Here is a 576,716-nt window from a genome sequence, read left to right as displayed (position 1 = left end):
CGGTTATATTGAGTTAAAAACATCAAAAGTATCTAAATTCGAGGTTTTCGAACAAGCTTTTATAAAATAATTTTTTTTAGGTCAGACCCACCATTTGGGTATTTCAATTATTTTTATCCCTTAAGTACATATATAATGGTTGATATCCAAAAAATCTAATAAACGGAAGCTATTCACTTTCGTACTTTATTCAAGTGTAATTCTAATTTAAAAATAAAATAGTTGATAATATGGTAGAAAAAAGTTATTTTATTAAAAGATTTTTTTTATTTATGCTTCATTTTCGCATAAAAACATAGAAAATGAGTCTCTATCATAAATATTTATGTAATGCATTAACATTTAGGTTGAGAAAAATATATATTAGTGATAAGAGAAGTCTTAGCAAACACTATTTTATATTACAATAATAAGAAACATACAGGTTCATATCATAATTCATAGATTACTACATAGTACACATCTACCCAGTCCGTGTCAACAACAGAAACAAAGAAAAGAAATAAGATCCAATCTAAATTAGTTGCTGTCTTGTTAAAACTATTGAATTGATTGCTATTTTTAGGGTTGTACATCCAAAGCAGCTTTTTAGTGCAAGAGGTTTTAATTTTTTGGTAACCTGAAGAATGTTTTTTTTAATTTATAAAGTTGGTATAACTATTATATTATTTTGAGTAGAAAACATCTAAATACAAAGTGTAACTGGATGTATGTATGGTCATGAATGATGTAGAGTAACGCTGAGGAGTTTTGAGTATAAGTCCTTGTTGGACTAAGAGAAGAATTGAGTAATTCCAGCCTATTTACTCACTTCAGACATAGTGGGATTTGTGTTTATTTACTGATTTTCATAGCTTCTCTCCTCTCAAGCATTCTTCAAATGGCCAAGGTTACCATATTGTTTTTCGGTTTCTTATTTTACGTACCCGAATGGCTCACGATTTACAGCACTAGTTATCTCTCCTCCCATGTGCAATAGAAAACGCTGACCTCCTGATACCTAATTTTTCAACCCACAAGCCATTGATCATTATGTAATCCAAAGTTAGTCTTGGAATTCGTACTAATATATATACTTCAATAATAATTGTAATTACAAAATTTAAAAAACTAAGGCCGAAATAGCCGACATCCATCTCTACGATTCCTTTCAAAACTGTGATACTCCAATAATTAATCTCGAAGAATAGAAGTTATTGCTTCTGGTAAGAGGCTACGTAGAGGTGCTACTTAAGCCAATTAGAAAAATCAATCAACCGCCACTATAAAATTACTTTTTATGAACAAGTAAATAACTTGACTGCGAAGGATTTTAATGGCAAATATTTGTGTCCACACAAAAAATAGTCTCTTATAAAAGTAAAACAGTCTCTCCAAAAAAAAAAAAAAAAAAAATCCAGACGTCAATTTTCCTATCTTCATCTGTGAAGGATACTGAAAGAAATACTTGTGTAGGCATATGCAGTTTGAAAATGAGGATATATTTGTTTTTACACGATTCAACTTTAAAATACTTAGACAGAAGTGTCAAAATAATTTTGACCTAAGGGCACATCGTCATCCTTAAAGAACCATATATTACTTTAAAATATAATAAATTTAGCCAAATGAACACCCATTGACATCCCTGCATAAAGCTGAGATAGATAAAAAAGAGGATGGAGGTAGAACAAATTTATCCTTCCCCATCTTCAAAGTAGAAATATTTATTTTCTGTATAAATTTTAAACATATTCCTGGCATTTATAAACAAATTTTATTGAACAAAAATATTGGTCTTAGGTACGGGAAAATATATAAAATTATTTTTAGTTTGAATCCTCTATCTTTTTATGATTTGGCAAGAATTCCTGTATAAAAAATAAACATAGATAGTTAAAGTTAATACTCGCTTGCGATAGCTATCAAAAACAGTCAACTAAATATAAATTGATAAAAATATATTCACGCCTTAAGCAATAATCATGGATTCTCACTACGACAGTAGACTAATTGTAGAAATATTCTAGAAAAACTCTATTTTTATTTAACAGTATTATGATAGTTTTAGATAAGTAACAGTAATTGAATATTTATTTTCAGTACGGGAATGTATTTGCAAGTCGGAGCAAACTATTTCATAGGGATGTTGCCACTTCTCAGAAGCTTTTGCAAGAATAATTGTTGTTGTTTTTCTTAGGGGAGGGGGCGGGGGTAGTGTTGGGGTTTTATGTCCATTATGATGCACGGTCTTGTTTTTTTATATATGACAAAAAAACTTTTTAAATTCCAAAAATACTTTATTCAAAAATTTTAGAGTTATAACTTTTGGGAAGATAGTTTGATAGTTTTCCCATCTGCAGATGGGCGACAATTTCGTAACACTCCTATTTTCTCCAATTGCATCTAAGACGCACAGGATCTATGTCAGATTAGCTTGTGACCATAAGACAAGTTAAAAATCACACCCTCTCTGGATCTGCCGATTTTTCTTTTTTCTTTTCTACCTTGTGTCCTTAACTATATTTTAATATAATATGCAAGTGTCGTCCTGCCATATTTTTTATCTCTTTTTTTTAACAAAAAATTATAATATTTGCGAGTCGTTAAGTTAAATTTTTCCTTTTGATTTAGAAAATGTATTATTTAGAATTTATATTTGGTATTCACCCATAAAGACACTAATCTCAATTTGGCCAATATTTAAATCCCTTGGCATGAATCTTCTTATTTTATTTGTAGTTTTTTTTACATAGTCGCAACTAGTACACCTATAAGATTAATATAAAATTAGCTAGGATATTTAAAAAAATATGGCTCCCTACATCTTCAAAGAACACTATGCTTCAGGTCAACGGGTTGTAAAGGATAAACTTAGGGGGTCAAGTTAGATTAAAAAAACCCACTGCTACTGTAAGTTCCATAGATAACTTGTCCTAATTGCTTCATACTGTTCTACAGTGGGAGCTTCGATGAGCTATATGTATGCTAAAATATTTTTCTTTAGATGGGAAAACTATCTACAGATTTTTTGATTGTTTAGTAATTCAGTAGTTGAATTACTACATATATAATACATTTTCTGTCGATGTGAATTATCCTAATGGCAATCTTCCTAGGACCGTTTGAAATAAATGACTTAGATTCTTAAAATTAGAGAAAGTGTTTATATATTTGCCGCATGCGGTCATCAATCTACTTTTCTCATTAAAATAATTCTTTAAAGTGGTTTTCAGTGCTTTTATATTGATTGTATTTGAGCCAGTGTGTTCACAAGGAATCATTTCATCTCTGTTCGGGTCTTGAGGATTTCATCCTATTATCTTATTAATAAATAAGAAGGTAATTAGGTTCCTTGGTTCTATTGCATCACATAATACGTCTTCAAAAAGATGATAGAAGGAGTTCTTTTAATTGATCTTTATTCAAAAGAATCACGCTAAGAATATCAAGGTGTCCGCCTGATAGACCATCTGAGGGGAGACTCTTCCCATACTTTATTCAAGAGCTATGAGAAAAGGAAATAATTTGAAGTTGAATGAAGAAAAGGCTATTGATTGGGAATGAACATAATATAAAGAGAGATATTTGTTGTTCTACTTGAGGATGATCAGAGTTAATTCAAGAAGCTATTATAGAAGAAGTCCCGGATTTTTAAAGTTGTTACCTGATTCAAGCAGAGGTATATGTTTTTATTTACCAAAGCTGCCATCATTATTTTTTCATTGCTTTTTACCCTCACTACGCCATCACTAAGTCAATGGAGTGTCCAAAAATGAAATATTGTTGTCAAAGATTACGGAATCACTTGTGGGAAAGGATATCGTCCCTTAAAGAAGACTACAAATAGATCCAGACATTAATTATTTTTCCATGGACACAGAACCAGAAAAATCTGGAGCATTATGATTCAGACTTGACCTGAACACTGAAAAGTTGGATTCAAATACAGCTCTGAATATTAGATATTTACTCCTTGTTTTAATTATATTTAGTATTTACTATTTAGAAAGAGTAATTACTAATTATTTATGGAATATGAAGAGGATCTAGATGAAGATGCAATATAATTAATGAGAACTATGAATATAGGTAGATAGATTATAATATTCAAAATGTATCTTAATATTTGATGTCTTATAATGCTAGTACTATGTAGGTTTTATTGATGATAACCTTGACGAAAATTGTAGCGGCCTCATTCATCAGTATACATTTAAGTTTGATATTTTTCTTGACTAAGACAAACTACAGGTAGATCCTGACATTACTTATATTCCCATGTATCCGGAGCATGATAAATTGGACTAGAAATCAGATTTTTCCGGAACATGAGGCCTCAGACTTTAACTGAACACAAATAAAGTGGATTCAAATACAGCTCATTCTTTAATTATGTTTAGTATTTACTATTTAGAATGAGTAATTAATCATTATTTATGGAATATAAAGAGGTTATTTAATGAAGATGAAAAATAACTATTGAGAATTATGCATATAGATAGATACAAGTATAGTATTATATCTTAATGTTTGGTTTCTTATATTGATTGTACTATGTAGGTTTTATTGATGATAACTTCAACAAAATGTGTAGCAGGCTCTTGTTAAATCAGTACACATTTCATTTGTGCACTCAAATTTCCCCATAACAGAGGTTTTATATACTATCTATGGACAAAATTATCTTTATTGATTGTATTACTGTTTTCATCTATACCATTGAGACTGAATTGAAGTGCTGGGCGTAGTAACCAATCGTTTCCAATCGTCAGAATTAAGAACCAAAATTTGTACTTCAGATATATGATCTTTAGTATTTTGAAGTAATTAGGATAGAGCGTTGCTATTCTATTCAGACCATGATTAATATTGGCTTTTAAAACGATAAGCTGTAACATTGACGATAAAAACTTTTAGTCTCTCGTCCCAGAAATCGGAGCTCAAAACGGTAAAGACTTTTTACTTCATTACTTGAAATTGTTCTAATGTGAACCTTCTTAACATTTTCCAATTTTATTATACCAAATTAAACCAAACCTATAAATACGGCAGTCATGGATCTTAGTTTCGTCTAAGACAAGAAGATTATCATTTCTTACGAGTTCTTTCTTAATTTTTGACAACAATACTTTACTTTGGGACTCCATTGACTTTATGATACGGTAGCTAGAAGGAATGGCTTTACCAATATGAAGTTCCATTAATTTTACAAGATTTGAATTACTATCAATATTGAGTGGTGCACTGCAAGAAATATGCATCTTCTTCATATGCGACATAAAATAAAAATTATCAGGACTTGATTCAATTATATTCTTTGAATAGAGCTTCTAATTATTATTAGGGTTGTGTCGGTCCTTATATAGGACCGAGGACTACAGTCCAGTCCAGCCCCTTTTGTCGGTCCTAAAAAAAGGAAAAATTGTTCCTTTGTGACGTCAAAATAACATTTTATCCTTCTTAAATACTCAGTTGCTAGCCAATATTCAGAGGGTTAGGACGTACATATTTTTTATAGAACAATATTTATAAATTTATAATGTATACTATTACTGGTCTTAGGAAGCTTATAAGTTACAATATTATTCTAAAAATGGACCAATTTCTAAGGCTGTAGAAGCTATATTAAGTGGTGAAGAGTCTTCTAGTATAGTAGAAGAGCCTGTTGATGAGGATGCAATGGAACTCAGAACCGCTAATTCTTCTTTATTTTTGGCATCAAATAATAATTATGTCCAAGGAGAATTGAATGAATATTTCCGGGAATTAGTAGTCTCACCGAATGTTAACCCGAAGCAATGGGGGACATCTAAGAGAAAAAAGTTATTTCCTAAATTATTAGATATTTATAAGCAATATAGATGTTTACCGGGCTCATCAGTTCCTTCAGAACGATTATTTTCTTCTACTGGCAGAATTATCAACCAAGCGAGAAATCGATTGAGTGGGGAGCTAGTAGAAATTTTAATGGCATTGAATGGAAATATGAAAAATTAATTTTATTACTTGCCTATATATTAGTCGTTACTTTTAATGTTTAAATTTTATAATGTTATATGAATAAATGATATAATTACCTAATATTAAAATGTCTCGGCGTCTAATTGTTTTTCACTATAAATTAGAGTAAAATATTTCATAATTTCTAAAAAGGGTAGATATTTTATTAGACCGTCTCATGAAGCCACTAACACCATCAGCGGCTAAAAATATTCCACCTACAATCTTGCCTTAATGAAATGTTGGCTAGTGTCAAGATCTCTAAATACTATGAAAAGGAAAAATTCTTAAAGTGAGGAAAGTAATGAGCTGATGAAAAAATTTAACATTTTCTTATTGAACAATTTTTGCTTATTTAAAAAAGTAGTTAGCGTATAGCAGTTGAAACGAAAGAGTCATGAATGAATTATTATAGAGAAACATGTAATGACCGACGACCATATACTGTATAGGAAAAGCCTATATTATGCGAAAAAATGTTTCCAAATTGTATAAAATTAATATTATTAAATCCTTTATTTGCTATTGAATTATCGCTAAGTTATAATAAAATATACACATATAATAATATGATATTAGAATCTATTAAATAAATACTATTTCTATATTTTATGGAAAATTAAAGGACTGACAAAAGACAATCTCAAGGACCGACCATCCTAAGGAACGATCCCAAGGGCCGACGGTCCTAAGTCCCAAAGACCGACAGTCCAAGGACCAATAGAACCGTTCCTAAGACTGGACTGGACCGGACCGAATAAATTGGGACCGACACACCACTAATTATTATCGTGAAAACGACTTTAATTATGCTGTTGAAGTTGGAATTTTCTAAAAGTTTGGCTCCCAAAATCAAAAAGGCAAAATGACAAAATCCTGGAACCTAACCATAAATTTAGACTTTTTCTCAATTATAATCAGCAAAAAAGAAATTAAAATTAATATTTATAAATAACAATTACTAGAGTAAGTTTGCCCAGCGTTGTCCGGGAAATTAAGGAATAAAAAAACTTGATACCTATTCTGTTGTATATAAACCAAAAATAAAGACCATAAAATTTTAAGAATTATTCTCATGTTGGTTCTATTAGTATGAGTATACATATATATAGGCATTATATAAACCCTCTTCTCTCATACGATGAGGAAGTAGTTGCTTTATTCTGGGTCAGACGCCGGACTTGCAGTCTCGTAGCCGCTTGCATGAGCATCTGGAAAACCTCCTAATATCCCAAAATATGTACACCTCGGATCTCAAGTTATAAATACAGTTTAGGCCTTAGTGCCGCCGCGTTTCTAGGGCAAAGTAACCCTGCAAATATGCTGTAATACATCCCAGGCCCAGGGTTGTGCAAATTAACTGCTGGGTCTGAAACAAGTTAAATTTGTCCATCCCGCTTCTCTGAGTATCAAAAATCCCTTATAATACACAAAATACAATACTTGATTGTAGAATAATTAACTATTACAGAGCCCATCAGGTTAGAAAATCTTAGAGCAAAAATAACTGCGGCTTTATTATTCATAAACTTTTTTATTCATTTATTAATTAATTTCAGAATTTAGTTTAAATTCAATTTAAAAGCCGTGCATTTGAAGTCATCTTTTTAAAATAATTCAAAAAAAGTATAAATACACTTTAGTCGAGTAATTTTATTAATAGATTATTTTATATGTCTCAAATATCATAATTGTTTTCACTATAAACTTATAAAAATTATGAACTAAAAAGTATAGTAAAAGTATTTTTATATGTTACGTATATAATCTCTCTAGAATGAATAAAGTAATAAAAAAAAGAAAAAAATAATAATAATATGTACGCAGTAAATATAGCATAAAATATTCCATTTAAGGAATATGGAATATCAGAAAATTAGTGAGTAAAAGTGCATTGTATTATAAGTTAAAAGCATATTGTTACATCCTTAAAATATACTATATATGTATAAAGGAGCTATTTCTCAAGATTCCGGCATACTTTTTTTTTGTATATCTTGGGGTTTCACACCTACGGGAAATACCTCAATTAATTATTTCATAATCTATCTCTTATATAAATTATATATATTCAACCAAAAATAAGCATGTTCATCACTTACAATTCAATGTTTTTAGCAGTTCGGTTCGGGTTTATGAATTTTTGAAAAAAGTGACCGGGGAGCACTATTATTAGTAGTTATAAATCACAACTTAAAATATATGCACGGATAAGACTATTTAAACTTTTTTATTTCTTCTTAAAATATATAAAAATAAATACTGAAATTTCACTGTATTTAAGTTAACTAACGGTATTTTGATATTATCTGCAATCTTGTACGTTAAAAAAATGATTCCCAGAACCCTTTTCAAAGATAATTTCCCGGGAAATAAAAAACTCTAATATGTATATATACAATATAATTGTTTTGTTCAAATGAAGTTATTTTAAATTTTTTAAATCCTTATAATTAGGTTTTTTTAATTAGAAAATATATACGAGTATGTATATGCAAAAACAATAAATTGTTGAGAAATGAATTGTCTTAGAGTGTTTTAAAAACATTTTTTTCTTTTTTTTAAATTAAACTATATAGTTCTATTTTTCTGTTTCAATACCTAATTTAGAAAGAAAGATAAAAAAAGATAAACACATTACGTTTGACTAGTTCATTTTCAATAAGTATTTTTATAACGAACCTCATTTCAATATAATATGAGTAATCAGCTAAAATCAGGGACACACTTATAAGGGATGCAACACCAAAAATAAACAAATACATAAGTCATAGCAACGGGCACAAAATAAATCATAGAATTTTTATGGAAATTTGTTTATTTTAATTTTTTTCAGAGAAATGAAGTCAATACATTTTTGTAACAATATATAAGATAGAAAAAACTGTGAAAAAAACAAAAATATAAATTTTATTATGAAATAATATTAGGCTTATCTTTAATCGAAGGTATGGACTCGGACTCGCGGATTAGCTATGTTTTGTTAGGACTCGGATTTGTCTAAAATTAGTGCGAGTCCCAAGTCCTTCATTTTGGTTTTGTATTATTCTTAAAAGTTTATTAAAGCTTTCATCGACTGGACTAAATAATCTGTTTGAATTTACTCTTTTGCATTTTTTGGAAACTAAAACAGAATTGCATTTTTTATTTACCTAAGACAAAAAAAATGGTTGTACATCTAACCTTTTAGTTTTCAAAATTTTCTTGTATTCATACAACCTCTTTTTTCCCCAGAATACACCAAAATAATATTTAAAATTCAAGTTGTACTCAGACTCAGCCTGAAATTTCAGCAGTCCACAACACTGTCTTTAAAATATTATTTATATACAATTTTGACATTTTTCTATTTATACCATTGCCAGACATTGATGTAAAATTTTAATCATGAATACAGAAGCAGTTTTCCAGCAATGATGCTTGTTTATTTACAGAAACTATCTCCAAATTAGTGTTATTCTTTGATATGAAATTTATTATGTTTCCCATCTCTATTTCCATCTCAAAAAAAATTTCCCGAAATTCTTTCTTCGCTAATCATGAAAGTATTTTGTTAGACATTGAATAGATTCAGAAGTTCGTAAATTTGTATTGAACAAAGTCTTGAATGCAAAAATTTCATATGAGCCCCCATATGCAATTAATTCATAATTCCTAATAAAGTAAACTATGAATAAAATAATTTCATCAATATGATTGATTGGTCTAAGATAGTAATTTCAGTTCCTCCAATCTTACAATATTGGTCAGATAAATAAATTATGATAGCAAAGAATGAGCCTTTGAAATTAGAGACATATCCATGCCCTTCCCAATCTGTAGAAAGGGCAGTGAAACTAGTTTCAGAGGCTTCCTGTAAGGTTTACGAGTCTAACCAAAGACATGGATACATTTTGTAAACTTTAAATTCAAGAGATAAACTAAGGACATTTACAACTAAGTGCAAGTGCCTAGTTTGATATATTTACATATAATGTGTTTAAAAATAGCATTCAGCAAAGATTAAGGATAATTATCCACATTATTATATACTAACTGATTTAGAATTAAAAAAATAAGATATTGGCAGGATTTTCTTCTTTTCATAAGTAATTTTTATCTTTTTCGTCTATTATCGCACTAACTCCGGGTACGCATAACGTTTATTTCACTGTAGAAGTAAGGGATTTAACTTTAGCAAAAAATTACATATCGTGCAATATCATTTCTTAAAGTACATAAAGCTTTTTATAAATAAGAAAAAAAAAGTTTATTTCATAATTTTTTTTTTACTTCATAAAAGTGGGGGGAGGTTAAAAAAATTCTCCGGTATTTTTTTTTATTACTAAAACGGATTTTTATTTATCATTCACAACTTTTGAGGGGTCAGAATGCGTAATAGCTCAATTTTGGGATCCCGTAATACCCCCTAATATACAAGTTTTCATTTCCATTCATCTTTCTATGTGTGACCTTACAATCACATAGTATAAGTTGAATAGGGGTGAACCTTTGATCATTCTCATTGAAAATGTTGTCCATTTTTCCATGTTAGAGAGATGTTATTGCCACTGGACTTCTTTTGTAACGAAGCAAATAATACGAGAACCCTTAGCAACAGAAAATTAGTCCCAATACAAAATATATAGCTGTTGTGGTTGTGGTGCTACAAAGTTGAAGCAGATTTAATCGTTCTACCGTGTACTTATTTTAACTGTAACGTAATGTTGCATACAAGGCCGAAGCTGCTATGCTTCCAAAATTTATCTAGATTTGAGGATTTATATGAGAATGCCAATATAAACACATTAGCAGGAGTATTATTTGAAATAGAACACAGTATTTTTCCATAAACTCTCTGGTGAGTCCATGTGAAGATTCCTTTGATATTCAGGGCCAGAAACATAGAGACAGTCTGATTAATTTTAGCTTTACAAGTGGTATATGGTTTATATAACTGTTCAACTACTCCCAGATATATATGTATATGTCATTCCTGATGCAATTTTTGTCCCTATAGTTTTGGGGTTATGGAGTTAAGTACGAATTATTATATAAAAATTTGCCACCCTGTCCGTAGACGTGCTATACCAGACCACTGTATGGCTATAAATGTATAAATATGCCCTGTCGGTATGTTAAAATAAAAGAAAATTTTGTACTTTAGAAACAAAATACACTATCTATCCATCATTTTGACAACGTATATTGATTGTAGGGATTCATTTAAAGTACGTATACATATTATAGCGTCTAACTAAACACCAGAGTGTTCGCTATTTTTAAAGTTGACTAAATTCAAAATTATCATGAGATGTGTTTTGGTGTAGGAAATGACTTATTAAATTATTATTTCTGACATGAACTATTTTTCTTTTTTACGATCTTGAGAGCTGTATCTGATTTTGGCCCTTTTGTTTTCGTTTCATAGTATTCAAATATTTTTTTAAAGTAAGTCAATTCATGTTAAGTAAAACAAATAAGCAACATACATATGATCAAGAGAAAAGACAGAAAAATTTATTTTTACTTATCACTCAAGATCAAAATTGAATAAAAACTTTCAAAAGTCTAATGTCATTAATTAATTTTCTGATTATTCAAATTTTTAAAAACTATACATGTTTATGAACATTTGTATCTTGTTCTTGAAAAAATGTAATTATATAAATAGCTAAATAAATAAAAAATCCATAGTTATTTATTTATAGATTTATACTGTCAATAATTACTACATGAACTTTTAGTTACAAAACCGACTAAATAATAAAGTCAAAAATATTACTAACAAGTTCAAAAAAATTATAAATAAGTTTTTCCTTTCTTATGCCTTAAATATAAAAAGATTTTTTTCTTTTTTTAACTTGATCTCATTTCGAAGTACTTCCAGATGGCTGGAACTTTGAACAGAGGGACAGTAGCGGTTTTTGATGGCACAGAAAAAAAAATTAGGAGGTAATTACCAACACTTAAACACATCTCATAATCCATGATAAATTTGAATTTGGTCAAATTTACAAAATAGCGGACACTCTACTAAATATGTTTTTTTAAACCCATGTTAGAAAACAAAACAACATTTTCAATTAATTATTAGCTATATTAATTAAAAAACCTCCCAATTACACTTTTGGGACCATATGTTGTAGGGAGAGTAAATGTTGTATATGTTTACTAGATATAGCAACTTTCAGTAAGAAAATAGTTGTATAAATAGTTTTATTAAAATAAAAAGAATTGAAAAAAAAAAAATGTCCTTATTTGTTTTTGAGAAAAAACCAGATGTAAATTGAGGATTCCTTGGTCAAGGTTAAAATCAATATTGTAGGTGTAAATGTGTGATAAATTGAGAATAAGTTTCGAATCTAAAAACTTTAAATGCCTTTATCAAGTTTAGATTACTACAATGGAGGGAATTATGTTTACAGGCAGGTATAGATAGATCTTTACAATCCCCGTTGAACTCCCTCTGCATTATATGTCACAACTGCATCACCAGGAATAGCGTTGTTGGCATTGGGGAAAGAAGAAAAATGCTCCAGGTTTTATTACATTGTAAATATATTGCAGCATAAAAAGGGCCAAGAAGTTAACTAAGTGTAGGCCTTGTTAAGTTAGGGCTTGTATTCCCAAAAATATACAAGAAGGTTATTATTGATTTTTTCTGCATACCATAATGATTGGAACAGATCTTTCGAATCCTACATAAGATGTATTTTATCCTTTTTTTTTTTTTTGGGGTCTTCTCAAACAATAATATGGCGAGCATCTCCAACGTTTGACTTGAGCTCTAGTGTAGACGTTATAAGACAAAAAATTAAGAAGAAAGCTTTCTTTTGACTAAATGAAAACCCAGCAAAACTGGAATCGCAAGCTATAAGAAAAGGAATTCTTACGATTTATTACATGAAAACCAATGAAACTAGACTAATGCAAGGGAAATTTCGATATCCGCCACTTAGGTCAGCCAAACTGCATTTATGTCCAATAACATGGCATTGAAAGATTACATATACATTGTACGTGGCTTAATTTTGGCCATTACAAAATTGTTCTAGATCTCTCAATGATTCCATATTTTTTTAATTAGTTTTTTTGTGTTTTATTTTACAAATGAATTAAATGGTATGGTGGGCTATAATTGCGCGGGATAATTTTAAAATGCAATGTTTACTTATGATTTTTATTTTCGCATTCCTTATTCATTTAGGTTTCATAATTTTATGTATGTTCGATTTATATTTTTGTGAGATAAAGCCCCATGAAAAAATGGATGCCTTCGAGTAACTAACAACTAAATGGGCACTTAATGAAGTTGTATCATTCTTTATCTATACTAAATAAGCCTTGTATTCTTTTAATGTACATGGAAATCATGGAGACCTCCGTCCTGTTTTACAGAAGGTTGAATGGATTAAAGTCTGAGCTCTTTCAACGGTAGAATTCTCTTATTCTAAAGCTAGGTTTTATGAGCTGGGCTTCAGTTGGTCGAAAGGCCTATCCCAGAACAATGTTGGACACATCGTAGATTGTCTTTGAGGAGGCTCATGTCTACTCATCAATCTCCTTTCAATCCATCCTTGCGAAATATTAAATAACTTTCATATTAGTCCACTATTTGTAATAAAAATCAAACAATTTTAATGTGTACTAGTTAGGAATTAGTTACACATACTTGTTGCTTCTTTGTCATTTTTTAGATCAAAGATGACTTACGGTAAACATTCATTCAATCAGACAAACTTCGTTTTATTAATATACAGGGTGAGAAAGCTCTCTGAGACGCAAAATGATTTTTTTTCAACACAATTTTTTCTCCATCCAGTTATCAAATTTTAAAAAAATAAAACTAGATTCGGAACGCTTGATGGATTATCATGTATTTTATTAAATAAAATCATATCCAGCCTCAATAACAGTCTCTATACGAGGCCGACAACACGATCAGGTCTTCTTTGTCCTTTGGCAAATCCTGGAATTCTTTCTTAATCCAAGTTTGTTTTTGTTGTTGAAGGGGGTTTGGTTGGTTTGTCGTTTGATTGTACTCTACACAAAACAAAATCCAAAGTATTCAGATGCAGGGAGTTTGGAGGCAAAAATTCCTTCAAGTTGAAGTCGTCAAAATTGTATTGCAGCCATTCGATACATTTTTTGAGGTATGGGAGGTAGCCGAGTCCTGCTGTCCCATTTAAGGCCTCCAATTGGTAACCAAGTCGATCCACGGCTTCACCTTGTTCTCTATCTTATCTAGGTTTTTGCTCCTGATGTGGATTTTAAGGAGGGGTTTCACTATTTCCCAATAATTGGGACCACGATTCGTGAAATGATTTCATTTTTTTTCAACTGGTGCAAAGTATTAACAAACTATCTATAAAAAATCAGCAATTTAAGTGACTGCGTTTACCCAAATAACGCTCCAAAGTGGTAGTATAGATAGTTTGCACACCCTATAGATACACAGAATAAAAGTGCTAGTCTTGATAAACTGTAAAAAAAAAACATTATACTATCATTGCCAAATGTATTATGTAGTTAGGAGTAATTGTCATTTTTAATCATACGATTGCGTATATCAATAGTTTATAAATACAATGAAACCAACCAATGAATGATATTTTTCGCTTGTCTCTCAGGAAATTAAAAGATATGCACTAGGACAACTACTGAGGGAAAATTGGCGTGGAAGATTACTTTGGAGAAAATACCAAGGAGGAAAATTGTCAGTTAAGAAAATTTCCAGGAAGAAAATGGTTGGTATTTTGGTCAAACTTCATGATGAATAATAGGACATTATAAATACGTTTAATATTATTTATGGCAAGTATATAACATATTTGTTGGCTCCATCACCCAAGGGAGTATCTTTAACTGTCAGTAATATTATTACAATACAATTCATTGCAATTTTTTAAATACAATCCAATCTTCTAAGTAATGGATCGAGAGGATTCGTGAGAGGGGGGCAAATAAATAACTTAGGGTCTCTTAAAATATGGTGAATACCCTCCGCGAATTTTGCATTTGAATTTTTTGAGTATTTTTACTCATTTTATAGGTTCAAGACAACTTTTGAATATCAAAACTAAATCAATAGACCAAATGAAAACTCGATTGTTTATATTTGGATTGATTTGTTTTCTTTTTTACATTACGTAACATATTTAATTATCAAGGAGTTTTTCAAATTTCCAGAAAGTGGCGTAGCTCAATGCACAAATGTTAGAGCCTAACGATATAGAACTTCTAAAGCCAAATACTCTTTTTTAAATAAATTCTTAATTAATCATTCTTAAAAAGTTCCTTTATCGTAAAAACCATGCAAAAATTGAGATGTCATTCCTTTTTCAAACAAAACCCATAAATTATATTGGCTTATTTTACTTAAAATTGCATTTTACACAGATTAGATAATTGCATATAAAATAAAAGCAATACAGGTATATATAATCAGAAAGAAAAAAATGTTTTTATGTAAGTTATTGATATTTTTCATGTTTAAAAGTTGACTCCACCCCATAAAAAGGGAGAAAATTCTCAAATCAAAAATTATCAAACCCAGATTTGAAACTAAAAAAATCATGACAGTTTTATTATCATCGTGTCAAGTACTACTAGAATTTAATATGTTAATTAAAAGTTTTTGGAAAAAAATAAAACTTGTTTAGGTATGTAATTCAATAAATTTTCTAACCCCTTTTATATTGCACTGAAAAGCATCAATGCCCATCTTGTTGAAGAAAAGCATTAGAAAAAAGAAACCCTAAAGTAGGTTTGGTCTCTAAACGGTTTCAAAGGTTTGGTCGGGAAGGTTCAGGTATCGAAGAAGTGGGTTGTAAATTGGTAATGATGAATACATACATTAGAAAGAAATAGATGATGCATCGTCTTGCCACATGAAGGGTGTTCATAAATATGTCAAAGCCAGATGAAATAAATAAACATTACATGTTTTGTGAGAAGCACGCTGAGTCTTTCTTCCCATCTTTTTTACGAATTTGGAAATTGTGGAACCTGTGAGAATGGTAGTAGAGAAAAAAATAAAGGATGAATACGGACCGGAACTTAATCAAGAATACCCGCTTGTTCCTTTGCCTCCAAAAATCGATTCCATTTGTAGGGATACTCTATTCTTACATGTATTATATGCAAAATTTACCAGAACATAACATTTGGTAAAACTATGAGGACATCCCGCCTCGATAATTTTCTAGATAGACAATTTAGAATTTTAAAACATTTTTAACTGTAAATATTAAGATATTTTTTGCTTATACTATTAAGGATTAAGAGTCTGGTCTATAATTCCTCCCTCTTTTTTGTCAAGATTGTATATTTCGGCATTGTGGTTCTATCCGATAATTTTGTAATATTTGATGGATTGCTCTTGGATACCGTTGTAGAGAAAAAGGTCGATCCTTGATGTTACAGATCTAGAAAATTTGCCGTAGGAGTTTAGCAGCATTGTAAAAATCGTAAGATTAGATAATAGAAGACAGCACTGCTTTAGAGCGTTGATGGGAGTTTGCTGTAGGATTACTAGAGTCCCTGCTAGCATTGAGTTTTATATTAAAATCTCCGCTAATTATTGTAGGTCTATGAAATAATAAAGGTAAAAGTTTTTGACCAAAGAATTCACGGCAATCAAAATTGGGCCCATATAGGCCAAAAATTTCTAACTCAAGACAAGAATAGCTGCATGATACCTTTAATAGATTACCATCCGATTCCCTATACTGTATTTTTGGCTTCAAATTCTTATTAATTAATAATGAAACGCCACGTTTTGGGTTTGAGTTGGTTTTTATCAAATGCAGTAAAAGTTAAATAAATCTCCAGAATACAAAAGGGATTTTCAAGGGAACATCTAGTGTCAGTTAGTGTTACGATGTTGGATATTTAATGTGGTTTAGGAGCCTAACAATAGCATACTTTCTTTCCAGTTTTATGAGGGAATTACAAATTAAGGTCAGGAAAGTTATCATGATTGTCTAAGTTGTTTTTCAGGTTGACTCTCAACATCCCCATTTGTTGATATGCTAGAAGCAGAAGTTGTATGTTTTTTTTGGATAGGACCCAGACCTCAGTCTATTGGGTAATATTTTAGCTTTAGAGACTTCACGAGAAATTCTTGTCGAGTTTTTAACACTCGCAGGACTTTTAACACTATACTCTCCTTATTATTAGCAGCAATCATTCGTTCATGAGTTTCTGGTCCGTCCACTAAACTTGAGCAAGATTCTCCCAAGCTGGGAGTGAAAGTTTCGCGTCTAGTGTCTATATGTTCATTGTTTGTTCTGTGTTGGTTGTGTAGGTTTGGGGGTTCGTCATCTATGTATGATCTCTTTACCTCATTAGTTGCTACAGTATCTATTTTGTTATTTGCTACTGAATTTACTTCTGAGTTACTTTCAGTTTCGGATTAATAGGTTGTCTTGTGGAGCATTAGTTATTCGTGACACTTTTTCAGAGTGAGCATCGTTTTCAATAGATATGGGTCCGCATTCTTTTTGCATTGGTCTTTCACCAATTCAGTAGGTATGGTTTGTTGTTTGGGATTGGTATTAGTTGATTCACTGATATTTATGTGATCAAAAGACTTACTTTCCCGTATTATTGCAATTTTCTTGAGTAGAGCTAATCTGTATTCAACAATTTGAAGTCTTTTTTCGTACAATTAATTCTTGAATGTCCGAATAAACGACAGTTTTAGCATTGACGACGAACTCCACAAAATTTCAGATTAACGAGATGGTCCTCAACAGGTAAAATCTGTGGTAGACTCAATGGATCGCCGGTAACCTCGAAAATATAGTTTGATGTGCCCCATACAGATTTATAGTTCGCAAATTTCTTTTCGGCATCGCAATATTCAGAATTGGGTTCTGGGTAACATTATTATTATAACAAATATACCATTGATAAAATAATTGTGTTGAACATAATTTACATAGATCATTCTCTCTGAGAATAATGAATGTACGAACCCTCATTGAAAAAATTAACCAATATTATCAACAAATTTGAAAATTAATTAAATAAGTTTTATGTAAAAGCAAATAAATATTAATTATGAATTCACTCCTTCAAGAATAATTTGTGTTTTAATATAATCCATTTGTTATTAATGTCAAGGGAACAATTAGGTGTGGGAATTTTGTACAAATAAAATGAAGCCAATAATCGAATTTATCTTTGAGGGCAGAATCCAAAACTATATTTTATATTATGATATAAATTTTTATGAGCCTCAATAAAAAAATTACAAGGGAATAGCAAATCTCTACCAATGAAATTAAGCCAAGAATATAATTTATTCTTGAGCGCAAAATCCAAAACTGATCTCTGTTTATGTTTTTCTGGATCATCAGAATTCAGAAATATTTTAGATTATAGTAATTTGTGATTATTATCCTCCAAATACATTTTTCATCATTAAGACAATTACCAAATTGAAGAACACTAAATAAAACTGATGTAAAAGGGTTTTTCATGATTATAAAAATGTTTTTATTGTTTTTGCTCTAGTTCTGAACTCGACAAACTTCCAATTTTAGTCATTTGCAAGTGTCCTACACTGATAAGACCGGAAGATTCGGGGAGACGAAGAGAGATTGTCACAAAACTTTACGAACTCATCATCATTTTGAATATAACTCGCCCTAGCAAGATCCCTTTTAGAAGGATTAACAGTGCGGACCGTGATTTCACGAATAATTGGTCCAATTGTATCCTTGATAACTTTATTATCCAATAATGACACACCAATGACCTCCTTGTATGGCAAAGAGACCGTGAGCTTCTCCTGAAAACAAATCTGGGGAGTAAACTTTTTACTACAGCGTAATCGTTCATGGTCTCAAGATCTGCAATAAAATCGAATGCTTCAGAAGCAATTGTTGTGACCAAAACTTCAAACTTGTTCTTCGTAGACGTTATTTCTCTGAGCTCAAATTCGATTTCAAGTCGACGAACTCAACATTCAGGATGGGACGTTTGAACAATGAAGGACGATAATTAATTACCGCTGAGTTTGAAACTACCTGTAAACACGCTTAGTCTATCTCGTAGGATTGACTCGCTACAGCTACAAAAAATTTGGAGCTCGTTCTAGGCTATATTTTAAATAACGCCACATATCACATTTTGAGAAGCACTGGTCCACAATCTACTCTAGATGATATTTATTGCTTATCCCTATATAAAATGAAATTTATTCTTATGTACAGCTGAAATCGTAGCTGGACTCTGAAATAGGATTCTCTTAAAATCTAAGATGGTAAAAATAAACTTTGTATCCAAATTGCCATGACATCGTCTCAGCTTTTCTATATATTCTAACACATATCATGTAGGTATTCTTCTTACTTATTATTTGTTTGTTAGTGTTCAACCCCCCACAACATAAGTCTATGAATAGGAAAATTGCATGATACATTGTATTAGTTTTATACATTTGAATCATACACTCAGTCATTATTTTGGGATAATTAACCGATTTTGAGCCAACCATATTTTTTGTACATATATATAAATGTTGTTGTATTTTTATACAGATTGGTAATTACATGAAGATCTTCCTAAGTAGTTATTAAGTAGTTGATATAAGTTATAAGAATAACAGTTATGGAGTATATGTACATATTTACGTACATAATATGAGAGTAGAGTACTAGTATGTAAAATCTAGGGCTTCAAATATAATAGGTACATTGCAGTCGTTTCAAGTCTAAACACGAAGTTATTCCACCAACATGAAAATGTAATTTGTATATCAATTATAGATTTTTCCACTCTTGCCTTACATTTATGTTTGAGTCCACATTGCTATCCTTCCTAAATTCTTAGCAATTCCTATGTACTATTTTGACAGCTGTCGTTTTATATACTCTATTGCTTAATTATAATGATATATATATGAGACCCTAAAATGTATCAGAAATATGTTATTACATCGTTATGCAATCTTATTTCCGTATTACAAAAAAAACTATTACAATATAAGAATAAGACATTTTTCTATTTTTAACTACTTTTCTCGTCCTTAATCGATCAAAATAACAAAAATAATTTTGCAAATATAGCTATTTTTAGTGCCTTTACTTTGATTTTATTTAAATATTGCTGTTTACTACTGATATAAAGTAGTATTAAGGTATAAAAGTAGATGTTCTATTTAAAAATCCATTCGATTGAGTTTAATAAAAATGTATTTGAGATTTGTCAATTTTATGTTGAATCAAATATCAACTTTGAGTCCCAAGATGGTGCTTCTCAATTATGATGCAACTTATAACGTTATTATTGAAAAAAATCAAAAACAAAAAACATGAAATAATTCCCTAATCTTTTAATTAGTCCCTTTAAAGTTGCGTTTGTTTGTGGTAGTGCTTTTTGTATACACTCAAACTTAAAAACTTTATAGAGGTAAATGTAAACATATATAATTTAAAAAGGTCTGAGCTTCGTTAGATTTGAAATTGGAAATCCTTTTTTTCCACCAAATCTCGATTTTAAACCCTTGATTTTAGTAGATGACACTTTTTTATTCATATATTGAGAGTGCAGCAACATAACTTTATTTTTCTAAAAGACAATAAAACAAGATTTATAAATAAAAAAAGGTTGTTTTTATGGTTTTGTAATAATGGTACTAATTAAAAATTTTATTTTACACAGTTTTGAAACGTTGCCCATACGCTGAATAAATTGAGCTTTGATATTTTATTATTGTGTAATTTTAACTAATTTTTATTGAGAAGTTTTTTAAGGTATGTTTATTTCATACAAAAAGATGCATCACTTACAAAAGTTTATATGTCTTATTTCAAAAATTGGGGATAAGTAGTTAATTAGATAATGTGTCATGGGCGATTACACCAAAGTTTTAAAAATTTAAAATTTTTACAGAATAAATCCTGTTTCAATTACCTGATTGTCTATCATCTTTGTGTGACACCCCATTTGATAACACCAATTTTAGTTCTCTCTAGATTTTTTATCTTGGGAGATATTCACATTCAAATAATTTTGCAAAGTTCACATTTTGAAGATGGAATGAAAAAATATTTCTGTATTGATAAATTGAAATAGTTAACAGATTTACATAAATCCCTTTAAAAAACTCAAGAGTTAAATGGCAGTTAGTTTGATTGTATAAAATATTCTGTCAAACCACTTTTTGGAAATATTTATTTTCAACGGCAAACAAACGTTCCTAACTACTCCAACGTATGATACCGATTGGATTTTTTTTAAACTTTAGAATCTCACCTCTAGAATGAAACCACGCCCCCTCCGCTTCTACTACTTCTAGTCATTGATTGCCATGCAATATAAAAAAGGACCTTATGTTGTTACGCCCATTAGATACAGATGTTTATATAATATTGTTTTCTAACTTGTGCGTTTAGACTAATAATTTATCTCTATCTACGCTTTTTCTTCTCTAAATTAGTTTTTCAAAAGTTAGAAATGAGATTTTCAATCAATGAAATATTTAATATTATCAATCTTGTATTTTTATAAAATAACACCATATTTTAAATACATTACAGGATTTAACCCTATCACCATATTCAACTACAAAAAATTAAACTTTCTAATATTACTTCCTGTTCCTTTTTCCATTGAACGTCTTGATATTTTTAGATGGATATAACTCTGATACATAATTTTTAAAGAAACAATTACAGAAAACTTAAGAAAATTGTAATAAAATTGTTTCTCTCACACAATGACCATTCTTGCACTTATTTCCCATTATTTTTCTCAAGTTAGGACTTTTCAAAAAATTTGCATTCAAGAGTTGAGAAAACTATGTACTTGTTTTCATTGTCTTCAACTCTTTTTTACGGTTAATAACTTCATCCAAATTGTTACCCAAAAGACAATATACGAATATAAAATCTGAAGTAGATACTAGTCCCCCAGGATTGATTTGGTTTATAAATGTGCATCTTTTTCAAACTTGACAAAGACTATATTCCTCAATATAAGCATTAATTAATGGAGTATTGTTATACTTGATCAATAGTTAAAGAAAGACAGCTCTAACAATTAAAAAAATTAATGAAGGGAAAATAATACATGAGTTGAATTTGAAGACTTTAGTAAACAGCTGACTCAATTCTGAATGCAGTCCTTCTTTCTAGTAGTATATAGTGGTTGAATATAGATAAATTTCCCAAAAGGACTCAGAGAAAGAAATGGAGAGACAGACAATCAAAACATAACATAAATAAAAGGGGGAAAAATAATGTTCCTCATCTATTTTGTATTACATCCACTGAGAACTTTATTGTTCCTTCATGATTCATTACTTCACATTTTTATTTTTAAATAAAATAGTTGCTAATATTTTTTTTTAGGTTGTTTTCAGAATTAACTCAAAAAAATAATATTTAAGAATAAATTCATGATTTAAAATAAACAAAAAATATTTCTACATATTTAAACTTTTGAAAATCATACTTTAACATAATAAACTTAAATAATATCATTAGGAAAGAATAAATCTAAATAACAAATTATAATTAAATGAGATCAATCCAAAATCAAGTTGCACGTTTGATGGCATTCATCCACAACTTCCTTTTATAGTTATCTTATTGGAAGGAAAACATTTTCATGGACAAGACTATTGGATACTTTTTATTCTTAGTTGATCAATTTTTAAAATAGACTAACCTACACATGAGCATTATAAAAATAATTTGGAACTAATTATGCTCAAATTATACTAAATAATTAACTTAAGTGTTATGCCCACTAAATAGAACGCATCCAATACCTTTCAAATAGGAATATATGGCAGCTGACAATTTTTAGCTCATCAGGAACGAGAATAAAAAAACATGATCTCTATTGGAGTCGGAGCCCATTCATTCCCTTCAGTCCTTTAAGCCTACCTACAAATTATCATTTCAACTATTTCAAATTAGTTAATGATTAAAAAATGACTTAGTATTTACTTATTGTAGCATTCTCCAAAGTACTCTAAATGTACTTATTATAAGACGCCGCCAACTTTTACTAATTAAATAAACCTTCTTACTTTTGTTAATTTTGTATGCCTTGAAGCACGTTTCATGTAATTTATATTTACTTACATATTAACAAAGGACTTTTCTTTGAGTCCTACCTAAGTATTATTTTTGCATTAAAAGTATTAAATTTGCAAGCACTATTTTCTAATTACATATCATGTACCCTATTGTATGTGAGCTTTGAATAAACATAAGTCCATAACAATCGATCGATTTCTTAAAGAAATAATATTGTGTTTTTTTTGTTTTTATGTTCATTAATATATAACTGCTACTTACCTTATCAGTAAGTATGCTTAAACGTCCAACACTCATATTAGGTAGATTTTAGTTATAACTGTCGTTTGTCTATAAACTGATTAAAATTAATTATAATGTATGTAGTTATATGTACGAGTGTTAAAATAATAAAATACAAATGTCATTCATAAATTCGTTATTGTGTGAATTTTTTCAAATAAATATCGTCTCCTACATCAACAGAATTCACCAACAAGTAGAACAAAGATGAACAAAAGAGGTTTTGCTCTTTCTACAAGGATCGCACTGAGTCCTTCTTCCATCTTTTTTTATCATGTAATAGAGTGATACCTGTAAGGGAAATCGTAGAAGAGAAAATTAGGAATGCACTTGGAATATATCCCAAAAAAGGAGATTTGTTGGTGGCTATGCCACCTACGACTCAGGTTCACTTAAAAACTAAAGTTACGTGGATATTATAATTCAGCTGGACTATGCGCTCAATGACAAAGGCGCCAGGATTCGAGTATTTAGTTGAAAGTGCTTCTTCTAAAGAACTGACTCGATATACTCTTATCTGATATGTAAACTAGGATGAGAATAAAGTAAACTTTTTTGAAAAAGTAAATGGCTTAGGTTAAAAAATGGTTTCTAATTGTACAAGAAATTTGGAAGAAAAGTTTGAAGAGTTTTAAAAAATATTTAGAGGTAGCTCAAGGCCCCTAAAGTTTTCAACATTTACAATTTTGAAGAAAAAACTGATATTTTCTTAAATACTGTCTATAAACTTAACATGAAAGTTTTTTTTTGTAACAACAATAAATTGATCTCTTTACATTTACAATAAAATATATTTATAGTTGTTTCAACAAAAATTATATTTATATCATCAAAATAGCGTCAATTGAAATTAAGCTCATGACCCTTTTTTAACTGATAAACATGAAAATTTGTAATAACGTTTAAGTTCTATTAAAGTCAGTGAAAAACATCAATAGTCATGGCTTTAGTGACCTTTTATTGACCTTTTAACGGAAATTGACCATTTTAATTCATAAAACCAACAAAAAAATCATTTGAATAAATTTTTATTCTTTTTGACATATCAAATAAATGCACAAGTACTTAATTTATATATATTTACATATTTAGACACAAGATATATTCAGTTTAAATAATTAAATTTTTTATTAAAATTATTTTCAAATCAGTATATTAATATTTTATTATAATGGCATAGATATAAATAATTTCTTATTCTAAGTTTTAGACAAATGCTAATGACTTTTGGTAAGTATTTTCTTATTGGTTTTGTGGTAGATCCTACGATGGTCATCCTAGTCTTGTAGAAAACATTGAAATTGTGAATCGTCATTTGTTATTAACGATCTATATTCTGTCATGGGCGCCACTCCTCTCTCAGCAAGATAAGTGGAGCGAATCAACTTTTTTCGATGCCTCCATTTAGTTTTCCATACTATTTCAAAGTTCTGGATCTACTTCTAAAACTATCGAACAGCTCCAAAATATTCTTAATTTTTTTTATTTCTTCGTGACAAAGTATTAAATATTATTATGTATAAAATTATTGCTTATGTTTGTCCTCCTATACTTAACTTTAATAAAGCTAACCATTCTTCTTTTTGTAGTTAAACTTACTCCATCATCGGAGAAAGTGAGTCGAACAGGTGCTGCAAATAAATACCCTAAATGTTTAAAAAAATTGCAAGAGGCTGATTTGTAGATATGTTTTTTTAATTAAAGAATATTCGATTAAAAACTTCATTAAATCGTTAAAAGGAGAATTGGATGCCTGAAATGCATTGAGTCAAGTTTTGACATATTCTTCCCTTGGAGTCAATTTGAATTATAATCTCAATATCCAAATGTTGAGACTATATATAACTTTTGAATGCCAACCGATATGGTACATTACACCAGTCGAAATGAATTTAACTCCACACTCAGGAGACTAGCCAAGAAATATAATTAACAGTTTTAATAATTATCTATTTCCGTCTCTTTAATATATTTTTTAAGATAATCTTTTACAAATTTAATAGTACAATCCCGTATGCTTTCTAAAAGACTGACCACCTCTTCATCTACAGTTCCAGGTGTATAGTTAGTTTTGTTGATTGATGACCAAATTTGTTTGAATCTTTTGAACGAAGGAATATCTGGTGACCATGTGGCACCCATACACACTTCAAAAACAATTTTAATGAAAAATTCCATTATATGGTGTCTTCAAGCAAATGGTAGAAGTTTTTGCCTAGTAATTTTTCAAGTCCAACACAAGTTCCATTATTGTTGCCAGTATTTGACCTTATAGTGTCAAAAAAATTGATTTGTTTTAATAAATATGTATGTACTCTTTGTTTAATTTAAAACTCACTCATAATTTATTTGATACATCATAAAGAAAAAAGAAGTCAAATATATTCAAATTGTTTATTTTTTGTAGGTACTATCTCCAAATAGGACGACTTAGATTTCTATTTATTGTTTTATGTTTTAAAATTGAATTAAGTTCTCAATTTCCGTGAAAAGGTTATAAAAAGGTCACTAAGCTTATGGTAATTTAAAATTAAACTTTTTTCGTTGAATATAATATGAACTAAATGTAATTACATTTAATAAATAAAGAAAGAGTCATGAGCTAAATTTCAATCAACTTCAATTGACGCTATTTTGACTATATAAATATTATTTTTGTTGAAATAACTATAAATATATTTTATAGTAAATTTAATTAGATCAATTTATAGTTGTTACAAAAAAACTTTAATGTGAAGTTTATGGACAGTATTTTAGAAAGTATCAGTTGTTTTTTTTTAATTGTAAATTTTCAAGACTTTAGCGCCGTAGAGCTACCTCTAAACATTTTTCAAAACTGTTCAAACTTTTCTTCAATGTTTTTGTACAAGTAGGAACCATTTTTCAACCTAAGTCATTTACTTTTCCAAAAAAGTTGATTCTATTGTCACCCTAATGTACACTCACATAGTAACTTGCTTATCAGGTCTCTAGTCAATTGTTATTTACCCCTTCCCTTATTTGTCGTTTCTTTTCGTTTGTCTTTTTTTTTTCTGCCCGTTTTAGTAGTATTTAATAATTGCATCCTATATTAATGTTAAGATGATTTTTTCCTTCGTAAATTTCATTTTATTTATTTGCTTTTCTCATCATTTATAATAAAGACATGCTTTTTGGCCATGGAAAAAAATACAATTCAATCTTCAAAAGCATAACCTTTCCGCTTCCAAAACCATTTTTTTAAATTGTCCTAAAGTATATTGTAGATGTTAACCAATCAAGGCAGGGCCGTCTGCAGGATTTTATTTGGGGGGTAGGGGGTCTTTTTTAACACATGAGGTATTTTATTCATGCAAAATGTGATGAAAAACTATTAAGAAATGAAATAAATAAATGAAGTTCAAAAACTCAAAGTTCAGAGGATCAGACCCGTAATCACCAGAGAACCCAATAATTTATCCAGCAGTAGTCTTTTTCGCTCTTTTAATTGTGAAAATGGAGCTTGAGCCCCCTTAAAAGTTTCTGAATCCCCCCCCCCCGCCAAAAAAAAAAAAAGTATATATATTAAATTTTATTTATAGTTATAAAACGGTTTTTTTGTGTTATCACAACATGGAATCCGAAATGGTTGAAAATAACCAAGCATGTTATTAGGATATTTATTGGGCCCCAAGGTGATTAAGAGCCTTTTTGACTGAAATAAAACCTCCTTTTCATTCTATCTTTCCATAATCCTCTCCTTCTCTCAGTCTCTTCCCTCTTCTTTGTATTTTTATGACTATATATATGACGATGTTGATATTTTTCGGGACTACCCCCCAACATCCCTTATGGTGATTCATACATAGTCAATCCAACACATCTGCATTTATAAATAAACTAGCCGAGATTAAGACACTGATAACTTATAAGTATATAAATTGACAACTAGTGATAGAAATATATTCTAATTAATGATGCATAGAGAAATAATTGTCTAGACTGCTGGTATCAATATCAGTATTTCACTGACGTCACATATCCTATAATTAACTGAAAAATACACCATGTTAGAGACACATATAGTAGTTGAATAATAATCGTTTTTTGGAGACCTTCATTTAATGGCATTAAAAATGAAGAAAAAAAACCACTAAACTGTTATATAGTATGTACGATGTTATCTTTATTTAATATCCTAAGAGAAACAGAAGAAAGGCTCAAAGTTATTTTATAGTTAGCCACTTCTTCCTAGCTTTCATTTATTGTTCCAAATTTTGTAAAAATATACATTCGAGTTTGACTCATCAATATTTACAACAGTAATAACGAGCACATGTTGTGGATAAAATGATAGCTGACAAAAAAAAAGTATATTTTTTATATAGTTGGATAACTTTGTATTATATTCTTATATTTAAATTTAGTTATTTATACCTTCAGAATGGTTGATTTTCAAAATGAAAATGTTAACTGAAAACTTTCTAAGCCAATAAAATTTTAGTTCAAATTTGATGATATTGTTATATAATTAGTTACGCCAACGAAATTGAGCAGATTTTATATTTTCTCCTCGGTTTGTTTGTTTTTAAGCAGGATTATGGAATATTTACTAAAATTACTAATTTTGGTAAGACTTTGTATGTAGATTATATTTGTTAATTGTAATAGACCATCAACTTTTGAGATGACCCGCTCACACAAAACTTTAAAACCGCAAAACCGACCATAACTTCTCAACAAATGGAAATACATAACTCGAATTAAATTTTAAGAGGTTAAGGTCACAAAAAAAAACATCAAAAACTAATAACCAAAGTTAGACAAAATTATTTTAACGGAGGTGTATGCCCTACTCAATGTCGATTCTAGATGTATTTTGCATTTAGTGTTAGGATTAATTATTAACCTTGAAATTTTATTTAAAAAAATTAGATTTTCATTTTTGTGTGGAACTGCAGGGCTGTAATAACTGAGAAGGCATGGTCCCAATATATTTTTAATGAATGTGTTAACACTCTATTAATTATTATTCTTCCATAGTCACTCTCATGTATCCCTTTTCTAAATAACAAGAGAAATATGGGTTTGAAGAATACATCGAAAATAAATGTGTAAGCCATCTCAACAGTTTGTTCTAAGCATTTTAAGTTATAATATTTTATTAGTTAAGAGTCAACTCAAGACTTTGTATTATAAGCCTTAATTAAAATATTGACCTTGATTGGACAATAAATTGTATCTAAACATATCAAAATATGTTTGGATATAAGGACATCAATATTTTTTATTACATTAGAGAAAGCTTTTAAAAAGATAAAAAATGTAATCATCTGTACAAGATTCATATTTTTGAATAAAAATGACATTCTCACCTTCATTTATTCAGATAAGGATATAAATACTCCCGAAATATTACACCAAACGCTATGGTTATATTTCACACTCTCTTTAAAAATGCACTAGATGTCTGGAAATGATAAGACAAAATACAATTAGTTTTGAAAAAATTGTCAATTATCAAAACATTTGAATGAAAATTATAAACTATCTTAATATGGTTTCGGGAGGAGAACTCACTTGTCCTGAAAACCTAAATTGTTCATTTGAATTTTGTATATAAAGCACCTACAATTTAAGATTGAAAAACAACGCGTCTACAAACTAAAACATTCCAAAAATGCATAAATTATTTTTTCTATGTTCATTCTTGAGAACAACTGACTAAGAATATACTTTATATGTAAAATGTTTGGATAGTATAAATTAAGATATATTTTGTGCTAACACAATATATTTACCCTATTAAGATTTGAGCCTTATTTAATAAACTAAAGACCTCTGCATCATCTTGCGACTATGAATATTTTGTTGGTATGTTTATACCCAATTAAATTTGTATAATAGTTCAATTACCTCTTCTTTAAAGTCTTACATAATAATGTTTTTCTGGGAAATGAAGATAAAATACGTAAATAAGGATGGTGGAGTGGGAAGTATATAAGCATAACTATTCAACCTTATTTATTTATGACTAAAATAAGATGAAGTCGTTTTGAGGATTCATCTAAAAATGAATTTGGAAAATTTATTGGGACTTTAATTATTATTTTATTTGATGCTGATATTTTGATGGTACAAAAAAAAACATTAAATGACTTATTTTATCATCTCTACAATTTAATAACAAACATTTACAAGTAAAGATACATTTTTGTCATAATGTCAAGGAAGACAGTTTACCCATTAAATGTTCAAGCTTCTTGAGAGTTTTTTGGTTTTGTTTTTTTAATTTTGCTTACTTACTAAATATAGAAATAACTAACTCTCCAACACAGGTTCGCTTTTAGTTTCTTATGAATTTGCAACGTCAGTGAGAACGTTTTATATAAAAATTACAATGTAAAAGAAGGATAGGGATAAAAGAAAATATTTTTCTCTGTACCATATATTAGTTGTCTTCTGTTCTCTATCATAACATAATATACTTACTCCAATTAGTATAATATGAATTCATAAGTTACTACATTATTTTTAAAAGCTGTTTTAATCTTAAAATATATTAAGCGATAGACCAGGGGTCATCAACCTTTTTAAAGCTGAGAGCTACTTTAAGATTCCCAAAAGCCTTGAGGTTTACTAGCTCAAAAGTATGTATAAACGAATCAAGAAGCCAAAAGCATACAATATTTTTGGAACAAGTCCAACGGACAACTAACAAGAAGCTAACGAGCGACCGGGTGCCTATGAGTAAAGGGTAGGTGACCCCTGCTATAGACTATAAATTTTTAGACTTCCAGATCGTTTTAATGTCTCACGATGTATGACAGGTCGTATGGAATATGAAAAAACAACAAATATATTATATTTCCTAAAGTTCCTATCAAAACTCACGGAGAAAGAAATAGATAAAGGTCATTGAAAAAGTTAGGTCAGATTAAAGTAATCCAAGAATACCAAGAAATCTCTAATACTTAATTATTTAAAAAATGTATAGAGGTGGATTGCATATGGATTTAAACTTGTTAAGAACACGTCCCCCTTATTTTAAACTAATTCAAGTTACATGAGCTAACTCTATAATCCGATTATAACATTTTTTTAAACAACATTTGTATTACGATTGAGAGCGACGATGCAGGTTCAAAGAAAAAGGGTGTCCAACTTGCTCGACTCCTATGTCAAGGTGGCAGAAATTGTCAAGATCGTCGACTGCTCGGATAGGGACGTCTTCAAGGTGAAGAAGCTGAAAAAAGATTGCCTGAGCCTCGCACGGGGTCCTAGCAGTGGTAGTCTCTACAAAATTTGGTCTTCATCCTTTTATGGACACGGTGAAGGAGAAGATAGATCGAAGCCCGATGAAGAGCATGAAAAAACTGATGGCCAATTTTTGAAATTTTATAGTTGAAATTTTATTTTTAAAATAATAATTTTCTTTAAAAAGCTAAGAATTTTTAAATATTTTTTCCAAATAATTGAATATTTGAAGTATCATTTTTTAAATTTTTTTCCCAATTTTTTTTAATTTAATAACAAAAACCAAGCCCCAAAAACCAATTATAATCCTTCGGTTGCCCTTGAAAGGATTCTGGTCAAAGAACTTTTGTCTCCCGTCAAGCCATGACATGAACCCCCTAGTCTATGGCGTGTATGTTGTCATTGAGAGGAAGGCGTGTGCGACCTCTCAACCCAATGTGAAGTCCCTGAAGGCTGCAGTGGACAAGGAGTGGGAGAATATGAGTGAAGACTTTGTGAGGAAGACGGTCTTTGTCTTCTGCTACAGAATCGAGGTCATGCAGGTGGACAAGGGAGGCTATTTTGAGAAATGATATAGCTAATGACATCCCAATAAACCAGTTAAAATTTCAATTCTCTCCCTTTTTTTTTCGAAAATCACGATTCGCTGATGAACACTGTATTTAACATCTTAGCAAGACCTAACTAAAATTCAACTAATGACACAGGTATGGAAAAAAGAAGCTGAAAAATTGACAGTTGACAACAAATATATATATTAGGGTGCCGATTATTCACTTTTTGTGAAAAAGTAAAAAATTAAGGGTTCAAATGTGTTCCTTTTGATAAAAAAAAATACGATTCACAAAGTTTTAACAATTTCTATGAATATTTAGAGGTAGCTCAACGGCCCTAACGTTTTGAAATTTTACATAATTTTGGAAAAAAACGTGATTATGTTTTAAAATCATCAGTATACTACACATTACAGCTTGTTAGTAAAATTAAAAATTTATTTTAGTTAAACTTCGTTTAGATTAACAAAAAAAAATTGATGACCTTAACCTTGATGACCTTTTTTTAAGGAAAATGCATATATAGCCAAGTTTTATAAAATAAATCAAGAAATTGTGTAAAATAAAAAATATTGCAATGGAAATTTAGTAGGACATAATTTTTTTTTTAAATGAACTCCAAGGCCATTTGAGGGCAAAGGGAAGGACGTACAATCCTTGGAGTTTTTTTGTCAAAGCTAAAATAAATTTTCACAAAGAAGCAGATTTGACTCAAATTTGGTCAGTCGTATCATTGATAGTAGTCCTACTCAGAAACGCATTATTGCATTTGTAGTATTATGTTTTAATAGGTGTTTAATGTGTACTATCGTTTCTTCGATTTACGACACATCACTCATCGAAATGTTCATTTCTTCATCTTTAAGACCTCAGAACTCAAAGTTGGATTGAGTTACGGATCCAATATTTAATTTCTGAGTAGGTATAGTATTGATGATACCACACACCAAATTTGAGTTAAATCCGTTTCCTTGTGAAAATTTCTCGTGGAATGACCCAAATGTTTCATTAAGATGCAAAGTACATAGGAGTATACTTGAACCTTGGCAATTTTTCATTACATTATACATTACATTTAGAAGTGTTGTTCGGAATACCTGTACTATAGCGGCACGAAGGCATTGACGTATTTATGACAATTCTATACTAAACTGATATTGAAACCAATAATGTGTCATAGAAAAATTGACCCCATAAAACTTTTTAACGTCCAAATAAAATTGTCTTTTATAAAAAAAAGCTAGAATACAAATTTTATTCTGTAAAAAAAAGCAGTTATCAAAATTCTAAGCCATCCCCACCCCAAACAATTTTTTTAGCAGTGGCTTATGTAAGTACATGTAAATTAGCCTTAATGTCATTTTTTTTGTATACATTTCCAGTAGAAAATGTATGAAAAAGTAGCAAGATATTAATATCTGTATTGGTACGGAAACTGAACAAAAGCATTTCCAACACTACAATATACATAATATATCTCAAAGTGAATCTTTGATTGAGACTGCGAACATTTTAAGCTATTAAAAACCATCCACGGAATTTACAATTTACGGAATGGCCAGTACTTTACGAAGAGGAATAATGCTTCAATGTATGTATTAAGTGTACACCGATGAATTAGTTTCAAAAGGATCAATTATTGCATTAGCCTTTTGTCGTGAATTTGAAAAAGCAAAAATAGAAAAAAAAATATTTGTAGTTGTATCAAATGAAATACTCTAATTTCGGCAAAATTTTCAAGATTTTTGTAAATTTTAGTGTACTTAGGAAAAATATGAATAAGTAATCAACTTGTGTGAGTTCAAATTTCGGGCACTCCTAGAGAAGGAAATATACATTTTAAATGTATACGGGCTTCAAAATATTTCTTAGATCAAATGGTTGAAATGTATTACTAAAATGTTTATTAAACCTAATTTAGACAGAAATAAGAAGCATATGTTTAGAGCAGTGAGGTTTGGTGTAGTGATACCGGGACTCAGAGGCACTTAAAAAACAAAATGGTTATTTTTATAAATCAAGAATGAAAATTGTGGTTGTTTTTGAAACGACTTTATCAAATTTCTGAGCTATCCCTTTACAAAAATCTAGTGGACACCATTATGTAAGTACATGTTAATTGTCTTTAATGACATTTTCGTTTTTTATTTTTGTATGAAAAAGTATCAAAATACCGATACCAACTTTGGTAACCGAACAAGTATCAAAATATCGTTACCGTGACAAAACTTATCTAGTGTAAATTGTAAAAGGGATTTTTTGTTAAAAATTATTTCAACTTTTTCAATATTTTGGACTCTACGGTGATAGAAGTCTACAAATACTTAAACATATATTAGACGACGAAATTTTTTATTAGGAGTGCCGCATTATATTTTGATGGAAGAACACATCCTTTTTTTTAATATACAACAAATTAAGCATATAATACTTAATTATTAATAATACTATAATAAAACATCATCTAATTAAAAGAAAGCTGTAAAATACTCCGTTATGTATATATATAAATGTGACAATATTCTTTTTAGTTGTAAATTTTAGGAGATGATAACTATGTACAAAAAGTGGGTATATTAATTTTACAACATGTTTTTTTAACAAATGAAAAGTTGAGTGATAATAATGTAATCTATTTAGCTGTAAATAAAAACTTTATTCTGGTGTAAATAAAATAATAATAAGAGTCAGCAATTTGAATAACTCCCTCACTCAAGAGTTCTAAATCAATAGTGTGTCATATGTTCAAATACCCGAATGCTTACGGAAGTCACTTATTGCATATTTTCTATGGTTGAAAATTAAAGACGATGATTGGATGTATCACAAATGATGTCAAATCCTCCTTGTTATGAAGCTCTGTTTTGCAATCCCAAGATACTACAATTCACCCCCCCCCCTTTGGTTACATAAGAACTAGAATACTCAAAGCGGAACTAGTTAGGATAAATAACACTTTTTAGAAGAATCGTTTCATACATTCCGGTATTATTATTCTAATTGACTAATCAATAAAACTGGCTATATCACTGAAAGGGGGGACATTTCCAGGGACACGTACAGTCGGGACATAACTCCAAAAACGGAAATGTCTTTTCACCCTGCTTTTAAATACTATTATTCAAAATATACTTCAAAAACAAGTCTAGATTCTGATATCCTACGCTGAAGACCTAAATTCCTTTGCCCAAGCTTTTGAAAACTTGTAAGAAGTCCTTTTTAAAATCAAAACAAGTCAAAAAATAGACTTTGTTATTACTCTTGTTATATACCACTATTGTGTCGATAAGTTTCCTCTTATTATATCACGTAAGGAATAGTTTTAATTAATGATTTACATTTTTACTTTGATGTATTTATATACTCCACAAATTTAAAGATGTTCCTTCCATAAGGCTACTAATTGAGGTTTACGTAGGTCCAGAATTTATTCCTTAGACTCGGCTAGTTCTATTCTGGAGCATTCCTCCCGGAAACCATTCACAATAAGGCGTGGAAGTAGTTTTACCACCCTCATATGCCAGGGTGTTATGCATAGATATCTATTAATGTGATGAGTGATTAGATATCCAGGCTCGTCGCCAGGATCGACTATTAGATTCCACAGAAGGGTAGTATCGAGTGAGTGCAAAGGTGTATTCAGGTTCTTTATTAATATGCAACTAACTAACTACAAAGAATATAATATAATACAAAGAATACGTACTCACATATAAACCGGTAGGGCTAGACCTGACGCAATAGTGACAAGGGAAGAGGAGGAGAAATAAAAACAAGGTTATTGGCAAGAATTACTCCGATGTTGATCCTCCATTCTACTCTGAGTCCAATAAGGTCCTACAATTATAGATCCGCAACAAATCATCAAGGTTACTACTCTCCTTCTTTTATGGGCACACACGAATATTTAATCAGGTTTTGAATATAATTGAATCTATTTAGGAAAGGAAGTTCATTACTGAGGAATAAAATAATAATGACATTTGCTAGGAAAAAGAAAATTGATTCAGATTACCAATTCAAAAAAAAAACCGGACCAGCTAAAAAATTCACGCAACTTACATCACTATACATAATATATGTCCAACTGGTATGTAAAAATAAAAGTAATAGAAAATTAACTTGATGACTATGAACATTTATAGGCTGTTTCGAATTTAGGTCCCATGCCATTATATCAGATCAACTGCAAGCACCCGTGAGAGAAACAGGAAAAACACAAATTCCACTCAGTATATAGCGTAAAGAAATATAGGCTGAAATTACTCCGATGTGGATCCTCTATTGTAGTCCAAGTCCAACAAAGACTAACACTTATTACTCCCGAGCAAACTATCATTCTTACTTTTCGTCTTTCATGAGCACAAGCACTAGTTATTACATTATACTTAGATTTAAGTCTTCAATAAATAAATAATAATAATAACAGCTTTAGAAAATAAAAAAATATTTTTCGATTATAAACTGGTAAAATTCGCTTTTGCTTTCTTGGACATGTTTTATACACCTCTAGCTATTATAACTAAAGCTTCAAAACAAAGTAGCAAAACGAAGAACAACGTGATCAATATTTTTACAAGGGCGTGATCGTAGCTTGACTTTTTATTATCCGTTAGGAGCGTTGAATATTACTAAGTACGCACCCTTCATGAATTTCTCCACTTAATTAGCAACATAAACTCCGTGATGGGAAGAAAAAGTTACAAAAAACATAAGGGAAGATGCAAAAAAATGAAAAAGTGACGTCATATGCTGTATCATAAAAACTGTGGGTAAAAAAAAATATATCTATGAGCAAATATCTCCTCAAGTTAACAAACTTACTTGTTTATATATAACTCCTATTAGTCTCATTCCTCTACGCAGTCTTCTTGTTTCTGTCGGTCGTCCTGGATTCCCGGTATTGAATAGTTAGTGTCTTTCAACCTCGTCAAGACACAACATAGGCCACTTCAAACTATACCGTAGCGGTGGGTTGCACATTCATTAAGCCCACGCAAGGTAGATTTTTTATAGATAAATATTGATAAAAAAAATTGACAAAACGTCATTCAAAAAATGATTATAAAAGGCCGTGCTTTTTATTTTCTAAAAATAAAGCATTCAAAAGTGCCCACATTTTATTTTCGTAAAGAATAAGATTCCACATTAAATTCAAGCTTTCAAAAAGGAAGTAAAGAATAAGTCCCAGGCTATGCTTATCCAAAAACTAGCAGTTGGTTAATTTACTATTGTTATCCTAAATTATGTTTGGAATTTGGATCAACTGCAGTCTCACATAAGGCCTTACAATAGTTTAGAATTTATGTTGTGTACTAAGACTAGCTTGGATTATGATATCAAATACTTACTTTTAAAAATATTATTTGCCAAAGAATACTATCAATTATCACATTATACACATAACAAATAAAACTAAAATGGGTAGTCGGTAGAGCGAAACCCGCTGCCTATAATCATTTTCCCTAAAAATGAACTTTCATTTTAGTTTTATTTCTTAAAGAAACAAAATTTATCTAGGATTATGTGTTTTGAACGTTTTGTATTTATTTGATCGCTCAAAATGTAATGATATCTGTCTGTTAACATATATAATCTTTACAAAAATCGGTTCTAATTTTTTCCGTAATCATAATTACAAATAAAACGAGGTGAAAACATTAAGTTTCGTTGGCGGAGGTAGTAAATTGTAATACATAAGCTATTAAATATTTACAAAAAAGATTAAATCAGATTTCACTAATCTTTCACGTGCTTAGGTTTAAAAAATACAATATTGTAAGAATTTTGAAACTAAAATATATAATGAGTTATTTTTTTATTAAGGTGCAAGTTTAAAAATATAACTTACTTCAAAGAAATATTGAGTGAACTTGAAGTTTCATGATTTAAAAATTGATTCAAAATTAAAAACCAAGTGGAAAATTAATGGCTAAAGTCGAATATAACTGAATCGACAACAATTTATTCAATTAACAAAAACACTATTTTAAGAACTAGAGTAGGTTTTTATTTTTTTAGTGTTGAAATTTGGTTCAGGACCTTTTTTTTTTTTGTGTGTGTGTCGTTCTTAATTGATTATTTTTATCCTAAGCTGAATATTACTTTTCTATAAAAAAAAAAATATTTCTATAAAAGAGAAAAATCAAGATATATTTTTTTTAAAGATAATTTTGATATGAAACCTGCCCTGACCAAAGTTGGACCTAATTAGTTAATATTATCTAGGTTTTCTAGGTCGAAGCCCTTTTTAATCAAATTATTTTATTCTAACATGACATTTTTTGAGGGGACAAATATTTGTTATTAATATTACCTTGTAATATTTATATTTATTTTTAAATAAAAAAAAATTAAATTAAGTTCAACTTCTATATTAAATTGATCACATCTACATAAATTTTATGGTTTTTGAATTGGCAATTACGTCGTTTCTTAAAAAAACATGAATGTGTCCTCTTCAAGATAATTGAACTATTAAAATATAAGAAATTACTGGTTATTTCTTGATAGTTATGAGCTTAGACTTTACTTTTAGATACTCTCATATTACCATGTACCTATATTGTACAGAGTGGCATAGGTTATATGCAGTTTTATTTGATTTTTGTATTGTATATGAAGTGGAAAAACAATCAGCGAAGAAGATGTTTTTTTGTTTTTTTCACCCTAAATTTAGATTTTTGGGATTCAAACAAAAATTGAGTTCACAACAAGGAAAAAGACAACAAGTGTATGACCTTATGAACGCTGAAGTTTTCTCGGGCGAGAAGATATTCTCTGTGAACCAGGCACTCAATCCCCAACAAGACAAATTCATAAAAATCATCTGAAGGTGTTTGGGTACCTTCAGAACACAAATAATTCAACTACTCTGGTCATGTGTCTGGGTGCCATAGCGTCTGATGACAAGAAGATGTACCCATATTTGTCCAAGTACAAGAAAAAAGTTTATACCGAGGCTTACTAAAAGGTGTTGAGGTGGACTATCTTGCCCAAGTTGAAGCTCAGTTACCCTGAGGGACACTATGTATGGACTGGGAGTGGGGGTCTATCTCATACATCTTTCAAGGTCCAAACGTTTTGCCTCTTATAGGTCAAGTCCTTCTGGCGCCATCCTAACCTGATCTCAGCCATCTTGACTACATTGTAAGGAGTGTTTTGGATGTCAAGATTGTTAATATCGGTCATTGTAGTGTGGACAAGTTGAAGGTCAACATTATGGAACATTGAAACCAGATTTTAAAAAATACATTTAGAAGAACTGTGCCAGGTTTCGTTCTCTTATCGATAATGTGACTGTTTCCAAGAGTGAACATATTGACTAGTACTATTAATTACATAGATGACTGCACTTATAATTGTTGTCATTTGTTATTTTATTTATCTGATCAATATATACAATTACTTATAAAAAATGTCATCCTCTGGGAGCAATATGAGACTCCAATCTAGGCCTAAGGGACTAGCATACTTTTCAGAAATAATTTTCCGACACGTTGGTTCAATTCCTTTGCAATAGATAACTTTAGGCTGATAAACTTGCGTCTATATTTTCAACAAATAGCGTTGTGTCTTTCCTTATTTAGCACCGAGGACCGCAGTCCAGTCCCATTTTTCGGTCCTTAAAGAAGGTGAAATCGATCCCTCGTGACGTCGATGAGGGTTTTTTCCTTTTTTAATTATTTCGTTATATAATAGAATAAATTATATAACAATTTAATATGTTCGTATTATACTGTATTATAATAAAAATAAACACAAGATATGTGCAATAATCTTAATACTTATTTCTTATATCTTATTTGGCTTAATAAACCATTGATATTCTTATGAAAATTTCCAAGGCCCGATGGTCTTACAGACCCGTCCTAAGGACCGGTCCTAAGACTGGGCGGGACCGACACAACACTAGCAACAGACACTAGCCTTTACATGCAGCCAAGATGATTGAAGTTTGGGCTAGATGGTGGCGAAAACTCCTTCGACCAAAATCCACTTGACTACGATTTCTTCATCAAGTAGGCTTGAACTGTGTTGCTGGCGTATGCAGGAGCACTATCATGCATACAAACAAAGTTACCTACTCCATAGTAGCCACAAGGAGTGGAATCACTTTTTGGATGAGGATACTATTGAGTACCTCAGTATGTAGCAAATTTTAAACAACCTTCCTGTCATAATTTAATTTTGGTGGTGTATCCTTGGTCGAAGTGTAAAAGTACCATTCCGTATGATAATTCTGAATTGAATATCTTATTAACGACAAACATCTTCCACTCGTTTCTGTTGTTGTAGAGTCACTAAAAAAAGTGAGTCAAAAAAACTTGTCAGACGTGTTTCAGAATATAAATAATCGCGATTTCCATTAATCCCTCTCGTCTGGGTCTCTCTGCCTATACATTCTTGATTCCACAATCATGACCATAGATGAAAATAGTACTATCAAGCGATATATTTTTTTAAAAAACAACGAAAATTAACTTGGTCAGCCTAACAATTTGAAGAATGTTATGGAGTAGAGCAGCTTAGCTGTCATAACGATTCATAAAATTAGTTGCAAGCAGCTAGAAGATGAAAGAAATAAACACAAACCCCACTCCGTATCTAGCAATGACATAGACAAAAGGAACTCCGATGTCGATTCTACGTCGAGTTCAACAATCTAACAAAAATTGGGCCCTATTTAGTTATAGTATTATTTTCAATTTATGCCCATGACAATGCAGCAAAGAAATATCAATGCTATCAATTGACAGAAGTCTTCTTCATCAAATGCCAAATAGAGACTTGTTGGCGAATATGGTGAATTGAATTTAACAAAAGATCATGTTAATTCGTCTTTCCGGTAATAAAAGAAGAAGTAACTATGATAAAGGGGAACAAAATTATAGATCACATAAAGCGACTATGCATAATTAATTGTATATATTCCTAGATTTTCATTCAACTCTTAAAATACACATAGTAAGCGTTTTAAGTGCAAAGGAGACATAAGGGAATTCAAATATACACTATGTACAAGGATTGCTTAAAGCAAACAACTTTTACTATAAAATGTAATTAAAAACATTAAAAGCATGTTTGGATACTTATACAGACCATCAGATCTAGTGTAGTCTATTTCATTACTTAACCTAGCTGAATAGCCTCTTTCCTTCTTCAATAAGAAACTCAAAGAGTATGTATAATTTGATGTACCTACCTTTAGCTTTAATTAGATAAACTTAAATACAAACTAGAAAAACAATAGACCTTCTTCGACTTTGGACCAATTTAATCCCTGTCAGATCAGAAATTGTAACTTCTTAGTTAAATGCTTTGAAAAAAAATATATTATGAACTAATGATATGAAAGATAAAAATATACGAATTCTTTAAAATATTAAGTAGTGCGGCTGTAGTACAAATCGAGAGAAACAATAGGATTGATATCTTTTCTAGTTTTATAGAAAAGAGAAGGTCATAATTAGCAACCACTTTTATAGTATACTAAAATAAAAAGAAATTTCCAATATGATGAGATAAGTTATAGAATTCTTTATTTCTATGTACTATATCACAGCGTGTTATTCTTTTAAAACTTCACCTACTTTATCAACTATAAACATATGTCCATTTATTTTTCTTCAACAAAATGTTCCAATTTTTTCTCTAGATTTTCTAACAGAATCTGAAAATCCTTAAAATACTAAGATATTCCTTTCAAAAATTTTGACACTATTCCCACATGACCAAAAATATACTCAATATACAAGTTCCTGGCATCTTCATTTTAAAACTCTCCCAATTCGGTTCGAAGATTCATTTACATATAAAATTGGAAATACCAATCTATCTATTCTACTTCATTTTAAGATTGTGATTTCCAACTCAATTTCAAAATCGGATAGTCATTAAATACTAACATCGACAAATTTAAATAATGTAACATAAAAGAAACAATATCAAAATTAAGACTCTAGTTACAAATTTTATTATTCTATAATTTGTATTTAGATCTGAAATCTTGTTAATCTCAGTCTTTCATGCTTCCTTAAAAGTAACTAAATAATAATGATAGCAACTGCAGAAAATAAAATCATATTTTTTTTTTTGTAAAATAATAATTTATTCTCAAGGAATCAAATTTGATAACAATCTCAAAATTATTTGCAGGACATTCCAGGATTGAAACAATTCAGATCTTAAAATAATAACACATTTTCATAATATATATATACTATATAAGTATCAATCAAAGAAAAGCAAGATAGAATATAAATAGCTCTCTTTTAATACTGAGTGTATTTCAAATAACTAATAATTAAATATAAAAACTGTTGTGGGAAACATTTATAAATAATCTTTATTAGTGTGTAGGTCCTAAATCTTCATGGGGGTAGTATTCTAATATATTGATAAGCAATTAAGTTTTTAGAAAATTATTAAGACTAACTAAGTTTCGAAATTGCAATTATCTCTTAACTTCTGTAGACTTATATTGGAAAATCTGAATATAATTGCAACTTTTTTTCTGGATACTTTTGTCTGCAATGCATAATATATTTTTCTGTTATCTACATAAATAATTTTTTTTGAATTGTTGATTAACAGCAAAATATATTATGCATTGCAGACAAAAGTATCCAGAAAAAAAGTTGCATATTCATTAAGAATCTAAGATTGTCTTCAATTTTTTTCCATGGGAAAAAGTAGCTTACATGTGATCAGAAAATTGGAAATGAGTCTTAGTGTTCAGAATTGTTCGTACAGTACAAACTCCGCCTAATAAATGTACGATACTATAGAGATATGGTATTTCTGCGTTATATAAATCAAGGACACTGAATAATTCTTAACAATTGAATATTTTATCAGAATAAGAGATGAAATTCAACTTTGGAAGGAAGGGGCTTCAAGAGTTTCAACGAAGGAGCTGTGATTGAAAAATGATAACTCTTTGTTCCTCACTGGGAATTATTTCTCTTTGAGGAATTCCCATTTCCAAATAACTATTTACATGTAATATCATAGTAGAATATGCAATGCAGACCAAAATATAGAGAAAATATAAGCACATTATCTTTACGAGTCTATAATCATCTTCCACTTGTTTTCCAATGACAGAAGAAACTCAGGTGTAATAAAGAAATCAAGCGAGAACTTGAAGTTTCCAGTTTATATTATCAACCGTACAGACCGTATGAATGATTTCTGCGTTGTATACATCAAGGAAACTGAAGGACTCTAATTAACAAAATAGTGATCTTAAAGTAGTAGACAAAGCAAACTTGACTTTCCAGAATTTCCAAAAAAAGAGCTATAGATGGAGGATGATCACTCTCTCAGTGTCTTTCAGTGGAGTATTCTGTCGCTGCATGGAACTCCTTAGTTCTTAAATATAGAAGTATACGATGATTCGGTAAAAGACCTGGAGAAATTTATGTATTGGGACAATCAAAGATTAACGAGATCAGAAGTCACTATCATAGACTAAGATATAGATAGACATAGATATCAAGAGGCACTTGCACAATGGACGATCCTTCCATTAAAGGAGATGAGATCAAACGAGTGAAGCACTTGTTCAGTCAGGAGATTTATCAATATCGAAAGCGTGTGAATTGGATATTCCTACCAACGGGAAGGATGGATGGATGCAGATCCATACATCTGATTTCTCCGTAAGGAGAGATCCATCCAAATGACCATGAATGAAATGTCCTTCCAATTCCTCACTTCTCTCACCTCCCTCCTGATGACCGCTGAATAATGGAATTCAAGGTCCTGCCTACCAAGATCCATAGGTTTTGTGAATCCATAGAAAAATTGTAAATCCCCCAGAATGCAACATAGTAACATTAATACACGGAGGTCTCGTCAATGGTTGATATAATAATAATGTATTATATATTATATAAAAATAATAAAACATTAATAGAATATTATTGCTTTGCTCAGTATTTTTGGAATGTTATTGTGTCATGAACATATGTTTTGGCAATGAGGTCTAATACTATCTGGAGGAGCATAATCTCCAATCACGCAACCTTAAACAACCTTAACCAACTCATTGTTGCTAAATTCGACTTGGTGAGCTCATATGAACTTTGTACAATTATAAGGCTATAATATTTATCTTAGTTGTTATTTTACCTCGATGTCACGTGGTATTTAGGCAACTCTTGCATTTTGGGATTATATGCAAAATTCTAAAAAAATGTTATTGCGCAAGAAAGGACGTATTTACATATTTTGAAATATTATTCTTCGATTGATATTTCAATAAAAATGACCCCCCCCCCAATGATTACTTCCTAAAGTTGGTCTAGTCGAGTGTATTTGCACAATTAGTCAACTGGTTTGCGAGTGGGATAAATCAAATTTGGATTTAGCGCTAAAATTACAAAATATTATTCCAAACTATAAATTAAGAATAATTGATTCTTAGATGTGTGTAGTTTTAATGAAATTGCATAAGTTTATTTATTATTTTAGGGACTGAATATACTTTTAATAGTATGATTCGAATAGTTTCTTGAGGTTGGATTTCATTCTAAAAGCAAATTCATCATTTGAAATGATTAATTTGATCATGTTTTTAAAGGTTACTTTAGAAAACCCTTTAACTACTTTGATTTTGAGTTGCATATATTAAGTCAATCCATTATTTTTTTGCTCAAAAACAATGGGGTGCGAGCTAACTAATTTATGACGCGTCATACTTGGGCCTTGTTCTTATAATTGAATGAAAAAAAAACTAAGATGAATGGCATTTACATAGGCAGTAATTACTAATGGTGCTTACCTGTAAAAATGTCAAAACATCGAAATAGTAGAGTTTAATCCCTGATCTCAAAATAAATAATTATCAAGGTACTATATGAACCACTACCTTGATAATTATTTACGTTCGTTCATTTAGGATATTTTTCTATGATTTTTTAACAACTTCAGAACTTATAAGCTTTCATTTTTTAAACTACATTATGGATAATTTGATGATAACGAACAACACTGATTAATTTAAGTAAAAATGGACGTAACTACGTTTTACTCTAACAAATTAATAACTGATAAGTCTTCAAGTTCAAGAAGAAATAAATGGTTCTGAGGCGTCACAGAGTTCCCTTTTCGGAGACGAGGACATTGGTAAGTAAAACAAGGAATAAATTTACAGTGTAATGTAATTTTTAAATTCATTTAAAACAACAACAGAACATGATATCGAGACTATGCACGAGAATGAAGATAATTCCCGAATTGCAAAACTTCATCCACTTCCAAAATGGAAAAATGTCCATACCAATTCTGAGAGGAACCTTCCAATATGATTGAAAATAAAGCAAATATGGAAGAAGTGAAAGCTCTGGTACATTAATTCAAACAATTTATGGAAGAGAAAATAATGGATCGAATGTTTGAAAAAAACAATCTTTATTCCACACAAAATAATTCTACAAATTGTATCAATCTAACTCAAAAAGAGTTAGATAAGTTTTTAAGAGTCTGATGGCAATGCCCTTGTTGAACATTTCGTCCTTGCACCTATAATGGGTAACATCTCTTCAAAACCCGATGGTTTTAAAAACATTTAGCCGGGATCGATGGGAACAAATCAAAAGTAATTTATATTTTGATGATAAAACTAATATGCCAAAATTGGAATTAAATGTTAGGATAAGCTCTATAAAATACATCCACTTCTGGATCACCTCAAGAAAACATTAGGCGAGGTACCCATGCTTCAAATGCAAGTAGTGACGTTGTTCTACAGTTGGCCCAAAGAATACCTAGAGAATAAAATTATTTACTTAATTGGTTTACCTCAATCCCTTTTTCTAGAAAAATTAGCTCAAAAGAAGATTTATGCTCTCGGAATTGTTAGACAATTTCGAGTGAAAGGATAACCCTTTCCCAACGAAAAATAATTTTTAAAACTAGATAGATGGGCTTTTAAAGAAGCTAGATTGATTGATGATGAAATGGAAATTAGAGTAGTCAAATAGATTGAAAAAAAAAATGTTACCCTAGTATAAACATTTGATTGAATAGAAAATTGATAACTGTCGCACTATGTTTCCAATTGGTTCTATTTCGAAACCAAATTTAAGAATCTTTTTCGTCCAATGATTTTAATTACATTGTTAATTATTATTTTTTATTATTCAAAGATCAATGGTGGATCTATTATTTAATATTTTTTGAAACAAGGTAAATATATCTATTAACCTTGAATTGAAAGAGACTTACTACATAATATTGTGCAAACTTCTATTTATGAAGGACAAATTCATCATTTGAAATTGTTGTGTCTTGACGAGGTTGAAGAAACAGAAAATATTAAATAAAGGAATCCAGGACGACCGGGAGAAATGAGAAGAGAAGAGAAGTGGAGGAATAAGGCAACGGTATAATATAAACACGTATATATTCTTATTAATAAATAATACCTAATCATGACTACTCTGACAACCATACACAATGCAAGGCTATTTATGGTAGTACTTTATACATATATTAAATAATAATAACTAAAAGATAAGAAGGTTGGAAAGGAATAGAATAGATAACAGAAATAATTAGTTTGATCAAGTTCTAGTAGTCCGTCCTTGGTTTGATCAAAATACTTAGAAGTATCTTGGGTTAGAATATGTTTTTAAAGTTTACTTTAAGAGTTGCTTAAAATACCATGGGATGTTGAGATAAAATAACAACTACGACAAATTTTATCGCGTTATAATTGTACAAGTTTATATGAGTTTACCAAGCGGAATTTCCCATCATAATTGATGGGGTTCACAACAACAGGTTGCGTGATTGGAACTTTTGCTCCTCGTGTTTTTATTTGTTATTGATTTTATTTAGCGGGAAATGTGATACCATTACGAAATATTTAGTATTTACTGAGTGATATTCCATTAACATGATAGTGATTAATAATACCAATTATAAAATTAAATAGGTAATTAATGAAATTGATTAAAAATGGGTAAAACAGTCACTGAAGTCACGATAAAAAAGGCAGTTTTGAATCTCAAACGTTTGTCTCAGGATGACATTTCTGATCCTAAGAGAATACGTATTGAAGAAGACGCCCGATGTACGAAATGCAATCAGTGGATAGATAGGGCCCTTCGGTATTCTGGACATCCGGAAGATTCACAAAAAGAAGAGACTGCGATTGAAAATAGCAGTATTCGAGTTGATCTTGGTGATGATCACTTACCACAATTTCGAATTACCTCATTTTCCTTCTATGACCGAGAAAATCATCTAGGTACAAGGATTTTCTATTTGAGTCTTTTTTGTGGAATTGTCATTAGATTTGAGTTTCATTTTTATTAATTGCAGTATCTCTGGACTCTGGGATAATTGAAAAGAATGAAGAATTGTACATGAGCGGGTATTTAAAGATCATAACATGCGATGATCCCTCAGAGAAAGAAGGCATTCCTGTATATGACATTGGACCTATCCGTCAATGGTGGAATGGCGGTTTTGATGGGGGTAGCAAGAACATCATTGGTGTATCCTCAGAGCTAGCAGAGTTTTATCTGCTTAACTCTTCAAATGAATATATTCCTTTATGGAATGAAGTTCAAGAGAAGTCTTACTTAGCCAAAGTCGTCATTGAGTTCCTCGAACATGCTAGAGACAATGGATTAGATATTACGTATGAAGATTTAGCGAATGAAATTTGTGATGCAGAGCCGGAGCATGGGGGAATTGTTCTCACTCCTGATGCGCTTGTCAAACATTCTACGTTTGTAGTTAATCAAGTTATATCATATGATAATGCACTCCGTGAAGATGAGGAAGATGCGTCCCTTTATACTATGATGGCTTCAAATTGTATTATGGATTTAATAAGCTTCTCTGGTGTCAAAAAGTTTAAATCACAAGTGAATACAAAGCAACTCTCTAATAAACCTGTTACGAAGAAAAATGCTAAAATTGGATCCAAAGCAACCACAACTCCTCTAGTCAAGAAAATGTTTGAGACATTGTTTGAAGAACAAATTGCCATGAATTCAACTCCTAAAAAGACGTCGGACAATGTTAAAAATGCAGTATGTCCTGTAGTGGATTGCCCTTCTTGCAAAAGATTTAAATCCAAAGTAATAACACAAAGAACTATATAATATGAATAATTATATTTTTCTTTTTTCCTATGTACTTATAGAAAAAGTTGGATAATTCTGTTAATAGTTCGTCAGATTTTCTATGCTCAGACGAACATGTTCAGATTAGTTTATCAAGTCCAATGACCGAGTACAATCCATATGGTATGCAGTTGTATGGCTGTGCATCAATAGATGAAGAAATTTATATGCGTAGCGAGTATGCCATGATTCGCCCAACTGATCCTTCTATCCCTCTTTGCGTTGCCTTTCTCGTAAGTTTTTATAAAGATGAAGATGATTATCCTATGGCCCATATTGTTTGGTTTTCGAATGCAGAAGATTCTATAATTGGCAAAACACATCAAGAAAAAGAAATATTTCTTTTAAATGAATGTGAAGATATACCTATTTCAGCCATTGTAAGAAAAGCTAATGTCATTAGATATGAACCTAAAGGCAATTGGTATAAAATTGGTGGAACGACCGAGTCACTTTTACTACCTGAAATATGCCCAAATGATGAATTCAGTTTCTTTTACCGATTTATGTACAATGGAAAATATTGTAGGTTTGAAACTTGCAAAAATGGGGTCGATGTCCTTTGTTCCAACGGTCAATGTAAAATGTGTAAAATAACTGAAGAAGCCGAAGAGCCTCCAAGCATGATTGGTAGTAATAAAATAAAGTTTGAAGGGGTCATATATCATGTTGATGATGCTGTCTTTCTGTCTCCGGATGCGTTCAATTTTAAATATAGTTACAATGGGGAAGTTGAAAGGAAAATGCGACGATTGAATGAGGGGATAGGGAGTGAAAAAGATATCGATGAAGACAAATATCCAGAGAAATATCGAAAATATAAAGCGACTAAAAATTCCGGTCCTAAAATTCAAAATCCATTCTGTATTGGTATCATCAAAAATATTACCAAGTCATCTAATAGGGATTACAAATTAAAAGTTCGTGTAATGTACCGTCCCGAAAATACATATTACATAAGGTTTTTCTCAGAAATTACTATGTCCAAGAGTTTTAATTACCTATACTGGTCTGAAGATGAAGAAATTGTGGATATACATTCTGTGAAAGGAAAATGTTTTATTCGTCCTAAAACATCAATTCGTGTACCAATTGATGAATGGTCTGAAGAAGGGGAATACCGTTTTTATTATTCTGAGTTGTATGATTCTGTAAAAGATGATATTTCAGAGCTTTCATTTGAAGCCTTAAATTACCCAAGAAATAAGGACAGCACTGGTGAGAAAAAAATAAATTAGTCATAAATATTTAATAAATCGATCTCTTGATTACAGATACCACTAAGTTAAACAAATTGCCCGAAGTACCTCGTCGACTTAGAACGTTAGACGTATTTGCCGGTTGTGGAGGTCTCTCTAAAGGGCTTTATGAAGCTGGAATTAGTGATCCATGTTGGGCGATAGAAAATTATAAACCCGCAGCGGAAGCTTTTAAAGTAAATCATCCGGACTGTATTGTATTTAACGAAGATTGCAACAAGCTTCTTCAAAATGTTATGAATGGCATATTGATTAACGACAAAAATCAGAAAATGCCAAAAAAGGGAGATGTTGATCTATTGGTTGGAGGCCCTCCATGTCAAGGATTTTCTGGAATGAATCGTTTTAACAGTGGCGAATATTCTTCATTTAAGAATTCTCTCGTTGTGTCTTATCTTTCCTACTGTGATTACTATAGACCCAAGTATTTTATTTTAGAAAATGTGCGTAATTTCGCAATTTTTAAGGATTCTTCTGTTCTCAAGATGTGTATGAGTACTCTCATTCGAATTGGGTATCAATGTACTTTTGGAATTCTTCAAGCTGGGATGTATGGAGTTGCACAGTCTAGGCGAAGAATTATTATTTTGGCTGCAGCTCCTGGCGAAAAGCTCCCCACGTATCCATTACCTAAACACGTATTCCCATATAATTCATTGTCTGTTCAAGTAGATGATAAGACATATCTTCCTAGTTTGAAATGGGATGAATCAGCACCATATAGGACCATAACTGTAAGGGATGCAATTTTTGATCTACCCCCAATTGAAAGTGGGGATCAAGTATGTTCTTTTTAATAATTTATTACTTTTCCTTTAAATATACGTTAATATATTTTAATCAAGCACTAAACTAAATCTATTGTAAGAGTCTTATCGCTTTATATCTGATCAGAACATAAAGACTATACATTAAATATGGTTCTTATATAAACGAAAGATTATGAATCTATTAAACAAATACATAATGTGGTTTTTTTAAGTCATTTAAAGATCTGCAGTAATATTAGCATATGTAACTTAATAAATTTAGACATCTTCAAATAAGTAATGATCAACACATTGGTCAATAAGGTTCGAAGATAACTTAGAAAAACACTTTTAGTGCACAAGGCTTTAACTGGTCATCATTACACAAAATTATATTAAATTTTGAAAATAGCAAAAGTTGTGTGACTAAAACTACGAGAACTTATAAACTAAACGTCAAATTGACATGAAATTATGAGTTGTGTCATTTTAGACTTCTGGCTCAGTAATCCAAAAGTGGTTTTTTGTTCCCATGAGCCAGGGAAGGTTGCAATAGTTATAAAAATTCAACTTTTTTATTCATATTTTATTTTTTGAAAAAATTAGATTATATATAAATAATATATTGGTTATAAAATTTATGTTCCCTGCTACTCATATGCGATTTTAAGAGAGATACAACTTTGTCCGATAAATCATGTGATTTTTCCAACTGAGTCTCAAGTCCGCTTCCATCTCTTAGTTTAATTATTTGAAACTTAACTTGACTTGAACTTCAAAATACTTGCAATGAAGTAGTTTATGTCTCTGAATATATGTTTCCAATATGAAGGAAAATAATATTTGACCATGAAACTTTTTGCAATTTTTGAAATTTTGCTTGTGGTTTAAATCTATGTTTATTGTAATTTTTTCACCTGACTAATCAGAGCAAGCATCATGTTAAAAAATAATCTCACGAGCTTGTTTTACCATTTTTCCCCCATTGTACAACTTCAATTCAATTATTTGACAAACATCAATATTCAATATATGATTTTAGAAATAAAGGATGTTTATCATTTTAAGTGGGATTTGTATCTTATTATTCAAATATATTGATTTGAGTCTGGACTCTGACTTGAGCTTTAAAGACCTTACTTTGACTTGGAAATTTGTGACTTTGTTTAATTAATAAATTAATTTTATCATTTTTACTTAATAGATGGAAACCAGAAGCTATGAAAGTCCAGCCTTATGTCACTTTCAACGAAAAATGAGGCAGAACAGTACGAACCTTTCGGATCATAATACGAAAAAAGTTAGTCCTTTGATCCATGCACGGATCGCCCTAATACCAACTTTTCCAGGATCAGATTGGAGAGATCTGCCTAATATCAAAATGAAACTTAGTGATGGAACCGAAACAAATATTCTTATGTATCCTTCTTGTGATTATATCCAAGGTAGTTAAAATCATAACTCCATGTTGGAATGCATTTTATATTATTCTTTTTTGAAGGTGCAAATTCACAGGGGAAGAACAGAGGTGTATGTCAATGTGCTAAATCCTCTAAAGCTGATTGTGATCCTATGGATAAGCAGGCTCATACTCTTATTCCCTGGTGCCTTCCTCATTCTGGTAATCGTCATGGTCATTGGCAAGGTCTTTATGGTAGAATAGATTGGGATGCTTATTTCCAAACAATTGTTACAAATCCCGAACCCATGGGTAAACAAGGGCGCGTACTTCATCCTGAACAGAATCGTGTTGTTTCAGTTCGGGAATGTGCAAGGTCCCAAGGTTTCGCAGACTCATTTAAATTCTGTGGCAGTATGGCAGACAAATACAAACAAATCGGAAATGCAGTTCCTCCACCTCTAGGACTTGCAATTGGAATTGAAATTCGTAGAGCTTGTTTTTCTTGAAAATTTTAAGGTCTTTTGTATTTCTATATTAGTTATGATAATATAGTATTCATTCTATTTCATTGAATTCTTTAATTATGCCTATGTAGAGGAAGAAATAAATACGTAGGTATATAGAAGTGAAGTTGTAGCACATAGCAATCTTTTTTTATCCTACAAGCTTTGCTCCAAAAGGATAAAGAAGAACACCAAAAGATGCTCTAAAACTAGACTTAATTCTTAAAAGTTTTACATCATGGATCGTCTTAACTCATGTTATTACCTCTATTAAATCTTGCATCTTTTCCTCCATTAAAAAAAACACAGAAAAAAGACTAAAAAGCTCAGTTGTTAGTTATTAAATTCTATATTTAAAAGGTGCCATTTCAGTTTTTCAGTTAAGTCATAAAAAATTGGATGTCAGTCAGGAAATTTGAAAATGATACTTACTCGAATCACATGATTTGGACTCGAGTTTAACTCAGTTGTTAAGTATTACTTGTGACTTAATTTGGAATTCTAAACTGACTTGGACTTGAGCCCGCCTTGAGAAAACTTGCATGAAATTTTATTTAAGTCACCAAGAATATATTTTCAATTTTGAAGAGGAATAATAAGACTAAATTTTTATTTTAGTGAGGTAACACTGTTTGTGTGTAGTACGTTATTTTTTGGTAGGGACGATCCTTCATCGGCCTCAAGAAGGGTACTAGAGACAAAAAATGTTTTATATAGGAAAGGTCACAAATTTTTCATATGAAAAATTGAGGAGAAAATTTCAACCAACTTTAGTTGGCAATATGTAATTTGTAGCCTTTTTGTTATTAAAATGGGTCTCAAAGTATCAATTTTAAGTGTTTTAGTACCTCAGCCAACGGAGGTTATGTTTCTACCTCTGTTTGTTTTTTTAGTCACCAGGATTACGGCAAAATTTACTAATTGATTTTGATCAAACATTCTACGAAGATTATATATGGTCACAGTAATAGGCTATTAAATTTAGAAAGTTCAAGGTAGCACAAAACGTAAAAAATGCAAAATTGACCCTAAATAAGGAACAAACTGAGATATTTAACTCAATTTAGTTTTAGGGAAGTTTTTGCGCTCTACCAAGTGCCCATTCTAGTTTAGGTTTGTTTTACATGTAAATTGTCTTCGCTAGCCTGTTTTTATATAAGGGGGGAGTTATTTTTTAACGGAGTTCAATGTCTTCCTTTGCGTTAGATGACGCTCACATGGATACCTAAAGTGCCAAGTGGTGTCGTCAATTCCGATATATTAGGAACAAACTTTGCAATTTGATTTACCATCCCCAAATATGATCTCAACTCTCCCACTTTTGTCGGTGCTCTTGCCTCTTGAATTGCTCTTATCTTTACAGGATCAACCTTGATTCCATCTGCTGATATCACGTAGCCCAAAAAATTTACTTCAGTAATTCCTCGGATACACTTATCCTCATTCAGCTGGACTCTATTTCTCTGTAGAATATCTTTTACTTTCTTTAGCCTGCTATCATAGGACTCCTCATCAATCCCAGTGATCAAAATGTCATCGATATGTACATACACGCCTTCAACAGGATCTAATAACTGGCACAGTTTCGCCTGGAAAACCTCTGGTCCACTCGAAATTCCGAACGGGAGACGATTGAATTTATACCTTCTTATGGGGGTGATAAATGTAGTGAGGAGACTACTCTCTTCCTCTAAACGAATATGATGGAATCCCATAACTGCATCCAACTTTGAAAAATAACCTCCTTTTATTCGAGCTATTATGCTGTCACACGAACCTATATAATACCTAGGAATCCGAATATATTTATTCAGTTTTTGATAATCCACACATAAACATATTCCCACAGCCTTCTTTACAACTACAATAGGTGAACACCAATCCGTTGGGTCAATAACTTTTTCAATGCTACCATAATTTTCTATTTTTTTTTATTTCCTCTTTTACTAAATCATACACAGGTATTGGAACTTTACTTGCTACCAATTCGGCCCATGGGATTACTTCTTTCCTTAGTTCTATTTTATATTCCCCCGGAATACTCGGAAATTCCAAATGATCAATAGTTTTTTTAATTAATTTTCGCTATATCCCAGTAGAGGTCTCTTTACATTTTCAAAAATTACTTTTCCCTTTAGTTTTCTTTCTCCACAATCAAACTCATTCCACGATCCGCCTTTCATTTCTATTAGATTCCCATCTGGACCTCTTGCTGGTCCCACCTTTTCCATTGTTTTTACTTTCAGTGTCTTTATATATAATTTCGGAAAGACCGTAACATTAGCTCCTGTATCCACCTTTACTTTGACAGGTATCCCATTTGCCAACATGGTAATGTACCATGCTGTACCACACTCTTCCTCCTCAATGGTATCTAGGAAAAAACTGAGGAGACGTGTTTATCTCTTGAATATCTGGTGTTTCATCCACCACCTCCTCTACTCTTCTGTTTTTATCCTGGTTTATCCAGCACATCCTTTCGTAGTGTTCCACCTTTTGAGACTTTGCCTTGCATTTTTGAGCTGGGCATTCTGTTTGTTTGTGCTGTTCCTTAGCTCCATACCATCTACAAAGCTCTCTTTTCTCTCTGTAACTTTTTGTCTGATCCATTTTTAGACTGTCCATCTCCTGGGACACGCACATCATTGACCTTAATTGTTTTTTCATAAAGTATCATTTCCTTTAGGCATAGATCTAAGGTCAGTTATGCCCTAGATAGCAGTGTCTTTTTTAAATCTTCTTGCGAGTCCAGTATAGAGAACACCAATTTGTCTCTCAAGTTTCTCTCCCGCTGAGACGCAAATTCACAATTGGCAGACATTCGCCTAATCCACAAATAGGAATCCTCCCAACTTTCTGTTTCTCCTTTTCCTACGAATTAGAACATATAGGACTCAAATATAACATTCTTTTTTGGATTAAAATATTCCTCGAACTTTCCCCTGACCACCTTGTACTCAAATCTCTCGGCGTCTAATAGTTCAAAATATCTGTATATCTCCAACGCCTCCTGTCCTACTTTTGAAAGGAATATCGATGCCTTCACATAATCTCTGATATCTTGAAAACAGTTCATATATATATTAAACTTCATTTTGAACTCTTCCCAATTATAGGACGTATCCCCTCTCACTACCAGAGGAGCTGGAGGCGGTATCATTGGGTGCATAGCCCCATTTGGAGTCAAGGTATACGTCACTGCTTGCTCCTCCATTATCCATGATACTTTATTCCACTTCTGTCACCATGTAATATATATTCTTATGGTTCTTTATTATGGCCATGGGACTTCTTCCCTTGGCTCTATTCTATTCTTCACTCACATCTATACACATATATACTATCCCTACATGTATATATATCTTTCATACTCTAATACTAAAGTACTCCGCTAGGGGTAACATATATATATACAACAACATGAACTATTTCAAAGTATAATTAATATCTATATTACCATCATTTACTTTAAAAGTCTAGCCTCTACGATTTTCCTAGTAATTTCAAAATGAACACTCCAAAGAGAAATCTTTTACATTGTGCTGTGTCAATCTTCTACTTCCCTCATTTGAACTCCGGTGAAGGTTATTCTTAGCATAGATTTCCCAAAGCCAAGGACATTCGAGCAAAATGGATCCAAGCTTGTCATATACAGGACCCATACAATCCCGAAACTGCCAGAGTTTGTTGTATAGATTTTGAGGAAGACTGCTTTCAGAGAAATCTAAAGGCCGAACTCATGTCTAACTACGGAAAGACTTTTAGTAGCAAGGTTCGGAAAACTTTGAAATCAAATATTTTTCCTACTTTATATTTGGTTCCTGAAAGCTCTATTCGAGCTGCGGAGACAGAGAAATCAAATATTAAAAGGACAAAAAGGTAATTGATAGAATAAATAACTATATGCATAAGAAATTAAGCAGATCTATTTTATACATATTCATGACCATCCTTATATTTTCCTAGGGTCTCCTCCAGGAACACAAAAAAATTGTCAATGAACTTCTCATTACTCCCAAACAAGGAAGTTTGAAAGTTGATAAGCCACCTGAAGAATGCTCTTATGCTATGAAGTATCATTTGATATTTAAAGCCTTTTTGGGATGTCTCCTTGGGAACTATTGAAGAGCATGTAATACCACAACAAAACATAAATGTGTCAGACAGATATGTATAATGAACACTTTCTTCATTGGGGGAAGGAAAAGATAAGACTTCTCATGAAAATAAATAGACTTGAAAAAAAAAAAAATCTCTTCAAAGAGCAAGTTTGACCAAAAATGCATCTAAAAGAAGTGAATGTAAAGCCTGTAAATGTAAATTAAGTAAAAAAAAATCACCAAGTCAAGTCAATGTTCTAATGAATGATTATGTTAACGCCAGACGTTATAAATGGACGGAGGAAGATATTCAGAGGTATCTCATTCTGAGCAATGACTGGAGAAAAGCGTATAAATATCTTCAGAAGAAATTCCCCCCTTGCCAGCTTGATCCACATTAAGGAAATTGATTTCCAAATTTAAATGTGGTCCTGGAATTCAATACAAATATTTTAAATAAACAAATGGATGGTAAATATAGGAATACATTATTGTTGTGGTTAATTATAATTAATAATTTTGGATTGTTTTCCTTTTTAGATCCAACTTAATATTATTGAGACTTTAATATCAATTCTTCAAAGTTCAGCTCTAGATTTGCAACAAGATATGATTAGAAAGTACACTCGTCTAAGAACATTTATAAGAATTAAGGCCCTGAATATTAGTATAAATTATCAAAAAAATAATGAAATTTGTAGAAAATTAAAGAAATTATCACATAATATTTAATTTTTTTTTGTTATAATTAAACCCCTTTAATTCGTAAAACTCTGTATGACTCTTTGTTAGGAAATGATATTAATAAAACTACTTTAATTTAACTTGATCTTTTTTTTATTTCCAAAAATTAGAATAACTAATATCCATGAACAAATAAGTATAAATTTATTAAGGAGATAAAAACTCATAAATTTGCCAATTACCTAAATAAACTTTGATAATCGAGGCTTGGAGATCCTCAGAACTCTCATTTATCTTCCGATGAAAAAATTACCCCTTCTGCAAAGCAAACAGTCAGACTCGTTAAAGGTATATAAACAGAACCGAAGTGTAGATTTTTCTACATGCATTTAAACCGCTTATGAACGTTATTTAGATCACTTTTTGAAGTCCATAATCATGTCATCACAAACTATAGTGTCCTACCTAGGATTCTATATACGTCTAAAAATCCAGATTAACGAAATAATCCTTAAAAATATACATTTCATTTATTATGGCGTCCTCACGTTCAAGCAAGTCTCGCTCGTAAGTATTTATTAATTAATTACTCATCTGTTTGTAACTATTTTTTATTTTTTAAATCACAACCATGTTCATAAATGTTATATCTCTGAAAGTGGTTATTATTTTTGATATTTATACTTATGCAATTTAAACATAAGATTCGTCGAAACTTTCTATGTAGAAATTTCTCCATTCCAGTGTTATAGGCTATTTTATTCTCATATTATTTATAATATTATTTTCTGATGTATGAATTCATTTTCTATCAATAATTGCAATTAATAATGTAATTTATTATTATATTTTCACATATGAGGTTGAATACAGATGAAATCATTGAAGTATTGGATAGGCTTGATAGTAATAATGATATTATCATGGGATTTCCAGATGTCAATGATTTATCTGATGGCGATAGTGACAAGACTGATGAAGAAGCCATAGGAGATTCTGATCGTTTGAGTAGACTTCTTTTACAAGCCCCAGCTCATATTGAACAAGATGAAGATGTGGATGAGATGGAGGAAAATATACCTTCTAACTCAAAAAAGCATGCACGAAGACGTTGGCGGAAAGATTATAGAGAATGTCCTATTTCTCAATCAGTTATTACATTACCACCATTTAATCTAGCTATGTCATTAGATAAATGACATGACTTTTTGAATTTTTTTTGACAAGAGCAATCTGAAATTGTTTTTCAAACAAATCTTTATGCATTTCAAAAAAATAAAAATCTTGACTTAACTATTAGTGAATTGAAAGTCTTCATAGGAGGATTACTTCTCTCTGCAACATGCCCTTTACCCAATAAAAGAAAATACTGGTCATCAGAAGACAATGTCCCGAAACTCCTTGCAAATAGTATGAGACGAGATCGCTTTATCAACATATTACACAATATTTACTTTCATGACAACACCATAGAGACAAATGACCGAGCAAGTAAATTGAGGCCACTTAAAGATCACATTCAGAAAAAATTTATTGAACATGGTGGATTTCCCGAACATTAGCTATTGATGAAAGTATGATCCCTTACTTTGGCAAACATTTTGCAAAACAATTTATTCGTGGTAGACCAATTAGATTTGGTTATAAGATGTGGGCAATGTGCTCAAAAGGAGGATACTTAGATGGATTTGATCTTTATATGGGCAAAAATGATGAAACTTCAATTGATAACGTTGCAAAGATTGGATTAGGAGGGAATGTTGTTTTGAATCTAATAAAAAAGTCTAAACTTCCAGCAAATCATGGGCATAAGATTTTTTTGGATAATTATTTTACAAGCATATCTCTGATGGAAGAATTAAAGACCCGAGGTTATCTTGCATCAGGAACTTGTAGAGACAATCGAACAGAAAAATGCCCTATCTCAGAGAAGAACTGGATGAAAAATGAGCCACGAGGAGCTGTAGACCAAAGAATGAGTGATGATATTTTACTTATAAAATGGAAAGATAATAAAGAAGTGAGTATTGCTACCAATTTTGATTCCACCATTCTCAAGTCAACCAGGCGTTATATCCGAAACGAAAAAAAGTATAAACAAATTCAACAGCCTTCCTGTTTTCATCAATATAATAGCCACATGGGATATGTTGACATTATGGACCAGGCCATTAGTACTTATAGAGTAAGGATACGTCAGAAAAATGGTGATGGCCAATATTTACATATCTGCTATCGGCTTCTGTAAACAATGCTTGCCAGCTAATGAAGACAAAAGGAACTCCACTAACGCACTACGAGTTTATTCAAGCCTTATCTCTTCATAATTGTAAATCTTTTGGACACTTAAGCTTACAGGGGCGAAAGAAGTTTTCCAAGCTATCAGAAGTAGCTAGATTCGATGGTAAAGATCATTTGATAAGATCCTGTGACCAAGCAAAGCTATGTAGGAAATGTAAGGGCAGAAACTCATTTATATGCAAAAAATGCAACGTGGGTCTCCATCCAAAATGTTTTGAATGTTACCACACAAATTCATAAATTGTATATTGTAACATTACCAAATATAATTCGGTTTTTGTATTTTTGGTTTATAAAAAAATGTGAAATAAAGTTTTCACCATTTTGATTACTAAGAACATATAAGAAACAATTATACTAATCTCTTTTCTTTTTTTTTAGCACTATAATGCCGAAATGTAAATTTTTCTACATGGCAATATTTCTGCAATTATAATTTCGAATTGTCTGAAATTTTTTTAGGGAATACATTTAACTAAAAGAAACATCTGGTGTAAGTTTCATTAGCCTAGGGGTTTTATGGGACTTTCAGTCTTAAACTATTTAAATCATACGCTACAAATTAAATTTAAAATTTCAGTTCCTAAAATAATGAATCAACATAAATTTTTTTATTAAGAATATACACATCTAATAATCAATTATTCTTAATTTATAGTTTATAATAATATTTTGTGATTTTGGCTTTGAATCCCTGCATTTGAACAATGCGACTCCAAATCCATTTGACTAATTGTGCAAATATACTGACTTTCTGAATTAATCACATTAACATTGAAAAACCAATCAAAGAATAATATTTTATATTAATTAGTTATTTTAATGAAAATTACTACATAATGACCTTGTACAAACACAAATTAAAGTTGTTACTTCATTTTTGAAGGACATATTCATTAATTTAAATAATTAATTCAATAATTTAGTTGAGTAAAAATAATATTTTACCCTGAATACAGAAATGAAATGCACATTTACTTTCTACAATATTATTGAATGTCGTTTACACTCCTGCAGCTTACGACACAGCATTAATCAAAGTAGGGGAAAAGTCCTCATACTACAAGTCCATGTGGAATCTTATGACATGACCAAGTCCTTGAATATTTTCATCTGATCGTCAGATTTCATTCATGTTCACTTCAAGTCCATAACTATAAAATTTATATGGGATCCATAGTGCTAAGGCTTTTCTTGAGTGTATAATATACTAGCTTTGTAATACAAACCGAGTCGCAAGACTAAGCTATCGAGCACAAGTCAAGTCTCGAGTTTTGATTGTGAGATTGTCTTCAAAATATGGACTCAACTCCAAGTCAAGTCTTGAGTCTAAGATCCCACCTCAGGCAATAATTGCCCATTTTATATTAAATTATAAATTTATTATTATACTATTACTTATTATAATAACAATTAATAAATACTAAGTAATCATTTATAGTATAATTGTAAACTCCTCATTAACTTGAAAGATGTCACAAGTGATGAAGTCAGAAGAAGTCCGATACATCACTAATACTTACGTCATTAAGTTAAATTTATAATTACGTTTGTGTAATTGTTAAAAAATTGAATATTTGGTTGTATGGTTGCCATTTATTGTAATAGGGGATTAATTGCGAGGAGATAAAAGGAGGTAATTGTTTGGGGTTTAAAGGACGGGGGAAGATCCCTCCATATACAGCATGAATGATTCTTTCGTTTATACTTTAAGTTTCCCATATATAGAATATATCTCTCCACCTCCATCAAATATTGCTATCCAATTTGACTTTTTTGTTAAGTTATTATGAAATATTATATATTCAAGTATCGCACGGTAGTTCATTAGTTTAATACTTCGTGCACTCTAATTCGTACACACAAACAACTGCAAAGTCACCAACTCAGCAACTTAACTATTTTAACACAAGAACTGATTCACCAAAAGAATTGATTAATCAAAAAACTGGATCTTTAAAAGAACGAATATTTTAATGAACTATTCTTTAAAAGAACGAATATTTTAATGAACTATTCTTTAAAAGAATGAATCACCAAAAGAACTAAATCTTTTAATGAACGGAATCATCAAAAGAACTGAGTAACTAAAAGATAATCAAGGGCCTCTTGTAATATCCAAAGACACACTCCATCCCACGAGTTGTGCAAGTGAAGCGCTGATCTACAAGGTAGTATAAACTCCACCGCCGTCGCGTTTCTAAGCATCAAGGATCTCTTCTACTATGCTATAAATTTATAGTTGATAATATTGTAGAGAAAAACGCGTGCAAGGAGGAGGGGGGAAAAAAGACATATGGTATCATTGTTTAAAATACTGATGTGATTATCATCTGCCTGCTTTATTATGATTTTTGAGGGTATAACGAATGTATTTATTAGCAAAATGTTTAATCAAGATATACTACGTATAATTGACTTCGACGTTTTTTATCCGTTACAGTAGATTTGAAAACGTCACACTCCATGAAATTGTAATTCATTATGAACCTTATTCTCAGAATAATAGCTAATGAAACGACAAAGTTGAGTATTTGAAATATATTTGAAGCTCAAAGTTTAAAAAAGAAGGCTTTAATTAAATATAATCTACATACTAAAAAATAAACCATTAAACATTTAAGTTAAATATACAAAATTAAACAATTAAAATCATATAACTATTAATAATAATAAATTATAAATACAGAATATTGAAATAATAGATTGATTTTTTTTCTTGTTGTTTTAACATCGGAATTCAGTTAAATATGTCATAACTTTAGGTTGCAATACACAAGCGAGACGTGGAGTTTAATCAAAAAGATAATCACCCCTCTTCTTCATGTGGAAGTTGCTATATACAATTGTGCACAGGATAGATATATCTCTACCGATGAGATCTAACTAATTATTAATAATAAAGTAAATGTCAAAATCATAAAATTAGACAATAAATATACTAATAAAAAAATGTTATAAATAAATGCATCGTAAAGATTTAGAGCAAAAGCTAATTATGTAGTAATGTCCGGCGATATTACTCCCTATTAAGAGCATCAAAAAAGATTTCCCCCCGTTATTTAGGTATGCTTATATAACAACATACTATTATCATGATGGATATACACAATTGTTAATTATAATGCAACACCCAATGTAACTACCCTCGTTGTTGTGACCATTTAAAATGTTGTTTTTGCCTTTTATGAGTTTTCTGAACACCATTTCTTGGAGCCCATCAACCATAGCTAAGCCTTTAGTGATAAAAAAGTAATATTTATTATTTATGTAATATTGGAAAACCTAATTATCATGCCCAAGTCTTAAAGCGAAGTAAGTAGTCTCAGACAAACTAGTTGCAAACCATCCAAAGCTACTACCCCCGTTGTTGTGACCATTTAAGCAGTTGTTTTTGCCCTTTACTGAGTTGTGTATCATAATTCTTGATATGTTTAGCTAAAATAGAATCATATTTTATGGTTAGATTAAAAAAAAAATTGAATACTTACTGTGAGATAGTACAAAATTCAGAGTTCCATTTCGATATTCGTAAATACTTTTTACTGATAACTTGATCGTCATTTGGTGTGGATGACTCAAAACATTTTTATATGTATTTCTATAAATGACATCAGTACCAACATCCTCTATTAATTTAATGATGGCTCCTCGGGAAGGGATAGGTTTAATCGTGTATTTCTCCATAAATTTTTTGAACATAGATGATTAGCAATTGATAAGGTTATGCAATAAGCATCTTTGTGAGATCAGAGTTAAAGTCTGACTTGATGTATTCATCATTAACTTGATATTTTAGATGAATATCCATACCCTTGATATGAGATGAAAATAATGAGTGGCGTGTAATTCTAGACAGGGGACTAAAGGCACATTTATATCGACAAATCCGACAAACCATCTGTTTCTCATCCGGTAAGTATTTTCCAAATTCCTGGGCCTCCATTTTCATAAATCCAGACAGAAGGCGACGTCATTTTAGGCATTTTATTCAGTTCTCTATCGACTATCCCCATCTCATATTATATTAATATTGAATAATAAAGGCGGGAATGATAACGTTCATGATTGATAGAAGAAGATGTATGTTATTTAATCAATGATGCCATAAGTAATTCTTCTCTTCTCCTCGCACGCTTTTGTATTCTTACCAAAGTTATCACCCTTAGCTATAATACACCCCTGTCTATGGGTTGTACAGATGAAGTGTTGAACCCCAAATAAGGTTAAATTCCCCGCTGCCGCTTCCTTGAATGTTGAACTGACATGTGAACTTTTGCATCAAGTTATATAGTGAACCAGAGTGTATCATGGCATTTTACAAGGGATATTGATGCTCAGATAAGCGACTGTGCAAGAATTTAACTTGGCGTGGGCCAGGGTGTGTTTTAATATATAAGATGGAATTTTTTAAATTATCATTCAATAGTTTGTTTGCCCGAATTCTATAATGTAACGATATTACCACAAAAATTTTAACACAATAATTTTACTGTGCCTCGATGCCCTTCCATTTCTATTCAATAGCATCCCCAATCCCTATGTTTCGAGAAATGCATAGCTATTGGAAGATCACATTACCCTATTGAATAGGTAATTTTGGAACAAGCTTGGAGGTAGAAGAGGGGAAGTATCCAAGCCCACGAACAAAAGGTCCAATTTCATGATAGTGTTGGCGTAATTACAATATTACCTTCTGCTATAGGGTCAGCATTTTGATAAAGGCAAATGCAATTATCTTAATCTAACTATCCCTCTTCCTAATGTTATTCTATAGATTTTTTTTAATATAAAAAGTTGATGCATGCGTATCCGACAACACAACTAATATAAAGAAAGCTATTCAAATCATTGGTTGGCCTCTTTTGTTCTGCTTAGTACATACTATGAACCTCATAGTCAGCAAAGGACTTGCTGAAATAAAATCAACAATAGATAAAGTCAAACTTATTGTTGAATATGTGCGTCGAAGTACAGTTGCCTTGGACAAACTAAAGGCGACTCAGAAGCAGATGGGTTTGAGTGAATCTCGTCTCGCTAAATGAACATCTAAAATTGGCACATCTTAATAATCATGGTAAATCGGATTTTTTGTTGTTGTATAAACTACCTCAAAACATTCCGGTTATCATGGGTGGGTTACCACATCTATTGTGCCTGTACGCGTCTAAGTGTATGTATATAAATGATATCAGGAGAAGAGTTGGTCTCAAAAAAACTTCCTTTAATCATTTATATATATATATATGTTGCACCTAAAGTAAGAACTCCGTTATTATGTAAAATAACTAGTTAATGTGCATAATAACTGAACTAGACTGTTAATTTGCATAATAACTGAACTAGACTGTTAATTTGCATAATAACTGAACTAGACTGTTCATTTGCATAATAACTAGGTAATATGCATAATAACTGAACAAGACCGTTAATGTCAATAATGACTAGGTAATGTGCATAATAACTGAACAAGACCATTAATGTGGATAATAACTGAAAAAGATCTTTAATGTGCAAAATCATTGAAATCATAAATTTCACATCATCTTCCTAGACCCATATCTCATGATATTACATGAATTGTCAGTAGATTACAACACGTTTATTAGTCACGCTGCCACGCAACACAGACCGTGGGGTGGGATATCAACCGGGGTTACAGTGGATGGCGTTCCTTATCATAATACATGAATTGACGAAGGGTACTTACTTTTAATCAAGCCTTGTGGACATGCTACATATCTCATGAGCCGAGCATCAATTTTTGCCATAAGAAAGGGTCTCGGAAGATGATGTGAAATTTATGACTTCAATGATTTTGCACATTAACGATCTTTTTCAGTTATTATTATGCACATTAACAGTCTTATTCAGTTATTATGCACATTACCTAGTTATTTTGCACATTAACGGTCTAGTTCAGAATCGTTATGAACAAGAACTTCGGACCCCTTCCCTTAGTCTGGTGGCCAAGTCGAGGAATGACTTACCCTAGACTTCATAAATTAATGAAAAAAAGACTATGTATTATTGCTACATTGTCCCATTGGAACGTGTGTTCTGCAAGACAGGACAAATAATTTCAGAAAGAAGAAATTGTTTAAGCCAATCTAAAGTTAGCTAGCTTGTATTCCTTAACACATATTTGAATTTAATTAAGTGCGATCAGAATGAATACCTTAATATTGTAATAAATGATACACCATATTTTTTAAATGTATATTTATTAAAGAAATGTATATCTAATAGTTTCTAGTAGGATTTGCCTTGAACATTATTGCATTTTACATTTTTGCCTTATACGTATTAGCCTTGTGACGCTTTCGCCTCAATACTTTTTGCCTTAGATAATAATAGAGGGAATGCTAGTTCCTCTTAATTATATATTTGTTTTGATTTTTTACCGTTGTATTCCAGCTTTGACAAATTAGAAACAAAAATGTAAACAAGCTAGACAATAACAATTCTTCAAATCTTAATTAATTATATATAAATAATACGCAGATTTCAAAGCATTGGGAAGGAATCACGGAACGCTACTACTGCTATTCGTTCCAAAGAATAATTAGCAATCATATGCAGTCCATTTCTTCATCAAAATGCCATAAAAAGATATTGAAATCTCTATTAACATCAAGGACTGTTCTAGAGTCATAGATCAAGATCAAGATGGGGACCTCGTCCATGAAAGTCTATATGTAAGTGCAAATATGATATATTTACCTTATATATCAACATACTTCATTAACTTATCAGCTGTCATAATCATAGATTTTGATGTGGTCGCTTCGACCCTTTACTTGGGCTTCCCTCCCTGTGCCTCAGGAGTAAATTATCTTGCAAGTTCATAATATTTTGATGAAGAAATTGTCTGCATATGAATGCTAATGATTTTTTGCAACAGAATGTAGCAATAGTATTCCGAGATTCCTTCCCAATGCTTAGCAACCCAAGTATTAAATATATATATATATAATTAGTTAAGGTTTGAGGAATTGTTAATGTCTAGCTTATTTTCATTTTTGTTTCTAATTTCTCAAAGTTGGAATACAACATTAAAAATTGGAAATAAATATATGACAGAGACGAACTAGTATTCCTTCCATTATTAACAATGGCAAAAAAGCTCAAGGCGAAAACGTCGCATACCTAAACAGTACAAGGCGAAAGCAACACTATTTAGGTAAAAACGTCTCAAGGCAAAAGTGTCGAAAGGCAAATACTTACAAAGCAAAAATGTTCAAGGCAAATCTTCCTGACACAATAGTTTATAATTTAATCTTTAAAATTTTTGCTATATTGATTCAATAGAGGTTTTTGAATATCTGTTTGAATCAATCGAAAAAACTAGAAAATTATTTGTATTGGAGGGGTGTGCTTGGGGCTCCCCCAAATTGAGGAATTAAAAAAAAATTAAAGATGTAATGAAAATTAGCACCCCCCCCTTCCAAAATAAAAAAAAAAAAAAAAATCAATTTAAGGACTTCTTTTCTAAAAAAAAACATTATTGGATTTATTTTCTAAAAAAAGGTAATTCGATCGAATTATGCCCCTGCTAAAACTTATTCAGTGAACGAATTGTTTTAGTGAACTGATTTAAGTGATTCAGTTCACTAAAGGAATTACCATGCCCCGCACTACTTCCTTGGCATTCCCATGGAATTCTATCGACGCCATTTTGTTTTTCCTTTTTTCCTACTTAGGTCATGGCAAAGATAATAGAAATACAAGGTTAGAGCATCATGTAATCGGGCAGTGATAAGCAAGATAGGCAGATTTTGACAAAACACGCCACCAATCATAGTCTATGACGTCACTATTGTTAGAATTTTCAATTTGATGAATCGTACCGATTGCTGGTCAAGAAAGACAGACTTGGACAAAACACACATAAATTATCACATCAATATTAAAAAGCGTGGTGGAAGTCAAATATAAGTCGTACGTGCGTTATGGTATATCCTTGTTTTTCTATAAACCTTGGGTCATAGATACTTCTTCTTATATGTGATATACTTTAAACTTAGTAACTTTCTTAGTGCTTAATTTGTATTTACTTAGACAAATTTTTGTTTCTATTTCTTTAGAAATAAACCTATTAAACGATATAAGTCATGAGTTTTTTATTTCAAGTTTTAAAAATTGAATTTAAAATTTTAGTGAAAAATAATTGTTGAGACTAAAATTTGTAATTGAAAAAATGTGAGGAAAACCAATCTTTACCAGAATTTGTAGTTTGACATTCTAAAAATGTTATACACAATATCTTAGGTCTCAATTTTACACTGATATATTATTGTATGTGTTACCGTCAATATGTATTATGAGGCATTATATAGAATACCTGAGTAATGTATATAATGCCTGATGGTGTCAGACAAACTATATAATAAATGAATTTTTTAATACTTTCCCTAGGTATTCTGTTTGTAACAAAATATTTATTTATCCATTCATAGTACATTCAAAAGAATATTTTCTCTTGTCCCTATCCTTCTCTTGTGGGATCCATGAGAGTGGACAACGACTGAGGGGAAATACAGTTTTAAATTGGTAAAGTATCCAGTTTAATGATGGGCTGGCTAAACAAAAAATAAAAAACTCTAACCCCAACAATTAATATGAAAAAGGGAGATGAAAGTGGAATGGAAAATGTCAGATTCTGTTTTGTTCGATAAATATTTATTAATTTAAAAACAATTTAATTGCTATCGTTTACAAAGTTTAATACTCCTCTCTCCAACTACTATCTTAGATTATGAAATACATACTATACGAAAATAAAAATTTTATATTGATAAAATATCAATTTTAATGTTGAAGTGACTCGACACACCCAAAAATTAGTCACATTAGGATTTGAATGGCAGCAAGGAAGGGATATTTATTAATTTGGTTGATTAATGCTGTGGAAGCACCACAAATTCAAATCGAATGACGCTCTCGGCAATAACTAATAAAAATAATCTGATAAATCAAAAGATATTATTAGATATATTCTTTTTATTTTTAGAAATTTTTTTTTTTTTATATAAACGAAAAATGGTGTTTATATCAAATACAAATATAGAAATTTCTTTGTTATGTAATCCAAGAAAAGAATGAAAAAATTACATCATTATTTTTCCTTCCTTCAAGATTTTTCATTCTTATTTCAATAGTTTTCTTTATACAATGCATACAATTACATTTTTTAAGAAGAAACAAATTCTTGTGACGTGATTCTTTCATCTTTTTTTAGAACATTTTTATATATATTTTTCTCTTTTTGAAAAAAAGCTATCAAACAAAATTCTTATTAAAGCTCTATGCAAATCAAGATATGAAAATACTTATAAATAAAATAGTCACTCTTTATGAAGTATTGAGGTATTTTTTTATGTATTACATATTAGAAGTCAGTGTCCGCCTTGGTTAGAGGGTATTAATATTTTAGAATTTCAAATGAAAATCAAAACGTGTTAAATGTCTTTCAATTTGTTAATTTCAAAATATTAACATTCCCTTCCTAAGACTGTCATATATCATACCACTTGTTTTCTTTTTTGAAAATCCAAAAGTGGCCATGACTGTATAACTTGTTTCGAAACTATTATTTGGCTTATGTCGTATTTCTTGAACTCTAGTCAAAAATTTATTTAATTAAGTTAATTTCGTTTGATCGTGAAAAAACCTCCTGCGGCTAGCACCATATATGTTTTTTTACATAGTGATGTAGTTAAAATATACTGAATTTGTTAAACTTGTTCAGTTTTTGCAGTATATAGTAAAAGTAAAGAACTGCCTCATGGGACAGATATGTGAAGAACAAGTTTCAGTATTTTTTTTTATTGGAATTTTTTTTATATAGAGAGTTTCTTTCCTTAGTTGCTTCAATGCTCAATATAAAATTGTCTAAGCACGTGAGGTTTTTGAAGGGTATTACAAAACAAAATTCTTTTATCTGAGTTTTAAGTAATAGTTCATCATTTGCAATTTTAGGCCGATAAATTTATAAAATAGTCACAACCCGTATAGTAGTTAAAATGATGCACTGTAAAGAGTTCTTAAATAATTCGACACTTTTAACTTTTTTTCAAGGAAATATAACAGGAACAGGACCGATTGAAAGTCCCATATTAAGCACTGATACACCATTAGTATCCACGTTTGCATCTTAAACATTCGTTAAATCGCTAATATGTACTAACTATAGAATCTTAATTTAAATAAAGATCGATAGATTATTAAATACAATCATATAATTTAATTATTGTTTACATCATAAAAAATTTAATTTTCCCAATACTTATATTATATTTTTGTTGAAAAAAAAAGTTATTCAATAATATGAGGGGAAGGAGGTAGTACGGAAAGTAATTTTAATCGAATTATAATTCTTGGTTTTTCTTTAATAAATGGTTTGAAAATGAAATTGAATGAAGGGAAAAGTTATTTTAGGATTTCAGTGAATAACTGCAAAACTACTTGGCAATCCGGGCATATGTATATCAAGGTATGTATCTTCATTTTTTCTATACTTATTCAAGATACCTAGAGAAAAAGTATATCAGAGAAACGGGTTTCATGAATATAAAATGGAAAAGCAAATCTAGTTTTGCAGCGTATACAAATATAGGAGAAAGACTACATAATATATTGGACTGATGAAGATTAATTAAAATAATCTTCCGTAAGTCATGTTAGCTTGGTGCGGTAAACAAAATGATGGCTGATATATATATATGGGCATAATAGTTTTCGATATTTTGACAGTTTGACCAAATTTACAAACAGAGTCATTTTATTAAATTGATGAATGGTATGTTATTTATGATAAGTATCCAAATCTGTTTTACTTGTAGCACTTACTTGACTTGTGTATATATATAACTAAATGAAAATATATCATTAATAATTGTTAGTTCATTTTCTATCTTAACTAAGAATTAACATCTGGCTATAAATTTGTAAAAATATCTCAAATATAAAATTGTTCAAAATGCACCAGAATTTTTTTTTGTCTTTTTAATATAATCCTAAATTGTTCAATTCTACCATCGTTTAATTGTAATTTTATATGTTTTATTATTCCAAAATCCTTCTGATTTTATAAATATTATCTTCAAAATCCCTGGATACTGTTAAAACATCATTGACCACTTTAAATATTTCTGTAAAAATATCAAAAATATCATCTCTGTAAGTAATATGTATCTCAAGTCTCAACAAACCCCATTGGTGCTCTATTAAAACATATATTCCCAAAGGAGTCATAAAACAAGTCAAATGTCTTAATTTCTCATCTATTTCCATTTGTTGATAGCCTTGCATTGCATCTATTTAACGTAAAAAAACTAACTTTTGTAGGAAAACTAAAAAAAAAACATCTCTTGGAATCCCCATTGGATGAATGGGTCGATAAACTTGATCATTTATTTATTTTTAAATCAACGCAAAGTTTAACTTTCCCATTTAATTTTGGAACTACTACTAAGGGGTGATACCATTCATTAGCCTTGTCCCCTACTTTATTAATCACTCCCATTTTCTCCATATTATCAATTTCTTTCTTCACTTCACCTATATGGACAAATGGTATGGGTCTTCCAGAATGAATTGCATGAGATATATAACCATCCTTTAACAATATTTTCTTTGGTTCTATCTTTTGTCTATAATAAAATACTTCATCAAATTCCCTCATCAATTATTTTTTAATTTGCTCCACATCTTCATTCATTTCATTAATTAATGTTGCTATTAGAATCTGATTTAGAAAATTCCCCCGGAATTAACTGAAGCTCTCTACAAACTCTTATTGATAAATATCATTCAGTAACATTTTTACATAATATAATAACAGTTTCTTCTAATCGCATGTTATTTAACATAAATGTTAGTTGTATTTTCCCTATAATTTTCCATTTGGACCTATCGACACTTGATAATTATCCTTCAACATTCTTCGCTAGCATTTTGGACCATAATCCTATACTTTTCAGATTATCAATATCGGCAACAGTTAGTTCAGCCCCAGTATCCAGTACTGCTCTTATACTTTTAATTTTTACTTCCAGGGATAACATTCTATCATCTACGTTCTTCTTTACACCGCTCACTTTTACGATGTTCAACATCATTCCCTCCAACGATAACAGTGATGTCGTCTCAATACTGACCTAGTGAAGGCATTGGTCTCTGCTAATAACCCCCCTTGCTGAGATCAACAACATGGAGTTCAAAGACTTCTTGGAGAATTCCTCTAAGAAGATTGTGCTTAGTCACAATAATGACCAGTACAATGGAGAAACCAAGGAAGGAGATAGTGGACAAAAACAAGGAGAACCTTCAGAATTAGTCAATATTTAGTTTCAATTATGAAACCTCCGACAAACCTGGGTAGGTCTAGGTGTGTAGTACTGGCATAACCTTTGAGCGATGCATACTTGATCAACGTGTTCAATCTAGGCAACACTAGCAGCTGCACTGTGCAGCTATTCTCTGTTTGAGCTCCTTGGAACCGATATAAACTACGATAAGGTACTGTTGCTTCTCACAGACAGTGCTCCTCCTTACTGTGTCAAGGTTGGCAAAGGTCTGAAGGAGATTTAACCAAACCTCATCAACTGTCTGTGTCTCCCCTATGGGCCTCAATCGTGTTGCCAAATGTTGACATACGCATTGCCGAATTGAAGAAGATTTTCATTCAGTGTTTCCACCACAAGTTGGAATAAACTGCCTCTTGTAATGTTCCCCTCACCCCAGAACCAGTTCCTACAAGGTAAGGAACATGGCTCAAGGTAGCCTTCTGCTACTGGGAAAATTTTAGTGTCATCATAGAGTTTGTCCAGTGAAGGTCTGACGACGATTGCAGGGCCATCGATGAGTATAAGAAGCTGTTTGAAGATTTCTCTCTTGCCCAATAATTATCCTTAGTCAAAGAGAATTTCAAGAAGGGATACCTCTTGTAAATGCCTTGTCTATCATTGAGAACGTCCGTGAGAGCTTGACCTTCACCAAGTTTGACCATACGCTTGAAGAGATACTAAAAAAAAATCCAGCATGTGAGAAGTTTAAATCCTGAAAAACCTGGTGATTTTAGCTTGGTGTCAATGTAATACCAGATGGTGTAAAAGCGTTTGAAAGACTTGTTTTGTCTTTGTTTGAAATTTTCTTTTCGAAGTATATTTTCTTGGTTGTATTCTGCATGTAAAATGGTTCTAATAAAGTTTTGGAATGTATTCTGTTTTCTGGGTTGTTGTTGCACTGTCTACATTTTCAATCTTGATCTCTTGGGTAATATCAGTAACGTTCGTTTTCTTCATTCTTTTTAGGAGAGTTAGATGTTTAGAATTAATATTTATATTCAAATTTCGTTCTCTTATTCTGGATAATCAAGTTTGTATTCGATTGGGCTATTAAGTTCGTCGATCAATAAACAGTTCTCTTTATTTTCAATAACCTCCCTTAGCTCTTTCTTTCTGTGTCTCCTCCTTGCGGTATAAGTTCTATCAATATGAATTTATATCCTTCTAGCTGAGCTAAATGAACCATTAATTGCCTCTTCTATTTCCAATCTGTGTCGATATCTTTCTGAACCTCATATCCTATGTTTTATAGACTGTTTTTTATCCTTGAGCTGAATAAGTTTGGCATTCAGCTTCCACCGAGTAGGTCCCCTATGGATACTACACCCCAGTATTAAAGCTTCAAGGAAGAAGTGATCTGACCCCATCTGATGTTTGTCTATTAAACTTATGATCATTGTGCAGTACTTCATCGGAAATCAAGATGTTATGAATTCTTCCTCTTTATTTTATGTTTTCTTTTTGTTGGATAAATGCAGGGTAGTAGTTTTCATTTATATATGACAAGTCTTATAAGTCATTTGTGTTGTTCAACGCAACAAATTCCTTGTTATTTGAAAATCCAAAGGGAGATGTAAAATGGTATTTCTGAAGAAGTAAAAATATCCACATATTATTACTTTTTCACTTTTGGGGTCACTTCCAATGTGTACTAGTTTAATTTTTAAAATTGTTTATTTCCAGATGGTATATATACCCCTAATATCTTATAATGCAATTTAAGGAACCCTACCTCAGCTGAAATATAGTTCCCATTTTCATCCACGACCGCTGACTTCGATTGCAGATAATTTATGACAAGGATTGTGACTCCCCATCTAGTGTAGTTGGATCCAGTTAGTATTGCATTTGAAAAGTAATTGGTACATTTTGAATAACTAAAAGATAACTCACCTGTGTTATATATACTTGTGTGACTTAAACACGCTACTTCTTATGTATCGATGGTATTCAAGTATATTCAAGAACGATTAAAGAGAGGTCGATAAGGAAGTTTTTATGCTTTATGAGTCAAGATCATCAATAGTTGGTCCAATAACTTTTGTCTAAAGGATTTAAGCATTCCTGTATGACATGCCATTGTGTGTTAATATGTGGTTGTTGTTCCTTAAAATAAATAGAGGAATCATAAACAATTCTTTATCATCAATTATTTCATCACTCCTGTGACTAACTTCCATTTTCGCCGATAAATAATTATTTTTTGAATTATTTCCAACACTGGCAACTTTGTTGTAACTAAGATATCTTTCATATCCTCTTACTATATTTTGATAATTTTAGCAATGTTTTGTTTCTTTAAGCATTGATAGACTATTTTACACTTTTTGCTTGGAACTCAGGAGTTTATGGGACTGTTTAAGTTGACTGTGAAGTAAAAATTATCTCATAGCTGATTGACGTTCTCTGAAAGCCAAACTCCCACCGAATCCTTTAAAAAATTGCGAGAGGGATATTCTCCTGTCTTTAGTCTTTTTACTTTCCTTCATCAAAGGCAATATTCCGAGATATTTAATTTTTCAATTCATTGCAATTTTGGTATACTTACTTAATTATATATTACATAGTCTAATAATTTTTTTATTAATATTAGCCCCGTTTGACCTCATGTCAGACAAAGGAAATTTTAGCGTCATCTAAAATTATTGTATAGAATGATCATATATTAAATATTATACCTAACTTTTTTTAGTTTGAGGAACTTTAATTTGGGTGTTTTTTTCTATTAATATTTTAAAATCATATATTGACCCAAACAACATAGAATCTCTTCAATAAATTTAATTAAACTTGTACCGTAAGATAACTAATCGTAAGGACTACATTTATAGTTTTTAATTAATAAAATTATTATTTATGAATGTGTAGAATTATAAACCAAAAATAGAAATACATCTATTTAACCCCACAACCAAATTGATCATATCACTATCCTCAGCAATTGTAAATAAATGTAAAAGGTATTTTTCATTATTTCAAATTAATAGATGGGTTATTCTCAAATAGTTGGAAATTCCCTTCTATAGATATTTTTTTTTTTGAAAGTAAAAATCCTTTCAAGAACAGAGCTTTAAAGTGTAATGAGTTTTTATTATACTTTCAAAAAGGTGAAAAGGTATTCCTATACTTCTTTAAGTGGGATTCCCATAGTTACCATGAATATATGATTATTTTGAAAAAGCGCGCTAGTTCATTACACCATTTCTGATTCTATATACTTATGTAAATAAAAGGAAAACGATTTTGTATTTAATTATCAAAACAGTTTTCAACTTCTCAAAGCTTATATCTATATATATACAATTACATAAACTTGAACATCCTATACATTTCTTTATAAAAATCTTGTAAATATGATCGGAAAGATTTTGATTTTATCCGTTTTTATGGCTGTATCTTCAGCTCAAGACATAACTAAGAAAGAGCCTTCTCTATCTGTCAATTGTGGATGCCAATGCTCTAATTATGCCTTCGTTGATAAACATAGGAGAACACAAGGCAACTGCAATTCAGCGGATCAAACTGGAGCAAAGTGGTGTTATGTTGATCGTGGTCACACTTGTCAAGACTCAAGACGATCCGGTAGGAGAGATAATTATGGTAGACGTCGTCAAATTTCTTATGAAGCTTGTGCTACACCACGTTGTGGAGGATTATACGTCAATAACAAGGGATTCAGAAATAAAAACAAAGGATTTGGAAATAATCGCTTTGGAAAAAACAAAAAGAGGGGTTTTAAAAAGTATAGTCGTGGAAGAATCAGTATTTAAAAAATCGTGAGAACATGAAATAACAAGAAATCCAAGTCTAAGACTGTTCTATAAAATATTTGAATATTTTTATACATGACCATACCCTCATCTTTTAAAAAGAGGAAAATTTAGTTTTTTATGATATGAAAATAAAGAATAACCAGACGAAGAACATGTTTTCCATTTTATTATTTCTGTGAGGGAGTGATAAAGTGTCTATATTATCTTTCTACAGTATGTAAGCGATACTTTTATTTAGAGATTAAGATTGCATTATGATGTATTTTTTGATAAACTCTTAATTATAAGCAACTTCCATACATTTTTTCCAGTTCATATTTAAAGTACAAAAAAAAAAAAAAATGATTGAAAAATAGAAGATTCGAATTTTAATTTTGTATATGTTAACATTGCTTGTGTACCTGAAAAGGCACAATTAGGTCTTCTTTAAACATTTTATAATTTTTTTTTTTTTTTTGTACATAACTTTTTTCATTTTTTATTGTGCCGCGTACAAGACTCTAAATTAAAGAAATTGTGAATTTATTTCTTACATATCTTCAAAAATGTACATGTAAATCTTAGTAATAGATTTTAAAATTAACTTAAAATTCAATTCCATTCGAAAATAAAGAAAACCAAAATAATAAACAAATTATTTAAAAGACCAGGAATGAATAATATATTAATTTCAAATTCTTAAATTTCACTAAGTTCTAAATATTAATCTCTCTTAAAATTTACTCTTCTTGAAAATAAAAATATGGTCAGTGTTCACTCTTGTCAAGGGATACTACAGAGAAAGATTGGAGATAGAATTAAGACAGCTGTTGATTTCAGTCCTCAATTTTAATTCATTTATTATTTCTCCTTCATTGATTTGTCTGATAGGTATTTAATCGTAAATAAGAGTAGATTGTAGTAAATTTGTGAATTTATTTAATACTCACAATTTCCAGGAAATTTTCATAATATAATTGTTTAAGATTTTTTTTGTTGAAGATATAACATTTTTGAATATGGAAATTATAAGAATATTAAAAAAAAGTACACACTTAGAAAAACAATCAATATCTTGACTTTTTTTAGACTTTGATGCCTAAGGCCTTCTGAAAAGAAACAATTATTCAACATGTCGATGGATTTCAATGCAAGGTACTTATGAATAAAAAAATATTAGATTAATGAGAGTAGTCAACATAAAAATTGCAATTTGTATATTTCTAAATATTTTGATATGTATGTGTAAATAAATATTTAGAAATATATTATTTCATTAATTGTAAATTGTTGTGAATTAATCAATGATTTAATATATTAGAAGGCTATATGATGAAGCACATAAATAAATACCTATTTATATAAGTAAATTACACCATTATTTACAATTAATAAATATGAAAATAATTTTAATTGTTACTGTCATATTAATATGGTTTACAATTGTCGAGGCACTTCAGTGTTCATTCGCTTTTATATAAAGTTTTGTCACATTATAAGCATTTATGTTATTCGATAATTTATTTATGGAGATCCTTTAATCTTAACGAGTCATATTCAAATATGGTGACAAGTAATTTAGTCATTCAGAAAATGACTCCCATCTCACTAATGCAAAATTCCCATTTCCAGTATAAGTCTACCAAAGATATGAGATCAATTATAATTCATTATGACTTTATCATGTTAGAGTTTCCATAAACTACATATGCAAATAACAGCAGAGTTGAATATAAGATATCTATATAAGAAATAGTGGTAAAAAATTAAATACTATTATTTTCAGAAAAATCATGTCTGAACTTTTATTCATAGTAGTTTAAGATGTATATTGAAATTTGGATCCAATTCAACAAAAAAGAGTTATAGTTCTTTGTAAAATTAAAAAAACGTGTGATCTTTATAATAATAAAACCCATAAGTGACATAAATTTGTACCCAAATATTGAAATAATAAAAAAATTAATTGGGAATGTGTTATTTTCTTTTTTTTGTTCAATTATTGATCTGTGAGCAATTTTTATGCTTTAGTAAAGCATTTATCGAACAAACTTTGGTACTATTATACATATTTTCCTTAAATTTCTTTATATATTTGAAAGTAAAACTCAGTTTGTTATCAAGTTTTGTTAAAAAAAGACTCATAATGCATACCTTCAAAATGGTAAAATACATGTATCGTTTGCATTACATAGGACTCCCATGGTTACCGGAAGGAAATAATTTTTTTAAAGGGTCATTATAGAGACACTCTATTTACGATTCTATGTACATGAAAGGAAATTTTTATTAAATTATTAAAACATTTTAGAACTTTCATAGCATTTATTTTATACAAAAAATTACGAACATTCTTTAAAAAAATTAAAAACTTCATTAATTATGATCGGAGAGTTTTTGACTACGACAAATTTTATGTTCGTATCTTCAGCTTTAGACATTACTATTAAAGCGCCTTCTCTAGCCCATAATTGTGACTTTAAATATTTTAATTATGCCTTATCTGATACACATGGGAATGTGGAGCTGAATTGCAGTTGCTTTTGTTGACAAGACAACTGCATTCAGCTGATCAAACTGGAACAAAATTGTATAGTGTTAATGGTGGTTGCATTTGTCAATAACAAGATACGATCGTGTAGAAGATAAAATTATGGCAGACGTCGTTAAATTTTTTATGAAGTTTGTGCGTTGTGGAGGAGTATACATCAACAACAGTTGATTTGGGAATAATCAATTTCGAAAATGCAAAAATAGGGGATTTTAGAGCCCGCTTTAGGAGGAATCAGTATTTTTAATATCTTGAGACCAAGAAGTAACCGAAAATCACTCAGGTTGTTGTTTTATAGAACATTTGTACTTTTTTATAAATTTCTATAGAATATTATTTATAGATTTGAGGTAACCTTTGATTAAGGAAAAAAACAGTACTCTACGTGTAAGTAAATATAGATTTTATGTGAAATCCTCCAATTATTACCTTTTTAAAAGCTTCGTTGAGAGATACCTAGGTTTTTATTTGTTTCCAAGTCAAAGAAGTTTATTTAAGGCGTAAACAAGATCTTTTATTTAATAAAAAAATAATTAAGAATAATAACTTTATTTTTCTGCTTGAAATTAATTGTTAAAATTTTATAAATTCCTTGTAGACAAATTATACAAAAGTACAACTTTTTTCTTCAAATATACGAATATAAATAGTAAATCAATTGATTTTTTTATCAATACTCATTGTAATAATATAATTAATTTGACGTCGAAAGAATTTTCCGGATTCGGTGGTTAAAAAAAATGATGTATACAGTTGACCTTCAATGTGCTCATTTCAGAGCCATTAATTTATTTAGCACCAAGGATGATAATATTATTGAGCATCAAAGTATAAATAATATAACAATGATTCACAATTCTATTTTTACTTTTTATGTAATATGTTTTTTGTTCAACCATTCATTATAATTTCAATATAATAGAAATCTCTTTTACATCTTTTTCACCATAGTAATTTAATGATGTAGATTTCTAATTATCTTTAATGCATATTTCATTAGCTAATTAACAGCTAAAATCCTAATTCATTCAATATGATGATGAATATGTTGTCAGTTTTTAAAGAAATGAAGAAAAATATTTATTACACTTTATTGTATGTTGACTTTTCATATTTCGGTATACACATTTAGAAGTTTCACGCTTTTGTCTTTATGACAGAGTATTTTAATGTGACGTCAGCAATGGTAATGTGGTCATATACAACTAAGTATTTAATCATACCAATAAAATTTCTAGATTGAATATTTCTTGCGAATTTAAATATCAAAATGGGACCCAGAAATAAAAGGACACAAACCTTACTGTCTATCGAAAGCCTATGCCTCTAATTCCTAGTTTTATTATGTATTAGATCCTAATATATAACAAAATATATTATTTCATCATTATACAATTTTATTTCTATAGTGTAGACAATAAAACAACTATTGAAATTGAAAGAATAGAATATTTTTCTCTAATAAACCTATTTTAATCCTTCCTAATAAATCAAACAAAAAATAATTGTACATATCTAGTCATTTCATTTGAACTTTCAATACCATTTTCTTTGATTTAATTCAAATTTTACTTATCAAGTAGCTTTCAAGTCTTTTTAAAATTTTACAACCATTTGATGAAGTTTCATTTAGATTTATTTGATATTTGTTCCTCTTATGCATTAAAGATATCAACTATAAGATTGCAAGATGGCGTCGCCTTCAATTATAATGCAATTCATGACCTCAGTAAAATTAATTTGTATTCAATCAATTTAAATATGACGAACGTTGTGGTAGTAGGTAAAAATGTCGACCGACAGAACGTCGACTTGAAAATATTACATTTCAAAATTATGAAAAACTGTTTCTGCGACATTTCACTCTAGACATTTCCAGCCCGAGATATTTACTCCACTACCCTTACATAAACTAAGATTAAGAAACCCCCATACAAACTCCCATTTATAACTCGACATTTGGGGCTCTTAGTGGTAGCTTAAATAGTGGCCGAAAGCACCCCTAACATGTATAAGGGGGATCGGGAGGGCTCCTTACTGGTTGTTAATATAGAAATGGTGCTGCTGGGTTATGTTTCAGGCGGGAAATGTCTGAATGGGATATATCGCAGCACCATTTGGAGTAGCACTTTATTTTACATATATTCTACGGTCGACCTTCTGTCAGTCGATGTTTTGTCTGGTCCACGTTATGCCTATTCGACGTTTTGTCGGTCGACGTTCTGTCGGTTGTTGTTTTGACGGTCTACGTTTTGTCCAAACACCTACTTTGTAGAGATGGGGACTCAATTTTTGTACTTTGAAGATTTAGGACTTGACATAAAGTCGAAAGCTAAGACTTCACTGGGCGTAAATATTTCCTCAATAGTTTACACTTTTTCACTGGAGATAGAGTAGGGAGACGGGGCAGTTGCAATACGAGACAATTGCAACTTGCCCATTTTTTAATATCAAAAAAGCTGTGGCCACAAAATTTATATTAGGGGTGTATAATATTATATTGTGTCATTCCACTAGAAAATTTTCGCATAAAGTCGAATAGAACTCAACTTTGTTATGTGGTATCATTGATTGTAGAACTACTAAGATTTTTTTAAAGATCGTTTGAATTATAAAAACCATAACTTCATTTATAAAGTAAAAAATATATATATATAAGGTTATATTACAGTAAAATAGAATAAATGTACAAAAAATATTTAAATAAACTGGTAAACTAAATTTTTGTTTAAATAGTACTGAGTATGATATCAATAGATGACAAAAAAGATATTAAAAATGATCAACTTTTGTACAAATCGCACCCATGTGTCCACGCCTACTGATCACAGTAGGGGTGGACACCTCCTTTGGAAATTTGCTTTCTTCCCTTATAAGGTACATCCCAACCGTATCATTTTGTGAGGTTGAATATAGCCTCAATAAAGTTAGCATCACTAACTACAATGTTTGTAAGCGTGCCAGACTTCAACAAACTGAGGATGTGTCTGTTTAGTCTCTTTTCTCTGATAAATGAAGTATAATTATAAAATAATTTTGATCAAACTTTGTGGAAAATTGATCAATAACATATTGACTAATTAGTAGACTATTTCGATTAATGCTTTGAAAGTCATATATAGAATGCACAGACAAAACGTCGTAAGTCAAAATAAATGAGGACAAAACGTCAAACAAACTTAAAAGTCAAAGAACACAATATGCTGTACTACAATGAAAATCCCTTCATGGGGTAAAAATCTTTTTCAGTCTTTTATTTGAATGTAATTATTTATCGCAGTAGGGAAAATTAACCTACGAGGATAATTGACTGATAGGCAAATTAATAATCTAAAAGTTTGCACCCAATCTAACATAAAATTTGAATTGCAATATATGGTTAGATTCCCGTCTGACAAAAAAATTATTTTCTATAGAATAAGTTATATCTGTGACTATATGCGTAGAAATAATAGTTCAAAGTAATTTGCAGCAAGAATTTTGGCAGCCAGTAATTTTACAGCATACTTTTTGGCCTTTTATAGTTTTTCCAACTTGACATATTCTCCGTCTTTTTATGTATTGATATTAAAGGTTGAAACTTTGCCTTTCGTCTCTATTGTTGCAACTTTTATTTATTTATACAAATGGAGTTTATTTTATTTCTTCAATGCTCAACCAAGATCTTGACTATTATTAAGACACCATTTGTAAATGAGTCCTTTTGAAATAGACATATGACCCCGGATCTGTGAATCCTTATAAACACTATTCCTTCTTTACTTCCTTAATACTTTTCTTTTTTTCTTCGTCTGCTGATATAAAGCTGAGATATTACAGTATTAGGGCAAAAAGTTTAAAAAGAGACATTGAATTGATTGCCAACATGAATTTTCACGTTTTATTGGATATACTTTATGATCCATTTATGGAACTGTTATTAATCCAAAAAAGACTTTTTACCTAAAAATTCTCATTTAGCTAATAACTTTGTAAATAGAGGAATTCAACTTGGGAATTCAATTATATGGGTAAATTCATAGAGATTCCATATTTATTTATCGAATGATTCATACTACTATCAGGACCCCTAGTGGACAAAAAGTATTACTTTAAATTTAGTCAAAAATTGATTGTGTGATCTTTGTTTACCCACTATGTTTTAAAGATTAGGTAAAGCAATGCAGGTTTCACAGGATGCGTAATTTCACAATCTTACACTGTTCAGACTCGATACCTGAAATATTTCTTACATGATCTAAAAAACCTAGGCCATTCTCTTCCATCCTTGTTTTTTCTAAATCAACCGAGCTATCAGCCCCCTTCCTGAAATTCTCTCAGGTGTGGTTTTTACGCTCAGCTCCATTTCGTTGCAACTAATGTAATGAAACGTCATGACAGCTAAGCTTCTTTTTTCCAAAACATTATTCAAATTTTCAAGATTTCTAGTTAATTTTAGATTTCGTTTTTTTAGTATATCTGTAGGTCTACATATTCTACAACTCTAGGAACTATATAGGGTAAACTGTTAATAGAACAAGCATAATTGGCAAATTATATATCTTTGTTGTCGACAACTCCCTAATGTTAAAATAGTTGCTTGCCCTTATATTCAAATTTATTCTAGAGATACAGAGTCCCAAAATAAGTTTGTCGTGGTATGTTAGTATGGAAGATCGTTTGTATGTATGATTTTTCGTATCGATGACTTTTTTCATCTATTTCTAATCTAGAAAATAATTTAATCTCAACAGCCAGTTAAAGTTCAAGATCTTCTATGTTGATTCTGTACCTTTCAAACCAATAACCCACTTTGATGTTGAAGCATGTTTTAAGGATGTTTAGAGATTTTTAAAGATCCAATTGTACTTTTGTAGAATTTATTGTAACTTATCAATATATATTTATAATATATACTTTACATGCATATAAGTTATATGCGAATATCTGTGTGTGTGGGTGTGTTTGTCTGGCAATTATGCATAAGCCAATGAATGCTTTTTGCTCAAATTTTTCATATCTTTGCACACTTTGTTTATAGAATATTATAAGGTTTTCTAATTTGATTAGTTTTTCTAATAGAGATGTATGCACAGTATGCCTAATGTCTAATAAGTACATTTGTGCAGTATATTTTGATCAATAGCTATAAGTTGAAAACAAGACACTGCTAAGTATCATTGAACACTGTGTATAATTACAAAAACCTTTGCTTGTGGCTCTCTATTAAAAATTCACAAGTCACAACAATCTTACGGTTATATCGACCAAGAGGATAAATTCTGAAGAACATCATTCATAAACATAATCTTATAGTAGTAAATGAGGGAAATATACCTACTTTTGTTTTTTAATCAACATTTCGTCAAAAAGATCGAAATTACAGAACGGTATAAAGATCTTAGGCCGTCAATGTCTGATCATCGATACATCGTATTTATCTTTGGAAAATTCAAAGCAAATGCTGAAAAATCGAGAAACTGGAAGAATGCTTACTGGGACACTTTCAGACACCACACAGAAAAAAAAAACACTGCAAGAGATACTTCCCAATGCAAGTGTAATATACCAATGCACGGAATCCCTATATGAAGTTATTATAAAGGCACTTGACTTTTCCTGCCCAATGAGAAAAACAACGGAACCAAGATATGTACCATAGTGGGAAAAAAAATCTTGCTAACTTGAGATACAAGTTCAGCAAGCTCAACACTAAGCGAAACCACAGCTCACGTAGGGAAGAGTACTTAACAACAAAAACGTATATCGTACAGTACTCAAGAGAGAGAAGAAAGATTCATGGATGTCTGAAAGTCCTAAAGATATTGCAAAATTAATCATAGTGCAGAAACAAATTACTGACTCAATTGATCTTCTAAAGACAAATAATAGATACGCACAATCACCTACTGAATCCTTACAAATACTCATGGAAACTCACTTCACAGGCTGTGGATGATTTCCACGCATATTATACTGTTGCAATCCACCAATTTTGATATATACTTTGTGTATCATAACAAGGTCAAGGAATCTCTCAAATCTATTGGACCACTTAAAAGTGCAGGACTAGATAGATTTAAACCAGCTATTTTACAAAAACTTGGGGATAACATAATCTTTTACATTTCATAACTTTATAAATATATTGAAAGCACTGGATACTCGCCAAGGAGTTGGCGAGAAAGGAAATTAAGTTTTACACCAAAACCTAGTAAAAGGGATTACAGCACGGGAAAATAACCAGGCCAATCACTTCCTCAAATTTTATACTTAAAGGGTTTGAGAGAATTGTACTCTAGAAAAGAGAAGAAGTTATTCACTTCACTCTGAGCATGCCTACACAAAGGCTCTATCAACTGAGACGGCTCTGTCATAAACGACAGTTAGAATCGAAAAGTATATTTACCAACACTTACAGTCAGTTTTTGACTGCACTAGTGCATTTGACTATATACAATTTTGCTCAGAAAGGTTATTCTAATGGCAAAACTTGGAATACCAGCAAACATCAATTCCAGTTGTAACAACCTCCTCAGAACTCGAACATTGACAGCTGAGCTAAAAAATGAAAAAAAATATACGTCAATCCGACGCATGACAGTCCTCAAGGGGGAGTGCTATCACCGGTTATCTGGAAAATAATCATGAACACTCTTTTAACGAAATTTGGAAAGGATTCAGTTAAAGTTGTAGCCTATGCAGACGCTATTCTTCTATTAATTAGAAAACATGAGGGAATGATCAGACCTATCATCAAAAAAAGTTGCACTAAATATACAAAATACTAACCATAGAAAGGAACTCCTTCGAATGAACCACACTCTAAGATCAATGATGACACCAGGAATAGAGGCTGTGTTGGGGATAAATCCCCTTGACCCATCCAAGAAAAAGCAAAAAAGTCCAGATGGAGAACAAAACATTTTCCAAGGGGCATCTAGGATAGAATTGGTAATCTTCCAAGGTGTCGTGGTCACCGTTTTTCGAGCGAAAAAATACTCATGCTGACAAAAATATAACAAATATAGTGACTATTTTAGAAGTAGACGTGCTTGGATCGAAACAGACCTGTTGAAGATAGAGACACAATCTGATTTACCAATGGATCTAAAAATTAAGACTGTAAAACCTGTGCCAAATAAGCTATACTTATACTTAATCTACCCCTCATCTATTCCATTTAACAATGATTCATCTGTGTTCCAAGCAGAGGTTTTTGCAATCGCAAAATCAGTAGATGCTCTCATCAAGCAAGAAAACCCAACAAAAATTTATAATTCGACCAGATTCTCAATCAGCAATTGCTCTTATCCTTAACCCGCTTACTACGAGCGAGGAAGTCAAAGTGTAAATAACTCTTGAACAAACGGAGGAGTTAGAAAAATATATCGAGAGTAAAAATCGTAAGATTGTAGGAGTGCAACCAAGCTATGCGAATAAGAAAATATATGAGTTCTTCTGTGAAATTATGTTCAATAAATACAAAAAAGATCCAGGAATGAAACATACAATTATACATATCATACTAAAAGAACCTAAATCGAAGGCTATCAAACTTGTACGTAAAAAAATGAGAATAATGATTCAACCTTACACTGTTCACGGGACTTTTTTGGCCCTCCTCAGCAAATGGAAGAGCTCAAGTACATCCTGCAATATGTGTTTCGAAGAGCCAGAAAGTGCGGATCACCTTATCAATAGATATTATGTTCTCTCATATGAGAGGCATAAAACACTACAAAAAGAATAGAAAGAACTTCGAATTTGATAAGGTATCAAATTTACAATGGTGAAGAAAATTATTGAAAATAACTTTAACATCATATAGGGTTAAAGAACTGCAGTAGTAGGACATTCACCGCTTCGTGTGGTTGTGTTCATTGCCTTATATTTGCATTTTTTTTTACATATATTGCATATATGTAAAAAAACAATAAACTATTTAACTATCCTTGAACAATAAGGTTTAGAGAAGAAGAAAAAAAAAGGGACTTAGACAATTTTTTTTGACAATAATATAAAAGATGAGCAAACGACAGTTCAACTCGAATATTTGTTCTACTCTAAACCTTATAATTTATATCTTAAATGTGAATGTATTTGATTATTTGTTCTTCAATCACGGCCGTACTAATGAATGAATGAACTTGAGTTGGGCGTTTGACCCAGAATTAAACGACCACATCCTCATCACGTGCAAGAAGAGTGTCTATATTTTATTCCTATATATTAGTATACTCTTACTCATAAAACCAACATGAGAATAATTCTTAAAATTTTTAACGTCTTTACTTTTGTTTTATATTAAACAGAAGAGTTCTGAATTAATTTTAATTTCCTAACTTTCCAAGCGATGTTGGGCATACCATCTCTAGTCTCCTTTTAAAAAAGGTATGCAAAGATACATAACAACATGCAGTGAGAATAATTCTCCAAGTTTTAAGACTTTAATTTTTTTTTAAATGAACCAGAAGAGTTCATTTATAAATATAATTTCTTAATGTTCCAGGCAACGCCGGGCTCTTTAAATCCTCTTGTTATAAAATTAAAAAAAAAAAAATCTAACTAAGTGTGCGATTAGTAGGCTCCATATTTGATCTCCTAGGTGTCTATTTCGCGATGCCGAACCATCACTACATAATATTATCTCCACGAATTTCCTGGTTTTTGGTTACTTTTTGGGAAAAAAGGATTTTCTCAGTTACTTTTCCTGAATTCTTTATATTAATGGTAATTTTGATCGTTTTGAAATTGATTCTATTTCCTCAAATTATGAATCTAAAGCAGCTTTACATTATTAATACATCCAGCCATGAATACGGTATATAGAATATATACGTATATAGAAAAAAAAATTGTTTTGTTTGACAGAGTTTTTGTTGGATGAAACAATACCAGTTGAAGATAATTTGAGGTTCGTTCCAACCATATTGACAAACTTCATTGGGATTATACAGCTTAGAAGCTCACACAATACGTGTTTATGAGAAATTGAATCAAAATATTTTTGTAAATCTACAAGTAGAGCAGCAAAATCGTCCTTAAAATATATAGCTTCATCAATTGATAATGTCGGTAAAACTTTTATCAGTCTATTATAAAGGACTCCAGTGATAATTTTGCATGGATTATAGATTGCTTGAGGGAGATGGTGTTGTGTAAGATCACGTAAACTATTGTTTGCCCTCACTGTATGCTATACTTATACTTAGATATAAATAATTATAATGTAAGAAATAAATCCAAGTCATGCTGTGTACTCAAGTTTGAATAATACAAAGGTAAAAGTTCAAAAAAATACGTAAGTAAAATATTAAGAATTATTCAGTTTTTGATTTGTGTTCTATTTTCCTTTCATTTTGATACACACATTTATCTTACCTCTCAAAAATTTCAAGAACAAGTCTAAAATGTATTTATTAGAATTTCCAGTTTTTAAAGTAATATTTTTAACTCAAAAAAAAAAAAAAAAAAAAAAAAAAAATTGTAGAGAAAAATTCAACAATCCTCTGAATGGGTGTAGCTAATTTATAAATAGAAAAAACATTAATTTTTGTTCAAAATCGACCAGTTAGGCTCAATTTTAATACTTAAGGTCAAATATTGTATATAATTCGTCCATGAATTATCATTTAAGTACTATTAATTTGCGGAAATTTTTTCATAAAAGGTCAAAAATGTCTAAGATACTTTAAAGGAAAGCAGTCTTCCTCTTTTATAAAACGTGTCATATTTAATAAATGAGTTTTTGACTCCTCAATTTGAAAAATTTGATCACTTTTTAGTTCCAAAACATCCCAGATGTAATTGGAATTATAAAATCTAGGGGTTTACAAATTAAAAAAAATAAAATGTAATGAGACTCCATTGTTGTAGATTATTATGTCAATGTAAAACTACTGAAACTCATTAAAACTAAGTCTTTATGGGTCCTGTAGAACTGATAGAAGTGGCCAGGGGCTTGGGATTTTTCTGGAATTTTATATCAGACTAGTTTCCCTCTTATTGTACATACGTAGGACCGAGTAACTAAATTTTAGTCCCAGCCTGAAATTGTGAAATGAATTTTTTAGTAAGATGGGGTAAACAACAATGGGAAAATATCATTTCGGATGTAAAAATAAACCCATCAAAAGTTGAAATTCTTGATTTCAAGGTTTCGAAGGATGGCAAAACATATTATTCTTTTGAACTTAATGTGCGTTCAATCCCAGGTGATTCCTAGAGAAACAAATATATAATACTTAATGTATGTATATGGATTTGAAAAAAAAATTCCTAGGTTAGATGGAGTAATTGTAATACTATAATGTTTAATTATGCTTAATCAGTGCGGCTCTATCTAACCAATTGAAGGAACATAAAACAAAAAAACAACAACATTCATCTACCTACCAAATACATTATTTTTTCGACTTAGGAAATTGACCTCCAAATCAATTAGGTTCACAGTTAAGATATCAAAAGCTCATAAGTTAGACAGTGGTTCATTGATTATTAAAAGACGCTGTAGTAGAATGTGAATCTTAGACAATTCAAGGGGATCCTAAATCAGTATTGAGGGACCTTTTTACTTCTTATGAAAAAAAGTGATTCCGATATCGAATAACTACATCCTCACTCAGCATTGGATAATAAATACTGCACTTCCTTTGTTTTGCAATTGAAAATTTAGAGTGCCGCTTCTTACTTGATAACAGTTACATAAGTTAGTGGAGAATATTGTAACAACGTCAAATCATACAGAGAAGTTCCAAATAAATGACTGGATAGAAAAATTACAGACATCTGTTACAAAAAATATGAAGACAATACCTGAAAGGATGGAGGGAATGCTGAAGAGATAAATATCAACGATTGAGAGTTTTTGAGAATGGAATACTAAATAATTAACTAACTTTTTTAATCAGATTTTTTATTCCAAATATTTGTTTTTAATGTGTTATGAAAGATTTTACGGTCTATTATGTATTTTTAGACGTGAAGTCTAACTTTTATATTAAGAGTGTAAAAAACTGTCCTACTCTTGGAATGTAATGTTTATCATCATTTTAATTTCATCCTTGTATGTAATTTTAGATGTAAAAAGTTGGATTAATAATAAAAAAAAAAAAAAATATGACAAAAATGGTTTTTGGATAAATTTTACAAGGTTTTAGTCAAGGTGGGGGGGGTGCCATAATTATTTATTACAAATTACAATAATATTAATTCGGAAATATATGGGGATATATGTATTTACTTTGAAACGTGAAAAGAGTTCTCCAATGCTCATGTTATTTTAAATATCATATATAAGGACATTGCCCGTTTTGAAAGTATTTTTTTTGTGTCTCTTTAGTTGTTAGACAAATCTTGTCGCGGAAAATCCCTAAATATCTGGAAGAAGTTGGATCATGGACTGTAAGATCTACATTTCTTGATAGTAGATTTTACAGTCCATCCACTTATTCACATATACACCCCTTTTACGAGGTTTTGTGGTTTTTTTATCAACAATTAGTTCCGTGCGTAAATATAGAGTGAGGGTTTTTCTTTTCTAATACTGGGAAATAAAAAAAGGGGGACTTACTACTAATATTTGTTGTCTACTGTTGAGAGGGAAAAATATTACTATCACCTAGCAGATAGTAGAAAAGGAGAATTGGTTCTGAAAAAAATTAAAAATGTGTATTTATATTTAATTATTATTGGATCGGAATTCAGTATTCATAATTAATTGACAACAATATCTGTTACTTGTTGTGAGCCAAAGTGCAAGTAAGGTTGCTCCAGCAATCCAAAGTAGGAAAATAATTTTTTCCATATGCTACCTATGAAAAATAAAACTCTTTTTCATAGTTGGAGCAGGGTTATACCAAGGTATCATTTAATAATATGATTTCTTAGCAATTACTGTTTACTTATTTCTCTTTCACTGATATTCTAGGTAAACTTTTAACAAATGTATCAATACTAAAAGTTTCCATTAATATACTAATAGGAAATATTAGGAACCGAATAAAATTCAGGATTGTGGAGCAAAAATTTTATACAAGAAGACTATAAATCTGAAAGAACAGATTCAAGCCCCCATAGCAGAATACCAGGTATTCTCTCTCGCCGTATCTTAAGAAAGATGTAGTTCCTTCCTTATTTGAGGGTGTTCAAGTGATAGTACTCAAAACCAGTCCAGCTCCGAGAACTACAACTTCAAGTTTGGCTAAAAGATAAAACAATAGTAATTAGAAACTTAAGCAAACGTTCATAAGTCTTTTTTGTGTACTAATATTTTTTATGTAATCATTACAGATTCCAAAATGAAACAAATTGCCAACTAAAAACAGAAGTAACCTATTTTGAAAGAAATAAAATAACATCGTTATTAGATATAAAAAACAAAATGGATCTTAGATCCTTCCTGTCTGATAATCATATTATAATAAACGGTTTGCTTTTTTGCTATACTAATGGAAAAGTTCCAAAAATTTATCAATCCCATCAAATATTTGATAATTTAAAATTATTATTACAATAATTATGTAATTATGCGGAAAAGAGTTAGTAAATTCTTCCAAACTGTGTTTATCTGAAATTTTTTATATTATAAAGAAAGAAACCCATTCTTTTTAGAAGGAAATGGATGAGATTAAATTCTAGATTTTTACTGCTTTTCTTTGTCTACTTTCACAATTAAGGAATTACAAGCCAATCTTCTATTATTTGTGTCTGGATATATTGCTTCGTCAATCATAAAAAATTATAATTGAACAATTACGATTGTATTAGTTGTTTAATTTCAATTCACCCAATAACCAAGAATATCGCCTTTTCAGGTAAAGGTCGTCATCTTTTGGAAAAATTTCGAAATCAAATTGATTAGTTAAGTTAAATTGGGAAATTTATCATGGGTTAAACATATATTTCATTAACCCTTCAATTTAAAGAGGGTACCTGGTCCAAATTTGGTAGTATGTGGGAGTTATACTTACAATATTTCTTAGGTTGTTGGGTCTAGGATTACTTATTTAAACCTTAAAATGAGGAAGGTGACCTGACAATCAATATATGGACTTTACTTAGAGGTTAGGTGATTATAGAGTATTATTATTTGAATACTACCTAGATAACAGAGTGTAGGGTTCTATAAGTGGGGAGTTATATTTATATTAGACAAATTAAAGGTAAGTTGAGGTCTCTTTTACTAGCGAATACGACCTACTTAAATTTTCCTTACCTGCTCTAGTGTAAACTCTTTAACCTAAGGTATCGGGAAGTAAGCTAAGTGAATACCCTTGCCCCAAATTTAATAACTTCCTAATCTAGATCTATACATCTTATAGTAAAGTAGTATAAGCTATTATTCAATGTAGTCACCCTCCCTTCCCCTAAAACGCAAATCCCAATTAGAGCCACCCTACTTATAAAATTATCTTTCTCTAATCACTATGGTACGACCCTTGTACGAGCTCTTACAAGGAAACTTCTTTGGGAAAAACTAACCTCGAATCACCTCCAACCATACTTAGTTAAACATAATTAACCTTATCGATGAACCTATCAAAAGGTACAGGTATATAAACCTAATTAGTTCTCCTCTTTAACCAGAAAGCAACCTCCCCTACCTTAAAAAATTGTCAGATTTGCTTTATTTAGCAACCTTGCATGCTGCATTATCTTATGTTTTCTTCACCTGAAGCCAAAAATAATTTACTAACTTCTAAAAATCCTTGTTGCGGCAAATCTATTATTTTGCAAAATATTACAATTTGAATTATACAAACCACGTAAGTAAAATTAATAATTAAAAGTTTGACCTTGTTCAATTTTCTCCTATTGTATATTAGCGCCAAAAGAGAGAAAGAGTTCAATCTTGGCACACTAGTAATGGACGCCACCAAAGGAGTTCTTCACTGTAAATAAATATATAATCCCTTTTTCTCAATTAGTGCTATTTTGTTGCTATTGTCAAGAAGAAGTACAATTTGCTCATTTGTATCCAATAAAATTGTAGTATTCTCATTACAAACATTGTTGTATTTATTTATTGATGTAATAATATTTATCATATTAATTGTTGAGGGTTGATATTCATACACAAGGTTACCGAAGTAGATTTCCGAATTATACAGTCTACTAGTCTTTACATGGTCCTTAGAGCCGAATCTTGAGAGAAATCTTGGGATCAGCATTTGAGACTTATTTTGGATTTTCTTTTGGTTCCTTGTGAATAGCAATTCTTTCATTTTAGTTGTGTTTTCAAGGGATTCGAATCTGATATTTTATGGGCAGGAATTAAGTCTGCAAGTCCAGTATCCTATATCTAAATAATTTATTGGCTATCTCACCTCCTGGAGTCTTGATTACTGATCCTGACTCCCAAATTCACTTCCTCTTTTCAAAAGACCTAGAAACTCTAGTTATGGTTTCAAGGGATTCGAATCTGATATTTTATCGGGAGGAATTAAGTCTGCAAGTCCAACATCCATTGTTTGAATAATTTATTGGCTATCTCGCTTCCTCGAGCCTTGATTACTTATCCCGACTCCCGAGTTCACTTCCTCTTTTCAAAAGAGCTAGAAACTCTAGTTATGGTTTCAAGAGATTCGAATCTGATATTTTATGGGCAGGAATTAAGTCTGCAAGTCCAGTATTCTGTATCTAAATAATTTATTGACTATCTCACCTCCTGGAATCTTGATTACTGATCCTGACTCCCAAATTCACTTCCTCTTTTCAAAAGAGCTAGAAACTCTAGTTATGGTTTCAAGGGATTCGAATCTGATATTTTATCGGGAGGAATTAAGTCTGCAAGTCCAACATCCATTGTTTGAATAATTTATTGGCTATCTCGCTTCCTCGAGCCTTGATTACTTATCCCGACTCCCGAGTTCACTTCCTCTTTTCAAAAGAGCTAGAAACTCTAGTTATGGTTTCAAGAGATTCGAATCTGATATTTTATGGGCAGGAATTAAGTCTGCAAGTCCAGCATTCTGTATCTAAATAATTTATTGACTATCTCACCTCCTGGAATCTTGATTACTGATCCTGACTCCCAAATTCACTTCCTCTTTTCAAAAGAGCTAAAAACTCTAGTTGTGGTTTCAAGGGATTCGAATCTGATATTTTATCGGGAGGAATTAAGTCTGCAAGTCCAGCATCCATTGTTTGAATAATTTATTGGCTATCTTGCTTCCTCGAGTCTTAATTACTGATCCTGACTCCCGAATTCACTTCCTCTTTTCAAAAGCATACGTTGATGAAGTAAAGCGGGGCATACCGATCCAACACCTACAAAAATCCTCTAAAACCGCCGTGTACCATGTACAAGAAATCCTTTTAGATGCACAAACGGGGTACTTATTTTTTACTATTAACTTACATTAATGAAAGACTTCCTTTGAGAGCAGTTGCAAATTGGGAGGTTCTTCTTCTTCCAAAAGAAGAGGAACACAAAAGAAAAAGGGTTCAAGAAAGATGTGATATTCTTTGGAACCCGGGTTCGATCCTCAATATAAAATACTTTTCTGTTTGGCTGGAAGCTTATGCCACTTGACATCAAGACGACCCTGAAAAGGAAGAAATAAAATCCGTCTTTCGTGTCTCAGAATCTAAAGGAGGCTGCATTTTGTAGGGGGATAGTGACTCCACCGAGACTTGTGCTAAAGCATAAGCACTTTCTCCATCAGAATGGATGAGAGCTTGCATTAGTGTTAAGAAATGAGCCTTCTGTTTGTTTATGTTCAATGAGGAACATCGTCTCAATGTCGTTGTATGCGACAAAAATCCTAATAGGAAAACAACGAATCTCAAAGTAATTCTTCGGAAAAGGAAGCTAGAGAAGTGCAGCGGATCTAATAGCAGAGGTAAACGTCCTGGTATGACCAATGTACTTCAGGAGCTTCTTAAATCTTAGTAAGATACTAATAATCCCCTAAAAAGTTTTATTAAATCTCTAGAGGAAAAAAATCCTTAAAATGATTAAGAAAATTATAAAAATATTAATCACATAAATAGAAATTCATGTAAAAATTATAAAAATGACTCTTTACTTTTTGCTCCATGTAAAACATTCAAATCTTATTATTCAAATGAAAGTGTGGATGATATGTTTAGAATTAATAACAATAATTTTAACAACGAACCTCAGAAAAATTCTGATTCATATACGATGTCAAACCCTGTTACTGGGGATGGTTTCAAACCTTCATTTTCCAATGGTAATCTTAATTTTTGAAAAGGTGTTAATGTATCTGGGAAGTCCCATTATTTTCTGAATAAGAGAAATGAAATTAATATCAGTAACATAAATGCTTTGAGAAAATAAATAATACAAAAAATTTGCTTCTTTAAAGCGCTCTAGAAGTGATGTCAGTTAATTTTAGTGAAATATTTGACAATATCCCTAAATACAAAGCAATCTCTGCTACTATATGATGTTGGGTGATTAATCCTCTAAATGGAAAATCATGGAAGGTTCGAATTTTACTTTATTTAGGAGATAACCTATCGATGATTGAATCTGCTACAGCAAAATTTCTAGGATTAAAGGGAGATAATATCAATATTGATTGTTGTTGCAGGGGGAGCAATAAATTCGTATAAAGAAAAGCAAGTTGTTTTTGAATGAGCAAATTTGAAAATTTTTACTTGTACTTCACCCATTGTCGCTATCACTTGTGAACGAATTCCTTAGATCCAATTCAATTTAATACTAAGAAATGGGATTATACTGAAGACATTAAATTAATATAAGAGTTACCTAGTACAAGAGCTAGAGATTTAAAAAATCCTTCTGTCGGAACCTTATGATTTGCTTGTGTAATTTTATTGTACAATATTATTATTAATAATGAATACATTTACTCCAATCTACTCTTATTTACAATATAAAAAAGGTCATTTAAATAAAAACATAACAATGCCCCATACCGTATCTCCTCTCGCACTCTTTCTCTTCCTTTAAGGTAAGTATTCATTGCATTATTATATTTCTTCGCAATTCATAAAGGAGGAAAGTAGGGATTGACATTTATTATGCATGGGAATCCTACTCACCGACCTCCTGACAACAACCTCTCTATAATTAAAATGTCTTATGCAAGGGCTTTATCAAAAAGCGAGAAGAATATTAACGATGCTGTTAAAAGAATGAATCCAAGTTTTATATTTTGGTGGGAAACCTTTATTATCTCTTTAACTGAAGAAAATAACAAACGTGTAATCAATAATTTAAAATTAAAACATGTTGAATTGTACAATGCTGCGTTTCATTTTGGTTTTACGGAGGATGAAATAGACAGTATTCAAGCACGCTATGGCTTTGGCTACGAAACTTTCTTTACAAAAACTGAAACTGTCGTGCGTCCCCGTTTGCAAGAGCTTAAAAAAGGCTTTGTCACAAAAATTGATGGTACCAATGGTCAAATAAAATATGTAAGCATGAGGATAATAGATATTACAAACTTTAAACTTAATATCATGAAAAAATTCAAAATTACTGCAGTCAACACCTTAAAGAGGGTTGATGAAAAAAAACTTGGGGATTGGATAGAGGGATTTTCTGAAGTTATTAATTCATACCCAGAATCTAACCCAGATGATATTGATGATGAAAAAAAGTTCAAAAACTACAAGTCTGTTGGGAGATCTTCAAATTATATCTTGGAGGTTATTGGATACCCGGTTAACCTAAAGTTTAATGGAGTTACGGATGCAGTGTCAAAAATGATTCCATTTTGGTCATTCTATGATTAACTGCTCTGGCGTAATGCTTCAGATCTTTGAATATAGATCTGTTCTCATCCAAAAGTCTACTCTTCTTCGAGAAAAAGAGTTGTCTGGAGCTATAATCGAGAAAAATAAATCGACCGCTAATAAGTATATTACTACAATGACTGATAAAAATTTCTAATAATCCTAATGAAAATGATCTTTAAAACCACTCAAGGAGATTGACAGCAACTGTGTTAGTCCTACTAATAAAGAAGCTGAGGCTCAGGTATCCTACATTTCAGATGTTCTCACTGAATTATGGGATAAAACAATTGGAATAATAATCACGAAAATATGACTCAAGATGAGCATGAAGGGGAATTAATAAGTCACAAAGTAACAATTTGGTTTCTACACGTGTAAATAAATTCAGTACGAGTTTACCTGAGGAATGATAAAATAACAAAGACATGGAAGTCGCAATATTGAACCAAAAGACAAAATCAAAAGTGATATTTCATCAAGGAAACCAACTGATGATAATTGTGAAGAAAATATTTTTCTGTGTAGATCAAAATTTGCCTCCAATATATAAAGACTTGCTTCAGAATCTCAAATGGTGACAGAAAGTAATGAGCAACCCCAAACGTTTTTAGAAAAACATTGTCTCCTTTTTATCTATAATTTGCAATTCCCTTTAGAGTTTGGGGAGACAATATGAATTGTTTAGAATATTTGATTTTTTACAAACTCCTGATATTGTTATACTATTTGACACGAGGTGCAGTTTAGAGAATCACTTTTGCTTGCCAGAATGCTACTATTCATTTTCTGCGTTTGATAGGTACCTCTTACATTCAAAAGGAGTGTTTCACTAGTGATTAAAAAAAACTACATCCAAATCGAATAACGTTATTCTGATGGAAATCTAATCAAGGTCCGATGTAGGGTATCAAGCTCTCTGTTTGATGTAATTGAGGTATACAGGCCAAATTATGACGATCCCATTTTTTTAACGAAAAACTTTCAGCTGTTATATAATTTTAATATAAAACTTAAATGTGGTTGATATACTATTCAGCGTACAAGGAATCATGATCCTCGAGCTACATCGTCCCTCTCTTCTATTTTAAAGACCCACAAATTTTATGACTGTGTAAAAGATTATAGTAATGCTTTTTTTCTGTGGATAGATTTTCCAGACCTGTGTCCTCGAAAATAGATCTTTTTCTCTTTAAATGTTATCCAACAGACACATTAAAGTCGTACAAAGTGACAGACACTAAAATATCGGACCATCGGGGTTTATTTATTGAAATGAGCCCCATTTCAAGGAAAGCAAGAATTAAAGGTCTTTGGAAGCTTAATTCTTTAGTACTGGCTGAGATTGATGTGAATGACATTTCAGACTTTCGGAGTTTTTTTAATAGTATTATCCTTATACTCAAACTATTTAAATTTTTTTTTGTGATGGTACTATTAAAATAGTTAAAAAGTTTGAATCTTAACATTGGGAGATGCCAACTAGAGGTTGCATTAAGACAACGTTATCTGTACCATAAACTCCAATATTGTTGCGGATGTCAACTTGACACATTGTCTCATGTATTAAAGGACTTTATTCATTTATTTTCTTTTATTCATCTCTTTTTGTAGAAAACAATTCAGTAAAATGTTCTCTCGTTCATTTTTAGACTCAAATCATGTTATACAAGTACTTCCTACTACACATATTTTGAAATACAAAGTACTAAAAAACGTAGTCAAGAAAGCCTTAAGAAAATTAACAATAAGTTTTTACTTCGAGAGAAAGCCGGTTTAAATACAGAATACTATTCAGGACTCTTGAGGTTGCTTCCAAGTATTTTAATGACGAACGGGGAATTTGCTTCTGTTGTCAATGTTCAAATAAAAAGAAACCGATCACAATTTGTGGGAATGTAAGTCTTTATATAAAATTTATGGGGACGTTATTAAATTGGTTAGTACATTATTCAATAAACAATTGGCTAAAGAAGATTTATATTCTACAATAAATAATGAGAGAGTTGATGCAATTATTATTAAAACGCAATATATAGTCTATAAATTACGGATAGTAAAATTTAATGCGAATGTTTCATTATAGATTTAAATTCCTTTTTTGTTAGTTCATTGTCTAATTTAGGCTATTTCTAAATATTTAATTCAAATACTCTTGATTGTGCTATATTTTATAATAGTTTTTTTAATTTTCGCTTGTCTACATGTTTTAAATAATTATTTTCCTAGTATATTGTGTTATATTATAATTAGATTGTAAATGTTTAAATGCATGCCAATCGGGAAACTTTTTGAATTGCTTATGAGTTTATAACTTTATAATAAATAATTTAGAAACAAGGGGATTGAAAAATATTTAAAGGTGCTTCATATTCAAAATAATTATTAGTATTTGCACACTGACAAAACTATTAAAAATCAAATTTCTTTCCCCGACTATTATTCTAACTATTTGCCACACAACCTTATCAGCTTATTTATTAAATTTGTAAATAAGTATTAAAAATTAAACTTAAGAAACTAATCAAAATCGATATTTTTACGAACAGATTTAATAACATTGAAATATAAGCGCTGAATCTTACACCACTCATGGAGTTAAACTTACATCACATCCAAACTAAGGGCCCTCCCTGCTTTGCAAAATCCTGCAAGCTGGATGGTGTGAAAGTCAATTTTGTTAATAACGAATTTGATGGATTTCTGGAGAAAGGAATATTTCGTCCATCTTCTACAAACTTTTCATCAGCGATTCATGTACTACCTAAAGCCAAAAGAGGCTGGTGAATGTGTGGTGATTATCATCAATTAAATAACATAACGGATTAAGATCGATATCCTCTTCCAAATTTAAGGGATTTCGTGACCAACCTAAGAGGGATGATTTTTTTAAGTAAAATGGACTTGCACTGACTCAATCAGTAAAATAGCTATCATTACACCATTTGAGTACTTGAGAATGCCGTTTGGGCTCAAAAATGCGGCACTCCAACGACTCATCGATTCGTTGAGAGGGGAATTAAAAAAAGTATTCGTGTATATTGATGATATACTGATTGCTTCTTCGACAAGGGATGAATATGGGCAGTCCATCAACGTAGTGTTGTTGCAACTTAAAACTTCCGGCTTGTTACTTTCTTTGAAAAATGCAAGTTTTTCAGGGATTTTTTTTGAGTTCCTTGGTCATTCTATTTCACTGGAAGGTTTAAAACCTCTTAAATAGAATGTTGAAGCTATTGCAATAATTTCATCTCCAAAATTGAAAAATGATTTACACAGATTTATAGGCATGGCTCTATTCTATTCACAATTCATCAAAAATTTGTCAAAATGGACCTTGGTGTTATATCCAGTTAAAAAAAATAACTAAATTCATATGGAATGATGAATGTGAAAGAGCTTTTCAAGGGATAAAACACAATTTATCCTCAAGTACTCAACTTCCATTCCGGAAAATTCGTTCCCTTTAGCCCTTACAACAGATGCGTCTGATAATGGGATTGGAGTTGTTCTGGAATAGAAAGTGAATCGGCGCTGGCAACCACTAGGATTTTGGTCAAAATCCTTATCTCTAACACAAAAGAAATATTCAACGTTTGAAAGGAAATTACTTAGTATTAAGGAAAACATTAAACGTTTTCTGGGGGCATTGGATGGACACAATTTAGGAGTATTCACAGATCATAAGTCTTTAGTATTGGCGATAAACATCCGCTATCCCTCTTGTACTCCGAGAAAATTCCGTACATTTGCATATGTAGCAGAGTTTAATAGCAGGATTGAACATATTTCAGGAAAATTAAACCACACCGCAGATATTCTTTCGAGAAATTTCAACAACATCAAATTAAGTCCCAATTTTTATCAAGATGTCGTTGAACATCAAAGATTCCATGACCCTAAATTGTTAAATTTTAAAGTTAAACCTTATTTCAAGCTTGAAATCGCGAATAGGTCGACCACATCATATTATCCTGAATCAAATAAGCTTATTGAATGGTTCCACAGATCCCTAAAAACTGGGCCAGTTGCATGGATACTAGAAGAGAAAGAAAATTGGATGAATGTTTTGTTGTTTTGTGGGGACCGAGGAATTCACTACCAATGGATCAAGGATCTAAATATTCGCCCTTCCAGTTAGTTACTGGTCGCTCTGAATCTTTGGCTTCAGGCTTCTTCGATTCGTTTTCTATTCTTAAGGCAGCTGCCGATGTGGGGTGCTTCTTCAAGACGAGGGAGAAGGTGGCTCTTGTTCCCCACGAGTAACCTAGAGAGAAACGTTCGACAATCGTCTGAGCAAGGCTGACTACGTTTTTGTTAAAAATCAGCCAATCAGAGAATCTCTTTCTCCAACCTTCTTGGGTCCTTTTTACAATCCTGGGAAAATACGATTGTTATTTTACATTGGACTTGGACGCCAAAGTCCACAAAATCTCCAAAGATAGATTCCGTCCTGCTTTTGGAATCGCCAAGATCCTACCAGAATCTCCAACTTTGCGCTGTACAAGATCCATTTTAGAAATCAATTACTGTTGTTTATATTCAATTCGCTGCTTGACTATTTTTTTGTTTATTTTCTTTTGTACTAGACGATAAAAAAAAAGAGGGAAATTTTCGTTTTCTTTCGTCTAAGGGGGAGTACTGTTCAAGTTTTTGCACTGATCAAGTTGATCACTTCCCCTTTTTTTCTTCTTCTTCTTAATCTCGAATACAATAACTAGATATTGGAACTTTAAATACTTTACATATATTAGACATCACATGGAAGAGTAATGGTATCCACGAAGATAACTGGAAGCAAATTAAGTCAACAGTAGATCAAAAAATAAACTTGGGAGAAGGTTAAATATATAAATAGAATAGAGCTATAAAATTATCGTGTTATTCCTGCAATAATATATAAAGCTACGGCAAGTCCTTTAATTGTAGAAAAGGCGATTCTGGAGGAAGAGGTTTGGTTAGGTAGACTTTTCTTTAGAAACTAAATCAAGGTCATAGAAAGACCAAAATCTCATCTCAGGGAGGCATAGCCCAGTTATCAATTATCCCTCCGCAAAAATCAAACGAAATTTTTAAAACCTGTTGGGAATCCCTCGCTGAAATGGGGAAGGACAATTACTGAGACCAGAATATATAAAAGGTTTGATATGGGACCCAAACTTACCAACGATGTAACTACGGCACCGTCTCAATTGTGAAGTGCAGCTCAACGAGGTGTCTGGACTGATGATCCTGTCTTAAATGACGACTAAACAGTAAATACTGTTCTGAAAAATCTGAGTAAGACATTTTTATTTAGAAAATTAAAGGATCCATCTATTTTGGAACAATATGCTATTAGCAACGGCATTTTAGCTCTCCCCGATATTCAATCCTCATATCTAATTAATCACAGAAGATACAAGTTTCCTCTTGAAGAGACTTCACGACTGTATATTATACCTTACCCATGGCATTTCAAAATGGTATTTCCAAATTTTGAAGGTGAAACGGATATACTATGTGATCTACATAGGAGACGAATGAGTCTCCCTGAAAATGGGAAGAGCAGAATCAAGTAACCGTGGAGAGGAATAAATGATGGAAAAAAATCACAGTCCAATGACTTATTTCCGGTTATTTTATTTTTTTCTCGAGGTCATGTGTGGACTGTGGTGAGATATTCAATGACACAATCCATGTGTTTGTAGATGACCTGTCTTTAACCATTTTAAAGCAATTTGGAAAATTTAATAAAAAAGTTTTGGCAAGTGGAGATAAAAAGTTTCAGAAAGCAATTGTACTTTTTGGACTTTCACGAAGAAAAAAAAGGAGCTACATTGGAAGCCAAAACAATTTACTTTGCTCTGCTTAACTCAAAAGCTCTTATTGCGAACACGCTGACGTCATATGGACGAATTATTGTGGAAGAAGTGAGAGGTATAACTTTGGTAGCATCTGGGAAATATGTGGCCTTATTGCTGAAAATTCCAAACATAGGAATGGATACATGGTTCACAGCATCAGAAGTGATCCAGTTCATTCCCTCTATGGCCTCCAACAAGGAAGAGTTTTTAACAGATTAATCAAGAATTGTAGAATAAGGATGTCATAGTATCGTTTTACTTTTATGTATTGAATTTGATTTGGAGATTTTATTTCATTTTAATAAATTTGTTCTGCATGTATAGTCATAGTAGATTTGGTTCAACTCTGGGGCACTAAATTTAAACCATAATGATTTTTTTAAGTATCTGTACATCATTACCCTGGACTTTATAATTATTATATTTATATTATCTTTTGTTTATCAGTTTATCTAAGGTAGGGCTCTCCTGGACACAAGCTCAAAAACAGTTTTTAACTCTGGGTAAAAGTCTAAGTTAGTTTAAAATGAAAATATAGAACTGATTCAAGGATTGACATATGCACTTAATTGAATTACTTAAGTTCTGAGGAGACTGAAAAAGGATGCTGTGCATTCAGTGTAGCCGAACCTACCGCTCTATCTCTCTTCTCCTACGTCTATTCCTAGACCCACTGGAGCATCCACTAGTGTCCTACGATTCCAGCTCTAAAACGAGCGTTAGGAAGCCTTGGAGCTTAAAATGTTTGAGGAAAAAGAGTAGGCCCTAACCATTAACGAGCTTTATTATAAGTTTTTACTTGCAACATTACAGTATTTAATTGGCCCTTGTTAAGCTGGAAGCGACTGAAGTTAGGGGGCCTTGATATTAAGGCTAGCCTCGAAATCTGAGAAGCCCTTACCTTTCGAATTTTTCTATTACTTCAGCTATGATATACAGAGCTTAAAGAAAACATAATAAAGATATAAGCTTGAAAATACTTAATTTTACTCAAATTTTTGTTGGTAATAAATTTTAAAAAAAGTGAACGTATTAGGAATCATAACTTTTGGGTCCTAGTGTCATCAAGGTCAGATTACAGGATCCAAAAATTGTGCAATTAGTAGTATTTGACAGTTTTCTCTCTTTAAATGAGTAAATACCACCCGAGATTCTCTGGCAAAAAAAAAAAAAAAAGAGAGAAAAGTCAAACTCAACAGGATCTTCTTTCACCGCTGGTCTTTCTGTTCCATTGGCTGCGGGTTCGCCCTATAAGAGGCAGAGAAGATGAGAATATATGCTCATAGCATACATTTGAAGTTTGCATATGTAAAATAGTACAAAATAAACTTTATTTTGATCTCAGGGGCAAATCATAGGTCTAACTTTTTCATATATAATTATTCATCTTATGTTTTTGTTTCAACTGGTACAATTTACTTGTACAAATGGCAACTTATTGCAACCTAAAAAAAGAAATAAATAATTCTTATTGAAAAACTTATGTACTTGTGATGAGGATAATACAATAATTGAATTTTCCATTGATGTCTAATATATTAATTATGTTATTTTTGTCTTTTTAAATAATAATGAAAGATTATAAAGTTCAAATGTCCACAGCTATATTACTCGTAAATTCATTATAAATAAAATGACTAATTGATAAGAATTGTTTATATAGTCCACAGTTCTATTACATCTAAATATATACAAATAAGTAGTTTTATAAGATCAAAATGAGATGATAGCGTCAATGTCTAATTAATAAATATAATTACTGATGCTGTAATTAAACAATTGTTTATAAAATGAACAAATTGGTAAATGTACAATATTCTTATATCAGTTACAACTTGTAAAAAAATTGTATAATGTACACAACAAATATTGAAGAGAGAATGATTGAGTGATGAATCAATTTATTGTCTCAGTGATATATGTATGCATATATCTTGACTGTAAAAAAATATTAAAAAGCACTCTGGTAAAGGAAGGAAGGAAGAAGAAAGCTCACGCCTGAGTGGGGGAGGAGTGAGGGAGGAGAGGGGAAGGGGGGTCCATTCAATTTATATCTTTCTCTTTCTCCTTTTGATTTAATACTGCGTTTAGTAGATGTTCAAGTCTAACAGAGTATTGATATATCTTTCTATATTACAAAGTTGCCTTTTCTATATATAAGACATACAAGTCTGATTAAATTTGTAGTTGCTTTGTCTGTGTGAGTTTAATTGCTCTTCAAGCCAAAGGATAGTTACATATTGCAAGGTAAATATTTAAATTATTGTAAAGTAGGCTTTGTTGTCAAATATAACTTGTTGCAAACAGGGAATATTATTTGTGTTTCTTCTTCAATATATTTAATTATTTAATGTATTAATTGTGCAAATGTTTTTTTTCTATTCAAGATTCACTTTGAGGATTAGATATCTTTTTTGAAAAACCAAACTTCTTAACTTGAAGATTTTGTTGGGAACGGCATTTCGTCCCCTCAAAGCGACATAATTGAAAATTAATTTTAAGTTCTTACTTTTAAAATATTCAAAATTGATTTATTTGTGTAGAATCATTGCAAGTTGGGTTTTTAAACTATTCACTAAGGTTAATAGAAATACAAGGCTAGACCATCATGTAGTCGGGAGTTCTAGAATTGCAGGGCAAGACAAACAGATGTTGACAAGACACGCAACAAATCACACTCAATGACGTCACTATTGCTAGAATTTTCAATTTGAAGTATCGTACTGACTGCACGGCAAGACAGTCAGATATTGACAAAACACGTAACCAATCATTTTATATGACGTCACTAATACAGAGCGTGGTGTAAGTCAAACATCAATGTACACACGTTATAGAATTACCATGTATTTCTATTAACCCTACCAAACATTGATAAATTAACGATTTATTCTTGGTCTGATAAAATTTTTGAAACAACTTTCTTAAGACTATGAGAATAATTTATGAAGATAATTGGTAAAAAACCACCAAAAGTTTATTTCAAATAATTAGGACACTAGATAAAAAAACTAGAATCTCAAAAGACACATATACTTTAATAATAACTTCAAGTAATAACATACATAAGAACATTTATTAGACATTGAAACCATCCCACTCTATTCAATATAAATGAGTGCATTTTAATTTATATAAATAATACATGAGTAAGAAAAATATTCAAAATACAAATTGAATATAAGCTCACAAAATCAATTTTTGAAATACGGATATTGAAATCTTCTAAAAATAGATGAATTGGTTATCATTAACAAGAATTTTTTTTTTATAGATGATAAATTAAGTTTTTAATCCCCAATGAGTTTGTAAATGAAAAATTATTTATATTTTGGAGCAATATTAAAGAACTTTGTAACTTACAAATGTGATTTCATAAGTTGTTAAATTATATATAATATTTATTGTATTTCTCTTTGTAACAATAACACCATCTTCTTTATTAGATTTAATATCAATAGTGCCTATATATGTATTTTTGGGAAGAATTAAAGAGAAAATACATTATTAATAAATTTATAAGAAATATGATGTTAATGTCTTCATGTAAAACACATAGATGAATTAATATATTTTTGTAAATACCGAAAAATTAAAATGATTTTATATAATTATATATTTAACTTTGGTTCGAATATATTAATTAAGTATCGTTTTGCATTGAATGTTTCTAATATATTTGTTTAACAAAATATCACCATATTTTTACAGAAAAATCGCTTATGAAAATGAACGGAATAACTAAACAATTATCTATGACCAATTTACGAAGGCGCCTCCATCTAAAAAAAACAGATACCAATAATGGAGAGGTTGAGACAGAAGAGGACAATTTGCTGGAAGGTGAGGAGCCGGTCTCCAAATCTTTTCAACTCGAAGAAAACCCCAAGAAACAAAACGGATCTCCCTCATTAGCGCAAGTTCCATCATCCATTATTACACTTACAGACGCCGAAAGAAAGAGATTAGAGGATGTACTACTACAAATTGGTCTCAAAGAGTGTGGACTTTAATCTAATAAATACTACTGTTAAAACAAACAAAAATGATACATACTTTTCAACTCACTTCTCATTCATTCACTCCACCTCTTTCACTCTCTTCATCATTTGACAAATAAATCTATGTAGATGTTTGACTGTCTGTCTGTGTGATACTAAGACTTTTTTACTTACTTATACATAATTTTTGTAATGATGTCAAAGAAAATGAATGATGTTTTAAAATGTTGAGAGTAGATTTCATGTGGAAGAATCGCCCTCTTTGAATGGTTTCAAATAGCGAAAACAAATATTACTGTACTGAGTGTTATTCCCTATTTTTTGTAAGATTAAATTAGAAATGATAACCCCTGTATTATTATTTGAAAGATAAACTGTGTTTATTTAGTTTTTAGAATTACCATGATACATTTATGATGAAAAAGATAAATATATTTAATTGTCATGACCTATTTTTATTTGTTTAAAATTCATGGGGGTATTAACGAAGATAGTTTGGAATGCACATAAAAATACAAATTTATAGAAGCACATCAAATTATCGATACATCAGTTTCAGAAACGGACAATAAATATATAAGATAGAACAGAGCTTGCAATGCTTTTAATATAATGTGTATTAATTTGTTCTTTTAATTTTGTTAACCTATGAAAGGCTATTTTTTCAACTTACAATAAGTATAATAGTTAAAAAATGAAATAGGGAATTAAAATAATAAACTTGTGATATGGGTGTCTTATGAAATTGATTATTAATGTATATTGTTTTAATCTACTAAAATAACAATTTTTAAGTAAAGTTCTTATAATTCCTTCCGAAATTTATTACAGAATTACCTAAATTCAACTCTAGTTTTCATTTTATAACTATTTTACAACTAGTAAATACCTGGATATAACAGTTAGAAATTATCTCTAAATTTAAATTTTTGATCAAATTAAATTTTCAGATTTGAAAAAAGGCAACATAAAATATAAAAATCCCTCATGACTCAATTCATTTTAATTGTTAAATGTGTATAATGCATTTTTATGTGATGTCAGTATTCTTGGTGTCGTTCATCTTGAGGGCCCTAATAAATAAGTTTTATGACAATGAATACTCTTTTTTTCATTAAAATTATATAAAATGAAGAACTATTAGCGGTCAAAATGGGAGCAAAATATAAAAGGACAAAACTTTTACTGTCTGTCAAAAATGTATCTCCATATTGCTTAGTTATTTATATATAACATCCCTTTAATGTATTTAAAATTTATTATTACGACGTTATACAAACTTATTTCTATTCATAGTTAAAAATTAACTATTACATTGGAGAGAATAAGGTATTATTCTCTCTATATATAAAAAAGCTTATATATTTATACATTTCATAGAAATTTTCATTACGTAATATCACTTTGATTTAATTCGAATATCACTGTTTATCACTGGCGTTAAGTTTTACGTCTTTTTTTTATAAATAAAACCATTTTTATGGTGGTATTTCCTCAAAATTTATTAGAATTTTATCATTTTTGTGTAGTAAAATATCAACTTTGCCCTCAAAGTTTCGTCTCCTTCAATTATGAAGCAATTTATAAAGACATAGAAAATGCTCTATATATAAATTATATCTTGAACAAACAGTATGTATTTTGATATTGATAATTATGACTAACTTAGAGTTGTATACTTGTACTCACCATTCTAAGAAAAAATGAGCAAATTGAATACATGACGAATGAAAAGGACAAAGTAACGTTATCTATTGTATCTCAACAATTCATCTTGCGAAAGGGGTGAGGGCTGTTTTCATGTACCCTAGGAATTTTCTCAAACTAACAGACTTATTTCTGTACTATTTTTAAAGATTTGGTGTGGCAGTTTTTATAAAAAAGTAATGATGACATTAAAATTAAGCAACTTTTATTGTTTTGTCTTTCAAGAAGTATGAGAGGGACAATGGCATAGCATCTTGGACCTTCCTATGATAGAGCCTTTGCTGTTAGCTTAACTAGTTCAAATTACAGATTGATAAATAAACGATGAGAACATTAATATATTAAGTTGCAAATTTTTAGAATTTTCTCTCGTGTGAGATGTATTGTAGTCGTAGTTGTCAATCTTAACAATATTTTAAATGTTGTTATCATCTAAATATATAATTGCGTGTGCTCATGAAAGGCGTAGAGTAACATTGAAGATTTTTTTAGGTAATTATAAGTGTAAATTCTTTTTCACTCAGAGGAGGATTAAAAATCGACATCCGAGTAAACTGGGCCTCTTGCCACAGGAGAAGGTAGAAGAGGGGTGGGGTTCTAAATAAAATGAAAAGGCTTATATTTATTTAAAAAAAATTGGAAAAATGAGATGTCAGTCAAAAAAATAGGATCTTGGTCGGAAAATTAAAAAAAAAAAAAGCAAATCCTATCATTAACCCTGGGAGTAATTCCTACTTGCCTATGCTCTTTCTGTATATGAAAATAGATTTACGTTTATTCCATTCCCTTCATAGCTACTTTTGGTTGTATCTTATAAAACGTCATGACATCTAAGTTGCTTTCCCTCTAAATAGTATTCCAATTGTCAGGGTTATCAATTATCATATCTTTAAGAGCATTAGTTTCATTTAAATGGTATCTCTCTCTTACTCTTTTTTGTTTAATAGTAGTAAGTAATAACTGGATTTAGTAGATATTCAAGTCTGACTGAGCATTGATATATCTTTCCGTTTTATCAAACCGTTTTTATATAAACATAATTTTCAATTAAATTCATAATTGCTATTTCTATGTGAGTGAAATACTTACATATTGCATAAAAGGTAAATATGTCAGCATAAATTTAAATCATTGTTATGTTGGTTTTTTGTGAAATCCAACTTGTTGTCGACAGGAATTTTATTTTCAATATATTTACAACATATCCAACTGTTTGATCTGTTACTTTTACATATGTGTAAGTCTATTAAACATTCCCCACAAAATATCATAAATTGTTAAATTAATTTTAAGGTTCCTACAAAGTATTTACTCATATTAGAGCATGTTTATCCATTTTGAAAATGATATTTTTTACTTTTCGAATGTTCAAAATTGATTTATTTATGTAGAATCATTACAAGTTGGATTTTTTAAACTATTCAGATGATAAACTATTATTTTATTCTTTGTTTAATTTTTTTTTTTGAACTAACTTTTTTTACTTTTAGAATAATTTATGCAGATAATTGATAAGAAACCAATAAAGGCTAATTAAAAATAATAAGTTCATGGTAGAATTTCCAAAAGACACATATATTTAAAATTATAAATTGAAAAAAAAGGTATATTTTTAGACATTGAATCCATTCAATTGAATTCAATTTCGTTTCATTTTAAATACATGCAGAATGTATTAATATTAAAAACTAATAAATTATTGTAAATTTAATATTAGTTCAGAAAATCACTTTCCAAATAACGTTATAAAAAAGGGATTCTTTCTCATTTAAAAGACATATACCAAATATGTGACTCTTTCGTTTAGATAAATTACATTTTACAGCAAAACAAAATGCTATAGATAAAAATTTATATATGCACATGTTAGAAATTGGTTATTAAGAGGTACTAACGGGGAAACTGTAATATTAATAAACTTTGTAATTTATAAATTGCTAAACTATATAGAATATTAATTATATCTCTCTTTATAACAATTAGACAAAATACCTTATTCTTTACCAAATTGGATTTCATAATTAGCAAAATATATATCCTAAAGGGAGATTATATATAACCAAATACCGGGCCGTGAAGAATTATTTACCGATTTTTGTTCAGAACATATTGCGGACATAATGACATTTCGAATGACTTGAGAACCAATTTATTAATACATTTTTAGAGTAATAAAATAGTTTGTGATCAAATTTAATCAATGTAGCCACCATTTGACTCAATGACACTGGTCAGGCGACACTGAAACCTGCCACAGGCTTGCTGGATGTAATCAGCGTCCATAGAGGCCCAGACCTTGTTGACAGCATCCTTTAAGACATTTATGTTCTTGTGTCGTTTTTTGCAGGCCTTGGTCTCCACGTTCGCCTAGATAGAGAAGTCTAGTGGGTTCAGATCTGGGCTCTGAGGGGGCTAGTAGTCCTTGGCCAAAAGTTCATGTTGTCCTTGAGCCACTCCTGAGCTTTCTTAGAAGCGTGGGCGGGTGCTCTATCTTGTTGAAAAAGCCAAGGAGAGTTGCCGACTATGGATTTGATCCACAGAAGTACCTTGGACGCCAGAATCTTTACATATCCTCCGCTGTTAACTGTAGCCAGTGGGGAACCATACTGGCTTCATGGCCTTCCCGTTGGATCTCCAAACATCTCCAAAGTTCACAACACGGTCATTTTGCCTGTTGAAAACAGGATCGACCGTAAAAGTTTTCTCATCTGAAAAAATGATGATGCGTCCAGATGAGCTCTTGATATCATTCAAGATTTTCTTGGCACGCTCAAGTCTGACTTCTCGCTGACGTTCAGTTAGCAGAGGGCGTTCAGTACGCCTCAGGGACTTTCCTCCAGTCCTTTTCAATGCCCTTGAAACAGTTGATGTCGACGTTCCCATCTTTCTGGCCATGTCGGCAATGGACCTGTTGGGAGTCCTCTTGAACACTTCCTTTACTTGCCTTGTTGAGACAGTGGGCTTCCTGCCAGCCCCAGGGGAATGCTTGAGATCACCCCCAGCCTCCAAGCGCTTGGAAACGTTGTAAGTAGTCTTCAACCAGGCCCCAACCTGTTCCTTAATATTGTTATGAGACACTCCCGCTCGGAGGAGGGCTGCAATTTCGATCCTCTTTGTCTCCTGATTGGACATGGTCTTACGTGTGGAGTTGTTACGCTCACACAGGAAGGATTTCTGTTTATTTTAACAGTAAAAATACGAAACAATCAGATTGGTTGCCACAAAACCTCTTAAAAAGTATATTTACATCATCGGTAAATAATTTTTCACGGCCCGGTATACAATTTGTGTGTAAAAATATATTATTGTCTTTATTTAGCTTACATATATAATATATATGATTTTATGTTTTATATATATTTTATTCATATTTATATTTTATTCCTCTTACTTAGGTTCGAATATATTATTCAAGTATCATTGTTTATTGAGTGGCTGCCAACATAATAAAAGAAAGTTGCCCTTTTAGTCTCCCATTTTCTTGCAAAAAAATATTTTCACAAAATGAACAGAATCACAAAGCAAATATCAATTACCAATCTACGAAGACGCTTCCTTTTAAAAAAAGCATGCACTTATAATGGAGACGTTGAAACTGAAGAGGATCATTTATTGGAAGACGAGGAGCCCGTCTCTAAATCTTTTCAATTCGAAGAAAAATCCAAGCAAGACGGATCACTCTCATTAACGCAAGTTCCATCATCCATTATTACAATTACAGACGCCGAAAGAAAGAGTTTAGAAGGTGTACTACTACAAATTGGTCTCAAGGAGTGTGGACTTTAATCCATTAAATCCTACTGTGAAAAAAAAAAATATATATATGATACATACTTTTTAACTCAACTCTCATTCATTCACTCAAACTTTTTCTCTCTCTTCAAAATTTGACAAATCAATCCATGTAGATGTTTGAGTGTCTATCTGTGTGAACTGTGTGATACTTATACTCTTTTCACTTATCATTTTTGTAATGATGCCATAGCAAGTGTTGTTTAAAAAATACTTATGTTGGGAGTAGATTTTATGTAGATTAAGCAGGCTCCTTAATTTGTTGCAAAAACTAAAATTATTCTATTGAGTGTATTCTATTAAGATATAATGAAATATTTAAACCTTCAAATTATTGTTTAAAAGATAAACTGTGTTTATTTAGTTTCGAAAATTACCATGTTACATTTATGATGAAAAAGTTTTACATTTTTAAATGTTATGAAATAATTTAATTTTTTTAAATTCATAGGACAATTCTTGAATTTTTTTCGTAATGTATATAAACATACAAACCAGTTAAAAACTTTATCTAAAGAATTTTTAAGGTAAAACTCCTTTATTACTCCATTCATTTTTAATGTCTAAATTTGTAGTGTATTGTTAATTCATAACATGTACAAGTAGCTTTAAATTTAAATTTATATAAACAACAGCCATTTCAACTACCAACTACAGAGCGAGGACTCAAAAATTAGAAAATTTTAACAGCTGTTTTCATTTATCCATTTAGATATTTTGTGCCATATTTATGGTAAACTTTTGAAGGAAATTTTTTTTAATCAATATGTCACCCTCTATTCTGAAGGCTGGTAATAATAGAGAGATGTACAGAAGCACAGCTGGCCTTGATGAAGTCCGAGGACAAGTTGTTCCACTCCTCCATGATCATGGCCTTCAGACCATGGACATTCAAGTGAGAAGTCTTTTTCATCTTACCCTCCAAGATGCTCCAAACAGCCAAGGCCATGTAGTTGGTGCGAGTATGTAACAAATGGGATTTGAAACTCCATAAAAAATAATATAATATATATATCACGGATGATTGTGTCAGTAGGAAATATTAATGTTTATTGTCTGTTCACAGACAATAACTTCCTGATGTTCTTGACATAGATCTCCATCTCGTTCACTATCTTCCTCATGGATTTCGTTCTCGATTTCCTCCCAAACTATGGACACGGACACGGCACTCCTCTTCTTGTTAAGGTTTCCCCTTTCAGGCCTCCTGGAGACTGTGCCAGAGTTAGTCATACCCTATCTTGTGTTGTAAAGGGTGGCCAGGGACACATTGACAATGGCAGAGATCTTTTTGGGATCGACTTGTACGCAGAGGAAATCGCACATCCTCTGCCCTTTTGCTTGTTGATCGAACATTTTTGATCGCACAAAAACAAAACAATTGTAGCCTTTTGTCAGCTCTTTCGAATGGCCCAAGTATAAAATTGTCAGACTTTTATAACTGAGCTAGACGTTCTCGAAGAGGATTCTAATGTTTGAGTCCTTACTCTGTTTACATTATAGACGATATAATTTCATTACATATTAATTATGTATTTAAATAGGAGTGTTAAAACTGTAGACCCTTGGAAATTATTTAATGTGCTTCATAACACTTATCAATTAGTAATTTTCATAAAAAGTCAAAAATTACACCCCTTAATATTTCAAACATCTATTGGAAATTTGATCATGACAATATCAACATCAAGCGTACTATTACGAATCATCTCAGGGGTATACAAAAATAAGACAGGTTGAACAGGTGGTTGCATTTTTGCATCTTTTTTGATCATACACTTTTACGCCTGCATATTGCACAATTAGCTAAAAAATTAAGAAAAGTCCTGTCTCGACGTATTAGCCTGTTATTATCCTCAAAAAGTTATTAAAGCCACTGTGTGTCGAGGCAGAAATTGTTTGGCCATTGAGGACAACCTAATAGATAACCCTATGAATGATATACCAAAAAAATTGAATAACAAGGAGGTAAAAAATGCTATTGATAAAAACCTGGAAATGAAGTTCGCCGAATAAGCCTGTAAGAAGAAGATTGAACTGTCCACAGTTGGCAAGGCCGTAAAAATGCTGGTCAAAAATTACACAAAAAGATTTAGACAACAACATCCAAAATTCCGTCAGTAGTATTATCGGTAATTATTCAATTACTTAAAATACAAAAGAAATCGGCCAAATTTTTGCGGAAAAGACATACATTGTGGACTCTAGAGAAACTTTTTGGTCTTGAGTCCAAACGAAGACAAAACGGCAATGTATGTTCTTTTTTCTTCCATTCTGATAATCTTGTTTCTTTTGTCTATGTTCTATATATCAAATAAAAGCTGATAATTTAACTTTTTTCAGTTAAATGACTTGAACTTCTTTCATTAAATTCACAAAATTTATCAAAGAATCCCATTAAAAATGATTTCAAGATTTTTTCCTTTCTCTATATGTTGAACTGCCAATCGAAAATCCTTTGCTGTATCTTTGTATTTTTTCTCTATGGGTAGGAGTTGTTGATGTTTTCACAAGGTTACTTTAGTGAAGTCTAACTAAACTGCGACCTCGGATTCGACTTGCCCTCATGAAAGGATTTCCCAACCTAAAAAGTTGTAATAACTATTATACAACACTTTCATTACTATAATATATATATATATATATATTTATTTATATATACCAAAAAATACAATTAATTGGTTGTTTGGTTGTGTTTTTTACAAAATTATTACAATATTTTTGACTATGGATTGAATAATCTAGAGACATTAACAAATGTATATTATGATACAACAAAAAAATGCATGAAATAGTAGTAAATTATATTGGATATTGACTCGTATTGTTATAATTTGAGCAGTACAGACATTACAGTAATACATACAATATCAATTTAAAAGAACTTTCCATCAATCGTTGCTGTTACTTAGAACAACAAATATATTTTTTTGATTAATGGAATATTTATAGATATATATTGTATTATGATGTACAAACATTAATAAAAAAATTGCGTTTACAGAAGGAATCTCTTTATTAAGAATTCAATTTTTTTTCTTTCAAAAAAAAAAAAAAAGATAATAAAACAATAAGAGTTATTTAATAAGTATTATTTAGTTTCTATGTAAAAGTGACTTTCACAATTATTTTACAAATATACAAAATAATAAAAACAAGTAGCTAAAGTATATTTATAAGAATAATATAATATTTTTTATCACTTTGTTACCTGTGAAAGCAACTCAAAAACTCTGTACAAAAAAATGTTGATGTGATGAACAAACGTAAACGAAATTAAAGAAGGGGAAAAGGGAGAAAAATCTTTTTTTTTTTACTTTATTTAAGAAAAAGGGAGATTTATATGTAAAATTCTACCCTATTTGAATAATATTTATAAAGAGCCCTTAACATATAATAAATGAGGGTCTACACTCTACTTTGAACCCCTGATTTAATAGTTTGATACACTGCCTAATGCGCAATTCCACTTTAAATGTGACAATGAATCAATTGTTTTAGGGGTATATTTTTTCCATTGGAAGTCTCTGAATTATTTGAGCACAGAATTGATTACTCGAACATGGTATCTTATAGCAATTAAACATAACGACCGGTAAGGTATTAATTATAACTTCTTTTATGCTTGTTAATCACATATGTTCTATTTATAGTCTCATGCATTTTTGAATTAATTTTTTCTGTACAGGTTATTTACAAAGAATTTACATACAATAAAAGTTAGTAGTAGTAATACAAAAGTTTTTGACACACAAATGCAGAGGTTATAATATTATTAATGTTTGTAATATTTATTTTTGTTAGTATTTTGTAATATGGTAAAAAAATGCCTCGAACGAATAGAAAAAGAAAAACCCATGAAAAAATATGAATTAAACTACATAAAAAAATTATTTTTCGTACATATATTCAAAGAATAAAAAGTTACATAACAAAAAAGAAGTCATAATGGTAATATATTTGAGAATGACATAGGAGGTTGTTGTTTTTAAAGCCCTAGGGATAATTATTATTAGTCCCAGTTGTTTCGAAATTTATGTGCTGGAGCTAGCGCGGATATGGGGGGAGGCATGGAATTTCTATATCCTTGATTTCTCATTCGACCCGGATAATGATAGCTTGAAAGTTCTGCAAAAGAGAAAAATAATATAATTTAATAAAATAAAGCTACTTTTAAAATTATGTTTTTTTCATAATTCATTCAACCTATCATTTATAACTACGGTGTATTAAGATAATAAAAAAATGTTCAACAAAAAATTAAGAAAAACTACCAATTTATTGTCTATATTATTCCATTAAATGGTAGTTTAAAAAAAAAAAAAACCTTTTCAATAGTCGTGGTTAATAAAAAAAAAGTATTTTACTTATTTAAATGATAAATCATTTTTAATGCTGTGCGTCAACAGAAAAATCAATTTTGAGCCAATATTAAGAAAATTTTTCAATTTATTATTGATATTTTCCTTAAAATGGTAATTTTAAAATAACCATTTTTATAATTTTTCTGAAAAAAAAGAACACTAAAAAAATCAAATAACATTTTACATGTTTAAATATTCATGATAAATTGTTTATAAAAACTGTGCATCAACCTAAAACCAATTTTGAATAAAAATTCGGATAAATTATCTATTATTATGTATATGCTTCCTTAAAATAGTAGTACTGTAACATAAACCCGTCTTTTCTTTGTACCCAGATATAACTTTAATCTCCTTTAACTTTTTTGTAATTTTTTTTTGTTGTTTTTCTTATGATTTTTCAAAAATCATTGAATTGTAAATTTGATGCATACCACAAATTGAATATTCAAAATCTAAAGTATCAAATGGTAAAGAAGTTTATGTACTTCTAAATTTATAAAGTATGCTTGTTATTTTTGTTTCGGGTAAATTAATATTTTTCTAGATGCAAGCCAATAAAGATGAAACGAAATTGTACAAAAGCCTTTAATGTAACTTTGTATGTCTTATACAGTATCTGTAAAATTGAAGAAAAAAAAAGATCGCAGTGCATGTTTTGCCTAAATAATCCTACAGGGATAAGAAATCGAGTGACAGAAATATTATATAAAACTTAGAATTGTTAATAAAAAAGAACAAAGTTGCTATAATATTTTTTTCTTCTTTAAAAATACCACAAGAAACACGGTGAAAAATAGCAATATCTGTGTTAAAACTTTTTCATAAAAATGGAATTTATTTTTTCTTGAAATTAATGTTAAGAATGATGGATTCTGTTTTGAGATTTTTATAAATAAAAATTCTTAAGAATCTTTAATTTCGAACAATTCACTTTAAAATTCATTTGTTATTTTCAGAATTTGCAGTTTTTAGAGACAGTTAGATAGTATGTAATCAGTTTTGCTGCTGGGTAAGTACTTTAAATAATTTATTTTGAAGGGAAGTTTTTGCAACTAAATGTTATTCGAGATTCAAATATTTATCTTTTTTTTCTTTGCAAAGTTGATGCTAAGTTTATTTAAATGTACTTAAGTCAAATACAAGTATTTAATTAAAATTTTAAGTACAATTTTTCAACTTTTTTCAAAAAGGTACTTTTGTGATTTAAAAGTACCTACAATCTGTTTTAGAATAAGTGCAAGTACTATGAATAATATATTTGCTTATTGTATTGTTTTAATCTCAATTTATGAATTAGTCCACTTTTATAGGAAGTAAAGTACTGGAATTTAGCTTATGAGTTCCTTGCATAGAAAATTTATAAATTGGTTTGATTAATCTTTTGAAAGTGCAGATAAAATATATATATTTGAAAGGGGGCCATATCGAAGCCAACTTAAGTACATACAGTAAATAATGTACATTCAATCACCCCCAAAGTTTGTATAAAAAGTCCATAATGAGTCAAATTATGTCTTTTTGTCCTATTTTTAATGCCTTTTATATAGCAGGATATTTTAATTATTGCTCATTTCTTTCAATGTTTTGGCCTGAGGATTAGTAAAATCTATTATATATTTTTTTAGCCAAGGATCCTGAAATACAATTTGCAGGGCCTTCGAAGGACCAATAAGAATAATTTACAAATATAACTAAAGGGTATTTTAGTGTAAGAGTATAAAGGATATTTAGATTCATTTAAAAAAACCCGTATATGCTTGTATTTATCTCGATATGGAACTTATTTAGTCAAAATGAACATATCAATTCTTTAAAGAAAATTATATTTAATTAATTTAATACACAAAATAATTATCATTGTTTTTATTAAGATTATTTATTTTTCAAACTATCGTGATTTGCAGTTTATTTAGGTTAGATAAACCAACTTTACGAGCTTAGTATTACTTTTTTTTATTTTCAATGTCTTTTTCCTTGCGTTATTATTATTCTTAAAAGAATGATTGTTTTCCATTTCTTAGAATTAAAAGTAAAATTAAAAAAAACAAAACATAAATAATATAAATGAAAATGTAAAAAAAAAATTTCTTTAGACACGCGTCAAAATATTAGTATTACATGAAAAGTCAATCTTTTAATATGTACTTTTAATAGAGTAAAATGTATTAGATATAGACTAAAGTGCTCTACATATAGTTATATATAATAAATATATGTTTCGGTAGTGACGAAGTGTGATATTTCATTGGAAAAACAGCAATATCCTGTTTCGTCTGGATTCCATCAGTCAAAATTATACAAAGGCACACAATTTCCTTTCATTTCTTTAAACGACGCGACCACCAAGTGATCAAATTTTGGTGAAATTGAGTTGTCTATGGTATAATTTTTCCCTCGTTATGTTTCACTTTTGAATCATCCCCGTTAACGCCATTGTCTCATTTTTTTCTCTTGCTGTTTTTTTGCTCTTAGAATTCACCTTATGAATTTATGAAGGCAGTAATAGTTAGTAATATAGATATTCATGGCTCTCTCAAGGCCTTCAGTGGACAAAAAAAAAAAAAAGCTTTTAGAGAACAATAAGAAAGTAGCAAATATTTTTTCTGTTACTCGTTAATTTTTTTTATTCAGGTGCCCAAGCGTTCTTAATAAACGGAAAGCATGAGTGGTGCTCATTTCCTGCTCAATTCACTTGCTTGTACTAAAGTAAAGTATAGTAAGTTTTCTTTAAAATCCATCTGCGAAAAGAATATGTTAGTTGGTCGCACTGACACAATCTTTGTGTTTTTAACTATTGAGATTTAAACTTTCCACGGACTGATTACCAGGATTTTTAGATTATTACTGTAAATGTGCTTTGAATTTATCTATAATACTCTGATATCGTTAGAGACATGACTTTTGTTAGAGGGGAAGGTAGGAAGTAGACATTATATAATACTACTGGTTTAACTTCTGAAAAAATCCGCTGTCTACTTTATGATTTTGACAGAAGAAGACGCTTGCACTAAAACGATTTAGTTTAGAATGAACAAAGATATAAAATTACTGGAATTTCGTATAGTGTATATATTTTTTTAAAAGGTGTACCCCTTTTTTTGGTAAAATTCAAACATTACAATCAGGAAAGGAGCACTAAATGTGTAACATTATTTTGTTAGAAGATATGGGTTGTCTGACAGAGGTTTTATATTTTTTGACATTCTCTCAGTCGTAATTTGTACATACACCGAGATTCCAGCAATTTTTAAATTTCTGAAGGAACATGTATTAATAGAAAGAAAGAACAAGAGTACCAAATGTGTTTCCCTTTTTAATCATAAACTGTATTTTTTCTCTACAATAGTGACATACCTACATATGTAATTATTATATATGAGAATATGATTAAATAATGATTAATATGTGCTTATGTACATATGAGTATTCAATAGGTATTATTAAATAATGAGTTGTGTGAGAAAGAGAAGAGAATCAATCTAACCGTTTTCTGGATAAAGTCTTGAGTGCCACCAAAAGGGATGAGCCCCAGGGAGTTGAGCAAGGTTTTGAAGGTTGGGTGTAGAGCGGGATGGAACCGGTGAACGAACTCCCAGACAATTGTTATTAGAATTAGAATTATTTGTCTTACTTTGCTTATCTTTTTTGACACTTTGTTGTACGTAGGCTGGAACACGTGCTCTGAGACCGCAGTAGTATGGATCATCTATAGGATTACATGAAAATATAGCAAAATTATAATAAGTTTAAAAGAGTATTTTATTAAATGTGGTTCAATTTTTTGCAAGAACTTAAAAAATTGATTCAAGGAATCATTCGTCTCACATGAATTTATGTTAACCATGTTTATATTATCGAAATTTATTTACTCTAAATTTAATAAGGAACTTACCTAAATTAGATTGTTCGATTGGCTTTCTCCCAGTTCTCTCTGAGTCGGTACTTTTATGTCTTGCGTTTTTCAACCGAGGGTTGCGCTTTTTTGTGAGCGTATTTTCATCTTCCATATCGTCGGAATAATCGGGTATCTGACGAATGTGATGCTAGGAAAAATTAGTCAATATCAATCATAAAAAATATTTATCCATAATTACTTTGGCCCAGTTTTGTGGCCCATAAAATTCCTTTTCTCCAGGAGGAATTCTAGCCGCCAATTCTTCGCGTGAACGATTTCCCTTTCCAGATGATCCAGATGACCCAGACGGCGTCAGGGAATATGGATCTTCATCAGAAGAACCTGAGGCAGGAAATCGTTTGCGGGGATCCGAGTTTTTATTATTGTTGTCGTTAGAAGAATTCAAAATAGTATCGTTGGAAGAAGCTCGACTTGGACCTGAACGATAATAAGAAGGAGCATTACTTCAAGGTTGAGCTTTTTTATAAACAATTGTTACCTGGGGGCATTTTAGCGCGTAGCATCTCTAAAGCAACGACATTGATCAACATGATCCATATTGGACTGTCCAGAAGTTCTGGCTCGTTTTTTACAAAAGCAATGGCTGCAACACACTGACACTCGAGTTTCTTTCTATCTGGAACTGTTCTTTTCAACTCTCGGTTCACATTTTGTTGAAATTTTTTCATGTCAAATAACTTGACAGGCTTTTCAAATTCTAATTGCCCATCAGGGAGTTTGAGTACATCGTTTGAAACTGCATTTTCTTCTATTGTATTTTTAACAAAGACAGGAGACTTGGCAAAACGTTTTACCATAATATTCCCTGTTTCATCCATTTTGATTTTACATCCAGCGCCTATTTGAGCTTTGAATTCTTCTGTTTTTGGGTCTCGCATTGGATTTGCAAACCCATTGACACCGATTCTGCAATATTAGAAACATTTGGAAATATGTTTAATAAAAAAAGCTTTACGATGTATAACAACTTACCTAAAGCCATCAAAACCGTCCTCACTCCCGCTAATTGTTAAGACTGGAGCACGTGCATATGCCTTTGCAACACGTCGATTTCTTTCTAAAACAATAACTTTTGCCCATATTTCGTCATCTATAGACCCCCATTTGTCTAATACTTCTTGTACATGATCCTGTAAAGTAAAGAAGAAACAAATTAGAGGCAGCGTGAGATGAGTATTAAATCTTTTTTATTATTCGCAAATATAAATCCGTAAATTCTTCCGGCAGTATTTCAAATATCAAGTTGTAATATTGGTAGATGTGTATGTATGTAAGTATATATTATGTATGCACATAGGTACTTTAAGCTAAGCTAGCATTCGAGTATCAAGTAGAATGCAAATGCAGACTAATTAAAGGTAGACGAAATAAAATAATTGAATAATGAATATGATATATGTGTTTATTTATACCCATGAAGCTTTAACTGTTTGCAAGAACATACAAAAACAACCCTGGATTCTTTAGAATAATTGGTTTTATGTAATACAAGTATTTAATTAAATCTCAAATGCCTGAAATATACATATATAATATATTAAAACGAGATTTGAGTCGTACAAATATAAAAACCCATTAAAATATATGGATATAATACACGGTACTAAAATAATATATTTATTTAATGGCAACATGGATAGGCAAATTGAAGCAATGTTGTTGAATTACTCTAAAATTTACTTCTATAAAAATAATGTATCTCGATTGAACTGGATTTTTTTAAATAGGAACAGAATGAAAAAAATCATTTTTATCGATTTTACGGATTTTACATCAAAACAGGTCCATGAAGGACCTTTTTTTTTTTTAACGATGGAACGTTTTTTTCTTGTTTACAAGAATAAATAGCTGCATACATCCAATCTTTTGAAAAGTCATGACCAGTAAATTTTTCTTTAAATTTTCAGATTTTTTGATCTTTTTTATTGTTAAATACCGGGAGTTCATATTTTATACAACTCTATTAAAGCATACATGATATCAACGAATGTGAATTTTGTGTCAATGAATCTTCTACGGAAATTCCTTAAGTGATAATAATCATACGATATACGAAAATAGATACCTATATTATATTATGTACCTATAATCTACATAGGTTGATATTTTGCAAACAAAGAACTTGAAGAAGAGGTGATGTAGGAATGATAGTTTTGATCTTTATAATAAATCCACGAATTTTGAGCATACCTATTTTGGTATATTATGTTCATTATAGGTACATTCATATGCCTACATAGCTAAGTAGGTAGGTAGATATGGTAGTGAGTGAGTGAAATACAAGGACACAAATAACTTAGTATAAAGAAGGGCGACTACTTATGCACAACATAATTGCACTCTACAATGTGTATATTGTTCCAATATTAATAAATGTACTACATCCTATAAGGAATATCCCACATTGTTGGAATATCTCAACCTTTTCTCCTCCAAAAATTTAACTCGTAGCAAAACTACTAGCGAAACTATGACAGCATGATCGGTATTTTTATAACGTAATGATCTAAACGATACTTTTTTCGTCCACTAGAGGTACCATGAATATAACTCTACAACCATAGAGAAAAATAGGGGGACAAAATCAAGAAAAACAGAGAAGAAAAACGTATTTTTCAATTAGTTGTCGTGTAATATTTTCTATTACAACTAGTGTTGGATGCGTCTAAAAAAACTGAAAAGACAGCAGTCCTATTAGTTTGGTAGTATTAAAATATGTAAGTTCAAGGAACTGTCCTTATCGGTCTCTTAGGGTAACTACAACAACTGGAATAATGTACTTACCAATTAGGTTCTTTCAGCTGTTCAAGATAACTTCTTTCATGAGAAAAGATACTTAAAGTTTAAAGTAGCTAAAACTTAACATTATTCGTTCTAGAAGTAATTTATTACTTTCTTAATTTTATAAGATTAAATTGTGGCTATGAGTGAAGAAATACATTGATTAAATCCGTCAAGAATTAATCATAAGCCAACTACACAATAGTGGTCATCCCCCTACATTCATCAGTATGATTTATTGTATCCTAAATGACTCTTTCTCTGAACTTGATTTACTTAATGTAATGGAAAGTTTTAGTAGAAATTGGGTACGAATAACGTGATACCCTCACTTCTTTGTTGTTTCTGATTGCCATGAACGATCTTTACTGCAAACTCGATTCAACTGTCTTGTAAAAGGTCTGAAAGTTAATTATAAATCATTAAAGACTCTTTTATATGCAAATGATCCCACAATTTTTACAATAGGATTACGAAGAAAAATCTAAATTTCATTCACTTGCCGAACATGAAGGAACATCAGGGTTGAAAACAAACATAACTAAAACTGAAGTAGTCAGCTCTATAAAAAACTACTTTAGAACGTCGTTTCCAAACTTCTGGTACGCATTAGGAAATCAGTCCCAGGACTGATCCAGCAATAATTATAACAAATTATAATTTAAGAGAAAATAAAAATTAATTTCTTGGTTTTTAATTCTGCTCTCACATGATTGATGCATCAGTTTTGGTTTGTTTTCGTTTAAAAAAATGATATAAAGTGAGTTGAAAATTCAACAAATGAAAATGTCATAATAACTATCCCATCTCTAGTGAGAAGAAAAAATCTAACTTTGCATAGTTGGAGCATTAAAGGTGGTCATTCAAGTGTAAAAAATTATCGTCAACTTCACCATCGAGAGGTTCAAAAAATCCAAAGCATCGATGACAAAACAAAAAGTTGAATTCCATCAATGGAACAACATCGATGTGGAAACCCCTTGTAAATCAAACCAAGGAGTGCAGTTGACGTTTGTGACTGTACTAGGAATTTTCCATGGGGGTGAAAATCTGGAATAAAATTAATTCAATATCCATTACTCTTTCATTTTTTCATTTCATAGAAAAATTGTTATACCACAATGAAACAAGTAATTCGTGATTTAAAGTGCTCTAAAACATATGGTGGAGTGTGAAATAATGAATTAATTGAAAAAACTACCCTAACTACCTTAGTATCTTTTATCTTTATATTATAGAATAAAAAGTTGAGAGATGCAGTAATAGTTACTTATTGGAGTGTACAGAAAATTGCAATTAGAAAAAAAAGAAGGACACAAATCATAGCTCGAAGCTATGATTTGTTGCTTTGGGAGAAAACATCCTTCGTTTAATATTTATTATTCAGACCAAGGACAAGACGTGTATCTCAATAAAAAATATGGCTGTAAATTATAAACTGATTGATTAATACACTAGCTATGTAGCTGAAAAATAGGGTTCTATATGACACAAAAGGTAGAAAACCACATTACATAAACTTAATGTATTCAAACAAAAATGACAAGTCTTTTTTCTCTTCATTCATACTTATTCTTCCTTAAAATGTCTGCTTAATAATAATAAACATCACAGCAGATGATGATAAAATATCTTTTGTAAATATCCTACTATTTTTTTCTCCTTATGTACTCGTATTACTGCAAACTTTCTTATAATTGAATTAGGTACATCTAGGCATGAATGTTCTACTCTCGTATGTATGTATACAAGTATATTATGAAAATAAAAATAAATATCTATATATCTGTTTGTATTTTGAGCTTTAAATCCTTGAAAATCTTTGCAAGTCATATGGTATCCCTGCAAATAACAAATGTTACTTTTCTATGATGAAAAAAAAAATATTAATAAACCAAAAATATGTTATAAATAAATTCAATTAAATCATTAGTAATAGTTTTTATTACTATTTTAAACGTTCATTGGCATGAGATGAAATAACCTTAGATATTGTAATAAAAAGGACCTCTAAACGGTAGGGAAGTAATGTATAGTGTACCATGTGGTAGTCTTTCCATATGGCTATGTCAATTTTTGTCTTATCAAGTCGTGTTTTTTCGTTACATATAAAACATATTTATAAATATAAAATAAAATGCAGTAGGGAAAATGCTTAAGAATAAAATAAAACTAACGTGCATATTTATAAATAATTGATTATGTAGACTACAAGGTGGGGTTGAAAGAAAATTCTTATACATAAAAATGGTCCACAAAATCATCTAGTGGTCTAGATGTTCGTAAAAAAAGTATTTTCCTCATATTGCAAGGATCATTCTGGAGTGAATGACAAAAGTGTACTATATATTCGAGCCTTTATTTGATATATGAAACTTAATTTAGGCCCGATATAATCTTTCAAAAATAATTGTGCGCAACTTACAGCGCTTCCAAAGGATTAATTAAATAAATTTTTAAATAAAAATAAACATTCATTTGATGAACAGTTCAAAATATGTAATCCATATTCGATTTTAATAAAAAACCATTCTAACATGCTTTTGTGTTGATATTTCAAATATATTATGCTCTTTATAGAATAATCTATGTAATTCAACTAACCAACATAATAAGAGTAATTGTCGTTTATACTAACATATAATGTATGTGAGTGGGTAACATTAGAGTCTTCAGTGGTTTAGCTACAAGTCCTTTTTTTTTTTTAATTAAACGGTTTATAATGATGATCTTGCTTCGACCAAGGACAACAATGTTCATATAATAAATATATAGCTTAATATTTTTACCTCAAAGGAAGGCATTCTCGTATCCTTATTAATTATATATGTGTTTAAAATATTATATATTTCTCCTTCATGACCTTAATTTTCCTTAATTGGATATGGCGCTTATATGCTTGTAGTAGGAACATGATATAAGTAGATGTTGCTGTTTCATTGATGTGATTTTTTGTCAATGTATCTAAAGCAAGAAAATTATCGGTCATTACTAATTGATTATTATCTTTTTAATCATTCGAAAACTTGCTATTATTCAAGGAGTTATTTTAACCCTAGTATTTTGTTTAAAAATTACAATGACTTTTTTTTCTGTCATTTTGACCCGTACTTTATACATCCATTCAAAACAATAGAAAAAAACAGATAAAAAAACTGGGTTATCCACCTATGAGGTTGTCTTCGGGCCCTGAAGGATCTTTTGTATCTGAAATTTCCTCCCCTGCATCAATAATTATGTTCCAAACTTTTACAGAAGTTTTTTTAACTAAAAAGCAATTGTTGTCAAGTTGCTGAAATCGACCTCATCATTGATTTCATTTCTCGAAAAGTTGAAAATATTTCAATTTTGAAAAAAATAATATATAATTTATTTGCTTTGTTTGTTTGGTATTCAGACTAACATGTTTTTAATTTTTGCAGTTCCCTCCATTGTTAATGTATCCCACAATTGTACATGATCTATTTTTATTTGTTATTTCTTAATAATACAAATTTTATTAAATTATTAAAAAAAAATCCAATATCCCATAGTACTTGGCCAATTACGTCATTTTTGCCAACAAGGAAACCATAATAACAGCGATACATTATTTTTTGTTTGAGAAAATTAAAATTTAATTAAGTTCAATTAAATACAAAAATTTGAACGAGAACTGTTACGAAAATTTAAGGATCATAACGACTATAGTATTGAGCTAATTTTTTTTTCCAACTATTCAACTTTTCTTCATTTAATATTATGTTTATTGATCTCAGCGCATTTGTTAGCATGCATGTTTTAATCAGGATATTTTCAATGCAGATCATTTCAACTGGCTTATTTTAAGCGTAATATCATTTCAACGTCATATAAATATATGAGTATATTAAATTATGGTGATTTTGATTATATTTAAGTTTCATAATTCATGACAGAGCTATATTTTAGGCTCACTGAATCCAACTACGTTTATTCTTTTTTAGAATTAGAATACAACAGAAATTTGTATACATTAGAACAGATCATATAGAAATTAATCTATAATTAGAACAAAATGTGGAATATTGAAAATTATGTCTCGTAAAACATATAAAACTATAGTTTAGGGTATCAATATTGTATTATTATATGCATTTATCTATTAAAATTAACAAAAATATGGGGAATTTTGATTGCACAAAAAAGAAACACACTGAAAAGAAGGTTTGGTAAAAAAATTACGCCGAAAAAAGTAATGCTAAAAACAATAATGAGGATAGTAATGACTACCATTATGTATATGTTAAATGAATATATCTAAGTCGATGATGACAAGAAATATTATGAAGTTGTTGATATTTATTTGGGAACTCTAATCATTGTGAAATAACCTCTGCTAAAATGTTATGAAAATATGTAAAAAACAAAACAAAACAGAAATTGTATCTGTTTCCGATTTTTTGGACTTTATAATTCTCATTATGTATATAAAGTAATTTGATTTATGTACTTACATTGGTATATGTGTATATTTTTGGACTTAAAGATAATAAAAACTTAGTTACAATGAGTTGTTCATAAATAAATAGAAAAAAAGATCAAATGATTACTTTCATAGAATGGATAAAGCTCAAAATAATTTTTCCTTCCATTAATAAAATTGTTTAAAATAGGTATATGCATTTTAGCAAAAAATAATTTTATTTTTTTCCGTAAAAGCAAAAAACTTTCCAACAAACAAAATAGAAAGAATTTTTTTTAACTTTTTATATTTCTTTAATCGAATTTCATACAGAATAATAAAAATATATAATGGTATTTATTAGGAATTGTCTACTTTCTAAGGAATATTTAAAATGTATGCTTATAAAAAACATAAAATAAATGTAATCCCGAAACCTTTCTTCTATTAATTTGTATAGCAGAAATAAATGTTAGCCAATTTACTTCTATTGTGTAGCTGAGGTTGAAATTATAATAGACCTTTATACCTATAAATAAAGTAATACCTTGAAATAGGAGGTTCGTTCGTTCTTAGATGGAGTTAGTAAGTCAAATTAATTTATCCCAATATACTCGTACATAATTAAAAAAAATACAAACAATCATTACTTCAGACTGAAGATTTTAATCTACAACATGGTTAATATGCCGAACTGCCAATCGATATCTTTTTGCCTTCTTAATGAATTTATTTCTCTACAATAGGATGTAAGTATTGTGTAAAATATGTGTCATTACATTTGTGATTTTTCCCTATTTTGAAAATTCAAATCCTCAGAAAGAATATAGTGATGTCTGTCAGTTGATATTATTGCTGTGTTAGTCCTTATTTAGGACTGAAGACTGTAGCCCCTATAAGTTCAGTCTAGGTCAGTTCCAGCTTTGTCTTACATTTAAGTTCTAAGAACTTATAAAGTAAGGTTGTTTGACCTGAGGACAGATAACTTAAGAAGCGTTTCAAAGACCTATAAGATCTGACCTTGTACCGGATGGAACTGGACTACATAAATAAAGACCCACACAACACTAAATTATATTATCTAAGGTGGTATTTTTACGCTTACTGATATTTGACCTTTTTCTCATCTAATGTATACCTTCTCTTAAGAAACTAAATTTATCAATGAAAATGAAAAAATATATCCCTGAACCACATCTTAACCGTGGGTGGGTGTGACTCTTGGCCAAAATAACTTGAAACAAACAATAAATATTACGTCATGTTAAATTGTAAGCGTATGTATTAAACAGATAATAGTTCTTTAATAGTAATTGGCAAACTTCTACCAGATTTTGAGTCTTTTTTCTTTTTGTAGGAAAAGTTTGAGAGATCTAATAACGATAGTATTTTGAAAAAAAAAAGAATTGTAATCCTAGTAATAAATAAAATCAACCACTATTGCCTTAACTTTTACATATATGCTAAATTAAAGTAGGTAAATAAAACGGCATTTTATGACCGATGCAGTTCGTATGTTGTTGCTCTCACTTCTTACCTCTCCTTCAAATCCTCATCTTGAACAACATAAAAATAAATATTTACATAATCATAATATTATAAAGTTGGCCATGACATTTATATATTATATATTTATGTGTACATATACTAACAATAAGAGTGAACAAGGCAACGAGAGAAGATCATAGATCATTCCATATTTTTTTAATTATTATTATTATTAAACTGACATTTTCCCATTACAACATTTATTCTATGTGAAAAAATAATTCAAGAATGAAAATAAATACCTTCAAAGATGAAAGAAAAACAAAACAATAAACACAGAATAATCTGTAACTACAAATGTCATAGAGATAAAGAAGTAAGGGTCTTTGATACCTTTATACTTACACTATACAGACTTGAACCATTGCACACCTTTTAGGTTTACTGATACATTTCCTTGAATGCTTCATAAGAAATTACCACATTTTCAATTTTTGTCCAAATTTAGTTTGTTACAAAAAACATTTTTTCCTCATAAGCAAGTCGATATTTTTATAACATCTTACAACCTTTTCTTTAAAAAGTATCGGAATAAGGCTTAAGAAAGATCATATGATAATTCATATTCAACCAACAAAATCTACAGTACAGACTTGGGGAAAAGAACGATTGAAAAATATCGACAGCTAATTACTAAATAAAGTGTAAATTTGATGTTAATGAGGTTACACCGTGCAAGATAATTTAGATGACGTAGTAAGTTATAGAGTAATTCAATATACTCTAAATACCCCTGGTGGCAAAAAGTTATTTATGTAGTCAAGCAAATTTAAAGAAAAATTAGTCAAAAAATGAACCAATTCAAAGATTCTTTCCCGTTCAAAAGCTCAAAAATGAACGAAAAGCATTATTGCCATTAATTTTCCACTGAATCTCCTAGTCTGCCAACATATTATAATATTCACCAACTAACTAATTTTGAAGGATATAGGATTAATCGGTGGCTCATAATCCTGTATTTACATATCCATGTGAGATTTATGATGCTATTGTTCTACAATTAAAAGGTTTGAAACGCAAAAAATTCCAATGTCAATGAATAGATACGCATAATTACTTTTTTCTATATAATATATGTATATAATTATAGATTGGCATTTTAATTTTTCATTAATTACATAATGACTTCAAATTCTTTATTCATTAAAAAAATTATTGCACATTAATTGAAAATTTTAAGTCTATTCAGACGAGTTATTTTTAATAAGTATCATTCAAGTTTCGGGGAACAGGCAACAGGGCAGCTAAAGAGACAATTAGAGAATTCCCAAATATCATAACTTTTGTAGAAAACAATGGTTTTTATAAACTTTCATTTATTACCCCTTCTTGACTTTCAAAAACGCTGCAAGGAGTCTCAGTTTTGAGAATTTGAGCTGAAATTAAAGTTGTCAATACGAGTCCCCAATTCTAATTCAGTCTTAATAAGTGTTAAATGAATGTAAACATCTAAAAATATAACATAGATGGGGCTTAAATAATTATAATAGTTAGAAATAAAGGAGGATGTTTTTGAGACTCAAGTCTCCTCCAATCTTATTAAAATATGATGTTTTTATCTTTTAATCAAAATTGAGTCTGGAGTTTTAGTTGAATGAGACTTAAAAGCAACTCGAATACAATCCCCAGCTTTGATTCATTTGACGCGTTGTTCATTAACTTGATTTTCAATCTTTTAGGAATTGTTCAGAGCATCTTAACAATTGCTAATTCAAATTCAGCCAAGTAAAGGGTACTGATAAATGTAAAAGAAACAAAAAAGGATCAGCTGACAATAAAATATAGTGTACATATGCAAGTTAGTTAGGTAACACCACGTTGACATCAATAATTTTTAAATTCAAGGAAATAAAAATATAGATAGCACTAAAATAATTATAGTAATGTGAAATATATTAAGGATTTTTTGAGTCTCTCAAGCTTCGAATCTTTTTGAAGTTTGGGGTTTTTTAAGCTTCGAGCCCTGAGATTGCAGTGTAATAAAACCGACATGCACCTCAATTCTGAATCATGAGTCCCTTATTGCTTTGCACTAATTAAATCCATTAATAGAGTTGTAAATCATATGAGCTGTTAAAAAATAGAAAATGACAGTGTTACTTTCCGTCTTCATACGAACTTGATAGTTAAATGTTCTCTCCTCAAGATTGAAATAATAATGATAATAGCTTAAGAAAAAAAAAAGAGAGAAAAAAAAACATTGTTCAGATTAGAAACTACAAAAACTTTAAATGTGTTTTAGGGGAAAATATAATTTTGCTTACATTATAACATGAGAAGAATATTTTATGTATTGTTGTTCTTAGTAACTAACTAACTTGTGGAAGATACTTTACACACACATAGTACATGCATGTAACAATCAAATGTTAAAGGTCATGAATTAAGAAAAAAAAGATCTAATGCCAATGAAACGAACCCTGATTGGCTACGAAGAAGAACTTCTTCCCAAATAAGAAAAGAAATATTACCTAAATATGATATAACATAACAACCATATATGCACCCATTTTGTTTTAAGGGGTTATTTTGATTAATTAGCAAGGATGAATTATGTAAGAATAATTATAATATGATAAATGCTTGTAATTACATCCCTTAGTAATTATTACTTATTTTAAGAGAATTAATATGATGATATAAAAATAATAAAAAAGAACAATAAATAATAATGATTATGAATGGATATTAGATTGATTTGGGTAGTTTTTTATTCATTTTTTTATATAAAACACAGTTCCAGAGCACTACAAAAAACAACGGGCTCCTCCTATCTGAATAATTACGTCATACATCAACTATGAAATTAAATTGCCAATCTTTGCACATAGATACATGTTATATCCAAGATATATCAACATATTATGATTTTATATACCTCTAAAGGCGTAATCCCTTATTGGCAATGAATAAGTCTTTTGTGTTATTGTTTACATTTTAGCAGTGGTGCATTTACGAAGTAAAATAAAAAAAAATTGATTTAATAGTTATTTATTTAAACTAAATAAAAAAGTCCACAGAATTTGATTGAATAACTAAAATCCATTTTCAAAAAAAGTCATTGTTTGCATCATGATTAAAGACAATTTCATCTTGGGGGCTCATTTTTGAGATTATAACTTCATAAAATGTATTTACAAACTTACAAATTATCCTGACTTTATTAACTTTAATAAAATGCTTTAAGAACAAACAAAATTAATTAGACTGATATTCAAATCAAATCAAAATAATATCCATAGAAAATTGGTCAATTTGTAAAAATTTGTTTTTGACTGATATGGGACGATAAAAGTAGAATATTTGTATACAAATAATTTTTGTTTAATTATAATTTTTCAACTGTTGTATACACTATGAAAACCAAAAACAAAAAAATAAACACACCTATACAGCAAAAGGAGGGAACTTAATCTACAGGATTCAAGTCAATAGACTTGAGTCGTACTTGTAAATTTTATGCAATTTGATTAAGTTGGCTCAAGTCCTCTCGAATACAATAAACAAGTCTCATTGATTAAGTCACTTTTATAACTTAAGATTCTAGTTACAATTCTAATTCAGTCTTTTGATTTGAGCAATGTGGGTTTAACCCACACTTTAACCCAGTTTTGGTCTAATTCATCAACATCACCCAATATGTTACAAAATTCTTTTTGCAGAACCAAAAATTTCAAAAGATGTTTAGATAGAGCGTGTTTAGAAATGAATTAAAAATTCCATCTTTGATAGATAAGGAAGGAACTTCAACTAGTTTTCTAAATTGATTAGATACTTATTGAACATTTTTTTGGAGATGGTTAATATGACATAAAATTTAATTTTTTTATAGATATATTTATAGTCAGTTTTTTTACACAAATAAATAGTAAGGCCACAAATTTTATATCACATAACGATATTAGTTACAAAAAACCAAAATAATTATAAATTGAAATATATTAATTTTAAATTTACTCTACATAAGAAAATGCTATTTCCTGACTCACTCATTCCAGGGGCATCAGTAAGATTTTTGTTTGGGAGAGGGGTTATTAAAATCCTCTCTGTAATTATAGATGAATACTCTATATTTGTATATTGTACAATATATAATCCGGACCAACACTTTCTATAGTAATTTTTGCTTTGGTCTTGGCTTCATTGTCAAGATAAGGCCATTGAAAAGGTAAAAATTTTTTTTTTTGATAGAGTTGACACCAAGACTTTCAAATTTTTTTTTTTGGAGATGAACAAGAAAAGTGATCCGTAATAAAATATTTAAGACTCAATAATGACCTCATAATAAACTAAGGGATATTTAACAAAAAATATTATAGGATTTGTTAATATGTGATTTCTTCATTCAATATAAAAATTAATCAAAAAGAAATCCCCATAACAATATTTTACAACAAGGATTATAAATTTATAACAGTAAAATTGATATTTTTTCTATTATTTCCCTTGTTTTATTGACTGCGCTACGGAGCAATTGTGCACACTAAAGAATGGCTAGATTTGTAGCAATATAAAGCAATGGTGTTGAAGATAGAAAAGTTTGAGAAGTACTGTATTGGTTATAATACCAAAGAAAAAATATATTTTAATTATTAAAATTTCAACCCGTCAGTAGTTATTTAGACTCTATTGATGTCCCAGTAATATTTCCATCAATTTGAGTTATAATTTTTTATTGATGCACCTTTTATGAGTATATATAGGCATGGATACCTACATACACTACAGGTATATATTGTACACATATGTATGCATGTATTTAGATATTATATGAATGCCTTAAAATGAGTAAGGCGAAGAGGTTTTATTTGTTTCCGGGTATGTAAGTAAGTATAGATACATAATTTGTTGAAATAGCTTGTTAGACGTTTGTTTGCCCTACCAACGAGTAAAAATTAAAAAAAGTTTTTTCCCACTTTGACGCGGTCAAGATCATTTATTTTATTTTGTTGTTGTTGAAAATTAAATAACGATTAAAATTTTGATAGTGGTCCTCCCGCTTTACAAATTAGTGAGTCTAGGCACAAATTTAGTAATAGGTTTCGATTCAAGACTTATTTGAACTCGAAAAAAACTCGAATATAATAAAACTGATAATTTTATGAAATTATCTCAAAACTCGATCAACATATTTTTACGGGAAATTCGACTCTTCACATTTCTATTATTACTCAAAAGGACCATAAAAATCACAGACACTGCTCAATCTTTATTAAGAAAAGAGATTTATTAAAAAAATCGACCAGATTACATAATGTATGGAAATTATTAACTTGACCAGTCTGAAAAATTGGTACATTGTCCTCACACGGAATAAACTCAATGGATAGCTCGAACTCGAAAATTTTGACCCCAATCCAACACTACCAAATTGACTGTATTTTTGCTATTTGACAATTTTTTTACACTATTATTAATGTTTTAATTCATTGATTGTTTGAAACTTAAATTACATTATGTTTGTTAAGCTGTGATAAATTTGCAACTATTAATTAATTGATGAATAATAGTATTGATTCTTTTTTTCTATTTTTTTGAAAGGAGAGGCTGAGAAATGACACATAATAATGATGATATTGTGTATATTGTGTGATATTTGATGATTGCCTTGTATCACTCTAACCTCTTCAGAAACACACCAAAAAACCCCAAAAAAAACTTTAAACAAAAATAACATTATTATGTTTGGAATGCCAAGAAGTATTATAATAAATAATACATTAAAAATCAAAGATAATTACACATCCCGCCTTCATAACCATACATATACCTATAAAATGGTATTTTTGGCCCAAAAAAATATGTATATATATATAGACACAAAGCATATTTTATTTTCTATTTTTTGTTTGTTGAAAAAACACATTCCTTCCTTGTTATAGATATATACTATAAGATATATAGAGCAGGGTTCCCCAACCTATTTTTGTGCTATGCACCGAATTCATCAAAAAATTGTTTTTATTTATGTCATATTTCGAATGCATTTTTTTTTAGATTAATTAAAGTATACATTATATGTAATTATTAGAACATCCCCTCTCCTATGTATTTTTATATCAAACACGGTGTCAAAATCCTAAAGTACACACCTCTTTGTATGATATGAGCACGAACGCATTCATAAGTATTTTTTGTTATTCTTCAACAAAAGTCTCTTTGACAAAAAAAATATATATATTTCTACTGATAATAAATAAAAAATGAAAATTCAAACGTTCCTTACATCCAAGCACCTTATGTAATTTTCTGAATACCTTAAACATAATTCTAAGATTTTTTTATACATAGCAAAAAATTTTCAATACGCAAAATCAGTAACATACAAAAAAAAAAAAAAAAAAAATTAAGGTATAGCGTAAACTTAATAAAAATCTTCCTTACCTTATAAATATTTCAACACTCATCTCTAGCATATAGCTAACTATAATAACCTTAGCTAATGAAAAGTAGTTTATCAATATATACTTCCAAGTTTGAATACGAAATGCTAGCAATTTAATGTATAATATATGGAATTAAAATTAAAAATAATAGTCTCCTTATCAATGCTGGCATATATCAGGTAAAATGTAGTATAAACATGTTAGCTAATCTCTAATTGCATACAGCTCAATACATCCCAACTAAATATTTACTAGACATAATTCCAAATACGTCATTGTATATTTGTCAATTATGTCAGATGTGGAGAGTCTTTATTACCTACTTAAAGATCCACCTTTTTCCCGCCAAACTTAGAAAGTTTCGCAAGCGATCAAAACCATAAAATATTGTAAAATAGTGAAAAAAAAGGATTTATTCACTTACCCTGTACAATTTCTCCTTCTGATACCAAAGATCCTCTTCTTCAAGATAATATCCATCTTCTAGATTGAGGTCGTCTCGAGAGCGGGATAGGATCTTTCGGCGAGACACCATGGCGACAGGGACCAGGGTCTCGTCAAAAAAACTGCTGAAATATAATAAAAAAAGGAATATAAAAATCATGGACGAATATTTTATTCAAAAACTACGAAGGGATAAAAATTAATAACATAGAATTTGAAGATCTCTTTTATTATATCAATCATCATCCGACAAAGCGACAACAACCTTCCCCATGAAGTTGGGGCTGTAATGAGAAGGGAGAAAACACCTTCAAGATAATATATATATGCTGAGTATGATTGTATACCTACAATCCGTTAAGCATTACCTATAGAAGCACTACATATGTGTATAATTTTCTTTCCTTAAAAAGAAGGTTCTTTTAAGGACGTCGATATTTTGCCAACATTAAATTTATGATTTCCTTATGAACACACATGAATCCTTGAACAAGGAGAAAAAAAATAGTCTGAGTTTCATCAGTGAGGCCACCTACATATGTACGTAACAACTAAAAACAACATCATGTAACGTTCTACAAGGTAATTTAATAATTAATTAGTGAATGAAGGGAAATCAAATATATTTACCTAGTACATAGTTATATAACTATTTAATATGTGAAAAATCACATTTATATATATTATTATTATTTTTTATAAAAGGAAGAAATTGGAGAAAGTTCAAAGCAGATGGTCATTTTTTGTTTCGTTAATAATTTATATAGATTATATTCATCTTTAAACAAGATATATATATATATAAATGTAAAAAATAGTTTAATATTTCTTCCTTTCCTTCCATCTTGACTGCACATACATATCCTCAATTTAAATCTGTACAACACGGAAATAGACTATTATATACAATGCAGGGGAATATATATTTAGAATATGTTAGAAAAAAAATTAAAAAAACATTCTACCTTTTCTATTCATCACCATCAAGAACAACATTATCTAGGTGGTCCATGCTGGAATATAGACGAATATTATAATATGTACTCGTATATACTTAAAAAATGACTAATGTATGTAGATATTTAGTCACTTTTGTTTTGTTTAAGACAACTACGATATATATTATAGAGATTCAGTCCAGAAGACAAAGATTAATTTTTTAAGGAAATAATTGTAGCCCCTTAACGGATGATATATTTTTCCTATCCATTTTAATTTCTTGGGGAAACAAATTCAAATAAATAATTTTTTTAAATGACCCCACCTGAAGTAATATTAAAACAAATAACGTAACTCCCCTTCCTCAGAGACAGCATATCAGCTGTCAATATTTGAATTTTTGGAGAGGGGAGGAGTCATAAATCATCGTTAATCTGCTGCCAGAGAATAATCATGACGAACTCAACGGTCGATTGATCTTGGATCAGTAAATCGATAAATCCTCAAGGAAGTCTTTATCTTTAAAATAATCCATTATTCCATTTCGTGCTTCCCCGTCTGCCTGTCGCAAAGAAGTAGAAATAAAAAAGGAACTATCCCGTGTAAAATCCATTAAAGCGAGTCAGTATTTTTCCCTACTGGGGATCCACTGAGTCTCTCTGCTACACAGTGTCCCATTAACGTATTCACGAAAGATTATATATATGATAAATAAATCATTTCAATGAGTATATTTTAAATGGTGCAAGATTATTGAGTTTTAAAGTGATGAAAAGGTTGGGAATTACAAGCTACAGCATGGGTTAAGACAATGAAATCATTGTATTATGGCCGATACATAGACTTTGATGGAATGAGATCAATTCAAAACCAAGATATTAAGGGATCGAGTCCAAAAAAACAATATTGACCTTTTTTGGTTTAAAAATACACTTTTAATCTAGTTTCTTTGGTACATGTGGTGACAAGGAATCAAGATATAATCATAAAGTCGAGACCAATACTTCTTATAAAAAGGATACCAAGACTTTTAGTGATCGTGCCCAAGAAAAAAAATTTAATCTTTTTGTAAGAAAATTATAATTATAATCTAAGAAATTGTATTAGTCTGATTAAAGACAACGAGACTAGACTAAATATATTATTACAGACTCTAGACCAAATCCAGACCATGACTTTGAAAAGTTAACACAACATTAAGAGATATTACTATAGGGGCAAATCCAATACTATTACTTTTAGTGGTGGAGATGAACTCTCTCAAAAAATATTGGTCTTCATACTAAGACAGATCTTGAGAACCATATCAATAATACATTCATCAACTCATCCCCCAATCCAGGACTTCTCAAACTGTGGATCTTGCCACATACAACAACTTTAGGCCAACAGGTATACTTGATTACGGATACTTAAACGTTATCAAAAAGGGGGGGGGGTATATGTCAAGAAGTTTGAGAAACACTGCCTCAATGACAAACCTCTCATTTACATAAAGTGGAAGAAAAAGAAAAGAAAGGAAAAATATGAAATACTATAATTAATTCGGACCATTCTACTGTAACATTTTTATATCTATATGTAATATAACTACCTATTTGGATAAACATATGTTTATTCATTTTTTTGTACAATGAACATACACAATGTTAATGATTCGAAAAAGAAAGGAGAACAACGTCTTGGCAAAAAATAAAAATATCTAAAAAAATTGTGGTTTTTTTTTGTGAGAAATATGTTCGTTTCTTCATAAATTCATTTATAGTTTCAATATCCTTGTGAAATTATTATTGATAACAGGAGGTAACGGTTTGATAATAATAGTAATATAAAATAATTTACAAGATTGAAGGATTTTTGTTATATGTGTTTTTAGTAGTCATCTTATGGATATTTACAATTTCAAATTGAAGGACTTCTAAAGGAAAAACAATATAAAAGTATATATATATATAGCCCTTCAAGACAGACCAATGCAATTTTTTACCTAGTATAAGTATATATACAATATTATACAACAACCTGACAACAAGTTCAAAAGAAGAATTGAACACAAAAAAAGTTGTTTTTAATGGAATATAAAAACGGGTTTTATTTTTTGAAGAACTGTCTATATATTTTTTTACCTGATGGTTAAAGAGTCATACTTTATTTTTGTACCAAGCAAGCTAGCAACTAGCCAAGCAGGAGAAAAGGTGCATATAAGTTATATGACTATAAATATATAAGATTGATAATTTCTTACCTAAAACTTTATGTATAATGGGAGCTTAGACTTGTAGGTAGTTGATACCAAAATAGGTACGGGGTGGGGATGAATAAAAACTCTAATTTTTCATGTCACTGTTTTTTTTTTTTTTTTTTTTTTTGAGGGGGTGGAGGTTTTGATGTTTAACTTAAGAAAAATAACTCATAGCTGATGTTTTTTTGCTACCTATGTTTGTAGATGGATGTAAATGCTAGTTACAGGGGGGGAGGGGAACACAGGGAAGCACTGATGAGTTGAAAGTAGCACAAACTGATATAAATAATACGTCTATATAAAAATGGGAGACGGTATCACACTAGTACAAGGTATGAGAGATAAATTCCAACTGCTTGCCTGGTTGTCTTTCTTTTTCATGGACCTGAAGCGTGCACGGCGTTTTTCACCCTTCTTTCATAACATTTTTTTTGGTTCACATACCATCATCATTCTCAGAAGAAGAAGAAGAAGAAAAAAAGAAGCAACGGTCTTAATTCAAGTCATCTTAGAAGAATAAGTAGAAGTAAAAAAGAATAAGCTTGGACTATAGGGCGCGGGCTCGGGTGGGGTTACAGGGTGTTGGGAGTATGTTGTGTGTTGATTTATGTGTTGTTTCCTGATGTTGAATATATTTATCAAATAAGTAAGTATTAAGTAAAAATTGTTCGCCTTCATAGCCTCCATTTTAAGGTACTTCGGCTGAAGGATAGTTGTTCAATCAAACCTTCACATGGACATAGAAAAACAAGCAAAGATAAAAAAAAAATTAAATAATCATACAATTCCATAAAATTAACAACTCTTCGATGTATGTTCTTGTCAGCTGTTGATTTGTATATTTATACATTCCTTTATTTGATATTCTGAACGTTGATTTTTTTAAAACAATATATGTACATAAACCTTGTCCAACAGTTTGGGAACATGGTGTGTAAATGCCTAACAAATAATTACTAACATTGAACTTTTTTACTTCTCTTTTGTGAGGCAGAGAGGTTAAGAGAGGAAATACCGATCTCCCTGTTTTAAAAATCAATGATCTACATTTACAGTAACTGCTTGCATGCTATGATAGCAGTATTTTGAGACTTAATATTTGAAAAAATATTTCAGCCTTGTACGAAATAATAATACGAATATGATTTGACTTTTTATGATAAAAAATAAAACATAAGCAAAAAATCTTCACTTATTGAAAAAGAAAGAAAGAAAGAAAAAACAACAAAACATTGTTGCAATATGACCTTGAAAGCTAGGCGTTGCCAATTGACGTCGCCGTAGTCGTCGTCTTCTCTTACTGCTATTAGTTCTTTCCCTCACTTGAAGGGAAAAAAATTCCTATGTGTTTTTACTTATATCAACCATTTAACCAACCATCCAAGTATGGTTCATATTTCTTTTATCATTATTATTATCTTGTATGTATGGTTATACTCAAATAATAATACAATGATGCCACACCCAGGAGCAATTTATGCAAAAAAAAAAAAAAAATGTGTACAAACAGTTTAAAGTTTTTTGTTTGGTTCGGTCTTAAGTGATTTTTTCTAGCCGAATATGGACTAATATTTCGGTCAAGACTGAAATTATAATTGTAAGCAAAAATATTCCTTATTAAAAAAATCCCGGAGACCAGATTAAAACCTACTTTTTTGGAGACTGAATTTACACCGAATTAATTAAAATAATCATAGTGGTCTCATATTATACCAGGATTTCCAGACAGAAACCCAACACTAATGTTTATCCAATGAGGCATGTTTACTAAAATACGTTTGTTAACAAAACCATCAAGAGTAGCGCTGTCTTGCAGCAAAGTAATACAACTCCCTGAATGATGCTATTATTTGCAAATAATATATGTATATATATATGTATAAAATACTTGGAGCGCAATCAAAATAAATTAAAAAAGAATACCCTTTTTAATTTATTTATGTTGCACCCTGAAACTACATTCTCTCAAACCACCTTACAAATAGTCTATATATTTTTTGATTTGTTCATGACCCACTAAATTTGTAGTTATTTTGTACTAAAAAAAAGATTGTGATCCAATGGATGATGAATAATTTTTAATAGGTTTGATTTCTTCTTATTAGGTAATTCCAATTGCACCAATATGATTTTTGAATTGAGAAATAACATTTTAGAAATTATATTTATTATAAACCTATTAAAACTAGGATGAGGTTGGCGGGAGACGGGGTATGCTAATTTATGGATGCTATCCATATCCATGTATTATAATTTTCTAATATCCTATACCTGATGTTTGGAGTTATAACCAAATAGTTTGTGCAAATAAAATTCTATAATATGTAGGAGTTACACAAAAATAATCTTGAACCAAAATCAAACAAGAAAAGGAGAAATTACTGATTTATTTGTTATATCATATAATTTACATTTTATAGACTTATTTTTGTCAATTATAGAGTTTTTATCGTTTGGAAGTCGCTGATATATCCGATAATGCTAACTTTGGTGTAGAGGATTTATTTGGCTTCATTTGTCCTCAATATGGTCGCATTCAAATCAAATATATTAATTTTTAATTATTTTATTATAACTATGCAATTTGGCTAATTTGAGTACAATTTGCAGCACCTCTTAAGGAAAAATTATGAATAGTTTTTCAAATAAACTGATGATAATTGTTGATAGATAACAATGTAGTCCAAACTCAAATCTGAGAATAATCCTTATTGTTTGACTTTGTGTGGCAAAGTCACAAATATCAAATTGTAAAACAAATGTTTGCTCAATTATCATTTTGTTTTCATCATAATGATTCATCTGCAATACGATTAAAGTGCGCGAAACAAATATTCTACATAGATACTACCCAAGATATATCATGTGTTTTATGTAAATAATTTTTTGGCTCTTTTGTGAGAAATGGAAGTTCTCATACATTTCCTTTCAACCTTTTCATTATTTCATGAAACATCATATTACAGAAACATAAAATGACTTTATAAGGAAATCCAAGTATGTACTACATAGGTGGATTGATAGCCATTTACATAGGTAGGTACTACAACTCCCATCTCCTTCCACACAATCAAGAAGAAAATGTAGAAACATTCTTTTTTTGTTGATGTATTCACTTTTGATGACGTATAGGTAAGAACATTCACATATGTGGATTGTCCATCGTTTAGAATTATTCACATCTGCATAGGTAGTGAAAGAAATACTCACAACTGCATATGTAGATGATATTTTTTATTTCAGACTCCCCATTACAGAAAATTCTCCAATAATTTTTATTTATAAATATGAAACCTTTAGTAATTTAAAATAAATGAATTGGTTATAACCTATATTATATTAATATCAGAAGCTTATAACATAGTTTTTTGAAAAGTAGAGAAAGGAATTCGACTAAAAAAAAAAAAAAAAAATCACTTTAATTTGGATTGTTAAACTCCAAGACATATATTCCCAAAAAAAATCATTTTGTGAGAGCCGATCAGAGTACCGAGTGGCCCATTATAATCTGAACTCATTGAATTTTAAACTTTAACAAGATATAATTTATTAATGAGCAATAGAATTTTAACAATTTGTCTGAGCTCTCTTAATCATTATTGTAGCTGCCCTTCGTGGCAATGATGGCTTCTAGGTGGAGGAAGGCCTGGCACCCTCTGAGGATGTAGTATTCTGTCATGGTGTCCCACTTCTGGCTGACAGTGGCTTTGAGGGTCTGGGTGTTTGGATGACGGACACTAGATATTTCCCTCAACATCAGGGCTGTAGGAGGCAAAAAGTGATAAAAAAAAAGAATTCAAAAGACTCATTTAATAGAGTCTTTCGACGGAAGTTATGGGTTTCTTTCATTGCTGGTGTCAAAAGTGTGGCCTTTCCAGCCTCACAAGGCTCTCTCCACCCAATTTTCGGTAGCTCTCTGCATAGTCTATTGCGAAATCCCAAGATGTCTTGCATGGGGTCACGTGGACTTGAAAGTATTGGCCTGGAGTGTTGTCTTTAACGTCTCCGTTTCAAATTTGGCCTTTTTGATAGAGCCTTTAATCTTGCCTAACGTTTTGGACTTGCTCACGGTGTTCTCAAAGATGCCCAAATGCTTGGAGTGCATGAATGGAAATCTGCGATCACGTTCAAATGTCATTTTCTCAATTTGCACACATGACTAAATTACTCAGGTTTGCTTTGTCATGTAACTTAGTGTTTATGCTTTAATAAATCGAAATATGAATAAATTTAATCACTCAACCTTAATTAATTATTGAAGAAGTAAGTGTTCATATTTCAATGTACCACCAGGCAGAAGATTTTATATCACAGGAAGATACGTTGCTTTTAGTTTTAAAATACCGAAAGTATATTTACAGTTATCGAATTTTGTCTTTGATATAGTGAGGTTAATACAGTGTGGATCAGTACGGGCATTTGAAAACTTTAAAACATATTGTTAGTATAAAAAACCCATAATTAACCTTTGAAACATTTAATGCTGTGAAGATTTCATTCCTATATTTTTATTACAATTATTTACGTTTTCTGTGTATTTGTATCCATTTTTAAATATTTATGTCAATGTTTTTTATGAATTTATTTAGATTTTTTTTATGATTTTTTTTTTCAACATTGCAAAGTGATTCTCTATATTTATTTAGAATTTTCTACAATTGAGACAAGAGGGCGGTAGAATTTAATTATTTTTTGATCATAGACTAATTAAAAAGTTATGTAATAAAAAGACCCAATCTTAAAAAAAACAAAATATAAATACAGGGTGCGAGGACAAAATCTGCCGATTAGTAAAGACAACATTACTCGAGAACCAATCAGCTGATCTGTCTGATATTGGTGTCAAAATGTTTAGCGCGTCATAGGCTTTAATTATTGTCGACCCATTGTAGCGATAGCATCACTCTAAGTGCCCAAGAAAAGCCGATATGTTCAATGAGAGAGATCCAAGGTGCGCCACAATTCAGATTATGCTTAGTGATTATATGAAATTAAACAATTCTGACATCGCTGGCATTCTGAAAATGCCAGTTAGAACTGTAAGCAGTCTTAGGAAGCAGCTGGTGGAGTCGTCGAACCGGATGGACATTGTTGAGAGGAATCCCGAGGAGGAGAAGAGCACCAGGAACGTCCAGGACGTCGACTTCATCAAGAAGGTCCAGGATGTCATCGACGAGGACCCCCAGCGGTCCATGAGAACCATGATAAGGTACCTGGGCGTGTCTGAGTGGACGGTGGGGGCCTGTGTGAAGCATGACTTAAAGTGCAAGTGTCAGATTGCTGAACATGCTGAAGCACCCAAAGGCGCCGAACATGATGTGGTTCTTCTATGATGAGAAGAATTTTGTTCAGTACCAAATCCACAACTCCCAAAACCACTGTTGGCTTGCTGTGAACAGCAGAGACAAAGTTTCCAGCCACTGTCATGGTTGTTGGGGTCGTCTCCAATCAGGGGCATGTCATGCCACCCAATATCTTCAAAAAAGGCCTCAGGGTGGATACTGAGGTCTACCTGAAGGTCCTACAGGATAAAATATTAAATATTGAAAAATTGCTTGTAGTTGATTTTGATCGAATCGCAGATTTTGTCCTCGCACCCTGTACAAAAAGGGAAAAATATAAGATCCAAAATATATTTAAGAAACAAACAAAAAAAAAAAACTAAATTATAAGACTAAGTGTTTTTAAACTTTTAAGTTGTGCTCAACTTTAGGTAGAATGACAGTCCCTCCAAATCACTTGTAGATAGCTAACTTTAAATTATCTTTAAAATTTGCCTCTTATTGAAAGTCTATTTGCCTACTATAGAGTTGCAATGAAACAAATATACCAGTGTATCCTTTAGGGCCAAAACTGGGGCCAAGGAGTGATTGTGTTCTCACTTTTTGAATAAACAGTACCTATAAATGTCATGTAATTATAGTTTCATCAAATAGTAAAGAAATCCTAATATTCTCTCTTTGACTTATGAATTGATATTGAACCTTAATATTCTCATTTGAGACATATCCCTGTGTAAGAAAAATTCGCATCTACATTTGCATAACCACATTTTTAGATATTCATTAAATGATCGCCCCTTTATATATTATTGAAATTTTCTAGAGGCACCTGATTTTCAACTTACATGTTTTTTTAACCTCAAATCAATTTATCATTTTATTTTTTTAACTAAAAAAAATAATTTAGAAGAATACAAAAATTAATAAAAATAAGGCCCCAAGGTTTACATACTTGGATTTTATTATCAATTATTATTCCATGCATAGTAATACCAAAATAAATAAATCATTTCAAAGTCTGATTGACAGATCATACAGATTTCATTACATTCGTGGTATTGTTTGTAATCTATATTCTAATTCTATCCTTGAATTAATGTCGATGATCATTAGGTATTAGTTGATACTTTTTGGGGTAAATCTATAATTGTACACAATAGTTTAACCAGATACCACCAACACAAACTTGAATAATGTATTTTTTAATCAGATGTTAATTTTTCTTCTTATCTTGTGTCTAATGTTATGTATTGATTGTTTGAAATTTAAATTGGCTCTTTTTGTTAAATTATGAAAAAGACCATATTATGGAATAAGGAATATCCCATTAGTTAAAAATAATATTGTAAATGTCTGTAAGATGCCTGCGTTCCATAATAATGACGTGATTTTACTTTTTTGAAATTTCACGTTTATTTTATTTTTAAATTTATTTTTATTTGCTGCTTTTTTAGAGAAAATCCATTTTTTATATTAAATTAGGACACCAACCGTCCTCTTTTGCACTTTTTACCTCATGAAAAATGAATAACCCCATAAAAAACTGAACATTTAAAATTTTAAAAAATCCCCCAGACCCTTGGGATTGGATATAAAAAAAGAAATGCCCTAAAAAAAAGGACAGTTGGCCACACAACATATATGTAGTAGCAAAAAATTACAGTTATTGCCCCCTTCCCTTTTAGAAACAGGCCCCAGAACCTGATAGACCACAATATATAGCTATTTGTTTCACATATCATTATGCATTTAACTTAAAAATGTACACTTCATCATTTTTTCAGGTGTTGATCTTTCTACTAGTCTTGCCCCTATTTCGTGTTCTGAATGTTTATTTATTGATCTTAAATTAGCCCTGCTTAAGCTATTTGCTTGTAAAATAGTCTCAAAGATGGAAGAAATTGCCTAACTACTAAGTCAGCTACACCAAAACAACCACTGGTTTTAGTAATAAATGAATAAGTAAGCTAATTTTTTACATTTTTGAAATTAATACCTTTTTAAATCAAAAAAAAAAAAAAAAAAAATTGAGCATAATTGAATAAAAATTGAGCAAGTTATAGATGATAAAGTTAGAACATAGCTAAATTTCCTAAATTTTCTTTTGAAGAAAATATATTTTGTATTGCTAAGTTTAGACGCCCATATCTCCGAGTTAATGAAATATTGATCTCAAATTTTTGAAATAGGAAATGTCCATGTATATCTTGTAAAAAAAAAGCTGAGTCTGAAATATATAGTTGCATTTTTAAAAACTTGGGGGCGTTGAATGCCCCCACTACGAAAGTATTTCGAGTATTGCTCTTTTTGGATGGAGGAAAGGTTGCGTGATGAAAACTAATGACATCATATACTTGACTTTTTTTTTTATGCAGACCAATTATTTACTCCTTAGATGCATCATTAAACCTTCATTACAAAATAATAAACTTAAAGTTAACACAATTTCATTTTTAAATAATATTAATTACTCAGTTTTTAGATTCTTTCTCGCCATTTCCTTGTCCTACATTTTTGTTACTTGTATATATGTATGTACAATGTACATTGAGGAAATCATTTAAGAAATTATTACTGCGAGAGTTAAGAGTCGCTATTAATATAATTTTTGACTTTTATCAAGCCTTTTTCTTGTGACTGCTATATATATTTTTTTTTTTGCTATGTATTACTTTTCTAAAAAATCCTTCAATAAAATATATATATACTAATTGTATATAGCCTGTGTGAATGTTCTAAAAAAAGAAGTTTAGAGTATCTAATGACATTTACTTTTTTTTTGTTTATTTAAAGGCTACTTGACATCATCCTATTGGCCAATTGGTGATAATTATAGGGAACATAAGGTCATTTCAAAGTTACAGAGAGCGTTTTCATATGACATGATGATGATGGACGGCAGCCATTTTTGAAGAGACATTTACAACCAAACCATATAAGACTTAATACCCTTGCTTCTAAACAGTGTATTAACGTGATATCATCATTTTTGAAGTCATCCATTTTGTAGAAACATATTTAAACAACCTTAACTCCTTACCATCTTTATTAGTTTTTACTTAAAAGTCTTGCTCTTAAGCTGTGATCCCTGTGATCACAAAAATAAAGAATAATTTAATAATGTAGAAAATATGAAATGAACAAATTTAAAACAACAACAACATACATCTCCTCCAGATGGCGCATATGTACAAAGCTAAAGCAATAGAAAAATACGTATAAAAACTATTATTAAATAAAAACAACCTGCAAGACGGTTGCGTCAAATCTTTAGCTATGTAAACAAGTTACCTCTAAGTTAATAACGCTTATGTCTCATTTGTCAATTACCAATGGATTTTGATAAAGATTGTGAGATTCAATTAATTTCATATCGTAAACATGATTAGAAAACAAATGTCCAACATTAATGCATTATTACAACGTCAGTGAAAACATTTTATATTATAACCATAGATAATATATAGAGTGACGAAGTTACATTTTAGGGCACTCTTATCGCATAAGTTCAAATCTGCTGTTGTTGGGTGATTTATTCTATGTTTTTATTTTTTCCTTCATTTAAAAGTTTATATATGTATATGTAGATAGCAAAGTTGGAAGAAAGGGGGGCAAAAATTGTCCCAAATATCAATCTTTGCTACATGACGTGATCATAGATATCAGCAGGCGAGGTCTTCATCAATGAATTTTCACTATTGTAATAATAATAAATACTTTAATTATGCAAAATTAAAAAAAATGTAAAACTAGCTTCGTGAATTAAAGATACTTATATTTTTACAAAACTAATTTCATATCCCGTCTTAAAGACCGATACAACTCTAATGATTAGTTTATAGCGAAGATCCATCTCTTGTGATCCTTTGTAGTGGTTGTATCCCATGACGATAGTATGTAATATATTTTTATAATTATTTTCAAAAATCTGGAATCCATGTTTGGATATTTATTATTTATATATGTACCTACGTACGCTGAGATTCCATCATGAGGCACTCATTCATTTATCTCGAGAATAAAATTGGATTACAGTTAATTAGTGTTTGTCGGCTCCTTCCCATATATGTAAGTATGTCTATTAGATACATACATAAAGGAAGGACACCCCATGGACCACGCCAATATACCTATATATAAGTACACAAAGGCTTCATTCACAAACCACGTAGTGTAATTATTTCTTCATTAGATCTGTATATGGAAAATTAAAGTTACTAATAAGATATGTATGTTTATAATTGAATAAAAGAAATTAAATAAAGTATAAGAACAGGAGGACCCAAAAAAAGTCTCTAATGAGACGTTATTTATTGCCATTCCATTCTTATAATTGAATGAATCTTTATTATATACATTATATGCTCATACTTATATACAAAAAAGTTAATTTTCCTCTATCAGTACTACAACAAAAGCTTACATAATAAACTCATCATTTGATACCTTTTTATCAATCCGCTAACTTGCCTTTAACGAAACAATCTTCTTTTGCAATAATAATTGGAACAAGGAGATGAAAGCTACATACAAACAAAAAATTATCTCCATAATTTAGCAATAACTTTTTGATCTACATAATATATAAATGAATATTTTTTTAAGGGAGGTTGGGAATAGGACTCGATACTTACAACTCAACTTAACTTGGACTTGAGTCCATACTTGAAGTCTATATATCACAATTAAAGACTTGAGACTTGACTTATATTCGACTGCTATGCCCTGCAATTTGACTTGGACTTCAAAGCTAGTTTCTACTGAACTCAAGAAAAGCCTAAACACTATGGTCGCTATATCATAATTATTGAATTGAAACGATCTCATCAAAATCTATTTTAGGACTCAAAGTTGACTCGACAAAAATATTCAAGTATCCGAGCAGGACTATTTGAAAATAAAGAAGGACTTAATACTTTACTTGGATTTCCAGTGTAAGGACTTTTTTTCCATTTCTGCCAATTAGCAACAATATTTGGTTTAGTCCAGATTCAATCATTCTAGTTTTCGATATAGTACAGTTTTTTATAGATCAAGATATTTTTTCCCCCTGGTTTGTAGAAAATTAGTGTCATTTTGTAATTCCCTAAATTTTAATAACTTTACAAGTGCCAATTGAAAATAATAAATTATTATTGACGTCCATTCTAATTCATATAATGTTAATTAAATAAATAATAGTTAGATCTTTTTTAATCTAACTCCTCGAATAATGACTCTTATATAGATTATTTTTAATAAGTACTACATGGATAAAGGTTCTACAAAGTTCATTGGCAAATATCCCATAAAACTATTTGTTTTACGTAAAAATAATATTAAACTATTTTCATGGATAACTTTGATGGTTATCAATATGTACATAAAACTTTTTTCTTTGTAAACATTAGTAGTTTGACATAATGTGTAAATCTGAATCTATAAATTGTATAATGATCTTTTATACAAAATGAAATTTATTTGATAAAGATTATCTTCTTTCAAGGAAAAGTCTTAAAAATATATTTATTTAATCAAATTATTTTTTTTTGCAAAATTAGTTATATGTGCAATGGCATGTTTCGAAAAATCACAAGGCCGACGGTCCGGAGCTATGCACTTTTTGACTTGGGTTACTAATATTCAACAGTTCCTGCCCGACAGGCTACCAAAAGTATACGTCCTTTTGTGTTACACGTACGTAGCTAGGCACCTGCTCCTTCTCCTCTGCGTACACTTGTTTACTATTTCGTCCTTAGACAATAATTTATTGTTGGATGTTGAGCACAAAGGGAAAAATATACATTGTTAGTATTGTATAAAATATGATTTAGAACTTGTGTGTGAACTTTTTTAGTTGCTATTTGCATAAGATTTTATATTTTCAAGAGCTGTGATGACTATTATTATTAATTTTCAAAGAGACAACACCTAAGTATAAATTAATAAATAGTGCATGTGGTAATTAAAGAACTAGTGAAACACAGAGGATTTCAAACTTGTAAGTTCTTGTTTAATAATGAAGGATTGACTTCAGAGTAATTCCTGCCTATAGACGAAGTTGCATTCGTGTCAACTTCCTTCCTGGTAGGACTGCTTTCTGCTGATCTAATAAAACTTTACGAACGCTAAGCTTCTTTCTAATAAATTTTTTTCAAATAATTAGGATTACAACGTTAATTTTCAGGTTTTATTTTTATATACTTGGGATTATACAAACTCTAAATATTTTATTCAAAACAGAAAAAACAGCGAATAGAGAAGAAGAGACTGTTACACAAAAGAAATGCCTGAATATGATGATATTTCTCAACGAAAAAACACATTTCGTAATTTGGAAGAATAAGTCACTTTCATATTTTCGTTCTGTGTCAATAAAAGCTCAAAAATGTTTAAAATATAGATGTGATAACTCTTTCATTAAAACATTAGAAACAAAAAAGGGGGGAAGTTAATTTAATTTTTGATAGCTAATTATACCGTTAAAAGAAAGGTTCTAATGACGCTTTGCACAAATGGGATCACCAATGTATCAAGAACTTCTATGTTTTTATGTTTTGTTAGCTGTCTACAAGTATTTCCCTTTATTACTAAGTTGTGAACATTTTTGGTACTATTTAATTAAAATAATACAATATTTGGCCCAAAAATTTGTTCAGTGCTATCAATTGATTTTGTGGTCTTTTTCCTTTCTCTTTAAGCGTAAAAAAGGTTCATAAATACAATAAATATATAAAATAACGTGTCAAAAGTGCAAAAAGAATCAAACCAATTTGGTTGCAGTAATAATATAAATGCACAAATAAACCTCTCCATCATTTTTATTCTGAAATAAAATTATCGTTAAAACTGTTTAATGAACAATATGGAGGAACATTCGATCATTTGGACCGGAAATTGCCACCCAATCTCATTTTCATGTTCATAATATATGAATGTAATTTGTCGTCCCTTTCGTTTACTTTTATACTTTTGTATAACCTTTACACATTTTCATCAAAAATCACGAGTTTGACAGTAATTATTTAGCATTTCGTTTAGGTAGATATTATTTTTATAAATTCTTTAAGTTTTTTGCAGTCCACTTTTGGCCCGAATTTACTATAGTCAAAATTAGCATCTCACTAAGATGTATACTACTAATTAAAAAGTTCTTGTTTATTGAAGTCCATGCACTTTTAATCAAGTGATTACCTCATTCATGCATTTAACAAAAAATAAGAACCCATAACCCTTTCGTTCTTTGATTATAATTAGAAAAGGTATTGGAAAACAACATTTGTAACAGTATTTTCTTACAAAATAGTTGCTTGCCTTATAGTTTTAATAAATATTACCATGCCTAGATTAGAACTAAAATATAATCTAATGAAACTTAAAAATCTCTTATACAAATCTTAAAGTAATTTTTTTATTACATCTTGATCATGCAGTGTCAATTTTGATTGTGTGTTTTTTTTTTCATTATGCTTAACAAAGACAGGTAGTCAAACTTTTATTTAATGTCTACTAATAATAATTTGTTTGATTCTGCAAATAATTTCTGTTCATAAGATTAAATAATTAATAGGAATTTTTTAACGATTATTTGTATAACCATTCGTCCTCTTAAGATCTGATAAAATAATTCCGTTTGTTAAAGGTCAATGTAATGTCAGTAAAATTCTGTAAATAATAATTCTATTAAATTTTTGACAAAGTGTCTCGTATTCGGTGTAAATGCAACCTATCTAAGCCTAAAGCTGATTATCTCATCAATGATTATGGAAATTGTCGATTGGGTATTTTTTAAGAAGAAAAAAATATTTAATTGGATGAAATGAAAGCTTATAAGCTTAACCATATACCTAATACGTTATAAGGTCATGAACGTCAATCTAAAATCATTTTATTACAAGACTACTGAAGAAATGAAAAATTACCAAATGTCAACAAAAAATAAGTTTTGTATATTAAACAGAGGTAAAAAGGAAGTCCATATACCATCAGTCCATGTCGAGCCTCAAGTCTTTGCTGAAACGTTCAATTCATTCAATATTTTCATTAAGTCCAGCTCAGGTCCTTAGAAACTGAAACCTTTATTCGTAATATACAGTGAAAAGATTGAAATGACTTTTCTAATCGAGTTATTAGCATTCAAAATATGAAATCGATTCCAAATCCTCACTTCTGATATCCTATGCAGATGATTTGCTTAAGTAAAGTCCTGGTCTTACCTATGTAATGTAATTCAAATATAGTTTTTGAGCAAAAATAAAATAACATACTTATGCCGACATGACATTTTTTCTTATTTTTTTCTATGCCTATATATTTAAACCTTTGTTGAATGCATAGTCAGGTTGTTGAACCCACACTAGATTAAATTTGTACATATGTATGTAAAGAATATGTGACTGAGTTAAAAAAAATATCTCTCATTTTTATAAATAGGAATGTTAAAACAAACGAGGTTTCATTTACAGTCGATTAAGCTGCTTAATTGATGCCTTTTTTAAGAAAAAAAAAAAAAAAAAGAAATAATAAAATTGTCTTTTCAATGTGCATCCGAAAAATAAACGAGCTTAAATCACACGACATTATATCCCATAACTAACATCAAAATATTAGGGTTGTATGCCTCCTTAAAATTCCATATAATTTTAAAGCGCCCTCTACAAGGCTAAAAACTTCAGTTTATTTAAACAGTAAGTAATATTTTGCCATTATTTATATACTATAGTTTAAGCCTAATTGAAGTATTTATTATTCTTATCAGCATTGGGTACTATATAGTCGAGATTGATTAGTGATGACGTCAATAACGGACATCTATAATGACGTCATTTAGCAAAAAATGTTCTATTGGACATCTGTGCATCCGATTTGGACGGAACAGGACGAGACGTTGGTTTTTTGGACCCCAACATTACTAAAAATATATACAAGTACTCTATTTTCTGTTGAACTGTCAATTTTTTAACTTAATATATTCATAAGTTTCTTAACATAGTTTATGCACTTATAACAGAGGAACTATAATATACATATCTCTGTAACGTATCCCTTTACTCTCATGATATTAACTATTCACAAGACTAAGTAATGAACTGGCATGGCTAGAGGTTATGCTCTATCTAACATAATAAATATACTTAAATAATTCTATAGAGGATAGAGCACGTTTGAAAATTGTAGAGTAAGTTTTTAAATGAGATGAATTTCAAGGTTAATATATTATTGGTACTTAATACCAATAATTTATAACCATTCAAAAAAAAAAAAAAAACTATACAAACACACAGTGTCAGCCTTAGATTATAAATAAATTTTATTGTAGTTCGAGTCAGAGTTGGTACAAATTTTCCAATTCCTTACTCCATTAAAAAAAGGCACCGACTCCGTAGCTCTGCTTATTTGTGACTCGAATTTTGATTTGATTTACTCGGATTAGTTTATGTTATTAAGCTGTTGGTTATTATATATGTACCATAAAATGATGATAAATGCAACATTTGGGATAAATTGGGGGAGTTGTTGTGCTCAAGTCATATTTTTATAAATTATGACTCCGAACCATAAAGACCTTGATTAAGACTTGAAAAGAAAAATGGACTCAGACTCGGAAATATATAACCCCAATTTATTTGTTTCGAATCTTAACCAAGTCCAAGTCAGTGGCTGTAGAGGCCAAGGGGATAGTACGGAATGATTAAAGTTATCCAAATAACAATTGTTTGTCATGCTTAAAAAAAATTATATGTCAAAATTTTCAGATTTTGTACAAAAATATTTTTCATTGCTAAAAAAGGTTAATATCACAAAAGATGCACAACTTTTGGCAGAATTTTTTGGTTTACATATTTTTATTTATCCTAAATGGGACTAGGCAATTAGGTAATTTGACTACAAACTGACTTGGGCTTTATTTCCTTGCATCTTTTTGGAAAAGGCAAGGCTGAAAATACAATAACAATCAAATTTTGTACTTATTATGATCTCATTTGTCCAAGAGACTCGCTTAATAGGGAAAAAATCCTAATTTTTCATCAGATAAATATGTCTGTACATATGTGGAGCATACGTAAAAAGGCCCCTATGCAAACCAATTATAGTTCCCTCCCAATGTATTCCACATGGATGAAACATTGATTAATGAATTTAATATATCTATCATAACTTAATGAAGTACATATGTAGCGCCAAATTATCTCTGATATATAACAAAACTACTTTGCATATAAATACAAGAAAATTTTGGAGTTTATCAATTTTTTGATAAAAAACATTTAGCAAACATTGTAATTTGACACACCATTGAAAGACAACAATTATTAAGGAAATGATTTATACATCAAAGGATACGTACATTTTTATGCCTTATATATGTAGAGCGTAAACATTTAATGCACTTTTTGTATGAAATAAAGGCTCTAGAAAACCTCCTTCTTGGATCTCATTCCTTTTTTTTTTTTTTTTTTACTGCTTATTTAAATCACGTCTTCATTGCATAAAATTGCAACATACAGACATTAACATATTTTGGTAACCACATGGTCCATTATAACCCCAGACAAATATTTCTTTGTCAATATTTTCGAAAATTATGTCCAAACGATTAAAGAAAAGTGAGTTAAATTTAATATTGTTCACTCTGTACATATAATTAGATTGAAAATACTACTTTTTTTTAGAACTTAATTGCTTTTAATGGTTTATCCATACATAAAAGTAACTAAATGAACGAACGATGAATCTTATCCTGTTTTTGACATACAATATAGTGTTACTAACTCTATAGTAAAATCAATGTTTCTTTTATTTAATATAATAATGACAACTGATGTTTGTAAACCTAAATTGATTCTTATAAAAACAAGGGAAAACTACCTACTGATGCAACTATCTCGGCATTATCAAACAAAAAAACAACAACATTACAAATAAATCTTGTTGTAAGTTGTCGATCCTGTGAATGTTGATTGGTTGAATTCAAATAAACTGCTCTTCCTAACAATTAATTAATAATTATTATGTATTTGGGAAGAATGAGCTAACTACTAACAGATTTTGGCATTTTTCTCGATTTCTTCTTTCTTATGCAACATATTATGAAAAAGTTTGACAAATTCGGTTATTTGTATATGTATATTGAGCTATATACAATTTATCTCCTTTGGAGCCCTTGACGATGCATCACAAAACACAAGAACACTGATTAGTTTATATAAGTAAATGGAGGGGAATACATTGCAGATACGAATGCAAATATTTGATACATCTAGCGGTTTCAGAGAGCGAAGGACTTTGCTAGATGATAAGGTTTTTCTGCATTCATCCTTCTCTCTAACCTGTTCCATGATACTTTAGGAATAGATAACGCTATGCACTATGCAACGAAATTCAGGGCTTAAATATTGTTGATGGGTAAAACCCACATTATTATTATTATTTTTCAATTGCGTTCTATTATAGCTAAAACTAAAGTCAAAATCATATCTTAAAAATTAAAAAGATTTAATGTCATAAAAAATATAGATGTTGATTAACTTCTTCAGCTGAATTAATAATATTTAATAAATATACAATGTATGGTTGTGTGAATTTTTTTCGAAATTTAATATAATTAAGTCAATTCTTTGGCTAACTTAGAGAAGTAATTAATACTTTATAAAAAGGAAAAGTTGGGAAATTAAATATAAATAAAAGATGACTTAATATGCAATAAATACAGATCAAATACATTGGATATTAAATATATTTAAATTGGGGTTAATTTTCCTACTTCTTAACCCTTTCACACCCACAAGGAATCAAAAAGAAAATCAAAGATAATTATAGTCAATTTTTGATCTTTTTGATCATATTAGAAATAATTTTTAAATAACTTCAATAGGATCGCCAGAATTTGATGGGACACTCGTGTACTTCTGGGTGTGAACAGTAACTTTTTATTATGTATAAACAAAATACTAAAGTTTTGATAGGAAGTAGAATTATTTATATTTATTAATTCTTTTGATATACTTTTTATTTCAAATTCAAACAAGTAATAATTCAACCTTAGACAAGTGATTCATATTAATATAATAAATGTTTTACATGTTGAAACATAACGAAACAATTTCTATCCCTTACGAAGCATATTGCAAGATTACAAGCGATACAAATAACAAAAGTTCAATTTTCTATATTTTTTCTTTTACAGTATGCATATCTTTTTCTTTATTGCTCAAACTCTGGTAAATGTTTACCAAGGTGATCCATTATAGGAGATACATTTTTTTAATCTACGTTTGTCTAAATGATTGGATTGCCATTTAAGGCCCTTCATAATATTTAATCAGACTCTGGGCTATTACAACTTGTTAGTCAAAAAGCGATAATTTATTTGGATATTTAAGGTTATACACGATTTAGCTATTTACACATACTATATCTAGAAGATATAGCTTCGTTGATCCATGAGATCGACTCCCCCTAAGTTTTTATTGTAAACTTTCACAATTGTAGGACAATAATTTTTTGAATCTTTCATTCTGATAGACTATCAGTGGTCTTAGAATTATATGCTCAGTCAATGTGAAGATTTTGAAGTAAGTATAATTTATAACGACGTAGGTCTTGGCTTCAGTAGTCAATGAAATATCCTATTAATTTGTTTCTGTGGGAACCTCTTCATCACCTATTATAAACTATAGCATAGTTATTTAAAAAATTATCAATGTTTTCTTCATCAATACTGTCTATTTTATCTTAAATACTATAATTTGGTTACTAATAGTACTGCTAAAAATATTAAAATACCTTGTTCTTTCTTTTCTTTACATTATTTAGTTTATGAACAACTCTAAATTCAATAAATAGGGATTCATAAAAATATATTTGTATAATTGTTGGAGTTTCTTTTATGTTTGTAAATGTTATAATTGCTAATCGGTTCACTAATAAATTGTACTTTAATATTCTTGCTATAAAATAGCAAAAAACTAAAGATACACATCTAATCCTAAAACAAATTTTTACTTCTGATAAAAAAGATATAAACCTTTCAAACCTTGAGGGAAAACAGCGTCCCAGCAATTTCAAACTGTCATAACTTTTGAATTTTTGATCTAAATTAATCAAAATTATCAAAAATGATTCCTTATACTAAAAAATACTAAAATACTAAAAAATGTTTTTCAAACATTTTATGGAATACGAATTTTATAAGTATTACAAATTAGACATACTCAAAAATGTATTTTTGGATTATGTAGTTTTGGGTCTTGATATGTTTTCACATTTTTTCCAATGCTTTAAGATGTGATAAACTAGAAAATCATGATTTTAGAGATCAAATTATATTTTATAAGGCGCCTCATTGCCCTTTAAGGTTTGCAAATGGGCCATTTTTTATTACAATGGGTAAATTTTTGTCAAAAATTATACGTGAAACATGCAATTAAATTTTGGAAAAGATAATAAATTATTATTTTGGTCTATTTTTTTTATCTAAGTATCAAAATTGCTTAGTAAATTAAGGTTAAGTGAAAAAGTTAGATGTTAGATTTTTAGTTAGTACTCCTGTCTAGCAGTACGAAATAAAAATACTATCATCTATCCATCTTAATTTTTCTTATTTCTAAGCCTTTTTTTGGAAGAAAAGAATTGATATTTTCCAATGATTTTATACTTATCTCAAGTTTATATTTTTTAAAATACCTATTTTAAAATCCCACTGATTCACAGGTAATAATATTTTAGATATTTTTTGGGATTCTACATATGAATATGTTAAAGCTAAGGTCCTGTCACCAAGTAAGTTATCCTTTTAAAAAAAAATTAGTAGTTGTGTTTACCTTCAGGTTATAGGAAAAAATACGAAAATCTATCAACGAAAAGTTTAATTTTTAAAAATTATATAAAAATAAACGATAATTCCAAGTTATTTTCGTTAATAATTGAAAAAGGGCCCAAAATTTAGGTTTGTGATTAGGTAAAATTGGCTCTCGTTATAAATTGAAATGGCTTATTTTTGATTCATTTTATGATGAAAATACTTTCTTATTATGAATAAAGATGTAATATTTACTCATAATTTCTATTTTCTTTAGAATTTTTTTTTCCATTAAGCAATATTAATGATTATATTTTTTGTTAATTCTTTTTAATAAACTGTTTAAGAAGTATTGGATTTAGTCAGAATTACAACTAATAGTTGGAGTTATAAAAAAATTGGAATTTCAGTATGTAAAAATGATAATAATTCGAGACAAAATCATTCTCTCTCTCTCTCGAAATGCTTTGTAATTTAAAAAAAAAAAAACTATATTTTTGTTTTTCTAATAATTCTTTCAAGATCTTTATTGTATCTCTCAACCTTTTTTTCCTACAAAAAGATAGAGAACCAAAGGTTCTATTTTTTTCGTATTTTCCAAAATTTGAAATATTTTCAATTAACTATAACAATTAGAACACTAATAAGAGAGTTGAAAAATTGACAGCCGATATTGTAAATTTTTATATTGATGGACAACACTGTCTTGTATATATATAATAGTTTTAAAGTGACACCATAATTATGGAAGTTGACCATTTTAGGGACATTTTCAGGCAGCTTAAATAGTCAAAATAAAATTTTTGTTCAGAAAAGTTTATTTTGTTTTATCTTTAAAGCCATTTGATTAAGTTTTCAAAATATTCAAAATCCATTGGTAGCTAGCCAATAACCTCTTTTTTGGATAATCAAAAATAGGAAATTGTCGAACATTTGACAACAAAGTATATTCAAGAACAACCAATCAATATTTAAAATCCTAATAATGAACTAAACAAAGGGCAAAGTAAATTTTGAGAAAAAAATTACACATGTCATCAAGAAAAAGGACAAAATGACGTCAGTCTTGTTTGTAACGTTTCTAAATAAAATGTATGTACATGAAAAGCGACATATTATGATAGAAATTAATATTTCTCGTAGCCAAAGATATCTTCTTATGCAAATAAGCACGTTTAATCACTTTTTTTATTGCCTTGGGCAAAAAGAGTTGGAAAATGACAGGACACAATAGAAGGAGCTGTTTTTTTAATGTTAGTGGGTAAACGCTGTGTTTCACCCGATATTATGTTCACTTTTTTTCTCATGTGATTCCTATTTATTCATGTACAGTAAATCTAGAGCAATGCGGAAGAAACGTTCCTTTTTTTAGATTCGTGTGTCATAAATATATGCGAATAAATTATATATGCCTATATGTATAATGTACATATGTATTCGTTGATTTGTATTATATGTACACCTATTTTTCAATACAACAAAGAAGTTTGCAGTTGCATAAATGATTTTATTTATATATATAAAATTAAATTATACTCATTAAACCCAATTTCTATTTCTATCTCCTGAAGGTGATGTTACAATAACAAAAAAAATCACTTTTTTATAAGAATATATTGATTTTTGCAAATGCAAATTTTTGATGTAAGGCCTTGCTAATCCTTCTTTGTTGTAGGTATGCTCATATATGCCTATCTATGTACATTGTACACAAATACATACCTAAATGGATACTATATTTAATTAAGAAAGGGTTGATTTTAAGAGTCTTTATGAGTTAAATTCACAGCTGGGAGCATGTATATATAGGATTGTATGGTGTTTTTTTTTGTTGGCAACTTGAATAGTGCTGTTTATATTCTAAAGATGTTATCATTATTCTTTAATTTTCGAGGAGAGAACATATAAAGGGTAACCACGAGGGTATGTCTCAATGCTCATGACTGACAAGGAATAACGCTCAGTCTGTATAAGTGTAACTCCTCGTTGGACTGACTGTAAAATTTAGGATCGAAAACGGAGTAATTCCTAACTTATGTCTCTGTTTAAAAAAAATGGGACTTATGTTTATTTCCATCGTCTTACATCTGCTTGCAGCTAATTCAATGATGTCATAACAGCTAAGCTGCTCTCATTTAAACTTTCTTCATATTGTCAAGATTATCATATTATTTTTTGTTTTGTTTTTTATATACCTCAAGTGCGCACAACTTATAAATCTATAATATTTTTGTCGCAAATTTAATTATAACTCGACTTAAGACTTAGTCTCGAAGCGAAAATATCGAGACTTCAGACTTAAAAATAAATTTATTTTAAATTACCATCTATCTTTAAATATCTTTCATCGAATTTATATTATATTGAATATCACATAATCCTCAATGTATTAACTGCCCATTTTCTACTTATATAGCCGTTTATTACTACCCTGAACATTAATTATTTGCACAAACATTAGTTCTTGTTATTTTGTAAATAATTTCACAGTACAGAGAAATGGGCTGACCACTATAATAATTTGGGGCATTTTTTATTCAAACAAAAGTTATTTATACCTTTTTAAAACTACAGCGTATGATACTGTCATACCATCAATGATGTCATCGACGTACATAAATTGAATGATGCCATCCATTTACTTTTTATTTCTTAAATAGTCATTCTTATACACCAAAAATTTTAAAAGAAATAGCATTGATATAGGTTAAAAAAAAATATGACAATGGAATTAAGACCCTTAAGAGTGATTTATATTTTCCAAAGCTGTTATCATTTTTGTTTTTCTTGAAGAGAGAATATATAAGTATAAAATAATCACTAGTCCATAAAATATGAAGATTAACAGTAAGGATTTATTGCAGAGTTATAAATGTATGTCCTTGTTGGACTCACAGTAGAATTAAGAATCGACATTGTAGATATTCCTGTCAATATTTTTGATGATACGAAGTGGGATTTGTTTACTACATTTTATGTCTGCTCATAGCTAATTTAATGAAATGATATGACAACTAAGCTGCTTTCCTCCAAAACATTATTCGAACGGTCAGGGTTATCACTTTAATTTTCCATTTCTTTTTTTAATATACCGAAAGGTATCATTTTTAACCCTAAGCATAGGAGTAACATCAACAAACCATATTTATTTTTCGGTAAACTGCGGATTTGTCTATTATTGTTCCTTGTTAATGTCTTAATTTAAATTTATTTAACTATAATTAAATCGTTGTATACATTAAGTATGTATTTGTAATTGGCTATTTAGTATTTAATTCTGCACTTTACCCCTGTTTATATTTAGAAAAAGATTGAGAGATGCAATGAAGATTTCTACGTTTTGAATCAACTTGCATATAAAGTAAAGTGTTACACAACTTCACTTGGGCATTTTAAGGTCAAAGACTCAACTGGAATCATAAAAAATGACAAATGAAAGAGTCCAAATTCTTGAACATTTACATAGCCTAAATATAAGTATATAAAGCAAACATGATAACTTACAAATTAGAATAATAACTTCTCAAATTGTTTCGTATTTTTATGTTTCAGTATGATCTTTTGAATAAGTAGAGCTTACATTACGAATTCACGTTTTTTATTCGAAACAAAGGATGATGATCCAAGAATATTGTTTTGTTTTATAGAATCATGTGAGAGTCTTGTATTTTTACTCCTTTATATCATGGACATTTATTGTAATGAATGTCATCATACATTGCAAATATATTATGTACATGATTTAGTTCTAAAAGGATTCGAAGGATCGCTCCTCGTAAGCAAATCCTAACTACACCTTGGATACAAGTGTTACGACAAAGCATAAAACAGTCCTATACTCTTATTTTTTTTGCAAGCTATCGATTTTTTTACTATATTTCCCCATTTTCTGTTTTTTAAACATTGGTTATTTTGATTCGAATACGTAAGCTATACACAATTCACTTCCATTTAACATAGATTGGAAGATGGATTCGAAATTTGTGACTCGAGGACATATTTTTAATAGACTTCGATTTGAGATTTCATTGGAATTCAGACTATATTCTTAACAAATTTATCACAATCGTTAACATTTTTTCTACAAGGGATATATATTTTGACTATCTTTTAATAGGAAAAAAATCGAGTCAGACTTATGGACATAAAATAAACTCCAATTAAATTTGAGGACTCGAATGGGATTTGATTAAAGTATTCATGGACATTGAATTGTAATATAAGGACTTTTTCCCACCTCTGCTAAAAAGAATAGTCATAAATATTTTTCTGGCTATGTGTTACCAACTGAGTTCGGCCCTTGTTTTTCTTTCTCTTTCAGAAGGAGAAAAAGTTATGATAAATAAATATGATCCCATTGTGATCAATGGCACATTAAATAACATCAATATATTACATTTTAAATGAATACTTTATATATGATTTTACATTTTATACAATTTTTTTTAAGTAAACCACTCCAATATCTTTACATATTTGCAATTGACGATATGGGGTACACAATATATTCCTATAGGTATGCGTAGAGTTAAAAGAGATAATGAACAACGAGAGAGTGTTTTAAAAAGGCTTTGTTAGTTTCAATCCTATAACAATGTAATGATGTATTTTTTAGGTATTAGGGCTCAGATTTTTAAATAGTCTTTCTTAAAAAAAGAATATTTTTGGCATCCTTTTGATAAAAAAAAGTTAAAATTAAAACTGATTTCCTCATTATTCTTTTTTATCATATCAAGCAACTATGAGTAACGACTTCTGGCTTTGGATTATTATTATTTGCTTAAACGACAGTATCAATGTAATTAATGTTCAATTGACTCTTGTTATTATCTAAAGGAGCGTGACGGATTCGAGGTGCAGTGTATGTTAGTATGTGTATACGAATATATCCTTTTATGATAAGTTTTAACCACCAGGTTTAGGAGGATAAGAAGGAGGAGGAAAAAATAGGAAGGTTCCTCATAAATTACCTACTTAGTATGGGCTTATTAGAAGTACATAGGTAGGTACAAACATAATATCCACCAATTCCACCCACGAAAATTGAGTCTCTTTTTCCTTACTTACTTGACATTTATATATACAATACATAACAGGCTTGGAGTCCTTTACACTTTTTCCAGTCATTCATAACAAAAATTCAGTTCAGTCGCTTATTCAGTAATTTACTTTCGTTCCCTTTTGTTTAACGAAACGCAGGCCACGTGAGCAACGTTTGGTCAAATATGGTTTCATAAAAAAAAACCCAACTTTTTCCTTCTTAAATATCTGTTTTGAGTTATTAAAAATCACGTCACTTAATAGTTTGACGTACACGATTATTTTTTCTTCATAGAATTCACCTTTAATGAAGTCATGGAGGTTGAAAAGTTGGTTATAGAGTAAATCATGATAATCTTTAAAGGTCCTAGTGGACCAAAGCGTATTGTTGTAGCTAATAAAATTTGTAGAAAAATTGATCATGTGGTCGTTGTTTCGCCACTTGGTTTAATTTTGATCTATAGCTAAACTATGTCTTTTAAAAACAATACAAAATGAACAAAGAATGAAAGCTTCACAGATAATTGTTATGCTAAGTAACTCAGGTGTTCAAAGATGAACAGAAAGCATGAGCAGTACTCATTTTTTTGCTCATTATCCAAGATTGAGCAGTATGATATATCTTTTGATCGTTCATTTCATTTGTGCGTGTTACGGAGATGAATTAATATAATGTATTGCATTAATAGTGAATAGAGTCCTAATTAAGAGACATGAATTATTTTATCTGTGTTGACTAATAGACTAAATTACATTTATATAATATATAAGTATTTCTGAGTAACACTATGCATAATTAAAACCTATTACATTCTTGGAAATTATAGAACATTTATTCATGACGTCATTGTCATGAATGTTCGCCATCTTGTTTTTGAAAAAAAACAAAACACTTTCGTGAAAAAATGTGTCGTTTAAACTTTAATATTTCTTAATGATGTATACATAAATGAAAATATAGTGGGAAATAACCTACTTTTAAATTGTTTTGATATTTCAATGGTGCAGGTGGTAATAACTTCCTGATTCAGAGTGTATTGGGGGAGGAGGGGGAGTTTGTCCCTTTATTATTAGTGGAGAGGGTGGCTTGATGTCCCCTGTTCTGAATACTATCAAATTTATATTGTTTTTGTGAACATATGAACAATTTCACAGTTTAATTCATATCTATCACATTCTTATTAAGAACCAATTGAAACATTGGTCATTCTAATTACCAACTATAAATTGATACTATCATTTAATTTTGATCTATTAAAATATCATGTTTACTGTGTATTTATGAGTAATATAACTGTGACAGTTTCAACTTTATAATATGGTAAAGAGTATTTATATGGTTACCAATGTAAATTAAAATACTCAGAAAGGACAAAGGAGTAATATATAGATTATCCATGGAGTTTTCAATGATTGCATTATCCTTGAGTGACTAATACTAAATCCTTTATTTAAAAGGGTTGAACTCATTTTTTGGTTGCAGCATGTACACTTTGTTTTTTACAGGTTACAATTTGTACAAAATCGCAACTTTTACAGAGCATAATACATATTGCATATTTACAAAATCTACAGAGCCAATATATTAACTTATATACCTGCCTACGTACATAAAATATTGGTTAAAGAAGAATCTGTTTAGAGGAAGTATGTTCATATACATATGTATATAAATGGATCTATGGAAGAACGTATATACATATTTATATACCTATAATGTTGCGCTACTTGAAATATCTGGGTTAAGATCTAATCTAAAGAGTTTTAATTTGTTCCGGAAGGACGTTTTTTCATAAATATTATTGGACTTTGTAGAATGATGTAAATATATACCTCCCTTGTTAGCGACTTTACTCTTTTAAAGCACAACAGAGGCTGGTGATATTAAACAAAATTGAATGAAATATGTACTTCTGTAAATAAAAAGAAAAGATACCAGAAATGAACTTTATACTCCTTAAAGATTGAAAAATGTTTGTAAGAAGAATAACTTACCTGACATTCCGTTTAATTAAGTAAGCTACAAACACCCGTGAGAGGAAGGAAATAAACACCAATTTCGAGCCGTTTATAGCAAGAACATATAGGCAGAGATTACTCCGATTTCGATCCTCAAAGTCGATTCTACTCCGCGTCCAACAAGGACTTGAGCTTATACTCATTTGACATGTACTCCTGAGCAAACCCAGATTGCTACTCTCTATCTTTTATGAAAATATGCATTAGTTACTTCTTTATATTAGATATTGTCTTTTCAAGAAGCCAATAATAATAATAACAACTTTAGTATATAAAAATCCTTTTGAGGTAGCAACTAAAAAAACTGTAACACACGTTCTGGGTTATACAACTCTAAAATTTTTTGATCCTGTTCGGATTCGGGTTGCTCCGCTTTTTAAGACATATTTTTACACTTCTAGTTTTAAGTGCATACTTGGTAGATATTTGTGCTTTATTGACTTGTCATCAACAAGAAAACATAGAGAAAACAATATTTAGAACAAAAACATAGGTAGGGGTAATCGATTCTTCAATGTAAATAAATAATATTAATTAATAAGGAAGAAGTAGCTTAATGAAGTCACCAAGGATCGAGTTTTCCTTTTTTTAAGGACTAAATAGTGTGACTAGACTAGACCGGATTGAACTGAACTGTAAGACTATATACAGCTGATGTACAAAAAATGTAAATAATAAGTTAGATTCTGCACAATACGTAGCAAAAAATTACATTCTAGCTTAACTTTGTTGAAGTTATATCCGCCGATTAAGCTTGTCAACATGATCTTAAATATATTTTGGGATTAAAATATCTCGTTCAAATTGCCAAAAATTTAAGTTATTTTTAGATAATGTTGGCCCTTAACGTGCAGCCCACCACTAAAGCCAAACTATACCGAACTGTCAATCCAAATGCCTTCGTAATTCTTTTTGTTTTTCATTTTATATGTGTACTCATTACAAATACCCCTAATTCTCACTTTTAAAATAATAATTAACACATTCACCTATTTATTAATTGATCATCATGATAAGAACATCTAATTTATTTTTAACTCTTGTCTCTACGTTCAAATTGATCGAATGACGATGCAAAAAGCTCCTGGATATTAAAAGCGATTCTTAATGAAGTCTTATGCTTATTTATTTAAGGAGCTTTATGTACATAACACTGATAAGATGAGTAAAAAACTATGGACTAGTCTCTATTGTTTAAAAACGATAAAGAAACACAATATGACGGCCAAATATCAATCATGCTAATCAAAGCAAATCCATGTCTTGTTACATGAACTGTTTAGAAACTCTGTGTACATATATACGGATACCTTTAAAATGTCTACTTATTTTGATATAAATATCAATTAAAGCTATAAATGAATATTTTGGTAAATGAAAGGCAAATCTGCCAATAGAGCAATAACCTATGCCTTATCAAAAAATCAAAGTATAAATTGAAGAATAAATATCTGTAGGGTATTCAATTTGGAATTTTTTAGAATTGTTCCTCACATAAATGCCACTGAAATATTAGGTCGATTAAATTTAAGAAATGTTAAAATTGATTAAGAATTTCAAACTTCTCCTATATAATTCAAGATTTATTTTGTGTTGACGCACCAAAAGTCTATTTTTAAGTATCTAAAGATAGTTTACCAAGGTGACAAAGAACGACATATTTATAGTGATTATTTGTCTCTTTCATACAAAATATGTAACTTATCAAACATAACAAATAGCTCTTTCATGTTCAAATCTAAGCCTTTTGTGTTGTCTACCATGTTCATATTAAATCTATTTTTGCTTTAATCTTAAATAAAATGATGTTATATCACGTCAGGGAAAGATTTTCTATCTGGTTGTAATTAATTACATAGATATTTTTTGGTTGGGAGATGATTGCATGAACTCGTAGATTATATTGAAATACAAAATTACATGCAGCAGACCTACTTCCATGATCAATATTAATCCCAATAAGCAACTTATTTGTCTCTTTTAATTTCAAAAATCTCCATTGATTCTTTGTGTTTATGATGATATTTATTGATTATTAAAAAAAAATATTATATAAGGACAGAAGAATCTCGTTATATTACTTGAATTATGCTCAACTGAAACATCTCATTAAGAATTTTTCTAAGAAAATAAGATAAGATAGTCAGCGTGCCATATTAAAATGAAAAGAAAGGGGAGTAACCATGCACATTTTTAAAGCTTTGTCTGTCTCTTTTTTTGTTCATCGACCCTTAATAAGCACGAGTAGTTCCAAGTACTCCAGCTAGTTTATTAATAAAACTTATTATATATCATCACAATCAATCGTACTCGCGATAGAGACTCTAGTCACACTTAAGTCCAATTAAACTTCGACTTTAGACTAATCTCAGATCTCAAAGTTAAGAATTCAAACTTAAACAATACTCAAGGCTTGAGACTCGAAAATATTCTGAATTTTAAATTATTTTAATTACCAAAGTTGTAGAAAATATATTTTTACTACAGTGTAATTTTTTATTTGGATCTGAGCTATATTTTTTTTTTAATTTCCAAAGTTCTTATGATTTTTCTTAAATTATTGAAGTAATAACATCTAATTACCAAGTTTATTTAATACTTGATAACTTATAATCACTTATGCGTATGTTCATAACGGAGAGTGATACTGAGGATTTGTTGGGGAGTTATAAGTCTTAGATGAACCTTGATATCGGAGTAATTCTTGCCATGTTCTTGCTGGATATTGAACGGGATTTTTGTGTTTTTTCTTCATTGCCTTTTCATAACACCCTTGCAGCTAATCTAATTTAACGCCGTGGGTTCACCAAAATTATTTGTATTGTTAGGGTTACTTGTCATTATTCGTTTTTTAAAACAATCAAGGCGGTGTGAGGTCAGCACATAGAAAGATTAAACCTGTATGTAGGTAATATTAGAATGTGCTTTAGTATATAATATATTTGTATTAGTATCAATAGAATCGATATCAGTAAAAACGTCGTAAGTGGATAATTGAACAGCAGGTTATGGTTTACAAGTCCAATAATTATTATTTTAGCGGGCATTTATGATTACTGAATCAAAGATACGAACTTGTACCCATGACCAATATGGGCTTTAGTAATCTCACTCTGAGATTTCAGATTCTACTAAGACTCGAAGTGAAAATAACCACAATTCGAATTGGACAATAAGTTGCAAGACTAACAATCATCCTTTATATATTTTAAATAATTTATTATCAAATCATAATATTATATAGACACCAATAATATTCTTGATATAAATTATGACGGAATTAGAGTTGTACTTAAATATCAGGAACTTGCAACATTGGACTTGAATAAAAAAAATGAGCTCAAAGATTCATAATGTTACAAAGTTTCTATTTTTTTCATGTACAACACATTTATGTAGATAAATAGTAAATAATGTAAATGGTCTTATTTGATTGAATCAACCTTGAAGAGAAGAAAAGAAAAACCATTATTTAAATGGTTTTATAATCAAAATCGTGCAGAAAATTATGAATATATATAAGTTAAAAACATTATAATTTCGGTTCATAAAATGTAATTAATTCACAAAGGAAGTTCATTTCTGTTCAGTCGTAATTGCTTTTGTTTCAAAGTTATGATTTTTTTAATTTTGTGTCTTTAAATACATACATTCAGATGTCATGACTCCTTCAACATCATAGTTATTTCAGTTTGGCCTGGGAATTTAGGTTAAATTCAGAGAAATTTGATCCAAGGTAAAGACATATATTATGTAATATTTATGTGCGTTCGAATACTCACTTAATTTAGATAACAAATGATGTTTCGGGAATAATAGATAGTCACATGTGTAATTATGTGGCATTAGGTTTCGAAATTTTGAAGATTCCCAATATGTCATAATTTTTCATTTTGTTCTTATAAAAAAATATTGACTTGATACATCTTTAGAACTAAAATACTGATAAAATGAGGCAAATTAAAGCAATATTGTCCAAATACTTTTAAAAGATATATTTCTAATTTATAATACTAAATTTAATCAAGATATATGATTTTTATTAAATTTAGTATTATACATTAGAAATATATCTTTTAAAAGTATTTCGACAATATTGCTTTAATTTGCCTCATCTTATGAGTATTTTAGTTCTAAAGATGTATCAAGTATATAAATATACTCTTTTAGTATCGCGTATTACGCGCGTACCTTTTGATATTTTTTTTTCTCTTCATTTTTAATGAACGAAATGGGGCGCACACTACAATATGGATGCTTTGGCAGTGTAAGTGGGTCTTCAATCCTGTTGACAGCAGATTAGAGTTTCTAAACAGTATTTTAGTCTTTTGGAATCCCAAGTAAGTGTCCCTGCCTTGCTTAAATCTATCAGGAATGCGAAAAATAGGTAATCTTTTGTCATTTGAGGCTATTGTATACCATATAATTGATAAAAGCCGGTTAACAACTTATACTTGTGGCCCGTCAACAGAAAAGCAATATAAAATAATTTTTCTCAAAATTGAGTTTCGATTACATTTGTACTCTACAACTTATTATCAACCATATTCATGAACAAATTATTCTTTTAAGGTAGTCAAACTTGATCTTCACTCCAAAGAAATGATAAATTGATAGATTTTATTGGAAAGGCCATATCAAGTCTAATATAAGTTACCTATATCAAATGATAATGTTTTAAACTATAACTAAAATTCTTGGGTATCTAAACTCATCCCATAAATTGTTTACTTAAACGCGAGTCATAATTTGTATCTCATTATTCATTACATGACATCAACCCACACATCAATAATACACCCGTTGGTTATTTAAATGAGATATATAAAGACCAAGGTTGACAATGCCAACTTTTGTGGCCTATAATTGTACCTCCAGTGTACAGCTTTTGAAAAATCTACTAAATTTGGGAAGAATTCTCTGATCAATAATGAAAATTACGACTCCGAGCAAGAAACGATTCAAGAAGCTGAATTGAATTAAGAAAGATAATGATGAATGTGCCCACAAGGAAAATATATGCTTTTTCACATCAGTATTTCAATATTAGGACAAATTTATCAATTAGTTATTTCATAAATCTGAATATTTGTAAAATAGATCTAGAGGATCTTTATTATTTTTTTGAATGCCACTTATTAAGCCTAATTAATGTGTGTTACATTCTGATTCAAATATTTCAATAAGTCTTCTGTATTAATCTCCTATTTTATTAAAAGCATATAAATTATAGATATTTTGGGAAAACGTAAACGTGAGAGGACTCAAGTGACTAAAGTTCGGAGCTTTTCCTCGAACCTTATTCAGTTTTAGAATCCATCATTTTTTTTTTATTAAATTATAGTCAGAATAATCTCCCAAATCCATCATTACTATATTGAAAGGCTAAATTAAAATTATATTTAAATTTAAAAATTGAAATAAAGTATTGATATATTTCATGAAATTATATTTTCATAAATACTTAATTAACTTATTGACATTTTTAAATTCAGATAATTCTAATAATAATTTAGTAATATTACAATAAACATTTGAGAAAGCAAAAATATTTGAAGCGCCTTTTATGTTTTGTAACATACATAACTAACACAATTCGAATGTTTAGACAACTATTTTTGACGGCGTCAACTACTTCTTTTATGTATTTAATCTCTATGGTTTTTTGTCAGTAATTGATTTCTCTACTGTTTTTGCCTCTTAATTGATTGAATGAACTCAAATAATTTATATGTTATGTTGTGAATATCCCTGCTATTCAATTAGAAATAGTACAACAGTCGGAAAAAATGCTATAATTCGATAACAGTTGAGCGTTTAATTAATTACATCATAATTGTGGGCATAGGGTAGATAATATAGTTTTTCTATTTCTTTTTTATGAAAAGTTACGAAATGCAATGAGTAAAGTTTTATGAAAGGAAACCTTCACACGTGTGACTTTTTTTTTTCTAGTGTTCAATCTGAAAATCGTTTATATTTTCAAAATCTGTGATTAATATTCATTAATTCTTAAAAAGAGAACAAATACATATAAAGCAATCAACAGTGCGTGTGTTCATGAAAGATGGAGAGTAACATAAAGAATTGTTTGGGGAGTTATATGTGTAATTCTTAATTGGACTCAGAGTAAAATTGAGGGTTGACACCAAAATAATTCATCCACTGTTTTAAAGTGGGATTTGTATTTATTTCACTGCTCTCAAATCTTCTTGTTATGAATCTAATTACAGTACTTGCTCGCTTTTTGGTATACTGGAGGGCCATATTTTATTCAATTTTGACACAGCGGTGAGTATGGCTCTATGCCATGTTGTTAATTGATTCGAATTTGAAGTTGAAATAGATAGCGTTATAGTTGTAGTGCAAAGAGGAAGTAAACAGATGATGAAAAAAATAAGGAATTATAATTGATCTTAAAGAGGTATGGATGGACACGACTTTGTGAAGCGTTTTGCTTCACTTATTTTCATAGTTTTTATTTTTATTCTAAAAAGAAATAATTATTAAGCAAATCTTGTTACACATTTACTTCTTATTATATACATCACGAATTTTAATTATTATTCGTATAATATTTTCTTGTTAAAGAATTTATTGGTGTGGTTATGGGGATACTTGCATTTAAAAAATACATAAAAAAGTTAAGGGTCTGGGGGATTTGATAACTTTTTGTATACTTATAGAAATCATCAACAACTCCTTGTCAGCTGTAAATTTGAAAGGAGTGTAATCATTGTTGTAAATAATTGTAAAAAACCCGTCATTTTGAAAGGAAAATTGTCAACTCGTCAACAAAAAAAGCAAGGTATAATTTCAAATCTAAGTGTAGGGGGTCACATTTGTATTTTTCAAATGATTAATTATCGTTCTTTTATTCAAACAAAAATTATTTTTTGGAGGCTCAAAATACACTTTAAGTGGTAAAAAATCATTTTCACAACTAAAATGATTAGAAATTGAAGGAATTTATTTAAAAAGGGTCATATTTGGCTCAAATTAAGAATTTAAAATGAAGGATTCAAACTTATAGATTATATTTATTTTTATCAACGCATCCCATCAATTTGAATACAAAGTCTTAGTTGATGGGAACATGTCTATGAAATATTGGGCTGTAATGGTACAAAATAAATAAATCGTACATCTATTTTCCTTTTCTTGATTTTATTAAAGATTATTTTTGTGTTAAATCACTGCCTATGTGATAGGTACACGAAGGTATTAACATTGTAACGGAATATAGGTTGAATTATATTAAAGTATTTTTCTAAGGAATTCATTATATAACCTTTTGTTTTAAGAAAAAGAAAGAAAAAATAAACTTATAAAATAATCAATTAGGGTGTTGGTTTACTATAGATAGGTACATACATAGGTGGGAGAAGTTTTTGGTGTACATAGAAGAATGATGGAAGTTGGAAAGGTTTATTTATATAGGACCCAAAGAATTACGTTGAAAACCTGCTAAAAGATTTTTTTTGTTAATTTTTTACTTAAAGCATCATGATTTTAATAATGTTGATCGAATAAAAAAAAGAGAGCGGTTCCTCCACATATGTGTATATTTGACTATCCCGTTTTTAACTTAATACCAGCCCCCTTCCCCCCCTTCCTGTTCGAAAGAAATTTTATGCAGTGGAAAATGAAAAAGTTGACTTTGGCAAAGTGTTAGCCCTCTTAGGCCATTTTAGTCATTGTGCATCTAAAACAAAAAAAAGTACAATTTTTGACTCATAACATCAAATTTGAGACAGTACAAGAGTCCTTTAAATGAACAATTTGACACAAATATCCAATTTAAAAAATGGCTTAAAAGGTTTTTTAAATGTGTTGAATAAAGTTGTGTACAGTCCAGTCCTAGGACTTGTCCCGTCCGTCCTTAGAATTTTCCTAATATTGCCAACTGTTTATTAAGCCAAATATGATTAAGAGCATTCTGCGCATGGAGCAAAAATATGCCTGTTTTTATTTTAATGCAATATAATACAAACATATTATATTTAATTTAGTTATACTTATAATTAATTATATTATATAACATAATAAAAAAACGAAAAATACTCTCAATGGCGTCACGTAGCCTTCAATGGCCGACAAGTGGGCTCAGTACTGGACAGCGGTCCTCTGTTCTAAATAAGGACTTACCCAATACTAGTCCTCAGCAGAAAGGGTTTTTGTGATGGGATTAATAATATTAAGCCTAAAAAGGGACAGTATAGTGTATATACATAACTTTTTCTCTTTCTTTCATCAATCTAAAACCCACTGAATAGCTCGACATACCTACCTATACAATATACATATCCCTTTTGTATTCATTCCTAATTGTTTCTCATCAATTCCTACTCCTTTTACATAGATAATTTAAAGAAGAAGAAGAAAAATCCCAAATTCGAAGCCACACCTTAGATCTAACTTTGATGTTCATCAATAGATCTTCCTTATACCTAAGTACCCATGCCCTCTTTCTAAACATTATCTACTCCTATTTCAATCAATATTTCAAACGTTTTTTGTTTGTTTACTCTTAAAAGCAACAAATTAATTTTGAAGTATTTGAGGGATCTTGATTTTAAGAAAAACTAGTGTTGTGTTCAAAAATCAATGTTTCTTAATAGGTTGGTGGTAGAAGCAAATTGATCCTAAACGCAAATATTCTTTGACTCTATAACTCTGTACCTGTCCTATTTGATGTAGTCAGAAAAAATTGGCAAGGGAAAAAATAGGATAGGAAAAAAGTGACAAGGGAAAAATAGGATAGGAAAAAAGTGACAAGGTAGAAAAATGACTTAATTCGTATAAGATGACGTGAGTTATAAGAGAAAAAAACTAAATATCGACACCTAAAGATGAACCTACGATATTAAGAGGGATGTGGTCCCCTTTATTTTTACTTCTGCATCGGTAATAATAATAATAAAAAATAGTAAAGAAGTTACCAACCTCCATTGTACTATCTTGCATTATCTCTTAAATAATATACGTCTATATACTAAAGTAAGTCGGAACAGTCCAAATTTATTTGTTAAATCATGTACATGGCAAGTTAAAAATAAAATATTAAAAATATTAAATCCTGTATGAAATATTACTGTGGGTTTTTTTATGTTATAAGATAACTCATGTATTGAAGACAAGATCCCCTTATTACAAGATAACTGATCTAGATGATAAAAAGTCATCCTATACCTAGTTTTATTTACGGTTGAAAATATAAAAATGTTTATTATACGTCTCTATGTAAGGAAGAAAACAATTCCAGCATCTTTTCCCATTTGACACTTATCCTTTTTTTCTGCCATTTTTGCATAAAATCATATTTGATGCATGATTTATCAAATCAATTGGTTCTTTCTCACTTATTAATGAAACACAATGAGTATTCCTAATATAATTATAAAGAGGGTCACATTCTTTTTTTATGTGCCACATTTGATATTTGCATTCATTGACTAAAAAGTAAGTATTAGTTTCATCACTAAAAGTTAATTATAGAAATGAAATAAAATTATGTGCACTTAAAAATGGAAACATAACTTAAAAAATAAATAAAAAGGCTCCTTTTTTAATGTCTCAGTTGCTTGGGCCTTGAAAACAAAACAAGACTTTGAAGGATCGAAATCAAGACACTTCAAAAAATTTCTCAAGATAAATACATTATCACTAATATAATCACGTTTTATGTTGTCAAAAATTAACTGTTGAGTAATGGAGAAAACAACCAAAAAATCTATCATTGCTCGTAAAAGTGATCAATTTTCTCCTTTTTATTGTGGCTTAATGTTCCAAGGATCTTACTGAAGCTTTTTTAGTTTGTTCAAGACATTATATGCACATTCATCGATACAATAGACATATCAAATCTTCAAAATAAGATCATTGTATCTATTCATGCAATAACAAAGTGTCAAAACAATTAAAACGAGTCCGTTAAAATAAGAAAGTCTTGCATCAAGTCCTTGACAATCACACTAATAATGGTAATCCCATAAATAACTTTTGTAAAAAATAAATATAATTAGTGACAAATCTAATGAAATCTGTGATAAGGATATCACGGAAAACAAAATGTTGGCCTGATTATGCTAAATAGTGTTGTATTTGGGACAAAATGATCAATTTTAGACGATTTTGATTTTTTTTGGTCTGCTTTGAATTCGTATTCATGGCGTTACCTCACTAATATAAAAATTACACTGCATTGTGTTGTCAGCTGTCGTTGTTTTTGCTTCTTTTAGTCCTACCATTATATTAAACGTTGATTGGTTTAATTATAATTCGCTCATGTAAAGTTTTGCATTATTACTTCAATAATATATTATTAATTCCAATATAAGGAAGAATTGATCAAAAATTATTCATCTGATCAACTAAATTTGGGGCTTTTTTCAGTATTTTTTTTTTGTTTTTTTTCGAAGAAAAGTTCTGAGATACAATGAAGCTAACAACGTATGTTTATTTTCGAATTAGCTAGAGTTTGAGTTTTTGAGACTTATCACATAACTTGTAATGTACTTTCTCCTTCTAATAAGAAACGTGTATGATATATAATATTTTACTGTCTTCTTAAGTTCTACAAAAAATTTATGGGCCATTCCTCGAATGTTTCGAGTTTTGATGTTACTTGAGTTTCATTAGGTATAGTATAATTTTCAAAAAAATCATCGAACGAGTTTCAGTAATTGTTAGAAAATTTCCTATAGTCGATTTTTTTCGAGTTTGAGTAATACTCAACTGTACCACCATTGTCTCCCCTTAACTAAAATTCTTGTTCTAATATTACAGAGTATACATATTATAAAGATGATTCTAGGATAATTTACCTCTATGTTACAAAATATATAGTGATTCATTTATCGATTTGTACCATCTACAGATAAGAGTCCCCCATCTAAGAATTAATAGATAATTTTTCCATCTCCAGAATTTTTTTTGAGTATAGATATCAATATTCGATATTTGTAAAAAATATTTTGAAATAGGAGGGGTCCTTTATGGTTCTCGATATGGTGGTGGTGGTTTTTAATCTGCCTCGAAGCCCCAAGTTAATGTTGTATAAATCGTTGACCTGGAACATAAACGACTCCATGGTTAATTATTTGAAGTAGCAGTGATGGTTTTTAACCTCACTCGAGGACCCACGGTTATATAATACAAATAACGTGTCTCTGAGCTGCAATTTGGGACATTGTAAAGGTTATTTTATTTTATTTTGTCTGCAGATGGGGAAACTATCAAAGGCTCCTTAATTAGGTTAAACCCATTAGTAACTGGGACAGATTAGTAAATAAATCACTACCTATAGATATAGATCGGTTTGATTTTCGATTACGGATAGGGTGGAAAAGTTGTCTTAGAGTATGAAAATAAGTTGTACAAAGTTTCATCGCTCTACAATTTCATCTTCATGTGGCATATTTTGTTCAAAGTTTTTGAAAAAATGAGAATTTACCCTAATTTAGCTATATTTTTTGTTAAGCGTATATATAAGATTTTTTTAATAAACAATTGTTAGAGGTTAGTACAATCTAATAGTATTTACTTAATTTTTATATTCAATGATAGTTTATCCCGCAAAAAAGGAAAATTCCTACCAATTTTTTAATGACTCCCGTATAACGCGCACCTGTTTTAATATAATTCAAAGAATAGGTAAAATAGTAATTCCTTTAAAAGTTAACTTCCTTCCATTATTTTTGAAATTCGAATAGAAAGATAGCAAAATATATCATTGTAAATATCTATTCAATGATTCCACCTTATAAGTAATAAATTTCAAATAAATATGAGTTTTTAGCATCATATATTTAGGAACCTAAAAAATTGAATCGACTAACTGATTTTGAAACAGAAAAATTGATTTACATGCTCATTACGTATATATAAAAAATGAACACAGTTATTCTTCCTTCTTTTGTTTGGGGTTTAGTTGATATCAAGCTGCAATATATACGTTTATTCACAATTCTAGACCGAGGTTCAGTTAATTTTAAAAGTGTCAAGCATCACCTTACAAAGGTCAAAACTGATTGTCCACTTACAGGTCAACTGGAAAAATTTCCGATAAAAGGTGCTTCCAACCATTGGGGATATATTAAGAAGTTATTTGTAGTATCGAATGCAACTAAAGACAACGCCGAAGAATCCGTTACATAAACTCATTTATAAAATACTTATTTTGAAACTAACCGGTATATGGGAATCATGGTAAATACTTATTGTCTCTGAAAAAAGAATATTTCAAAAGATTGACAAACCCCTTGATCAGTATAAAAGCCTACATAAAGTGCGCAAGGGCAGGAGAAATTTTCCTAACTACATTTTTTTTTAATACTATTCAAAAATGTATTGGAGCCAATATTTGATATTGCTTCATGCAAATTCATGCAAAATAAAGTGTATGTGAAAAAATATATAAGTACTGAAAGAAGGAAATAGTTTTATAGTAGATCAAAGTGGACTTAGATTGATATTTGTTGGTGGAGTGGTTAATTTTTTTTTTTTTTTGATCGATTCAAAATAGAAAAAAGTCATCAAATATTAGATAAAGAATATAATTTAGTAGAAAAGAACATTGAACCAACTCATCTTATATTTGAGTTGTCTGAAGCCTCAAGTTGTACAAGTACAGACACGTCTGATTATGAAGAAAGTTTGCCAAACAGATATGTGAGGAATTATATAAATAATAATGAAACTAAAAATCTATCAGCTTTAAGAAAAATTTGTGACCGAGCCGAAATTTCTAATTGTCCTGCGGCTACAGATACCTATGCAGTACTTCAAGATTTTGGATAATTGATCATCAAAACAAAACAGGCATTACTGATCGTTAAAAGGTTTTCAAACAATGATTAAAAAATCGTGAAGCTCTTATGAACTCAAATTTACATAAGCCTATACGAGCTATCTATTTTGACATACGGAAAGATAAAACATTAACTTCGATTGATAGTACTAATTCAAAAATATTGAAATTAATTACATAGGAACACATAAAGATTGTAAAAGAACCTGGATCATACCTTCTAGGACAGATTACTTATGTATCTGGATCTGTATTAAATATTAGTTTTTCCATTATTAGTTTTATAAAAAATGAAGATGCCAATATTAAAGACTTACAGGCAGTCGGGTGATGGAGCTGTGAATAACACTGGGTTCAAAAATGGGATTATTTTTTGCCAGGAAAGAACTCTTGAAAGGCCTTTTCAATGGGTAATTTACCTTTTACATAAAAAGGATCTTCCGCTTAGGCATCTCGATACAATTTTGGATGGTAAAACTTCAGGACCCACAGGTCTAAGCGTAAAAATAGGGAAACAGCTTGGACAAGATCAAAATTGTACAATATAACCCTATCAATTCCAACTTTTTTAATAACTTCCCAAATACTAATGACTTAAGTAGTGACCAACAATATCTATTATATATTTGTAAATCAGTATCTATAGATACTTGTAGAAACTCACTGTCTAATAGAAATTCCGGGAAAATGTCACATTCTAGATGGATTACTTCTGCCAATAACATTTTAAGGCTTTACGTTTCCACAAAAAATCCATCTAAAAACCTAGAAGAAATTGTTATTTTTATAATGAATATATATGGTTTTATATTTTCAAAATAAAAAATTAAACATCTCTTATAAACGGATCCATACACCTATTTGAGTCAATAAAACGATTAAGACATTTTTGTCCTCAAACTCAAAAAAATTTCATGCCAATTATGCAACGTAATAGCTACTTTTGTCATCTTGAAGTCATTTTGATGTCTATTATAACCGATGACAGAAACCACATCTGTGAAGTTGGATGGCATTGGATTTTGGAAGCAAGGAATAGTAATATTTCAGACACAGTTATAAAACTTAGAATTCCAACTATTCAATTTCAGGCAAAATATTAAAATGAAATAATAGAATGGAAAGAAAATGCTACAGAATGGCCAATAACAAATCACTTGACAGACAGATATATAAAAGAAATAATTATATCAAAAGGAAAATATGATTTTTTTTTTGATATACCCAAGCGTTAGAGCGTATGGTAAAGTTAGTTACAAAATCATTGGATTGCAAATACTGAATTATCTGTGAATGTTTCTGAAAATTTTAGCTTTTGATTTAATGACGGCCCTGAAATAAAAATAAATATTTATTTATGTTCGAAGATGATCATTTTTTGAGGTCATTTGAAACTCTTCTTTTGCAGATGTTTTGTTATGAAGGATATGATTGTCAATTTATGAAGGTGAACAAAAGCAGACATGCAGAGGTATGAAAAATATAATGATACCTTCACGACTTTGGAATCATATTTCTTCGTGACATATATATGTTCTTACTCTTATTCTAATGACAAAATTTTTTTTCCAAATGAACACTGTACATATCAATCAGTATTGTATATTTTTTCTCCTTATTATATGTATTTTTTTATCGTCTGAGCCACGTACCTAAGTACCTACTACTGTTTTGTCAAAGGCCCTGAAGTAAATGATTCAGTAGAGAAAGATTTTGAAAAAAGGATTGCTTAGTTCTTTGCCAAGTTTGTAGAATATGCCAAGGATTTCACTATCATGAACACCATTTATTTTCTTTCCTATTTATATACAAGTGCTAAAAATACAAGGACATTTTTACCCATGAATCGAATAGACGTTGTCTCAAGAACCTTGCATTTATGTAATTTAATTTATTTATCTTAAGGCCACCCCATTAATTAATTAACTGCATAAATAAATTAAATCATTATCAAATGATTTTGAGTTATAGGTAGCTCTCATTAACACTGACATAAAATGTCTGTTTTCAAATCTTTAATATCCGAGATGTCAAAATGACAACAAACAACTAAACCTCATTTTTTTTTTAAAATACATTATTTTTCATGATATTAATTACAAAACCAACAATCATAATAATAATACAGTTATTGCTATACATTATACGTGCTATTTCAAAAAGTTTACAATTTTTATAATATTCAAAATTATGTATAAAGAATAAATGATTGTCCAAAAAAAAGAAAGTTTAATTCCAACGAGAACTAAAGAAAATTGACTTTAAAAATGTTATGGCTTACAATATGACAATTGGGGACATTTTAGTGATATCTTTGAAGTATCAACAACTTTTAAGTATTTTTGTGTTAGCTGTATATTTTTTACTTCTTTTATCCTTTATTAGTGTTCAGAACTTTGATTAACAAAATACCAGATCGTTGTTGTTGAAATGTTGTGAACAGTTGCCTATTATTAAATGAGTTGGGAAGAACTGGCTAGTTTCTTTATAATTTTTGATTTTTCTTCTTTCCTTTTTTGTGGAAAAAAGTTGGACGATACAAAGAAATGGGTAAATAAATATTAATAGATAACTCAAGTTAAAAAAATACATATTCTTTTAGGTTATATATCTACTTCTAATTCTAGTAGTACTTTATGTGTTGATTACGTATTCTAAAATATTTTTTATCAAATTTGGTTTTTGAGAATTTTCTGAGGATTTTTATTCTATTTATATATTTGAACCAATTTTTCAGTAATAAAACCCCCTTAAATTAACTCAAAATAAACTTCCAAAAAATTATAATAATTTGAATCATGGTTTTATATTTTATATAGATTTTATCACTTTTTTGAAAATGTAATGGAAAGGCTGATAAAATTCATTTTTTAAAGATATTTGTATCGAAAAAACTAACTCCTCGATTTATTGTTTGTTAATAAGTCAAAGAAATTTATTTTAAGCATAAATAACTTATATTATTTCTTTTACTGAAGAATATTTGCTTCAAAAAGGTATATGTAGTTTAACAGCAATATTGATTTAATTTTAAATCCAAAATTGAAGTCTTTTGAGGTTGATTTACAATTAAAAATGTAAATTCCACTGTTAATTATAAATTTATACTAGTATTTACTCATTTAATTTATATTTTTAGGTTTATAGTTTGAAAACAAAAATATCACTAATGAAAGTATATGATTTATTAAAATATTTTTAATCGATTTAAATGTTATTCCTCCTTCGGATTTTTATTAAGTATTTATAAGAAATTACACAAGCGGCATATAAAGGAGAAAAAATGGTGGTTTCTTTTTCTTTTTTATCTTTTCACTAATACAAACTAATTAAGCCAAGTTTGTATGAATGTTTGCAAATACCTCATTTTTGAGCGTTATTTCTTAATATAAGAAATGAAAATGTAGCTAGTAGTGTGTAGCTAAAACTTAGTTTGTATATTAACAAAAATATGTAATAAAAAATCACAATGAGTTCTATGTTGAATGGTAAAGAGCTGATAGTAAAAAGGGTTTATATATCTTAATGCAAGATGGATATACTAAATATATTAATTAAATAAAAGTTATTTAGTACCAGTATTTATAATTTTAAATTTAATACCTATTCACTTTTTTAAAACTTATACATATCAAATTCATGAAGAACAAATAAGGAGAACTCTCAAATTTTTGAGTGTTTGCTTAATATCTTAGAACTACGTGATTACATGATCTAAGATATTAAGCTATCCGTCTATTGTAAACGTCGAATAACTTTGAGCAATACCAGTTACTCCCGATAGTACCATATAATTCATTATCACAGAATTGTAAGATTTCTGCTTTAAGAAAGTTTAAATCGAGTGGACTTCATACAAAAAAACCAAAAAATTATGAATTTGAAATCAACACTATAATTAAATGAAAAAAACTTAAAATACTTATTGTCTTGTGTACCGAAAAATGAAAATTATTTAAAATGTATATGAAGTAGTTGTTACACCAACAACTATTTAGATTGTAAACAAAGGAAATTTCAATGATTTTAGAAAAAACCCGATTAAGTAGTTACTCAGAAAGTTATTACGACTTTATAGTTTTTTTTCGAACCAACAAACATGAACAATGTACATAAATATATTAGATATCTAAATAATAGTAATATATCAGATCTCCATTAATTTACTCTTTTAATAACATTAATAGATTTTATTATCATGAAAATAGTATTTTTAATTTACTAATGATAGGGCTAGAGGTATTTGATTTAGTATTCTAGGGATATTGTATTACTCTAATGATAGAATATGGAACAAAATACATAATTAATTTCTATAAATGTGATAGATCGACTGGAAATGATGCTTGAGTAAAAATCAAGTTATTAAGGAATTTCCCTTTTATTTATTTACTTACTAAATATTAAGTTTATAGGCATATTTAGTCCAGTGTGGTATTTATGTTTAAATTTCAAGGATAAGATTAGATACTCAAAAATTATTTCTATAAAATAAAGCCTTAATTATTTAATATCAATATAACCAATATTCAACGTATATCCCAGGTACTTCGCTGTCCAGTAAATTAATAAATTTCGTCGGTTATAACTATATTATTTCGTCATTAATATTCTGTTTTCAATTTATTGTCCCCGATATGTTTGATATTTTTAGACTACCGAGTCTCTCTTGTTGATTTGAATAATATTTTAACACATCAAAGGTATATTTTATGTATTAAGTGGCCAAATTTTAACATAATAAACATCATGGCAATAGTCATAATTTCAAGTGAAAGGTAAATTATTTAGTATTGCTAAGTACACGTTGCTATGACGATGTTCTTAAAATTTGAAGCGTCATCTAGTGTTCAAATATTTTTAACAAACAAATACTCATGAGAAGTGTGACGTCATTAGGGGATATATGCAAAGACCCTCACTGTTTCCTCTAATCATATAATCCTGATGATAATTAATTATAATCAAAGTACCTATATATATATATTGAAATTGCATTGATTCTAAATAGAGGACTTCAAATGTTCTAGTACCAGCCTTGTCATCGGTTTTTGAAAAAAGTATAAATACCTTATATCAGTGTTCACTGTTAACCCATTAAATTTGTTACTTTAACTTGAAGTATTTTTCATTAAAAATAATATACAGTGTGTCAAAATTCTTAATTTAGACATAACCAATTGAAGAACAAATTATTTTTATAAGCATGGGATGTATATTGTTTAAACTTTCAAGTACAATTCATTTTCTGGAAAAAAAAAATGCATTGGATTTCTTTTACAGTTGTTTCCGTCAAAAATTTTTGCTTCTTCGTATTTATGAATTAAATAACTACATTTTTGCTTGTCCAAAGATATTTTAGCATTCCAAAAATTTCAAAAGATATCATATTTTTTTGTTTAATGTTTGTTTTTCTTTTTGAAAGCTAAGGTTGCGAGTGAAAAAAGATCTTGTCGTGAAGGTAGCTCAGATAGATTGATGATGAAATCACTGATTGATATATAAAATTCCATCATTCAGGATGATACTGAAAATTTAAAATGTGAGACCGAATGTTCCTACAATTGGTATACTATGTAAAATATGGCCCATCAGCACAACAGAAAGCTGGAATGATTTTGTTCAAAAGTGAGTTTGGATTTAATTTGTATTTTTGAAATAATTATCTTATATTTAATTTTTTGATATATCATTCGGAGGCGTCGCAAAATTGTACATAAAGATAGTAATAGTTCTCAACCAGCTCTAAAAAAATATAAATGTATTCTCTTCGGAGGACTATATAGGAACAAAATCCCAGAAATTAGGATATCAAGGATATATTAACTGAAATAATTTAATGAAATAATAGGGCGTATATATTATAGAAGTAACACAATAAATTTGAATGGCTAATTTTCATGATTTTCGTTCAATATTTCTTTTGGGTAGTTAACCTACTATCAAAAAACATGGAAACTTTTAATCACTCACTCAATATATACTTAGTTAATACTGTTCAAAATGAGACAAAAGAGGTATCATACAGTTTTTCTAGATTATTTTTGATTCGTACATGGTTAATTTAGACAAACACGAGAAGATAGTAATGGAAGTGCAAATAAGCAAGAACTGCATAGAAATTCAGATCCTATATTTCCCTCAATACATGTCAAGATCCTTGAAGAAAGATTATCTTATTGTTAAGGAATAGACTCGTACTCATATATATCCACCTGGTATACGTATTAATGACAAAGGTCAGTTCTTGAACGAAGCAATGGTAAAAAACGAAGAAACAATAAATTAGTCATGTTCAAACCATTATTGTACAGGTAATATGCAGATACATGTATTCAATTAATATGTTTGCTAGGGTGCATAAAACACCCCATGTCTGTTCAACTTTTATTAGATTTTTTTTACCTATTCTCTCAAATGTGGCACTTGGTGATATAAACATGTGTGTTAATTAACGAGATCGAAGATGTTCCTGGTTAGACACCGTGCACTTTAATACCATATAAAAACTTTGAACTTCCATTATTTTAAAAGATAACAAATTTATTCTAATAATAATATTACTTAGATAATTTTAATTTCATTTTGTAACTTTAATTATGTTTTAAATCAATTATTTTAATTCAAAGCTACAAAATAACTTCCAAAAATAAGTATTTTTCACATATTTATGGTCATTTTTTAGATTTGTGAAAATTAAGAATTGTTATGATATATCCCAAACACATAAACGCTGTTTGGACACCCAAAACTGCCTTTTGATTTTTTGTATACATTTTTCTATGATCACCAATTGTCACGTTTGAGAGAATAGGTAAGCAAATGCAAGAACATGTGACTTTTGATGCACCCTATATGTTGAATGATAAAAATATGTAACTTCCTCACTCAAAATATGTAAGATTATAGTGATCATATTTAAATATGTATGTAAATTTTTATATACTATTGTGTCCTTCTACAATATAAAAGATGGATCTCATCGTACAAATTGCCATGCTGGAAAATATTTACTATTATTTAATGCAACAAATACCATTACTGTTTGTATTTATATGCACATAGAAGTATGCACATTCACATATCTCTGTAAATATTATGTCAACACAGTAAATAGTTCAAATACTAGCTATGTGATGCAATCAGGCATGAAACTCTATATAAATTTTACGTAATACTTCATCAATACATGAGCTACTTATCGTCCGGGATGAACATTCTTTATGTTGTGAATTCATAAATATAATCAAATGTATCCATCTTTTGTTATAAAAAATTCATAATTGACGATCAGAAATACCCAAAAAGGTTATTATTACTTTTGAAAAGGTTTAGTTTATAAATAAAACTTTGTGGGCAATTTTGAGGACAAAAATCCACTAAATCAAATATTTGTAACTACAGAAGTTGCTTGAAATCTTGCTACAAATCGATAATACTTTAGCCTTGAAAAGTTATTTGGATCATCAAAGATGGATCTATTAAATTTATTAGTATCCTCACTGATTAAGTTTAAGTAAACTTTATAGTACTTCAATTACTCCGTTTGACCTAGGATTGGTCTTTGAAGTACAAATACAATTATATTTCTTTCTTTAGAAGCGAACGTGAATCAAACCTATACACATTGAGTTAAAGAGCATAATTTCTCCCAAGCGCGTTGTCCATTGAGCAGCTATGCTTCATTCATGCTCTTTAATATTGTATTGTCACACATTCAAAATATATCGTGTAATAATATTAGCTATGCAAAAAAAACATTGATAGTTATTAACAGCCGAATATTGACAAATAAAAATGATTCCCTTGATTAGAATCAAGAGAACAAACTATTCATTTGAGTATAATACATTAAAATAAAACTCAAGTCATGAATAACTGAAGTTATAGACAAAATATATTCATTTGGGATTCACCTCAATGACCAGATAAGGAATCGCCTTTTGTAAAGCAAATCATTGTGGAATGAGGAGGGGAGGGTTAAAAAAATCCCTTATACTTACAATGAATCTTTGATATATGTACATATGTTACAAAATTATACCCTCATCATTATCTATATATAAACCGTTTGTTATGTACGTATCTTTATAAAGAAGACATCCACAAAGAAGGATGACTCAATAGGAAGCAGAGACAACGTTGATATATCCACGTAATTAATAGGTAAACAAACATAGTCTCATTCATTACCTGCAAAAAAAAAAAGAATGATTTAGAACTAAACATATGCAGAATTTTTAAGTAAATAATTCCAGTTATCGATCCTTTTGAACGTCAAATTTTTGTACCTCTACATCCTTACTTATTAGTTTTCTGAACGAAGATTTTTTAAACTCAAATTATTTTCTGTTAACCCTTAAACATATATAGGTACATATCCTGCTACAAAATTATTAGTAGTCGAATATTTGATGAGTATGGGGTATAATTGGATAACTACCAGATAATTATAATTCTCTATTTAGAAAAAAGATCAATTTAAGATTGATCAGATATAGAGTTATAAAAACACATTTATATCGAATTTATATATGTAACTCGAATACATAGATCGTGTTCGTGGTTTTATGTCGTTTGCTCCCTTATTTAGTCACAAACTATTGGACATTGTTTATTTGTACACATAAATTCGTGTTTTTGTTAAATTTATATTAATATTTTTCGGAAGGTTTAAAGTTTTTGTACAGCTTAAAGAAAAATAAATTGTTTAATTTTTTTTAACCTCTCTCCTACATATTATTCAGAAAAGGAGATAAAATATTTTGATAAACATCAATTTATTAGAATAAATATACATTTATATTTTCCCCCTTTATGTCTTACAAAATTGACACAACCATTGGGGTGTACTCTGGGACGTAGCTTTGGGCTGTGAATCCCCTGTGCTAGTAATTATATAGTTATAAGGTCCAGAAAACAATTGAAGTTAAATATAAATAAGATTATGCCATTCAGGCATCTTCTTTCTTTTTCTTTTTTTTTTGCATCTTTTAGTTTAATAGAAATGAAGCAAGTCAGCATTGCTTTTTTTTTTTTTTTTTTTTATGAATCTCCCAATTACGAATAATTAATATTTTATTCTATAGGTAAGGGTAATATATACGAAACTATTATATATCTGAAATAAAATTGAAAGAGGAACTCTCAAGTTTAAGTAATTAGACTTCCACTTCATAAGTGTCTATACATTGTACGATACTTCAAATTAAACAGAGGAAATAGCATTTAAGAAGATCCACTTTTTAAGCTGAGTAATTTGTAAGGCTGTGTTTGTATTTACATATGTATTCTAAAGATGACGAGAATGATCCCGTAATTGCCTGAGTAATCCATATGAATGGTTCTACTTAATACTTAGATATTTATGTTTACAAGATGATGTTAGTCGTGACTCTTGGGTTTTCTTGAGTATGTAATAATACTCGTATTTATTGTAGCTAATCATTAGAAGGAGTTTATTCTTTTATTGTAGTTTGGTAAGCAATTATATTGACAGTGAAAAACATCAAGATAAAAATACTAGTGTTGAGACACTGTCCGATAATTTTTTTTCCCGATTCAGAATCAAAGTGCTCCTCCTTCTTTACGCCTAAAATAGACAAAGTTTTTCTTGAAAAAGTTCTATCGACTTAAGCTTTATACTCCATTTTTTGTTGACTTTCAAAAATATATAGGTATAAGTACATCATACAGCAGGAAGAGCAACAGTTGACATGAACTTAGGCGACACCAGCACCATCAATCAATGAATATAAATCTATGCTTCCCACATAATTCCCGTTTTTGACGTCCTCCACGGTTGATGGGAAATAACTCAAAAGCATCAAGCAAAAACAAAGCTTATTTTTTAGCTTCGTTTCATTCTACAAGATTTTCACTAATTATTATTCAATATTTATTTAACCCTATATGGTTAAAGTTTAATCTTCAAAATTAAAAACACAAAGATACATTTGATAGAAGTTGGGAGATTATGGGTGACCAGATACATATCTTAAGTCCTTCAATGACCAAAGTTACTTTGTTTCAAAAATAATGACGGGAAAATTACTTGGATTACTTTTTATCCAGAAATTGAAGAGGAAAAAATCGATTTTTGGAGGAATTTTGTATATTTCTAATTTTAGCACAATATTGTCTTATAAAAAATTTACTATTTTTTTGAAAATTTTATATTATCTAATTGGTACACTAGGAATGTAAAGGATATTGGACAAAAAAGTTCTCAAAAATATCAACAACTCAACAATTCAAACCTCAAATTTAATGGCAGTTACAAGCATATTTACTCATTGATATTTTGAATCAAATGTAAACATAATTCATTTAAATAATCATTGATTGCATTAGAAAATCTTCATTTCCATTCAATTTAACGAAATAATATTCGATCCATCGGGCAGTAAAGAGTAAATTTACTTTTTCTAGACCGATCTGGATCAATATTTTGATCAAAACTGCGACTTGTAAACGTAAACCCAAATTTGAGCCATTGACTACAGTTGAAATGGTAGATCAAAGTTTCCTATTATTAAAAAAAGTCATCCATAACATTTATCTTTTTTTAATGCCATTTTGGGGGTACAGATCCATTACTCATTAGTGATAGATCGATTTTTATATCAAGACCGGTCCAGAGCCAATTAATTTTGTCTTAAAAAGTTATAACTGTGTCAGATGGTTTTTTTTAGCTTAATCCAGTTCTAAAAATATCAGGCAACTCAGAACTTGATGTACTTAAAAACCATTCAAGCAAAAAGTTATGTATTTTTAAAATAATATGTACATATTATATATTCATTAAAATCGTTTTTTTTAATTGAAGACAATTGGAATAAAATATAAAACCGGATTCTGTTAATTCTTTTTTTTTACAAAATATCTGAGCAAAACTATTTAAAATAATACTCGACACAGATAATGCAGAATTCAATAATTAAATATGTTTAAGTTTATTATACATTGTATATGTATAATCCGTTATGTAGATATCAGCTGTCATAAATTTGCTGCTGCAAATCTTCTTTATATGTAACATATGTGGCCCATCCACACAAAAGCAAGCAAGAATGATTTATCATCAAAATTGAGTGGGGATTACATTGTACTCTATAGCTAATTATAGTAAATTTCTATGAAACGATTATTCTTATTAACCCTTTGACGACGCCACAAATTACACTTGAGTTAGCCAAAATGGCTCTTCTGCAATAAGCAAATGATTCATTGATAAATTTTATTTGAAGAAAAAAAAATATATTGGGTCCAATATAAGTCTCTCAAATCAAATAATAGTTTTAAAATACTTAAATAGTCACATAAATTTGAATAATAAGCTAATAATTGACTTAATTATATCTATGAAATATTTGGCTCTATGTAGACATGTATGAATTTAGAAAAGGAATTGGGATTTTCTTCCTTTTTTGAATTTTGTTCAAATTTATTTTTATGTTGACGCATCACATATGTGATGTAGCAACAAAAAAAACAAAAATCTTGAATAAATTTAAAAAAACGAATACTTTGCAATATATATTTTCTTACCTCATAAATGCATACAGCTTCATAATTCATGAACACATCTTTGTCAATTATAAACTTTATATTCAAATTCCTAGAATGGGTCTAAAAACTCAATAATATTTAAAACATGCATTTGAATAATAAAATTTTATTTGGCCTAGATATGGTCTTTCAAATATAATCCATCTTATTATTTTTGTTCAATTATGACCAGTTATTTTACGACCATTAAGTCTCAATTACAATAAAAATGTAATCCAGACTCTATTTTAGGGAAAATCATTCTAGTCTGCTTTAATGTTGACGGGTCACAAATCCATACTACAGGTAAAATGCAAGTATATTTTGCAACAACTGTTTAGATGCAAATATTACACTTATTGACAACGAGATTGCACAACTATTTCTAAAATTCAGATAGTCCATGAATCCAAACATTTGTTACAACTCTAATAAAAATATTCGGTAACATTACATAACCAATTCTTATATATATATTCAAAGTTTAAATACCGCTATGAAAATAGCCTGCTTTGATTTCCAAGCATATTTTTTTCAAGACTAGCCACTATTCAATTAATATGTATATATATTGAGCGCTATTAAGTAGTATTAATTATATCACTGATTATACAAGATTTATCAGTAATTTCATCAATAGTTTGTAGAGTAGTCTGAAATACCTAAAAAATGGTAGTTATCTTGTTTTTATATAAATTAAAATATTTTATTCGCCAAAAAAAACAACATCGTTGCAAACGTTAAAATATTAGACTCACTCCAAATAATACATAAATACTGTTTTACCCCCCACATCGATTAAACTTCATATTTATAATCGAATGCATGTTGAATAATATCTTAGGTAACTTTTATCAAGGTGAATACATGTTTCATGGTCTTTTTTATAAGTATTTCATTTTATGTATTATCTTGAGTGAAAAAGAGTGAAAGAGAGTTTATATGTGACGCTAGCAGTGTTAATGTCTATCTTTTTGGGGCCTAAAATTCCAGTTTTATAATAATGAAAATCATTTTTTCATTGATATTTAGGAAAATATTAAACTATCGTATTATTGGATGTAGAAATGGGAACAACAAATAATTGTACTTAAATCTTACTGTCTATAAAAAATGTATCCTTTTAATATTTAGTTTTATTATATATTAAATCCTAATATGTAAAAAGAAATGTTATTACATCGTTATACAATCTTATTTCCATATTGTAGATAAAAATTAACAAATACAAAGGAAAAAATAAGATATTTTTCTTCTATTCATTATACTTTAATAGTTTCTAATCGATCAAAAAAAAAAAATATAACTCTACAAATTTAGACACTTCATAAAGATTTTCAGTACATGTTAATTTGATTTAATTCATATTCCTGCTCATCATTGGTATCAATTTGTATTCAATACAGGTGTAAGTTGTATTTATTAATAAAGTCATTTGACGGAGTTTCATAAAAGTTTATAAGAAATTTGTCCATATTGCATAGTAAAAATATGAGCTCCAAGATGAAATCGCCTCAATTATAATGCAATTTATAATTTCAGTAATAACCCTCTACATTGTGTTGTCACACTAATTATTATACATTATTTAGGTACAAGGTGAATATATAGATGCTCAGTACCTATGCTGCCAATTAAAATTATTTAAACAACTCTGAGGATTTTTGTCTTAAATCAGATAATAAGTTTAGCAACACTTGAATTATGGATACCGACAATTTCGCATATAATTTGGAAAATTTCCATAAATATTTATTATTTTTTTAATTTACACTGTATTTTTTGTTGAACGTCATATTTTTTTGTTCCATTTTTCCTCATCAGTGTTCTAAAGATTGACTGGCTCAATCAATGTTTGATTTGCTTTCATAAATGATACTTATTTTGTATGAAACACATATTAATATCCTAACAATTTAATTTGAATTCTCACATGATATGCTTATATCCATGTATTATTCATATTGTATGAGTAACTCTCATAAATATTTAAAAGAAATATATAAATTATCAGTTTTTTTTTTTATTAACTTAAATACATAGGTATGTGTACATACTTCAACTATTTAAATATACATAATTAATTGTGTGTGCATTACAGTGATTTTATTTCTTGATGATAATTATGAATATTTATTAATTTATCCGTACCACGACTTTTGCTCTTATTGTTAAGTAAAGACCTATGGAATATATTTTTTTTTAACGTGGTTTGTTGTTAATTTAAGCATGTCATTCTTCTTTCTATGGCAGACATTTAAAGAAGAAGATAAAAGTGGGCCTTAGGTACATATAATACTAATAGTAAGAAACATACGAGTTGATTATAGCAAAAATTACTTATGTAAAATTAAAGGTAATTGTCGCATTTGGATCTGCTGTTTGAAAATGTGGATATCTTTTACTCCCAATCTGATTCCACATTGATCCAAGCCAGGTGTGAACTGAGAACTCGAGTTTCAGAATTTAATTAAATAGAGTTACAACAAGGGGGGGGGGGTTCTTCAGATTGCTCCTGGTTTGGTTTTGTTCTCGACTTTTCAATGTCATAGTCTGTATCTCTTAAAATTCTTGGTATTTTCTAAGGTTCTAACTCTAAATAGTCCTAGTATTGACCCCTCATAGTCTAGGCCACACCTCACTCTCGAATTCTCAAAGTATTAGTCTCTATCTTTTAAATGTATTGACATTTTCTTGGTCTCAGTCTCTCAAATCTTGGCCTCAATCTATCTATAAAACATCTTGATTATCGATTAATCGAAGACTTGGTCTTGAGTAATGTTGTCTTGACCACAATACTATTTTTACTCTTTATGTCAAACTGGCGACTCATACAAATGCACCTGAGTTATATTAATGGAATCTAGACTTCTGGAACAACTTTTATTTTCTCAAACTTCATATGAGGGCTTATGTCACTTGAACGGTTTCCAAATGTCATCCTTACTAATTTTTTTTGAAGTTACATGCATAACCAATAATAGTAATAAAAAATTGGATTTTTTTTGTATTTGGAATACAAAGAAAATATTTCAAGTTATGTTTAACTCATTTTGTAAACAAGGAACGGTGTAACTCAATCAAATTATACTTCTTTACCTAATAACCATAAATTTTGTCATCATCCCAGGCTAAAGGGACAGCTGCAAAATTTGATTGGTATGTCTTAAATAAGATAAATAAAAAAACTACTTAATGCTATAATATCTGCATACATTCGATCAAACAATAATAATTCTATTGTGATAAACTTTGGCGTGTCTTACTCAAACCACCTCCTAGTAGGTTAGCCAAAAGCACAATATTATCACTTGTCTCCCTCTACACTTAAACAAACGAATTATGTATTGATTTATCACTAAGAAACAATAAAACTATATTAGGCTACTCGCACAAAAGTTAATAGATTCAACATAAGTTTTTGACACCCATCTAAACTTATATGGACAGTTCACTATTATTTAGGCTCCGTTTTAGGGTAATCCCCTATAGAAAGACTAAATATGCAGAGTCCCTTTCTTAAGTTTTTTTTTCTTCAAAATTTGATTAAAAAAGTTTGCGTAGGTTCGATTAACGGTCGCTCCTAAAGTAGAAAATATATACATTACGTTTATTAACTTCAAAAACATTTCCTGGATAAATTATAATATTATAATGTTTACTCATACTTAATCAGTGCAATTCGATCTGACCAATTGAAGAAATTGTAAATATTGGTAACCCTTGTAGAAATATCAATTTAAACATTGTCTCTTCTTTTACACAACTTACTTACATGTTGAGCCAGGTTTGGTATTTTGGAACAATTCAAAAGTTGAGAATAATTTATGTAAGAACACAATAAAGGATAAAACTTACATCTGAATAGCAATAGTCGAGACTGTTCATTATCAGATAGAGAGGAAAGAATAGAGATACATGGGGTGGGGGGGGAACATTCATTTATGTGCTTGAATACATATTCTATTTACAAACTTATCAAGAGAGGGTATTTAACCCAATAGCCTGTCACTCATTCTTTGCTATCATTAACCTATGTAAGTTTAATAATTGATTTTTACGAGCAGATTAATGTTTGAACCGATGTAGTTGTTTTTTTAATAATTTGTGTGATCACTGTAATTGCTGAGACACACTTCGTCCACTATTAGTGAACTGAAATATTATAAAACCCAGAGGAATAAAAACGCTTCTTATTCTTTTGGATCTGTATTTTCTTGCAAATACAATTCAGAAGGCTCCTAAAACACTAAATCTGCAATCGTATATTAATCTTGTTAACTCTTTGTTTAGGATTTTCTTAATGATCCTTTAATTAATAAGATGGAATTGTACTGCTTAAGTATAAGTAAAAATTATAGTATTACAATTATTCTATATGACCTAAGAATTGTCTTGGAAATCCATACAGATTATATATACCGGGTCGTGCAAAATTATTTACCGATGATGTATATATACTTTTTAAGAGGTTTTCTGGCAACCAATCTGATTGTTTCATATTTTTACTGTTAAAATAAACAAAAATCCTTCCTGTGAGAGAGTAACAACTTCCACACGTGAGACCATGTCTAATCAGGAAACAAAGAGGATCGAAATTGCAGCCCTCCTCAGGGCGGGAGTGCCTCATAACAACATTAAGGAACAGGTTGGGGCCTCGTTGAAGACAATTTACAACGTTTCCAAGCGCTTGGAGACTGGGGGTGATCTCAAGCATACTGAACGCCCTCTGCTAACTGAACGTCAGCGAGAAGTCAGACTTGAGGGTGCCAAGAAAATCTGGAATGATATCAAGAGCTCATCTGGACGCATCATCATTTTTTTCAGATGAGAAAACTTTTACGGTCCACCCTGTTTTCAACAGGCAAAATGACCGTGTTGTGAGCTTTGGAGATGTTTGGAGATCCAACAGGAAGGCCATGAAGCTGTTATGGTTCCCCACTGGCTCAGATTAACAGCAGAGGATTATGTGAAGATTCTTGCGTCCAAGGTCCTTCCGTGGATCAAATACATAGTCGACAACTCTCCTTGGGGTTTTCAACAACATGGAGCACCCGCCCACGCTTCCAAGAAAGCTCAGGAGTGGCTCAAGGACAACATGAACTTTTGGCCAAGGACTACTGGCCCCCTCAGAGCCCAGATCTGAACCCACTAGACTTCTCTATCTAGGCGCACGTGGAGACCAAGGCCTGCAAAAAACGACACAAGAACATAAATGCCTTAAAGGCTGCTGTCAACAAGGCCTGGGCCTCCATGGACGCCTATTACCTCCAGCAAGTTTGTGGCAGCTTCAGACGTCGCCTGACCAGTGTCGTTGAGTCAAATGATGGCTACATTGATTAAATTTGATCACAAACTATTTTATGATTCTAAATGTATGAATAAATTGTTTCTCAAGTCATTCGAAATGGCATTATTGTCTGCAACACGGCCCGGTATTTCCTTCTGTAGGAACGACCTAGACGCAATCCTATACTGACGAATTCAAAAGAATAATGTCTTATATGCGTTTTGTCCATTGCCTACGTTGTTAGGATTTAGTCGTATATTTAGCATATGTTAGTTGATGTTTAGTTAATTTAACTAACTGTTTTGCTTGCCATTTTTTTTTCATTTTATTCCTTGGATTCTTCGTTTTTTCATTCTTCATAAAGTGTATAACGGCACACACAAAATGTGATATTGTAGGTATTATATACACGCAACCTCATCCAATACTGATAGGTACTCAGTCAATACCTAAAATTTGCAAATTAGATCTTGTTGAAACCCCAAGTCATGTTGTTGAAATTATAAAAATAAGAATATATTTTATTTCGATGTTTTATATTCATAGTAGTAAGTCTTATTTTATTTTAATTGGTATTTACAAAGGCAAAATGAATGGATCAACTGTTTATCATGTAACAAAAATACGTCTTATTCTTGTGGTTTCTTTTTTACCCAGTTCAATAAGCGCGTTATAAAAGGAATTCTCACTAAGAAACGGTTCATATTTTTTATGGTATGAGTATAAAATTCCTGCCTACGAACTGTATATGGCCGTGTAGTGCAGTAAAACGCTTAAATTGGGGGGATAATTTTACCCAATTTCACTCTATATATGATTAATAGTCATAATTACATAATAAATTGATTTCATAAACTTACAATTGTTTTAACTCTAATACAAATTAGTTATGTAGTAAAAAACATACTCACTAACATAATGCTTCAGTTTCTTGTAGTTTAAACTTACTATCTATATATGAAAAAATATATTAACATACTATCCTTGGATACACTAAAAAAAGGATCGGTTCATACTCGATATATCACAGTATATATTCACTTCCTTTATTTGTTATTAATATATGCAAACATAAGTGATAAAACATACATTTATGCTCATACATTTCAGCAGCTCTTAGAATATTTTTTAATTAGTTCCTTTTATTAAGTAACTAATTAAATTCATTTTGTCATGTTAACAATTTTTCAAACTAATGCTCAAACTTATTTACGTACGCAATGTATTTCAATACAAAGAATTTAACGAATGACTTTAACTTTAAGGTATTTTAGTGAATTACTTTAAAAATATATGTTACATACATAATACTTAGGGTTATTTCAAAAGCATCTATAATTATTTGGAAAATATATTAAATTTCATTTGAAAAATGGACTCAATTTGAATGAAAGGGAATATATTTCAATAATTTTTGTTAAGTGATGTATCGAATATTATCTAAATTGCTGATGTAAATAGTCGAGGCCTCACTGATCAGTTATTTTTAGAGGTCAAGAGCAAGAAGATGAGGTAGCTGTTCTGTCACAACTTCACTCTAGATACCTATCGGCATATTATGATTGGGGATGCGGGATTTGTTGAGGTGAATAATCAAACCTAGAATTAGTATTTGGTTCCTCTGTTTCATTCTATCAGCTGCTTGCTTTTGACAATAATAAGAAATACTCAGTAACAGATAGAAAGGATTGAAGAACATGCTTTGAGCCCCGTTTATTAAGTGGGAGGCCAATAATTGGATTTTTTTTTTCGGAATTCGGAATTTTTGATAATTATAAATTGCTATGTCGATCATTCTTTCATTACACGCGGGGATGAAGTATTCTATACCTTTTTAACAAGGATGAAAATTTTTCTATTAATAAAATTGTAAAAGATCCGTCATTGTTAACACAGCCATTTGATAGATCACCATTGGTCAGGTACTGGGAGATTTTACTGGATAATGGGAGACAGTTTTGGTTCCCCACCAGCTGTGTTGGAAGCATTTTGAAAGAAGGGGAGGGGAGGCACATTACTCCACATCCCTCTCAATCTGCATCTTTTTTGGCTTCCACGATCATACATACCTAGTCCACTGTGAAGTAAAATAGAAAAAAGTTATCTGTCAGTGTTGAGTTGGACATTTAATTACTACGAGTAATGTCCGGTACTCTCCGTAGTTGAATAACTTTAAGTACTAGTGTTAAGTTTTGGTCTGAATGTTGTAGACCGGTATGAAACCGTTATGATTTCAGAAGAACCGAACTAATTTGGTCCTTTAAAAAACTTCAATCTGAACAATTCTCAAAGAAAAATTGTGTTTAGATCGGTTCCAACGAAATATTCGATGTGGATCGCTTTGATTTAAAATTCGGTCAATGTCATTCCATTGAAGAAGTGTGGATGACATTTTATGTCGTATAAAATTGTGAACTCGCCAGAATAATGTCATATGAGGTGAAATGTGTGGCATAAATCATATTTAACTCACAAATTAGAAAAGTAGAGCAAATTGTTCCATAGATTGAGATCGAAAAAATCGATTTACCATTTGAAAACGATTTTATTTTGGTCTACAGTCTGATATCATGGTCTAGACTAAATATTGATCAAAATCGGTCCAGATAAATCACTTAAGACTAAACCAGAAAAAACCCGATTTTGGGATGAATTATTAACATTTTGCAAGTATTTTCTCAGTACAAATTGATGCGCATATTGCATGTATTGTTAAAAGGGACACAATTTTTTATAAGGTCTGCAGGTTATAATATATCACTATAGTGCTAATGATTTGTGCTATGTCAAATATTTAAAAAGGTAGATATGCGTTTGTAAATATTAAAATAAGAAATTGACAGATGCAAGTGTAAATGTAATTATTACTGTTTGCGAATTCTGGTGCAGATTTGAATATTTGAAATTTGTAAATGTGTAGCCGAATGCTATATAACTCTTTCTAAACAAAAACTGGATTATGATTATTATTCAACATCGAATATCAAAGCTCCCACAAAATTAGGCACGTAACTTACTCCAAAGAACCTCAGGTAAGCAGGGAATAAAAACCTCACAATAAATAATATTTTATTATTATTTTTGTCAAAATGACTCAAAAAATTCCCTCTTTGTTGCTATTGTCAGGTGTACATATAGGACTTACGTAAAAACGATAACAAAGAATTAAGACCATCTACAAATATTAGGTGCAAAGAGGAGACCTAATTAAAATTATTTCAATTGATTTAAAAGCCGCTTTTTCCATTCTTCAGACCTCTGAGTCTGACAATGGAAATGAACACATAGATAGATATAAAAGTGTATAATATCTATGAATTACTCCCTTTTGAAATTATGGTTAATTTAAAACTACCACACATATGTTGTATTTAAGGTACCAACGAATAATGAATCACCTTTGGTACATTGTATTATACAGTAACAAAGTAAGGTGATTCTAGCTCTATTTATCCATGAATGTGTAAATGTAAAAACAACTTTTATATGAGTATTGTATGGCTTTATTTACTAACTTAACAAATTACATGTATTTTATATAGCTTCCTAATTTCTCTCCTTTTTTTTTCTCTCTCTAAATAATGTGACAAAACGATACAGTAGATTAATGATGTTATTGAAATCTTTTTTCTGACGCAAAATGTTGCTTTTAGTTATGTCACAGATGACGTCACTGTATCATTCACCCCCAAGATGTATGCAAATTCTTCTCCACATTGCAGAATTTACGGTGTTAATACAGTTAAGAGAGCGAATTGTATTGTTTCGAGAAGTTTTACTTAATACCTCTAAATAGAAAAAAGTTGTCGCGTAGCTATCTATATTTGGACAAATATTGATCATGTGGACTTTGTTTAGAGACTTGGTTAATTTTTTCCCCCCCCCTCAGTAGGGGTTTGAACGTTGATTGGTTGAATTCGTTCTAGTTAAGTTGTATACAAAATTCATAAAATTTATCATTATTAAATAATTAATTCATTTTATAGGGGAAGTATTCGGTAACTAAGACTAACCGATTTTGGAATTTTAATATAATTTTTTTTTCTTAAAGGTTGCAAGATACAATAAAGGTATGGATGGGAATGATTAAAAGTCTATTACGGAAGATTAAAATTATTTAAATGGAACGTCTCAACACTTGATCATCTATCGTCTATAAATATATTGTTTTAATTTTGCCTAAGGATCGATGTGAATAGTGAATAATGAGGGTTATTGAAAGGTAGAATCTTGATAAATGAATTTACCTAAGAATTTCAATTAGTTTAACCACACGTTGTTTTAACATCTTCTTTTATTATTAAAAGGGATCTGAGGAACTGATACATCCTATAAACTAATATAACTCACCCCTTTGTATTATTTTATATATTATGTAAAATGAGTTCCAATTAAAATATGTCTAATGTTTCTTTTACAATGAATTAATGTTAAAATAATTATATTATTAGTTGATGATTATATGACATATAATCCATACTCATTTTGAGAAAAACTCCTATTTTTTTGTTGAAATAAGAAAGTTTATACCATATTAATTTAACTTTTATTAGAATTACCTAATTCCTTCAAGTTTTTCTACTTATTATATTTTTAGGAGGTATAATACATTTTTTCTTTTCTCTATATAAAACTCAGGAGGTTAAGTATGTTTAAGAGAAATGGATTACCCATTAATTACGGAATCATTTATTTAATTAAATTCTATTATATTTTCTCTGAAAATAAATGTGTATGTAAGTATTGTAATATGTGCGTTCCATTATTCTATCCTCGTAAGATAATTATTATGGTAGAATACAAAAATTGAAAACTTAAATCTTCTATTTTTGTATAACCTTTCTTTAAGAAAGGCAATTAAGTAAAATGTATAAGGTATGATGTTAAAAGTATAATTAAACGTCCATATTTGGTTTCTTTTTTTTTCGTAATGGATGTTATGGGAAGGGATAATGGATTTACTTATATTTATATATATATATAAAGCATCCAGATGACAAATTATCATTTACAAGAGGAGTCTCATATCTTTTTAACTTCAAATAACACTTGTATATAATTTGTATATCTGTGATGAAATCCACTGGAAAAGATAAAGATGATATGTTGAATATATGTATTTCATAATATTAAAAAGAACGTTTCTTTTGGTATTTATGACTTTTATTTAATCAAAAAGAAGGAAAAGGGGGGGAATTATTTAATGAGGTGACACAAAAACAAAACTCAAATAATGAGCAAATCACCAATTGATTTTATAAATCAGATATATTTCATAGATATAAGTCGATCAATGATCAGAATAGCTTTCAAATTTATAGGATGAATTAATTTATCCAAGAATACTAACTATAATTTAGAAACTTTATTTGATTTATGAGACTTAATTTGGCTTCGATATGGTATCTGTCAAACATAATACATCTATTTTTAATTCTAAGATTATGATAATGAATTATTTTATTAGGATGAACTATTATAGAATGAATATTAAAAAAAAAACTATTGCTCCCACAGATTTTCCTTTTCCTATAATAAAACTCTCATTTGTATCGACGAATTTCTCATCTCCATATGTTATTGAACCAAATCCGCTATTACCAACATAAATTTTTAAATTGTATCTTTTTGTCCGGTATCATACATAACATAACATACGTAACATAGCGTATTATTTATTTTTCAGAGTTCTAAAATTTTATTGATTGAACAATAATCATCTATTGTTGTTTAAACAAGACAACTCCAGTTAAGTTAAAAAATTCAAGGCTTGAGAGACTCACCAACATCCCATATTTCAAATGATTACTATTATTTAAGCACGCAATTTATTCTTTTGAATAATAATATTCGGTATTAGTGACGATTGAATCAGATCTGTGAACTTATATTCACACAATGCAACACAAGAATAAACTTGAATTGCGATTTTGGAGCTTAAATATTTGTTACTTGACTTGGATGACTTGTGAATAATTTGATTAAATGATAAATATATGATTTTTACCTGGCATGATCATTGTTAATAAAGGCTATTTGGGAGACTAAACAACAAAGTTTTATAACGATAATTAAAATTAAGGAAATTATTGAACTATTGAAGGTAAAAATGTCCCTAACAAATAAAAGTCTCTTTATCAAAAAATAATCACTCTAATGCAGGTGTTAAGTTTTTTTTATTGTTAAAGCCATTTGATGAAGTTACATCAATATTTATAGGAAATTAGTTCATTTTATGTAATAAAATTCTCAACTATGAACCTTCAATATGGTCTCACCCTCAATTATGATGCAATTTATGACTTCTGTGAAAACTCTTTATAGTCAAACATTTGTTAAATAAATGATTTTTGCCTTTTTTTTCTCTCTCTTTCTCTCTCTCTTTAGGGAAGGAGAGAAAGGTTGAGATATACCTGCAATAGAAATCACATCTTGATTATGAAAGAATGATGCGCTTGCGCATAATGGAGTATACATGGTCAAGTATACCCTGAAAATAAAATATATTTATTTATAAATGGTCATAACTGCCTCTGGTCATATGATATCTTTAAAAAATAACAAAGTAATTTATTATTGATTGCCTTTCGTGTTGATTTTTTTAAAAATCGTTACTGATCAATCAATTCCCTATACTTCATGGATATGCATCTATTATTACCTAAATATAATACCCCTCTAAAAAAATAAAATAAATCAATTGAAAAATACAGTAACACGGAACTGATTTGTTCCTTATAGTTAGCAATTAATGAGAGCTCATTTCGTGGCTTCTTTTATTATTTTTTTATTATTACAAATCATTTATAAACATCTCTAAGGCTGTTGATAATGAAATAAATAATATGTATATGTAACATCGTGTTTAAGTTGTAAATTGTTCTTTGTATCTTTTCTATATTAAATGAAATCTGACCTACAAAATATTTAATCTTAGGCAATTCAATTTTGAAAAAAAAGAAGTCAAAATGTAATCATCTTAACGTATATATGAGTTGAGTTAATGAAGAATCAATCTTGAACACAAAGTTACAAAAAGAGAAATGTCCCATTTAATTGTTTATAACGTATCTAGCCCAATATTTCCTTTATAGTCGTTTTGCTCAAATATCTGGGACGAGTTGAGATACTCAAAAATATTTATTTGATCAATATTACTTAATTTGCCTCCAATATGGTCCCTTTCAAATATAATATTTCGATTTTTAAGAATTTCATAGTGACAATGAATTATTTTATTTATAAAATCAAGAAAATGAGAAATGCTCCATATACGGTTGTGAATCCCAGTAAGCGTACATACCACACCAAACATACGAATTCAAAAAAATATAGCAACTTTGAGAAATGACATCTTATTTTGCAGACAGAAATCACTATCAATACTTAAATGATAACATGTTAAAATTTTCAAAATAGGAATTAATAATTCATATATATATATATCTTTAAGCTTACACGGATATAGTTTTAAAAAAAACGTGTTTCTCAATCTCAAACTTTTCCACACTAATTATGTATAATATGTAAATACAGCCCAATATTTCATAGATACTTTTCGATCAATTATAGGCTTTGTTATTACATTTCTGGGATGAGTTGATATATCTAAGAGTATTAACTATAGTTAAGAAGTATGTTTGATATATGGTACTAATTTAACTCTGATGGGACTCTTTTCAAATATAATATATCAATTTCTCATTCTTTTATTGTGACGATGTATTTTTGATAATTCAAGTATAATTTACGACACTTCTAAAAGATCAATCATAATAAATAGGTTTACGAGATTAACGATGATTATTCACCGAAGAATATAAAATGTAATGCAGACTCAATTCTGAGATAATATATCCAGCTTGGTTTTGTGTTGACGGAATACATAAACGTTGACAATTTTTTCTTCAATGTTCATCCAAATTAACATTCAAAATATACAACACTTTTAGGTAAATGTCAAAATCATATATCTACACACATAAAATGTTTGTTCATGTTATGTATCTCGGAAATACAAGCACGTTACCTATATGACAAAGAATGCTTTTTTCCAACTAATTCAATTGTATATACTATAATACTAAAATAGTACCCGGCATTGCATGGAGTTATTAGGCGTCGGCGAGCATATAAACTTTTTGCTATTTATATTATAGATAACTCTTCAAGAAATCATATTTGTTACTCTACGTTTTTCATTTTTACGTTTGCTTAGAAGTTCCCTTCTCAAGAATAAAAGAATATTAATAACAGCCTGCAAAACAAATTTTAGTATGACGTGAGGAGCCATGGAGTACATTAGTATCTAGAGTGCTACCTGAGGTTGACACGTTCGTCGATAATATAATGTACTTTTTTTTCTTTTTATTATAAAGTACACGCTCGATGCTACATCCTAAACGCCTGCAAGATTTCATTAATATGACTGCATTGTTATTCCTTAGATGAAAAATGACTATACAGATTCAAAACATAAATCTTATTATTTACCTTATGGGTGGCTCTTAAGTTGATTCAACGTTACTTTTTAAAAACTTTTTCATGACAATTCTTGGAAAAGATGTTTGAGCCAATTCAGTCAAATTAGATCAAGTCACTTATACTCAATTTGTCTATAATGGTCACTTAATCAAATCCCTTAATTTCCTTAATGGAACAACATTTCCGATTTAAGACGATAGAGTTAATACTATAATACCCAAGAGTGTACATATATACCAAAATACTTTGCTTTATTAATATGAATTCTTCCAACTTGCTAATATCTTTTACGAATTCAGTACTTCAATTTGTACTCGTACATATAAAAAATGTAATAATGGCAGAGTCATATAAAAAGTTTTTTTCTATTAGTAATAAATTAAATTGATATATAAAAATAAATTTCATAGAAGTTTGTAAAAAAATATTTTCCTATGGAGAAGTGAAAAATAAGCATTAAATAAGTTATAACTATTTTCTCTCTCAAAATTGATTGCTCAAGGCATTATCACTCTCCAAATAAGGGATTTAATTATTATTATTATATACTTTTTTCGATTTTTTAGCTAATCTAGGAAGACCAAAGGTTATAACATAATTATTCCGGGATTCAGATGTTTCAATAATAATTGATTACCTCGAAAAGGACCGAACTATCAACAAATTTTATTACATAACATTGGTGGATCGTTTGAAGAATGTAATCTTGAAAAAAAAACCAGCCTTATTTGAATAAGAAAAAAGTGTCGATTCATCCAGGTATTGCACCTTATCGCAAATCACTCACAACTATGACTAAATAGCATAGAATAAACTACAAATTGCTTCCCCTTCCACCGTATTCTCCTGACCTGGCCCATAGATCCGTTCATCTTTGCAGACCTCAAAAGAATACTCGCTAGAAAAAAAATCATTTGTAATCCCCGAAACTGAAATCGAACATTAGACTAACGAGGAGTACTACCAAATGCCATCTAAAAATTGTATAACTGCTATAATCGTTGTATCACCCTCAAAGATAACGATATTGAGTAAATAAATCAAATTTTTTCAAATAAATGTGTTTTACCATGGTAGGGTACGAACTTTTCAGCCATCTATTATTCATCTTAACAGATAGATGGAATATATCTATATTAACTTCGCCGAATGACAGCCTGTCGTTTCGAATATATATATATATATATAAATGGCTCAAGGGTGTTTCCATTAGGTTTATTGCACAAACATATATCTTCTCTTTTTTTGTTATTATTATTCTAGTATTGTAATATATATATTAAAAAAAAATGTGTTCAAAATGTGTATATTGGTATAAACAGATAAGTGCCCCCACCTTTATAACTGCATGACTATTTCATAAAAATGTAGCAACAAGCACTGTATCTTTATCGGTGTTACCTCCCATCACAAAAATATACATTCTATTTTGTTGTCCGCGATCGATGTTTCTGTTTCTTTGCCAATAACGTAATCAGTATTCTGAACGTTGATTTTCGGTCTTTTTTTTTTGTTTCTTTTCTTATGGAAAGTTTCGTGTTACAATAAAAGTAACGATATGCTATAGCTCACGTCATATTAAAAAAGAAAAGAAAGGGAAGTATATATATTTTTTGTGGTACATCTTAAATATTTTTTAGTGCGTGTATTTTTTTACTTCTGGCAAACTGAACAATGTTTCTTATTTTCTCATATATTCTTTATTCTTTCTTGAGGATATAGTATCCAAGTATTGATCAACCACGAGTGAGTAAGCTAAAAAAATAGAGAATAATACAAAAAGTTTGTTTGGAAGTTATATATTATATTATGATAGCAAAGTTTCTCTGTTTGTCGATGCTTAATAACTCTGGTTAATGACGGGTAATAGTGCCAGTATTAAAAAAAAATCACATCATTATTCATATAAAGGCAAATTATACTAATTTTGTTTACTTTCTGAAGTGTAAATTTTTAATCAAAAATTATATGTATCTACACATCAACTAGTCAAATACCTTTCTTTCTTTCTCTCTCGTGACTGTTGATTTAGTAGGAAATACAAAAATATTTTATTTACATTGTAAAATACTTGTGAAGAGTAGATAAAAGTTTGCTTTCACATACATTAGGGAAAAAAATATTTTAAGTATATTAGGATGAGGCTCATACTCCAACATCTCGACTAGGAATCGTATTTGAAGTTCATATTCAAAATAGATATAAAGTTTAAGCGAATACACTCTCCAGAGAGCTTTGTCCATTACGCTACGTCACCCCATTTTTTTATATTTTGTATTTACCTAATGCACATATCTGATTAATGTCATGGAAATATATTAATTTTGATCATAAGCAAAGGTAAATACTATTTTGGAAAGGTACAAAACCTATACAAATTAGATTTTGGGGTTTTTGAATGTGATCCATTATTTTTTTTAAAAGATATGTATTTAAGATGGGAAAAAATCTGTTTCTCAAATAGTGTATCAGTGAAGAAAAGATATTAATGTGTATTGATTGCACGTAGCCAATAGAGTACTCTCATTTATACTTTGCTAATAATTAGTAATTAAAAAAAAAATTATAGAAATATTTTATAATTATTATATCTAAAACTAAACTATAATGGACACTTGATAGACTGCAGACTTCTCTTTAAAATAAGTTCCCTTCCAAATTAATATTCTCTTATATTATATATTAACAGTCATAAATTAGCAATTTTGTAACAATTTTTTACCTATCATGAGGTTTTCATTTTGTTTTAATTAAAATTCGATATTTAGTACTTTTATTATAACTAAAAAACGACACTAATTTGATTTATGGATCTCAATTTGTTTCAAATTTATGGTAGGTTATGCATTTTATACGGTGACCTTGACCTATACTTCTAAAAATGTAATTGTCTCTTACTGTTAACATATATAACTTTCTTACAAAGTTTTATCAAAATTGGCTTTTAACTTTTTCCATAATGTCGGTTACAAACAAAACCTTGTTGGCGTCGGTCATTATATATTTTTCCAAAAAAATATAAGAGCACATTCAATATCCAAAAATTGGATTTTTTGAGTTTTTTTCACAGTTTTTACAAAATTTCATCAGCTTTGAACACAAGATAAATGAAACAATATTTTAATGAAACTGCTCAAATATATTTTTTTTAGTTCCTTAAATATCACACATTATTGAAAAAAGTTAAGCATTAATTGATAAAATTAAGAATTTGTAGAAAACGAGCCTCACTCTAAAATATATATAACATCTACTTAATCTTATAATGTTTGCTCAACATTTATGATTATATAAAGTTAGAAATTTAGGTTTCTATCTTAAAAATTGGCAAAAAATGTATAACAAATATAGAAAGGAGAATTGAAATAAATAAGAAAATGTAATAATGAAAAGATATATTTAGACTTGTTATTTATATTATATTATTTATTAATAAAATAAAATAAAACGGACAAAAAGAAATGCTAGAGCTAAATGACAGTTATTTTGGCAAATATAAACCTAAGAAATTACTTATTTTCATGTTGCTCAATTATAATGGGTTGTATTGGTCCTTAAATGTAGTTCCGGCTTTAAAAAACGTCACAAATTTAACAAAAAATTTTTACTAATATTATATTTTGTAAAGTACTTTTGAGTTATTCCAGTAAAATTTTGAATATCTATTATACACTCATATTCTTAATTTAGGGCTAATTAATTAGTTTGTTATGATTTTTTATGGGGGTAATTTTAACATTATTCGTTATATATTTTTAGGATTAACTGACACACCTCGTTGATATAAGACTATCCCGATTTCGGCTGTTTGTGAAATCAGGTAGTAGGATTTGGTTCGGACATATAGCATAAATGAGACATTTTGTGCCTCCGAGGTGATTAAGAGGTTACTTTTGACAAAAAAAAATGAAAAAACTACCTTTATTTTCCTTCCTTCTGTCAATGTATATTTCCTTCTCTCTTCTCCCTCAGATTCTTTCAACAACCCTCTCTCATTCTCTTTTATTCTACCTCTATTCCCCTCATTTCAACCCTGCAACGTGGGCACCCATTGCTAGCTATTGAGAAATGAAGAAAATATTTTTATAAAAAAAAAACCTGTAATAATATAATAAATTAGCAATTAATACTTATTTCTCCCGAATAAAGATGTTAAATAAATTTTGTAAATAACGGAAACCTATAGGCACATAAGTGGAAATTCTGAAGAGAATACACCCTTCCTTGAGTGTAAGTAATCCCTACAGGAATGATTTAATATGCATTAATCTATAAAAGACAAATTGTGACTTGTTTTCATTGTCCCCTCCTACTCACATAATTTGTTATTTTTAACTTTTACTGATTAATTATTGGCTCCCTCCCAACTATAAATGGGATTTTCGCATCTGAGCCGACATTATCTCTAAATGAAATACTGTTTACTTATATAGCTTACAGAACAATTAAAAGGAGTGGCAGGAAAATAACTATGTATAAATGTGGGTGTCACAAGTGTAAGATCATTTGAGAATCCTTGTCGTAGAAATCACATCTCTAGAAAAGAAAACTTGTATATACCTAGAATCAATAAAAATATTTACATAGTCCTTAACTTAAACTATCTACAGGACGATTTATGACATAACTCAGCTTCATGTTGTTCAAATATATTCTAATATTATGCTTAAATATAAATTTGTTGTTACACTAAAAAAATATCTTATTTGAGTGGATAATTGTAAATGAGATACAACCTATGCTTAAGGGATCTAGGAAGGAACCATTTAATTTATTGCGCAACAAGGAAAAAAAAATGATTTACATCCTTAATATAATAAAACGATTAATGGTTTTGTTGGGTTGAGTTAAAGAACATCTTGCTCGAGATCAAGACAAGAATAAGACTTTCGGATATTTATAATCAAAACGTTCAAGAGTCAATACCAAGACATTGGGACTTCAATACATTAGGAGATCAAAGCCGTGAGTAGGATTTTCTTTCCTCAAGTTTTTTTCTTGAAATCTTTTATAATTTTACCAAAATACTTTTATTTTTTTTTATAAATGCCAAATAAAAATTAGAAAAGTGACTTAAGACTTAAGTTGACAAATAACTTTGTGTTTCAACAAAAATATTTTTTTTTTGTAAAGTTACAGTTAAAATTGATTAGAAAAGACGAAATTTGTCAAAAAATTTATGTAAGTTTTTTAAAGATTTTAAAGTTAATTTTTTATTGCTAGGTTGATGAACTTTGTGATCATTTCTACAAAAATTAAATGTTATGAAAGACAGAGACAATTAATAATACAAATTTTTTAAATTTAAAATGTTAACAATTACGAAAATAATTGGAAAAAACTTTTTCTTTTTACAAATTTAACAAATTTTTAATCAAGGAGTTTAGTTCCTGTCACAGGACTGTACAATAATATCAAGAGTTTTGTGGGCTGAGACTATGATAATGAGAGATCCCAATAAAGGCATTCATAAGTCGAGACCAAGACATTGAGTTGTCTAGACTGGACACACTTCAAAGACCTTCAAGAATTGCATAATCTAAATATGGATTTCCCTACTGATGTGATTACAAAATTCTTCTAGCTGATAGCTAGTTACAGAAAAAATACCTAAGCCTCCTCCACCTTTAGGTACAAAATTTGAGCCGTCAACAAAAAAGTGAGCTAAAGTTATTTTTCTCAAAATTGATTTTGGGTTATATTTGTATTTTTGGACAAATTGTTGTCAATTTCTATCTCAAAATATTCTGAGTAACCCTATGGAGGCGCCGCATATTGCTTTTAAAATAGCCAAAAGTAATTCTCACAGTAAAATAATAAGAAGTTTAAGGATTGTTTATGAAAAACGATATTTGGGCAACTATAAGGACCTTAAATCAAATAATAATATAACCATATCCACAAATTTTGGGTATCTATATTCATCCAACAAATTTGAATAATAAGGATATAATAGGCTAAAATATATTTCCTTATCTTAATTTTTGTTTCACATTATTTTTCTTCTGGTGCATAACATATATAGTAAAACTGTTTAATCATTTGCTATTTTTCAAATTACAACTACCATTTCTCCCTCATACTTATGTATACCTTCCTCCCCCTCCTCCTTCCCTTGAACTTTACATACATATTATTGTTCTTATAAATATGTATCTGCAATTGCATATAACCACTTAAAAACAATAATAAAACAAAGTTCTAACCAACTAGGTAAAACTATCATTTAGTGTTTTTTTTTAATTACATATGTACAAACATATTATAATATACATAAAATAACTATTATCTATGTATTTACATACGAGGAGTACCTATAAAAACGATCGTACATGTGTATATATATGTATGACTCAATAGAACACCATTTTAGGATATTTGATATCCTTGAAGATATTAAGAAATACTCTTGATGTGAAGGAAGTGTTGTTTTACATATATATGCCTTAACATATCATTATTTGCAAAAAGAAGAAAATAACTCTAATTACGATGGCAATGCTTCGCTGATAATAAAATGGGGCTACTAGCACCACCAAAACCTGTGGCGCTTTATTAATCGATATTATAATAATTATTACATAAATAAGCTTTGTATTAAGTAATGAAAATAATATGAAATTTTCTATGCTAAAAAATAAGAAACAGAAAATCTACGTGGTCACACTCACAATTAGACGAATGTTTAGGAGAAGAACAGCTGAGCTGTTATGACATATCATTAAATTAGCAGCTATGATATGAAGTAAGTAAACAAAATCCCCTCTTAGTATCTAGCAATAATGTAGGCTAGAGTTACTCCGATGTCGATCTTTAATTCTACCTGAGTCCGAATGATTTTCACATACAACTCTGTAACAAATCCTCTCTGTTAGTTTTCGTATTTCATGCCGTAGCGGTTACTTTAAACTTATTATTTTCCCTTTAAGAATAAAAAAATAATGATAATTTGGTAGATAAAAAACCGTTTGATAACCGTTTGTGCTTTGATAACTAGCACAACCAATAGCAGACGCTCTTTATTTATCTATATTGTTATTATTATTACAAAAATAATCTTTGTTGTTTTGGAAAAGACAACAAATACAGAACTAACTCACAGATAAACCCGAAAAGAGGGAGCAGGTGGATATACCTAGATTATTGCATTTATAGTAAATGTTGTCCTGCACTTTGTTAGGTGTAACTGGACGACTTGTTTTGACTCAAATCTTTTTTTTTTGTTGTGTACCACAATATGCTTTATATACATTAGACTGTACCTAAATGACAAAAGCTTTGCATTTGGTACGAAGATATTTTTTATTTTGCATTTCATTCCTCTAAACAAGAAAATAACCATCAAGCGTCCAAAAAAATGATCCTTCGTGGACGCGTTTTGATTTGAAAATCTGTAAAATGTCCAAAAAAAGTAAACTTTGGTTTTGTTTCATTAAAATTATCGATTTGAATCGAGTTACAGGATTTTTATTTTCTTAAGTATTATAGATAAACATATATTCTGTAAAAATATTTTAACAATTTTTCTCTGGCCTGAGGATATGAGAATTTATATATTAATATATAATAATACTAATTAATATTAATATTAAAAAACATCCCAATTTAGGTTAGGTGAACAGTATGGCCATACACTAATGTCTCCCAAATCAATTCCATCTCTTATGTCTCTTATTCTTGATATCCTGAATTCTTCTTGCTTAAAAACTTGATAGTAAGATAGTAGAACATGCTCAGAGTGAGAATGTCACACACCTTTGTCCACAAATATCATGGCGATACTTTTTACTTTTTTGACGGTACATCTTTTTTTTTTCATGTTATTAATTAACTGTAATTGATACAACGTATCTGATGGACCGGTTAAAATATTTAAATCTACTTTAATTTTGAACCATATATGGAAATAAAAATTTACGGAGAACTCCACTATAAGGCTCAACTTTTTGTTTTATCTCCAGCCAACCAATGCATTGAGATTAATATTTTATGTGTTATGATTTTAATTTTAAGAAATCATTCAAATGCAATTCTTCAAATAACCATTTTGTAATACGCGATAAGCATAAAATTGATGATTAGACAAATCATCAACAACACTTTTTGACATTCCACGCAGGAGGAAACTTTTGCTTATTTTTCTGATTTTATAATTAAAGTCGAGTTCGTGAACGTTACTCAAATAATTTTCCCAAGTTTCCCTATCTATAATTAATAAACTCATAATAAAGTTGATATATATTATTCATATAATCTAGGATACCTGAAAACGAGTTAGCTCAATTTTTGGGACCAGTAAGTTCAATTATTATGTGACAGCGATATTTTATTGTTATGAAGTACAAACACTATCCAAAAAAGTCTATGCTACAAAAGTTAATCTCTTTAATGTACTCTGAGCATGTTCTACTATATTTACTATCAAGTTCTAAGCAAGAAGATAAACAATTCGGGATATAGAAAATAAGAAAAACAAAGATGAAAGTGGTATGTGAGATATTATTGTACTGCCAAACTGTTCACTTAACTTCAATCGGGATGATAATTCAATTATTAATATCAAGAATTTTAACAACGCCACTGAGCCTTTTATGACGGTAGTACTTTCTCAAAGTCAACTGATTAGTTTTATTGAAAAATAAGAAAATAAATATTAATAATGAATGAAAAATAAAGAAAATATAAAAAATATGCTTAAATAAAAACAAATCAAATAAGAGGTCGTATTTTTAAAAGTTTAATTTACAGTTTTTGTAGACTAAAGTTATACATTGGATAAAAAGGTTGTCTTATTTGGCATAAAGTAACAATATAAGTATATTTGATAATAATATATAAGACAATATGTATCAAAGTAATTTGATTAGTAAAAATGAAGAGAAACATCAAAATACAGACGTGTAATACGCGGTACCGAAAGACAATATTCATTTATTGGGAGCATATTTGGAACTAAAATACTGATATCGTTAGGCAAGTTAGAAAAACATTGCTAAAATATTTTTCCAAAATATAAATTCCATCTAAAATACTTAACAAAATAAATATCCTGTAACAGAATTCAAATCAATAATTTTAAGGGTACACCAGCAAAATTTCTTTTTTTTGACATTTTACAGATTTTCAAATCAAAACGCGTCCATGAAGGAACATTTTTTGGAAGTTTGACGGTTATTTTCTTGTTTAGAGAATTTAATGCACAACAAAAAATATCTGGCAGTACTAAATGTCCTCCCTTTGTCATTAGGGTACACCCTAATATACATATATAAAAGAAGTAACGTCGAAGGTTGAGTGATATTCAAAAATATATTAATACCCATGTCATTGTGTTACGTACCAAACATGAAATTTTATAATGTATTTTGTTGACAGATCTCTATTTCTTTTCTTTTCCTCTCATTTGTGTTCTGAACCTTGATCAATTGAACTTGAATTAGTTCTTGTTAAGCTGTGAGCAGTTCCGAAAAATAATTTAATAGTAATTCTATGTTTGAGTCGAATTGAGTGACGGCGCCAAACTGATTTTGGGCATTTGGAAAGGTTGTAATATACAATAAAGGTAACGACGTGATATATATGATAATGATGCTTTAACCTTGACAAAGTTTGTTGTAATTTTAGATCAAAAATGATCTTGGTTCTTGTATAAAAAGCAAAGCAACAACGGGCCCATTAAAAAGATGCTTCTATACTTTTTACATTTACTTAATTTTTTTATGCACAAGCTAGATTTGCACTTTTTTAATATTGATATAAAAAAGCATTTTATTACTTCAAAAGCTTAGATATTCTTTTAATTTAAAAAAATAAATAGACTGTTTCGAGGTTACTACCCACAAACATAAGTGGACTTGTACACTAATGAGATTAAATTTGAGTTTGCAATTAAAAATCTTGTTTTAATGTTGAAATAAATGAACACATCATTAAAGTAAATTAACTAGATATACTTACCTGTTAATGGCCCGATGAAAAACGTTATAAAAGTTCACTCACATTGTCAAGTTCATTTGAAATTTGATATGCATGTGCTCACACAAATAACTTAAGGAACACAACATGTTAGAATGTTTCGTCTTACTTTTTTATGGTCATATAATATTTAAACATATATGCACTTTTTTAATAAATTATCTTTTATTAACAAGAAGGGATAAATGGATTTACAGTTTGATACTTAAGACATCCTACTAACACTTCAATACTCAACGCTTGTATAAAACTAGAGTTGTTAAAAATATGAAATAAACCAAGTGGGAAACTTTTTCTAGTTGTAACATGAACAGGGTTTTATTTTATTTTCCAAGGCTGTTATCATTATTTCTTGAGGAGGGAACATCTAAGAATAAATGCTGTAAATTTTGTTCAATACAGAATATAATTCTGTATAAAAGATAAAAACAAAAAAATGTAGAATGATTATATACTCACCTTTAAATAATTTCATTTTTATGAGACCGTCTCCTTTCACTTTGATGTAAAACCCCATGGAGAAACGACCCTGTTATTTTGAGTAGATTTTCTGTATTTTTTAAATCTTTTTTTCTATAAAAATAGTCATATAGATCTTTACTTTGGAGAAACATTGATCATATTGTCAACGTTTTGCTACTTTTTTTTTAGCTTTGCAGCAGCCCTACTGTCGCAATATAATATTATATAAGTAATTTATCAATACTCGTATACTGAGCGAAATCAAACTGGTGATCTCCTTTCTTCTTTTGAAATAAGAGAAACAACATATTAAATATCAGATCGTTATTTTTTTCAGGTGGATATGCCAAGGCCTAGACAAAGCCAATGACAATAATACATATTCAAATATCAATTTTATGTATCTTTGTCCATTTTTATAAGAGACTTTACCTATTCTGTATAAGTAAATCCTTGTTCTAGTAACAGTAGTCAATTCATAATAAATATAATTAATTGAATATTGTAACATAACTAAGGGCCATTTAATGGTATTTTAAAAAAGGTTATTCCAATTTCGAATCTGATTCCCTCGTTTTTCTTTATAATGATGAAAAACACCAGTATATATTTGGATTCATGCATTTTATGATATTTTAAATTCTTTCAAGCAACCCCAAATGATTTATAAATACTTAAATTATTTATAAATATAAATTTAATTTGTAGATTAGTTATTGAAACATGTTAGTCTCCTTTTTCCTCATACCCATACTATTTTTTCTGTTTTTCCATTGATTAAGATTTCAAATACCCTTGTGAACATTGAAATACTTAGCCCTCCGTTACTTCCATGAGATTTTATCCACCACAAAGACTGAAATATACTTTGTAACATCTTATGTGTATCATATTTTTGTTCAATCTTCTCTTAAAATTCTTAATTTATCATAAACTTTATATTATTTATTCATCCCAACGATGATTATGTATAAAAGAGATTGAATTAGAGTGAGATATGTATCAAATAAAAAATGCCTTGTTAGATAATTAATTAATTTTCTTTTTAAGCGTATATAAATGTGATAATATTTTCTAACAATACTATTTTATATTATTATTTTTCCAGCTATAAATTATAAATGTTCAAAAATTATTCAATTTGTGCAATGGTAACTGATGCCCTAGTATCATATGTATCAGCCACTAAGGTCTATTTTAGTTTTATATTTTTAAAGTATCCTTTTTAATGTTAGAGTGGCTATATCCCAAGGAATTACTCGTGTTGGAGTAGGAAGATCAGTAAGAAAGAGTTAAAGAAAATAAAAGATGGAATAATCTTATCTTATTTTTATTGATTTTGTATTTTAAGAGATTACATCTAATACTAAAAAGGAAATAACTCTACTTATTTGAGGGGTTTGATATCTTTGTAACATTTGTACTCGTATGCTAGAATAGAGTAATGAAATTTAAACTATATATTAATACGTCATTAGAAAACATTTGGAGAAAAGTAGTGACTTAAAGTCATTGACCTTCCATGGTCACATATACAATATACCTACTAAAAAATGTATGTACATCGATAATTTTCTTTTTCTTTTAGATTAAATATCAATATTAGTGATTTAACAGATCCATAAGTTGCAGTTCCAAGTTATAAATTGTTTTTTACTTTAACAGTCTCTGGTTATAAAAAAAATAATAAACTAAATTTTAGAGGTTCTGACCCTGTTCCTCGATTAGGCTGGACATCCAGTTCCTTCTTAACCCATTTTTTGTAAAAGTAGTATGGACTAGCTGGAAGGGGGAATGAAGAGCCGTACCTATTGATATAGGCGACTTAGGCAGTCTTCATGGTGACATCCTCACGTACATTTTTCTCCATTTAAAAAAAGTTAAATTCAATATTTTGCCACGGGCTCACACTGGTTAAAGGGGGATTAAGCTGGTTCCGTATTTTCTGTAGGAAAAACAAAACATACACTAGATAAATGATGATACTTCATTCTTTTTAGTTGGTCTGTAATTGTTCACTGTTTCTAACAGATTCATTTTACAAGAACTGGTTCTTATACAGATTTTGATTATTTTTTTTGTGAATAACCTACCTTTCTCAGTTTATGAGTTCGTAATTTGGTGAGAACTTGCAACTTGTGACATAATTTATCTGATATTAGGATAAAACTATATGGATTTAGAATATTATAATCTATATTCATCTTCTTGGAAGACAATCTAAAACCATTTCTAATATTTCATTTAATATTAGTATAATAATATTATCAAATAATTGATCATATATTTATCGAAACTTAAATAAAGTACCTTAAAGAAACTTCTTTTTTTTGTGAAGAAAAAAATATCATAAATCTACGATTAATTTATCTTTCATTAAATAGTTATTTATTATTTTTGAGACAACATGGAATCAGACTAATGAAGGAATCCTTTTATTACGATCTCTATAAGTTTTATCATTTCTTTGAATACCAAGTTATCAATACACATCTTTAGGTTAGTATATATACAAGGACCACAATTATATATCATCAAAGTGATAAGATCTACATATATCCCTCATAAATCTATGTAGGAATAATATATTATAGAAAGTTTAGTGACTTGAATATATCAGAAATAATAACTTTTCTTATAAAATCAAATACAATTGAAAACGTATTCCTTAGGATTTATCTATCCCAAAATTTTGTCGTCCTATCTTTAATTTTAAGGACGTATCCGAATACGACGCTAAAGACGTCCAAAGAACAGTCTTTGCGTTGGACATTAACATTCAACATAGTTATCAATTAATGGGGCCCACATATATCAAAAACAGTTTAATAAGAAATACTTATGATTATTTTTAATTTACAAATAAGTGCGAACTATTCTCGTGTTTGAAAGATAACAAAAGTTTTACTAAACTCATTCATATCCCGTAAACTAAGATACTTTAGAAAAACGTATTATTGAAAATGATGTTTGAAATTTAAAATGTTTTTGAAGGAGCTTTAAAAAGGACGGGACCAATTTAAAGTCCTATATTTTTTCGTTTTCTGCCAGGGTGTTTGACTTCTAAATATCCGATAGTAGTTATATTGATTTTTCAGTGACAATTATTTGTTCAGAAAAAACCCATAATTGATATATCAGTCCAATTTCTTACTTGAAATTAACCTCAGAAAAAACTACTAAAGTAATACCACAGAAGCCGCACCATTATTTTTCTCATCATCTCATTAACGAAATTATAGTTTATGTTAAATCTTTTTATTTTTCGATATAATTAAACTATGAATTCGTTGTGTGTAAAACGTAGAGGTCTTTTATTTTTACTGATGGTCTGTGTAGTCACGTCTGGAATTTAATAGAAGTTTATTCTTATTTGACCATAAATAATCAAATAATTTACAAAAATTTATGAAAGATATCATTAATGGGTATATCATTAATTGTCAGGGTCAAAAGATGAATTAAGAGAGGAAAATGAATTTGCAATAATGTATAAGTAATATTTATAACTTGTGATGATGTTTTTTTTGCCATTAAATTTTAGGGATTGAAAAGGGGAAATTCCCTAAATATCCGCAAAAATTGACCAAGAATAGATTGTTATAAAACTGCATTTAACTGTCTCACAGATGCCTCGCCAGCTAAAGAGACACTAAGTAAAAAAACAATATATAAATAGCAACTAAATTATCACCTTGAATCTATTTACAGTTCAGGAAACAAGTATTTGATCATTTCCCAATTTTCTAAGTTTGGACACTGATAAAGTTTTTCTAAGGCATCGAGGTCCGTAGACTGGAAATGCCACTCTATTATCTTTATCTGTTTTCATGAAACAGTTATTTGTTGCCCGGAGGGAAGGAGGTCGCTGTCCAAGATTTCCCTGAGAATGGTCCTTTCTCCCTTTTGGATGCAATAGCTTGGAAATATCACCTTAAATTTTCGTTTCCACCCTCACCCTCAATGGCGAGGATAGTTTTGTTGGGGTTATCCTCAACATTTTCTTTCTTCAAACATATTGTTTTAAATTGATGTCTTTCACAAGTTATATATGTATAGACTGTTCTTTTCTTTGTCTAAAGGCAAATTTACAAAATAAACAAGAAATCAAATATTTAATTTCTCCACTGTAAGTTTATAACTGCTTAAGTGGACTATGCTCATATTTTGACTCATGTTATTGTTAGTAAGGTCATTTTTGTAAAGAAAAATTGTAGTTTCATTATTCTAACGATCTATAAAAGTATCATTGCTAGTCGTCCAAAGTGGGTGAATGAGTATAAATAAAAAAATGTTATTTTGTTTTATTATTATTTCAAATATCTCATCTCTTCTTTGCTAAGAGTCTATTAAGGACACACCAAATATTTTAGGGAACTTTCAATGACTAATAATTCATTTTGTAGTAGCCAGACTAAAATTTTATTGAATGAAAGTAAACCAAATAATTAATTTAATGCCTGATATTTACTCACTATGACAGCCTCAAGTGGCTCTGAATGCCTCCAATCTCTTCCCAAATGCTTAGCACGATATTTGAATTACTTCTTCATCGAGGGTTTCCCCATGTAGCTGATTGTATGGAATTTAAAAAATCATACCAGGAAAATTTCGGCAAGTATTCGATTATATTGGTCTTCTCGAAACTCTTGGCCAATTTGAAAGCCTTTTAGGTGTCAACAATGTCATGTTTTTTTTTTTCAGTACACCAGATATCAATTATTTCTCATTTTGTGAATTTGCAGCTTCTATTAGACACTTTTTGAAACAAAAACAAGCCAAAATGTATTAATCAATCATGTAAAATCTAAATACTCAAATCTGAATGTAGATTTCTAGCGATTCATTAAAGCTTAGATTGAACCATAGCACCCAGTTCAAAACGAGCCTTCCCTAAAGCATAGTGCATACTCTTTATATAACCCTTATATCATATGTGTTGGTTGATTGGTTCAACGCTGAATGAGTAACAGATATGAATGTCGAAATTGACAATAATTCATTTTTTTTTAAATAAAAAAAATAATTTGATCAACTCTCCTAATGACTTCCTTGAACGTGAACAATATACACAATTGTAGTAGACATATATACACCTCTGAAAAAATATTTTAAATTAGAAAATAAATTTCAACAACACTGTCTTCTTACTCCACCCTTTTCTTTCTTCAATTACAATTAAGCAATTATATTTAAGTACACATGTGGATATCTCTTACAACATTACCAACAAGAGCTCTTCTCTTACTTTTCTCCCCCCCCACCTTTTCATAGTTATGACAAAATATCTTAATCGAGTCATTGAACTTTGATTTTTCAAGGTAAAAGAAGCACAGACCGATTGAAAGATAATGCCATATGCTATTTGGTGCCTGGATATATTTGCAAAAGGTAATCTGAGGCCATAAAATAAACAATTTACTTCTGTATATCCGCTTTCTTTAGTTTATTTTTATAAAGTTGAAGAAACTATCTCTTTGGGCACATGTTCTGAATCAAACATTAGTTTTTCGTAAAATTCTTAATATTTCAAATCTTTCAATACATATATATTTATTTCCTTCATAGAAAATATCTCAAACAAAGTCAACTTTCCGATTGATTGATGCCTCTGACATGAACTTAAATCTTGGATTCATCCAGCCCATTTGTGAAACTATTCCACTATTTTTGGTGAACTTCTATATTGTACACCAAAAATAGCTTATCTTGAATATAATTTTTATAATTTTACTTACTACTTCACTATTCCTACAGAAAAGCTAGCATCCTGATAGAATTTTGGGAAAAACATCTTTAATAAAAGATATATTAATTTACTCTAGTATTACATCTAGCACTTATTATATTTAATACATGAGTTTTCAAATCCTCGATTTGAGCATTTTATTGAATTTAAAAATATCATGGGTATGTGCAATTGAAAATAAATCATGATAAAAACCTTACTTCGAAAAATTACGCAACTACATTTTCTTTCAAAAATTTACAAATCCATTTTCAAAAGAATTATATAAAAAATTATCATTAATTTATAATGCACATCAGTAACAACATATATTCAATTACCTTAAAGTTTAACAATCTCAATATCTAATCAATAACTTTTTTAACACTTAATTTAAAAAATTCGAAAATCTTCTATAAAAAAAAATATTTTTCTTCCATGAAATCAATAAGCTAATAATTCCAAAATAACAGAAAATGTATAAGACACATAAAATGAGTGAGCATCAGAGGATAATTTCAGTATTTCTATCTTATGTATACTCGTGCCTAAAATGTTCACCATTCATATGAATCAAAGCTTGGCAACTCGACTCCAACTCGAAGTTACTTGAATAAGACTAGAGGTTTGAAATACACAAACATACCATATTTTCAAATATTAGTTGCATTAAATTATAAATTGGTTTCCTGAAATCTTTCTGAAGGACAATTTCCCGGGAAATGAGGAAGCCTAATCAGAAGTTACCTTAAACAAAATAGTTTTAGCTCAAATGTCTATGATTTGAGGAAAAACCCTCCTATTCTAGTAATAAATAAAAAATGAATATTTCAAAAGTATGGACATAAGTAAGTTGATCCATTTCTTCTGCATTATTTGCCTTCGAGTTATTTTTAATTTTATTATGTTATTGACTATTTTAATTTATATGAAAATAATATTCATATACCAATATTACATACTCTATGATAAAAAATAATAATATATCTATAGAAACAGGTATAAAAAAAATAAAATACAATAGAATATACAGTTTGACATTTTGAGTTTATGAGGTCAAGGGTTTCATGAACTTTAATTTTTTTTTTTTTTTTGTTGTTTTGTATTTTCAAGTTTGCTTCTTTTTTGTTTTGTTTGTAACAAGTAACGTGAATTGTTAAATTTTTGGTTAAACAGCTTGTCCAATAACATTAATATGGTTCATCTCTTATATTACATAGTTATAAACTTGTGATTAACATATATAATATTAAATATATAAAGAAAACTTGGACAAAAAAATATCAAGAAAATTTGTAAAGTAAATTGTAAAAAAAAAATGGAACGACAAAGCAAGGGAAACTGAAAAAAAAACAAAAAAAAACAAACAAAAAAACATAACTGTTTATTGCAGGTAACCTCTTAAACCAGGTTTACTATTTTTGGAATAATTCTAAATTTGAAATCTGGATTTTGGGGCTTAGTGCGGCGAAACTTCTAAAAAAGGTGACTGTTAGACTATTTTTGACTGTATATTGAATATTGCTGCTCGGGTTAAATTTACTATATAGTTATCAGGATATTTGTTTGTAATTAGATGTAAATTGCCCTTAATGACATTTTTTTTAATATTTTTAGAAGAAAATAATTGGAAAGTACCAAAATACTGATATCTATTTTGGCACAAGAACGGATACCAAATGTATCTTGATATTTCCTTTTATAATATCGAAAAAAATATGACTCTTTTAGAAATAGAAATTTTTCTACGACTGGATGAACACATACTATTATCTTATTTATTTCAATAATAATAGGTATATAAACAAAAATTGTGTTATGTACATTTGGAGGTAATTCCTCGATCAATCACTTGTATATTTTCTAATCATGATTATATACTACCTTTAATTTGATAATTAATAATAGACAAATTTTGAATCTGGCTGATTTTATATCCTGTAGACGAGGAGATCAGTGTTCCAAAATAGACTGGCTTTGTTTTCATCTCTTATATTTTCACAAGTACAAAAAGCATCTTACCATTTGTTGGGTTAGGGAAGAAGTTCTCGTTCTAAATGGCGAACTTAAAACAGTGTTTAAAACACTCTTTTACGGCTCTAAAGGCAGTCTATATACTAAATAACAGTACTATTAGTTTTGAGTATATGGATAAGAATCGGAAAAAAAGAAAGTATATTTAGAAGAAGATTGATGACTGAATTACTTGGCCACTGAATTGTTGTTCTAAATAATATTTACTCAAGATACAGTTAATTGATACATAATATTTGACATTGCTGAAAAGGAAAGGAGTGTAAAAATTTATAAAGAAAGGTTATTTTCCCTGATGACAAAGAAACTGAAAGATAAGAAGAATCATTCGGTTTTCAAAGTTAACAGAAAAAATATTCAATGGAAAATTCTAAAAAAATTAAAACAAGGAAGATTTTTTATTAAAAATTTCCATGATCATTTTCAATCCACAGTTGAAGGTCCTAGGACAAATTTCTAAAAAAAGTAAAATATTCAATTGTTATTTTTTATATTACTTTAGATATATCGGTATATATCAAACTAAAATTTAAAGACAATGAAAAAATGGGTTCGGACGTTGTAGAGGAAAAACTTTTTATCACTTTCAATTTAGAGATTTATCCTTATCTTCTATGATTAGGAAGATCTATGAAAAAAATGGGGAATTGCCTAATCTGTAACGAACGATTTGTCGATGGAAAGGAGATGGACCCTATAATTTTAGTACAAAGCTGCCGCCAAGTTTCAACTTCTGTTTCTCTCTTATTAGTAATGTCACTTGAATAACTAGCATATGCACTGATACGTGTAGGGGTTTTGAGTACCTTTGGAGATGAAAAGTATGAATGCAAATGACATAACACTGTAGAAAGAAATTAAAAGATCCAACTGGTGAAGAGAATTCAGAAAAATTATTTCTCATTCTTATAAGTTCATGACACAGCTTGGTTCTTTTTTTTGAGACTATAGAATTTTAATAAATATTATTTTTTCTAACGATTTTTTGTCCAGATTTTAGAGTTTCTTTTTTTAAAGGTTTTGTTTGCCTCAAATTTAAAAGTGATTTTGAGGAAATCTAATTTGAAGCTATAGTGTTTATTCATATTAAATATATGCTGGCTATTCTCATTGATTCTTTTGATATTTTGTATGTTTTCTTATAATCATAATTTGACTAAATATCTTGTTAAATAATACGTAAAGTACATGATAAGTAATTTCTCAACATATCACGTATACATACTTTCATAAATAATGATTATATATTACATAATATGTTTTCTTTAATTTGACAATGAAAAAAAGACATATTTTTTCTAAATGAATAAGCAAGATTATCATAAAATGATTCATATAGTATTAGACTAGTTCTTTTTATTTCTTTCGTAAAGTTGAGTATTTTTTTATAAGAACAGTGTTTGTTACATTGATCCATTTAAAAAAAATTGTGCACAGCCTTTTTCATAATTTTATGGAAAATAAATCATTCTAACCTAACAAATTAATTATTTAAAATAGCTATTTTAGACTTAATACTTATTTTGATTTATATTGACTAACACGCTTTCATCAGTTTCTATAAAGTTTTGCTTTATAATAGTTATTCCGTTACCAAGTATGGCGCACTCTTTTTGTCATTTATGTATATTATGTATCACATAAAATCTAAAAAATTGTTTAAAAGCTTTTTTTATGGTAAAAAACTGTATATAATTATAGTTACATCAAACATAGTGTTTTAATTTTGGATAGCTAAATGGTATTCCCCTAGTGGATTAGCTCCTAATGAAATCCAAATTAGTATAATAATCATTTTATTTGTTTAAGGTCTTTAAATCATCAATATCCATAATATTTGCTACTCGTATGATGACGAGAATACGACCGACTATAAATGCATTTTAATCAAAATATTATATTTATTTTTATGAAAATATGTACTCATTATTTTTGATTAATTGCTTTTGATAATTGAAAAGTTATTCATATATATATAAATTGTATATAAAATAAACCATTCTTATTTCAAAATTATGGCACATGACATCCCTCATGCAACACTGGAGAATGTAAACCCTAGTTACAAAATCCCTACGCTTGAAACATAACTCTTTCGTTACTATTACGCTAAATAGTCGATAGTCATTTAAAAAGTGGTATAGTAGTACATTCTTTCTTATCATTGCTCAAGCCTTTGGAAAATAAAAAAATTCAGTCAAGCAGAATGCTGTTTATCAAATTTTAAGAGACTTGAAAGTTCCCAAAAATGATTTTAATAGCAGATTAAAATAAAGTTTTCCAGAAATATGGGATTTTGCTTCCGGTCACGATAAATTATCTATCTGTGTACTTACTGGATAAATTATAGACAAATTTTTGTTAGCAGTTATAGACAAACCATTACAGCTACTATATAAAAAATAGGTTACGTAATGTAGGCTGGTATAAGTTTCTTTAATTATTTTTTTAAATACTAATAATAATTTGGCATGTATATACTCGTATATTATTCCAAAAGGATGCATAACTATTTTTTTTTGTAGGACAGAGCGGTTTAATTTTCCTCTCTTTCATTACTATGGCGCATAAAATACTACAACTTATAAAACATAACATATCACCCAAAAAGGGATATCCTAATATATTATTTACAACACATACGTAGAATTAGTCTTTGTAGTTAGATCTTTATAGGTAAGAAACCTTTGTTCCATTTCTATGTATGTGAAATAATCTAATAACAACGGTTTTTACAAACATAAAACTTAACCTTAAAGAATATTTGCAGCACCTTATAAATAATCTTCTTAGAACCACAAACCTATCTATAAAATTGATATAAATATACTAAAAAAATGCAGGTGGAAATTCTTTATTTTGATTTATAAATCTTTTAAATAATAAAATGAAAAACTTTAGGAAAAGCTACCAAAGTTTAAAATAATTTATCACTATAGAATGGACATAGAGCATAAAGCTAGGTACTAAAGTGAACTTTTTGTTAATTAATATAATTTTATGGTTTCAATATAAATTTTTCTTAATTTTGGGGTAAATATATTGAGGTTCGTTACTAACCCAGAATCTTATCAACTTTCCTCGTACTTCGATAATTTATTTCCATTTGTGTATCTCAAAGGGCTGATTTAATAACAGAATTTTTTTTATTGATGCACCTATTAACAAATGAATTAGGAAATAATAATCATTGTAAAATATTACTGATTTATAACTGCCAAGTCTAAGACATATCCAATACTTGAATACGATTATGTTTACTTCATTTTGTATTATTTGAAGAATAAGTATCCTCCATTTCTATTAACAAATTATTCTAATTAATCCATTGCAGGTGCAAAAATTTTACTTTAACGTACAAAATTCATCATCACAATGAAATAATTCGGATTTTTATATAATTTATTTTTGAAAGGGGTCGTATTAGAAGAAGTAACCATTTTATACCTCAAATGAAGACTCTAAGCTATGGTTAAAATTCTTGGGTATTTCAACTTATCTAATACATTTTTAATGCAAAGACAATAATTGACCAAAATATGTCTGTGAAATTTGATATATATAAGGTTATAAAAATTTAGGATTTCTGCTTTCTTTATTTTTATTCTAGGTTGTTTTATTGAACATTCATGAGATATTACGTATATGTCAGGATTATATGAACAAGATATATCTATTAAAATCTTTCTCTTTAAAACTTAATATCACATCATTTTAATTCAATACAAAAAAATAAAATAACTGGATTATGTACATATAGAGTTGAATAGACATATTTTATGTTTGTGTGAGTAAAATGTCTTTGAATTCACGCTCCCATGAAAATTGAAAGAATATTTTGTATTCCTACATTTTATATATAAAAAAGTCTGCATTGCTATGATAGGGAACGCATATTTTATGTTTGACTTGGTATCTCTTATTTACAACTTGGCTCCTCTTTTAAAAAATAAAAAGATATTGTATTTTGTGTACAATTATATAAATTAATCAAAAATATCTTATAAATACATATTATATACTTAAAATAGTGTAAAGATTCAGTTGAAGAACGATTTCTTATCAATTCCATTGTAAAGATTTCTTTCTAGGTCTATTTGGAGCAATTTTTCAGTTGAGGGCGTGTACTAAGTTATCCTTATTGTAACTCGCAATCTTTCAATTTAAAATAAAACAAAGAAAATAAGGCCCAAAATCAGCTAGTATTAGTTACTCCATTCCTTTCTACTTTACATACAGGTCTATATTGCATAGTTATGTTTCGATCATCTATTGGATTTTGATTCAAATTTCTGGGAGATGCTTAAATTTATATATATTTGACTGATTTATTTAGTGCACGTATCTATATTTGTTATGAGACGAATCGTTTATTTTTGCTTTTCCATCCTTTATTAGTGCATTCTATACCCTTATTATACGATGTAAATTTTATTTTATACCTCAGACTTTCCTTTATCTAAAAATGAGAAAAACAGAAGGTCCAAAATTATATGGTAGTTAGCTAATTCTTCTCAAATCTCAACAGATCTTTTTTTTCAAAAATAGTAAGTTAACAATTAAACCAAAACATTTAATTATAATTAACCACGTTTAGATTAGAAATAACCGAAGTAAAAAAATCGAAAGATAGCATTAGTTTATGGGATAACACTGTGATTTAAGTCTTAATATTTTCAAATTGTTTTGTTGAATTACATATATTAAATTAACTTATAAATCCGTACTATTTAGCAAACTAGTTATTCAGTGTTCTAATGGATAATACTTGAGCATCTGTGTCCCCCTATAAATATTTAAAACTAAAGAATTGTTATTTTTAATAACGTAAAATTATTAGTTTTTTGATATTTACATTTTTCTGATAAAGTTATTTCCTCTTTCTCCCTTTCGAGTTGCTTCTCGTCCCCTCCCCATAGTTTTGTAAGGATTGAAATAGACTCATATACTATTTAGAGATAATCATAACATTTGTTAAAAAATAATTAATTTTCAACTGATTTTTTTTTAAGGAAAGGTTGAGAAATAAAATAAAAATTGAAGAGAAGGAAATGAATTCTTATCAGTATAAAAAATTAATGTTCGTATAAATATTATAAATTGCAATTTTTTGGAATTGCATGTTGTAATTTGTACGTTTCATAACGTTTATAGTTAATTATATTTTAATTAATAATATCTGTCTATTTGATATATTTAAATTACCTGTTTATTACGTTACTACTTGAATTATTTAATGTTTTGGATAATTCAGAGCCCTATAAATAGAGTTACGTCATCGGACTATCCGCTTTGACGATAGCTGACTTCTTCATGTGTTTGAATCACGGCCCAAAAACTCAAAATTTAATACTATATTTTAGTTGAATGACTCTACAAAGGCGATATATTTTGTTAATATACTCCAAGTATGCCCTCTTGTCGTGCGCCGTTGATTACAGGGATATCGTTCTTGAGCTGAGGGGATGACATTTTTTTCATTTTCATTTGACAAATTCCTTAGAAGGTAGTGGGTCCTAAAAATGAAATGAAATTGTTGGAAACCATAATATAATTATCAATGGTGCTCTAATTATTTTGAAGAAATAAGGAATTTCAACTCTAAAGCCATTCCAACATTGTTTAAACATCTAAAACCTAAAGTTTCAAGGCTCACCAAAAACTCCAACAAACCCATTTGTATTCGGAAAAACAATGCTGATGCTAAGAAAATATAATAATTAAGGAAATCTCAACAACTTTTTATTTCAAATTTCAGGTAAAAAGATCTCGACAATTTCAGGATCCTACATACTTTACTCCTTATTTGGAAACTCCTACTTCCGAAAATAGAGAAATAGACTTAGTGGACATGACATTAATTTCATAACACAGGAAAATGAAACTCTTATAACGATATATATTGTATTAGTTACTTTATCCTAAGAAAATAATAATTGTACCTATTACAGATATTTCTCCTGAGGTAAAATATCTAAAGGAAAGAAATACCAACATACAAATCCAGCTTGGAGTCTATGAAGTAGAAATAAAGGAATTAAAAAAGAAGTAGAAGGAGAAAGATGTCAAATTTGGGACGCAGAATCAGTTGAGAAAGCTCAGAAAAGTTGAAGTCTTTAAAAATGCGCTCCCCTTCAGTATTTAATTCAAGGCATATAAATTTTTTAATTTGAAAGGCTTCCCATTCCAAAATCTGCCTTTGGTCTAATAAAACAATCGAGAATTCACTTCAATTAAGATTCGTTGAGGAACTATATTTAGTCTAATTAATTTATGGCGCCAAGAATTGTTTGGATCAATTTGCAAAAATAGAAGCTTATTCAAATCTTATGTAAATCAATTCAAAAACTGAAAATAATTGTAAACTCAATAACTGAAGTAGTGGTTCCATTAATTAAGTCGTCTATAAATGTCGCCAAATGTCATCAAATTTTATTTTTTTCTGTGTCTAAGTATGTAAGTATAAGAATGCACATACATTTACGAATGTAGACTACAACTATCAAAGAAAATAGAATAGCTTCTTCTACTTTCGGAAGACGAAGAATGTGTAGTGAAATTAAGTAAGTTAAAGGAATTATTATTAAAGTAATTGTTCTATTTCTTCATAATAATTAAGCTCAATAAAATTATTTTTTTAGTATTCATTTATTGTATTAAGTTCTTTTTGGGGCATTTGGTATCTGTCACAAGGGGGGGCTTAAATCTAGTGATGTAACTCTTCTTATAGGGCTCTAGGATAATTATTACGAAACAGTAGGGTAATTCATGAAAAATGACTTCTCTAATATTGTACAAAATTTATGTGACTATGATTTTATAAAACAGGCTTTGGCTTTTCCAAAAAAATTAAATCTAGGTTTGTTTCTTAATTTTTCAAATATCACCTTGCTCTAATTTCTAAAATTTTAATTTACAAAATTTCAGATTTATAAAAATAACAAAAATATTCTGCCAAAATTGTCCGAAACAACCAAACTTATAGTCAAGGCTCTGAGAATGGGCAATATATAGTTTCAAACATAGTATTCATCTTATTAAAAGTACTGTAATGTCGTTATTTAAAAGGCTTCATCGAGAGCTTTTTCTCTTTGACAATATTCGCACTTAGTTCTTTCTAAACTGCATATTCATACTTCATATGCAGCTGGAAGTTCAAATCTGAAGACTTGAACCACAAACATAACCCAAATACGTAAAAATCACTCATGAATAGGGTACACCTAGGGACTATTAATCACAACTTAGATCAAAGTCACACTCATGTTGTGTTTCCACATCTGTTTGACCTGTATACTGAATTGCTTCTTTTTTTCAAAATATTAGACAGCTATTGTCCAAAAAATGTATTCTTCATAAAATAGGAAGAAAAATACAGTTTTATAAATATCGATCAATATAAATTGAAGGTTGTGCAGGGCAATCAGGTGCTTAAATTTCACAAATGTATCAAAAATATGGAATTCATATCTAAAAATATTAAATGTATATCTAAATAGAGCATCAAAAAAAGTTTAGATAAATTTACAACCTTTCTAACATTGTCATATAATTAAACCATAAAAAGAATTTATAAGAAAAAATGATGAATAAAAATCTCAATTTCCCTAAACTTTTTGTCCTTCACTCCTAATAAAAGAACTAAGGTTCTTTTAAACGCGTTTTTCAAGTAAATAATTACATATTTTCGTAAATATATATAATTTTCAAATGTATTGAAGGTCTTATTCTTGTCAATATACATAGTAGTCTATTAAAATCTGAACACTTTGAATTTTAAAGTTATCGTAGATATAATTTATCAATTTACAATGAAATCTCACAAAATTAACATTTAAATAGATGTATGTCTGTGCGCCAATAGTGGCTTCCAGGTGGTGGAGGAAGGCCTGGCATTCGCCACAGATGTATTCCACTGTCATAGAGTAACAGTGCTGAATGATAGTGGATTTGAGGACCTCGGTGTTTGGATCTAGGACGAGGGACACCTTCCCTTCGACATTCCTCAAAAAGGTGTGGTCAAGGGGTTAGCATAAGGGCTGCAGGGGAGCAAAATTGGCAACAAAGAGTACACAAGAACTCAATAGAGTCTTTTAACGGAGGAGATGTGTTTCTTTCATTGTTGTTGTCAAAAGTGGCTTTCTCTACCTTCACAAGGTTATTTACATCCACTTTTTTATTCTTTTTTGGTGTGAACCCCTGGGATCTCATACGTGAACCCTCATGGATTTGAGGGGATCGGCCTGTGCAGTTTTCCTTAACTCATCCGGGTTCAGTTTGGTATTGTCGATAGAACCCTTCTTCCTCTTCAACGTTTTGGACTTGTAGACGGTGGACCTGGGTACGCCCAACTCCTTGAAAATTGGATGAATTGCACGAATATAAATTTCTCGATCCTGTTCAAGTGCCCTTTTTTCGGGTTGTACGTAAGCTAAAGAACTCAAAAAAAAAAAATTCCAACTAATTGTTCATGCTTTAAAATATCAAAATATGAATTAATTTCAATCACTCAACCTTAATTAATTATTTAATTAGTAAGTGTTCATATTTTAATGGTCCACCCAGTATGAGTAGCTCATATTATAATTATTGATAAAAAAGTCATAAAGTCATGAAAGACAAGAATTGATTATATGGATTTTTAGTACTACTTCTACTACTGGGGCAGCCCATTTAGCCATCCTAGAGTAATGAATTATGCCATAATCAATAATTATACTATGCACTTTTTCACTTTGAAAAACGCTTTTTAAAAATGTTGGAATATTTCGTGCCAATGATTAATTTTCACTAAAATAGGATATCATTAATAGATATAACGTTCATGAAATATTCAATCATTTAACATCATCATTTTAATAAGAACTTAACTGAATGATTTATCTTTGAGGGGGAAAATGTAAAAATTTCAACTTGTACAAAAAATCTGTATAAAGATTGCATAATCTAATAATTATGAATCCAATTACCTTGAACTCCATGAACGAACGAGCGACATTTTTTTATTCTTTCAAATGTGCCTATACAAAAAAACAAAAAAAACACACACACATTGACATATAAACCTCATGCTGTCTTTGAATATGTTGATTCATGCTATACATACACACTAATATGCATAGACTTCCGGAATGGGCTTATTTTCGTGTAGGTACATAATGCCTTCATGCCCTCAATGTTTCTAATCTCTCTCCCATATATATACATCCGAGTAAATAATACATAGCCTGGACACCTAATGTTCTAAATGGAAATAAATAAATAAAGAGACTGAGTACACCATAGAGTAATGATCTTTATAGATCATTAAAAAATATGGGGGAAAAATGTTCATGTTTGTTGAATTAATGGATGATTTAAAAAGTAATCATGGTTTAGTTAGTTAGTTAGGTCGAGGAAGAAGGAATTTTATCAACGTCTTACATCTCTGCACACATTAATTTTCTTCACATGTGTATATACTTGTAATAAAGAATTACATATACATACACCCGCAATGATTCTCAAGTACTGCAATGTGGCATTTTATGGTGACGTCACAAAAAAACTTGTTTAAATTAGTTTAGTCGAAAAAAAGGTATTTTATGAGAGTGTTTAGTCTCATAGCTTACAATATACGTACATATACATCTATAAGCCCGCAGTGTCTCTCAATCTATGCACTCTGGCACAATAATTTCTTTTAATATGGCATCAAAATAGACGGCCTCCACCATCCAGCTGGATAAAATGAACTAATCTTAGTTATTACATTTGATATTTTACATGGTGTGACCTCCTTAATAGAAAAATATAGGATGTATTTTGTTTTTAGCGGGTTTTTTTTTAATCACTATTCTGAACTTTGATTAATTGAATTATAATTGCGTTTGGAATAATAACTCCACAGTTAGGAAGAATTGGCTAACTACCAACTAACTTTAGGCCTTTTGTTTGGTTTATTTTTGCATAAATCAATGAAGATTACGACGTGGTAAATTCTTTTAAGTTGAATCAGGCTGATTTTTTTTTCATTTTGACACCCTTCCAAGTGCTAAAAAGTGTGCCTCGAAACACGATTGAGGTGTGTTCGATTTTTTTACTTTCTGTCATTTATCATGGCGTTACTTCAGTAACATTAAAATTCACATTGTATTTTGTTGTCAGCTGTCATTTTTTCTACTTTTTTCTCTTAAGCATTGTTTTTAACACTGATTGGTTAAATTCCAATTTACTTTTGTTAATTATTAAATATTAATCTTATAATTGGAAAAAATTAGCTAAATTTTATCAACTTATTTTGAGTCTTTTCGTGACAATTTTGGAAGAAATGTTTTCGATATTCAATAAAAGTAATGACGTGTTATAAGTTAACATAATGAAAAAAAATATTCAATGAAACGTTTGATACGCAATGGATACAGTAAGGGTTCTTAACTGGGAATGAGCTCTGAATGTATTGGTTTAACAAAAAAAAATTAAAAGTCAAGGCAATCACATATTTACATCCTGAAATCGGGGAATTAAATGTTAAAATATTTTGAAACACTGTGATACACATTAACCATTTACTTTATAATAAAATACATCAAATTCTTATTACTAGGCTAATAATAATATTAAAATAATTACTGCTTGATTTGAATCTACTTGGATTCTTTAAATGTCTAACTAGGCAAAAGTTTTAATGGTGATATTTGGGTGCAAAATTATTTGACCATGTATTCGATTGTAATAAAAATAAATATGAAGGCAAATATTAGACATGAATAACAAAAAAAAACAATGCCGTTAGTTTGTCGATACATTTCAAACAGTAGAGTTTGTTAATAAGTACATTACATAACTTATTTATTGCCCTAAAGCATTACTTCTTTTTTTTTTTTTTTAGTTCTATCCCCTTCATCCTCCTACAGCATTTGATCATTTGTGTCTTTTATTTTATTGGTAGATAATTTTATATTTTGGCTTTGTGTTTGTTAATGAAAGTACAATAAATAAACTTTGGTCACATGAAGATTATGGTGTACTATTTCGAAATTGGAGAAAAGATAAAGATAAATTTTAAATTAATTTATCAGTACTTTTTGATAATTAGGAAATAACTTCTCTAAGTTCAGCAAAAAATATATTATTCGAGTAAAAGGAGTGAGACTTCAACTATTTTGAGTTATTTGGACAATTTACGCTTTGTAGGATTTAAGGGGAGACATCAAAAAATGGCTGGAAGAGTTCAGAGTTTGTACGAAACGTATAGGGTATTTCTGAAAGTAATTATACTTTATGATTCATGATAGATGCAAAAAAGTCATGAAAGATATTATGATGAGTACAAGTAATTGACAAGCAATCCACATTACCTTTAGGCTCATCCCTCAGTCAGCAGATTGACTACGAGTACCTCATTCCAGATACTCCCTTAGAAACGGATTACCAATTTAATTTCCCGATTTCAGGATGTAAATATAGTATTGCCTTGACTTTTAAATTTTTTTGTTAAACCAATACATTCAAGATTCTCCAATGCTTTAACTGTACAAATAACTCGTAAGAGTTTAAATTCTTGTTCTTCTACTCCAATAATTTATTATTATAATTGCGTTGCAAAGCTCATCCCTTTTTATTAAAAGGTTTCGATAATTGAATTTTTAGCTTTCAACTTCCACAAAAAAATATTTAAATGTTTAATTATGATTATTAGCTCAAAATTTATTTGGATCCCCTCAAGATCAAATTATCTGACTTATAAACTTAGCTAGATTTTTGATTATTATTTGTGATTCTATAACAAACAATTTTTGATCTATATATTTAAAAAAACAGAAATATAGAGACAAATGCTTAAAAACTTTTCATACTCCCTCCTAACCCTGATGAGGCACACTGTAGAGCTTTAAAAGCCGCGTTATGGACTAAATACAAGTTTTTAATCAAAAACGTAGTTTACATATGTATAATATACATTGTATATACTATATATTGATTCTTATACACGATGCAATATTATCTAATTAGATAGTCTGTATTCGTCAATTATAATTGACTTTAAATTAATTAAGATATATTGACGTTTGATATTCTTTACGCTTGAACTCTTTTGATAATTGCAAACATTAATTATCTTTTTGCAAACGATTTCTATCAATCAGTAATGATTAAACATTTAAGAGGTTATAATTCCGCTTCTCCCTTACTCAAAATGGAGTTTCCTACGTGTCTTATTCTTAAAATAATGTTCTCAAAACTTTAATTGGAGGACGTTTTTGACAAAATTATCTTAGACTCCGATAATCAGAAGGTTATTAATTTTTTAAATATTTCGATAAACATAAATGAAAAAAATTATTCATCGTCGCAAATTGCACACTAGGCAGTGTATTAATATAGAAAATAAGAAATTCAAAATAAGGTGTAGCCTTATATTTATAACATAGTTTGAGTTTTTTTTTATTCTTGATTTAATAGAGATTTAACTTGGTATTTCGATATTTTTAGCATTTTTTGCATACAATATTAAAAGTGAAACATTATAAAAAGTTATTTTTCTTCTTTTTCGTTTATAATTAATTGCATGTTTTTTTTCAGATACATATATAGCGTTGTAAATTTTAAATATTTTCTCTTGTGCAATGTTTTTGGTAGTTGACAATCTAAATATACTATCTACATTCTTAACTTTCCTAAGCTGTCATCATTATTATATCATTCATGAAGGGAGAACATTCAAGTAAAAAGAAACCACGAGTACGTGTTAAAATGAATGATGAAGAGTAAAGTTGATGATTTGTTTGGGATTTTAGGCGTAAGTCCCTCATGGACTCAGAGTATAATTGAGGATGACATTGAAATAATAAACTTGCCATATATAAAGTGTGGTTTATGTGTATTTTCTTCCTCTCAAAGCTCCATGTATCTAGACAAAGCAATATACTCAGTGGTGATACAAAAACCACAAATATAGTTGTCTACGTGACAAAATTTTGTCCGCTGGGAGGGTTCAGTTTACTTGAATATTAATATAAAAATAACTCCTTGAATTCATTTAAGGATAGTGTTGGATTGGTCCTAGAACTGATTTCCTTATCAGTCTCCCCCCTTAACAGTATTTCTTTTACCGGTCTCCTTTTTTTAGCATCAAACGGACCGATACATGGTCTTTCAGTCCTATTGTTATAGCTATCTTTTTATTTTATTCACTCTTAGCTAGAATTGAAGAATATAAGAACTAAGAAAATAATATAGGATAACTAGAACGAATAATAATGCCTTCTAGTCACACACCTCCTACTTTAACTTCAGGTATCTTATCTCTTAAAAAAAGGTTATGAATTATGATGACACTTCAGCTGTTAAAGTTTCCATAAAGGAACGATGAGGACTGGTTCTTGGACTAACAAATTTTATTAGGACCGTCTGATAGGACAGTTTTTAGTTTTTTAGACCGATCCAACACTGCTGCAAAGGAAAGAAAAGTTGCATCATCATGAGAGAGAATGATGTAGTAATATCATTTTTCGTATACGTCATGACAACTAAGTTTCTCTCCTCCTAAATATGATTCAAATTGTCAGTATAACCATATCATATTTCAATTTATTTTTTACATATTGGTAGTGCTTAGAAATTACAGCTCTATACATTTATAAATATACCTACTATTACTAAAGAAACATCACTGCTTAAAATGGTAATTACATAGACTGAAAAACAGGAGTTTAATCATGAAATAATTCACGTATTTATAGTCATCATTTCTACACACATAATATGCCATATATAATGTTCTTGGGCTTAAAATTACGCAAGATGAAGAGATTGAATTATGATTTGTAATTAAGGGTATTTCTACTCCACCTATAACTAAATACATATTTGTAAGTACATACCTACATACATTTAATGTACACTTTTTTCTACCTTCGAACATTACAAGATAATTATGGAACACAATCCATAGAATGACGGAATTTAAGACAAGTTTAAAAAAATCAGGAGGAATAAAAAAGATTGGCGCTATTATATGAAACAAAGTAACTAATGAAATATATATTTGTGAAATATTTAAAATATCTGGACATCACAGCATTAGTACAAATACATAATACGATTATTTTTTTTCAACTGTTAACTTTTCTACTACTCTTTATTTTATAAATAGATTCATATGATCTAAATCAGTTTTTCTAAAAGATTTGATCTACCAGGTGTAGAAAAAGTAATAAGACCATCTAAAAATGCAGTTTTGAATAGATGTTGCTGATTAAATCTTAAAGTTCTGATTATTATTGAATAGCTTAGATTCGAAGCCCGAAAAATTATGCATATGTCGCAATGGAGGCAAGAAGAGCCATCATAGGCAATTTAATATACGCCGGCTAGACCTACCTCGGACATAATGAAAGCCTTAAACGTCAGCAAGGGCACAGTCTGTCGAGTGATTAATTATTTGGCTGATGGGGACAACTTTAAAGACAAACCAAGAGTGGAAGACCCACCAAAGTAAAACTTGCAGACATAGTGTAGAAGAATTGAGAGGCTAATCCTGTCCCAACGTCAAAAAGAACTCTTTCTTCAGCGATGTCAACAACTCTTGAATGATCTGAGACATAACAGCAACTGAGTAATTTTACCAAAACAACGAATAAAATGATCGGGTCTTATTTTTGGCAAGGTTGACAACAGCATCAGGACAGTCAACAAGACCAAAAATCCGACCAATGTGAAGATATTTGGGATTGTAGCATCAACTGGAGAAAAAATGCATCCAATTTGGTATCCTGTAGGATACCGGTTACCTGTGGCCGAGTACTTGATGATGTTGAAGGAAAATGTGGTCCCATAGATGTTCAAGACCATGAAGAAGTCCAACAAGGCTCCTTACGTATTTCAGCAGATCAGCGCTCCGGACCATACAGCTTATATTGTGGAACAGTGGATGAGTAGCAACATGAACTTTTGGTCCAAGAACCTTTGGCCCCGTCAGAGCACAAATCTAAATCCACTGGATTACTGCATTTGGTGGCAAATTGAGATGAAAGCCTGCAAAGTCTGCCACACGAATATTTATGCACTGAAGACCTTCTTTAACCAGCAGTGGAGGATCATAAAAAAAAGAATACGTTGCTAATTTGTGCAAGGGGTTCCAGAGGAGTCACTGAGGCTGATGGTGGCCAGATTCATAATTATTTTTTAGTGTTATAGTAAAAATATTATAAATTTTTTTTTCTAAGTACAACATCAATTTGATCAATTATGACTAGTTAGTGGCTGCACTTTTTTACAACCGATAGACTGGTCTTTACTATAATAATCGATTTCATTTAAAATTTGGAAGAGACCGATATTATCAATAATTTTGGAGATGACAACAAGTGTTCTAAACCAATTCTAAACACGGATAAAATGGCGTTATATCAAGTTGAAAGGGGCTCATAAGTGTACACAATACAACTCGTAAAATAAAATCAGCATACGATTAGAAAACAATTAATTATCGAGTCAACTGTCTGATAAAGTGATATTCTATGGGAAAAAAAATCAATCTTTGATCGAGTCTTAACACTAATACCGATAAATGTTCTATGTTTAAATATACAGTTTTAAATTCAAAGTATTTTTAGCATACAAGTTTTGTTGTTGTTGGCAATCTGAAGCAATAATTTTTATTTTCGAGACCTGTTATCACCATTTTTCATTCTTGTAGAGAGAACATAAAAGTATAAAGTGTAATTAGATGTGTATATGCTCATAAATGATAGAAAGTAACGCGGAGGTTTCGTTACTGAGTTATAAATGTAAGTCCATGATAGACTAGGAGTAGAATAAAGGATTGAACAAGGAGTAATTTCTGTCTTTCTCCTTGGTTGATACATAGGGGACCTGTGTTTATTTTCAGAAAATCATAGGTTCTTGCAATTAATTTGGTATGAAGTCATGACAGCTAAGCTTCTCTCCTTTCAAAAATTGTTCAAAGTGTCTGGGCTACCATGTTCATTTTCAGTTGTTGTTTATTATTTCTGAAAATGCTTATAATTTACATATTATTGATCTTAAGGTTGATTGGTTAAACACAAATTAACTCTTGTTAATTATTCATAGAATAGTTTCCTACAATTAGATAAAGGTTTGAAGAATTGACTACCTGGTATCATCTGATTTTGAGCCTTTTTTTTTCTTTTTTTTTGAGCAAAAGGCTTATATATATCTATGATGAGATTGTTTAATAAGAGTGATATTACATAAATGTAAAAATTTAGACTATGATACTACTATTTTTATTCAAATTGTTGATTAATTAACTTCGAATCAACTTTAATTAAGCTCCTGAGAGCAATTCCTCTCTATTAAATGAAGTATAAGTAGTCTAAAAGTATTTAAAAATTGGTCAACTACCAACTACTTTTGGGATTTTTTTCTTTCTCTTTTTAGAGAATGAAATGGAATATTTAGTACTTATTATACAAAATGATTTTGATTATAAATAATTGATTTTTAAATTAATCTCTTTGTTATGCATTAGATATAGGGAAATAAAGAATAAAATGTTTGGTTCTCAGGTCAAACACTGAAAATTATAAATGTGATAATTTTTCATTCCCTTTTGCTCATACTATATAGATATTTAATAGTGGTAGCTTATAGATTTGGTGCATCAACAGAAAACTAAGCTTGGTCAAACACTAAGAAATATTCAATGGATTGTTTTATGTTCTTTATAAAAGAATCTTCATTGCCGTATTTCGGTCACTTATATGATGTGTATTCCGATTTGTGAAATATGCTCATATACCAAGATATGGTTACTATAGTATAGAACAAGGCTACTGAACTAGCAATCTGTAACTTGACTTTGGATCAGGACTGGCTCAAAATATAGACAAGTGCAAATGGGGACGGCCAAATTGCTGGACATTAAAAGATAGGTTTTGCATTTCTTCATATTAATTTCGATCGATTTTACTTCAATTTTAACTAATAATCACTAAATGCAATCTACGGTGTCTCTAAAGATTCATTAATAATAAATAGTTGTATAAGAATGGAAAAAAATATGTAATTTTTATAGAAACTTGCTTTTTGTGTTGACAATACAGATAACAAATGGGCTGGAAAGTCCTGGGTATTACAAAGAAATAACGTTTTTTTAATTCAAAATTGTTTTGTTTTTTTAACTATTATTAATATTGTTTTAGTTTGTTCATTCTTTTTATGGAAATAAGTCTCTATATTACTTTTCTAACCATAACTTAACTTGAAAGATATTTTTTAAAGGAGCAGTGTAAAATTAAAATACAAAATTGTTTATCTAACTCATTCTTTTAAAAATAAATGAAAAATAACTCACAAACTAATGAACAAATTGTCATAAAATGGACTTTTCGCATGAATATGATCTTAGTATTCATTAAAAGGAAGGATTTTGCGATTTAATCAATGGAAGACGTATACAAAATGTTATAGTATATATTCTGTTATCATGTGAAACTTGTCACATATGAACAAATTAGGAAAGCTTCCTATAACTATTTCTTTTATACGTAGAGATGGGTTCTTTGTAAGAGCACGAGTAAAAGGCGAGAACACGAGATATGGTACATTTGAATTAAGATTCTTGTTAATATAATCTGCTTGTTTTATGATTTTGGAGGGAGAAAATGAATTACTGCTGTAAAGAGGAGAACTTCCTACATTTAAAATAGTAATAGTGCAGGGAAGATTTAAGAATTATATTTGAATTCATATATAGTTATTTTTTGAATCGATCTATACCAAAAATAGGACAGAATTATTCTTTTGGAGGGAGAGGGAGATATTAAAACTGATGATATTAAAAATAATGTTTGTGAGGGTTGAGGAGATTTTGGCAAAGAGGAGAGGAAGAAAGAGCGTGGGAACAGAGGAGAGGGCGCCATTTGAAAGGAAGGCGATACCGAAAGGAATCATCAAAGATGAGGATCTTGTGGTCAAATTAAAGGAAAATGGCCCTAATAAACTCCTAGCCTATCAAATTACAAAAAATACTTAACATGCTGAATATCCATATTTTAAAAAAATCCCCAAATTTTAATATATTTTTACCAAGAGCTGAAGCAAAGCCCTGTGAGATTTTTAAAGTTTAAAAGATTATACCGTAAAAAGACTGTCTCATGTCCGTTATTTAGATTGAGCTGTACATGACCAGAGGAGAAAGACAGAAAGGAATAAATCTTAAATATTTTTCGATCCTTAAAAAGTGACAAAGACATAGTAGTTAGAAACTTACAAGCTCAACTAACTCTGGAAGTCACTTTTATGGAATAATTTTAATGGAAAAATCAAGGAAGAAAGGCAGTTCTCTTTTAAATGCGGTAAAATCAACATGCAACTTCATATTTATACGTCTTGTGTAATCACGAAAGACTTAATGTATCTTGCATCTAAGATCCTTGTGAAATTAATATTAAGTGAAAGGTTATAGACTTGGACCTAGGAAAGGAGGCAGGGGGTGGCCAAAGTAAGAAACTTATTAGTTTTATATAAGAAATATATAATGATTTATAAAAGGAATTGATACACAAGGCCTTTGGAACTGCTGAAATGTTGCCTGGCTTTTTACCTCATATCAATTGCATATTTTAATGAAGAAATATGGTTCTTACTTGACAACTCAATTCTACAAAGCTTCTTAAAAACCCATCCAATTGGGTTCAAAGAATTCCAGAAGAAGCACAGAATCATCCAAAAGAGGAAGTGTGAACGCCTCTTTCATTGTTTAAAGCTATTTTATGCCCTACTAATTATTATTCATTTTTTTTTTCTATTGTTATATTTAAATATTTTCTTATAAAAATAGCTGAAACATTGGGATGAATAATGTAAAAAAAAAAAGAACACACACTTTTTTCCTTTTCTAATCGCTATCCTTAGTTTTTCCCTAATTATTTCTCTTCTTTATTTATACGTAATTAGCAAAGGGTTACAGGGCTATTTCTTCATTATTTTTTAGATCCTTTGCACCCAAGCGTTAAGGTATTCTAACAGGCATTATAATATAGCGGCTGTATATTATAGAAATGTATAATTATAAATTTAAAAAATAGAAGCATAAACATCACATAACATACCCAAATATATTCATGAACAAATTTGTCTTAATGAGAGCTCTATTTTCTATTCTTGTCAAAAAATTGCAAAATCAAAATTTGCTATAAAATTGCAAAAGCAGGTTTAAAACTAATTTTACAAAAAAAAAAAAAAAAATATTAGTAAATGACAGATGTTTCAGTTAAATTTATTTTTTATACGTCAAATTTATGTGCTAATGCATCTACAAACAAATTTCTACAATCTTTATTTTATTTACAAATCCAATATTACATTGTCTTCTTTTGCACTGGAATAAAATGAAAGTTCAAATTTTTCAGATTTCTTATTTTTCCCATAAATTTTTTGATATTGAATAAATTAATAAATGGGCATTCCTTGAGAGATAAATATACTTTATGTATATGGAATTTACGCATGATTCCTAGGTTAGATGGGGTAAATGTAATACTATGATGTTTACTCATACTTAATCAATGCAACTCTATTTAAACAATTAAAGGAACATAAAAAAAATGATTAACGTTTTTATTTTGTATAGTTGAGACACCCGTTACTTTTTGATACATAACTGAACCCCTATTTAGTTTATTTTATCCCAAAACATTTTTTTGTGTTTTGTATAGAATAAGCCCCCCTTATATGCCCCCCCCCCGAAAATCACACGCATGCACACACACACATTGAATCATATATATATAAATGATAATGTATCTTAGGCTTATAGAAAAATTATCTGTAATTTGTTGTTAAATTATTGTTTAATTGAGCAGTACTTTATGATATGTATGAAAAAAAGAAACGTTAAAGATTTCATAATCTACAAAACTTAGACATTTTTCTTAATGATTCATCTTAATGTATATTGCAAATAAACTAAAAACATATGCAATGGGATTATGAATATTTATACTATATATATATACATATATGAATTTATGAAGTTTTAATAAGACGTATTCAACAAATTGACCTAACATAGATATTACCAAATGTACCATTGTGATAAAAGGGATTAATTGGGAATTATTTTGTGGCAGAGATTTGTTTTTCCAATGATAAAATGGCCTGATTAACTTATATTTTTTTTTCTGTGTTACATAGAGTTTAAATGTCTTGCAGTTACGATTTTTTAAATGTCATAAGAAAATTAGCATTAATTTGACTCTGGACAATTGATTTGCCCAACATTTTGAAAGCATAAGTGACACATTTTTATTAGTTAGATAGCAGCCGTTGCCCTAAAGTCCAAGGACTATTTTAAAGTACAGGGCTGAGAGCAAGTGATTCAAATGCCACCTTAAAATCGATATTGCTTAAAATAATCCTTAGTTTGAAAAATGTGAGACAAATTATTTTTTTTAGAAGAGTTATATAAAAACCTCTTCTGAACTATGGGTTGCCAACTCCTTTTCTACCCTTATATCCATAGTTAAATATGATAAAAGGACCGATTATCGACATTTCGGTAGTTTTTAACAACAGTTATCATATAAATTATATTCAATTAGAGATATCCAACTTTTTTTAATAATTATATAGAATTCTTACATTGACATCGGCAGATTATATTTATTTTACAAATGTTCACATCGGTATCTGTGCATGTGCTAGAAAAAACGAATCACATTCATATTTTGTAGTTTGAAAAAATGGATTTTTTTCCCCACAGTCTGATTGTAGAATGAGTTATGGCATCTTAACCGATAGGCAAGATAATAGAATAGAAAGATGATTTTTAAGAGATTTTAGCAATTAACACAAACAACTACTTCTCTTTATAAGTCTTCCACAGTCCCTTTGACCCTTGACCTCTGACATATCTTGACCATATTCTCCCTGCCAAGTATTTACTTTTAGTTATATATTCATTTGCAAATTGTTTGAAGTTTTCATTTGCACCCGTATCTGTACATGTTAAAAGTTCAATACATAACAATAATAGATTTATTTATTTGATCAACTCATAATTTTTTTGTAACTAGAGTATAAATGGTATTATATACCTACATCTTTAATAACTTTTTTTCCTCATTGTTACTTTAAAAAATAAAAATTATTTAATTATAAATTGGCCAAGAACTTTTTTAATATCCATTGAGCAGATTTACTATCTTGAAACATGTCTTAAATAATAATGGGTTATTAGTCAATGGAATACCCGAATGGGCATATTCGCACTAAGATGGGGTGTAATTGCTCTATCAAATTGCTTTAAAAAAGGTATGTTAATGGATTGCTATTATGATGTTCTTTTTTGTTAATCGTAGTACATATTTTAAAGCTTCTCCCTCCTATAGGTAGAAGTTGATATAACAAAAAATAGTCTGTGTTTTCAAAGATTGAATTAATCGGAGCATTTCCACATTGCGAACTAGGCTTTTGTCAACAGAATAATTATGGACTTGGTTCGACTAGACTTAAGCTTAGGATTTTTTGACTCCACCAAGGTGGTGATTCAAGATTCCATATTTTATTGAGTAGAGTTGATTTTTATAACTAAACTTGATCAAATGTTTTGAGTTTCATGGTGCTGCTGTGCCTACGTAATTTTCTTAATATTCACAATTTCTAATAATGTTCTTCTATAACCTGAGGAGACAAACTACACATACCTAGCACATAATACGGGTTTATTTTGAATTGCACAACTTTTCAGTTAATATAAAATATTTGCTACTTAGTAATCGGAGAGAAAAAAAAATGTACGATTCAAATCAACACAACACTAAAATTGTAAAATGGACACCCATAGCTCCATACGTTTTTACTCTTCATTACACTACGTTACCTTTATTCTGCATCGCAACCTTTCTACTAAATAGTAAAAGAAAAAAGGAACAAAATCAGTTAGTAATAAGCCAAGTTTCCCAACTAAGGGACCATTACACATTAATTGTTTGGAATTGTTCACAACTGAACAAGAGCTAATTATAATTCAACCAATCAACGTTCACTGTTTTTAGGTGAAAGAAGTAGACACATTGACAACAGACAAAAATATATAAGGTACATTTTGCGTTAGTGTAGTAAGTAATGACTTGACTAATTTATGGACTATATACATATCGACACAACACTATATTGAACCAATTTATTTCATTCATTTATGTATGTAGTAGTTATACTTATGTTTGTTGCTTGATTGTATCGTTATATATTGTAGGATCCTTTATTATTATTTTTCAAGCTGACAAGGCATCATTGAAGCCATAAATTTTGAAAACGTATAGTGCCTTATTTTCAATAATAGTTATTATTATGGGACGAAGTAGCTCGAGATACATATGTATACTATAATTTGAACTTTTATCTCTTTTAAAGATGGAGAAGAGGAGGAGGGGGAGGGGAGTTAGAAGGAAGCGTCATACTTCAAAGTAGGTACGTATGTAAAGTGGAGCCCCACCCATGATAAAAATTTCATCAAAAAAAAAAAAAAAATACACACACACAACAAAAACAGAGCACGTAGATCGCTAAAGTTAGGCGTTATATTCATTTATTTGTTCAGGTATATACGTAGCATATAATGCGCCTTTAACAAACAAATAGTTCAATTCATGTACTTAATATGTGCATACTCATAGGTTCTTAATAGACCGATAGTGAGTGCATTTATTCATTTTTTAGATGTTTTACCACACCGTCTCCCTTAATTAATTTTAGATGAAAAAACAAAACAAAAAAAACTGACATATTTCTATCAAATAACTATAAATTCTAACTAATAAAAGAGTATGCTTATTTGTGAATACATAGACCTTGGTAATTATGCACATGAAAAGACTACAAACCTCTCTGTGTGTAGGAATCAATCCAAGAGTAAACACAAAATGCCTGTAAAAAGTACCTTTTCCATGGAAATTCTCTATTTAAGTACGGTTAAGTAGCAATACTTACGAATTGAAATTTGGTTGTGGCAATTACTTGTAATTTATAATGAACTTAAGAAATGCCTCACGGCTCAAATAACTTTAGAGTTAAAACGATCTAGAAGGATATCTTAAGACTCGATAAAAATATTTGAGGACTTGTACATGTGAGCAAAGACTTGAGACACAAAATTAAAGATTTGAGACCCTAATTGGACTGGTGATATAGCGACCACCTTCCACTTTTACAAAATAGCATGTAAAATATGTGTATAAAGAGTTATTGCTTGATTTCATCATTCTGGAATTTGACCATCTTCTTAGAAGAGATAACTGTAAAAACCATGTTTCTTAAGAATAGTATAAAATAGTTTTTTTTCTACATTTTGATTACAATAATAAAAATGAAATTTCCATTATGTTAAGATTTTTGGAAACTTGTTTGTTTTGTTTAATAAATTTATCAACATTCATGTATTCAACAAGTTTTGTATACCAGAGGTATATACTCAACTTAAAGTGAATTGTCATGCTGCAATATCTATATATTTGTTGCAAATAATGAATTTTTTCTACAGAAGTTTTTGAGAATATTCGAGATTGGTTTAATATATCATCAGACCAATTAGCACAAAATATATTGTTACTTTGAAAATATCGTCAAAATTTAATCAGTTTTTTGTTCTTGATGTAATTATGTGTTGCCATTGTTATCATAGTAATCTCAGAAATTCACATTAGTCTAAAATACTACTTCAAATACTATCAACACAGTTTTTTAAATATACATGAGGACAATATTTTAGAAATATGGCAATTTTATTATTTATTATAAGGTACTTCAAATATGATCCTGTGTATATTGATTGAAACTTGTCATACACTAAAGTTTTAACCTCTTGGCTTGGGGCTTACAAATTAGTGCTTTTGGTGCACCTCTGTTTTATTGATTGACTATTTTAGTGATTGTCTGAGCTTATAAAGAAAAAATATTTATTTAAAAAAATTTATATGTTTAATAGTCTTTTTTTAATTAAGTTATTTGAAGTAAGCATTTAAATACAGGCACGACTCAAAATAACACATCCAAGATGATTCATACATAAAGAAGATATGACTTGTGAACGTGAATTCCAAAATCTATTTTAAGGGTCCTCTCCATTCTTTGAAGGACGATGAACGCTTTTAAGTAGGTAGGAGCCAATGCCGATTTAATGAGTTAATCTTTAAGCCACAAAAAAAAATCTCTCTTTAAACGCTCGAACGCCGACTGAACTCTTGAAAGGTTGGACCTGTTCAAACAATGATAAGTTAAAACACTGAACCCCAGACTTTTATTTTTGTACTCTAGCCCCTGACTCAAACTCTCAGGAGTATTAAGGAATTATATGCATTGAATTATTTTATTCAAGAAGTTTGATTGATAAATTGATTATTAAATGATTCCTTTGTGATTTTTAGAGTCAGTTTTCTTAGAGACCTCATTGAGTTTGTTTTTCTTCATATATACCTATATACAAATATATATGAACAAATCTACCGTTCAATTTTATTTTTAATAGTAGCATCCCTTAAATGTTGTCCACTATCACAATCCAAAATTTGTAATTTAATCCGTACTTGGGTTAAAAATATAACGAATAATCATAATTATCTATTATACTTTGAAAGCCTCCTAAATGAAAATTATTCGCTTCGTTGAATGCATTCAAATTAAGTTTTTGATGGATAAGTCGGAGGATTCAAAATAATCTCAGTCATCTTTATTAGACGTATAAATCCTATAATTTACAGAAAAGTATTATTACGGAGTTAGAAAAAAATAATTCATTTAATGAAGTTTGTATTAGGTTAAAGCTAGTAAAATTTATTTTTTATCATGCCGTTATCCCATGACTAAAAAGAAATTGCTTACTTTATTCATTTGTCCAGTGTCCACTTTTCTATAACTTTTGTCGTATATTTTTACTTGTGATACTCAGTCTTACACTGATTTTTTTTTTTTAGAATGGTACTAAGTAAATTTTTAAACCATTTTGGACCGATATCTTGGTCACAACCGTGGTCTGAGATTGTTGATTGAAATATAATCGTATTCAAATCGTGAACTGATTTTTTTGTCTCAATTTATGGACTGATTTTCTCCGCATTAGAGTTATACACGCATAAAACTCTTAATGACGTCATTGTATAGATACTTACAATTTGTAAACACCTCATCAACAATTCATCTAAAAAAACAATACCTATCGAATTTTGAATGAGACCGATAAATAGCATTTTCTGATGAGACAAATCTAGATAGTTTGCCACCAATCCAAAGCCTATTTTTTTATTTAACCAATCCAATGCGTACTTCCAAGTTAGTTTGGTCAAACTATTCAAGGTAAATAAGATTTTGTGTTTTTGTATTGTAGTTCGTAAACCACTCATTTGATGGATGCAAAATGTGTAACATACATATTTAAGGTCTAATAATATGTTCAAGTTTAACTAAACTTTTTAATAACAGATACTTTATACAATTTTTATATTCTAGAATTAAAATTTAAAATATATTTAGTTGAACTTGTCTATATTATTAGACCTTAAATATGTCAAACATTGTATCCTCTAATCTAAATGAAATATTGATTTTATCTTGTTTTGATAATGTTTTCTATTAAAATGAGATTAATAAGTCTATTGGATTGGAAGATATAAAAGCTTTAATTTATTTATATTCATAAAATTATATTATAAAATGTTGCATTTAATTGTTATTAGAGGTGTAATTCTTCTAAAGTTAAGGAAATAGTCTGGTTTTGAATTAATTCGTGTTTAATGTTCTATTAAGTTATTAAAGAATGCATTTATCAACAAAAACCAATGGTTTAACTAAATTGAAGGTAAGAAGGTTAAGAACCTTTTATTTAAAGAGGGAGAGAGCAAGGATTATACCTTGCAATTGGAAACCTCCCTTGATGAAGGATAAATCCTTTTCCATAATAACATATCCTTTTCTAAGTCTACAGTGCACTTTCTAAACTAATTACTTTGTTGTTTTTAATTAGTGTTAAGGGCAGTTCCTATTAACTTTTTATTATTTATCCAGTAATTATATAATTCATTCATTAAACTTTAATTAATTTTGTTCAATTATTATATTTGATATCACACATTCTACCATAATCTTCATTCAATTTCAATAATATTTTTTGAGACGTATGATGAACTGCAAAATCTTGTGTCAAACATAAAACCATTGATTTATATTCTCTACATACACATACAAAGGGTATATGCCACTTTTTGGCCTGATTCCAAATGATATTTTATTGTTATCCTTGAGACAATTACAATGTACTATTACCCCCAAAAAAATATACTGTGTGTGGCCCTGTAGAAAAAAATCATTCATAGGCTCAACATGTGTGCACCTATGTGAGAGGAAACCATACGGAAATTGTAACCATTACCAATATTCTATTTTTGTTTTCCTCGAATATTGGTCCAAATATATTAATGTTGAAATATTATTATTACAAAAAAAAAAAAAAATTATAGAAAAACCAAGAATATTAAATAGAGATTATCAACAAAATCATTCTGCCAAAAAATACTTTTAGCCACTCCCAAAATTCCGGAAATAAGGTATCTCAAATGAAGAAGAAGAAAAAAAATCAACTTATGGGCGAGGTGATTCCCCAAGCTTATAAATTACTCATTCATTTTTTATGACTGCCCTGGAGTATTTATCTCTTCTTTAATCTCTTTATTCGTTTGTAAAAAAATAGATATACATAATATTATGAGATTCAAACGTTTCCTTAAATATTTGTTTGTTTAGTACATCATTTTTTTTATTGGAAAAATTTAATATACTATATATAAAATAGTTTAATTAACGCAATATCTATAGTAATTTGGAATTATATCATAAAAAGGGTCTAATCGTAGAAAGGCAAAAAATTTAATTTTTTTTTTCATAAAATAATAATTCTTCAAAAAAGAAGTGATCAGTTAGGCCTAATGAGGTATATATTCAAATTAAAAAAATATAAACTGATATTGTTACATAAGGATAAACACCTTATGCTTATAATGAAATATAAATATATATAGGTGGACAGAATAAATATTCTCCATTTTCTTCTTTTTAAAATCAGCAAGAGCTTTTGTTCTTACAAATTTTGGTTCTTTTGACCTCTGTATGGTAGTTGACTTCATAAAATACTCAAAATAACATGAAATCAGCAAATAAATAAAAAATATTGAACAAAGATCAAGAAATGAGAGATGTGGTGTGTCAACATAAAAAAAATATTGAATAAAAATCCAGTTTAGAGAGGAGAAAATCTTAATTTAAAAAAAATATCAAAAATATCCATTCAGGCCAATATTTCATAGTCATATTCGAGTACAAAATATGCTTCATATTAAAATTTTGAGAATATAAGTTATATGTTATATTGGTTCTGGTATAGCCCTTCCAACTAGTTCTATCAAGTGATCTTTCATTCATTGTGACAATAAGTTTTAGCTATGTTTACTTTTTAGACCTCCAGAGGATTAATAGGAATAATTTGTTAATAGAAAGCTACGTTAATTCGGGGAATGGAAAAAAATGTAATCGATGATAAATTTTGAGAAAAACACTATGCAACAGCATTATAACCCGCCGGATAATTTCGTTTCAGACCCATATTTTGAAATAAAGTAACTATATATTTGAAAATTTAAAGTAATAACAATTACACTAAAAAATATTTCAAAATTCAATTGATAAATTTTGAGTTAGGTTATATTGAATAAAGTTCCTACAAAATGTGTTTAGTCATACAAAGATTTAGTAAAATGAAAAATCATATATTAAAGTTAATATTTTTTTCTATTTTTTTATATTATAGCTTAAACCATGAAATAAATCCCATATTACAACTTCAAAAGATTTACTTTTAAAAAAAAGTACGATTTTGATGAGTGATTTAGTTTAACTTTTAATTTTATTTTAGTGTTTCTTTAAATTAACAATGTAAGATTGCAAGAAAATGTTTCATAATTAAATATAATTAAGTCGATTATTGGACTTATTGTTATAAGTGATGTATATTTTAGAGGCAAGAAGATTAACTCTAATTTAAATATGTTTATATTCAATATATTCGATAAGTTTTGTATATTTAATTTTTGAACTTTTTTTGCCTCTAAATATTTATTACTTCTCACAATTAGTCAAATAATTGACTTGCTTAGATTTAATTCCGATTTTATTCTATTAGATAAATAATATGTTAAACTAAACTATCAATCAAAATCTAATTTTTTTCTAACTAATCTTTAAACTTGTTATGTGAGGTTTTTTTAGTTTTAGCTATAATTTTATACAATTGAAAAAAAATAAGAGAAAAATATTAACCTTTAAATCAGACCCTTCATTTTACTTAATTTTTGTATGATTACATCCATTTTGTAAGATAACTTAAAAATAAATTATATTTTGAATGCTGGAATGTTTTTTATTAATTGTAGTTTTATAATTTTGAATCTATATAGTTTGGGTTTTTACATTTCGAAATATGGTACTGAATTGAAATTACGTTCTACAAACGTAATTAAAGAAAGGTTTTAAAAGTCATACCTACTGCAATTGAAAGTTTTCAAGATAATTTTCGTATTCCATGGCTTAAGTAAATATAATAAATGTGGGTTTTAGCAGGCGGACGTTCAAAGTCCTGAATCTTGTTGCACATTCTTACTCGCTTTCCCGTTGATACAGCAAAAATGTTCAAATAATTTTGTTTACATTATATATACATATATCATCAATATTTAATTGACGTAATCGGTCAATTGTAGATTATGGACAAAAAAATTTTTTGAGATAATTTGACATACTCGAGAATGTTATTAATAGTTTACAACCTTCATTTGATTTATAAAAGAGTAAATTTGGTTCTGATATGTTCTATTAAATAAATTAATCAATTTCTACGTTCTTCAAATTACGAATGAGCTATTAGTATTTCAATTGAAAAGTTTAGGGCCTTTAAGGATGAATCATAATTATTTATTTATAGAAATTGACAATAACTAGCTGAAGAATACAAATGTTATGCAGATTCAATTTTTTGGAAAATAATTCTGGTTTTTTGTGTTGACAGACCAAATTTATCGATTAAGCCCAACTTGTAAATAATACATTTTTCTGTCAATGTAAACTTTTCATTCTTGGTACTCCCTCCCACAATTGGTCATCTGTAGAATTGCTAAAAGTATGTATCAACAAATAATTTAGAATAATAGGTTATAGTTCTAACTTGTGTTCGATTCGAATTATTACTATCCATTTTGAGTAATTGAACATTGTGTTGAGTTCAAGTTTTTGAGCATTGAGTCAAGTTGAAATCGAGTCAATCAGGCAATCAAAAAACTAGGCAGCAATTAGACTAAAGAAAAATAAGGAACTAGAATGGGCACTTGGTAGAGCGTAAAACCACTGTCTTAAATCAAATTGGATGATATATCTCAATTTGTTCCAAAGTTATGGTCGATTATGCATTTTTTACGTTTTGTACTGCAGTGACCTCTCAAAAGGTAATGGACAAGTATGGACAACTTACTATGACGATATATTATCTTTGTACTAAGCTTGGTCAAAATCGATATTTAATTACTCATCAACAATGAAGAAACAACTATAGTAATTTTCGAATCCAAAAAATAGTTGTTACTTAATAACTGTAAATGATCAAAAGAATAAATTGTAGTTATGAATATGAATTGCATAGTCATAGTGATGTGACAATTTACATTCCCATCCTTGTAAAATTAGGTATAATTTTTGTTACTTTTATTTCCTTTCAAAGGAAGAAAAATTAAATTGATATAAAAAAAAGAATAGTCCCATTTTTTCTAATTGATCGCACTTATAAAGTATACAAATATGATTCTTACCTCGCTGGAAGAAAGATAACAGATTGGATAATTTATCTTAAGCTTAATTATAATTTTAGAGTAGGGTGGACCGGGACATCGAAGAAAATTATTTACATAGTCAACAATTCATTCCAAGCTTTACCTCTCTGTATTCTGAAAGTTTTTAAAATTGAAGACTCGTTGGGATACAATTACAATGAGAAAATATGAGTAACTCAATATACTTTAGTTATAATACTGTAAAGAAGTCATTAACATTTGAAATTCTTCACGTTTTGTTTAATTACTCAAATATAATTCGGATTAGACGCACTAAATTTTGAAATTACAAATTTACATATATTTACGCAAAGACTAATTATTTAAACAACATCCATAATTAATATATTTTTCTCAATTTGCATTTAATTATGAAATGTCCTGATCGTTCCTACACTCAAGTTATGGCTTAAGTGTATGCTCTAGTCGGGACTTGTTGTCTTTGTTTTAGAAGTCACTAAAATCATAGTGTGTGTGATCAAATAGAAAAAAAATATCGAAGGCATGCATTTTGGATTTTTAAGAATAAAAAATTGTTTTACATGTCTGGTAATGATAACATGAAAACTTGAATTTAACAGGATTCTCAAGTTTTAAAATTTATCTCGACAAATGAAGATTAATGTCACACAAATAAAATTACTAATAGAGTATTGATGGTATCATAAATACTATGTGTTACCAGGGACCATTTTAGGGTAAGTGGGACTAAGGACAATAATAAATATGCAAGGCTTTTTTTTTTCATTAGTTTTGAAAAAATTTGGAAAAAAAAATTATTGTACTTCTTTTAAAAAGTTAAAGACAGTACCGTTCTTGTTTAAGTTTTTCCAGGAAACTTTTCTAACAAATTGTGTCTACATTTAATAAAAGTGACTTTTTTCCAGAAAAGGTCAAATTTTTCTTTTTTTAATGTAATATTTTATTCTTACACAATTAAAGATAGCACAGGACCCAGTTCAGTCAATAAAGGACATGGAACAAGTACCATTTAAAGAAATCTGTATATGGCGTCAGTCCTTGATATTGAATGGAAAAGTGAAAGTCTCAAGCGATTTAAGTGAGACTTGAGACTCTGATAATAGAGTTTTGATACCTATACTGAACCCTCATGTCAGACACAGGTCAGTGAACCGGAGTCATTAGAATGAATCACTTAGTCAAAAAGTAATGCTTTTAATCATATCCTGCTTATTTAGCTACAAAGTCCAGTTAAATCTTCCATTGTAGGACTTTTCAAGTGTTTTAAGTTTATTGCAATACAAAACTCACGTTTTCAGATACCGGTGGGGCAATCTGAACGAATTTTTAGATGTCTTGAAGATGAAGACAACTCCTAGGTAGGTAATAATGGTGGTAGCCCTATGTGCATTATTGGAATTCTATGAAAATTAACTCGTGTGATAATTTGGTAATTTGGAGATTACTTCTTTTTTTCAAAAACTGTTATAATGTACACTTGTGCCTTTGCTATTAATGAATGAGAATAACATGTAAGAATTGTTTAGAAACTAGAAGAGAATGTTCTTGGTGGAACAGGAGTATAATTGAGAATAGACATCGGAGTAATTACTGCCTATGGCCTTGCTAGATAAGGAGGGGGATTTGTGTTTATTCCCTTTTTCTGACAGCTAATCTTATAAATCGTTATGAAAACCAACTGTTCTTGCCCCTAAAATTATTCAAACTGCATGGATTTCCGTGTCAGTTTAAAGTATTTTTTATTTTTACATACCCGGTAACTCCTATTTTATACCATTCTATGCATTCTATGAAGTAGGAAGTTAAGAGAAAGGGGTGAAATAAACTTGAAATTATACTGATGAATCTTCTTCAAGGAGAATGAAGCAACGTAGATACATTTATACAATAATCTTCTTATGTTAAATCTGATCTTATATTTAAAATAAAAGTATAATATATTGGTGTATGTAAATAGGGGTACTACATATGTGCATCTGATATGGACCTTCTTGGACGACAAGTATATTATACGTATTATGTCTTTATCTATTGACAAGGAAGACTTGGGTCAGACCACCCTTTTTTCGTTTATCTGTTCATTTCTCATAATTCAGTTGAAGTGATCATTCGTTAATTTCTTACTGTCCACTTATTTCAGCAAACATCCACCAAAAAAATTACTTATGTCCAAATTTAATTGTGATCCGGCAAAATGGAAATTTTTAGATACCAAAGATGGCTTCATCATTTTAACATATTTTTCCACCAAAAAATATGCCATTTTTATCCCTCTAGAATTCAGAATATGAATTCATGGAGTTTGTGCTTTTAGTTATAGAGTATTTCAAGATTGCCTGAACACCGTTGGTAAAAAGTACTCTGATAGTAAATTAAATAATTTTTATTCATCAAATAATTGCTGTTCTGTCACTATATGTTTATGCTTTGGTCATGGTATAAAATATTTCTTTGGAGAACAATAAAAAATGAAGGAGGAATATCACATCTCCCATTTATTTCACAATTTTTCCCCGCTCAGGTTCTTAAAATTGAAGAGAATGAATAGACGGGGCTCATTTTCCACTCAATATCTAGGCTTGGTTAAAATATAATATTAATTTCTACATAATTTAAAATATAAGTATCGTAATATACATTTGAGTTAGCTACATAAGTCATTTCCAAGTCATAAATAATACTTTGCAGACATTTGCTCTAATAATATCAAAATGATGAACGAATACCTAATATATGTATGTAATATCAAAAAAGAATTATATCCATCACAAGGAAGGTGGTAACCTTATCAATTACAATACAGTTATCCGATGAATGTACTTAGCAGTAATATTAGGTACTACTACGAGAATATGAAGAATGCCAGACTGATTGTCAACTTCCGTCTTTGGTAGATTATTTTCTACCTATGTATTGTACAAGGTATTCCAGAATGAGAGTCCTTAAAAAAATTAATTTACTCAAAGATTATGTTTGCATTATTTATTGTTTACGAAGTTGAAATTGTCCTACAATTAACCAATATCTTATTCACTGGCTGTATGGTTTGTGATGTCGCACATTTGTTTGATTGCAATATTTCTGTAATAAAAAGCAGTTAAATTGCATAAAAAGTCCCTGTTTTTCTTTCATACTGAGAATATTGAATGATTTTTAACCGTCACATTAAAAATGTCCCAGATTTTAATTAAAGAAATCTGGTCATCTAACCCCACGCAGCATCCACAACTACTATCGGGGAGTTTTTTCTGAGCCTTGTCCTTGACCATACCCTAACTCAATGTGAATAGGATCAGGAAGAGAGGAAAGGATTTAATCTCTAAAGTACTAAAATAGTCTTCATATGCAGTATGAGCTTGATTACTATCCTATTATCACAATACTTGTAACTTGGGCTATAAAATCTCTACACTTAACATTCTTAATATAATTAAGTGCAAGTAAATGGGACTTCAATTCTGGACTACTCATTTAAATATTCTAGGAGCGCCATTAAAACACTCCATTAATATTGAATGATTCCTCTTTTATTTCAATACTAAGTAGGTTTCATTTCCTCATGATCACTGAAGACATAAGAATAATTGTAAATAGAGGGCGTTGTTTCTTCATCATTTTTACATTTTGTAAGGATTCTATTTTTTTGCAGTCTAATTATATGTCGATGGGAATATGTATAGGTAGCTATACTATGGATGTATTCAGTCAAAAGGCCCTTCCATTATAAATAAAAATACATACATACACAGTAAGTATGAAGATGGTTATAAAAGGAAACAACCGTCAATTGAATAGTTATATATATATATATACTTACAATCATACGTTAGTTTAAATCAACTGTAATTTTATTATCATCCAATATATATCTTCCTTATTTAAAATAGAAATAACATACCTGAAAAAATAAAAAATATAAATTCGAGGTTTGGTTGGCAATACATAAAATATATATTTATTTAATATGGCGTTATACCGCTAAAATAAAGATTTACACTCACCATACTAGAGATTTATTGGTCCCAAGGGACTTATTTTAATTGGATACATAGAGAATCCCAGATGTCATTACTTTATTAACACAAAAATTTACAATTTATTTTGTTTTAGTCGTAGTTTTTTTTTTTTTTTTGCTTATTTTCTCCCTATTAGTGCTCTAAGCATTAAATTTGAATAATACTTTATTATTGTTTGATAATTATTTAGTTGCAAAGGGAAAAATTTGCTAGCAATCACTTTAACTTATTCAACATTTGTGCGTAAAATAATAATTTGCCACATCATATTAATTAGTTAATAATTTATGTAAGAAAAGTTGTGATATTTAATATTAATATTTAATATACATCAAAAAATGAATTATACTAATATTAATTATGACCTAGTAACTTTTTGGCTGCAACTCGTTCAAACTGCTTAAACAAGTCAAAACTTGTACACAATATAAGTATACATACATTGTACATACAACCATAGCCACACATCTACTTTGACTGATTTTGGATGTTGCTCCCATATGTATTTCACATATTAAACACAGATAGCTACTGTGTGCATAAGAAGAGCTGATTTTAATTATATTTAAATGATAAAGTGAAGAGTTCTTTTGATTTTTGAGAAGTTTTATATTCAATTTTAAAAACAAATTCAATTGTTTTCTATATTAATAAGAGCAATTATATAGCGGAATTCGGACTAAACAGAATATTAATATATTTTGATTTACAGTTGTAGACTATAAATAATTAATGTAAGACGCAGGGTAGACTTTTTAAAATGAAATATCATTATATAAATGAATGGATTTTTCTTTCCAGCAAAAATATTTTTATTAGAAAAATCAAAATTAATTTCAAATTATAAAAAAAAAGCGTATCCCACATAAGGGTGCATCAAGCGCCCAATCTTTATCAACTTTTCATCGCATTTCATTGTCTAGTCTATCAAATGGGATACGTGATCATAGAAATCTGCATGTAAAAAATCAGTTTTACGGTTAAAGTAAAAAAATATTTGTTTCTCTTTTACCAAAGATATTTGCAAAAAAATAACAATGCTATAACAACTAAAAACATACGTTATTTTAATCTTAGTTATTTCTGATATAAAATTTTTACATGTTTTCCTATAAAAATTATATATCCTAGAAATAACACATTACTAATTAATGCATACATACTTTCTAAACACTAAATTAGAAAAAAAAGAAGGAAATGTATTATATTACAGTATATTTACATTGTATTTAAATACTATTTTGATGAATTTTAAATTTGCAGTTATTTTCTTATTTTGTTCGACAGCCTGCAAAACATTCTGATACTTTTTTTCGGTTTTGGAAGATATATGAAAATTTGTAGCAACCTTGACACCTCTTACTGCTGAATCATTATTAATGTTGATGTTTTCAACAATTTTATTAGATATCTTGAAATCCTTGTTCTTCTCCCATGTTTCTCTATGTTCTTAAATGAAACTCATGTTTAAATCTAAAAGATTTGTGGTAAACCAATAGTCCTCGCTCACTAAATTAGCTAATGTTGCTTTTGACGTTATCATCAGAAAAAAAGCTTTTCCATAACCAGACCCATATCAGTGAATTAGAGGGCAAAAACACTTTGTTGGCTTAATAGGTATTGAAGTATCTGCAAATACCCAACGTTCTAAAATTGGTACTTTACCGCAAAACAATGCCTTAACAATCATTTCTGGTTTTAAGTACCATAGATGCTTATCAATAGCCTTGAAAGCGGTAATTGAAATAGAAGTATTGGCTTTTCTGTATTCCAAAAGGGTCTCGTACAGGGACAAATCCGACGAAGAAGCAAAAAAGCAGATTGAGTTATGAGCCACCAACCATAGTAAACGTAAGCAACAAAAACTACAAAATTCTGATTTTGATCAGAATTGATTTGCTGATTACTGATTGCTACACTTCCAATTAAAGAAATTTGCCATCTGGCTTTATACAATGCTCCTGGTTTGTAAAGCTCTTTTTTTGTTATCTCATCGGCAGTGAGAACAACTTTACGTATTTGTGTCATTTCCTAATAATCATCTTTACTATATGAGGTCACTCTTGTAATGAATCCAAGACATCTGTTTTGTAAGATAAAAGTATTTTTCGAGCATCTGCATCTTATATTTGCAGGTCAACTTTTGACAATTTTCTACGCTCCTCACAAAAAAAAGGTCCCAACTCTTTTAGAGCCTTTTAAATAAGGAGATTTTTTGGAGAAAATTTTTAGTTGAATGAGGACGGTGTTTGCAGATTTCCAATTAAGTATCTGTGTTTGCTTATTTTACCCAACTTCTTATTGAACATCCCACATCAGGCATCTAAGCAATTGCCCACAAGTTGGGAGGCGGACTCCAGTTAATATACTATCCTCCAAGTTAAGCTATTGCCAGGACCATATATAGTACTTTTTGATCTAGTTTTGTTAGTATTTTATAGGCACAATTTCAAAAGAAAAATCGCAGAAGTATATAGCACAAATGTTAGTAAATAAATATTTTTTTTTCTCAATTTTAAAGTACATCAACAGAAGGGTGTAATTTTTCTTTTTCTCCTTCGTTTCAAACAAAGGACATCAACAGAAATTTAGATCAACGTGCATATATCAGAAAATATAAAAATTATTTATAAATTGGATACCAAGCAATTTAATGAGGGAAAAGTGAGATATATAATTTTTACTATACTGCAGATTAGTTCAAAACTTCAAGGGTTCGGCAGTCACATAGGACCACCTCTAATTTTCCAGATTTTTTGCATATATGTTTTATACTAAGTCACACATTTAGGAGAATAGACAAGAAAATCAAAGAACATAAGGGCGTTTGATGTTCCCTACCCAACATATATACTTTTGATAACGGTAAAAACAGACTTGGTCCTATTCTAAGAAATGTAAGTCTTTAGATTAATGTTGTCTAATGATATCCCGTTACATATGAGCTTCGTCAACATAAAACAATCTGGAACATATATTATAAAAAGAATATTAATCCAGTTTTTTACTTCATATACAGGGGTGTCCAAAGGTCTTAAACCAGTTAGATTTGGCGGTAAAGTATACTACCTGCAATCTGATTGGTATTTATACAATCTGTGTGCAATGCCTCTTTTCTGAAGATCATTAAAAAGATTTTTATTAGTCGAGATGCATCATCTAAGAAAAGAAGTAGAGAGTCTGCATCGTGCTGGCATATCATCCTTTTAAATTTATCAGATTTTGAGACCTTCAATCAGTCTCAGTTCTGCTAATCATCAAGTTAAAATGATTCGAGAGACTTGAAACATTGATAATAAACCAAGAAGTGGAAGTCCAAGTTACGTTCAGAATCCGAATAACGTACTGAAAATTTGATTAAAAATATACAGAAACCCCAACAAATCAATGGCAAAAATGGCTAAGGAGATCAACGTGTCAAGGATTTCAATGAAAAGAATCATCCATTAGGACCTAGGGATGATTTCTCTGAAGTTTTAATACGGTCAGAATCTCACGGAAGATGCACAATGAAACAGATTGAAAGAAATAAAACGTTGTTTAAAATTTGCACGCGGAGAGGAAATATTGCCTTTTCCGATGAGAAGAAATGGGACCTAGATCAAAAATTCAACCGTCAAAAGGACCAAATCTTGGCCTCATCATCAAAAGATGTGTCCTTGAACCAGTGAACAATTCCGAAACGGGCTAATATACGATTTTTTTTTGGTTTGGGTAGGGATTTCAAACAAAGGAGATAAGCTTCATTTGGTTTTTATTCCGGAGAGCCTCCATATGAAGACGTGTGACTACATTTGATATGTTTTGGTACCTGTGGTCCTTCTGTGGCTTAAATTTAATTCATCTAAAATGATTTAGATAAACTTTCTGCAAATTGGAGCTCCAATACAAATCAGTGTTCAATACCAAGAGTGCCTTCACGTAAATATTCCTTTTTGGGACAAATCTATGTGACCCCCTTGAAGACCAGATCTTAACCCCTTCGACTACTTTGTGTAAAGTTATCTCGAGTCGAAGGTAAAAACTCGTTAATATTAAAATTTAGAAGATCTCCGTGCTTCAATTTAGACAGAATGGGCTTAACTTCTTAAATCTATGGTGCATGCAGCATGTGAAGCATTTCAACTACGTCTAAGGGAAATTGTCCATAAAGGAGGCAGTTATATTGAATAGCTTATAAAATATGGAATAAAATTTTACAATTTTTTTAAATATTTATCTTTAGTGTTTTTCTTTTCAATTAATTTATCACTCAGTATACAAAATTTAAAAAGGTTCAAAACTTACGTTCACCACTGCAAATATGCTGTCCAAAATTTCATAGACATTATGGGTCAATAATTTGGTTAATATTTAAAATTTTAGGATAAATTTGGATAGGAAAAATGTTAATTATTGTAAGGATCTTTTATTTCAGTTAAAAGACTTATACTGACCTGGATATGACCTTTCAAATAAAATCTATCAATTATTGTGACGATCAATCTTGGTTCCATAAAGTAAATTTGCAGTAACTTCAAAGGCTATCTAAAAATCATTTATTGCTAGAAATGGACGATAATTTGTCGAATAATACTTTTGTGATGACGGGCCGCTCATAACATGCACATATACCCAACTTTATTTTGTAATGTAGAGGTGCAATGTCTATATTTGACAGTGCCTTGAAAAAGTACACTTCAGAGCATATGTAGATACTAATAATAAAATACACAATTGACACACATGTCATAGGTTTTGACTATTTAAGATGTACATCGAATAGTAATAAATGAATACTACTTCATAGTAATATTAATTAAACGCTCATCTATTAATTAGTGTTAACCACAATTCATTTTTATTTAATATCTCTTCACATTTATCTTCTTTAACCCCCTTTTGTCCTTGTTATAATTAATTAATTTGTTTTATTAGTTTCTATAGAGTTTAATATATCAATTTTGGAAATAAATTCAATTGTTGACCATAGTAATATGGGCAATAATATGAAGAAATCCAGACTTAACATAATATTCATGAATTTTAATTTTCAGTTGTACTAGGCCCCACGCTTGATTATAAAAAATAAATGCCCGATACAGGGTAAAACATTTAATGTGAAATCAAACACTATATCAGTTAAATATCTTTAAAATGAGCTCTTTTTATACAAAAAATAGCTGTTTATGTTTAATATGTGAATTACACGCGGAAACAGCGCCCATGATTAGTCAAAGTAAAAATGTGGCTATGGTTATATGTACATTTACTTATGTTATAAGTAAGTCATAACTTGTGCAAGCAGATTGGACCAAGTTGCAGAGAGAAAATCAAAAGGTTATAACTTAATTGCTACAAATATGATATGTATAATTCATTTTATGATGTTGATTTAATTAGATTTTCATACATTTTCTTATAAAAATACATTAACCTGTTTCAGAATTGCAGTTATAATGGATTTTTAAATGAAGGATATCCGTTTCTCATTATTTGGATCAAATCGAGATAATGAAGATAAAGAGTATTCATGAGATGTATGCGATAGTGACAGAATACATAAGTTGTTGAATTACAATAATAATTATACTGCGGAAAAAAATTATTGGTTAAACTATTGTTATGTTTTTATTTTAATGTTACTGATTGCCTGGGGGCGGAGGAGAGGAAAGGGGAGAGAAATAGGGATGTTACATTATTAAGAGTCACTCATTAGTCATAGTCAGCTATAAATCATAGTTTGTTTTTTAAATGAATAATATCATCCCTAAAAATTAGGGAAGATTGATTGTTATGAGGGAAAAAAAATGAAAAATGAAGCATATATTATTGTATTTTTAGAAAATTTAGTTTTATTTCAATCACGTGTAAAATAGTATTTATAAATAAAGTTGTATTGATTAAAAAAAAGTATACAAAAAAAGACATATTCACTTTAACATCCCTTGTAGTTATCTCATAGAGGATATATGGAGACCTAAGTTTAAAGGGTATTTTAATTGTCGAAGTACGTATTTTCTAATGGCTTTTTTAAAAGAAAATATCGATTATCCAGTTTGAGCTAAAGTGTTTATTCAATTTTGAATTATAATAATCAGTCATAATATAAATTGAACTTTTTAAATGATTTAAAAATCTTTAAATCTCGTATTCATGTCTCACAAAGCCAAAATCCCAATGTGCTTTTTCAATATCAACATCTCAAAAATATGATGTATCCTTATTAGCTTAAATAATGAGAAAATGTTGTCCTCTACTTACAACTCCACTGTGACAGAGTTCTGAAATAATTTACTACACATAAATATATCAAAGATAAAGAGAAGTGTCATTGCAAAATTTTACCTGAGTTGAAGTGATAGTTGTTTAAAAAAAAGTTGCAACATTATCTTTGATAAAAAAGAATCTCTAAATCCTTGTGCACATATAAGAAACTTAAATTATTAGAAATGAAATGCACAACATTTTTTTATATATGAACCAAACACTAAAACATATACATACAATGTACAATTTGTGCTCATAACATCATGTTTGGAAAGGTAAAAGATGCATAAAAGAAGTTGTGATTTCAATTAATTAATATTTAATTGATTTTTTTTTTTTCAAATTAAAATAACTTGGAAGCAGCAACACGCAATGTATTTTCAAACGGGATGTGGGGGACAAATGACATAATGGTAACGTCATAGCCTCGCAATCTGGACATTTTATAATAAAACTATAACTTGGCTTATAATTTAACAGCCTTTTTGCTTTTATAAAAACATTCTAAAAATTAACATAGTAACCCTGACAGTGTGAAGAATATTTCCGAAAAGAGAAACTTAACTACCATAGCATTTTAATACATAAGAAGTTGTGTGAAATAGGAAATAATGCAAGTCACATTCTGTATAAAACAAGGACATAGGGGTAGCTATTCCGTTTTCAAATTTCTATTCTTGTCTGTGACCAACAAAAACTTATACTTAGAACGAAACCTAAGAGTTTTTCTTTGTCATTCATAATCAAACCCACCCGACCCAATTTATATTTAGATTTTCTCTCCCTAAAAATGAAAGAGTTATGATAAAAATACAAAATTCTACACTTAGTTTTTAAAAGTGTTGGTATAATGAACCTCTGATCACTATGGTTCTTTTGCCACTTGCTTGAGAGGTCTTAAACTCTGAAAAAATCAGTTATTTTATTGCTCCCAGCAGAAATTCAAGCCTTTGCAGAGGATAAAAGAAAAACTAACCCAAAAATAAGATTTTTTATATATACAACTATAAGCGGATTATTTATTCATCTGCTATTAAAGAAAAACCAATTTATTTTTTGGTTAAGAAAAACATTTTTATACTTACTTAGTGCATGTTGCTTAAAAAGTTCAATATCATTTTATGGCTTATATATATATTAATAATAATGGCTCAATATGTAAGCAAGTATGTACATCATAATAAAAATACTCGTAATAATATATTTATTTATATATATTTGTATGTGAGTAATCCGTGAATGACAAGTTTTTAAAGAGGTTTTTATTCCTACTACGAAACTTATTTATGTACTTGTGTACAATATGAAATAATAATGTACTTTCATAACTAATTTTTACCAATCCGAAATAAATGCTAGTTACTCTAATATCGCATGACTTATTACTGATTAGAGGCTGTCATTAATAAAAAAGGAAATAAACCCATGAATTTTTAAATGTCATCAATTTTACATATAAATATCCCTTAACAAATGCAAATATATATTTTCAGTAATATTTAGAATATGGTTATAGGTAGATTTTCCCCCTCGGAAATATTTTTATCGGAAAGTTGACCCCAGGGAAATTGCTATTAATAAAAACTTGCTATCTGCAGATAACTGCCAGCAATTATAGTATTCAGAGTGGGGACCCAAAACTTGTAGAGGCATTGAATTATCATTGTATCCTTTTTATTTTTTATTAACGAGTTTTCATTATGCAACGAAATGACTCCTAAAATAATAATAAACAGGTTTTATTTATAGCCCATGTCTCTTAGTGTAAAATATTGGATCAACAATAAAAATGTGAAGGCATCTGCGATTTCCTCTGCGATGGTTTCATGGCCTTCTTGGCAAAAAGGCTGCAGAGACTGTTGGCATCTTCAACTGGACTGCCTACAACATCAAAAGTCAAATACAGCCCCATACACCTAAAAAGAACCAAAACATCTGCAGCAACAATATTGCTAACTTCTGGCCTGCATCCATGTGGCTATCTTCCAGCTATGATACCAACATCCTGGACTTTGTAATTTGGGACATTTTGGAGAAGAATGTCTTCCAGACCTCTAATCTAAATGCGAACTCGCTTCGAGTTGGAATCATGATCGCGTGGTACGCCATGGGCACGGCCTTCATCGTCAAGAGCTGTTAATCTGTTTGTCTGCGTGTCGAGCCTATTATTGCTTGTGAAGGATGGTATATTGTATATTAAATATAGAACAAAGAGAGCCAAAGGACTCCTCTTTCTGCAGGTCTAAATAAAACAATCGCAAGACATATTGAAACAATGAAGTTTTAAACCGGAGGACAAATTATATATTTTAGTTAATAAAGAGGATTTTTACCCCATCCTTTTAATGACTTTGGAATCTTTGATGCTTTTTTAAATAAATCACTTGTACAATTTCCATATACAAATTGCAAGTGGTAAAGACATCACAATTTATATATAACATTGGTATATATATATTATTAATCCTCTTATTTTAAGACAATCACAATTATTGTAAACGTCATATTTTGTAGAAAATATTCTATTCAACTACTCATGGAGTTATATTTGATATTATTTTTTTGATGAAAGGTTGAGAGATTGATAAGTTAATGTTTTGTGTTAGCACAATACGTATGCGTAGGATTTTAGGAGTGTTCCAAACTCCTTTTTTAACAGTTAGGCACTGACCTCCGTTTGAACTTTTATGTATGTTTGATGTCTTATTTATAAACATAAGCATACATACATATTATTAAATACTCCATCAAATTGTTGTATCTTGCATTGAATTCTTGACATTCTTGCCTTGAATGATATGAGGAAAATGGAAATGAATACAAGGGTCTCATTCATTCTTTAGTTACGTAGAAAATAGGATTATTGCTCTATCATGCCTATATTAATTAAATATAACCTTTATGATAATAATACTCTACTTGTTTATCAAATTATGGATTATTATGTACACAAATGAGAGCAAATATGGGATATTGAAAGTATATGCATAGTATTTGTACATGACGTAATCATCCTGAAAAACGGTCTTACAAATGACATGGAGCAACCTAAATTTTAAGACATATAAAAACTTTTCTCCTTTTTTCCCTAAGGAAAATAGTTATAGGGTCGGACGGACATCAAAATTTTAGAACTGCTACGCCCCTAGTTCATATACCTATAACGTTTTCATGACTTGTGGTCGTCGTTATTAAAGTCAGCTACTTATAACGTACCTAATTCATTCAAGCGATAACTTATTGTACAAATTTAGTAATTTAAATTCCTAAAGATATTAGGTATAGATCTTCACAGACCGACAAAAAATAATTGGAGTTCATTAAATCAATATTTGTGCCATTAACGACATCTATTTATTTTTTTCAACTTTTTTTCTAAAGTTTTATTTCTTTGACAAATTTAGAAAATGTATTCCAAATTATGACGGCAAATTTCAATGAAGGCGTTGTATTCCCCTTACCTTCCTCTCACACTCCGACTCAAGCGTACTCCACTTACCACAAAAGAAAATTTGAGAACTAATAATATTTGTAAAAGATTACTTCATGTATCGATGACCTGAAGCCTTTTTCTTTTATCAAATATAATACTCCAGAAATAGGCCAAAAGAACAATAAATAGCCTTTATATTTACTTAGAAATGATAATTATATATACTATTGTTGTAATGACCAAGAGTAACATATGAGTATGTCTTCAGCCTCCATTTTAAGAGTCCATTATTTATTCTTTTTATATCCATAGAATAATAAATAAAAATACTTATTCTTAAGTAAATAGATAAGCATAAAATATGACACAACAAAGCATTGAAAAATATTTTTGCAGACAACGCACATATTTATGTTAAGAGCGTCTCTGTACATAGATATATGCAATTTGATTTCATGAACCATATGTGTCTTCAACCTTCAGATCCTGTAATAATAATTATCTATGAACATATTTCCCAAAAAATAATTAAAATTATTATTTTGATTATCAATGGCAATAACTAAAATTATAAGTCTACTTTGTACCTATGTACTACTCGCATCTCTTCCATACAAACTTTGATAGTCATTATTATTACGCAACCTCAAATATTTATAGTGCTATGTATGTAGGTACGAATTTGTAGTTGTTTATCTTAAATGCCAAATACATACATACTGTTATTATGATTGTCTATAAATGCAGTTGTAGGGCGTGGCTCATTTTGTTTTTATAGTCAGCCCTGACTCTGTGGATGTGAGAGTGTGAGATTTAAGAATTTGTAAGCAGAGAAAATATTATCTACCTATATAGGTACTAAAATTTCAGTATTTAATTATAATTTCTGTGGATCATTACGTAATAAACCCATATATTTTTCAGGTTTGGAAAATTTTGATAAAATTTTTAATAGGGAATGGTTATATTTGAGGATCAATGATTCCACCGGCCTTCAGTTGGCTTGGTTAAAAATATTCAGTTTTTTTTTGAAAAATATGATATTGTGGACTCAAAGCGCAATAACAGGGTTGTAGTTTGAACAACTTAACTCAAAACAAAAATAAGACTAATACATTGAGTGATAGAGATACAGTCCATACCAAGCCTACTACGTACATATTATGTTTGCAAAAAAGTAATTTCATATTTTTCGCTTTATTTCAATGCTTAATAAGAATTTTTACGAAGATCATAAGATTTAATTCAAGTATGCCCCGTTCTGTTTGCTAACTTGTTGCCATCAAGAATACAACTTCATAATGCCTTTCTTGTAGAAGACCCTGTCCCTATTGGCAAAAAACTCGTAAAACCAATTTTTACAGGTCTCTATTGAGGCCAAATTTGTAACACCAAGCGGATTGGACATAGACAGGAACAGATGGCAGTAGTTTGGTTTCATATCCCAACTGTAAGGAGGATGCATGATAACTTCCCATCCGAGCTCCCGGAGCTTTTGATGCGTATCAAAAAATTTCTTCCTTTCATACCTCCGTAATCGATGCAAGATAATTCACGGCTAAACTAACCAAGCACAATACTGACCATCAAGCGTTTCAGTATTCACTCACACCTTTACAACAAAGGCTGGGAAAGTCAAAATTACTTTTTTCTAACCAACTATATTAACACTTAAGAATGTACTAATCTGGATCTCTATTCCAGTACTTCTCAAGTTTTTTATTTCAAGATACACTAAAAAAATGCTTAGGCCTTTCATTAAAAGTTTTAATCTAGTTGCTTTGGTCTTGGTCTAAACATTTAAACAAATGGTAAATTTAACTAAGAACTTTGCCATCTGTTTTCATGATATGACCTTCAATCTAATGCCCCTATTACTTCTTATAATAGTCACCTTCCATTTTTTTAGTTCATAGCCTCAGATAAATGAATCAATAGTCCAGGGTGTAAAAATGATTATATTTCGTTCTACAATCTACAATTGGCAGTCTCAATCAAAATAGTTGACTTAATTAATCTAGAAAATATCAGTGAAAATCGGATCAAAATGACAAAAAAACTCAAAAACTCATAAGATTGCAATGTATTGTTATGGTCAAGATCATGAACAAGACCTTGGAAAATAATCCAGACTTTGAGGGATCGATATCAAGTCGAGTAAAGTAATATAAAAGGAATCTTGCTTTAATTTTAGGAAAATGAAAAAAATAATTTAGTTGCTCTGGTGTTCATCTTGACGTCGAGACCTTCAAAGCATTTAAACCAAGACCAAAGCAAGAACAGGAGTGTTGAAACCGACGACTGATCTTAAAAACCATATCACTACTACAAAGTTATACAAGTCCCTTTTTTTTTATTTACCTACTGCAAGCTTTATGTACATAAAAAATGTCAAGTTTATATTTCAATGGTTTTGATCATGTACAACTCAACATGAATTCTCACGATAGGACTGCAAACATATTGTTATATATATATATATATTCTCTTTGTTGTTTAGTGCAAATAAAATAACTGCCATTGAATTAATAGTATTAATTATATATCATGAAGCTTAACTTTTAAATACATCTATGAAAGTCACACCATCCCTTTGAAAAATCATCATTCAAGATTGAGTGTAATCAATGAGTTGATTTAATAAATTACAGCTTTCACAGCATTATTATTCTGGATATATGTATTTCATATTAGCATTATACTGATAAAAATATAATACGTATCTGTATTGTTAACTGCGTCATGTGCGTGATTTTCTATGTTTAATCCGGGTACATTAAATTATATATAAATTATTATGTTATAGTGGTAACGGGATACCGACGTTTTTAAAACGGTATTATACTAGATTAGCATTGGAGTCGATTCATGTAGCGTCATTATATCACAAATAAACTGTCCTACCAATGACCTAGCTTCCAATATTTAAAAACTAGAAAATGGTACTTTATAAAATAAGGCTTGAATACAAATTGTGTACTGGCATTTTTTTTACAGCTCTAAAAAGTATTGAAAATTTCAATGCTTTTTTCGGTCAGTGGCACCCTTTATTTATGCATGTTTATAGGTATGTGAATAAGACGAATAAGACCGTATAAAACTCCATATTCATACACAAAGTATCAATTGTCTGTGTATATCTCCAGTATTTTAATATTATAATTTACGAGATGCATGCTGCAACAAATCTCCCCCCTATGCTGTAAGTTTAATTTCTTGTAAAAAATGATTGCTAATCCCCATATATATCCCCTAATATTTACATTTAGTTGTAAACATACCTATATATATCTAACGGTACCATAACAGATATTTTCATCACTACAAGTAGGAGATAACTTAATAAATTTTGTTAATCCTTGAATGACAAACGTGGTGTGTTACAATCATGTCTATCGTAATAAATTTAAATAAAAATTCCTTTTAATCAATAAAAATTGCTTATTTATTATGGATCTCTGTCATAAATTTACTGTGCACAACTTACAACTTCCTTAAGAAAATTGTAAAAGTTAAAATTCTTATGTTTCATTATGCCTATTTTAATCACATCAGTCATTTTAACTTCCAAATTTTGATTGATGTTGTCAATTCATTTTAATATTTTGAAATAACACTTTTTTTGTATTATAAGTAATAGACATCAAAACTTTATAACGTCAAACAGAATACAAGTAATTAGTGATTTTCATTAAAGTTACATTCATAATGTATTATTGGCCATCTAAAAAATATTCATTTTTAAAATTATCAAATATTGTATACCTATACATTATTCACTTATAGATCTATGGAAGAAAATAGATGAAAAGTGGCATGGCAGAGGAAGCCACTTTTTATTTACTTTACTACTTTCTGAAAGTAAGCCACTTGGTAAACATGAGTATGGGGTTTTTCATTTCAAACATTTAACATCAAAACTAATTGCCTGTTAATGGCATACCCTGCAACTTAAAAAAAAAAAAAACTTTAATAAAATCGAAGTACTCATTAAAAGTGTCGTACTTGTCATATACTCTTCAAGACCAAATAAGTTCAGGATTTTTACGGAACTCCATAACTATTCAGGATAGAATTAATCTCTATAAGAAGTTTGTAGGAAAATGAGGCTTGTTTTGTTTACAGATAACCTCAATGGTCAACCTGCTGCATAGTCATTGCTCCTGCTAAGAGTATGAGATTTTACCTAGTGTGTATGTATTATTTACAACTATTCAAGTTCTCATTTATAAAGGTTAGTTTTTTTATGAAAATAAGTTCATTCGTATGGACTTTTACTTGGCCAAAAGACATATCTGTATTTCATTAAATAATAGAAACAATAAATAAAATCCAAAGTACATCATAAATAATTTTGGTTCAGGGGAAGTGACATAAAATCCAAAATACATGTCAATGGGGGTGGGATGACAAGGGTGAGCCTAACTATAAATGATGTGACATAAAATAAACAAATACTTAAAAGATTATTAAAACTCTGGAAAATAATTAAAAAATCTCGCAAAACATCCTATGAAAGGAGATCATTAAGTCTCATATGAAGTTTAACAATTGATAAAATATCTGAAATGCTAAAATTGGAGGACCCTCTCTTTGCGTACTAGACATTTTTTGTCTTTGTTATGACTGAATTAATGATATTATTTTCCGTTCCAACGTAAAAAGAAATAAAATTGTTTATTTTAAATATTGAAAACTTAAAATTATCATTTATAAGATCAGCAACAGAGACTGTAAAGATTTGCCATCGTATAGAAAATGATAACTACACTCATCAATGGTGGGGCAAAAATAACACTTGCTATATCCATTGGAAAAAAAACTACAACCACAAATCGATTGTGGCAGAATGAACGCTATATTTGAACCTCATTTCGGTGGAGGATAGCATCAAATTTTTATAGCTTTAATTGCAAAAGCTGTTGGAAAATCCAAGTTTCTTCTTTTCAGATAGCTGATATAAATATTCAGTGTTAATTCTTGGATATTTTTTCTCAGGAACGAAGTGAAAATTGTTGAAAAACGGATTGTAAAGAGAATGATAGGCCTTATTACAGGCTTACCCTGTCCAAAAATACTTTAGTAATGCTCAGAGATCCTTTTGTTCGTTATTTTCAAATATAATTTTAGAAAAGTTGAAATAAATAAAATTATTTTGCATTATTTACATTATAATTTCATTAAAATCTGTTACGGATTATTTAAAACTGTTCATCTATTTTTTAAATTTTATACTATTATAATTTGCTTTTACAAGTTGCAACTTGTATACAATATATACGAGGGTAGTCTGAGAAGTTTCCGACCTCAACGTCAAATTATATTTGTGCACATGATTAATATTTTCCTAACTCAACTCTATCAGCATCTCCATAACATCATAAAAAACTATACTTCAAACTTAATCAAACAAATTCAACTGTTAAATAATCAAGATATTTTACTATAATATTAGTGACAACAATTTTTTTATCAGGACATTCTAGAAAATTTTTGACGGACTGATAGAGAGACGAGACCACTTATAATTCCTATTGAAAGGACTGATACAGCTCTAATAAAAACTAATACTTTGTATTAACGTATACCTTCTTTACGATATGTGACAATGAAATAATAATATTATTTTAACTTCTTCGAACCAATAAACTTATATTTGTACTTTTTGCTGATAAAAAGATGTGATCAGCAAAAGAAAACGCCCAGTCTTTTATTCTATCCATATTCACAATTATACATATTATAAATATAAGAAATATATAATATCCTACTTGAGCAATACTCAAAGTTGATTATATAATTTGAGCCCTCTAACTGCACAACACACTCATTCACCATCTTTGCCTTTTCGATAGTGTTATATATTATTATTATTATGTGTACTCTCATAGGCTGGGTGTACTACACCTACCGACATACATAAATGTTGTTCTTTACCTCCTCCTGTCAGAAGTCAGTAGTCGGCCATATCTACATATACCATAGAGTGGATAGTACCGCAAATCTATGTCCGGTTAACGCCCAAGCACCCTCCATCCAATACCCAAAAAATATTTCTCACTTCATAATGAATCCCCGTACAAATTAAATTATGAAGTATGTACCTATGTAGAAAAATAAAAAAACAATACATACAGTAATATGTTTTTGTATCCTGCTGTTATTTGAATGGATATCTTGACAAAAAAATTAAGCTATTATTAACTATATTACTGTTTATTTGATTGAAGTATATTTAATCTAAATTTTCATACATTTAGATATATTTATCTTTACAAATTAAAACAAAAGTGCTATGATAAGTATTTTGTTGACTATAACCAATGCATTTTATAATGCATTGATGTCATGTCATTATTGTCCAGATGTTTCTCTATAAACTGGGCAGAATCTATTCGGTGGGTAAGAAGTGTTGCATTTAAGACTCCCCTATCCAAGAAAGATAGGGATCGATACTAAATAAAAAAATCTTAGAAACGGCATTGGTCTTGAAAATGACTCCAAGTTTGGGAGATTGAGACCGAAAGAATCATTGTTCTTTGAAAAGAAAAAATCTATTGCAATTGTTATGGCCTATGAGACAAATAGATTTAATTCCTATGGATGTTTATCTGCATTAGAAACAAAAATATCGTTACAATATTGATTTTTGCTACATTACGTACCTATGTCAAATGTTAATTGCTCATATATTCACCGTATCCCATTTTTTGGATAGTACTTTATTAGTTTCTGAGCTATTGACAAATGTTGGAATACACCATCGAATTAAACGTTCTTATTATTTATTGACCCTCAAGGATGAAATGATAGGGGGAAAAGAGGTCGAAGAGGAGTGAGAGATGCCTTTTTAAGTAAGTAATAAGTTTTTTATGTTAATAATTTAAAAATAATCTATCTTCTATAGTCTAAATAAGAATAATGAAATATTATTCCTTTCTACAGCTACTATTTTATATGATAAGTAACAAAATAAATGGAGAAAAAGTATTCAATTTATTCACTGATGCCTATAATATCTTCTGTAACAAACACTGACCACAAATTAATTTTTATTTTTCTGAATTATCCATTTTAATGATGGGTTGTTTTAACACCCCCGAGAAATACTCATGGTAGGCTATATACGACAGTAACGGAGGGTAAGGGTGAAGGAAACGAAAACGAGACCAAAACACATCTTGAGTACTACATTAAAATCTTTATGTATACTTATATGAAAAAATAGGTAATTAATTAATAAAGGATCGGGATTATGTAAATGATCTCGATGTTAATAGAAAGGCGTAATATTTTTATACATGTATACAATTTTTAATTTAGATGACATAAACACGAAGCATCTTAATTAAAAAAAGCCTTGTCAATTTTATTTTTTATTATTTACGCAGCATTGACTAACTAATTAGTAAGATAGATTCAAATTACAACTTGGTTTCATTTCTTTTCTACATTTAATACATAAATAAATTTACTGATACTTTATCAAAATTGAATAATCCGTAAATACTTCCCTGTAACCAAATGTACTATTATTTATTATTATGTATTTAGCTGCTTATATTACAGAATAACTTTTTAGATACCACATCAATGCAATTTGATAATCATTTTTGGTATCATGTTGAAATGCTCAAGATGTACAAATACAACTAATAATTATTTATTTCTGGATATTCAATCAAAATAATTGTAATTGTGTTGATTATGCCGTTGCGTTAATTGTCACCCTCATTTAAGCTTTGTGATTTATGTCATCTCAACTTTATCTTCTTTTACTGAGCTGATAAGTTTTTACTCTTGTATTCATGGAAATATGACTCATTGTGGACTACAAACAAACGATTTAGTTTATTAAGAATATAAGTAAAAACAAAGTTAGATATAATAAAATGTTATTTTACTGTAGGTACGACTCGAGTCTTAAGTCTATGCTAACAAGACCACAAAATTTCTTTTAATTTCATTCCTAGTTCGTAATTATAATATATAAAAGACGTATTGTATTTATCCTTTTTTTAGTACAGAAGAAAAAAGCTATCAAATCAAATCATGTTAATTTAAGTTTGAATGTTTAATTAGATATTATTTTTGTAACCTAAAGGGGTGTGTTATACATATTATGTACTTATAAATAGGCAATTTGCACAAGAAGAAGCAAAAATGGTATAGTGAGCTTTGAACATATATAATACCTGTTTGGAGAATGATGTATTATTTAATTTGATGGTTAAAAATGTATTAATATAAATAGTAAGTTCTTTTTTAGTTCGTATGACAAAAAGATGAAATGAAAAATGACAATCAAGTTGATACAATCTCTATATTAACACACACTTTGATCTTTGGGCTTGATTGGCTATCAAATATTTAAAAAAAAATTAGGTTATGAAGGCAGAGGATATGAAGTATCTTGGTCAAAATGACTCAAAACAACATCTCTGTATAAAACCCCTGTCATTACACAACAATACAAAAGGAAAAGGGAAATTATGTTCAAAATAAATGAATACAATAATTGAATTTATCTATGAATATATTTATCTTTCCCGGATGAAATATGATGATAATGATGAGTATTTCCTAAAAATGGAAACAATCCAGTGTAGAACAAGATACAGAATCAATAAAAACGCTTTTTAATCATAAAAAATAATTTAGATTAATTTTATTAATCTTACTTTTTATTTGGGGATTTTTTTAAGTGTAAAAAATGAGTCTGAGTTATAATAGTACTGAATTACTATAGTTCCAGATATTTCAGAATTATGATGAATTAAAGAAAAAATGAGACCAGTTTTGGATTCTGCTCTCAAAGATAAGTTCCTTTTTGCCATTCATAGATGGCAGAATAGCACAAATTTATATCGTGGAAATGTTTATAGTGTTTATACTATGATTAGTGTACAATTTTAGTTAAATGCGATCCGTTTGGAAAAACAGTAAATTTTACCCAATATAGGTACATACTACATAGACAAATATTGTAGCTATTTGAATTTTAATGACATTGATGTAAAAAATATTAAATATTTTAAGTAGATTAAAAAATATCCTCCTTGTTATCTATGTATAATGTATAAGAAACTAATTCAGGTACTTTTTGATTGAAGAGGTCTTATTATCAAATAGTATTTTCAATTCATTTTCAGAGACAAAATGTAAATAATTTTTATGCTTCGATGAATTTCAATAGTTAGGTTGATTATAATCAAAGACTATGAAGAAGAAAAAAGTACGTTTTATTAGCATGAATTTCCACAATATTCAAAGATGAACCTATACATTCCTATAACCTTCAATATTGTTCTTAAAATCTGGAAAACATACTTAATAATAGAGCAAAATATACCCAGACAATGAATATTATTCTTTCGCAAACTGTGAGTTGTATACTTTTATGCATTTCTGTTTACACTTGTCTAATAATAAAGTCTTCATTAAGAGATTCATTAATCTTTATTTTATCAACTTATTTTTGACAGGTATTTACTGTGTATCTTATACAAACATGGCTTTTAAATTGGAAAGAGAATCTGTAGCAACAGCCTCATCAATTTTTAATATAATATAATAAGTTAAATCTAATGAAAAATAGAATAAAAATATTTTTATGAGGATAGCAAGGCTATAAACAAAGTGGCGAAACAAAAACCTATGTCATCAATGTTTAAACTAATGTACTGGACATCGGCTATAGGTACTTGAATATTACACAACATAATATTCAACCTCCATCAATTCAACCCTATATCTGAATTGCCAGTTGGAATTCTCCAGAAGGAAAAAAACATTTGTATATGCCATAAGTAAAAGTGAAAGAAATGAATAAGCAGGTGCGTCTGCAAGGGAAGGAGGGGTGGGGGCTGAAGGGGTTGTAGGATTTTTTGTTATGGACTAAAAAATAATTGCTCTGGAAGAAAAAATTTAAAGAAAAACGGATTTAAATTTGTTTAAGGAGCTCCTTTCCAAAAAAAGGTAATTCCACTAAATTGTGCAGCAAAGCAGAAATTTGAATTTTTGAAATATTAAAAAAACAAAACAAGGCACCATCCCCAAAAAAATATATATATGTAATTGTATTAATCTCTCAACTTAAACATTTGCGTTTTGCCATTTGGTTTATAGATTTGTAGGGTAATATTTTCCTAACTCAACTCTATCAGCATCTCCATAACATCATTAAAAACCACTGATCAATAAAAAAAACCACTTTTGCCATGATAAATAAATTTGCTTAACTCTAGGATATCCTTATTAAGAGTGGGTCCGAGTAAAAAATAACTCGTATATTAATGGCGGCTAAATTGTTAAAGAAATCGGATCTATTGGTGAGTTTCATTGACAAGTAATTTCAAGTATTTCTAGACTTTGTATGAGGGATAAGATGATGGCTGAAAAAACAGTGTAAATTAATAGTTTAATTCTTTGTGACGTCATTACTTGTGTTGACAAGTCAGCAAAATATGCTTCCGATTAAGTCAATGATAGTTTTACATTGTTTGTTTTTGGTGTTCTCACTCATCAACAGCTTTGATGAATTATTTAGTTACATAGCACATAAATTACCCTTATGTTCTTGGGTTTAAAAAAAATACCTAAAACCCATCCTTTATCCTCATTGGTTCATTTAGTATTATATAGGAATGAATAATAGTATGGGCATAGCAATTGGTCTCATACCCATGTTCATATCCGTACAACTAGTGGATCTTCAATTTGACACACTATTCCATTTATAGACACATACGTACATATGTATAAGGGAGAGATCCAATATCATTTCCTTAACAGGTACAAAATCTGTGATCAGTGTAATCATGTGAGGCAATAAAATAAAAAAGAAGAAGGTCTACAAGCTCAAAACTCTTCAAATTAATTATATTCCCAATAGATTGATTCTCTAACAGTATAATTATAAGATTGATAGTCACCGTAAGGAGGGGGAGGGGGGTTACAATCCCTTTTATCAAATTTCCGTTTATGTGAGTGAGAAAAGTAAAGTATATTTAGATACATTTTTTTTTTTGATAATCTTTGCGTTAATTAATTTTTGAAAGAAGTAATTGGAAGGATGATTTCCTCTGTGTATATTATATTTAAGCTTCCTTTACTTTTTAAAACATAAATAAAACATGTGTCTTGTAATCTTCAAGGGGTTTTCTTCTTCATAATTTATCTTCATTATTCAATTATCAATATCAAGTTATTTAATTTTGGATAGGAGAGTCCGGGAATGATGGAATAAATTCATTAGTTCAGTGAAGTTGGTAGGTTTTATACAAGTAACGTCAGCTATTGATACGATAGCATAATAATTCAACTTTCGAATGCTATTATTATCCAAAAAGGTGAGGTTTAATTTAATAATTGACTATAGTGACCAACCATCTTCTTTTCCCGCAGGAGAAATCCTATTTTTTTAAATTATAAATAATGAAAGACAACATTTAAAAAAATAGAATCCAAATGTGTAATTATAAAAATATGAACTCTTCATTTAAAACCAACTCTTCCATATAGCCTCTTTTTTTTGGAAATCAAATTTTACTCTTAGTTTATATTGCAATAAAATACATAACCGACTCAGATATCAGTAAAAGCACCATAAGTAAGCATATAAGTATTTGGAAGCCATTTCTATTAAGGATTGGGTATATAATACTAACATATACATATTTTATATGTTATACAATCGAGTATAGATATGTTACATAGATACAGCGATACATCAAGCCCTCTTTCATATCATATTAAAACTATGAATGGAAATTGGAGTTTAGAAGTAGGTAGCGTTTTTGGAAGTTATATGCTTTGTCCTTATTTGGAGATGGTAGAAGGCTAAAGAATTGAGTTTTTAAATAATAATATATTCTTGGATATAATATGAGTGAAACCCCTTCTTAGAGAGAGAGGGAGCCTATTAATAATGTGGATTGGACACAGAGTCGTTCCTACGAAAACATTAAATATAATTTGATAGTTATTGTTCTTTTGAATGTATATATATGTAGAGCAAGACCATTCCTCCTCTTTGGCTCTTTCTATTTATAGTTACCGGGTGGAAACTAAAAATTTATGTATTTTGAATATTACTTTTGAATCCCATATAACATATATTTGTTATAATATTTGTCACAAAAGTCTTATTTATTACAAAACCATCTCCAATTTGATCACAAAATTCAAACAATTTATCCATTCAATTATGTAACCAAAACAAATATCCTCTTACAGATATAGACGCAGGTTACACGGATGTAGTCCGGATCCATATAAGTCCAGGTCTGATAGTCATTGTCTTCCATACTTTCATGACGTTCTCAACATAACTTTATCTCAACCTCCAGCCAGAGGGAATAATCAAGGTGATCAAGGTTAATAGAAATACAAGGTTATACCTTAACACTTTTACGACTGATGTTTGAATACCCCCACGATTTTTTTAATAGTGACGTCAAAGAGGATAAATTTTACCAAGGAGTAGCCTAAAAATCAGTTACTGTTATAGTACGGTTGTTATACTCTATGATGTCAAATTATATTTGTCTTGGCCAGCAGTCGAAACGGTATTTCAAATTGAAAGTTATGGTAAGCCCAATTGCATGATGGCATAACATTGTATTTCTATTATCCTTGAAGAGGATCAGTATCTGATCTATAAGGTAGTCATTCGGACTTTTCCCAGTATTTATAATGAAATTAAGGCCGTGTATGCAGGAGTTCCATCCTACTGAAGAACACATTACTGCCACGATGAAAGTTACAAGCCATTGTTATGATGAATGTAGTGTGATATGAATTTTCTCTAACCTTTAGCATGATTGCATATAGACTTAAAGTGCCCATCTCAATTATGTTCATGAGGTTATGTGTATTGACACTGTGCTTTCTATAGCTACAATCCTTGCATTCAATATTTTCATCCTCTTCCAAGTTTTCTTTTTTACATTATAAACAAGTAATTGGAGTGGCCAGGAGGACCAATTCAATTTTGTGGTGTGTGACCCGCTGAAATTAAAGTTGGAGCATTAAGTTAAACCACTCTGATGCCATTCTCAGATCAATTAAAAATTAATGTGCGTATGCTGACATCTGATATTTTAAAAATACTATGTAGTACAACAATTTTAAAATTAGTTAGTAACAACCTCAGAATTTCAATTAATTTTCAAGTTTCCACCCGGTATGTACCTAGGTACCGAGTGAATTTACCTTTACACATATTGTTAGAAGAGTATTGTTTTACTTATTCACACGTTAAACATTTCGTGTCTTGTTACTTCCACATTTTTTAAATCTTGATTTGTGATGAAACAATACATAGAGCTACAATACATTTTTTGTGTAATTGGTGTCCATATAAGAACATGGATATTTATATTCATCTATACCCATGTAAGTATGGCCCACAAAGTGAAGACCGACAAAAATGATAGGACAAGTTAATTTTTTGTTTTAAAATGTATGATGAGAACAAATTAAGGTACCTACAGAGCAATTTGTATAAGAAAACTGAGGTATGAATTATTCTTTATTAATTTATTTGTCTTATTACGTCTTTCTTAAATATTAAATTTATTTACTAGATATGCAATAATGTTAAGACTGGGGCCAGGACCAATTTTTATCTGTTTGGGCTTATATTTTTTTTCTGAACCAAAAAATTTGTAAACCGAAATTCTAACCCAGGATTCAAATTTCCTTTATTAAAAAAAATGATGTGATTACTGGATCTAAACTGATTTTTGCAGACATAATTTTACTGTAAGAAGTTGGGCCGAATTAGTTAAAATTTATTTATTACCAAAGGGATTAAAATTTGGACTTGAAGCAACCCAGTATTTTGTTAAAAGAAAGCCGTTGAAATTCCATTCACACCATGCCTGGATAGATCTTGAGATATGTGGTGGCCCTCCATCTTAAATAAAGGTATATTTCTTATTTGAGATGACATAAACACGAACCATCTTAATTAAAAAAACCTTGCCAATTTTTTTTTTTCTATTTTTTACGCAACATTGACTAACTAATTAGTACGATAGATTCAAATTACAACTTGGTTTCATTTCTTTTCTACATTTAAAATATAAATAAATTTACTGATACTTTATCAAAATTGAATAATCTGTAAATACTTCCCTGTAACCAAATGTACTATTATTTATTATTTGCTTATTATATATTTAGCTGCTTATATTACAGAATAACTTTTTAGATACCACATCAATGCAATTTCATAATCCTTTTTGGTATTCATGTTGAAATGCTCAACATGTACAAATAAAACTTATGATTATTCATTTATGGATATTCAATTGAAATACTTGTAGTTGTGCTGATTATGCCCGTTGCGTTAAATGTCACCCTCATTAGCTTTGTGATTTATGTCATCTCAACTTCATCTTCTTTTACTGAGCTGATAAGTTTTTACTCTTGTATTCATGGAAATATGACTCATTGTGGACTACAAACAAACGATTTAGTTTATTAAGAATATAAGTAAAAACAAAGTTAGATATAATAAAATGTTATTTTACTGTAGGTACGACTCGAGTCTTAAGTCTATGCTAACAAGACCACAAAATTTCTTTTAATTTCATTCCTAGTTCGTAATTATAATATATAAAAGACGTATTGTATTTATCCTTTTTTTAGTACAGAAGAAAAAAGCTATCAAATCAAATCATGTTAATTTAAGTTTGAATGTTTAATTAGATATTATTTTTGTAACCTAAAGGGGTGTGTTATACATATTATGTACTTATAAATAGGCAATTTGCTCAAGAAGAAGCAAAAATGGTATAGTGAGCTTTGAACATATATAATACCTGTTTGGAGAATGATGTATTATTTAATTTGATGGTTAAAAATGTATTAATATAAATAGTAAGTTCTTTTTTAGTTCGTATGACAAAGATATGAAATGAGAAATGACAATCAAGTTGATACAAGCTCTGTATTAACACACACTTTAATCTTTGGGCTTGATTGGCTGTCAAATATTAAAAAAAAAGTTATGTTGACAAAAAATGAACATTAAAGCATATGAAGTATTTGGGTCAAAATGACTAAAAACAACGTCTCTGTATAAAAACCCGGCAAAGGCATTACACGACAATACAAAGAGGGAAGAGAAATTTTGTACAAATGAAATGAATACAATAACTGAATTTATCTATGAATATATTTATTTTCCTCGGATGAAATATGATGATAATGATGAGTATTTCCTAGAAATTGTAAATATATCCAGTTTAGAACAAGATACAGAATCAATTAGTTAAAATTTATTTATTACCAAAGGGATTAAAATCTGGGCTTGAAGCAAACCTGTATTTTGTTAAAAGAAAGCCGTTCAAATTATATTCACACCAAGCCTGGATAGATCTGGAGATATGTGGTGGCCCTCCATCTTGAATAAAGGTATATTTCTTATATCGAAATAACTCTTGAACCTAAAAAAATAATTCTGATTCCTATATTAGCTGCTGGCATGTCTCTGAATTGAGTTTGATCCCTTGTAGAATGAAAATAAGTGGATACTTTGCATCTTTACATACAGTAGCTTAACCAATTATTCCTATGGGCTTCTGACTCCAATAGTGGGTTATTGCTGCAGCGTAATTTCCAATCAAAATGTCATTTTTGTAGAGTACATGTGATTTGTACAGTGAAATATATATCAACACTGAAAATGAGATTTAGGAGTGTGCCATTTTATTTCCTTTTACATGATACATTATTTTTTGAATTGACTCTAGGATAGTCTTGATCACTTTGGAAGTATTTTTGGACATTGGTCGTCCAGATTAAGATCAATCAACACTTCCACCAATTTTTTTTTATGACGTTTAATCGCTCTCCAAACAAAAACAAGGCTAATATAAAAATATTCAAGGGAGTTTATGATTTCAAAAATGACTTCCCTTTCTCGTATAAAACTTATTTTATAAATTGACGCGTCGATTATATTTTTTGTTTAACATTTTATACGTGGAATGACAACTTTTTTTTAATGATAGGTTTCTAAAATCTGACAAAAGTACCATATACAAAATAATATAGCGGAATATCCATATTAAAATAAGTATGTTAGAGGACTTAAGTTATAACCCTCTAGACTAAGGCTCAAAAACTCAATGCTTAAGGCTCGTAACAGCTCAAGCTCATATGAACAAAATGACCAATCATATTCTGATTATCTTTGTAAAAAGGTATCTCTAAATATATACAATTTTGGCCCTGAGGGGCTTATATATCCCTATAATGAGTCCTATAAGCATAGAATTACAGATGGGGAAGAATATCTTAATATAAAAATTGAATCTTGCTTTGTGTATTTTTCTTTATGTCCAAATAATAATAAGGGCCTTCTGTCTATGGTAGGGTCCTTTTTAGTCTAAGGATATGGTCTTAGAGGATCATCTTTTGTAAGATGATAGTAATCATAGCTCAAAATACAAGAACAGGGGACTCTGGCTTGTGTAACACTTATGTCTCGTATAACTGTGACTGCCGTAGTTTAAAGATCCAAACTTATTCTTATATGACTAAACATTTTTGGCCAAAAAACCTCACCTATACTTGGCACGGTTGCACATGATTAGGATTCGAGTTATGTCAACTTATCTCTCATTCAATTGAGAATTGATACGTACTTAAAGTTAAATAACGCGTGATTTAACTTGAAACTAGCCTAAAACTCATAAAAAAAAGACAATACAACAAACCAAATAACGACCATTCACATTTTTGAGAACTAGCAAAAAATATCGATTATGATAAATTAATCAATGCATAAAACTATCGAAGGACATTGAAGCATACCTTAATTGGAATGAGCTGTATTTTATCAAAGGGTAATAACCCCAGAGTATGCTCGTAATAGAAAAAAACAATATATTCATGACATTTGTTCGTTTTTGCAAATATTATGAAAGTAAGAAAATCTTTGATACTTAAAATGAACACTCAAAATATACAAATATACATTATTTATTTTGATACAATTTTTCCAAATGGATAAATTAATGTTTAATAATCTCATGATGTCGGTATTTTTTTTTAAAGAAATATATATACATACTCTAAAACACAATGCATTAAATATATTGTTAAGCTTATCAAATGATATCATGTGTTAAAAATTAAATTTTAACAATAATAATTTAATTTCTGTACCTCATTTGTAGCATTGATATAAGATGAAATTAGTAAGTTACTTATGTACTGAAATTATTAACATCTCTTGATGTCTTTCCCCAGAATATGTATGAAGGCTGTGTAAAAACTTAGTTCGCGATTGAAATCTACATATTATAAACTTACTTATGTGTGTATAATATCAATCGTACCATGAGACATCCACGCAAAATTATGAACCATCAAGATTGACGCTAGAGAGGGAAAAAGATCAGATGATTACAACTCAGATTTTTCTATATAAGATACTAAATTATTATATCCCGCCCTTTCACAATACTTATTCACTCCTTGGTAAATGACAGTGATGTAAATCGTGTAAACTTTTTAGGGGACCCGTCTTTTTGGAATTGGTAATCTGAAAAATAAGTTTTCCTTTCCTTAGTAGTTGTCATTATTATTTATTTTCTGAGTAGTGTATTTCATTTGTTAAATAGATTCAGTTATATTCAAAACCTGATTAAACATTCGTGTGGTCTTATAAAAAATCTTGAGGATTTGTTGCCGAGTTATAACTGTAAGTCCTTGTTGTACTCGAAGTGGAATTAAGGATTGATATCACAGTATTTCTTAAAAATGTCTTTGTATACTTCTTTCTTCACCTCCTCTCTTATGTGAACTGATTGTAACTGATCTCCTTAAAAAAAAATCAAATTGCCAGGGGTTCCATGTTGATTTTCGCTTTCATTCTTTTTAGCATGCCTATTATCAACACGATTTTCATCATTAGTCCTGGAACTATAGTGCATCAGGGCTGTCCTAAAGGTTAATAGAAGTGCAAAGTTATACCAAAACGTTTTTCCCTCTGATGTTTGACTTCCACCAAGCTATTTAATGGTGATGTCAAAGAGTATATACTATGATTCTGCCACATTTGTATCTAGAGATATGTATCCAGGACATGTGTATCCACATTAGATAAGTGAGACATTTGTATACAATACATTTGTACCCGAAGTGAATAAGTGCTACTTTTGTATCCCCATTTTTTATTAATTATATTTTTTCAAACTGCATATTTTTATTATAAAATATGGACGTCGTTGCTAGATATTTGAAAAAAGGAAATACATCATATCTACGTGATGATGGAAACTATTTATACTCTAAAATGGGCATCAGGAGTGGGATAATAAGGTGGCGGTGTCGGAAGTACAGAGAGGATAGGTGTTTAAGTGTGGCCAAGACCATGCAAGGGAAGGACAAAATCATCTCTAGGATTATTTACAGGTCTTTTCTTAATCATCTTTCTGGGATAAGAAAGGGAATGTCAATGGAGGTGGTCGAAGAACGATTGCATAATGCTTCGAAAACCCCAATGGTCCCTCCAAGACGATTTATGCTTGACATTTCAAATAAGTTACAAAACATTCATTGTAACCTGACGTCCAGTGAAGGCAGAATCAGAAGAATGATTCAAAGGAGACGGCAAATAAGTGGAGGGTTTCCCCCTTACCTCTCTCATTTTAAGATGTTATCCAGTTAATGCCTCAATCACTCAAGGTAACTTATTTTACAGCAAATATTTATTTATAGATTTTTCCATCATATATGTAATTCTCAATTTGGTAGAAATGTCATGGATACAAATGTCGTGGATACTTATGTCATGAATACAAAAATAAAATTGGATACAAATGTTGCAGATACATATATCTGGTTACATATGTGGTAGAATCTATACTATTATTATTACTCATATAACTTATAGTTATAGTTTTATATTGTTCATATGCTGTTTTTATTCTCCATGACGTCAAAATTTGTCGGTCTTGCCCAGCTGTTGATATGTTAAATCAAATAAAAATTCTACCAAGCCTGATTACATGATGGTATAACCTCATATTTCTGTTAACCTTGAGCTGAGCCTAACTATTAATCCTAATTTGGATAAAAATAAGGCAATAACATAGGCATGAGCTGATTTTAGCGTGAGCAGGACCTAGGGCAAAGTTAATTGTAAGGATGTTTGTTCTTTTTTTCAAATTTGAATGTTTGCCCCCTCGGATTTCTTCCCAAATAGGTTTAAACTAAGTCCATAAAGTAAAGTATAAAATCACAATACACATCTTCTTTTATTTAATACAATCTCTAACATTGTAAATGCTGTAGAAGAAAAACCGTAGCTACTTAAAAAATGTATTTTTTTACGTTCCTCAAAGTACGTTGGACAGAAATGGGTTAAACTTCATTAAATGGATTTAAGAAAAAAAAAAAGACTTAACATCTGCATTGAACACTACTTTATAGAAATGAAGAACAGTGATATTTGAATTTAATCAGAATAATATGAACTAAAAAATCCCAATTTAATGTCTACATTTTATAAAAAAAAAATTTTGGATCGGCTAAAGACGAAAAAAGTGGATTTTATCAACAAGTTAATAAGTTGTCAGTAAACAAAACAAATTGTTTTTGGGCACAACACAAAGTACATAATCATTATTATTGAATTCCATGTAGTACGCATATTGGCTCCAGAAATTATTATAGTAACATACAAACAATAGGGGGTATTGCTTCTAAATGTGTTCATTTGAATATTGAACCTCCTATTCAAATCAATAATGACCCGTAACATTAATATGTGAATTACTCCAATAAATATAGGTACACTTTTTTAAATTAAAAATTGACTTAAAACGTTGTTATTAACTGCTTGGAGTTGTCACGGCTATTACCACTAATAACAAAAACAAATAAAGTTTTAGGAATTCATCGTATAACAAAAAATTAAACTCGTCAATTTATGGATAGATCACACATGCTCATACTACTTTACTATTTATCAAAAAAAAGAACAAAAAGAGAATGTTTTTTTTACAATTTATAAGTTCTTTTTTCAGAATGATGAAGCAGTTCAACAATTCAAAAATGAGATAGAATTTGATAGCACGATTATTGTCGAATGTGAATGCTGAGTCAATCCCTCTATATTCAATTTGATCCAATTTCCTTTTCAGTATGCATCTATCAATGCGATGTTGTATCATGATGAATTATTCTTAAATGTGAAATCTTTCGTCTGTGGTAACAAAAACAAAAGCTTTTAGAAATATTTTTTCTGTTGGATCATTTGGAACCTTTAAAGGATAAAGATATTTGTATACTTATATTTTAACGACTATTATATCGTCATCATTCAATGCCCACTCAAAACAAATCTATTGGATGGATGAAGCCAATTGCAAATGATAATTCCTACTAAATTCAGTTTGACTTAAGATGTAAAAATGGTTTTGAAATGACTATTACTTATATACTAAATTAAAGTACGTTAGCGCAGGTCAAATAGGTGTATCTCACTTTTTAGGTCATAACTCTTCCTTTTCAAAAATCCTAAAGTTTTTAATAAAAACTTAAATATAGTATAGTTTCATCAAATTTATTTTGATTATTATATGTTTTTGAGGTAATATAAGCTTTTTTGAAATATTATGGGGAAAAATTAAAGTACTTTTTTATTAACAAAGTCAATAGAAAAAATATTATCTGTTGAAAGTGGCTATTTCAAATGTGGGGTAGAACAAGGCTAATAAAATATAATTAAATTTATTAATTCGTATTAAAGAATTTACTGTTTTTTAAATTAACCTCTAAAAGAAGTGACTAGTTTAAACATTGGTATGAAAATTAACGTATGAGTTCTTAGAGCAGCAGTTTTTAGTAACGGTCCAAGGGGTAAGGGTGGAATTGAGGCCCTAAACGTAAATCGATATGTTGTCAAAAAAAAAGAATAAACTTATTTAGTTCCTAAAAAAGTTCATAACAACTAATTTTCTAAAAATACGTTAATTTTAAATACTGGTAAAAAAAAAATAATAATAATTGATATCAATTTAAACTGAATATCCATTTTCTAAGTAAGAATCTTAAAAAAAGATTGAATTGAGTTTCTGAAATTGGATTAGGAAATTTAAAAAGAACAACAGCTTTAGATAAAGAAAAATAATACAATAATACATTTAGAGACATGTGTGGTTAGTTAAAACAAAAACAATCTCAAAGAAATAAAGAATAAAATCAATGTCTAGGCTTTGTACTCAAATTTCAGAGATAATTTTAGATACTTAGGAATAAAAAATATAGTCTTTTCGTTTGATATATTTGACCTCCGATAAGTCTCATTTCGCATAAAATATATATGCTTGTTATTCTTTCATTGTGATGATGCTATTTTAAGTACAATTTACAAAGCTTACAAAGGATTCATCAGAATAATTTTTTATGATTATAAAAATGTAATTCAGACTCAATTTTGAGAAAAATCATACTAGCTTGCTTTTATGGTAACGAATCACATAATATGTAATTTGCTGGATAGAAGGAGTGGACTGAGTAATCATGCACCATCAAGATAAAATGAGCATAAATCTGTATTCAAATGAAATGTTCATTGTTTTTTGCTCACATTACCATACATAGATAATAAACTCTTTATTCATTTTGGGGTAACAACTATTTTTGACTACATACCTATACAGTAATAATCGTGTTGAGTTAATCTTTATTGGATAACCAATTAAGAGCATTATTTAACGCCCTGTTGGACGTAAGTTAAATTTTTTATAACTTAAACACAGCACAAAAGACAATCATAACCACATATATGTAGGTATAGCACATTATTGACTCAAAACAGAAGCTGTTCATTGTATATTCTTCAATATGCGTACATATACAATATAAAGGTTTGTAAATAGATGTTGTATATACATTGTAAATACATATGTAGACATGAATACTAAATATAATTAACAATGATCGATTCTGTTGGGTTAATATATATTCTTATTAACCTAGGATGGTTTAGATGAAATTAAATTATATTTTATTATTATAATGAGCTTTATTAACAACCCCCAGTAAATTTTAAACAATATAAATCTGAATGATAGGATGATCAAAGTATTGTAATTAATTATGGATATTTCAATATTAGAAATAAAATGTATGACTTGATGATTTAGAACAAACACATTCATATTGATTTGCAACCACCTTCTTTCCCCAGAGGATTACTAAATATAGACAAAGAAGTTGTCTTATCTGGAAACTTTTATTAATTTTCATCACTACCATACACGGTATGGACGAATATAAGAAGACTAGATCTTCTGTGGAGTGTTGTCAATTGTACTAGTCTAAAAAGATTCTTAAAGTTATTCTTACACAAAGATTGTACCTACTATCTATGGACTAATAATAGGATTTTTATCCTTTCAGGGTTAAATTTTTATATTTTGTTTTCATAAATTAGTAGTTGTTTTTTACAATTTCTGGAATCTCTTGTTTTTGAAGTATCATCACTTTTTTTCTTGTATTATTGTTTAGTAATTTAGGGGTTAAATTTAAGAGTGGTTCTTGCATATCATAACCAACTTTAACTTCAAACACTTTATATGTTTTTCTACGCGTATACCCAGAACATAAAATGTTCCTATTTACAATAAGTAATCTTGGCTCTTACACATGTCAATACAACGCACTAACATTGGTATAATTCAACCTTTTAAATTTTTTAATAATTAAAAAGAAGTATTTACTGCATAACTTCGACTCAATTGTTTTTAAGACTTAAAAGAAAATAAAACTAAATTCCCTAGTGAATTCTACAGATGAATTTGAACTTGTTTTTGTAAAATATTTTTCTTTAAATATATAAAAATGGAATAATAACTTATAAAGCCACTTTTTTTTTGTTTACTTATAATAATTACATTGGTAAAAATACTTCATCACGGGATAAAATGAAGCAAATTGTTGCAAAATGAGGTATACGTACACCATATTAACCCTTATAATGACATCAGTGTCCCTTTGACTGATTTTTTAATTTTTTGTTCCTCCTACTTCCCTTATTGGAATGCGCAATCAAAAATTTTAGACTTTATTAGTACTTCTGGATATTTAATGAAATAAAAGTCATTTATTTCTTCAGTCTAATATTATATTTTATAAATTGTACTACAATACCAATCAGTAGTTAGCTACTTAGGGAAAAAATAAGAAATATTCTATTATAACGCAATTTGTTTGTTCTTTCGGATATAAATCGGTTCATTCGTGCTATTAACTATATTACAATATATTCTTTGCTAATGACGATATTTCGTAATACTTTCTTGATAGAGATCAGAATGCTATGATTTTTTTTAAATTACTATTCTTGTCCATCTATTATTTCAAAAAAGTATTTTTTTAAAACAATATTTTGAGTTGTTGGTTAGAAATTTATAATTTGTTAAATTCAAATCAACTAACGAACTCTTTTTACAGATGTCTATAAAAATGAATGAGTTTTGCAAAATAATATATTTAAAGTTAGATTTGATTTTTTTGAAAAAATCCAGGGTTGTATAATTTTTATTTTAGCAAAATTTTTTGAATTATTATCACTAACGGACTCAAACAGTCCAGATTTAAATAGTTCAAATATTTATAATTTCTTACTCAAAAATTTTGGGGTACAATACCTATATTTGATTCTTGATTTATTTTCAAGGGAATTGAATTCCTTTATAAACAAAATTGTCCAATATCTTAATATAATTAAATTTCAACTCATAACACCAAAAAGTGTATTGGTAGTCGATAATTGCATGTAAAATTCAGGTGCACTGCAATTTGTTTCAAAATCTTATGTTTCCCCACCAATGAGATAAATTTACAAATGCATATTGTAAAAAATTAATTAATTTTTTATTCGAGTAAATTTGTTTATATGTTATTTACACCATTTTTTCTTTCTCAAAACCGTGGACGGAAATACCTTAATCCTAGTACATATATATATATTATTATAATAGTAAAGTATTTGCACTCGTTATTTATTAGTTTTTGAGCATAATACCGTATAAGTTTTCTTCAAATTCTTCATGTACCTTTCTATCTTTTTCCAGTGCTGGTTCACAAATGTATTGTTAGTGATGTAGTGATGATGACTTAGATTATTTTATGTGAACAAAACCACTAAACTCCCCAGACAAAAAACTATGGTGGATCCATACCAAGAAAATAAAATTAATTATTTATCTTAAAAATAGAATAATCACTAAGTAAATTCATGTTTAAGGTAAAATCTTTTCACCTTGCAAAATGTAGCTTTTTATTATAATACAGATGACGTCACCTTAATATTGTTTCTCATGCCGTATTAACATTAATTATTGATATCTAGTCAAATATACATAGGGGAAAATATTGACCAAATAGCCTTGATTTCATATAGCTTTGGTTATGACAACAAAATAAAGACATTCAATGGTCGAGATGAATTTATGTCCAAGAGTTCAAGATGATAAGACACATAATGATCTTTTGATCAAGATCGATCTTTAGAATCAAATCCTTAATATTTTAATTATTTAATGTAAATATTGAATGAGACTGTAAGTTTGTAACAGAGCTGGGGATTCGTACGAACGATTCGGACTGGTGTCTCGCGTAAGTCTGAATAAATGAAGAATCAACTCGGATTTGAATTTAAAAACTGTAGACTCTACTTGAACTTGTGCTGAAAAACTGAAGATGCATATTACATTTTACGACTAGAATCGTACTCAAAGTGAAAATACTCTCAACTGTAGTTGTATCCATTTCAAAACTCGATAAAAAGTTTTGTTAAATGCTTTGTTCTGTACTGCATTAGTGTATGTAATGCTTCAAATGTTTAATATGATTATCCATCTTATTATGATCTTGATGTTTGTTGCCCCATCCATCAATCAAGTCGCAACGATGAGAATTAAATGACATACTTGTATGTACGTAAGTTCAATATAATATCTAATCATTGGTCCTAAATATGTAAAGAGTCAATTTTGAAGCATTACAAAGTGGTTTTTGATTCCTCATTTGAAAGTTTAAAATTAAACGAGGTTTTTATCCATTTAGGTAGAAAATTTAATCTATTTATTTATTTTTAGGACTCATTAAATAGTTTGAGATAGTTATCAGACTCATCATTGGATGAATAATCAACTGGGCTCATTAATTCCTTGTCACATAACTTCTTCATCTCATTATCTCTTCACTAATAAATATGTAGATACGTATGTACTGATTATAATTACATACTTTAAAATCAGCTAATACAAAATTGAGTATTATTATCATTAATTATTTTTGCTATAGTGATAAATTGTGTTCTCTAAATATATGCATCTTCTCCTTCTAAACAGACGACTGTTCAAATTAGGCAAGCCTTTGGGTAATTAAGCCATTTAAAAGCGAAATTTTTTTACGACCATCATTACATTTGTAGGTATTTTCAAGAGTATAATTTCCATACATGCATTTCAAGACTTGATATGAACTTATTATTATATTATTCTTGTTATTTGTATGTAAAGTTAGGGTAATAAAGGGATTTTTTTCAGTACTTAATTGATAGGTTAGCACATACTAATGTACATACATCGCACATTTAAATTTATACTTTAAAAACAAAGTTTAACCACCTCAAATAATAACCATGTATCATGCTTATCTAACATTTAGTGTAATAATGACACAATAAGCGTGAAAAAAATCTTTATTTACCATATAAACCAGCGCAATACGCCATTACATATTTATATATTTATAACAATGTTAAATATCTTAATACATCAAGCTTGGGCCCGTTCATACTTTTCCCCGTTTATTTTCTATAAAAAAAATAACAGACGACCACCTGAACCTCAAATATAGACATTTAATCATTTGACAAAGGAATTAATTCTTCCGTTCATAAAATTCACATTGTGGAATCAAAGTGATATGAGCAAACCAAAATATACATTAATATCTGCAAGATGGCGTAGATGTTCTATGTTGAGGTTATAAACAAATAAGTAAACAGACTAAAAATTAACAATAAAAATTCAGGGCAGCAACAATATATTCAGCTTCTAAACAAACTATACAATACAATAAATACACAATAAAAAAGTAAATTTCTGAGTATTGTGTTGTAAGTGTTAGTCATGGTACTGTAAGTGCCACCTAAAAAGTAAAAAATGTATTATCAACGACAAATAATTTTTGAATAATATTGATCATGTGGTCATTGTTTCACCACTAGATTTTAGCTTTGATCTTGGCATAAAAGATGTCTTTGGAGAACAATAAAAAAGGAACGAAGAAATGTACACTAGTGAGTTGATTTTCACTGTTATTTTTTAACTGTTCAGACACTCAATCGTTAACAAATAAATGGAAAGCATGAATGGTGCTCACTTTTGGCACCATATCCAAACTTTATATACATTAGTCTGTTTCCTCGACACGTTATTGTAACACAATTATCAGAGGACGCCTTTTTTTGATTCATAATGCTTTTCGGTTGAGTCGTATTTCCACAAAGAGTTTCACCAAAAACCATATATATTGTAAAAGTATGTCTGGAATGGATGTTTGGAGTTAAATGCAAAAATTATCAAATTCATATAAATATATTTTTATCATTTTTAATAATGTTGTGCAAAAACATACAACTGAATTTTTGGGCATTTTAGATCTAGAAGTTTTTTTATTTATTTCATATAATATTTTATATTTGTATCTATTTTCATTTACTTTCATCTAGTTTAAAAGAGAGGTTTTAGACGAATTTAAATACGAATAATCGAAATAAAGGAAATATGAATTCATTCGTATTTCGCTCCTATCCTTTTCTTTATTTTCATGCATTTTTGGCTCTTTGAAGGTTTCAACTCAACATCAGATATAATATATATATAGATAGGAATGAGCTCTGCCTCATTTCTTTTTTACATAGGTAATGACTCAAGAACACAGAAAAAGAACAACCAGGAAGATAGCTTAAAGATTGAAATGGTGTAAGAACAGTAAAATTTTGGATTTTTTTTAATAACTAAAAGTGTTACAACCTTTCGAAAAAATGCATCAATTCAGAACAAATTTTAAAATCTCATTTTTACTGACATGCGTCAGAGCAGTCCGCCAAAAATAATCAAAAACTAGATAGTATAATAGACACATAGGAAGGGTAATTTAAGAATACAAAAATTTAGGACACTTAGGTACCAGAGTTTAAACATAAATTGAAATGGGAGCCTTGTGGTTGTTTAGTTACGTATAGTTGTAGAAAATGTCAATTTTTTTTTGTAGCTTTATTATTAATTGATAATTGTCTTCATCTTTACACATATATAAAAAATTATTCACCCATTGTTTAATATAGTAGTGGTTTTTTAAACCTACAATATACCAAAATAATTAAATAATTTTTTTGTATTATTTGTCAAATTGGCATGCCTATTCTTTTTCTCTAAACTCAAGGAGTTTCACGTTTTTAAAGTTTTGTCAACATTTTAGGAAATCCAGATAATTATATCTTAGTTTATCAACCTTTTTATAAATTTTATTCGAAGTTTTGTGAAGAAAGAATATTATATTCGGTTAATTATGTAGCTATGAGTGTGTCTATTTTTAAGTCAATGTCTCGTTTTTGAATGTGTAGCTACGCTATTACTTGATATATGAACTAAAAATGTAGCAATGCGTGTGTAGATAAAGATCAACAACTCATATTAAAAAATAAAATAAGAATACATATAATATGGTGTGTAAATCCTAAGCACAATTAATCGTACGAATTTTGCTCTTGTTGCCCAGCTAAATAATGATTTTTCATTTTCTAATACTTTTAACATATTTCTTCCAATCTTGAGGAGTAAGCACGTGTAAGTATACTAATAAAAAAATAGGATGACACTAAAAATATGTTGAAGAATTAACTTTTATCGAAAAAAAGCAAAATGTTATGTTCCTTGGTACCTAATTTTTCCAACATTAATTTGGTACTACTCTATATTATTAATAAAGATTGATCTAAATTTTGCTAAATATTTAACAAAATACCAATTTACTATAATCACAAGATAATTTTTTTTTCTGGGGTAAGGAAATCCCACATTGGATCTTACTTGTTGGGATATGAAGCAACACTAACTAAGACTTAAGTTTAGGTTTTTATATTAAAAAAAAAGAAACCCAAAAAACTATAGAAAATTTCAAAAAGTAATTACATCAAAAAGGTTTTTGTTTGTGCTACAGCCTCATCAAACTAAGTTAATTTCTTAATGACATTTGATAATGATTTGTTTCAACCATGCCAGGCAGATCTGGCAAACAGAAAATAAATAATAAAATAATTAAAGTTTTTGTTATTGCTAGAACCTCATCAAACTTATGTACATTTCTTAATGAAATTTGATATTAGTTTGTGCATATTTGTCCTTATGAGTGTAATTTGATCAAATTTAATTAGTACGGAAGGAAGCTGATAAGCAAAAGAAAAGCTTTCTATTGTTTACCTTCATTTATTTACTTATGTACATTTGAAGATCTGTTTTCGATATTTTAGCTCCTATAACTTAATTTGTTTAATGTTTACTCACATTCTAAAAAGTACATATATTTATGTAGGTTGTTATGTGTACATCTCACTATTTAAAATAATTTACTTAAATCCATTTACTCTTATGAAGAGTTGTGCTCAAGACAATCTTACATACACGAGACCAAAAGATACTTATAGACAAGGTACAATCCCATACACTGTTTTTATGAAAAGAAGTTTGAATAGCCTGTCCTATTTAATGACATCGTAAGTTTACATATTAAAAATAAAGAGCCGCATCGAAAAAGAAACTGAAAATATCAAAAGATAAAGATTTTGAGTGATTTTGACCTGGAAAAAAAAATGATATTCAGACTGGACAAATACTTCCCAAGTGTAGATACTAAAATAAGAATAATAGCTTGATTGGTAGAGGCTATGACATTCAAAAATGTGTCCCTTGACCAAGACTACTCAGAAGAGATGCATCACTAATCTTATGTAAGTAAAATATAATTTTACAGATGAATGTACTTAATGAATATTAGAAAAAAATAGAATTATATATACATAAGTCGCTGAGTAATTAGTAATAATGTGGAATCCAACATGTAAATTAAACTCTAATAATAAAATCATCATTATTCTTTTATTATCCTTTGTCCATTTAGATACTTGCATTTGAACTAAACCCATGGAGGCTCTCTTTATTGAATGGAATGATACTTCCATGACTATATATCTACTTATTAGTTTGTAAATATATTCATATCATATTAAAAATAATGAAAACATAAAGAGTTTTATTTATAAATAAATAATCTTAGCTTAGTTATCTTTTTGAGGTAGGTACTATTCAATTAAGTACAGTAAAAGTTAGATAACTCGAACTTGAGGGAATCAAACAATTTTAATTGATATATAAAAAATGAAAATAAAGTCCAAAGCCTTGATTTAGACATTTAATCGGGGCATCCTTTAAATTTGAACTATCGCCGTTATAGAAGACCAAAGGAAATTTCAATAAAATAAAACAATGTTCCAATTCTTGTGACTAACATCAAAATAATTTGATATAATATCAACTGCGAACAATTTAAGTACAAAATATCCCCAAACTCTCCAGGTAGGTTCTTTTACGTATATAATGGACTGTTTGAGACTGTTAGTGTAACGAACTAAAACCTCATTATTTTTGCACCTAGATTTTATGCTATTGTAATAAACAAATAAAAACTGCCTCAAAGATTAGCCATTTTCTAAGGATCCTCAAACTTCAGTAGGCATAACTTGGCTAAAAGTCTATGAATTTCATATAATGTTTGCTTCAAAATGTTTACAAAAATACGTACTAGAATTTTATTAACAAATAGCAATTGTTATAAAAATACCATGAATACAACTTTGCGAAATAAAGTAAATGGCCGCCCAGCTAAGTTGAGATTCGATTCCCTCATTTTTTTGTTAGAGCTTTAACCTACTTATGCCGTAAAAGTTGCAAAAAATTAAGAGGGATATCAATGAATTTTTTTTTTTAAGCTTATTATTGGAAAAGGTGAAATTTGGCATTAATCAGGGTGGACAAGGTAAATCCGGAATGACTTTAACGGCTAATTATATTACTTGTATAAGAGATAGAACATTTGAACCCCCCATTAAATGTTAAATGATTATTTATAGTGAATACCTTCGTTCTCAATCACGATCTGTACACAGCGACTGGATGCCTTGTATGCCTTTGTTATCTCGTGCGGATCCAGGTCTTTCAGTGTATTGACAATGGAGGCTTTCAAAGGCACAAATGAGGCAGGATTATTTTTGCAGACGATCATCTCCACCCTGGCCAACAGGGGAAAATCACTAGCATTTAGGTCCAGGTTGTTGGCTGGCCAATAGAATGGAGACCAAAAATCCTTCACATTTTGTCCTAAGAACTCTTGGACAATCTTGCCCGAATGAGCGGATGCCAAGTATGGCTGGAATGTATATTGCTTCCCATTAGTGACTTCATTCATCCATGGGATGATTACGTCCTTCAGAACGTCCTTGTATATTTCCTTGGTCACCTGCTGACATTTTCGAAGAAATGGGGCATAACTTACACCTCCTTGCTGATGATCGCCAGGACCATACCCGAAGCCGGATTCTTTGCTTTCATGACTGGTAGGACCTCATCAGGGCACTGGTGAAGATTTTATCCTCAAAAAAAAAAAATGGACGTGACCACCTTTGCTCTTTCTGTCAGCCTTATTGTGGCTCTGTCAGCAGATGCTTTGAGGTTTTGGCCCTAAACAAGTAACCCAGGTCAATGCTTATGGCCTTTTTTATGGTTTTTTTGCTCGCAATGCGGTCCTTGGCTACCCTAACAATAGGCATGTCTAGATGAGCATCAACTGATCGTTTCAAGCCAGCTATGAACCTTTTTTTATGGATTTAATTAGATCTAGTTGAAGGAGCTGATCTCACAGTCTCTTCCTCCTACTCGAATACCTTAATCCTTCATAAACTGTTTACTTTTGATATTTGAAGAAGGAAATTATCTCCTATGCAGAGTGTCCCGCGCTGCGAGCTTCGATGATGAAAATTTTCCTGACTTTTTCCATGCTTTAAGGACAAGATACTCAAAAAACCTGTTATTAAATTCGACAGCTAACAAATTTAGCCATTAAAGTTATTCCGGATTTACCTTGTCCACCCTGTAATACATTCCTTGATGTTGCTTAGTTATATTAGTATAGTTTGATATAATTAAAAATTGGCTATCAAAACTATGGGGCAAAGCTATTAGATCTATAGTATTTGAAATGGGAGCTATCTGACTTTTACTGTAAATCAAAAACATTTATGGTTTCAGAGATACGATGGTTCATTTCACTACTATCTATGTATTATGTAATTACTTCTAACAAATAAAAAAAATATGGGCAAAGGCTCATTGAGTATTTTTACTTTTCTTTGGTCATCATTATTAACATTCCACATAGAGGTACATTTCTCTTTCCCAAAAGTAGCTAAAACATTACTACGTATATTAAATCCTTGATGTGTAAATTATCTTTTTCTTTTTTTTTCTCTTTAAGATCTTCTTTGATCTGCCTACCCATGGTTGTTGAAAGGGAGCCTTTATGGCTCTAGAATATACAATGGTTTTACTTCAACAATTTTTTGAGTTTGATTCCAAGAAATGGACTTTGTAACAAAAATAAAGATATGTTATTGTGAAAAAGATATTTAGCTTTATTTGATTATGTACCTCATTTTAAACAAGTACTTGGTATATTTTATCTATAATAAAGTATGTAGATATGAAATGAGTAACTTATGTATGTACACAAAAACTGTGAGATATTATTTCTCTGAATCATGAAGAGCATGAGTTGCCTTGCTATGAGTAAAGCAGTGGCGAGAGTGGCCGTCATGTTTTCACTTTTGTATGATTATTTTTATTGGTTTTTTATGGGCTATTTTGAAAGTAAAATACTTGACGGATTCATTGGATATTTTTTCTCTGAACCCTGTAACTTCCAGCAAGTTAAAAAAATCAGATGTTTCGATACTCGAATCCAAATGCATTTCTAAAAAAGAAATATTTTATTATATAGTTTTTTTATTCAAATTTATAAACTTTGCATAGATTTTCAAGAGTTTTTGCTGATGTTCGTATAACAGAACCTCTAAAACTATACTGGCAATTTTTCACTTTATTTATATGGCTGTACTGAAAGGTTATATGAAATTAACCCGCGACATTTACAGTTAAATGATTTAATAACATATTTTTAATTACATCCATGAAGTTTTTAGAACCAAAAATTGCAAAACCGATAAAAAAGGATTGTTATGGTAGAATATGTTTATGTTAACTTTGCATTATTTCAAATTATTAGATTTGTATTATTTTTGTAATTAACTTAATAAAAAAAGTAACTCCAATTAATTTTTATTACATCTTCAATTCGATACCTCCGGTAAGTTATACTATGATACACTTTACATAAATTTAAAGTTATTAAATGCCGTACGTATACACTTTACATACAAATAACATAATCCAGGAAATGGGACAACTCTTTGTCTTTAAAAAATGTAACCTTATTTAAACATAATGTCTTTGATCTTCATGTAATATGATCCTATTTACTCTAGTTTAAGGACACATTTTTACTTCATTCATTATCGTCTGAATGGCAAAACAAACAATACAACCCACGTTATCTTATTTAAAAACCATTTTTCTTATAGGTATAAAACTCAATCTATTAATAGGTAGGTACAATGTACATACATTGAAACATAAGTACGATTTACATTTAAAGTTGGATGTTTAGGAGCCTTCCTCTATTATAGTAAACTATCTTAACTTGTTTCAACTTTTTTTTCATAATTCGAAAAGATTATCAATGGGACATGATCTTTGTTTAATTTTTAAGGCGGTTACCACATATATCATGCGTGTACACTCTACACATATACTTATATATACATTTTATTAATACAAACTTTGCATATTCTGATCTTCAAACCTCAATTACTCTCCCTATAAAAATGAAAAAGTTTAGTAATTTAAAATGTATCTTGTTTGTATGAGTGAAAATGCCATAACATATAAATGCATTAAATTTGAGAAGCACGAAAAATATCTAAAGTGGCATTTTCTCTTTCCTTCTCCCCAATAAAGAAACATATTAAATCACATAACCTCTATATTTGGAATCGGAGAGTTCTTGAGTTTTGAAGATTAAAATATCTAAAGTTTTTTACAATAAATTGCGTGTAACAGCATAATAGATCTGGTAGATTATTAATATAGGTAAATACTGAGGCACCATCTTAAGGCTGAGATTTTTTTAAAGTTTATTCATTCCCCATGGTTGACTTTAAATTACTTGCCCTTTTATTTCTGCTGTTCGGAGAAAAGCCTTCTTATTACGTCATTAGTGCAATTAAAATAATGGTATAAATATATGTAAATAAATATTAATATTCAAAATGCATTCATTATTTGTAACAAAGTGGGAAAAATATAATTTTTTTTTGTTGAAATGTTGCAACAAGATGATCTAACAAAGAATGAATATGCCTACTGTGTTCCCATTTCTAATCATAATTTTTTTTGTAATGTACAAACATCCCATACATAGTTATAACTAAAGACTCTAAACTCTAAAGAAAGAGGCGACTAATATATCAATGGGGTGGGGGGAATCTCACCTTTAATTATGATTGGCTTAAAATTGTCGAAGCGCGCTTTGTTAATTTGTTGACTCGAGTCATTGTTATTGATGGGGTTTTTGTAGAAAAACAATATATAGAATTATGTTCTCCTCGTGTTCTATTAAAATTCCATCCCTGGTCATCTTTTAATTGAGGTACGTGAATAAGTGAACATAATTCAGATTTTTTTTTTTCATAATTATTATAACCGTCTTGTTTCCTCGTTCCATAGAGTCTCTTTAGCCATAAATAAGATAAAAGCAGATAGAATACTAATTATATTATCTTAGTGTGCAAACAACGAAAATATTACTTAAATCTTCTGATCTGGATGCCTCAATCCTTTGATATTGTATTACTCAAAAAAAAAAATATATTGACAAGTGATTCTTTACTGGGTTTGCGTTGAGACCCATTATTCCTCATGGTCATTTAACTATGACCCATTTTAAGTGTTCTTCAAGTAATGCAATTATATTTAAATTGAAGTATTTCATTTATTTAAAGATTTAACGACTATTGGTTGGTCCTGATAACTGGAATTATTTATCAATATTTAGTTAATAATTACTTACTCTTTTTATCAGCTCTCCAAGATCTACTTTTTGATCGAGACCACTTGTTGCGAAACATCATAACAATATTATAATTTTAAATTTATGAAGACTAAAAATGATCTTAATTGAAATATTGAAAACGAAAGCAGTGGAAGAATTAATATGTATGTACAAATAGAGGTAACGGACTTTTATGAAAATAAACATTGTTTATAAGTAAGTAAAATTTGATATAACTTATTGTACAATCAAACCTCAAAAAAAAAAAAAAAAATGATACTAATTACAAGGTACGAGGAAAATGTTATAAAAATCAGTCATGACATTAAAAGTTTTCTCTTTTAACTCTCAAATCTCGTATTTATCCCCAGTTGTGAGTTGTCTGACTCTATATATATATATAATAAAAGATATTTAACTAAATAAATCCCCTTTGTTGATCCAATAAAAAAAAGTATCAAATAATAATACGTGTTGATTAACATCTTCATGCATGCTGAAGCACAACTCTACCCCAAAAAATAAACAAAATAAATCACAACAACACGTTAGGCCCTATTTAGTTTAACTTTTTTTCCTTCTCTCTTTGAAGGTCAAGAATGAATCGTAAATTATTACTTCGTTTTGTGAGTTCGATATTCTCGTCATGTGCCTAAGGGGTCAGATTCTTTCTACTCTCGTAACAACAACCACTGTCAAGAATTATAAGCAAAATACTTATAAGTTCAAAGGATTTTGGAGGGTATTTTTTATGATAATAATAATTATTCTTGTCATAAGTTGGGTCCTTATAGATAGTTTAGTAGGCCGTTGTTAGCATATGTTTTATTAAGTTTGACAAAAAAATCGATGATTTAGTTGATTTGAGACCCAAAAAGTTTAAAAGTTATGATTTATAGTCTCCATATTATAGACTTTGTATTTTTTGAAGTATATCTCTTTTTATAGAACAATTTTTGAGAAAATGAGGAATTATCCTAGATAATCGTGATTTTGCAAACGTTGATTAACAGTTTAAGGATCAAGTAAGATATCAATAAGTTACAAAGCCTTATTTTCATAACCGAATCAATAACTTACAGTTGATCATTAATAAGACAGATTGACAGATGTTGTAATTCAATAAGGCAATTGCAAATTGTAACTTGTCTAGAGCATGACCACAAAAAAAGAAGTAATATTCTACCTATAAAGTTACAACATGTTTAAGAAATGACGTAATACCAAGATATCAAATTGTCTATTTATGGAACCGTTATATAACCATTAAAGGTAATGATTTCCTTAAAAAAATTAAATTACAATTTAATAATAAATATTTTTATTGGATAATAATTTTAAGAAAGAAAAATTATAAATAAAGAATTCATAGTGGAAATAAATTTGTATTATATTATACGTATATACTCATAAAATAACTCGAAGGTATTCTTTGAGCCTTTTATATATAATTGACAATTATCTTCATGCTATGACCAGAAGGCTTTTGTTGTTGTACCTTTATTATTTATATTCATCACAAAGTTGATGATCATGCAGCAGTAACAAAAAACTTCACATCATTCTACATATTTGGAATGTCTCATTCTTGAAGCCTAATCATTTTTTATACGCTCGATAATAAATTATAAAACTAGTGTTAAAAATATGTATGTTCACTTAAATCTGGATAAGAGAAACATTTGATTTTATCCAAAGTGTACCATCTTAAACTCAGTTTTTAAAAAAATGATAGGATAAATACTTTAATTTTATGTTTTAGTAATTAAACTAAGGTTATTTGATTAAAAACATGCTATAAAATATTTCTATGCTAAGAGTAAAAAAATAAACTATTATAATTATTTAAAATAGTTTATTGAAGTAAAGACTTCGAAATTAAAAACTGATTTTAATTTAAGGAAAAACTTTTTATTTAGTGAATTAGTGCAAGGGTTCTCAACTGGTATCCGACTAAGTTCTCCAGGGTGTGAGTGGAGCCTAGGGTAAAGCTAAATATGCAAGACTCTATTCTTTCAATGTTTTCAATATAAATCTATTTTAAGTAATTATTTTAAGACAATAAGAGGTAAATAACCTTTATGCCTGCCTTAAAAACAAACCTTTGAGACTCTCGTGCTTCTTATACTCTGACTTTTTTTGTGTGTCTTTCAATCCAATAGTAATCTGAAACAACTTTACCTACCGATAAATATTTTTTCTAATAGATTACAAATTTGACCACCCCCTTTGATTTTTTTTCTAAATCCACACCCCCTTAATATTCTATTTACATTTTTGATAAGCACTCCATCACGCAATACCCCAACAAATCCTCATAAATTCAATTAGTAACTATGTATTAAAAAATCATATCAAATATATCGGTATTTTTAGGAGACCGGGAATCAGTTTTACTTTTTACTTTTGGCACTCTTATTGGATTTGGTTTGACATAGACACACCAAGGTTTAACATAATGTACTTATATATATAGGTCTGTTATTGTTAAATTATATGTATATGTAGATTTTATTAGTCAAAACTATTTTTTTTCCAAAAATTACATTTTAATACAACTTGTCAAATGTTGTAAGAACCCCTGCAAAATAATATCATTTTAAGAAATAAATAACTATATTTTTTATTTGTTGAATTATTACATTTAATACATATATTTTAACACATTTATTATTATATTTTAATTTAGGCACGTAAAAATATGTGATCAGATCAATTACAAATATTTTTTATTTTGGTCAAAAACAAAATATTAAGTATATATATATGTGTATATATTCACCCCTTTATAATACAACATGAATTATTATATTTATAGAAGATAATTTTGTGGGATGTCTAAGCTACCCAGTTTGTACAGCCCTCCTTTTCTTCACACTTAACCGAACTTTTTGAACTTGGAAGTGCTAAGAGTTTCATTAATTCATCTATAAATAATTACACAACCTACATAAATTTACTCTTTTAATTGAATCTACAAGATGAATTCTGAAAAAAATCCTTTGTTGTCGAAGTTTATAAATGTAAAACTTCATATGTGAAATACAGTACATATAGAATCCAAAACTTATTTTGGAACATTTTTCATATATTTATCTTAACATATTGACAACATATTTAGCTGAACAAATTCAGATCCGACATCCCTGGTTATGATACATGGAAAGTTGGTACAAAAACATATACCTCGATTAAGATAAAATAGGTATGATAAAAATACGGCTATCAAACAATCTAAGTTTTTAAACTATTCCTCCTAGTATACAAGATCCGTAACCCACCCGTTGAGAAGTACTGACTTAGTTTATAATAAAATCCTCATTTATCATTTTTCTTCTTTTTTGATAATATAGTTTAATGCAATATTTGTCTTCCCGTCATACACAACAACAATAAAGTTATGAAGTCCATATTTGTGGACGTGCTGTATACTTAGGTATTATGGACAACAAAGAAGTTTATGGTACGGATATGCTATACAAATATATTTGTCAATTTGATGTTTTTTTTACTAAAAATTATTCATATCTGGAGAAGTTATTTAGTGTGGTTAATAACACTTTTAGTCCACTGGCTGAATGTATGGTCAGATTTATCTGATTTTTTTAATTTATAATTCTTGACAATTTTCAGGTACATATTTATTTTTGAAATTCAGTTTAAATATTTTGTTAGAGCTTCTTTTAATCAATTTTTTGATTTTTTTTCCTTAAAGAGTAATACTTTTTTAATATTATATGATAAACAGTTTTTACTGATGTTTATGAAGAAAATGGATGATTTTTTTCGCATGAAAATTCTTCAATTATATTTTTATTTTTCAAAAAAACAATACGTAGATTTAATACTTTTTCGATGAGGCAATACGTTTTCAACACAATTTGGTCATATGAGTGAATAATTGTGGGTTTTTTTCTATAAAATATTCAATAGATTATATATTTGCAATTTTATTCATGAAGTTTTTATGTCTCAAAATTGTCAAACTGTTTAAATAGATTATTCTAATGACCTCGTATTAAACGTGATACGTTATAGGGTATATGTCAATTATGGATTAAACAATTTTAGTCTATCAAAGAACAAACAGTTTTCATATGGATATGATGGTATGTTATTAAAATAAATATATTAGAAATTGCTTTTTTTCTTGTTGTGTAATGACATACGTGTATTTTTTTATTATTAATGGGTCAGTTATGCATTTTTCATAAATCATAGCTTTTATTTGGTTGAAATGAATCATCCTTTTTTTCCAATATGTTATTTGCAGATTATTAATTTGTTTGTAGGAGAGGAGAAAAAGCGTTCTAGTATATAGTAAAAATGGAAACCAAAAATAAATGTGATTTTTCCAATGAATATAAAATTAACAGTACGATAGTGATAAATATATGCCAAGAAATACTGCCAGTTCCATTTTATGTTCGATTTGACTTTTTTGGTAAACAATACTAATCGATAAAAAGTAGGCTGATCCCTCTGCTCCAACCTCTTCTGATTTTGCTAGGCATTTGCATAGTCTTGAATATTGTTAAATTGAGGCTAAATCCGAAATTTCACTCAAAATGGCAATTATAATGTTGGCATATTGATATTTTCGATAAGTTTCATTATGCAAGAAATCTTTTGTTCTTAGTTTTCCATATTTTTTCAATAACAAAGGATTATTAGCATCAGTGATCTACTAATCAGGTATTGCAGAATGGAAATGCTAAGTGCTAAGCCACAAGAAGAGTGAGGAGCATGTTGATCTTAAGAGGTCAAAATTACCAAGCCATAAAAAAGTTTCGTTATATTATTTAGCAAACATTGAACGCATTAAAGTTGAAAACTTCCGTTCAGTGAAAGAAAAAGTGAAATATAAATCAGCCCTATTTGTTATGAATAAGATTCAACGTTTCTATATTCAATGACGACGTCATTGATTTTATAATTAACCCATTTGGGGTCATATAACAGGTATATGTAGATATTGTATAACAAGGATCTCTTTTTTAGAAAATATTTATAACATTTAGCTCTTAATGTTTCTTTCATAATGTTTAACTTATAGAATGATGAAGTAACTTGTAATAGCTCCACAATTATCTTAAAATGTATAAACAACATTACTTTACTTCACAAATATAAAAATTTACACTATTTCTTTTTAATTTTAAAATTGTCAATTTCTTACTCATTATGTCTCTTTTAACGTTTTGAACGCTAATTGGTAGAACACAATCTACCAATTGCTGTAGGGCCTGCACATTGTTTTTTTGTTTTTTTTTGTGGGGGGAGGGGGCAGATCTTTATAATTTTCCAACTGACACCTCATTTTTTCTAGTTCTTATTTTATTGATTTTTTTTTCAGCGGGGGGAAGAAAATTTATCATTTTTTCAAAGAACTAATAGAGGCTTTTTATTAAAAAAATAATTATATTTTATTAAATAACATTTTTTTAGATAGAAAATTGTATTTTATTTTATCATAAATTTTTCATGAAAACTTGAATTACAGTAATAAAGAAGATAAAATTCTACAATTAAAATAGCATTAGTACAGGAGAAACATTAAAATTATATTTTAATTCATATATGTTTATTTAATTATGCATTTTTAAATCAATTTACAGGACAGATAGGCTAAGGTTTTCATGAAATCTCTATTCTGAGTTATTTTTTACATGGGTCTCTTCTTCTTTAGCAATGATATTGGCAGAAACTACTCCAATGACCATCCCCTTTTCTACTCCGCTTCCAACAATACCTATATATTTTATCTTCAATAATAAAATTACTATAAGAGATTTAAAAAATAAAAACTTTGTTCAGGTTGCAACTGCAAAAAGTTGTTCCTTCTTCTATTATCATATTTTTTTATCCATGCATATGTAAATCCCCAATGATCACCTTAAAAAAAAGATGCTATAATTAGCAAGGTACACACCCTAAAGATTGGAGCAAACTAGCTCCAAATACATACAAGGCCAGTCTCATAAAATCTGTATCCTCTCTCCTCAACTTACAAGATCTTTAAAAACATTGATATAAATTTTATCCACCATTTGGGTGGGACTCATTACTTCTATGAACTATTTTTTTATACTTATATCTGTATATTAGACTGTCCTATTTTCGAGTTAATACTTTTCACCCCTGCACAAAGACCTTTTTTGTTGAGGGCAATGAAAAAACTGAATTTAAGAAATGTATTGTCCTCTCAGACAATTTTTAACTTGGAACAAGCCATTTTAATTTGCAAAAAAAAGTATTTTTGAGCCAAAATTGCCAGTTTTAGGGCACTTTTACCGTCCTAAATATTATCTTAAGATTATGAAACTGTACTTTTTATATTTTTTTGTTTACAGTGTATCTGTATGAATACTATGTGTCTTGTTTTGAATAATTTAAGGGGTCCAAGATGTGCTCAATGATTTGCAGTTTCCCTTTTTTCAAATATATTCTTATTGCTTCTTGTTCAAACGCTTTCACATGAACTAGAATTTAATAATGAAATGTTATGTTTCTTAAAACAGGGTTACTGCAAATCATTAACCCCAATTTTGAACAAAATTTAAAATATTTTAATATGTTAAAACGAACCTTATAAAGTATAAAAATTACATTTTCTTACTTGATACATTATATTTCAGTTTCCAAAAACAGGACAATATAATCTTCATTATACTATACGACCTAAATAATGTGTGTTTGTATATACATACATTGTAATAATATTTAATTCAGGAATGAAATGTATGTATTGTATAACAATATCCTGATTTGATATTTGATATAGTCACTGCTCATTTATATTTCTTGTTTTTGTAAGTATGTGGGTATGTAGATATGTAACATTGAATAGAAAAGTCTCTAGGATAGAATGATCCTATAAATTAATTAGAAGGAGATCTTAAATCTCTTACGATTATGTGTAAGGTTAATATATGGGCGTTTATATAAGTATGTGGAGACAAAGAAAGTGAAACTCTCAAGGAACCAACGTGAGGAAAGTAATAATATATTATTATCTAAACAATACATGTAAAATAATTGGCTATTCCGAGGGCTGTTGCCACGGTGAAGGCACCTCGCTAGAAATAATTGGATATTTATTGATTAGTAATGCAATGAATCTCAAAAATTGCAAACAAACTAGGGAAGGTCTATGAACAAATACAAAAATACACAAACTTTAAACAGGTAAGCAAAAAATCACTTTACCAAAAAGGTAATTTTAAAGATAACATAATATAACATATTATAAATAAAGTGTCATTCTGTAGAAAGTAATGTTTTCTTTTTTATTGAATGGTAATTTACTATTTTTTGGGAGAAATGAATAGGCCCATATTTCATTTTTTTAAATCATTTTAAAATTTATGTTATTCTAGAAGCCCCCGAAAAGAAAAATCTTACCACCGGCTCTGACTTTCTACATAAGGATAAATTTCCATAGGATGATTAAAAATGTTGTAGTAAGAAATCTTTTGGTATGAGAGACAAGGGGGATATACGATTTTTTTTGTCGTCCCAATTCCTCTTGAATAGTTTTACTACAACTATGAAACTATATTCATTTATAAATAGGTTGTATAGAAGTTTTAATTTATACAAGCATATGGTACAATATGGTTGCAATTGTTACTTCATATAACGCCCTATTTAATTAGAACCACTGTAATTTTAATGAATAACCTTAATTTCATTTTGATAGTTTATATTTTATAGATATTTTATAGCAAATAAACATTGTGGATTTTAACTTTATCAAGCGCCAAAAAATTATAATGAAATAGTAACCATCATAAAAGACAAAAAAAATTGCATTTTTAATAGGTCCTCTTTTCATGAAATATTTAATTTTGACACTATAATTAATACAAGATCTAAGCTAAAATTTATGTTTAAAATGTATCACCCCAGTTTTAGTGGCAACTAGTACATTATTATATATACAGTTATACGTCACAAACTGTATAAGATCGTAACTTGTACACAACACATATATAATTTGGAAGAACAGATCAAACTACAGAGGTGAGCAGCATATTTTTCAGCAAATACCTCTAAATAACCTTCTATAATTTGTGATTTAGTTTAAAATTTGATATTTGAACAATCTTTAGTATTATTATTAATAAAGTAAACTTTGTCTGCATGTTTGCCAATTCCTCATTTTTCAGTATTACAACTTGATCTAAAATACAATAATATAGCAACGAACATGTGTAGCTTCAGCTTAGCAAAGCCATATTGAATAGGAAAAGAAAGGGGGAGCGCATATGTGATGGATCAATATAAAATAAATCTTGAACAAAAATCAAGAACATGATGACATATTTTTTTACTTTTATATACTTATACATATAAAATATTTCATAATTATATTTGAGTCAATCCTAGGCTTTTTTTGTTAAATTTGTGGGAAAAGTAAAACCCAAGATAGCATAAAACCTTTATTTGACTTTATAGATACTTATATATATTGGCTCCGATATAGCTTTTCAAATATAATTAATACGTTTCTCATTATTTTATCGTTGACGATCCATTTTGGCTACTTTAAATGTAATTTGCAACAGCTCCAAGGGGTTAATAAAAATAACTTGTATAGATAAATTAACCATGATTCCACAAAAATTACAAATGTAATCTACACTCAATTTTAAGATAAATCATTTTAATTTCGTTTTGTGTTAAGAGTCAGATATAAAAAAGAAAATGTTACTTTAGATGAGGTTTAGCAAAATGAAAGTTTGAAGCTACATCTAGCGTTGTTAATCCTAAGGATTTTTTACTGTGCGAGTGTTGTTGTTTTTGGATAAAGTTTTTTTATTTTTTCAATATTTTCTCATTATTCTTTTATTCTTTAACAGAGAACATCTAAGTATTGAGTGGCTATGTGTGTGTGCCCTCAAAAAAAATTGGGAGCAATATAAATTATTTTTGGGGAGCTATCTTTTATATCAATAAACAAATTATCTATGTTTGTCGGTGCCAAATAACTTTTACTAATGACATTAACAGCCACTGGTAAATTCACAAAATACATATAAATCTTTCTAGACTGTCTTATCCTATTTTTCTCCAAAAAGAGAAAAAAAAATCACTTAAATTATATAGGAGTGACTAGTTAGTAATATTATTTTTTTAATATAAGATAAATATTTACAACTGAACTACAGTTTGTTATTTTATTTTCAAAGAATCAATGTTCAAAACACTAATCAGGGGCAGAAGTAGAAGGAAATTGACAACTGATAAACAAAAAAATAAATTTAAAAAAAGGACGTTGTTGATGATTTGGGAATCCATTCTGAAGAAAAAGCAATTGTTTTTTTCTTATAAAAATTGTATATTGAACAATTATATATTAAATATTTTTATAAGTCAACTTTAAAAATGGACTTTTTTAAATACGACCCTATTAAAATTAAATTTTTCTATCTGTCCTCATTCACTAAAATTTACCTCTTCCTATCATCTCCACTATGAAGGGGAAGAAAGTGTGTTCGTGTGTAATTTTAGTTAAAAAATAAATATATTACAAAAAAAATAATATCAATTATAACTTTTGATTAAAAATCACAAGTAATTTTTGTGAACTAATAAATGAACAAAGTAATCTTTTTAAATTTTATATTTAAAAAAATTGCTACTTTAACTCTAAGTAAACTTTCAACATGTACTATCTATTTAGTCAGGATTAAATCAGTTTGGGTATTGCTACATTTAAAATTTTGGATTCCAGAAACTTTGGGTAATATGATCCACCGTTTATATTGTAAAATATTTTTTTATTTCAACTCATAGAATAAAAAGCCTTATACATATATGTACATAAATTAAAAATTCACTAAAACAAAAGTCTCCACCATCACTATTTGTTGGTCATACAATTAATAATTCTAGTAAAAATTATCTTTATGAGTTATATCAGCTAAAAAATGTATTTATTGAAAATATCATAGCTAAAATAAATATACAAATAAACAATAATTTGTTTATTCACATTTTCCCAATTTTTTGTTCATTCTTCACTTTGGAAATACCAAAATGAAACCATCATTATAGTTACTAAATATGATTCTCGTTATATCGATTATAGATATTTTATATGTATTTTTAACTACATATTTAGTCTTACTCTTCTCAACATTTATCGATATTTCATTCCCGTAATTACCTTTTCAAGATTTATTATGTAAAGAAAGCTTGAATAAGATTTTCAGTACATAGATTCTTTTGGTTAAGCCCATCACAAGTCAAAATTCCATTAACGAATAACTTCCTTCAGCACTATATTAAAATTAATAGATAATCGTCCAATTTTGGTGTTTATTAGACCATTAAATATAACATAATTAACAGAGTTTTATTCTTGTTGTAATTTTTTAGTGTCTTCATGTAACACAATTATTATAGAAATCTACCATTTAGGGGGGAGACAACTATATCTTATTTTTAATAAGAACATATGCTTCCAACAAGAGATGTTACATTATCCAAATTAAATGAATATCCTACATTTTCAAGTTATGAGGAACGATAACTTTGTGCAACAAAATTCAAGTCTTAGAACACCTATCGGCTAATACCCGCAAGGTCTCTAAAATATTCATTACTTCTTACAATTAGTCACATAGTTGACTTAATTATATGTAACTTCAAAACAATAAAAAAAACATGCAACACACCCTTTATTTGACTTGATTTTTCTACGATTAAACCCATTTTGTAGGAACTATATTCAAGATAACTTAACAAATATATTCTCTTTTGAATGGTGGAGTGTTTTTTATCAATTGCCATTACCTATATTTTTCATCGATATATTTATTTTATTTCAAAAAAGGTCATGAATCGAAATTATGCTAAAAATATGTGATTTTTTCAAAAAATCATCGAAGGCAAAACATACTCTAGTTGAAAATCATAATGGTCATTCTAATTTTCTATGCCTTTAACTAATAATAAAAGATGTGAGGTTTAGGCTGTTAGAAAAATGCTGTTGCATAATATAATGGAATAATTTGGAATCCTTGATTTTAGAAAATAAAAGTGCCCCTTTTTTTTATTTAATGTCTTCAGTTTTTCTCGTCGAGTACCAAGTACTAGTGTGCAAAGTTAGGGCACTTTGAAATATTTTGGAATGCCTATGCAGTCTTTGTATACAAATATATTTTTAAGAGTAATTTTGACCCGGAGATAACATATGGGGTTCATATCTCGTAAAAAACTTGTTTCTTTGACGCTCATTTTTTGTCTGTTAATTATAATTATTATTACTGGGCTGCTAATAAAGCCTATAAATGAAAGTATGTTTGGATAATATACTTATATTCACTTTTATTTGTCACCTTTTATTTCATCTATTTGCCATGCGCACCCTGAAAGAGCTTTAAAAGGTTTTCATTTGAAGGAACTTTAGGCAAAGCTTAGAAAAGCGACAATAATACAAAGGAAGAGAGTTCAGATATACAAGACATTTTATAATTAGAGCCAAACGACAATTTCTTTATTGACCAAAAAAAAAGTTTATTAATTTGTTTTAATGTTCTGATTAGATTTATACAATAAGGATGAAAATAATCCAAAACATAATCAATATAGATTTTCTATCAAATATAAGACAAGGAATTTTGGAAAGAAAATTTTGTTCATTTGGTTAACTAACTAGATTTATAAAAAAAATGATCCCAAAATGGCGGCACATGCTTTATTTTGCAAACTGTGACGTCAATGAATTTATATGAATTTCTTGTATTATTTAACTTGAAGTATACTTTATAGGTATTATGAGCAAAAAATCATTGATATAATTAAGTTTATTTAAAAATATATATATATAGATAATAATTTATATATTTTTTTTTATCTTCTTTAAGAATAAAAAAACCCCAATAGTTTAAACTCTAGTATTTAAAAAAAAACATAAAAAATAAATAACATGACAAACTATGACAAAAGTTTGACTTTTATTTACCAAACTTTTTATATAATTTTTTTTCAATGCAAGATACAAAAAAAAAAAAAAAATGATTGATGTAATAGTTTTTTATTCTCTCTATAACATTTTTTTCAGTGTTTATTAAATTTTAGTTTCATGTTCATATTTGAAACTAGATATATAAAAAAAGGTAAGGGTGATTATGGTATTCAATAAATTATAATATTTTGGCATATAAAACTTAATTTTTTATGGTATTGTGTATTGTCTGAGAACATATCAGTTCCATCTGAATGATTTTTTTTTTTTGATTATTTTTTTGAAAAAATTAATGATTAGTACTAATGATTTCTTTGCATTTTAACCTAATCTAAAAAATATTTGTATAACAAATAAAGTTATGAAACATATTTAAAAAAATCATAAATATATATATATATATGTTTGTTCCTTATTCAAAAACTTCCTCAGCAATGGAATTGACATAGCTCAATGGACAACTCGCCCTAGAGAAATTATTCTCTTGAACTCAATGTACGTAGGTTCGCACCTTCGTCATTCCTAGAGAAAGAAATATACTTTATGTATATGGATTTCACAGAAGATTCCTGGTTCTGATGGATTAAATGTAATACTATAATTTTTACTTATACTTAATAAGTGCAACCCAATCCTACCACTTAAAAAACATATAAAAACAGCTTCATCAGCTTTGTGGTAAACGTAAATATTAATTTATTTTAATGAAATCGTATAACTATGATAATTTGGTCTATACACAGTAAAAAAAAAAGTCTTTTTGGACAAGGACAGGGCATCAAACTCATCCTAATACATACATGTGGTGTGACAATAAAAAATTAATTTGAAACGCGAATCATGAAAATTAAAAAGTCCGTTTATATTTACTTATTTATATAGATGGGTATTTTAATCATAAATGTTCATGAGGAAACAGATTGGAATAAAATTGCATATGCGGTATTTTGTCAGTAGACTGGTGCAGAAATAATATTTTGGATCTGTAACTAAAATGTAATTCTGAATTCTGAGGTCATAAAGATGAAGAAATTATCATTTTGAAGAATTTTTGAGTAGTGATATCTCGTAAAATAAGACAAAAATAGGTAATCATAGTAAATCATTCAAAGTTATCAGTTAGCTTAACAAAACTCATGTTATAAAAATGAAAAATAAATAAACAATGGGCATGACTTTTTTTAAAGTACATATTGGCAATACACATTTTTTGGATATTCATGATGTCGGCGGTGGCTAAAACGCAATTTAAAGCTTTTTTTCCTTCGATCACGATTATTTTGCTTGTTTTGTTTTTGTTTTATAACTATTGAAACCTGAGAATGTTTTAGTTAACTACATAAATTTTTTCACTAAATTGATAGAAAATGCTATTGAAAATGGTTTCAAGACTTTTTTTTTAAGTTTCTCAATTATTACCTAAGTTTTTAAAAGTTTTATAAATAAATATTGAGGTACAACTATTGGAAATTATGAATTCACAGAAATAAGATATTTTAGGAAAAATGTTTAATTATTTTTATGATAGTTATACTTTCATATGTCACAAATACTAAGGGCTAATATTATTTTGTATGGCTAAACTAGCTATTTTAATATTGGGAGGGGAGGGGGGGCTAAAAACTGGACTCACTATAGAATTGCAAGAGAAGAATGGATGATTAAATGGATCACTTAGACATATTAGACAAATAAATAAATATCGTAACTATTTCTATATCTGTTACCTTTACACTTTGGGTATGATAGATGTGTTTTATGGTCCTCTTTTAACAAAAAATATATATACATATTCTTAAATACTTCTTTGTGTGGTTTTTTCTTTTCATACTCCTTATTTTTATCATTATCCAGATACTGATAACATTATTCCTTGTTTGCTATATGTATGATGGAACAATGATATTAGACTGTGTAGTCCTATGTATTATATGCTTAAAGTATGACATAATACGCACTTAAATAATTCGATAGAGGCATGAATAGGCCTATGTACAAAATACTATATATGTAAGTTACAAAAAATTTGGCATCCTGTCCTAAATTATAAGGACGTGTCTGTCCCACATGTAGAACAATCTTTATATTTGATGGGTCATATATCTCATTTATGAAGTCATCATCTATCAATAACTAATGTTTATAAGAGACATAGTAAATACATTTACAAAAAGAAAAGGAGCAAATTCGGTGCATGGAAGATGTAAAAGTTAATTTTATGCAGTTGGAAAAATTAATATAACGAATTTTCATAAGATATAATATGTGGGACACCGGCCCAAAAGTAATTTTAAAACTTAAATCACGAAAATGAAAAATGTTCTAAAAACTTTTGTTATTTTCTATATATAAACGACCCAATGTTTCAGATACATACTATTTGCTAAATTATCGATTTTATATTACAAATTGAATGGGTGGAAATATTTAAGTATGACAGATATTGTCAGCTGTTTCAAACACTCAAAGTATGTGCTGTGTATATTAACTTCTATATTTTAATGTTATATCTACCACTAAATGCTCAAATTACCTTTGTTCCCAATGAATGTTACTTGATATCACTAATTTCCACTTCTTTAAGATATTTTTTTCTATTTATATAACTGAGGCCATTATTTCTAATAGACGACTGTAATATTTATGTATGAACGAGTATCTTTTCCATTAATTAATTACTTGATAAACATTTTATTTGATATAAGATAATAATATTATAATCAATAACTAAATAGATAGTCGAATTAGTTACAAAACTCTTCTTCCTTGAAAGGTGCGAATCTGATCCCAAATTGAATCAATTTATGTGTATAAGACTAAGCAATATGCATAGTTATACATAGGCGTAACTACCTCATTCTGACTAATAATTATTTAGGTGTAGATTCATATTTAATACTTTATATTCATAACCTTGATACTTGTTTCTTTACTGTGCTTATATTCATACGTAGTTAGTACACAAATAGGTATCTACAGTGCATCATTATTAAACGAAGTCTGTTAATGAATTTGAAACATTAATTCTTCTATGTACGCGTCTTCAATCCATCTATTTTTTCTTATAAAATGTATGCAATAAAGGACGTTACCTATATTTTATCTCGCAGCCTTTCCTTCAAAAATAAATATAAAAAAGGAAATGGAAATATTATTCAATAATTGTTCACAACTTAACAAAGTTAAAGTGACAAAAAAGTTAATAGCTAATGTCAAAATACAGTATTGTTTTTTTTTTTCTTTGTTAGTGATGTATATTATGTACAGGTTGCATCTGTACAAACAGATTGTACTAATTACAATCAAAAACAAAATCAAACATTTTAACTCAAGGACGCCTTCGAATCTTTAATTCCAAATAATAAATAGATTATTTTTTTGATTGAGCTGTAATTTGTATGACTTTCCATCTTTAATTGTAATTGTAAAAGTAATTGTAAATATTAATGAATTCAAATGGTATGAAACCACCTGGCAAATGTAGACGGTTCTCTGAGCTATAAAAGTCTGTTTTTGATTTTCCTTTCTTGTTATCAATACAATGAATATCCAGGTTGTCTTAAAAAAATATACAGGTATTGAAATATGTATTCATAAATTCAATTCAATTATACATACACCGTGCTTCAGCAAATTTCAGAAAGATCTTTAACGCCAATTTTCGATAAAAAAAAATGTAAAGACTTTGAAAAAATATAATTTGATAATTATGAATTTTAGCTTTCAAATATTATTTTCTTTGATCAAATCCGACAACAACAAGTCTTTGAAATAGAAGCAAAAGGACAACGAGTTGCTGACTTGCTCCGGGCCAGAATACCAGTGCCCTCCATTAGCGAGATTGGCAGTTGTGGAGAACACTTGTTTATCTTGTGAATAAGAACATCAAGGATAGAGAAAGTCTGGGATGGAAACCAGGGAATGGAAGGAAGAAAAAAGTGAGTACCGACAAGTGGAGGAATTGGGGACACTTTTCAAGAATATCCCACAATCTAGCAAAAACTTTCAGGGGAGTTGAGTGTCTACCTTGTTATGATCTCATTTATCAGAAGGAAACGTCAGCTACTTACTAAATCGACCAAAATCAACAGACTGGATAGGGAAAAACGGGTCATTAATTGACCATTAAACTTTAGGCCTATCATCCCCTGACTATACTTCCCAATATTATGGAACCTGGGGCTGTGTATAAAGTAGGGCCTGTGGTAACTCATCTGTCAACACCCTTAAAACTGTTGTTGAGTAGGAATGGTCTGTCCTGCCGGGCAACCATGTTGTGATGGTCTGAAATGCTTTCAGAAGCAGAATTAAGGCATAGTTGAGGGAAAAACATTATACTTGGCTAAACTTTTTTCAACTATTGGCTGACAAACTTTGTACATAGTTTTAATTTTTTTTTGTGCTACAAAAACTTCCATTTAATTTTCCTAAATTTATGTTTGTAAAACTATTCATTCAGTATTTAAAACAATATTAAACTTATTATATAAACATTAACTTTGAATAAAATCTATTAAAATTGTTTGATTAAATTTAAAAAAGTAAGTTATAGAGGGACTTTATATGATCAAAAAAATAGTTTTACACTTCATTCAACATTAGCTTTTGTTTGTTAGCCAGTTGTGATCCAAGATTTTGATACATAATAAATTAACTGGATACTTTAGAACCCTTGAACTTCGCCGCCTCAATACTCGACATATTCGAAGTTCCTTGCAAAATTGTGATATTACTTTACCTTTTAGTTTTAACCTAACTGATGTCAATTTTTTATAAATACAGTTCGTGTTTCAGTCACGTTACACAAGTTTGTTAATGGAATTTTTAAGCAGGTTTTAAGTAAGGATTTGCTTGAATTTTTTTTCATATTTTTGACGTTTTTGGTGTTTTTATAAAGATATACAAATGGAGTAGCTATTAGTGTTGCTATTCAATATAGAAATTCCGATGTAGTCAACACATTAAAAATAAAGTGAAACCAATTTAACTTATTGTGTCTCTTAATAAGTATAATAAACTATGTTGCTCAATTTGGATCAATCTCATTCATCAATTTGATATCGTTTGCTTTTATTTTTTGTTTAAAACAATTTTTTCAAGGATTTTTGATGAATTCAAGTGTATATCACAACATACGAAGTAAATAACTCTTATATTAGATACGTCTCTTTCATTTAAAAAAGAATGATTAAATATAAAGTAATGTTTTCATTTGTAAATTATTCCACCTGATTTTATGACCTATCTACAGTACAGCAATTAAGAAATTTACTATGTCATAAGTTCAGAGTAGGTTTTTTTCCATTTTTGGAATTAAAACTTTTTTTATTCATTGTCATAGACTGATGAACAGGGATGGGAATTTTTTAGAGTGTGTGGAAAAGTGAAATCCAAACTTATGGTATAACTGAATTTGGACTCTTGTCAGCATCAGCTTCCTATTGTATTATTTTGGAGACGAAAATATTCTACTGCTAAAGAGAGGAGTATCTTCAGCATTTAAAGAATCATTAGTTCAGGTAAAATATTGTGCAGTTATATTTTTACATAATGTTATTATTTAATTAAGCATTGTTTTAAATACACCAGAAGAAGATAAAAAATCATCATTCACGGAGAGAAAATAACTATACGAATGAAAATCTATTAAAGAATGATCAAATAAGAAAAAAACCATGGTACCAATTGTTTCTTCTTTTCTTATCATGAAACTGTTATTTTGCTTTAGTATTGTCTTCTGCTACGGATGATACAACAATGAACAGTTTTGAGGATCGGTTCGAGGTAAGAAATCAGCATTTTAAACAATATATTGTAAATTGTTTATAAAAAAAAATATAATCAAATCTAAATTTTGTCATATAATGAGTCAGAAAACTAATTTTCATTTTTTTGTGAGAAAATTTATCATTCAATAACTATGTGTAATATAAATAAATCATTATATTATTTTTTACTGATTTAAAGTTAATTTTATTCATATGAAAGAATGATTTCATGGTTGAACCTCTTAGCCTACATTACATAACAGACAGATAAGCATAATAATGATGTTTTATTAATAATAACAGCAATAAAAAATAACATGAAAAAGGTCGAGCTAGTTTAACTTAACATTACGATAAATATTTATAATACATTATTTATACCATATGTTATATTTATAATGTTTTATTTAAATACTTATATACATACATAGAGAGGAATGTGGTTACGCCTACAAAGCAAGCAATAAACTCTTATTTTATCATAAACATATACACGTGTTCAATGTACATTAGACTGTTCCGTGTTTGGGTTAATAGTTTTTTCTCCGAGTAAATGTCATTTCATTTTAATTTAATGGGACTTTTACTTCAAAGTTGGCCTTTTTTAAGAGTCCTGAATATATCGCTGAAAATCGTACTTTTAAATTTTTTTTGGTAGAAGATTTATCAGTACGAAATATTGTACTCTATGTTTTGAATAATTTTATGGAGTCAAAGATGTGCTTAAAGACTTATGGTTTCCATGTTTTATCAAGCATAACATAACTGAATGTTCTTACTTGTTGTCAACAGCTATTACTTTAACATGTTTATCTAACATAATATTAAAAAAATTTTACTATTGTCGAAGTGATAGGTGTTAGACAATGTGGAAGAAAATTATCCGTTTTTTGTCGTTGATAAAACATGTGAACGGCAAATTCTTCTACACATTTTTCTGCATACTAAAAAAATATTAACCCCAAAAACATGACTGGGTAATGTACATATAGGCATATAGATACATTACTTTTAGCAGCAACAGATATAAACTCAACTTTTAATCGTCAAATATCGATGGTATATCCAACAACTTACAAATAAGTTCGTTAATCTTTAAAAATAGGTATAGCTGCTAAATAAGAAATTTGTATTTGTATTTATAGATGCTACAGTTTTTAAAAACATTCATATCCACGTTGGCAATAAATGAAATAATCAAATCCAATTAGATACGGATATAAGTATTTATTGTTTGCATTTGCAGTTTGAGAATATGGGATGTTTGCTTTTTTCAAATATTATTCCGCATGGAGCTACAAAGGTAGATTATCTAAAACCCAAGAGAAATAAGGAGAATTTTTAAGGCAAAAGACACACTCGTATGTCCCCATCTAAACTTTGGTCCTCAACTGCTGTAATAATTAAATATCAATTAGTTATAAACGTTTGCATCTTTGGATTATCCACATTAAAAAATATTTGTCCCGGTGTCGATATCTGTCTGATCTTTCAGCAGTTTAAAAAAAAGTGGATTCTACTTTGAAATACTAATAAGACATCAACAGAAGGCAAGGAAGTTAGGGATAGTTTTGGACATGGCAAAGTTTGAAACATATCAATGGGAAGGCCCAATTTTTTATATATTAAATGAGTGGTTATATAATATAAATTCATATTATGTTTGCCTTTCTTATAATTGTAGACCTTTCTCAAACTCAGTTTGTATTAAATCTCGAGGGTCAGAAGGGGCCTAACACCTCCAGCAAACTTGTCTATGTTTTCAGAGGCATTTAAAATCAAGTATAGTGGAAGTCAACCATATTTTGTGCTCGTAAAACTATTACTTGTATAGTACACCTCTGGTTAAAAGAAAAACCACTGCCCTCCATCTACCAAAGCCCCTTTGCCTTGATAGCTGAAACTTTCAAATATCAGTAAATGTATCGATTCTTTACATCAATGGGTAATCCACAATTTTGCAGTATTCATATTCACAAATTTAAAAATATTGGCCCTATACTTTTTATATACTAAATACATCCCTTATTTGAATTATAATACCCTGTCATGTCGCAGGACACTGAAAAATAAACAATCCATGTGAGCATGCATCAATATAAAATACATTGATAAGCTTTAAATCCATTATTCAAAATAGGCAAAAATAATAGATGATATAATATATAATTATATGACCAATGTGTATATCGAGGTTGTCATAAGTTTTGATACTATTAACAGATATAGGATAATTTATTTTTTTCGGATCGTGTACACAACGCCACCTGCATTGCAACTCTCAACCTTTCCTTAAAAAAAGAACAAAAAAATGATCTCAAATAAACTGGGGGTTAGCCTATGACGTAATCATCTCCTATTATTGGACTGTCGAATTTTTTAAAGATCTATGACTATATAACTTATATTTATAGGATGGATTGTGATACATTATTTCATTATAATTTTGAATTAAAGGACGGAAGACACTGCAGTAAGTATTTGCCTTAGGCTCTGTTACGGTAAACCCGATTCTAGCTGACTTCTCTAAAGATATTAGCTATAATTAATTTTGTTTGCGAAACATTATTTTATTCCATTATGGCCTTTCACTATAATATTTTTGTTTTACTTGTGACCAAAAAATTATGTAACCATGTCATATTTCTAAGTTTATATGATTTAATCGATAAAAATATAATTAGATAAAAAATTAAAATTTAATCTAGACTCATTTAAATATATATATTGCGTTTTCGTTGAGGGACTACTTTTTCTTAGTAAAATATTAAGAATCCCAAGGTCATTTCATTTAAAGAAATACAAGATGATGTAATAAAAATCTCTTTTGCAAATATTGGCATGCTCTTTTGTAGGAGTCAATTACTTATAACAACGCCTATGATTCGTTCTTAATACCTTGTTTTAAGTTCTGCAATATTTTGTTTATTCAATATTCATTTAAGTGTGAATGATTTTATCATTCGATGGATGGTATTAATAAATTTATTTCTTCATCTTTCTTTGACGGACTCATTGTGAATCTTTGTTGTAAAAATTATAAATTGTTATAACAATGTACCTTCAAATACCATTCATTGAACAAAATATCGATCAAATCCTTTCAGAAATAGGGATTATGTATATATATTATACCTATATATATGGTTTATAACTCCATTTTGTGAAAGAAACAAATTCTACTTTTAGACGAAAAAAGTAACGGGATGTAGTTGCTCACACTTGGTTTACAATTCAATTAGAACATTCTATAATGCTTTGTAGCAATAATAATGATCCCATCAATGGCCTATCATTGAATTTATCTACCTTTGGGAAATATAAAACTTATACAATGGTCTCCATACCACTCCCTAGCTATGTTTTGTACCTATAATGTTACTTAGGATTAGATTCGTAAATAAGTAATAATATAAATAATTAGTTAAAATAAAAATGTTATTTATTTAAAAAAAAAAAAACAGAACATAGATGCAATAAGTACATATCTAGTGGTATTTCCAAAACACTTCCACACTTCTTTTATCTTTATATCTTTCAACCTTTCCTCCTCCAAAAAGAGAAAGATAAAATGGCAGAAATTAGTTAGTAATAGTGGGTTTTTTTAGCATACCGGTACAAAGGAATTTTTAGAACCATTACCCTTCAAAAATTGTTCTGTGGATATTAAAACCTCCCAAAAGTCTGTGCAAGGAAATTGTCCTTTGTATAACGTCATCAAATTTTTCTGCAAATCCACTCCCACCACCCCAAAACAAAAACCTGCAAAAGACCCTGCATGTGAATCCCCCCTAACAATATTGTTTTGTTATATTTTTATTCAAAAAGTATAGAGCATTATTGATATAGCGATTCTAATTTTGGTACTGAAATTAGTACAAAAAAATGAAGTATCGTGACATTGCAAAGTTCTATAATAAGTCAAAATTATTCCCAACTTTTAAACTATTAATCATTAAGGAATTTTTCACAGTTCAACGAAAAGAGCTAATTCTAGTTGAACTAATCCAAAAAGTTCGGAACACTAATGAGTATAATCCTATTTTTTAAGCAGCTTTTGATTGGTCTTCTCATCATCCCTTCCTTTAAGCACATTAAAAGTTAATTAGTAAAACTTTAAATTATTTTTCATTTAGTTATAAATATTACAATTATTCGGATATTCTAATGGAAAAACCTTATCGAATCATTTTTAGAGATCGCAAAGCTTTCGATAAATTTGAAAAAAAAGACTATTTTTGACCAAAATACAGTCAATAAAGTATTGTTCTTCTTATATTTTACAATTAAAAGACTGTAATTCAATCTATTTTTTTATGTTAACACGCTGCATCTGTATGTATTTTAGTATATCGAATCATAAATCTACTTGTACTAAAAATTATATTATAATTCAATACAAGCATAAATATTAAAAAATTGAGATAAATGTTGATAGTTCATTTTTTTTTAACTCATTCAATGTAGCAATGTGTGTGGTACATGACTCTGTGATTTATCGATCTCCATTTAAGGATTCAAAGCCCTTATTAGTGTTTTATAGATCGATATATTGTACATAGTATGTATATACTGATATTATACATTGATAAATCTACATAGATATTGAGAAAAGATGAAGAATTACCTTTTGTTATTAATATTAGCTTCATTTCATAACAAAATTATACATATTTGCAATGAGAGGTTCTTTTTTTCATAGGCAAAAGAATTTGAGCTTAATTTTATCTCCACTATGTATAAATTATTTTAATTTCTACGGATCTTGGAACTCAGAATCGTGAGGTACATAAAAATAACTTAATTGTGAATCGGACTCGAAACTTAAAATAACTCTACTTGATTAATACTTAAAACACAAAAAAAAAGAATCCTTTGATTAAGTTATACTTGACTTGGAATCAGGCCATTTGAACACAGAATTATAGTAATTTGGAATGTTGTTTTTGAATAGCTCTTGTTTTCATACAGAAATGTAAGGAGAAAATTACGTTTATTCTATAAATTTTTATCTACTCAGAGTAATGGTATTTGTGGCTTGAGTCGGATTGTACTTAGAAATGGGACCACTTGGACTCAGAAAAGGTAAACTTGAATACACGCAGCCTTTAACAATACTTTTTTTTTTTCTAAATAATAATTAACAGTTGGGAACAAATAATTCAAAAGACTTGCTAATATATGTTCTTTTCTGCAATTTTTCCCTTTTCCTTTTGACAGTCGAGGTTGAGAGTGAATCAAAAAACTCAACGCGAAGGCCGTGCTAATAAAACTGGGACATTAGACTAAATTAAAACTCCAAGTAAAAATGACTCTATAATTTTCTACTATTAATACTATGGAAAAGGAATGAATGGGATAATATCCGTTGAATAAGTGGTGAATAACTGTGTGTAGATATTTAGATACATACTTTTTCTCATTAAAATCTTAAAAGTGTTATTTATTTTACCTATTGTCAGGTATATGTAAGAATTAACGGCTTGGACGTGCTTTTTTTAAATAAATAAAATGGGGTTAATGTGTTCCTATGAACATTCTACTTATATCGACTCACTAAACATATTCATGTGCTTTTGTTCTTATTTTGTTTTTCACTTCGTGAAACATCATCAATAATTTAATGTGTGTATGTAAATATTAACCACACAAAAGTGAATAAATGATCCCAAACTAAGAATAATAAGCGCTGTATATCTAAGGTAATTCTGCCTACCTTTTACTCTCTATGTTTATGTATGTTCTACTTAGTAGCAATGGTCATTAAGTCAAAAATAAAACAAATAATGGTATTTACAAAGCATTATTATATGTATATTCTAATACATAAGCAGTAAGTATCTTTGTTCCCTCATTGCATATATTGGAATCACTCAGAGGTAAAAAAACAAAACATACATTCAAGTGAAGGCTCATAAAAAAATGAAAATTACCTTATGACAATATCTTCTCACTAATCAATAGTTAGATTTATACATAATATCCTACAATTGGATTTAATTACAATATATGATCGATTGTACTCTCTTCCCCTAACATTTCCCTTTTTTAGAATCTTTATTTCTTTATAGTTGTAGGACAATCAGTTGAATAACATAAAAAAAAGTTAAAGAAAAAGGTATTGCTTGAAATTGCAAATATGGGTGGAAGTTTGTGTAGAAAAAATACAAAACTTGCGTACAACTTTGACTATGGCTTCAAAGACAAAATTGATTTTTTGAAGTAAAAATTAAGATTAAAAATATAGTTTATAAAAAAATGAGTAAATAAATTTGATTCTTAACTAATTGGGCAACAAGTCCTCAAAAAAGATGATCACTTTATAATATCGTGAACAACTGTCCTCATTTTTCGGAAAAGTCCTCTTTTTATATACCTAAAATACTTTTTTAAGTTATCTCCAAAATGTCCAGTTTTAATATATTACAAACAATTCTATTTTTTTTATCTATTAACTACTAGAAAGTAACCCAGTACTATCAAGTCACACGCTATTGGCGTGAAACTCAAGGATTTCTATCACTCTCACGTCGCACATTGCATTTTTCACTGCATTATCATTTATTTCAAATATTCATCATAAAGATCTCAAAACAAGCCACAAGTATAAAATTGAAATATTTTAATTGAAAGACCATAACGAAGCCATATTTTTCTTCTCATGAATCAAATGAAGGTTCTAAATTGTAGTAACATTCTTGAGTATTTCAATTTATTTCAGAAATTTGAATACAACCCCTGAAATTGACCAAGTTAGATTTATGGATTATTGAATGGTATATGTATGTATGTATTTCGTATGTACCTTTGTTATGTATAAAAATAGATTGTATGTATCGTTCAAGAATTTTATGTATTAGCTTACCACAATATGTACAAAAAGGTCACCTATGTACAATTGATTGATAGGTAAAACTACAACATAAAAAAAAAGGCTAAAACCAGCATAAAGATAAGATACAGCTATCCTGGATATAAGTAAAAAGTACATAGCAGAAATAAATTGACGTTGTGCACAAAATAACCTTTTAGTAATGTTACCTATGGTGTATGTAATAATCTCAGCAGTGGGCGCCCGTCTAGGGTGTGGGTTAATCAGAATATTAGTATTTCATTAATCATTGTGTATTTTTTTTTATGTAAAAGTTATCTTTACAATAGTTAGTTTTATATCTATTATTAAGTCTGTTGATATTAAGTCTGTTGATCTCTGGGAATCAGAAAATTGGGATGTATTTTTTTGTTTTTGCTATAAAACATTCAAAACGCTAAAAAAGTAGTAGAAAAATAAACAATTGACAAAAGAATACAGAGTAAAAATTTATGTGAGTATAAAACAAATGATGACCATAGATGCATCACGAATGACACTTTATTAATAAATCAAATATTTAATACGAGTTAAAGCAACGTTTTGAACTTTTATTGATCCCTTTATTTCCATTATTCCGTAATAGTTGTCTTAAGAAAAATACATATGATATAAGGATACTGGAATTTCCGTCTTTATAAGAACCATTTTTATTAGGGCTGTATTAGTATATACAAATTACATTAGTTTACTTCCTTAGCATAAGTATATTATTTTAGTTATGCGAGTATTCATTATAATTTAATGCAGTACATATTTTAAAGGGTTACGTACTTTTATGGGGCAAAATAAAAAAATATAAGATGTGATGATTTAGACATTTTTTCTTTAAAAATTACAAATGTTATCAGCTTGATGACGTCTAACAGGAGGAAATAAAAAGTGCAATATCCTTTGAGAATACACAATTGATTTATGAATTTTTTTGATACTTATGAATCCATGTAGCATATAAAATTATGGATGGACTAGTTATGTTTAAAAAAACTGTTAACACTCTCTTACTATCTTTTGGGTGTTTTTCCACCACAGAGACTGAAAAATCTTTTAATATTTATTCAAATCAATATTGTTAGGGTAGCTAAACATCCCACAAATGAATTTGCGTTAGGATTTGAAGAATACCTCTTCTGATGTATTTCATTAAAATTATTTGTAACTGGGAGGTATAATTCATATTTATATATCAAATTTATTCTAATTATTTTTAATAAAATTGGCGTTACCAGGCATTATTCAGAATGTATCACGTTATCAGCCATCTATTTTTGATTTTTTTCGATTAATAAGAGTTCTGGACACTTGATAGGTTGAATTCAAATTATCTTTAGAAAAGGTGCGATTTTTTTTTTTTTTAAATAATTATAGATAATCTCATGGTTGAGAATAATTAACTGACTGATTATAATAGAATTCTTACCAATTAGCTATTCATCACATCTAAATATTCATTTATTGATGATATATTAAGGACATATACTTTTCTTTATTCGTTTGGAAATGTATAATTATATTTGAGTTTTGATGATAATGATATATGTTTGAAAATTTGTCGAATTTATATCTGGTGAAATTTTATTAAAAAATTATTAATCAATTATTCCATATGAAGGCTCTTCGGTTTTAATTTATCAAACAATATAGAAAATCGTGTGCATTATATTGACTCAATTTCCTTGGTTACTTAAAATAAAGTTATTTTGCAAGATCTTGCTTTGGAGATATCACAGATCTTTTTTCTTCACTTTGCAGGATTCACATTATTTATTCAAAAAAAGGTGAATTCTTGAAGATTAAGTTATTAGTTATAGAGTAATATTCAGTGTACCCTTAACTTCCCTAAAAGTAAAAAAGGTTGCCTCGTAGCCAATTATACGTGGGCAAACATTTCTCAACTGATTTTCATTTCGCGGCATGTTTTATTGCTTTGCTCGGGTATTATTCGGTATGGGAACGAAAAAGTTCATATGTTTCATATTGTGTAAATGACCACACTAAAATCAGGTAATGTGAGGTAAATCGTAGAAATCCTGGCTCAAAATAAATTTACGCTATAATTTATTTTATTTATTGCGCGTATAAATACTAAAAAATATTACTAATGTATATACCATTTTTTATTCAAATGTATTCAATATCTTTAAGAATAAAGAAAATATAAAAAACTCAAAAATAAATATTTTATCATTAAAAATACCGTATGAGTAATAAATGATTAACAATTCAATTTCATCATTTTGATGTATTGTTTCAAGGTACTTTATAGTACTCTATGATGTGTTCAAATGATTGATGATGCGAGAGAAATTAAGCTTTTTTTTTCATGAAAAATAATGATTTAATGGCATGTTGATTAAGCTATGTATTTTTTCAAAAGAATGAATATTATTTTTAGAATTAAGACATTTTGAACAACTGTATAAATAGATTTGTTATATATTTACGATGGTTTTTAAAGATCAAATTAATTATATCTCCTCTTGGAAACAGTTTTGTTCGACCTCTATGATGTGATGAGTCTGATAGTTACTCCTACTTTGAGCGTATTTTTAGATAATTATACATACTATAATTGCAAGCTTAGACAAGCATCCTTCCAAAAGATTTCTTTGTTCATACTCAGATAGAATCATTTATAATGATTTTATATGTATGGGGTCTACACTTAATTATACGAAATTGCTGTTATCTTCGACAGGTAGTAATACATTACGTAATACTGATGATAATGTTTGTAATTGATGTGGGTACCTTAATTTCCTTTCAAACTCAATTGCAAAACCCATTCTATAGAGTATAATTAATTTTGCAGTACATTTCATTGATACACAGAGTACATTATAAAAACAATTATGTATTGTATGTTTATATCGTCAAATGAGTACCAAAAATCAATATTTCCCACTTTGAAAAGGTGTGTCTAATATATTTCAAATATTAGGTAATATGAGAATATTATGATGATATTTTGCAAATCGTAATAAGTCAAAACCATCTTTTTTTATCTTTACAAATATTTTTTTTTACAATGGACTTAAATTAAAATTATTTTTTGTAAAGTTAACGTATTCCCAATTTCAGTGTTTTGAACGCTTATTCGTTGAATTAAAGTTAGGTGGGATTGTTTAGCATTAAAAATCAACAACTATTGTATAATAATTTTATACTTGATAATAATTAACTATCTACTACCAACTGATTCATGGCCTTTTTTCATTTTTTTAAAGGAAAGGTTGGAGGTTAAAATATATGTATTAACTTGTTCTCCCTTTTCTGTATTCTGAACATTGATTGATTTAATTCAAATTAGCTCAGTTTGATAAGCTGTGAACAATTCTTAACCATGATTGAATAATAATCCCGTTGTTGGGAACAATAAGCTCACCACCAATTGAGTTTGGGCTATTTTTAGCATGTTTATTTTTGGAGGAAAAATTTGTGAGTTACAATAAAGATAATTACGTGTTCTGAACAACGATTGGTTAGATTTGGATTTTTTTTTGCAATGTTATTATTAAATAATAATCCCATAGTTGAGAATAATTGGAAAACTACCAACTTAGTTTGGACAATATTTAAACATATTTCTTTTTTATGGAAAGATTTTGAGATCCAATAAAAGTAACGTAGTGCATATACATATATATATTTCTATATCTTAGGATGTTCCAACCCATTTTAATAACTACTAGCATACAACATCATTTTTTATTCATACTTTACTTATGTAAGTCTGATACATTCATTAGCACTTATGAGTACATATTGTGTAAAGATAAAGAAGTATTATTCGTGTGCAGTAGATTTCCGCCCTTTAACGAAGGCCAACATCATTTTTTCATGTAGAATTTTTGAACTTGAAAATGCAAACATAGGGGCATAGTTATAAGATTTTGCATTCAACAGTGTATGTACTCATTTTTGACTATTTTTTTTTTTTTTTTGGTCTTCTTAAAAGCTACCAAAAATCTACAAAATAATCCTATCATTTTTGTTAGCGTAAAATAATTAAAATTCATCTATAATAATTATCTAATAACTTTAAAGTATTGAAATTCGCTATATTTTGGCAAAAATCATTCATTTATAACCATTATTATTATTTTTTTTTAAATATTTATTGTTCAGTAAATTGGCTAAAATAGCAAAAGTGAAAGGCCGAAGACATATTTCTTTAGATATTAAATGTTTATTCAAATTGGTCAAAAAAGTTTGTGAAATGAACTTTTGTTAGAATTTTTCTATCGGAAAAAAAACTTTGTCAAATACTTTAAAAAAAGCATAAAATTTAAGTAAACTATCAACACAAAAAAAGGTAATATAATTTTTTTTTAAATGAATTATATATATATCTTTCTGAACTAATAATCCTCCATTTTTATTCCTATTCTTTATCCTTTGGAGGAACAGTAAATTACAAATAAGCTTGAAGAATTTTTTTACAATTAAGGAAAAAAAATTCATATATTTTACTGCTGAAAAACCATACAAAAATCAAGTAATGTTACACTATTTCAATGTCAACTAAAACCTAAAGTTGACATTATTCAGTGAATCAACTACTTCTATTAATTTGAAAATAAAGACTTTAAATTAACTATAATTAATTAATAAAATATTTTATTAGCGATAGTTATGTACTAATAAAATTAATTCAAAAATATTCCTTTCTTGATGTTTATTCCAGATTGTTTATGTATTGACGTATCAGGTATTATATCTACAGCATTTGTCTACTATTCATAAATAAAACATTGTTTTTCCTTATTCCTTATTTGCAAAGGACGACATCAAGAAAGGAATATAAATTATTTTTATGACTAATTGATCCTTTTTTTTTTATATTACATGTAAAAGAGTCTAATTATGATGTGTATGGATTTGTGTTTTAGATATTCGTTGAAAAAAATGTTATTAATTATTGAATTTAATGAATAACTATGAGTTGGAAGCCAATATAATGAAAATATTTCGTTTTATAAAAGTTTGCTTCCAATAATATATATATTTTTTTTAATACTTAAAAGGTTGTATTAAATATGTATAATCATAGACAAAAAGTAATAATTAAAACCAATATTTCCTTCTATAATTAAATACAATTAATCAATCTCAATTTTGGCACCGGTTTTTCCAATTAAATTTTAGGTATATAACATAAACGAACACCATAAAGAAAATAACAAAAAATGTTATGAAAAAAATATAACTGAGTTTCTCATGGTCCTGATATCGATTAATTGTTTGTTCACTAATTGATATTTTTTTCATATTGCAAAATAAACCAAAAGTAACGCCATGTTGTTAATATAGCTTAATTGCATAAGGAACAAATTTTATCAAATTGCCTAAAAACAAAACATCAGACGTAAGGTTTATTTTTTTCTATAAAATAAAATTTGGTTTTTTATTTCTCTAAAATGGGTGAAATTTAGAAAGATGACGTCATTTAATGAAACTCTGTATAATTTTTGTTGTAGAGTATTTTATCTTGACGTTGGTATTGTGAATTTCGGTCATATTGGGAGCCTAAGCAGTGTAAATTTATACGAATCAATTATTAGTTAAGATCAAGGAAAATAGAGAGCAACTACCTTGTATTGGATTATAAATGGATTATAAAATAAAATAACTTAAGCTTGATCGTCTATCGAAAATCTATCTATCTTCAATTCAGTTTTATTATAGATATTTCAGACCCTAACATTTGTTAAACATATGTTATTCTAGCAGTTTCATACTTAATGTAGACAAATTACCTTTTATATTTACAATGATAATATATTTTCCAACAATTAATTTTTTTTCTCGGCCCTATTCGATCCAAACTTATAAAATTAGGAGAAAAAATCTAGCTAATTGATTTAAATTTTCATTCCCTACTAATTTGATAATTTTCAAAATTTCTTTAAAAAAAACTTTAAGCTATGATTTTCTTTTCCCAGGTATTTGATAAAGTTTTCCAAAGACATTTCCCAAATTTTTTCATTTTATTTATAAAATATGTTAACTTTAGGCCCTTAAGATGGCGTCCCTTTCATTAACGTCAATGGAAACGCCTTAGTACATTTCATCTAAGATATTATATTTCATAACACGGCATTATCTCACTACCATAAAAATATATAACATATTTTTTTTAAATGTATGTGGTTATGGAGACTTAGTTGTTTGAATTAGAATTAACTCTTGTTAAGCTGTACAAAAACTCCACAATTATTGAATAGTGAGGCAGAATCGTCTGACTACTACCAATTTATTTTGGGCCATTTTTCTGGGTTTTTTTCAGAGGAATGGTTGTGAGAAAGAAAAAGGTAACAATGTGATAAGTATGTTTATAAGATACTGAACCGTAGTTGATATAATAATATTTCAATTCTAACATTCATTGTACCATTCAGTGTCATTCATACCTTGATATTTAGGAATGTATTCTTATTAATTTTAGGATAGGCCTGAATATAGGTATAAGATATGGGTAAAATATATATTATTTCGGAGTCAAGCTCTCCAGGGGAGGATTCGATAATGATAAACACTAATTAATCTTAAAAATATGTTTATGCCTATGTTGTATGTACATATGATGCTTTATACATTACTTCATCTGTATTTAATAGAGCTTAGGAGAAAGAGTCTTTCTATCATTAATATTATATCTTTGCCCAAATAAAGGAGAGGCCCTCCCACAACGAGATGTACTTCTCGATAAACACTTTGGCAGTATAACATATTAATGATCATTAAGTTTTAGCTATTTATTAAAAGATCAAATTTAGGGATCGACCCATATGGATTATTTTATGATCAATTATTATTTGAGAGTAACAGACTAATTGATTGATTTTTTCTGCGAATTCAAGTTTGAAATCCAAGTAAAAAATAAAACAAAAAAAAACGTCGTCCATTTTGGCAAATATCTATAATATGCATCATCCATTGTATACACGGTATTGTCTCACCAACATAAAGAATTACATTGCATTTTTGTCAGTGGTGTATTTTTCTGCTTCATTTCCCTTACTAGTTTTCTAAAAGTTGCTTAATTGTCTTTGAATTATTTCTTGTCAAGCCTTAAAAAATTTCCAACAATTATTCAATAACTCAATGGAAACGTTAAAGAAACAAAATTTGTACACATAATTTTAAGATTGAATGTACATTTTAGTGCTGGTTTCAAAATTGATCTATGTTTTTCTCTTGCCTCCATTTTATGAGATATCTGGTATTATATTCGGGATTTTTATCGTTCAGAGTGATTATTTCACATTAAGACAATCCCTGAATCAAAAGTACGATCAATAAAATCTTTGTGAAAGTGTTTTTTTTAATGATTTAAAAGGTGTTCCTATGGATTATATTTATTCTTCTGAGCTCGAAATATTTCCTTTATAGGTAAGTGATACGCGATACAGTGATATTTTATTTGGAATTATTTTTACAATAAATTTTTGATTTCAAAAAAAATTATTGTAAATCTATACTAATCCATTCTAATGTTTACCTGTAAATATATACAATTAAAAATTATAGCTTAAATAACATTAATTCAAGAAAATCGATCAATTATACTATATTTATTTTTAAAATTCATATTTTTGTTCTCTTTTGAAACCTTATGAACAAACTGTCTTGAAATATAAGTAGAATGTTGAAACCAGTTGTCGAGCTGATATGGATTTTTTAGATCTATGTGGATCATTTTGGGAGATACAATTAAATAAGGCAATATTCATTTTTTTTAAATCAAATGTAGGTCAGTTTGAATTGAATGAATGAAAATATTCTTAATCATATGTCAATTTTAACATTTAATCTAATTTATATGTTAATTACAACCTAAATATACACGAATGATGCGCAGGTTTCAATATAATCTGCAAGAACTGCCGGTTCGGTGAATTGTGTATTTTCATATCAGAATTTTTTCAAAAAATGTCTTGTTCATCACTTAACTGTCAATCATTGTCATTTTTTTTTACAAAATAAGTGTGTTAATTCATTTTTTTAATAATATATATTTTATCTTTTTTATTTTTTCCATGGCTCTCAAGTCTAACACAATAGTTCTGAAACTCAAACAATTGACTATTGAACACAATTTTCTAAACATTGGAATGTGAAACATTTATTTGATGTGATAATATTTTTGGAAAAGTATAGGTAGGGTACTATATCTATTATAAGTGTACACGTATATTTGTGTATCAGACCACAAGACAGTTTATTTTTAAGAACTTTGCAAATTATGATATTCAAACCTCAGCAATTCTTTATTTCAGGATAGAAAAGTCTCTTGATTTAGAAGTGAACAAGCCTGAATAAATAAAATTTTGAAAGCACGAAAATACTAACAGTGTTTTCTCTCCCTCTAACAAGAAACATTTGACATTAAATGTCCTCTCCTTTTTGAAAAAGATGCAGTTGACTTTCAACAATATAAGATGTACGATAGATGTGATAATCAAGTTATTATATAAATTGTGTGAGTAAAAAGCTTATATTTATGAACGTTACGTCACACTAAATCAAGAATTAAAAAGTTAATTTCAAAATATACTACGAAAGATTTAACTGCAATTTTGTAAAATAAAATTTTAAGTTTTTATGAAATATATTGAATTAATAAGTATTTGATAAGTATGAAGGGCAAGAAATTATGTTCTTTTGTCACATTTTCTATTGTTGTCAACTTTCATAAAATGATCATGTTACGTAATTTAAATGATGTAAGCCCCTCAAACTAAAAAAAATCAAGATATGCATCACTAATATATACATATATAATAGGGACATTATTTTATTTAACACTTTTACATATCAAAATATTTTTATTATTTTGTAAATAAGCATTAATGGAAACAATTGATTCAATTTTATTTAGTATGATTTATAAAGACAAAAGAACATAAATTTTACAAAATATTAATTGGTGAAATAAATTTACAATAGGTTGCGAGACTATTCTTTGAAAATGGTTCCGATAAATAATTATTTACAATACAAAAAGATTTATCTCTATTGAGTTATTAATGGTAAAGCTACTATATAATTATTTAATTAATATATCTATATGAATATTTGACTCTGAAAAACTTGAATTTCAATGAATTTAAAAAAGTTGAAAAGTTGTTTCATCCTTGTCGTGATAATATGTATAAAACTAGAATTTAATATAAATGAAATCATAGGAATAATAACATTGCATTAAGGTTCACAAGGGTGTAGTCACTTTGAATTCCTGCATAATGCACATACACTAATGGGGTAAAAATTATTTATTATTTTCATATTCAGTCAATATACTCATATTAACATAAAAATCTAAGGTTTGAAATTAGAATATAAAGTGTCTTGAAACATTGAAAATAATAATACAATGACCTCAAATGTGGTGCATTATGGAAATTAACTAACTCTAAGGGTTAATTTAACGAATCAACCTAATCTTGCCTTGTGTATTTGATAAAAAATATTTGTATAGTATTAGAGGGAGAGTAAAATTAATATACAAAACTGAAATCATTGAGTAATTAACTATTTATTGGAAAATTCAAATTTAAGCGTGTAAAAGCTAATATATAAATCATACTTTTCAACAGTTTTAATACACAAATGTAGCATTGTTTGGTACCCCAGTACTATAGGGGTAATGGGGTATTTACGCATTTAAAAGGGTACTATACTAAACAAATATTATAACCCATACTTCCAGCTCTACTTCTACTTCGTACAAACGTGCTTTGCTAATGACGTAACTCTAAAATTATAAATTAATATAAAAAAAATTATTAATAAAATATTGAATTTCTAAGCTAGCCCCAATTCTAAAAAAAGTTATGCAGACGCCCTTGTGAGCTTATGTCAATTGCCCTGAACGATATTTTTGATATATTTTTAGTCTTAAAAGTATAAAAATAGAAATACCAATTTTGTTACAGGAACAGGTACGAAAATATTAATATCGTGACATCACTGCACAAATAAAAAATAAACACTATTCAAATATGACTCATTTTAATTAATATGAAATTTTACAAAGTTTATACTACTCAATGCAACCATGAAATCATCTTTAAATCTGAAATAAGGAGGAATCGGTAGTTATAAAAATTAAAAAACTTGTAAATATTTACAGAATAACCAAGTTACAATTAAAAAATGCGATGAAATATTCATAATCTAAGAATTTAATGTACATATATTTTAAGTATTTAAGCTATCTAAATGTATAATTTTCAACATTTTGCATGAAAATGAATAGTCGATAAACAATATTTTGGCCCATTTTGAACTTCGTGTCACTTATTGTATGGATATAATAAATATTTAATTTTAAGAGATAAAAAAAAAAGTTATCGTCAGTGTATAATTATAATATAAGTCGATACTATAATTAACAAGATATTAGACAACGTACAAATTGTAATATATAGTTATACTTTATATTCCTTGAAAAATGACTTAAGAATATATATAAATAATCGCAATAAAAGTTCATTTATTTATTTCGAAAGACACGCAACTTCGTTCTTTTCGTATGAAAAATTTAGTGATATAATAAAGGTACCGACGTGATATTCATATTACTTAGCAAATTTTGCTTCCCTGTATTTGAAATGCATAATAACCCAGATCAATGCAAGGTACTATCACTAATAGATTTGTAAATTCCCCATTTGGTTGGACTATTTTGTTTCTTTCAAACCTCATCTTTTTTTCTTTTTTTTTTTTGCTTTCCTTGTCGTTGGATGTGGTATTTCAAAATTCGTGCATATAGAACTTCCTCCCCAACAAAAAGCTATCTTATAACTAAACAGAATAAGTGATTTTGAATGTACCCATCTTTTATAATTTCCAATTTTTACTATGTCTTTACTATTTACAGAGTATAATAAATCGAATCCTGTTAACTTATTGTGAATGGTAATTAATTGTTTAAATTAAAGTCATTTTTGAAACAATTTAACTTACCATTTATAGTGTATCCGTATTATAACTTTTTCCAAATTATATTTATTTTATCCAACTAAAGATTTAGCAAAATTTAATTACAATGCTTTATTAGTCGTCGTGTAATTGCAGAAATTCGATAAGGTTTGTTAAATATATACTCAAAATTGTTTCGAAATATATAGTTATTTAATGTAGGCATAACATTGATTCTCACATACCTAAAAAATAATGTAATATTATGTAATTTCCTGGGAAAATATTTAAATTAATTCAAATTTTAAAACAATGCTTAAATATATGCTAAGATGAAAAAATGAAATAAAAAATTATAGCACCAATAAAAATGAGTAACCATTGGGGTTATTTTTTACCCCTTTTTGCTAAGATAAATGTATAACTTTAATCTTCCTTTATTACTTAAATGATGTATCTATACACAAATAAATTTTTAAGTATAAATGTCTGTTTATTTTTTATTCTTTATCTAAGTTAATACTGTTCCACTGACCTTAAAGGTTGTGTAATTATCCCAAACACAACATCTTGTTGGAGATATAGTTGCTAAATTTTAAGGAAAACTCATTTAGAGGTTTTAAAAATGATAAAAACAAGATTGTTCTTCAGGTACTAAATTAATGCTATAGAAAACAAGGAATCTGGACCGAATATTTTAAATTCTTGTATATAATGAAGAAAGTTAAATGGGAAAAACATAAATAAGGTCATATAATTTATAATTAGAAATTTTTCAATTTAAAAAGAGACTAGGCCTTTAATATCATATGATTTAGTTGATAACACTTCCAGGATTATCCACATCCAAAATAGTAACCTCATGTGAAAATGCTTAGTCGATGTTATTTTTTCCCAAAATAATTGATTAAATAGATAAATAAAACACTAAATTTGATTAATTTCTGTTATTGAAAAGTTAAATTCTTTATCAGATTGGGAGAGCTCACAATTTCTTGGAACATTTGTTTAGCAACTATCTAAATATTACCTGAGGAAATTCATTAATTGAATTTCTTAGAAAGAAAAAAAACCAGATAAAAATGTACAATCTAGACCACTTTTTGTCGTTAAATTATTATTTCAGAGAGTTTGAAAAAAAGTTAGTTATAGATTTGATAATATCAATATCGGAAAGAATTAAATATTCATATGGAATATGAATATATCGTACCCTTTGATTACAGGATGTACTTAAGTTTACCAATATTGAATTCGTTCAATAAAACATTATATTTCACTGTGTTACCTTTTGAGATATTACAAATGCATAATAATAGTTTGTCATAACATATAATTTGTTATAATCATACTCAGAAACATTGAATATTTTATACCTCCAAGAAAGCTGAGATTAATTAATGATAAAGTATTTAAGATGGGGCAAACCAGATTTCCAAATTTCGAGGGAAGTAACCTTATTTTGACTTTTTAAGTAAAGGTATTCTACAACCTTTCCTCATACAAAAATATACATAAAACTATCAGTTGATAATTATCCAATTATCCCCTAAAATTATTATTTATTCAATAGTACATTGATAATTCTTTACAGATGAACAAGAGCTCATTCGATTTCAACCAATCCTAGCGTTGATAAACAGAAAAGAGGAAAAAAAGTCGGCAAATTGAAAGCTGACATTAATATACAGTTTAGGTCTTTATGCTAGTGGGATAATACAGTAAAGTATATTTATGTTTAGTTAGTAAGACAAGATATTATCTGTTTGTTAAATAATTATGGTTCCATTTTAAATACTATGGCGGCAGATATACACAAATTTTAAAATGCTTGAACGTTAATAATGTATATTATAATTTTTTTTTTTACAAAATATCTTTGAACTGTTTTTTTTTAATATGTACATACTTACTGCGCAAAGAAAGCTTATTTATGAGAAGAATATAATTAATTATAACTCAAAAACATTGATGTTTATGCATATATAAGCATTATGTATGTATATCAAAATATTAATTAATATATGTATGCCTATTTTTTTTCATGATCAGGGCTTTCGTTCATATTCTAATTAGAAGAAAATAATACGAAATAAGATTGACAAGGCTTTCATAGCATGCAATATCAAATTTATGGAAGCATGAAATCAAAGTTATATATGACATATAAACAGAAATTTATAACATTTTCGAATGTTATTCTATTGAGCATTACAATGGCGTTCGATACTATCTAGTGTGCTGCGGGAAAGTAAAAAAAAGGTATAAAAAAATAGAAATTCAAGTGTTTAAAAAATAAATCGACTGTTATTTTTATTAAAGCCCACTTTTTGAATGATTTTTTAAAGAAATAAGATTAGTCTTAATCAAAAAAGTTCTATGAATAATAACTATTCAGCTGTTATTGTTCTAAATTTACAAAGAGAACAAGTTTCAAAAATTCCAAAGCATTTTTGAGATATAAAAAACATCTGCAATCAGATATCAGGGATGCTGCCCACCAATGTAAAAGTCTGTGAAATTTGAAAGGAATTAGAGGTATTGCATTTCAACTGTGCATGAAATAAAAATACATCTGATAATAGGAAATGTCTTGAAGAATGAATACACTACTAAAATCACGGATAAATTTTTGAACGAAATGCATCTTTTTTTCAACATATTTATTGTTCTGAAATTATACCAGAATATGTAAATTCCTAAAAGACTAACAAAATTAATTAATTTAAAAAGTTAAATCCACCACATATGAGTCAAATTTTAAAAGAACCGATTTTAGAAATAATTTATATCGATAGATAAAAAAAAATTAACTGACAATTTGAATATACTGCTAATAATAACGGATAATGTTTGAAAAAAAAAGATTTTATAATATGTGCAAGTGAGAGTTTATGTTTTGGGTCTGTAATTTGATATAATACTAATTTGTGCTTGATAATAGGGTCTTGCTCAATTACGTAAATACATATCTATGTATAAGTGTGATCAATAATAGGTTTAAGACATTTCCTCTTCTACCTATGTAGGTATTTCAGCAATATGATTACATATTTTGTCAATATCTTTTTTTTTCAAAGAAGAATAATATTATGTAGAAAAATGAGATTTATTTCTTAAAACATCTACAAAGGACTCAATATGAAGACAACTACATCTACATATAATCATAAAAACATAATTTTCTACCATACATATATTCCTATAATAATAACTATGATGAAAGAATATCATGCAGTGTGACAAGAACACCTTAAGGGGGGTTATAGTAAGAGTCATTATAATAACATGTAATTTTTGTGGGTTTTAATTTATGATAATAACAAGGGGTATTTTGTGGCTAGAGAATAATATTGTATAATGTATAGGTGTATGTATACACATATGTTACAAGTCAAAACTCTCACTGCTTTGTTGTGATTTTTGAAAAACCAATGGAGCATTTTCAATATAGCGTCATTATTGTGGAAGTCAAATTTCATAAGTAAAATCCCCTTGCTCCAACACATGCTACAGTTTATTTGTTTTAAAGTTTTTAAAAGGACTTATAGATTAAGTTTAGAGTTGTAAATCTTGCATTTACTCGTGTGTAGCATCTTTAGTTGGTTGCTATCTCAAAAGAGTTTTATAAGATTTGAGAGCTAGTTTATTTATAATTATTTTATTATAGAGGAAATAACTTCTTAGTTTAAAGTAATAACAAGTTTGTGTGCTTTTGAAAGACAAAGAGTAAAATTGAAGATTTGTTCGGGTGTTGTTAAGTATAATGTTTTGTCGGATTAAGAAAAAAATAGAAGATTGACATAGCTGTAATTCCCACATACATCCTTTCCAAGATACGGGTAGGGATTTATGTTTATTTTCTTCCTCTTATAGCAGCTTTTGGATAATCTAATAAACCGTCATGACAGCAAAGCTTATCTCCTTCTAAACATTCTTCATTTGTTAGCTTGTTCTTTCTTTTTTAACACTCTCGCAGAAGGTGAATGAACAATTGAGCTCTATCTCCTACTCAGTTGTTAAAAAAAAAGCCAATTTGCTAACTACCGATTATTATTTTTCTTTTTCTATTTTTTTATGTTTCTTGATATCATAAAGATAACGATATGATAAGAATAAAAAAATGTCAACAGATAAATGAAAAATTTGTTCACCTTCATTTGTTAATCCTTGGTTTTAATACAAATACTACGCTTCGAAGGAGCTTTACCCAAGATTTATCTCGAAAATATATAACTAAATACTATATTCTATGTCATTGATGTTCTTTTTTCTTTATTTTTATGAAGGATAGTTTTTGAGATGCAATGGATATCCCTGTTTGCAAAAAGTTTCATACCCATATAAATGAATTTTAGGTATATACCTTTGTGTATGTACATTTGTTATGACACAGCTATCCAACAATCATTGCATTTCATTTCAACAAATGCCATCTCATCGTATTGTGTATATTTTATTCGAAATCTTTTGTTTTTGAAATATAAATGTACCCAGGAAAGATGGAATTATCCTAACGCCAAATCTCAAAAGCTCAAGCTTAAACATGAATTATTTTCAACAAAAACTAACTATAATGTTTTTTCTCAAAATTGAAGAGGGTGACATAGTTGTTGCAAATAGCACTTATAGTAGCCAAAATGGATCATTTTAATAAAACTAAAAATTTATTTGAAAGGCCACATCGGGACTAATATCAGTCTCTTAAACCATTAAAAGGTTCTAGACTATATCTAAAAAAAAAATTATTGTGTTTTTTCCTATAAATTTGTATACCAAGTTTATAATTGATTTAAATATGTCTATAAAATATTGAGATGTAAGTAAAAAATCAAAAAGGATTTTATCCTTTTTTTGATTTTTATTCAATATTTTTTTTTCCTTGATGCACCAGATGTATGTTTATTTATTTCATTCAATTGTATTTATTTGAAAAAAAACCTTTAAAATCAACTCCGGATTTGATGAATTCATTTTACAGTTTAATTTTACAAAAAAAATATTTTTTTTTTGACAAAAGTATTATAAAAGATTAAATATTTGATTTGCATTATTTAATATTTTAGACTAAAAAAACGAATTTGAAGACATTTTCCTCTATTGTAAAACCAAATGAAAATAGTTAATTTATATATGTGGTCCGTCAACACAAAAGAAAGTTAAATGAATTTTGTCTCAAAATAAAGTTTGGATAACATTTGTAGTTTTTGATAATTTATTGTCACTTTAAATCAACAAATTGCACTGAAAGTAGCCAAAATTGATTGTCATAATTACAAATTTAGAAATTGATAAATTTAATTTGAAAGGCCAATTCAGTTCCTAATTATGTCTTCTTAATTGAGTGAAGGTTATAAACTATGATCTTAACTAAAGCTAGAAATTTGAATACAAGCCCTATAATTGATCACAATATGTCTATGAAATATTGGAGTTTTCTCCTTTTTCTTATTTGTGTTCAAGATTGTTTTTATGTAGACGCACCACATTTGTTTTTATTTATAGACATCTATTGATTTGGAAAGGTTTTTATTTTTTTAGTTTCCCCCTGTTATGCTATGGCGCACCCAAATAAAATTAAATTTAATAATACGAATTTTGATTCCTTTTAGACATATAAGTTTTTTCGATAGTTAGTCATAATTTGTCACATACAATAACCTAATAATAACGCATACAATTAAAAGTTTTTCGAACAAATGCGTCACTTAAAATGATATTCTTATTTATTTAACTTTTTAACGTGTATTAATATAAGAGATGTATTGTTTGGAGCTTATCAAAAAATTACTAAAGCTAAATGTACTCTTTGAACGTTTGAAACCTTTAAAACATAGAAAAAATTGTTTCCATATAAATTTGGTTAATAAATATAGACTATCTCTCTAGTGGTACGTAAAGAAACTTGATAGATGATGTTTAACATAATGAAATTCTATGGAAAAAGGAGACACAGACAGACATCAATGGGGAAAATTGTCAGGTTGAATTCTTATAGTTTTGAAATTTTCTTTGTGGTCTATTCTCATTTTTGAGCCGTATTATTGTAAGGGATATGATTTTTGTAGAGATACATAACAGTTTTTTCCCGTTTGTGCTCTACTATATATCATCCCTTGTAATTTTTTGATCGATGGTCTGTGAATGTTGAACATAATTTACATGTATGTTTTTTTTCTTTAATTATTATTTCAACGGTCTTTTCTTCATTTTCTCAAAGTATCTTTAGTTTAAACTAATTATGACGTTCTTGCACAAACCACTAGAGGGAGCTTTCGTACTACATAAAAACTTCTTTTTTTTTATTCTTCATATGTATGATTTTTAAGGCTCTGTTTTAAATTGATGTATGCACGTGTACATACATTAAATTATGGTTGATGATTTAAAAACATGATGAATGATCATCTAACCGTAAGGTTTTTTTAAATGTATTAAAGTATCCAATAAAAAAGTCTTTTATAAATACTATTTCGATTATTTAATATTAAATACGTGGATCAAAGTTCAAAAAAAAATACTTACAACATTTTGAAAGTTGTTTTATATATCATGTATAAATGTTTCATGGTAGTAAAAACAGAGATTTAGAGGTGATTTGAATTTTTAAACTAGTTTCATACTTCTCATAGTCAGGATTTTATGTTTCCTGATATGTCAAATTTGTAATGAATAGTTTAAAAAAAAATCATCATTTTGTCCTTATTTGTTAGATTTTTTGGCAAAATATAGAGAAAAATTAAATAAATAATTTAAAGTTAGTATCAAAAAGGAACTTAAGTACTTTATTAATCAGATAAATATACTTGCTAAAGACTTTGACTAAATAGACTCAAAGTTTTATAGCAAAAAAACTTGGAAGTGTTGCATAATTAGTAGGGTTTTTTTTTAGATGAAGTAATTAAATTTACTGTCAAATTTTGGTTTTTAGTTTTTTTTCTATGAATTTTGAATCCACTTAGTTAAAGTCTTTATCAATCATATATATTTTATTAGAAAAAAATTTAGAGCAATTTTTTTCTACTTTAATTCCCCATTAAGTTTTTTTTTCTGCAGTTTTACAAAAAATCAAGTACTGAAAAAAAGTTGTTCATCACAGAATGTAGAACCTTGAAAATGAAGCGTGTGAAACAAAGCATTCACATATAAAAAGAAACAATATAAAACTAATTGAGATAGTATTAAACCCGTAAATATGTAAATTTTCTCAACCCTTTCAAATTTTACATATATCTTAAAGATGGTGATACTGTTAATCTCCTCTATAGAAGTATGTTTTGGCATTGTCAGTTTTTGAGTTACTGAGTTTCCTGATAATATGGTTGTAATTAGACCCCCAAGATTCCTAAATCAACAATGAAAATTTTACAATAAACGCTTTATTGTTGATATTATTATTAATGTACGTCGTAAACGCATACTTCACTTGTGAAATATCGAATATTCTATCTTCAGATCTACCTTTGTATTATTTTAAATCAGTTAATCTATAGATATATGTATACTGAAATATCTAAAATAATAATCTACATATTAAATTTTTTATTCGTAATATGTTGTTCCCTCTTTCTCAATATAAACATATTATAATGAATAATTTCCTTTATTGTAAATAACTATACCTATATATTGAACAATAGACATAAGCTCCCTCACTCGCTTATTTCTTTTTAAAAAAAATAACCTTTTTCTCCAAAGATCCTCTTTACAAATTTCATTTTTTTATTTTTATTTTCAAGGGTTTTATTTTTTCCATCCATTAGCATTTATATGAGATATATCGGCATTAATTATGAGTACAACCCCTTTCTATTCAGAAAGATAAAGAAAAAAAATCAAAGAGTGGATGTACCTTGGTTATACATATAACCAAATAAGTAATACAGGAAGGATATAACTTCCACCACCCTCTACCATTTCTATACTAGTTAGTTCTGATAATAACAATAATCCCTTTAATTGTCCCCATTAACGCCCAAAATATGGTTTAAGTCCCTACATAGGATTCTACTGGTGTTGCTTGATTTTGATGGTGTAATAAAATGTGGGGGTTAGGAAGAGGGGAGGTTTATTAAGAAGAGTTTTTAATCTAAAGTGATTAGATTAATAATAAAAACCCCAAATAATTTAGATGATATGTTGTAAGGGTAATAATAATTTTCCTTGGACCATTCTGTCCAATAGTAATTATGATTTTGTTCTCGAGATAAGTCCTTTACTTGGGGTCAATTTTTGAAGATTTTCCTTGGGTCTTCTCGTGAATTTCTTTATGTCTTGGCATTGATATCTCATATTGATATTGGTTGCAAGACAGTCACGATCTTTCAAAGTTCTGATTAAGATATATCAATGTCTGGATTTATTTTTTGTTCTATTTTTATAAATCCTTGTTCGATTCTTCAAAATATTGATTTTCTTTTGGCCATAATCTTCAAAAGTATTGGTTCGATCTTTTAAAGCCTGGAAGTTGTTCTTGTATATATCTCTTAAGTTCTTTGGGTTGTCCTACTCTAAACCTGATTATATTGGTCCTGTCTAGGCTTTGACTCCTAAAAATCATTGTCATTATCCATGGTACGACTTTACATAGGGGCTCATTTGTAAGAATTATCGGTCTTCGACAAAAAAATTAATGAAATTTGCTTAAAATTAATTGTAAACTGTTTCATATTTGCACAGATGTTTTGTATTTTAAATATAACATGTGTTTTAAAACATTATGAGAAATGATATTTCAGATGTATCATATATTTATAAAAAGGGTTTCATGAATTCTAGTAATGCACGGGTTGACTTTTATACTGTAAGTTGAGTTAAGTAATTAACAATTATGGAACCCCAAGCTCTGCTGAAAATTAACAAGTTGATCTATTCCTATTTAAGTCAGTTTTTTGTTGTGGATCGGATTGAGTTACGGAATTCAATGAAGAACACATTGAGTTTTAATGATAGAAATAAAGCAAATGTGAATTCATAATATATGATTAAGTCCAGTTTACTGTCTTCTTAAAGAATAAAACATAAAATATTTAAATTTCACAGTTATTAGTATTGATGAACGGGATCCCAGTATTTACCTGGATCCCTCTCAAAGATAACTTCTCGGGAAATGATAAATTCTAATTATAACAATTTTTTAAATAGAAAAACAAATATCATTCATCATATGTATGTAATAATGTTTTTTAAACAATAATTTCTAATTATATTTCTCTACTCATTAGACAAAAGCAAACAATCAAAGAAATTTATCCTAATGGCTCCCTCTGATAGAACATCAATCAATTGGATCTGAGAGTATGCAACAAGGACAAACTGATCAATCATGAAGTTAATTTTTCGTGAAACTGTTGTCTTCTAAAAAATATTGGAGTAGAGTTGAATAGAGATAACTGCAACATTCGAATAACATCAACTTTTTCGTGGGAACAGTCTCTTTACTCAATAAACGACTTCCAATAAGAGCAACATAAATAAATTATATATTGAGGATAAAATCAGCATTCGTAATATAAATTTGAATGGATAAGAGTTGTACCCATAGTATAATTTTGAATTAATAAATGCCACATTCATAAAATAAATTAATTGGATAAGAACCCCACTTATGACATGAATTATCCGTGTACAATTAATTTTTTGTACAAGTTGCACCAAATTGACTTTAACTGAAACTTATGACGTTACTAGTTTCTAGATGACTTTAATTTATGACAAGTTGGTGCAACCGGGCCTTAAAATGTAAACTCTAAATTAGGATGATACAGTTGCCCAACATTATCAGAATCAGCAGAGCCCAATTTTGGTACTGGTCATTAGAACACAAATATTTATTTATAGCAACTTTGGTGTATGAAACAAATCTTTTTTAGTATGGGTTTTATAAACATGTTGTTGCGTAGCATATTTCTGTAATCAAATAAAGATTATGTTGTTTTTAATTTATTTTTTTTCATCATTTTCCTTGATTATATCATGCAATATGTGATTTTGCTTAGCCGTTTATGAAATAAGGACTTTTTTTTTTTTGATTTGGAAAGGAATATCTTGAGCTATGCCTCTTACTGCAGAGTCTTCGTCCTAAAGTCAGTAATTTCGATACTATGTATGTTTTGATGTCATTTCTAACTTGTCTAAAAATAACGATATTGGGTTCAGTTAGGTACCACCAATGTGCCGAAAATGCATTGATTGCTGCATCTACACAAGTTTTATACATCTTCATAACTGATCAAGTTATTGAAGGGTATGAGATCATTCATAGGTACTGCTGAAGGAAGTGTAGCTGTGAACCGCCAAGACATGTAACCAAAAATAAAAAAAAACCGTAGAAAGAGATTTAGCTTCTGCTACTGTCCAGTCAAAAATTCAGTCCCCTTAGGTAATACTAGAGACTAAATTTTTACTAAGGAGATCGATCTTTATAGCTTAAAGAATATTAGACATCCCTTTGCTTTGTGTAAGGCACCATATCAGATCAACTGTAGAAACCTTTATCCTTTCCCTCACATATGTAGAGAATCACCAGCATTACCAGTTCCTTACCATCCCCTCTAATATAAGTCTTATTATACAAGTTTTGTAAAGATGAAGAATATATTCCTCTTCTCTTGTAGTCTATCATCCAGAAATGGATAATTGAATAGCTAAACTGAACACTCAAATTTTGACGAATGCTACTAATTAAAAAATTATGCCCTGTAAATGCAAATTTGTCAATCAGTAATACAAATACAAAAAAAATGAAAACTTACACACTGCGCAGTAAAATTTGACATATGTACTAGTAACTATACCTGTATATGTGTTCAACTGACGCTATTGCAGTACTATAGAGAGGAACATCTGATTCTGACTATGATTTATAATTTGAGGAGGAGGGGGGAGGGACTGCAAGAGTCTAAATGGGGTTATTATTGCTCTCTACAATCAAGGATATTAGAGTCACAAAAAAATTATAAGCATCATAATGTTTTTTTGTCCATCGAAATATTTTAGTGTAAAACATATTTTTAAAATAACGCACAACTTTTTGTTTTCCTTCATACGTGTTTAGAATTTGCTAATGTACTAGACGTAAACGTTAACCAAATTTGGTAAAATTTTGTATTTGTGTTCTACCTACCTAGTGGCAGTACCAAAATTAGGTTCCCCTGATTCTGACAAGGAATTCTAATTTTGGGGGCAACTGCATAACTCTAATATATATATTGAAAATTTATCAAATTCACAAGTAGGTATTTAAAAAAAATTATTATTTTTGAAACATATTTCAACCAGAAATTTATATCTCCACTGTACTTTCCCTAATAACCATAAATTCGAGGTTCTACTTTGCATACCAAGTTCTCCAAGTATTATAGTTTTTCCTTAAGAATACTATATTTTGAATGATCTTGGAGAAAACATATACTTTTTTGAAAACATTTACTCACTTTTTTTTATTTATTTTATGTTATACTTTTACAAATATATTTCAAATTTGGATAGCAAAATTTTGTAATGGCACCCTCCCTCTAAACCTAACCATCCAAACACGCCTCCACGTACCAACTCGAGAGAGTAAGCGTACTAAAGTTTGAAACACATGCATATATAACACATCTACAAACAAAGACTCCATAGTTTTAATAATTAGTTGGTGAGATGGGTAGAAATATCTTTCATTCAACAGTATTAGCAAAAACAAAGACCAATGACTGATTTTAATAACTAAATAAACAATGTGGTTTATAATATAGTTTTGGATTAGTGTTAATTTTGACTAACAAGACTAAATGAAATTTATCCATCAAACAAATTTTTTTATGACGAAGATAATTTTTCTGTTTTGTTTGAGTAAAACAAATTTACTCAATATTCTTGAAGAAATAACGACATAACGACACGATACTAATTTAATGATTGGTTACGAAATTTACACTGTCAATTCACCAAATATCAAAATCTAGTATTTTGCAATATACTATTACTATACTTATACCGGGATATTAAAAGATTTTAAAACGATACTATCCAAAATGGTAATGAAAGCGGTAATTGCTGTGGCACTATGTTATAAAATATAAGATATTTATTCAAGGATGGTTATTCAGACCTTATCATGGAGATGCCATCACTCGTAAATAAAAGCTAATCTCATGTATCTAGCTTCTGTTGACAGTTACTCACCAAAGTTTCACCCATTTTGGGCAAGTAGTTGTTACACACCAGTCGTTTGAGTGAGTTAATTGAGTGTTTTTGTAAAACATTTCAGAATTTTTATTTTGCAACATAGCCGTCTTGTGACTTGAAACACTTTTACAAGTGATGCGTTCATCTTTCTAACCTTCTTTAACTTTAACGGAAGAATACAAAGAATAGTATATAAAACATCACACAAAAGTTTGGTTTGACACATATATGGTAACATAGTTGAGAGATCTTCGTATTTTATGATTTTTACTAAGCTTCAAACAGTACGTGTCAAAATTTAAATGCACTCTTACCGTTAGTTTAGAGGTTACAGTAGTTTTAGTGACCCCAGTTTTGTATTATTCAAAAACAATGTATAGAACAGAATTTCGTTTGTTAATTGAACACTATTTTATCACTGAGAAAATACTGTTGACACCAATTAGTGACTTTATAAATATAATGGGGACTCTGCACCAGGTAATATACACTTATCGACTAGTATTCTAAAATTTAACATGTAGTGTTTAAAGATTAGTTCAGAGCAAAATTGACTTGGGTCTGTCAACAATTTTGTCACATATGTGTCTGACACGGGTACTTATTGAATGATTTAGTAGTAGCATCGGAAAAATACAATGAAAGAAAAGGATCTCCGTTCACTCCAAATAAATGCAAATTATGCAAATGAAGTGACGCACTGGAAAAAAACTAGGAGTGGAATGTAAGGCACGTAGTTAACAAAACGATAGGTGGCATTTGCTGATTCATTAGTTATTTAGAGTGTTTTACCTACATACATGTGTAACCATATATGTACATATGCTTGTTCAATCAATGAATACTTGAATGACGGAAGTTTTTGCCGACAAAAATGAATTTAAAATATAGTACTTGAATAAAAAATGTACATATATAGTACATAAACTGTGATTGAGACGTAATTGATTCATCCTTCAGGACTTATGTTTTTATAATAATCAACTCTCTTGATTTGTTGCCTCTACATATGTAGCCAAATATGGTTTGTATACAAATAAATAAATAATATGGTACCAGAGCATCCTTGAAATAGGAGCAAATTATAATTGAATGTTACTTTTCATTTATAAAGGAATATTATCAAATGATTTTTATTTTGCATCTATAATTTGATATAGAAATACATCATTGTTTTATACTTTTCTTTTCTGCATCATGGCATTTTCATGTAAAAATTTCATACAGCCTAAACAATATTATTACTGTGCTGAGACTCTGTCCAAGAACGATTTTTTCCATTTTGAATTTTATTAATTTTTTTAAGGCCGAGTTAGATTGGTATTATAGTGTAAATTTTTATAGACACAATTGACACGTAGTCACTGGCCTTTATTTCAACAATTCATTAATAGAATAAGTAATTTTTTGTATGAGACAGATTATAAAAATTGTTCTTGGGCAGAGTCTCAGCACAGTAATAATATAGTTTAGGCTGTAGGAAATTTTTACATGAAAATGCCATGATGCAGAAAAGAAAAGTATAAAACAATGAACTATATGTATTATATATTAGTGTTGAGATTCGATTTGAGATTTTAATATTATTCAAGTCATTCTTTCAATAACGATTTAAGCCGATATTTTAGTCGATATAACTTTCAACATTCTAGACCGATAACCTTTATTTTATTGGTCTCAGACTACATACTGTGGTTCACTGAAAATTAATTTAGTCTCACTTCAAAATAATACTATTAGTATGACGTTAAAGATTGCTTATTTGGACATGACTAACTATAAAAACGTTAACGTATTGAAATAAAAAGATGATATTAATTCAAATCAAATATCTGTATAAGACAAATTGAGTCAAAAAATCATAACGGTCTTTGAGCGGTTCAGAGTTTCTCGACCGAATTGTACACTCATATATGATCAATTCATAAAAAACAGTGCATTTATTATTTATATGTACAAAAGAACCTATTTACACACTAAGCAATAATTATTATCTGTAGGTAATAAAGGCAAACTTATGCATCATTAATAAACTAAAGAACAAATAATTAGAAATAAACGCAAAAGTATTCTCCTTCAATTGTCATTTATGGTATGAATATGTAGATATAGGTACATACTTAGATAATTGATAAGAAACATTTTTTGTACATAAATCACATCACCAAATAAAAACACTGATATTCTAAAGATCTTAATCTATTAAATCATTTTAATTTTCTTCTTAAAGTTTGCAAAGAAAAACGTTTGTGCAGTGGTTCTTAACCCTTTGCTTGTAAACATCCTATTTATAATGGAGTTAGTAAACTATATAAAAAATAAATTCCAAAAATATAATTTATATAATTAACATTTGAACGATTATAATAACTACATCATTAAAACTTTTTATCATTTTTTTTAATGCATCCATTTTACACATTCAAATATCAATAAAATTGCTAAAAATGGTTAAATAAAAATATCTTATATATAAAAAAAAACATTTTTACTTTGAAATAATATTAACAACATGATTATGGAGTTTAAAAAATTATAATTTGTTATTTTTTTTAGTACAAATATTAAATTATTTTCCAAAGAATAACCAATTTTTTGAAATATTCATTACCTTATGAGAAATTTGGGAATCAAATTAATACCCCTCAGTTTTTAATGAAGTTGGCTGTAAAAAAATAATAATAGCTACAATATTTTATTTTTGTAATTATCGTTGTACACCTCGATTATCACATTGAAAAAAAAGAAAACAAGAAATAAATAGGAATAACGAATAAAAATACATTCCAGCAAAATAATTAATGAAGTAACCTAAATTTTGAAGAAAGATTGTTAAATATATGAACAAATTATAAACAATGTAATATGAATAAAAGTAAAGAATTGCAAATAATCAGATATAATGTTTCAAAATAATATTCTGAAAAGGATTAACAATAAAATGTATAATCATAGGAGTAAGAAGTATTTTGTTAGATTTCGAGGTATATAATAACCCCATTCATTAACTAAGGATCAACCGACGAAGTGAAAGGATATAGATAGATCTTGTTTAAAAAGATCCATTAAAATAACTTTTATACATAATTGTTAATCATATGAGTTGCATGTATGTTTAATAAACAGAAAACAAAAAAATGACATGGTAACATTGATAATTTGAAGAATGTTGAAAGGAGTAGTTCAGCTGTAATAACATTATTTTTGATTATCTTCAAGCAACTATAAGAGGAAGGAAATATACTTAAATCCCATTCCGTTTCTAGATAGGAGAATCCTTAATTCTACTCTGAGTAAAACAAGGTCGTAGACCTTAGTCTCCCCAAAAAATTATCATATCAATCTTACTCTCCAACTTTCAAGAACCCACTAACAAAGGATAAGTTTATACTTGTATATGTTTTCTCCTCAAGAATTAAATGATAATGAAAGCTTCATTGAAAAATAAAATAAAATATCGTTGCCAACTAAAAAAAATCTTTCATGCTAAATAATACATATAATTTACAACTCTACATAGATTTAAATGAATGAAAATGATCTTGTAAAAAAAATTAAATTGAGCTGAACATCAATTAAAATTAAGTAATGGAGGTAAAAATGTTTAAACCCACTTTGTTAGATGATAAAAAAATATTTAATTACATAAAATAAGTACTAGTCTAAATCTATTATATATTTTTCCCGATCTAATTCTGTTTCTGAACCCTTGCTGAGAACAGAACTGATCTGGATTTGTCTCATGATTTTTTCAATTTTGATTAATATCAACAAGAACTTCGATCTGGAGCAATATTTATAATCAATTATAATCATACATATGTGTTTTCAAATAAACAAACATCGCCGTAATACAAAGTTTTACAATCATCATTAAGATGTCAAATCAAATACATTTTTTGTGATCCATTAAATAATTATCAAAATATCGAAAAAGATCAAACTTAGGTCAAGAGCTTGATTCCGATTATTCACAGAAATATAGATACGCGTAAAGAAGGAATCACTTAAGACCGAGTTGGATAAAAAAATACTTGCTGAACTGAGTCTCAACACTAATTTATACATATTTTACAATGTAGGTATATATTTTATTGATTCTATAAATGGAAACAATCAAAGAAAAAATGGTTATGAAATTAAAGAGAGGGCGTGAATAGTAGTTGGCCTTAAAAAGAGAATGAGAAAAATGAGGAGTATGCACCCTGATACCCCCAACCCTCCACCTTCACTAACCCGCCCAATCTATGGGGAATAATAAAAGAAAAGGAGTAAATGTAGACTTTAAGAAAGATTTAATGTTATTTTTTAAATAAGAATACGGCAAGGAATGTGAAATGATTTAATGTGCTTATAAGGAGTTTGAATGCAACAATCAGCTTTTAGATTTGTAATACAATACAAGGTTTTATTAAACAAAAAGTACTATACATAGATAGTATTTATTCTACTAATTGGAATATTAAATATGTGGCCAGTCAACACATAAGCAAGCTTGAGTGATTTTTTCCCAAAATTAAGTGTGTATTATTATTTTTTGACAAATTATTATCCGTTTCTATCAACTCTTTGGAGGCGTTGCAAATTGCAATACAAGTAATTATTAATTACTTAATTTTTTTAAACAGGAAAGTAATATTACTTCTCCTGAATAACAAAAAAATAATTACTATAAATACACATTAATCTTTTTTTTATTTGGCAGAAAAGGTCAATACTTTAGCGGATGCATAATTTCATAATTTGCATTAAATTCCCTGAGTTCATTATCTCTAATTTCTATTTTTACTTAGTTTTTATCGAGTGAAACTTCTTTTTATTTTTGTATTTTGGCAACAAAAATGAAATTATGTATATTTATTACCGAGCCATGGGATGTGTAATTATACTTATCTAATGGATAATACCTTTTAATAAATGCAATAGAAAGATTAAAATTGCCTAATACCCATATTTACTTCCAGGACGATTATAGTTCTACAAATTGATTGAACATTTGTAGAATAAAAATGTTCATTTTGTGCTAACACATGCAAAAGTTGAAAAATATACATATATATTATGAGATCTGTCACCATGATAAAACTCGTCATTTCTATGTACTCAAGATACAAACTGATTTAACTTAATTAATGTTGTTTGCATTTTTCAGATTCTAATTTACAATGAATATCAAATACTTTGATGGGATAAAATCAAGTATAGAATGTACATGTTGGGTACCATTTAGATTGGCTATAAATTTTTTAAATACTAAACATATGTAATGGATGAAATACTTTCTGTATTTTCTCAAAATAAGAAAAAGTGGAAATAACTGGTTTTGGAAATGAACTACTCAATATTAATATGTAAAGAGCAGAAATTAAGGTTATTTCTGTTAAAACAAAATAAAGGAAAATAAACAAGTAATTTACGAATACATCTCTAGGAGAAAAAAAAAGTAAAGTATATTATTATACTCAAGCTATTACTTTCATTATCTTAAAGAAGTAGAAGAGATTATAAGAGTAATTATTAATAACTAAAAAATAACAAAATAAAAACGTTTATTTCTCTTATCCAAAAAATAAATTTAGGTAACTCTTAATAGGGTAAAATATTATTAAAACTTAAAAAACTCAAATAGGTTTCTGATTAATAAGTTATCATTATTCAAAGTTTTTAAACATTTTGTATTTAAATGAACACTGTAATAGCACTAGGGCTCGCAAAATCACTAGGCCTACATTCCAGGCATATTCACTCCGTCTACTAAATTTTTATACTCCCTGCTCAACTAATTCCCTAGAAATATACCCAATATCTTGGCTGGCTGAGGATGAAAGAATATGTTACCGTTTGTTTGTATGTTATTCGCACAGTTCGACAACTATTCGCTTTCCAATTTGTCAGAATAATCATTTTAATTAATTTGTGTTTATATAAGTTTCAAAAATATAAATTAGATTAAATATGATATCCCTTGAAATTTGGATCGTTTATATCGATTAAGTAAAAAAATGAATATGGAATTTCGTTTTTTCTTGATTTTTGTGCATCACAGCGTTTTTTGTTGACACACCAAATATTTATTGAATACATCAAGAACAAATTCCCTCTCTCTAGTTGGGATATCTCTTTTTGGCAAGAGTACCGTACCCGTGTACGTTTGTCAACCATTATTTATTAATGTTATCATGTGTTTGATGACAAAGCAATTTTGTAGGGTATGTAATTATGGATTATATACATACATTTTTCATGTATGGAGGTATGTTAGGTATAAGTATACTTATCTTAAAATAATATCAGGTGTTAAAAATGAGGATTACATATGGTATAGCTCATCATCCATTTATGGAACGTCCTAAGAAGACGGAAGGGGGACTCATTAAAATTTATGTCTAATCACGGGACGGAAGAAAGAGTCGTATTTTTTTATATAACAAATAATAAGATAGTATCTAATTATATTACGAGTAAGAAAATACTTTATTGTCATCTCCAGATGTGGCAGCATCCTCACATTATGTTTTTTCTTTATTTTCATTTTGACAAAGAGGCTTTCAAAATGAAATCCGTTTGCATCAATGGACATACGAGTATAGTGTGAATCCATTATATATTTGTAGATTTCCGTGTGTCAGTGGTAGACTTATAGAATTTAAAACTATCGGATGGATTGAGCTGATTTTGTCGTATAAACTCTTTGGGACAATGTGCTGGATATATGTTACTTTTTTTTTGCCTCAGGCTGTCTTTAAAAAGTAAATGAATTCGATGTTTACTCTAAATAGTATGTGATATTTATAATACAAAGGCTCCATTTCAAGGGCTATTAATCCTTTAATGTTCCCTCCCACTGTTTTTTTCTTTTATGATGAATGAACTCATTTATTTATTATTCATTAATTTATATCTCAGGGTTGCTCGAAATGAAATAGAGAAAATTCAACCACCCCTTCAATTAAATTAATTTTTTGTAAAAATAATAATTATATCTAATTTTGGGTGCATACTTATGGTTGTAAATCCTAAGCAATTTTTAGAGTGCGAGTTTTTTTGTTTTTGCAAACTTGAATAGTGTATTTTTATTTTCAAGAGCTGTTATCATTATTATTTCATTCTTGAAGAAAGAAAATATAAATATCATTTGTAATCAAGAGTCTGTGCACATAGAGGACGGTAAGTAACCCTGAGGAGTTATAAGTGAAAATTCTTGTTGGACTCCAAGATGAATTGAGCATTGAAAACGAAGTAACTCCTTCCTATGCCTTTGCTTTATGAAGAGTAGGACTTGTGTTTATTTCTTTAATTGCATAGCTGCTCATAGCTAATTTAATGAAACGTCATGACAACATTTTTTTTTTTTTTTTTGCAAACTGAAAATGTTAACTTTATACAACACTATACATTCGCCGTTTCTGGAACAACTCACATACGTATGGAACAAATAAGTAACATAAAAATCCTTACTTTCTTATTCTTTAATATTTATAATAACTTATAATAATTTTTCAACCAATCTATTCGGGGCTTCAATAATTAAGATTATTAGTTATGAAAATATACTTATAAATATGGATAACAAACGACACATTTAAATCCAAATTGTGCACTATACGGATCATCAAATTGGTTAATAAGTAGTTCAAAATTTAGTATAGAATTGTATTTATCATATGATAAGTGCTGCTGCAAAATTTTGAACAAATAGAGATGAATTTTGTACTTCAATATTTCCCTTGTGAAGATAAAAGAGACAGAAAATCCTTTTATTTTCTTTATTCCTGTATAATTTTGTTTTTGTTTGTTCCAATTATATGTATAATGTGTAACAGTTCTTATTTAGGACTTAAGACTGCATTGCCGTCCATTTCAATCTTGGTATTTCCAGTGAATTCCTGCACATCAGTCCTAAAAACTTCGGTTAAAGTTTGGTCCTTAATGACGTCACTCAAATGGATTTCTTATTTTTTAATTTGTTATAGAAGTAATAGTCCTAAAGACTGGGGCTAAGAAATGATAAGACTAATCCTAAGATATAACTAGACCAAGTAAATTAGGACCAATACAAATGTATATGTTTTATACATGTTATAACTTGTACAAGTTGCAAACAAAAAATTAGGTTAATAACTTCGAGAAATTTGGTTGAGAATATTGGACCAATGGTATAAGGAGCCCATGCCTAATTTATAAAATTATTCGTAAATTAAATTGAAAAAATGACTTGGTTTTGTAAAGATAGACAATTGTAAATATGATCGGTAACATTTTTCAGAACTAGCGATTATTATAGCTTATAATTGACAAATAAAGGTATATCAGCTTGAACCTTATAAATAGGAATACATATTTTTTTTTTTTTTTGGTTCGTTGGTTTCGACTAGTGGTTAAAAAAAGCCCGATATTGTCGACTGATGATAAAATATAATGAAACATTATAATAAATCAATAGGATAATATCTAATGAAACAGTATAATGGAATTGATAATGTGGTGTGGAATGAAAGTAGATGTGGATTTTTTTTTAAAAGTCTCTTAAACCCGTAAAGTGTAGACGTTCATCTCACCTCTTCGGGAAAGCTGCTCCATATCCGTATAGTTCGAGTAAGAAAGCTATGTTGGAGGTAATAGTATTTACCGATGGCTGAACTAAGTAAAAATCGGAAGACGACCTAGCGTTGTACACCTTACAACATTGAAATTATAATTAGTCAGTACATTAATAACTTTAAACATCATAGTTGCATCCTGAAGTTTTCTCCTCTTTTCAAGCGACAACAGCCCGACTAGATGTAAGTCAACCTCATAGGTATATCACGGCATACCATCTTAATAAAGCGTTTCTGTACCTTTTCAAGAGCTTTGATTTCCTTTCTATACATTGGATTCCACAACTGAGAAGCGTAGTTTAAAATAGGCATAACATATACTTCATAAAGCTTCTTCATCAGCTTCATATTTCTGGTTTTCATACCCCTTTTAATAAACCCAAGCGCTGTGTTTGCTTTTCTAACAGTACTGTAAATGTGAGTGCTGACATATTAGAAGATGTCAGCACTCCAAGATCCTCAAAGACACCCACATTCGTCATCCCTCCAAGGTCAACAGCACCGCCCTGGAAAATCTCATCCTCTAAGTTACAAGCAAGCTTTGTATCGGCAGCATACATATATATTTTGTATCTAAGGTTGTCACACAGGTGGTTAATATAGACCAAGAATAGGGTAGGTCCAAGGATACAACCCTGAGGTACAGTGGATGGGACACCTATTGAAGCTGATCCAATAAAATATATAATTTAAAATTAGCATCAAAATAGTTAGAAAAATGATTAAATAACAAAGAAAAAAACTGACCTACCAATACCGTTAATATTCATTTGAAAACAAAATCATATTATTATGGAATATAGAATTAGAAAGCAATTATAATCAATTTGTATAATTTATAGAAAAATAATTTCTTAATCTTTTTATTTTTATACATATTATGTGTTCACTAAAGTAAATAGATTATATATAGTTATGTATAAATATGTATACAGAAATGTCAATTAAATATTTAAAAACTACGACTAGACTAAGTTTTGGAGCTATAATATTTTTAATGATCCTAAAACGGCTTATACAATCTTAGCCTAAACGATAGAATCACTTTTGCACACATCGATTTCTACCTTTTCAAACATGTACTCCAGCATATCCAAACTCACTCTTTTGATGTTTCGAAGCAAGTACCGAGTGATCCATTAGAATCTGAACACTTTTAATTCTTCAACAACCTATAATTTATTAATAACCAATATAATTTCAACAAAATTCATACTATAAGTAGAAGGCGTCACATCTCTCGAAATCATTAATGTACCCACCCTTGGTGGCAATTATGGCTTCTAGGCAGCAGCAGAAGATCTGGAACCCGCTTCGGATCTAGTACTCTATCATGCCTTCCTAATGCTGACTGACAGTGGCTTTGAGGGTCTTGGTGTTTATATGAAGGACACTGTAGGCATTCCTCTCGACATGCACCCAAAAGGTTTAGTCAAAGGTGTTGGTATCAGGGATGGGGGGGGGGGGCAATAAAAGTCAAAAAAGAGATCAAAAGTATCATTCTAAACTATTTCAAAAAAGTATTGCAACGGAAGAGATGGGGTTCTTTCATTGTTGGTGTAAAAAGTGGCCTTCCTACCCTCACAAGACTCTTTTCACCCCCTTTTTTGATAGCTCTCTGGACAGTCTGGTGTGAAACCAGACTATTTCATGTATGGGCATTCATGAAATTTAGGGGATTGGCATGGGTTGTTATTGTTTACTCCTCTTGGTCCATGTTGGACTTTTTGACCAAGCCATTCTTAGTTTCCGACGTTTTGGACTTACTTACGTCGTAGACAGGGATCCTGGAGACGCCCAACTACTTGGAGTTGCCGAATAGAAATTCGTGGATCACGTTCAAGTGACATTTTCTCGACTTGTACGTAAGCTTGAGAGCTTATGTTTGATTTTTTTTATAACTAATTGCTTATGGTTAAATATATATATGACTTCATTTCAATCACTCAAACTTATGTAACTATTGAATTAGTAAGTGGTCAGATTTCAATGGACCATCTGGTATATACTTTACCATCGTGTTTATTTTAATCAAAATATGTTCATGTATCATTTTTTTGGGACCCGGCATAGTTTTTAAACTTTGGTTAGATCATTGAAGATTACAACAGTCGTCAGAGGGAGATGACATACCACTTTCATTCTAGTGTTAAAGGAGTGTATATGTTTGGCCCGACAAGAGCCATACGGGTCTCAAATTGCCTTAGAATTTTTCTTACTGAAAGCCAACACTAATATAAACATATGTTATTACAGCATAAACCAAAAGAAATTAAGGCTAAAATAAACCAAATCTAATACATAGAATTATTTTCTATCTTTTTTCATATACACAGACAAAAATATTGAATGACATGGAATATAAAAGGCAGTATTTTTGTCTTGATATTATGTTAAGAAACAGTCTAACGGAGAGAACCATTTCGTTCGAGATATGAAAATTAAGAGCAACTACTTTTAATTTTACCATTGTTTTTATAAAATTTCCGAGAGTACGTTTAATACAATTAATCTGATGAATAAGGAGATTCAGGTATATAAAAATATCGTAATGTTAGCATTGCTAATTATATCGTAATAACATTTTTTATTCGAATATTAAAAGCTCATCTATTTTGTACACTAATATTAGTTAAATTGACGACAGGGAATTATAAGTTGAAAATAAAACAAAGATCAATTTTCAACTCATACGAACATAGTAAAACTGGGTTTTATGACTTGGTAGTTGCTTGAAATCAGGGAATATGTATATATAAAGTCAATTATTGACCATATAAATAATATTTGAGTTTACGAAATAAAATCCAATTAAGAAAAAATATTTACGACAATGCAGACGTGAGGGATTCAAATTCTCCAACTTCAACTGTACTCTATAGTGGAAATGTTTAAAGTGCTCTCGGGGAGGGCACTGTCTCCATGAGAGAAGCTCAGGAGCTCCGAATGTCATTTTATAATTTATTAAAACTATGGTTCTCAAACCTGATATCAAAATAATTACAAGATCTCCAAGTGTATTCACCATTATGACCCAAATGGATATACAACAGGGCAAATTTACCCTATATTTTATGTTATTCCATTTATCACTTGAACGAGTAGTGTTAGTTAGAGAAACAACTGTGATAAATATTTTAGGCAGTTATTTTTTTCAATTACCATTCAGCGAAATATTTGAATTTTGAACACTTCACATTAAATTTATCTTTAGTATAAATCGTTACAGTAATTTTGCCACATACATTTTCACTATTGGTGATTTTGTCTCCGGGAGATTTTGCCACATGGCATATTTGCTGCTTTTTTATCCTTACATATTATAGGTTCAAACTTTAACCTTACTATTTATTAGTGTAGTTCAGGTATAGATCTAAAGAAGAAGACACACGAAAAAAAGGAAGTAACAAAAAAGAAGGAATGGTGTCATGAGCTTTTTTCGAAAGGACCAATGTGGAACCTTACTTATAGTCAGTATCTTACTTAAGGCTTTCATAAATGTAAGAAAATCCATCAATAGAAAGAAAGGAATTTTTCAAAAGTAAAGACTAATATAATATAAAAATATATAAAGACAGCTAAAATGGCATTCACAAGATATCCAACGGGCAAAAATGTACACAGCAAAACTACCTAAAACTGATATTAATATGGTATTCAAACCATTGATTTTGAAAAAGGTTGTATGAAATTCAAGTACTTCCACAAATAAAATATTTCAAATATTATCTAACACAAAATGGAATGGTTAATTGAAATATCACATGATGTAACTATACGACCTAGTACTTCAATAAAGTAGTTCTAAAAATTTAATTTTCGATTATATCTAACAAGTTATTTTTAAAACATTCACCAGGCTGTTTAACATAAATATTTTCCCTTAAACCTCAATTTTTATGATCGAAAGGACTTTCTCAATAATGTTTGATGCCATAAAGGGCTTCAATCCACAAATAATTTGAAAGCCCCTAGTTTATTATTAATTTATACAAATGATTTTAATTGAACAATTTTCGTCATTAGTGATGATACGAAAGAAAGAATTAAATATTGCATTATTACTTCATATATATGTATAGTAGTGATGTTACTCATTGATAAGACGTGGTCTGTTTCATATTATAAATTTCATATTATTATTAGTGATAATCCCTAAAAGATAAACATTTTAAAATGATTATTTTTTATTTTTTTTTTCACTCAACTTAAAGACAAGATCACTCTTCTTATTTTTATAAAGATTAACTATCTATTAAGTATTGATAATGATTAATAATGTTAATTATTATGACATAAAAAATTGAAACATTACTGTTTAGCTCCGTATTAATTAAGATGACAATAAAGCCAAGATTTAAAATTTTATTATTTGGAGCTATATATATATATTTTTTTTTTCAATTAGAAGGAAGTTTGAACTATTTGATTAATATGACCTAAAATTTCCAATCAAGTTAATCCAGCAATCAAATTTCTTACCATAATTGGAAATAATATAAAAAGGGATTAAAAACTTACAAAATACGCATACATTAAGCTACTATTGAATTGAATAAAAAAAATTTTTACTGGCCTAAAATTTGACACAAAATTGTTTTACATAGTATTACAAATTTCTTATTATCCTCCATCGTTAGTATATGATCTAATTATGATTTTTGGCCCCCTCTAATGTACATTGTATAAATACTAAAGAATGTTTATAATATATATTGATTTCTATTATTTTTTATTATAATGATAGAAAAAAAACCGAGTTATTAATGCACCCAAAAGTATATTTTGTAGATATACAAAGATTCCACTATCATGATCGATCCAATCCTGATTGTGATGTATATATTTGAAAAATTATTTTTCTTTACATAGAAACAAGTAGATTGTTATTTCCTTGACTCTCTCTGTCTGGCTTGAAAACAACAAACATTAAAACCTTAAAATATACAGGATTTAGAAAAGTTATTGAAAAAGACTACCCATGGCATCAATAACCTTTGCCAATAACTTTGTTACTACTTTCGATGTTGCTCATGAATTTTGTCCCAAGACGACTTGAAATATGTTAAGAGATTATCTTTACTTCTGGAAACAAAACTAAAAATTCAGAAGTCTTAGATCTTGTGAAGAAGGTTTTGTCTTCGGTGGTAGGTATTCTGTTAAAAACAAACATAGAAGTTGGAGAAGGCTCACAGACACATAGCAGTACATTACCTTCGAAATAAATCTCCTGGCTGATTTTCCTACTGCATGGAATCGAATCTAATGTTTGAGGAACATCCAGGCTTTATTTCTATGTATTTTAGTTCTATATCACTTCTCTCGTCCATTTAATGGAGGATAAAGATAAATCAAACTATGTTTTAATTGCAACAAAAAATATAAAGCATCAATATTCATACATGTGGGGATATACGTCATTAAAAATCAAGGAACCATTTTGAAAAGTCACCTGTATAAGTAAACTCAATATCGGTTTTTCTCTTTCTTTCGAACTGTTCATTTTAATATATCAATGTCAAATAATATCTTATTTTGGATAAAAGTACACGATGTTTTCTCGTGCAAGTGAGGGGTGGGGCGCCGTGCTGATCCTTTCTATGTAGTTGTCTACACTTACTTACATGGGTAGACATATGAAAGGGAAATTGAGATTCAAACGAAAAATCCTGCAATAAATGTGCACGAATTACATTATGAAAATATCATCATAATGACTTTGTATGAGAAAATTACTTCATTAAATACATACATAGCACATGGATGGGAATAGGAGGCAAAAAGAGTGGATAGACATACTTTAATGATTTTTTGATATAAAAATGATAGTTACATATTGTACTCGTATGTAGGTATATGTAGATTTTTTCAAAGAAAGTATTAATATATAGGGATGATAATAGAAGAGATTATTCCAAAGAAAATATTCGTAATTAAATTCGGTAGAATTCGTGCATGACTACAAAAAAATAAAAGTATATATCTCGTCCTTAGCTTCATTATACATAAATATCAACCTTCATTTATAAAGACACAGAGAATAAAGCACTTGGTAGTAGTTATCAAATTTTTCTCAACAACTTAATTATTATTCTTTAATCATTGTTAGGAATTGTTTATAGCATAAAAAGAGCTAAGTAATATTTAACCAATAGATGTATAGACCATTGACAAGGGAAAAACAAGCAAAACATTTATATAACCGTCTTCTATTAAAATTAACTTCAAGTCAAGCAAAAAAAAATCGATCTCGGGACTAGTTTCAACTCTAATACAGATGTGCGCATCTGAAACTGAACACTCCTTTAAATTTTACGGCTTAAGGGCTTGACGAAGGGTTCTCTTGTAGACCTTAAGGCCGAGATATTTCTTAACTAGCTGGTCCATGGTTCTTCTGCTGACGTTGAGTTCCCTGGAGAGGCCGCTGACGGTGACCTTGCCTCTCTTGTCCTTGACAGACTTTTTCACGGCAGCAATCATTTTGTCCGACTTTCGAAGCCTTGACTTAGATCTTGTGACCGGTTCAGGAGTCCCTTAGGCTACCACGCTGTAAAGGGTGGTGCGCCTGCAGTTCAGAACCTTGGCAATTTCAGCGGGAGTTTTTCCCCTCGCGGAAAGTTCCAAAATTGCGACTCGACATCTCTCCATATCATCGGCTGTTTTTTTACTGTTGCTATTTAGATTTTGCTGGAGTTTTGTTTATAAATAGTCAAGGCCCTTGCCTCGAAGTATAAACTGGTTTCAACTCAATACAATCCCAAAAATGTGCATGGCATAAAGCTTAAAGGATTGTAAATCTTTAAAAAAATTATTTACTTCAAAGTAGGTCATTGTTATACCTAACTATAATAACCATGCAATTCACCATAACTTATCATATTAGGTAACCCAACTACGTGAATTATGTGTGTTCACTCATATACGTATGTATATTGCAATTATATGGTTTAAACGATGATAAATCTGTTTAAAATTATACCAAAAAGTAGAATTTTTTGGTTTTTTATTTTATGTTCCAAACGATAATAACAGGTTTTCTTTTCTTTAATAAAATTATTAAGATGAATACTTTATTCATAGAGCGTCTGGATAGTTATGGTTGTGTGTGGCAGTAGTGTTGGATTCAAGTGTTACTCAAACTCGGAAAAAAAATATTAATTTGACCCACAAAATTGATGTTTCACTGTAATATTTGTCATTTTTTCATTTTTATCAAACTTCAATTTTCAATTTAAAAAAAAAAGAAATGCTACAAAACGATGGATTTTGTACTTTAAAATTTTAGTCTCTACATTACACATTACAATGTTGTATTGTCAAATTCGGGTACATTTTTTCAATATTTGCAAAAATGAACCAGATATTTAGGGTTATTTTTTCACTACAATATCCTCCATAACTTTTTTTCTTTTTACATGTACGAAAAAATATTGGTAGACCTGTGTTTCTCTTTACAATGCTAGTAAATGCGTTTTTCTGATTCTTTTTTTTCAAAATTAGTGGAAAAAAGTTGTTATTAATTTTTTTGTGCATTTTGAATTTGTTATTTTTTGACTTGAATAAAAATAATATATCAACTAGACAATTTTTTTCATTGATATCTGTGGGATGTGTTGAGATACTCAACAATTTAGCTTTATTTCATAATCTGATTTAAGAGTCTTATATTGGCTCTTGTATGGCCATCTAAATAAAATCTGTCACTTTTTTATTCTTTTATAGTGAATATCATTTTTTTTTATTTTAAGTGCAACTAGCGACACACCCAAAAGTAAATAGAGTAGTTATTTAAAGTGAATTTACATTAATTAATTTGGGGAATAGTTCATATGTAATCTAAACTCAATTTGGGGGAAAAACTCCTTTTAGCTTGCTTTTGAGTTATGTATCATACATACAAATTGCTATAAATTTTACTTATCGCTAAAAATGGTTTGTCAATATTTTGACTAGTTGCAACAGATTATTTTTCTCGAACATCGAATAGCTACAGCCACAAAAAGTGTAAAAGTAATTTCTTAGAGGAGTAATATAACTATGGTCAGTTTTGAAATTTTGTCCAATGGCGAGCTAATTGGGTTTGTAAATTGTAAGCACTTTTCGTAAGTAAAACCCGAAAATTAACATGATAAATCAGACAACTTGAAGAGTGATTGAGAACTACACTTAAACTCATTAGAAATTGTAATTGATTAGAAAATCAACTGAGGACTGCTCCATAAAACAGAAAAAAAATGATAAGATTTATTGATAAAAATCAAGCTGACTTTATAACATCGACTCAGATTTCTTTAAATTTAAAAATCGAGTAGACCTAATACTAAATAATGACAGGCATAATATGTTTATATATCTATTGTGTTAAATTTTCTCAGGTCAGAATAAAACAATATATATGTAATTGAGCCACAAACAAAGAACTGTTGCAGCTATCCATTGTCTCCTCTACATGATACTGGAAGGAAAGGTTGAAAAACAAAAAGAAAAAATAGCTTATGTGATCTCCCACTATCAATATCCGTCGATTGGTTTTTATTTTTGTGTGCTGTGTAGTCCTATTTGAATGAGGGAAGTTTCGTGGATGATAAACCAAGAGTCTTTATGGACTATATTTTGAAGAGGTTAAGATCATATTGTCTTTAATCAGCAACACCGACATAAATAACTTCGCCTATCTCATTTTTATTTGTCCTATAGAACCAAAGTATTGTACAAAATGTTCAAATCTTTGAAACTATTATTAGACATTTGTGATGACGAACCAAAGATAAGAAGTGATTTTTTATATGAGCTTTTAAACATATTTTAATATAAAATAAATTAATAAATAGTAGATATATTAATTTTTACTTAAAGTCCAAAAGTAAATACATAGGTGTACATAAATGTGTATATATGATATCCTCCATATTTATTCAGTAAGTAAACATTTATAAAGTAATGGTATAAAGCAACATCTAAAAAATTTATATCTATGGAACGATACAAGTATGTTATTTGATGTCCATCTACGTGTAAAAATATATAATTTGAATTAACTTCCTTTTACTTATTATTACATCATTAATTAATTGAGGCAAACATCTAATAACTTGCTATTAAATGCATTTTTTTAAAGGTATATTTCGGAATAATTCCTGTCTTTGAGAATACAAAATGCTTTGATTTTATTTCAGCAAATTGTGTTGTTATATATACAAGTCCTACAGAGTTTTTAAACCTGACATATGTATTGTTAATTTTGGCATATTAGGGGCATAAAAAATTAAGTTTTGTATGAATAAAAACACTTTTTTATTAGTATAAAGTAAAATAGTAAAAGATTGAATGTACAAATGGCACCAACAAATAAAAGGCTATAAAATGTATAAACTATCAAAATTGTCTCTGTCTAATGCCTAATTGTATTATATATCAGATTATAATACATTCTAACTAAAAAAATGAAATAAAGTTTTTTTAAATATTATTGTAATTTTTTCCATTTAATATAGAAAAAATATCAACCATGTTTTTTTAGATGAAGTCTTATTTAATCATGACGCAATGTATGACGTCAGTGAAAAAATTGTATTTATTTTATTTCTATTAAATTTTAATATAAACATAAAACTTTTTGATTGACGTTATGTAACTCTTTCATTATATAATATAGGAACCTTACCTATTTGAAAAATAATAATGTACACTTTTGTGTCAATAGGGACTGACTTGATGCTAATAAGAATAGTGGTATCTGTTTTAAATCAAATCAATAGAAGTTTGTAAAATCGATTTGGCAAGAAGTTTAATCAAAATTAGTGATGTACCACGAACAAAGCTCGTCAATTGATATTTAAGTGTTATGAAGTAAACAAAAAAAGACAATACTAACACGGTTCGTGTACCTTAAAAGACTAGTATTTACTCGCATTCATTAAAAACAAATGTCACCCGTCCAAATACAAGATTTCTTCCTAGACTGACTTCCTTTTGCTGTGAATTCTAGAATTTATGTTTTCCCACACGGAAAAACTTGTAAAAATGTTATTATTACTTCATGGAGAAGGTTTCTTTAAATTTTGGCCATTTAAAAACTTATATTTTCCAACATATAATTAATATACACTTACATTCATGAGCATCAATGTGATTAAAAATATATTGGTTATAACTGAACTGTGTTAAAATATAGATGTGTTAATTTATCAGCTGTTGAATAACACTTATTAACACGATCAAAATATACTAAACATATTATTAAGCTAATCAGTGGAATATAAATTACGAAAAGAATTATTAATTCTTTGAAAAACATGATTTTTGACTGACAAAATTGTTAACGAGTGAAAAGTGTTAGAATGAGTATAGCTTGTAATTCCACGAGTGTTATTTTTAGAAAATCGAAAATACTCAAGCAGCAAAATTCAGCACACAGCACATAACTAACAAAAATATTTCATTATTATCGGTATTCAAAACGTATATATTTTGGTTGCTAATGACCCTAACATAACCAACTTCTGGAGTGATCCCATTATTCAATGGATATTCTATACATGAACAAACACTCTTTCTTTCTTTTTTTTACCAATTAAAGGCTTGTTGAATAGTTGTTAATTTAAAAAAACATGTAAATAATATATAGTTTTTAACGTTTTTTTAATTGGTCAGCTGCGCTGATTAAGTTTAAGTAATTATTATAGTCTTAGAATTAGTCTATCTGACCTAGGAATTGTCCAAAAAAATCTATATTTCTTTCTCGGGGGGTATTGAATCATACACATACTTAATTTAAGAGGTATGTTTAATTTCCTGATGGCGTTATCCCCTGAGCTACATCACTCCGTCTTAATTTTATTGATTAGTATTCCAATGACATAAAATAAATAGCTCAAACAAAACAAAAAAATATTTAGAATATGCATTACTTAATTTTTTATTAATATTCCCTGTTACAATTTATAACTATTCTACTTGAAAAAAATAGCTTCGTAGTAAAAACCAGGAAAAGTTACATCCCTGGATACCAAAAGTGAAACCATAAACTGATATATATAAAATATTGAATGATTAGTCAAAATTCGAATTTTATTATTAAATTATGATTTAAATTATATCTTTAATCTGATTAGTTAATTGTATTTGGTAACATCTAGACGTGATTAGTAATATACACTATTATTAAAAAGCAAATTAAATCGTAGCAACTTGTTTCTGTTTATATATATATATGTATAACTTTTTAAGAATATAATTAGTTTTTACCAATTTATATTGTTTTTGTTTTCAAATTTTCCAATACAAACATAAAATAATATATTTTTTTATTTTGTACAGAATAGTTTTGTGATTGCAAAAAAACAAACAAAAAAACAACAATAATTTAAAAGATAGAGCATTTACACTGACGGTATTGATTGCGTTTTAAACCAAAGGCTGGTGTAGAAAACAAATATATGAAAAAAAGCTTAATTTAAAAGCTTTAAAAAAAAATATGTTTCGTCCAAGAATTATTAAATCACATGGAACACAGTGCTATTCCACTCAAATAAATAAAAATGTTATATCATTTTATAAACTGTCGACTGTTTACTAATTCAATCTGTTATCTCACTTGCACAAATATTTACAAAGTATTATTATTTCTATTACAATATTATTAATTTATTACTTATTTCAAAAAAATTACACTCAGAAGTAGGCAAGGGTTTATCATTTAGAACAAAATGTTAGCACCATGACCAATTTATTAAAGAATGGACAAAAAAGAAACTAATCGTTTCTCCTTTTCTAACCTCAAAACTGTTATTTTTCTCTACTTATGTTCCTTAGTTTTTTTTATGAACCTTGATTAATTGATCTCAAATTAGCTGTTGTTAAACTGACAAACGATTTCTTATAATTGAGATAAGAAGAATCTCAAATTTGAGAAGATCAAAATATTCTGGTCAATATTTTCATGCATAAATATAAAACGTAACTCCTTTTTTTTTATTATTAATAATAATTTATATACCTTATAAAACATGTTTTTTTATTATTCCCTACTTCAATTTTCATTTTCTAAAAGATAAAAAATACTATCTAAAATACATACATACTTTACGTATCTTTAATTTATTTATATAAAACTAAATTCCTTGTATTTGCTTCATAAAAATGCATATTTGTGCAGTAATTTTTAAAGCACTAAAATATATATACGCTATATTTTAGGCTCATTTTCTATTATTTGTAGTATTTTTTCTTTCACCAAAAACATTTAATCTATTCTTTTGCACCCTTTATAGTATTTAATTTAGACCGCCTCTCAATTACTTAATTCTGTTTCAAGAAAAAATATATATTATTTATCTGCATGAAAAAATAAAAAATGTTTTTTGACCATGGTATTTAAAAAATATACACATATATGAGCTTAACCTCCCACTTGACTTTGCTTCAATATATAACCATACCTTTCATAAACATTTTCTTATTCTATTTGAAGGAGATAGGGGGTAAAATAGTTTTCTTTGAGGCAGATGAAATAGTAATAACCCTATGATGGTAGTATTATGTTTGTTTTTCAAGATTGGGCTAGATATATTCAACTACTTTAAAAACAATTATGTAGAAGTTTTATAAAGGAATTAGTAAATATCTGTAATTTATGGACTTTACTCAGGAAGAAAAACAAATTAATGTAAAAACAACGCAGAATTTGGGCTCCCGAGTTTTATCTTCAATGTTTATGCAAGGTTTGGTTATATCTAAAAACGAAGCCATTTGTACTTACTTTTTAAAAAAATTTAATTATTTTTGGGTCTTACTGAGTTTTGTTTTGGAAAAAAATCCGTAGCAATTTGTAAGCTAAGGGGAATTAACAATTACTTTTGAACTGTCAGGACCAGAGACACCCAACCCGATTCAGTTTTATACCGTTTGTTTCCAATAAAAAACAAGGACGCAAAGTGCATTACAGAATATGTTAAATAGACCAGTTGGTTCTAGAATTGAAATTTACAGAGTGTTCCTCGCTTAGAAATCACAGCTTTGTTAGTAAAAACATTTCCAAACTACACAAGAAGTAGAATATTAGGAAATGTCTCTTATAAAAATGTATTTTACTTAAAAATCACACGTAATACTTGTTTTCAATATCTATTTGACGAATATGACGTTGACATAAGCTAATACTTATGATTTGAATCCCAAATTGCCTGTATATATGGTTTACGTAGCCAAACGGGCTATATACAGGCCACTTTGCACTAGACATACTAATTTTTTTAATAGCCAGGGACTAGTGTGTCTGTCGAGTCCGGTATTTACTCTCTTTATTAATCTGCAGGCGAATAAGGGGGTTTCGTAGTTTATGTGTGGACTAATGTATGAACCCAGAGGAGATCATATCTATAAATATAAGTGTTATAACTCAAAAGAGTAAAGATATCTCTCCTACTCCAATAAATAATATACAACGTATTTCAAAGAGTAAGGAAAATACATCTTTACATTTTGTCCTTAAGAGTACTTATGCTACTTCGTTTTACACATGTACAAAGTTTTGCTTGTAATTGGAAACCTTAATATCTATTTATAAATGAAAAAAGTAATGTATTTCTTGAAAGAAAATCATGTCATTGGCAAGAAAGAAAGACAAACAAACTAGACAAATTAAATATATACATATATATGTATATTGTTTGTTTGGTTATCCTCTGCTAAAATAAATTTACAACAATTGTTGTTAATATATTATGTAGTTTAATTTTAAAAACCCTAATTTTTATACGACATATTTTTGAGTTAATTATAATGAGTTTGTTCAAGTTTTTCAAGGATATAATGATGAAAATAGAACACGGATATAATAAAAAATATACAAATATATATTATACATATTAATATATGAAATACAAAAATAAACAGACTTAAAATAGATATTTTCGCTCTCTAACCTTCCCTACACAGAGTTATTAATATACTTGATACCTATCTGTAGTTATATGCACATTTTCTAACTAGAAAAGTCGTGATTTAAAGAAATTGAATAAAAAACATATGTAGCACGTCAACATGAAAACATTCTTGAAAAAATTTAAAGAAAATACAAAATATAAACAAATGTTATTCTTAACATATATTTAAGCCAGATCATAGGTGTTTTATTGAAATTTGTGGGATTAGGTAAGATACCCAATAATTTTGGCTATAGTTTATTATCTTTTTTTCATTTAAACGACTTATATTTCGACGATATGACCATCTAAATAATAACAATCAATTTACAATTCTTTCATTGTGGCAATCTATTATGTCTACTTTATTTAAAATAATTATTTGTTGATAGAAATTGACGATAATTTTTCGAAAAATAAAAATATAGTCCACACTTAATTTTGAGAAAAATAAATCGAACTTGCTGTTCTGTTGACTGGTCACATATTTATATTAGTTATTTTTACAATGTATGAAAATTCATTCTTTTAAAACTTCTTCAACCATAAACAGAGCATTTATGAACTTTTAAAATATATGTACACATAAGATTGAAATTAATCATAAAACTATTAGCAAGGTTATTGGAAAATATGATTTCAAAAAAAAGTTTGATAAAAGACCATCATTTATCCTATCTGAATCATCATCACCAATAAAATTTGTAATTTTTTCATTTGTGATCTGTAGAATGTTGTACTAGGGTTGCAAGAAAATTTGAACAATAGCACGTATTTCATAGAGTAAAAAAAAAAGAAATCAAATATCAATCCTACTTCATCTCAACAAAACTTGTAACCCTATGGTTGAATGACACAGTATCGGAGCTTAATGCTCTCTCGGTTATATCATTGCTTCAATCCAAAGATGTATTTTACTACATGACTTGAACGCTAAAAACTACCGTTTGTATTTTATCTGAACTACGTGCTATTCATTTTCTTATTAGTAGTTACTTAAATAAATTATATTTATGTATACTACTTAATGCAAAATGTACACCTATTCTATTAATTAACTATCGTCAATATCAATTCACTATTTATAAGGCACAATTTTGTTTGGAATAATTAAATATTGTCGTAAAATTCTTATTTAGTATTTTTTAAATATACTCATACTATTCACTCAGAATCAAGCAAACAATCTTATATTAATATTATAATTATATTTACAAACTTTCTGAAGATGGTTTTTATAGATATTTTTTCGTGGACAAATAATGATTAATAAATAGAAAAGAGCAATTCATTAGGCACCAGGTATAATACTTGTAGTAACAGTTACATCGAAACTCATTAAATAAATTAGTATAAATATGATTATTAGTTAATTATATTTATTGTATCTATCCAGAGTTACACATAATAAATCTATTTTTTATTTATCCAATGATGTGCGCAAGTTGATAGAGCTCAACCATGTAAAAGAAACTAAATAAAATGCAATTAATAGAGGTTAGTTTCACCTTCTAATATAATTTATTTATCTTGTATTTTCACTGTAAAACTTTGTATGAGATTATGAATGATGATGAAACAAAAGCATATTTTTTTCCTTTCTGTCATTCTATGACTTATCTTCAAACATATTTATGTATATAAGTCGAATTAAAGAGCAAACAGAGTTCACTTCCATATTAACAATTGTATGTGATGGTGATCATTCTTTTGTTGAATTATTTCGGCTTATATAAAATAGAACTTCTATGTTACGAGTATATTATAAACGGAGGTGTTCACAAGTAATTTTTACGACCACTAATACTAGAATCTTAATTATTGAGAGATTAGCTCGGATGAAGTCTCAAAAGTAAATTTGCGAGTTTTTGGGTACGTATGTAAGTGAGTTTTAAGCCTTGCGTGTTTTAAAAGTCCGAACCTTGTAGATCTGATGACGAATTCTAAACTAGTTATAAGTCTTTCATATTGAGTCCTATTCAAATCAAAAAAAAAAAAATTCTAGCCCAAATCGAGTCTTCCTGGAGTTCAAGTCCCAATTTCAACAGAGTTAACTATAAACCATGTTCGAGTCTCCAATTCTGATAAGTGATGTATAATTATCATCAATTGATAACTAAATAAACAAAATAATTTCTTTACTTCACTTTTATTTATTGAATGTAACTAAAGAAAACAGCACGCACTTTCAATAGTTTGCTCGATCCATTCAAGTACTGAAGTAAAATATGTCTCTGGGTTCAATCTAATGGATATACGTACCGGCCGGGTAGTTGTTGCATCAAATATTTCATGAATATTCACGTTGTTACTTTTATTGGATCTTGCAACTTTTCCTAGAAAAACAACAACGAAAATGCAAAAAAATAAGTTTGTAGTCGTTAGTCAAATTTAACAACTATGGAACGGTTCACAACCTCTTAGTTCAATTTTTTTTCAAGTTTTTAATCGCCCGGTATATGTGTGACATTGAGAAAATCGGTAAGAAGAAAATCGAAAGATTGATAACATTAAACAAAGTAAATTTTTATGTTGGGGAGGTAGAATTAGTTTCTTTGTGAATCTTAGCTATATCTATGCACGGTCGTTACTTTATTGTATCACACAACCGCTCTGCCTAAAAAAGAGAGAAAAAACAAGCCTATTTTAGCGAGGTAATGCCATAACGTACCTCAAAATACACATATTGCAGGAGGTGATGGGTGGGGTAATCGTATTCCAAACAAGTAAAATTATATTTCGTAATACTCGTACATTGGACGTAATTTTAAACTTCTAAGTATTTTAGATATTACATACTTTGTTACGTCTAAATGGTTTATAAAAGCATTATAAGTGATACAACAGAAACATCTAAAAAAATACGAGGTCGAGAAGAAGTTTTGTAGTACCTCTTTAACAGTATTTTTCATAGGTAATATGCAACTTTGATCCAAGCCAGCCATGACATCTCAAATATTGTCGAAGAGCTCGGGATCAAAAACCACAGCATCTACCGTGATCGCAAGCACCTGGAACATGGATCCAGTCTCAAGTAGCTGTCAAACACTCTTTTGAGATCAATCTGGGCATGTTAAAAAAATCATTTGAATGGTCTACCGTGTTGTTAGAGATCAAGAATGCTAATTGGGGGGGATTCAAAGAGGTTCGAAGAGATGTTATTCTTTAGTCAAAAGAATCTCCGACAAAATAATCAACTGTTCAATCGGTTTAACATTTTAATTGTCAATTAAAAACTGTGAGGATAACATTTATTTTGCCAATTTACGTATTTAATAAACTTATATTTTCCGCACAAGTTGGGATTTTGAACCAGTTTCCCAACTAAAAAATGATATCAATTTTACTTTTTGATGATGCAAAATGTTAAAATAATTTTGTAGAAAATTGATATATCGATAATTTTTTTTGTTTTTAAAAGGAAATTAGAAAATCATAAGCATATTGTGGTACATTTTGTAATTAAAGAAACAAAATAAGGCTTTTTAAGGGATCAAAAAGAAATTATATAATTTTTTTTATATGATTAACTTTATAACTGGTGTTATAATTAAAAAAAAAGATGTTATGTGGACGTATATATTTCAACTAGAACCATCTGTTTGTAATAATTGCACAAAATTCCAACATAAACACAACATAGTTAAATATAATATATTATATGCGAAAGATGGAATTATTTTTATCTATCCATTTGCTTTTGTAATTTGTAAAATAAGTATATAATTATTTTATTGAAACGAATGGAGCCTCAAATGAAATTTCAGTAATTACATTATTCTCATAATAAATAATATATTCTTTAATTATATTATTTTATTATGGTAAATACCTTTATGTAAATCATTGAATAAAAAGTTAAATACATTTTGAAGAATCCTTTAAGATAAAGTCTTTAGCGATTTATGTATTGCATCGATAAAAAAACATAGCGCTCAACAAATCCCATATAACAAATAAAAAATATATTTTAACTTTAGCATCGAAGTTAGAAACTTGGAATAATTATGAATCTTATTAGAACGGATGAAAATATGCTTCTTTATTCTTCCTCTTAATTATACACTGTAATCAGAAACCAATAGCTTATTTAGTGGTTAAAAGGGGATCTGAGAAAGGTGAAATACTTTTTAATTAGTTGGTAAGTTGAACAATGTTCTTTCATGTCTTGACGTTTATTGTATCATGCAACCTTTCCATCAAAAAGAAGCAGAAAAAGGGCCTAAAGTCAATTGGTAGTTAGCCAAATTTATGCCAATTTTCCGAATTATGATATTATTATTCAATTATTGTTAAGAATGGTTCAGAGTTTAATTCTAATTGAACCAAATAACGTTTAGAACACAAATTGAGGTGATAAAATGAGAAACATCAAAATACAGTATGTAATTAAAAGTAACGTTATACTTTTTCAATTTTTAAAGTGTGTGAGACTATGAATGAGAGGTGTTATAATTGAGGATTTGTATGAGAGTTGTAAGAACAAGTCCTTGTATAACTTAGAGTAAAATTTAGAATATACATCTGAGTCATTCTTCTACATGTCAATACTAGATATGGAGTGGGATTTGTATTTCTAAACTGCTATCTTTCAAAACATTTTTTTAAATTGTGCGGGTTACCAGACGTTTAAGACGATCCACACATATTTATTAGATAAAACACTGTGTCATTTGATATGTTATTTAATTAGGAGTGAAATTAAATTATTTACTACTTGCGTGATTCTACATTGTTCCAAAAAATAATTAATTAGCCTTGAAAAGGGGTGCATACATTGTATGTAAGTCTTTGTTCTGTTGTTTCAGGCAGCTCTAGATGATTTTGACTACCTAGATTATAAGTCAAATATAATTGGTGTTACTTTAAATTTATTATTCTCAAAAAGCAAAAGTCAAATACATAGATAAGTATATATTTTTGAATAATAACTAATTAGGTATTATTTTTTATTAGAATGACTCTTCAGATTTTATATGTGTAACTATGATTGCTCTCTGTTCTCAAGTAGAATAATAAATAGATAGAGATGTATTCTTTATAAATAGATAGAGATGTAAGGTATATTTACATGTTTTGAAAGATTTTTTTAATCCTCTTAATGTCAAAACTTATGTACGTTACATATGTGACATAAACACATATGTTTCGGATAACTTTGATTCATCCACCTCTTCTATCTAGAATAAACAATTCCTTAAAAGAATGATGCATGTATTATATTTGGCTGCCAAAGCTATGAAAAATTAATTATTTTAATTATTGTAGTTCGTGCAAATACTCATTTTCCCTAAAGACTATGCCTTTTAATATTTATAGCTCACAAAGAGATAGAGAGAAATTATTAGTAAAAAGTTATTAGCAGGGATAATATTATTTTTGAGCTAACTTATTGGTACGTGAGTGCATATTATATTTATCTTTATTGCCATGAGATATTTTTAAACCTTTGTACTTCGCAGTGTTTTCCTTGAATTTTATCCCATTAATTTTAATAGGTAGTAGTTATTATATTCATTAAAACAGCCAAACTGATGTACAAATTATCATTATTATTTTAACAGAGTCTCTTGAGAGGTAAAGTTTTTTTCTGAACAAGGTGACATTTTTTTCTTATAGATACATAAATTACCTATGCAAAAAAACCTTTTTTTTTCCTCTTCAAATTTTAACCCTTGCATGGGGATGTTTGAACCTCAAGTTCCTAAAAAAGTGTGTGTTTTTCTACTCTCACGTTGCTGTTGTTCCTTTTGTTTTTTCCTGAAATGGAAGTGTATTTTAATATATATAGTTTTCATGGATTTTATATAACTAGGATTGTTTATCAATTAGTCATTGCTTGGCTTTTCAAATTGACATCTTGTGAAATAAAAAAGTAATTGACTTTCAAAAATAACCTCACAATAAATTTGTTTTTAATTTATAAATTATTTACGGGGTCATTAAATCTCCTTTGTTTTCTGTAAATGTTAAAAACTCATGCATTTCCTCAATAATATACAATTCAATATCATTATCAATATACTATTCATATGTGTTGGTATTATTATCCGAGAAAAAATTGATAAAAAAAAACAAATGAAATACAAAGTTAAATAAATCATTTTTTACGTTTATGTTTGCAATGAATGTAACTGAAAATTAATTTATGTAAGTACAGTTTTAAAAAAAAACTTTTTTATTCAATTAACGTTTTCAAATTGTTATGAAATTTCTAATATAATAGATTCGTCTGAATAAAGAATATCTAATCATCTAAGGACATAAAAAAGTGATAAAAATGAGAAATTATCTATTTTATTTAGTTAATACTGAATAGACACATTCTGATCAACAATGGTCTAATTTCTAAAATAGGGGGATATACCCCAAAATGTTAACTAAGATTTAGTGTTTTAATTTGATTAATGATACTATCTATATTTGGATCATATGTTTTCTTTTTTACAATGTATATAGTATTTATCTTTTGAGACATTTCATTAGACGTAGAACGTGTACCATATTAATCATAATAAGATGTAAAGAAGCGTGTGCGGAAAACTGCCACTTCGAGAAATTTCCCGTATTTTGATAAAACTTCATAATAAATATTAACACATTATAAATTTGCTTAATAATATTTAACAGAACATGCAAACATATTTGTTTGTTCCATGCCCCGAAGGAGTACCTTCAAGTCTGAGTAATATTATTGCAATACAATTTCCTTGCAATTTTTTTTAACTCAATCCAATCTTCAAAAAAAATTGATCGAAAGGATTGGTAAGGAGGGGGGGATATACAAACTGAGGGTCTCTTGAAATATGGTTGAATACCCTCCGCCCTCGGCTTGACCCAAGGGTAGTTTGAGAGTGCTAAAAGCCACCGCCAATTCATCCAATACATCCAAGGAATCCCTTTAAAACGAAAAACTAGTTCCAAGCCCTCAGATTCATCCATATTCAAACCTATTTTAACCAGGACAATTGTTCTAGTTCCATAAAGAAGAATATAATATAAGTAGAAGAAAATAAATTTCATAATTAATTTAAGCTCTTTAATTAATTAAAAAAATATATCCTTGACTTATATTTTTGCTGACACCCATGTATCCTTTATTTAAATCAATATTTGAGTATAAAACGAGAAAATCATTTTGTCAATTGACAATAATATTATTATTATGAATCAGGATTGAAAAATCGTCTTGCTGTTATCTCCCTTAACTATAGTTTTGTATATCCGTGTTTTCTAATTTTTTACATTCCATTGTTTGATTTTTATATTCTTGAAACATTTTCATGAATCAATTTCGTTAATAATTAGATATTTCCGATTTTGTTTCCTCAACGCCAAAATAAGAAATGATAACAATGGATTTACCATCTACAATCATTTGAAGTTGCAATTAAATTATCTTTTATTTGTTAATTAGTCAAAAAAAAATTAATTTGCAATATTGAACACTCTTCCTACACATAAAATTACTTCTCTCTTTATTTTGTACTTATGTAATCAAAATATTATATAAGTAGTAGAAGTGATGTCATCATTCTTGAAGTTGACTGTTTTGGATGAAAAATATATACTCTTTCATTAAATAAATAAAAACAAATGGAATATCAATATGGTAAAAATTTGTGATGACGCTCCTTCAAATTAACAATGAAAGTAAATAAATAGATACAAATACCACTCTGTATCTAGTAAGGACATAGGCATGAATTAATCCGATGTCGATTTCAGTTAAACTCTGAGCTTAATAAGGGCTTACGAGTAAAGTTATAACTCCCCAAGAAGTCCTTAGTTTTACTATATCTTTCTCACTTATGAGTACACACACAAGTTATTACTTTATACTTTATATGTTCTCTCTTCAAAAATTAAATATTTGTTCCAACGGCTATGGAAAATAAAAGAAAAATTGTTTGGATTAGAACTATAAAAAGTGATGCATGCGTTCTAGATCGTCTTGTATAAAACTCTAGGCATCCCCAGAATAAAAATAATTCCTAGTTGTTGTTTTTGTGAGACTTGCATTTTTTACTTACCCTGTTAGGGTTAAGAACACTAATTATGATTGCATGACCTTAAATTATCCATCATTATTAAGCTAAAAAATATACGCTATTGTTAATTATGATTTGGCTAACTACTAACTAATTATATAACTTTTTGGAGGAAAGGTTGGGAGATACAATGAAAATTTAGTTTTTTCTCACTTTATAAGACCATTTACGTTAATAAATTTTCTCTTTTTGTCAGATAGAGTTTCGTTGATTAAGTATAAGTGACTTCATCTGAACTTGAAATTGTATTTATGTCCATATACATTAAGTATATTTCCTTCTCCAAAGACGACCGAGACATTGAGTTCAACTGAATAATTTTCTCCTGAGCGTCTAGTCCAATGAGCTGCGTCATATAATTTTTTCTTTCTTTTGTCTAAATCTACTATTCTTCTTACATGGCTGCATCACTATTGATGTTTTAAAGAATATTATGAAGACAGCTTTATAATAAATTGAGAGACTATACATTAGAAATAGATATTTCATAATAAATTATTGGTTATATCTCTCAAAATTTCTTCCCTAAAAGAGAAATAAAAATGGGCCTTAATTGAGTGGGTTTTGAGCTAATATTTTCCATCTGTTGAACTATTCTTCCTTTAATAATACATTTTTTACATGTCACAATTCAAGTTAGACCAATCAACAATGAGCAATCACTAATTAAGTCTAATAGTAATATATAAATGTGGACAGTAGACATAGGAGTACATTGTAAATTTTTATTGAATTGGTTTATTTAAAGTACGTGACCTCAATACACAACATTCCCCTATTTTAATTTTCACGAAGAAAAGAAGATAAACTAAATTATGTTTTTTTGGTTTTTTTTTTGCTGAATAAAAAGTGTTGTTCATGTCCTATAGAAAACAGCATGAGATTACTTAACTCCTCCACGTTTATTCGACCTTGATCTTGTAACATGTGCTCATATATACTTGTTCTTTTTAGAGTTATTTATTCTATTTTTCTGTAACATTTCATCCTCGAAAAAGTAACAATATTTTTCAAGCCACTTTTATTCTTTGTTTAACAAAAGATAATTCTATTTTGTTCATTTTACATTTGGGCTTACATTTTCCTTTATAAACGATAATATTAGAAAAAACTAAAAACTCTGCCTTAATAATTCATTGCTCTTCTTTCATTTAAATTTTGACTACTATTCTGAATGTTTAGTTACTATTTGTGGCCAACAACAAAAAAACATACTACAATATTTTTCCCCACGATGAGTAAGAATGAAATTTGTATTTTTCGACAAATTATTGTCAATTTCGTTCTAAAATTATTCAAAATAGCTCTTTGATTGTGTTGCAAATTGCATTTAAAATAATTAAAGTGGAGTTATATGTTGACAATTTTATTTGAAAGACCACATAAGGCCCAATTTCTCTTATTTCAAATAAATTTTTAAACTATAATTGATATTCTTGAGTGTCTTAACTCATCCCATAAAATTTTCATCGATAGCCTAAAATTGTCTCAAATATTTCTGTAAAATATTCCATAGTATGTATATATGAAGTAAAAAAAAAGATTTGGATTTTCACCTTTCCTTGATTTATGCTCAATATTGTTTTTTAGAATAATTTTTCAATAAGCTTTAAAAAAGGAATTATTTGAAGTATATTCTTATAAATCTTATTTGATTACTTGTAGAAAAAAGTTCATTTTTTCTAAAAATGATATTTCTGGACTTTAAATTATATGGAAAAATACTATTAAATATTTTCAATAATTAATATAATTCATAAACTCAAACATAATGTACCTATATATACAGAAAATATCGAAAAATACAAATGGAATCAAGATTCATTTTTGTTTTGACGGTGCACAATTGAAAATGAATGTTATGTTAACATAATTATATCGCAGGATAAATTAAATCTTGGAAGTATGAATATAACTAAATGGTATTTTCACTCCTACAAACAATATACATTTTAAATCACAGAACCTTTTTATTTTGAAAGAGATAGTTGTTTAGATTTGCCGATTTTAATTTGTAAACTTCTTAGATTTAATTGTGTACAGCCACAATAGATGTGCTAACCCACCATTAGACAGTAAACAGCTGCAAAAAAAAATAGTTCTGCAGTTAAAAAAGAGCGTAGTTGGTTAGCTACAAGTTATAATATGGGTTTTGCAACCTTGAATATACATTTATAGAGTAATCGAAGGATTATAATCAAAATAATTTAGAATAAAAATAGAAAATAACTTAGATTAAGATTATAAATATGATTCAGACTCATTTTCGAGTTAAATCAATTATGCTTGCCTATTGGTATGTAAAATAGTAAGTAATAATCATACCCAAACCTTTCAAATTTATTTTATTTTATTCATTATGTAAACACTAATTCTGAACAAAGTTAAGAAGCCATAGTCTTTTTAATTATCCTTAAAGAGTTTATACTATTGCAGCACAGAGTGGAACCATTTCTGCACCCACTCAATTTTACTTTTATAAATACGTACTCAGACATAACATAATTAATGTTTTGTTATGCTTTGTAGCAAGTTAATACTTGTATGCTAACTATATTTATAATGACAGGATTCAATTGTTTATTAGTTGGACAGCATAGTTTTGAAACTTTAGTGGTATCATTTTTAATACCAGCAGCCCGCTAAAGGAGGTGCTATATCGTCGTCGTTTTAGTGTGTATTATTTATTTATTTGCTTTAAAGAAATTAATAATGTTCATTAAACCTTTTATAAAACTATGAAATAATTAATCAACTTAAAAACAGATGGGATCATTTTTTCAGTGAAAAGATGTGTTTCTCTCCTTTTTTTACTGCTTTATGTAATTTTTTATGGTGTAAAAGTCTAACCATTCATTCCATGTGGTTTTCTTTTAACTTTAGTTATATGCAAAGTACAAGTATGTAAATTTCATTATGTTATTTCATATTTTTTTTAATGATTCTTTTCTTACAAAGTAATTGTGTGTTGTACGATTATAATTTTTTACTAAATTCCCTGTACAAAATAAATAAACATTTAAAACATAATATATATTTTTTTGTGGTAATTAATTATGTTTTGTGATCAAACAAAGTTTATGAAGGCTGCAAAATAAATTAGGTATAATCAATAATTTTCGTATAGTTTTTGAGACTTTCAAATGCAATAAAAAAACAATTTGCAATAAATTTGTTTTATCCTTTCATATTAAAAATTACAATTAAAAACTTAATTGTTTATGTTTGATTAATTAAAAATGATTGCATTTGTTTCAAAGTATCGGCACAGCCAGTTATTAATAAAATCTATATATATATACATATTTTTGTAGATAAATTTTAAAGAATATTCATTGGTTTTGTCTGTTGTGATAGATCATCTAAAAAAGAAATTTTTCCCTCTTCTTTGTATATATATGAGGCACTGAGCTTTAGCTTCGTAACCACTCAGAAAAATCTTATGTAAAATCAAATATATTAATTTATATATATGTATTTTTTTTTTTTTTTTTTAATGTGACGTACTAAGCTAAAATCACAAATGCTCGTTGTTAAAAATGTCACCTACTCAGACAATCAAAAAAACAAAAAACATCTAAACTTACTTTTTTTAATATAGATAGATTTTTAAAGGGATCGTAAGTAGTTTTCTATTTGGAAGCATATACCTAATTTAGAATGTTTACAGTCGTGAATATTATCCATAATATCTTCATTAGTAGAGTATTATTAAACATTATTTTATGAAAGGCAAAACGAGCTGTTAGTTTTAAAAAAGTTGCCGCCCTTAAAAAAAAATTTCAATTTTTTTCTTCCTCTTTTATAAAGTAATGTTCAATCATCCCATAAAATTATTTTTTGTCCATTTTTTGACAATCATTCCACTTCCTTGATTCAAACAAATGACAAATAGAAAGAAATAGACCACCGATCTGGCTTAAATTTGGTGTTTGTTCTTCCAAGAGATTCTAATAACGAAACATAACCTCAATTCGCACCAGTCGTGCAATATCTCAGACTTGGCACGGACTTTTCTAACGACCCTCGTATAAAAAATATGAGAATTAAGAACTTAAATTTTTTTTTTTTTTAGAGTATAAAATACTTTTTTAAGTTTCATATTATTTACTGAAGGGATTCCACTCAAATACAATGTACCGGGAAATGAGAAATCCTAGTATGTACGTTATCAAACGAGGGTTACAGAGGGAGAAAATAGCCTTGGTACTTTATTACATTATTTGTTTGTTATTATTGTAATTAATTTATTTTTTAATTAGTCAATAATAGATAATGAATCATGGTAAAATCCAACAAATGAATCAGTATCATGAGTAGCGTTTGATTTGAATGAATTAAAAATCAGCAGTCATATTATAGAAATTTAAAAGAAAGAAGATGAAATCATGATGAAAAAGTCCTGGTTGACCTTTATAATAAAAAGTAATATAATTATTAAACCTGTAGAAAATATGACCTCAAACAAGTTCGATATTTTTTTAGTTGGCAATCGGAGTAGCCTTTATTATTTTCCAAAGTTCTCATAATTACTTTTTAATTATGTTTTCTCAGTGTCTCTATATGTAAAGGGAATTTAGAAGTTTCAATTTTATAATTATGTTGTTGAATTTCAAAAGTGTCATAAAAGTTCATTTTCTCTAGTGATACATAAAAATATAATTCTTACTTTTCATTTTGAAGAAAAAAATGTAGCCCATCAAAATAATTTCAATACTCAAATCATTTTAATTTTTTTTGCATCCTAAAACTTGGGCTAAAATTTAATTTGCTCATTTTGATAAATTAACACCTCCTCACCCTAATTTACTCAAAGTAGAATTGAGGATCGACATTAGAGTAATTCCTTACTGGATATGTAGTATTTAGTATACATATATTGTATTAATTTATTACTTAATTTTCATCATAGCTTCTTACAGCTAATTTAGTGAACTAAGTGACAGCTAATATGTTTTCATCCTTAGGGCTCTTCAAATTAACAAGATTACTATGTCCTTTTTTTTTTTTTTTTACTTTTTTTTAGTTTAACAGTAAGTCCTATTTTATACAACTTTAAAAATGACTTGTTGTGTATTGAGATATATGAATGCATGTATTCATCTGTCAGTATTAATGCCTATAATGTTTAAAAGAATTGCACATTAGTGGAAAAGATAACCTTTTTTGACCTTAAAATGATTTGTAACCTCATAAAAATAAAAAAGAATCAGTTTTTATATTATTTACTTATTCTTATACAATAATGTTACTAATAATAGTTGTAGAACAACAATAAATGGAAATATATCCTTTGTGTATGATTGTATCTCTTAAAAAATTAATTTTCAGACCAATTCAAACATGTTTTGGGTGAATGTGCAATATCGGGGTAACCACATAATAAAAGATGCGAAATAATTTTTACTCGAGTTCATAGTCTTAACTGGAGTTGTAAATTTATAAGCATTTACTGGTATATAAAAATTTCAGAAGTTGGCCATCCGAATTGTGTATTCTTATTTAATTCTTGAAGAAAGAACATTGAAGTATCAAGTAACTACGTCTGTGTTTGCTCATGAATGTATAAAAGTAACACGAATGAGTTATAAGTTTAGTTCCTGTATGAATTTGGAGTATAAATTGTTAGATATCAGGTGGGATTTTTGTTTATGCCATTCCTCTATGGGAATATCAAATATTTTTTTAATTTCTTCAGGTTATCATGACCTTTTTCAGTTTTTAATACATATCAGCCAGCAAATTTTTTTTTACAAAACTAGTTGTAACAATCTTAGAATTAAAAAAGCTCAAAAACAAATTTTCAACATTTTTGAATGCCCAGTTTTGACAAAGGAACTTAAAATATTTACGAATTAACTAGATCGCCAGTCGGTAGAATCTTCAGAGGTATAATCTTAGTTCTAACATAAGGATGTCAGAATTACAAATACTCACGTCGATCATGTCAGCTCTTTCCAACGTGTCGACGAATATTCATACTTTTTGGAGTGAGGGATTATCCTTTATTGGAAGTGTTTTTATATAAAATAACTCTAACAAATGGAATTACAAAAGAATTCACTGTGTCTTAGATTGAACAACATAGTGTTCACAATCTGATGTTTCATATACACAAATACTAATCAAACATTCATATAGCAAAGGGACAACTTATATTTTGTCGACTGAAAACATCAACTTTTAAAAGGGGAAAGAGAAGGTATTAATACTTTAGAATTTTCAATACGTAAAATGAACTGCTTAAAGTTAGAAAAGAGTCAAATAGTGAAACCAGCTGAAGGAAGAATAAATTATTTGTATTTCCTTTAAAAGTTCGACGTGTTAAAATCTTAAGAGAGTATTACATGAGTTTGGAGTGGGTTAGAATTCGTTTGTTAGTCGCGTTGGCATGCAACCCACCCCGTGGGCCAGGATATCAACAGGGGTTACGGTGGAAAGTGTTTTTGATTGTAATACATGGATTGACATAGGGTACTTACTCTTAATCAATCCTTGTGGACATGCTGCATATCCCATGAGCCGAGCATCAATTTGTGTCTCTGGAAAGGGTCTCGGAAAAGAATGTGAAATTTATGATTTCAATGATTTTCCACATTAACTATCTTTATCAGTTATTATGCACATTAATGGTCTTGTTCAGTTATTTTGCACATTACCTAGTTATTATGCACATTAACAGTCTTGTACAGTTATTATGCACATTAGCGGTCTAGTTCAGTTATTTCACATTATCAAGTTATTTTACATATTTCTTTCTTTAACTGCAACATACATAAACATACAATGTTTATAAGATTAATAAATAATTTATTTACACCTAAATTAATGTCAAATCATTATTTGGTATGAAAGATAATTAAAGTTTAACAATACGAATTAAATAAGTAAACTAAAATATTTTTATGTAGTGTAAGTAAAATAATAGTTTGTTGAGGGCCCTTTAATGTTTTTTCATAGATAAACAACAGAAACGTAACCGTTTTTAAGTTTTATATAAAGATCAACAAAACCCTATTGTTAGGTAATGTTAAGATGTTGATCAACTAAATTACCTTTTGGGTGTATATATGATGTATATATAAGACTACTAAAAATAGATATATAAAGGTCAGCTGTTGAAAAGAAAATCTTTTCAACGATATACCTGGTTTTGATCGATGTTTTCATTTATAAACCTGTCAAAATAAACACAACAGTTTGATGCATTTTCCTTATGAAATAAATGATAAAATTGTCAACAATAGAGTGTTTATAACTAATATACACTGACATATTTTATATATATATACTACACAAATCAATTAACTATAGCGACTCAAAGCACAGCGTTACCTCACTAAAACAAAAATTGACATTTGTATTTTGTTGTCCGATGTCCATACTTTCTTTGTTTTTTCCCCCTCATAATCAGTATATTTAATGTTGATTGCTTGAATTGGGCTCTTGTTAAGCTTTCACAATTATTGAACCAGAATTTCTCAATTGGAAAGATCTGGCAAATTACCAACTCATGTTGGTCCTTTTTTCATTTTTATTTTCGGAAGAAAAGTTATGAGATTAAATGGATGGAACAACGTGCATAAAATCATTTTTTATAAGTGAAAAAAATACTAACATAAAATCCATTTATGGAAGGCAACAAAATTAATTATAACTTAACGCCTTTTAAGCTTGAAGCAAAAATGTCATTTTTTCAGAATATATAAAAAAGGTATGTCTATATGTTATTAAAAACATAAAAGCCTCAAAAAATAAAATGAAACACCAACGATGTTTTTCATGCATAGTTTTGTGAGTTATTATATTTCAAAATGGAACAGTATATGAAAACATCTTTCTAGAATTCTGTCCTCTTGTATGAGGTAGAGACAACTAAAGGGAAATTAGAACTTATTCAACAATGGGTGTTTCTTTTTTCATTTTTAGAGACACTAGTAAAGTTTAACTCTCCGATGACGTCATTTTGGAGTTTATAAGTCAGTAAAAATTATATATAGTAATACCATTTTTTTATACCTTTTTAAAAGAATCTGATTAATAACTTGATAAGATTTCTTCTTTCCTATTTAAAGAAAGTTATAACTAAATTATAAATTTGCATCTTTTTTCATCATAAACTTTGCAAATATGTATGCATTCCACATAGAATGTAAACATTTAAGAAAAAAAAACTATTAATTAAAGTAAAAACTTTTTTTGTTAAAATATTTAAAATATATACATTCCTATTTTTGATAAAATTATGTCAATTTGATTTTTTATCATATCTACAATTATATACAAATATAAAACTAAATCTTAAGACTTGATCAAATACAAAAGATTTTGTATTAATGATTATATGACCATTAATGATTTCTGTTTGTAAAATATATCATAATTTGATTTACTCCCTTACAAAAATATGTATTATATAATAACAAGAATTTTTTTTTGCATATTTATTTAAGATTATACCAGATGCATAAATGTATTTTAGCAATAAAATCAAAAACATAGAAAGAAAAATTTAATGTAAATGTCAGATAACTCGAATTTTATAAAGCTTTATTGCATAGTTTTAGTAAAATATTTTCACGTATCTCAAACTTTTGATAATAAATAAAATACATCGATGGTCAAATGTTAACTTTTCATTAAAAATAAATTCCTATATTTAAGGAAATCCTCATCTATTGAACGTTGTTTTATTATCTGATTTATACGTGTTGAAAATTTCAAATTATGGTTATTTCTGGAGTTGTAAATATTAAGGATTTACTCGTAAGTGCAGCGTGTAGATATATTTAAGCGTATAATTTAAAAAAATCAAATAATAAGGGAGTAGATCCTTTAAGGGTAGTAAATCCTAAGCACTTTTTCGTGTGCAAGTTTTTTTGTTGTTAAACAATATATATAGCTTCTATCTTAATTCTAGAGAAAATAACATTATGGTTTAATTAACCACGTATAAACTTTCCCATGAAAGACGGAGAGTAACACGGAGGATTTGTTGTGTAATTATAAATATAATTGACAGTCCTTGTTGGGCTCTGAAAGGAATTGAGAGCCGATGTCAGAGTAAATCCTGTCTACAATGGGTTAGTGTGTATTTTTGTTTTCTAATAGCTCTCATCTCAAATATTCTTCAAATTCTTTGGGTAACGATGCGCTAAGAATTTACAGCTCAGGCTTGAGTTGCAAAAAAAACGATTAATAGAGTCGAGTTTAAGGGGAAAATAAAGAACAGCTGGTACATTTTAGTATTTTGATCAGTTTTATCAGTATTGTTTAGCGCTTATTTTTCATAAATGTTACTCATAGAATGAAACAGAGAAACCAGATAGCAATTGCAGGCATGGCGACGCACTTCAACAAAAATAGTCACTCTAACTCTAGCTATTCTCAATATGTTAAACAAATTGAAGAAAAATACTAGAATGATATTCAAATAAGTTAATTCTTTTATATTTATTAAACTAATATGAGAGTTCATAGATATATCAATAACACCATAATAAAACAATAAGTTTTTTTTTAAATATATATCTCAAAAATTGGCTGATTCATCGCAAGTACGAATTATCTGACATAATTTTTTATTAGTTCCAGACAAGATGGAAAAAAGTAACTATTAAAAGGAACTCGCTCTGCATTTGAAAAAGTTTATATTCGTAGATAAGAAGAATGAACCAATGGAAAACACTTAAGTTTTTGTGAAATAACATTTAGTCATATATCTTATGGCCAAGAAATTGAAGCATAGAAAGTTGTGGAGTTAGCTATATAATACTTTCTGAGAGAGTCCATGAAATGTGGGTTAGGAACGGAAATTTTAGTAAAAAGAGAAAACCATTATACTTTTGAGGGAATGAAAAGCCTTAAATATTTCGGATCCATTTGTTTTGTTTTACAATGCAGTCGAGCAAGATATGTGCGTCGTGTGCGAGAACCATTAGAATAACATGTTCAACTTTTATATGTTTTTAACTAAAAATTAAAGTAGCTTTTAAAATATTATCTTGAAGCTTATGTGGAATGCTTTCTTAATGAGGAACTCCTGTCCAAAGTCAGTCTACTTTTTTGTGTTAGTTCTGCCTCTTGAGGATTACCTCTATGAAGTTTACAGTAGTAATGTTCCTTTAATTTGTTCGAAAGCAAGAATTTAGGTAAACATTGCCCTTTTTTTTGTCTAATTCGGCAAATGGATATGGCCACCAGCTCCATTTAAGTTCAAATAGTCAGAATAATCAAGTTTCGAGTTCTTAAGCCACGTTTTAATTATTTTTCAAAAACAGGTTTGTTAATCTTTATTTTCAGTTTTTAGAACAGGTTAAGAACTTACTAAAGAAGAAGTTTTATTTATTTCAATACTCATGATCAAGTCTAGAATCAATGAGAACCCCAAAATATCAATTGCCAGCCTGGGAAAGGTCACAAGGTTGTCCGAGACGACTACAATTGATGCAATAAGGGACCTAGGTCTCAAGAACTACAAGAAAATGCATCGGCAGCTCATTACCAAGGCGATCATGGTATTATTTTTGACTAGCCCAGAAATGTACAAAGGATTGTTATTTGGGCATAAGTCTCAAAAAGCTTTCCTCTATCAATAGGACAAAGCACCCGGAAGGGTCTTGATGTTGGGTGAGGTGGCATCCTCCGTACTGATTTCCAAAGGGTCTCAAAATCAACAAAGAGGAGTATTTGAAGGTCATGAACGAGATCGTAAAGCCTTGGCTGGACTAAAACTATCCTCAGGAAGGTTATGTATGGCAACAAAATTCAGTACCTGCCCAGCAGGGTCCTAAAATTCAAGTAATATGCAATGAATTTGGACAATTTTCTGGCCTTGGTCAATGTGGCTGCCTTCTTCTCAAGATTGTTCGCCTTCGTACTATGGGATCAAGGCCAATGTGTAGAGAAAGGCTTGCTTCTTTCATCATGCAAGAGTTGAAGTTCGAAAGGCATCTTTTGAAGGTGTGTGGGGTAACATGTCGAAGGAGTATGAGGCCAGGGTATGTTCCAGCTTCAGACCTAGAGTGGAGGCCATGGTTGTGGTCAATGGGGGCATTATGAAATTTAATTGTAAAAATTATATACTAATTGAATACAAAATTTCAACCTTCTACTCCCTACGGTTCTTGCATAAAACGTTCATATCTGTCATATATACATTTGTACACGATTTGCTCGACCGGACTGTACTTATTTTTTTTATATATTTTTTTACCAATAGAACAGTATGTGAATTTAAACTTGGGATAAAAAGATACATAATAATAATAAAAATATCTCACTTCTATCATTTAAAAAAAAATGTTTATTTAATAAAATATTAATATACTCTTTACTCATATTTTCCGGCGTTCAATAATTAATTAATTATCCCTTACCTAGAAGAAAAAAAGACACATTATTTTTTATCTTAAAATATATATGTTTAAAATATGAATGCTTAAAAATCTGTTAGATCTGTAGTTTGTATAAAAGTTTGATAATTGAGAATATGAAAAACTTTTTTTCATTTAATTTTTTTTTCTTGGAATAAGAGTTTTTCAAGGTTATAAATAATTTAATAAAAATGATTTCAGTAATACATTATTTTTTAATAACTACACTATATATTTTTTGGCACTTTATCCTTGAATGATCTATAATGATGTTGCTTCCTGAGTCATATCCAGAAGAAGAGGAAGGTGAATGAAAAATACATGTGCGGGTACAAATATACAAAGTAAAGTTTGGTATAACAATAACAATTAAGCACGTTTGTCTTCAACTTTTGAAAGTTGGAATATATATATGTAGATATTTTTTTATATTGATATAATAAATGTTCACCGTCTCTCACAAATTGGTTATAAGGATATCGTGATTTTATAAATCAGTATTCCTTTACCCCCAAACCCCCCTTAAAACAAAATTCCCTTCTTGAATAAAAAGTAATCTACTTGCCTTTAAAACTTGAGAAGATTTTTATATTTATTAATCTGATGTCATAAAATATAATTTTCAACTTTAACAATAAATCTCAAAACGGAATACTTTTTATTGATTACATACAAGGCCTTGAAAAATCCCCTTCCCCCTTATAGCACCATAGGTAAATATAAAGATAATTGAGATAAAGTACATAGGTACATAAATAAAGACGAATATTAACCCTTCGGAATGGTAAGTAGAGTACTTACCTATTGTTCGATAAATACCCCCACTACATATACATTAAAAGGTTTCAAGATAATTACAAGTCTATTAGAGCTGAATGGAAATTGAGTCTATGTTAAATGGAAAAAACGAGACAACTTTAAACACATATATTTAGGTAAAAAGGAAATACACATTTAATAAATACAATCGAGATAAGGCATGGAGCTTTGGGAGTTATATAATGTAAGTGGCGATGTATCGGATAACTACAAATGTGACCAGTAACACAACCACAAGAAATAATATTTTTTTCTCAAAATGGAATGCACATTACTTTTGTATTATTCAACAAATTACACTATGCTACAAAATTCAGGTCCTGGAACATCCAGCAGGTAAAACCCATATTTACTATTGTCATTTAGGATGCTTCATTTATTTAATTTTTGTATGATTAGACCCATTATGTAGGAACTATATTCAAGATAGTTTAATAAATGTTTTATCCTTTGGATGCTAGAGCGTATTTTATTAATTAATATTTCCTTTCATTTTCATCTATATAGTTATTTTATTTCAAAATATGGCTCTGAACCGAAATTATACTCTAAAAATGGGATTTTTAGAAAAAGGCTTTAAAACTTATTCTACTGCGATTACAGATTTTAGTGGTAATTTTTGTGTTTTATGCCTTCAAAAATAATATTAAATGTAGATCTAAGACAATCCGTTAATTTTTATAAGAAATTATTCTTACTAACCATTGGGGTGGGTCACAAACTAAAACTAATGCAGACAAAAGGATTAATTTTGTGTTAAATGCCATATTAAGGTCAAAATACTTCTCGTAATAAGTAATTAAACATTATTTTCCCAAAGTCCATTCCGATTAGTTGTCCCATCACTAATAATGAGCGTATTGTTTTAACGTAGAGATGTAATATCGGAATTCAATCTGATATTTTGTAGGTAATGATTCTTAAATCTAATAAAAGTTATATATTCTTGGATATCTTAACTCATACTACAAGTTTGATTTCAAAATATATATTTTACTGAACTATATCTATGAATTATTGGGTTGTATGTAATATTAAGTTAAAATGTAAATAAGGATTTTATCCTTTTTTTGATTTTTGTTCAAGATTGATTATATATTGACGCACCAAAAATACAGTTCATGTCGATATCAAGTTTAGAAATTAGTAATATTTTTAAAAGGCCGGTATAAATAGGCGGCTCGAATTTTCAATAAAATCCAATGTCCTGGTTTCATTGGAACTTAGGTCCAAAGTAACTCTTCTGAAGTTTAAAATGTTTTGAAAGCTAATTTCGTAAGAAATGTCTTTTAAGTGTCTATGAATCATACCAATAATAACTAATACTGCAACAGTGGCAAAAGACCCAAGACTGTGATCCTGAGTTCTAGAAAATCTTAAGTTTTCCCAAAAAAAAAAAAAAATATTTGACGTGGAAAAAACTGCCCAGGAGAAGAAAGTATATTGCCACTCAATACAAACGAAAGCTGTAACAATTTATCTCGAAATTGAATGTAGAGTTTCCAACTTCAAATTTAATAAAACAAAAATTGTAACAATATATAATTTTATTTTCTATATACATATTTAAAAAAATATATTTATCTATAAAGTTCTTGAACCATTTCTTACAAATTAGCAAATAGCTGGTAAAATAACATTAGGAATGACTTTTTAGAAAAAACTAAATATAGTAATCAATATACATTTAATTAGAGTTTATGTTGGCTAATTAATTGATTAGTTTATTGTATGTTATGGACTGAAACGTTAAAATATTACTCGCAAAATATCCTGTAAAATTCCCTCATAGGAAGTTCCAGTTGTTTCTTGCAAATACACTTTTTTAGTGAATAAAGTAATCATAAATTACTTATAGTATATTTTATTAAATTATGTGTCGCTGGTTAGTTCGTTAATACTTTTTATCCCATAAAAATGAAATAAAAGATACAAACTTATGAAGAACTTTATTCATAAATTATTAAACTTGTCATTTTTTGCAAAGTTTTATTTAGCTTCATTTTTGAATTTTATATAATAGATAGTTAGATAAGTATACCTATGCAAGGTGGCACTGCTATTTGGTACTATTTTGTCCAATCTTTGCAACTGTAAAGCTATTCCATAGCTATAACATGTCCATAATTTATTATCAAAATCTAATTTGAGTGAAAAAAATCAACAACTAGACTTACATTAAAGTAAGTTTAAATGTAGTGACGTTATAAATTGATAATTAAATTTTTGTAGACTTCAGGCAAATGGGCTTTAGAACACGATTACGTTTAAAAAAAACCTAATTTCATTTTATTTTTGTTTATAGCTAAAACAGGAATTACAAAATCCATAGAAGTTAAAGAAGGGGAAAATGAGCACAAACAAAAATAGCCTTTTTATGTTTTACTAAGTGTATGTTATAACATATTATCACGTATTATTTAAATCTGTCCACAGTATGCCTTTATTAGATTTAATTAAAAGAAGTGCACAACCTTGAAATGTAAAATAAATATTATTATACACTTTATTCTTTTTGGATGCGATGTTTATGTAGAAACATATTTATTGAAAAATATTCAAACAATTCGAAACGAAAGTCTTTTTTCATGTACAATATCTACACATGAAATTAGAAATAAGTAATTCCTAAGTATGTTCGAATATAATATTAAAATATATAATTAATATCAATTACTTGAAATATTATTTCAAGTAATTGCATATTATTTGTATACATAACTTCAGTTTAAGGTGATTCCCATGTTTCTTCCACACGAACTTCACATACTGACATGTCACATTACATGGAATTACATGAGGTCATAATTTGTATTAAATTTTTATTTTACTAACAATGGAGACACTCTCAAGTAAATTACCATGTGCCTAGGTATTTCAAGTTTGAATAATATTCACTACCAGAGACGCACTCGAGTTGAAATTAAGCCTCATTCATAAATTTGTAAGTTCTGAGTATTTACTCTTTTGTGATATTTATTGTAGTGGCAATTATGTCTTTTTAATTTCCAAAGCGGGTATCATTATTCTTTTATTCTTGTAAAGATAACATCCAAGTATAAGGTAACCACGTACGAGTGTACTCATGAAAGATGGAGAGTACCACAATGATGATTCGTTGGGGAGTTATCTGTCCTTGTTGTACCCAGAGTATAATTGAATGTCAACATTGGAGAAATTCCCGCCTAGATACAGTGAGGGGCTGGTGTTTATTTCCTTCTTATTATAGCTGTTAGTAGCTAATCTAATGAAGCGTCCTGATAGCTAAGCTGCTCTAATTCCTAACCCATTTTATATTGTCTGGGTTACCCCGTTAAAATTGGGATTTTAGTTCCATACATACCAAATCTGCTTAGTTTTTATAAATCTACTTACTCTTATCTTTACAAGCATGTGACTTCTCTTTTATTTTTCAACTTTCAAAATATATATCAAACCTAAACTTATAGCCCTAAAAATAACACTGTGACAGAATTTGACTAATATGTTGCTCATTTTCTAAGCGTATTAAAACTCGTTATTAATAACTTAAGTAAAGACAGATTCCATGAGGTAATATTTAATAAGATGTTACATATTACATAGTTAAAAGTTATTTCGTTGAATTGATTCTGTAGCAGAGTAATATCGTTATGCCAGTGGTTACAAAAAAAGTACTTATTTTGCAGTAATATGTTACTAACTAATGCATTGCTGCATTGCACTTCATGTGACAAATAATTTTTGTAAGTCATATTAACTATAACTTCAAAATTAACTTGAAGTAAAAAGTCCTGTGACACGTGTATGTGCTTGAAGCTTTAGACACAACTCAGAATTGAATTAGACTCGGGATTTGAGACTTACATCCTTTATTCAAATATATTTTTTATATTAATATTCGATATATCTGATTATATGAATCAAGTTGAATATTCATGAATATCCAATCAGGCCTGAGAACTCGTACTAAAAGTCACAAAAAATTACAATATACAATCTTGCGTTACTACCATAAAAACTGGCACAGTATTTTGTTTCTTTTTTTCCCTTGATCATAAGTGATTATAACGTTGATTATCGAATTCGAATGATATCTTGTTCAGGTGATTTGAACAATTACTAACAATTATTAAGTAATAATTTTATAGTTGGGAAGAATTACCTAATAAAAGTGAACTTTTTTTGTTTCTTATTTCATGGAAAAGTTGTGAGAAGCAATACAGATAACATCGGGATAATTTAACTTTTAAATAAAAAGGCTTGACTCGAACTTAATACACAGTGATACGTGAACATATCTGATGTACTGCATTATGAATAACAACGTTTCTCTCATTATGGCCTAGAATAACATTAATGGCCTACTCAATATCCATACGAAGCAGTTATCAAAGTAACATTAAATAATGAGTAATCAGTCCTTAATAAAAATGAGTTAGTTATGAATCCATTGTCATAAGGACATCCAGGTCCTTGAAATAATACAATTAAACACACATTAAACGTCCAGTAACAATGATAACAATAATAGAAATACTCCATTATAAAAAAATAATAGTTGTATATTCAAGGTCCGTTTTAATCCTATTAGAATCTAATCAATCAATTAGTAATTTCTTTGATATTGATACTTTTTCTTCATATACAATTTTAGTTAGTGTTTTCTGATAATAATGCATATACTCGTAAGTACACATCTGTATGCATATGTTATCTTGTGTTGTGTGTTGGAGTAAAGACTTCCCACATGTACAAAAAAACCTGTGATTCATAAATGTGATGCATCAGCACAAAAACAGTCATAAACAAATCAAGCAAATAAGAAACTAAATTATAAATAGTGATGCAAATCGTTTGTATTTTTTAGATGGCCTTCTTTTTTCTTTTTTTTAAATTGGTAATCTGAAGTGTGAATTTTCTTTTTCTTAGTTGATGACATATTTACTTATCTCCAAAGTAGCGAACTTCATTTTATATTACATAAAACTATATTGAAAACCTGATTGAACATTTATTTCTCGTCACAAAAGACGGAGAAGATCGGTTGCAGAGCTATAAGGATTTATAAGTCCTTATTGGACTTATAATAGAATTGAGATTTTATTGATATATTTTGATAATTGATGTACCGTATATCAAATTTTTATATTAGTTTGAGTTACCCAAAATGATTAACTACCACTTTATAAATTTTATTTTAAATATTAGACTGACTTAATTTGACTCTAATATATATTGTATATTATCACACAACCTATCAATTTTTCAAATTGGTACAATGATTTTTAGCAATACCTAAATGCAATTTGTAACCCCTACGACAAATTAATCAAAATATTTGATTTATAAATATAAAAGAGTATATATGTGGTCATTAACACAGATTAAAATGAGCTCATGATACATTTGTATTCACTCACATATTGATGTCAAAATCTAAAATCAATTTATTTTAATTAATCCATCGGAAGCACCACAGATTGCACTTCAAGTAAGAAAAATTCACCCTTACAATGAAAAAAATAAAAATTAATTGATTTTATTTACGATCGACTGACTCGTGGCTAAATACAATTCAATAAATCAAATGAAGACTTTAAAATAAATTTAACATTGTTAGGTACCTCAATTCATGCAAGAAATTTAAATACAATGTTTTTATTTGACTGGAATGTGTCTACAAAATATAAATGTAAATATGATGTAAATTAATTATTGAACATTTCTTCTTTCCTTAAATTTGTTCAAGATTGTTTTGACTCCATTCAATAAAAATTATGACGGCATATTCAGTATAAATATTAGTGAAAATATATAAATGTTTAAAAATATTTTTTTGAAAAGTATTTCAATCCTTAAAATACAATGTAGTGTCATTTTATTATACTTAAGAAAGTAGATTATAGAAACAACTTTATTCAAGATTTTATTTATTTTGTATGTAAAAGTAAAATTGAATTGTTATAATTTTTGGTCTATTGAATTTTAAATTTTATAAGACGTATCATAAAAAATCATTTTGTAAAAGACCATTTTCATGACAACAATGAGTTATTTCTAAGTATGAAAACAAAATTATCAAAATTTTGACAACAATCACTGAATTTAACGCAAAATACGGTCATAGGTTATTCAAGATATTATAGCGACAGGACGACACTTCCAAGTCACAAAAAAAAAGGAACAAACTATTATAAAATTATGTTCAGCTTTATGAAGAAGTGATATACTTTAACCTACTCATATTTTTTGCAATTTTTCTAATTCTAATCAATATTCTGAATTACTCTAGATCAAGGTGAATAGAAATATAAGGTTAGACCATCATGTAATTGGGTTTGCTGTAATTTTCAATCTGATGTATTGTAGCGACTGCTCGGCAAGAAAAACAGATTTTGACAAAACACGCAACCACTTATTTACTATGTCGTCGATTTTAAAAGCGTGGTGGAAGTCAAACCTCAGTTGTACATGTGCTATGATATAACTTAGTATTTCTATTAACCTATACATCAGTTTCAACCATAAAATAAATTTAAGATATAAATACGTACGTAAAATTTACAAATTTCTTGGAAAAGCAACCTAACTTTGAGATCCCACCCTGAGAGCTATGATAAAAAATACCTGTTTTTTGGTAAAATGATACCCCTTCATATTTAAAACATGTTACCAAAGTCTGATTTTCAAAAGAGTTTGCAATTTTTTTAATACAACGTTGAAGTTTTTAGTCAAATAAGGAACTCAGACGAGATATATCATGACCGACAAAATATCATGTACTAAAATTTGGTAAACTTAATTCACTTTTGAATAAAGTCAAAAAATAAAAAATGTGTGAAAAACATTCAAATCTGAGAGAGTTAAGTTATATTTTTTTTATACTACTTGATTTGACATGGAATGACTCTATAATGTAAGAGTTTTCTGTAATAATAAAAAAGTATGGAATAAAAGTCGGTCTAAGATACATAATATAACAGAATCAAAATTGAATAGTATATTTTACTAATTTCAAAATATTTAATCCCACCTAACTCCCTCCACCCCCCCCCCTAAAAACTAAGCCGCCACTAATTGAGCCACATGTCCTTTTTTTGGAAATAAAAAAATAAACACTTTAGTTATATAACAATTGTAAATTAACAAAGAATGAGGTGACCATGCCCCTCGTTTCTCTCTATGTGGGACAGCTCCTCTCCTCCTTATAGTCATCTCTTAAGTAAAAAGTTTTTCATGCGAGAAAAAAAATCAATTTAATTTTACTGTAGATATTCACGCTTTGGTCAACCTTTGTTCAATCTATATATTTAAAAAAAGATGGATGAAGATTCTAGAAATTTATGATTCCAAGACATGCTTTTAGATATCGTACTTTTAAATAAATCCAACATAATACAAAGAAGAGGATAAAATAGCGTGTGAAAGTGAATGAATGGATGATAAAGTCAAAGCTTAAGATTATACTAATAAGTTTGGAATATATCACGTGTATATGTATGTGTTTGATTTAATATAATGTTACATTATGACTATCTGGAAAGTTCAATGTAAATGTTAATCCTAAAAAGAGATCAAATGAAAAACAGTTTTGCAACACTTTTTTTCTTGTACGTAATATATCATGTAGAAGTGACTTATTAAATGCATGTTCATAATTATGATAATTCTAAGTACATTTATAAAAATAACATTATATCCATTTACTAGTGTTGAAACATATTGAAAGATTAATTTTATTAGGTTTAGTCTTAAGTTACTTTTTATAAACCAATTTTGGTCCAGATCCCGATCTCAGACCGTAGACCAAAATTTAACGCTATTTAAATCTTGGACTGATTTTTTCAATCTCAATTTATAGAACTCCCCACTCATGATTTAGGAGTTGCAGGTCAATATGATTTAACTCCAACACATTTAACGTCATATAACGTTATTGTGCCAATATTCTTAATTTTAAAACACACATGACACCATCATCATTTCATGTGTTGAATTGGTCTACACCGAATTTTAAATAAGCCTGATGCAACCGTTCTGGGATTTTCACACTCAAACCCAACTATAGTATAGGTGTACCTATTGAATAATTACATAAGACACCTACGCAATAAAAGATGAGTAAGGCATCTTTACATATTAACCCTGTAACACCATTACTATCATATTTGGAACATTTGAAAAAATACTCAATTTCCGCAATTATGGTTGAAGAACTTCATGGATGCAATTAAAATTGTTTTATCAATGGATCATCAAATAGTAAAAGCTACTAATTACTTTCCTATGACCAGACATGGAATCTAAACAAATGGACACACAAATTAAGAAATTGGACTTAAATATGAATATGCATATGGCTCAGAGTCAAATTCCAGTCCCTTATGGTTCTGAGCTCATAGCAAGTCTGATTACATATTACAGTTCAACTTTGAAGGCCTGTAGACAGCTTCATTGAATTTCTCAACTTTTCCTCCCAAAGAGAAAGAAAAAAGGCTCTAAATCAGTTGGTACTTGGGCATTTCTTCCAAAATCTTAGACTATATTTATATTCCCTATATGATACAGTACACAAAAATATAAAGGACACATAATAGGAATGTTCAAAATAAATTCATTATTTTTTTAACAGATGGCTTTAGTAATGTGAATCTGGTTTTGTATTAGTGTGATCCGTTTACGCTATATCGAGTTAGAAAGTTAGGATTTTGATATTAAAGATGTATCACGCTCTGGAAGACCTACACTCGAAAATCCCAAAAAAATAATGGAAATCTTCGATTCCAACCGTCATGTAAGCCCTGTTTTGATGGTTGAAGGGATGAATATTAATGGAATTAAAATAATGGATTTATTTTTATGAAAATTGAATTTCTCAAAAGAAATGAAGGGCCAAAATTAGTTGGTATGACTTGGTTAATTTCTATCAAAAGTTGTAATTTTCACAACTTAACAACAAGAGAATATTCAGGCAAAAAAAAAAAAATCATTTAGTTGAAAATTTTAGTTAAATATAAAATCAACTGATGACGAACAAATTAATATATTAAACAATTTTCTGATATGGGATAACGTTGTCTGTGTAGCCATTGTCAAGCATTTTTGGATAAATACATATGTATACTGCAGTAGTTATATATAATTGTAACATAGTATTACTTATTGCTATAATAATGATGGTAGAAACAAATCATTCAGATTATTTTTTTACAAAAAAAAAAAATAATAAAAGAATTATGAATTTGGCATTGAAGGAAAATTATATATTATTAAAAATAAACACATAAAATACATATGTATACAAGTATATTACGAAACAATTTCTTGTAAGAAAAATAAAAAAAAAGAGATTGTTCATCTTCCAATTGATTTAAATTAAGTTATATGTATACATTTAACTTTACTCCTTACAATTATTACATAGAAGGTTTTTATAATAGTTTTACTTACATACCCCTATACAGTTTACCTAAATATATTTCAAATAACATTTTGTTGTTACATCTTTCCTAGCTAGTTTTTCAATGTAAGGGAGACCAGGAACAGTTGCAACAAAACCCCTTTTTCTCAAACATAAAATAAAACACAACAGCCATAAAATTTAACCCACAATTGTATGATATAATTGTAGTTGTCAGTACAAAGAAGGAAATTGCAGAAATTATTACAATTTTTCTTTTAAAGCTTATTCTTTTTATCATTTAGATAAATAATTCACATCAAGCATGTTTTTTGACTAGAAAAGTGTCATAAAGAGTTTTTATAGAGTAATTTTATCAGATCTATTATATTAATCTGTGATTTATAATATAAATCTTATTTTATCTGAATACATTAAAATTGAATCATGAGGATTTAATTTAAAAAAATATATCAAAAAACATGATGAAAGTCAAATTATTTATACATAAAAAAATATACATTTCAATAATAAAAAATAAAAATAATGTTATTTGATATTTTTAAATTGTTGCCGACGTTACTGGAAGAGGGACAGTTGCAACACTTGACCAGTCTCATTTAAATACAATTTGCGGAAAAACTATTCACTAGAATAACCCTCAAATAGATTCAAACAAAGATAGACAAATGCAGAATTGTTACTTTTACTGTTTAATGCAAACTTTCATAGGAAAAGTTAGGGGGAACAAATGAAAATCAATTGTGAGTTGGCCAACTTTTCCCATCTATGAAATTATTGTTCAATAATTGCTGCAAAGTTTTCAAAGCTTGACAAGAACTAATTATACTTTAACCACTCAAGATTCATAAAAATGATTAGAGGAACAGAAGCAGACACATTAAGAGCTGACACCAAAATACAGAATATATTTTTGTGTTGGTGAAGTAACGCCGTGATGTGAGTATGTTGTGTTAAAACCATCTTGAATAATTGAGGCAAAATAAAAAGTTTTGCAACTCTCCAGGTCTACCCTACGAGTATGTATGAAGATTAAATATATGTATAAAGCAAAAGAAAATTATGCCTTTGGTTATGATGGATGTACATATCAAACAAATTGGTGATGATGCATTGCACTTCAAACTCGATTTTTTTTAAAGTTACATACAAATAAATCTAAGTACAGTAAAATGAAGATAGATTTGATTTCTCTCTACGTACTGCATATATTTTGATCTTTTTTTGTTTGTATCTTACTGTACATACTATCTTGGAACCAAATGGGATCTCACATCTTATATACATACTTTCTTTACGCAATGGCACACGATCTGTGGGGGCGAGTTTCCCTAATATTAAATGTATATATCTTTAAAATAATAATAATATATGATTTTCAACGATTAGCTTCTCTTCCAAAGTATTTATACATATATTAAAGTATAGATTTTATTTCTTTTAAAAAAATTAAAACCTATAAAGGCATTTATCTGACGAAATCCTTTTGATTGATGTTCAAAGATAACAGAAACTAACCACTAAAAAATTTTAAAAAACAAAACGAAATGTTGACAGAATATATTATTTTCTTTCCTTGCATCGTAGATTGCGTAATTAACAGAAAGCGAAGCAAGGTAAGAGCATTGTTTGTTATATACGGAAGAAAAGGGGGGGGAGAGGTTAATGGAGCCAATTCCCTTAGTTCATTTACTGATAACTGATAAAATACATTTTACTTGTATTTAAAAATATAGAAAATATTTTTCTATCAACAACACATAATTAATGCACAGCATTCTGTTACAATGATTAAATACTAAAAACAGTCATTCAATGAGTATCCTAAAAAAAATAAAAAAACAGCAACGCCATCTCGACAGTAAAAAATGGGGTTCTATTTTTTCTTTGCCCAGAATCCTGCTCACGGCGAGGTTCGAAATTAGATGGTAGTTAGCAATGTGTTCTTCTCAACTGTAGGACTTAATGTTGTGGTGAAGAGTATTTTATCCAAGACAATAATAATTATTTCAGACCAAAAGAAATATTTATTCTTATTTAAGAAAAGGAAATTATTTATAAAGTTGCTCTGGTTTAAGTCTAGAAATAGTTGATTATTATTTAAGGGAAATGTTTGAAATTATATTACTTTTAGAATTCCAGTATTTACCCTATAGGAGGTAAAAGTAGACAAGTCAACAAACGGAAAAAGTTTAGATAAGATTTGCTTATATTTAAGCAAAATATTTAACTTCATCGAAAAAAAGCCCAAAATCAGTCGGTAGATAGTCACTTATTTTTTCTAAGTATACAAATATTCATCATTTGATAATAAAGAATTATGTACAGCTTAACAAACAATCAAAATTTAACTCATTTATTAAGGAAAAAGAAGCAGAAAATTTACAACTGACAGAAGAAAATAAATAAAAGTTTATGTATAAAGAGATACCCTTTTGTAAAAATATGTTTTGGATCGGTGTGGATGATTAAAAAAGTACTATTTAAGTCTAGGCTATATTTTTTTGTGTGTAGATACAGAAATTGATCAACATATCACTTCTTTGTATGATTATCATATCATTATTCCATGACAGCCCTTGTTTTATTAAATACTTTAAATAATATTCTGACATTACTCGTCATTTTATGGACAGAGGGGAAACAAAGTATCAATCATATTTATGTTATACGTATATACCAGGGGTTCTCTCCTTCAATGCCGGAATTTCTCGTGACTTTACACTTATAGGAAATCCTGTTTCAATAAATATTTTGTATTAATAATTAATATAAACATTAAAAACGTAAGGAAATATCACATTGGCTTAATGTTTTTACGATATATGCATTGCAAATGATGTGATAATAAATTATTCTCAACAAAGCATCATATGATATAAAAGTTGACTTTGAGCCTACGGTACGGGCAGTAAATGTGGTTCAAAATATTACACCCCAAGCTCCATCGCTTACTATTGAAGTATCGAAAAGACCCGTGGGCTTAAAAACCAATTTTCACTATTAGTGATAGTTGAAAAAATGAAAATTGATGAGATTAGGCATAATGTATGTAGGTAAGACTAGCTTAGAATTTATATTTTTTCTGTTACAATTTATTAGAAATACTATAGTATTTGTGTTTCAATAACGGGATCCCAATATTTCCTGAGTTCCCATAACTTAAAAATTTGTTTCTCAGGAAATTAGTAACATAAATGTGGCTTTGGAAAAAGTGAAAAATGTATTCTCATCTTCAATTTACAATTATAAACCAATCCAAAGATTATTAAAAATTTCAGAACACTCCTATTCATCACTTTAATCCTTTATTGTTGAATTATGAAGATACATATGTACATTATACATACATGATATATAATGCGTATTTATTTATTTCCAATCAAATCGTCCTCACGAATTTATTATTTTTTCAAATAAAGTTCAATAACTAATCATATAACAGCGATATTTCTCATATAAATAATAATAATTATTATGAAAATATATATTTCGGTAAATGTCAAATCTATATACGTCATTCTGTTAGGGAAACAAGCAAATCTCAATGCATGTTCAACTCCTTATCTTCTGTTTCTTACACTAAAGTATCTATTCTGTTTATACGAGTTATAAGGTATAACATATTGAAGAAGATTGTATGTGCAAGTTGCTATAGAATGGCCTACCACCGCGGCAGACTATGTAATGCCATTGTGACATCATTTATCGAAAATCAATCACATCCCCGGCCGTTCTAGGTGATAACGTGTATTTGGCTGTTTTATATATACCTACATATTTTATAGTTATGTCCCGTATTAACAAAAGCTAACTGTGAAAGGGTGAATTCATGGTAGCTATATACTAAGTTTTAGAGTATTATTAAAGTTTTTTGTTTATTAATTCGTATTCATTTAAATCATTTAAATATAAATCGACATGTTAGATCTACAATTAATCAATATGATCCTAGAAATTGAAGTTAGTATACCTTCATATTATATGAATATTTAAGTTTCTAAGAGTTAATGGGTACATCGAATCTACTTCTTCCGAGCGTGTAGTCCATTGAGCTACGTCTCTCCCTATATTCAAGTAAAAATTACCACTCCTAGTTGGCAAAAAGGTTGTCGTGTAGTCAGCTATATTTGGCCAAATATTGATCACGTGATCTATGTTTTGCCACTTCGGCTATAGCTTTGGATTAGACAATTATATTTACCTATTATAGCATTATAATTTGAAATGCTCCTTTTTTGATTGCGACTTGTACACTCTGATTGTACAAGTTACAACGACACAATATATGTACATCATGCATTTGAAATTCAGATTGTTTGCAATTCATTCATTATTACATAGGTAGTCAGATGGGTACATTGAGATTTTCTTAGAAATACTAATTAACTAAGTATTTTCCCCTGAATTTTCTTTTTCATTAATACTCACTTCATTAAAAGTCATGCATTCATCATAACCCCATGTTTTGATAGAAAGTAATAACAATAATACTCGTACATACATAAATCCTATATTCTTATGACGTAATGATAATAACCTCTAGTATTTTTTCCCCGTTTGTAACACATCATGAGTTGACGAAACATATACATATACACAAATTTCTTTCGAGAGAAATTTACAGAGTTAATTTTCGTAGGAAGGGAAAAAATGAAAACTAAAAGTTATGTAGACTCACGATTTAAAACATTTTTTAAGATATCATAATATTTTCCTAAAAATAAAAAATTTCCCTGGGTATTTGTTTATGCCTTTTCAATGATGCGAAGGGGGTTCATTTAAATACAGGGCAATCCAAAACTAGCGTAATTAATTAAGTAATGAAATGCATATTTTTAAAGATTCAATTAAAATTTTGTTGACAAAGGTCCATTTTCATCAAAGTCATACTCAAAAGGCCATTAATTTTGTAATTAGTACCATCTAACATGACTAAAGTTTCAGCTGGATTTATCCTAGTTTATGATCACAGGATGCCATATAATTTTAAGTATGTTATAAATAATTATACAAAATCAACTTGTATGCTGATCTCATGGGTAATCAGAAGTTTAATTCCAACTTATGTGAGATTATTTGAAAGATCGATGTAAATTCTTTTAAATAAAGCGTTAATTAGTCTCGTATCTCTTACGGTTGTCAAGATATGGCTAATTTTTAGCCAAATAAACAACAACACTAACTTATCATATTCTGATACTTAGGGTATCAAACAAACCTTTGGTTCCTTATAAAGCTTATAATGGCACCAGAGACATAGATATCTATAGGATATCCTTAATCTTGTTAATATATCTAGGAAGGTGACAGTCGTAAATAAGAGAAAATTAAAAAAAAAATTAAATGGATGTATTTATCAAAAATTAACCAAAGAAAGTTTTATATGTAGAAAATTCATCGAAAACAAAATTACTCGAACATGTTTGTGATGTCAATGCTCAAAATATGAGGATTTGCGGGTCTTACTGGATCTATACTATTCGATAGTTCTTTAAAAATCTATTATTAGCTGTTATTCTACAGGTTGTATTTTTTTGAAAATAGTTCGAACCAAGTACATAAATATAGTACTAGCAAAGGACAGTACAAACATACATATTGCATGAGAATGTCTGTCTGTCTGGGTGTCCAGGAATCACAGGCAAACGAATTAATGGATTTGGCTTAAATTTGTTAATGTAGATTTTTAGGCTCAAAAGAGGATTCTAGTAACTATTTTTTTGCCTTAAAATAGCATTTTTCAAGAAAAAACAAACGACGATTTTATATAAAAAAAAATAAAGAACGTAAGATTCTAAGAATTATTGTTGCTGGATGTTAGTATCTATCTTTGCACACTTTTTTTAAAAGAGATTATAGGGTTTAAATAAGAAAAAGAAAGATGTTATTTTTGATAATAATACGAAATATTATTAAATAACTTGAATATTAAAAAAATAATTAAAAATTTTCATTTTTTTACTAAGAGGAACTTTTTTGGACTTTACTCACCCCTCCAACCAAAAATTTACCAAAAAAAATTAAAAATTACTTCAATGTATAATATTTTTTCAAACATAAAATGAATTATAAAATTTGAGCAATATTTATCCATTTTTAGAGGTTGCGTATCACCCTTGAAGTTTTAAATTTTATAATTTTTAAAAATAAATGTCATTTTTGCCGAAAATTATTCAAAATAGAGCAATTTACATAAAAGTTAATTAGATAAATAAACAACCTTTCAAAAATTTATTGGTTGTTATTTTTCTAATATTTATTTTGTCTTTCTTTAAAAAAAAATTACATTGAACAATATGACTCAAATTGTGTACTTTTCGCCAAAAGGATTTTTGACATGGAAAAGTTTAAGAAAAGAATAATCACAGTAATATTTTTTTTATAAAAAAGCCTTGAGTATGTATTCAAGTATTTTCAAAGTCCAGTACGTTTTCGCTACTTTTGTAGCGAATTAAAGATCAGATTAATAAATTATTTCAATTAATATTTAGCATGAATTAGTTGTTACTTGATAATCATCAGGGATTTTACTATTAAAAATATTTATTTTATAAACTATATGTAAATGTATGAAAACAAAGGGCGATGGTTTCATGAAATCAATTGATTAGTTTTTTTTTTTTTTAAGCGAGTTTGATTTTTTTTTTTTTTTTTGCAATTACATTAGTACTTTCAAAAATAAAGAAGAAAAAATGAAATTATGGAATCATGAACTCCACAAGGGCATTTTTTTTAATCTGCCTCTAAGTATAGAAGAAAAAAAATATACACTTTCTGGTATATTTTGCTATTTCTTGTATTCAAAGCTTTTTTAGGGACTTTGTGTGGAAGATAGAGATAAGGTGTTTCAAAATATTTCAGAATCGAATCCTTAACGAATCAAAAAGTTTCATATTACGGTTATCGTCTTTACAATTATCATTGATTAATAAGAAAATAGATACTCTTTCTTCGAAGGCTCAATGAATCAAGAAAGTGTAAAAATAATTACTTTAATATATGAAAACTGAGTAGCCTCTACTTTAAAAAAAATTTGAGCGTGTTAGAGTTCTACAAACTTAATTCAAATTTTATATCAAAACACACTCAAACTTTAAAAAAATAAACCTATTTTGATGGCAGGACTTTTTGGCTGTGGAACAGTATAATTTAGATTTCACATAAATAAAAATATTTGGATACGGACTTGCTTCTGTGCAATGTTTATTGTTGCCATCTTAAAAATGAATACCTAAATAATAATTATATATAACGTCCATTTCTCTTTTTGAAAATATAGTAATAAGTAAGTAAATGACGAATTTTTATTTAGTTTAGTTTAAAGGGATGATAATGTATTGTAGTTTTATAAAAGGGTTGGAAATTGTGACAATTAATAATGGATCCCAAGGATAAATAAGAGAAAATGCCACTTACTTTAATATATTTTTACCGGCCTGAGGGACTGTATATAATATGTATATGATGGTCGCAGTAGATTTGATTGTTGAAAAAGGAGGGGGGGGGGAGATAGAGAGAAAAATCATTGCTCACGACTCATGTAAAATAATTCATTATGAATTAATCTCTGAATAGCTTAAGTATGTTTTTAGATATTTGTCTAAAGTTAGTCTTTAAAAATAGGAAATATAATATAATAAGAAACTCGTGAAGATGTGTTTTATTTATTAATTTGTTATAGATAATCAATTCAATCATCAACGCTGCTTATTATATAAATATATGTATATTCATTATTCATGAATGGATGAAAAGTGGCTCTATGATGTGAATTAACTGTAAGATATCTGTGGGAGGGATGTAAAAGTTTACATCTATGACGTCATATATTGTTTGAAAAACTTATCTTTGATGAAAGTGCAACATACGTGATGCATATATAAATAAGGGATACATTGGCATTGCTTAATCTAATGTACTAATCAAATTCATGGATTAAAAGCTAATCAAGTCCATGAATTGTTAAATCCTGTTCAACAAATTCAAGTTATGAATAAATAATAATTTTTGAATATAATTATACTTTAAATCGTTTATTATTACTAAAATACAATCGTCATAGCAACTATCAAATTTTCCTCTTAAAAGAGAAAGGAATAAAGATAAAAATTAGTTTATAATTGACCAATTACATTAGTATCTCCAACTATAGGATATTTCAATAATTAATAGCATACATATTTGTATGTTATGTACTATTTAACGAGAAATAATTCAAATGAAGTTTATCAATAAAAAAGTTCACCTAAATACTTGAGCTTTGAATATTTCCATTTAAAAATCGAAGCTTTTAAGTGTTTACCCACATATAAGCCCATACTTGAGTACAATAAAACTGGTCTGAATATTTTCGTCCTTTATAACAAAACAATAGAAATAGTCAAGTGTTAATGGGGAGTCTTTAAATTTATTAGTATTCAAAATTATATTCCTAGTCGAGGTAAAGTAGATAAATCAAACAGCTGTCATATAAAAGTATAGAAATGGTTGTTTTAGACATATGACAAAATCTGTTCGTAATTAGCCAATTATTTAAATCCTGATTGTGGAACTGTTTCTCATTTTATAAAAATGACAGGTTCCTAACCAGATCTATATCCAAGGACAGACACTCCAATTTTTAAAAAAGTATAGTGATTAGGATATTTAACTGTTTTAATGGCTTTAGATGACGATTTTATTTATTGATTTTTTATATATAAGCCCTAAATTAGAAATTCATTCATTTTTTAAAGAAATGATAATTCATTTATCATTGATGTTTTTATTAGACCCCTCATTTGTTACGGGTCTGGTGGAAAACGTTTAAAAATAAACAATTGTGAAGCACCATAATTTCAAATGCAGTCAAAATTATACAATTGTTGTAGAATAAAGTTTAAATTATAGAATAGAAAACTGTTCATTATTTAACAAAAACAACAATAAATAGGAAAGCCCAAAAAAATAAACGCAACATGGCGCAGTTGTCGTAATAAATAAATAAGTATAGAAAATGCAAATAAACGCAATATGGCTCTACTGTCCTTGGGTATATAAACAAAATAATATCAAGTAAACAACGCTCATGCCGCATTGGAGTTCAATAATCAATTCACTAATCAGGAATATAGTGTAAAAAAAAGGATAGCTGACAACAAAAAAAATCTAACAGAGATGTTGATGTTTTAGGGGTAATAAATACAAAATAAATTTGGACATCAAATTGTATGATATTCGTTTTGTTTTTTCAACTTGACAAATTATATTTTTTTTTTATAAAAAAACAAAATTTTAATTGATTTAAATAACAAAAGTCACAACAATTTCCATACGTAGACACACACACATAAGCCATTTGACAAGCCCTTGAACTATTCAAACAAAGGAAGGAAATTTTAAATCACTTCTTCTATAATAATACATTTGAATGGACATGACATAATTCCATTGAAACAAGAAGGCACACGTATACATTATACATATGTATGACAAAGTTCTTCTTAATAGTATCAATGTATGTAGGATAACAATGATATAATTTATCAGATGAACAGTGCATTCACTTTTTTTTTCTTCTTGCGTAAGTGAACTTTGCCCTTCAACTCGTTGGCGGAATCTTAATCAAAATACTTACATACTACATATTATTATGTAGTACTATTAAGAAGGGAAAATCCACTTTGAAGGATGAAATTGAATCTTTCAGTCCTACAATGTTTATAGTTTATGTTTTATATAAAGAATAATATTATTGCCGCACGCGGCGTGACGAAAAACATTTTTGAATATATGTTTAAATGTATATATATATATTATGTAGATATTTTAATAAATGGTTTTCTTTTTTTATCTGCTATGCGTGAATGAAGGTATCTATGTACGAACATTTTTGAAGATGCCTATAGCTACATATGTTGTTAGTAATAACCTATAATGCACTGAGAAGTTAATGTTGCTTTATTAAGGGAAAAATGGCTAATAATTATTGTATTACAACGTGTAAGGTATAAGAAACATAGGAGAAAAAATCACCCAAACCTAGTGTCAAGCTTATCAATTTTTTAAATATTTAGAATGTTATTTGTGTTATCATGGTTTGAATATGAATTTCGTATTTTTGCAGACATATCTACATTCAATTAAATACATAATGTTGATATCAAGCTTTTGATCTGTCTTATTTTTATTTTTAGGAGGGGGAGAGGAAGAAGGTTGTATAAGACAATGAAGATCTCATAGTGAAATATTCGTTTTTATGTCGTGTACATATTAGGATATGTAATAGCTACAATCAAAAAATGAGATGAATGATTATTAATGGAAGATTCAAGAAGTAATTTTTTTGATCAAAATTACCAATTGACTAGTAAAATGTGTCACATAATCAATTTCTAATGCCCACATTTATATTATTTGTAATTACTTAAAAAATAATTAATTTTAATAGATTAAAATGAAATAATAGATTCCAAAAATACAATTGATATTATTGTAATTGTAAACGTTTTTTTAAGATGAAATTATAAATTGTACAATCTGATAGTACATGTTCCAACTCGTACAAATTGCAACCTTTACACAATAAATAAAGATTAAAATAGAGGAAGTATGTACAAACTAACAATTTTTTAAATTAAATTTCATTTCATATAATATGTTACGTTAAATTGAATTATATATAATATGTATGTACACTTTTTGTAATGATGGGGCCTGAAATTACAGATATAATTTATTATTTTGAATTTGATAGTTCTAAAGAAAATTTTATTTTATTTTACTTCCATAAATCAACTTTTGTTCATCCAAATATGTCTGTATTTGAAGGAATGTAATTTAAATATAGTTAAAACTCGTATATTACATATACTTATACATTCACTTATAACTCAACAAGATACTTGATTATTACGTATTCCATTTCAATTTTTGAGTCGTGGGACATACGGTTACATGTTTTAAAATTTACTTGTTTATATTTATATAAATATTTATGTTTGGTTTCAGTCTCAAACTATCATAGTTTTAAGAAAATATATTCAAACCTTGGTCCGTACCAGTCTGGTAGTAAAATTTGGTCTACAAAAAAGATCGATCCTGATCCTGTCCTACGTGTTTTGATTGAAAAAATCATATATTTTAGAAATAGACATTTTAATTAAAGATTTCAATTGTAGGGTATAATTTCAATTTAAGTTCACGGTTTCAAACTGTGATTTGAACCGAAATATCGGTTTATAAAAATTATTTCAGGCTGAAAAGAAAAACAATCGATTTTTGACCAAGTCTTAACAATAATAAATGTGTTTATACCAAGTCAGAGATTGATTTTTTTTTTCCTTTGGTCAGTCTTTGTTGATTTTTTTATGCCGGTTTGTACTCATATTAAATTAGAGCTAAACATAATCGATGCACTAATTTTTTTATTCTCAATATATAGGGGAAAAAAATTCGGTCACCATCTATGGACCAATTTTCTGGCATATTCTGATTTATTAATTGTACAAATATTATTTTTGATATACATTTAACTTTATAGTACGTTATTGTGTCATTACTCACAATTTTATAACGCACATGACGTCATCAACCAATCAAATATACCCGTAGTTCTTAACCTGTGGATAATTTTCCACTAGTGGAGAATGGTGGATTTGCCTATTGAGGTTTGGCCGGTCGAACAGAAGAACCACAGCTTCAAAATTTCACCAATTTTTTGAAATTTTTAATAAATTTTAAATTTTACAAACTGTTTTTATAACAAAAACTACCAATATTTGAGATATTTTAAATCATGGTAGAGTAAAAGTGACAACACTGTTGGGTTAAAAATGTCAACAGCGGCTCCCACAAACTCACACCTGTCGTGTCTCTCCTTAGTGTAACAGTTGGGTAACAGATCTCCTATTATTAAGTAATTACTGATATGTATAATTTTTTTCTTAATAGTAAATTTATATTAAGTGTATTTTGAAAATATTTTTTTAAGGGTTAAGATTTATGAATTTGCAGGAAAAGGTGAAGCAATTCAAGATTGGCTGCATTACAACGGCTTTTCCGATGTTGGTGTGAATCAGCAAAAGTGCTCGTAGTGTCAGCGACGTTTCCAAGAACGAAACCATCATCAACCTCAACAGACCGCCGAACGGGTTTCTGCATTATTTTAGGGAATGGTTAAGATCAAAATCAAATCGTTGAACTACCTGATTGACCTTTAATCTGATTTTGCACTGTGGTATTTCAACAGTGGAATCGAACATTGAGGTACCCGTGTAGTTAAAAAATCAAAAAGATTTGTATTTTTTTTTTATGTTCTATATAAATTGGTATAAAAAATAAAGTGTATAAGGACGTACTAAATACTGCATGGGTTAAAATCGAATTTGCCAAAGACCGATGCTGTGGTTGAAAATGGAGAGTTGGCTCACTAAAAAGTGGGAAATTGGAGAAAAAAATTAAGAACCTCTGATCTATGTAATAGATTAAGAGCAAATTTTAAATCAGACCAATTCACACCGATTTTTTGTTTCGAACCGATCTAGAACCAAAGTTAGTTTGGCCCACTTAAAATCATAACTGTTCCAGACCAGTCTAAGATTTTCATACCAAACCTAACACTTATCATCTCATATTTACTGTTTTTTTTTTTTCAAAGTATGGAAAATTTTAATAAAAAGTAAATAATATGATTTTTTTATAAGCTGTAACTAACTCCTTATATTCAAAAACTAATAATAGTCATTATAATAATACTGAATAAATAATGAGGAAAGAAAAATAATTACGTTGACTTTAATGATGTGTACATATACTTAACTTTTGTGAAAATAGACATATGTGGTGCATCAAAATAAAACTAATCCTGAAAAAAAAATCAAGGAAAGGAGAAAAAATGGCTGATGCTGCAACATTCTCGACTCTTATTAATAATATTTCCCTAGCTACACTATTGCTGTAGAGATATCTCCCTTCTAAATGATGATTTCAATAGCGCCAGAGTATTTATTTCTAAAGTGCTCTCGAACTCCTACTTTGTATTATTGAAGAACAATCTAAAGCGGTAGAGAGTTGAAAGGGACATTGGTTAATGTATCAACACTTTAGAATAATTATTTGTTAGCGCCTGCAGAAGGAATGGTTCATAAATAGAAAACTTACATGAACTCTTGGAGTGGGAATCGAATTTAATAGAGACAAGAGGGGGGAGTCCTTTTTATGCGTACAAAAAGAAACCACAAACCATTTAATTGGGATTGTTTGATATAAAATGATGTATATATAAAACATACATTTTTTTGCTGGAGAATACTTTTGGATGCAAACCCGATGAGGATGATTTTTCCCCCCCTTTTTATGACACGAACAATAGAAATCTGAATGCTGCTTAAGCAAAAAACCAGTATATGTAAATACGATAAGAATATAAGACAAAATTGACACTAATGGATTAGTAAATATTGCAAAGCACTATGCTCTTGTTTTATTGTGTATTTAGGTAGTATTTATTCGAGATATTTATATGGACTCTTTGTGTAACAAATTTTATACTGTCACAACTTTGAAGCTTTTTATAATGCCTGTTTACCGATGTCATTTTTATATACTCTTGTTACTATGTTTATTTAAATTAAATAAATCCCACCAATTCAGGACTAGAAAAAAATACTATTTTAGTTAGTATTTGTCTAATAGATAATTTGTCTTACTTACAGGACATTTAAAAAAAAAGATCATTTATTATTTTTCATGTAAGATAAATTTTTCTGTAACACATTCTACAATATGATTGTTTTGTACGGATCAAAATGGAAAATATTTTAATTTTATAATTATAAAAAATATATATAAAATTAAAAATGAAAATCAATATATCTTTGTTGTTACTATAAATATGATCTATATATTTGATAAAGCCTTAAGGTTACATACATCTGTCATGGAATTCTAGACACATGAAAATTTAAAACTACATTTTCTCTCTCACTTAGTTTAAGATCCTACTTCTTTTATTAATTTTATACACTCACTGTTCTTAGTGTATAATATATACTTAGATACACTTTTTGCTGGGAATTCATTGTAAATAAACAAATTCAACAATATCCATACTAACAAATGAGATTTTAGTTTAAAATTTAAATAAGTAAAATTTTCAAAAAAATATATTTTTAAATTAAAAATTATCTTTTAATAAAAGATGATTAAGACTAATTTTTACCCAAATTTGTAAATTAACATTTTGGAAATGTTAATTATACTTATTAATTTTATTCATTTATATCATTCTACAAATAAAAGAAAAATTTACTCATTTGGCAAAAAGAAAGATCCCATTTTTTTTCTAGATATCTGTAGTTCCATGCATCAGGGAACAAAATAATCAATGAATGTGCATAAATTTCAATTCTATTATTCAAATTTTAATAAAATAGGTAATTCATAAATTTGCATACATTTGTGCATAAGTATGTTATGACAAAAAAAAAATATTTAAACACTTTGTCATAGAATGTTTAATGCTAAGAAATTGTCATTCATAACATTTGAATAGCGTTTGGTTCATAACTTATATAATATATCGGGTGTCAATATAAAAACAATATTGAACAAAAATCAAGAAAATGATAAATTCCCAATGTATTCCTTTATTTCATAATAAGTTGACTTGTGGGTTTATATAACAATTTATAGAGCCGATCTTGCTCTTACTCTGATTTGACCGATTTTCTTCTCTACCATGTTATACAAATTTGTTCAAACATGGAACACTTTAAACAACTTCAAATCACGTTATGGTACTAATGTTTACAATTTGGAAACACATATGGCGTTATCAACATTGCATGTATGAATTTGTCCAAATCAAACTTTAGATGAGATTGATCAATCCTTTAAAAGTTTTTTTCAAACATCTGTGGAAGATCAATGAGATAAATTCGTCCTAACACTTTACAAATTATACAAAAATGTCGAAAATAATAAGAGTTTAAATGAAAAGATTAAAATGCAACGACATAGCTCAATGGACAACGCACACAGGAGAAATTATTCTCTTGAACTAATTCTATGTAGGTTCGTGTCTCGGTCGTTCCTAGAATAGGAAGTCTACTTATCGGATTCTCAACATTAGTGATCTTTTTAATAGAGTTCAAGAACAATATAGAGATGACAATGCTTTTTACTTGGCTGCGTGACATTGTTAGGTAGACAGCTAATATACATATATTCTGATTTTAAGAATTTAATGGAATTGTTTTGTTTGGTCTACTAGTTCATATTATGTTAAATACGAAGGTAAAAAGTGTGTTTATTAAATTGATGGCTGTTTCGGCAGAATGCTATCCCTTAAACATACCAAAGTTAAGAACTGAAGGTAAAGGATCAGACATTCACAAACCTAGTCAAATCTATATTTTTCTTCCTTCATGATCCTTTTACAACATCTATTCAGCTGTCAAATAAAGATATTTTCTTTCGAGGTTATACTTACTTTTATTTAGATGTTGCATTAATTTAACAATTGCAATGATATGCGTAATACCTGTATTTACATATATGTACTTTTTAATAAATATAGGTTGGTGGAGACGTTTTTTTTTTTTTTTGTAAATATCGTGATAACACAAATATTAAAATAATAAATATCTCTTCAAAAAAAATATATAATTTTCATCAAACTATTCGAGGTTTCAACACTCCTTAATTTTTTTTAACTTTTCAAGTATTTTAATTCTAAACATAACTATTAGTGTTGGAGTTGCGGCATGAAAATCCAAGACCGTTATAATTTCCTTTCCCCAATCGCTCAGATAGAGTTGCACCGATTAAATGAAAGTAGACATTTTAGTACTTCAACTAATCTATCTTACATAGAAAATTGGAGTCAATATTCCTGTTATATGGATATTTTCTTCTTTAGCAGCGGGCAGATATCGAACCTACACAGTTTAATTTCATTTGAATACTTTCTCAAGAGTGGGTTGTCCACTGAGCCACCCACTCTTTCTAATTTTAAATAATTTGGTCCAAGTTTGGTCTTGATCCAGTTCTGCGTCATTTTTTACGAAAGAAAATCTCGGTCTCCGATTTTAATTTAGGTCCATGTTCTGAGTTTCGGTATGGACCAAAATATTCATCTAGCTGATCATTACCTTTATTGTATCATTATGTCTGAAAAAAACTAAAAGGGCAAGCATCAGTTGATAGTTGGACGATTCTTCTCAACTATGGACTTTTTATTCATTAATTGTCGGAAATTGTTCAGAACTCAAAAAGAGTTATATCTAATTCAGCCAATTAATGTTCACAACATTAATTAAGAAAAAAGAATCAGAAACATAAGTCGATAAAAAAATTAATTTCCAACGGAGTCTTATCACTAATAACTACATAAATAAATGATGAAGTGGAGAAAAAATGCTCAAAAAATTCATCCTACATGTAAAATAATAATTAATTTTTTGTATGAATTTTTAAAGTACTCGTAGATAATAAACTACCATGACTTATTTTAAGCGTAAAAAAACATACTCTATCAAAAAATGTCTAGGGATAGTACATATTTGAAGAACGCAAGAAGAATAAAACTTTAATACTTGTCTACAATAGTCACATTCCTAACAATAACATGAGTCAAAATATGTTTATGGGGCAAGTAGGCAATTTTATATTTATCAGTAGGAATGTAAAAATTGTCCAAAAATTAAAATGTTTTATCAACCATCGAACACTATAGTTATTAGTGTGATCTATATCAGCAGATAATACTATTACACTTACCAATACATATTTTTCTTTTTTATTTGCCTCAAAAGACTGGAGACCATTTTCACATTCCACCTAAGGTTACGATTTTTTTCTATTGATATGTCTGTTGCTTTCATTTGAACTATGATTTATTTAGGGCAAGCTTCTTTTCAGGGAGATTGATTTCCGGCACATTGATAAATATTACAAAATGAAAAGTGATGTTTAAAATCATGAATTTAAAAATTAATTGAGTATGATGGCGTTCAAAAACTTAAAACAATGGGTTTTCAGGGAGTAGGATCTTCAAAAAAAGGATATACAGTGTCCAATCATTCTCGTTGAGAATGTTATGAACAAACCTTTGATTAATCGTACTTTTTGTTTTTTTTTGCCCATGATGACGTCGATAATGTAAATTATATTAAATGAAGCTTGCTCAAATACATACTCCCTCAAATAAATACAGGTGATATATGCATATATATCTATATATATACTCCTATCTAAAAAAAAAAAAATATTCAAAGGCTTTATTTATAACAATAGAGCTGAAAGGTTTTTATTTTATTTTGTAAAGGTTTGAATAAAATTGAAAATTTGAATAATGAGATGAAGGCAAGAAAATATAAGAAAACTATTTAACTAATTTTTGAATGTTTAACAACACATATATATTATGTATTTTGTTTTGTGTACAAACGGACACATAATGGGCATGAATAACAAGGAAAAATAATATTACTTTTAGGTCCTTTAATTGAAATGTCACTCTTAAGTTGGTATATCTTCTTTTTTTTTTTTTTCATCAAGTGTTGTTTTTGTTATTCTTATACAATGCAATCGACTCGTATCTTATATGTGTTGCGTCAACATAAAAATATATTGAACAGAAGTCAAGAAAACGAGAAATTCCCATTTTCTTTTTTACTTATTATATACATTGAGTATAATATTTTATAAACATATTAGAGGCCATTAAAGGTTTTTTTTTAGATTTGTGGTATGAGTGTAGATACTTAATAGTTGTAGCTAAAGTTGAGATTCTTTATTTTATTTATGATACAAATAAAATTTTGTGTGTTGACGGAACAAATACGAAGATAAACTTTTTTCTTATTTGAATCCAAATTGAACAACTACGATATCATGGTAGAGAAAAAGAGAGGATGTTGGAGGCAGAAAACCCCTCTTTGTTGCTTCCTAAATCGGAATCCCTCGACCAATGAAACTATTATTGACAAAACAATTAATCTATTGTTTGCATTTGTGTCCGTTAATATTAATTTCTTATTAACAAAATATCCATGGGATGAAATTTATTCAATACAACAAAATCAAAACCCCTACTGCTATTTTCGCATCTCTAGAAATAATTTAGGATAATAATTTCATATTTATTAAACTTCCTCGCTTTTTTTAATCTTTATTCAAATCATACATGTAAATGTATATACAGATTTATATATGTATAAAATTAATATAATATTACTAGTTAGGTGGAACTACGTTATACTAACATAAATAAGCATTTTATCTTAAAATTAGATCTACTACTTAAGACCTATGTATAATAATAAACAAACAGCACATTATTTTGTCTGATGACCGATTTAAAAAAAAAATTACTTACAACCTAATTGAAAAAAAATAATTATATTATGATTCTCCTAAAATTCATTGACACAATAAACCAGTTTGGTTGAAACATATCTTTTCTTCGTGTGGACGCAAAAGTTTTTTAACCCAAATAAAAGAAATATAGCATCGTTTTATACACGATGGTTTGTAGACAGAACTCTTTATGAAAGTTAAATATTTCAAAGACTAGCTGGAATAGAACTATAGTTTATTGAATTGTTAAAAATCACACGAGTAGAAATGTGTTAATTAATCTTTAACTGCGCTCCAATTTTTTTTGTAAACACGTGTATATATTCTACATATATTGTCCATTCTTCAATGTATTGAAACAGATATAATTAAAATTACACCAAGATTAAAAAATTACCATAGTTTGATCTATAATAACCAATCACTAATAATAATACTCCTTTAATTCATCCATTAATCATATTTAATGGAATTAAACTCTCTCCTATTCATTAAAGGCAATATACATTTATAAATAAAGGAAGAAAAAAACTCTATCTGACTTCCAACTGAGAAAAAGATCATGAATATGTGTTTATTTTATATCCATTGAAAGCATAGCGTTTGCAAAATAAAGGCTACCTCCAACGAAACAACAACAACACCAAGGTTCTTATACATCATTAAACCACAACAACTTAGTAAATGATGATATCCTGGTGTGTGCCTAGGTTGATTTATGAATATTAGTATTGAGATCGATTTTTTTTTCAGTTTGGTCGTAAGTGATTTTTTCGAGATCAATTTAGTTATATATTTCAGTTTAGACTGCAATCTCAGACTGTAGAGCGCAATTTAATTGTTTTCAAACCGTGGTCTAACTTTTTCGGTCTTAATATATATACCGAATTTATTTCAGTATAAGTCAATTGACCAATTTTCTTCTCAATCTGTTTGATTTATGAGTTGTACAAATATGATTTATGCAGCACAATTAACAAAAAATGACGTTATTGTTTCGATGTTCACAATTTTGAAACACAATGGGCGTCATAAACAGGTTATCTATATGTATAGCCTATCTGGATCGAATTCTATATGAGACCCATCCAGATCAATTTTTCGCTTTGGAACTGATCTAGACCAAGCCACATTTCACTTTCAACAAAATTTAAGTTTGAAATACTATGGATATTTTAGTTAGTTACTATTCATATGTTTAAAATTTTATGACCAATAAACCAAGAAATCCAATTGATATATGGACAGTTTTTGGATTACATTCCAAATTTTTTGAAAACCATTGGAATAAGAAAAAAACAATTGAGATTCTCATCGTTAATAGCTTAAAACTAAATATACTTACATTGGCTGTTGATGTTTCAGTATCATATGTTATTACCCTTTTTTTCAAATTTTCAAATTTCAAAATATTTTTAATCAATTATATCAATTGACATAAAATATAGCGTATAAAATATTTTTAGTAGGAGCTATGAATAAAAAAATATGAAACCGATTGTTCTACTCCCAAGAATGAAGAAAAAAGTTAAAAAAATATTAAAAATTTATAAAAACGATATTAAAAATATTAATAATTATTCACAAATAAATTTAAATGTTTTATAAGAGCAATAACTATTTTATTTTTTTCCCTGTAATTAAGAAAATGTGGTATTATTAAAAGGGAGTGGTCAAATCGGTGCGTTTATCAATTTTCGACGATAACATAAATAATATTAATGATACATTATGTCTAGTTTTACAAAAAATCTATTTACAAAGAGTCCATTTTACTTTATTGTATTGTATTTTTATACAACTGTGTTGTTTAGGTTCTAATAGTGGCCTACATCTATAATGCTGATTGTATATGAAAACGTTCCTATAGAGTAAACTGTCCCGTTTTTGGATTAATATTTTTTAATCTGCAGATACGCCTTTCATGCTGTAAAATATGAATATTTTGGGAAAGTTTGAGATGTCTCAGGCTATTTTAACCATTTTTTTTTTGTAGATAGGATTTTTGACCATTTTTAGTCTTCTTGTACTGTTTCAAATATGATGCTATGATTATAAAAATATACTTTTTTAAATGTATTGTGCACCTTACTCTGAATAAATTGTCCATTTAAAACACGTGAATTACTAAGTGATCAATTAGGTTAGGTTTCATTTTTTTTATAAAAAATTAGATTCCTTCTTTGTTGTTCAACCTTAATCTTTTCAAAATCTAGTTTTTTATTATACCCAGCAGAAAAAGCTCTAATAATGTTTTTTTCTAATTAATTAAACGAAAAAAGGGAAAATCAAATACATTTTATGTATACAAGTAGTACTGTTGTAACAAAAAAAGTAGACAAATCAATATTGACGAAAATATATAAATTTTAAACCAAATGAAATTATTATTATTATTTTTTTTAAACCGATTCATCAATTGAATAGATCTCATCCTACACATCCTAAATATTTCACTAATTATACACATAAAATATATGACTTTTCCAAAACAAAAAAAAACAAAAAAATAGTATTTGATGGATAATTATAGAAATACACATTAAAGACTGAAAATACTTAACAGCGGGTAAGTATTTAGTACATGATCCTTTTAGAAATTTTCTCATCATCCCATTGGATAAATGTACATTTCTTTTCTTTATATAAAGGCTTGTAATGATAGATTAATCTTGTATATATGTATGTTACAGTATTGTGGTCAAGACCACTTCACCCGAAACCAAGATTTTGAGAAATTAAAAACAACAGAGGGGGGGGGGGCGTGGATAATGAATAAAAAAAACTTAAGTGTAATAGCTCTAAATTATAGTTATGGACTTGAAATTAGTTTCTAAAAATATGAGCACTCCAACTGGACTTGATAAACATATTAAATGACTTCGATTTGACGTTGATTCGTGAGCCAAGACTGAGACTTGGCATGCTCTTGCAAATTAGGAATTTTATTCCACCTATAGACAAAAATCGATCTAAGAATCACATAACTACATACTTTGATAAATAACTATTACATTTTACATTGTTGATAATTACTTTAAATAATATGCATTAGTTAGCTTTTTGACATTTCACAACAACGAGAGAGTAAATAAAAATACTTTCTACAGACAATAAACGAAACAAAAAATTACTAAACCGTTAAGTTTAAAACTTTTATTTTCTAACGCCCTGCATGTAATAAACTAAATAAATAAAGGTATATTTTAACATAATAGGTAGAATATGGGTAAACTAAATTATCTAAAATGAATAGTTGAGTGTTGCAATAACACTACAGATAATAATTATTAGTTGTAAGTACAACTGTTGCACAGTGAAAGAAAGAAAAAAAAATTAATGGTTGAGTTTAAAATTGTCGTTTTATCACCAAAATCTTAAATTTTAAATATTTTTAGTAAGCATTCGATAAGAACAAATATATTTAATTTTGAATATCAATTTGTAGATATACCATTCATAGGGATGTGATAAGATAGCGACAGTAATGGCTGCAAAATAACTACTAGTTTACGACTATAAAAATTCTAATTAATATTTAATTTCCTGTTGAAATAAATTGGGACTGAACTAAATATAATATGATGTCTAATTTTACGTCGTTACCAATGTTTTGTAAGATTAAGGATTGTGTACATAAAGTTTACATATTTGTTTGTAACATTAGGCATTTTGATGCTCTTATTTCATGATATATTGAAAGTATTTATCTATTATTTACATAAAAATATACAATTGATGTATATAGAGGCATTTGAACTCTTAAATGTGCCACAGATTAATTATAATATAATAGATATTTTTTAGCAGAAAAGTTTAGAATTTTTTTTTATCGACTATAAAATAGAAATTCAGTGATTGCATTGTATACACTTATCCTTAGTTGAAGAGACCCGAAGACAGTTTTAACACCTTTTTTGACTCAAGTACTTGAAGGTAATTTGATTTAAACACGCTAAAAATTTTCTCAGGATAATTACCAAAAACTGTATGTAACTGCTTTCTTTGAAATATGTGTTAAAGTACGTAGATACTTTTATCGTATTTAGAAACATTTTCTCAAAATAAAGAAACAAAAAAAAAATAGACCAAAATAATTTGGTAGCCAATTATTTTCCCAAATATATAGTTATTAATTTATAATTGTGGAAAATTGCACATGGCTTGACAAGAACTAATTTAAATTCAACCAATAAGCGTTCAGAACACTTTTGATTTGAAAAGAAGTGGAAAAAAATTAACAATTCATAAGATACAATGTTAATTATTTTATGAGTTGGGTAACGCAGTATACATAAATTATATTTACAGATAACAAAATAATTAATAATTCAAATAAAATAAGTTAATGCAAAAACAATGAAATATTTAATGGTTAGAGGAAGCGGCCAAAAGTGTGACGCCTGGCAACTTTATATTTCCGCTATCTCGATTAAGATTATTCTTGGTAATAATAAAAATGATCGACAGTGTCAAACACAATGCGAAGGAGCTCAGGGTATAGAAAAATGACTTTTAAGCCTGCTGTGGCAAATATGACCGTGGCTTCGACTTTTAACTCTTCTCCTAGCCCTGTAACTCCCCCAGAAAAGAATATAAAGGAACCTATTATTTATTATTTATAAATTATTTTTTATTATTTAAAAAGCTTTTGATATCAAATAAACTTCCTTTAGAAATACTTTTATTTTTGAAACTTCAATATTACAAAAATATTACATCTCAAATAAATTACTTTCGTCTCTCAATATTAGTTTTTATGACATACCTGAAAGAAAATTTGACCAGAGTAATTGATTTCTTCATACTATACTTGAAATTTATTTTATACGATTGTAATTGTCTTGTTTGGCTGTTACTTATTTGATATTTGAGTAAAATGACCTATTCCAATGTAACTGCTCCCAATATTCTTGAAATAATTATAAGGCATTTGACTGAAGGAAGATTTAAAAAAATACTCAATATTAAAAACATTTTTTACGATGTTTGATAAATACTATTATACCATAAACCATCTTATACTTTAAACATAAAAATTATAATGATATCTTCATACCTATGTGAATCCCAAGTAAGCAAACCTTATTCATAACAATGAAAAGGCAATAATTAGTTGTCCTTTGTATATAAGTTTATTTTGCAATTTTTTTTATTGATCTACCACACAAATATGTATTTTATATGTGAATAATACTAGGTACGGAATAAGTCTTGACCGACCCTTGCATGCTGTACTTCATTTCAATTTGAATGAAGTTAAATGAAATTGCACATAGGAGACATCAAAGAGAGATTTATTCATTCTAATAAATACAGAAAAACATTTGTGAACTTGGACGCTTTTAACACCAATGACATATTCCATTTAGGCCTGAATTGCCATACACACATACGGTAGCTTATCTTCTTCCACTCCTTGTTAACAGAGGACTTGAGTCGACAAAGTTGTCGTGATGGACTTGGATATCATTATAATCATGTAGTACATAAAGATTTAGTCCAGCGGTTTTAGATCCGGGCTCTAGGGCTACCATAAGTTAATTAAGAAGTAACTAAGAATACCCTTATAACACTCCATATAGACTTGTTGATGATTTTGAGTGCAGAATGGGTTCTCCTCCAACCCCTTAGAAATCAAAAACATGAGATCAAATGGTTTTAAACTGTCTCGAGTTCATAACTGATTTTTATATGCTTTCCCATGGAATTGTATTACAAATAGACCACTGTTAGAGTCCGGAATTTTGTCTTTTTAATGGATCTGGGACGGATACTAGTGACTCGAACTTGACCCAGAAAATATGAATTCGACGTCTGTTCTGTTATATACAATATTATTCAACAAACATAAAAAAAAATATTGAGTGGAAATTTAACTATTGGTTTCAGAGTAAGCCGCTTAAACCAATACCTACTGTTACGGACTCTTTGAACAACTCATAATAAGATTCAAATGTATGGGGCACTAAAAATAGGTTTATATATGATTTTTTATTGCTAATAAATTTTATGTACAAACCTGCAACTTTGTATAATCTTTCTATGTACGGTCCACTTACCTTATTTTCTTTTTTTGAATTTGTTTGAACAACGCCGTCTAGTCTAGCTACTTTATTGATTTGTAACCGTAATTTTGTCTTCAAAAATGAGCTCAAATAAGTCATATTAAGTCACTATAATTAATTATGCATAGGTATCAGTGGAACTGCCATTACTGAGCCGATTCTTACACTTCAAAAAAGGTCGATTTCGATACATCGATGGTCCCATGGTAAAATCCCTTGCACATTTATTATGGCACATAAGACTGCATACCGTTTTGAGATAAATGTTTTTTCCTCAGTACACAAAATCTTTTCCAGTTAATGTGCTCAATGATTTGCAGTTTCCCTGTTTTAACAAAGATAGCGTTTCTATTTTTTGTTCAACAGCTATCACTTTAACTAATAGGGTTAAATTTGACTTTTTATATTTAATCAAACTAAGGAAAAACAAATCATTGATCCCATTACACATTTAAATGATTAAAAAAAGGTGCACAATATTTATGTCAGATAAACCAAAAACTAAAAAATATATAAATACAATTTTTGACTCGTATCATCATTTGGAGCAGTACAAGAGATTTAAAAATGCGCAATTCCCATCCAAAAATCTTTTTTGTTTTCTAATTTAAGGCCTAAGAGCCCTCCATTTCTGTATGATATATTTATTTTATTGCCAACAACAGAAAATGTATTTGTGAAACGGAGAAAATATTAACTAGGAAATGGATCAGTCTATCATAAATATAACTGTATAGTTTTTTTTTCCTTTTTTCAAGTTTCCATAAATAAGTATAAATTACGTTTTTTCATTTTCTTTGACAACTATATACAAGTATAAAGTCATTTTCATTTTATTATCTAATTTGACTTATTCTTTAAAAAGGGATGAAATGAGATAAAAACATAATTGGTTTTATAAATAGAAATATGTTTTCAAAATCTAACACATTTCATCAGCTATATAAATCAAGAATTATCTGATGGATTACATATCTTACGCATTTGGAACAAGTAATGCTAATGAAAAAAACAAATTAACAAGAAATAGTTTTACTTTTCTTAGATTAGTAATAATTATTACAGTTATATATACATAAACTCTCACTCTTGAGGCCTTCGAGGTCCTGAATATAACCACAAATTAATACTTGGAAAACAGATTTTTTTTTAAATCAGTCGCACTCTATATATTGAACATACTAAAAGGAATGTGTCAGGGTACTATTGAATCATCATTAAAAACAGCTATATATAAGATTTAGCCTTCAGGAATGAAGATAGAACCACAAATTAATGATGAAAAATACATTTCATATTCCTGATAATATTAATAATTATTCGTTATATATTGTGTTGTATATATAAATATGTGGATATTGAGGGTACAAATCTAAAAGACAGTCTAAGACCATAGAAAAAAAATAGGGAACCACAACAAGAATAATTGATTTATAAAATTATGAATTGATAGCACTAAAAAACAAGTCTTGAATTATTAGAAAAGTACATAAGTGCTGGGTTTGTGATTTTTTGACCTATTTGACTAAAAAATATTTTAAGGAACATCATTGATAGTATAAAGAGTTTGTCTTAAGATACTGTATGCTAGAACACCCGTAAATATAATATTGACATTTCTTAATTTATTGATTTTTAAGGAGTGATATCAAAGTGGCATCACATACAACTGCAGCCGTTTTAGTGTTAATTAATATTATTATAAATATTAAAAATTGTAATAAACAAGGTTTAAAAGCCACAAAAATGTTTAAAAACTATGTCTAAGAGCCGGACTATGCAACAACTTTTCAATAAGGGTCAAGTCAAAGAAATTTATTTTATTTAACTCAAAAGGGACTGTATAATACCCGGAACGTCTTGTCAGCTAATAAACAGAATTAGATTTGCCGTAAAATCTCATAAGGTATGAAACAATAATTATAGAGCTATAATTACGTTTAATGTTTTCAGCTCTGATCTCATTATAAAATGAGAAAAATCCAGGTTCAAAGCATAGTTTATATCACAAGAAAATAATGAAAAGGAGTCATTTGGATTTCCGACTTAAAATTTTGTACGTTTTTAATTGGATAAAGTACTCCCTATTGGTCATTCTTATACATCAAACAGTACCAATATTTATATTAACAACAATGATGTTGTTAATAACAAAAACACGCCTACTAAAAAGTTCGAAAAATACTTTAAATCCGCTATCTAGAATATTTTCAAAAAAATTGAAAAAAAAACATAAGAATAATATATGACATTGGAACACCGAATAATTCTATAAAAGCTAATGTCCCATGAATATTTTAAAAGTTAAAAAAGGTCTCGGAATATTATGTAACTGTCATGTTGTCCTTATTAAATCTCTTTGCGTAAATCATTTGCCCTACTTTTGTAATGGTACCATCAATTTTCATCCTATTTGACCTAAAGGATATGCCAAAAACTCTTCTTTTTCAGCCTTAGTAATAAAAAAAGTACTTATGGTCGTAACAGTAGACTCAATTATTCCTTGTATTGTTGAAATTCCTTACAAAAGAAGGTCTATCCTCTCAGGAGAACCCCTAGAGAAACTGTTCGTTATATTGGGCAAAAATATTAAAGTGCAATAAAAGACTTTATTCTTTAGAAGTATTAATCATATAATTAATATAAAATGAGAATATTTCATTTATGAATAAATAGTTGGAGAATACAAATGTAATTTAGGCTTAATATTGAGGAAAAAAAAATCTTTGATTATCTTTTGTCTTCAATTATAAAAATTTATGTAATCAATTTTTTTGTTAAATAAATTAACTATTTTAGTAAATAGACGACTGGACAAGCTCGGTGACACATCACTCGAAAAAGTTTTTCAAATCATCCATGCCAATCCCATTCACAACTTGACCACAAAAATGATTCCAATATACATATACTTAATAACTCATCCCTTTATTCGAACAATTCAAACAAAGAAAATGTTATCTTATTATTTTGTAAAACCTCGGTAGAAAACCTCCTAATATCTTATCTACTTATGTAAAAACTACCCAAGTATAAAAATGGTAGATAATGTCGTCTCAGAAAGGTATGGAAAGAAACTATCCCCTACAGACTGGCTACTCTCTCCCAATATTGGAGGAACTGTCGAATACAATGTGGAGCAATACTCGTTAAAATTATTTGGCTAATGTACATCTATAAATGTAAAGAAATCAGCATTCCAGTAGGACTGGTAAATATGATTGTACCTTTCATGAACTGTATAGACTTATAATTTTTTATTTTTACATTATTTTACCTTTGTCTTTTTACAAAATAGAGAAATCAAAATGTATTTTTAATTTAATATTAATCGTAACCCTCAAATAATTGTTGGTTTTGACAAATGAATAGATTCAAGTTTTTTAGCTTAGTCTAATTCATGTTAATCACTTAAATAGTTTGATATAATTTAATTTTCTTTTGTGCCATATATTAATATTTATTTAATTTGCGTTACTTTATTTTATTAGAATATATGATACTTGAAAAAAATTATTCTCTCAACATTTGAACCTTCTTAACCTTGATATACAATAAAAATTTTATTGCTGCTGCTTATTTTTCTACTTTTCAGATATTGTTAGAAGTAGTGACAATAAAAAATTAGCTTTTTTATCTAAAATCTACCCTGATCCGTATCCCTTATTAAAGTCATACCTGATAGATTTTAATATAATTACTTTTTATCGAGAATTAAAGGTATTCTAATAAATAAATATATAAATACTGCGGTACTATGTATTGTTTTTCCCATTGAGAATATTGAATAGATGGAAATCATAAATATTTATCCTTATATGGAAGAAGCAGCAAGTTTACACAAGGTCTCTAATGAAATATGTACATTGTACACACTACTCAACAGAAAACACATCCTTGAAGAGTGAAAAACGTATATAGATTTTTGTATCTTTTTGACTACTGTGTTTCATCTTCAAAGGCATAGAGAAAAGACAAAGTAAATGGGAATAATTAATAAGTAGGCATTTTAAGGAAATAAAGCAATATTGTAGTATTATGTCAAGAGCAAACAATTTCTATAGAGCGTTTTCACTGACGTCATAAATTACATCATACTCAAAGACGACATTGTTGAAATTTTTCCAACGTAAAATGGAAAAACCTTCAATAAACTTCATTTAGTGATTTAAAGGATAAAAAAATACTTAATACATGCATTCAATACTACCCTATGGCTATAATGAAAACTGATATTGGAATTATATCAGAGTAATATCTAGTTAGAAATCCTTAAAAATGCCTAGATTATTACAAACATTTTTTTGATGGATTAGAGACGAGAAAAGTAGGATCATTAGAGTATATTACATTATTACTTTCATTATAATACTGTTAGTTAACTTATTGTTTCCAATATGGAAATAAGATTGAATAAAGATGTGATAACAGATTTGAATACACATTATGATATGATTTATTATAAAACTATACAAAACAGGATTTTTTTTTTTTTTGATTAAGGTATGATTAATTTTAGTTGTTGTCCCATTTTGATATCGAATAGTTCACTGTTTTCCTTAATATTGATGAAAAACTGAATAATCTCTTATAAAACTTGATCGTTTAGGACCTAAAAATGGCAGACATTAACAATGCTGACGCTCAATACTCGAGTATTTCTGAGTTTTAAAGAATAATGGGCAATAGTTATTATAAACAAACATAAAATATTGAATTTTCCACATCATAATATAGTTACTCTTCAACTTATACGTTTTAATACTTATTTGAGATATTTTTGTATTTTTTTTTTCTGGATTCTGAGGATTAGTTCGAATAAGAATAAAAATATCCCAATAAATAACAATTAATAAATTATCACATTTAATGCCATAAAATAATTACTCTTTTGATTTTTTTTTTTTTTTGTTTATTTTAAAGTATATCTAATGGAGCTGAATTTTTTATATCAATATTCATCTTGTTAATTATTTATGAAGTAATAAGAAGACTAAAAATACATGAAAATCATTTTTCTCTCCCCCCCTTTCTCAATATAATATGCTCAATGTAATGAAAGACTCAAATTCGATTGAAATACTTGCCTTTCATCATAATTAGCTGACTTTTTTTTCTAATTTCATTCATCTTGACTACTGGTTACAAAGTTCACAAAGAACACATCGCTTGCACAAACTTATATTTTCTTCATAGACTAGAGAAAATCAACCTGCAGTCCATTAAATGTATGTATGGCTGTCTGTTATGATTATAATTACATAAGGGACTTATTTTATCCAAAAAATGAATTTTATTTGTAAACTTTATCATATTCATGATAAAGTTGTATTGTTTGTATATACTTAAACCATAATGAAAAAGGCTGAATATCTCATGAAATGGGTTCAACCCTTCCTAGTGACTTGCTTCATTTGTACATACATATATCACAACGTTTAATTTTATTGAACACTGTTGTTTTACAGAGGTTATGATATTAATCAATAATTGCTTACCAATATATTGACTTACATGTGTAGGCATTCCTTGATCTTAATTTCCAATAAACCAATATAAAAGTACTATGTATCAATTTTTAGTTGATAAACGAGATAACATATGTCTATGTACAAGAAGCATGCTGATTTTATACATAGGTATATTTATATACCCCAGACACAAACAAATTTCAACTCAATTAAATTTGACCTCACTCCCTTATCTATTCATTTAATATAATACTTTGATGTGGGTAGTGATTCACGAGTATTCACTATGCAAATAATTTTTGAAGGAGTATTTCGTGCGAGAAACACTACTACTAGGCCTCTTGAAGCCACTGAATTATATTAAATATATTTGAAGATGCACCTAGTAGATAAATATATGTATATGTATTTTTCTTCTCGATTATAGAAATTGCAGCAATTGTTAGTTGTTGAAGCATAAATCATATTCGAATGGTCTTGTAGCCACCTACATATACCCCCTCTTTTGTCTATTTTTCAAGCCTTTTCTAAGTGCATCTGTATCATATACATATGTGACCTTCAATTGCACTGTTTAAGGACAATTAATGGTAGTTTATATAATGTTTGTAGTTTGTAAGAAAACTTGGGTGTTTATTCATATATATTTTGTGTTTTTATGTACATATGTGCCTTTTGACGGTTATTGCATGAAGAGGAGGTAAAGGAGGAGGGCCTAGGGAAGTGATAAATTCCTAATGAAAAATTTAAGTTTAACTGTGGGAGGAGAATCGTTCACTAGTGTAATATTTGTTAGTATTATAACTTTACGTTACGATGGGAAAGACTAAAGAACGTGTTGTTGGCCCAAGGATTCTCCTACGACTCCGTCGTCCAAAGGGCCAATAATTGTAGGGAGTTGGCCCATTACAAAAAAAATGATTTCGATAGAGACCTCATATTAACAAAAGAACGTTTATGCCTATATGCCTAACAAAATATTTATAAACATTCAATATAATATTTGCTTATTTTATTTAAAATCAAATTATAGTCTGTCAGCACTGATACAACAGTAACTAACTAATATCAAATTTAACCCACATATATGGAAAAATGATTACAATTTAATAGCTGTTGAAGAATCCATTTATGCTTGTTTGTAAATATGGCTATATAAACATGAATTTAATTAATAGATTATAGAACGATTACTAAACATTTTGCAAAGATATTTATCTAATATGGATCCTACTTGATACTTTATGATAATAGAATTAAAAAATTGCATTTGGGGCTTTATACAGACGTAATGGATACTATGATATGTTGAATGTCTATAATGCCTCAACAAAATAGTAATCTTAAAAACAATGACATTCCCAATATATTTATTTAATTTATAAATATCTAATATTTATAAATTGATATATCAGTGATAATTTGTGGTATTAGTTTATGATTAGCGACATTAGCTGTAGTCGAAAACCTTTATAAACCGTTATTTATTATTTTATGGTTTTCAAGCCTTTTAAATATTATCAATCATGTATTATTTAACTTTGTAATTGATCGTACAACTTTTAATGCAATTTGGGACGCCTTCGAAAGTTTAATTAATCTAATAGATTAATAAAAGATAATCATCTAAATAAGAATAATTTCTGTTACAAAAAGTTAATTAGTAATAATAAATGAACAGTGACCTATTTTTCTGTCTTATTGGTATAGGCATATTTATCCATTTATATGATAAAACATCAGCCTATAATTTAGGTATTTTTTAATTACTATTTGGAATCTTTGGAATTTCTAAGGAAAGTAATAACAAAATGATAAGCTATGCAGAATAATTAGGAAGCTAAGTATTGAGGAAATATAGGAAATACAGTTAAATTCGGATAAAAAACAAATCGTTGATTCCAACAAAAATGTTACTTCCATGAGAATAGAAGATTAAATAATCATTTTTTTTTGTTTTTTACAGTGTATTGGTGACCTGCATAAAGAAATAATACATTTTCCGTTTAATTTTTATGCATAACTATTTCATACAATCAGTTATCTTTCTATTAGTTGTTTAACTAAAGAAGAATCCTTTTTAAATTTTCTCAATATTGAACGAATCTTCTTCGAACATTATAATAGAATATACAAGAGGGATAAGAGTAAAAAAAAATATTTGTATCTTTTTATTTGTGATTTTTTTTTAAATCTACGTAAAAGTTAAGTTTAAAAGCTGCACCTATCTGAGTTTTCCATCATGTTGCTTTTTTGAAAATTAACTTATGGAGTAAAAAATTAGTCTTTGAGAAAAGTTATCTATAAAAACTTGCCTTTTCATATTTTTCCCCCCTCTTGCATTAAGTATTTTATTTTTATTTTATACAAATTAGAATTAAACAGTGTTTTAATATCATTATTTTCAAATGTGAAGGTCGAAATCAAAGCGTTCAAAAAATAAATGTATGTCTGTACTTGACAAGAAAAGGCTGACAACAATTAATGATTCATCAAGTTATGAAGTGAGAATAACATTATAGTACAGTTGTAGATACATTTAACATATGTTTCAATGATTTTGCTTATGTACCAATAATAAAAGATCATTTTTGGACTTGTGTCTTTATCATTTATGGTGGTAATGATTCGTATGCATTTCTTTGATCTAAAACAATATTATTTTAAGTATATATTATGTACGTACATAATTGTAAGCTGCCTATATTGTATGTTTAGAATTGTATATCTCAAGGTGAAACCGTGGGTGTTATCGATTATGAATTCATAACTTAAAGAAGAGCAAGCAAATAGAAGGAACATCTCTTATGTAAGATTTTTTTGTTTCTACGTATAAACACATGCAAAATATAAAGTTGCCATTCATAAAACATAAATATACAAAAGTGTAACCATAAAATCAATCGTGAACAGAAAATTGGAAAATAATAAATCCTTTTTATTTTTTGATTATGTATATTTCATTGACATATTAGGTATATATTATGATCAATTTTGGCCGTTTTATTCAAATTTCTAAAATAAATAAAGATAATAAGAATTTAGTCTTAAGATTATAGTCCAACTTGAGGCCCGAGTGCTGCATTAAATCCAGTTACTCACTCAAACAGTAATAACAATAATCTATATTTTCTGTCGATTTAATATACTATAAAATGCATTAACATCGCATTTGTTTTTGTTGCCCAATATATTTAACATCTTGGTAATTGTTATAACAAATATACTGGACTGTTTTTGGTTTCGTGCAAATGTTGGATTTGAGCCAAAATTTGCTATTTTGGTCAAGGTTTTGAGTTCTTCGTTAAGTCAAATTTGTTTCTGGACAATAAGTCCATTTTTTTGTTAATCGAGTTTGAGTTTTTGAAAATATCTGCGTAGTATGTAAAGTGGTTTCTCCTTATTGATATATCTGCTATTCTTTTAACAAGAAAAGAGTATGTGAAGTATATTTACTGTTTCTTTAAGTGATACTAGAAATTTAACAGATTAATACTTAAATGTTTCGTGTTTTGATTATAATTCGAGTTCAAATAAGGACGAATTTTCAATATATTGTGGAAGCTCGAATATTTTTTAGAGGATTGTCGACATTAGAAAAATTGAGTTCTAGTAGTACTCGAATCCAAAACTAGGTTTGCTATCCTTGGACTGAAGTGATAATTTTATAATAACGATTTTAAAACGGTACAATTTGAAATTGCTATAGAAAGTGGTACTTGAAGCACCACTACATCACAAAAAAAGTCGGTCAGCTGAAGACGAATAATAAATATTATAAAATTTATACCGACCCCCTCCCATCCTGGACGTCTCTGTAGGTGCATGGTATATGAATGGATTTTATCAACATTTTTGTCATATATTTTTATCTAAAAAGTGTCAAAGTATCTGTATCAATTTTAAATATCAAAACAGATACAAAAATTTTGGTATCGTGACAACATTCAAATGACAAAACCTTTTTTCTCATGTGAGAATTAAATGATTAATTCCCACAAAATGTTACTCGATATTATGATTGTCTTACCTTTCTTCCTGAGTAGACGAGGACACCGTGGTGTAAGACGACTGCCGTGCCCAACGGTTAATCCTCCTTCCACGTCGTCGAAATCCATCGTCCTCATATTCTTCATCCTCACTCTGATCATCTACACGTCCACTTTCGAAATAGAATCTATCTCGAACCGCATCGAATCCTCTTTTCTTCATCATCAAGGTCTGCTGTTGTTGTTGCAGGGGCTGTGAAGGACGGGTTGGCAGCCTTCTTTGATGACGTCCCATCATCATCATGAGTGGAGGAGCGGGTCTGGAGGGTGGAGAAGGGGGATTGAACACGAGTGGAGGGAGAGGAGGAGCGAATCCACGATCATACGGTTCTGACTCCTCATCATCTGAATAGGCACGAATCTCTCGTACTTGTGATTTGGATCGTATTCGTGTTATTTCAGGAGGGGGAATATGTGAAATTCGTTCAGGGTGTTTGAATGAGAAAGCTCTTCCAATACGTCGCCCTTCCTTTGTAAGAGGCGGTGGAGGAACGGGATTGTCAGGATACGAATGAAGGGGTGGACAAGCATGAAGATTGTTCGTGCTCACCGATGTATGTTTTGCCGACGAGAGGTTGAACATTGACTCACGTCTTACAAGAGCAGAAAATCCTCGGGAAAGAAAGGACTCTCCTCGTTTTACACGGTTCTTTTTCCCCTCCTTTTTTGGAGGCTGGAGAGTGGCGAACTGGTTATGGTTCATGCCATAGTTGGAGTTCCACATCTTGATCAAACTTCTGTAGTGTAGGAATAATGTAAAAACTATTAATTGTACAATTGAGGGTAGATGAATCACAATTTTAAGCAAGAAAGTATAAAAACACTTAAAACAAACCACTGCACCACGGGAACATCACAAACTAATATTAGTATCATTATTTTTCATTTTAAAGTCACGTCTTTTTTACACAACCAAGCAAAGCGTGCTTGGTTCACATGTGCCATTGCACGCAAATAACGGAGGGAGGTTAAGTTTTTTAACCGCGCTCGCGGGAGGTTAATTTCTTATTTCCGAAGTATTTTTCCGTGGGACAGCTATTAAAATTTTAATACTATCTGTACGTCATATAAACATGAACATGTAAATGCATTTACAATTTAATACAAACTAATATCAAAATATGACAACAATTTTTAATACTTGCATTGAGATGATTTCATACAAGATATTTCTTTCATTTCAAAACTTATTGATTAGATACACAAGTCTGAATTTCTTAGTATTAGAAACCTAAGCTTACCCTAAACAAATGTCATTAATACAGTTGTTGTTCTTAAAAAGAAATTAGTTCAGCAAAAGTTATTATCTTTTATTCAATATGCGTAGATTCGATTCACAGTTCATCCTAGAGAAGGAAATATACATTAGGTTTATGGATTTCAAAGATATTTGTTAGATCAGATAGAATCATTGTAGCCGTTCATTTTTATATTTAACTATAATTTATTATGAATTCTATTATTAGAAAAAAAAAATCCGAGGTAAATTTAATTTTTGCCGTTTGTTTTGATATTTTACGTCAAAAATGTTTTTGACATATTTTAAAGAAGTAATAACTTAAATCCATTTTTTCCCCTTTTTCTTAAGATTAGTTTTATACTATCAATTGACATACATATATTTATATATATTAAGTAGTAGAATTAAAGATTACTTCAGATTACGAATAGTATTACGCATTTTCTAAAAATGGAGGGAATATCCAAGTAAACTAATTTAATAAATCATCTAAATATACTTAATTCTATAGGGATTTACCAACGATACTTAAGAAATCATATCCAGTATTAAGGATTTGAGATTATAGAATGAAAAAAGGTCAATGTTTATTCATCAGAGTTTTTATTAATGTATTAAGATTCTTGAAAAGGTAAAAATAAAAGAAATTTCTCGATTAACCTCTGTAAATTTTTTTGAAAAATCTATGTACTAAAATGTAAATACCATATTGGTTCCCTTTCCACTTAGAAAATAATACCAAATATATAAAAGATTTTAGCATTTTAGCTGGCGCCGGTAAGACAACGTCCAATATCATGAATGTACTAAAGATGAGTAGGGCCACTGTGTGTCGAGTAAACAATTGTTTGGCCACTAGCAAAAACCTTTAGAGCTAGCCTATAAGTTGTAAATCAACCAAGTTAAATCCTAAGGAGGTATGAAAAAACTTCTATAAGAACCCAGCTATGAAGTTTACTGGGTATGCTTAGAAGTAGAAGAAGATGTACTGATCTACAGTTGGCAAGTCCTAAAAGAATGGGAGAAAATCACTCAAGAGGATTAAAACTTAATTCCTTTCAAAACAACAGAACAAACTCCGCCAGGAGGGTTGTTAGCGACTTCTGAATCACTGAAAAAACAATGTAGATCGATTTTTTTTTTTGCTAAAAATATATTCACTGTGGGCCCTGAGTAGAACAAGCAACAGGACAGTGATTTTTCTTTTTTCATACCAGCAGCAAAATTAGGACTGTCACCCAGACCAAGTACCCTCTCTCTGTGATTATCTTAGGGATTATATCCCCAACGGGGGAAATAAATCTTGGCCAAGCTGGTGCAAATTAGAATTGCAATGTAAGTTGTTTCTTTTTCCTATATTGTGATTATCTTGCTTGTTTTTGTTTTTTTGTTATATATATCAAATATTAATCTGAGAACCTAAGCCTCAGTTAAGACTTGAACTTTTTCATTAAACTCCCTAATTTTATTAAAAAAATGATTGAAAAGGGTTGCAAAACTTTTTGTCATCACGGAGTATGTAATTTTTTTTATAAATGTCACTTTGCATTCTATGGTAGTCTCAAACAGTCAAGTATATCTACTAAAAAAATTACCAGGATTGTTCTCTGTATTGTATGTATCATTGCTTATAAACATATTATTCCTCATAAATAACTATATATTAATAAAAATATATTATTTTTAGTTAAATCATGTTAGATAAGATATTTTGTAAGTTAATTAGAGAATATACGAATAAAACCCTTCATTACAGTTGTTTATTAGTTGTAAATAAATAACTTGTGTCAAATATGAGCTCATGAAATTAGATTTCACAGGTTCAAAACATATACAGCTTAAAATAGTGTTTTTTTTACTTAAAATTAATTTCTATTTTAAAGATGACTGGCTCTATTCACACCTTCATAAATTCAAGATTACATTACATACTTTTATTAAAAGTAACTATTTCTTACAAAAAGCAATAAAATTTTACTTTTTCAATATTCTCTTGAATTGCATATTTAATTATAGTAGCACTTAGCGTACTGATTCTGAATCTTTATTTAAATTTTTCGCATCAAATCTGGTTTTTAATTTAATTTTTTTTAGTATTTTTACTTTTAATATAGGTTTAGGTCAACTTTTACAAAAAAAAAATCAATAATTCACACAAAAAATTAGTTCTTCTTTTTTGAAAAATTTTATGCTTATATCAAATATTTGTTTATAATGTATATGTTTTCATCTCATTCTTAGAAAATAAAATTTTAAAAGCTATCAACTCATCTAATTTTAAATTTTTGTTTCAAAAGGAAAAAGGTCTTGATTGTTTAATTGTGTTTGTGGCAAAATAATTTTTTTTTAAAGTATTAGACTCTTTTATTTATAATCTAGTGTAGTGGCAGTCTGTATTTATTGGTTCTATAAATAAAGTTTTAACTAAATTGTGGAACCTTTAAAGTACGTTCAATCATCCTGAAAAAAAAAAAATTATGTCATCAATTTCTAAAATTCCAATTTTTGACCCATAATGCTACTTATCCTTCATCTGTTGTAGACTTTCTACTAATACTTACATTGTATATTTTTGTTTCAGTAAGGTATGTCCGTGCTACAAACAAAACTGTTTTTCTTGTCTTTCTCTTTTTGAGATTCAATAAAAATTCGGATATGGTGTTTAATGAATTTTCTATATATTTTGATTTCCCTTCAAATGATATTATTTTTGCATTATCATCTCTTTTATGTTTAAAGGAATCTTTTTCAATCAATCACTTATTTATTGACTTTCAGTTCAATAAATGTAAATAATGGTATTAAGTTTAATAACACACCAAAGTTATAAAACTCTAACAAGATCAAATACTTTGTACACTTTTGTTTTCCTTTTGATCTCTGTGGTTTGGTTTAATTTTATAATAATTGACTTGTTTGTATATATTAGAGTTAAAAACTCGGTTCAAAGCTGTTTTTTTTTAATCGTTTCAGTCTTTAGTGATTAGTACTGAATAAGTTCAGTCCTCCAAAGATCATAACAGTTTCATAAATACAGACAATAATGTTTGCTCCTCATACACTTTCGAAATTCTTTTAACACCAAAATATCACTCTTCTCCATTCTTCTTCAAAAAAAACTTAAGAACCCCAAGAAATTAAGAATTGATATACCAAAATATCTTGTATCACTGATTTATTTTCTAATTACAAAAGAATAATTGCCCAGAGAACACACATTTATTCTCACATAAATACTATGGCCAGTAGTGGGGTCAATTGAAAAACAGAAAGTGTTAGCTTAAAGTTTTCATGATGCTAATACTTTTATTTAAATTAGTATTGGTATTTTGATACTTAAAAAAGTTTTTTTAAACAGATCTAATGATACATAAATGATATATATAGAAGGTGCATAATCCCAATTTGTGTTTTGAGCCAATGGAACAGGTTAATCAATGAGGATACTCGTAAAACTTCTTTAAACTTTCATATTTTGTACCTCTGTATTAAAATACTCTAATATAAATTTACTAGTAAAAGCAAATGTATTTGTTTCTTTGCATGATTGGATATATCTATGATGTATGCATAAGATATTTTAAGGCCCCCCCCCCCTCCTTTGTGAGATTGAGATAATGAAGAGAATCTTTCTTCCCAAATATAGATAAACAGTCACAAAGACATTGAAGTTTCCTTTTATTTTAAGAACCTAATGTACGCATTGTTTCCCAAACTTATTTTTCTTTTTCCATTCAAATTTCAAACCAAAACATTTATGTTATGAATATTATGACTCATAAATCCCGTTAAACATAGTGAAGTATTATTTTTATACTCAAAGGTTCCTATTCATAGGTATAAATAAAGTTATTCATCGTGTTAGTGCTCTTAACTAGGGCAGTCTTGTATTTAAATTTATATATACATAGAAAAAAAGGATGTCAACAATGAATTAGAGATTTACTTTGAGACCTTATTTTTCTTTTTTAATGAAATTTTAAGACCTATTTGTAATTCTTTTTATAAAGACGTATTTTTTTTTTGCTCCTTTATTTAGACAATATATAGACTTAAAACTCAGAGTAAAGAGGTAATAGTTATTGCCAGATAATAAATTATGAATTTAAAGGTGTAATTTCAAGTCAATATAAGCCAATAAATTTGTTAGTATCTGCATAGTGATAAATATTTATTTTAGCTTTGTTAAGGTTGAAATTTGACATTATTTTATGAAAAGGTATAAAAGTGGTTGGTACACTGAATTTCTTAGGCTTTCAGCATTCAAACATTAGCTTGCATGTTCCAATCGGAGAAAATATGCCATGCAAATACATAATAGACAACAAATAAATTGTTTGATCGTGGCGTAAAGGTCATCAAATTGAAAGATAGCCAGCATCGTAAGAGTAACTACTCGGATAATCCAGCTGATCAAAAAACGTATGAAAGAGGGAGGGATCATGAAGAGGTTTTCAGACATTCGAAAGGGGATGTTTAACCTCATACATATGTCCATGGTCATCAAAAAGGATACAATGATATCCATAAGAAGAAGCATGGAAGTTTCAGTGGTAATAATATCTCGACAGCTCTAGGAGCTTGTATTGATATTGGATAAAGGGATCAAGGGACACATTTTGACAAAAACTCTTTTACTGGAACGGGTCACGCGATGTAAGTCAAAAGTTGAGTATTTTTAAAGATATGAACAAAAGTCTAAAACATATCTGGTCCACAGTCTCGGATGGGATGCTCTTATGCCTCCAAACTACAGTCCAAGTGACTACCATATGTTTCTGTCTATGACAGGGGTTAAAAATTAGGTCTGAATATAGACCTGTGAAAATTGGTTGTCCAAGTTTTTCGTCAATAGGGATAAGGCCTTCTAATAAAAGGGTATTATGAAGTTGAATTCTCGTTGGCAACAAGTTATTGAACAGAACAGGGTATATTTGGCTTAAATCGGATGATTGTAACACTTCTTATAGAATCATTAAAATAAAGGGGAAAATACGAAATTATTTTTTCCCATACCTAATTTAAATAATGTAAAAAATATGGAAATTTTTTCTTTACCTGATTTTTGTACAATATTGTTTCTGTGTTTAATCCTCATATAGCTATTACTTTGTAAGTAGATTACAAAAATTGGCTTCCAACAACAAATTTCTAACCCTACATATGTGTCTAACATGTTTTAATTCCTAAGTTATTGTGTTTTAATTTTTATTAGAGACATTTTTAGAATCAAGTATTTTGGTTTCCGATAATTAAGGTAATTTATCATTAAAATACCCCAATTATTAAGAATTAGATTAATCGTTGCCGTTAAAACAAACTGCATATAATATAGTGCTCTGAATTTGTATGGCATGGATTCAAAATAATGTATATACAACGATGTCACCTCCATAACACAAAAATATGGAGTGTACTATTTTTTCAGCTATCAATGTTTCTGCTTTTTTTCCGCATAATCATAGTTTTGAATGTTGATTGGTTGAACTAGAACTGGCTCCATTCAAATTGTAAACAATTACCAACAATTGTTGAATACAAATTCCATAGTTAGGAATAAATACTAAATGATTTTATCCCTTTTTCTGTTTCTTTTTTATGTAAACCTTGCAAAATACAAAAATGGTAATGACCATTTTAGTCCAGACCGAAATTGACCATGGACCGTTAAACATCTTGGAAAAATTGTAGACCAAAATTTATTTCAACAACAAATGCTGTTCATAGCTGTTTCCTTTTTTTTTTTTGAGACAGACTACATTTTTTCCGCAAATTTTTTTACTAAAAATGTTTCACAGTACCGGATATAGACACAAGTTGGACCGAATTAGTTAAAACCAAATAGAGTGACATAGATCAGAGGACAACTTTTTCGGTCCGGTTTTAAATGATTTATTCTAGAATAATCCGGCACTAATATTTTTCGGACGAGTAATACTATCCAGTAACATCATAACATATTTAAGCTGTAAATTATGGTAATTAATAGCTTCGCAGCACACATAACAACATGTGTTATAATATAGTAATTACCAAATGTGGTATTTATTTTTAGAAGGTAAGGCTGACTAGGAACACATTTCTTATAAAATGCGTAAATTATATAAATTAATATCGCCGTGCTTTGGAGAATTAGTTACTATAATCCCTGTATTGACACTTAATTAGGATGCATCAAACACCTATGTTTGAAAATTTTTCATTGCATTTCGTTGTCTATTTGTTTCAAATGTGACACCTAATCATGAAAATATATACGCGAATAATCAGCGAAATTGGGGGTAATCTTAGGGTCCAACGAGTCCACGTGGTTTTTAAGTTTTTGTAAAAGAATGTTTATCTCTCTTACCAAAGATATCTTTTAAAAAATAATGCTATAACCACCAAATACATACGCTTTATCATCTTAGTTTATTCAAGATACAACAATTTTACATGTCTTCCTATAAGAATAATATATTGTAGTAACAAAAGCTAACTAATTTATACATATATACTTTCTAAACATTAAAATAGAAGAAAGAAAATCTTTTATTTTGTCTTAAGAAAAATACTATACTTTGTTTTATACTTTTTATTTTTTACTATTTTGATAGATTTAAATTTGGAATTATTTTCCTATTTTTTTACACCACCTACAAAATATTTTGATAAGGTGTTTCTTTTTTGGAAGATATATGAAAATTTGCAGCAACCTTGACACATCTTTCTGCTGAATCATTATTTATGTTGATGTTTCAACAATTTCATTAGACATCTTGAAATCTTAGTTCTTCTCCCATGTTTCTATATTTTCTTAAATGAAACTCATGTTTAAATCTAAAAGATTTGTGGTAAACCAAGAGTCCTTGTTCACTAAATAAGCTAATATTGTTTTTTACTTTATGTTCCGAAAAAAATGGTTTCCATAGCCAGACCCATATTGGTGAATTGGAAGACACATCAACTTTTTTTTTAATAGCTGTTAATGCATGTAAGTGCCCAACGTTCTACAACTTGTACTTTATAGCAAAACAATGCTATGACAACCATTTCTTGTGCCAAGCAATTATTAAAATTGGAGAATTGACTTTTTTGTGTTCCAGAAGGATCTTGTACAGGCACAAATCCGACCAAGGTGCAAGACACGTATATTGAGTTGTGAGTCACCAACCACAGTAAATGTAAGGAACAAACACTACAAAATCCTTGCGTTTTGATTGATGATAATTAATTGGTTGCTATACTTACGTTTAAAGAAATTTGCTCTTCAAGTAGACAAGTTTTTATTGAATGGAGAATTTTAGACATCCATCTGGCTTTAAGCTTTGTTTTTGAATTTTTAAGTTCTTCCTTTGTTATCTCTTCGCCAGTGAGAACAACTTAGCATAGTCGTGCTATTTTATTATAATAATCTTTAGAATATGAGATCACTGTTTCTAATTAATCCAAAACACATGTTGTTTTTTTTCATATAAAAGTATATTTTTAGCATCTGCATGGCATTTTTCCGGGTCAACTTTTGACAATTTTCTATCACCCTCACGAAAAAAAAAGGTCCCAACTCTTTCAGAGCCTCTTAATAAGGAGACTATAAGGGGAATTTGAGGGCTTAATTTCAAGAAACTGAAAAACATCGTATTAAACTATCTGTCCAATATGATAAGGACATTCTGACTACAAGAGTGCACAGTCAAGATTAATTTGAATAGAAATGAAACAGCTGTAATAAGTCCGGTATTCGAAGCTGCTCTATCGAAACATAGATTTACTACCGACTGCTTGCACTGCCATTCGTTTCAGAATGCAATAGTATGTTTTACAATAACATCGCCTGGTGACCTTCCACTTCTTGAGATATATTGATACACCGAGTAATTTTATTTCACTGGTGTTTCCAATTAAAGGTGGCAATATTTCTTCAACAATATTTTTGTTTTTAGTTTTGGTAGCTCTTTTGATGCTAGTGTAGTGTTGCGAATCAGGGGAATACCAATTATTCAGAATTTATTTGCCAATAGTATTTGTTGTCGATCTCTTATCCTTGTATGCAGTTCAGACGATTTTTTCTTGATGCCTCAGATTCTTTTTGGAGGAAATGTTGCGTGACGACTTATTATACACGTCAAATACAATATATTCAGCTTTCGTTTTAATTTTACTGCTATCAGATTATGCCTACAAATTTTAAAAGAATTGACTCGTATAAAAAAGCAAAAACTACGTCCTTGCTCCAAATATCTATAAATGTTTCAGTCATAAAAAAAACCACTTATTTTCAACATACTCAAAAGTTTTTTTGAAATCCCTTCTATAGAATAAAATAACTTTTTATTCATTTATTATTTTTAATAAGTTTTTCCTAGGTGTAAAAAATATCAATATTTTTTTATCTATGTTTTAAAACTGCTACTTGATGGACTTAAGATATGTAAAAATACCTATTTTTGAAGTTATTTATATTTTTTAATAAACATAATTGTAGACTGACAAGTTGTTAAATATATTCTTAATTTATAACAAATAAATTACAACTATGTGTTATACAAATTGCTTAATAGCACAGAAAAGGCAAAATGATGACGAAAAAAGGACAATTTCTATACTGCATATAGCATACATTCTGTTGCCATGTAATTCTAGATACATGAAAGTATATCACATCAACTCAAGTATCTAACCGATCTGAGAAGCGCTGCCTTTTTGCACGTTGTTCGCTCATGATGATAAAATGTAAAAATGACTAGCTTAGTTTGCTAATGTAAAAAGGACGGCGGAAACAGAATATCAAAAATTAATCACTAAACTTTTACATAGTAAAAAGAAAAAATAAACATTAATTAACAGACCACGTTTTGCTTCCCTACCCTCTACAATGTACATCCAGAAGTAAATATTAATAGGGACGGGATTTTTCTTAAACGTGAGGAGATGGAAGGAGATAGACTTATGATATCAGTAAATTAAGATCTTTATTAACATAAGATGTCTCTTATATGTTTATTATTTATTTATTTTAAGGGGGAGGGGATTCAAAATCAATCAATGCTATAAAAAAGAGAACCTGCAACTTTTAAAATAACTTAGAAAATATTATAAAATTATATTTAAACATAAGTATATATTATTACTTTATAATGCATATTTATAACTACACAAAAAGATAGCAAGAGTTTTTTTAAAGAAAGGGATACTAATATCACAGCGATCTATTAGAGAATGAATAAAAAAGAAAAAAACATGGTTGTTTATTACGAGCCCTTCCACTTTTTTTAAAAATAAAGCATGAACGGTTAAAGATTTAGACAAAAGAAATTTTATGAACATATACATATATGTATATGGGAAAATTAATATCTCTAGTGTGATCATCACGAGCGCGCTCACAAAAGTCCAATAGCTGAATCCAATTTTCCACTACTTATTTCAATAAATTGACCGATATTGGAACAACTTGGCGTTCAATATTTTCTCTGAGCTCTTTTAACGTCATTGACTTATTGGTGTATACCAATGATTTTATGTGATCCCAAAGAAAACAATATAAAGTTGTTAAACGATCTAGGCAGCCAATCAAACTGGTTCATTTCCCGAAATAACTTGCTCACCAAATTTGCATTTGCACTAAATCGATTGTAATGTTTGTTATGTGACACGAACCACCGTCTAGTTGAAACCACATGTTTTCCATGTCCATAACTTGCAATTAGGGCAAAAAAAAAAGTGATCTTGGTGAAATTGGTAAGACTCTAATCTGTAGACAAAATAATTTAGGCTTCGAATACATTCAATAATAATCTTTATACGTATAGAAAACCTTGATTAACAAGACAATTATTTTAACTACCACTAAAATTAAATGTTCACGAAAAAATTATTTACATAATAGTGTTTTTATTATAAGAAATTTTTGTAAAGTTTAACAAATTGGATTTGTTAGAAAAATATTAATAATTGAATAAAAAATGGATCATTTTCATATTCAAGCTTGATGTTTTGAGACGTTACGACTCTATCTCAATTATTTTGATATCAGTGACTTTATTCATTTGATAACTATGCGATATTTATTTATTTTAATCCAACTTATATATGATGTCATCAATTAATATGGATGAGAAATAAATGCGTATATGAAGTCCCTTGTATTTAAATAATGAAGATGTAAACGCGACGTCATCTATCATTAAAAATATTTTGTAAAAGGAAAGAGTAAAACATATTCAATATGTACCTTTTAACACCAGTTTGTACACCATGAGGGGTTCTCTTTAATATAATCATAGTAATAGTTGATAATTATGAATTTATAATAATTCATTGTCTTCTTTGTAGATTATTATTATATTTAATATTGGCAAATATAAGAGATATAAAATACTTGGAGGCGGCAACGACTACAAACGACCTACGTTTTTAAATTTAATCGAGTCATTTGATTTATGTTATCGACGCCCTATTTCGTAAAATCATTAATAACACAGTTTTAGTGAGGGGGGGGGGGATCTATAAAGTATTTTCCCGTGACGTCAACAGTGTATACGTCGGCCATTTAGGAGTACATAATGACCAAATTTTTAAAACAGTGTATCCTTTTTTTCATTAATATCAAGGAAAATAGTGAACTTTTGTATGTCAAGATGGGACCAACAAATATAAAGTTCTTCAACATTACTCTCCATCAAAAATGTATCCCTCCATTAACCAGTTTTACTATATATAAGACACTAATATTTATTAATAATATAGTATTACATTGTTATAGAATGATATTTCCATTTTGAAGATAATAAATAACCATTAGAATGGAAAAAATAAGATAGCTTTCACTAATTATCCTACCATCCGCATCCTTTATCAATTAAAAAAACTGTACAAATTTAGCTATTTTATAAGGATCGTCATTATATACTTCTTTGATTTAAGTCAAATTAGAGATAGACCGAAGGGGGTTCAACTGAAGTTGGCCCGAAGGTCAAAGCTTAGACTTTCCTTCGGCCGAAGTCGAAAGTGGCATAATTTAAATGCAGTCTGCAATAAATGACCAAATGACGTTAAGTGAATTTGAGTATAAATTTTGCAAAACTTATACATGAATCATTGGCAAGGCTTGATCGGATATCAGTGGTAAATGAGAAGATGGTGTTTTTCTTTGGCAAGAGATATCATATTTTTAATTTTGGCTTAAACTTTGGTCGCCAGATCAGATGATTGATATGCAGAATTTTTTTTCGTCTATCTCTAAGTCAAATATGTATTACTGTTTATCATTTGCATTAAGCATTATACTATACAGGTATTATGCCAATTTACTATTAAAAAGCAATTTGATGCGATTTTATAAAGATTTTATTGAAATTTGTCCATTTTACGTAGTAAATATCAATTTTGAGATACTCAAATGATGTTTCCTTCATTTATGACGTCATTAAAAAAAGTTCTATATTAAATTCATATGGTTCTTTTTATATTTATCAGTTAAAAGGGTGATTCCGTTATTCTAGATAAAAGATACCATTTTTACAAAACATATATTTATATAAAAGTATCAATAGATAAAAAAAAAACACGAAGGATAAATATGTTTTTAAACCAACACATAAGCGGTATCAGGACCAAAAAAACTGGCTCATAAAATCCTTCCAAGATAAAAAAAGGAGCATGAAAATAAATATTTATACAAATATTTAGGTTTATAAGTAAAAATTATTACTTATAAAAAATCTCTAATCAGACCATATCAAAGTTCTTATATTTTTGTTCAATATTTTTCCTACTTTTGAAATTTTGTTTGTTTGATGTCAATTTACGTACATGTAGTAATTTCGTGTGAAGATATTACTAATAGTTAGAAAGCACGTAATAAATGACAAGTATAACATAAAATGTAATTTTTTTTTCCTTTAATTGGTTTAGACGGAGTTGCACTGATTAAGTGAAAGTAAACATTATAGTATTACATTTACTCCATCAAACGTAAATCTTGTGTGAAATCAATATACATAAAGTATATTTCTTTGTCTAGAAATGACCTGGGTGCGAAACTATGCACATTGAGTTAAAGAGAATAATTTCTACTGAATGCATTGTTTATGTGCTACTTCGATTCCATGGATCCAATGATCTAGATCCAAGAAAAGCGGGTAAGAAGCGTTTGGTTCCGCCAACTCCGGCATATATTGTACTGAAAACTGTTTCTAGTAAATTAATAAGAGAAGAGCATTTTGCAATGGCCTTGCCTTGAAACACCCGTCTACTCTAGTTCTGAAAAGAATCAAGAAACTGGACCTAGAAAGAGACATAAAAAGAGTAGACGCATTAATAATTTTGAAAAAACCTTCGGCGATTCTGACCAGATGTGGCTTAGGTACAGGCTGGCAATATCCTCACATTTTACCTATAAATCGAGAGTGAGTCCGGACCATATTTGGTGTTAATTCTATAAGAAGGAGACAGAGATATTATTTCATATTTTTTACTTTTACCCAATTGTGTTACCCATAATAAGAGTAGTGGAGGACGTATTATGACGTCATTACACTGTGAGACTCAACCAGTAGGATTGGTTTTGTAGTCACATCTCCATCATAATAGAGTGTCTCAAAATAGAGAACATTGTTTCTAAGGTCTAGGAAGTACTCTACGCGGCGAAGCGTACCAACTGAATTATTCTACTCGGAATATCATTTTATTGCATTCAATTATTTTGGTTACTGAAAGATATTTTTTTAGTATTTTAGATTAGTTGAGATCATTCACATTACATGAATAATTGTGGGGTAATATGTAAATCATTATCATTAAAAGTATGAAATGTACAGTGTAGGGCAGCAAAACGTGGACTCGAGAGATGGATTTAAAAATACATCACTAATTCTATATTTTCAAAAATAAGCAAAAAAATAAACGTGTAGACAAGGTTTTTGCCATATTATCTGCGCAGAAAAAGAATAGTAAATATTTGTAAATCAAATATATGTATCAATACTTTCGTTGCAATACATATAACCTAGTTATGGTACATATAATTAGCCAATTACTATATATTGAATACTCATATTTTTGACTAAGTTCAAATAAAGAAATTCTGGAAATGAAGAATGAAATAAAAAAAAATAGATTAGAAATTAGAACTTTTGGGAAAAAGTTATCATACTCAAAAAATAAGCTCCTCATAAAGGCTGACTGTCAGATAATGTCATAGAAGTGAGGAAGCCTATAAAAATTTGAAAGAAACAAGTAGGATTAATAAAAAAAAAAATATCACTTTGACTTATGATTGGTTTGAAGTATTTTTAGTTTTTTGTCATTGTTACAAATTCGATCTTGCTCATGATCTTGATCTTGGTAAAGTCGCAATTTCTTTCCTCCTTGTATTTTAAAAAAGTTCCATTTCTAGTCATAAATAATTTATTTTTGGTGTTGCAGTATAGTTATATAAACGTAGTTAATTCTCTGTTACTCTTAGAGTAATACAATTGTGGATTGACAACGGATTAATTTCTGTTTTTGTATATACTTGATACAGAGTGGAACTAATGTTTATTTCCTTCATTTTCTAGCTTTTTGCAGATAATTTATTGAAATTTCACGGTAATAAGAAAACTGCTCGGGGGAAAATTGCCCGTGGAAGATTACCTTGGAGTCAATAGAATGGAAAAAAATTGCCAGTTAGGAAAATTGTGCCCATTTCGTTCAAACTTCATGTTGAAAAATTACATATTATAAATTCGATTAATATTATTTATGATAAATATCTAAATGTATTTGTTTGTTCCATCTCTCCAGGTGTAAGTAATATTATTGCAGTACAATTTTCCTTGCAACTTTTGAAATTCATAAAATCTTCTAAGAAATGATTCGGAAATATTGGTAAGGAGGGGGGATAAATAGTTTAAGGCCCTCAAATTGGCAAGGGTGGGGCTGGGATTGCTAAAAACCATCGTCAATACGTCCAAGGAATCCCTCTAACACCAAAATATAGTTCAGAGTGTTTGGGTTGCGCGAGGTACTTCGGAGTTTCTCTGAATCCTTAAAAAGCACTGCCAATTGATCCAATACATCCAAGGAACCTATCTTATACCCAAAAAATGTTGTGAGCCCTCAGGTTTGCGCGAGTTACTTAGAAGTCTCCCTGGGTCCTTAAAAAGGCTCCCAATTTATCCAATAACTCCACAGAACTCCCTCTATAACACAAAATATTTCCAAGCCCTTGATTTGGACGGGGTATTGGGGCGTACCCCTTGATTCTTAAAAAACCCTCGCCAATCCATCCAATACATCTAAGGAACCCCTTCTAATAACAAAAAATTGTTCCAAGCCCTCAGGTTGGACGGGGTATTGGGGGGGGGGGCTCCTGGATCCTTAAAAAATCCTGGTAATTCATAAAATACATCAAAGGAACCCCTCATATACGAGGTACTTGTGGTTACCCTTGGACCCTTAAAAACCATCGCCAATACATCTAAGGACCCCATCGTATACCAAAAACTATTTAGAAGCCCTTGGGTTGCATGAGGTACTTGGGGATCCTTTTATTTTCTCTCTATATATATTCCATCCAATGTCGAGCTATAATGTAACATTTAACAAACAAATAAAACATAACAATTATCAAAACAAAAAAACAATACAAGTAGAACTGACATAAATTGAGGTGTTAATACTTCCTCGATTAGGTAATTAAAAATACAAATGGTTCCCTATTACCCATCTGAATGGTGTCTATAAGTGTTCTCTAAAAGTAGATTTCTCAAAAGTTTTCAGTCTATCGTCTGGATCCCTATACCATTAAATGTATAGTTAAATGAAATTTTAAGCTCTCCGTACTTCTCATATTTTTTTCCTTCATACAAATCAACAAAAACTTTTTTATTTAACACAAAAGGTTCCTTCAAAAAGCTGATCTGTTTTCCTTGTCCATTGGTCCAACCAGGAAAGTCCGAGCTTTCTCCTCCAGGCCTAATTTTTTTAGACGCCAACTCACTAAATATTTTTGTTTTGTAACATGAAATAAACATATGCAATGGGTTGTCAAATTCTCCACATTCAAAGGTACAAAGCTGGTCTAATAGGGATTTCCCTGTAAACTTGTTGCAAACTAGTGTTCTGCTATTTATATGCATTAGCAAATTTCTACATGCGATAGTCTTAATGCTCTTTAGTAAGGGAAAAATTTAATTGAACTTTTTTCTCTTTCATCTTGCTCCAGTATCCCACAATTGATTTTAAACAATAGACACTGTTCTACATTATTTCTGTAAAATCCCGATTTAAAACCTAATATCTCTCTCGCTCTTTTAATTGCCGCATCCCTGGATCCTTAAAAAACACCGCCAATACATCCAAGGAACCTCTCTTATACCAAAATATAGTTGAAGCCCTTGTTTTGCAAATTGAAACCCGCATTTTTTCTATGTTTTTACTCAGTTTAACTCTTTCATCTTATGGATGCTACGTTATATGCAAATAACATTATTTATATTTCAACAGTCACATAAATAATTCTTTCTTCTTTAATTTTGTAATGGGTACACACAATCTTAAATAACTCTTTTGTTTTTCTTTTTGGAAAGGTTAGAGTATCTTATTCATATCTATTGTAAATAATAGATCTAATTCTGTGAGTAAATCGTAAATCAAATAAAATTTTATTTATTATAATTTTGTTTAAACAAATATCTATATTTTATAGATTCTTATATAAAATAATACAATAAATTTCTTAAATTGATTATAAAGAACTAAAATAAATACAAATAATAGGATAAATCTTTTAAGTATAAAATTTTATCATTATATTCGTCATATTTTCTAACAATATTGAGAATAAGCTTTTTTATAATTTTTATTTTGTTGAAAAATATCGCCTCTATCTTGTTGAATCAGCTCTGCTCAAAAATTCTTCTTTTTTAAAATGCTTCAATTAGATGCCAACGATTTGGATTAGAATATGTATCACGCTTATTAATTGCATTATGGAATCCCTCCGCCACATTGTCTGTCCTGGGCTCACCTTTTTTTATTTGATCAAACACATTCCACAATTTGATGGGGTGTCTTGGCCTATCTCTTTGCATGTTGTTTCTTCTTTCTCTTAATTTTCCAACGTATGTCAATTCAAAATATGCAATAAATTCAATGGGGAATATTTCATCTTCACTTAGTTCTTCAAATATATCGATCACATTATTCGGTGGTAGAAATGTAAGAATGCGGGTTGGGTCAGTTTCGCCTGAATGATATATTAGAAAATTTTCTACATTCTCTTGGAATGCTGCTAACTGGGGTGGAATAGAATATCTTGTTCGAGAGAGAGGAGCAGTTGGGAAATTGTGAGTCTCTTGTTTGCAATGTCTAACACATCTGGATATATTTCTTAATACAGGTAGCTCTGCAATGGTTCCCCGACTGCGATGTGATTATTGAAGACAAGATAGTGTGTTGATTGATGAGGGTTGGCTATAGAATTTTCTTTCATATCCCTTTTTAATTCAATAGTATTTAATTCATCATTGGGTGCCTCATGACAGTGTTCATTGATAAACTTATGAATTGTGACATTTTCTAAGTTTGAATTAGTATGAACTTTTTCCTTGCAAGTCTTTAACTTTCCTCGAAAAAAATCCTCTGTTCGAATTTTTGCCATTCTTGTGATAAATGTACTTTCATCCACAAGCAACAAATTATTTCTTTCACTTTTGATTAACTTTGCCATTTTGTAGAAATACGTAATGGGAAACCAAATGAAAACTGAATATAAATTTGCATGATGTGTGCCATATATAAAGAAAATTAATAACAGAGTACCTATTTAATTAATGCGTCACACGTAAAATTTAAAAAAATGCAGTGTTCAGATTGCATTCATAAGTACTTCGAGTATTTACTTTGATAGTACAAAGATAACAAAGAAGAAATTTAGTTTTCAGATCGCTCTGAAAATTGCATTGAAGATATTATTTATGAATATGTATTTGTTACAAACAATTCTGTTTATAAATTTATTATCACAAACTAGACACAAGTTCTCGGATTTTTGTAGGAATCCCATGAGAGTCACGGAGGTTGTAAATGGACAGATACTGAGGTAATACCAGAGCCATCTTATGGGTCTAAAAAAATATACATATTGTCCTCGCTTCACGAAAAAGCTTCACGCTTATAATCTTTAAAACTATCAGTCTCAGATAGTCTCAGAACTATTTTTTTTGGTGTTATAGGGGTTCCTTGGATGTATTGGATGAATTGGCGGTGGTTTTCAAGGATGCAGTGTAGCCTGAAGTATGCCAAGCAAACTGAAGGCTTGGAACTATTTTTTGATATTAGATGGTTCCTCGGGTGATGTGATGCCTTAGCGGTGATTTTTAACTATCCCACACTACTCCCAGGACCCCGGAAAACCCAAGGACTTTGAACTAGATTGTGGGGTTAGAGGGACTCCTTGGATGAATTGGCAGTGGATTTTTAAAATCCCACACTACCCTTACAACACTTGCCAATCTAAGGGGGGGAGAGTATTCAACCATAGTTTAAGGGGCTCTAAGCTATCTATTCCCCCTTCTCCTCGTATTTTGCAATAATATAACTCACACTTGAAGATATTTCCTTGGGGGATAGAACAAACAAATATGTTAAGATATTTGTCATAAATATAAGCACTTTTCTACAGGGAAGTTTTCCAGACACAAAATTTCACCAGACATTTAATCTAAGCTCCTCTAAAACAGGGCATACATAAACTTGTGAGGATTACCATGATAATTTTACGTTTTTTTTTCTTAGCATACTAGAGGGTTATACTTTCTACAACTCTAGTCTTACTAAAACTCAGCCATCTGACCTACAAAATATTTTCAAGTCCATATAAAGTTTTGATAAATTGCATCCAATAATTTTTTTTTTATTGTGGGTCCAGTTTTTTTGTATTGATCAATTAGGATTTATATTTCTTTTTATTATTTTTTTTTTAAGCATCCTGAACCATATCCAAATAATTGAGTGAAAAGTGTCTCAACTGTCATACTTGTTGTTACTTTCAATTAGTCCTCATAAAACCAGAAAACTTGAACCAAATACAATCTTTAACGACAAAACGTCTAACATAAACTTCCTCCATTATAAAATTCAACTATAAATTAAGTTAATGAGCAACACTTTAACAATGTACCTACCTACAAAACATCCGAATATAAATATCAAATATACACAGTAATAAAAATAATAACAATCAACATATTTAACGTCCTTCTTCGGCATGGTATTTAAATTCAATTTACTCAATGAATTGTCAAAATAAAATCAACTCCTACATATCGAATAAACTATCCCATATATGTTCCTTTCTTTACAACCCATCATAAAAACATGTAGATGATTTAATTTTTATTATTAGAATAATACTTATGTATTCCAATCTACAGGGAGCACCCAGTATTGTCGACGTTATTAAGGTTCGATTGACTTTGCTTTGATCACTGTAAAATGATTGCAGTGAAAAGGTTGCAGTCAAAATAATGGTGTTAATATGATTGCGTGGTAATATCATCGTGCAAATTTTGATTGTTAGTCAAAAAGATTGTAGGTAATATAATTGTGAAACAAAATCCTCGTAAGCAAGATAATTATGAGTAATATTATTGCAAGACTATATTATTATGTGCAATTTCATTGCAATTTATATTATATTCTACAACTAAGCACATAAACGATGAATGTGAACACTGGGATTCAAGGTAGTTTAAATTCAACCACTGATGCTTCCCTGAGCATCAAGGACCCCATTGAATGCCCCATAATACACCCCGACCCACGGGTTGTGCAAGTGAACTGTTGTACTTCAAGGTAGTTTAAATTCAACCACCGCTACTTCCCTGAACTCGAGAACCCCATAGAATGCACCATATACACCCGGCACACAGGTTGTGCAGATGACCTTCTGGTCTCCAAGGCATGTTTTTTTATAATAACCCATATTCCAACCGGGCCCTAGGGTTGTGTAGGTGAACTGCTTGGCTCTAAGAGAGGGAAGCTGTACACACAGTGGGCAAACCGTAGGGAAGCAACAACGTACGAAAATATCCTGCCTTGGAGGCACGAAGTTCACCTGTACAACCCGTGGGTTGTGTGTATTATGGGGCATTGGATTGGGTTCTCGAGCTGAGAAAGCAGCGGCAGTTGAGTTTAAACTTATGAGATCCATTAAAAAATGAATTTTGTTCTTGAAATATTTTTGTGGCCTTATCTCAAATTAACAACAATATAAAGCGTTTGAGAGGAAGCTCTGTTTTTTTTTTAAATGAAAGTTTAGACTTTCAGCTATAAAATAAGATACTTTTTATCTTGTTGAACATATTTGTCATGAAGCTATGAGCTTCTGAATTAAATGCACCTGTTTCGCTCTTTAAACAAAGATAATTCCAGTTATAACCATGATGTAGACATTTTAAAAATGGTTTTAGAATTTTATAACATTCGGTTTTAAAGTATATTAATATAATTTCTCCTTATCTTCAATACTGGGGGCTTAAAACATCTTTGAACCTTAAAAAAAGGCCAAAAATTACAAAAAAAATTGGCTTTTTTACGAAGGTCACGAGGCTTTGAGAGAAAAAATAAAGCCATATTTGGAATTAAGAGATCCAATTCTACAAAGCTTAGCATACGTTGCTCTTGATCCATTTTTTCTGTTGAACAGCGAATTATTAGAGTTTTATATCGTAAGCATTTTCTGTATGTAAAAAAAAGAAACTGAAAATTAACATGGTAACCCTGACAATTTCGAAGATTTTTGAGATGAGAGCTGCTGAACTGTCATGATGGTTTAATATATTAGCGGCAAACAGCTATTAGAAACAGGAAATTACATTTTTTAGCTCGCGAATAAATAATCAGTATTACTCTCCGTAATTCATGAGTACACACACTCGTGGATACACTTTATACTTATACGTTCTCAATTCAATTACCAAAGAATTATGATAACAGCTTTTGAAAATATATAGGACTTAGAATAACAAAACTCTCATGCTGAAAAAGCTTAACTACAACTTAAGCAACTCTACTAATAAATAACCATAGGGCAATTTTGAACTCATATTTTGCAAAAAATGCCCAATGATAAACAAACTGATGGATGACCTTAGGTACATAAATAGAGTTAAACCTCTTTAGGTATAAAAATGATAAACTTATCCACTTGTCAAAATCAATTAAAAATTGTTAATCAATATACATAAAAATACAAATCATTAATAATTGATCATGTAGTAACATAGTCATGTTCTTTTTTTATAAATTGATCATCATTAAAATATAGGGTATATAATATTAATTTCTTTTACTAAAAAATATAAAGGATTCTATTAAATGTATGTATGCATAATTGAGCTCCAATTAATTTATTAAACCATGTAAGGATTCTAAGCTCGTGAATAGCAACATTTTATGTGCTTCTTTATTTAAAGCGTTTTTGGTATTTAAAACAAAAACCAAAAAAGGGTATTTTATTCAATTTGAAGAATGTTTTAAAGGAGAGGAGCTTCGCTGTTATAATGTTTAATTAAATATGCAGTTAAACAAGGTAAACTGGAAATGCGACTGCTTATTTCAGGTAACGCAAAAAGACTAATATAAATACATATATGAACATGTTATTGATATTGTCACAACTTTAAAATCTGAAAAAAAAATATTTATCTCAAGAAATAAATTAGAAAGAAAGTTGAAAAGCGTTCATTGATACATCGATATGAAATATATTGAGAGAAGAAATTTTATTAAAAATGTGATTAAAAGTAGTATTGAATAATTCTCTAAAAGTATTGAGGTTCAGATTTGAAGTGAAAGTAATAAAATTTTATGGACTTTTCATTAAATAATAACATAATTAAAATGTTGGAACTAAAATTTTACATACTTATATGATCAATATATCAAGACTTTTTCAAAATATATACTTTCATTAAGCATATGTAAAATTATATATATTTTTTTTTTTCAAGGTCTAGGCTAACAAAATAAACCTACTACTTTAATTTTTTTACTTTAATGACTAACTAAAGTATCATGAGCTTTATTATAAACGTTTTAAAAGAACGCCATAAATTATTAAATATATTTTCATAATGATTACTAAAATATTGTAAAAAAATGTTATTAACTTTCATTTAGTATCACTTTCCATGGTATGGTATCAACTTCGTGGATGCTACAATGAAAACAAGGACATAATATCTTGAGTATTGCAGCTTTTTTAGAAAAACGCCAACATTGAGGCAGACATAGTTAAGTCCAAAATTAAAGTTGCTCTTATATTTAGCTAATTTAGAATTTGTAGAATGTAAAGGAGTGATCACACATAGCCGATTTTGGCTTAAGAGGGCGTTACGACGCAAAAAAAAAGAAAAGAAAAGGGAAAATCGGTGGTTGTCGGAAAGGTTATGCAATTGTCGTACAATAGTCGTACGATTCTACACACGATTTTTGGAGATTATAAGGCCTTACAATTTTTTCGAACTGTTCAAAAAAATTACCCCTCTCACAACATTTTGTTGTCGTTAGGGTGTTGCAACGGCATCGTTAACACGTTGCAACATAATTTTGCTACACTTTTAGTGGATTGAATGATTTTCTTTCTCAATAATCGAATAGGTGTGGGTATGTTATCCCACGAGTGTCGCACGACTGTCGTACCATTGTCGCAGAACTGGCCTGAGACTTCCCAAGGACGACTTCATATTAGCCCTGATTTCATATTGTGTCATGGGACTTGCGTGCTATGGTTGTGCAATTATCGTAGGATATATTTTTGCTAGTCCGTGACACGTTATGCAATGATGAAGAAGGTATTGCAAGACACTCGTACATCTCTTGCAGGACCATTGGTAGACTATCCTAAGACAAATTTAAAATATTTTTAAAATTTCGATGTTGCAAGATTTCTGGAAAGGCAAAATTAATAGGCCTTCGTTTGGATACGTCTTGTATGTGTGAGTTAGGCTTAATAAAAAAACCTTGAAGTTTATATAAGTTTGACTGAAAAAGTCAAATTTGAAGAGTGCAAAAGGTATATTTCATAATTCATTATACGAAAAAATATTATCTAATAAGTAATACGAGTATTGTCTACTTTATGAAATGATGGTATCCATGTAGAGTTTTATTACACGTAAACACCTTTCACGTTTAAAGGAAACGTAATATTACCTATGAGATGAAAGGATAGCTGAATTAACTCACATATCAATGAAATTCCATGTTTTTAACAAAAAACAAAATAGAACGTGTATAAGTATGTGAATAGTATATAATTTTCTACTTTACACAACATATATATATATAAATAAAATAGAAATATATGTTAAAAAACTTTTGGAATGTTTAGAATATTTCTGTTGGACCTGTTTTTTTATAATGATTGATATAATTATTATGCTCAATCGTCAATATGACTTTATGTTTTTATTATAATCAATTTGACACAAAAAAAAAAAAGATTTATAACACTTGTACTCGTTCTTGAAAACTGTTAATTCTTTTTTTTAATATTATTATTATTTTTTCAGAGCATAAATAATGGATATGAGCAGCATTTTTTTTTCTAATAAACCCGTTTATAGATAGATATCGTCCAATAAAGCTTATATATTTATTTGAAGTCATGTCATCACTCTGGAAGCTTGTTTTATTCCACTAATTTAGAAATATATTGTGTATTTTTATTTACTTGTTAGTTTAGAAAATGCAAATTAAGATTAGTGATTACTAAAATGTCTAACTAAATAAAAGGTGATGCAAGTTGTAATTAAATTAGCCGAAATTAATTTTTACAATAAAAAATGATAATTTAATATATTTTATTTGAAAAACTATGTTAGGACCAGTATAAATCTCCTTACCTATTTGTTTTTCATCGCATTTTGTAATGGAATTCGTACACTTTTTTCCTCAATTTAAAAATAATGTATGTAAATATATATATATATATACATGTGATTTTATGGTTGAAGTTGATGTATTTTTCTACAATATTATAGACGAAGAATAGAAAAGTATTTACATATTTGATTTCTTTTTCAATGTTAGAATTTGCTTTATCTTGTATAAGACCACATCATTTCAAAGTGGTAAACCGTATTCTTAAACCATATGGTTGTTTCTTTCTTAAAAACGAGCATACACATTCATATTTACTCATACATATAATTTATGACATAAACATTTAGTTAAAATGAATTTAAGATATGAGCATTTCGTTTCTCATTCCTAAATTATTTTTAAAGTCTATTTTTTACAATCATAAAATACAACTTAGAATAAAAAATTGTTTCAAGTATCAACTGAGCTTCAAAAGGCCCTTCTTATTAATATATATATAGTGTGGGAGCAGTTGCACTTATTTTTGTTTTTGGCTCAAATGCTCGGAGTTCATTTGATTGATAATTGCCAAATTGTATCACAACATACCTAGATAAGTTTGACGTAGTTTATATCAATTTTTAGTCATATCTGAGCATATTTTTCCCACTTATTGCATTTGATTGTGTCAAAGGTTACAAATTTTTCCATATACAGGGACAGTTCAGTTTAAAAATATCAAATTTAAGTTAGAAATTAAGAAAATTAAAAAAAAGTATATTTTATCATAATGTTAAATAATTAAGAATAATAAGATTTATTTTATAACAATAGAATATCAAGGCCATGGCTCTAACTAAACTATATACTTGATGTGAAGCGTAAATATATAACATAAAATTGAAAATAGACGATATGAGGAAAATTGCAACAATTGTTTTAATTCTTAATTTTGTTCTATGCTTTAAAATTTATCCCTACATGAAAAAGTATTTCTAATGATACCAAAATAATAAATGATCCAAGTAACAGGAAAAACAATGAAAAACTAACTACTCAATTACAAAATTATTGATCATTGAAAACATTAATTTTACTCCTTAAAATCAGCTTTAATTCAAAATATCGGTAAAAAGTTATTTACAATCATCTTTATTGTAATATTGTACCATTATATTGTAAATTTTTGGCCCATAGTTTTTTTAATACTCTAGAAATAAAAGTTTGTTGTAACCGTAGTCTACTTTCCCGAATCATGAATGACCTATCTGTATTTATAAAAAGATGAAGAAAGATTATTGAATTATATTTTGTAAATATACTGAATAAATTAAAAAAGTTGTGATGTGTTTTGTATCTATTTGATGATTAATTTTTTCTAGCAATCCGAAAGAGCTATAATCTGTTTATGTAGAGTAAAATACTGACATAAATCCAAATTTTTTTCCTAATGTATTTTTTACACATAATACAATATGTATGGTAAATACACTATACAGTAGAAAAAACAAATTGAATATATTATATGAACCTAAAATAAATACATTTTCTAAGCAAAAAAAAAAAATATATGTTCTATTTTGTCAATAATGTAAATATATATGTACCTTCATATGTACGGTATATATGAAGGTACATACTATTACAAATAAAACGTCTATTTTCCCTTTATTTAATTTGAATAATATTAATACATTTGCAAGATTAGAAAAACGGAAAGGTTGGATTACATTGAGGTTGATTAACTTTTATTCCTAAATTTATACCTTCAAAAATAAATATATTTTTTACTCATCTCAGTACGTACCTATAAGTGTTGAGTCTCCCTCAAAAAAGTGTTTTTTCGGTTTCGGGTTAAAGTGTTGTTTTTTCTAGACCAAGTTGGTCTCAATCTTTGAAAAAGTTTTATACACCAGGTCCACTTATGAGTTGTACAAATATGATTTCTACAACAAATTTAACTTCAGATAGAATTATTGTGCCGATATTGAACATTTTTATAGACAACCGACCGATTCAGACCGACTTTTTGTTAGACAAATCCTAACCAAACTTCTTTAAAGGACGGAATTAACTCTATTAAAGCTACAATTAAGATGGAAGACATTGTATATTTTTTAGAGTGTCCCTATTGTGCTCCTTGCCTGCTGTTTACGTATTATTTTTCAAGAAAGGAGTAAATAATTAATAAAAGTACTATTTTTTTTCAAGTTATTATCGTTCACTTTTTTTTTAAATAGGCAAACACACGATTCCAGCAATTTTATTATCGTTACTTATGACAATATTGATTAAAGACCTCTCAATGACATGAACTTCCTCATAGAGAAGATAGAGGAATAAAAGATGTTTTTATTGGCAGTCGGGCATAGATCCAAAATTTGGTTCAGTATTATTATTAAATTGTTTTTTATTAACATAGAAAAAAATGCAGTTTGCTATAAATTACTTATTGCTCTAAAATAAATAATGGGGAAATATTTCAATTAATCCTTTGTAGAAAGAACACAATATGGTTAATTATTATAAAAATATCGTTTATATAATAATTAGGGAATGAGAATTGGTCCTGTTTAATTTAATAAGAGGAGCGTATTTAAATGTGATCAATTATAACAACAGTCCTTTAATATCTGAGTTTGGTTACCATTAACAAAATTAAACTTTATGAAGTATGTAAAATCATTATAAGAAATAAGGATTTTCATTTCAAACTTTCCTAATTTTGTAGGCAATATAACTAAATTGACCTATACAGAGTAAATACTTCTCAATAGATATTATTTCATTGAAACAAAAATTATTCATTTATTTAAAAATAGGCAAAAAAGGTAATATTTGGTTCATTATTTTTAATAACTTAATACAATAATTATTCAACTTATGTATTAAAATTTTCGCGTTGTTAGTATGAGAACGAAAAGAAGTAAAATAAATAGTAAAATACTTTTTTACAAACGTTAATTCAATCTCCAGTAATGTAATGAAGTAAAAAAATCTTAAAAATGTTTGACTGGGTGTAGAAAAAGTAATGAGACCTTCTAAAAATATAGTTTTGAAAAGATATTGTTTATTAAATCTAAAAGTTCCGGTTAATTTTGGAATAGCTTAGATTCTAAGCCTTTGAAATACGTTGTTGTAAAAAATCTGTATAGGTCGCTATGGAGGTAAGAAGAGCCATCAAAGGCAATTTAATCCGCTCGTTTGCCTGATGGGGACAACCTCTAGGACAAATCCAAGAGTGGAAGACCCACCAAAGTGAAGCCTGAGGACATTATGGAGGCCTTTAAGGTCAACCCAACGATGAAGATGTCAGAGTACGGCAAGAAGAAGAAGGCGCGTCAGTCTACTGTTGTCAAGGCCATCCGAAAGACTGATGGAAGGTCGCTTAGAAGAATTTAGAGACCACTCCTGTCACAACATCAAAAAATACTATGTCTTCAGAGATAGTAACAGCTCTTGAATGATTTTGAAGCACAACAACAATCGGGTAATTTCTTTCTCTCATAACAATACCTTTACCGTTGACCCCGTCTACAACAAGCAAAATGATACTTTGCTATGGCTGAGAACACCATCGGGATAGTCACCTATGACTAAACATCTGGGATTTGCTTTCTTGTTGAATATATTATACTATTTTTAGTTTTTTCATTTAAATTCTTAAATATTATAAGAATCATTATTGATTTATATCATTTTGACTCTGCATGATCGAAATTTTGTAAAAGAAATAGTGAGTATTTGTTTATTCTAATTGATCTTGAATGAATAAGTTTGAAAAAGAAGGATCAAAAATTTAATTAGATACAAAGTTGAAATATGCTTCAGTTGAGCAATACAAATTGAATAAATCCATAATATCTTGTAAGGATAAATCCTTTAAAAAATAGACAAATTATATATTTTGTGCATTGGGAAGGAAAATCCCTAGAAAGATAATACAGATTCGGAGGAAAAGTAATAGAGGATTATAGACAAATAATCATGATACATTAATTTTTTTTAAATATCGTATTTCTAACGTTAATTGGGAAATCTGAAAAAAAATATATGATAAATTATGTTTATCCTTTTTACGCATTATTTAAAATAAGGATGATTATCTACTTTTATAGCAATTTTTTTGTTACCAAAAAGAAAAAAATAGTCATATTTCCGATTTTTACTCAAGACGAAATATTTTCATATTATTTTATAGGCAAAACAAGTCTCAACTAAACTACTACCTTTAATGATAATTTGGGTATTTTTTGTTATGTACCTGCCTTTCCAATAACCAAATATACAAATCTATTTCCTCTATATATTAAGAGAAGACTTGGACCCATTCCCTCTTTTTCAATTATGGGTGAATTAATGGAGGTTGCGTAGTTAGATTTGGAACAATTCATGGTACCTTCAGCACACCCCATAACGAACAAAAAATATTTTTGTATCCATTTAAATTTAAACCAAAATCGATGATGTGATTGTTGTTTCACTAATGGTTTTAGGTCCTAAGGTGAATTTTTGTTTTTTTAGGAGAATAATGAACAAGAGAAAAGAAAATGATAAATTTTGTACTTTCAAACATTTTTATTTTTTTTTTGCTTTGCCTTCAAAAACAAAGGCAACGCAAAAACGCTGCACATTTTTTGCTCCATTTTGTTCAAACTACAAAATAGGACAAATAAAATACTTCCCTTCAAGACCTATTTAAGAAATTAAGAGGTTTTTTTTAATTACTTTGTAAATGATCTGTTATATCTACATACAAGCATACAAACAAAAAACCTTTGAGAATACGCAAAAAACGATATTATCAGTTCGTTAATTTAATTACAGAAAAAATACTTCAAAAACATTTCATTTATCTAAAAAAAGAGAGAATAAACTTATAATTGAAATGAAAATTGAAATTCATTATGTAGTGAAAACATTTATATAAACTGGTATGTGGGAATGAGAGAGAATACCTACGAGAAATACTTAATTTTAGGAACACTATGATAGTAACTACCATAATAATCAAAAAACTTTATTATTATACTTCATTTCTTTTATCCATTAATTTATATCTCATAATCAATTTTACTGTTGGGTAGTACCCAACTTTGACTGGATAAATTCAGCTTCGTTGAAAAGACAAACTTTGATTCATTAAGAGAAAAGATAACTTCCCACGTACTTACTCATTAATTGGATGTTCTCGTCTCATAAATGAAACGATAAGACAAGAACAACTTTAGAAAATAAAACATTTTTCAAGTTGCCAACAACAAAAAAACTCGCACACCATAAAATTCTTAGGCTTTACGTCTAAATCTATATACAGTACTATCCTTTTATTTCATTTTGTAATATAAGGCCATGAACGTATTCACATTCGTTCTTGTGCCTCACTTAAAGTCACATTCATAATTTTTATTTCATATAATGTACTCCTCTTTTCTTTTCTTTTTAAGCTTTAGCTATACACTCCCGTTGTTAAAAATGAGTTCTCAACTCATATTTAATGCAACTCTATACAGTATAAAGTGTTCAATTTCATTCATTTTTACAAGAATACGTACATACTCCCTTTCCTTTTCTTTTTAATATGATGCACACGCTGAATTACACTGTTTTTTCGCTGACAATGTATCTACACTGTTCTAATATAAACTCAAAAACAACTTTATAGACTCCGAAAATAGTCTCCAACAGTCAAACTTTGCACATCATACTCAAGAAGAAAGGTTATATATATATTTTTTTAAGATCCTCAACTCTGTGATTTCTCAAAAATATATGCTAATTATGACCATTAGTGTACATAATTATCAATACTGATTTTGGTTCTCTGTAGGTCTCCCAAAAGTTTGTATTTTTGTATTGGTCTGGATTAAGGCGATCGTCACGACAACACGAAATAAGGCGCATAATTGAATGAAATATACCTAAAGACTATTGGTCTGTTTTTATTTATGGAGTAAAAAAATATATATATTTTCCTTGATTTTTGTTCAAATTTAATTTTGTGTCTCTAAATATTAATACATCAAAAAACAACGCCGTGAAAGTATTAGTAGGTAGTTTCATTAGTATATTCCTTTAAAAAATAAATAAATAAATGACAAAATTATAAAATAAAGTGAAATTAGATATTGGTTCTAAATCACTTATACATATATGTATGGCTAAAATTAAACAAATTATATAACTAATTTTATTGGGCATGATCAAACCAAAAAAGTATATCCCCAAGATGGGGTGACAGTATGTATGTAGTTTCGGGAGTGCAATATAAATAGATTAAAAAGGGTATTACTTTTTAATTGATTTATTTTGATCATTTGATTCTACAACTACCAAATATATAAATTAAATAATACTATCATTTTTTTTAAGTGTAAGTAAGGTGTATTACTTGGCCGCAAGGTGGCGCCACTATTTTTTTAAATCTACTAATATAAGTAGAAATGCATGTTCCATTAAACATTCAGTAAGTTAACTTAATTTAATTACTTGAATAAATGAATTTAAATCCCCCTTTTTTAAAGCAATTCTATTTGAATGTCATATCCAACTGTTCCTTAATTATTTCACACACTTTTATTATGTACTTTTTAACATCGCTTTTAACAAGGTAAGCCACAATTATCATCTATAGTTAATTAATTAAGCAGCTGGTTAACCATGTTTCAACCAGAACGGTATAAGAGTTTTTCAAGGCACTCACATATGTATCTATATACGTGGATTTCAAAACTTATACTGATGGTGGAATGCTGTGGAATAGGACATTTTGCCGACATCGAGAGGTAATAACTAACAACATGAGCTCCATATTTCCATCAAGATCCAGAGGTGTCCGGAACCATCAAAGATAAGGAAGCAAACCTTTCAATAACTGAGATTTTATCTCTTCAGCAGCGAAATGTTCATAATTCGTAATTTTGCTGGCAATAACAGAATTCTATTGTTTTCTTTTCAAAATATGTGTGTTTTATTATTTTTAAGCCCTTTTTTAGCATTTATTTTACAAATGTATTAATGGGAAATCTGTTTATAATAGGCTGGGATAAAAGTGATTTCGTATTTTCCGCCCTTTTTTTAACTAAGTATATTTTGTATTTGTGTATTTATAGGGCACATAGGCTCTTACGATATATCCTTTTAAAGGTGTGAGTATATACTACAAACCTTTTTGGGGAATATTGCACTTTGTAAGTACAGTTGTGAATTATTGTGGATGGAGTATAGTGGTCTCAAAGAAAGAAATTCGACATATTTTACGTTTTTACTACCTGAAACTATATTAAGATACTTTAATTTTATACCTCTGATTTTGCCTTCTATTTTCTTTTTATGAATTAACAGCATTTTGAAATGAATTGCTAACTTTGTGGTTGTATCAATAATAGTATACGGAAGGAAAAAATGCGGGAGAAATAGTATATACTCTTATTTAAATCAGTGGCAGTGTTTTTTATAAGAGTAAATATTATAGTATTACGTTTACTCTAACTGAGCTGGGTATTGTTTGTGAAGTCCATAGTTATCATGTGAATTTCCTTATGTATGTGGGACTTAGTATCTAATTTACGGACCTCGAGTTTAAGAAAATAATTTATACCCAGCGTGCTGCCCATTTAGCTACGTCACTCCATCATAGTAATGCACTAATTGAGCATTAGAAAACTAAAACTACATTTTATCTGCAGGACGCAGTGACTGTATACAATTTGGAGGAGCAGCATAAATAAATTCAAAAGACTTTTCCAAATTAAATTCATCTTCTTGGAGCCCTAAATACAATTTTTAAATTCATATTTGGAAATAATAGTCATAAATGAAGATAAAGGTAACGAGAGGATGTCATATTCTTATGTTTTTCCTTCCTTGATAGATATATTATTGTAAATTAAAGTAGATTGTGGTAAATTTATTCAATATGAATACTAACATTGTACGATACAATTAGACAAGCGAAATTTTCTTATAGACTAAATAGCATTATCAATATTCCTAACGAAATAAATCATCATTATAATTCTAACTAATCAATTTATGAACCCTTTTTAGAGTTTTTATTTCAATATTAGTTATTATTATATCTATTTGAATATTATCATTATTATTATTATTAAGTCGTTTTTTTATAATGCACTTGAAAATTTGACTCATCACATTCAACGTCTAGAATTTTTAGCAAATATAGGTATTCCTCTATTAGTTTTAAAATATTATAATTATTAAATATATCCTTTTGGATTTTTTGTTGAAGATATATTTTTTTTAATGTATGAAAATATTGAGTAACAAAACATACATACTAAGACACTTATGAATAAACTTTTCACCAATGAAAGTATACAACAAAATTCTTACGTTTTTACTTGAATATTAAAAAGTATATGATTGTAATAAGTGTAAATTGTAGTAAATTATTTATACCAAGTACATTACAAGGCTAAACAGTTAAGACAAAATAAAAATATAAACTTAAATCAATGGAGCACATGAATACATAGAGATATGCATTAAAACATTATTGACAATTGATAAATAAAATAAGCGTAATGGGATACTAATATGCTTTACAATCGTCAAGGAACATTATCTATTATTTTGTGTCAATAAATACTGAAATAATTTTCTTATATACAGTTTTGTTTCATCGTAAGCATTTAGTGTAATCCGTAATTTATTTATTGAACATTTATGTGGAGATCCTATATCCTCACGATCGAGGGATATTTAAATATGATTAAAATTAATTTAGAAAATGACTCCCCTCTCACTAACTTTTAAAATATGTTCAACAAAATTAATATTTTCCAATATAACTCTGCTATAGTTATAAGATCACCGATTATTTATCAACATACTTATTATATTATCCCATGAACTATTTATGCCTATATGTATGTAAGTAATAGGAGAGTCGAATATGTTTTGCGGCTTTGCTAATAGAGAAAACCATTAAACTCATGCTCCAGGATCATTTTCTACTTTTTTTTCAATAACAGAAGAAACTCACAAGTAATAATGGAATCGGAATCGAGGATGAAGTATCAATAATTACAATTACAAAAATAATACAGCCTTATAAATCGACTCAGTATCACAGAAATGAGTTGTTTGTTTGTTATATACATCAGTGACATTTCAGGACTCAAATCAATTAAAGAGTTTTCTAAGAATATTAGGAGACGAAAAAGAGTAAAATTTGGAATGGATGATGAAGTAACAGATTTGGACGTTAAAGGGCATATGTCCTTGAGATGAAATCCATCGCGTAAGACGCAAGAACATTTTCTAAAGAGATGGATATCCCAATGTCATAAACACATATGAGTTCAACGGTACTATGTGTAGACTCAGATCTATATAAATATATCCAGATATTTTGCAGGAAAAAAATAACATAAAAACCACCGTTATTGCCTTAGAAGTAATTAATTTGATAACCAAAGTTACTAACTACTTTTTTATAATTGACAATTAAATTATGTTTCTTTTAATGAATATTACTCCTCACCATTTATAAAATTATTAGTAATAATGACTTTTAAGATAATCTGATATATCAATCATACCTATTTGAAAATAAGTTACTTGTCTTCAAACTAAAAGAAAAACAGTGGCCCAAAAATTTCTCAAAAACTGAAAAAAGTATGGATTTTTTGTGCTAAAATAATTACAATGAAAGTTTGTATTCAATATATTAATGGTCATCTCAACTTCTTCTAATTTCTCCAGTATTTTTTGGGTCTCATAGGTGTCACATCTAAAATTAATGGTACACTTTGGAGTTCCTATAATATTTGACTAGAGAAGCCAATGGTATAATCTAGTTAAAACATGTATATAAAAGTGAAATAATTAGTAATTAAAAGGACCTTTTTTTAAATTATAGAACGTACTCAATAATTACAATTTATAAAAATCTACTTGAACAAAGTCCCATTTCCCATATACGATAACCATATGACAATGCAAGTCATGGCAGAGTTACAGGAAGCTATTTATATTTTATTTGTGAGGAAAATATTAAATTGGGGCGAAATTAGAAAAAAAATGTACAACGCAAAAAATTATACTTCAAAAGGTATGTTAAGAAAAATTGAAATATCTTCTTTCGGAAAAAAAAAATGCCATAACAATAAAAAAAAATTTCAAAAAATAGGAAGCATTTTTGGTACGTTAAAAGAAGAACCCAAACATTAACATTTTTGGATGAGAGTAACTAAGCTGTCTTGACGTTTCATTAGATTTGCTGCTAGCACCTATGAAATGAAGGAAATGAGCACAAGTCCTACTCCGTATCAAGCAAGGACATAGGCAGAAATTACTCTGTTTTCGATCCTCAATTCTAATCTAACAGGAGCTTACACTTTTAACTCCCCCTTTTATATCTCTGTCATTTATGAGTAAAAACACTCTAGGTTACACTTTTATAGACAGTTTCTCTCAAGAATGAAAAAAAAATATAACACATTTTGAAAATAAAAAATACTTTTCAGATCGCCAAAAACAAAAAAAATTGCTTACAATTTACAACCCTATGTATGCACACTATTAATTAATAAAGGGCAGTTAAGAAAATAAAATTGTTATCTTTTTTTTTTGGTTTTTTTTTTAATGTCTAATAAGTTAAATTATTAATAAAAAATATTATATACAAAAGAAGAAGAATGAATAGTCAAAAATTATTCTGACAAAGAAGATCTGAAATGTTTCTTAAAAAACAAGAACAAAATAATTTCCACTAACAATGAGTAATTTTTTTAAGTGGACTTTTATGAAGCTGAAGTTTAGGGGTGTTAAAATTTACAAGTGGCCTCCCCTGTAAAAATTGTGCTACTCCACCACAGAGCATACACCTGATATTATAGATCAAGTGTGGATAACATCAATGGATATTGTTCATATTAAAGAAGATAAAAAAAAATTATGATTCGGTACATGGTTACCTAGTCTTGTGCCCCACCAAAAGATACATTTTGATATCAGTTATAATTACTTTTGATTTTTATTATTACCATGATTTTGATTGTAGATTCCTAACCCAATAGGATAAGTGGCAATTCAAAAATAAACAAAATATTTTATTTTTTTGCAAATATACATAAACTATGTCTCAATAACATGTTATTTCCCCCTCCCCCCTCTCACCCTATATAGATGGGTACATGTAAAATGGGCTTATCATAATGGTAAAGTTCAACCAAAAGTATAAGGTTATCATTTCGACATCCAAGCTTTATATGTATGTACATTAGGGTAATGACTTTTTTTTAGAAACACATATCCCTGGATTGTTTTTGAATTAGTTTTATGTAGAATTTGAATAAAACATGTTTTTAAGTTAATTAAAGTAAAAAAACAAAACACATAAAATGATTTCAAATTTATGTGTTAGCAATGGAATTATCAGGCATGCTACTTAGCTTATTTTTCTTTCCTTCAAGAGGAAAAGGAAAAGGAGAAAACAAAAATTTAACACTATTATTTCAGTAATTAGTATTCTTAGTTTAGAATAAGTGACGTATTGAAATTGGGATTCTGTTTTCGAAATATGTTCGTTTTCTTTCCAACTTCTTAGTAAGGGGATAGCTTCACAAACAAAAGATATTATTAACTACTTAGCAAGTAAGATTAACGTATATTATTTAATTAAGTTATCTTGTTTAAAATTTGTCTTTTGTCAACTATATAATATAACTCCTGCGTTCCTCACTCCCTCAGTCACAGTCAGACTATATAGGTCTTCCAAATATATGTTCTCTTCAGTTGCATGTCTTACCTGAGAATGAATTTATTTCAATTGCCTGGGTTCGTACAATCCCTAAGCCTGGAAAAAAGACAACTTATATATATTCATGAGTATTTAGACAAGACTAAATTAATGACTTTAAATAAATATAACAGACCGTACAAAAATCCATAAAGTAAGGTTATAGCTGTATTATTTTATATGGAGTAAAATTGGAAAGGGTTTCTCTTTTTTTCAATAGATACCTCCTTTTTTGTCCCCCTCATGTGGGAATTAAAAATTATGTGTGATTATTCATAGTCTCTATGATTCCATAAATTAGCTTATATATATAGTTTTGTATGTATAAAAAAAATTATGATTATTTAAATGCAAACTTAAGAATCACATAAATACAAAATAAAATATAAATCCTCAGACCCTTGAAAAATCCAAATTAGTTGCAATATAGTCATAAGATAGAATCAATCTTAGTGATGAACTATCTTTTAACGATACGATCCAAACAAATTTTATACTAATTTAACACTGAAACATTATATGAACGTCTTTGAGCAGCTCTTTACAACCTACCTATAATAATTTTTACCTATTTTCCATGATCCATTTTTGAGTCGTGCCCAATATAACGAGAAACATTTATGACACACTTCTAAGTATGTTAATAACATTTTATTTTTAAAATTTTAGATAAAGTCAAAACTGATCTAATGATTACCTGATTTAAGCGTGTCACAGCAATAAAGGGCAGTGAAAAGTTCACACGAAGAAATTTAACAATATAAAAACTCTATAGTTAGTGTGTCCTTCAATTCGCAGCTATTAATAATACGAATTATTACATAACTATTACAGTACTACATAGATTCATCTGACTTTAACGGTCACTTTTTTAAATTTATATAGACTTATGACATTAATATGTGAATAAATAAAATATGTATGCATGCAATTAAAAGATTGTTTTATTTAAATATTTGTCTTTCCACGTCCCTTTTTCTGAAAAGGAGGGTTATCTTATTACTGACTTTTGAATTGTTCCTAAATAAGCTTAGAGGTCAACTGCACTAAGTATTCACTTTTAAGTTTCCCTTGTGCTTAATACAAGTTTTACCAAACCAATATATATATACATAAAACCAATGGCAAGTCATAATATTAGTGCAAGGATATATTATAGTAATATATTCATACCAATGACCGTGAGGGGAAAAATTGCCCTGGAGAAAATTGTCATGGAGGAAAATTGCCAGTTAAGATAATTGCCTGTATTTTGTTCAAACTTCATGTTGAATAACAATAACACATTATAAATTTGATAAATAGCTTTGGGTCTCTTAAAATATGGTTGAATACTCTCCACCCTCGGATTTGCCAGTGTCCTGGAAGTAGTGTGATATTGTTAAGAACCACAACCAAAACAACCAAGGCACCCTTCTAACACCACAAACTAGTTTAAAGCCCTGGGGTTGCCCGGAGTTCCGGGGGTAGAGTGAGACAATTAAAGACTACTGCTAATCCATCACATACATCCAAGGAACCCTTCTAAATCAAAAAATAGTTCCAAGCCCTCGAGTTGGGCGCAGAAGTCTTGGTAGTGTTAAAAAACAAATTTCATGGGCCGAATCAACAAGTTACAGGTCTCACATTCGCTTAAAAACTTTAAAATCTTATAGGCTATGTTGTTCAATATATACTTATGTAATATTAGTTCAGCACGCATATATTCTTGACATTTTTTTAGCCCTCTTTCATGCCATATACAATATAATTATTATGCATGCTTGATGGTTCTCCCTTCGGAGATGGAACAAATAAATATGTTTGGATATTTGTCACAAATAATATGAAGGTAATTTATATTGTGTTATTATTCAACATGAAGTTTGAACAAAATACGGGCAATTTTCTCCATGGCAATCTTCTATGGGCAATTTTCCTAGGACCATCAATTACTTTTTAAAATGTTATATGCGCAATCTCTTATAAATAGATATTTAAATCAAATAGATATAATTTTTATCATTTTTAAGTAAATATTCAAGTTTTAGCACTACAGGAAATCAATGTTGGAAAAAAAGTAATTACCCCAATGTACGTTATAAACAAATACTCTGATGTAAAAAAGTTTCATATCAAGTATATATATTACTTTATAAATATTTTCTTAGTTATTAAGTATCATTATGATTTCGTGGAAAGTATTTTTTATAAAATAAATAACCGTCATATAAGAAAAAAACTAGGATAAATAAGTCAAAAATACATATTTATGTAAATATTACGTCATTATCCATGTCTATTATAATAAATATATATTTTTTTTTTGTAAAAGTAATATGTTTATGTACATAGATATGTATAAGTGATGAGAATCGATCCAAGACAAGTCTGGTTTGTTCTTAAATGATTTTTCTATACCGTAATTTCAGACCGTAGACCCAAATTTAATCGTTTTCAAATCGTGGACTGATTTGTTTGACCTCAATACATAGACAAATTTTTTCAGGGCTGAATCTAAAGATCCATTTAATTTACATTTCTGAATTTTGAGTTGTACAAATATGTAAAATGTTTAAACATATATGACGTTATTTTCCCAATGTTCACAATTTTGAAACACACTTGACGTCATCAAGAATTTATCTAAACCGCCTTTTAAATGATACCTTATTTTAAGGCCGATACAGAGGGTTCAACTTCGTTTACGAACGTAATAAAATGAAGAATTTAAAATACTTGTGACGAAGATCATGCAATCATTGAATATTCTTTAGATCGTTGATATATTAATAATGTAACAGCTTATTTTTTTTAAAGCTTTCCTAATCCATTATGTTTATTCTGGAGCACAATATAAAGTTCAAATCCACAATTATCTTAATATATATATTAATTATTGTACAATATGTTTATACAAATTACAACTTGTACACAACATGGTATGTAATGGATAAATATGTTTCTTTAACAAAATTCCTATTATGACATACAAGAAGTGTTGTATGTACAATTTTCGTAAATATGTATATATATTTATTTATATAATATATATTTTGTAAGTACAGAGAACACAGATATATTCATATGTACACATAATTTGCAGGTAATGTTTGTTTATATATTATGGACTTGCTACTCAGATAAATACCTTATTTTTTCAAGATATTGTTCAAAACATGTTTTGCAATTTTTGATTGGTATTTATTATTGTTTATACAAGGTAAGGCTTTGAAATTCTCTTTTAGGGTTTTTGCTGTTCCTAAAGCCTTTATAATTATATCAATTGATAAAGAAACTTTTGATTTAACTAGGTGCAGTTTGTTTTATTCCACTTCGAGATGACGAACTAAAACTCTATGGGTAAATACTCAAAACATCTTTTTCCATTTTTCAAAAGTATGCCTCAAATAAATAAAAAAGTAGGAAATCTACTCTATGAGGTGGGAGAAGAAATAACAAACATTGTGTGGTGAAAATAAAGAATTCCTCCTTTGGGAGGAAATATGTGGATGGAATGTTTGAGGTCATGGTGAGATTTGATTATTATATAAAGGTCCTCTAGGATGTCTTTATACTCTGGATCAAAGAAAGATATCCAAATGGAGAGCATGTCTTATTTTACACCTCTAAGAATAGTCCAAAATTCAAGTGAGCGACACTACGTTGAGAAAGTAAATTTATTAAGTAACACATGTTTTTCATCTAATTATGTGTTACTATAAATGTTTATCCCTCAATTATAAATTAAATACGATTAGGTAAAGATAAAGACATTGTTGAATGGTATACTAAAGAACTCAAGGGATTAAGTGTGGAGGGACAAAATATCAACAACATAAATAAAAGGAAAGTGACTTATGTTCCTCGTAGATTAAATTTTATATTAATTAAAATAAGGGGGAAATTGAAGTAAAAAAAAATCTATATTAGTGTTTTCTTATGTAGAAGGAGCTTTTGATAATCTTTCATTTAAAGCTATGGAAGAAGCTTTTGTTAAGTTTGGCATTGATGATTTTACAAACAAAAGGTACGATTGCTTTTTGAAAAAGAGTTGTATAGTCTCAGCGAGGATAAAAAAAGAAGAAAAAAATATTCAAAGTTCAAGGAAAATTGTTGCTATAAGATGGGAGAATGGAGAAGCAACTCAAGACTCTCTTTGAAGGAGATCACTTTGTAAATGAGAGCGGTGTTCGGGATCCTGGAAGCATTTTCAGAACACTCAGGTCTAGTGGTCAACACCAGTATGACGGAAGTTTTATCTTCACTGGAAGAACCTTTGAAGATATGTTTTGCGTTGATGAAATTATCCAGTAGATCAACTCTTCTTGGAGTCTCAATAACACAAGAGGATGGAGCGATCGGTATAAACACTAACGCAGAGATCGTCCTAGAATCTATCTCTAGTACTACATGATGATACAATAGGCACCATATTAATATGTTAGAGAGGGTAAAAATATGGAATGCGGCCACAATACTCCGAGTAGTCGACTTACTTAGGTGTACCCCTTATTCAGAAAAAATTAAAGACAGAATACAGATCATCCAGAAAAAATTATATGGGGTTCAAGGCGAGCTCATCTTTCAAAGAGCCGGCTGTATGTTCCAATTTCATCGAGGGCCTTAGGTATAAAAATATAGAAACCGTGTGGAAATCATTGATCTTTACATGGCTGATTAGACTTTGAAACTGATCGAATTTCTGGACAAAATGCTTGAAAAACAATTATAAAAGGAATACGGGAACAAACGAATTCAACAAACGAATTTTAAGGAGTCCTGCTGAGCTATTCAAGTATGGTGAGTTCTTCAAGGCATTAGGATTTTCAAAAATTAGACAATTGTGGAGCGAGTCCACAGATGCCACACCAACGACTTTCTTGCACATTAAAAGAATAAAAAAATGATTAAGTCGTGTAATACAAAGTTTTATTGCCCCCCCCCCCATCTTGTTCTACATGGCGTTAGAAAGCATAGCTATTTCAAGTGTCTGCAAGAAAGCCATCGAAAGCCAAATTGTGGCTTCTCTTTTTTATTTACCTATGCTCATTTTTTTTTGTTGTTGTTTGAACGATGAACAACAAATGATTGTCACTAGTGATACATTAATTAATTAATATTATTTTGTGATGAAGTTGCTAGGTATTTTTTTTTTTTTAATGTATAGAAATATGAAATTAAGGTAAAGAGAATAAAGTAATTATGTAATTCAAAGAATAATAATAATAATCGACTTATCTTTATAAAACTAAACAATATTTATAATGTACTGTTAAATTTTGATATTTTACTTTGATCCATACGACAAGCTTTTTAATCAACTTGTTTATTTTATTACTTTGCCGAAGACAATCACTCTTTACTGCAACAAAAATACATCCCGGGGCAATACAACGATCTGGCATTCTGATACAAATTAAAATCTAAATTTCAATAATATAAAAGAATGGAAAAGCTTTGAAAAAGAATATTTACTTATTCACAAGTATTTAACAGTAAGTATGTTCAGTTATAATAAAAAAGAAGGAGTGTAATGACTTCTAATGTATGGCAGGCCCACTCTTTTTTTTTTTTTTTTTTTTTATTCCATAATAAAAACCTACAACTAAATATTTTCTGTGGATACAACCTCAAAATTGGGTAATCTCTCAGTTACTTTCCTTCTAATCTAAACAAGTACTTTCCTGGTATATTTGTTCACTTAAACATTAAAATGTATATTTTACCATTATTTAGTTTTACTTTTCTATAGTAATTGCTACATATAGTACTTTAAGCATCCGTGAACAAAAGTAACACTTAATACAATAATTAATATTCATAATCTAAAATAGTCGTAGAAGAAGAGAATATTAAATTTTGTAGACAGTAGAGGATAGATTATTTCTAGATTGTTAAACTATTAAGAAACAAGACTTATTCTATGCCGAATAAAGCTTCCCCACTTCCCCTCTATCTCCCTTTTTATATTAATTGTTTGGGTGGATAAATTATAAAAACATTCTTTGAAACATCGATAATTAATTCTAAAATTTGTTAATAATTCAAAATGAATGACGGAGTATAAATATAGAACTACTTAATTTATTTTTTTATTTTTTAATCAGTTGTATTACCGACAGTGTTAAATACTAACAATCCTAAGGACTGGTCTTAAGACTGAATCGGACTAGACCAAATAAAATAAGGACCGGCACTAGTTTCTGTTTCTGGCCTAAATAAATAACAGAAGGATAAAAAAGATTTGCTTATTACGTAGAATAATAGGTCTGATAAGTTTATTTGATTCATTCTCCATTACTTTCCATTCCAATCCTTTGGTGAATACTATTCTAGGGTATTTCTAAATTCTCAATATAAAATGCCTTATAGTAACCATTTTTACACAAGATTTTCTAATAATAACAATAAAAGATTTATATACATATAACATGACCAATACTATTATATTTTTTTCTATTCAGTTCTTTGATAATAATATACTTTTAAAAATAAAATCCGGACCTGTTGTGCATTAGACACATCAGAATTTTTTTTATTAAAACTTAATGCTTCTGTGTAGAACAATACATAGCGACTATAAATAAAAGGAAATAAAATCTCTAAATTAAAAGAAAAAACAAAATGATTAAAAAATATATTATTTCAAGCATTCCCAAAAATTATAAATAATTTTGTTAAAAACACATACGTTGTTGTAAAAATATGAAGAAGATATTTAGAGTTGTAAAAAATATTACTTTAGACAAGTTCAAGTTTTTTTGTATTTGCAGCCTGAACAGTGTTTTATTTTATTTTCCTGAGCTTTTATCAATGTTCTTAAACTCTCGAGGAAAGAACATATACTACTAACTAGCCACGTGTACTCATGAAAGACGGGAGAATAAAACTGAGGATTGGTTTGAGAATTATAATGGTAAGTACTTATGGGAATAAGAGTAAGTAGAATAAATAGGGTAATTTCTGCCTAGATAAACGGGTTGTTGTTGTTTTTTGCTTTCTTCCTAACTATGATGTCTGTAAACAACTTATCTAATAAAGTGCCATATAATCTAAGCTGTTTTTATCCTACAAAGTGTTAGTTACAATATTGTTTTGTTCTTTTTCAGGATGCCGAAATATTATTTACAATTCTAAAGATACTTGATCTCGTCTACAATTTTGGACCATGTATCTCTTCCTATCTTTGTAATTTTAAACAATAAGGCCACATATCTAGCGGGTGAAATCTTAATTAAATATCTCACATCTTCAATTGTAATATGTTTATATGATGTCAGTCTGCTTGAATTAAGGGAATTGGAGTTTAACTGAATAAAACACAATTACTTTAGTGTTCGAGGCAGCTCCTTGCTTTCTTTAAAACTTTTAATCAATACTAACTTCTTCGTTATTAGCTAAATTATCTCGTGATGTAATCCAAAAGCCGTGTGAATATTTCTGAAAAAAAACCCAAGCTATTTATAAAACTGTTTCTAAGGCATACATATCACATTATATACACTTTTTTCCCGAAAGAACGATACATTATTTAATTATGTATTTAGAACTATTAAGGAAACCCTTCTTTAGAAAGTAAAAACTGATCTACTTTTATATTTATAATTATATATATATTAGTCAAGCCTAATTAGCATTAAAGGTTATTATACTTTTATAACTTTTTCTAATAATTAATTAATTAGTACTATTTTTCTTCGTAAGTGTAATTATGTTCTAATGAGGATTTAGTACAGCTTAGAAATTTTCATATACTTGTTATTAAAACATCTACTTCGTGCTTCTAACATAGAGATAAATGACATTTTAAGTCCAAGTAAATTTAAGTCTACCTCAGAAAATTGGCTTACCTTTATAAATACAAAGAATATTTATAATAAAGTAAAGTTTCTCGATAAGTTTTCAAGTACCTCATTTTTGAAAGTTAATACCTCATTCAAAAAATAACAATGTAGCAAGGAGCGTGTTTAGCTATTGCTCAGGGTTATATTAAAAACAAGATAGTATATTAATTTAGAGTTCTAAACCTAAACATTTTTTAACATGCAAGTTTTGATGTTGTAAACAACCTGACTTTTTTTATAATTTATCAAGCTGTTATCGTTATTATGTCATTCGCGAGGAGAGTCCCTCACCTCCTTTACTGTTTATCATGGACATTAAAGAATTAACTTTAGCCTTGATCCGTAAATATTGTGGATTTTGGATTAATTTTATTAATTCTAAGCATATAATCGATTTTTATGCCGATGATTTTACGTTGTATATATAGGCTAATTCGGAATTGTAGCTTCTCCGAAGATTGGAAGTAACGCTGTCTTATTTCGAGAAGTTTGGGATGAAATCAGGGCTCAGCTTCAACGTTAAAAAGACTAGCGTTCCCTCTATTGGCTATGGTTTCCTACTGATAACCAAACTCATCCGTTTATAAGTGGGTAATGATGGGTTCTAATCTCTCTAATGGTTTTATTGGATCATTTTCCCGTACATAATCTGCGGTACAGAGGGTAGTTAGGAATGGTCAGCCTAAGTATGACTCCAGTATATCCAGTGGATATAATTTTAAAAACCTGATGGATCCAGTAAATTTGGAGATTGAAGCTCTCTCAAAAAATATCTTAAATATCCATGACATAACTGATAGCTCTGTATTCAATTGTGGTCGGCTTTATTTCCTCTGAAAAGGTATGGGTGTTCTAATGGATTGTCAATGCCCTGGCACTTGAAAATGGAATATCCGGCGGCAGATGTGGATGAGGTGAAGAGATTATGCAACAGGTTTTTGGATGCCCTTGTGCTATCGGAGTCTTGGCGAAGTTGTATTTTAAAATCTCTTACTAGTATAGCAGATGGTAAGATTCGATGGCACAATTTCAAATATCCTCGGGTTGTATTTATTTTTCAATTCTCCCTCTAAAGACTGTGGTAAACTCTTTTAGAAATGGTCAGGCTCTGCGGATACTGAGAGAGTTTGTTTTGCTCAATTTGAAGGGAGTTACAGAAAGAGCGATTTCTCCCATTCTACCATTTGGATTATCGAGTAGAACAGTTAATGCTCCAGAAGACACCAAGCAATAGAGTATGCCATTTTAAATTGCAAAGCTCTTATCGCGGAGAAACTGACACATTTGAGACCTATAAACGTAGAGGAATTAAGAGGAATTCTCATTATTGCAGCTGCTCACTATACTGTTTTTACGGATAAAATTCCAGATTATAACACCTCAACTTGGAAGTTTGCTGGAGATCTAATTAAATTTCCTCCTTCATTCACAGTGAGATACATAATGGTTTTGTGTAAGATCATTCGCAATTTTAAGAAGTTTAAATCTTTTCGTCCAAAATAGTCATTTGCATGTTTTCGGGTTTTTTTACGTTATTTTAGTCATTTTTTGTTAATTTTATAGTTGCTTTTTGTACTTTCAAAAACTTGTTCGTGGCTTATTGGTTAGTTATCGTATTAAACACGTGTATTGGAGTGCATTGTTGTATTTTGTTGTTCTTTTTTTCTAGTTAAGTAATTTTAAACTAAAATGTTTATTTATATCTGTATGATGCAACTTTTCTATATGAATAAAGAGATTTTAAAAAAACTTATTTCCTTTCGCAGAGCCTTTTATTCAAAATATTACATTCCATATCCGCAGGTCGAATATAGTAAATTTATTATTAACAGTATTCAAATATCCTTTATTCGACTAAGATTTTTAAATTCAATGCGGTTTCAGTTACCACCTGCAGATTCAAATGCTAGTGTTTCTTTCAGTACCCGTATGGATGCTGAAAATGGCAGGTATTACCCTCTTGGATGTTAATGTAAGCATTTAATACCTCACTTTTTTATTGCATTTGTTTTTAGTAAGGGACATATTGTTATTTTAATATCTATAATATGTAACTGTATAGCATTTTTTTTTTTTAATTAGGTCAAGAATGATATATACATATAGAAATGGTTTAAATTGTTTAACCTTTGCTCCAAAAACTCATTACGAATTATTTTTAAAGATCTAATGAGTAAATAAAACACACCTTAAAAGCTGTAAAACTAAAGTACATATAATGCATATGAAAATAACATAAAGATGTTTTAAATTTATTTTTGGGGTAAAATATTTTTATTCTGACAACCCAAAATTATATTTTTTCTTATTTTTATGTATTATTCTTTCTCTTGTTCTATCCATGTGTCTTACTCAAAGTATTGCATTTTGGAGGTCCTGCAGAATGCGGGACGTAATTTTTCTGTGCTTTTTTATTGTTATATAGCATTATCGAAGGAATGAAAAAAAGAAAAAAATCAATCCAGTCACAAGTCAGTTTTTTCTTCCCCGCCTAAATTTAGATATTTTAGAATCAGACAAACAATGAGTACACAGAAAGCAAAAAAGAAACAAGTGTCTGATCTTGAGGAGTCTGAAATTTACTCGAGGTGGAAGAATCTTTGTGGTGGATCAGGTACTATACCACCGATTTAACAAATTAATTAGAAGAACATCTGAAGCGGTTAAGAGGAGCATCCAGTTGCTCAGTTTTTGTGTCTGGGTGTCGCAGGGTCTGAAGTTGGAATCATATTTCATTTATTCCTAAACTGATATAACTCTGTTTTACCTTCTTTTTTTGTCTGTGTCCCTTTTCTTAGACTTTGTCGATATTGAGTTAGACGGGTTTTCGTAGAAAAGGGATTATTTAAAATTTATTTTTGTGAAAAAATATATATTTGATCAAAACGCCTTCATTTCTATTTCACTCATCCCCACCCGACGAACGGCCTTGTCTTCAAGCACATGGAAAAAGGTGATTTCGAAGCCTTAGAGGTGGACTGTCTTGTCAAAGTAGAAGGAAAATTACCCTTAGTGAAATTATGTGTGTACATGGGATGGAGCTCCAACTCCCGAGGCCCCAAAAAAATTATTTCCTCTTTTTAAGGCAAGCCCAATTGTCCAATCCTCGCCCGATCTCAATCCTCTGAATTAGAGTGTGTGGTGCCTTTTGAAGACAAAGTTTGTTCCTCTCACTACAATGTAGATAAGTTGGAAGCCAACATTATGGAGCCCTGGAACCAGATGTCCAAGGAAATCAATCATAAAAACTCTGTCCGGTGTCGTTCTTGTGCCAGTAATGTGATTATTTCTAAGGATAGTTACACATTGCCTGATGTTAGCCAGTACGAATATGAACTTCTTTTGTAAAAAGAGTTTTTCAATACAGAGTAGTTCTATTTATGTATTAAATACTGTTTTTAAAATTATTAAATTTTCGGGGAAATTTACTACTACTCCCAGTATTAATTTTCTTCTTTTTTTTAATCATTGCTGAAAAGTGCATTTAACGTTGTTATTATAAACTTTTAATTTGAGCATCTTGAGTTAAACCTTTTTTTCTTACTTATTCTCGTAGTATGTGTAAAGCAATTACAAAAAAGCAACATACAATTATTTTTCTTAAAATTAAGTCAATGTTATTTTACTATTCTTTGTTTAATGCTCTACAATTTCTATTATATAAATATTTTAATTATCCCTATGTAGAGTGCGCAAATAAGGGTTAATTATTATCCAAATATCCCACTAAAAAATAATGTAGCTATAATAGTTGGTACAGCTGAGCATAATGGGAGGTTCCTTTTCAGGAATCAAGAAATGGAATTCACTGGACAAAATTCCATATTTCAATAAGTTAAAAGAAAGAGTTTGTGAACTATTAGACCATTCAATATACGTGTACAACTCCAGGAGAAGTAGATTTGAAAGTGAATATGTGATATTTCTTTATTCCTTTTACTTGTTTAAAAATTTTATCTAATTATACAACTGTATTTGTGGGCATCCAATCTTCTTAGAATATATAACATTGAATTTCATAGATGATTTGACAACAACTTTAACTAAATCTTCCAAACATTTAGTTTTTTGGTGATTATAAATTGGAAGTTATGCCAAAGCTGCGGTCTGAGGAAAACTTTGAATGATTTTCAATAAGAAAGAGTATAGAAACTTCATCAAATGCACCACAAATGACCATGTACGCTACAAAAACCATAATGATATAATTTTTATTCTGCCCTTTGTATAGGAAATTAATTGTTAAAAGTAGAAGAACTTTCCATCTTATTCTAATATTTTTACCCACAGTTATCACATTGAATTTAAGGCGGCAGAACACGACTTATACGCAGTAATTCATGATATAAGAGAGATGCCAAACAATTTGAGCCTTTTTAATAATTTCCTAAAATTATTATAGAACAAGATTACAAAGACTTAAGACATTAAATAAAAATGTACCAAATATATATATATATATTGGATTTTTAAATTGACGAGTAAGAATTGATTTACCTTCAAAAAAGTTCATAGTTAATAAGATAACAGGTTCTTGATCATTTTTAGCGTATTCAAGCCTCCTACTGTAATGTCTGCGTTCACTTTGGACATGGTGCATATGTTCCTTAATACTGTTGTTAATATTTAAGGTCAAATCAACCAAAGGATTTTTCGCTTAGATTCTCTGAATAGTGAAGGCAATTCTTGAGAATGATCATAAAAAAATATGGCAAACATTGCTTCGTCGTCCCATAATACCCAATTCGGGAAACATAGCCTTCCAATGACGAATAAAAGTGGAAATACCATACTGCAAGTTATCGTATCCTTGATCCAAACATGATTGTATATATTTATATATTTCTTATATTATACAACTTCTCTAATCCAATGACTAGGGAAACAAATTGCTTTCAGATCATAATGAGATGCAACTCTTTCCCGGTACAAAAATACCATGATCCTTCATTACGTTCTCCAGAAAAAACTTAATACCTTCTCGTCTTTCATTAATAGTTCGATTGTACGGGTTATTGGATAGATTTCCAGTTAACTTATGTTGCTTATGAGTGAACCCATTTTTCAAATAATGAGTGTAAAGTCAACTATATATTTCTCCATGGCCATGAGGAAAGAAAAAGTTGTCAGACAAATTCTCCATCCCCAAATTTGGAATTTTATCTTTTCATTTTCCCCTATCCAGGGCACCAAAATATCCGAACATAAAGGCTACATAAATCAATGAAGAAATATAAGACATTTCTAGGCATTGATCTTGCGAAAAGATACACATTCATAATCAAACCAATTAAAACAAGGAGTTATGTTTCCTAATAGATCTAACGACCCTAGAGAGCAGAAATAACCATTTTCGAGATACTTTTTAAATGTACGTCCTTTTTCTACATTCACATCACGAAATGTGATGTCTCCATGCTCTAAAGTTCGGATATTAGAGATATCGTTAATAGATGAAGAACAAATCGCGGAATTCCTGACAAAAGTTTATTATTTATACCAACGTAATAATAATGCCGTCAAAGGATTTAAAATATAACAATACATAAATTAACTTCATTAAGATGATTCGGTTAAGAACCTTATCTTACCAACATAAATTTTGATTGTCCTTATCATATAATTTCATGTGTACCATCTTTAAGAGGCAATTGCAGCTCCTCTGAAGCATTATACTTTTAAAAAATGTATTCAAATTAAACTAAAGATTCTAAGCAACACGGTTTTCTTTGCAGTTTTCAGAACTTCTGTCTAAAAATGGTGAAATTTCATTTTACAAGAATAGTTTTTTCTTTTCTTATTAAACAAAAATACCTTGAAAACACCTCTTTTTCTCTTTTTCATATATTTTTTATGAGTTATTTTCTAGTGATGGCCTCACATGTGTAATATTGATTTTAATTTTGGATTTTTAATATAGCAATTGCTCAAGGTAAATTGTCGAAAATTTTATAAGTTTTGTCATAATCTACAATGAAGAAAATGCCTATTTTTTAAGTTTGCCCACTAGTAAAGAAAAGAACGGTCTATAATTTTAATGGTAGATTCATTTTAACAGTAAGGGATATTTTATGGACAAAACAAAAGGTGTTCAGAGAAATAATAATACTGAGTATAATCCCAAAAAAACCATCCCCACTGTCATGTATGGGGATAGAAACATTATGTTTTGGTCGTGTGTCTCGGAGAATCCAACACTAGTTTTAATCAATTCTTTAATTAAAACCTATACCATAAAAAAACGACTATCTTTTAAAATAATATAGAAAAAACATTTGAAAGATCTTTGATTATCTATCCTTTGTATGTGTAGTATACATGTCATCCTCATTTCAACACATGACTGTATGAAATAATAAAAAAAGATTAAATATCCGCTAATAAGTTATGTTTCAATATTTTTGGTTCTATCTTCAAAAAATTATTGCATGTAAGTCCGAAACGTTAGACGTGATAAGAATAAAAGCCCATTACAACGGTGTTTGAGCGTGTAATATAAGAACATCATTAAATATAAATAAAACATAATGTGTTTACATCTGAAGGGTTTTACTTCATTTGTGTGTTCGTTCCATCGATTATATTACAAGTATATTACAGGGTGGTACATATTCATATATCGTCGCTTTCTTACAGTTAAAGAGACCCATACCACACGTCAACGTTATTAAAACGCTACTCTAACTATTTTATTCGGATTTAAAAAGTTTGAGGTCCCCACGATGAAGAAATCTGACCAATTCGACCCACTTAAGAATGTTGATAAATCTCTTGGGAGTTGTATTAATAGGGAAAGTAAAATCACTGCACTCGGCGTGTAAAAATTAACTCATTGTCATAATTTGTACAATTTGCTAATACAACTTACAACATGAAACAAACGTATAGTATAAGTTATTCTACCCGTAAACAGCGTTGTCAGAGTCTTCCACTCTAGATGCCGTTTAAAAAAAATCATTTTAGGTGGAACACCGACATCGTGTGAATGCAAGCACAAAACGGATTCATATGTTGCGTTTTCGTAAGAAAACATTTCTGTGTCTAAATTAAACGCTTACTCATAATAATTTATAAAAACCTTTGGTACCACATAATTTCTTATCCTATTATCTATCAGTTTGCTTCAGTTGGCATGCATTTTTAATCAGCTGGAAAATGCTGGTCATTTACTTTTACAATGTCGGTAATCTTCTTATTAGACCCTTGCCCTACGATCAAATCAACTAACCGTGTCTTTATGGTGTTTGCATCGACATCTTTACACTGACTTGAATATGTGATATATCCTTTTAAAGCTGAATAAATAATAGGTAATGGAAAAAGTAATGCTGTATTTGTTTTATTTAATTCATTGCTTGATAAGAAGTTTACAGTCATGCAATTTAAGTCAAGTATGCCCTGTTCTGTTGAATAACTTTTTACCAAAGAGAATTTAACTTCATAATGCCCTTTTCGTAGAATACCTTGTCCCAATTGGCAAATAACTCAGAGAACCAATTTTCACATGCCTCTATTGAGGGGAAATTTTGTACCCCAAGTGTGTTTTCGATATACAAGAATTGGTGTAACTCACTTGGGATCCATGTTTGGACTGTATGGTGGATGCATAATAACTTCGCATTCAAGCTCCCGGAGCTTGTAACGCGTCATCAAAGATGTGTACGGCTTGGTGAAACAAGATTCCTCTCCTATTCACTAATGGTAGCCGGTTCTGTTCGATTGCCAACTTCAAATGGTCGATTTGTTCATAAAAGAGGGAAGGGTTGAGCGTTTGGCCATAAGGAAGCAGTTCATAGAAGATTCTTCCCAGTCAATCCCACGAAACACACAGTATCACCTTCTTGTCAGTCAATCCTTGCTTGGCCAGGGTCTGGGCCGCTTTTTTGGGTATCGAACACGATCTCTGTTCCCTGATATTGACGTAAGTGATCCATTTTTCATCCCCAAATACAATCCTCTTCAGAAATGGATCGATTTTGTTTCATTTCAGCAGCAATTCGCAGATGGATATTAGGTCCATGATATTTTTAAATATGTCGAATTTCTTCATTTGAGAGCTCCACACTCAATGCACTATAATTAACAACTAAACTGGACAAGTGCAATACTGTCCAAAAAAACTTTCACCATACACTCACAACACCTTATCGTATGATCCGATGTGACCAATAATGAACAAGATATACTTAGTTAAAAAAAGGTGCGGAAAAACGAAATTAATTTTTTCCCAACCTAATATATATTATGCGCCACCCTGTATAATCGTGAAATGTATAATTAAAGTTTATGAGATTCTACATCAATTTAATTGTATTGCAACAACCTTTCTCATTCCAAATGTTTTATGTACATTATGTATTGTTAGATGGACATAAATACGAGTATCTTATTAATATTTATTAGATTGTATTATATTTTTTATTATCCTAATTTATGGGCCATTATATTTATACATTAATCGGTCAATAACGGAAGTTAATTATGATTATCCATTTATATATGTGGTTCGTCCACTAAAAAGCAAGCTAGAATAATTTTTTTTTTGTATCGATTTAAAAATTGAAAATAGTAGATAAACAAGTACTTAAAAATTATGAAATTGATGGGATAAAATTCATTCTGAGATAGAGGGAAGGAAAGACAGAAATGAGATGAAAACATACATTTATGTGCATCCAGTATACATCTTATATTTATTAACTAATCGAAAGAGGGTATATCATAATTCTATATCCGGTCATTCCTTTTTGTTTTGTACTTCTTAAGTTTAAAAAAGTGATCGTTAAATGCAAGTTAATTCATGACCCTATGCAGCAACTATGTAATAACGCGTAATCTTCTGGTTAGAGATTGAAAGGACATGTTTAATACAGTTTTTTTATGTCTTGAAAATCTATGTGGGATCTGGATATGGTGGATTAGTCTGGTGATACGATAAAATCTGTTAAATTAGGTTTGACTGTATATTTATTTCAAAGAAATATAAAGACTTCAACTCCCTCAGAGGCAAAAAAGAATTGAGGACAGATAGTTCAGTTAGGTTAAATTAAGAACTCGTACATAGATAAAAAAGGATTAAAAATGTCTAGGAAAACTAAACCTACAGTGGGCCAAAAATCCAAATTTTGGTAATTAGATCAGATTATAAGGTATCGGGATATTTCGGCATAATATGAAAGACTAATACATATCATATTTGAGGAAGGGTGAACATATTTTAGAGGTTCTCCAATTGATTTGGAACTATATTTTGTTAGATTTTTTATTACTTTTTTTCTATTGTAACTAGTGATGGTCATTCTTGAAGTAACTCGGCTGGTATTTTTAAAAAATCAGAATCAAAACGCTCATGTTTCGTTAGTATTAAAAATTATAAGCCCCACAAATCAAATTTTGTTTATTGTCATCTTTATGCATCAAGAACCAAAAATTCAATTTTAGTTATTTCTAACATAATAGATTCAATCATCATCAATACCTAATAAATAGTTTATCCTTATAAGAATAACTAGGATGATCTTGTCTCGACAATGGAGTGAATGGGTTTGGGCATTCACTCAAAATTAATTAATTATATAAAAGTAATACACATTTTAAAAATGTATATTAAACTGTTTTTTTCTCCATATTTTAGGCGAACATATTCAAAAAAAAATCCATAAAAATGAGAATATAATCAATGTAAGTCAAAATAGAGGAGTTTATCAGAAACTAAAACAGACACTCGGTAAAGCTCATAAAAATACAATCCTTATGACACCTCTTATTTTAGTTATGTTTCACAATTTATTTTTTTGTACCCTTGGCCTCTTAAAATTTAATTTGAGTTATGTATTTCAATTTCTCAAAATGTTGCTCGATTTTGTGTTTTGAACATTTTGTGTGACCTCTTCAAATTTAATTAATACTTACTGTTAACATATATATTATTCCTACGAAATTTCATTCAATAGATCTCTTACTTTTTTATCAATCCTGATTAAAAAGAAACTGAGGTGAAAACATAGCTTCCGTTCAACTACGTTGGCGGAGGTAATAATATAATATCATGTGTAACATTTACTAATACCTAAGGCAAATAATATTGTATAACTAATAAAATGTTTCTTTTTATGTTAAAGTCGCTAAACACTTCTCCAAAGGAGTAAAACAGAATAAAAATTTGTCCATTTTATGTACAAAAAGTATCAATTATGAGCTCCCAAGATTGGGTGTCTTTCAATACTAGTGTTTTTTTGTTTTTTTTTCAGTTGAAACACTCTCTCTCTCTATATATATATATATATATGCAGTATTTTTTAAATAGTAAAATCAAGTCCATATATTTTGTTTTTGCACCAAATATATACATAGCAGTAGTAAGTATATAGATAAGTAACCAACTAACTAAACCATAGTAATTAATTTTTAAATGAAAGTGTAGAAAATTCCAGTATTTTAATTGAATGAAAAACCTTAGCAAGGCCAAGCAAGAAACATCTTTAAATAATGAAGGAAATCTAAATTATGGCATTCATAAATAAGCGGCAGATAACTCGAACTGATGTAAGTTTAATAAATATTGTGAAATATATCTTAAAGATCAAGAGAGGATTTTATAGACTGAATGATTTGTTTAACAGTATATTTTATTAGTTATAAGAGTATTAACAGTTATTCATTTCCATAAGTTTAATTAATTTGCCAATGATTTGTAAAGATATTTATTTTCCAAAATATATTTATATACAATATAGCATTTCATTAACGTCAAAGACTTTATAATACCCCAATAATTACGCCATATTGAAACCATATCGTTGATCAATTTACTTAATAGATAATTGAGGTTTGCATAGTTCCAAATATATTCACTTATTTCTAATTTCTCCTTATATATATGTAAATAAATTGTCAACAGTTGACTGTATACTACTTCACCTATCCCTATGCCAATCACAAGTCATGAAAAATGGTGTAATATAAATGTTACGTGCAGAAAATTTATTTTAATTGTTCAACCTAAAGATGGCTCAGTTGTCCTATAGTTGTTGAACAATTGGAAGAAAATAATTGCAATTAAATAAAAAAATCCTCTGAAACAAGTCAGAATTGTACGGAGGGTTTGTATCAAATTTTGTGTTTTCAATGACTGCATTACTCCCAAGGGTGTAATTAAAGTATTGTATACAAGATTAGGATAGTGTAACATAAACACTTACATATATCTGGGGTCAAATTTTACATGGATCAGTACATTAGTAATGGAACTAAAACCATTTGAGTTCAATAAGATGATTACATGAACGCCACAATGAGCATTTTTATTAAAACTAATTTTAATATTGATAATTGTGCGATGACGATATAGGATCACCTATAACATTAGAAAGGAACGTCTTGACACCAAAGGTTATCAGGAAGTAATATAAATGAAGGCAACGGACTACGGCGACAACTGAAAGATCATTTTCTAATTCTTAAGACATTGTAGCTAATGACTGTTTTCTCTGCGTTTGGATAAATTTACCAAAAAAGATATCATAACACAAAAGGGTATCTAATCACTGCCATTATGGGGCTGTTGTCTTCGAAAAAACTTGGTTGTAAAGGCCAAAAATCAAAAAATACATATCATTATGCATATTGACACCGATTTTTATGGAAAAAAAGATGATTCGATAACTTTTTTAAATTGAGTTGTAATTTGATCTGTGCACACTTTACATTTTTTTTTAAATAAATAGATTCATTTATTAAATGAATTATAGAAAATAATAGGAGATAAAAAGAAAAATTGAAAAATTGAAACTTTTTTTTTTGTTTGTTTTTTTCAAATTTATCATATCTCGAACAAAACTGCCTTTTGCCTTGTTCTTTCAAATTTGAGTTATCTGACTTTTCTTATATTATACTATGTTGGTCCCCCCTCCTTATTCAAACCGATATCTACATCATTTATAAAATATACAACACATATACACATAACATATATTAATTATCTTATCTATATGCAAAATTATGCAAAAAAAAAAAAACACACACACATAGAGAGATACACAACTGTTCTTCACCTTTAAACTTATTTTATTTTCTTATTTTATCACTTAATTAATGAACAAATCTTATGCATATCCACAAATTTATAATATATTTATGAGAGGATTTTTTTTTTTTTTTGAAAAATTAACATCTAAATATGGTTAAAGAAAAATACAAATTTATAAATTGTTTTTTGAAGCACTCATTTATTTTAATGGATACTTTGAATAATCATAATAATTAAGTATTGATTGGATTCATGAAGACTTCATTAACAGGGCTTTGGTTATGAATATCATTATAACAATTGGTACAATTTGTACCTTGACAATATGAGTAATTTTAGTTATTTTACGATGAATTAAATTTTCTTCCAGATTAGTCATTAAACCAAGATTTCATAATGTAGTTAAGTGTGTTGTTTGTCAAACCGGTACTATAGAGGAACCAGATTAGTCATTCATTTAAAACGTTACAATACTAAATTGGTATTAAAACTGGTACTTTCAGCACTTTTAAATCATAAAATATTGGACCTTATTAGAAAAAAACAAAGATTCTTTTGAAATCCATCCCATTACCCACAACAAAAAAATTGCTGGGGCCCCAAATGTGTATATAAATGGTCCTTTTTTTGTTAAACACATAGTGGAAACCCAAAAATTGCAATATTATATAATTAAAATTTTATCTCCGTTATTTATTATTACAAATTTCATTACGTAACCAAGGACAGTTAAAATATAAATTACCAAGCTGTGTTTTACCTCATGTCCCTAAGTGTAAACATGTTGGTGCTAAAACAAAAGGGGAACGTATGTGCAATATTATCCGTGCCGGTGCTCGTAGCTAGAAGGCTGCAGAGACTGTTAGCATCTTCATTCGGACTGCTTACTACATCAAAACCAAGAAGAGGCGAAACTTATAAAGGAACAATATGGCTGTCTAGTGACCTTTCTCCATATGGCCCTCTTCTATGGTTGACCCCAATCCCCTAGACTTTGCAGTTTGGAGTGCCTTGGGGAAGAATTTCTCCCGCACCTTTCATTCAAATTTGGATTCGCTCAAACTGCTATCATAACAGCCAAGAACACGGCCATTATGTTAAGAGCTGTCAATCTGTTAGTCAGCGTTTTGAAAATTTTATTGTTTATGATGGACGACACATAGATTAAAAATTATAGCTAAATATAGTATTCAAACGTAAGAGAAATTGGTTTTGAGTTGTATTTTCTTGATTCCAAAAAACAACACCCGTTTTTTCTAACATAATCATGGTACTGCAAGTTTTGGGTTCTCGTTCAGTATTTTTCTCATAAAATTATCATGAAGCATCAAAATATCAATACTAATTTTTGTAACGTAACGAATATTTGGTATCATGACAATACTATTAGCTATCATTTTTTTATTTTTTAAATTGAAATTTATTCAAGGAATCTAAAATAAGTTTTAACAACATACTGAATACATAGTATTACTTCAAAAATAAATTATCAAACGGACCAAATTTCTACGAAAGAGAGAAAATAGTAATATAACAATTTAAAGCCCATTAGGTGCATGCCTATTCTAAATTTTCTAATCTCTCTGGAATTATAATGATTGTTGGTTTCTAAGAACAAAAATGTTTTAATGTTATTTTTGTTTTTGAATCAAAATTGAAGAATTTTGATATTAACATAAGGATTTTTTTTTAGTTTCTGGTTAGAAATTGATTTATTTTAAAAAAAAAAGTAACTTATTGCCTTTTTTACTGTTGTTTATAAAAAATGAACAATTTTCTCCTTATAACACCTCTAAAATTATATTTTGATTTTTTTTGAAAAGCACGTATTTTCAATATTTTTCATAAAAGCTAATAAGTTTGAGAGATTTCCATTATTTTCTAACTTAATAAAGCATAGATTAAATATTTGAAAGTGCATCAATTAATTTTTTTGAGGCAAAAACAATTAAAACTGTTGAAATCGAGGATTCCAAACTTCATGTATTAAATGTGATACCTATGATGTTATAAGGTTAAAACTTGGGGTATATCGATGCATCGGAATCGGTATGGGAATCGGCAATAGTCAAGCAATGCAGGGGACTCTACAAAAGCATGCACATCGTCGTTAAATAATGTGCTGCAATCTTTACATGGAAGAAAAATTGGATTGTTCTTGTTGAAATCTCCATCATAAATACAACGTAATGACATTAATATCCTTATTTTCCATTCTTGTAGTACGCTTAGTTAGAAAATATAATAGTCGCAAATCGTTATTACATCAACAGATCCTAGTATCTTAAAATTAAATTTTAAATGTCAAAGGACGAGGGGTACATGCTTTTATTTACAAAGGAAAAATAAACCTTCCAGTAAAAAAAAATGTATGTGGACTCATGTCATGTAGTGTCATGACTTCATCCTTCAATACAATTCGTTCTAACTCTTCAGGTGTCAGAAGATTTTTGAAGAAGGGAGCTTTTATATATTTTTATCAATAATATTCACAGAATAGTTGAGTTACAGGTAGGTAACTTACTTCAACTCTCTCCTTTTTACGATATCCTTTTCTGAATGACCACTTAGTAGGACGGTCGGCACAGTGATTGATATGAGAGGGGGATATATTGCTCGGGATCATGGTTGATACATGTCCTCTTACACTAAGAAATATAGTGATAGCTTATTTATTTATCCATTTTATAATACAGCAATGCCCTTATACTTAGTTATTATCCGTTAGGAAACTTCATTTATACCTGGTTATTTGTCGCAGATTCAGCAAGAAGTCGCCTGTTAAGCTCCTCAAGCCTTTCATGGATAAAACACCACATGGTCCAAAGTTCTCAAGCTTGGTCACTACTATTATAAAAGGAATAAGTATAAAGGAATCTATCAAGTCAAGACTTTAAAAATATGCCGAAGACATACGTCTAATCATAGTAACGTTTTTGCACGCAAGATTACAAAATTCATTCTTACAATTATCTCACAACTCCATTGAACCAATTCGAGAAAAACTAATTGAATTATAAAAACGGAAAATATCTAAATGTGAAATCCTTGAAAATAATACAATGGAAATTGAATTGGAAGTTGATGCTTTACTATCTAATGTAAGCACATCTAGTTATACTGACTCTGAGAATTATTTGACAGAATAATGCTTTGATCCGGGCATGGCGGAAATAAAAAGAAAAAAATAGAAAAATTAAATTCACTTTCAAATGCTATCAATAATGAATTACCAATTTATTTCAAATATAAGAATGAGGATAAAAACTCCAAACCCTTTTCATTGTAGAAAGATCATATTTAAGAACTTCCCAATTTATTCACGCTTGCTTCTAAATATTTATCATGCCCACGTTCATCCATTAAAAGTATAAGACTTTTCAGTAGTGCGGGCAATATATATGAGCCAACCAGAAATGAATTGACTCCTGAGAACGGAAAGGAATTAACTTCTTTAAATTAAAATTTTTTTACAACTAATTATGATTGATATGTTTATGTATTTTTTCCCTAGTCGTAATTAATAAAAAGTTAAACATTAAAATAAATAAACTATTTTTTTATTTGTTTATCAAATTACTTTATTAATAATAAGGAATCGGAATCGTCCATAAAAATGGTATTGGAATCGGCTGGAAATTTGGTATCTGTATATCACTCGTTAAAACTAATTAAAAACTAATTCACATAGTCCTTCAATTCCCTTTAAAAATGGGAAAAATATAACTTATTATAATATCTTTTAGGTTTCTGTAAACATGTCATGATTAAAGGGTCATACCTATAATACAGGCAATGAACATGTGGAGCACTAGCTAAAATGGTATGTAAAATGACTGAAAAATCTACATCGGAAGTCCCACTGGTCACAGTAAAAATTAAAATAAGAAAAAAAAACTTAATTATGTCGGGTTGAACGAGTGGCGTAATGATCCAAGTTGTCGGCAAACAAAGTACTTTTTTCCTCGTCTTTGTGAGGGATGGAAAATATTTAAAGGGAGAGGAACATCAATAAAAAAGGTTTTAATTTTTGGGACTGGTCATATTCCCTCGAAGAAACATCTAAAGAAGAGGGGCTTGGTGGAGGATGACTCATGCAGATTGTGTGGAGATGAACCAGAATCTCCTGTACATCTTATAACGAGATGTGATGCTGTGGAAAGCACGAGGAGAAATATATGCGGTTTTAGTCAAGATCTGCAATGGAACAAGAAATACATTTTATTTTTGTTTAATAGAATTATTGCCACTGGTCGTTATAGCGATGGTTTTACAGAAGTTTGTGATTTTGACAGTAATTGCAAATTGATGTTAAATGACACTATGTGTGTCGACTTTTACTTTAAGAGAGAATATTATTCTCATTGTGGTATGCTTTGGTTTGGAAGTGGTGTTTGTTTAAAGTTTTTGATATAAGTGTTCCCTTTGGGATTTTATTTTATTTCTAACAATGTGATTATTGTATTTTGATATAAAATATATCTCAACTTCTGGGGTATATGCTATACACCTGGGTTGCTGCATTAAATTGGAGTTTCAGTGACCTTGGAGCAGCTTTGTCGTCGCATATGCTCCAGGAGTTAGAATAGAAAAAAAATATTTTAAGTTTTAATTTTATTTGTAGTTAACCTTTAATAGATGTTCAAGATGTTTGACAAAATGTTATTGGAGCAATTAGACAGTTTCTTATGCTGTATCCAGTTCTTTTTTTTATATGTTATTTATAATTATTGTTTCCACAGTTTTGTTACACTTTTTACGTGCAGTATTCTGGATTTAGGGTGGTCATTAAGACATAAAAATGTCTATATGTTTATATTGGCAAAAATATTTTCCAAAAAATGAAGTAGTATTTCTAAAATATTTGTTGTTTTTACTAACAAAACAAATGTTGTGAACAAAAAAATTAGAATGACTTTTTCTTTATATTATTTAATGGATAACCACCACAAGGAAATAAAAAAAGGTCAATATAAAATCATAATAAATATGGTACGACGTAGCTCAATGGACAACGCGCAAGGGAGAAGTTTTTAATTTCAATGTGCGTAGGTTAGCACCCTGGTTGCTCCTATAGAAGGATATATGCTATGTGTAAATGGACTTCATATAAAATTCCTAGGTCAGATGTAGAAAATTTAATAATATAATATTTACTTATACTTCATAAGTGTAACTCCATCTGAACAATTAAAGGAACATTTAAAAAAATCTCAGTTCGGATAATATGCTACAGGGTCATTCAATATAAAATGGAGCCCAATTCCATAATAATCTTACAAACACGTCTAAGTTACACACAAAAGATGTTTCAAGGTACAATTTTTACTTAATCATGCCTTTATAGATATTAGCCAATGACGTTATTATTGATATATCTCGAATATATCGGAATTTGAAACACTCAATATGTATTCTAATATTATATGGATAGGTTAACTATAAATTAATCTATCAATTTTGATCATTGATAGTCGAAAATGAACTTATCAATAATCTTTATTTAGTTTGATATAAAAAATCAAATAAAGAAGAAAAAATTACTTTTATAACAGTATAGGAAATATGGAATAGATATATTTCTTGTTTTTACATTAATCATAGAGCCAATTGAAAATACAATTTTAAGAAATCCCAATACATTATTACTAATTAACATAAGAAAAACTTATAAACAAAAAATATTAAAAAATGCATTTAAAAGTTTAGATTTAAAGGTTTTTGCCATTATTTTTAGGGTAAACAAAGCATTGCACTATGATTTAAATGGATATAAACTCTTTACAGAATATTCATACACATGTAAAAAATTTAGAAGAAATAAGTATTTATCATATTTATTAGAAAAATGTAGTTTAAATGTGTTGGTAAGAAACAGCATTAATGGATTAAGTAAAAATAATTCTTGAAATTTTAAAATATTGATTAAAACAAAAATTGAATTGGCCATGGTAAAATTTTATGTAACAGTAGAATTCATATATGATTCTAATTAATTTTAAGAGTCATTCATCCTTTGATTTTTCGCAAATTTTTTCTCCAAATTTATCACTTTTTTGCACAGTCTATAACTGTATTTTTTTTATAGTTACATTATTTGCTATAACAATAAAAATAAAAAGTAAAATTTGTAATCTGGGAAACTCTTTGGTATAAAAAAGAAGAAATTACATTATATTAAAAAAATAATTTTCCTTTTTTTTTGTAGGATCTGAATTTCTAAAAAATATACTCACTAGAGCAGCTTCATGTATTATGTAAAATTATAATATATATAAGAGAACAGGGTGAGTTTGTACACTTGCGTATTAGGGTAGAGCTTATATTTTAAGTGTTCAAAATATGAGGTCATTAGGGTCTCAAAACGTTACTTTTGTTCTTTAAATATCCTTGACTAATATTAAATCAGTTTGAAAGATATTTATAGGTAGCTAAATTTAATTTACATATATAAACAAAAAAGTGCAAATTTAGATTACTTTGACAAGTAACATTTGTATGACCTTTGTTTGAGCAAAAAAGTCTATACAACCAAATTTTTAAAAAAATATATAAAATATGACCTACTCATATGTAATAATCAAACATACCCAACATTTAAGTGGTTATCCTTAAAATTTGAATCATGTTTGGACTTTGCTACACTGACATTTTGTTAGAGAGAGAGAAAAAAAGGGAAAAAGAAAATAAAGACAAATCCCACTCCACATGTAGCAGCAAGGACAGACAGGCAAGAATTATTCTAATATCAATCCTCCATTCAACTCTAAGTCCAACAAGGACTTATGCTTACAACTCCTTAACAAAGTAGCATTGTTACTCTTTGTCTTTCATGAGCAAATGCACTAGTTATTACTTTATACTTAGATGTTTTCTATTCAAGAGTTAAAGAATGATGATATAAACTTTGGAAAAATAAAAGATCAATCATCAGATTACCAACCAGAAAAAACCTCGCACGCGTTTAGGTTATACTTTATACAACTCTAGGAATAGTATTAAAGAATAGTAGTATTTTCAAGGAAGGAATCCCTTCAAGCATCTGTCTAAAATTTGCAAAAAGTAGTAGGAAACTACATACCCTCCTTATCATTGCAAGTGCATCTCACACCCAAAGCATTTACTAAATAAGGATCAAGATTAATATGGACAAGTTTGAACCACATCAGACAAGTTTTATTCGGTATAATTTTGAATTTATCCTGTGCTCATTGTCACACGCCGTACGAATTCACCCAGTTCTCCCCTATTGTGTGTGATTTAATTCATTTTAATTTACATTTAAATTAAGTTATGAAGAAAAGTTCATTACAGTGAAAAAAAAATATTTTTGTGGATTTTCTATATTCATCCAGCACATAGCCTAGAGTTAGTTTATAGAAATATGGAGATGTATAAAATAATACCTGGCGGTATTCTAAAATACAAAAAAACAAAATTTGACATAGTAACCATTTATTTTCCAAAGTTTCGAGAAATAACATCTTAGTGTAAAGTAATTACTAGTATATGTGCTCATGAAAGACAGAGAGTAATACCGAGGATTTATTGTGCATTTATAAATGTAAATCCTTGTTGGTAGGGCCTGTGCTAGGATTTTTCTTTTGGGTAGAGGAGAGGAGGGGGGAAGTTGAATTTTTGACTGATATCTCATATTTTCCTACTCTGATATAAGCTCTCATACCTCCTCGAAGCTAATCTAATAAAACACCATGAGGGATGAACTGTTCTTTCACCAAAAGGTCTTCAAATTGTGAGGGATACCACGTCATATATTGGTATCTTGTATTTGTATATAGCGGAAGGTCATATTTTATCCAGCTCTATGGATATATATCGATGTTAATATCCTATTACGTACGTATTCGTATATTTTGTTCAAATACCTTATATATTTTTACATATTATGTAGATATTTTGGAACATCAAACAAGGAAAGGGCTAATTAATTATGATTCAGAATCTAACAAAATAAATTTATATATTTATGTACATCTACTAATTATAATAGTTGGAGGATTGTCTTATATTTTAATATTGTGTTCAAATATATGTTAAATGTGCGTATACATCTATCTACGATCACATTTGACTATTTGTAGAGTTATAAAACTATATTTAAAAAAAGAACAGAAAACCCTGACGATTTGAAAAATGTTTGGGGGAAGAGCAGTTTAGATGTTATCACGATATACAAGTAATAGATCAACTAGAAGCCGCTATAACGACGAAACAAGTCAACACAAATCTCACTGGCCATCTGGCAAGGATATAGTCAGGAACGACTTACATGTTGATCCTGGATTCTACTTTGAGCCCAACAGGACATACACATATAAATAGACAACCAATTTTTAAGTGGTTTCAGTGGTCAACCAACTTTGGTAGTTGGAGTAGGAGGGGCCAGTTGTAGTACTTTTCTTAACTTCTACTTTTTAACAATAGAGTAGAAGCAGCTGCGTAACACATCGGAGAAACAAAAATATATCTTTTATTTAGAAGATATTGCAGAAACCAGGGATGGCATTTTGACATCCCACGCTGTACTTTTCTTAATTAAAAATAAGGTTCTGTACACTGTACATAGTGTCAATAAAAGAACAGTTGCTGTAGCCAAACTTTTAATAAATTAGTCCACAAAGGAATCTTGTCAAAATATTTAATACTTAATAAGAGATTCAAAAAATGCATTCCCAAAATTCGAAATTAATTTCCATAAAATTCTAAAAGTGAAATTAAAATCATGAACTAATCAACATTCAACTCCCTCCCCTTCCTATAAGTAATACTTGTCACTTGACTCAGCATTATCTGTGCTGTCACGCAGTACTGCATTTTTTGTTCATTTGTTATTATCTTATTGAGCTGCGGCAAACCTTTGTTTGCCAATGCAGATGTATATGCAAATACTCAGTGGATATGAATGAGAACATTCGATACATCACTGTATGTACATAGATATTAAATTTAATATATACAATGAACACTCACAAGCATACAAAAGATTAGGAATCTTTTGTTTTATTGAGTCCCACAGAAATTGCAATTTTATATCAAATATATAACAGATCATGTGCTCTCCCATTATTTATCCATGTGAATAAATATTTTTTTTTACTCTAATTATCTAGGCACAATGTACATAGGTACTTATATATGAATTAAAAACATTTTTGCTCCGTGATGTATCCAATACAAGAATTATCATCACAAAAATAAGATAATTGTCTATACAAGCTAGATGTGAGGATAATGATAATAGCTTTAATCATGATGGATCTATCAATTACAAATTTACATACATAGGTAGTATTTATTTGAGGATGTTGCCCAAACAACCACCATATTGGATATATTTTAATATTTAGCTAAATATACATATATATAATATGAGCACAGATAATGTTAAATAGATTTTTGAGTGTCAAGCATTAACTCTCTGTAACAAACAGATGCAAAGGGGATTATAACTTTTAAACAAATTATGCAGAATGAGGACTGAGGAGGTGTTAGAAATACCTACCTACATATAAAGGTAGGTATATTATTCATAAGTGTGTTTTGTTATTTATGGGTCAGTCGAGTAATCATTGTATATATATAGATGTAGGGAGACCGCGAACAATTTTTTGCATGGAAGGTTGAAATAGGTTGTTTTTATGTCGTTATAGATAAGTTAGACCCCAGAATTCTAAACTAATTGGACAGTAAATCTGGGTGGACCAAATCCCACCCGAGCCAAAAAAACGAGATAAATAATGCCCATCAACAATAAATACACTACTCTATTTAAATATTTCGGCATTCTTTTAATATAATGACTCAATTATTTAATAACTCTTGTTAAGTAAATAAAAGAGGCTGAACTTGAAGTTATCTCCAGAGGTTTTCTGGAAAAATAATTCTTAGAAAGGAAAATTGCTGATTCGGGTTTTTTTTTATCTAATACAGTTTTGTCCAGGCGGGGATTTGTTATCCAAATTAGCACCAAATATATGCTATTTGCATCAATTTTTTTGTAGAAATGTCAAATAGATTTATAAATTATTCCATGAGATATATAATGTATAATAAGTATTTTTATAGGTAATAAACTGCTTCTTTTTGTATTTTTTTTTTTTTTTTTTTTTTTTTTTGTAATAATATTATTAAATTATCGATAATGTTGTACAACATTATATTTATTTGCAGGGAAATTGAATTTTGGGCCCATTCAGAGACGACCTTATGAATCAAGCAGAGGATTTTATAAGTGTAAGTTTATCTTCAAGTCAGAGTCGAATTGAAGATTAAAATGGAGTTATTCCTGTTTAGCTTTTTGCTTGATATGGAGTGAGACTTGCGTTTATTTATTTCATTTTATAGCTGCTATCAGCTAATTTTATTAAAAGTCATGACAGCTAAGTAACTCTGCTCTCAAGGATTGTTTAAGTTGTCAGGGTTGCCATGTGTTATGTACTTATTATTATTTATTTGACCTTTCCTCTTCTTCTTTCCTCTCGTGTTTATATGATATATTGATATGTGTACTTAGATTAGTTTCGACCTATATAAATCATGTCATAATTGTAGATGTTAGAGTAGTACCTGATTAATATTCCTTATGTGTATATAGAATATATTACCTTTACCATATTCCTCCACGATCACTCCTTTTATTCTCTCTCAGTCATTTTTGATCTTTAACATTCAGTTTGTGTTCAGAAACCTCGTCAGAACAAGACACCATGCTATCTTTTGGGGTTTTTTTTCTTAACAGAAATGTGTACAATTTACAACCCTACCAATAACTATAATAACAGTACTAATTTACCCAGACATATTTGTTTTTCTTACATCCTGTTTAGAATTCGGGGGACTTTTTTCTAAATTCATGAAATGTCCGGGTTTTTATGGGTTAAGTCAATTTCATATACAATAAGGATTTTCTGTAATAATAAATAAAAGTCAAATTAAAAAAGAAAGATGAAAATCACTTTTTGTTTTATAAAAAGAAATCTAATGGAATAACCAAGAATCAATATTTAACCTTAAATTTAACTAGTTATAAAATAACACTATTTGGATCAAATACCCTTTTTCGGGAATCAAAATATGAAAAATCTAGATGTATGGTAATTGTACATTCTCAAAAAGTGGTATGGTCATTGGTCATATCCTATCCCCCTTTTAACCTGAGCCATCGTTGAATAATTGAGCAAAACATAAAAAGTGCTCGGTCTTCCCTACATATTTATATACAACATAGGTAGCCAATCTATCTGTACATGTAAATTCTCTGAATACATTAAAACGGCTCTGTATTTTAATATTTCAATCATTGGTGATTACAAACTATATAGAAACTTCAATATGAAAAATATGTGTATTTTAAATTATGACACATAATGGAATTTTACATAAATTAAGTCAGATTTTGCAGAGTTAAATTTAAATTCATATATACAGCTGTCTAAATTTGATTCTCCATATTCATATTATACAAACAAAATAATGTTTAATTAGTCTTTTGAAACTATTCTTTCTTGATGAAATTAATATGAGCTACATTAAAAATTACAATCTTTTTGATAAGTATAAAAACAACTTTATTAGGGCTTCAAATTATTTCTTTTATCTTTAATGTACATAGATAGACACGAATGCTACGCACTCAAGTTGAAGCGTGTGTTTTAATTTAAAAGTAATTAAATAATATACACATTTTTATGTATATATAGCTAGAAGGGTTTCTCATTAAACCGGGAAATTCTTTTTGAGTGAAATCCCAAGAAACAATTTTTAAACTAGTTTCCCTGGTTAATATCGGGATCCTGTCAGTGAATAACGAATACTTTGAAAATTATATTTTTAGATGAAATAATAAATTTGAAGTCAGTGGTCATTTTTACATTATCACTAGTGATAGGATAATTCAAAAAAAAAAAATCCAATGCAATATTAGCAAAAATTTACAATGCCGAGTCCGATTATTTATTATTCTGAATAATAGTTAAAAAATATCATTATACTTAAAGGGGTGGGTCTTTGGAATTTAAAAAAAAAATCAAAAATTATTATTATTTTTTAATTTGAAAAATGATATTTTTGGAAAAAAACATTCGGAAATTAAATTTCAAATATTAAATTTAAAAAAAAAAAAACCCAAATATAAGATTTTTTTAAAATCCACAACTATCAAGAAGTTAAATTTTTTGGCAAAAATCTCAAAAACCCACAGTTGTTCTCAAAAAAAAATTCAAAAATTAAATTTTAATATAACATTTTCTGAAAAAAATTGGAAAATTCAAGTTAATTTCAAATATTAGATTTGTAGTAAAAAGCAAAAATTCATTTTTTTTATAACTTAAAAAAGTAATAAATAGTTAACTAAAATTAATAAATAAGAATCGGATTCACTAATTAAACATTATTTTGCCGATGCTGCTTCCAAAAGAAAGGCCCGATTTTTCCTATTCCGATTAATTGTCTCATTACTATTTATCAAAAATAGTGAGAGATTGTTTTTTTTTAGCCCACAACTTCCTTTCCAATACTTTAATAGTAAGTGATGAACGAGCTTATTTGTGATGGAGCGGGTGGTTGTATAATTATGAAATAGTCGGACAGTACCACGGGCTAAAAATAAACTCTTGCATAATTTGAGGCTTCGTAGGGCATCATTTATTATTGAAGTATATAAATGACATTATTTGCAAACCATAAATTGTAACAACTTTTAAGCAAAAGATGATTTAATATGTTGGACTTAACGTTTAATTTAATATATTATACATCAGTTGGTAGTTAGCCGATTCTTTCTAACTGTGGAATTATTAGTTAAAAGTTATTAACCTTTTTTTGTAGCATAACAAAAGCTAATTCAAATAAAAATTAGAAAATCTAACAAAACACAGTTTTAAATTTTTATTTTAGAAAGGCAACACCGGGTAAGATGTATAAATTGTAGCTTTTAAATTCTACTTATTCAAATTGCAACTTGTACAAAGCATATATTTAAAAATATATAAAAGCCCCGTGCCTTAGGTTTTCATCTACAGCTATTGCACCGACTGATGTATAGTTCTTATTTTCTCATGATTCATGATTTAAAAAGGGTATTTTTATAAAATAGTTTTTCCTATTTTGTTTATTATCTTTATTAAGGAATACAATTAAAAGTTTCTTTAAAAATATACATATGAAGTTCAAAAAGAACCAAATTTACTTTTTAAATATTGAATGCTTAAGTGAATTTTACACTATAAATAGAAATAATATTATTAGGAAATAATACATTAAAATAATTAATTATCACTAAATATGGCCAATTATCAAGATCTGAGTTGTACAATATCATGAATACTTGCATTTTTACTAGGCCGAACATTTTGGCTCATTCCTCCTTTCTATGTCTCCTTTGAGAAAGTTTTGCATTCATCTTAACATGAACCTGACAATATTTTCCAATAACTTTTGTCTTAATATAATAACAATAGGTTGGGGATATATTGGTTGTTTCATTGTTAATGAGATCTTGCAGGATTTCGGTTGTATTTCTCAAATCATTAAATTTTTGAGTTTTAATAAGGTTGTGAAATCGTTTCTTGGTTGTAATGAATATGTTTTCGAAGACTTTATTGATACAGCGGCATAAAGAATGTCCGGTATAATCTTTTAGACTAAGGAATGATGAATATGGGACAATATAACTAATGTCCAAACAAACAGACTGATATTTCTTAATTTGGTTTAAAATATATCGTGAAATATAATATAGCATATTAGTTTGCTTTTCAGACAACACTGTACCTTCTTATAGAATTATCTACTTTATTTCTTCATTCTTTTAAATTGTGTAAGAAATCGATTGTATATTCACCATCATCATATTGATAATTGGAGGGTCACTTTCCCTTAGTGAACTGACATAATGCAATTATGTCAGTTCACGATTATTTTGAGCCTCTAATGATATTAGAATTGGGATCTTATACCAAATAAGGCTCAATAAATTTTCCGTGGGATCTTGAGTAAATTTTCCAATTAAAATGAATAAAAATCCTTCATCAAGGAGTTCCTTGTACAACTGAAGCATGGAAGTTGTTGAAAAAAATTATACCAGTTTGTCATGGCTTCAAATAAAATATTTTTTCTACATGACATTGACGAATAACTTCGATCTCATTTTTGAAAGTCTGAAAAAATCATTATATTTGTCGAGATTTTGATGACTGAAAGCCATCATCGGTGATCGAGAGGTCATGAGTTCGAACCAGGAATGAATCAGATCAATAAATTCTGCTATTAATAAGATTGAACCATCAGATTTCTGTATTGTCAATATCTCAGGACTGCACTTGATGCATGGTGGGGGAGGGGGTTGGGAGTGATATTTTGTATCAGCAACATTCATTGTTGGAAAGTGACTCGGATTTATGACACTTTCTGAACGCTTTGAAAAAATTTTCAGCTTCCTGAACAAGTGATAAGCCTGGATACTTTTTACTCGAAGTTTATCTATTATTACAATACACTGCAATACACGTTACCATAATAGAAAATATATTTTAATTAATAAGTATTGGGTAATTATAATAAATAATTGATTAAGTCCATAAAGTAGTACATGAATTTCCTAAAAGACCTTTAAAATAGATCTTGTGGCAGCTAAAAATTTTAAGTTAATCAGCAAAGAGAAGGAAAAAGCATGGTCTTCATCTGCTGATTGTCCACTCTTTCCATTTAGTCCTCTAGGAAAGATATGTGTCAGTTCACGCCACACTCTTGATGTTCATAATATTACATACTATAAACTTAATATATATAACCACATAAACAATAATCTCTTGCTCGGCGTTTCACGAATATTTTTTTACTTCAGGGTGCACACACTAAATAAACAAATTTTATGGGTTTACGAATGGTGCATCAACAAGTCATGACCTTTTTTGTATCGCACAACATTTATTCTGAAAAGAAATCGGGAAAAAATTGTAGTTAGTCTATTCTTCTCAACTATGAAATTATTATTCAATACTTGTTGTGAATTGTTTACAGTTGAAAATGAGATCATTCCAATTCAACTAATAAATGTTCAAAATATTGATAAGGAGAAAATAAACAGAAACTTTGACAGCTTACAACAAAATACAATGTATATCTTTGTGTTATTGAGGTATTGTTGTATCTACAAGCTAGCAAATATCCATTGCTGCAATTGGGCTCAGATATCCTGATTATAATCAACAAAAAGGCAATTAAACAACAATTTTACCATATCCAGGAAAATTTGCTGGTGGAAATTTAAAATATACAATAAGGTTTAAAAGACCTATTATCTCATTACCCCCCCCCCAATCATTTTACTCTTATTTGATTTGAATATCTATATCCTGATATCATAGTGCTCATTTGGGGGGATTTTTAGTCTCTATTAAAAATGAGATTATGTCATTCTTGAATGTCTTATATCTTTTTATTTTTTTACTGAAATGTAATACACTAAAACTTCAATTTAATTTACTATAAATCCTAAGTTAAAAGGGAAAATAGGTTCGAAAATGCCAAGAAAGAAACCAAAGAATTTCTGAATGATGGGATATTAAATGGCTTCATTAATAAGGATGAATTTTCATGTATGAAACCCAAAAAAAGAAAGCTGCTTGATTTTATGAGATCTTTAAAATTCACAAGGACCATCAAGGGAGTCTTCCACCCGGATGTCCCATCATATCTGGGAATGAGTCCATCACTGATAAAAAAAGCCAGTTATAAGATTTTCATTCGAAAGCTCTCATTAAAGCTCAAAAGCCTTCATCCAGAATACTCCAGACTTATTGAGACCCATCAACGAAATGAACAAAAGTGAAACTCTTTCCACAAACGCAACACCTATCTCTATTTATGTTGTTGGTTTAATAGCAATATTCCCATTAATGAGGTAATCGATACCTTAAAAGAAGCTTTTGAAACTCGACCAAACTAATCAGTTCCAACATCGTTTCAAATATCTTTGTTGACAAATGTTCTCTGTTTGAACATATTTGAATTTGATTCGAAGCTCTACATCCAGTTGTGGCCACCATAATGGGATCCAAAGTGGCACCCACGTTTGCCAATATTTTCGTTGGGAAAATCATCAAAGAGATGGCAATACAATCTTAAAATAAAAGTGTTTCCAATCTTCTTTATTTTTGCAGTAGATTCATCACTAATTTGTTTACAATTTTGCCGGGAACAGAAGAAGAAATCGAACATTTCCTTTCACAACTAAATTTAATTCATCCCCCAATAAAGTTCATAGCATCATAAAACTTTACGACAAAATCTACCCAGATTTTTGAGATCACGATTTACATAAGAGACGGGAAAATCCATACGGATTCACACCAAAAGATAACTGACTGAATTCAGTATCTTCTCCCCTCGTCATCACATCCATCCCATGTGTGTCGGAATATTCCCAACAGTCTGCCACTATGAATCTTGAAAATTTGCATCAATGAAAATGATCGGAAAAATTGTTTTCAAGAACTTAAAGAAATGCTGATAGCACGTAATTATTGACCAAGAGCTATTGATGGTTCGATTGAGAAAGCAAAGATAATGGGAAGGAATAAAGCACTCAAGAACCCCTAATCAAAATATAATAATTGCCAAGTGTTTGCCATAACTTCAAGCAAATTTCACCCATACTTCACCATCGTTAACGCTGGATCCAAGAATGAAAAGAAAGTTTTGATTTTGATATGATTACATGCAATTCAACACATTTGCTTTATGTGATCAGTTGTGCAAAATTCTTAAAGCAATATGTCTGCAAAACCAAAAGAAGATTAAAAGATTGGATATGTGATCACATGAGATATTTCGAGAAATATTTGGAAGGTACTGGAGAACATTTCAATTCGAGAGGACATCAGAAATCCGATATGTAAGTACAGGTGCTAGAACAAGTCCGACCTATAAGATCCTATGCTGATATGATACAGATGTTTTTGGTTCGAGAAAAATGGTGGATCAATGACTTTCAGTCAAAAACACCAAATGGAATGAATAGACATTGCATTCGACGGTCGTTAAACTTATTGTAAAACAGTTTTTTTTTAAGAAAATCATTTTTTTCTTAATATAATTATGAATTTAAATGAAGTTACGATCCTTTACACGGAAAATATTTCGATATTGTTTTATTATTAATATATTAATTTACTCGTATATATTATTGATACATTATTTTAAATTTTCCTAGTTTTTAAATCATGTAAAAGCTTGGGAATTAAAGAATTTTGTTATATTATTTTTTGTAAAGAGGTCTCCAATGGAGACAAAATTGATTAAATGTTACTGATCCTCTAAAAATATTTGTGTATTGTGTTGGTTGAGTCAAGTCCGTCTTCTTCAAAGATTACTTCTAAATTCCCTCTTTTATCCTGGGATATTCCAAATATCTCCTGTTTTTGTTGATTTCTTGATTTTCCCTAAATTCCGTAAAGTTTTTTTTTGTTGAGTCCCTCTTTTACCTTCCGTAAACCGTGGGTATTTTTCTGAATGTGGAACTTGTTCTCGACTTTGATAAGAATTCTGTTTCTTGAAGCTGGAGACAGCAGCCGATACAGCAAATATATCTGTGGCTACCCTAGCCTAATCTCTTGACTCCATAATCTGAATTAATTCATTAATCACCTTCTTATAAATATTAAAAATAGTTATGATCTCCCTAAAAATGTCCTTGTCCGAGATTTCCGACAACAGAACGATCCCAGTTAGTTTATCACTAAAGTCGTTTTTTCTTTCACATTTACATTTCATGAGGAAATCATAAGTGATCACTTTACAACGCACTTTAGTTGCAAATGCTTTCAATGACTCACCATGAGACTGTTTCATGGCAAATAAGTCAGTCTGCTTTACACATCGTATTTCTGGAACAACAACGAGAGATTCAATGGCCGAGAGCACAGACTCTTCATCTTCCTACAACACTTTTGAGTTGGCCTTTAGAATATAGTTGCCCAGCAAGAGTTCGCAAGTTTGGAATGGCTGATCGACAGTCTCATCCTTGCTGATACTTGCAATCTTTTTAAACAATTTATAGTGAGCTAGAAAACTATTCTGACCTTCTTCTGAGGTTCCAAAATAGATTTTAGGGCTTTCACAAGGAAATGTAATACGTAATTTGAGTTGATTGATGACACAAACTATGTGCATTAAACAAACAGATAGCCAATGTCTCTTAAGTTGATTATATCCCTGTGCTTTGTAGACACTGTCCGTGACTAATATTGATTAAACTTTTTAGGAAAGTATTTAGATCAATACCAATGATTAGATCATTTTAATTTTAAACATTGAAAAAATAGTCCTGTGTCAGTATTTTACAGTTTTATTTTTCTTTGGTACATCGTTTGAGAATCCCTGCTCCAAAGCTCGAAACCAGGAATAAAGCTTTAAATGAACCCTACATGATCAATATTTGCTCAAATATAGTTGTTCAAGTTTAAAAAAAATTGTCTGTGAGAGGCGTTAAGGGGACATGAGTTACATACACTCATAACTAACTACACAACCTCCATACATACGCCCTTTTAATTGTATTAACTATATTAATTCTGTGAAGGGAAGAGAGAATTGCATACTTCATTCGGAGATAATGCAACGTCACCTTGTGATATCTCAAAAGCGACATTTAAGGAGGAGAAAGTGTTTACGTATATTTACCAGGAGATCTACTCAACCTAACAGTTGATTTCACCATTTTGTTTTATAGATTTGTCCTAGATCTCTTGCTTGATATACTCTCTTTCCCTCTCTTCTTAGTTCCAGACAATGATGAAAGATCAATAATTAATCAATTATTGTATATGTAATATAATACACATATATCACGTTATGCTCTTAGATGTCCTTAGATTAGTTCCTTATGATTTCTTCTAATTTATGTTGTTGAAGAAATATACCTATGTATTGTACATGTATGATTAATGATGGTTTCATACATCACTTCCCTAGTTAATTGTCAACTTTCCTTTTAACATCTTATGTATGATGACGGGGTACAGTGCAAATGATTTCTTTTATAAGAGTCAAATTGGATTTAAACATTTGTAAAATTGTATCCATAACAATATAAATATTCTAAAAATACAATTCGAATAAACTTAGTTTAAGTAGATCTCTCTAGGTTCCTTGGCAACAACAATAGATAAAACTTACCTGAGGAGGGTCTGTGTATATTAAATAAATTGACAATGCACCAAGTTGTCCATTAAAATGTGAATTCTTTGAATTTTTTACTTCGACAAGATTTAATTTATTAATTAACAATATAATTTCAACAAAATCAATACTTTAAGTAATAGATGTTTTTCTGAGCTCTCTTCATCATTAGTGTAGCCGCCCTTAGTGGCAATAATGCTTATGAAAAAAAACTTTTTCCTGGCTATATATCCATTCAGAGATATCACAAATGATGTCACTTAATCATTTGTCCTTGTGACTTAAACCTAGGGGCAAGACAACTGTCGTTTTTCTACTTGGTTTTATATTTGATCCTGGGGTACAATCCAAGATTTCCTTTTAGCCGTTTTTATTATTTTTTCGATTAAAAAATGAAGAAATTTAATCTTCAAAAAAGAATTGACCTCTTGAATTATAAAATTGCTCCTGCTACTCTTTATAAGGCAACATCTATTCCAATTCCATGGATAGCCAAAAATATAATTGACAAAGAAAATTCCTGACAAATAAGCTTATTTATTGAAGCTATATATATTCTATACAAAGATCCAAAAGTCCTTTAGGAGTAGGGTTGTCTTTTCTCTATAGAGTTATTACGAAAATTTATCGAAAGATTTTATCTGACATTTCAAGAAACTCGGAGTTTGAGTGGTGTGTGTCTATTTTGGCACATCCTCTCTACAATTGGTTAATGCTAGGATCTTATTTTACTATTGAAAAAAATGGTTCATTTTCTCATTCATGGGCAGATGTCCAGAGGATCATTTGGGAAGGGGCACCAGTCTTTTTATCCTCTTCTACCATTGACATTGTGCATCAGAAAAGTAATAAAAAGTGTTTCTTTAAAAACCTTACGGGCCCAAAAAAGTTGGAATGTACAACATTATCTAAGAATATAATCACAGTTCATGATCTTGACCATAACTCTTTCTTCAATAGTGGAATTATTTGTTTCCTACTGAAAAGAGCTCTAATCATTCATCTCAAACCAATTCCGTAGCACTTAAAAATGAACTTTCCCTCCAACTCTGAAGAACAGGCGGATAAAATCTGCAATGGACATTTAAATTGCTTGAATTTACCTAAAATATGGAAGAAGAGGATCAAGGGTTCCATATCTCAAATCAGGGATGGAAAGCGATTTACTGACAAATTTCAAATATCCTCGGGTTCTTTATTTTTTAATCCTTCCAGGAAGAACTGCGGCAAAATATTCAATACAGTTATGCATGTGTTTGCAAGTTGCCCAGCACTCCAAATTTTGATAGATTTTATCACACTGAACATAGCTAGAGTTAGGGAAAAATTTATAACGCCTTTAATTTTATTTGGCCTCTCCATAACAATCCAAAGTGCTCCAACAAAAACAAAAGCTATGGAGTTTGCCTTATGAAGTTGTAAAAGCGTGATTGCAGAGAAGTTGACAGTAGTGGATCCTATCAGAGTCGAAGAAATTAGAGCTATTCTGATTGAGGCTGCAGCTCGACCTTCTCTGATAGGATTCCAAGGGTATATCAGTCTTCATGGAACTATGCTGGGGACATATTACACTACTACCACTCAATGTTTGCGCCGTTTTATGCACAATTATAAGAAATTTAAAAGCTATTCTGGACTTTCTGAAGTATTATTATTTTATCCTTTTGTTTAAATATTATGTAACAACTGTTGTTTTTTTTAATAATTTTTTTCAATATCTCCTGGGGTTTTTTTATACATAAATTTATTGTCGAATTTTATAGAAGGAACGTTTTGTTGAAAATGTATTGATTACTAACATAATATTTATAAATTTTTCAAGATGTTTGACATTGGTTTAGGGAATTAATTTTAGATTAGAATATTTATTTATATATTTTTTTTATATGTAACTTCTCTGAATAAATAAAGTCATAAAAAATATATAAATGATATGAAAATTACTATTGTTTTTAATTGTCAGCTGTCGATGTTTTCCTCTTTTTCACCTAATCGGTGTTCTGAAAGTTGATTGGTTAAATTAAAATTAGCTCCTTTTTTATAGCTCTGAACAATTCTTAAGAATGGTTGAAGAATCTTTCTACATATAGTCAAGAAGGATTGGCTCAGAATTATTTACTAACAACGGATATTAGGCCTTTTTTCTGTTTGTTTTTCGAAGAAAAAATGCGTGATATAATAAAAATAACAACGTGACCTCACTTAGATGAAAATAAATGTATGTATGTGTACTGTAATAAGCAAAATATGTCTGTATCATTTTACTTCAATGTAAATTTGTATCTATGGACTATAAATACTCTACAATGTATAAAGTACACGTGATTTACCCTAATCAAAATAACCACAATGGATAACAACCCACAGTCTCATCAATTCTAATTTTGCATGTTGATGGATCACCCTTGCTATTGTAAGTGAGTCAACATAAAACATAATTTAATAGCAATTTGGGAAGGATAATGGAGTGGGGGCAGGCCACGGAAAAGCAAGATGTCTATACTGTATATTTGTATAATATACATGAAAAACCTATTTAGATCATCATGAATTACGTAGGACTATACATTTGTATTTTTTGATTCCATAAAACAGAATTAAGCTCTTTTATTGTATGTATGTAATATGAGTTCTATCATAACTAACAAACCAACAGGGCAATTTGTTATCATACAAGTACAATTGACCCACAGTGTAAATAGGTATACTAATTAAACTTTAAGCGTGTTGCTCCTAATTAGGGATAAATTAATAGATTTTTGATAGGGTTTTGCTATGAAATTTCCATTGAATTAATGAAGTAAAAATCCCTTGGAATAGAGGATTGACCAAAATACGATATTCGAAAATTGAATATCCACATTTTAGAAAAAAAAAATCAGTTGGTATTAGTTAGCCCATTATTCCCAACTATGGTACCATTATTCAATTATTGCTGCTGGGAATTTGTAACTTAACAAATTCAACCAGTCAATGGTCAAAACGCTGACAAGGGAGAACTGAAGAAAAATAGTTAGCTTACACCAAAATACGCTATAAACTTTTATGTTAATGAGTCAATGGCATGATATAAAGGGTGGTTCATTAAAACGTTCCCAAGCCGAGAGAAAAAAAAATATGGAAAGACGTAGTTCAATGGACAACACGCTCGAGAGAAATTATTCTCCTGAACTCAATGTGCGTAGGGTCACGCCCCAGTCGTTCCTAGTTAAAAAATATACAACAAAATGTATATTATTTCAAAGAAGATTCCTAGGTCTGATGGAGTAAATGTAATGAACATTGATGTAGCCTTTGCTGTTGAACTTCAGACCCTACTTGAAGAATAATAGCGGCATAATGTGAATCTGGCTGCTAACAACCATAACTTACTGTTGGCATTAACACTTCATGATCCTAGGGACGTTATAAGGACTATTTCCCAACCATCTATTGTTCCTCAAGTTATGCTGCTAGGTTTGACATAAATTTGTATCAACTGAGAAGAACCAGACAAAATCTTTCACAGCAAGCTTCTGTTTAAGCTTGATGAAAGCCTTAGTTCGTGTGACCCTTTTCTACCTCTTATACGGGGTTAGTAGCTGTTCATAGCTGTGGTTCTATATGTATTTATTGATGACACGACGGAAAGTTGAACTAGATGCTACGTAGATGCTGTCAGCAATCACATTCATCTATTGGCTGGGATTCTTGTCAATTTTTTGTATATTTTCCTCAACAAAGCAGATCTTGGGACAATTTTGGCCCCTTCCTAGTCACGTGCTAACGTTTAAAAGAAATAACCTTGATTTCAAAGAAATGGTCGCATATGAATTGCAATAACTGGAGAACAATTACTGTTCTTAATGAAAGCTATAAAATCCTCTCTGGTATTCTTGCAGCTAAAATGGAGCCAATTTTAAATTATTAGCTTGGTCTGGAACAGAAAGGATTCCTGAAGGGGAAGAGGATTTCCGACATATTCAAACTGGAATTGAGAGTAAACAAAATAAGGGAGATTTGGTACAATAATAGCAATTGACTTCTATAAGGTCTTTGATACCATTTTACATGGATATATTTTGAGAGCAATCAAGAAACTCCTTCCTAGAAGATTTTTCAACCCAATTAGAGCTCTTCTATTCAATGGTACGTCGACTATTGCATAAGGGTATTTAGAAAGTGATCCAATAGTTTTAAAAAAAGTTGTCGCCAGAGTTTGCCTTCAGCTCCACTACGTTTGTTGCAGAGATTATTGATCTTGGGGATACCATTAGAAAGAAGTTTGGGGGTTTTGGAACGTCAAAACATATTATTGATATGACTTCTGACGATATCACTTTGATATTGGAGGCAAAGTCGGAAATCCAATTAACAAAGAGGATTGAAGTTTTAATGAACTACTTCAAGAAATATGAAAAAAAGGTTTGGTTTGAAGATTAGAATAAAAAGACAGTTATTCTCCCTCTGGGTAAATGGCATTCCTTTGAAGGACTTAGAATAGCTGATTGCTCTATCAAAAAAGAGTGTCTATATTTTAGGAATGAAGTGGGAAAATAAAGGAGACTCTCATAAAAACTGGACTGAGTTTAGCAATTTTGCGGCTTTGTTGTGTTTATTTATTTATTTTTCAATTTTATAGAACGAACGTTTTGTTGTAAATGGATTTATTACTAACGTCATATATAGAAATTTTTCAGCATGTTTGACTTTGGTTTAGTGAATTAATTTTAAACTAGAATCTTTATTTATATATATTTTTATATGGAACTTCTCGGAATTAATAAAGCCTAAAAAAAAATTTATAACTTTATAATGTATTTATAGAACTCACATGGCATTATTAATCTGAAATCCGTTCATCTTGAATGAGGTGTAAACAAACCAACTGTGTAATATTTTAAAGAAAGAACTATATAGAAGGGACAATTTAGAAAAAGCTTGATTTAAATTTCTATAAAAATATAGGCAGATGTAGTAAAGAAGCACGGCGTTTTACCTCACTAACACAAAAATATACAGTTTAGTTCGTTTCGAAAGTTAACTTGTTGCAATTACATTAGCTATTTTTGAGCTGTGGACAATTTCCAACAATTATTGAATAATAATTCTATAGATGTGAAAATTAGTTATCTACCATTTGTTTCTAGGTCCTTTTTTTGTATGTTTTTATGGAAAGGTTGTAATATGCAAAAGAGGTAATGATGTCGAAGATACGGAGAAAAAAGAGTTAGAAAAGAGAAGGCAATCAAAGTATCAACGAGTTACTTATACTAATAAGAACTTTTTTTTTCTTCCTTTTGGAATATTACTTCGGCAAATCATTTAATCAAATCAATTAACTCAGCTGAAGGAACAATGAGAAGGAATACATTGAATAGTCCAAAAATGTTCTTCAAACCAGGGACATCCTTTTTCAATCTATAACAGGACAATTATTCTACATGAGCTTTATATTCAGAAAGACGTCTACCTCACAATCCCAGACTACCATCAAAAATAAATAACCTTTCGTCTCTATATATTTATTTCTCTATGAGTTAAAACCTTCTTTCTTTTTTCTTTTTTTCATTTCTAAAGTTCTATACAAATTTTCTTAATACATTTTTAAGGGATGTTGTACATTTTTTTAATAACTACATCAAATTGCATATAAAAAGAAAGAAAGAAAAATTAATTGTTGGTTAGCAAAAAATAATAATAGCTCCTATTGTTAGACTATTATTTCTCCAAAGAGAACACCACATGATATAATAAGTTATCCTGAATCAATGGATATATTTATCCCTGAATAGTGAATATTTATATTAATTTATACAACTAAATTATTGTTTATAAGATTGGGTCTTTTAAAAAATTCACCTTTATCATGTTCATAACAGCGATGTCATAGGATCATTTTTTTATTCGTTTTTTGTTTATATATCTATGATAACAGGAGTAATAGGTAAAAATTAAATGGCATATGACTCAGAAAAGGCCGTCGTTGTGTATTTAAAAACTATTGAGTAAAGCTAACTTGCAAGATCAACCAGGCTTTAATTTAATAGAAGGGATATGTTCACCATTTAACAGTATTTAATTTCAGTGCAACAAATCAACGTTCAGAACAGTTGAAAAAACAAGATTTATCAAATCGAGAACAGAATCAAAAATATTTAGGAATTATTGATATTTAAAATGTAATGGTCTAAACAAGAGTTTTCAAATGTACGTCTTTTATTTCTAAAATGTAAAATAAAATTTATTTTATTATTAAAATCTCAAACAAAATCATTTTTATTTTAATATCAAAAAAATGTATTTTATTTTAAAAAGTATCAAGCAAAATGTCTATTATTTTGAAAGTGTCAACCAAAAAATGTCTTTTTTTTAAATGTGGCCTCAAAAATATATTTTTTTATTTTTATTTATATTTCCAAATTTGTATTGAATTAGTCATTATTTTGGTATAATTGCAATTGTACCATAAAAACGTTGGGCTTATCTTATTTTTAGAGATACCATTATAAATTAGGTATATCAACAAATATACCTTCAGCATGACGTCACTTTTATTTTATTTTTACGTCAGTGAAAACAAACTATATGTGAGTAGTAAAAAATATCCATGAGTAAATTTATTTATACTATAAAAACCTTGTTTTATTTCAATCATTTCTATTTGAAACTTTTTCTAGGCTTAAAATTAATTTATATCAAGGTTTTGAGTATTTAATTCATCAAAAATATAGAAATTAGTACTTTCTATAATTAATATACTTCTCTGCCTGATGAATTGGTTGCAGATGTTATATATTTGAGAAAGGCGCTATTATTTTTGTAGTACGTATATATATAGAAATAGCAATGTTCTGAAATACATCAAGTTAAGAATACGAAATATGATAGAAAAACTTCTACTTTTAAGATAGATACGTCAATTTAAATGATATAATACTAATAAAAACTTCTTTTATAAATGAATACATTTTATATACTCCTTATATATGAGGAGGAAAGGTTGAGAGGTACAATATGATGTTGTTACTATACAAAATTGACAGAATTACTTTAACTCTCCGTTTTTTTCCGTCCAATTCCATTCAAGTACTTTCCAATTCATTATTTAAAAGAGTATTTGGAGAAAATAATAGAAACTGTACGCTAGAGGATACATTATTTATGACATAATCAACTGTTATCAAACAATACATTTTTTACGAAAACAATAAAATATCATTCAACCCCCTTCCATCGGCATTACTCTTATTCATGGGCATGTAGTTACTTTTATTGTATCACACAATCTTATATACAAAAAGAAACCCAAAAAAAATCCACAACAAGTTGGTAGTTAGCCAATTCTTCAAACTATGGAATCATTATTCAATAACTGCTGTAAATTGTTCACAGTCCCATTAAGACCGAAATGCAGATTTTTTTAAATTGCTATTTATACCCGTTTAAATATGTAATATCTCCATAAATATTTAATTTATTTGAACTTATGTTTTTGCCCCTCATTATTTATTGAAGCCAGTACCGTCCATTCTTAGGATATGTTCTATCAGTTCTTGGGACCACTCCTTAAGACTATCAATCCTCCAGACTATCAGTACTAGAATTATTGAAAAAAAATAGGAAATAAAGTTGAGTGACGTCATTAAGGACCGAGCTTTATTAGTTTTAGTACTGAACTGGACTGAGATTGAACTGGAAGGGACTGAAATCATTAGTCTCAAAAAAGGTGTGACACAACACTCATGGTATTTAACAATTTGGATAAAGTTTGGGAGAAGAGCAACGGAGCTGTCATTACTTTTAATTATTTTAACTAGCTACAAGTAGCTATGCGAGAAAGGAAATAAGCACAAAACTACACCGTATTTAGGAAGAACGCAGGTAGGAATTACTCCAATGTCGTTCCTGAATTTTACTCCAATTCTAACAAGGACTTAGAGTTATAACGCCCCAACAAGTCCTCATTGTTACTCTTCGTCATTCAAGAGCACTTTATACTTAAATATTTCTTCCTCAAAAATTAAAGCTTTAAAAACTACAACTACAAAATGAATCGTACTCGTCTTATTTCATATTTTCTACAACTTTAAATATTCTAATTGAAATTACCCCTCACTGATACTCTTAATCATATTTATATGTAATATTTATTCACTTCTGTGTTGGCAATATTTGCATCTGCACGAGTCATACCCTCCTTCGTATCCGCTGATTATCTGCATTTTACAAACATTAGCGTCCTTTTCAGTAAAATAAGAGAAATAGTCGTTTTTGCATCGGGGAGTTATTTCAATCTGATTTTAAAATATGAAGTACTTCAGGTAACTTGTAGGGCTGCAGGATGTATCTTCCCCTCCCCCAAATTGAGATATAAATTTTGACCGTTACCATTATAAATAATTATCGTTTTTCTGAAAAAAAATTAAATGTTAAAATTTTTGAATTTGTCTTCATTTGTTGAAATTTAAGCTCTTCAAAAAAATTTTAACTCTAAAAATATATCAACAAAGTCATTCGTTTCTTGTAAAAAATAAAAGCCCCAACTAAAATAAAATTACGTGGACGACAATGTACCAAGGTACAAATAAAGGGGATCTAGATAAAGCATATCCCTCTTGTGTCACTCACAGCCTCACTCGGTGGATCTCATTTTCTTTAATGGAAGGATCGTTCAGTGTGCAGAGACCCTTTCCCATTAAGGTATGTGATAGTGACTTTTGACCTCGTGAATCATATATCTATGCTAAAAGTACATAAATACCTCTAGATCTTCTACAGATTAATCGTATACTTTTACAAGAACTAATGAGTTCCATGAAAGACAAAGTAATCGTCTGAAAGTCCAATTAGAAACAGAAACAGTTATCATCCTTTATCCACTGTTCCTTCATTCAAATTCTTAAGTCATTTTCTTGTTAAACCAACACTGCTTTGTCTGTTACTTTAAGAAAAATATTTCATTGATGAAAGTCCTCCAGTTTCTTTGTTGCATATAACGCAGAAATAACTTATCATTTTTCCTTTTAAGTTTTTCTGATTCTCTGCTTATGACTTCTGTTAAAAATTTTAATAAATATAATTGTTTTTTGTTATATATTTTTTAATTACACATACTTTTTCAACATAATATCTTATCAATTTACTAGTAATCTACTGATATGACAAAAGTGATAATCATCAATTTTTGATTACTCATTGCATAACATATCATATTAGGGATTTCAAGGTAATAAATTTAAGAAATATTAATGTTAATTAATCTATAGTAAAGAAATGTAGAAGATTATCATTTGTAGGGGAGAATCATGTGATCTTCTAACATCATATCAGCTATTTAAATTTTTAAAAATAATCAATAATACCATATGTCTTGCGACTACCCTGTCCTCGCACTAGCCTGTATGTTCAGCCCTAAGAATACATAGCGATGGATCTACCTATATTTCTCCCTTTGTTGGGTCTAGAGAAGAATTCAAGTTAAAGCCATATTAGAAGTGGGGTTAAATTAGAAAGTTTCTCAGACGAGAAACTGGATCCAGTTCGACATATATGCAATATATAAATATAACTGAACAATTAAAAGGTAAAAAGAGAATTTATTTTGTGACTTTGAGGGGGGATTGTCATACAATTACAACTCAGACTGTTGGTAGATAGTTAAGGGAGATCATACAAATGGCAGGTATTAATATTGAAGTTTTTAAAGATCATAACTTATGACCGGCTGATGTGGCTTTAAAAAGAGGGAATGGCGGTTCAGTTCAGGTAGTTATTAATCCAGGCTTTTGGTATGATGAATCACGAGTTTTACATCGGTTTTATGATTTTCCTTTAATGAAATTAATAAAATATTATTTTTATTCGTTACAGGTCAATATTAAAATTCAGAGTTTATCATGTTTATCGCAAATAGATACATATAATTGAATAAGAAATTAAAGTTATAAAGTATAATCATTGAATTTGAAATTTATTTTCATTCTTTCCAACGGTCTTCGAGTAAAACACATTTGGAAGATTACAAATGTGTAGCTACACTATGACATAAAATAGAGACATTAACTAAGTCTACTGTATTAATGTCATATATTAATAAAAGTGTAGAATTCATTTGTCAATAGTCCCTTCTGCCATCCCTTTTACTTATTTGGAGATTAAAACATAATGCTATCAGAAAGAAGAGGCGGAAAGGGAAGTAGTACATGTCATACAGGCTAGGCGATTCAGCGTGACCAGATTATTGTAGTAAATTTCTTGTGTCTGATTTTCAAATAGTTAGGATAGAACGGAATTACAAATGTATACCTACGTTTATAATAAAATATGACATTTATACAGTAGACTTGGTTAGTGTCCACTATTTATTACTCTCTGTAGAGTAAATCATCCAATGGGTCGGTATTTCATTTTTTTCTTCCTCTTAGGATATTGTTTTGCCCAATCATTTAATCAATTTAAGTAACTAAACTGATATTTAAAAATTCCAATAAGTAGGATTAACGTGGACTAGTTTAAACTAGTTTTTCTAACCAAGGAAATCCCTACCAAATCTATTTTTGTAGTAGCTGAATTATTTTACTCTAATAAATAGCTTACCTCGCTAACACAAAAATATAAGGAGTATTTTTTGTCAGTTGTATAGGTTTCTGCTTCTTTATCCTAATAATTGTACTGAATATTGCATTACTCATATAGATAAAATACATAAGAGGGCTTACGCTGAGTAAAAGCGAGGGAATTTTTTTTAACCCACAACCCAGTTGACTAAAACAATAGGAAATATAGTTATTTATACATCAATCACTCCATATTTGCTATGAAACCATCCTATTCTTCTATAAAAACTGAATAGCCCCATTAAGAAAAATATAATTCAATATTAAATACCGAGATGATCGAACATTGAAACACCCTCTATGTTGTTAACATACGTATTTATTACTACCACAATTTAAAAATTTAGGTAAACTACGAGAGCATCAATTTCTTTTTCACATCATCACTCAATTTTTTTATCTACATGGATAAAATACACAAAATGTTAAAAACCCATAGTCGACCTTATTTTTGGAAATAATTGAGATACATAGCTCTAACGTGTCAGTTTGTAGGTATATTAAAGGGACTTTCTACACAGCATAAGGTCAAAGGTTAAATTAACAACAAAGGTCAAAAATGATTAACATTGCAAACTTTTGAAAAATGACATTCAGCAGAAATTCATACTAATTTTTAGAGGAAATGATTTTAACGTGCGATTAACACTGCACTGAGCGCTATTCTAGTATTACTGTTATATATTGAACTAAAGTTGTGCCCAAATAAATTGTTGTCAAAAACAGAAAAAAAAAAAAAAAACTCTCTGCATTATTAAAAATATTGTTCATTCAAAACTTTACAATAACACTCAAATCAATTTTCACCCAAGACCTCTAAGAAAAGAAAAGAAAAATTATTGATTTTTTACAAGAACGATTAAAATAGTAGACATTAAGAAAGTTTACTGTATTAATGCCCTAAATTATTAAAAGCATAGATATACATTTGTACATTTTGGGGCTATTTTTTTATGTCCGAAAAATAAAAACCTAAATTATTTAATAAATTGAGCTTTTTATGTACTTTAGATAAAAACAATGTTTTTAGTGAGCCTTAAGTGTTGCATTAATTCAAATTTTACTGTACTTGCATTTTTTTTCAAAGTAAAATAGAGGCACATAATTAGATGGACATCACTCAGCATCTGAAAAAAAGTTATATTCTTCCTTGAAAATAATGAACCCATAATTTTGAAATGAAATATGCATATATCAGGACCTTGATCAATCTCATTTTAGGCCTTCTGCTTACCTATGTACTGATAAATGATAATAATGCCCTTTTCCTAAGTAGAAAGGAGAATAGCTGCATGTGGGTAAATTAAGATCAGGGATTAACATCGTGACCAATTTTGTTCATTTCTAAATGTTATTTCCTAAATATATACTCGTATGTATACATACATAATAAAATAAAAAAGATTTGGAAAAGTGTTCCTATTCATTGTTACCATTATTAGGTGTTCTTTCTTCATTGCTTTATATAATTGTTAATTATTTATATGCCTTTTTCGTGTAGCAACAATTACAGTCATTTATACATGTTGTACTAATGTGTAATCATAGTTAAAATAATTGTAACGTTAATTAATTATTTGGTTGGGATAAATTGATTCTTCTTTTATCAAATACTAGTGGTAAAACCTGGGATTACCCAGAGTTGTTACGTATCGAGAAACATACAAATTTGGCTTTAATAATATAGAAAAAAAAATTTACAAGGCCTTGGTATTACCCTCCCAAAGTCAGATTTATCAACTGATGTTGGGCTTTTTATCTGTTTCAGTTTTAGGAAAACAGGCTGTGAGATACAATATAAGTAACGACGTGATGGTTTTATTCAACTAATACGAAAATTCACCTCATACTATTTTATCAGCTATCACATTTTCATCTAATCTTAGCCCTGATATAACGTTTTAACTGACGGCACCTAATGTACGTGTAATATGTTATTCGTCAACACAAAAACAAGCTAGAACGATTTTTCTCAAAATTGAATGTGGATTCCTTTTGTTTGTTTCAACAATTTATCACAAACTTTAATTAAACAAGCTGTTATTATTGACCCCTTGGATGGGCCGCAAATCGGACTGGAGCCAGTTACAATAAAAGAATAAGAAATTGACAGATTTTATTTGAAAAACCATATCAGGGCCAATATAAGTCTCTTAAATTGAATAAAGGTTCTAAATTACAGCAAAAACAAATGGAATCTTAAAACCTCCCACAAATTTGAATAATAAGCGCATAAAGCACTCAAGTATGTCTATAAAATATTGGGTTATATGTTTATACTAGGAAATGGTAACCCGGTGTTACTCAGCTAAGGAGGGATCTGGACATCACATTGGCAATGGTAAAAATAATTATTCAGAAAATAATTCTATATACAGAATTATTCTATTAATATAATAATTATAATATGAATATGAGGTTTTGAATAAATTTAGAAGACGTAGTTAGTTTTTGAGACACCAATCACTTTTTGATTTTAAACTCCCTATCTAGTCTCCTTGAGCTGCAAAAATGGGTTTTTGTGTTTTGGGTATAGCATAAATATGAGCCCCCCACTCACCCAAAAAAAAAAAAAAAAAATAATAATAATAATTAATCGGCATCCTAGTCTTAGCCTGATCAGATTCGAAAGAGGCAGCCATGCAAAATTTCAACCTTCTAGATTAAACGGTGTGTACACGCATAAAGGACACACACAAACTCTATTTTATATATTTACAGAAGATATACTCATAAATGTAATATGAATGTTTCGTTGTTGTTGAGAAAGATCCTGTTAATTATAATTCAAATAAAGTTTATACTACATATACTAATCACACTATATCAATCCGGTTATGTAAGGTAATCCACAAAGTCTCATCCCAACAACCCCCTTTATAAAATTAGTACCATTATTATGAATTAAAAATATATATATTACAATATAAAATTCAAATAATGGTCCTACATATCTGCATTAAAAAAATTGTAGATGAGAAGACCATTTTAAATCTTTAATTAAAAAAATTCCCGAATCGAAATTCGTGAAAAAACTTGCTAAAAGGAAAAAAAATCGTAAATTTTGCGAAACAAAAATGTTGATACCAACTATTAGCATTTTAAAGTGAACCACTTCCCTAGCATTATTTATTTCTTACTCGAAAAAAAAAAAAGTTATGGAGACTAATGTTAACAAAAATTATAAGCTGCCATAACTGGTTCAGTTTTGCAAATATTAAAAAAATTATTCTACCAAAGACTCCTGAAATTGAAAATACTCTGATCAGATATTGGCTTGATATTTATTTGTGCAAGAAGCATTATTTCTTGTTATTTTTTCTTAAAAAATGGATAATTGACATTTAATGAAAAATGAAAGGAAATATGTTAAACATCAATTATATGTGTCAATTTTATATGCAAACTAATCTCCAGACTCATTCCTGCAAACTTTAGTTTATTTAAGAATCTAATATACAATTGGAAGTTCTTTTTTGGACCTAAAAAAACGAAATTGCAATTTTCACAGTTTTCTTTTCTTTGCCCATAACTTTTTGACTTTAAATGCATTTAGAAAACGTAGTTATTTAAATAGCTGTTTTTTGAAACACCTATCAGATTTTGATTTGTAACTTAACACCTATCTAGTCTCCTTGAGCTCCAAAAAACGGTTGATATGTTTTGGGTGTAGCATAAGCCCCCCCCCCTTATAGAGCCCCTGCTTAAAAAATTGCCACCCCACCTTAGCCTGGCCATGTTCAAAAGAGGCACTAATGTAAAATTTCAGCCTCCTAGATCCAACGGTGTGGGCACCAATAAAGGAAACACACACAAACTTTCTTTTATATAACTACAGATGAAAACAAAATATAAATTGGAATTTTCTACTTTTTTAATTTTAGATCAAGAGTGTTTTAATGCTGAAACACCAACAATATAATCCAAAAATAACTGAACTATTTTTATTTTTTTTAAATATAAAATGGGTACTTGGAGATTAACTTTTTAAGACTTGACATTTTTGAAATAATGTTTTTACAAACCTTTTTCAAAGACGTTTTTTATCAATGTATTGTGTCATTTTATTGACAATCTGTACAATGTGGTGCAACTTTTTTTATATATGAAAGTGATCTGCCTAGGGCAAGTACCCAAATCCCCCTAAACAGCCACTTTTCTCTTCTGTTCCGACGCCTATAATTGTTGAAAAATTATAACGAACTGTCGATGGAAACAAAACCTGCTATATTCCTTTTTCTCTAGGCTACCAACTAATTAATTATTGCTCTTCGTTATTTTTATTTTTTTCCTTATTGGAGAACAAAAGTTTGAGCCATACAAAAACAATGACATCGTGTAATATGCATAAGACTTGTAAGAATGTGCCCCTGTTTTTAAGTGATTTTTTTCCCTAAGATATTATAAATATTTTTTTAAATCTTTAGGGGACAACATCTGAAAATAAAGTGTACTTGCTCATGGATGACGGAGAAGAACAACACTGACAGTTTGTTGGGTGAGTTATAAGTCTAACTCTGTGTTTGACTCAGTGTAAATTATGGATCAACAAAGGAGAATTTAGTGCTGTGTCCTGGCTAGATCCGGGATCTTAGATATGGAGTGGGATTTGTGTTTATTTACTTCCTCTCATAGTTGCTACTTGTCGCTAATCCAAAAAACGTCATGACAACTAAGCAAACTTTCTTCAATTGTCAGGGTTACCACATAATTTTTGGAGTTTTTTAATGTACCTGCTATGTTTAGAACGATCCAGTAATGAAATCTAAAGAACAAATAACAAACAGATTTAACTATTAACTCCCCATGTTACGTGAACTATAAAAATATTTATTTTTATGATTTAGATACAACTTATCTGATTGTAATGTAATTTTCCAGCATGGTGGAGCTTCTGCATGCACAGCCAAAATCGCCCGAACCCTTCTTGGGTAAAATTATCAACTACTGAGACAAGTCAAAGTAGTCACACTTATAGGCCAAATGCTAATCATATTCAGTTCTTTCTGGTTTCATGTTAAGATGAATGCATGCAGAGAATATCATGGAAGTGTGGAGTGTGCAGGGCCGGTGTTAGGACTTTTCTTTTGGGGGAGGGAGGTGAATATATCATTGAAAATATGATTGGCCCTATTCAAACTTTTTTCCAAAAATAATATATATAATGACTTTTTGGTAAATAATTTAATTTATTTTTGATGAAAGATTTTTTTTTCTAGAAATTAATGGTTTTTTTATCAACTTTTTTGAGCCTTTTTGAGTCACAGACTTTAGATAACGGTCCCTATGGCAATATTATTCTAGTCAATACCTAAATAATCAATAATCCCTAGTGACATCCCATTTTTTTTCGACTAAGATACACCATAGGGTGTGGCATCCCCCCACACACACACACACACTCGTATCAGCCTTGATTGAAGGCATCTGTTGGCCAAGTCGCTTTTAAAATGGATCGAGACTACGTCCCCAAGTCTCTTGCTTCTTTTCTTAGGAGGTTTAATGGCATAGTAACACCCAATGTTGACAGAACTGAATAGATAAATAGCTGATAGTATTTGAGATAGTTTTGTTATAAATAATAATTTTATAGCATACATATATTATAAGTAAGGGTGATAATTTTGTTAAGAATACAAAAGCGTGCGAGGAGAAGAGAAGGAATACTTATGGCAAAATTGATTAAATAATATAGACCTTCTTCTATCAAGAACGTTATCATTCCCGCCTTTATTATTCAATATTAATATAATATCAAATGCTGATAGTCGATAGAGAACTGAATAAAATGCCTAAAATAACGTCACCTTCTGTCTGGATTTCTGAAAATGGAGGCCCAGGAATTTGGAAAATACTTACCTGATGAGAAACAGATGGTTTGTCGGATTTGTCGATATAAATTTGCCTTTAGTTCCCTGTCTAGAATTACATGCCACTCATTATCCTCATTTCATATCAAGAGTATGGATAGTCATCTATATAATCAAGTTAACGATGAATACATCAAGTCAGACTTTAACTTTGATCTCACAAAGATGCTTATTGCATGTAATATAACCTTATCTATTGTTAATCATCCTACGTTCAAAAAATTTATAGAGAAATGCACTGGTAAATTCTTCCCTTCCCGAGGAACCATCGTTAATTAATGGAGGATGTTGGTAATGATCTCATTTATAGAAATACCTCCATTGTAAATTGTGAAGTTACGATAATTTCCCGCCTGTTTAGAGTCATCCACACCAAATTACGAAATGGAACTCTGAATTTTGTACTATCTAAGAGTAAGTATTCATTTTTTTTTTTAAATCTAATCATAAAATATGATTCTATTTTAGCTAAAATTATCAAGAATTATGGTACACAACTCATTAAATGGCAAAAGCAAGTGCTTAAATGGTCACAATAACGGGAGTGGTAGCTTTGGATGGTTCGCAGCTAGTTTGTCTGACATTAATTTCTTCACTTAAAGACTTGGGTATGATCATTAGGTTTTCAAATATTACATAGTCAATAAATATTACCTATGGTTGATAAGCCCCAAGAAATGGTGTTGAAAAAACTCATAAAAGGCAAAAACAACTTTTTAAAAGTGTCACAACAACGGGGGTAGTTACATTGGGTGTACCATTATAATAAGCAATTGTGCGTATCCTTCATGATATTACTATGCTGCTATACAAGCATAAATAACGAGGGGAAATCTTTTTTGATGCCCTTAATAAGAAGTAATGTCAACGGACATTACTACATAACTAGCTTTTGCACTAAATCTTTACTATGGATTTAATTCTAACATTTTTTTTTATTAATATATTTATTGTCTAATTTTATGATTTTGACATTTACTTTATTATTAATAATTATTTAGATCTCATCCGTTGAGATATATCTATCCCGTGCACAATTGTATATAGCAACTTCCGCATTAGGAAAAAAGGGTGATGATCTTTGTAATTAAACTCCACGTCTGGCTTTTTTTTAGCAACTTAAAGTTATGACATATTTAACTGAATTCATGTCAGAACAAGAAAATACTATTTTGATCAACCTATTATTTCAATATTCTGTATTTATAATTTATTGTTATTAGTTATATGATTATAATTGTTTAATTTTGTATATTTAACATAAATGTATGATGGTTTATTTTTTTAGTATGTATATATATTATATTTCATTTAAGCCTTCTTTTTAAACTTAGAACTTCAAATGTATTTGAAATACACTACTTTGTCGTTTCATTAGTTATTATTCTGAGAATATGCTTCATAATGAATTACAAGTTCATGGAGTGTGACGTTTTCGAATCTACTGTAACGGATAAATCTTCATTAAACGGTTTTGCTAATAAATACTTTCGTTATACCCTCAAAAATCATAATAAAGCAGGCAGACGATAATCACATCAATATTTTAAACAAAACAATGATGCCATCAGTCTTTCTCTCCCCCCTTCTCCTTGCACGCGTTTTTCTCTACAGAATTATCAACTTTTATTATAAGAAGTATATAAAACATTCAAGAATAATATGCAAACTATCTATATTTTTGTTTCTACATTCTGTATTAAAAATATCATGTTAATATTCCTTCTGTCAATTATAATGATTATCATTCATTTTAATTTTTTTTTTGTGTCTTGTATTTTTATTGAGTTTGTATTATGTTTGTTTATATGTTGTTAAAGCTCTTAATTTACTCATTCTTAAAATATCATCATGAAGCATTAAACAAAGCGGAAGCTTAAGGATTATGCTTCTGAGATAACTGTGCAGATCTTGTACCTCAATTGTTAAATCAACTTGAGAGGACCTATGAATAAGAAAAGTAATTCAAATCACAAACTTTGTATCAAATTTTTATCTTTGAACCATTTATCAAAATCAAACTGTTTCAAAATTAACTAGAAAGGAGCTAATTTGTCATTCTTCTTAACTGATGAACTAATTACTAATTATGAATCTATTTTTATTATTATCTAACTTTGAATTTTTGAAGAAGTAAAGATTGAGAGATGCAAAGAAAATTATTATATGTTGACCGTCTTCACAAATTGAGCTTGAATGAGTTTTCTTAAAATTTAGAGTAACTTAAATTTGTATTCGCTATATAAAGTGCACCCTTTATACACGTTCAATGCTCTATATCCTATAAGTTCTTTAGTATGACAACTTTCCTATTTTCCTAGATCAAAAACACCATAAACAAGACTTGTTTTTTTTTTTTTTTTTTTCATTTTTTAGTAAATTTATTACATAATATAAGAGTGGTGAATAAAAGAATAGCAAGAAGTAAAAATTATAGTATAAATATTTTTTAAATACATACTGGGAGTAGAAAAAGTTATGAGACTTTCTAAAAATACAGTTTTGAATAGGTGTTATAGATTAAGTCTTAAAGTTCCGATTATTTTTGGATAGCTTCGATTCTAAGTCATTGAATGATGTACATGTTATAAACAAAAATTGTGTATATGTCGTGATGGAGGCAAAAAGAGGGAATTTAATCCACGCTAGGAGGACCACCTCGGACATAATAAAGGTCTTAAACGTCAGCAAGGCCACAGTCTGTTTGGTTAGAAATCGTTTGGCTGATGGGGACACCCTTAAGGACACCCTCAAGAGTGGAAGACCTTACAAAGTGAAGTCTGTAGACATCATGGAGACCTTTAAGGTCAACCCAACTATGAAGATATCAAAGTACGTTAATAAGAAGAAGGTGCATTGGTCTAATGGGAACAAGGTCATCTGAAAGGCTTGAGAAAGGTTGCTTTGAAGAATTGAGAGGCCACTCCTGTCCCAACATCAAAAATAACCCTGTCCTCAACGATGTCAACAACTCTTGAATTATCTAAAACACATCAGCAACTGGCTACTTCTTTCTCTGATGAAAAGACCTTTACGGTTGACCACATCTACAGCAAGCAAAATGATCGGGTAGTATACTTTGGCAAGGCTGACAAGAGCATCAGGACAGTCACCAAGGTAAAACATTCGCCCTCTTTGAGGATGTTGGGGTTTGTGGCATCAAATGGAGAAAAAATGCAACCAATTGGGTTTCCTTTTAGATACCAGCTATCTACAGCCAAATACTTGATGGTGTTGAAAAAAAGGGTGGTCCCATAGATCACCAAGACCATGAAGATGTCCAACAAGGCCAAGTACGTATTACGGCAGGACAGGGATCCGACCCATACTACTAATATTGTACAATAGTGGATGGGTAGCAACATGAACTTCAAATCAAATAACCTTTGGCCTCCTCAGAGCCCAGATCTTACCCCACTAGATTAATCTATTTGGTAGCTAATAGAAAAGAAGGACTGCAAAGTTTGCCACCAGAATATTAATGCCCTGAAGACCTCCGTAAACCAGCAGTGGATGATCATGAATAAAGACTTCTTTGCCAATGTGTGTAAGGGATTCCAGATGCGGTTGGAGGCTGTCATTGAGGCTGATGGTGGTCAGATTCATAATTAATGTGCATTGTTATAGTAAAAAATATTATAAAATAAAAAGAATATGTACAGCATCATCCTCATCAATTATGAGTACTTTAATCACTACTTAGAGGCAGGTCTCAGTACTTTTTCTACACCCGGTACATGAGTAATGAATATTAATTTCTAAATTGACCAATATGTCTAAGTTTTCTCAGATTAGATCTTGTATTCTTCAGTTTGAATTTTTTATTAAGTTTATTTACTCTAATTCATTTCCTTATTGGTACAAAAGATATGATGACTTCTTTAGGCCAGTTCGGATATATTTTAATTAGATGATGATGCAGGCTTTCGCATATGTTTGGGTTTTGGTCAATTGCGTCTTGATGGTCACAATGAATAGCTTTGAAATGTTGCTTTTTTAGACAATGCCTAAATTTCAAAAACTCACACAAGGGGACCGTAAGACCTCCTTAAACACCAATTCAATCCAAGGGTTATATGTTTTTTCATAAAATCTGAAGTCACATGTATCTTTCACCAGATTAAGATTAAGGTCTTTAATTTTTCTGCCGAAAATCCGGCAATATAAGACATACCTTGATCTGAACAATCATTGGAAACTTGAAATAATTCTTCTGTATCTACTGTAATTACTTTTTTGGCTTCAAGTGTTTCAAGAAGTGCAGAATCTTCTCTATTTTCATATGCATCACACTTTCATTTCCTCCTGGCCTTTAAGTCAAGAAGCTCAGCCTAGAGGTTCCGCTCAAAATCATTCGATGTAAAATGCCTATCACAGATCCTAGCACTCTTAATATTAATTGGATATTTTCTCCTGCAGACTGAGATCCAAAGAAGCTGAAGCATCAAATAATTCTGAAGAAATCTAAAATACTGGGCATCCCGTGGATATGAATTGCAGTCTATGGCACAAACACGCTTTGAACTTCGAAATGATGCCCTTTTTACGAAACAGATCGAAATTATTACACTTCACTTAAATAAGATTTTCTGAACTCCAGCATCAGTGATATCACTACGTCGGCTGAGTTAGCTAACGCCAACTAGAATGCCTTAGAAGATCCCTGTTACCTCACTTTTATATATAGTCACATCGATTTCAGCATATTTAAAAAAAGGAACCAAAAATCAACATGGTAACCCTGACAATTTGAAGAATTTTATGGAGATGAGCAGCTTAGCTCTCATTACGTTTCATTAGATCACCTTAAATGAGCTGTGACGAGGGGGAGGTAGAAGGAAATAAACAATGACATAGACACAAATTACTCCGTTGCTGATCCTCAATTCTACTCTGAGTCCAACAAAGACTTACAACTGTAACTCTGCAACAAATCATCAAGGTTACTCTCCATCTTTTATGAGCACACACTAATTATCAATCAGGTGTTAAATATAATTGAATGTAGTAAAGGAGGTTCCCACATCAGGAATTAAAATATAATGACAACAGCATAGGAAAATAAAATTTATTCTTTGGTTTGACAACTCCAAAAAAATGGGCGACCTAGAAAATAAACCCAATTTTTATCATTTTGTCTTTGTTTTAAAAAACTTGCTTGAGACGCCTCAACATCAATTTGCAATATGTAAGCCTAACGTATTATGGAATATTTTTTATTTACCGCTACCATCAGAGAATCTTCACTAATCTTGGAAACTACACTGCCCTCTTCTCGAACTATATCTTAGCTAAGGACACAACATGTAGCAATGTCTAAAATAATTATTCCAGATGAGAAAACACTCTTTTAAAAGTTTTTTTACAGCTATTAGCTTCTCTCTAAAATTATTATTTATCAGACAATTATGTGATAATAAACTAGAGAAAAGAGAGTGAGAAGGACAGAGATAAAGAAAGAGAAAATAGTAGTTAATATTGCTTAAAGCAACTAGTAGTTAGCTATATTTCTATATATAGCAGTTCTGGGGCAAGTTAGCTATTTTTTAGCAGATTTCTAATTCCTCCAAAAATATTGTGCAATACTGCATATACTGTGACCTTTTTTTTTTTTTTTTGTATAACATAAAATCTAAACTTTTTTTTGAAAAGGGTTTTTAAAATTATACATATCTATAAAAAAAGCATATATTTGGATATTGAATATATTTTTATGACATCCACCTAGCACAGCGTAAAGAGACTATAAGGGAAGGAGGCGTTATATATATCAATCAATAATGTTTTTTCTTATCTCTAATTCTGATTCATCTAAAATTTCGAATATGTGCTATTTTCATTTCTTGTGCAGTTTATTGACTTTTTACTAAGATTCATTTATCGTAATTTAATCACAGTGAACGTTTTGAACAGGATTGTGTGTTTTTATTTAGAATAAAGTAGAAACACAAACTATTAATTGAAATCATAGCTCATAATATCTTAATCATAATTATGTTCTAAAAAATTATCAGAGTTATTCTAAAACAAAAATATAATCTACAAAGGGTATTTAAATTCCATATTTTTTATCGAGGTTACGTGAATCCTGAGCATAAACATAGTTATTGTTTTCTTTTTATTTCAACCATCTGGTCTCCCCTTTCCTTTTAATCTCTTAGCATAGTTCATGGCTCCGGAACAACTAAATTCCTCGTGGTCAAGCACCTACTATGAAAACATAAACATAAGAGGGAGACAAAGGACAGTTACAACAGTCCTGGAGCATCAAATAAGCTACATCCATAAAATTTGCATCACAATTCTATAATATAGTGTAGATAATTATGGGAAAAATCAATAACTTATAATAATTAGTGGTTAAATTTTTAAAAAGAGCAATTTCTCGCTAACCGGTAGTCCAATTTTTTTTTTTTTTTTTTTTTTTTTTTTTTTTTTTTGAGGAGAAAGTTTAATTGCATTTTCAGATATTTTTTTACATAATTCAACCATGGGTATATTGCATTTTTGAGATATAATGGCAGTACCTAGTATTAATATTTATTCACTTTATTTTAATCACCTTAAAGTATATTAATAAGTATATCAATAATCAAGAAAAAAATTCTAGTAATCTTCCTACAAAATAATCATAAATCGACACCTAAGAGAGATAAGCAAATGAACACCATTCATTTTTTTTCTGTCCAGTTCATCGTTCATTTAACGGTCCATCTTCAAGCCTGTCGTTATGTAATAGAAAAGTAGAATTGAAAGGAAATGATTTATATATCTATGTAACTTTAAAACATTATTTTATGTCGTAGAATAAATGATTTATTAACTCATAAAAATGTTGAAATCTAGAAAATGTGAACATGTGCACAAAATATAAATATCTATTATTGGTAAAAGTATAACTTCATATACAATAATGATTTTTAAAAATAAGGAACAGTTTATAAATCTACAGTTAGTAAAAATCTTTTTTACTACAATGAGACACGTGTTTAATTTGGTTTTATTCTAATGTATTGCTTCAATTAAGTACCACGTATATAGGAAATGTGTGGTACACTGCAACAATGGACGTTGCAATAGCCTAAAGTTGGCCCTAGTTCGGACTCACTTACGAATTGACAATAAATCGTTGAGAAAAAACAAAACATCTATCCATATAACGGGTGGGACAAAAGTCCTGCTACAATTTTGATTGCGCTCCATCTTGTTTATGTGACGTTTAGATCAGTTTCACTTCAACCATTGTGGTGTGTAGACGCCCAAATTTTAGGATTGATAAATATACACAACAAGAACGAGCAGAAATTATGACACTATTTATTGAAAATAATCGTTCCATTATTTCAGGAAATTTCGTCAAATATATCCTAATCGTCCAGTTCATCACAATACCACAATTTATCGTTTACATGCTAAATTTTCGACATTACGGTACGACAGCAGACAACCCTCCTTCTGGAAGACAACGAATGTCTCGTAACGCTGAAAATGTAGCTCCAGTACACGATATTGTTGCAGAGTATCCAGAAACATCAATTGGCAGACTTGCTTCCCATTTATACATTTCTGCACGCTGTTTAGAGGGAATTTAGAAAACTGATTTGAAAATGTTCCCGTACAAAATTCAATAAGTCCATAAATTGCTACCGAGATCATGATCAACGAGTTGAGTGCAGTAATGCAATCGTAAGGCTGTCTGTTTATATTGAAAATTTAGTATGGTCAGCAATATCTCCGGATTTAACAGCATCAGATTTTTTCTAACGGTTTTATTAATCAAAAGTTTATATGATTAAGCTCCAAACGATTCAGCATCTTAAAAAGAACATTCGTACGAAATTGAATAAATTCAGCCTGAAATGTCGCAAGATGTCCTGAAAAATGCCTTAAAAAGAACCGAAAATTGCATGTCCAATTGCAGTCAATGTAAGAACCAAATAAACTTTTTATGAAAACCGAGCTTACTCATCTTTTCTTAGGACAAAGTTATAGAGAATCAAAATGGTAGTGGGACTTTGGCCCATCTTTCATATGGATTTTACCTTATAAAAAATAAGAAGAATATTACAATACAATGTATCGAAACATTTTATTTCATTTAACCATAAGATAAATCACAACATTACCTCGCTAACACAAAAATAAACTGTATATTTTGTTGTCAGCTGTAAATGTTTCTGCTTTTTTCTATCCTAGTCATTGTTTTGAGCATTGATTGATATAATTAAAATTAGATTATTTTAATCTGTTAACAATTATTGAATAATAAATCAACCTATTTGGGAGAATAGGTTAAATAGTACCAACTGATATAACGCGTTTTTTTCTTTTCTTTTTTTGAAAGAAAAATTCACTTGATACAATAACGACGCAATATAACTTCATAAAATTAAATCTTTATGTTTTATCCCTCTTTTGAACTGATTTGGCACATTACCTCGAATCGTATTTATACAATTTTTTAATCCTATTTTTTGAAGTATTAATAACCCTGATTATCAGAGCCCAGAATATATTTATGGATTAATATTTCTAATTAAAATCAACGATTATTAATTCGAGTAAGTATTCATAAAGTATTAAATTTTGAAGGGTAAAAATTATACCTAATCTTGTTCTTACTTCTTTTTAACACTACAAAAATAACCAGCGGAATCGATTTGAATACAAACACTACAATTGAGTCATATATGTCTATGAAATATTAGGCCTTGTCTACATATATATTCTGAATAAAAATAAATTGGGATTTTTTCTTTTCTTGATTTTTGTTCAAGATTGTTTTTATGCTATGCTTAATGTGAGATTCTGAGCTTTAGCAACACACGTTCGTTAAAACAGTCAGAGGGACAGGCAAACTTTACTTAATTTATTATAGATAGTAAAAAATTAAAGATAGACCCTTGTTATAGGTTTCCCCTCTAAAAAAATATATATATTTGCGTTCTGAGCCCTCTGAAGGTGGAGGGTTCTGTTCATAATGAGTAAGACTTGATAGTTTAAAGGTATATGATATATTTGCTGAAATGGTATTAATCTTCTGATAATAAGTTAAATACAAATGATTATAATTTCTAAAGAGGAAATTTTGCTGTATTATCAACTTTTTATCAGATTCAAATTCCCTGGTTTTAAAAAAGTCAGACTTTTAATCAGAGTAAAGGAAACAAAAATGATCTATGTCATAATTTAAAAATTTAGAAACCTTGTTTATTACACCCTACTTGGTCCTAACATCACTGCACTCGTCATACATAATCTGAGACCAATCATTTTGGAGTACTAAAAAAATCGTGCATTAGTTCAAAAAATGAAAATAATGGCATAATTCAAACTACTCTAATTAAGATGTTAAACATTCCCAACAACTGTTGAATAATCAATCCATAGTTCAAATGAATTTGCTAATTACCACTTGATTTTGGGTATTTTTGCTGTTTATGTTTGTTTTAGAAAGAAAAGTTTCTAGGTATAATAACAGTAAGGGTATGGACCTTGGCCGAAGAATGAAAGAATTAAAACGAAGGAGAAAAAATAGTCTAACCAACTGAGGCGATTACACATATGTATCAAGTTTTGGATTAGAAAATGGAAAAGGATATTGACTCTTTCGATTTACCTATTTGGATAATTAATTATTTATTTAAAGAAATATTGTTAAAAGTAGATTGTAATGTTGATCAGCATGTTTCAATTATATTTCTTTTTTGCTCAACCTGGGTCGATATGACCCCAAAAATAATATTTTGATTAGGAGTGAATATTAGTTAATGTATAAAAGTAAATGATGAAATAAAATATGGTAATCAACATCCAGTAGCACGACATTTGAAAGAAACTCCAAATTGCAACCATCAATAATGTAGTAGGAAACATTCTGAAATAATATAAACTATCTATTGAATAAAAATTATACCAATAGAAATTTTTACGTGTTGATGCCATCCATTATATGGATTCCTTCAATATATGATTCACGGTTAAATATCTCGCCGGATTCAAACTCATGCCAAGTATCGTATGGAATCTCTCTAAAATTAAGAGTATCTTTATCTTTAAGAGTGCTTGCAAATGTTTATGCTAGTGAGTTAACGCCGTAGATCATTTATGATATCATAGAACATGTCGTTGGAGATTAAAATTATTATTAAATTTGCTTAGAAAATCATTTTTACCTACCATAAAAAAACTTGACCAACAAATTTGAAAAAAAAAATCTTTATTTAACTCATATCAATCAATATTAATATCTACACACATTTAATAATTTAATTAAAATACATTAAAAATAATTTATCATTAACTATTATTATAGAATTATAAAATACTCTCAATAGGGATTCCATTTTTCTGTTATACGAGTAGGTAAAACCCAATATAAAAGTTATCGGTTTCGTTTTATTTATATCTTGAATTCCATTGATTTATTTATCATTGCTATTTTGTACGATAAGAGAAACTTCAAACCCTCATATAGGTCATATGACCTACGTGAATTTAGGAAAATATGGGAAGGAAAAAAATGGCAAGATTATTTTCAACTGATACTTATCACCAATATAATATATATTCAAACAAGGAGCACTTTATATGTATCTAGTACTCCCTGGTTAAGATAAAAGAAAAATAAGCAAACACGACAGCTGTTCGAATGGAAGAAGTACTAATCACTTAATTATCTGTTATCAATTATGATATCATTAGACATGACGGATTATTCATATTGGTCAAGACTCATGGATTGTCGAACAAGCATTAGCATAATATTAGGCAAGAACAGTGATTTCCACTTCGTTATGAACCAGCATGTGTCAGAAGAAGAGGTAGTTGGCATTGACGAGAAAAACCAGAGAAGATTCGGGGAGGCAATCAAAGTTCAGGTCGTTGGAGATGAGTAATTAAAAAACTTTGGATTCAAGCCGTACCTTGCAAAAATTCGGAACCTTAAAAATATTCTGCTCTTACTGAACTACATTTTATCTATTCTGATTATAAATTTGAACTTGAGGATATTAACAAATTTTGTTGTAAGGACCCTAACATAGTCCAAAAAATATTGAAAAAGGATGTCATTCCATCCTTGTACAACAACTGGACTATTTATTCTACCACAAGATATGCAAAATGAAGCCAATGTGAGCTATGTTCTTCTTGGTCTTAATTCTGATTCCATACAGGCTCGCGGGATCTTATAAGAGAAGATGCAGAACGAATATTGATTTCAGTGTTATGCAATATTTGAAAACAGAAAAATGTATTCTCATAAAAAATATTATAATACTTAGCGACATCTCACTAAAGGAATTAGAGGATAAATTTAATTTGGATGACGAAAAAATTGAAATTGTGTCCACCAATATTTTTTCACAATTAACAAGCTTAAGGTTACAAGCATCTTTAAAGCGGGCTGAAGATGCTCCAATTATTTATTTGTGCTCCTGGTATATAACCCATTTCCTATATAAAATAGCGTTGTGTAAGTCATGTAAAAATATCTTAAAATATGAAGGGTAAACATTTAATTTAAATTTATTTACATACGAAAGGGGCGAAGAACAGCATACTCTTATCAACCAAATTGATCAGGGTGGGTTTACTCGTACATTTGATATGATATTTTTAACTTGCACTCTTACCTTTTATGTCATAGCGGAGCTAAACATTTATAATTCCGTTCTACCCTAGCTATTTTAGAGACGGACACCAAAACTTTACAATAAGAATCTGGTCACCTTGAATCTAACTATCTCTAATACATGTATTACTTCTCATATCTCATTCTCTTTCTACCCTTTAAGAGTCAACAAGTATAAATATAAATAGTTAAATTAAAATTTAAAAACATTTGTGAAAAATTCGTAGAAGTAATAATGCAGAACAAAATATCGTCCTTCTTAGCAAGTTGCATTTATCAGAGTGTATGTTTGCCACGCACTCAAAATCTGACACAAAATTCAAATCCTGTACGGATAGATTTTATAAATTAACGGAGTCTGTTGATTTACAACTGGCTATTCCTATGACAAATCCGGAAATTAAGCGCTTGAAGTTAGTATCACAATTATCGACTCTAACTAACATACACAAGAATTTTAGATTGTATGTTAGACCCATTATTGTGACCAATGAGGAGATAAGTGATACTTCTAGAAAGTTAAGTACAATTCCTACCTCTGCTGATCTTTTGGATGAAGCAGCAAGCAAAGAGGGAAACCAAAATTTTTTGGAAGCCATGGCCATGTGATTAAAGAAATGGGATAATTTCCATGTTTCCTTCATGAAACACTTCCATTCTGTAAAAGGGTATAAATTTACTCGGCGCAATGCCTGAGAAGAATAATTTCATATATTTTTTAGGTCACAACTTAAGATAAGTTGTAATATCCGTTTAGATGACTTAATTTTGCAGGTCACTGCTGTTGTGCATCCCATATTCCCCTCCTCTCCTCGTGTTCAGTATTGATTTTATACACAATCCTTGGTTTCAAGGTCAATTTGAATAAGAATTGTATGATTCACAGGGCGCAATTTATTCATTGAGGGTTGTTATGAGACTATATGTCCATGAATTTTACCCTTCCTAAGGAGAAAGCGCAAAAGATCCAAGATCGTACCACTAAATTCCGCTATAGGAGAAGGTTGTCGGTCCAAGACCTTCAACAAATAACTGTGCAAAAGCTCCGAGATCTTGCTTCTTAATTCCTCCTAAGACGATGGTTGTTGGTCTGAGACCTTCAACAAAAATATACACAAAATATCCTAGATCTTGTTGCTAAATTACGCCAAAGACAAGAGTTGTTCGTCCAAGACCTTCAAAAAATTACTGCGCAAAAGACCCGAGATCTTGTTGCTAAATTCCACTAAAGGCGAAGGTTGTCAGTCTGAGACCTTCAACAAATAACTGGAAAAATTGAAAATGTAAGACCAGTGTTTAAGTACCACCCACTCTTTCAGAGAAACCTTTATTTTGATTTAGAAAAGGGAAATTTTGACCCTTTCGATCTCAAAATACAAATCTCCTCCGAGAGCTAGAAAGATATATTATGGTTGGTAGAACTAAGAATCGTTTGATAATGTTCCCATATCGGAAATAGTTAATTTATAATTCATAAAATATTATTTTATTCATTATAGGCTGGTATTAAGATTCGAAGCCTACGATGTATCGCGAATGGATATTTAGTAAAGTATATAATAATTGTGTTTTAATTTGTGTTCCTTCTTTCCAACTGGTTTGGGGTAAAATAACATTGTATGATTTCAACGTGATGTTGATATAAAACTACAACAACTACAAAGTATAATTGGACATATATCATATGAGTACGTTACCCATCAAAGTTAGGTCACAAAAGAGCAAACATATAGTCACCTTGAGTCAGAGCCTATAAGTATACAAATTTTTCTCTAATTCATTCGTTTGCTGCAATACAGAATGTCCTTTTGTTTCAATCTATTGTACTATCACGTTTGCACAACTCAGATTTATATTTTTTTAATAAAAAATCCAAGTTAAATTTTTTTTTTTCATAAGTATATACAGCGATTCTGAATTTTTTAGTTAAGTAGCTGGGATCCCTAGTGCATCCATAAAGGAAGTATCAAGTCCGAAGATATAAGCCTTTCGGCACTCAATAATGAAATTCTTCAAATTAGTTGAACCACTCAATTTCAGATTGGGATATTTCTTAATTGTATGGTATAAAATCTTCTTCAAATCCAAGTCAAAGCAAAAATCCTTTGGTTTTCCGAAATTTGATTCGAATTTTGAAGATAATTTCGCGAATGGTTTGATTTCCAGTTGTCATTTAAATATAAAGTAGGAATGTGTCCATATTTCAATTCATCTCTTAATGTTGAAAATAAATTGAAGTTCTTATTAAATATGCAGACATAAATAAATTTTGCTTGAAAAGTGGCTTAGACCAAACTAATAATTGTATATTATCCGAAAGGTGGTGTGACTCACTGTAGTTTGAGCTAATATTGATGGCTTGAGGGCACTAGTGTCGCGTATGATTGCGTGGGTGTCCTTCAATCACAACCGAACAAATAAATAGATTTTGGTGAAATTTTTTATGTAGGTTCTTTTGGCTCCAGAAACGGTTCTGGTAACCTTTTTTTGTGTCCTTGGGACCATGGCGGTCTTTAAATAGGATTTTTAGCACTTCAGCTGTAAAAAATAAGAGCTGTAGTGTATTTCGGATATTATAAGGGTTCTTTGATGCTTAAGGAAGCGACAGGGGAAGAATTAAACCTACCCCAGGGACCAACATCCTATAACCTGCGGGTAGAGGTGTATTTAAACATATTTGAAGGGGTTTTTGGTGCTTGGAAACACGGCGTTGGTAGAGTTTAAACTGTATTTCGGTCCAGAACTTCACATGTATAACCTGAGGGCCAAGGTGTATTTTGGATATGAGGAGGGTTTCTTGATGGTCAAGGAAGTGGCGGTGGACAAATTTAAGTTGACTCTTACCCAGAAGTGTTTCTGCACAACCTGTGGGCGGTGGTGTATTATATCACATTGGAAGGGATTCTTAGTTCTTAGAAATGGAGTGATAGTGCAGTTTAAACTGCCTTGAAGCCCCGTACTTCAACTGTACAACCTGAGAGCCGTGGTGTATTTTGGGATATTAGGAAGGTTCCTTGGTGCTCAAGGAAGGGGCGGCAAATAAATTTAACTATCATCGGATCCTGCAGTTCACGTACACAACCCGTGGGCGGTGGTATAATATAGAATATTAGAAGGGTTTTATGGTGCTTAGTACATGGCGGCGGTAGAATTTAAACTGTTATTTAGCAAAGTATTTCATCTGTACAGCTTGAGTACAACCTCCAATATTAGGAGGGTTTCTTGATGCATAGGCAAGCGGCGGTGGAAGAATTTAACTTGACCCGGGTCCAACAGTTCGCCTACACAAACTGCTCTACTTCCTCAGCTGGTGAAAGAAGTGCCCCTTATTTTTGTTTTATATTTAACAGAAGAGTTATTAATTGATTTTAATTTATAAATGTCCCGGGCAACGCCTGGCAAATCTACTCTAGTACTTATTAATTATTATTTATTCATAATATTTCATATTTGCAAATTGTAATATTTTGATATTTGTAAGCTCTTAATTATTATAATTTATAAACATGACATCGTCTTGTGTTGTTCCTGGGTGTTCGAGGGGAGGATCATTGTGATTCCATTCAAATGAAAGTAAATTTATTAAATGGCGGATTGCTATGAGAAGATAAGACGTTAATTGTTCACTAGGGAGGTCATCCCCATACTCTGTCTTATGTGAACAACACTTCAAGCCAAAAGATTTCCGAGTGGCAAGGTCAACTCTAGTTTCTGTAGGAGTAAAAACTTTGTGAGTTCTTGGTTACTAAAAAAAAAGATTCCAAGGCTTCAACTACTATGATAATATTATCAAAATGAGGATGAGGAATAGCATTCATATTCATACTGAATCTCTTTCCGAATAATCTTGGAAAACTGAGGCAAGGAGACGAATAAGTGGATGTGTTTTAATGGATTTATATCCACATCCAAAATTTTAATTCAGAGACTAATAGCGAGAAAGGTTTGAGACTTTCTTATTTCTTCAAAAGAACCAAGCATTGAGTTTGAACGGAAAAGGGCACGGCATTCACGCTTTCCGTTCGTTTTTGAACGAATGAATAGGGGTCAAAATGAACAACGTTGAGTTTCTCGTTCATTTTTATTGTTTCTAATTACTATTTTTGACAAAGACTACAACAACAAAAATTATTCATTATGGGTATAATTATTATTATCCTTGAGAGTGCCTAAAATAAAATTAATTTATATTGAAAAATTATGGATCTAATTTTTTGTGTACAATATCAATTACTATGTAAATTGATTATTTTGTAAGAAATTTCTCACAACGCACTATTTGCAAATTACTGGACCCTGAAATTGTCGTGTATGAAATAGGTATTCTAGGGTAGATTAGAGTTCAATTTTCTACATACCCATTCATTTCTTATTTTTATTTCTAAATATTTAAATAAAATTTGAATTTTATTTAAAACACGATGATGAATGTAGTGTAAAATCAAAAAGGTTTATGGGAATCTTATAAATATATAAGTTATCATTAAATTTTGACAAAAATATTTTTTCGCATGAGCATCCCAAATGAACTGTTGAAAGACGTCAATGATGACCCTGATTTTCTCAAAAAAGGTCTTAACTGTTGGCGAGTCATGGGTATGTTATTGTGTCAAGGTTAATAGAAATACAAGGTTATACAATAACCATAACGAAAGTGCCTTATTGTTAGGGGATTAATACCACTTCAGCAAACATATCATATCGAGCTTTAATATTCAGTCTTACTCATAATAAATAGAGCCATCACCTTCAGAGGCCCCAGAACGCAAATACATATATTTTTTTTAGGGAAGCCCTATAACAAGGGTTTCTATCTTTAATTTTGATAGTATATATATTAAATTAAGCAAAGTTTGTCAGTTTCTCTGATTAGGGAGGGCAAATTTTAACGAGCTCAGCATCAATCTCACATTAAAAAAGGAGAGGGTGCGTCAATTTGGTGCGTCAACATAAGAACAATCTTTAACAGAAATCAAGAAGAAAAAATCCCAATTTATTTTTATACATAGGTATTTGTAAATATAGTCTAATAGTTCATTGAAATATATGACTCAAATATAGGCTTTGTATTCAGCTTTGTTGGATAAATTAAAGTTCCTCAGAATTTAAATTATATCTTAGAACCTTTATTAGATTTAAAAGACATGTATTAGCCCCAATATGGCCTTTCAAATAAAATCTTTTGATTTACCATTCTATTATTATGACAATCAATTTAGGGTACTTCCGTACAATTTACGGCACATCCAAAGAGTTAGTCAAAATAATTTGTGTATAGAAAAAGACGATAATTTGTTAATTGAAAATTAATGTAATTCAATTTTAATTTTGAGAAAATTTATTTTACCCTGTTTTTTTTGTTTTTTTGAAGGACCACATACATAAAATTAGAATAATAATAAATGTGACTATATCTGAGGTTTGGGAACGAGTGTGTGTAGCTAAGGCCCGCATATCTTGTTATTTTTTTTTTAAGGGGAGTACATATCTACATTTTTAATGAAAAGTTCATCGACGCTTAATAACTCCGACCAAATGCAGTACATTACACTTATTTTGATAAGCTCTGACTTTACTAGATTTGTTGATATGTCGTGGGAACTTTAGTTTTTATCCTTCCCACAAAATATTATTCTTTGTATAGTATTTGTTTTGTTTTTTTCACAGTTCAAAAATGAACGAATGAACGAAAAAAAAAGGTATACGAATGAAAGAAGAATGGAAATTTTTCAGAAAATAAACGAATGAACGGAAAAAGGGTATATCTGTCCAATCCAAAACTTTATACTTGCTCCATTTTATCTATAAGAGTAATAAAATTGACGTATTTGTACATATTAACCCCTGCCATTGAATTCTAATAAAATAAAATATAAGTGCTATAAAACATGGTAAGAATAGCTTAAATCACGTTTTCTAAGTTGCAAAGGTTCGAAATATGAAAAGTTTTTTCATGAAATAATATAATATATAAATATTGTCAAGTAATAGCCCTAACTATTAGCTATTGAGGCATTGGTTTAACAAATACGTATATCGGAGTGTTTGAGACACAAATTACATATTACAGTTTGTAACTAACATTTTATTTTTTCACATTATATAAATGGTGGATTTGATTACTAAAGTAATCTGTTCCTGAAAGTTCCTGATGAAATGAAAAAACATAATAAAGAGAAACCATGACGGATCAAATTTGAACTAAATGGAGAATTACTGTTTTATTTCCAGGCTTGAATATTGAGCGGAAAATGACCGTGTTGATTTTCGGTTTCTATTTTTTAGCATGCCCATTTTACACTGGATTTTCATCATTGCAATTTTTTATCCCCAGGAGCAAGGCTAAAAACAAGAGGCGAAACGACAACTATAGGTAAGATCAATCTGTATATAAATTTATTTATCTGCAAGAATACTTTTTTGTTCACTAGAAAGCACTCAGGATATATTTAATGACTCTATAACTAACTAAGCAACCTCCATGAATTCTCAAGGTGAATTCTGCGAAAAGAGTAAAATATTCTTAATGTAACATAAAAAAATGACTAGGTTACGTCATTTGGGGTACTTCTAAATGAACATCTTCCGAGGAAAATATCTTTTTTTTCGCACCCAACTAAATATGAACAAAAAGTGATGGCGAGGTTGTCGTATCGTTAAAAAATGAATAAAAGAGCAGCTGAATGAAAAATTTCAAAAATAAATGGGGAAAATGAACCATCTAAGCCTGATTGTATTTTGAACATTTGAAAAGAACGATAATATTTCCATATCCATTATAATTAGTACCTTTAGTGTAAATTACCCCCGGATCCCAGGTTGTCTAAGCCATTAATCTATTCATTTTGAATAGTATATGAATCGTTTCTTAGATTATATTGGTTCGAATATTAATTGTTACAATATCTTAATACTAATACTATGTAGGTATATATAATGACAATCACAATGAAGGAATACCAACCGACAAAGAAGGAAGCTTGATTTTAATTTATTTCTTGTTTAAAATATTTATGCAAGTCATTCTTTCCAGTTAATTGAACTAATCATATGTTGTTTACTTCATCATTTTGTAACTGATGCAGGAATGATCTTGAATTAAACTTGAATTTTGTGAAAATCATAAAAGAGGAGAGTAAACGGAGGTAAACCGCAAAATAGAAAAAGTCATCATTTCCTTTTAATTCAAATCACTTTACACCAATTTTGCATGAATTAATCACTAAATAATGGAAAGAAGTAGGGAAGAAGGGGATAGCTTGACACATTTTAAAAAAAAAATAGCTATGATCAAGTATAGGTTTGTAAATCCTATACATTTTTTACCACGTGAGTGTTGATGTTGGAGGATCTAAGTATAACGAGTGTGTGTGCTGCTCTTGAATGAACGAGAGTAACGCTGAGGATTTTTTTTATTTTTTGGGGTGGATGGGGGAGATTATAAGTCTAAAATCGAAAACAATGTTGGACTCCAAAAAAAATTGTGGACCAAAAGTATCAGTAATTCTTCGTTATGTCTTTGCTTAATACAGAGTAAGACTTGCGTTTATTTCCTTCCTCTCATAGCTAATTTAATGAAACGTCATGACCGTTAAGCTGTTCTCCTCTGGGACATTTTACAAAATGTCAGGGTCACCATGGTAATTTCCGGTTTCTATATTTTACATGTCGAAAATGCTTACGAATTATTTCCCTCATCATGCTGGTTTCGAACTAAAATTTAATATATTGATACTTTTAGGGCCGGTTTTAGTGTGAACGTGTCCCATTTGATATTTTTTAAATATTTTCATTCTTTTTAGGAAATAAAATAGGGGACCCTTTCCCTTTTTCAAATTACCTTTTTTGATAAAAAAAAGAATGTTTCATTATTCCTAGAATGCCTTTATTTACAAAAGGTCAAGCCTTCTCTAGCCTTATTAAATAATTTATGTCCCTATTCAATTTGTATAAGTTTTTAAAAGTATTTTATCTATTTTTAAAAGGACCCTTTCTTTAATAAAAAAGCTCAATCCTTTTTCTATTCTGTGGTATTTTTCTAAAAATGTATTTTAGGCGTATAAATTTACAAATTATATCTAGTAAGTGTTCACCTAAAGCCGGACTTGTTGACAATTCATTAGTTGGGAGCCGGTTTTAAAAAACTGGCCCTCCATACTTTCAAAAAAAAATAATTCAAATTTTTACGAAACTAATTATTATTTTAGGTAAAAACATGTTATCTCCAGAAAAAAACATACCATAAGTTAACATGTTATTTACAGAAAGGGATGTTCAATAGTAATGTTAGTGATGTATTGAATATCTAAGATATTGTGGCTATGTACAAATTATATACGTTATAAGGAAAGGCAGATAAATAAAATTGCACCTAATGTGAATGAAGGGAAAGGTGGGCTAAAAATGTCAAAATCTTGCATACATATATATATTTTTACATTTTCTTTACAGAGTATATTGCATTATTGTTGTGTCAACTTTTCTTCTTAGTATAAACATAGTTGTAAAAAATTTGACAGGGCGGTATGTTAAAAAGAAACCGAAAATTAATATGGTCATGTTGACATTTTAAAGAATGTTTGAGAGCAGATCAGCTTAGTTGTCGTGATGTTTCATTAAATCACCTGTGAACAGCTATAAAATAAAGGAAATACTCTCAAATCCCACTACGCATCGAACAAGGATAAAAACAGAAATTATCATGATGTCGATCGTCATTTTTTCTACTCAGAGCTTAACATGGACTTATATGTATAACTCCCCAACAAATCCTCAGTGTTACTCTTTGTCTTTGATGCCTCAGAGTGTACTTTGAACTTAAATGCTTTCTCTTCAAAAATAATGATAATAGCTTTGCAAAATAAAGTCAAGGGCATGTCGTTACCTTTATTGTATCACACAACCTCTCATACGAAGATAAAACCAAAAAAAAGCCCTTAAATCAAGTAGAATATTATTCGATAATTGTTAGGAATTGTTCAGTTTTAAAAGAGATCATTCTAATTCAACCAATCAACAGAACTCTAATGAAGGTAATAGAAGCAGAAAAATTGACAGCTGACAGCGAAATACAGTATTAATGTTTCTGTTAGCGCAGATTTCTATAAATAGAGTTACGTCACCGTCTATCCACTTTGACGATAGCTGACTTCCTCAGTTGTTTGAGTCACGGCCCAAAACATTCAAAATTTAATATTATATTTTAGGTGAAGAACTTTACAAAGGCGATATATTTTGTTAAAATACCCCAAGTATGCCGTCTTGTCGAGCACCACGGATTGCAAGAATCGTTCTTGAGCTGAGGGGATGACACTTTTTTCATTTCGAAGGGACAAATTCCTTGGAAGGTAATGGGTCATATAAATGAAATGAAATCTTTGGAAACCATAATATAATTCTCGATTGTGCTCTAAACATTTTGAAGAAATAAAGAATTCCTACTCTCAAGCCATTCCAACATTATTTAAACATCTAAAACCTAAAGTTCCAAGGCTCACCAAAAACTCCAACAAACCCATTTTCATTCGGGAGAACAATGCTGATCCTAAGAAAATTTAATAATTAAGGAAATCTCAAGCAACTTTTTTATTTCGAATTTCAGGTAAAAAAAGATCTCAACAATTTCAAGATCATACATACTTTACTCCTTATTTGGAACCTCCTACTAGTTAGAAAATAATAATTGCATATTGTATAACAGATATTTCTACTGAGGTAAAACATCTAAAGGAAATAAATACCAACATACAAATCCAACTTGGAGTCTATGAAGGAGAAATAAAGGAATTAAAAAAGAAGTTGAAGGAGAAAGATGTCTAAATTTGGGACGCAGAATCAAAGTTTAAGTCTTTAAAAATGCGCATCTCTTCGGTATTTAATTCAAAACATATAAAAATTTTAAGTTGCAAGTCTTCACATTCCCAAATCCGCCTTTGGTCTAATAAAACCATTAAGAATTCACCTCAGTTAAGATTCGTTGAGGAACTATATGTTTAACTAATCTATTGCGCGAAAAACTGTTTGTATCAATTTGCAAAAATAGAAGCTTTATTCAAATCTTATGCAAATCAATTCAAAAAATTGTATCTCAAGTAGCAGTTCCATTAATTAAGTCGTCTATAAATGTCAAAAAAAAAAAAAAATCAACGAAATTAAAAAAAAAAGGTAAATACTTTTTCAATTTTTAATAATTCTCAGTGATTTATAGCTTTGGAACAATTTAAGTTACAAAAATTTAACCTAGTTATAAATATCCTAAATTGATGTTAATTATTTTAAATTTTAATCCCTGACATATCAAAAACATTTCAAGGCACACGGGATGGGATTGACAATAATAAAACCAATGTTTTCTACGAAAATAAATTAATGTTGAGATGATAAGGTTACTTAGATCTAGGCTAAATAATAAAGGCTCTAGAATATTTTATTATATATTTTTGAAACATTTTGGCAAATAAGAATAATCCATTTAAATTCAAGTACATATATATTATATATATATTTCTATTTAGTGAATAATTTACTAAAGTACGTAGATTGCGGGTATATAAATATGTACGAGTACATACATCAATCTGTTGAAATTCGGAAAAAATCAGTAACATCAGTACAATTATCATTCCCTTTGTTTTGTAAATTTGTAGAGTTCCTTCCATCGCTGTCAATGGGACTAAATTTACCATGCACGGTACTGATATGATTCTCCAATGAAGACTTTCGAGTGAATGATTCAGAGCAGTCTTTGCATTTGTAGGGTAAAATCCCTGTATGCAAAGCACCTTCATGGATTTGAAGATTGGACTTAGAAGAAAAACATTTTGCACAGTAAGTACATGCAAAATTACGCTCTTTTCGATGAATAGTATTTTTGTGTGATTTTAAGTTACTCGTTGAGGAAAGAAGTTTACCACATAGGTTACATGGATATAACCGTGATGAATTGTTTTTTACTGATGTTTTTCTGTGCTTCCTTGAGGTATGAGCCAGTAAAGCCATTGATGTAGCATATGTGGGTCTGTTATTCTTGGGGCACAATACACATTCATATGGGGTATCTCCTTGATGTACGGTCCTAATGTGATTGTTAAGCGTCGTTTTGTTCACAAACCCACTCTTCCCACATGACTCACATTTGAATTCAATCCTTGATTTATTATTTAAGCAGACTCGTCGATGAGTTTGATCTAAGTATCTTTTTTTGAAAGTCTTGAAACAATGAGGACAATTCGCTACCTCTTTCCCACTTGGATGATTGTGGCTACGTTTAATACCCTCGTGGAGTTCTTTTACGTGAGTTGTTAAGGTCTGTCTATTAATTTATTATGAAATAAGGTCAAGTTAATTTTTAAAATAAAATTATTGATGAATATATTTACTTATAATTAGTATTGAATGTACAGCCAGTATAAGAGCAAGATAGCTGAATTGAATGAGCGTCGGCCACGTGATTCCTGAGACCTTCAGATTTATAGAAACATTTCTTGCAAGAAGAACATTTAAAGTTTTTTAACAAATGACTGGATAGATGACTTTTTAAAGCAATAAACTTAAATTTAGATCTTGTGCAGGTGCAGCAACGGTAGACACAGCGCCTTTCATCCTTGTTCCGATGTTCACCCATTGTTTTGTTGCAAAGTAGACATGTCCAGTTCCGATATGATTTTAAATGAACCTTTTCTGCATGTTCCTGTAATTGTTTGTGACATTCAAACTCCTTTCCACATTCACAACAGAATAAGCCCTTTCCATCCTGATTATGAAATATGAAATCCAGTTTACAAATGGGACAACTCTGATCCAAAACTCTTCTTTTGATAAATTCGTTGACATCTTCAGGAAATAAGTTAGGGTCAAAATCAATTAAGGAATCCTTGTGAGGAGTAATGAAGATCTCAGGAATAAGATCCGTTTTCTCATTTAACTTAATATCTTCATTTTGAAAGAAGGGCTAAATATAAGGAATGATGACAGTATAGGATTAAGCTTTCGATCTTTGAATATACAAGGCTTGATTCAAAATTGATACATTTCTACTTAGTGTAGACATAATTGATAATTAATTTGAATCAGAGCCAATCAAATTATTTTTTTATGAAGAATCAAGAGTAATTCAACATCATTTGAATTTATTATTGAACTTGTCACACAAATAAGAAGAAAACCCCAATGACACAAAAATAGAATAGAACTTAAGTCAATGACCGCCAAAATATTTAAAAAGCTACTACCCAATTGTCAATGCCCAAAAGCGCCGCTACTTCATGGTCTGCACTTTTAGGGACATTTTCATCATAGAGTGTATAAAGAAAGGACTTAATTCTGGAATAAGAAATATCAGGAGTGAGGAGAATAGCAAAGTCGTCCTCTTTGGGAGTTTCAAGAAAAACATGTCGGAGAAAAGTGCTATAGGATCCAAGGAGTATACGGTGAGAATAGATGAGATGATCCTCTCGCGACTTGATAATTACATCAGAAGCAAAGCCTGACTCAAAAGAGCCTTTGATCTCTGAAAGGATCCAACTCCTCCAATTTTCGTTTTGAGGCATATCTCACGTGATCTAGTGACGTCACACAATCATTTTTGTATCTTTCTTTCTCTAGCTCTAGGCTTAGCCAAAGGAAGACTTGTCTTTCTTGGTTTAGCCCATGGAGTTCTTATACTATCTCGAGGAGCACAAGCTCCAATAACGCAGCCTGTTGTGGTGATAAACATCAATTTTTATCACAAATTCATGTTTGGTAAACTCGTATGATCATTGTTCGATTATAAAAAAGTAATAGTTTGTCGTTGTTGCAGTTTTTTAAACAACATCACGTGGTATTTTATTTAAATTTTCAATTTTGGGTTAGCAATATAATCCCCAAAAATTGTTTTTGAGACGAAAATGATGGACTTACTTCACGTTCACTACTCAAAATCAAAGTAAATATTTTTTAAAAGATTTTCTAAAGGTAATTGTCAAAAAATAATTGAACTAATGATTTAAACGGATAAATTTGCCCTTCAAAAATAAAGTATCAACTTCAGTTCATTTTTGTACAAGATTATGTAGTATCAGTAAGTAATTTTGTAAATTTATCAAGATAAGTATTTTTTTTTCTCAATTATAGTTTATACAAGTCAAAGATTCGAGTCTGCCAGTAGAAAATGCTATGGAAAAGTTGATGGTAATGTATGTAAAATAGTTTTAACATTGATGATTTCTTTGTTAACATCTCGATACAAGGATGTAGTTGCCCTCATCGAAATTGATAAGTTGTCAGCATCTTATCAATATGACATCATTATTAAAACTTTAAAAATGTTGGATGATTTTAACATCTATGTGATAAGCATGCCATTTGACAATCATCCAATTAACAGAAAAATGCTTGCTGATTATATGTGTAATGAATGTCTTTCGAGTTCAATATGGAAATCCAATAAACTCCCAACAAAACTATATCATTTTTTCGATATGGTACATAATTTTAAAAATTGTGTGTAAATACTCTACTCACTCAAAGGTAACTTCCCAAGCTGGGTTATTCCTTCATTAGAACTATATTATATATTACTTAAAATTATTTTGTGAAATAAATATAATATCATTTGAATAAAACTGATACTACATAATGTTGTACAAACATGAACTGAAGTTGATACTTTATTTTTGAAGAACAAATTTATCCGTTTAAATAATTAGTTCAATTATTTTTTGAAGATTTACTTTAGAAAACCTTTTAAAAAATATCTACTGTAAGGAGAGGAGTTATCAATTATACACTTATGTGTTATTAATTGTTATAATAATAATTAATAGTATAATAATAAATGTATAATTTAAGATACAATGGTCAATTATTGAATGAGGTGGGAACTTGGGATCGATACTTGCGACTATATTTTGAATACGATCTCACAATCAAAGACTCGATACTTGACTAGTACTCCATACCTTATATATTGCGGATTCAGGAAAAGCCTTAACAGTATGGACCCGATATTATAGTAATGGACTTGAGACGAGCTTGAATGACATCTGAGGACGTGAAATATGAAAATATTCAAGGACTTGGACATGACTTGAGATCCGACATGGACTTGGAGTATAAGGACGTTTTTAGAAAGGATTAGAAATCTACTATAATTCGATTGTGGACTCATTATATTTTTGAATACGGACTTTGAAGACAACCTATCGGATAAAAAATCCTCCTTTTCTACATATCTTCGCATATAAAAAGAATCAAACTAAAAAATATATAGTTGTATCAATCTTTGTACCCGAAACACACTCCTTAATCTTGCAAAAGGTAAAATACGAATTGTGCATCTTCTGAATCAAAACGCAGTAAATAATTGAAATGATTAAATGAACTAATAGATGCGTTTAACTCCTCCAATCAACTCAACATTTTATCATATACCATACCCAATTAAAGTTGTTTTTAGAACAAGAGCTTACTTTTTATCCTTATCAGTCATTACATGCTTCAAGTGTCAAAGTGTGTGTATATTGTGAAGTCAAATAGGGTTAAGATTGTTGATTGTTGGCCAGGAAGACTATAATGTGGAACCAAAAGAGATGATTACGGAAATTGATTTCTTCTTATGTCTGGTATACCATTAAGTTAAAATTTACGAATTTTGCTCTCTTTGCTATGAATAAGAATAGAGGGAAATACTAATATATACAATGGACCTTATTTATAAGTGTTATATGTGTAGTAAATTTATATAATGATTTTTAAATTGATTGAACTAATAGCTTAAAACGTCTAATTTCATAGTTACAAGCTATGGTCTCCCCTGTTAATGAAAATAGGGAACACAAGAGACATAGTCATTCTGGAGCAAATAGAAGAGTGAATAAATTGTCAAATGTATCTTGAATTCATTGTATATGTTTAAATCCAAAAAAATATTGCATTTATTATTATATTTATATCTATAATATTGAATTAAGTAAATGTGCATTTCATTTCTGTATTCAGGGTGAAATATTATTTTTATTGCACTAATTTTTTTTTCTGTGAGGGCATTTAAAAAGTCATGTATATTTTTATTTAAACTGGAGTCTTGAATGTATTATTATTGGTTTTATTGGTTTATATAATGTGAAGAAATTATTTTCTATATTATAGATGTTGCATAATTGAAGCTCTATACTTTTTCTAAGAACATAATCTCCGTGTATATCAAGATACTTCACTTTGTTCCTTGGCTTGTCTCCAAATCATGCGAAATATCAAAGATTTATTTATTGAAAGTTTTCCCTCACTAAAAGTGAGGCTGTGCTTCATCCTTCATTATAATTTATATGATTCACAGCGTAGAGCTAGGCTGTGACTAATAATATTCCCACAATGATAATGTACAGAGAATCTTACTACTCAACAATGTTGTCTGTAACATTTTAAGGTGAACCCCCTACTGGGTTGTGTTTTTATAATGTTCATTAATGAATGTATGGAATATTTTTCTGCAAAAGAACACTCAATAATTTACCTTTATGGCATATATAGGTAATGACATATGAACAATACTTATTTATCATAATATCATTTTAAATTGAATTAAAAAATGCAATAGTATATATAAATATATTAATATCATTTTCCACCCAAATGTCCCAAACGGTCCTTCGACGAAATATCATTCAGCCTTAAGTCCGTTCACGGTTTTTTTACCTACGTACCTAACTATTATAATTGGTTTTTTTTTGTCAATTATTTTTCCTTTTTTGACGACGTCAGCTACTTCTTCCCATCATCATTCATGATGCAAAGCTAAGGTTGAGAGGTTGCGTGAGTGACGTCACGTGGATAAGCTCTCGAGAATGAGAGGTTTTGTTGCCTTATCACTCACCTCAAGAATTCATGTAGTATTCCCGTAATTTGAATTGAGTTTTCAGTTTTGGCCGTCGTTGCCAATGGATGAGAAAATGACAGATGAGGGGAAAATGTTTTATGGAATACGCTACTCCGAGTGCCCGGATGTGACTCGTGAGGAAGAAGTAGAAGAAGTACCTAAAGTGTTATGCTACGATGCGAGTCTCCTCAAGGATGTGCTCAAAAAGTACAAAGCATTCAAGCCACGATTCAAAATATTTCGTTCTGAGGAGGAAGCTCGTATTTTTGCATCGGAAGAGGATGCCCTGGAGGCACAGTCCAAGCTCCCCAAAGTCCCCTCTGGCAATGCAGAATGCCCTTACTCCTCCTTGAGTCCTCAAGAATTGGCGTCTTTTCGTAAGGACCTGGAGTCTTGTGATATGAAAGTAAGAACTCAGGAACCACTTGGGGTAGAGTTAAGAAGTTTGCCCAATGCATCCACCTCAGAGTTTCTCTTTCTATCTCCACATTGAAGACAAACAAACCGAAAAGTCCAAATTCAATCTTGCAACTTTTTATAAGGGAAGGAAATAACTTCGCTAAGCGTAAACTTCTTGATGTAGAAGGTAGATAAAAAATGTATCATTATGTGGAGAAGGTTTTGAGTTCTGCTTCTTCTTCATAAAGCATCTTATCTCTGCAATCAAAAAATATTTTACTTAGCCCCTGCATAATAATAGGATTTTCGAAATATTAGAAAGTATATCTTTTTGGAATAGAATTGCCATGTTTTTTATTAAAAATGTATTACATAATATCTTATAATTAGATACAAATACTATTTTTTGTCTGAAAAAATGTTCCTTAATAGATTTGTCATAAAACATTTATAATCTATTATATTGGAAATTTTGGATAACTAAATAACTTTTAAAATATCCGATAAATCTTATTATGGAATAGAGGTACGAAGGTTTAGTTTTAATTTTATTAATAAAATGATCACATCTTATCATCAATTGAATGTATGTAAGAAAAGTAGATCTTTGTATGGAAAAAATAATTACGAATGATCCATTGAGAGACTTACATGCAACGATAACAATTCAATAATTTTATCTTAATAATATTTATCTGGTATTTTAAAAGTTTTAAGCTATCCCAAATTTCAAATATAGCAGGTTATAATTGAAATCTGTTAAGGAAGTATTTGTTCAGAGAAAAAATAATAGTTGTATCCAATTACAAGTTATTATGCTATGAAATTTCTTTAAAAACATGGTACTTATATGACAAAAAGATTTTTTGCGAAAATCAGATTATTATGCTAATTATAAGTAAAACAATTTTCTTTTCGCAGAGATAAACATTTTTAATAGGTAAAGGGTACTATAATCATTAACAGTTATAACTCGAAGGAATTGAGATCCCTCTCCTCTTGCTCCAATAACTAATATTTAACTCGTTTCGAGAAGTTATTTCCTTATTAAAAGGTAGCGAAGATTAAATTTCCACTGACGTGAGCTTCAATTTTGAGATAGAAAGAGAAAATATGAGGTGCAGGGAAACTTACATACTATGCCTGGAACGGGATTACCAATCCAATGATTAAAGAGAACTTATGCATCTTCTTTTTTGACACCATAGGCTATATCAAGTAAAATATCCGAGAATCCCCGTTTCTTAGTCTCCGTATCAACGGATACCCCATCCATCATTCACTCAGGAACACGGTCCAACGCTCTGCACATTTGTGCTAAAGTGGGAGATCCTCATATAGTGTCATATCTACTTGAAACACTTGTAAGTCAGGAATTCCTTGAATGTCTCTACCCAAAAGAACCTGAAGAATCGCGTAAACAAAGAGGAGATTATCTTTTGGATAACTATCTGAACCTTCCGCAAAAAGGTGGGTGTCTTATCATTCATCATCATAGATCCTTCATTATTTATATATCTAGTGTATTCATATATATTTACTTATTTTCAGGTAGGAACGAAACCCCTCTTCACATCGCTTCTACATACGGACATTTAAGCATCATCAAAATACTTGTCAGTTATAGCAAATGTATTATTACACCTTGTAATAAATTTGGGGATACGCCAGAGAATGTGGCATGCTCAAGAGCACCTGACGGACAAGCACGAAAATCTCTAATAATTGAAGCTATTAAGGGGAGAGTTTATATACCAGTTTATCGATCTTTAGAGTATGGAGGTTCCATTGGTGAGCCATGGAGTCCGGCTACTCCATCTAAAAAACTTTTTGATAGCAAGGATTTTTCCCCAATTCGAAGTCCTTACCGATCAGCACAAAAAAAAAGTCCTTTAGTTGTTCTTCCCTCAGTTAATAAAGATAATTATTCGTTGTGTGATGGTCCTAAAAGAGTCTCTGGACTACTGGGTCCCATTTCTCCTATTGAAGCTCCGAAATTAAAGAAAGAATGGAAGATGTCCGGTTCAAAACGTCGTTTGAATGATCCTAATAGAGGGTTTGAAAAACAAGGTCGGGAAATCGCTAAAAAATATGGAATTGATTGGAGGGAATATTGGGAGTTCCTTGATGCTTATGTAGACTTTTCTACAACTGATGGCTTAATTGCATTAGAAGATTATTTGGAGGATATTGCTGCGAGAATGGAATCACAGAGAAATGATAATGTCGATTCATTTGCTGTGGGAGATTTATCATATGGATTCGAAGAATTGGAAATAGCTGGTTCTCAAAATTTGGCTGAGGAGGCCAAAAGTCCAATGTCTACCTTAATCGATGAATTTAAGGAATTAACAATTTATAGTCAAAGTAAGTCTGTGAGGAATCCTTTGATAACAAATTTCAACCGCAATGTTAAGAAGGAAAAATTGTCATTCTACAATGAAGTTAATAATGAACTCACCCACTTATCTGAGCAAGTACTATCATATTTCAAGGATTATGAAGAAGATGACAATGACGAAATTTACAATTTTGTTATGTCTGTATTTAGTCTTCCATTGTCTTTATTTAAACGAAAGCTACTTGCTTGGACATTAGAAGATCGTCCATTTTTCTGTGATGAAGGAATCCTCCTTGAAAATTTCTCAGCTAAAGTTTGTAACATTCTTAAGCAAGAACTAAACAAAGAAGAACTATGTGATATAAGTGATAAATTAGAACTTTTCCCAAATACAAAATCACCTAATATTTTGAAAAAAGAGTTCAATAAGAGTTATAGAGTTACTAGTGACGAAGATGAAGGAATGGTCAAAAGAAGGAATTTCTATGTTAACCGTGAAGAAATTATGCCTTTAATTATTCTGATACAAAATGGACTTAGCAAGAAAAGTGATAGTAACGCAAAGATAATTGATGAAAATTTATCATTTCAAGAATATTCATCGGATGATAAAGTTCTAAATAAAACAAATGATTTTCTTAGAAATTTGTCACTTTCCACGGAGAATAAACAAGACTCCTGTTCAGAAGATAGTTTTGTAACGGCTGAATCTGAATGGGATAGAGCAAGTTTTGAAACTGCTTCTGACAATAAAGAATCTTATATTTATGGCAGTGAACCTTCTCAAACGGATTTAGAAGTGTATTTGGCTCTAGAGGGAGTAGATACTTTTGAATATCCCTTTATCTCTGCATGGAAAGACCGAATTGAAGAGTATGATCTTGTTGCTCGAGGAACATGGCCCACGAAAACGAAGAATCTTGAAGAAAGTCTTAACATATCCAAGTTTGATTTGGATCTTTCGTCCGACTATTATTAATTTAATTTTTATACTACGTATTTTTATATACGTACACAATGTTAACCAACACTTTAGTTGATACTGATCGCTTTAGCCTTGTTTTAACTTCATGTGATGAAAGTGGTATAAATAGTAAAAAATATCATTATATATTTTTAAAGGATTGTTACTTCTTATTATTAATGGAAGATTTATACTAATCAATGCATATTTGTATTCTCTCTTACGGACTTATTTATATTTTATTCTTATATAAATCATAATTATTGATATATTCATGGTACACACCAAGGACAACTAATTCCTTTATCTTTTTTTATTCTTTAATCTATATTTAAGACTAAAAAAGTTGCTCTTGATCAATTATTTCTAAGGAATCCTAGTAGCAGGTTCAATTAGCCGAAGAACATCTGACCATAAGCCATTTTATCGCTAGATAATGTATCTGCATCTGAAAAGGATTCATGGAGTGTTACTACTAATCCGGCTCATCAATTTTCTATAACATGATGATTAAGCTTCACTATTATCCAATGAAGTACCTGAAATCTTTTATTAATTACTTATATCCTGAATGAACCATAATTTAACAATTGTTTTAATGACATTATCTTAAAAATATAAATTTGTTGACATATTTCAATGGGAATCATAAATCATTATCATATTTTTTTAGTATTTTCGGCCAAAGTTCCTCCAATAGCTAGAATATCTACAGGAGATAGGCATTTAAATGAATGTTGAAATTATGAGTTTAACAAATAACACAGATATATTATCTTAAAAGCAATACCAGGTAGAATACAAAACATTGAATTAACAGATACTACAACATTAAATAGGATACTCTTCAGAACCTTAACACTGAGATAATTAAGTAAAATGCGTGGATCGTTTCAAACTTCAATAAAAATCTAATTATAACTTGTTCAAATCATTTTTCCTTAAAGTTCCGTCAGAAAGATTAAAGTTTCCTGATATGTCCGGAGTTTGAAGTTGTGACGGTTGAGACTTAGAGTGTTGAGATTCATGATGTCCTGTTGCTTTAGAATTGACATCATTTATATTTAAATTAGAATCTATATTAGCGCTCAATCCTAAATCCACTAAAACACAAAAAAAATTAAATTAGGAGTTTTTTTTAAAGTTTAGTCTTAGTTTTACCCAAGTCCGATATGTTCATGTTATCAAGGGAAATAAAGTGAGAAGATTCTGGTGGTTGATTTGGTTGAGGAAAAGTGACTTGGGGTTGATAAATAGGTTGATTATACTCTGGTTGATGCTCGGGAAGTTGTGGTAGAGTATAACACTCACTTTTTGGAATATAAGTTGCTGGATCAATCTGATGATCATAACCTATCCCAGTTCCCCTAAATCGTCCTTGTCCACCAGCAACTACGGCTTCTTTAAGACGCTCTTCAATTCTACGTTTATTGTCTTCGTTGTTTTGTTCTACAATTGTTACAGCTCCGCCACCATGGCGAAGCTGAGCCGTGGGTATTTTTCTCGGGCCGAGAACAGATCCGGAGGAAAGATCATCCTGTTGTCCCTGCGGTTTTGACCTTTTTTTGGCTTCTGTGGCTTGTTTGTTATCCTTTAGGCCAAACATGGGTTTACTAAATGAATAATAGCCAATAGGAACATATTGGAACTCAACATGTTCGCTAGCAACGTTTTCACATGGCTTGTAGAGGTACATGGATACTTTAATGGGTTGTTTTATGTCTTTATCAAAATAAGGAGGTGTAAGGAAACTGATTGCATATTGCTTGTGAACAGCAGAGGGACCAAATTCTGCTTTGGAGTGCCACAAAATAGTTCCATCTGAAAAAAAAGAAAAACAATTTTTAATGAATTAAAACACTTCAAATATATATATTTTTAGCATATAGTATAATTTACCTTCTGCGTATTGAGTAAAGCGTACTTCGATGTTGTCCTTACAGACCTTCTCAGAGAGAATGATTATCTTTTTGCCACCTTCAACGGATGACCAATCATCTGATTGATCGTAGATATGAAGATCTGTATGTACTTTTCGATCAACAACAGTGTTGGATACAACAGCCGGTAAAGGAGTAAGAGATTCACCATTTTTAAGAAAAGCCTATAATGAATTCTCAATGTCAAATTGTGTTTTGAATTTTTTTTTACAATGTGTTTCTTACTTGAAAGCAAAGTCTCACTGCATTGAGATTAACAGCAGAGTTTTTATGTGCAAATCCCTGCTTGAAAGGGTCCACACGAATCATTTGTCTTTGAGTAAGTGAATCAGGAGCATCTTTACGTTTTACACATTGGATACCAAGATTTTGGAAGCTACACATCATTTCATCATTATTGATATCCATGGAGCAAACTCCTTTCTTACAAATACCATCTTTACCTACTAAATTATGTGGATGTGCGCGATAAGGAGCCTTATCTTCTACACAAGATACGACGACAACAGCAGGGCCATGATATCCAACGATTTGTATAGTAGGATATGTACGCTTCTTATCCTTAGTGTTTTCTCCGACGAGTGCACCAGCACTTCTACCTTCACATTCATATCTAAAAAGTGCATTATGTACATTAATATACAATCGTTGACCTTTTTATGGTATGTACTGAATATACCTAAATCTTAGCTTATTGTAAGCGGGTTGCTCAATTATTTGTAAATAAGGTGTAACATTGGGATTGTTGTTGTTGCTTGGAATTGAAGAGTCATTATTTAGATGTCCCCCAACGGTAGCAGTCGAATTTCCGAACCCAGTAAGATTTGCCATGATATGATCACCTTCGCTCTTACGCTTCAAAGACTGCTCTGGATCCACAAGAGTTATAACCAACTCTTCTTGTCCTTCCTCAGTTGGGGGAATTACAAAACAGCTTGGGGATTTCAATTCTGCTCCTAACTCATCAGCTGCTAATTCTAATTCACGCACAATGCCACTTAAGTTTTTAGAGTTGCTCTCCATTTCTCCTTATTTAATATTAATCATTCACAACAGTATATCAATTATTAATATATATGTATAAAACAACGTTTTGTTTGAGAGAAACCCTGGCCTTCCTTTTTCTCTTTTACTATGGCCGCCTCCAATCACTGAATATAATGATGATGACTCAGGGGCTCTTCTACTCAACTTCTCTTCAGGATGCTGTAAGTGTGAGAAGTATATTTTTGTTTTGAGAAAAACCCATGGATTCACCCTGATGGTATTATTATATTGCTTTGTATATGTGCTTTAACCATCCAATATTATGTGAGCGTACGCGATTCCTGCCTTTATTATTTTGTATTGACTATTATATTTATGTCTACTACGCAGTTCCTTTATAATATTAATATTATTTCAACATATGAAATAATCCATGGAGATATTCTTCAATCACTATATAAACCATTTTTTAATGAAACATTTTCAACCTTCTTGAGTACGTATTTTGGTTACGATAGTCTGCCTTTTTTCTTTGTATATGTTAATTTTTAATTAGGGCTTTGAGTTATAAATAACCATTATCTAGCGATAGTGCCCATCATTAATCGGAGTTACTAGGCCTTGACGAACAGAATAACTTTGTTTTAATAAATAAAAGATAACTTCCCATCGAATCCTTAGTACTAATCTCCATTTTCTATTAACACACTCTCACGTAGTTACTCAATTCATAGATATACTATCCTCAAGAATGAAATAATAATGATAATAGCTTGAGAAAATAAAACTATACATTGTTCACCAGTTCCCAGTCAATAAAACAAACAGACAAACTTTGTTTATTAATATATATAGAATATAATCCATGTCATAATTATATAAATAATTACTTGTGTAATTTTACATTATTGTCCCATTGATTTGACAATGGTTATGTTGTTACAGTTGTATAACTTACATATGGTTCTCAGATTTATAATTCAAGAAATAAACGTGATATACTATATTGTAGTGTAATAAAATGATTTACCTGTACAATGTTGATGTTAGGTCAATTTAATAAAAATAAGAAGAGCTCAATGATGTACTAACATACTTATGTTACTATAAGGTGTTCCGTTATCTGGTAATTATCAGACATTCTAGAAAAAATCAAATTATTATAATATAAATAAGTAATGTTCAGCATTAATTTTGAAAAATATTCTATAAATTGTTAAAAAATAAATATGATTGAGTATCATATAAATTATCAAGTGAAATAAATATTTCTTCAATAAATCGAAAACATACTAAGATAGACGTCATTTCAGTATCCCTACTTTTTTGAAAGATCATACAAACACTATTTCACTGGAATTTTAAATATTTCTTCAATAAATCGAAAACATACTAAGATAGACGTCATTTCAGGGGGCCATCCCTACTTTTTGAAAGACAATACCCAAGAAAGTTTGCATAATTACATTATGATTGAGTGGTATCATATTCATAGAGCAAAAATAAATATTCTAAGTTAAAGGTCGAACTACAGTAATCCATGAGTATTTCTTTTACGTGATTACATTTATTGTATCTCGCAGCCTCCAATGTCACTCCAAATTCTGAAATGGTATTTTCCCTCTTGATTCCTTGGATTGCTTTAATGTGAGGCTGCCTGTTTAGTAAGATATAAAATTTTATTATTTTTGCATTTAAATAGTTAATTTTATGAGAAGTGTTTCTATAGTCAAATTCAGACTGATGTAATTCATACTAAAAGTAAACAGGTTACGAGGTATTGCTAAATATAGACAATAATAATATAGTAGTTATAGAATATCAAGGGCGAATATCAAGGGCGTTTGTAGAGGGAGACTAAATCATACAGGCGTTCCTGTACTATAATGCATATTGTCATTAATATACAGATTAAATGCACAATGACTTGTAAAAATAGTGCTTGTTTTCCAAAAATACATCAATAAGAAATAAAATAATACTACATAGTCGACTACGGCCCTCTCATTACTCGGGTTATTATTTTTATGGTCTTTGTAGGAAGAACATATATTAGTGGTAAGTATGTATATATAATTTAACATTTATGTAGCTGGCTTGTTTCAATCGAAATAGTGACATAAATATTTTTTTAAATATATACCTGTATTCGAACAATTTAGTATATTTCCTACAAATTTTTTATGTTTCAAGATTCTTAAATGCAAAAGTTTTAATTTTTTATCATCACCGAGTGGTACATTAAAATATGAAAACTTTGAATTTTAAACTTCAAGAAGATATAATATATTAATTAACTATTTAATTTCAACAAAATTTATACTATAAATAGATGTGAGTCTGAGCTCTCTTAATCATTAATATAACCGGCATTAGTGGCAATGATGGCTTCCAGGCGGTGGGGAAGGCTTTGAACCCGCTGCGGATGTAGTCTTCTGTCATGACATTCCAGTGCTGGATGACAGTGGCTGCAAGGGCCTCGGTGTTTGGACTATGGACACTGCAGTCCTTTCCCTCAACAAGGACCAAAAAGGTGTAGTCGAGGTGGTTAACATCAGGGCTATAGGGGGAAGGGGAGGTCAAAAGTGGTAAAGAAGAGTTCAAAAGAACTCAAAAGAGTCTTGCCACGGTGGAGATGTATTTTTTTCATTGCTGGTGTCAAAAGTGGCCTTTCCATCCTCACGAGACATTTTCCTCCAACTTTTTTTATATTGTTCTCTGCACAGTCTGGTGTGAAACCACGAGATCTCTAGCATAGGCCCTGATAGGCTTTAGAAGATTGGCCTGGGGTGTTTTCTTTAACTTATTAGTGCCTAGTTTGGCATTTCTGACAGAGTGGTCCTTCCTTTCCAATGTTTCGGACTTGCCGACGGAGTAGATAGTAGTCCTGGAGACGCCCAACATGTTGGAGAGCGTGAATGGAAATTCGTCGATTACGCTCAAGTGTCATTTCCTCGACTTGTACTTAAGCTAGACATCTCAGGTTTGTTTTGATTTATAAATAATAGTAATTATGCTTTGATATATCGAAATATGAATTAATTTCAATCATCCAACCTTCAATAATTATTGAGTTTGTAATTGTTCATTTTTCAATGGACCACCCGGTAGAGTTGTAAATAGTAAAAAATTTTGTTATGAGAAAAAACTCTAAAAATTAACAAGGTAACTTTGACAACTTGAATACTGTTTGAATAGCTGTTTGACATGAAAATAAATAGAAACCGAAATTACCATGGTGACCCTGACATTTTGTAAAATGTCCCAGAGGAGAACAGCTTAACGGTCATGACGTTTCATTAAATTAGCTGTGAGATGAAGAAAAATAATCCCACTCCGTATCAAGCAGACAGAAATTACTCTGTTGTTGATCGTGAATTCTACCCTGAGTCCAGTAGGTACTTAAACTTACTACCCCCCAATAAATGCTCAGTTTTACTCTTTTTCATTCATGAGCATACTCACTTGGGATTACTCTTTATACTTAGATGCTCTCTACTGAAGGATGAAATCTTAGGGAAAAAAAATGTTACCAATAACACCAAAACTCGCACGCTAAAAATGATTAGGATTTAAAAAAATGAAGAAACTATCAGAAAAAAAAACAATTAAGTTAATAGATTTTAGTGTAGAAAAGAGCCGTTCACACATAATTTTTTACGAGTTTGAGTCAAGTTTATAAAATAGGCGCCGAAAGAGAGGGATTTGCTTTCTTTCCCCACTTTTGAGAAAATGATTAACAGAAAAGTTGTGTATTATAGTATCCAACATCATCTCTATAAAAATGACTCCACAATTATAAATAGAAATTAAAATCTTAAACATTCAAGGGTTTAAATAAAAATAGAAATTCCACATGGTAATCCTGAAAATTTAAAGCAATGTTTTAGAGGAGAGCAGCTTATTTGTCATGACGTTTGATTTGATCAGCTATAAATAACTGTGACAAGGGTAAAAGGAAATAAACAAGGACATAGTTAAGAATGAATCCAATGTCGATCCTCAACTTTACTCTGAGTCCAACAAGGACTATCAATTATAATTTTGCAACAAATCTTCTAGGTTATTCAGCGTCTTTTATGAGCAAACAAAAATGTTCAATCTGGTCTTATATATAATTGACTAGGAAAGGGGAAAACCACTGTTCAGGTTGCCAACTTAAAAAAAAAGGGCGAGCTAAAAATGGTTACGATTAGCATCACTCCAAATGAATTGCCAATAGCCAATAGGTTATGTTTTAGGGAGGGTGGGGTACTAAGATAGTATATATATCTATCTACACTAAGAAGAACATTTTTAGGAAAAGATCATAAGAATAGAAAACGTATTTCTTTCTTCACTTTAGAAAAAGAAAGAAATATTAATTTCTATATTATTTTATAAAAAAGACAGTTCGAAATTTTTTTTTCTCAAAAAAAAGAACAGAAAAAAAAGACCCATATTTTATTTTCTATTAGGAGCTTAAAAAAGGAATGAAAGAAAAGGGTCCTACATATCAATCTATGGTTAGGGTTTTTATTGAAAAAACTACCATTAAAAATTAGAAAAGGAAAAATATGTTTTCTTTTTTTTCTTTTTTGCTCATTATTTAATAGGTTGTGGGGGTATAAACTTCTACATTACAAGTTAGTATTCTCGCCTATTTTTGGATTATATTGTTGCAAAAATGTTAATATAATATAATACTTTCCCTGCACAAATGTAGAGGGGTTTCCGCATTATAATAGGAGTGGGCTGTATCAGGCAAAATTTTAATTTAATTTAGGCCTTATTTTTGTATATTCTAAATATCCCATCTAGAAATTATACGTGCGTAAGGACTTCAGTTAACCCACCTTATGAGTAGCAAGTAAGTTATATTACCATTTATTAAGATACAGTATCTAGATATTTTCGATTTTGTATTATTCACGTTTGTGATTGTGTTGCTCAACAAATTGATTCATTGTCAATTTTCATTATGGTACTCTTATTAGTGTTATAAGTAGATATGTTGTGCTGTGCATTTGTTTAATGATCCTATATAACTGCTGAATTTCAGAACTTCCTTTAATTTTTGGCAAAGAGTACGTTATATTATTATTTAAAGTCTCAAAATGACTTTAGATCATTGTGAAAGACTTTGATAATCGTTTCTAAAGTTCACACAAGAAGATGTATAAAAGAGTGAAACATTTCCAATGAATGAATATGGATCTACCACATCCAAAAGTGGGGGAAGGAAAGATATCATCTTCTTTTTTTTTAATCATGACCAAAAAGGTCAAAGGTAGCACCTATTGAGCCAGAATGTAGATATTGAAGATGAAGAAGAGCGGAAATCTTTAAGAAACTTTGCTTAAGTAGAGGAAGAACATGTTAGAAAATAGCTTCAATTTATCAATTAACAAAATGTCGAATTTGTTACCCTGACTAGGAGAAGAACTTTTGATTAAAAAAAACCTATTATCATAGATAGAGGTACACCTACTTGTTAAATTGAGCTTTTAGTACACATAAGAAAATATACAATTGTCACTATTAGTTTTAAGACAGCAATATCTGCAGAGAAAGGCCGTGTTGCAACACAGGCTGCCTTTGAAAAAAATGTATTGACATGTCTAAAAGCTAAAAATACCTGTTGTCCATGAGCAAGTAGCAATGAAGATCTTATTGGGTCCTAGATCTGCTGCTTATTTCCAACAATTTTTAGACGCACTACCTTCAACAAGAACCATATACATATTTAAATACGAAAAAACTTATCTCAAGAAATAGCAGCTGCCTTTACATTCAAATAAAAGATGGGACAAAATCTTCTCCCAATAACTTATAAACTGACCATATGACGATGTTCTTTACATTGTTTGTAATCTCAATATCAATCAAGTCAATAAGGTAAGGTCTCCCACAGAAATGTCCGTCTAAAGGCCAATCAAAATTGCCGTCATTGACCTCCCTTGATGATCTCTTGTCTCATCTAGTGCAACGAAAATATCCTTTTCTTCCATCTCTTTTATTCTATTCAAAACTCCTTGACATACTTCCCCAACTAAGTTGCTAACGACCTATCGACCTGGAGAAGTTTTTCCAGTATATTTTTCGATAAAATTGGAGAAATTGGGATGATCCAGAACATGTTAAACGACACAAATAACTTTGCTACGGTCAAATTGAATGATGAACCGTTTAATTCCTTCTGGGAGGTTTTGGAGTGGTGGATTACTTGCCATAAAGAACGACAGGGGGACGAGAAACCACAAAAACGGCAAGATTTACTTTTATTTTCCAAATCCTAATTCAAAACATCAGTACCTCCGTTGTTAGAACCCCATGAAAAACGCCACGTTTTCTTTGGGATGATGATGATGCACGTGAGAGAGCAGTAAGGGGCAGTTGCTTTGCTGATGATTAGTACAATACTGAGGAAAAGTTGTTTAGAAGATGCAAGGGTACCAACGTGTTTTATTCCTGTTTTTATATAATATCTTTCAACCAATCAAATTCGTTCTTTTTCAACGATTCCAACAACCCTAAGCATATCCCTCAATTTTACTCAGACTAGATATGGGACGTTCGATAGGGAAATTTTAGCTGTTAAACTTAAATTTCCGTCATTACTACCATCAAGTGGAAAATGAGGAATTCACAGGGTATAACAACTATCAACCTCTTTCTACAGTTATTAGGACCTAGAACCCAACTTGGAATCTTCGTTAGCATCGCCACTTGCGTCACATTGACGACAAAAGTAATGTCGTGGCCAAGGAATTTTGTAGAATTTTTGCAATTATCCCTCTCGAAATAAACTCGAGGGAGTGTTGACTTCTTACCGGGGATACCTTAATGTTACATTTCTAGACACAGCGATCTTAGGCCTGAAAGTCAAGAAGATTGAAATTGATTGTGTAGCCATTGTGTGTGGAATTTCAAAAATAACTCTACGGTAAATCGTCCCAGTGTCTTGGCATCTGCGGATTTTTGATAATTTTAATAGGATCTCACATCCTCGATGAAAAGCTACAGTCAAACTCATCGCGATAGGTGTGTTTGGCAACAATTACCAAATTGGTACGTGAGGACACACACTGCCAAGCCAGTAAAATCCAAAGACAAGTGTACCACCTTCCACAAGTATTTGCAGAACCGTAAGTTTTTTTTTGTCATATCCATGTTGACTTCGTAGGCCCCTTGCTAAGTCTAAATAGGTTTAAGTATCTCATCATCATTGTAGATCTTTGGACTCAGTGGTCGGATCCAATGCACTCACCGAGGTGATATCACACTTTGTGCCAAAGGTTTGCTCCACAGATTGGTTTTTCTTGTTTGGTTCCCTAGAATCTATCACGTAGGGGTTGCCATTAGTTTATTTAACAAAATTTCCTTTTTATGTTTTATTTCTTTAGTCTGCAATTTTCTAGACTTCTAAATTAAACGTTTAAGGTAATAATAAGGTAAGAGGTTATATTTTAGTAGCATAGGCTACCAATATAGTACACCTCAGCGCCCTCAAACAATAACAAATAGTATCAATTCTGTTTCCGATTATCCAGTTATTTATGGGGTGCGTTTTGGAATAAACCAAAAAGTATAGATATTTAATTATGTCTTTCTTATGCTTCCTTTCCAAAAAACCAAAAAAAAACAACCCATGCTATTTGGTTTTAACAATCCTATCTGCAATGCAGTGTTGAATTACTTCAGAGAAATTATAACTTTTCCACTGATTATTAGCTGCAATTGTGTGCAATCCATATTATTAGCTTTCAACAAAAATAATAACGATATGTACCTCAATAGCTACATACACTAGTATAAGTAAAAAATATTTTTTTAAACAGTATCATCTTTTAGTTTAAAAAAATAATTATATATCTTTGATATGTAAACTTTGTTTTACTTATATAGTTAAAAACCAGATAGCACAGTCTAGCGTTGCGTTTAAGATACTTTGCTTACAACAATCTACTATCTGGTAAATGCATTTTATAAATTTGGTATTTATGACGGGTATAAATAATTACAAAACTTACAATCTAGTGACTCGATAATGCTAATGATGATATCAAAATTTGAATTTTGTAGCTACAATATTGGCGAAGGATATAGTCACCCAAGTATTGAAATTTATATATCTCAGTCCATAAACCATGTTTTAGGGATTGGTGATCGATATGTTAGTTTTAATATTTCTAAAAGGTATTTGTTCAAGTTTGGGCCCCCACAAAAAAGTCCTCAAGACAACCCTCCCTCCATGTATCAGCTTCAAAGCCAATGTCCTATGATGATCATTCATTTGAGAAAAGTTATTTTCAGAGAGTGTCATCTTAGCGAGTTTTTATTTGAGAGAGGATTTATTTGGGTAACCATGTTTCAGGAAAGTTAAATTTAGCAACATTTTCATATAATATATATTACAAGATAAAAGACGTCATTATTAGATGAAAAAAAATAACAAAATGGTCTATGAATCAAAAGCTATAGTAATAAGTTTGACAACGAGAATGCTCGAAAAATGTGGATTTTGGGTCATTTCTTCAAGATCCTACTTGAAGTAATCCAAATGATTTAAAGCTATCACTGAAGATTATCTGATTATCATTGAAGAGAGTGTCATATTAGCGAATTTTTATTTGAGAGTGGATTTATTTGGGTAACCATGTTTCAGGAAAGTTAAATTCAGCAACATTTTCATATAATATATATTACAAGATAAATGACGTCATTATTAGACGAAAAAAAATAACAAAATGGTCTATGAATCAAAAGCTATAGTAATAAGTTTGACAACGAGAATGCTCGGAAAATGTGGATTTTGGGTCATTTCTTCAAGATCCTACTTGAAGTAATCCAAATGATTTAAAGCTATCACACTCCATGAGTTTTTTAAATTCTTCCCTTCATAGAAGTTGATACAAAGTCTGACAAGAACCACAGCTAATCCTGCTAGACTTATCCCATTTGATTTTAAACAAGTAATTTACGTCTAATAAGGACGTCGTAGATCTTATAAGGATTATGTTTATTAGATAAAAAAATGTCGACAAAATTAATCTTGATAAACAGAAAGTCGCTTAGATGACGACTGGTGAAAATAATTTAACAGTTGAACAAAGTATTTTTTGTTGGGATAAACACAAGTTTTGAGAGTGTGCACTCACCAACTAAAACGCTGAGAAAAAAAGCAGAATTTAGTGATAAGGAAAGGAAAAAAGGTTAGTTTGCTCTTTTTTGTTCATTCTTTGTAGTACTTTAAGTCTTTGTTGGATTCAGAGTAAAATTGAGGATCGATATCGGAGTCATTCCTGTCGATATTTTTACTAGATACTGAATAGGATTTGTGTTTATTACCCCATAGCTGCTCATAGCTAATCTAATAAAACGTCTTGAAAGCTAAGCCACTCTCCTGGCAAAGCTCTTCAAATTGTCAGGATTAGCCCGTTAATTTTCAATGTTTTATACAACTCTACTCCTTGTTATTTAATACTTTTATGCTACATTTAATTATAACAAATACAATATTATGGATACGAAGACTCAATCGTTTATACAAACTTTTACAAAATCGTTTTATGACACCAGTCAGAAATATCTCCTTGACTCATACTTACTAAGATGACTTAATGCTAAATAATTTAGTTGTGCGTGTATTTAAGATCATGTTGTGTAATTGAATGATTTTTTAACCACATTCAGTTGAGGAATTTCCACCATAAGTAATACTACTCATCGAAATGTAACAATGAAAAATAATTAAAAGTAGGGTTAGCCACCAAAACATACGAATCAATATCCGATAAAGACATATTATGATATTATTTATTTACATGTACAAGTGTAGTACGGAAAACAAAAAAGAGTATATAAGTCCATAAAACATTTTTGTATAACTCAAAATGGAAAGGAGATAGATATTTGGGAATTCTTTTTATGTGTCCCTTAAAATTGCGACGTCTTATTACAACGTAAGGTGATTTCTGCATATTATCAATGACAAAAAAAAAAAAAAAATGAATAACAATTATTAATCTCAATGAAAATTTAGAATTCTTTTGTAAGACTAAAAAGAGTCTTATCAAGAATATTATTAAGATTCGCAAGATAATTCTGCAGCTTTTCTTTGTTGATAATAAGATTTTGATTCTTTGTTAAGCTTGAGACTTAAACAAATAGCATCAATTTTCGACCATTCAAAGTTCTTCATATTGATATTGAACACTTTGCATGATATCTTCACCAATGAATCCTGGTATTTGTGACTTTATTCACATTTTTTATCCGGAAGTTGGAATTTTCATTCCCATTAATTCTTTGATAATCCGCACAACTGAAAATATTGGTAGCAAATGAAGCATTGAACAACTTTTTCCTTAAATTTCTCTCTTCAAAATTATATTTAGAATGTTATTTATCTAGAAATCTGCCAAAAAGAGCAAAAAGAGATTTTTACTGTTAGAATAAGATATTTAAGTTATTCAATGCTTCATTTACCAGGAACTCATCTTTTTCAATTTTAATGATTTTTACATGAGACAAAATGTTTCAAATTTGCAAAGTGTTGGCAAGCATACCATCTTTCTTAAACAGATGCTTATGACGATGGTCTTAAGCATCTAATTAAGGAAGATACAATGTACAATGGAACCGTAGAGAAAAGTTTTGAAGCTAGGACTTTCTTTAATAATGATTCGTCTTTCTACTCCGCGAGTCCATTTTACCTCTTATAGAAAACATAGTTTTCAACTTCACTGTTCTTGAATCACTCAGTGAATTGATAGAAAATGGGACCTTAGAAAAGAGATGGCAACCCAATTAATTAATTACTTTTTAATAAGGAGCTAAAAGTTCGAAATATCGCCTCGAGAAAACCTTTTCAAGCTTTTGTTCAATTATTTATTTCGCTTTCTTAAAATGATAAGCTGAAGTAGACGTAGATCCTGATGGTCTCCTTGATGTTGAGAGAGAGGATAGATGGCTGGATAAGTTCCTGTAAATCGAAGGAAAAACATTTTCTTTTTACCGCAGCTTTCCCCTTTTCCATCTTGGACTTACTTTTTATTTCTACCAGGATTCCAATAATCGAGTCCTTTACTCTTAAGTAAAATAATTGGGCGAAAAATGAAGGATAAGTAAAACTATACCTTGTTTTAAAAATATTTTAGAGAATCTTAGTTGTTCATAGCGCACTTTTTTGATGCATTAATCCCCTGTCTTCTTTGAATTGGATTGGTTGAGAGTTTCTTGAGGAAAGAACCTCTATATATTGAGTGTGCTAATGAAAAACGTAGAGCAACAATGAGGATTTGATAGGGAGTTATATTCAATTCTATACTGTTAGAATAAAGTTTGTCTATTCACCGAAGCCTACTATATCCGAGTAACGTCGTGTATTATTCCTAGTCCTTAATAAAGTTCTTACATTGTTAGAATTATGCGGGATACTTGTAATCCAAGAATCAATATAAATATACTATAGTTAACAAGGAGGTCTGCAGAGGGGGAATCAAGGGCTGTAGCTCCTCCCTCCCATCTAATTGAGAAATTTGCATCATTTTTTTCAACTTTTATTTTCGAAAAAAAGGTTATTCGTCTAAAGCTTGTTTGTTAAAAAAAAATTCAAACTAACATTTCTTCAAAAAGTTTTTGTTTTTTTAGGAAAAAATATGACGACCACTTGGTTACAGTAGAACATAATGGACTTTAATCTGTTTGAGAGTTGTGTTGTATGATATACGTGGATATGAGATATATGAGGATATGGAGTTTATATATATCCTTTATTCTACACGAGGAGAATACAGAAGGAATCTCATATTAATATAATATTATACACAAAATACACACGGAACATTTATACTTGGGTCACTGAACTTATAGCTATGAAGATATATGTATAACATGTAATATATATATCTTCGAATTCAATAGTACTTTGTAGACAGATATTCTTTTTCCCATATATCTATCCATAATTTGGTGTGAAAAGAGTGTAATTCTGAATCAAACCGTCAGTCATTGAGATCGATACCATGTCGAAAAAAATCTTTTCTTTTTGAGCCAAGTCGAGTTAAACTGTGATTTGATTCCAAGTTCCACATCCCTTATTCAGTGACCTTCTGTATGAGTGAGTTTCAAACATTTTACAGAGTGTACAGAGTGGGGACCCAAAACTAGAAGTAACATTTAATTACGATTTTATCCTCGTTATTTTTAATTATGAGGTTTCATTATGCGACCAAACGAGACCTGAAACAAAAATAAATACTTTTTTTTTATATTCCATGTCTGTAATTGTAAAAATGTTGGAGTAATAGCAAGAATGGCAACCAGTGTCATTCTTCTCCATGCTGGTGTCAGTTCCGAGAAAGCTGCAAATACCGTTTGCATCTCCATCTGGACAGTCTATAATATCAATAAGTCCATTACAGCCACATACAACCAACAAGAACCAAAACTTCTGTAGCAACAATCCATGTAGCCTTCCTCCAGCCCATACCTCAACCCCACATACTTTGTAATTTATGGTGTCTTGGAGAAGATTCCCGGAAAATCCCCCCCCCCGGTGAATTCCCACCTTTATTAATAAACCAATTTCAATTTAATAGCTAGAATTGATTTGAATGATTTTCCTCAAGTCTAAAAATATATTCTCAATTTGAAACTTCACATGACAATGTATAATTTAGAAGCAACCATTCGCAACTTTATCTGGCTTTAGAAAGTATATTATTTTATTCCAATTTTTCCATGTATTTACAAATTATTGCCAAATAAAACAGAGGCCACGTATCGTAGATACTTCAATCAAGTTTTTGATGAAATTCCAAATCAAAATCTGGAAAATTTCCTTGTCATTTTGAAAGAGCAGCTATCAAAGTAATTGAGCATTTGAAACGAAACATCACAATCAAAGGATGCTTCTACCATCTCTCTTCAAAAGTTTGGAAAAAGGTATGAGACCTTGGATTGCAGCAGCAATATTTGGAAAATGTAGAATTTACTATTCATTGTAGAATGACTTTCTGTGCAGTCTTGTTTTCTTAACAGAATGAGATGTAATCACTGCCTTTGAAGAGGTAACAGATAAAATACAAGAAAATTTTAATAACGACTTTGATCAACTCTTCGATTATTTTAAGGATACCTATATCGGTTGAAATCAGAGAAATGCTTGCAGTAGTAGTAGTAGATTTTTCATAATATTGTGAGGTATATTCAATCAAACGGACGAAGGATTATCTCGGAAAAACAATAATGTGGAAGGATGGCACCGTCGGTTTTCCTCGTAAGTTGATTCATGCCATCCAGTTCTCTGAAAATTTCTCGAACTTTTAAAGGACGAAGAAAGCTTTATCTGCATAGAGATTATTCAAGAGCGTGCAGATCATCATCCACCAGTTCAAAAAAACGATATCGTAATTGTAACTAAGGAATTATGACTATTTAAAATGATTATGAGAATCATAAAAATTTAGATTATTTAAGAGCTATTGCTTATAATATTGCATTTTGAATATTCATTTCTTTTAAATTTGATATAAAATATATCTTTCATTATCTCATGTTTATATTTTTTGTTAATTTAGAAAATATATAGAAAATACTCAGTTAATAGAAAATGGATATGCAGAAAACAATCAACTTACCTTATTTTTTGTCTTTATATTTGAAACTGGTTTATTAATATAGGTAGGAATTCAACAAGGGGGAATTTTCCGGATACCCTTGGTGAATAATCTCTTCCAAATTCAGATTTACTGCCCTAATGAATGTGGGGTTATGAACAAGGTCTTCATTTACAAGAGCTCCCAATCTGTTCGCCGGGATGTAGAAGCAGTTATTGCTTGTGAATAATGAACACAAAATATAGTTTTGAGTTGTATTTTCTTAATTCCATAAAATATAAATATTGAGAGTAAGGCAGGCTTGGACTGGTTCAACTTTTTCCATTTATTCGTTCATTTTCATTTTCATCATTCACTCCCCCCGTTCGTTCGTTTAGTTTTGAACTGTGAAAAAAAACATGAAATAAGAAAAAAAAATTGTGGAAACGGTGAGATAACATTCTATTTAATTGAGAAAAATTGGATGATTCTCCATTTTTCCAAGTGGAATATAATGACTTAATACATATAAGTTCTATTAGTTGAATTCCATATTGATATTTCAATGTAAACATAAAATAACGGGATTATTATTATAATACTTATTACCGGAACAATATCTATAACACAAACTAAATAAGTGCGATTTACGCGCTTTCAATTCTTCTTGTACCCCCCCACCTTCTCCTCCATTTACCTTAATAAAAATTGAAATATGAAATATGCTCAAAATCGGTCAGGGAAAAACAAAAAACTGTACACAACAAAAAGATGAGAGGCGCAAACTTATTTACGCCTATCAGAGAACTTACCTTAGGACTTGATAATCTAAATTTATATATTTAATATGTTTCTTGAAGCAGTATTAATCCCAAATTGATAAGAAATTCTGTAAATACCAATAATTAATTATAATTACTTAAGGGGAAACTTTGTTCTAACCTCAACTTTTCAACTGATTCGGCCTTTCTCGGTTTTTGTTGTAAAATCAGCCTTTATAGGGTATTATGATGATTTATGCCAATCAACATCAATTAAAAAAAGTTCATTTTATTTAAATGTACCTCATAAATTTTGTGTGATATGCCATTGGCGGCTAACTTGTTTATGACCAATATCAATTTAGTATCGTTTAACGTATTTCTGTTTTAAATTTGGTTGTCTCCTGGTACCATTGTACAACAAATAATGGATGCTGAGACGAATCATTCTTAGATTATTCATAGTTATACTCCTAATTGATCTAATAACAATTTTATATACATAGTGATGAAGTTGATGGAACATTTTGAAACATTTAAAAATAAGACCTAGTATATGTTGCACTTTGTAAAAATAAATATTGGTACATATTTGCAATGTTTGCAACATCTTGTTTGTTGTCAGTCCCGACTTGAAATCATAAAATCTAATTCTTATTAAAATATAATCTATCAATATCAGTTGTGTACGCTAGAGTGTTCGCTATTTTTTAAACCAAATTCAAAATTATCATAGATCATGAGATGTGTTTAGGTGCTAATTATGACCTCCTAATTTTTTTTTCTGTGTCATCAAAAACCGTTACCCTCCATCCGGTCAAAGTTCCAGTGTTCTGGATGTATTTCAAAATGAGGTCAAATTAAAAAAACAACAAAAAACCATATTTTAATCAAGGCATAATAAAGGAAAAACTTATTTATAATTTTTTTGAATTTGTTAGTAATTTTTTTGACTTTATTATTTAGTCGGTTTTGTAGGTAAAACTCATGAAGTAACTATTGACGGCATACAAATATAATTAAATTATAATGGATTTTCTATTTATTCAGCTATTTATATAGTTAATTTTTTTCAAGAACAAGATACAAATGGTGATAAATATACATAGTTTTTAAATCTTTGAATAATCAGTTAATTAATTTAGGAAATCAGACACTTGAAAGTTTTTATTCAATTTTGATCTTGTATGATTTGTAACAATTATATTTTTTGTGTCTTTTCTCGTTATCATATGTTTTCTGGGATTCGTTTGTACACTCTAGCGTACACTGCATTGTGACTTTATTTATCTACATTGGTTACTGTATTGCCCCCAGGGTTTATCAAATAACAGCGTCAGTGATCAGAAGAAGTAATTCTCGGTTATGATTATAAATTGAACAAATTCTTATGTTTTGTTAAGTTTATTGGAGTCACAATATATCATTGACAATATTGACTAAAGTTTTTCCGTTGCAAAATTATTATTCTGTAATATCTGATATCTGTGTCTATAAATAGGTTTCTTAACATCCTGGTATATTATTCACTTTAAAGATCATGCAACATCTCTCATATCTTCTTATTATTATTTTAATTCAATTCTGATTAAAATGTATAATATAACACTTTAAATATTTCATCTAATTAAGTGTATATTACATTTTAATTTTTGGTAGACAATTGTAGCGATAATTAATTTAAGTCCTTAACATCTTTAATTCCATGTTACAAATCAATTTCTTTCCTTTGATATTCTTAGGTTAGATATAATTAGTAGTCGAATGGGAAAGACCCAAAAGTTGTTTTCCTAGGTCTACTAATTAATTATCATCATACTACATAAAATAGGTACAGAGATTATATTTCATATAATCTCTGTGAATATATGTAATTGTTTTTTCCAAAGCTGGATAAAACTTATTAGTTTTCCTATTATAAATGAAACCCTAAAGTTAACTTAATTTCTTTAAAAATATATATTATAAAATTAATGAAATAAGTACTATTAAAAATAAGTTGTGTTATAACCCTTCGAACAATTACTTCCTTAGTCAATAGTAGCCTAAATTAATAAAATATTGGTTCTCTATAAAAGTTTCTAAAACTAGTAAAATTTGGAGTCTTTGTGGATAATTTCACGCAAAGTGTTACTTTGAAAATAACCGAAATATCAACTGGACTTCCAAATGAACCGCAAGAGCGTCCACAGAATTATATATATATATATATTTTTTTGTGGGTCTTGCTTTTCTGATTTTTTTGCAAAATTCAATTTTAAATATATATCAAATATTTTTCGAAAATAGATTTCAAAAATCTATTCTTATTTTCAAAAAATTATTTTTTTACAAAAAGATAACAGAAATCCACAGCTGTTTACAAAAAATTAAATTTTTTGAAAAAAAAATTTCAAAAACCAAGAAACGTTCTCAAAAAGTTAATTTTTTTGGAAAGATAAAAATTCAAAAATCCGCAACTGTTTACAAAAATTTAATTTTTGGGGAAAAAATTCAAATATTAAATTTTTTTGAACGAAAATTCAAAATTGTCGACGAAAAATTCCAAATATAAATTTTTATTGGAGAAAAATTTCAAAAATACATACGTATTCACAGAAAATTAATTTTTGGAAATATATTTCAAAAATTGAATCAAATTTAAAAAAAATCAAATATTAAACCTTTTTGGAGAAAGGAAAATACCTTTGCGGAAGGGAAGCTACAGTTCCTTCAGCCCCCCCTACGGACGCCCCTGTACCGTGTCATCAATTTGGGTTGTTACTTTAATAAAGACTTGGTTAATTAAATTAAGCAAAGGATGCCCACTAATAATTAAATTCTTGATGAATAATTTAATTTTTAATTTCTGGTGGTTGATGCTACAGATTCAAGCAGAAAACATTTATAATAAAAAAAACATGTATAATGCATTATAATGAAGCACAAGTAAAAAAATATTTTGGAAATCCTACCAAAAACACTTTATTTTTAACATTAATTAATTATAAATGAAAGACTGAAATCTATTCTTTTTTTAGTTTTTCTAGAGATGATAATTAGTTTATCAAGAGATCTTCTTCTCCAATACAAGATAATAGTATATTCATAGTTATTTCTTCTCTGTGATCATGATTTATCTAATAACTAATCCTTTCCTTGCATTAAATGGAAAAATAATAAGGTATCTATTATACAATTCTTGCAGGGTGATATTGTTGTGGTTGTCTTTCTATTTTCTATCCAGATGTTCTGTAATCCATATCGTATTAGTACTAGGATGTACCCGTATTATATGTTTATTACGAATTGTTTTGTTATGTAAATACTAAGACAAACTTGCTAATCTGCGGACATACCAACACCTACTATAATATTATATTTATGTTATAGTTATAGTTGATAATATTGTAGAGAAAAACGCGTGCCAGGAGGAGGGGGGGGGGGAAAGACATATGATATCATTGTTTAAAATACTGATGTGATTATCATCTGCCTGCTTTATTATGATTTTTGAGGGTATAACTAATGTATTTATTAGCAAAATATTTAATGAAGATATAATACGTATAATTGACTTCGACGTTTTTTATCCGTTACAGTAGATTTGAAAACGTCACACTCCATGAAATTGTAATTCATTATGAACCTTATTCTCAGAATAATAGCTAATGAAACGACAAAGTAGAGTATTTGAAATATATTTGAAGCTCAAAGTTTAAAAAAGAAGGCTTTAATTAAATATAATCTACATACTAAAAAATAAACCATTAAACATTTAAGTTAAATATACAAAATTAAACAATTAAAATCATATAACTATTAATAATAATAAATTATAAATACAGAATATTGAAATAATAGATTGATCCAAATAATATTTTCTTGTTCTGACATCGGAATTCAGTTAAATATGTCATAACTTTAGGTTGCAATACACAAGCGAGACGTGGAGTTTAATCAAAAGATAATCACCCCTCTTCTTCATGTGGAAGTTGCTATATACAATTGTGCACAGGATAGATATATCTCGACCGATGAGATCTAACTAATTATTAATAATAAAGTAAATGTCAAAATCATAAAATTAGACAATAAATATACTAATAAAAATTTTTTATAAATAAATTCATCGTAAAGATTTAGAGCAAAAGCTAATTATGTAGTTATGTCCGGCGATATTACTCCCTATTAAGAGCATCAAAAAAGATTTTTCCCCGTTATTTAGGTATGCTTATCTAACAACATACTATTATCATGATGGATATACACAATTGTTAATTATAATGCAACACCCAATGTAACTACCCTCGTTGTTGTGACCATTTAAACAGTTGTTTTTGCCTTTTATGAGTTTTCTGAACACCATTTCTTGGAGCCCATCAACCATAGCTAAGCCTTTAGTGATAAAAAAGTAATATTTATTGACTATGTAATATTGGAAAACCTAATTATCATACCCAAGTCTTTAAGCGAAGAAAGTAGTCTCAGACAAACTAGTTGCAAACCATCCAAAGCTACTACCCCTGTTGTTGTGACCATTTAAGCAGTTGTTTTTGCCCTTTACTGAGTTGTGTATCATAATTCTTGATATGTTTAGCTAAAATAGAATCATATTTTATGGTTAGATTTAAAAAAAAAATGAATACTTACTGTGAGATAGTACAAAATTCAGAGTTCCATTTCGATATTCGTAAATACTTTTTACTGATAACTTGATCATCATTTGGTGTGGATGACTCAAAACATTTTTATATGTATTTCTATATATGACATCAGTACCAACATCCTCCATTAATTTAATGATGGTTCCTCGGGAACCAATATGTTTACCCTTGTATTTCTCCATAAATTTTTTGAACGTAGATGATTAGCAATGGATAAGGTTATATTACATGCAATAAGCATCGTTGTGAGATCAAAGTTAAAGTCTGACTTGATGTATTCATCGTTAAATTGATTTTTTAGATGAATATCCATACTCTTGTTATGAGATGAGGATAATGAGTGGCGTGTAATTCTAGACAGGGGACTAAAGGCACATTTATATCGACAAATCCGACAAACCATCTGTTTCTCATCCGGTAAGTATTTTCCAAATTCCTGGGCCTCGATTTTCATAAATCCAGACAGAAGGCGACGTCATTTTGGGGATTTTGTTCAGTTCTCTATCGACTATCACCATCTCATATTATATTAATATTGAATAATAAAGGTGGGAATGATAACGTTCATGATTGATAGAAGAAGATGTATATTATTTAATCAATGATGCCATAAGTAATTCTTCTTTTCTCCTCGCACCAGTCTGTGCGGATAATTTTTTCGTGCAGTTCGTCCCATGCAGCTTCGATGGATATTCACAAAAAAACCCCAGGGTAGTTTTGTTTCTCCAGCCTTGACCATAATAGATCGGCTCTTGGTAAGAACAGGTATGGTTTTATCGTCCAAGGATAAAACATTGGACCTGGACCAAATCCAATCGTTTTGTCTGTTGAATTTTTGGTTGAAATCCCACTTTTTTTTCATCGTTGAAAACAATTTTCGCCCTTGGCGTACAAACTTGTAACAATTCTCGACAACGTTCGACTATATTCACTATTGTAGGGGAATTGATGTTTTGACCGTACCCTATCTTTTAAGTTCGTCATCACGGACAATTTTACGCCATGATGACGTTGAAATTTTGGCCAGTAGTCGGTGAGATACATCAAATTGAAAATTGTAGCAACTACAATTACATGA

The 576,716-nt window shown here is 29.3% G+C and overlaps 7 protein-coding genes and 5 long non-coding RNA genes across 13 annotated transcripts; 7 read left to right on the top strand and 5 right to left on the bottom strand.

Annotated features, from left to right (window-relative positions):
* Window positions 1-45,624: 45,624 nt before the first annotated feature.
* Window positions 45,625-51,263, top strand: LOC121117246 (DNA (cytosine-5)-methyltransferase PliMCI). The gene is made up of 6 exons (XM_040711616.2): window positions 45,625-46,337; window positions 46,412-47,178; window positions 47,244-48,441; window positions 48,498-49,264; window positions 50,436-50,676; window positions 50,733-51,263. Exons 1-6 carry the CDS (start codon window positions 46,046-46,048, stop codon window positions 51,137-51,139), a joined length of 3,672 nt encoding a protein of 1,223 aa, XP_040567550.1. The 5' UTR covers window positions 45,625-46,045; the 3' UTR covers window positions 51,140-51,263.
* A 1,092-nt stretch (window positions 51,264-52,355) lies between these two features.
* LOC121117247 (uncharacterized) lies at window positions 52,356-56,060 on the top strand. The gene is made up of 3 exons (XR_005864124.2): window positions 52,356-55,015; window positions 55,103-55,707; window positions 55,777-56,060. It is a non-coding gene; the product is annotated as an uncharacterized lncRNA (long non-coding RNA).
* A 241-nt stretch (window positions 56,061-56,301) lies between these two features.
* On the top strand, window positions 56,302-57,119 carry LOC121117558 (uncharacterized). Its single transcript, XM_040712014.2, has 2 exons — window positions 56,302-56,487; window positions 56,783-57,119. Exons 1-2 carry the CDS (start codon window positions 56,456-56,458, stop codon window positions 57,117-57,119), a joined length of 369 nt encoding a protein of 122 aa, XP_040567948.1. The 5' UTR covers window positions 56,302-56,455.
* Window positions 57,120-57,568: 449 nt separating this feature from the next.
* On the top strand, window positions 57,569-58,168 carry LOC121117559 (piggyBac transposable element-derived protein 1-like). The gene has a single exon (XM_040712015.1). It carries the CDS (start codon window positions 57,569-57,571, stop codon window positions 58,166-58,168), a length of 600 nt encoding a protein of 199 aa, XP_040567949.1.
* Window positions 58,169-60,966: 2,798 nt separating this feature from the next.
* On the bottom strand, window positions 60,967-62,041 carry LOC139905365 (uncharacterized). Its single transcript, XR_011780035.1, has 3 exons — window positions 61,713-62,041; window positions 61,520-61,659; window positions 60,967-61,457 (listed from the first exon to the last, which is right to left on the bottom strand). It is a non-coding gene; the product is annotated as an uncharacterized lncRNA (long non-coding RNA).
* A 40,392-nt stretch (window positions 62,042-102,433) lies between these two features.
* Window positions 102,434-104,891, top strand: LOC121118704 (uncharacterized). Its single transcript, XR_005864543.2, has 2 exons — window positions 102,434-102,685; window positions 104,150-104,891. It is a non-coding gene; the product is annotated as an uncharacterized lncRNA (long non-coding RNA).
* A 7,662-nt stretch (window positions 104,892-112,553) lies between these two features.
* On the bottom strand, window positions 112,554-432,101 carry LOC121117742 (uncharacterized). The gene is made up of 8 exons (XM_071888348.1): window positions 431,143-432,101; window positions 133,784-133,928; window positions 119,194-119,351; window positions 118,700-119,127; window positions 118,400-118,638; window positions 118,198-118,348; window positions 117,790-118,011; window positions 112,554-114,066 (listed from the first exon to the last, which is right to left on the bottom strand). Exons 1-8 carry the CDS (start codon window positions 431,883-431,885, stop codon window positions 113,951-113,953), a joined length of 2,202 nt encoding a protein of 733 aa, XP_071744449.1. The 5' UTR covers window positions 431,886-432,101; the 3' UTR covers window positions 112,554-113,950.
* Window positions 432,102-544,541: 112,440 nt separating this feature from the next.
* LOC121117975 (uncharacterized) lies at window positions 544,542-546,709 on the bottom strand. Its single transcript, XM_040712515.2, has 3 exons — window positions 546,392-546,709; window positions 545,540-546,111; window positions 544,542-545,472 (listed from the first exon to the last, which is right to left on the bottom strand). Exons 1-3 carry the CDS (start codon window positions 546,707-546,709, stop codon window positions 544,734-544,736), a joined length of 1,629 nt encoding a protein of 542 aa, XP_040568449.1. The 3' UTR covers window positions 544,542-544,733.
* A 68-nt stretch (window positions 546,710-546,777) lies between these two features.
* Window positions 546,778-549,178, top strand: LOC121117976 (uncharacterized). 2 transcript variants are annotated; one of them, XR_005864289.2, is made up of 3 exons: window positions 546,778-546,902; window positions 546,961-547,221; window positions 547,275-547,796. It is a non-coding gene; the product is annotated as an uncharacterized lncRNA (long non-coding RNA). The 2 variants fall into 2 exon arrangements; XR_005864290.2 differs by lacking the exon at window positions 546,778-546,902 and adding an exon at window positions 547,992-549,178 and having other exon boundaries at window positions 547,090-547,221; window positions 547,275-547,670.
* A 753-nt stretch (window positions 549,179-549,931) lies between these two features.
* Ankle2 (ankyrin repeat and LEM domain-containing protein 2) lies at window positions 549,932-554,361 on the top strand. The gene is made up of 3 exons (XM_040711486.2): window positions 549,932-550,423; window positions 551,625-551,886; window positions 551,968-554,361. The coding sequence occupies exons 1-3, from the start codon at window positions 550,079-550,081 to the stop codon at window positions 553,734-553,736; spliced, it is 2,376 nt and encodes a 791-aa protein (XP_040567420.1). The 5' UTR covers window positions 549,932-550,078; the 3' UTR covers window positions 553,737-554,361.
* A 106-nt stretch (window positions 554,362-554,467) lies between these two features.
* LOC121117158 (dorsal-related immunity factor Dif) lies at window positions 554,468-557,401 on the bottom strand. Its single transcript, XM_040711488.2, has 5 exons — window positions 556,341-557,401; window positions 555,887-556,274; window positions 555,621-555,825; window positions 554,883-555,542; window positions 554,468-554,824 (listed from the first exon to the last, which is right to left on the bottom strand). Exons 1-5 carry the CDS (start codon window positions 556,682-556,684, stop codon window positions 554,637-554,639), a joined length of 1,785 nt encoding a protein of 594 aa, XP_040567422.1. The 5' UTR covers window positions 556,685-557,401; the 3' UTR covers window positions 554,468-554,636.
* Window positions 557,402-574,995: 17,594 nt separating this feature from the next.
* Window positions 574,996-576,107, bottom strand: LOC139905554 (uncharacterized). Its single transcript, XR_011780420.1, has 3 exons — window positions 575,625-576,107; window positions 575,432-575,571; window positions 574,996-575,369 (listed from the first exon to the last, which is right to left on the bottom strand). It is a non-coding gene; the product is annotated as an uncharacterized lncRNA (long non-coding RNA).
* Window positions 576,108-576,716: the final 609 nt, after the last annotated feature.

This window comes from Lepeophtheirus salmonis, chromosome 5, assembly GCF_016086655.4.
Source record: "Lepeophtheirus salmonis chromosome 5, UVic_Lsal_1.4, whole genome shotgun sequence".
Classification (NCBI taxonomy): Eukaryota; Metazoa; Arthropoda; class Copepoda; order Siphonostomatoida; family Caligidae; genus Lepeophtheirus; species Lepeophtheirus salmonis.
Note: the sequence above shows the minus strand (reverse complement) of the source record. Positions and strands in the feature narration are given on the sequence as shown.

Bases quoted from the DNA above. Each gene is read 5' to 3' on its own strand.
- LOC121117246 (XM_040711616.2), top strand. From the start codon at position 46,046: ATGGGTAAAACAGTCACTGAAGTCACGATAAAAAAGGCAGTTTTGAAT. The intron at 47,179-47,243 runs GTAATAACACAA...ATGTACTTATAG, and splicing joins GCAAAAGATTTAAATCCAAA to AAAAAGTTGGATAATTCTGT. The intron at 50,677-50,732 runs GTAGTTAAAATC...TCTTTTTTGAAG, and splicing joins TTCTTGTGATTATATCCAAG to GTGCAAATTCACAGGGGAAG.
- LOC121117558 (XM_040712014.2), top strand. From the start codon at position 56,456: ATGGCGTCCTCACGTTCAAGCAAGTCTCGCTC. The intron at 56,488-56,782 runs GTAAGTATTTAT...TTCACATATGAG, and splicing joins CGTTCAAGCAAGTCTCGCTC to GTTGAATACAGATGAAATCA.
- LOC121117559 (XM_040712015.1), top strand. From the start codon at position 57,569: ATGTGGGCAATGTGCTCAAAAGGAGGATACTTAGATGGATTTGATCTT.
- LOC121117742 (XM_071888348.1), bottom strand. From the start codon at position 431,885: ATGTGGAACTCCAACTATGGCATGAACCATAACCAGTTCGCCACTCTC. The intron at 133,929-431,142 runs GTAAGACAATCA...ATTATATTTCAG, and splicing joins TCGTCTACTCAGGAAGAAAG to CAGTTTTTTTGACGAGACCC. The intron at 118,012-118,197 runs GTAAGTTCCTTA...GTAATCCTATAG, and splicing joins AATCGAACAATCTAATTTAG to ATGATCCATACTACTGCGGT.
- LOC121117975 (XM_040712515.2), bottom strand. From the start codon at position 546,709: ATGCCTCAAAACGAAAATTGGAGGAGTTGGATCCTTTCAGAGATCAAA. The intron at 546,112-546,391 runs GTAGTAGCTTTT...CCTTATATTTAG, and splicing joins TTTTGGGCATTGACAATTGG to CCCTTCTTTCAAAATGAAGA. The intron at 545,473-545,539 runs GTAAATATATTC...ATAAATTAATAG, and splicing joins ACATTCAATACTAATTATAA to ACAGACCTTAACAACTCACG.
- Ankle2 (XM_040711486.2), top strand. From the start codon at position 550,079: ATGGATGAGAAAATGACAGATGAGGGGAAAATGTTTTATGGAATACGC. The intron at 550,424-551,624 runs GTAAGAACTCAG...TTGACACCATAG, and splicing joins TGGAGTCTTGTGATATGAAA to GCTATATCAAGTAAAATATC. The intron at 551,887-551,967 runs GTGGGTGTCTTA...ACTTATTTTCAG, and splicing joins TCTGAACCTTCCGCAAAAAG to GTAGGAACGAAACCCCTCTT.
- LOC121117158 (XM_040711488.2), bottom strand. From the start codon at position 556,684: ATGGAGAGCAACTCTAAAAACTTAAGTGGCATTGTGCGTGAATTAGAA. The intron at 556,275-556,340 runs GTATATTCAGTA...TGCACTTTTTAG, and splicing joins TACAATAAGCTAAGATTTAG to ATATGAATGTGAAGGTAGAA. The intron at 554,825-554,882 runs GTAAAACTAAGA...TTTGTGTTTTAG, and splicing joins CATGAACATATCGGACTTGG to TGGATTTAGGATTGAGCGCT.